The sequence below is a fragment of the Peromyscus maniculatus genome, chromosome 2 (genome assembly GCF_049852395.1).
Source record: "Peromyscus maniculatus bairdii isolate BWxNUB_F1_BW_parent chromosome 2, HU_Pman_BW_mat_3.1, whole genome shotgun sequence".
NCBI classification, from domain to species: domain Eukaryota; kingdom Metazoa; phylum Chordata; class Mammalia; order Rodentia; family Cricetidae; genus Peromyscus; species Peromyscus maniculatus.
The window spans coordinates 85272147-85841347 of NC_134853.1; the positions used below are offsets into that span (position 1 = coordinate 85272147).

The 569201-nt window shown below is 49.4% G+C and overlaps 8 protein-coding genes and 7 long non-coding RNA genes across 37 annotated transcripts in view; 8 read left to right on the plus strand and 7 right to left on the minus strand.

Annotated features, from left to right (window-relative positions):
• The first annotated feature begins 35918 nt into the window (after positions 1 to 35918).
• Col27a1 (collagen type XXVII alpha 1 chain) lies at positions 35919 to 157810 on the plus strand. 6 transcript variants are annotated; one of them, XM_042271274.2, is made up of 61 exons: positions 35919 to 36057; positions 43013 to 43083; positions 46439 to 48201; positions 54848 to 54901; positions 58116 to 58169; positions 68527 to 68580; positions 70033 to 70086; positions 78773 to 78817; positions 79413 to 79466; positions 79828 to 79872; positions 82096 to 82149; positions 83242 to 83286; positions 88938 to 88991; positions 90924 to 90968; positions 96459 to 96512; positions 97038 to 97082; positions 101550 to 101603; positions 102757 to 102810; positions 103478 to 103531; positions 106677 to 106730; positions 106862 to 106915; positions 107846 to 107890; positions 109115 to 109168; positions 111357 to 111401; positions 116102 to 116155; positions 117730 to 117783; positions 118018 to 118071; positions 121261 to 121314; positions 124326 to 124379; positions 124769 to 124813; positions 124893 to 124937; positions 125169 to 125222; positions 125952 to 126005; positions 126686 to 126739; positions 129105 to 129158; positions 130808 to 130861; positions 134049 to 134156; positions 138058 to 138111; positions 138205 to 138312; positions 139228 to 139281; positions 140080 to 140133; positions 142533 to 142589; positions 142696 to 142749; positions 143242 to 143295; positions 143567 to 143620; positions 144339 to 144392; positions 144474 to 144581; positions 144868 to 144975; positions 145628 to 145735; positions 146712 to 146765; positions 147177 to 147239; positions 147600 to 147653; positions 147798 to 147833; positions 147935 to 147952; positions 148203 to 148238; positions 149150 to 149176; positions 150773 to 150838; positions 151560 to 151731; positions 152646 to 152755; positions 154279 to 154497; positions 156059 to 157810. In XM_042271274.2, the coding sequence occupies exons 1-61, from the start codon at positions 36005 to 36007 to the stop codon at positions 156203 to 156205; spliced, it is 5565 nt and encodes a 1854-aa protein (XP_042127208.1). In that variant the 5' UTR covers positions 35919 to 36004; the 3' UTR covers positions 156206 to 157810. The 6 variants fall into 6 exon arrangements, 5 of the variants coding, with proteins under 5 accessions (XP_042127208.1, XP_042127207.1, XP_042127209.1 ...); XM_042271273.2 differs by lacking the exon at positions 35919 to 36057 and adding an exon at positions 37380 to 37578 and having other exon boundaries at positions 151563 to 151731; XM_042271275.2 differs by lacking the exon at positions 35919 to 36057 and adding an exon at positions 37380 to 37578 and having other exon boundaries at positions 150776 to 150838.
• On the minus strand, positions 83939 to 89581 carry LOC143271870 (uncharacterized). Its single transcript, XR_013049152.1, has 2 exons — positions 88909 to 89581; positions 83939 to 88179 (listed from the first exon to the last, which is right to left on the minus strand). It is a non-coding gene; the product is annotated as an uncharacterized LOC143271870 (long non-coding RNA).
• Positions 157811 to 159013: 1203 nt separating the features above from the next.
• On the minus strand, positions 159014 to 162441 carry LOC121827262 (uncharacterized). Its single transcript, XR_006069454.2, has 2 exons — positions 160477 to 162441; positions 159014 to 159975 (listed from the first exon to the last, which is right to left on the minus strand). It is a non-coding gene; the product is annotated as an uncharacterized LOC121827262 (long non-coding RNA).
• A 9-nt stretch (positions 162442 to 162450) lies between these two features.
• On the plus strand, positions 162451 to 166009 carry LOC102923817 (alpha-1-acid glycoprotein-like). The gene is made up of 6 exons (XM_006979555.4): positions 162451 to 162620; positions 162991 to 163133; positions 163348 to 163418; positions 164090 to 164197; positions 164327 to 164430; positions 165823 to 166009. The coding sequence occupies exons 1-6, from the start codon at positions 162507 to 162509 to the stop codon at positions 165883 to 165885; spliced, it is 603 nt and encodes a 200-aa protein (XP_006979617.1). The 5' UTR covers positions 162451 to 162506; the 3' UTR covers positions 165886 to 166009.
• A 1295-nt stretch (positions 166010 to 167304) lies between these two features.
• Positions 167305 to 214778, minus strand: Akna (AT-hook transcription factor). 3 transcript variants are annotated; one of them, XM_042271282.2, is made up of 22 exons: positions 214347 to 214778; positions 200626 to 200988; positions 196506 to 197545; positions 194334 to 194408; positions 189090 to 189246; positions 188323 to 188477; positions 186241 to 186300; positions 183206 to 183333; positions 182600 to 182795; positions 181031 to 181194; positions 180728 to 180925; positions 179898 to 180117; positions 179085 to 179191; positions 178156 to 178367; positions 177255 to 177417; positions 174106 to 174279; positions 173740 to 173855; positions 173022 to 173168; positions 171920 to 172015; positions 170983 to 171099; positions 170677 to 170857; positions 167305 to 168382 (listed from the first exon to the last, which is right to left on the minus strand). In XM_042271282.2, the coding sequence occupies exons 2-22, from the start codon at positions 200876 to 200878 to the stop codon at positions 168142 to 168144; spliced, it is 4200 nt and encodes a 1399-aa protein (XP_042127216.1). In that variant the 5' UTR covers positions 200879 to 200988; positions 214347 to 214778; the 3' UTR covers positions 167305 to 168141. The 3 variants fall into 3 exon arrangements, with proteins under 3 accessions (XP_042127216.1, XP_015853704.1, XP_006979618.1); XM_015998218.3 differs by lacking the exon at positions 214347 to 214778 and adding an exon at positions 208618 to 208841; XM_006979556.4 differs by lacking the exon at positions 214347 to 214778 and adding an exon at positions 205732 to 205948.
• LOC121827261 (uncharacterized) lies at positions 197463 to 202949 on the plus strand. Of its 2 annotated transcripts, XR_006069451.2 has the most exons (5): positions 197463 to 197662; positions 199928 to 200135; positions 201250 to 201328; positions 201570 to 201736; positions 202780 to 202878. It is a non-coding gene; the product is annotated as an uncharacterized LOC121827261 (long non-coding RNA). The 2 variants fall into 2 exon arrangements; XR_013049153.1 differs by lacking the exons at positions 197463 to 197662; positions 199928 to 200135 and adding an exon at positions 200988 to 201133 and having other exon boundaries at positions 202780 to 202949.
• Positions 214779 to 218610: 3832 nt separating the features above from the next.
• On the minus strand, positions 218611 to 306693 carry Whrn (whirlin). 5 transcript variants are annotated; one of them, XM_006979557.4, is made up of 13 exons: positions 305932 to 306693; positions 281848 to 282066; positions 271367 to 271492; positions 241475 to 241677; positions 240238 to 240274; positions 238939 to 239151; positions 238473 to 238682; positions 235648 to 235680; positions 223768 to 223839; positions 222385 to 222928; positions 220380 to 220561; positions 219694 to 219816; positions 218611 to 219354 (listed from the first exon to the last, which is right to left on the minus strand). In XM_006979557.4, exons 1-13 carry the CDS (start codon positions 306547 to 306549, stop codon positions 219172 to 219174), a joined length of 2763 nt encoding a protein of 920 aa, XP_006979619.1. In that variant the 5' UTR covers positions 306550 to 306693; the 3' UTR covers positions 218611 to 219171. The 5 variants fall into 5 exon arrangements, 4 of the variants coding, with proteins under 4 accessions (XP_006979619.1, XP_015853706.1, XP_006979621.1 ...); XM_015998220.3 differs by having other exon boundaries at positions 220380 to 220558; positions 305932 to 306684; XM_006979559.4 differs by lacking the exon at positions 235648 to 235680 and having other exon boundaries at positions 305932 to 306683.
• On the plus strand, positions 283857 to 289545 carry LOC143271869 (uncharacterized). The gene is made up of 2 exons (XR_013049151.1): positions 283857 to 283973; positions 284522 to 289545. It is a non-coding gene; the product is annotated as an uncharacterized LOC143271869 (long non-coding RNA).
• Positions 306694 to 340295: 33602 nt separating the features above from the next.
• LOC143271657 (uncharacterized) lies at positions 340296 to 343480 on the minus strand. Its single transcript, XR_013048860.1, has 3 exons — positions 343156 to 343480; positions 340798 to 340951; positions 340296 to 340699 (listed from the first exon to the last, which is right to left on the minus strand). It is a non-coding gene; the product is annotated as an uncharacterized LOC143271657 (long non-coding RNA).
• Positions 343481 to 358349: 14869 nt separating this feature from the next.
• Atp6v1g1 (ATPase H+ transporting V1 subunit G1) lies at positions 358350 to 365303 on the plus strand. The gene is made up of 3 exons (XM_006979561.4): positions 358350 to 358550; positions 362457 to 362557; positions 364553 to 365303. Exons 1-3 carry the CDS (start codon positions 358469 to 358471, stop codon positions 364724 to 364726), a joined length of 357 nt encoding a protein of 118 aa, XP_006979623.1. The 5' UTR covers positions 358350 to 358468; the 3' UTR covers positions 364727 to 365303.
• Positions 365304 to 373178: 7875 nt separating this feature from the next.
• Tmem268 (transmembrane protein 268) lies at positions 373179 to 406449 on the plus strand. Of its 7 annotated transcripts, none has more exons than XM_076564351.1 (10): positions 373179 to 374588; positions 377858 to 377944; positions 379394 to 379589; positions 382902 to 383011; positions 385246 to 385353; positions 386973 to 387122; positions 398292 to 398402; positions 400435 to 400515; positions 400855 to 401034; positions 404588 to 406449. In XM_076564351.1, exons 3-10 carry the CDS (start codon positions 379481 to 379483, stop codon positions 404765 to 404767), a joined length of 1029 nt encoding a protein of 342 aa, XP_076420466.1. In that variant the 5' UTR covers positions 373179 to 374588; positions 377858 to 377944; positions 379394 to 379480; the 3' UTR covers positions 404768 to 406449. The 7 variants fall into 7 exon arrangements, with proteins under 7 accessions (XP_076420466.1, XP_006979624.1, XP_042127220.1 ...); XM_006979562.4 differs by having other exon boundaries at positions 374585 to 374808; XM_042271286.2 differs by lacking the exon at positions 373179 to 374588 and adding an exon at positions 374825 to 375092.
• Positions 406450 to 416012: 9563 nt separating this feature from the next.
• Positions 416013 to 438972, minus strand: Tex48 (testis expressed 48). Of its 5 annotated transcripts, none has more exons than XR_013049158.1 (7): positions 438891 to 438972; positions 430207 to 430298; positions 429606 to 429725; positions 426929 to 427039; positions 422407 to 422492; positions 421023 to 421205; positions 416013 to 416343 (listed from the first exon to the last, which is right to left on the minus strand). XR_013049158.1 is itself a non-coding variant. In XM_006979563.4 (5 exons), exons 2-5 carry the CDS (start codon positions 430208 to 430210, stop codon positions 425728 to 425730), a joined length of 339 nt encoding a protein of 112 aa, XP_006979625.1. In that variant the 5' UTR covers positions 430211 to 430298; positions 438891 to 438972; the 3' UTR covers positions 425483 to 425727. The 5 variants fall into 5 exon arrangements, 1 of the variants encoding a protein (XP_006979625.1); XR_013049157.1 differs by having other exon boundaries at positions 421023 to 421328; XR_013049156.1 differs by having other exon boundaries at positions 422348 to 422492.
• Positions 438973 to 472169: 33197 nt separating this feature from the next.
• LOC143271873 (uncharacterized) lies at positions 472170 to 477408 on the plus strand. The gene is made up of 3 exons (XR_013049159.1): positions 472170 to 472298; positions 473565 to 473664; positions 474737 to 477408. It is a non-coding gene; the product is annotated as an uncharacterized LOC143271873 (long non-coding RNA).
• Positions 477409 to 556254: 78846 nt separating this feature from the next.
• Positions 556255 to 569201, minus strand: part of Tnfsf15 (TNF superfamily member 15) — a 19735-nt gene continuing 6788 nt past the window's right edge. Inside the window, exons 2-4 of the mRNA XM_076564354.1 lie at positions 564915 to 564957; positions 563842 to 563880; positions 556255 to 560195 (exon numbers count right to left, since the gene is read on the minus strand). Coding sequence (XP_076420469.1) covers positions 559741 to 560195; positions 563842 to 563880; positions 564915 to 564957 — 537 coding nt within the window. The 3' untranslated portion in view covers positions 556255 to 559740. The remainder of the gene's footprint in view (positions 560196 to 563841; positions 563881 to 564914; positions 564958 to 569201) is intronic.
• The window catches only part of LOC143271874 (uncharacterized), a 12213-nt gene continuing 11402 nt past the window's right edge, over positions 568391 to 569201 (plus strand). The window contains exon 1 of the long non-coding RNA XR_013049160.1: positions 568391 to 569201. This exon is cut by the window's right edge and continues 1524 nt beyond it. This is a non-coding gene — a long non-coding RNA (uncharacterized LOC143271874).

The following is a 569201-nucleotide window of genomic DNA, read 5'->3' on the forward strand; positions in this document are numbered from 1 at the left end:
CCAGAGCAGGATGCCAGGCCCCCTCCACCACTGTCTGCGTTACTGCCTTGAGAGAGGTCTCTTACTGAAGGGGAGGCTCCCTGTTTTGGCTAGGCTGGCTGGCCAGTCAGCACTCAGGATCCGGCTTTCTCCTCCCAATTCTGGGGTTACAAACAAGTGCAGCCTGCCTTTCACTTGAGTGCTGGGGGGTTTGAATTCAGGTCCTCATACTTGCATAGAAAATATGAAAATAGCTCATCCACTGAGCCCTCTCTCTTCCTCCATCATCTCCCCATACAACATCTAGTCCCAGGCACTTCATGGCAATAATGGAAAACTGATGAATATGTGTATTATGTGTTAACTGCAGGTAACATCTATAATCAGAAGTTAAAATATAAACATTTAGAAAAGTACCAAAATCAGTCTCTTAGAGCCAGATGTGGACACGCACACCTGTAATCTTAGAACTCCTGTGGCTGAGGCAGGAGAGCTGAGAGTTTGAGGTACACCTGGGTTACACGATGAGACCTATTTCTTAGAGACAAAATTGATGAAAGATATGCGAAAGTGACACATTTGCTATGGTGAGAGACCATCCCGAGGTAGTTAGGAGGACGTGGGCAAGAATGGAGAGCTGGTGCCCACCTTTCCCGCCAGCTGCCGTAATGAAGACTCAAGTCCATGGTGATCAATGCTTCCGCAGGAACTTAAGAAGAAAAACTGACAAGCTGATGCTGAGTTCACATGAAAATGCAAAGGACAACAGTCCCCAGCATAGTATAAAGAAGAACAAAGCTGGAGAATGTATACCACCAAATACCATGACAATGTAAGTCAGGCCTGGAGGCACAGGCCTCTAGTCTCAGCCACTGGAGAGACTGAGGTAGGAGGACCACAAGTTTGAAGTCAGTCTCGGTACCTCAGTGAGACCCTGTCTCAGAATGCAAAGAGGATTGTAGGTATGGCTCAGTGGTAAAGAGCTTTCTTAGCAACTGAGAGGCTCTGAGTTCAACCTCAGTACCACAGCACAGCAGAACAGACTAAGAGAGCACACCTGTGTGTAAAGTTACATTTATTCATTGTGGTGTCGGCGCAAGGACAGGCAGTCACCTGTATGCATGTGCATTTGATTTATGACAGAGGAACGGATTAATTTGGGAGAAAACTTTGATTTCAGCATATAAAGCCGGATTTGTTGGCTATCTACATGGCGGGGGATCCATGGTACTATCCCTCAGACTACCCACAACATTAATGTGAAATGCATTACAGCCAAGTTTACAGGAAAACCTAGATAATGTCTTCATAGATAATATCTTTATGACTTTGGGAGTAGGCAAAGACTTAAAACAGTTCACACACACACACACACACACACACACACACACACACACACAGCCCATCAAGCATAAAACAAAACAGTGGTGCATTGGGCATATTGAAATTAAATTTTCCTGTTCATTAAAAGACTCAATTTAAGAGAGCAAAAAGCAAGCTAGAGACTAGGAAGGGGAGTCATATGCAATATGTAGATGGCGAAGTAATAACCTAAGAGCTGAATTTAGAACTGGCAAGAAATGCCAGGCATGGTGGCACATGGCTTTAATCCCAACACACAGAAGATAGGAGTAGGGGGATCTCTGTGAGTTCAAGGCCAGCCTGGTTTATATAGCAAGTTCCAGACCAGTCAGGGCAACATACTGAGACCTTGTCAAAAAGAAGAAGAAGAAGAAGAAGAAGAAGAAGAAGAAGAAGAAGAAGAAGAAGAAGAAGAAGAAGAAGAAGAAGAAGAAGAGAGAAGAGAAGAGAAAAGAAAAAAGAAAGAAAGAAAGAAAGAAAGAAAGAAAGAAAAGAAAGAAAAGAAAAGAAAAGTGATTAGAATTGGCCATAAAATTGTGACTAACATTTCATGAGACATGACACCCAAACCGCCAGAGGAAGGGAATTAAAACTGTAGTAAGATGCCACAGTACATGCCTCCAAGTGAACATAGACCTGCATGTAACAATGTGTGGCATGCTCACATGTTACAGGTAAGAGTGTAAACATCACTGTGTTTCGTGTTTCTGCTTGGTGATATATACTAATGCTAAACATATCCATACCTCACTGTTCAGCTACTCCACTTGGTCTGTGCCTAAAATGATGCACACATCCACCAAAAAAGCACTGCCAAGAACATTCCAATAGCTTTAGAGTTACATTAGCCATCATTTCCATTACCCATGTTTCTCCTTCATTTTTTTTACCTTCATCTGCACAGTCTCCATAATCCATCATCCCCAACACTTTCATCACCAGTGGCCCCATGGTCACTTAGCCACTGTGCCCCATCACCATTTCCGCCATCTCATCACCATCACTGACGTCCCCACCAGTGCCATCCTTTGCAATATTCATGCTCATTCATTCTAGAAAATTGAAGACGCGAGCCCCTCCCTGGCCTGGTGGCCCGTGACTGTGGGGCTAGTTGCCCATCCACAGCTGGGGCTGACTCTGTGCCTCTCCCTCCCCAGCCCAGTCCGTGATGGAGTGAGAGACCAGGGTAGTGGCTGGTCCTCACAGGGCACCGCTTCAGGCCTCACTAGAGGGCAGCAGAGCACTGTGCCAGCACGGCCTTGGGGCTGACCACAAAAGTGCTTTGTCAGCTAAGCCCTGCGCCTTCTGGGCACCTTTACCTCAGCTTATGAACCGAGCTGGGTCTGGTGGAAAAAGAGGAACAAACACTCAAGGTTCAAGGTGGCTCTTTGAGGGTGTAACAGAACAAATTCGAGCAATCCGGGGATTCTCCCACCACATCCCTCCCCACCCTCCCCAACTCTAGCACCGCTCCCCTGGAAAAACTCCACCCTGATTCCCTTGAGTGTCTGAGTGAATTCTAAGCTGTCTAGCCTGAAACCTGGTACCGTTTGGCTATCTCACCTGCAGGCTGTTCCGTCCTCTGCTCCCACCCTGTGTCCAGCCTCCAAAGTTTATCCCCATGTTGCCACCGTGGCCAGAGGCTCTGCCTCCCACCTGGTTGGTAGTGGCCATAGCTCGCAAGTCTTCCTGTGGAGAGCCTCCTGTCACCCATCAGGCTACCTACATTAGCGGCCTTCCCTGGAGCCCCAGTCTCCTCTCTGCTCTCTCTGTCAGTCCCAGTGACTTGGGGCAAGGGGCATTGATGGTGGACAGGAGCGTGGCCTCTGACCCCACATGGGGCCAGAGTCAGGGACAGTGGGTAGAGGAAAGGAAAGAGGCAAGGGGACTGGTCAGGAAAGCTGAAGGTCCTGCCTCCCTCCCAAGCCCCTCTCCTCTTCCTGCCCACCCCTCATTCCCACTAACCGAGAACCCTCAACTTCATGATGTAAGGATTCATTTGGGGACTTACTTATCATGGAGAGCATCAGCTCCTGCTACAGAGTGCTCTCAGATGATCCCAGAGATGGGCGGGCGACATTCTCCTTGCTGGGGCCAGCTGGCCTCTCAATCATCTGCACATTTAGAGTTCCCAGAGGGAGTATGGCAGGCTCAGCTTGATCCAGGTACACCCGCATGTCAGTGCCCTTGGTTAGTCCCAGCACTCCTCTGTGGTGGACCCAGGAACAGCAGGGGTGCAGTCTAGGGCTCCCTCTGCTGCCCAGAGAGTTTCCCCTTCATCACATTGCTCTCTTCTCAGTGCTCTGCTCACACCCCACCTCACTCCATGCAAGCAAAGCCAGAACCTCCCAGGGCCTGCTGGGAGATGTTCCCACTTGCTGTGATTGCTCATGAAAAGGTGTAGGCTATAGGACTCACTTCACAAGGTCCTCCGGAGCAGGAAGCAAGTGGCTGTGGCCTCATTTTTCAGACGGAAAGCTGAAGGAGGTGCTGGCTGGGGAGCTGGAGAGTCATGGTTGGTACCCTGGCCATTCTCCTTCCTGGGGGATCCTAGCAGCTGTGTCAGGCTCCCGCCAGCCAGGCAAGGATCTGTGTGGGGGCAGGGATCATTCCCACTGCCCCAAACAAGCCCTGCCAACCATGGCTGCTTGATGGAGCGATGGAGGTCTGGCAAGAGAGATGATGGCACCCTGAAGCCAGGCTTTGGTTTATTGGTAGTGATGAGCCTCTCTGGGTGGTGGGGGAATCAAAGACTTGCCAGGAAGAAGAATGTCCCTGGTATTAATTTTCCTCTCAGAGTGATGACACTTCTGGGCAAGGATGCTGAACAGTATGCTGGACCGTTCTTGCTCAAGGATGCCTCTGTGTCTGGAAACTTGTGTTTTGGAGAGTTGAGAATTCTATTAGCTGTTGACTAAGGGTGCTTTTTTTTATTTCCCTTGAATTAACTGAAACAGCCACGGTCCCTACTTTACAAATGGGGAGACTGAGGCTGAGAGGCTAAGTAACTTGTTCAACATCTACATGGTAGAGCAGGGATCAGAACATGAGTTCTGATCCATGCTCTCTGCAGCCTTCCCCCACACGTTGTCCAAAAGGCTGTACTTGGATACCCGAAGTTTATCTTATAGACAAACCTTGGACCCCTGCGGAGGTCAGATGAGAACTCGTAGGAGAACGTCCTCTCCTTCCACCATGTGGCTCAGGGATCAAATCCAGCTCTTCTGGTTTGGTGGCAAGCGCCTTTACCCACTGAACCATCACACTGGCTCCCTTTCTCATGTACCCCAAATTGGCCTCAAACTCACTATTTATGGAAAGTTGACATTCTCAATCCTCCTGCCTCTGTGCCCCAAATGCTGGGATGATAGGTCCACCCCACCATGCCTGGTTTGAAGTGGTGCTTGGACTGAACCTGAGGCTTCAAGCATGCTGGATGAGCACTCTGCCGACTGAGCTATGTCCCCAGCCCTGTGTCTGTCCTTGATGGGGAAGTGGTCATTGTGTTGACTTGAATGTTAACTCTATGCACATGACACACAGGGCCACAAACCCATGATAATGATCCATGGTGTCACTGTGAGCACAGAATGATTGCCAAAGACAGGCCATCCACTCTTCCTCATCTACAGGTGGGTTAGCTATCTGCTTTGTGGAACCCAAACCCCTTCCTTGGGCCTGTCAAGACTAGGAGGAGACTGAATGGATGCTCAGGGAGTGTCTGCTAAGATCGTTGAGCAGCTAGAACTGAACACCATGGGAGAACAAGAGCTAGAGGATCCAGGAAGGCTTCCTGGAAGAGGCAGCATTACGCTAGGCCTGAAAACATGAAGAGAAATTGGGGTAGCAGAAGAAAGGAAGAAAAGCATCTCAGGTGAATGGGCTAGCATGAGACTAGAAGTGGGAGAAGCGAAGTAAACTGCTGCTCAGAGATGGCAGGCACACGATTGGTGGGATTGAGTTCCTGAGAGTCAGCTTTCTGGGAAGTCTAGGGTGCATACCTGACTAAAACCTGTTTCCCTTCACACTTCTGGATAAGCCTGGGTGGGGAAGTCCAGCCTCAGCTTTTCCAGGGCGTCTAGCCCCCTTACCAACATAGGGGCCCTAGGACTGTCTAGGAACAAGCGCACTCTGTGCTGGGCCTCTCGGGGTGCCCAGCACCTTCTCAAATGTAAACCCCTTGCTGAGCTGCTCCTGCAGGAGGCATGCCTTCACCACACCACTTCCTTTTCAAGGCACTGGGCACTTCCGGCCCCAAAGCACACGCTGTTCCATCTTCCAGGAGTAATGACTCCCCTCCAGGTCCTCACAAGAGCGGCCTCTTTACCTTCAGGTGTGTCACCTTTTAGTGACACTTGAAGCTGAACCCAACACTCCCATCTGGTCTCCCTCACTTCCCTCAACCTCTGCCCTGCAGTTCATACATCTGCCTGTGGTTTGTCTCTACCCTAACGGGACAGAGCCGAAGTCTGCCTTAGAGGGACCATCGTGTCCCCAAGGTCCAGGAGAGGGGCTAACACAGAATAGACATTCCAGAACGATCCTGTAGAGAGAAGGAAAGGCATGTGTTAGGTCCTGACTGTCCCGAGGTGCATTGCGGCATCAGCACCCTTGAGGTGCCTGTCACTTGTGAGCATGCTCAGTAGTGCTGCTGCACCCCCAAGGGACATCCTTTACATGAGAGCAGGGAGCAAGAGATTGCTCCAGTTTCCCCTGAGGGTCCCGCAGCTCTGCATGTCCCCCAAGTCAGGGGGCCCTACCCCCACTCACCCCACTAGTGTTGAAGGTCCCTCATAGCGCTGTGCAACATGCAGGGAGACGGAACTTACCACCCTCCGCGATTTTCTCAAATGCCCAGGGGAAGAGGTGGTGATGAGAACACAAGGTTTGGGCCTTGGATGACATCCTTTTCAGTGTGTCCATCATTTCCCGAGGCCCAGCCGTGGGCCAGGGCTGTGGTCACCATGCAGACAGCAAAACAACTCTTGTGGCTGTCATGTCGATGGTACTTAAGATCTGTTCGGGGCTTTGGGCCACAGAACAGCCTGGCTGGAGTGTTGGAAAGGGTGAAGGACAGGGTGAAGCACATGGTGTAGATGAGACGCTCCTTGGAGTTTTTGTGCCTGGGAATCACCTGGGATCTCGTGTGTGTGTGTGTGTGTGTGTGTGTGTGTGTGTGTGTGCGCGCGCGTGCGCGCACACGCGCGCACGTATGTGGTGTCTGCGGTTGCCACTGGGTGTCTTCCTCAATTGTTCTCCAGGTCCAGATATTGTTGTTGCTGCTTCTTGTGGGTTCTGGGAATTAAACTCAGGTCCTGGTGTTTGAAGGCAAGACTGTACTGACTGAGCAATCGCCTTGGGTCTTCACTGCTGTTGGAGTCAGGGTCTATTGACATAGCTTGGACTAGCCTGGAACTTGCCATACCACCCAGCCTAGCCTTGAACTCTTGATCCTCCTTCCTCAGCCTGCTGAGATCAGAGACTCCAGGCTTGCACTACTGTGCCCCAGCCCCCCAAGAATCTTAGTAAGATGCGAACACATGGGCAGCCCTTCTGGACAGCGGATCTGCTTGTCTCCCAAATCCTCCCTCCACAGCTGGAAGGAGCCGACAAGAGACTAGCAGGCTCTGGATGAACAGGGACTTGCCCAGGGTCACCAGGCCAAGATGACAGGGCCAGGAAGGGCTGAGCTGCCTCCCCCACTGTGGGCCCTGGCACTGGGACTGACTGGGCTCAGTGGGCCTTTGTGAGGCCACATACCTGGGCTGGGAGGCCGCCACCCAGCTATGAATAGCGGCCTCTTTCCTTCCTGCAACGCATGCCCTCCCCTGCACACGCACTCACACGCACTCACGCCCGCTCAGCTCGCTCGGGGAAAGTCAACAGGAGTATTTGAAAAGTCTTTCTGTGTAGAGAATCTGTTTGGATAGGGGGAGGACCGGAGAGCCAGCCAATAGGTAGAAATATTAATGAACCTAGTTATAAAGGGCCCATTCACGGCTCGCCGGGTAAATAGGGCTCTTGTCGGGAGGCCACGTTATCTGCCAAGTTCAAGAATGTGGTTTGAAAAAATAGAATTTAAAGGGCTGAGGTGGAGCCTTAAAGCGCCGGTGTGCTGGAGCCACAGCCAAATGAGGGAGGAGCAGGTCTGGACCCGGCACTGGGCAGGGGTTGGGGTGTGGGCTGCGGCAAGAGGGGCCGGGGACAGAGTGGGGAAGGGTGGGTGGAATTCAGAGACAACAGGCTGGGTGCCCAGTGAGTGCCTGTGAGTCCCTTCCTCCCCCAGGTGCCGGGCCAAGGGCTGATGGTTTCTCTGCTCAGCCCCAGCCCTGTGCATCTAACTCCCCAGCTCAGGGACCTTGGTCAGGGATGCTGATGGGGGCCGATGGGCTGTAGGAAGGGAGCTTAACTTCTCCTTCAGTCACATGCTGTGATCCCACAAGCTAGCCTTTTTCTGCCACCACCAAGGTGCCCTAAGTGCCCAAACGGTGTGAGAAAGAACAGAAAGTCCAGACTTGGTCAATCTGATCATTTCACATGAGGCAAGCCTCAGCCTGGTGGAGAATCGATAGCTTGAGGTTCCTCGGCAAGCCTGTGGCAGAATTAACATCGGCTTCCAGCAGTTTCTGACTGGAAACAGGCACCCGAGAGTGAGACAATGTCTGCCACAGTCAGGATGTCCTGCCACATGCACAGAGGGGGTGCCTTGTCACATACATAACGATGCCTTATTTTTAGCCCTGGACTTAAAGTCAACAGGGATGTTCTGTAACACTGCCCTGGGCCAGCTATGTGGCCTAGGCAGGTGACTTGCCCTTCTGAGCCTCAGCTTCCCCATGGAGATCAAGTCCTCCTGTTGGAAAGACTCGGTAGAAGGATGCTAGTGATGGAGGCTAGCACTGTACCAGACACTCGGTGGGTGGCCCAGGGACTGTGGCTGGACCACTTCTTTTTCTGCCCCAGCCTGTGTGAGGAGGAGATGCTGAGAAGATGGTCCCCCAGCTTTGGGTTTTAGAACAGTTTCTACCTAGATCCTAGAAGGACTGCCAAGGCCTTGCTTGTGTGAAGGTGGCACGTTTGAAGCAGGAGGTTCTGCCGTGGATTGTGTTGGGCAGTGTGTTGGGCAGCCATGTGTGGATGAGTCGCAGTGAAGATCTTTGAGACAGCCTACAGGGAGCCTGGACATGTGGCAAAACCTCCTCTCCTAGCACCAAAGGCCTGCACAGAACAAGGGTTAACCCGGGCCGAGGGAACATTTACATTAGCTTTTCTTGGCAAATAAGAGAAAAAGGAAATAATCAACGTAAAAGCCAAATGGAAGCCTTCTGTAAAGGCTCTGCCAGGAGCTGGCTGAGCAGCTTTGAACATGGTGACATGCAGGGACCTGGGTGGCAGGACATTAGAAGCATTAGATGTTATAGGGAGGGGTCAGAAACAACATTTGGACCTCGCAGATCTGGGTTCGAGATTAGGTTCTGCTGTTCATTGGCTATGTTTCTCGAGCAAATGATGGGCCTTTCTGGGCTCTGATTTCTTTCGTCTATACAAAGAAAGAGAAGGTTACTGTATGTGAAGGTCCCTGGCATATATGGGTACTCATTAAACATCAATTTCCTTTCTGTTCTGTGCCTCCTGGCAGGTCCAGGGGAAGCGTCTGACAGGTCTCACCAGCCAGAGCGGGGAGCTCTGCACAAATGCCCAGGCCTCACGGCTGCAGCTCAGGAGCTTGGTGCTGGGCAGAGCTTATGATGCTTGACAGTTGGAAAAGCATGTGCCAGCTTGCCATGAGAGTTTCCCAAGGTGAGCTGGGAAAGCAAGGCCCACAACCCTATTGTGCAGTGAGACTGGGAAAAGGTGAGAAGCTAGCGGTCTTGGGCAGGGCCGAGATCTGTTCTCATTCCTTGTTGAAGACTTGCGCACCAAGCACAGTGCTGAACAGGGGGGATTCGATGGTAAAACCAGGCTCAGATGACTGGACAATGGACGGATAGGTGAGTGGGTGGACTGAGGGATGGGTGATGAATAGATGGATGGGTGAGTACAGGCATCAGTGGACATAAAGATGGATGGATGGTGAACCAAATACATGCATGGGTGAATGGACAGAGGGATGAGTAAACAGATAGATAGATGATGAATGAATGGATGGGTAAGTGGGTGGGTAAATGGGTGGGGAGATGGATGAGTGATACATGGATGGATGGGTAGTTGGATGAATACATGGACAGACAAGTTAATGGATGGACAGAGATGGATGGATGGATGGATGGATGGATGGATGATCAGAGGCATAGATGATGAGTGAAAGGATGATGATGAATGGATGGATAAATGGATGGATGATTAATAAATGGATGAGTAGATGGATGGTATATGGGTAGGCTGGCAGATGAATGATAAATAGATGGATGAGTGGGTAGATAAATTGATGAATGAGTGGATATATTGGTAAATGAACAGATGGATGATGAATGAGTGGATAGATAAGCGTATGTGGGGGATGGTATATGAATACATGGTTGGGTAGATGGATGGATGGATGGATGGATGGATGGATGGATGGATGGATGGATGGATGGATGGGTAATGAATGCATAGATGGATGGATGGATGAATGGATGGTTGAGTAGGTGGATAGATAACTAAGGAAAGGAAGACTGACAAGCTTAGAGCCCTGTGAATGTTTTTCATCCCTGGGTCCCCAATTCTTGTCCCAGGAAGTGCTAACATTTGTCTCATGAATAGCTCTTCAGTGGTTTAGATCAAGACCCAGGCTGCCTGGGGTCTGAGAGACAGCTCTCCAACTTCTAGCTATGTGGCTATGGTGGGAGAAGTTACTTCTCCTCAGAGTCACTTATCTGTAAAATGATACCTACAATACAGGTTGATGTGAGGACCTAATTACTGACTTTTTTTTGTTTGTTTGTTTTTTGCTTCTAGTTCCCTCCCATCTCCTGAAGAAGTTGACAGCTCCCCCTTCCCCCAGAGTCTCGGGGTACCAACTAGTGCAAATATCTGCCCTATGGTTTCTGAGAAGGGAAGATTTCAAATTCAAATCGGGGTCACAAGCCTCCAAGGTACATGAGGCAGGATGGTGGAGTAGCAGAGCTTGAGCTGGGAGGAAGTCTCATTTCCACCCTGGCCTGTCCTCTTGGTGGGGCCCTCTGAGCCTGGGTCTCCCCAGGTCTCTGTATTGGGGGCTGTCTCCCAGCCACTCACTACAGAGAGGGAAACATGAGGCTAGCTTCTCTAGCTTCCTGACCTCAATCTCCTTCTTTACACAGTTTTCTCGGTTGGAAAAACTGAGCCTGTACTAGGCTTGGAGACCGCCCATCCTCCCACCCAAGTGCTGTGTCAGCTCCCTGTAGAGGATGGCACCAGATGGAGTGCTCGTTAACGCCCTCCATAAAGCCGGGTCCCCCAGGGTCACCTCCCCAGAGCACACAAGCTGAGCTTTCTCTCCCAAGCCTGGGCTGCCCACAGTCCCAGCCCCCCCCCCCTGGGATTTCCAGGAGCCAGAAGTTGACATGAGTTCCCGCCTGGCATGGGCCTGTGGGTCATGGGCTCTGCTGGTCGCCAAGAGCCACAGAGCCAGCTCCTGCCCGCCCCTCACTCTATAAGTGACTCACTGGGGCTTGAAGTGGGCCACCCTGGGGGTGTCTCCTTGTTGGAACAAGACACTCATCCTCAAACAGAACAGGCAAAGATGGCCTGCCAAACCGTTGCTTAGCCAGCCTGCGGCCAGAGGGTACCAACACATCTCCTCCCACTGAAGCACTGTAGGCACCCGGCTGGCATCTCCCTCCAGAGCCTGAGGCCTGAATCTCTTGATGCATAAGATGGGCAGAGTGAGGAGCTGATGAGGCTACAGTCACATATGGTCTCATGGCAGAGATGGAACCTGGGGACCAGAAAAGCAGCATGGACCCTTCCTCATAGTTGCTGTGGGAGAAGACCCATGGGCTGAGGCCCTCCCTAGCTGGCTTCTGTTTGCCAGGTGGGCCTATCAGAGAGAAGATTGTCAGTCTTCTGGACTCTTAGGCAGTGTAAGAGAAAAGGACAAAAGGGTGTACTGTGGGAAAGGGGCCTGGGCTGGTGACAGGGCTAATTAGTTCTGAGGCTCACTAATCAAGTGTAGCAGTCACCTTACATCTCCATAGCAAGGATGTCAATCACAGAGATGTGCAGAGCCTGGCAGCTGTGTGTGGTGGGAGATGGGGAGGTGGGAGGTAGGCAAAGGGAATAAACAGAGAGACACAGAGAAAGGCAGACTATGGGCCACAGAATGATACAGAGACTCGCAGGTAGAGCCTGGGGGGGGTGGGCAAGCAGAAGGGGGCAGGAGAATGAGGCTGGGGGCTCCCTGGGGACCTGCCTCCCATCTCAGCATCCCAGCCCTCCTCCCTCCTCCCTCTCTCCTCCTCTCTTCTCCTTCCACTGAGCATCTGATCCTCCCTGGCACCCAGGGGAGCAGAGCTGGTAACGATCCTATTGCCCGAAGGCTCTCTGCCACCCTCCCATGGAAGGATCCGGCCTGGATCCTATCCAAGTCCTCTGTGAAGACTCTAGGAGCTCTTATTACTGTCCCTTGTCACCCAAGAAGTGACCTTGGGCCAGGCTGGTTAAGTAGTGTCGTAGAGGAGACTCTAAAGTTAGGGACCTCCAGGATCAGAGACCTGATATGCCGCTGTGTGACCGTGCTCAGGCTCTTAACGTCTCTGAGACTCTGGGGACATTGGAGGCAGGGTGGATGTTGTCTGGGAAAGCCATGGAGAGGGCTAGTGTTACCCTCCCTCCATCAGCCTGCTCCCCCTCCGCATCCCCACATCAGCACTGGAGGCCGATCTGATTTCATCGTATCTGTGAACGCTGCTGTGGAAGGCGGGAGAAGAAAGCACTTCAGTGAAAGCTCTGGCTGTTTAACTCCCGAGCACACGGCCCAGGTCCTATCTCGCCTTGCAGCCCCACCTCTGCCTTGGCCTTTGCCTCTACTTCTGGAAGATGGGGCTTAAGTTACCTTTCTCCCCGAGGAGCCTGGTTAACCATTTTCTGCCTGCTGAGACAGCCGGCTCCCTGCAAACCAGTGTCCTACTGGGAAACCTGGCTGGGCACAGAGGCAGGGCTGGAGCAGTAGAGATGAATGACAATTACTAGGGCTGGGGCTGTAGCCCAACTGATGGAGTGCTTCTCTGGCATGGAAGAGGCCCCGGTTCGATTCCCAGCACCACATAAATCAAGCGTCGTGGTGTACGCTTGAATCCCCACACTTGGGAAGCGAAAGCAGGGGGATTCAGAGTTCAAGGTCATCCTTGGTGGCGGAGTAAACTCAAGGTTAGCTTCAGAAAATAAAATAAAGCAAGGGCCAGGGAAATGGCCAATATGGTAAAGTGCCTGCTGTACAAGCATAAGACCGTGGTTTGGATGCCTAGCCTCATGCAGAAGCCGGTGCACAGAGCACATCTGTCATCTAGCCCTGGGCAGGTGGAGAAGAGAAGGTCCCTGGAATTTATCAACCAACCACCCTAGCCAAATCTGTTAGTTTTGGGTCGAGTGGGAGAGCCCTGTGTCAAAGGATGCTGGTGAGAAGGCTCATCGGGTAAAGACATTTGCTACCAAGTCTGAAGGTCTGGGTTTGATCCCAGGGACCCACATGATGGAAGGAGAGAACAGATTCCCACAAGTTACCCTCTGACCTCCACTCTCGCAGAGAGTGTCTATAAGCAAATGTAACAGAAAAAGTAAAGTGGAGAAGGATGGACAAAGACACTTGACTCTGACCTCTGGCCTACACACACACACACACACACACACACACACACACACACACACTGATCACCAGGACTGACAGCCACTGTGCTCTCTCGCTCTCTCTCTGCTGGTACACCCGTTTCTCTGTCAGTGGGTTTCAGAGCTATGGAAGCAGCTGACAAATGGGATTTTTTTTAAGGTTATGCATGCTCTTAGTACACATGGCCTTTCTCTTGCAGTTACTCTAAGCAATACTGTATGATGGCTTGTTGCATCACAGGTGCATTGTAGCCTAGGGACGTTGGAAGCTCCGGGGAGTGTGTTCTAGTCTCCTGCAAATGCACCATTCTGTGAAAGGGCCTTGAGCATCTGTGGATCTGGGTACCAAGGGTCCTGGAGCCAGTCCCCTGTGGACAGTCCTCTGCTTAGTTCTGTACCCCATCTTCTGCTAACAAGACCATGGGTGCTTTGATCTAGGGAAACTGAGGCTTACGGTCAGTCAATAGTGGTGCCAGGATTCAACCCCAGGCAGCCTGGCTTCCAAGCAGTTGGGTTCCCTAAAAGATATGACCAGAGTGACGATGTTGATGTCATATCCATTTTTCTCGGCTCCATCTACGAACCCAGCCTCATGCTGGGCTCTGGGAAGAGGGAATCAGCCTCAGTGCCCCTAGCCCTGCCTACTCAGTAGGTAGAGGGATCAGTCGTCACCCCATGGATGGAGGAACTGCCCTCAGTGGCTCATGAATGTCAGACCTTTAGGTGAGCAGCAGAAGGGGGTGTACATGGCCTGGCTTTGCACATAACGAATGGTACCCAGCCTGCCGACCCTGTGACCTTGGGCAGGTTACTCATCCTCTCTGGGCCTCCATTTCCTCATCTGTGAACCACATGGAGACCCTGTGGTGGTCTTTGAGCTGTGCTTGGCCCATGCCACGGCTTAACCATGTCACCACCATTCTCATGAGCCCCTTCTGGAGACCTTTGGAATTCTCCTGGTCAATCTGTGAGGTGGATGTGATCACCCTTGTTTTACAGATATGGTAACTGGAGCTCAGAAAGGTAACATGGTCTACAGTGAATGACTAAGAGGTGGGGCTGACATTTTAACCTGACCCTGGAAACATCTTAATATCTTAGCTGTGCATCAACAGAAGCCCTCTTCTTCTTTTTGTTACTCCCTGATTATTTACCGAGCGTTTTAGACCCCAGGTCTAAGCCTGAATGCCTGGCTTCCCAGGGAGGGACCTGACTTCCCAGTACTGACCTGTCCCCTATCCCTACCAAGCCAGAACCAGAGAAAGCTTCACTCCTGCCTCGTCCTCCCTGGTTGGTGGAGACCTCCTCCCACTTCCCCCATGTGGTTGCAGAAAGCTTTTTTTTTTTTTTTTTTTTTTTTTGTGCTTTTTGAGACAGGGTTTCTCTGTGTAGCTTTGCGCCTTTCCTGGAACTCACTCTGTAACTCAGGCTGGCCTCAAACTCACAGAGATCCGCCTGGCTCTGCCTCCTGAGTGCTGGGATTAAAGGTGTGCGCCACCGCTGCCTGGCAGGAGAAAGCTTTGGTTGGGCCCTCAAAGGCTGGTGGCTAGGCAGGCGTGAGTATCCGGTCTGAGACAGGCTTCAGTTAACACGGACTTGCTGCTGGCTCTGTTTACCTGCAAGGAGAGTGTGCTCATGGAGCCTTCTGTTAATTAGCAAGACCTCATCTGCTGGGGTGGCGGAAGGCTGTCTGTGGGGAAGGGTTGGAGACAGAGATGCTGCAAGAGTGCTGATCCCAGACCCCATGATAGGGCTTGTGTTTGGGACAGTGTGGGCCTTGGACACCTAGCAAGGGCCTGTGGGCCCAGGGTTCCAGTACTTAGGGCTGCATGGAGAAGTGGACATTAGTCATCAGTCTTCTAGGATAAAAGAGTGCCTTCCCTCCTGGCCTTCAGATCTTGCTCATAATTCCCTTCTGTGCTAGGTAGTTTTATGTCAACTTGATACAAGCTAAGGTCAACACTTAAGAAAATACCTCTGTAAGACAGTACTGTAGGCAGGCCTGTAGGACATTTTTTTAATTAGTGATTCATGGGGGAGAGTCCAGCCCATTGTGGGTGGAGCCATCCCTGGTCTGGTGGTCCTGAGTTCTACAAGAAAGCAGACTAAGGAAGCCATGAGGAACAAGCCAGTAAGCAGCACTCCTCCATGGCCTCTGAATCAGCTCCTGCCTCCAGGTTCCTGCCCTGCTTGAGTTCCTGTCCTGGCTTTCTTCAATGATGAACTGTGATGTGGAAATGTAAGACAAATAAACCCTTTCCTTCCCAACTTGCTTTTGGTTATGATGTTTCATAGAAATAGTAACCCTAACCATGACAGAAATTGGTACTGGGAATGGGACATTTCTGTGACAAACCTGACCATATTGTTTTTGGGAGAATTGTGGGCAGACTATAGAACTTGGGGTGAGAAAAGCCATCAAGTGTTCAAAGCTTGGTGAGCTGCTCTGTTGAAGCATGGAAGAAAAGAGTTTTAACAGCTACGCATTCAGTGGAGGCCTGGCTTGTAAAGTTCCAGGGGGAAGTTTGAGAGTTACTTCAAGACTATCAGGGCCATTGGATAATTGCTGTTTGAATTAAGATTCCATGCTTCTGGTCTGGAGTCAGTCATGATCAACAAAAGATCAGCACCATTGAAACAAAACCTTTGCTTTCCTGGGACAACTGATGTGGTTAGTTGGATCTGAGAAATTAGCAGTAGTTAAGAAGAGACCAGCATCACTGGGGTGAAGTCTTCTGGGAAGTGTTTCCCGAAAGTTAGCACACAAGCTGTGTTCCAGGGCGGCAATGCTGTTCCTTGAACTGGCTGCCAGCCTTGGTAGTGTAAGAGTCCCTCAGCTTGTACTGATTTGGAAGGCATGAAGGGGTCATGGAGAGCAGCTGAGGCTTGGCACTGTGAGAGGCCAGGAGAGGCCATTGGTGAAAGGGCAGCCTCGCTGCAGCAGGGGATCCTGGCATTTTGGAGATGCCAGTACCATGGAATGACCCCCAAGAACGGCAGCTGTGGTGGAGTGGAGCCTGCTTGAACCTGTCAGATAATCTGTGTGTGCTGTAGAGGGCGGAGCTGGGAAAGTGAGCCCAGCCCCTTGGAGGAGCCTGGAAGATCAGAAGTGAATCCCCAGATATTGGACATTGAGTTATTTACAGTTGGAGTTTGGTTTTGCTTTGTGCTCTGGTTCTTCTCTCCTGAAGTAAAAAAACTACTCTATTTTTATTTTTACAGGAGCCCACAGTTGAGAAACTTTGAATGTTAAAAGAGATTTCGGATTTTAAAAGAAATTTAGATTTTTAAAGAGACTGAATTTTAAAGTGTTTGAATTTGTATAGACTGTGAGGCATTTTAAGTTTGTAAAGTGTTTTATATTGTGATGTTGATATTAATGTAGGATCTTTGGGACGGACAAGAAAGGCTGTGGCTTAACAGTGATGTGTTTGTGTGTCGAGTTGATAAGGGGTTGATTGTCCTGGCTTGTTCTATGTCAGATTGACATAGCTAGTCATCTGATAGCCAGTCTCAATTGAGAAAATGCCCCCAAAGATTCATCTGTAGGACATATTCTTAATTAGTGATTGATGCAGAGGGCCCAACCCATGGTGGGTGGTGCCATCCCTGGACTGGAGGTCCTGGGTTCTACAAGAAAGCAGGCTGAAGAAGCCATGAGGAGCAAGCCAATAAGCAACACCCTTCTATGGCATGGCCTCTGCATCAGTTCCTGCCTTCAGGTTCCCACCCTGCTTTAGTTCCTGTCCTGACTTCCTCAGATGATGGACTACAATGTGGGAAGTATAAGGCAAATAAACCCTTTCCTCCCCAACTTGCTTTTGGTCACAGCAATAGTAAGCCTGACTGGGACACCTTCCTGGGATCTTCTCAGACTGTATTGGGCCCTAGGTTGGGTTCCCAAAGCCCCTGAGTCCCATTGGTTCTGGGCCACTGGTCTGCTTCCTTATCTCCTCTGGGCTTCCAGCTTCTGCTACCTCTGCTACAAGCTCTGCACTTGCAGCTCCCTGCTCTGTTCCATCACCCCTCCAGGCCTTCTCCAGTGTCTCCCGCCTCTGAGAGCCTTCCCTCAGCACCTTCTCTGACTTAGCCTCATGGCAGCAGAAGAAAACATGGCGACACGTTTTCTGATCCTCCTCTCACGAGGCAGGGCACTGTTCCAGGGCATCTTTGCATCTGACACCATGGGACATCTGAGGAGGGGTCACTTAAGATCAGGGAACACCCATCCCCTTCTCTCTCTGCCTGTTTTTTGCTGCCTCTTGGAGTAGTGCTAGTTATTGGAGCCCTGTGACCTCAGGGACAACCCAGCCGCGCTGAGCCTGCCATGCTATGGGGAAGTCCGAGCAACACAGAGGTCACAGAAAGGAGCTCTGGCCAGCTGTCCTGTCCCAGCCCGTTCCTTAGGTACCCACCAAGGCAGCAGGCAAAAATGCATTAGAAGCAGGTGACTACAACCTTCATGGCTTCCAACTACACGCATCTATTCTCTATGGACCTGGAGGTGGGCAGTCCAAAACTGGCTTCACTGCTGAACTGAAGGCTGTGCAGAGAGACTCGCTTTTCTCTTATTGCTGCTGATCCCAAAGGCTGCCTGCACCCTCACCAAGTGTCCAAGTCTTTTCTGACTTCTGTGTCTGCATGGCTTACCATTGTTTTCCTCCCATCCACATAATCCCAAATAGTCCAGAATGATCGCTCCTCAACCAGTCCCTAAACCAGGCCCATCAATATAAGTCCTTCCTGCTGTGGAAGGTAGCAGGGTCACAGTTCCTGAGGGGTAGAACAAGGACATGACTGACTGGGGTCATCAGGGTTCCTATCACATACAGAGGAAGACACTTGGGGGGAATTCCAGCCCCTAGATGTTTAGACCAACCACAGTCACCTGTCTGAGGCTCAGGTCCCAGGCACAAGGCAGACACATGCCCCTCTTCTAAGGCTCTCCTCAACTTGAGACCTCCACCAGCCAAGAACATGAACCCACCCATGGAGCAGGACCACTCGGATTGCAGTTGATTTGAGTTTTCTGAGACAGGGTCTCATACAGCTCAAGCTGGCCTCAAACTCTCTTTATAGGCAGGGACGGTCTTGAATGCTTGATCCGCCTGTCTCCATCTCCAGGTGTGATGATGACATCCTTGTCCCACATCTGACTGGCACTTGACTTTTACGAACAGCTCCTGAGGACTTCGGTATCTTTCTCCTCACACTCCACGTACTTCATCTACCTGCTCTGTTTTCCTTCCTAGAATGACAGCACGTCTGTTTTAGATTTGAGGGCCTCCTGGTTTGTTTTCTGTCTCCAGTAGAATGCGGAGCCAGGAGTCAGTGCTTGTCGCTCTGTCCTGAGTGTGTCTGGCAGACATTCACCCAGTCCCAAAACGCTTGTGTCCCAACAACAGGCTGAAATGCAGATTGCACTTGACAGGCCTTGAGTCCCAGGACGCTGGCAGGGCCCTGGCACACAGCAGGGGCCCAGTACAGAGCAAACAAGTCCTCTCCATCATGCAGTCCCCTCCATCCTGAGAGTCGCAAGCCCTCAGAGGGCTTGGGAGGCACCTTTCCAGGGGTCACCAACTTGAATGCTCTTGGGGACAGCTAGGAAGATTGCGCAAATGGAACCAAATGGACTGGGAGGCAGCTGGGAGTGAGGAAGCCTGGCGCCAACTGGGGGACATGTTTGGACATCTCTTTTGGCTATTCTATGTAACTTCCTGAATCAGTGAAAGGTTCCATAGAAACAGGGCCAGTAGGCTGTACCCATACAAACTCTCAAACACGCACCCACACCCACACACACACCCACACACACACACACACACACACACACACACACACACAGAGAGAGAGAGAGAGAGAGAGAGAGAGAGAGAGAGAGAGAGAGAGAGAGAGAGAGAGAGAGAGATGCTTAGCTGTGCATGTTTCCATTGATGATAGCTCAAATACCCGAAACTATCTCAGGGAGTCCTATCGCCCACTGTCACTGTCATCCTCTTAGTTTGCCTATGTACACCCTGATGTTTGTACATGGACAGAAATCACCTTGAGACATGTTTCTCAGAACACTGTCACTATCCTTAATTAAGTGGTATATGACTCTGGTAGGAGCAGACAGACAGACAGACAGACACACAAAGAGAGGTGGTGATCACAAGGCATTTGGGCCTCTGAGTGTCAATGAACTCAGTCTGAGTTCAAAGGCTTGAGAATCAGGGTAATGGATGGTGTCAACCCCAGGTCAAGGGCCTGGGAACATGACGTGTGATACAGTGAGGTGGACTGGGTACGAGTTCTTCCTTCCTCCACTTTGGTTCCCTTCCGCTTTGAACACACTGGGTAGCACCCACCCACATGGGGGTATGTGTGCTTCAGTGAAGCCTCTGACTGAAATACCTGTCTCATTTGGAGACATCACAAAACAACCCATACACTTAGCATGGGTACCCACAACCCAGCTGAAGCAGCCCCAAAACGTAAATGTTCCATCCCTGCCCTATCCATTCTCTGCCCTTTGGGGGCCATCTTGTGCCCAAGGGTATTCCCTATCGGAGATGAGCTGCCTCATCTTGGCATCTGTGTGGCATCCATTTGTCAACTGGACACAAACCTAAACTTATCTGGGAAGAGGGGATCTTAATTGAGGGAATGTCTCCATAAGGTTGGCCTGGAGGCAAGTCTATAGGGCATTTGCTTGAGTAATGATCGATGTTGGAGGGCCCAGCCCAGTTTAGGTGGTGATACTCCTGGGCAGGTGGCCCTTGACTGTATAAGAAAACCAACTGAGCAAGCCCCAAGAACCAAGCCAGTGAGCACTCCTTTCATGGCTTCTGCTTAAGTACCTGCCTCCAGGTTCCTGCTCTGACTTCCTTTTTGATGATGGACTGTGATATGGAAGTGTACACCACAAAACAAAACAAAACCAAAAAACCAAAAAACCTTTGTCTTGTCCTAAGTTGCTTTGGGTCATGGTATTTCATAACAGCAATAGAAACTAAGTCAGCATCCTTATCTCCTTCCTTCTGTCTGGGCATGAGGTCCTGGCTGCCTTGGCCCCCCGACCTCTTGGCCATTTGGGTAGTAGGAGAGGAGAGAGGTCAGGGTTTTACTGTAGTGGTGTCTACCTGGGACCACAGCCTCCTATCATACATTCCAATCCTTTGTCCCCACAGTCACACACCTTCCTCCCTCTCCCCTCAGGCCACAGGTCTTTCCGTTGCCCCTGGTCTCAGGGTGCTTTACCAGAGAGCCTGCCGACTCTCCTGCTATTTCCCGCTGGGAAGATCCCTCCCTGCTCTTCAATGGCTGGCAGGAATAGCGGCAACCTCCTTGTTCACAGGCTCCTTGGTCTTTGTCCCTAGAGTGCTAAATGCTCTTTCAGTGACTCCCTTAGCGTGTGCTGCCTCTTGCCAGAATCATGAGTGTGACAACATCTGTAGGCCTCATTTGGCCCTGGATTCTCGCCCAGCTCCCTAACCAGGCCAGAGGTTTCCCTGCAAGTTTCTGCAAGTCGCTGGGTTCTGTTCATGGCACACCTGCTCCTCCCAATTCTGGTTGTTTAATCCCCACCCTCACCTTTTGGTGGTTTAACTCTTCCCCATCTTGCATGAGCCGAAATCTTCCCTGAGGTCACAGTCAGGGCCGGTCTTGGACACTGAGTCCAGTGATAGTCACTAATGCCCGACAGGAACACGGCTTCAGATCACACTCCCTGGGCTCTTCAAGTAGTCCTTGGAGGACCTCGGTCTTTGCTACCCCATCTTCCCCTCTGGGCTTCTGGTGCTTTGTGTGTATCTGTCCATTTTGTGCCTGGGCTTCAGCAACTAAGGGTTCAGGCAGAGACCAATGGATGGAGGAGTTATTTCCTCCCTCAGCCTGGGCTGGACCTTTTGGACCCAAGAGCCCGGGTCAGGCTTCTGTGATCACATTTCTTGGTCTTTGGAGACAACTAGCTCACAGCACTTTGCTCACTGTAATAATGAGTTCTCCATGCTCCAAACTTCACATACACACCCAAGAGTAGTGTCAAGGTGGCCAGAGTCCCAGCACAGACTGCATTACTCTGCCATGGTCCCCATTGTCAGTCACGGGGACAGCTCTGGCTCAGGTGCCCTTTTTGTGATGGTCACTGTCCTATCTATTAGTTTTCTTTTAAATCTCTTGAAGAATGACGTGTTCCTGGGCTTTAGGCTCAGGTCTAAAGTCTCAGCTGCTTGGGAGGTTGAGGCAGGAGAATCACAAGTTTAAGGCCTGGGTAATTTAGCCAGATCCTGTTTCAAATTTTTAAAAAGAGTAAAAAGAGGGCCAGGGAGGTGGCTCAGTAGGTAAGCCTGACGTCCTGAGTTCTATTCCTAGAACCCTCGTAAGAAGCTGGGTGTGATGTGTGCATCTGGATGCCCAGCACTCCTGGAGTGACATGGAGGTGGAGACAGGACAATTGACTGGAAGCTCATGGGCCAGAATGCGCAGCATGGCAGAAACAAGAGAGACCTTGCCTCACTCACTCAACAAGGCGGAAGGAGAAAATGGACTCCAGAAAATCCCCTGGTCGCCAATGCACGTATGTGTTTCTTTCTCTCAAAATAATTTTTTAAAAATTAAAAAAAAAAGGTAAAAAGGAGTGTTGTAATATAGGTTAGTAGTAGAGGCCAGCCTAGCATGTGCAGGGCCCTAGAGTCACATACTGGAGGGAGGGAGGGAGGGAGGGAGGGAGGGAGGGAGGGAGGGAGGGAGGGAGGGAGAGAGGGAGAGAGGGAGGGAGAAAGAGAGGGAGGGAGAAAGAGAAAAGGTAAGAGAAGGGAGAGAGAAAGAGAAAACAAATGGTTAGCATCTCCTGCTGTCTATTATGGGCCTTCTCCTGCACAGTGCCCACTGTGTGGTCACCCCACAGTCCTCTTGCCCCTCTGAGACTGTGTTCTCCACTGCAGGAGCAATTCCTGTATCCGTAGCGCCGCCTGATAATCATAGGTGTTCAGCAAATGCTGACTGAGTGGGAGAATTCAGAAACCCCTTTGCCGGCTCAGCTCCCCAGATCACTTGGGGACTCCATTCTGGCCCCCAGCCCGAAATGAGACACACAAGGGCTGCCTTGGGGTGGGGGAAGTATTTTTGCCTCCTGGCCGAGCTGGATCCCTGGGAGGGTGTGTGAGGACCAGCAGAGTCCTGTGGACAGTAGAGGGCTGCCTTTCTCCTGCACCTCCTAATATTAACCTGGCGCTGGGCCCCAGCTCCCACACTGCCATGGGAGGCCCTGGATGGAGCCAGCAAACAGATCCATCTGGAAATAGAAAAATACTCCCAACACTGGCAGTTTTGTCTGGACCTCCCCAGTGGGGTGTGGAACAGGCCCATGAAAGGGGCTTTGAGGTCTGGCCTGGGCAGGCTTTGGAACGAGGGCCTGGGTGCTCCCAGCACCAGTAAGTACCTGCACCCAGGCCTCTGCAAGCAACGCTTATGCGGGGAGAGGGTCTGTATTTGCTGGCCACGGGAGGAGCCCTGCTTACCAGTGCCCTTTGCCTGCCTGGAAATGGCTGAGCTTGAGAGAGCTGCTAGGTCTTTCATGGCCACAACACCTCTGATTGACAGTGGGATGAAAGGACCCAGGCTCAGAATCAACATGATAAATTAGATTCTGTAGCCAGAGTCCCTAGCCTAGTTCCTGGGGTTAGAGAAAGAGCTAGGGAGACAGTAGCCACCAGGAGATGAGGCTGATGAGGTACTGTGCCAACTCTTCGGGGCCACCATTTTCCCATCTGGTTAGTTAGTAGTGGACCACAACCACCCATCCCTGTAGGCATTCAGGTAGGTCCAGCTGCTGATGGTTCATCCGGGGGGAGGAGATGATGGATGTGTCCCATAGGGCCCCTGCAAGGGAGTAGGCAAGTATGCAGGGTCAGGACCGGTTCCATGGGAGGATCAGGAGGCATGGATGCTCCTCTGAGCTTGTGGCCAGCTTCCTAGGGGAGCCCCTGGCACCACAAGCCTCTTCCTGTCATTCACTTTTCCACGACTGATTCTGGAGGTTGGGCTGACAAAAGGTGGTTCCTCCTAGAGTCCAGTGGAGACAGATGTTGCCAGGGACTGGATCCCAGCAACTCCATCCAGTGGCATTGGACATGGAGGCCCATTGTGTGCCTTTTGCACATCTGGCATGTCCTCTGAAGGTGTGGCTTCTCTCTCCCTAGCAATTGTTAGGACTTCCTTGGAAGGCTGCAAGCAGAATGCATCATGCCCTCCGAAACACCTAGAAGTTCCTGGTTCTCCCCCTATCCTGTCCTGTGTAGCTGGACATCACAGAGGACATAGGGTCAGACTTCACTTCCTTGCTGATCCCACAAGCAAACTCTAGCTCAGCCTCAATTCATGGGGGCAGGGGGAGCCAGGAGATGTCTAAAAAATATTCCAAGATCCAATCAAACCAAGTGTGTGTGTGTGTGTGTGTGTGTGTGTGTGTGTGTGTGTGTGTGTGTGTGTGTGTGTGTGTTCACACTGTCCTATGTGCTTCTTCCTTGTTCCCTATTGAGGCAAGGGGTCAGTCCTCCAAGTGACTTGGTCACTGAAGCCTTGAGGGAACTGAAGACTTGAGCTGCTTGGGGTTAAGCCTTCTGTGGGCCCAGTGAGGAGCCAGGCATCCCAGAGGGGAAAGGGGGGAAGGAAGAATATGTCTAGAAAGCAAGGGGAAAGTGAAAGTGGTGGAGCCTTTAGATAAGTGATGATATGCCGCTGCATCTCCAGACTGGGTAACCAATGTGCCAGTGTTCCAGCTTCAAAGCTTCCTGTTATCCAAACATGTCACCATGCCTCTGGACATAGAAACTGCCAAACATGAGCACCCCAGGAGCCGCCAGAGAGTCCAGAATACAGAAGATCTCGGGATCTTTGCATTCCTAGGGAATGGGATAGGATATTAGAGTCTCAGTGCGGCCAGGATTGAAGTTCCTGCCCACATGGTGACAGGTTGGCTCTAAGGTGGTGTCCCAGGTTCATGTTTGTCATTTTGATAAAACACTGGGACCAGACGAAACAGGTTTCCAGATCACATTCCATCATTGAGGAGAAGTCAAGGCAGGAAGTCAAACAGCTAGTCACGCATCCACAGTGAGGAACAGAGAGAATGGGGTACCCACGCTGCCAGCTTGCTTGTAAGGAGCTAGCTCTCTTCATCTTTTACAGGCCAGGGCTCCGCCCATGAAACAGTGCTGTCCACGTTCACGGTGGCTCTTCCTCGGTCAATTAATACTCAACACAGTCCTACCCAATGTGTGCCCATGAGCCCGCCTGATCCAGATAATTCCCCATTAAAATTCTCTTCCCTGGCGTTTTTAGGTTGCATCAAATTAAACAGTTAAAAATCAACCAGGAGAGGTGGGTCTTGGCTTATCCAAAGGACCCAGAGGAAGGCCTTACTTCAAGTATACACAAGTTAACGGACTGAGGATTTTTTTTTTTTTTTACCCATGTGCATGTTGAACTCATGAGTGAGGAAACAAAGAAGGGCTGGGACTGAAAGCAGCCGTCTCCCTCCCACTCACAGGGATCCCTCTCCAGCCTTGGCAGGAGGAGAAGCTCCTAAGATGAGGTCTACAGTGGGGGTGGGGGGTGGGGGGATGGGGGAATGGGGGATCCCAGGGGCACCTGACTCACTCAGTGTATTGGCTGCTTTTCTGGTTGCTGAGACAATCTATCCGACAAGGGCAACCTGAAGAAGGCAAGGTTTGTTTTGGCTCACAGTCTGAGAGCACAGTGCCTTGGGCAGGGAAGGCATGGCAGAGTAGGCTGGTCATATTGCCTCCACAGCCAGGAATCAGAACATAGTGAGCACTGGTTCTCAGCTTGCTTCTCCTTCTTGTTCCCATCGGAGACCTTGGCCCACGGAGAATGGGCGCTGCTTACACTTAGAAGCTCAGTTACCCTAACATAAAACCCACCTCTCGGAAATGCCAACAGGCTTCTCTGATTCGCAATCTGTCAAGTTGAAAACATTACATCACAGCCAGATACAGCCATTTGGGTGCTGGGTTTGGGTCACTTAGGATTGACAAGTTATGGGCCCAGTGACCATTCTGCCTTCTCTCCTGTCATCAAATCAGAGTCCCCAGGGACGCACCATCTTGAAGAAATGTTTGCTGTTTTCCTTTCCCTCTGCCCCGTGGAAAGGGATAACGATGGAGGTGGGGCAAGGGCAAGGTCACCAATAGCTGAAGCTTCTTGCCCATCCCTGGCAAAGTGGGCTGGCTGGGAAGGATTAAGTGGGGGGCAAATGAGGACATGGCCAGGAAAAGGTCAGAAGGCAAGCTGGAAGCCTGGGGCAGTGGCACTCTGCCCATCACAGACAGAGGAGCAGGGAGCCAGCCCCACGGGGCTCCTAGGCACCACATCCCTGTCAGGTATGAATGTCCTCTTGTGCAAGGTCCTCGCCTGCCCTGAAGCAGACTGTGGAGTTGAAGGACCATAGGAATCTCAGCCTCTGAGGCATGGAATCACAGAAGCTCAGAGCCAGTGCCAGGTGGGATTCCGGGAGCTCCAGAGCCTTCAGGTTCTGGCATGGAAAGGTGTGAGAAGCCTAGCACTTGGAGCATAAAATTTTATGGCTTTGGTGCTCTAGGAACCATGGACTCAGACCTTGCACTTGGGTGACCCTTGCAGGAGCTCAAGTCTGATCAACTTTCTGGTGCAAGTATTCCTTTCTAGAAATTTCTGAAAAGTAACAGTCTTCTTTAGATGGACAGCAATCATCACAAGAAAGACTGGCCCCAGACAAAGTCCAGTGGGTTGACTGGAGCCCTGGCTAGAATCTCCAGCACTACATAAAACCAGGCATGGTGACGCCAGCCTATAATCTCAGCATTTGACAGGCAGAGGCAGGAGGATTAGAAGTTCAAGGCCATCCTCACCGGATAGCAAGTTTGAGTCCAGGCTTTGCTACAAACAACTTTGTCTCAAAAACAATCAACAGTAACAACAGCAAACACAAGCAAAACGACTGGGCTGGAGAGAAGGCTAGGTGGCCAAGAGCATGTGTTGTTCTTGCAGATGACCTGGGTTTGGGTCCCAATAACCACCTGGTGGTTCTCAATCATCCATGACTCCAGTTGCAGGTGACCTGATGCCCCCTTCTGACCTCCATGGGCACCACATACATACATGCATGCAAAATGCTCATACACATAAAATAAAATAAATCAATGGGCACCATATACATGTATCCATGCAAAATGCTCATACACATAAAGTAAATCTACCTTTTATTTTTTTCAAAGATTAACAAACAAACCAACAAACAAAGGACATAGGAGGGAAGGTTGGTGACTTTTTGGATCTAGATCCCCAAACCCACCTCTTCCCTGCTGGTGACAATCACTGAATCTGTCCACTACTGCTGCCTCCTTCTTTACAACTTGAAATGTAGTCAGCCTTCTAGCTGGAAGGCCATCATCTGGGTGATGCTGCTGTCAGGATCTGCTCTACATAGCCCTGATAAGTAGATCCAGATGGTGACCCTGCTGTCTCTCCACCTCAGCCTGGCCCCTCCGCTAACCCCCAACACCATCCCTAGTCTTCCCTTCCGTCGCCTTGACCACCAAGCTCCCAGAAGGCAGCCAGCTGGCTGGCAGAGGCCATGACACCAGCCCAAGGTCAACCGTGCTCTCTAGTGTGGTCCTCCCTCTAACCCACCACCTCCTGGGGTGGGCGGCAACAGTGTCAGCCTATCATTTAGGGGTGGATATGGGATGACCAGGTCAGCTTTGACCCCGGGGGTCCCCGGAGGACAGGAGTGACCCAGGGCTTGGAGGATCAAAGTCTTCCTCTGTGCCCCCTCGGTGACCAGGAAGATAAAAATATTTACGGATGGCTTTCCTCCCTCTGGGGACGGGCGCACACAGAGCAAGGCTGTGTTTCGCTTCGCCGTGACTGCTCTCTCAGGAAAGCAGGGCTGAGACAAACACAGGTTGTTTATAGGACCACGAAGCCCCAGAGACCGCTGGTGGCAGACAGCTTCCCCTTTCTCTTAGGGACATGAGCCACTGGAAGGGTGCCCAGAGGAACAAGGGTGGGTTTCTCTCCTCTGTTAGTTTAGTCCTTGGTGGCGCTGAAGGCATTTTTTTTTTCCCTGAGAGATGAGGAGAATGTGTTTTGGTGAATAACATGTTTCCCATAATTTGCCTTTTGAAAGTGCAAGGAAATTTGCATGTGTGGCTGAAACCGCCCGAACAGAGAACCTTCTGGAAAAGCCCTGCCTTCGTTTCCCCACTGGGTCAGGCTGTGAGGAGGACTCAATAAACACTTGTTGATGGAATGAATGGGACATAGAAATGGCCAGCCAGAGTGGGAAGGAAGGCCCCGCAGATCTACTACTGGGCCAAACGACTCGGGTTTCAAGCAGGGAAACTGAGGCCCGGAGAGGAGGAAGGGAGAGAGGGTGCACACAGTTTCTGCTCTGGCTGGTGACATCACGGCTATGATGATGAGGAAGATGGTACTGGGTGTATGCCAGTTGGCCGGGAGCTTTTTCTTTGCCTGGGCTTCCTGAAAGATTGGTGGAGATGCAGTAAAAGGTCAGAATCCTCCGTGGTAAGGACCGGAGAGCAGCGTGGCTGCCCAGCAGAATGTGCTATTGCGAGCTCAGTGACAGTGAGCTTCTCCCTGCCACACCACAGATGCCCTTACAACTAAGACCTCCTCACTCTGGAAAGATATCTTTTCTAGGCCTGAGTTTATTTTATTCGTTTGTTTGAAATAAAATCTCACACAGCCCAGGCTACCTCCAAACTCCCTGTACCAGAGGATGACCTGGAACTTCTGATCCTTTTGCCTTCACTTTCCAAGTGCTGAGGATGCAGGCATGTACCAAGGCATGGCTTACGCAGTGCGAGGGATCCTACTCAGGGCTTCCTGCATGCTAGGCAAGCACTCTACCAACTGAACCGTATCACTAGCCGTATTTGACCATCATCACCATCGCCATCATCACTTGTTGCTGCTGTGCTGAAAAAATTTTAAATATAAGTTCTTGTTATGTAGCCCAGGCTGGCTTACAGCTTACAGCAATCCTCCTGCCTCACCACACCCCCTCAGTGCTGGAATCACACCATTCTTAGCTTTTAAGCCTAAGCTTATTTTATGTGTACGTATGTTATTGTGTGTGTGTGTGTGTGTGTGTGTGTGTGCGCGCGCGCGCGTGCATGGGTATGGTATATGCACATACCTATGTAGGCACAGAGGCCAGAGTAGGACATTGGGCACCTTCCTCTGTCATTCTCTGTTTATTGACTTGAGACAGACAGGTCTTTCGCTTTCTATTTTGGCTAAGTTGTTAGCAAGCTCTTGGTATCTGCCTGTTTCTAGGCACCCCTTCCCCCCAGTGCTGTGGTTTCAGGTACGTGCAGTCATACCTGGCTTTTTATGTGTGTATTTGGGACTTGAACTTAGGTCCTCGCGCTTACAAATCAAATGCTCTTACCCACTGAGCCATCTCTCCAGCGCCTACGCCTGAGGTTTACACTGTTGAGACAACTTTTGGAACTCATGGAGGCTTCGGTCTCCTTCTGTAATCTGAGGCCTATACTCCGCGTGTGCTCTGGTGACCTGGGGACTGGAGGAAAATGGCATTAAAGGATGTTTGGGAGCTCTCAGGCAAGGAAGACCCAATGCTGCTGTTCTGACATGTCAGTGGGTTCCAGTCATCCAGGGAGGCAGCCCTCATGTCCAGCGGTGAGATAAAAATAGCCCTGGGGAAGATAAGAGGTGTCCAGGCTATCTGGGCGGGATAAAAATAATCCTCACAAACAGCTCTCTCTCCTTCTGCATCCCAGCCCCTTCCACTGGCTTCTGATCTCTTATTTGGTGTCACAAAGGGACCTGCTGGCCCCAGGAAACTCCTCTTCATCCTGGGGCCAGAGGATGGGCAAAATATTCCAAGCTCGGGCCGAGGCTTCGGGAACAGGACTGTGGGTCTCTTTCCAGACCTGCCAGCGGCTCACTATGTGGTTACAGCATCACCCTCACAGACCCGTCACCCCCAGAGACCCGTCCTCTCTCCACAGCGCTCTGTCCAACAAGGTGTTCTGTGGAAATGGGAACTGTCCACATCTACTCTACCCATGCCGTAGCCGCCAGCCCTCTGCAGGGCACCTGTTGTGTGGCTCTTATGGACTTTATAGATAGATACTTTTAATTTCTTTTTCTCTGATTTGAGGGCACTTGTTTTGAATGAGCCTGGGTAAAGATAGCTTCTAGTCCAGGATGAGAAGAAACCAGGCCATGTGCTCCAAGTTCACCTGCCCTCACTGGTGCCAAGTTAGGTCAGAGAAAGGGCACCAACACTACAGCCCAGTGTCACCCCATTTAGGGCTTCTGTGTGCACCAGGGTGGAAAGGGGGTCCTTTTTGGAAGTTCCTTATGTTTGGGCAGGGATGGTTCAGATCCCAGGCTGTAACATCAGATGGCTCTGGATTAGTATTTTGGTTACAGCTGGGAACTATAGATCAGCTGGTCAGCTCTGTTTCTCCTGCATTGGTGCAAACCGCCGGACACTCCTGCAGGGCGGGCACAAAGTGGCAATAGGAGTCAGTGTCTCTCAATATGACCAGGGCTCGCGCCACATTGCCACAGGCCCTCAAGCCGTATTCATTAAACATTAGTCCAGACGTACTAACAGGGTGGATCATGCTTAAACAGGGCTCTGTAGGGGGAGGGTAAAACTTTAATCCCTGGAGGAGACAAGTGAGAAAATCTTTGGGTTCTTGGTAATCATAGCTTAGTATAAACATTATAGTGTGACCATCACAAAGCTAATATATACTTGGGCCTCATTATTAGAAGCGTAGACAATACAGCAAGGAGGTGAATAAAGTCTTGCTCAAGTGTGTTAGACACCACTTTAAAACCTTGAGCTCAGCTGTGGTCACTTGGCAGGAGTTGGAGTGAAGGATGATGGGAGATAGGGAAGGGGTGTCAGACGAGGAGTGTCTGGAGGAGGAGGACCTGAGAATGTTGGGCCTGAAGAAAGGATGGCTTGATGGCTTTCCAGGTGGCTCCGCCAAGGCGCCAGCCAGGCTTCTGTGGATTTTGTTAGAGCTGTGGTTCTCCACAGTCACCCGGCGGCGGGGGATTTGGTGTGTGATGCTGAGAGACGTGGCTGGAGGGCTCTCTGTTCAGCAGACTTCTTGGATTGGAGGGAGCAGGGTGGAGGCTAAGGACTCCTGCATCCTCAGTTTGGGACAAGGGGATCATTTATCTCAAGGCTTGTCTCAGAACCACCCTTACATAAGCAGAAATGCCTCATGGTGCCTTGCCTAGGCATGAGGGATGAGGAGCCGTGACCATGGGGTGCCAACTGTAGCTGGTCATCGAGGTTGGTGATCCACTGGCACAGCTGTCCTGCAAGATGTCTGAGCAGATCTGACACCTGGGGGTGACTCGTGAGGTCCTCGAGGAAGTCTGCATTTTCATGCTCTTCAGGTCCCTTCTGTCATCTCATAATGACAAAATAGTTGAAGACTCTGAGAAGCACAGCCTGGGCCTACCAACTTCAAAGAGAAAGGACCTGTCCCCTCATCTGTGACCATTTGTCAAGTGAGGAAAACTTCCAGGAGAATCTTCTGTAACTATTCTCACGTACCAGTGGCCAGACCCCAGCCACTTCTGGGCCAGAAGGAGAGTGCTATGGCAGAAGGGGAGGAGGTCTTCATCTGTAGTGTTGAACCCTGGGAGTTTGGGAGGGACTCAGTATCCTTGAAGGACGAGTATGTGGGGATGGCATAGACAAAGTTGGAATTCTGCTAGATGGGATGAAGTCATGCCTGCCTCTATTGCAAGGACTTCTAGGTGGCGGTCCTCCACCTCTACCCAGCTTCCCTGTTTCTCTGCCTCCCTGTCTCCTCTCCCTCCCACCCACCTCTGCCTTCCTTCTTGGCCTACATTTGCTGAGGGGCTAAGGACGAAAAGACACCGCCACTGGCCTTGAACAGAGACCATTAGAGCAGAGTGAGGTGGGCACACACCCGGTGTTCAGAGGTGGCTCAGTACTGCAGGATGGGACCTGGCAAGGCATGCCTGGGAGACTTTTGCTCATAGAGTGTGACTTAGCCCAGGCCAGCCCAGGCAGAAGCAGTTCATTGCAGCTGCATTCCTATGAAACTCCACACTTGGATCCTGTGTGGGATAGCCCAAAGGCTGACCCATCCAGAGCCCCCTGCATCTTGAAAGTGTGGTGTCAGCCTGTATGGAAGGACACTGACTCAGCTCAGCCTTCTACATCTGGAGTTAAATGTGGACAGCCCTATTTCTCAGCCTAGCCTCGCTATTGTTTCCTTGTGGCCTTTGAAAGAGCACACCATCTCTGAGCTTGTTTCTCCATCTGTAGTGCAAGGACACTGAGATTGTACAAGGCAGCCCGGGGCACTCATCTGCGGCATACTGGCCCCAGTGTCGGGAGGGGAACCAGGGCTCAGGAGGGGCCTACAATGCCCACACAGTGGGACCGTGGGCCGAGGAAAAGCTGTCATGCTAGACAGCAGCCAGGACTTGCTGGGGTCTGGAAATCCCCCACCCCCACCCTGCTGAATGATTGTCTCGGGGGTCTTTGCAGCCGGAGGCCATGTCCTCAGAGAGCAGCAGCCAACAGGACAGCCACATTCCGGGGATAGAGAACCCGGTTAATATTGCCTGGAGGAGCTTGGGGACAGTACTGTAGGCTGCTTCTCTCTTGCTGGCCTAGAGTTCAGCTCTTACTGAAATGTACCATCCTAGCTATGGGGAACCGGATAGTGAGGCCAGAACAAGGCTTGTGGCCTAGGTGCTGATGAAGGGATTCTAGAGGGAGGGCAGGAGGGCACTCTGTCTTCTCACAGCTGCTTTTACCTGCAGGGCTCACTCCCAGTCCTTAGGGCCCAGCTAAGCTACAGCAGCTCCTCAGGAAGAGTTTAGAAGCCAGGCCTCTCTGAGGACAGGGCATCCCTCTATGCCCCACCCTCCCTGGTTACTAGAACTCAGAACCTGACAACCATCATCTATCCCATACCATGATGCCCCCTGTTTATCAGCGAAGAGGGTGGATTTGTGCTCTGGCCATCAGTATACATCTGCTGATCCTAAAGCTGGGTCTGTCATCCTGCCACTTGGGACAGGAGCAGGTGACAGGGTGGTTATCTTGTCTTTCTTTCCTTCCTAAAATGTACTGTATTTTAATTTATGTGTGTATTTGTGAGAGTGCGCTCATACCACAGTGCATGGGCAGAGGTCTCAGGACAATTTGGGGGAGGGGTTCATTCTTTCCTTCTACTATGTGGGTCCCAGGGATTGAACTCAGGTCCTCAGTCTTGGCAGCAGGCACCTTTCCCTGCTGAGCCCTCTAAAAGCTGGCCCCCTTTGCCTTCCCTGTCTCTCCCAATTAGTTGCTTTTCTCATTGTCGTGACCAACAAGTCCGACAGGAGTAACTTACCAAAGAAAGTTATGGCTTTATCTTCTGCAGGAGCCCTTCCGTCAGGAAGGAAGGCAGGGGTGGATGGGAGGGGTGGAAGATGAGGGTGGGAAGGCAGTGCAGGGGTGGGGTGGGATGCGCTTTGGCTTACAGTTTGGAGGCATACAGTCCATCACAGCAGGAAAGGTATGGTGCCAGACACGGCCCAGGGTCATGAGCCCCTGGTGGCATGACCTAGGCAGTCAGGAAGCAGAGAGCTCTCTCCAGAACCGGGACCTGGCTCCAACCCTCAAAGCTGGACCCCAGAGAGACTCACTTCCTCCACCCAGGTGCCACCTCCTAACGGTTCCCTCATCACTTCGCCAAATAGTGCCACCTAGTAGAGGCCAAGTGCCCAAACGAGCCCGTGGGAGATATGCCACATTCAGACCATAGCTGTCATTTGCTGAGCATTTATGGAGCGATTCCTAGGCTCCAGGCATTGAGTTTTCACCAAAGGGAGACAGTGTAGCCCCTCCCAGAAGAGATGTAGCAGGGACACCCCCCCATGCCTACTGCTCAGTGCCCAGCTCAGAGCCTGGCACACAAGCCGTCTCCCTGTTGGCTGAGGGCCCGAGAACAAAGGACTTTTATTATCAGATATGAATTGGGTGTCCATTCCATATTACTGACTGAATGGGGTCCAAATATTCAAGCAAGAACCCCTGGTGTGTCCAGGGATACAAGGGGTTAGGAGGAATGGGGACTAGTGTGGGGACCCTGGTTTTCCTCCCAGTTCAGCATGGTGAGAGGCAGGGTGCTCTGCCCTCCCTGTTTTTCCATCTTCTCCTTGCTGGCCTTCTTTCTCAGGTGAAGAGCACCCCGAGAAGAAGAGGCATGTCTGATGCACTGTGGGTCCCGAGAAAAAGTTGGTCCGTAATCTAAAGAGATAGAGGCATGAGTGGTTCATCGTCTCCCCTCTGTGACTTGTGTTGCGGGTATTTAGTGAGTGCCTACTGCGTGCTCACCATGGACGCCGTCTACATCCAAAGGTTCTCTCACTTCCAGAGTGCCTCAGAGAGCCATAGATCTAGTCCTCGAGAGTCCCTATCAGGTCTGCCTCATCCCTGACATGCCTATACAGTCCTGCCAGTCAGTTTACCGAATTTCCAGGCTTATGTCATAAACCCGTGGCGCAGAAATAATGGATGTGAAGAAGCAGGGTCTCTTCTCTGCTGGTCTTCAGGCCAGCGTCCTTGTCTCTTCCTTCCAGCTGACTGTGGCTCCCAGAGGCTCCAAGTCTCACCGCCTTCTCAGCAAAGTTCGGCAGGCCCTTGTCACTGTTTACTGAACTGAATGAGTCTGATGATCAGCCCTCCCTACCCGGGTTCAAAAGACCGTTGGGGTGATTGGCTTCCATGCACCCACACTCTGGACAGGGAGGATGAAGCATGATGGACACATTTCAATCCTTCTCGGCTTCCAACAGTTTCCCATGGGATTAGGGGCTGTCTGGTTCTTGACACCAACATTACATTTCAGGATCACGGAGGAGATTTGGGAAGGTCTTGGTGCCACCATTGGCCAGCTATTTACCCTTGAGGAAATGCACCTCCTTGCCTGGATACCTGTGTCCTCACAACGGGGAGACCTGGAGACTTTCTCTACCTCGTTTGCCACACCCATTCTTTGAGACCTTTTTGCAATCCACCCCATATTCCTATGATTCTTCCATGGGAGATGCCTCTTCTCCACAGCCATAGGTGTATCTAACATCCTTTAGGATCTAAAAAAAACACCTCCTCCTGGGTGCAATTCCTGGGTTTCTAGCCATCCTCTGAGTCAGTCACCTTGACAATCCAACTGATCTTTGTGTGCCCTGTTGAAAGTCCCAATCATGGCCTTTTGGTGTTATCTCTGTTGTCTTTGTGCCGCAGCAGGAGTACCTCATGATGTGGTGAGTGCGAGGTCACCCATTCAGATGTTCCTCTCTACCCTAAGTTGTTCCTGGGGACTTCTGTCCACATTACAATTTATCTGTGTTCAGAACCATGTGAAGCTTCTTTGTCCCTAACCATTCACAGTAGCCCGCTTCCCTCAGAGCAGAGGTTTGCATACTGCATATTGTTTTATAGTTTTGTTTTACAGCTTCTTTGGGTTGGCAATGTTTGGAGCTCCAATTATGTTCCAGATTCCAGGCCGGCTGTGGGGTCACAGAGGTAACTGGACAGTGGCAGCACCATGATGGGTGGACAAAGGTGGGTGTGAGTGGAGCGGCTACATCAGGTGAGCATTGAAGGACAAGGGTGTGTTCAGCAGCAGCAATGGGGAAGAAGGAAGTCTGGGCAGACGCGACGCGACGTAGGTCTTAAAGTGGCCAAGCTTGCCCAAGCTGGGGGCAGGGAGGCTGGGAGTGTCTCAGGGCAGAAGATGAAGTGGGGGAGACTAAGGAGGGTCTGCTCAGAAGGAGAAAGGTCTGTGGACTCCATCACCATTCCTATGTGCAGAGGACAAGAATCAGGTACTGAGTTCAGCGGCCTCTGTACCACTTTCCAGCTTAGTTAACCTTCTTTTCAGTGTAGATAACAGCACATCTCCCTTCCCATAGCACAATGACTCTCAGTCAGGATAGAGCGTGGGTGAGCAAAGACACGAAATATCACTGGTCGCCAAATCCCTCAGTAATGGAGATAAATATCTAAGAGTGTCGACCTCACTAAGTAGACGAGATACCTAACACTTAAATTCAGTACTTTAAAAAGTCTCTAAGGCAAAAACAGAAAGAAAAAAAAAAAAAAGCACCCTGAACAAAATACCAAAAAAATGTAAATAAAGACAGGATGTGCCTGGCACAGAGTATGCAGCTCAGAAACACATGGGGGCAGTGATTGGACAGGGAGTAAGTACTTTACCTCCGAAGCTGTGAACTTCGGAAAACTCGAGGAAGCCCCGAGGGCCTTTCTCTGCAAGAAGGCACAATCTGTGCACAGCCTCAGGGTGCTCTTGCAAACGAAGGTGAAGCACTCGGAATGGACACGGGGGTGCGCGGGCCCCCGGCGGCCGTGGGTGCTCTGCCCCCTGCAGGATGCCGCGCACAGTTCGGTGGCGCCCTCCCCCACTCCGACTTGGGACTTTTCCGAAAGTTTGCTGAAACCAGACACCTTGCTTGACCGTGCCCGCGTGCAGCCGCGGTTTAAAAGGCTGCCTTCAGCGCCCCTTCCCCGCCCCCAGCGGAGACTTCAAAAGGGCCGGCGCCCGCCGCGGACCCGGCACCTATGAGCCACCCCCCGCACCCGGAGCTCGCGCCGGAGCCTGAGCACGCGGAGTGGCCACGGCTGCAGCGCAGGGGGACCGGGCCGGTGGCGCAGGCCCGCGCTCCCATGCTCCTCCCGGCGCCACTGCGCCCCGCGCTCCTTTAGGGAAGGGGACTGCACCCCCGCCCCCGCGCCCGGGGCTGCGGGGACCCATGACCACAGATGCCGTTAGGCACCCGAAGAACCGACCGGCCAGCGTCGAACTTAGGGACTCAGTAAGTGTCCGGGGACTCCTGGAGCGCTCAGCATTCAGAGTGCGCAAAGGTGCATGCGTGTGCCAGGGTGGGCACAAGTTCTGTGTGCACGCCCGTAGTTGCCATTCGCAGAGGGTTGTGTGCTAGGGGGAGTGTGCATTCAGGGACGTGCATGGACTGTGCATATGGGAGTGTGTGCCCTATGCATGTGCATTTGTGTAGTGTGAGTACTCGCGTGGCTGCCTCTGCTAGCGTAGCGTCTGAGCTTGCGCGGAATCCGGACATACGAGGGTGTTTCTCTGGAGCTCAGATAAGTGCGTGGCTGTGTCTGCCTGTGAATGAGTGTGAGTGTTTGGAGTGTGTATGTGGGAGGGAGTGTGTGCACGCGCTCACCAGTCAGTATGAATCGCTTTATAGAGGCTAGAAGTTAGAGGGAATTAAGTCTCAGGGCTGAGCTGTGGTTTTGAGTTGGAGAATCTGCCTGGGTGTCGAGAGTGTGCGCGTGGAATCCCGGGGATTCTTTGGTTGGCTGTAGTGGTGAAGGTGCAGGAAGGCCGAAGACATTCAACACGCTCACCCGCAGCGTTCTTCCAGAAGCTCTGAATCTAGGGTGCAACTTTTCTGCTAATAGTTGGGAGCTAAGACAGACGGCAGTTGTCGTGGAAGTGTAGATGCCAAGTCAAGGTCCCGGCTGTGTTCCTGGAACTCTGGGATCCTTCCTTTCAGGAATAGAAATTGTCCCCTTGGTCCCCTACCCTACGGCAGCGAGGACCCTTAGTGTCATAAATCATAAGTTCCTAACCTCAGTTGTGATGTATCTCTGAGCAACCCGGAGCAGCCCCCTTTCCACGTGTCTGTTTTGAGATCTTCAGTAGGAGGAGGGGCGAGGATGTCCCCCTCTCGGATGGGTGGATGGTCGCGCGAGGCGACCGAGGCTGCATCCCTTGCTGCGTCCGGCAGGGGGCAGCAGGTGGCAGCAGAGGGCGGCCCGGCGCGGGGAGGAGAAGAAGGTGGAGAGCTGCGGCGGGCCGAGACTTTAAATCGCCTTCATTTCCCCCAAATCCTTCCTTTTCCTCTCCTCCCCCAGGCCGGCGGGGAGGCAGCTTCCACCGCCCTCCGCGCGCTCTCGCCCGGCCTTGCTTTGCCTCCAGGGACCGCTAGCGGCCCACCTCCAAAAGTTTGATCATCTCTCTCTATCTCTCTCTCTGCCTTTTCTTGCTTCTTCCTTTTTGGTGGAAGCAGAAAAAGAGAGGCAGGGGCGAGCGCGGCTGCCGGACTCCTGGGACCATGGGCCTGGCGCGGGCGCCCGCGGGGCTGAGGCCGTGCCGTTCGCCTGCTCCGGCGCCCCTGGGCGCAGGGCTGCGCTGGGGGTGCGCGGGTAGCGCGCTCTGAGCCGGCCTGGCGCGGCGCGGCGGGGGGCTGGCGGCCCCATGGGGCGCGCCCACACTTGCCCCCCGGGCTCGGGAGTATGAAGTAGGGGCCTGCCATGGGCACGGGATCGGCGCGGGGGGCCCGAGGCACAGCGGCGGCAGGACACGGGGGGTGAGTACGAGCCCATGGTTGCCCCTGACCCAGCTTCCTGCGCCTCGGATGTGCACGGGAGGCTGGGGTTCCCCGCCACGCCAGACGCTTGCAGAGGAACGTCAGCTTCCTGTAGATTCCTGCGCCCCCGCTAGGCGGGACGCCAAGGGTTAACAGGGGCTGCGCCCCCAGGCCAGGCTGCGCCTTGCTATTGGGGCGAGGGCCCGCAGAGGAGGGTCGTTGCAGAGTCAGACGGGCGATCCTGAAGAGCGGACGAGTGGCGGCACTCAGAGTGGCGGGCTGGGACAGGGTTAGGGGCAGGAGGAGGGAGTCTCGGTGTCTGCAGGTCTCAAGCTTGCACGCCTCGGCTTCCACTGTCCTGTGAGTCAAGTTTGTAGGTCTCCAGGTCCGGGCGTTTGCTCCCGGCTCAGTCTCTGTGGTTCTGCACGTCCCTGCTTTCCTAACCTCTCTGCTTATGAATGTGTCTGCCTGGGTCTGAGTGCCTCAGACTTTTCCCAGCTTCTCCCGGGAAGCCTGCAGTTCCTGTCCCTCTCCCGAGTAAGCGAGGAGTGAGAGCCAGCTTGTGGGAGCGGAAAGGCCCTGGGAGATCACCAAGTCCAACCTCCTTGTACAGATCAGGGAACCGCGGCCAGAGTGGGGCCAGGAATCTCCAGGGCGGGGCCGCACACAGCTGGCACCCCGCGGCTGGGATTCCCCGCTTGTGCAGAAGTTGTAAGAGAGAGCGAGGGATCCAGTCACTGAGTGTGGGTGTGTGTGGGAGAACGCGGTCCAGAGGGGCCCTGTGGACTGCAGCTCAGGCACAGGGCTTGTCCTTCCATCCTGCGGGACTCTAGGGCTCCCGGGAGAGCCTGGCTGGGGTTGTAGCACCGCCCACCCGTTCAAGAAACACCCCTCTGAGCTGGAGCCCGGGTGATTAAGGCCCCCCCTTCTTTTCCATGTCTTGGAAAAAGCTGGCTGTTTGAGATTCCCCCACTCCCCCACCACACACATTCGTATACACAGGGCACCAGTGAGCGCACTGGTGACTCATTTTCTCCGGGAGACCCTGTGCCAGGGCAGATGCCAGCGGTTGGGCAGTGTGGTGGTGCCAGGGAGCACCCCACAATGAGGCCGAAGCTTTAGGCAGGCCCACAGTCTTGCCTTCCTGGCCATACGTCCTCAAGCTTCTAGCCACCTTGGCTTCAGCAAACCCTCCAGCTGTGCATCCCCACCCCACCCCTCATTCCCCCGCGCGGCTCCTTCTTCCCCTCCTTGCTTCTGCATGGAGAAGTCCTCTCTCCTGTTTATCCATGCCATTCTTCAGTAGACAGCGGCCTCAGGGACCTTCATTGAAGGAGCCCATCCTCAATGCTTTCTCTTGTCCCTTCTTGCATCCCAACACACTTCCCTGATACCTTGTTGGTAGTTTCTTCCTCCGATCTCAGTGCTCAGGGACCTTCTAGGTGTCCCCCATGGCCTGGCCTGGTCTGGCATGCAGAGGATCCAGTTCACTGGCAGTCATGAATGGGCAAGGAAGCCGTCCTGGGCTCACGTCAGTGGAAAGCAGGCTCTGGGGCAGAGCGCAGGAACCTAGCAACAGGCAGTATGAGTTCAAGCCCTATACACTATGCTATGTGCATGGCCAGGCCTCCCAGCTCTGTGCTGCTCATTCTCACATCCACCAGGTGAGCATCAACCCTCCCAGCGGGCAAGGTTTTGTGAGAGTTAAAGAAGCCTGCTAGGCAAGGGCTCTGAACAGGGGCTAGTGCATAGTGAGTGTTCAGTAAAGCACAGCTGTTATTTGTATCTGTACTCACCGCTTTGTGAATGGGTGTGTGAGTCAATGGGCAAGTTCTGGGCTATATCCTGTCCAGACGGATGACCTGTGTGTGTGTGTGTGTGTGTGTGTGTGTGTGTGTGTGTGTGTGTGTGTTCCCATGGAGGTGGAAGGTGTGGAGAAGGACATAGGGTGTGGCTGTCTTGGGCACATAAGGTCTGGTGAGGCCACAGAGGCAGGTGGGGTAGGGACAGACTCATGTCCTTCCCAGCCAGCCCTGGTGCCTGCGCTCAGTCCGTGGTAGAGCAGCTGGGTGCTGCATCCACAGGGCTGCCTGCCTCAGGGCTTCCTATGCCCTCTGGGCGCGAGGACCTTGGGGCTCTCTGCATGTTGAAGCTGGGATGGACTTCTGAATCTTCAGTGTTTCTGGGAAACAGGTATGGAGGGAAAGCCATCCAAACAGAAGGCAGCTTCTGGCCAAGTCTCTGAACAGGAACAGCCATGTGTGGCCAGCTAGTAACTGGCTTCTTGCAGGGGGCAAGAACCCCCGGCTACTCCCTGGAGGGTTGCATGTTCAGGCTGTGTCTCCGAAGTGCTATCCTTTGTGGCCCATATCTTGGGGAGCCTGCTGCCCTCTCTGGGGGTGGTCCTCATGCATCGATCTTCCATATACCACGGAGCCCCTCCATGTCCGAGCCCTCCATGCCCAAGGTCTGTGAAGTTGTAATGAAAACAGAAGTCAGGGAGAACAAAGCCGTGAGCCAGTGCAGTCACTAGTGTTATTAACAGTAGCCTAAACAGCACTGGAACAGTAGTCACACTGCCGGGCCGCCTCCCTTCCGCAGCCAACTTTCCAGGCTGGAGCTTACTCACAGAGATGGCTCCGGGGCTCCCGGCTGCATCTCTGTTCCTGTTGAGAAAGCTGGAACTCCGGTCCCCAGTAAGTAGCAAGTCTCTGAAAGATTCTACCTTCTCCTCTAGGGAAAACAAACCAAATGTAGGTCTGTTGGTGGGAGAGTTGACTGGCTGTGGGCGAATCGCCCCTTTCTGGGCTCTCGTGGCCCATCTCTTCCAAAGGATGGTTAGGGATAGAATCTGGTCCCTAGGGCTCTTCAAGACCCTTCTCGCACTGAGATGTGATGAATACTGGGACGTTTAAGCCTCCAATGGGCACAAAAGCCCAACCCCAGAAGGCCAACTGCATTTGTGCCAATCTTCTGCGGCTTGGCCTTAGGCAGCTGAATGGTACCAGGAGCCTCGGCTCCACCTCCGGTGCCGTCCTTCTGACCGTTGAGAACTTGATGAAGTGTCCTCTGATCTACCCTCGAGGGTGCCCTACAGCCAGAAATGACCTAGGTGGACACATGTGGCTCTTATGCCTTCTCTGGATCACCTGTTGTCCCTCTGCCATCTGGAAAACATCCAAGACAGGTGCAGGTGATACAGCATTGGCAGACTCAAGGAGTGAAGAGAAGTGCCAGGGGTCAGGTGCTCAGTTTCTTGTCTGCAGGACTTCTGGGAGCTTTTTGGATACAGGCATGCTGGGGAAGCCATCTAAGCTTGGATGCAGGGTTGGCTCTTCCCCGGGCTGCCTGGCCACTGTTTTCTTAGAGTGCCTTTCTGAATGACAATATATTTTGGGATCCGTACAAGGTGCCTTTGAAGGCACCCACCCCGACTTCTGTCAAATAAAACTTAATGGCCTGACCCCAGTTCCCAGGGCCACCGGGGCTGCCTGTGGCTTTTGAAAGCCAGCCATGGCCGGAGGACTCCCTATCCTTTGCAGAAGGCAAACCCAGTGTAGCTGGGCACTCTGACTGCTGGTTGGTAGTCAGCCACAGTGAGCAAGACACAAGACATTTGGCCCCAGGAAAGAGGAGAGCTCCTAGCAATGTCAGCACACTGGGAAGGGCAAGGGGAGGGGGGCGGGGTGGGACCTGGAAGAAGGTAGAGCCGCGGAGGGAAGCTTCGGGAAGATACTTTCGAGTCCAGAGTCCTCCTACACCAGGTGGTCTGCATTCACCGTGCAGACCTGTGTGGCACCTTTCCTGTCCCCCCCGTGCACAGGCCTGCTGGAGAAGGTGTCAAAGCCTAATGTCAGCATCCCAGAGCCCTTGCACCCAGTCAGCCTCAGGCTGCAAGTAACCGAAGACTACATCCAACCCGATTTTAACAAGGGGTCAGTGGTCATTCCCCTTTGAAGAACCTCAAGGAAGATTAGTGTAGGGGTGGTGACACTAACACCCATGATTGTTCCCTTTCTGCCATCCTCCTGTGTCCACAGGACTTCTTACCTCTCGTACACCAAGTGGCCGGCAGCATCTCTGAACAGCGAGCATGTCTTCATTCAAAAGCAGGCGGAGGCCGGCAGAAAAATCTTCCTATTCTTTCCACATAGTGTCTTTCCTAGGGTGGCTGACAGGCATTGGCTATATTTGAATCATACATGCATTTCTAAACCAGTCACTGGCATGGTCTGTATTCACCCAGTGTCCTCTGAACTCCGTGGGTGGGTAAGCCCGGGTGGTGTGTTACACAGTGCTGAAATCATGCTTGCTACTGAATAAAGTTCTTACTAGATGTGAAAGTAGGGAGGCCTGGCAGGGAATGAGCCAGGTGTTCCAGACAGCAGCCTTGGGTTTCCTATATTGCCCTGTTCCCCAGGAGCACACCAGCCTGATTTTACTCTTAGAAGAGGAACCGGGCCAGTCTGCCCCAGCCAGAGCCCTTACCACTCACCAGTCACCCAGCTCAGCTTCCAGCTGCCATCTCAGCCATCTCTGGCCACGTGCCCCAGCCTCCCCTCTGCCCTCCTGGGGATCCGTTGCCCTGAGTGGCTTGGGTGTCCTAGTGGATGCTCCCACAGGAAGGTGAAATAGGATCCTCACCTCTGCCTATCACCACGGTAGCCACTGAGTGCAACTTTAACCATGCCTGGATGCCACAGTGGGGTGGAGGCAATGGCGAGGGAGGCCTGCCCTGGCTGGGCCAGGTCAGCTCTTTAATGCATGAGCCGATTTAATCTCCACATCTGGCCTGCAAGAGAGGATGTGCCAGTCCACGCTGCAGACTAGAGGAGCTCAGGAAGGCGGAGTGACTCATCTGGAGTCACACAGCCTGGAAATCAGGGAACCAGGTTTTCTTCTGGGGGCACCTGGCTCGGCTCTGCCCCCATCCTCCAACCCTCGTTTTCCTCTGTCAGCACAAGTGGGATTAGCTGTTGTCTGAGCCCTGAGAAGGGGTCTTCCCTTCCACCGGCACCTTGAGGACCCTGGTCTTCAGAGCAGACCAGCCTACTTTCCATCTGTCTTTCAGCCATGGTGGCTCTGCTATCCATAGCCTGGGGCTTGGGGAAGCTTGTCTTGAACTTCCGGGGCTGTAGTGCCGATGAAGGGCTGAACTCTAAACCTCCCAACATCTAGCACAGGGTTTTAGACCCCACTGTGAAGAGCAAAGCTGTGCTGGTAGCTTGCTGGACTGCTGGGTTGGAGCCCAAGACCATGCTGGGAGCGAGAGCCAGTCTGCTTGGTCCTTGAAATCTGTGCCTTGCCTCTGGTTTCCAGTATGAGACCAGGATGGAGGGGAACTGGGCTAGGCCGTCCCTCCTGGCTCCCTAGCCGGATCTGGGTGTGAGGGTGGAAGCTGATGCCCTGTGCATTTGTGTCTGCCTGTCTCTAGGGGGTTTCTCTTCGCCTGGATCTTGGTCTCATTTGCCTGGCATCTGGCCTCCACCCAAGGAGCTCCTGAAGGTAATTCTCTCTTTTCTTTGTCCGGTGGGAGACAAAGGAGGGCGGAAGAGAACTCGAGAACTCGGGTAGCAGACATCCACACCACTAGTTGGAATGCCGAGGCTCAGTTTTCCCATCCAGAGAATGGAGCCAACCATGGGCCCAATTCCCTGGGGTCTGTGAGGGTTGCATACAGGACTGTTCTCCTGTTCCCCGTGAGTCCGATCTGAGTGCCTCCTTTGCTTCAGTCTGCTGGGTATCTTAAGAGCCACTGCTAGGGAACATGGAGGCTGCAGTGTCTTTGCCCATTCCTGGCATCCCTAGACCCTTGGCTTTTGCTGCCCCTGAAGAGATGTCCAGTCATATATGGGCTAGCCACTCCACTGCCCATAGAAACTCAGACCTTTCCCATAACTGTGCCAAGTGGACATAACATCTCTAAAATTAACTGCCCTTCCCTCCTCCATGCCTGCCATGTTCTGGGGCAGGCAGCAGACACCTTGAAAATCCCCATACCCTGACTTGGTCACTGGGTAGGAACTGGACCCCTGGGAGGTAAGGGCCATGCCCGGAAGGGACTTTGCTGCCCAGCAACATTTGTTCATGTGTCATATTTTCCGAACTTGTGGAACAGCTGTCCAGAGTCCTGAGTCAGGCAGGGGGCGGGAGCGACTGGAGCTGTACTGAGCCAGGTTTATGTAATACAGGCATCTTGCTGGAGCCAGCTGGCAGGCCTGTGCACCCTGGCTCAGGCTCTCAGTTCATTCCTTGTCCCCTGTCTCTTCCTCCCGGTGGGATTCAGGATGGGGCTCTGCTTTGCCTCTGGACCCATCCGAGTAGCTTCAGAGCAGTGTGGGATGGGATGGGGGCTGAGAACAGAGACTCTGACCTTGGGTCCCTAGGTTCCAGCCCCAGCTGTGAGCTGCACAGCACCCTGAGTAAGTTACCATATCGTAAGCCTCATCTGCTGGCACACATCTGCCATGCCATCCTGGCACTTGAGGAAGAGACAGGAAGCTTCCAAGTTCCAGGCTTATCTGAGCCATGTGGTGAGACCTTGTCTCATTAAAAAAAAGAAGAAGATTATTAGATGCAATGCATGTATGTAGCACAGCTCATCAAGTTCCCGCCTCCAAGATGGTTAGAGAAATGGATGCACGTGCATGGTAAGCATATTCAGTCTGTTCTTGTCGGCTGTGACTTGGTTCATCTGAAAGGTCTGGGAAGCGCCACCTTCTACGGCGGCCAGCAACTTCAGGAGTCCCCGTTTGTGCTTTCGTGGCTTCCGAGTTTCCGCAGAGGCTGGCTGTCATCAGGTGTCAAAGCCATCTGAGGGGGCCAAGGGAGCAGTCTGCTGTGATACCTGTCCTGGCCAGCTGTGTCTCTCCTAGGGTTGGCCACCTGGCTGGAGGCCTGGCATGTAGAGAAGGGTGTAGCGGTGTGCCAAGAGCAGACCGGAGGAGTACCCCACCACCGTGTGCAGGTGGCTTCCTTCCCCAGCTAAGTGGCTCCTTCCACTTCAAGTTGTTTATCGTGAATAGTATTTCATGATAAGACCATCTCCGTGACTAGAACAAGGAAGATCTGCTAGGAAAATCATAAGCGGTGTTTTGTTTTAGCTTAGAGCTGGGGACTGGCTGGTGTGAGAAAGGAGAGGAAGGGGGGGGGCTATGAGTGACGCAGCAGTCCCTTGGGTTCTACAGAAGAGCTTCGTCTAAGCCATCATGAAGCTGTGGCACAGCACCCTGGGGTGCAGAGTCCTTAGAACGCTGGGAGCCTGTTGTGCTGTCTGAAGGCCCAAGGACCAGGAAGAGTCTCTGGCAGGGCTTGGTGAGGATGAGGAGGATGAGCATGTAGGTGCTCCTCATTGCCCCATCCTTGGACTATCCATCTCTGTGCATCTGTCCATACATCTGTGTCTTTCTCTCCACACCCATCTCTACACATCTGTGCATACATCTGTGTCTTTCTCTCCACACCCATCTCTGCACATCTGTGCATACATCTGTGTCTTTCCACACATCTCTGCACATCTGTGCATATACCTGTGTCTTTCTCTCCACACCCATCTCTGCACATCTGTGCATACATCTGTGTCTTTCTCTCCACACCCATCTCTGTGCATCTGTCTTTCTATCCACCTGTTTTTCTGTAGGTCCATTCATCCACCCACCCGTCCATCCGTCTGCTCATGGTTGTCAGCTGAGGACCAGTTAGATGTCATGTGTTGGATTCAGGCTCCAGAGTGGCCTGTGGTCGTGCGCTGGGCACTATTAGAGTCTGAGGCCCTGACCCAGACCTCAGCCCAGATGGAAGCTTTAGAGATAGCTGGAAGTTCTGGAGGCACTTGATGGCCCCCTGCAGAGGTCGAGGTCAGGAGCCAGCCCACCTTTGTAGATGCTGGCAGTTCAGATAGCTGAAGTGATCAGATTACCCAGAGAAGTGGGTCAGGATGCCTTCCTTTCCGTGAAGACTGGGCTACATGGGGAGAACTTGTCTCAAAAAGCCCAGAAGATCGTTCGATCTAATGCATGCATACAGTGTGGACCATTGAGTTCCCGCCTTAAAGATGGTTAAGAGAACCAGGTTACACGCATAGAGAGCATGCACTGTTCTGTCCAAAAAACCCCTCCCTTTGCTCTGGGAAGCTCCGCCAGCGTAGTTACTAAGGATGGGAACTGGCTAGACCATGGACGAATGTCTGTATGCTTGGCTGCAGAATGGAGATTGCATGGGTACGTGGGTTGCTTCCTCTGTGCCCTTCAAAGCTACTTGGGAGGAAGGCTCAGTGGAGTTTAAGCTCCCTCTGAGAGCAGAGCCCAGCTCCTCAGCCTGCTCCAGCCAGAGATCTGGGGTGGGAAGGTGTGCCTCTGATGAGGTGGTGAGACCTGCCAGGCTCCCTGGACTTCCTGACTGAGTCCCAGTGGCATTTCACTAAGGAGATTACTTCCTAGAAGCAGAGGAAAAGGGCATCTCTGGCTCTTTGGTGTTTGGTGGACATCATTGCTTTTGGTGGCAGCAGTTGCCATTTAAAAGTACGTATTGCTAGTTCCTTTGCCAAGAGGGTGTTTGCCCATTTAATCATCGCAATGTCCTTTTGCAATGGGTCCTATGATATGACTCCATCTGACAGATAGGAAGACTGAGGCTCTAGAGCCACAGGGTTAGGAAGTAGTAGAGCTGGGGGTGTGGATCCAGGAAGGACCCAGGAAGGCAGACAGGAGCATGCAACCCAACCCTGGGATGCAAGGTTGCAATGTGACACCTCAGCTTGGGGTAGGCCCCTGTGCAGGGAAATGAGCAGATTCCCAGGTAGCTGCTTGTGGCCTGAGCTGGAACAAGCTCTCACCGTCTTATCTTATCTTATCCCTCTCAGATGTGGATGTCCTCCAGCGGCTGGGCCTCAGCTGGACGAAGGCCGGGGGTGGCCGGAGCCCCGCACCCCCAGGTGTTATTCCTTTCCCATCCGGCTTCATCTTCACACAGCGGGCCAGATTGCAGGCCCCCACGGCCACAATCCTTCCCACCACCCTGGGCCGGGAGTTGGCGCTGGTGTTAAGCCTCTGTTCGCACCGCGTGAACCATGCCTTCCTCTTTGCCATCCGCAGCAGGAAGCACAGGCTGCAGCTGGGCTTGCAGTTCCTTCCCGGCAGGACACTCGTCCACCTGGGGCCCCGGCAATCTGTGACCTTCGACCTGGATGTGCATGATGGGCGCTGGCACCACCTGGCCCTAGAGCTGCGTGGCCGCACGGTCACACTGGTGACCGCCTGTGGGCAGCACAGGGTACCTGTCCCTCTGCCTTCCCGTAGGGACTCCACGCTCGACCCCCAGGGCTCCTTTCTCTTGGGGAAGATGAACCCTCGTGCTGTCCAGTTCGAAGGTGCACTCTGTCAGTTCAGCATCCATCCCGTGGCGCAGGTCGCTCATAATTACTGTGCCCACCTGAGAGAGCGGTGTCGACAGGTGGACACATATGGTCCCCAGGAGGGAGCCCTCTTCCCCTGGAACTCGGGCCCAGCTTTTGCTTTGCATCCTGAACCAGCCTTGCTTGGCCTGGGGAACCTGACCAGGGCCCCAGCAACCCTGGGGACCAGGCCTCTAGGCAGGGGACCCATGGTGACTATGGCCCCTGCCATGCCCACCAAGCCCCTGAGGATTGTCTCCCCAGATGTCCCCCAACACAGCTCTGCCCAGACCCCATTGGCACCCGCCAAGCAGTCAGCCAGGAAAACTCCCTCCCCATCACCTTCAACCTCTTTGGCTGGCTCCACCAGGATTTTTCATCCAGCTGCTGCCCAACCACTACAGATCACAGCCACTAGTCCCACCACACGTCCGCCCACCGCACGTCCCCCGACCAAACCTTCCGCTTCTGCCCTTTCAGTCACCCCTGTGAAAAGCCCCCATGCAACCCAGAAAACAGCCGCCCCTTCATTCACAAAGCCTGTTCTACCCACCCAGAAGCCGGTGAACCGCACCTCCCACCTAGCACCTTCCAGAGCCTCTAGTCCCACCGTCAGGCCTGTCCAGAAGACCCTCGTGACACCCCGACCTCTAGCACCCAGCCCCCGGCCCCTGCACCCCACTGCTGGCTTATCGAAGAAACCCACTATTCCCACAGTAGCAGAGGCTAAATCCAAGACGACCGGTCGGGCCAGCAAGCCAGTCTTGGCTCGCACCAGTGGCCCTAAAACTCTTCAGCAAACTGTTGTGTCCCTGTCCCCTGTTCCCTACCTGGGCTCTACGAGAGCCTCTCGGACACTGGCTACAGCCCCCCCTCCGCTGGGCACTGGAAATCCTAGAATGGCTCCTCCCACGCGTGACTCTGCTCCAGCTCCTGCTGGACGCAAGAAATTCACAGGACTGGAAGCCTCCAAGAAAACCAGACGCAAGAGCAGCCCCCGGAAGCCCATGCCGCCCAGCCCCGAGAAGACAGCAAGGGACACCCCACCGAGAGACCTGACCACCCAGTCCAGCAAGCTGTCCTCCCCAGCCCTGGTCCTTGCCCCAGCTCACCTCCTGTCCTCCAGCCCCCGGCCCACCAGCAACAGCTTCCCATTCTTCCACCTGCCTGGCCCCACGCCTTTCCCGATGCTGATGGGACCTCCAGGCTCCAAGGGAGACTGTGGCTTGCCGGTAAGACTGGGTAGGCTCTGCATGCCGCTTGGTGCAGAAGCGGGTGCCTGGGGGGCAGTTCGGGTCAAGAGCACACCCCCTGGTAAGGATGAGGGAGGAAAGAGCTACCCCGGGGGGAAGGGCTACCCCAACTCCTTGGCCTTACTGTCTCAGTGGCCACAGGTCCTAGGGCAGAGTTGTGAGCCCTTGGGGCAGACTTGGTAGGAGTCCCTGAGTTGTAGCTAGCTCAGGTCCCGGGTAATTCATCGCTAACCCAGTGTCAAGGGTCTGTGGCTTCAGGGACACCGTAGTTGATGGACCTGGGTCACCGCAGTGAGCTGACGAACAGCTCCCCATGTGGCCCTGCTGGCCTGTGCGCCCATCTGGGAGCTGTGGACAGAGGCCACGGATGAGTAGCTTGGGATGTATTTGGCTTGGCACGTGCAGCCTTCTTTTCATGCAGGCTAGTAGTTACTGACATTGAAAAAGTGGTGTGGTTCACAGGAAAGTCTAGTCCACTCAGTTCTCTTGGAGGGTAGGAGGCATGGTGACTCTCGGGTGGCCTCTTCTCACCATGATCGCACTTCTCCTTGGAGCGTCCTAGCTGGCCTCCCCGTTGGCATGTGTCACCTGCCTGGCTGGCACCCATGCTTGACTGTCTACCCCTGGTGGAGGAGTGGAAGATGAGGAAGGACCTTGTGGGTCACGGAACAAGGAAGAGACAAAGAAAAAGCATTCCATGTGCAGAGGCTGGCCTGGGACTGTGTCCAGGGCCAACGACCTTCCCTGGCTCAAGGCCAGTCCATCCAGGCAGGGATTAGCAGGGTGGGGGTTCTAGAAGGCTCAAGCCCCTGCTCTGACCTTGGCAATGGCCACGGTACAGTGGTTGCCCCCTCCTCAGAGCCAGGTGGCCTACTGGGCTCTGGGTTTCAGGGTCAGGCACCCTGCAATGTGCAGACAGTGGCAGACGCTGGGACTTCCTGGGTCTTACAAACACACTTAATGAGTTTTAATAATCATTAGGAATAATATTTACCCAGCCCGTCTCCAAGGGGACAGAGTCTGCTCATTATAACCATATTTCAAAGCTTATGGAAATAGTGTACATTACTCCACAGTTAGGTCAGCTCTCGGCTCAATTTTCCCGTTGTTCTCAAACTGGCAGTCTGGAGTTGGGGATCAAGGGATCTGGAGGAGACGACATGGAACCTCTGCATCCAGCCTGACCCTGGCCCAGGTGCTTTTGGCTCTAGACAGCCCAGCTTCCCGAGCTGTGCACTCTAGGCCTGTGGAGCATAGGCTTGAGGAGGTGAACTGTCCTCCCGTGACGGGGAGTCCTGACTCTGGCTGTGTGGTGCACCACATCGGAATGAAGGAGGCGAACCACCCTCTCCAGGCCAGGAGTGGAGAGAGGACAGGGCCATGTTTGGGTGTGTGGGCGTTTAGCAAGTAGCCTGCCTTTTGGGCCTTCGGAATGCGTAAACTATGTCCCTTTTCCCTGGGGCTGTGGTTCACAGTCTGCCAATCTCATCCTTGAGTTTCCTCGTTATCAGAGGAGGTCCTGGAGTCAACATGCTCAGCTGGTGGATGCTCAGAGATTCTTTAGTTGAATGCTCCTCTTTGGGCAGGTGACGTGCTAGGAGACTGCCCAGAGAAAGCCAGCACTTGCCCAGGTTTGCACAGCACATAGGAGGCCGAGTTGAGACTGGACTCTGGACTCTGAGATCAGAACATTCTATCCCTTTACTCCCCAGCTAAGGGTCCACTCGGAGGCTCTGGATTCAGGGTTGAAGTGGGGAGGCTTCAGAGACAAGTCAGGCCATGCCCTTGTCCCCAGAAGAAGGGCTACCAAATCTTAGGCTTAGCTTTGAGATGGCGGGCCAGGTTTCTGGGTGTGTATCTAGTGCCCGGGGGTTAGGCCCCGTGAGACAGGGTGTGTGATCATCTTCTGCCACAGGTGAGCAAACAGGTGGGTGGGCAAAGAGCTTGGAGCGAGGATACCGGCATGTTCCTGCAGGGGCTAGGGATGAGAGGGACATCAGTCTGCATGGCGCCATCCTGCCTCACTCTCCATTCTGTCCCCAGCCCCCACCCACTCCCCAGCTTGGAACTCTCCGCTAGGAACCAAGACGCTACTAGATTCTTTGCCCACCATGTGGCAGATGGCACACGGCCACTTCTCTTCCCTAGATACGGAAATGGAGGTAGTGGGGACATGGACACACACCTTACCCTCACCTGTCTCCTGGATCTGAGCATAATGGGGGAGGCCATGCTCCCTGGGTTTGGGGATGCGTGGATCTGGGTTCAAATCATGCTTCTACTCCATACTTCCTCTGAACTGGCTCTGTAGCATGGGGTGGTGGCTTCCACCTGTCAAGTAGAGGGTGCCCAGGAATCTGTCACCGTAAAGAAGCATGTGGGACTGTCTCCTTGAGTACCGGAGACTTTAGGGAATTCTCTTACTCCTTTCTCGGGTTGGAGTCCCTTCTAGGATGGGCGTTGGAGACCAATGCCTGGAGGGGGGCCATGATCGACATGTGTCGTGGTTCTCAGGTGAGGAGATGAGGTTGCCTGTAGAAGTTGAGGCAGAGTTGTCTAAGCTGAGGCCAGGGTTCATGGAACGGCATGGAACCACATGCCTAGGAGGCTGCTGCTCTGATAATGCTCGGACTTCTGTGTCCTTGGGGAGACCAGGCAACAACAGGAGCCGCAGCATTCAGTGAAGATCTCTGACATAAATATGAATGAATTTGAGCCTTGAAAAGACCAGATTGTCCTGATTGCCAGGCCAGGATCCTTGAGGTCAAACACAACTCCCCTGTGGAAGACATGACAAGATTATGTGGCGTTAAGAAGCATGCTCATCGTGTAATCTGAAAAACCTGGGTCTTTTTGTTCCTAGTCCAAGTGGTGATAAAATTCCTAGATGCTTTGTGCTGTGTGACTGCTGGCAGGGCACTCAACTTCTCTGAGCCTTAGTTTCTGTGAACTGGAGATGCAGTAAGACTTAACTCTCCAGGGTTGTGTAATTTGGGGAGGAACTTTTTGAAGGTCTGGGAGGCTCAGGAGAAACCAGAAGAGTTCTACAGCCATGGTTATTCCTTGTCATGCCCAGATGACCTTCAGGTAGAAGGGACAGGAAAGAAGTTACCAGCATTCAGCCCGAACTGAATCCCTGACCCAGGCCTTTATGGCACAGTAGTGAGTTAACGGCAGGAAAGCGGCCCCTTTTCCTGCGGGCAGCCCCTTTGCAGTGTGGAGTGGAAAGATACCTGCACCCCCAGAAGGAGGGGAGCCAAGGAGTTAGGGGTGCAGCCTTTGGAAGGTGGCTCTTGGGGAGCAGAGGGGATCTGCCCGGAGTGCACACATGATCTCAGAAAATGGCTTATGACCTTCCCATTTTGCAGCTGGACACGCTGAGACTGGGGGCATGGGGAGGTGTGGTCACTCAGGACCACACAGCTGGCTTCCCATGGAGAAGTTATGTCCCATCACAGAGGATGGGTGCTCTGCAGACATCCAGGGTCTCATCAAGGGGACAGGCACAGAACAGGAGCCCAGGGACCAGGAGGTCATGGTTGAGGGGACCCAACAGAGAGCCGCACCTTCAGGCCTGGATGAAGTTCCCTCAGAACTCAGGCCTGTAGAATGTCTCCCTGTTTGCTGATTGCCAGGGGTAGATGCCAGCAGGTCTGACTCTTGGTGCAGGGCCTCACTGCAGCTGGCACAAGGGGGGGGGGGTCTTGTTCAAGAGCAGAATCCCCTTGGACTGGCTCTGGGAGGTCAGGACCCCAGAGGAAGCCTGCAGGGCTGATTCATGTTACCAAGGCTCTGTGTGTGTGTGTGCATGCACCCTGGCCCAGGCCTCCTGCATTCCCTGGACAGAGACAGGCCTGCGGGGGCCCCCGCCCCTCCCCCACTCGAGCCCTCTCAGAGGCCTCCTTGTTTGCAGTGTGGAGTGGAAAAATCCCACCCCAGCTCATGATTCATTGGGCTCCCCCGCTCAGGCTATGGGCCTGGAAAGAAACAGCCACGTTTTCCACTGTGCAAAAGCAGGGACTCACTGGGATGGAACAGAGGGGCCAGGGCACCCACCATTACCCTAGCCAACAAAGTGACCACTGAGTATGCCAGGGGCATGCCTGCAGCTGGGCTGGGTGGCTATGGTCCAAGCCTCTGGCTAGTGGGATGGAGGAGGTGGTAGCCATGCCTCAGCTAGGGGCCTGGACTGCTGCATCAAGAGCCAGGCCATGGTCTGACCTTGCCAAGATGAGCTTTAGACCCCAAGTTGTACTGGGGTATGCTGAACAGATGTGCTAAGTGAGGTCAGATTCTGGCCCAGATGCCCTAGAGCTCCAGAAGAAATGTCAAGAGGTTGCCTCTAGGCTCCCGTAGTTGTAACCTCATCAGGGTCCGCTGGAGTCTGGCCTTGACTTTGTGGCAAATGGTTTTATTACTCTACAACTCAGGAGATGCCAGTACCTGGAAGATTGGGCATGCTCATTTCCCAGGCGTAAGGGAGGACTTAGGCCAGGCCACATGGTTGGTTAGAGACAGCTGTCCAGCACTGTCTGTGAAGGAGTTGCCTGAGATGAGAAAGCAAGCCCAGTGGCCTGCTTTCTCCAGCCTCTGCTTCCTGCTAGCTGTGTGGCTTTGGACAAGTCACTTTACCTCTCTGAGCCATCTCTGATTTTTTTTTTTTTAAAAAAACGCATTGAAAGGGCTCAGGATCCCTCCCGCAGTGCATTTCCCTCCAACTGTGTGTCACCTGCCTGGGAGAACTGAGCCAAGGAGGAGGGCCTACTTGAAAAAGACACTACTCTCCCCAAAACAGTAGCAAGGGGGCGTGTGTAGCTTAAACTCCTGAGTAGGGAAGTCCCAGGGGCTTGCCTAGCAGAAATAACAACTCATGCTATTTGAGCATCAGCTTTATGCCAGGCACGAGAGTTAGCACGTTTCTTAGATTATCTGGGGCGACGGGCTATTATTATCCTCGTTGGACAGGCCTAGAAACCCAAGCTTGAAGAGGAAGTGGAAGCTGATGGCACAAAGCCACCTCTTGGAATAGCAGGGTGGGTACTCCATCGGTGTGAGCCCCTGCCGCATGCTGCACTCTGGAGAAGAGGGAGACGGCCTGGCCTCGGTCCCAAATCTACGTGGACCGGATGGATGGAAGGCTACTGTTGGCTTGGCTGGAGGCACCCAAAGGCTGGGAGAGGGTTGGGACTTGCCTGAGGCCACGCTGTGTCCCTCCTCCTCTCATAGGACTGTCCAGTGACCGTGGACTAACGGGTCGTATCTAACTGTCTGGATCTGGGCTGTGATTCTCAGGGACAGCAAGCCCTGGAGTGTTCACAGGCCAGCGTGCCAAGCTGAGTGGAGCCTCGCCGGGCTGCCCAGTGTGAGAGCGTGATCTGCTGCCAGCCAGAACGGACTCGGTTTTCAACACCGATTCTAACTCTGGGCAGGGAACCTGGAATCTCGCGGACGGTTATTTGAAACAAATGAATTCCCAGGCCTCACACTCCTCGAAAGCCTGGCTGCCTTGGAGGGGTTTGGGCTCAGCCTCTTGCATGCAATGCTTGCTAATCTCATTCATTTCTTTGGGGTGGAAGAGACGGTCGTCATTAGTCGCTACCTGCATTTTAAAGGGTCCTAGTATATGCGGTGCTACAATCAGGATGCAAAGTCCGGCCTCTGGCTTAGTCAGTCCAATCCTGCTTTCCGGCAAAGGGAGCCATTATAGGACCCTGCAGGTGCTTCTGGGTCACTTCAGGACCAGGCCTTTCCCTCGGTGGGAAATGAGGAGCCATTGGATATTGTTGAACAAGGATGTGCCTGGGTATTAGACTGGAGGAGACAGAGAGATGTATGGGGGTTTGTTGCAGGTTTTTTGGAGCTGTGATGATGCTGGACCCCATGGGGAATAGATGGGCATTTCAGTGCAGGCTCTGTGGTGCATAAGGCAGTAGACACACACTGTCTCTTGTCCTCAAGTAATCCTACAAGGACTGTGGCCCTCATACAGGCCAGGTTGTCAGAGTAACAAGTTGGCTACACCCAGCTGTGAGTGGGGGCAAGGCCATTTGAACTCAGGCCCAGCTGTTTCAAAGCCTCTGCGTGTGCCCTTTGTGCTACACTGTCCCTCTGTGGGGCAAGGATGCTTGGTGTGACCTTGGCGAAGTCCCTTCTCGGCTCTGACTCTGCAGAGCACTTGGCTGAGCTCTGAGGTGGCCTGCTGTTTTGTGTTATCGGAGGTCTGGCTGAGCCCCGGGGATAGGATGACTCATCTTCTGTGTTAGTGCCTTTGAGGAGACTGCCATGTGCAGAGAGAGCCAGGCTTCCAAACAGATATTTCCCCAAGGAAAGGAAAAGGGAAACGGTCAAGGAAGGCTTCCTGGAGGAGATGGCATCCTCACAAGCTAACTGAGTGATAAACTGATAAGTGACAGGGCTTCATAAATTGGGAGAGAACAGGTGTTAGTTATAGAAGGCCTGGAAACCCCGGTAAGCATGAGTCCCCCAAGGCAGAGAACTCAGGGGCCTCCTCTTTATAGCCGTGGAACTTCTGTGCAGGATTGTTGACTGACTGACTGACTGACTGACTGATTGCATTTTCTGCTGTACATCAGCATTGCCTCCCACTCTCTTATTTCCTCTTCAGGGTCCCCCTGGGCTGCCGGGATTACCTGGATCTCCGGGTGCACGAGGTCCTCGGGTAAGTGATGGTGTGTGCTGGTTGTCCTTTGGGGTTCTAGATGCATCCCACTGCCCATGGAGCCCCAGCCCGCTGTGATCCGCAGGTCTTTCCCTGCCTCTCTCTGGACCCATTTTCCATTTTGTCTTTGGGGTGGACATGGTGTGTGACAACCATGGTATCTTGTACCCTGACTTGTTCCACCCTGTGTGACCCAGGGCAGGGACTCCTGAAGTCCATCGGCAGGAGCAGACCTTCCACCTGGAAAACCCCAGCGTGGGAGGAAGAGACCCTGGGGTGCCTCCCAACTTTGCCTGGCCATACTGGCCTAGGGGTCTGACAGAGCAGTTCCGTGACCCTGGAGCAATGCTGAGTTCCTGGGCTGGGACCAATGGTGCTCATATCCTTGCCCCGGCTGATGGAGCCTTTCTCACGCCAAGGGCCAGGCAAGCACCGGAGGAGGAAACTGCCTGCTGTATATTTTTAGCTCCAAACCCCGCAGTTGGTTTTGGTTATGCAATTACTTGGGCCCTGTTTCTTTCCAGACCTGGCTGTGTCCTCCTGAGCCCAGGACTCTGGAACCTTCCATCTGATCTGCCTTTCCTCCTGGCTGCAGAGCCTGCTGGGGTGCATGCCCAGAGCTGGGAACTACACAGGTGTCGGGACCTTGCACTTTGACTTAGTGTTCCAGGGCCAGGCAGTCTGACCCCTGTTCCCAAACGCTGCCAGCCTTGCTCAGTGTGCAAAGTCCTCTGTCCGTGGCTCACATGAGATACCACCCCCATTTTATGATGACTCTTCCTGTCTGGAGCTCCTCAGCAATTTGCCTGGCACACCCATGCACCCGGAGCTCTGAAGGCGACTTCATTCCTTTATTCCCTTAGGTAAAGTCAGGGGAAAGGCCAGAGCCAGGGCTGAGCCCAGGCAGTTTGATTCTGTAGGCCACTCACCTTCCTGAGTATTGACTGTGCTGAGGTTTCCACCAGCGGGACCTGGCCACAGCAGAGATAGGCTGTGCTTGCCTGTCCCTCTGACATGATGCCCTGCAGAGATGCCGGGGAGCATTTGGGAAGGCTTCCCACGGGGAAGTTGTGTTGACCTAGGCAAGTCTAGTCCATCCCTCTTACTGACCTCAGTTTCCTTACCTGTGGGGTCAGGGTCCTGCATCTCGGAGCTTCTCTTCCTGCTCGGATGACTCTTTGGATATGCTCCGGGTTCTCTACCTGCCCCGCTCTCTTCAGCCTGGGTCTACCCTGGAAGTTCTATAGATCCTAGAATCTACAGCTACCAGGATGTTGGGTTAAACCACCCTGGTGCCTCTGCACACACAGCAACTCTGGGTCCCGGAAGGGGAAGGGCCCTCCCTGAGATCACCCATAGCTCTGTGGTCTTGTACACTCCCTGAGCCTGCAGAGGGATGGGGAATCCCCGAGCCCCCCAGTCACCGATCCAAGAAGCTCCGTTTATAGAATGAGTCTGCTTGGCTCTTTATCAACTATGCGCCTAAGAGGCAGTGGCTGGGAGGATGCAGATGGGACAGCCATGAGGGTGTGTGTGTGTGTGTGTGTGTGTGTGTGTGTGTGTGTGTGTGTGTGTGTGTGCATGTGTGCATGTGTGTGTGCGTGTGTGTGTGAGTGTGTGTGTGTGTGTGTGTGTGCATGTGTGTGTGTGAGTGTGTGTGTGTGGTACAACTAAGACAAAGGATGGGGGGAGGCAGCTGCTCTTGACTTTGTGAGCCTCAATTGGCCCTTGAAGGGGGCTGGGCATCAAGGATCCTTCCTCACTGCCCCCCATGAAGCCTGAACTCTGGTTACACCTCCAGAACCTTGGTAGGATGAACACATGAGCTTTTCCAGACTCCTTAGAGACTCATCGTTTTGGGGTATTCACGGACAGATCGGGAGACAGAGGCTAGGGGCAGGGTGCAGACTGAGTGAGACTCAGAACCTGGACCAGGTCCTAACCTGTTCAGGTTCTACCCCTAGACTGTGGGGAGGGGGTCGGGAGGGCTGCACATAGTACTCGAAATTCCCCAGGCTGGGAACTCTCTGGACACCCTTCCTTCCTGCAGTGCTCAGAGAAGGGAAGGGTCCCATTTAGGCATCCATACAGGAGGCGGTGCCTTGGCCTGACCGTGACAGGCCACAGCTGGGGGAGGGTTCAGAGAAGGAGGGGAGGAAGCCGCATTAGACACAGTCAGCAGATGAGCAAGAGGGATCAGCTCGAGGCCTTGAGAGCATGGTGGGACCAGGGACCAGTGGACCCCTCTAGATGCCCCTTCCTATCCCGTCTACTCCTGACTGTGGCCTCTGAGCAAAGCCCTAGGGCATGACCCACCTCTGCTGGTGTACGTTGCTGGGCTGGAAGCCTGTGGATGGATTCTTACTGCAGGAAGTGGATGTGAAAGAAGCCAGCTGTCAGGGGCCTGGAAGATGGCCTGAAAAGTACAGTGCATGAAAAGAACAGTCTGAAGCCAGCATCTGCAGACTCCACTTGCCCATGCTCACCCCTCTGTAGTGTGACCTTGACCAAGTCTCTTGAACTGTCTGGGCACAACTTCTAGCCACGTCTGGAGGACCCTGGCGTCAAAAGGAGGGCTCTGATCCAACTTAGGAGGGCGCCTCTGTCCCTGAGGGGCCACGCCCACCCTCCATAGAGCCCCAGCCCAAAGGCTCTGCTAATGTCTAATGGGAGAGGTCCCTTGGGTTAGAGTGGCCCTAGAAGGTTCTCTGAAGGAGATGGCCTGACTCAAGCCTTGAGGAAGGGTCTAGTTTCTGCTGAGGGGTAGATGGACAGGACATTCTCCTTGAATGGTGGGGACAGCTGGGGCCAGGGAGAGAAAGTACCTGGAAGTTGGAGGAAAACAGTGTAGCTAAGTGTGGTGCTTGAGGGTCCAGGAGCAAAGGGCGTACCCTGAGCTCAGACAGGTCCGGTCCAAGCTGGCTCTGTCCTTAGCCATCTGAGCACCCTCTGAGTACTGGCTTGCTCATCTTCACAGCAGGGGTAGTGCTGGCACCTACCTAGGTTCATGGGATGATGGGATAAGGCAGGGGGCGTACTCATGCAGCCTCAGAATCCCAGGGCTCCCCTCTCGGAGGACGCCGAGCCGACGGAGCTGCTCAGCAGGGGCTGAGGAAGGAGCACACAGCGGGCAGCAGGATGGTGTCGGCAGTGTTGTTGGAAGAGGGGTGTTCATTTTCTCTCTCATCTCTTGTTTCTCTCTCTTCCCTTCTAGGGTCCTCCTGGGCCATACGGGAACCCAGGCCCACCTGGCCCACCTGGAGCCAAAGTGAGTATTACCAATGGGGTCTGGCCATGGGTGGGGCCTCACTTGGGGTGTGTCCCAGGAGCTCCTGGTGGAGGACTGTCAGGGGCTTTGTGGAGGATTCCCTTCCGGACTGTAGATACCCTGGTTTCTCTCTGCACTCTGTTCTGCACAGGGGGCTGGCTGTGCAGGACGAAGCAATGGTTTTAGCTTGTGGTTGGAGAGGTGGCAGCTTGGACCTGGAGGCTTTGAGGTGGGGGTAGGCAGAAAGGCAACCTGGTGCTTCACGGGGAGAGCCTTGACCTTGAATGTTTGATGAGGACAGAAGATTTACGGGTTGGGAGATATAGCTTCGGGAGGTGTGGCAGCTTTGAACTGGGAGAGGCAGGGAAAGATGGAAGTTTAGAAGACTGCTGATTGTGGTAGGTAGGACTGGGATGGGGACCAGGCTGAGCCAGGGAGAGGGGGGTTGTACTGGAGAGAGGTACAGCCTAGGGCAGAAGAAGTAGGGGAGAAAGGATGGAGATTGGAAGGAGATGGGACACTGGGACTCTCCGGCACCGGCCTGAGTGACAGCCTTCAGGCCAGAACAAGGACTGAGGTGACATCGTGTTTGTGAACCTGCGGCCCAGCCAGGGGTGGTCATGGGGAAGTGCTCTGAGCTGGAGATAGAGCGGGCATGGGGGTAGACCTAGGCTGCCACCTCTCCCAGGAGGCCTCTTGGAATACTCAGGTTTGTTTCTCATGAAGACGGTCACAGCTGGGGGCCTTTGATGATGACAGAGCCCTGGCTACTGAGCTCCTACATCAGGCAGAAGTCAAGGTTGTCAGGCTGTTATCTGGAGTAGTGTACGGGCAGCCACATTTGGGTCATGGGGAAAGAAGTTTCTGGAATGGTAGAAGAGAAGGGGGAGGCAAAAGTATGGAGCATGAGGTTAGTGAAATCCCCACTAGTGTGGGCAGGCCACAAAGAGCAGAGGATCTTTTGGCTCCCTGACTTCCTGTCTCCCTCTTCAAACCGGTCATGGAGTAACCAGGTGAGTGAGCAACAATCCTGGGCTTTGGGTGGCCAGGGTCCAGGGTCACTCTTTGCTAAGCCAAATGCAAAGGTGAATGGCATAAGGGAAGTTTAGCTGCCTGGCCTGGGTGGTGCTGAGTAAGCAATGACTGGCCTCTAAAAGCAGGCCCATGAGCCTCACAGAGTGGCCCCCGCTGGCCTATCAGAGTCTCTTGAAGGGGAAGACAGAGGCTACATATGGGGAGTCCTGGACGCACAGATATGCAGGACCAGTGTCCCATGCCTGAGTCCTTGTAAGGAGTTGCAGGTGCACTTGCCCCGGCCCCCAAGGTCTGTGACTCTCAGGACAGGCTGGATTGGGGTTCCTTCTCAGAAGGCAGGCGATGGGACCCTCAGGAATCCTGTGCCCAGCAGCTGCGGGGTGCACCAGGTTCTAACAAGGCCAGCAGTGGGGGTAATTGGCACCATGTTGTATTGTACCTCTCCCGATAGGCACTGTGTGTGTGCCTTACTCCCTTGTCTCATTTGATCCGTACTGACTAAAAAGAGAAGTGTGAGGACTCTACCCATTTACTGACGGAGAAGCTGAGGCAATGGGCAGGTGAAAACCCAGTGCAGGAACTTGTCCCGATGGATCAGGCAGAAAGGGTTGTTCCTTGGAGATGTTTGTTCGGCAGAGGCCGAAGGTCCGTCAGGATATTTGAATGAGTGGGATTGCCCTTGCCTGGCTCCCTCACAGCTGGTCCCTTGCTTGCAGAAGGGTGCTCTGTCAGCTACTCCCTCTGTCCCTTGCTGGCCCTGGTCACCCTCTGAGCACTGCAGGCAGCCTACCCCGTCCTGCCTAGGGATGTGCCGTGTGGCAAACGAGTCCCTAGTGGCCTCCCCCAAATGAAGGGTTTGGCACAGGGGCTGGTTCCCTAGCAGGCAATTCCTCCTACCACCCGGAGCCGGGACGTGTGGATGGGACTGGCTTGGTGGGCTGAGCCATGAAGTCGTTCTGTGCCGATCTCATATGGAAGATGTTGGCTTCAAGCAAGCCATGTACAACTGGTCCCAAGCCATGCAGAATGTTCTGCGTTGGGTGTAACCGGGGGTGTGAGTTCCAGAGAAGACCGTGAAGTGAAAGCTGCCTCTCCCACTGGGACTTCTGTAAAACACCACAGGCTATAAGGCAAAGGACACTGGCTGTGGGCACAGGGAGTGCCGCTGACTCAGGGCTGACCAGCTGGGTCAGAGACCTCAGTCTGCTGGGTCTGCCCTTGAGCGTGTGGTGTGGCCAGGTAGAGCTCCTTCTATCTGGATGGAGCCGGCGGCTTGGCTGAGACTCAAGGAGCAGAGAAGGTCATGAGTTTGGGTTGAGAGAAGGGCGTGTGGAGAGGGTTCTCATTGCTCATCAGGGCTCCTTTGGGCCCAGGAGGTAAGCTGATGGCCTCGCAGAGCTAGCCTTGCTCCAGGCCACTTAGCCTGGCCGGCTCCCACGTAGCTTGCTCTCCTGTTTTGGCGTGGCGTTAGCTTGCTCTGGGGCTGCCCATCTAGCCGTCATCATTCCTGGTTTACTGAGACCCTACCGCGTGCCGTTGACAGCTGTAGTGGCACAGAGCCACCAGCCTCTGGGAGGGGAGGAAGGGTCGGAAGATGAGCAGGAAAGGGAGGGAGGAAACAGAAGGGACTTTATCCTTCAGGAGAGACAAGCACCAAAGAGCTGAGGCGACAGAGCTGGGTCCCATGTTCAGGTGGAAGGCCGCGTGCAGTTGCCTGTGGAGTCTTGCCTGGGCTCCGGCAGAGCTGGGTCCCGTGTTCAGGTGGAAGTTCAGTTGCCTGTGGAGTCTTGCCTGGGCTCCACGGCTAGGCCAGGCTAGACCAGGCTCTATCCAACTCTGCCTTCTGCAGAGCCCTGTCAGAAAGACGGCCCCTCAGCTTCCTCTCAGATAAGGCAGGGCTCTGAGTGCACTGAGAGCTAGCCCAGGTTGGGGGGCAGCGTTGTGGACTGCGTGGCTCAGGGTGGAGTCACTGGGTAGATTCATTTATTCATCAGCTAGTGGTTGTACTTCAGGAAGGTACAGATGTTTAGAACACAGACTGAGGAACCTAATCGCCCAAGCTCACGTCCCCAGCTCTCTTCCCCCTGCTTCCCCGACCGTGGACAGATTGAACTTCTGTACTTTCCCCACCTGGAGAGTAGAGTGATTAGGGCAGCTGCTGATTCCTGTGAGGAGTGTCTAAGTCACCTGTGTTAGGCAGGGATCCTTTTCGAAGGACAATGGAGTCAGCTCATACCGGGCTCCAGCGTACAAGGCCCCAGATTGTCACAGTCCTGCTTTTGAGACCAGCAAGAAACAGAACATGCCCTTATGCTAGGGAATGGAGGAGCACACTGGTTGGGGCTCCTTGGATATCTGTGGAATGGGATTGATCTGACCCGGGGGTGAGACCTCCCTGCGGGCAGGAAGGTGAAGGCAGGGAAGGACCGGGGGCATTTGGGACATTCTCCGAGCTGCAGCAGGAAGGCAGGAATGGCTTCAGCAGGGAGGCACTTGGGAGGTTCCTGTCCTGCGCGGCTGCCCAGTACGCAAGGCTTGGCCTGAGGTCCCCAGGGAAGTGGGATGCTGGCCAGGGCAGGGCTGCTGCAGATCACAGCAGGTCAGGTGTGATGCTTGCCCCTGGTGGGGAGGAGATTGCCAGGAGGTCAGCAGTGGGTGGACTTCAGTCCACAGAGAAGGTGGAGTCTGCTTCTTGGGGCCAGCGAAGGACGCATCCCCAGCCTGCCACTCTGTCCCTGGTCTGGCCTGGTGAACTAGTCAGGGTGAGTATGGATACTGTGGATAGTCAGGGTCCAAGGGCGCAGGGCTTTAGAACTGGTCAAAAGTGGGGTAGAACAGCCGTGGGAAAGAGCTCTCTCCCGTGGTGACTGAGGGAGGACACATTCATCAAGGCAAACACGGAGAGGTCCTGAAGAGACTGGGGAGAGAAGCCACCACCGGCCGTGGCTCCTGGCCAGCGATGAGCACTGTGTGTGTTTGCAGCAGTGGCGGACGAGGAGCCTTGGAGAGCTTCCCTCACTTTGTAGGGCAGATGTTATCACTCCCATTCTACAGGGGAGGAAACTGAGGTTACATTTCTAGTGGGTGGCAAGGCCAGACTCGCAGAGTCTGACACCAAGATCAGACGCAGAGTCACAGGGCGCCTGAAGCCTCCCACTCTTGGGCTATCCAATTCTGCCTCCATGTGTCGTGTGTGGGATGCGGTTTTCTCTCACAGAGGGGGCAGTCTGGACCTCCTCACCTAGCGTTCCAGTCACAAGCATTTCCTGCTGTGAATGTTTGACCTTGAGTGTGTTCTAAGGGCTGGTGGCGGGCACCCTGTCAACGTTCTTACCCTGTTCTTTCTCTCACTGCTTTCTCTATGCAAAACTAATTTCTGCTAATATAAGTGTAACATCTTGAAGAAAACGACTATACCTGAGTGTTGGGATGTCTAATTATTTTATTAGGATAGATTTATAGGAAGCAGAGTTCCCAGCATGGACTCAGGAGCCAGCGGGGCCCCAGTTTGAGTTCTGATTACCCCCCTGTGCTGCGTGTGTGACTTGGGCTAAGTTATTTCAAATCTCCAGACCTGGCTTCCATCTCTGTGAATAGGAGCTGCTCACACCTCACTGTATTGTTCTCAGGACTGAACTGTGTGTGTTTATGTATGTCATGGTATGCATAGGCGTGCGCAAGCAGCATGTGTGAATAATTTATAACATGCCTGTACAGAAAAGTGGAGAGCGCCTTGCTGTTAATGGCTTAGTCACTGCCTTTGGGGGTGGGGGGTTGAGCTAATGCTGGACGCGCATTAGAGGAAGATGCTGAAGAGACAGCTCATTATTTTCGCTGATCGTCTATGACATATTTTTCCTTATGTCTGTTTGAAATGTGTTTCACCACTTGTAATTGTTTTATTGGGGGTGGGGATGGGATGTTGTCTTTGTTATGGACATGTAAAAATTATTCATATATGGAAATTATGAAAGCTTCACCTACTTAGAAATATTTTCCTGATTTATTCATTGCCCATGAGACTATTTATTCATGGTGATTTTCACACATGGAAGTGTTATTCTTTTTGTAAAAAAAAATTATACTAATAGGACTGGGGAGATAGCCCATTTAGTAAAGAACTTGGGAATCTGAGTCCGATCTCCAGAGTCTCTGTTTAAAATGTTTATAATCCTAGTGTTAGGGAAACAGTCAGAGGATCCCTGCGTGGGGCTTGCTGGCCAGGCAGCCAGGGCAACTCAGTGATATCCAGGCCAGTGAGAGGCTCTGTCTTAAAAAACAAAACAAAACAAAACCAAAAAGACACACCTGAAGAATCATAGCAGAGGCTGTCCTCTGGTCTACACATACATGTATACACATGTGCACACACACTTGCACATACACACACATTAACAATATTAACATGTTTAACAAATATAATGAGTCAAATGATTTGGAAAAGGTACTACTGGTTAGTCTGGGTCTTTCTCTTTAAAATTTTAAAGTTTTAATTTATTGCTATTAATATTACTATGTATGGTTTTTGCATGCATGCATGCATGTGTGTGTGTGTGTGTGTGTGTGTGTGTGTGCGTGCGCGCATGTATTCATGCCATGGTATGGTTTGAAGGTCAGAGGACGACTTCGTGGAGTCAGTTCTCTCCTTCTAGCTCTACATGAGTTCTGAGGTTGAACATAGGTTGCCAAGGTTGCACAGCCTTTCCTGGCCGAGCCGTCTCCCCACCCTGTTTATTCTGGAGGTCCTGGGAACTGAACATGGTCCTGTGTATGCTAAGCACGTGCTCTGTCATTCACCTGCAGCTCCAGGCTTATTTTATTTTTTGTTTTTGTTTTTTCGAGACAGGGTTTCTCTGTGTGGCTTTGCACCTTTCCTGGAACTCGCTCTGTAGCGACCTTGAACTCACAGAGATCCGCCTGGCTCTGCCTCCCGAGTGCTGGGATTAAAGGCGTGCGCCACCACCGCCCGGCCTGGCTTATTTCATTTTTACACTTAAGATTTTTCTCTCCTTCCTGTGTTAGGATCAGATGTGTTCACTTTTATTTCTAGTCATTCCACAATATCATTTGTACTCAAACTTCTCAAGGCATCTGGAATTAATCGTGGTGGGGCTGGGATGTGAACTAGCATGCTAACATTGCTTTCCCTTGTAGTTGGTCATTATTGAACAGCCTTTGCTCTTGGTGGCTGTTGTGGGGTAGACCAGGGTCTGTTTCAGGCCATTTGGTGGTGTTTCATTGACGTTTGTCCATCTGCATGCTAGTGAAATACTATTTATATGACATTTACCATCTTTATAGTATGTTTATGTGTTTCCCCTCCTTGCTTCATTTCAAATATTTCCGACTTCTTTTTCTGTTAAATGAATTTTATTTCCAGTCTCATTTAAAAGGCTTTCTTTCTCTCTTTTATCTGAAACTGTATTAAGTGATGTATTAATTTGTGAAGAGTTAGCATCTTTAAAATGTTAAGTTTTCCTATCCACTACACACATGGTATGTCTTCTGGTTTGGTTGAGGCTTTTAAACATCTTGCAGTAAACTTTTATAGTTTTTATTGCATACTCCCTGCACATTTATTATTCAGTTTATACTCAAAACCTAATGCTCTGTGGCTGCTATTCTTTCTGCTGGCTCTCAGTTACCGAAAAGAACTTTTTATTTTTGCCCATTTTGTATGTAGTTTATGACCCTGCCTATTCTCTCTTTACTGCAGTATGTTGTCTGTTCTGCTCATGCTTCAGTTAGTTCTCCTGACTCTTCTAGACACGAAGTCATGTTTGCAAGGAAGGATGTACTTTTTCCCCTCCTCCCTCTATTTGTTTTTCCTGCTTTATTGCATTGGCTGGGACTTCTGAACCTATGAAACAGTAATAGCCACAAAGGAAATCTTCAGCGGAAGTCCCAGGACCTGGCCAGATGTGGCTCCTGGTTCTCCTGAGACCCCATTTGTTTATTCATGAACTGATTTATGATGCTGTCTCTGGGCCAAGCCCTGTACTGTATACTTGAGGTCACAGAGGAGTTATGTAGAATACCTCCAGTCTAGCATTTCTTGATCCTTTGTCTTTCTCTGTCTCATTGCCTTTCTGGGCCTGAGTCACAGAGAGCCCTTAGTTCTCCACTCTTCTTCCTGAAGAGATGAAGCCCAGCACAGTTCCCATCCCCACCAGAGTCTTAACACCTAACATTCGTGTTTTACCTTCCGATGTAGTCTATTTGGCTGTAAGGCTTCATGAACTAGTCCAAGCAGAGGCCATCCATCATGTGGCTTGCTCCAGGTTGCCATGTGACTTGCTCCACATCACCATATGGCTTGCTCCAGGTCACATGGGCTTGTTGACTGAAGAACTGGGTCTAAGGATCAAATCCCTGCCCTCAACACATAAAGGATTCATAAAACACCATCTATTGTTTAAAGGATTCATAAAACACCATCTTTTTTTTTTTTAACTCTCATTGGCAACTTTGTAGGCATCTGGCTGGGCAAAGGAGGTGTGTTTAGCCCATGGTCCACAGGCTGCAAAAGGTCAAGGTTAGCAATGAAGGAAGCTAACACAATTATAAACTTACTTAAAACGTATGATTTTATGATTTTTTTTTTGAAACTCATTTGTGTAGCTCTCAGGTGTGAACTTTGTAGATGACAACAAATTGTTGCAGCGTCAGAAGGTAGAAGCCACCAGTCAAGTCTCATCCTAGAAGCCATCATTGGTCTAGACAGGGACACCTTAGCTGAGCCTCCTTGTCGTCTATACAGCCTCAGCTTAACTGCTGTCCTTTCCGGGCTTTACCTACCTCTAGGCAAAGCTCTCGCCTCATCCTGCCCTCCACTTAGCACGGGGGTGTAGATTTTCACTGCCTGTGCTGTAAGGTAGAGAGCTTACAACCAGACTTCCTGACCCTAAATCCCACCGACCTTGTCTGACCTTGGACAAGTGGCAACTGTTCGATCTGCCTTCATTTCCTCTTCTGTAGAATGGAGCTCATGAACGTTGCTCCTTCATTCATGAGGAACGTTTAATTTGGAAGTTAAACAAAATCATATGCATGCAAGGTTAGAAGACTACTCACTAAATGTTAGGCTGCTGTGATTGGTCTCTCAGGTTTCTCTCCCAAGGGGCCTGACTCCTGTGCCTTATTCTCTACCATAGCATTCCTGATGTTCAATACCACATCTGGTTTGTAGTGAAAGTTCTGGCTCCTGGATCCTGGCTTGTAGTGAATGTCCATTCTTGTTAATCCATCTTTGGACAGAGATTATATCCAAGCACTCTTGCTGAGATATCCATCAATAACCAAGGAGTCCTGGCCAGGGAGCCAGTCTGTCATGGCTTTGGGTATTAGTCTTTAGACTCTGTGAAGAGAGAGAACAAGTAGTGTTCCCAAAGACCGATTCCTATGAGTCTTGTGTGCCGGCTCCTCTGCCAGCTGCAGACCACGGTGGGCATGGTGGGGTGGGGTGGAGGGGGGGAGACAATGTCTGTCCTTTTTTGGCCACAGGAATCCTTGGTAGCTGGGTAGCCTGTGCCAGGCCTTGCAGGCACTGTGGACATAAAAGGCATGGAGCGGGGCTTCTGATTTAGAGGGTGGGAGAATGTCTCAGAGGGGTGGCCATAATGTCAGGTGCATCTGGAGGTGGGGTTCTGAAGAAAGCCCCTCTCCCCTGGGGTGCTCAGGGTGACAGAACTAGGGTTCTGTCACCAACCAAGGAAGGGCTGGCCATCACATTGGGGCAGCTGGCTGGAGAACTGGTAGAGGGAAGAACCTCCAGGCTACAGACAAAGGCTTTGATGTCAGCCGACCTACAGCCTACCTGCTGGGTCAGCCCAGGCTGTGATGGCTTCCCTAAACCCAGTCCTGCCCCTCATTGGAAGCAGAGAGTTGGTATGAGAGTCTACCTCACAGTGGGTGCATCGTAGGAGAGCAGACAGAGAGGTTCTTTCCAGCCCAGATCAAGGTGGTTGCTGGTGGAGATGGACCAAGTTAGGATTTGGGAGGCCTGAGTTCTGACAAAGAAAAGACTTAATGGGAATTAAGTAGAGTTGGCCAAGCCACCCTTTCCATATGTCACAGACATTATTCCCGAGAAGCCGGTCTCCGTATGAGTGTGCACGTAAGCTGCATGGTCCCTTTTAGAGAAGCGAGGAAACCAAGGCTTAGAGAGAAGACCTTGCCTGCGGTCCTACTGTGAGCCCATGGCTGGCCCAGGGCTTCCACCCAGGAGTGCTGACTCTGAGCTCACTGAGGCTAAAAGGCCAGGGAGCTTGGGCAGAGGGGACAGGAGTGGGCTGAGAGTTCCTAGCATTCTCTTGCAGGTGAGAGCTCTCTCTCTCTGTCCCTGTGAGATGTAGCTAGTGAGCTCTTTGGCTTTTGTGCTGACCCAGGCTCTAGGGACCAGGATCCTTGTGACAGAACCCTCTCATGTTCCAGGAATGGGCAATGCTTGCCCCAAATGGAAACTTGCTATTACTATCATGATCTCACCAGTGCCCCCCCATCTCCACCCCCCTCCCCCCATGGGCTCCCACAGACCTGGAAGTCAAGGTTTAGGGGTCCAGTCTCAGTTCTGTGTGTCTTATCCTGAGTGCCTGAAAACTCTTGCTCTTGGTCTCAGTGTCCTTGAATGTATTTTGGGGTGATAGGGTTCCCTATTCTCAGCCTAGAGTGCGAGTCTAATGCAGTGTGTAGGTAAGAATGGCCTTCAGTGTGTGATCCTCGGGCTATTATTGGTGGTCAAGGAGGCAAAGGCAAATGTCAGCTTTATGGAAAAATGACAGGGTCTAGGTGCCTTTGGCTGTGTCTCTTAGAATCCCCTGAGGCCCAGGAAAAGGCAGCCAGCAACACATGGGCAGACGGGTCACGTGCGGTGGCCGGGAGCTGGGCGTCTTAAAGCATGCTGCTGGTTCTAGGGTGGTTCTCCCTGTTGGGGGAGGGTCTGGTGGCAGGACGTGAAAGCCATGTCTGGAGGGTGTGTGGTTGTGGCTGGTGACAGTGGATGGAGTGGAGAAGGTAGGCAGTGATGACGGACTGACAGGACATGATGCACGTGACACCTTTCTTGTGGGCTTGGCTGGTGGCAGGAGAGTGGAATGGGAACTGCCTGGGGCCAGATCACGGAAGACTTGGGACGTGAGAAGGAACTTGGAGTCATGTAGTCGGAAGGAAGCAGTGGATGGTGTTGGAGTAAGAGAGTCACAGAACGGAGGGAGGGTTACGTGGGTGGAAACAGGCCAGGTAAGGGAAGAGAACGGTGCATGCAGTCCGTGTGGAGATGCTGCTCAAGGTGACATGGTGACCAAAGAACTTACTTTTATTTCAGGGACAGAAAGGGGACCCGGGACTCTCACCAGGACAGGCTCATGATGGGGCAAAGGTAGGTTCCAGGAACCCCGGTACTCCACCCTCCCCTGAAGCCCCCCAGGAAGAGACTGCACATGAACCAGGAGGCATGTAGTCCTGAAAAGTGGAAGTGATTTGGTGTTTTCCTTGAAGGGCTTGGTCTATCCCAACACTGAGACTGTGACCATTCTCAACCTCACCTTCCTAGGCTACAGCTGGTGAAGAGAGAGAGAGAGAGAGAGAGAGAGAGAGAGAGAGAGAGAGAGATCAAGAGAGAGAGAGAGAGAGAGATCGAGAGAGAGAGAGAGAGAGAGAGAGACAGAGAGAGAGAGAGAGAGAGAGAGAGAGAGAGAGAAGGTTTGGTCTCTGGACAGCCCTTGGTAAATGCCCTTTCACCCAGTGCCCCATAGCTTTATGTGATGCTTGCTAGTGATGCTGCCATACAGAAGCTTCCTGGCCTTCAGTGCCCCGGAAACTCCTAACTGACCTTCAAAGCCCTTGCAAGTGCTCATTGGAGCAGAGAGACCTGGAGTTTCCAGGGGGTGGGAGGTGAAAGTGCCAGGTACACAGACTTTCTATCTCCCTGGGGCTGTGAATGTAAATGGACTGCTTGCAGAAGAGAAAACACTTAGGCCAAAGGACCTCCTCTATCCCCAAAGCATCCACCTCCCAGCTGAGCAAGGACCCAAACTCCACCATGATAATCACAGGCCGCACATATCATATTCTAGAGTCTAGAGGAAGGCACTCAGGTCTGTCTGGCTTCCATCTGGGCCTTGACGATTATATCTCTACATCTCCAGCCAGCTGCTAGGTATAGATACACACACACACACACACACACACACACACACACACACACACACACACACGCACACACGAGATGGGGGAGGGGTCCTTCCTTTGATCTTTTCTCATCACAGGAGGCTCACTTCTTCATACCCCACTGCCTAGTATTACCTCCCAATAGACCTGTGCCAAGTGACTCAGTCCCAGGACAGTGCCCATGCCTAATCCCTCCATCCTCATAACCTTCACCAGGGCAGATAGCCCTAGACTGAAAACGAGAAAGCCGAAACTCCAGATGAGTGCCTTGTGGCAGAGGGGCCTATGGGCCTTTCCTCTGGTCCTGCATGGCAGAAACACCTCCTGCTTGGTGACCGCCATCCCCAGGGATGGCAACATGGTTCAGGAGATGAAGAGAGCCAATCAGCGAGGGGTAGAGAGTGGGCTTAACCATGCCTTTAAAATCAGAATCCACTCTCCAAACGACGTCTTCTGCTTAAGCCACAGGTGGCGCTAGTGAGTTCAGGGAGTTGAGGCTGGGTGACCCCACCCATTTTCCTGCTCCTACCTTGTTCAGTGAGCACCATGTCTTCTCTGAAGACTTCAGGCCTCAGCGAGCCTCTACAAGTGGTTGCAGCCATTGGAGCTGGAGGCCACACTCTTCAGTTCCTCACCTAACTCCCTTGTCTGTGTCTTACAGGGCAACATGGGCTTGCCTGGGCTCTCCGGAAATCCAGGACCCTTGGGACGGAAGGTAGGTCTTGGTTCTCTCCTTGGCTTCAGCCATGGGCCTGCCAGCAAACTTGGCCTTCAAGCAGAAGCCCTGTGGGCCACCTGTGCCTCCTGGTTGCGGCTGGGTTCCCTAGGCACAGAGCCTGTTGGCAAGCAATGAGAGGTTTCTGAGTCCCCGGGTGGGCTGGGGTTGGGAGCCTGTTGGTGTGAAGTGGATCTCCTGTGGTTAATGAGGTGTGACTAAAAGTGTGTCTGGCTCACTCTGTCTCCCAGAGCGGCAAGCCTCAAGGGTGCTTAAGGTGGTTAGCGCACTGGCTGAGCGGCTTTCGACCTGGGTCTTTCCTCATGTGCAGTGAGGACAGCAGTTCTTATCAGTCCCTCACTGCCTGGGGGTGGCTGTGTGACTCAGGGGAAGGGTCCGGGTTCCACTCGTATCCTCTGAGTCTGAGACACCCCTCACGGGTGGGCTGTAGACAAAGGGATGCGCTCTGCAGAGGACCCACATTCTCTGTGTGTCCCGTGTGTTATGCTAACCCATGCCCGCCACCATCCTCAGCCACTCTAGGTCTGCTCTTGCTTGTTGTTGGTGAGGCTTCTGCCATTTTCCAGAATGGGCTTTCCAGAGGCCTTGGACTCCTTTCTCCCTGTCCCCAGCTGCCATCCTTTATGACGAATTGTGCCTCCTCTTGTAGCCTTTCTGGAGCAGACTTTGGGTCAACATGGCCTTTGCTCAGGGACACTTGGCCCATCTTAGTTATTTTCAGCCCCCAGTCTTGCTTCATTGGGAAGCGCATTGGTCTGTAACTCCGGTTCTTCCTCCTGGCACAACATGCACCTTTTGTGCAGCAGGTGTTCCAGACATGCAGGAAAGACAATAGAAGCCAGAGGGCAATCACTTTTTAGGAAGATTCCCTCACTCCTGAAGAGCTGTCCAACAGACATGTGTGCCAAGTGTTCACTTCCACTCTGGTTCCCAGATGTGGCCCCAGCTGCTTGCTCCCTAGACCAGTCATCTGGTCTTCATCGGGACAGCCAGGGTGTCTCCTGGCTCCAAGCTGCTCCTTACTCTGAGGATCCCCATGGCACAGGGAATTTGGAAGGTCATAGCCATCACCTCCACTACCCTCTGTGGCCGAGCAGGCCATACCTTAAACTTCAGAGGCCAGCCTGGCCCTGGGATAGTACAGTGTTTGCTGGCATGGCATGCCTACTGCTCTGCATGCACCTGGCCTGTGTTCTGGCACTTTCTGGTGGAGGAGCTAGGAAAGGCCCCTTCCGTCTGACTCATCAAACAGCCCATGGTGGCCTCACTTTGAAGGGGTAGGAAGGTAGCAGAAAGGGTGGAGAAAACACAGACTTGTGCTACCGCCTACTTAGGATTCTGGGGCTCGCTGTGCTCAGCAGATGGCCAAGGACTCTGACAGCCCCTGCTCTCCTGTTCAGGGTTGGGTATCTTCCTAGTTAAGGGAGCTCCTCCTGTGGCTGGCCATGTACTCTGTGCTCCTCCTTGGCCCTAGCCCAGGCAAACACATGTGAGCAATTGCCACAGAGCCTTGGCCTAAGACAGGCCGACTGTGTCACCCACATACTGTGCAGAGCACAGACAACTCGGGCCCTGAGATAGGGACCCCCTTTAGTGGCGGCATCAGGGAGGGGAATGAATGGCTTGGGATCCTGTTCCTGGGCTTATCCCTATAAGCAGTCCCCATCTCTGGTGACTGTGGCAGCCTCCTGCTCCAGGGTGACCGTGTCTTCTCTGTGGGAACCCCGAGGAGAAGGAACACAGGTGAGCAGAGGTGAGGTCAGCTGTCTGCGGCATTGAATTTTGGTTTTTACCATTCATCCATTCGTTCATGAAGTGAGAATGTATTGAACACCTACTGTGTGCTGGGCCTGTGCTGTACGAACACAGCACCTGCCGCACAGAGTTTCCTTCACTGAAGGGCAGAAAACAGGAAAATGGTAAAGATCTCAGGTGAGTTGGAGGATAGGAAGGGCTGTGGAGAAAGTGGCCAGAGAGAGTTCAGGCTGAGAGAGCGTCAGTGGGAGACAGGTGGCAATTAAAAGCATCGGAGGGTGTGACTAGGGCTACCTCCGTCAGTCAAATGCTTGCCACCTAAGCCTGAAGAGCTGAGTTCAGTTCCTGCACCATGTAGAAAGCCATATGTGTTCGCATGAGATTGTGATCCCAGTGCTGGGAAGACGGAGACAAGCAGGACTCCAGAACTCACTGTCCAGCAAGCCTGTTCTAACCAGCAAGTTCCCGGGCCCTCTTAGATGCCCTGTCTCAAAACACAAGCTGAACAATACAAGCTGGATGTGGTGGCACACACCTATAATTCCAGTACTTGAGAAGCAGAGGCAGATGGATCTCTGTGAATTTGACGCCAGCGTGGTCTGCGTAGAGAGCTCCAGTGTAGCCAGGACTTCATGGTGAGACCTTGTCTCTAATATAAAATAAACAAGAAGGACATCCCTGTCCTCCACATGCATGTACACATAGGTACATATGTGGATATGTATTCATACACTTGAACACACACACACACACACACACACACACACACACACACACACACACACACAAATACACACGATGCTGTCTCACAGAGTGAGGCAAGACCATGCCCATTTCATAGCTAAGAAGACTGAGGCCCAGCTAGATTTTATTTAGTCACGCACCCTTCCTGTTAGTCAGTACATGGGAACTTGTGCTCCACACCCTTGGTTGACCCTGGTGTTGAGCCACAGGTGAGGTTGTCAGGGCTTCAGGGTATGTTCTGCAGTGGTGGCCTTCGACCCTGCTGAGTGTCAGGCCAGGTACTAGACCCAGGCAAGAGAACTTCTGAAAGGCCTCAGGTGGGTTCCACATGCAGCCAAGATCCAGACTCACCGACTTAAGGGAGACACCTTCTTACCACAAGGCTTACCACTGAGACTCAACCAAGAGAGGAAGGACCCGCTGAGTTCACATTCAAAAGAGGCTTCTTTATGAGAAAGCTCATGGGAATGGAATTCGATGGAGTCCCAGCTGTGTCCCCTGTGGTTGTGATGGGGGTGAGCCACTTCCACATGCTGAACCTCCATTGTCCAGGGGACAGTCGGGAGGTCAATGGGATCTTGTCGTCCCAACACTCACACAGGGCTGGCACATGGCGGGCACCGTATGTACTGACTGACTGATCGACTGAATCATAACGATGGTCGTGAAAGAGGAGCAGCTAACGAATTCTGGCTCCCTGGTATCATTAATCCTCTGGGGGGTTCACAGCTCACCAGACAAGCTGCCCTCCCCCCCACCCCCCCCCACCCCCCGCCCACTGCACGGGTCCTGCCTGTTGCCTTTTTGTGGACGTGGACCAGTGCTTCACTGCAGGAGGTGACTCTGCCCTCCCGGCCAGGAAGGTCCACAGACATTTATGCATCGGTTTGTTTGAGCCGGGGTCTTACTCTGGGCCCAGACTGGCCTCAAACTTGCAGTGATCCTTCTGTGCCAGCGTCTAGTACTAGGATAGCAAACATACAGCCTCGCTTACCCTCCGGAAGGTGGGAAAGTTTTGGCTGCTCACATGTAGGAGCTGGATATGCTCCTCAGTTCTGCAGAGCACAGGGCAGTCCCAGTGCCCCGTGTGCATGAGGTCTGAGGCTGAGTGGTCTGTGGCATGGTCCCTTACCAGCGCCCTTGGCTTCCAGCCTCCCGGGGTTGCTTTCTGGGTGCCCCTGGCCTGACCTCTCCACATCCATTGTTAATGCTCCTTGCTTCTCTTCTCCAAGACCCTCTTCCCTGAGTCTCTCCCCAGCACCCCCAACGGTTCCCACCCTCTTTTCTCGGACCCTTTGGCTCATCTTTGGAGCCTCCTCGGGATTCCCCACTTCCTGGCTGTCGAATGCCTCACTGACACCCTCAGCACGTTTCTCCACCTGGAGCAGCGCGCTGAAGTCAGAATCCCACCTGACTGTTGTAGCTTCCCTACATGAGGTTCAGGGCACACTGGGCACCTCCGTCTGCCTGGCTCCACCCCTCCCCTTCTCCCGTTCCTCTGGCTGACATCACCCATTGATCTGTCTTGCCAAGACCTGATAACAGGCCTCTGTGCCTTACTTAGCACGCCGCCAGGCAGACATGACTAACGCGAGGAAGCGGGTATACTGAAAGCCATTTCTGTTGTCCACCTCAGTTCCCCAGGCTCCTCTGGGGGTCACTGGCTCTCCCGTGCTGTCCAGGTGGCTCTGCCCTCAGAACGATGGAATACAGGTGGAGGGCAGAGATGCTACCCCTGCCTTTCTGAGCACCCAGCTCCATGCTGGGGCTCTTTCGGCCTGTTCCCACTGGCCTCTCTCCTGCCGTGGTCCATTTCTGCCCCCATCTCTGCCCCACCGCCATACTCAAGGTACTGTGCGACCTCCCCAAGCTGAGCTCCATCTCAGGCACTCAGTTCTTTGCCCACATTCTTCTTCCTGTGCCCTTGGTGTCCCTACCCCCTTCTTGAAAGGTAGTGATCACATTGCTTTTGTTCAGTGTTATGTCTGCTACTGCCTGTCCCCTGGGCTTTGGCCGTTTCTTCGCTCAGGCTCAGCAGATGTTTGTTGAATGAATGAATGAGCTACATGAGAAGTAGACCTCCCTGCCTTCTCTTCCTCAACTTACCACCAAGTGGGGTTGGATGTCCTGTGACCCGTCTGATATTTCTAGACGACCCACTGATTTCAGAATCCTCTAACAAGTGGAGCCCGGAGGGCACGTTGACAGATCAGTTTGGGAAACTGAGGCTCAGAGAGGCTTTGTCTCATCCAGCGTCTTCCCCTTTGACCCTCTGTCCTACTCTCTGCTGCTGGGGTGTGGGCTGCTGGGGTGGCAGGTGAGTTCCCATGGGCAGCCCTTTGTGTCTGAGCAAGACTGCGGAGCAGTCTGGCCACACACCGGTGTCCAGACCCCCAGGCAGGGACAGGATCCCGTCCCTCCTTGCCTGGAGTCCAAATAGCACCCCACTGTCTGTGGCAGGGTGAGGTGATGTCTGGTTCCTCCTCGTGCACTGTAAGCAGTGATTAATCTGGCTCCCAAACCAAAATAGAGCGCGTGCTGTATTATAAACACGGGGCCTGCGGAGGCCCGTCTGCCAGGCAGCCAGCGGGCACAGCTCTTCTGTAGCACCTCTGCCTCCCTCCCACCTGGCACCTTTCACCCACACTGGAGAAATCACTGCCCCGCGGCTCCCTTGTGGGATGAGCTGGCCCCGTAATTGCCAGGGCCAGGAGAAGATAATGGTTTAGAATCTCACAGTGCGCAGCCCTGTCATTGAAAACTGTTTGGTAAACACTGTGGGGGGGCGGGGGGGGGCAGCCAGGGAGCCCCCTCTGCACCCCCACCTCCCACCTTGACCGTGCTTGTCTGCGCCGTTCCCACCAGCCTTCGAAGCACATGCTCACAGTCACAGTCAAGACCCTCTGGGGTTCACTGCTCAGGACAGCTCAGCCCAGCACAGGGATCTAGAGCTTAGAGAACTGTCCAGCCTTGGCCATAGCTTCCTGCCAGATAGTCTCCCCCTGGGACCTCAGCTTCCTCATCGGTCCAGGGAAGCAGGCGGTGGTTGAACCGATGACTTTGGTCCCGTCCGATGTGGGTACTCCAGCATCCTGCTACTGACCTTTGCCCTCAGGATGTTGCTGTGACTCAGTGGCTCTGTCTCAGAGAGATGCATCTTTAAGGGGACCTTTCTTGTCCTTCTGGGCTGGTCCTAGCCCCAGTGATTGGTGGTAAAGGTCTGAGGGATTTGGGTAAAGGTGCTGTTCTAAGAAAGCTGTATGGCGTCAGGAAAGTCCCTCCCTCCCCGAGCCTGTTTCCTCACTGGTGTGTATAGCAGGTGATTCCTACCTCCTAAAAGTGATTCAAGGTGTTAGCGAGCAGGTGTGCTTAAGGCACCGGTGGTGAGCAGGCACAGGGTTAGGCTTCTGTCATTCTTTTTCTTCCAGCTCTTTCCTGGACGCAGGTTTGCTTAAACCTCATCTGGGATTTAACTGAACACGTCCCTTGTCTTTGGGGGAGAGCAATTGCTTGTGAACTGCTTTTCAGCAGAGTATCGAAGACTTGGGGCTCCCGCCTCACCCTACGGGCGTTGTTGCTCTTGGCCCCGTGAGTCTGTGGGCTGTTTACAGCGATCCTCTAGGCAAGCAGAGTTTGGCAGAGTGAGTTCAGAGAGGTGATCGCCCTGCTCGGTCACACAGCCAAGAGCACGTGGCTCACCTTGGTGCTTCTGTGGGAGAGAGAGTGCTCGGCTTCTTCCTCTTCAAGTCATGTTGTGCCAGGTCCCCGTGTCCCCAGGACTTCCTGTCCCAGCACCACTTGCTACTTCGACCTCCAGCTGCCTCTCTGCCCAATCCCTTGTTTCTTCTTCTCTGGTCCCGGGGGCCTCTGTGCCTTGAGGCCTTTGCACTCTCTGCTCCAGCCGCCTGGATGCCCTTTTAGGAGCCAGCTCCCTGTCCACCTCTCCTCCTGTCACCCATCCCTCGGCTGTCCCTGGAGTCACCACCCCTCCCTGTCCTCTGTCCCCTGACTTTACCTGTTCATGGCTCCTTTTGGTTATGGTAAAGATACATAGCATCAAATTTGCCGTTTCAACCAGTTTTCAGTGCGTGGGCAATGGTGTTCAGCACATTCAGGTAGTTAAGCAACTCATCTCCAGAACATATTCATCTTGCAAAACTGACACCTGCTACTCATTACACCTCATCCTCTGCCTTCGGCCACCCACAGTTATCTCTTCTACTTACTTTGTTTTTAGTTCCTTTCTAGGAATGTAAACTCCCAAGGCAAAGGATGTTGCCTGACTCTTTTTCTTCCCGTGGGGAAAACCCTGTGGGTCCACACACACTTCATTAGTGTTTGTTGAATGAGTAGTTGAATGGATGAATGAATGAATGAATGAGAAATAAAACAGTAGCTGCTGTTTTCTGAGGTTGCTGAATTCAGTGCCAGACTCCATGCTTGGTGGTTCCCACACACATCATGCCACCCAGGCACTGGCTCTTACCTCCGCATTGGATAACTTCTGAGGAAATCAAGGCTCAGAGAGATCGAGTCATTGACTCTGGCCACCCAGCCAACCCATTGGTAAGCAGTCCTGGAATCCAGATCAGTCTGTTAGAAGATCTTGGATCCTTCCGTCCAGCTGCCGGCTGTGGTCTGGGGCTCACCTTACCTATCCTGGCCTGTGGAGGAGTCTTCCCCATGGCAGGCCTTGATCTAGAGTGAGATGCCTCTCGTGGGTAGCAGTCTCTCTTGGCGTGAAATGATTCAGAAGCAATGCTGGGGAACTTCCCAAACCTCCCCACTGAGACAGAGTCTGCTATTTATAACGAGGACTGCCACTTCCTGTGCATCTTCAGGGTCCGGGATGTTGACACTCACCTGTGTGAGGCAGCATTTATGTGTGTGTAGAGCATGGGCATCTGGGGACTGGGACTGTGGATCAGTGCTTGCCCAGCATGCTAGAGCCCTGGGTTTGAGCTGCAGCACCACATAAACCAGCTGTGGTGGTGAAGGCCTGTGATCCCAGCACTTGGGAGTATAGGTGGGAGGGTCAGAAATTCAGCGTCATCCTTGTCTACATGACAAGTTAGAGACCAGCCTGGGCTGCATGAGACCCTCTCTTAAAAAAGGAAGGAAGGGAGGGAGGGAGGGAGGGAGGGAGGGAGGGAGGGAGGGAGGGAGGGAGGGAGAAAGAGAGAAAGAGAAAGAAAGAAAGGAAAAAAGAAAGAGGGGGAGGCAGGGAGAAAGAGGAAGGAAAAAAGAGAAAGAAAAAGAAAGAAAGAAAGAAAGAAAGAAAGAAAGAAAGAAAGAAAGAAAGAAAGAAAGAAAGAAAGAAAGAAAAAAAGAAAGAGAGAGAGAGAGAGAGAGAGAGAGAGAAAGAAAGGAAAAGGAAAGGAAAGGAAAGGAAAGGAAAGGAAAGGAAAGGAAAGGAAAGGAAAGGAAAGGAAAGGAAAGGAAAGGAAAGGAAAGGAAAGGAAAGATGAAGTGGGCAAAGTCTGCCAGGATCTCCACATGGCCCTGTGTCAAGAGCCTGGGCTGAGTGGCAGGCTCCTGTAGCCCTGGTCATAGACTCTCAGGGGTCCTAGAACTTGGAGTTCAAAGATAGCAGAACCGGAGGGACTCAGAGTTCCAGATCCCATCTGAGGTCCACAGAAGGGCGATCACCCACCCAAAGTGGCACAGATGAGTCAGAGACAGTGTCTCTTTTAGCAGAGCTCGGTGTGAGGGGCCTGCCAGGAGTCGGTGTGGTCCCACTGTCAAGTGAGGATGAAGAGTCAAGGCTGCCACTGAGCATCTGGGTGGCCTTCTCTTCCTTGGACTAGGAGCGGAGCCAGTGAGGAAGGAGACAGTGTCTCTGGGTGACATGGTCACGGTACATGAGCTGGAGTGGCTCCCGATGGCGTCAGGCGTCCTGAGTGTGCCATTCGACCTTGTCCCTGTTCCTCATGTGACAGGCCCTTTGCTCCTGTTTCTGACTGCCTCCAACTCTCTGGATTTCAAAGACAGGGTTGAAATGGGGACCACCGGGGCGTAGTCTCTCACCCTACCCCAATTCTCTGCTCTAACGAAAGACGATACCAGAGGATTCTGTGAACATCACACAACCTGCATTCGTGTGGGGAGTGTGTTCCCTGTCCCTGCCACAGAGCCTATTGCCTGATGCCAATTCTTCACCCCACAGGGACACAAGGGCCATCCTGGAGCAGCAGGGCACCCTGGAGAACAGGTGAGGCCTGTGTGCACGGCCCTGCACTGCCTATTTTCCCTTCTCCCGTCCTTGCTGGGTACCAGCCTGCTCCTCGGACTGAGATTCTCTGGAGCCCCCGAACAAGGCCACGGAACTCCCCCCTGCTCCCCCCCTTACCCAGCCAGCCACACTGTCCTGGAAGAGTCTGTGTCTGTACTGCCCAGCCCAGCCCAGGGCTGGCAGAAGCCCCTGGACTCTGGTTAGAGCCATGAATAGCTGGCCTGTCCCAGGCCATGTTAGACGATATTATCCCTTCCATTCGCCTTGGGGTTTGCAGGAATTCTGGTCTCCTGGCCCAAGTCAAACAGCAATCCTGCCAGGGGACGGCCAGCCAGGTCTCTTCTGTGCTTTCTTATTTTGAGCCTGGAGCTGAGGGCTTTGTCCCCAGAGCTGGTCTGACCAGTTTCTAGGGAGGTGGGCTTTGGGGCCCAGCAGACCCTGCTTGTTTCTTCCCCCTTGGCCTCACATTCTTGCCCCTCTCCTTGCCCATTATAGGCACCCTCCCCCACCCCCGGACCCTGACTGAGCTGCGCAGGGCCTCAGCTTTCCTAACGTTTCTCTCGTTCCTTTTCAGGGCCAGCCGGGACCTGCGGGCAGTCCAGGGGCCAAAGGTTACCCTGGCAGGCAGGTGCAGTATATGCTCTGGAAGCTATGGCCATGGTGGTGACCAGAGTGCCCCAAGCAGAGGGAGGCTGTGGGCTGGGGCCCCAAAGCTGCCCCTGGGGGTGGCCCCGAGGAAAGGGCTGGTCAGGCACTGGACCTGGCAGCCATGCTGCAGGCTGGGGGGGGGGGGTCTGTAGGAGAACTGGGGCTTCGAGAACGGCTTCCTGAGACACCTTCTATCCAGTCTCCCTCTGAGCCATCCCTGGTCCAACCCATTCCATGGATGCTCCAAAGAACAGCTGAGGCCCAAGACAGGACTGACCCCGGGACACTGACAGCAGGGAGGGCCTGTCCATATGGCCTTGCCCCCTATATTTCTGTTTCAGGGATTCCCTGGACCTGTAGGAGATCCTGGCCCCAAAGGCAGCCGGGTAAGTGGGTTTTGGCTAGTCCCACACAGGTAGGGCTGTGAGTGGACACTGCTTGCCCCTCTAATGTGTTTATGGGAGGTCGGGGCCATTAGGGGAGGTGGGGCCAGGAGATGGCAACCTCAGAACCCCCTCTGCCCAGAACTGCCAAGGAGGCACTCCACACGGGATCTCCCAGAAGTTGTTAGGAGGCAGAGAAGGTCCTGCGTGTGTCGAATAGGGAAATTGGAGGGGAAGACAAAGGGCACAGGGCACAGTGGACCTAGGTAGCTGTGTTCATGATGCCTTCCAAGACCCTGCTGAGACAGGACCCAGGTGTCCCAGAGTGGGGCCTGCTGACTCTCAAGAAGTGCTCAACAAGTGAATCGCATGGCCGTCTGTCAGGGCAAGTCCCCTGTGACGTGTCCTCTACGGAGCCAGTGCTATTTATACCCTGGCAGGCGGGAGGGCCACTATGGACACGTTATTGGCCTTAATCTCTGCACCTGTCTAGCGGTGGCAGAGGTGGGCACAGCATAGAAGGCAGGGTCCCCCCCCCCCCCCCGATGTTACATGGCATGCCAAGTCAGGGCAGCTCTTGTCCTGGGATTCTGGGTCTCTCTCCTGTGGCTCCGATGAGGAGTGGTCTCTGAGGGAATGTCTAAACCTTGAGAGAAAGGATCCCAGGCTCAAGGGTCTACTCTGCCTCTTGTGTGTAAAGGAGACACTGCCCAGACCAGCCCTGGGGTCTGCACGATGGACCCAGAGACTCCCCTTGGCCACTGACCCCAGATGGTCACTAGGCCTCTTCGAGTCCACTCACTGTGAGCTCTGCACAGAAGAGTCAGGATAAGTGCTTGAGATGATGGTTGTTGATCAAGCTGGCTGCTGAGGGGAGCACAGGGGTGGGTATGTGGGCAAGGAGAGCTGCTACCAGTCTCCCTCAGCTGTGTGTGTTCATGACACACTCACTCACTGGTTAGGGGTGTGGGCTTAGGAACCACTGGGCTTGAACTCGGAGACCGGATCTGTGACACTACAGCTGTGTGACCGTAGGCAGGTCCCTTAGCTCTCTGGGCCTAAATGTTCTCACCTGTATAGAATTCTAATACCTCCCAGCAGGAGTGTGGCAAGGATGCCATGATTTAATCATGTGTCCAGTGTGTAGCCGGCAGATGGCATTTGTCCTAGGATAGCTATGGATTCATATCCCACCCCAACATGAAATAATAGACTTGAAACATTCTATAAGGGTGTGTGTGTGTGTGTGTGTGTGTGTGTGTGTAACTTGATTGTGAAGTTCTCAAGTGTGAACTCTATAGACGGCAACTTTCTCACCGTGTCAAAGACAGGGCACACCTGCGTGTTTAGCGTGTGTAAAGCGTTGAGTCGGACCTGGCAGGTAGTTTGTGCTTGGCAGCATTTGCTTTGGCTTTAGTTTCATTAAACTGCCGCACAGCATCCAGAGCGCAGAGTGCTACGAGCCCTGTGCTAGATCCTGGCCCTTGAGAGGTTACCAGAGGACAGGGAGTTATCAGGATGCTGCATGGTGCTGGAGGATGAGCCTGCATCTTGGGTACTAGACAGGAGAGCACTCAAGATGGGTTATGCATGCCATGTTTCTACCACCATAAGGTAGGCAGGGTCTGCCTGGTTGAGGGCTCAGAGGGACCACAGGCCTGGAAATCAGGTACATTCTCTCTGGGCCAGGGACATAGACGGGTGGCCTTTGAGCTGAACTCAAATTAGCTGACTCCAAGTTGGTAGCACCGCTTGTCTGCAGGGTCCTTGCCAGGGTTAACTCAGGAGCACCCGTGTGCCTGGCACAGTCTCTAGGTGGCCATGCCGACTGGCAGTACTTGGCAACCAGGATGGATGTGAGCCCCCAGGTCCAGGACCTTGGAGCTCTTGGACGAGCCACTCTAGGGAACACCCCCAAGGCAGGTAGATCTCACAGCCCTGCAGCTTCTAACCTGGGTACTAGCTTCCTTCCACAGGTCCCAAGCTGGGTGCCGGGCCTCTGTCATCCTATGCTACCCTCCCTGGTGTGAGCGTATGTGCCTTTGGACTACATCGTGGACGCAGCACCATGCAGTCCACGGGCATATACACTTGCCTCAAGGTCTATGTCATCGAGGACCGCTGGAGCCACCATCACAGAGGACCGGGCTGTGGGGTGGCGGCAGGGAGGCTGGGCTGACTGCACCCCATGCTCAGCCTCTCTAATTCCCACCTGCTCTTTTCTAGGGTTACATTGGACTCCCAGGGCTCTTCGGCCTGCCGGGATCGGATGGAGAGCGGGTAAGTACCTTTGTCTGGGCCTCCTCACCCCTCCGCTCCACCCTGCTGCTACAGATGGCCAGATGAAGATGTGCATTTCCTCAGCGGGGCACCTGGTCAGGGTAGGGCAGTCGGGGCCAGGGACCAGCATGTGGTTATAGCACTGGTGGGAGGGACAAGGTAGGGGGCCCCAGGCCATGTGTTCTAGGTACTTGGGGGACGGGGGCTAGAGAAGGAACTCGGCACAGGAGCTTCTCACCAGCAACAGACTGCTGTATTCTAAATATGAGTCCTGCAGGGACGGCCAGTTGGCTGTTTTTTTGTAAATGAAGTTTTATTGGCCATAGCCATGCTTATAGCTTACCAATGTCTGTGGCTGCTTTCCTGCCACAGGGACAGGGCTGAGCGGCTGTGACAGGGGCCACCCACAGAGCCCCAAGCAGTCTCTCTCCCCTTTTGCACAAGCGTCCACTCGTTGCTGGCACAGACACTTGGCTGCTTTGTAAAAGTGATGCGAGGCTTGTCAGGGAGAAGGGTGGGGACAGAAGCCAGGTGTCAGATGCCAGGCCAGGCACCCCAGGCAGGACCATAGTAGCTTTGGCGACATCAGGGACAGGGGACACCATGGATGCCTGGCTCCGTTCTGAGCTCTGGGGGTGAATATACACTGGCTTCAGGTTGGGTAGGTTTAAGATTTCCCAAGATGCCCTGACCTGCAGACCCAGTGTCCAAGTCGGAGAAGAGCTGCCCGGGGCTGGTGACTTTAATACATGCTCCTTCCTCCTCCGAGCCTGTACTTGGAAGTTCAGTGGGAACCCTGTCATTAAGCTAAATATAGAGCATTATGGGAAGGAGAAAAAGGTGCACTTAGTGAGCACCTGCGGGATGCCAGGAGTACTGGCAGCTCTCTTTAGGAACTCCCCCAGTAGGTGTTCATAAGCCCCTGAACCCCGATCCACCCACTGAAACATGCAGCTGGCGCTCCTGTTCTGGGCAAGCATTCCAGACTACCTGGGACTTCATCCTGGGTGTGGTTGGGGAGGGGTTCCCCCGCCCGCCCCCCCCCCCCCCCCCCCGAACTTGATAATGATCTTTCTCCTCTTTCTCCTGCAGGGCCTCCCTGGTGTTCCTGGCAAGAGGGGCGAGATGGGTAGGCCGGTAAAGATTTTCCGTGTCTATTACGCAGACTCTACGGGTAGCCCACCCCCCTCCTCCCGCTGCTTGGACTGTGCTGGTGGTCCCTGAGACCCGGCGCTGTCTGCCTCTCTGCTCTGTTTCTCGGCTGTGGGTGTGGGGTGGGATACGCAGGTACAGCGGCTGGCCTGAGATGCGGCCTGGGGTTCCTGCCGCTCCAGGTGTCTCCTCTATGCCCGTGTGCTGCAGGGGCTTGTGGGTACAGCTTTGCGTCTGGGGCTTCTGTCCAAGTGTTGGTGTTAGTGGCCAGCAGGGACTAGATGACTTAAGTGCTCTCACCCAGACGGCACGCCGTCCCCCCAGTGTCGGGTCCCCCACTCCATCTATCTTCATTTATGCATTCACAAGTTTAGACAGCTGTGGAGTGTGGTAGGCCACCACAGGAGTGGTCCCAGGAACGATTTGGTGTTGACCCCCGGACCCCCGACCAGCCCCCCCCCCCAAAAAAAAATCCACTGGCTCTGTGTAGGCCTCTCTGTTGCTATAAGGGATTAGTTTTCTTCTTGTTCGGCCACGGATAGGGTACAAAGAGAAAGGCAAAGTCCAGAGAAGTTAAGTAACGTGTACAAGGTGTTGCAGCCACTGAACAGTTGGGCTGGGGACGCCAGGGACTGACTCTTGGGAACACCATATGGTACCATTATTATAAAAGTAGGTTTCCTAGCCTCTGCTAGGAAAGCCATTGACCCAGAAGGGGAAACCGAGGCCGTGAGAAATAGAGTGAAGTGTGCAGCATCCCTCTGCTGGTGAGGCCTGGTGACTGTCTTCCACGCCTGTCCCCATTGGTGGCTTAGCCCTCTGCTGCCACCCTGCAGGTTGCTGTCCAGCCTCAGAACCCTGGTCATCTGGTCAGGCCTGCCACTGGCTAGAGAATGCAAGTTGCTTGGCCAGGGTCACACAGCAAATTGGTGGCAAAATCAGGATCTGAACCGAGGACCCCTGATAGCACAGGGTGCTTTCCATACGGCTCCTCTTCTCTCCATCCAGTCCTTTCTCCTCCAGAGGAATCTGCAGCTCTCACCCCTGCCTCACCCCTCGAGCTAGAAAGGGAGTGTGTAATTCTGGAAGAAGGTCCAAATATAAAATGTTGGCAGTTGGCTAGAGCTGGCAGGGCTTCTGGCCTGGCTGGTTCAGTCTTAGGCACAGCAGATGGCTGAGCTGTGTCCCAGCCGGAACCTCTCATTGATTCTAGAAAGAGGCTGCAGTGAGGTCTCTGGTCTAGCCCTCCCCCCCCCCTCTCTCTCTCTGGATCGGTCATCAGTGCATTGGCGTGCCTGGTGAAGCCAGCTAACCCCACAGTGCTGCGTACGGCCTGGACCTATCTCCTGTGGCCAGGCCTGCATAGAGTCAGGAAGGCAATCCTGACACTGGACCAGATGGCCCAGGATTGGCTCAGTCTCTCACTGTGTGATTCAGAGATGGTGAGCGCTTGCCCTAGGACACACAGCTCTCTGGTTCAGAACAGGGCTTCCTGCCCTGGGCTTTTTCAAGACATCAGATACGGAAATAGGAAGTGTATATTCATTCCCACATGGGGAAACTGAGGCCCAAACAGATGAGCTGGAGGTCTGGTCTCCATCATCTAGATGTGAGCCAGAGCTGTCCCAGGGATCTCTGTGAGACTTCTGCCTGCCTGTCTCTACCTCTTTTCCCTTGGTGACATTACTGCAGTGGATTTCCTGTCTGGCTTCACAGGCCAGGGTAGGACGTGAACTGCATCATGAAGCAAGGGAGCTGGGAACCTCAGGGGGCCGTCTCCATCAGCACATTTCAAGTACAGTAGGGAGGATGCAGGCTGGACCTGTGCAGGGACTTCCAGACATTAAAAAATTTAACTATTATACCTCTTTAAAAGTCGGTGGCTTCTGGAGGCTGTTGAATAGTTCCGTGGTGGGTACCAACCCCGACTAGTGGTGTAATGGTGCATTGCAGCTTGCTGGGGACTAGATTGAGTAGTTAATGATGCTTACTTAGCTCTCAGTCTTGCCTAGGGTGCAGGTTTGCAGGCTAGGAGACAGAGTGAAGCACAGGAAGTCATCTACTGAATACTTAGGCTGCCCTGGCCCTGCGTCTACCGCTGTAACAGAGGAGCAGATTCTGGAGTCAGGAGCATGGCTGAAATGCCTTTAGAGGTCCGGGCCCTTGGCACATTGCTGTCTACACCTCAGGCCCTCTGAACTGCTGCCATCCAGAGAGAGGGTGGAGCCTGGCCCCAGTCTCTTTTCTTCTGCTGGGCCTGGTCCTGCTCACAGTACGAGGCGTTCAGTCCCAGAGGGGCCCGACCTAGGGAGGCAGAGGAGCCACGTAGCAGGCCCGGCAGTGAGCCAAGTTCACTCCTTGGGCCATGGGCCAGGCTGCTGCTGTCAGGGGTTGGGGAGACAGAGGAAGGAAGTGCCTGCTGGCTGCCATAAGCTGATGTGCAGCCATATCATCACACATACATCAGGCACCGCCAGGCCAGTAGGCACTGGATGGCCAGCTGGGCCGAGAACAGAGGCCCTGGGTAGCCACTGGGTGTGGCCACGTGCTAGGGAGTGGAGCGGCAGGAGCTTGGAATCTCAGTCTCCGACCAGAGTCGCAAACCGCTGTTCACCCAGGCTTGCTGTGTCTCAGACCACCTGTAATTGTTCTATCACCCTTAAAAGCGTCCGTGTGTCCTAACAGTCTTTTTAAACAAAAACCCTAGACTCCCAGACATTGCCTGTCCATTAGAGAGACAAAGCTGGAAATGGAGGAGGAGAGCTGGTCCCCAAGACCACTGTGCAAATCCAGGCAGAACTGGAGTTATTGCGCGTTAGTCCAGAGCTGGGATGGCCTTTGAGATGCTGAGCTTCTTCCAGTTCCTCTGTCCATGCTCGGTGTCACAGCGTAAACACCAAGAGACCAGCTCTGGGGCCGGGCTGCCTGGATTCAAATCCCCACCGTGCTATCCCATAGCTGTGTGTCTTTGGACAGGTTTCTTAACCTCTCTGAACCTCTTGCTATCGAAAGCAGAGTCCCTTTCATGAGTCTGTTGGGGTTGCTTGTTCCTGTCACGGCTTTGTCCTTCTGTGGCTCACAGGCTGGCTTCGTCTCCTGCTGAACTGCAGCAGGGACTCATTGGAGTTTGGAGTCAACTTTCAGAAGGCAATATCTTGAGTCTCTCCCTGGTCTTAGTGTTGTCTGAAGTAAAGCAGACATAACCCAGGCTCTTAGAGCCCTCTGAGTAGTGAATCCAGAATGACTTGGGACTGTCCCTCTGGGTGGTAGATCCAGGATGGCTCAGGACTGTCCCTCTGGGTGGTAGATCCAGGATGGCGCGGGGCTGTCCCTCTGGGTGGTAGATCCAGGATGGCTCAGGACTGTCCCTCTGGGTGGTAGATCCAGGATGGCTCAGGACTGTCCCTCTGGGTGGTAGATCCAGGATGGCTCAGGACTGTCCCTTTGGGTGGTAGATCCAGGATGGCTCAGGACTGTCCCTCTGGGTGGTAGATCCAGGATGGCTCAGGACTGTCCCTCTGGGTGGTAGATCCAGGATGGCTCGGGGCTGTCCCTCTGGGTGGTAGATCCAGGATGGCTCAGGACTGTCCCTCTGGGTGGTAGATCCAGGATGGCTCGGGGCTGTCCCTCTGGGTGGTAGATCCAGGATGGCTCAGGACTGTCCCTCTGGGTGGTAGATCCAGGATGGCTCAGGACTGTCCCTCGGGGTGGTAGATCCAGGATGGCTCAGGGCTGTCCCTCTGGGTGGTAGATCCAGGATGGCGCGGGGCTGTTGGCCTGGCTGTTGGCTTTGAGTGGAGTGTTGAGCCAGCTTGGAACTGCCCTGTGTGCAGAGCCTACCTGGTGCTGCTACCTAGTAATCTCAGGCCTTGTGTACAGGATGGACCGATAAATCCCCAGGTTGCCCAGGCTCGTGGAACCTCGTGCAGGAAGGTCTCCTTACTCCCCGGCCTTGTCTAGGGGTCAGGCCTGGCTAGTACATCTTTGGGAATCAGCCCGTCCGTAGCCCATCACACAGCTGCCTGGGGAAGCCAGGTAGAACCGGCAATCCCCAGGCCTTGCCATTGGGACCATACGGAGCCAGCCAGGGCTGCTGCTGCACACTGCCCTCATTCCACGAGGGACTGCCTTCCTACCCTGCCCCTACCCTCACCCCAGCAACCACCACAGAGGAAAAGTCAGTGCCTTCAGAAGGTGTCCCATATCACAGCCCACCTGACAGATGTCTCCTGTCCCACGAGGTGACAGCAGTCAGCGTGATGACAGAGGATCTGGATTGGAGACGGGCCAGTGTCAGCTAGCCGAGACTCCAGGGTCAGGGGAAGAGGGGGCGTGTATGGGTTGGATGCACTGCACCAAGACAGGGCTGTGGTGGAAGCACTCTGTCACTCCGTGTGCCAGGTGGACACCCCGTCTCCTCCTCATGCCGGGCGGGGCCCCGATGAGACTCCCAGGAGTGGAAGTGGACAGAGGACAGAGCCCAGTGACTTCCTGCCTGAGCCTCGACCTCCCCGTCAGTTAAATAGGACCAGTCTCCTTTCCCTCAGCATGAACGTCAGACCCATGTGCCGCCTTGCGTGCGAAAACAGCAACCTGGTCCCAGACGATCGCAGTGGGGTCCCAGTGCACCCATGCTTCCTGGGGCAGTGGCATTCGCCTGTGCTGTTCACGGAGAGGGGCTGTGTGCTCCCACGCAGGCAGGCGCAGATACAGGGTCAGGCTCTCCGCTCTGGTACAGACCATGGCACTGTGTCTGGTTCTGTTGTTGTTTTGGTTTCCTGCTCTCGCTGGATATTCCAGAAGTAGTAGCAAGCCAAAGTGTGAGGCTCCTCCAAGGGGGGAATCTTCACAGTCTGGCCGTATTTGCGTTCATTCTTTCTGTCAGGCAAATGTGAGATTTGCTTCCCCTTCACCTTGGGAAAGCCGCAGTTGGAACCGGAAGAGGGGAGGGAAGGGGTTTACAGGCTCTAGCTACATCCCTCCCTTTCCTTTGAAGTAGGAATGGACCCCCCACCCCCACCACCGCCCGTCGCCTCCTTACAGCTGATGTTTTTCCAGCTGCCTGGCTCCCTGAGGGGTGTGGGGCTTCTTAGTCAGGTGGCCAAGGGGCTGAAGGGCCAGACCTGCCTCTCTGTGACCACAGTGCTGATCTTCCCTAGCAATGTGACCTTACTTGACCTTGCCATTTACCCTGTCACAGCCCTAGTTTGTCACTTAGGAATGGTCGTTTCACAGTGTGGCTTCTGAGGTGCAAAGCACAGCCACAGAGGCCTTCCTTTGGTCGGTGGGGAAACTGAGGCCCTCGGGTGAGAAAGGTGCACTACGAACTTCAGCCAGTTGGCAACTCAGTCTAGGTCTGAGCCTAGCTTCCTGCCTCAGTCTGTATCATTTCCACTCTACTGGGGCCAATCCCAGGCCTGGGGAGGGCTCCTGTCCCGCCTCTCAGATTGGCTGAGGCCTGTCCCTCGGTTCCATGTGTGCTGGTGTTTGTGGGCATCAGGAAGGACTTCAGAACCCCAGATCTGAGGCATGAGCCTGCTCAGATGTTGTTCCTGCATCCCCCCTGAGGGTGTGGCTCAGAGCCGAACTGCACCCTTGAATACTAACCTCCGGATTCTTCTCTGTCCTTCCCTCAGGGCTTCCCTGGAGACTTTGGGGAAAGAGGCCCTCCTGGACTTGATGGGAACCCTGTAAGTACCTCCATGCTTGTCAACAGGCCAGAGTACAGCAGACTTGAGGAGCCTGAGTTTGGGGGCCAGACAGAACTGGGTTGTCCCCAGCCCATGACCTACTAGTTGGGTGCCCTTGGCAAAAAAATGGAAAGACTTCTCTGAGTCCCTTTCTTTTGGGGTTTCTGTGGCCTCCTGGGAGAGACCCCTGCCTATTTAGCTGTAGGTGGTGCCAGTCTCTGGGGCTTTTGTCTGGTGAAGAAACCCCAGCTGCCACCTGGAGGAGGCACCAGAACCATTTATAGGTAGTTTGGCTTGGCAAAGCTACCTGCTGCAAGCTTCGTTGGAGGCAGAGGCATGTTCATAGGCGTCTTCAGTTTTACAGTTTGTAAACGCGCAGAGGCCCAGCTTGCCTGCAAGGAGATGGGTTGGCCTCCCCTTGGGGAGTCTGTTTGCTTTTCCCTTCTTGTCCCAGCTCCAGGCCCCGGGTGGGAGAGGACATTAATGTCAGCCTGGGGTGCATACCATGGCCAGTGTTCTCAGGGACACCTGCTCAGGTCCTTGGCTTTCCCTGGGGCTTGTTACCAGGGCAGCCCTGCCCAGCTGTGTCCACTGGGACCTCCAGCAGCACTCTGTCATGCGTTGGTCCATTGTTGTGCCATAAATGCTCCTGAGCCTGACCTACCCAGATGCCTCAGGGATAAAGATCCCCCAGGCCTGACCCATCCAGGAATGTGGAGTTTGTCCCTTGGTAAACCAGTTCATTCCTCTGCACCCCAGTTTCCCTCTCAAAATGCAGGTCAGAATGCATGCTTTAGAGAATGGAAGGTCTTGGCCGCTGCAGGTGTTCAGGGGACAATTGTCATTAATACTAAGTGTCCATAAGGTGGCCCCTGGTCTTAGTGCTACTTCCTTAGGCCATTGCACTTGCCTAGGCGGAGCTGGGTGGCACAGAGGAGGGAGGGGAGGGGAGGAATGGCCTGTGGGGAGGACAGAAGAATAGGGGGGTTAAGGAAAGAGGTGTGAGGTCTCCAGGTGGGGCAAGATGCATTTCAAGGGTTTGCAGGGGGAGCCAGGCCCTTCCCACAGACTCACCTCTTAATGGGTTAGCATCACACCAAAGGATATGGCCTTCTGGGAGTTTCCCTGGATTGGGAGAGACATGTTTCTCCGTAGGGTCTGGAGGAATAGAACAATTTCCCTGCCTTGGCATGAGCTCTGCCATGGAGGTGTTGAGGGACCTTGGCAAGTCATTTCCCTTCAGGGCAGCCCCACGGTTGTATCAGCAAGGGCAGCCCTGGGAGAGGCTGGCATTTCTTACTGTTAATCAGTGGCCAGAACCTCAAGGTTTGATTCGTGACTATCTGTTTTGAGTGCGAGCCAGACTCTTCCCTCCTTTTTTTGTTTTTTTTGTTTTTCTTTTTGTTTTTTGTCTGTTTGTTTTGTTTGTTTTTTTATCCTGGTGTAGACAATAGATGGTCAATTTATAAAGCTTTTGGGGACTGGAGTTGGAAGGTCAGTCCCACATTGTCCCATCCTCTGGCCCCAACAAGACCTTCCCATGACATCCGGGAATGGGCAGACCTGGAGAGCCTGAATGGTGATGGAGCCCTAGTGTTTCCCTCTTTGCTTGCCTCTGACCCTGAGTGGACCACTCACTTCTGAAATCCCAGTGTCCTCTCCAAGAGAGAAAAACACCTCCACCTGCTTATGGCCTGAGTCCAGTCCCACCCGTGTGTCTGTCCTTCATGCTAGGTGCCAGGCTTGGAGGTGACAGGTGGGATAGATGGTAGAGGGCGTGTCTTCCTCAAACCCAGGCCAAGCGTAAAGGAGCACCTCGGGACTGTGGTCAGGAAGAGGGGAAGTCTGCCCCTAATGCTCCCATCGGCACCTGCGTGGGGTACGGTGTGGAGGGAGACAGGGCAGTCACCACCTTGATTTCTGTGTTTTCAGGGAGAAATCGGTCTGCCAGGGCCACCAGGAGTCCCCGGCCTCATTGTAAGTACACACATGCCTAGACCCACGGTGGACAGAGATGGAATAGCCGGGGTGTGAGGAGCAGGCAGGGGACCCACAGGGGAGGTCAGAAGGGCCTCTTCCATCAACTCCCCAGAGGGATGGGGGGAGAATGGGGAGCGAGGAGATAGGAGTAAAGGCAAAGCCGTGCTGTGTGACTGCAGGTAGCTTACCCACCTTCTCTGAGCCTCGTTGATCGGATGAGGATGAGTCCTGGAGTATGGGGCTGCCAAACATTCTTAGGCTTGTTGCCTGTCCCGTGACTTACAGGCAGGTAGGTCAGTGTGACAGCAGGCCATTGAGCCTGCTGTGAAGGGCGCAGGCCCAGAGAGAGACTGTGGCTAGCAGGGGAGCAGAGTCTCTAGAGCATGGTAGGCAGCTTTCTTCACCCTTTTCCCTAAAGCACTGACTTTGGAGCCAGAGTGCCCAGTTCAAGTCCCGGCGCTGTCAAATCCTTGTCGTGTGACCTGGGCTTTAGTTTCCTCGTCTGTAAAGTGGAGATGGGCAGAGTCCTCTTGGGTTCCTGGTTGTGAGGATGAAAGGAGGGTGGGGAGAGTGTGGCCAGCTCCAGCACTCTAAGTTCTGAGTCCCTGGACTATATCTGTATCTCAACCGTTGTCTGCTGAGATGCCTGGGCCCAAGAGGCTGGGGAGTGGGAGGGGACAGGGCCTCTGGCTGTTGCTGGCTGGAAAGGCCCTGGCAGGGGGCTCCATCATTCAGCATAGCGCTTGTTGCCTGGCCTGTAGAGCTAGTCTTGACTCAGCCCTGAGGGCCAGTGAGAGGCCAGAGCCTGGGGTGAACCTAGAAATGTCCCCCTAGAATCTGCTTCTCTGCTCCGGCCTTGTGGAGCCTGTGGTGTGGTGGCAGGGGGTGTGAGGTGGCTCCCCAGACACGAGGGGTGGCTTGTTCTTCCAACACCTGTGCTGAGGATGGTGGTGGACGAGGAGGAAACACTCCGCTCCCCAGGCAGTCTGTCCTTGGAAGAGCGCCCAGGGTCCCCAGAAGCATCATTCCTGCTCAGGCAGGTCGGAGCAGAGCCTGGGTGAGGGGATGTGGGGCCAGGTCAACCTCTTGGTTCTGATCTCCAGTAATGACCTCACCTCTGTGAACCCCAGGAACCCTCTGCCACATGGGATCCTCGTCCTCATTTGTAATATGGGATCATTGTCCTCATTTATTCTGGGACCGCAGATGCGTGTAGTCCAATCTGGGACCTGGCACCGGACCTCCTGGGTTTGAGTCCTAGTTCACCTGCTCATCTAATCCCTACCTTGGATATATTTCTTCCCCTCCTGCCCTTCAGCTTCTTCGCCTATAAAATGGACATTGTAGTAGTACTTGCTTTTGGGGATTGGTGTTACGGTTTAAGTAGCTCAACACACTCGTGTACACGGTGTTTGGAACACAGTAAGGCTCCAAGCAGCAATAAGCATAACAATTGCTATCTTTATTTTTCTGTGGCGTGTCTGATAGCATTGCACACTGCAACTGGGTGGGAGAGCATATTACACTTGACTAGTGATGTCTGCCTTGGAGGGGGATGCTATCTATCGTTCGCTAGTCATCTCCTCCTTGGCTGAAGATGCTGCAGTTGACAGTGATGTCTGCCTTGGCTAGGGATGGGGAAGTATTAACTTAGACACTCGTCTCTTATGTTCATTCAACAGAACTTTGCTGACTACTTTCTTTGGCAGAGTGTGCCACGAGAATCTGAGAACATGCTGGAAGTCTCAGTATCTATTTTTTCCCCCTAAGCTCCGAAGAGATCACCGGAGCATATGACCATTAAGCTCCAATTCGAACACCTCGGGTGCTAGAAACTCTCTCCTTCCTGGTCCATCCGAGCACACAGCCCTCGTTTTCCAGTGTTTTCCTGTCTTGAGCCCAGGTTACCCTCACTGTCCCTGGGAGAGGCTGTTTTGGGTCAAATGCCCATTTCCTGCTCTTCAACTCCTTCAGTATGATCAATCCTGGGTCCCAAACTTTACGAAGGGGGCACTCCCACATTCTGACAGTCTGAACAGTTGGCACGTGCTCCCATTTGGCATTGTCCCAGCATTCTGGGTTGGGTCCTGAGAATGGAATGAGTTCTGTTTGGATGAATGAACAGGTTCTATGGACCCAGACTATGGAGGAACTCTGTGATTTTCCTCCAGATACGTGGCATGTTCCTTCCAGCCTCAGAACTACCAGACAAAATGCAAGTCACAGGTGGATTTGGATGCCAGATGTGATGTTTAGGACACATTTGAGCTGGAATGTTGTTCTATTTACCTAACATCCAAATATAACTGGGTGGCCCTCTTTCTGTTCTGACCTGATGCTGCAGCTTACAGTGTCTCTTTGGAAGGGGGTGAAACAGACCCCAGGTCAAAATCACACACAAGGCAGGGGAAGGAGCTTGATTCAAGTCCAGTACCCCCATCTTCCAGTCCAGGGACCTTTCCTGTCTCCTTCTGGGCTGAGCTCTGGGTCCTGCCTACAGTTCTCAGCCCCATGCCTACAAGGTTTCCAAAGAGCTTCTCTTGTCTCCGGCCTGCCTCACTCAGTGTCTTTCTCTGGTCACTGCCAGCCTCTCTTTGCCTATTTTCAGATTCCCTTCTCTGCCAGAATGAAGTTCCTCTCATCTTGGCACCTTTAGGTGGGGGTCACCGGGCTGGACCTGAGCCCACCGAGCCCTGAGTGAGTGAGTGCCTTCTCTTGTCCTGGAGCTCTGTGAGTGGGGACTTCAGAGCCTGAGGGAGCTTCCTGGGGAACGGGAAAGGAAAGAGTCCCTGCCGTGAGGTGTAGGAGGAATTGGGACTGAGTCACGAATGATTTTCTAGAATGTACGGGTGTTCCGCTCTGTGTGTGTGTGTGTGTGTGTGTGTGTGTGTGTGTGTGTGTGTGTGTAGGGGAGGAGTCCATGCTTTGATGGTCAGTTTTTTGTAGAAACCAAGATATACTCACCCTCTATGGAGTCAGCTGACTCCAGACCATAGAGCAGTGAGGTGACAGAGCTCTGGGGTCCGGCCCAAGTGGTGCAATTACAGGAACAAAGGTCCAGCAGTGTCAGTGGTCAGCCCAGCACACCAGGCTAAGACACGGGCGAGCCAAGGGCTGGGGACATTACAGGCCAGGTGCCACAGCTGAAGAGGAGCCTCGAGGCTGGAAGGAGGGAGAGACTTCTGGGGAGGAGGGAGGTCTTGCCTTGGAAACCCCCACGGGTTTCCTCCAAGGTCCCTTGCAAACCCTGATCTGGATGCCTGTGTCATGGTTTTGGGTCCTTGCTGTCAGAGGCTACCCCAGACTTGTAGGCATGGATTCACACCTGGACAGACAGATAGACAGTCCTGAGGTCTGGTCCTGCCTCTGCCCCACTCAGTACTTGCAGGGCATGTTTTCTGGACCCTCTCTTTCCTCATCTGTAACTGCCATGCTGGTTGCATGGGTGAACAGTGTTGAACTGCTAAGTGGCCCAGTGCATCATTCGGAGTCTGGCTAGGGAGGGCTGGACCGAGGAGGGTTGGCAGCTGCCCCTGGAATTGGATGCACAGCAGGGGGGCTTTAATTGCTTTCAGCTGTGTTGGTTGTGATCCTGGTGGGGGCCTGGAGAGGAAGGGGATGGTGTGAAGTAGTGCCTGGGAGCTTAGGCATGGTTCCAACCTAAGGGTCTTCCTTGTTATTATGGGAATACTCAGCAGTCAGGCTCTATGAGATGTCCTCTGGGGACAGTGACCCACAGAGTCCCTTCCCCTCCCTTTGTAGGCCAATCTGGGACCCTGTATTTCTAAGACCTCCCTTCTGCAACTGCTACTGCCTCCCCTAAGGCCCTACAGCTGCAGTCCTCACATCTTGGGTCTTTTTGCCACAATGCATTCCCCCTCGGAGTGATGTGTATCGTGTCAAGCCCCTTCTCCGACACCCACACAGCCTTTAAATGTCCCACATGCTCATCCTCCAGCCTGCGTGATTCTAGTCCCCACACAAGCTGCCTTTAGGTTAGGCTGCCACAGGAAAAATCACCCTGAGTTCCTGGAGCTGTTGGCTGGTCCTCTGCCCTCTGCCAGGAGCCTAGGGAGCAACCATCTCTTACAGAGTCTGCTCTGTCCATCATAGCGCGGGGACCATGGGCATCACCCTCCTCCACTTGGAGCTGGCAGCAGGGATTGGGTTTTTTAATGCAGCCTTGGAAGGCTGGCTTTCCCTCCCAACTCTGCCTGTGAGCTTCGCTTCTCTCCAGAGACTTCAAAACTGGACATGGCTGCAGCCCCGGCCTCTTGGTCTCTTCTTTGGTACATCAGCCATGGTAGAGAAGGTGACCCACCAGAGTTGTGAGAAATAACTGAGAAGAGGGGAATCGGGGACTCTGTGCTCCGTGTCCTACAATGGTCTTATCGGGTCACGATTGTCGTTGTTAGACCGAGGTGTTCTTTTTCTTGATGGACATTGGGAGCAGGATTTGTTAGCGAAGGCTCAGCAGAGAGGGCTGCATGCAGCCAAGTGGCAGTCCTGAAGTCCCGAGTGGGGATATGCCTGCCACGGGCCAGTGCCTGTGTTTCAGGCAGGGGAGGAATGGGCATGTCTAGTCTGAAAAGCTCCCCTCCGCTACCCATCTGCAGGTCCCCCAGCCATTCTGGAGCGCTCCGCTGGCATTCTCTGCTGCTGGGCTTCCGGGGCTGATCTTTGCCTCAGGGCCTTTGCCAAGGAGTCCAAAGAGTCTGAATCAGGGTCGTAGGGAACCGATGCCCAGAGAGCTCAAGTACATTGATTGCAACCGCAAAGCCTCTGGGTCAGTGAGGGAAGATGAACAAGCCGAAAAGAATGGCTTTTTTTTTTTCCTGGAACAACTCCATGTTATGGCTGAGCTTGGGGGTAGCTATGAGGGAGTGAGCAGAGTGACATTTGAGGGAATGGAGTGGATTTTGAATAAAGAAATTCACCCACTTTGCTCTAAGTCTGGATTCCCTAACCTCAGCACTTTTGAGTTTGGGGCTGGGTTACCCTTTGCTGGGATCTGTCCTGTGTACTGCAGGATTTTTGGTGGCCCCTGACTGACCTCCATCTGTTAGATGGCAGTAGCTTCTCTTAAATTGTGACAACCCACACTGCCCCAGACATCATCTCACCTGCTAACTCAGCTGCTCCTTGAAACAGTGCTAAGGAAACAAAGTGTTGCTGCTCCCCATTTTGCAGAGAAGGAGACTGAAGTCCAGAGAAGTTATGAGTCCTTTATGTAACAGACAGAAGTCTTGCTGTCTAGTGAGAAGTTCTGGGAGGGGTGTGACCGCTCCTGAGATGTGGCCAAGATCAGGCATTGTGGCCGGCTCTGATTCCAAGTGGAAGTGAACGGCAGAACACTCCTAATTCCAAGACCAGCCCACGGGTGTGAACTGCATCTTCAGTCCAGCTGCTGGGATCTGGGGGATCCTCCCTCCCAGACCTCCCCCCAGGGCCACCTTTCATGGTGTCTTCCTCTTTGTCTCTCCCCAGGGTGACATGGGAGCATTGGGTCCACTTGGCTACCCAGGACCCAAAGGCATGAAGGTAAGTTAAATGAAGGCTCCCCAAGTTCAGGCCCCACCCCGACTGGGCATCCCAGAAGAAAGGCACCGTCTGATGTCGCTGGGAGGGGAGATGGGGAAGGCTGGCCGGGAGCTCAGTTCTCTGGCCTGAGAGCTGGCCAGCATCTGTATGTCATTTAGGCCAGACATCTTTATTGAACACTAAGTCCACAAGCTGAATGGGAGGCCAGTGTGGTTCTGGGATGTAGGACTCTCGGCCAGTAGATGTAGACACCCTCGTGGCAAGCAGTGGGCTTGGTCCCCACAAGTGGAAGAGACTTGCCCAGGAAAGTCCAGGTCCTGGGTGTCAGCCCCCTCTGCTCTATGTTGAGTTCAGGGATGAGGGTCACTGCAGCTTCTCTCAGCTCATCACACAACCCTTTGCCTGGTGAGGTGGGCATCACTGCCCCCTTGGCTCATCAGAATACGGAGCCCTAGGGTGGGGGCCAGCTCAGGGTCTTGAAGCATTGTCAGTCCCTGACTTCTGTGGCCTTGGTCTCTCTTGCAGGGACTGATGGGCGGCGTGGGGGAGTCCGGACTGAAAGGTGATAAGGTGATCGGAACTCTCCCTTACTGCCTGTGGGTTACCTCATGCCCCTGCCCCCGGGATACCTGGACCCGCTTGCCTCCTCCGCTGCACACTCTGGCTTCTTCCCTCCTCCATCCTCTGCACCTACCATTCTGGCTTATTCTGCTCTCTCGGTGTGTGAGGCTCAAGAGAACGGCTGTTGGGGGCCTGATGGTTGAGGCGGATAGGACAGGAGGGGAGCATGGGTCTGGGTTAAGTCAAGGCTGACCTCTGAATCTCAAATGCAGAGCATCACAGCAAGGCATGCAGGGGTCACTGCCTCAGAATGTGGAGGGTGGAGACCTCCCAGGGCCAGCCCACATGGGTGTTGGTATCCCTGTATCCCTGGGAGGCTCTGAGAGTCCAGCCCTAGGGAGCACCTAGGCTGAAACACTGTGCAAAGCCTCCAAGCACTACCTGTTTCCCCAGCTGCCCCTGAAAAAGCTACTCCTAGGCCTGGGCTGAACAGCCCTGCCACTGACCTTTCGCTGTCTCAACCCTGTGCCAAACCTTGTTGGAAAGGCGAGGTGAGTCCCAGGGCCCAGAGACAGGTAGCACTTAGCCTAGGTCCCACAGCCTCAGAATGACAGCTACCAGGCCAGTGCAGGCGTACTCTGCCTTGTACAGACATCTCTCTCTTTCCGTTCAGTTTCTATGTGAACCTGGAATGCCAAAGGGTATGTGGCATGTTTGGGGGTGGCCCCCTGAATATCCACATGAGATGGCCTCGCCACTCAGTCCCTCCTCACCCAGGCTCCTGCACCTGTGCCAGATGGCTGGGCCCTTGTGCCCTCTTGAGACACCTGGGTCCCCAGAGAGTCCCAGTCACTGAACAGAATGAAAGTCATGAGGTCTGAGTGAGCAAGGCTCTGGGAAGTCACTGGCTCTAGAACCTACAACTGGCAACTGTGGAAACCGAGTCCCAGAGAAGTGAAGATATTGATGAAATCAAAGTCTGTGCTTTATGGAGCTAATCCAAGTCCCTGGGCTCTTAGGAAGTGGTCAGGCAGCCAGCAAGATGGAGTAACTTCAGCTCTTTCTCCACCTGTTGCTACCTCTCCAATTTCTCCCATCATGCCTAAGCCTCTGCTGCCTTTCTAGGCTCTACCTGCTACTGCCTCCCAGACCTTCGGTCCAGCCCTCTCGAAATGATGAAGGGCTTGTGGGGGTGGAGTGGGGGGTCCTGATAACCTCCTGTCTGCTCTGAGGCATGAGACGACAGCTCTGTGGAATAACTGAAGTCCTGGCCAAGGAGAAAGGAAGTGGGGGAGATGGATTTGTGGCCGAGGGCTTTGCACAGGTGATTGGGCAGGGCCGGCCACCAATCTGCAGTGCAGGAAAACATGCAAATGAGCCTTGCGCCATCATGTCCTTGTCACAGCAGCTGGTAGGGCCACCAGGGGCTCTGGAGATGCTCAGCTCTGAACTGAAGGAAGTCCTTCAAGGCCCCTTTGGAAGAGAGAGGCAAAGTTGCTGTCCTGCCCTTGGCTGGGCCAGGGTCTCCAGCTTGAGCTCAGGCAGCCATATTCATGCTGCCTCTAGCCCTCCCTGGACAACAGAGCCATCATTCATCCCAGTATTCTCCTGCTCATTCTGACTTTCCATGACCCCACCTGGCCCTGAGCCAGGCTCTCAGATCAGCCTGGAGGGGGCTTCTGCTAAGCCTGGCTCTCCAGTTCATGGCCTAGTTTCCTACATTACTTTTAAGCTTTTCCTCTCTCATTTTTTAAATATTTCCAACCCTTTTTTGCACAACACACACACACACACACACACACACACACACACACACACACACACACACACACGGGTGGAGAGAGAGAGAGAGAGAGAGAGAGAGAGAGAGAGAGAATACCTCCCCAAATTCTATGACTGTGTACAAGATTTTCCAAATAGAAAGAAAAAAGAAAACACAAAAAAAGCAGGTTAAGAAAAAAAAAGCTTTCAATTCCAATTTTTGTTCTGATGATACAGTTGTGTGCCAAGTCACAGCCTTTACAGCCGCCTTGGTCTTCTGAGATTTCTACTTCTTCGAGCTGCTAGAGCTTCATAATGTCTCAGTGACCAGAACGAGTAGGCTACTGTAGTGTAGAGTAGGTTACTGTAGTGTAGAGTAGGTTACTGTAGTGTAGAGTAGGTTACTGTAGTGTGGAGTAGGTTACTGTAGTGTGGAGCAGGTTACTGTAGTATAGAGTAGGTTACTGTAGGGTAGGTTACTGTAGTGTGGAGCAGGTTACTGTAGTATAGAGTAGGTTACTGTAGGGTAGGTTACTGTAGTGTGGAGCAGGTTACTGTAGTATAGAGTAGGTTACTGTAGGGTAGGTTACTGTAGTGTGGAGCAGGTTACTGTAGTATAGAGTAGGTTACTGTAGGGTAGGTTACTGTAGTGTGGAGTAGGTTACTGTAGTGTAGAGTAGGTTACTGTAGTGTAGAGTAGGTTACTGTAGTGTGGAGTAGGTTACTGTAGTGTAGAGTAGGTTACTGTAGTGTGGAGTAGGTTACTGTAGTGTGGAGTAGGTTACTGTAGTGTGGAGTAGGTTACTGTAGTGTGGAGTAGGTTACTGTAGTGTGGAGTAGGTTACTGTACTGTAGAGTAGGTTACTGTAGTGTGGAGTAGGTTACTGTAGTGTGGAGTAGGTTACTGTAGTGTGGAGTAGGTTACTGTAGTGTAGAGTAGGTTACTGTAGTGTGGAATAGGTTACTGTAGAGTAGGTTACTGTAGTGTGGAGTAGGTTACTGTAGTGTGGAGCAGGTTGCTGTAGTGTAGGTTACTGTAGTGTGGAGTTGGTTACTGTAGTGTGGAGTAGGTTACTGTAGTGTGGAGTAGGTTACTGTAGTGTAGAGTAGGTTACTGTAGTGTGGAGAAGGTTACTGTAGTGTAGAGTAGGTTACTATAGTATGGAGTAGGTTACTGTAGTGTAGAGTAGGTTGTTACTGTAGTGTAGAGTAGGTTACTGTAGTGTAGAGTAGGTTACTGTAGTATGGAGTAGGTTACTGTAGTGTAGAGTAGGTTACTGTAGTGTGGAGTAGGTTACTGTAGTGTGGAGCAGGTTACTGTAGTGTAGAGTAGGTTACTGTAGTGTAGGTTACTGTAGTGTAGAGTAGGTTACTGTAGTGTGGAGTAGGTTACTGTAGTGTAGAGTAGGTTGTTACTGTAGTGTAGAGTAGGTTACTGTAGTGTGGAGTAGGTTACTGTAGTGTAGAGTAGGTTACTGTAGTGTGGAGTAGGTTACTGTAGTGTAGAGTAGGTTACTGTAGTGTAGAGTAGGTTACTGTAGTGTGGAGTAGGTTACTGTAGGGTAGAGTAGGTTACTGTAGTGTGGAGCAGGTTGCTGTAGTGTAGGTTACTGTAGTGTGGAGTTGGTTACTGTAGTGTAGAGTAGGTTACTGTAGTGTGGAGTAGGTTACTGTAGGGTAGGTTACTGTAGTGTGGAGCAGGTTACTGTAGTGTAGAGTAGGTTACTGTAGTGTAGGTTACTGTAGTGTAGAGTAGGTTACTGTAGTGTAGAGTAGGTTACTGTAGTGTGGAGTAGGTTACTGTAGTGTAGAGTAGGTTGTTACTGTAGTGTAGAGTAGGTTACTGTAGTGTGGAGTAGGTTACTGTAGTGTAGAGTAGGTTACTGTAGTGTGGAGTAGGTTACTGTAGTGTGGAGCAGGTTACTGTAGTGTAGAGTAGGTTACTGTAGTGTGGAGAAGGTTACTGTAGTGTAGAGTAGGTTACTATAGTATGGAGTAGGTTACTGTAGTATGGTGTAGAGTAGGTTGCTGTAGTGTAGAGTAGGCTGCTGTAGTGTAGCCTAAGTTGACTGGCTAGTCAGCTAAGGGCTTCGAGATGGTTCTAGTCCTAGAGAGAGGCACCTTTCCAGCTGGCCTGAGGACAGCTCATTTACCAGAACTGGTCCAAGAGGGAGCAGAGGAATCCTGTCACCCAGCCTTCTGAAGAGACCCACCCAGGGTTCAGTCACGTCCCATTTGATTCCTGTTGTACCCAGTCTGAACAAGCCAGCTATCTGGTGACTCCCATGAAAGCTGATTAAAAGCGGTTAATTTGAAGCCAGCTGCTGGTATGGAAGCGGGACAGGAAGACATGGCAGCTCCCAGCAGGCATAGTGGCTAGGCTGTGGTCCCTGCACTGTCGCCCTTGCATGCAGACATCACCTGCTGCTGAAGAGCCTGCAGGGTGAAGATACTTTCCTGCAAGAAAACCAGTGTTCTCTACAAAAGGGCCAGGAGGCCTTGGCGGTGCTCTGAGAAGCTGAGGAGTGGGAGGCCTCCCCTCACCCGGGGGCTCTTCTGGCCCCCCTAGGGGATGGGACCTTGACCGATTTAGAGCCAAGGCTGCTGCTGGCCACAAGAACAGCCTCCACAAGGGTCCACAGGGTCTGCTGTGCGGGGAAAGTTTCTGGGTTGCATGCCTCCCCCCTTATAATCTCTTTGCTGGTGTGTACTCAGGGTGAACAAGGGGTCCCAGGTGTGTCGGGAGATCCCGGCTTCCAAGGAGACAAGGTAATTTGATCAGGTGCCTCTGGCCCCACCTTCATCCTCCTCCTGCTGGTCCGGGACCCACTTGTCAGGAGGCCGTTCCCATCCACCCACTCGTCACTTCCCCTGGACCTCACAGTGGCCTCTGAACTTCTTTCCCAGACACTGTTACCTCTCCCAGTCTGTCCTTCTAACGACCTCCAAGTTGTCCTTTGGAGGGCACATGTGTCTTTGTTCTGTTCACACTGTCAATGGTTCCCAGCTGTCCTTAGGGACAAGTTCTGGTGCTCCCCACAGTGGCACAGGACCCCAGTCTCTGGGACCCTCTGACATTTCCCCCTCCCTTTGGCTGTGTTGCGGAACCACTAAACTGTGCTGGGAGCCTCATGCTGTTTGAACACACCCCTTCCCTTTCAGAACCCACCCCTGGCCTCTGCACCACCCTGCTCAGATGCCCCCCCCCCTTTCTCAGAAAGTGGCCTTTTAATGTCCTGGGCACATGTCTGTCTCCCACTCACAATACTCTTCTCCTTGGTTTGGGGATGTGTGCTAAACCTCCTGCAGACTGAATTCCCGGAGGCACAGGGCTCTTGACGACCCTGACAGCTCTGCTCTGGTCCTACACTCCACTGGAAATTCAGGACGAGTTGGCCAGAAGGAGGGGAGAAGGGAGGAGGGACTAGCTGTGCCGACAAGGAACAGCGGATGAGCCGTGGTGGCCTTGATCTCCAGAGGCCGCCTGTGGCCTGCTGGGAAGGGCTCCTCTGCCTGGGGTTGACCATGTGGCCACATCTGGCCTTCCTGGCCAGCCCACCAGGCTCAAATGTGGACCCGTTCCCCCTTCCCTTCCTTCTAGCCGGCCTGCCCTGACCCAGGGTCCATGTCTAGGTTATAATATACAGGCCTGGCTGCTCTCCTCTTGGACTCTGATCTCAAGCGGCCTGAAGGGCACTGTAGGGCTAGTATGGATGAAGATTCCCCGGGTCCTGAACAGTAGGTCAGGGCCGCTCCCAACCCTGGTACCCAGGTCTTAGGGTGCAGCAAGTGTGAGCTCAGCCCAAGCCTGCAGTGGGGAAGGGAGGCCCTCCTCCTTCCTGAAGATGCTGGCAGAAGAGTACTGTGGTTGCTCCTGGCATGGCTATGCTCTGATAACTCAGTCTGCTTTCTCTTTCACCAGGGGAGTCAGGGCTTGCCAGGGTTCCCAGGTGCCCGCGGGAAGCCAGGGCCTCTGGTAAGTTCCTCTTCCTCATCCCTCCTCCTGGTTGTAGCTTTGGGATACTGAGGCCAGTACCCTCCACTTGCTTATGGACCATAGCTGGGGTTATACCACATCCAAGACTTCCCTTCTTCCAGCAGTCCTGGGGCTGGGCAGAGTGAGGCACATATGGCCATTGGCCAGTTTCCTGGATAGAGTTTCTGAAGCTGAGGGGCAGGAGTCATGCTGGGTACCAGACAGGCCCCAGACCCTGCACACCAATGGACTCTAATTGGAGCCAGACTCTGCATGCCCATGCACACTACTGATGTCACCCATCTCATGACACTGAATGGTAGCGTGTGTCACACACACGCTTTGTCACTTTCCTTACATGCCTGCTGCCCACACCCAAGGAGCGGGGGGGGGGGGGGGACGGGGGACGGACGACGGGACAGTGATGGCTGCTTCCGTTTCTAGACGTGGAAGTTTAGATTCTGAAGGCGGAAGTGGCCTGCCTGGGTCTCCTGGCTGGAACACACTGCAGAAGACATTGCAGGTGCTGCTCCTTTGTAGCCAGCTAGGCAGATTTCACTCGTGTAGTTCCAGAACTTTCCAACTGCCCTCAGCTGAGGATAGGGTGTGGGTGAAAGGTAGGGCCCATGCTAACCCCGTCTGTGTAGTGATCCTACATCTCCCACAGGGCAAAGCTGGAGACAAAGGCTCACTTGGGTTTCCTGGACCTCCTGGTCCTGAGGTACGTGATGTCTGTCTGTCTGTCTGTCTGTCTGTCTCTCTCTCCCTCTCTTGTCCCCTACATCTGAGTAGAACTTAATGTTGCGCCCAGGGATGGTGAAGGAGTTGTTAGGGATCATCCCTAAAATGAGAAACAAGGCCAAGGCTAGAAATGGGCTCAGTGGTGCCTGCTAGAATCCCAGCACTCCAGTGGGAGCTGAAGGTGAGCCTAAGCTATGCAGCCAGACTCTATCTCAAAAACCGAAAGGAAAAGAGAGAAATTCACGGGTCAGTACCCTCTGTGTTCTCTTTCCCTCCTCAGCTCGTCCTGTCTCACCCAGGGGCTCCCTGAGCTAACCTTAGAGTCCTTCCCTAGTGGTGGCCAACCTGACCCTTGTGGTTTCCACAGAGCCATCTCTGAAGCCTTCCCGGGGTGCTGTCCATGTCCTTTGGAGCGGTGGGTTTACTCACAGGGGCTCCTCTGAACCGTTCTTTCCCTGGTGGTCGGGAGGGAAGGGAGCCACTGATTGTGGGATGGTGGAAGAATGTGACACAAGGCAGGATGGTATGGTATAGCCAGTGAAGCGCCGGGAACGTGGAGAACACCTGGCAGCTCCTGATACATGGGATGATGAACATCTCGAGGCTCGGCCGTCGATACCAAGTGGGCACTCACTCTAGCCCCACCGACCTGGTCCCCTCCAACAGTAGCTACCTTAACCAGGGTTTCTGGGCATCTCAGGCTTGTTACCACCCAGTCTCCAGCCACCGGAGCTCCTTGAACCCAGGGCCTTGCTCCTCCATGAGATTCCTGCAGCCAAGGGAAGAGCCTGCGCCCAAGCTTTCCAGAGATCACTCATAGCCTTCCCCAGTGGATGAGGGCATGCTTCCTAAAAGCCACAGTCTGACTCTTCGCTCTGTTGACTTTGGCCAGGACACAACCCTATCTTTAGACAAATGAACTTGGCCTCTCCTCCATCCGTTGCTCAACGTGGAAAAAGACTCCTGAGTCTGGATTTCCCAGCAGCCTGGCCAGTAAGGGAGGAAAGCTTACTCCTGAACGTGAACTCATGGATGGATGAGGCTCTTCTTGGGCCAGGAGCTGGGTAGCAGCTAGGGAGGAGAACTCACCATCCCGTGGCGGGGGTGGTAGGTGGGGAACAGGAGAGCTGTCTCTGTTTATGGGTGGATAAACAAGGCTTGGAGCCTCAGGGTCACTGCTCAGCAGCAGTTCAGCTGGACTCTGGCTCCCAGGGTTCCTCTGGGGTCTGTCCGGCCTATCTTTGTGCTGCTTTGGTTGGCTGACTCCGTAGCCAGGGGCGGCTCTGGCTGGTGGAAGGCAGAAGCCGTGAGTGTGCCTGTGTCTTTGCTGGCTAGCACCTGGCCCTCGGGAGCTGGGGGGGAGCCCCCGCACACAGTCTCCTGACTGCATTGCCTCCCTCATTCCACACCAGAACTGAGTCACAGCCTGGCAGCTGTGTTCCCACAGGAGATGGGCAACCCCAGGCGAGGGTGGTTTCCCAGCACACGCTCTTGTGGATACAAGATTGTGTGTGTGCTCCCTGTTGGGTGCCAATCTAAGCCCTCGGCTTCCATCGCTCATTTCAATCTTAGCACTGCCCTGTGAGGCTTTTTATCTAAAACTACTCTCTAGGCCAAAGCCCGGAGAGGCTGAGTAACTTGCCCATCACACAGTGAAGGAGTAACAGGACAGGATTTGGGTCCCATTTTGATGGAACTTCAATGTGCTAGCTCCAAATTTAGGACTGTGTGTTTAGTGTGGTGCCATACACCTTTAATTCCAGCACTCGGGAGGCAGAGGCAGGGGGATCTCTGGGAGCTCAAGACAGAGACTGGTCTGCTTAGCAAGTTCCAAGCTAGCCTGGATGACGTAGTGAGACTTCTAAAGAAGAAAATATGCGGGGGCTGGAGTGATGGCTCAGTGGTTAAGAGCACTGACTGCTCTTGCAGAGGATCTGGGTTCAATTCCCAGCACCCACATGGCAGCTCACAACTGTCTTTAGCTCTTGTTCCTGTGGCAAAACACCAATGCACATTAAATGAAAATTTAAAAAAAAAAAAGAAAAAATATTCAGGACCACTTGGGGAAAAAAAAAGACAAAAGGATTTAACAGAAATGAGTAGTGTGAGGTTAGAGGGAAGAAAAGAAAAATAGCAACAGAAGAACGAAGTGGGCGGGGTGTTTTAGTCACAGAGAGTCATGGGAAAAAAATGAAGGGCCTTGAGTTATCGCTGCCAGGAATGGAGGAGTAGGGCTGCCCTACGCTAACAGGTTTCTAGGCTGGATGAACGGAGGTGTCCACATGAAACACAGAGAGGGGTGTTCCCATACCGGCCCACTAGACCCAGCTAGGCCCAAGGACTCTTTGCCCCTGTAGCAGAAACAAGCCTCTGGGGTGGCGAGAGGGGTCCCCAGCAGAGGCACCAGGGTGTAGAGGAGAAGGAGGCCGCCCTGCTCCAGACTTGACCTGTCTGGAGCATGGTCACCCATCGGGATAGGCCCCTCAGAGCTGCAGGCCAGGATAGGAGCGTGTCCCCGAGTCCGGCACTCTGGGCAGGGGATCTCAGGAATGCTAGCTTCCGATAGGAGGGGCCGTGATTAAGGGCATCAGCAGCTGACTCTGTACAACCAATGTGGCGAGTCATGGCCCACGGGATGGATGTGGCTCGTGGGTCAGGCATCTCAGACAGGGCGGCTGACTCAGGGTTCAGTGTTCTCGGAGCCTGAGACGCCATTCTGAGTCAGATGACCATGTGCGACAGCCTTCGTGTGTTCCCGAATGATCTCCCGTATCTCTGTTCGCTCACCTCTCTCTCCGCAAGTCTCATGCAGTGCAGGCTGTCTTTGAACCTGATGTGTAACTGAGGATGACCTTGAACCCTTTATCTTCCTGTCTCTGCCTCCCGCTCCCAGTGCTAAGATTAAAGGCATGGGTCACTACATTCCATTCCTTCTGTATTTTCTCAGCCACTCTGCAAAGTCAGTCTTGGGGACTGAAGAGGGGGGATCAAGTAGCGGACCTACCTCAGGTCACATGGCAGTAGTGGTAGGGGTGGACACCCATGGCACTCGGGGGGGGGGGGGGCGACATGTTCCGAGCACCTGCCAAGCAGCCCAGGTGACCTGGCTCTCTGCTTTCCCACAGGGTTTCCCAGGAGACATTGGCCCCCCAGGGGACAATGGTCCTGAAGGCCTGAAGGTGAGTCCATTCCCACCTAAGGTCCTTGGCTGAAGAAATCCCAGCACGCACGTTGGCTGCCCTGCTGGAGAGTCCGGCCAACTTAAGGTGGAGGTCCTGCCTCTGAGACCCTTTCTGTGCTCTTTCCCCAGGGTAAGCCTGGAGCCCGAGGCCTGCCTGGACCCCCTGGGCAGCCGGGAGCTGAGGTGAGATGCTCTTGTCCCCTCCCCTGTCCCTCTTGGTCTTTTCTACCCTGTCCCAGCACCCAGCTGGCTCTGTCCAAGGTACCAAAGCTTTGACTGGGGCCAGGGCCATGTCAGACTCATCACCAGAGCATCTGTTCCATTACAACCCTGCCTATGACTCTTCTCTAGCCTAGTGGGACAAGCAACTTCCTCCCACACCTATCACCGTTTATCATGTTGATATGGGAGGATAGGAAGTGTCGGTCCCTTTTTTGAAGCAGGTCCTTGGAGACCCAGGGAGGGAAATGATTGCCAGGCCCCATGTTAATAGGAGGTAGGGCCTTGACTAGAACTCAGGTGTGCCTCAGCCCAGAGTCCCTGCTCAGATCCTGGGTTATTTCTCAGATATGCACCTGGGAGACACGAGGGCCTCATGGGAATGCCACGCCTTACCTAACGGGGATGTCAGCAGAGTTCCCCTGTACCTGGTCGGGGAGGAGCTGGCCTCAGGCCTACCGGGCCTTCCACAGGCAGCCTGGCTTTTGCTTGCACGTGTGCCTTGCTTGGCATCATGGTGCACAGCCCTGGGAGAATGAGCAACCAGGAGCAGGCCTCTGCTGACACGTTCCTTTCTCTGAGCTGGGTGTGGGTCTGGCAGCGTTCCAGTGCTGGCTCTCGGAGCCACTGCATGGGGTTGCTTTCCTGGAAGCTGGAGATACTTGCTCCAGGGTTGTTCTGAGGGGCCTGTGGTCAGGCCCGGGCTGCCAGAAGGGTCAACCTGGAGGCTGTTGAGACCTGCGGAGGGCTGAAGAATCATAGTCAGGAACAGACATGGAAGGGAGAGAAGAGCGGGACCATTGCACATTTCCCTCCTTATAGCACACGTTCTCCAGGAATCCCATTTAATTTTCTCCTTTGTCTTTCTTCTTTCCTTGGGCCCTCCTACTCCAGGGAGATGAAGGACCCACGGGGCCACCAGGAGTCCCAGGCTTGGAGGTGAGTGTTGCTGGCCAGGAGGAAGTAGGGCTTCTTGGAGCTGAGCCAGTGGGGACAGGAAGGACAACATCTGGCTAGTGGTCTGGAGAGCAGCCAGCAGGGAGGCCTCCGGCCAGCCAGAGGACACAAGAAGTGGGCTAAGGAAGAGAGACTGAAGGCGAGTGTCGGTGGCCTTAACTACCTGCTTGACCGTGTTGGATTCCATGTGGCTGTTTCCTCGTGGATTTTCCCAGGAGCCACTCACCTTGCTCAGTTCTATCATGGAGGAACAACAGAGGCTTCGAGACTGGAAGGCCCAGCCCTGGGTCCCATAGCTAGGATGTGGGCTAGCTGCCCAGAGCCTAGTGCACATTCTCTCCCTGGCTTCCAGCTGCCTTGCAGAACACCTGCCCACCTGTACCTCAGTCACGGTGTGGAGCAGCAGTCCACGAGCCTTCTGATGCCAGTGTCTCTTTACACTCAGAAAGGATGAGACACCCAGGATTGTTTGCTAGTGTGGGTCATCTCGTATTGTGAATATGTGAATAATTAAAACCAGCACACTCCACATGTGTTCATTAAGTCAGTGGAAATTAGTGATAAGCCTGTTCTCATAAGCAGAAATCTTTTTTTGGTCCCAAATCACTATATTTTCTGAAGCAAAGCATGGACAAGTATGGCATTGCTTTCCCATTGTTGCAAACCTCTTGGATGTCGGTCACTCTGGTGAAGTCAGCTGGGGTCTCACTTCTGTATCTGCGTCAGTCTTTGGTGACACCATGTGTCACACAGTCTCCGAAAACTCCACCACATCCCTGAGAGAGAAAAGCGATGAAGGCGGGTGACATCTCATGGCTGCTGTGAAGCGCTTTCCCACCTGACCCTCCCAAAGGGATGCTGGGACCTCAGAGTTCTCTGACCGTGTTTGGAAGACTGCAAACTGGAAGTCCGCATGACCCTGTGCCCAAGCGCTCCGCCCAACCTCTCCTTGTCCTCTCCCATAAAAAGCAGGGGTCATTGTCCCTATTTACGACAGCTCAGCCCAGGGATTGAGGAAGCAATGCTGAGGCCGCTTAGCTGGAGACCATCTTTGAATTTCTTTGTCTGGATGCCCGGTGACATTGGATCTCTACATCACTGTCTCTTCCAGAGCATAGTACCTCCCTGTGCTGGACTTCTAGAGTTCTCCAGGGTCCCTCATCTCACTGTCACTGGCAGCCCCTTTCATGTGCCTCTCTGTTGCAGGGTCAGCCTGGAAGGAAGGGATTTCCTGGGAGGCCTGGCCTGGATGGCTCGAAGGTGAGGAAATGGGCGTGCCTGGGATGGGGGTGGAGGAGGAGGGCATGGGTCTGACATAGACGGTCGGCCCGGGACAAGCCCTGAATCTCATGGCTAGTGAAAGGGGAGGAAAAGGTCCGTCTTCATCCCAGAGTATCGGTAACACAAGAGAGACAAGGAAGTAGACCTAGGCGAAGTGTCCATCAGAGGGGGATTGTTCAAGTCATGGGATACAGTCCAGACACCCTGGGGCAGGCTGGAAACGGGAGATGAGCAGGGGTGGTACCTGCCTTCTTCCTCTACTGAGCGGAGGCAGGAGACTGGCAGTGCTTAGCTGGAATAGAAGGAGATGTCTGTTGTCCTCTCTGGGCCTCCATGTAGCTCTTGGTGCACAATAAATATGTATTGTGTTTGTTAATGGGCCTTTTTTTTTAATGATCAAAACAAGAACTGACCCTGTAAGGAAGTGGGCTACTTTTCTTATCTCAGGGACAAGATATCCAGCAGAAAACTAGTTAAGGGAATGTCTTCATTAGGCTCACTATTGCTGTGATGAAACACCATCACCAAAAGTTACTGTTCATCACTGAAGGAAGTCAGGACAGGAAAACTCAAACTGGGCAGGAACCTGGAGGCAGGAGCTGATGCAGAGGCCGTGGAGGAATGCTGCTTACTGGCTTGCTCTTTGTGCCTTGCTCAGCCTGCTTTCTTTAAGAATCTAGGGCCACCAGCCCAGGGATGGCCCCACGCACAATGGAATGGGCCCTTCTATATCAATCACTAATTGAGAAAATGCCCTAGAGGCCTTCCTGCAGCCTGATCTTGTGGAGGCGTTTTCTCAATCGATGCCCCCCCCCTTTCAGAGGACTCTAGCCTGGGTCAAGTTGACATAAAGCACAAGGAAGAAGGGTTTATGACGGCTGTCAGTTTAAGAAGGTACAGGCCACCATGGCAGAAAAGGTGTGGTGGAGTTGGTGGTGGCCAGACAATGTAGCTGGGCCTCTTCACATCTGGCCAGAGCAGGAAACAGAAAGCAGGGGATGGTGGCTGTCTCCCTTTTATTCACTTGGATCCCCAGCCCCTGGGATGGTGCTTCCCACATTCAGAGTGAATCTTCATGTGTCAGTTAAACCTCCCTAGAAATGCCACCATAAACACACTCGTGTGTTTTTATTCCCATTTCACATCCACCCAGGCTGATAATGAAGACTGATCATCATTTCCAGGGAAGGCTCTGACAATGTTGGGCTAAGTCTATGAATGGGTTGGAAAGAGGAGGGTAGGAAACAGTCCGAGGATCCCTTGAGCCCTGGTGATAACCTCCCTCCAAAGGAATGAATGGCCATGGGCCTGGCCTGGCCCTGCCAGCATTTGTAAGAATGACATCTGGGGAGGAACCGAGGGGAGGACGAGACTATGACCAGGACATAGGAGCCATATTTTCCATCCAAGCTCCTGTCCCTGTGATCATGTGTCCTGCCCTCCGAGGACTTGCCACTAGTTAGGTTTCTATGGTGGAAGGTGACACATCTGGGCAGATTCATCCCAGGGTATCTGTTGATCACTGATCCACTCATGTACTACAGAGAGAGAGAGAGAGAGATCGTGGCTGCTGTGGCCACCTACGGAGTAAGATCTGTCCAGCAGCGATCACACCTGCCAGGCAAAGCCATGCCAGGCCACCAAGTGCTAAAAGCTGGGAGGCTGAGCCCAGCAGAGAGGAGACAAGACTGTTTGTGCTGGTGGCAAAGCTTGGGAGGGTGGAGGTTCAGCTTCTTAATGATCTTTACCTGCAATTCCCAGCTCTCCCTGCAGTGGGCGGCCTGCATGGAAATGGGCCATAGTCAGGCGGACCAAGGTCCCAATACTAGCCCTCCTTCTGGCTGGCTCTGTGACCTTACACAGTCCTTCCATCCCTCCAGACCTTAGTTCCCACCCTAGCAAAATCAGTTAGGTTGTTTGAAGTCCCAAAGGAGTCAGGATGCTGGGGGACCTTGCTCAGAGGGAGTGGATGGCTGTAGTATTGGGGAGCACTCTTTGGTTGCTGTTAGCCATTTGGATTCTTCTTCAAGGCCAAAGTCTGGAGATGGGATTTCTGGTTCATTTTCACCAATGATACTTAAGGCCACTTGGCCCTCGGGACTCCCTCAAGGGTTTTCAGTGTCCCACCTCCTGTCCTGACTTACCCTCTTCTATGTTCCTTTTCCAGGGAGAACCAGGGGATCCTGGACGGCCAGGGCCTGTGGGTGAACAGGTATGTCAGTGATGGTGTCTACACGGTGGAGCACTCATCTGTGCCAGGGCCATTGCTAGGCTGTCACTCAGTCCTCAGGCTGGTAACGTCCCAGGGCCAGGCCTGTCACACACTTTCAAAGAAGGGAGGTCCCTGAACAACACGGTCCTTTCCTAAGGCCTGACTCTTGAATGCAATGTTTGGTTGGTGTATTTGCTCAAGGGGTTAATGTGATCTCACCTCCTAGAACTGGGGTTAAACCAGAGAATCCCCCCAACTGACTGTGTTCACTTAGCTAGAGAAATAGATCCACTTTCTAGAGGTTCGAGGTCCAGGCTTCCCCAAGTTGTAAAGAAGATGAAACTCAAACCCGTGGCTCTGGATAGCTGGGAAGCAGGAACAAGGTCTGAAGAAGGAGGGTTGCCACTAGTCAGTGAAAGCAAGTTTGAGGCTCATCACCCTCTTCTGGCGGTTAGAGAAGCATTTCTGGGTGCTGTGAGGATGGCCACCTTGGGGCCTCCCTCCAGGCCTCAGTGCCTTCTTCAGGCTTGGCTTCAGGGCACAGAGGTAGAGTTGGGGAGATATTTTCCACTCCTATAAAGGAGAATCCTCCAGGAGCCTGGGGAAGGGCTTCCTCACACGTGGAGGAGAGAGTACCGGAGGCTCAGAAGGATTCAGTTGTGCCCAGGAGTGCCCTCCATGGCATGAGACTCACGTGCGGCAGGCTTCCTCACAAGGCCTGTGACATCTGTTGAGAGAAAGATAGGAATTAAAGTGTGGGGGAGGGAGGTCAACATGTTTGAAATCTTTCCAGTGTCATTCGAGCACATTCTGTGGGAAGCCGGGAGCTTGGGAAGGCTGCCGCTGCCTCGACGTATTTACTGACTGGAAAAAAAATCACAAGTTCAAGTTCATAGTTATGCTGATGGTCAGCCCTGGGGAAATAGATACTTAGAACCCTAGACCATTAGGACACCGGGATCCTTGGCAATCATTGTCTCCAGGGCCCTGATCATTTTCTGTGCCTTAGATACCTTTGCTGAACTAACAAAGCCCATGAACCCCCTTCTTTGAGTAGATCTAAGTGCACAAAGTCTAAAGGGAAAGATTCAAAGGCAACCAGTTACACCAAGATACATACAAAAAGTGTGTTCAGATGTGGCATACGTGTGTCTGCTTCTCAATTAATACACCCAACAATGATACCTAATAGTGACCTCCATGTTCAAGTGTAATGATGTTTTGAGATCTGTGTAGGATAGATTGTAATGACATGTAACCAGATGGATAGTCAGATGTGTTAGATGCTACTGGGCTGGTTGCATGCACTAGTATTTAAAGAAAAACACAACATGTTGATGAGAGGGTGATTTATATAAAAGTTGTGAATTTTCCTGTTCAAGTTCCTGGACCCTTTGCATTCCCTGCTTAGAGGCTTATAGAGACCTCCGGATCCTGGGTTAAGAAACCATGCGTTCTGGCCCACATTGACAGTTTGGGTCACAAACTTGGGGGAGGAAAAAATGAGATCAACAATGTGTTCAAAAGGGGTCGTGGCCGAGCTGGGGCCAAGAGGGGGTAGACAGCCTGCCCGGGATGGTCCTGGCTCACTGGGACAGCGGAGCCCCCCAGCTGTGGGTGCCTTGTCAGCTGCAAACTGCAGCAGGAGGGAAAGGCATCTGGGCTGAGACTCAGCACTGGCTCCTGCATTGGCCGTGGGCATGCAACAACACCAGCCCCTCTCCATGTGGCCACGGCAGACGGGTGGGCATTTCCTGTTCCTGGCAGAACCACAGGCTCCCCAGGAGAGATCCCCCAAGCTCACACCACAGGCCCTGCTTGTAATCACAGTAACAGCTTCATTTATTGCTCACCCATGAGGTAGCAGGCTCTTTGCCAAGTGCTAGACACAAGCATCCGCAGTCCCCCCAACAGCCCCGAGCCAGGAGCTGTTAGGACTCCCATTTTGCAAATGAGAAAACTGAGGCCCTAAGAAACTAAGTGGCTTGTCCAAGATCTCATAGGCAGTAGCGTAACTCAGAACTGACATGGACTCTTAAGAGACTCTGGGATCCCAAGTGCTACCTAGACAGAGTGGAAAATCCTTTGATCCCCAGAACCCTTGCATTTATCTACCAAATGAGCACAGGCTGCTTGCCAGGTCCTGTCCTAGGTTCTGGGGACAAGGTGTGAGTCTCCAGGGACAATGAGCATATCAGCACCTACCCAGAGTGATGGTCCAGCTGAGGGCACATGGCGTCTGATTCTCAGAAGCAAGCAGCCTCCATGGCCAGCAGAACGCTGTGAGAAGGAGGGGAGATGCCACCATGTCTTTCCAGCTAGAGAGGAGCAGGATGTGCTCCTGACTTTCAAAGCTGCTTCTCTGCTCCCCTTGTCAGGTGGAAGCCCCAGGCCTCTGAGACTACTTCTCTTCAGTTGACATACTGCCAGTCCAAACCCCTCTGCACAAGGAGAGCATACCATGGGGCCCTGGAGGGCATGTGAGCAGGCGCTTGCTGTATGGCTCTTATCCACTCAGATCCCGTTGGAGTTCTGATTGAAGATTTATGTCTTCTAGGTCCTGACAAATAATAAATTTAAAGTGGCCACGAAATTCCTTTCTCCAGACCCATCAGGCAGGTCCCTTTCCATAGAGCCATGCTTATTCCCTTCCCTGACACCGTTTAAATGTCGGGCAGCTTTGCTCCTTGGTAGGAAGTTCAGGTGATCTCTTAACCCTGTGCCCCTTGAAAAGCATCCGGGTCTTGAACAGTCAGAGCTATCAGGAGATTGGAGGGGTCTTTATGGTTGCCAATCCCATAGATACATGAAGGCTGACCAATTTGTTCAGGGTCCATAAGCCTGGAGTTTGGATAAGAGTGACACACAGAGTTCCATACGCAGGACTAAGCCCTCCGTACATGGATCCATCGTTATCAATGTCACTGTCACCTTAGAAATGTCCCAGTTTATTTGTTTTAATGATTGTTTGGTTTTGATGTGGCCTGTCTGTCCTGGTACTTGCTATACAGCTTAGGCTGGGCCCGAACTTGGGATTATGCTCCAGTCTCAGCTTCTCCAGTACTAGGATTACAGGCATGAGCTGTCGTGCCCATGTTTTGTTTACTTGTTGCAAAAGTATCCTCCATGACATACTATCCGTGAGCCCATGTCTCACACTGTAACCCCCTCATATTGCGTCTGAAAGAGTCTCTGTCCAGAGAGAGGTCAGGAGGCCATCCTGTGGGTGGCGATGGTGTGGGTCCACTCTGTCATGTGCATCCTTTGGGGGTCCCCAGTAAGGAAGCTGGAGGTGCAATCCCCACCTCTCTACCCGCTTGGCTGCCGCCACAAGACATTTATGGCCCCCGGGAGCTTGCCACTTACAGCTGTTGTTGGGGAAGGGAAAATGGGCTTGGTGAACTGAGCAGTGCCTCTCCCCTCCCAGCTCCCTGGCAGGTAGCCTGGCTCCCCAGCTTATTGAGCACAGGACCTCTGGGCTGTTAACAGCTCCAGGTCTCGCCTCACTTTGCTCAGAAGTTCAGCACAGGGAACAGATTTCATAGGACAAACCCACCCATCCCCATATGTCCTAATTCTCTGGGAAATGCTTGGCTGTGCATCTGGCACCTCCCAAACTTACTACGTCCTCCCGACCCACACAGGAGCCCTCTGAGCATGTGTCTCAACAGAGGGGAGGTGGATTCAAGCAAGGTTTTGTGCTACCTCCTTGGGGACTCTTGGCTGTTCACCTGCCCTAGGCATATGCATTCTTACATGCTCAGCGTGACAGCGGGACCACTAAGAAGAGCCTCTGGAGCCCGGAGTTAAACAGTAGAGTTAAAAAGATCCAAAGGAGTTGTGTGTGTGTGTGTCTGCTTGCATGTTTATATGTCTCTCTGTGTGTATATCTGTGTATGTGCATGTCTCTGTGTATCTGTGTATGTTTGTGTGCATATGTGTATGTCTTTATATGTGTGTCTATATATATATATATCTGTGTGTATTTGTGTGTATGTGTGTGTGAATATGTCTTTGTGCATGTGTGTACATGTCTTTGTATGTGCACATTTATGTGTATCTGTGTGTGTCTTTGTGTGTATGGGTCTGGTGTGTGTGCGTGAGTGTATGTGTCTTTGTATATGTATGTCTATGTGCATCTGGGTGTGTTTGTGTGTGTGTGTGTGTGTGTGTGTGTATGTGTGTGTGTGTTTATGTCTGTGTGTCTGACCGCATGTGCTTTCAGCAAAGGGAAGCCCTGCAGTAGAAACCTCCACTTCCCAAATTCCACCCTGTCTCTGGTGCAGACTGTTAGGGTATTTATGTCTCAGTCAACAAGTTTGTTTCTGAAACAGCCCCAGAGCCCCCAAAGATGGAGACAGATGGCCTCTTCCCCGCTCATCCCCCCACTCCTGTTCTCCAAATGTGTAGGGATCCCAGCCTGCTTCTGGCACGGGAAGAATGCTCGGCTCCCAGGGTTGCTGGCAGCGGCCCCACCGCTTGGCTCTCAAATCTGAACCATCTGGCGGAGTGGCGGGGAGAAGCAGCCCAGAGGCTGTGCTCTTCCATGGCAGTCCCAGCCGTACAGTCACCGGGCGGGCTGGGGGTGGAGGCCGAGGGTGAGGGCTGGGTGTGGGAGGGCTGGGCCGCAGAGGAGAGAAAATCTTGAACACTCAGCATGCCCTCAGATTCACTAGTTTTTCCTGATGTGTTCTCCCCAGGGACTTATAGGATTCATTGGTCTGATCGGGGAGCCTGGAATCGTGGGGGAGAAGGTAAGTGAGTGAGATAGAGGCAGACCCTCAGAGCTTGTATTTTTCGATCAGGATAAGGGGTCGATGGACCAGTGGGCTGCGGATATTGCACCACCTCCCTCTGGTTCTGGCATCCCTTGTTCTCCAAGAGCCTACGTCCCTGTCCCCCAGAGCTCTTGTCTTCACCCATAAGCACAACCAGACCTTGGTGTTGCAGTCAGTTGATGTGTGTGTCCGGGGCTGCCTACTGGCAGCACCCAGCGCTGGTAGCAGTGGTTGGTGTAATTCTTCAGTGGACTGTGCCTCAGGTCCCTCCATAGCCCCTGGAAGCTCCATCTTACAGAAGAGGTCATTGTGAGACCAGCAGAAGCGGTGGCTGGCCCAAGGCCACCCAGCTTGTAAGTGGCAGAGCTGGGATTAGAACCAGGCCCGTCACTGAAGGCCACGCTTTGCCAACTAAGCCCCTCAGCCAAGCAGTCGTCTGTGGTTTCCCCTGTCTCCTCGGGGCTTCCTAGCTTTGCAGACTCAAGTGTCTCCCTCCTCCTCACCTCCTAGACCCCCTGGTCTCCACCTTCCTCCCTCTGCTCCTCCTCATCCCTGGACACTATTCTCAAGTAGGTAACCACTCACCACAAGTTGTAGAGTTTCTACGGGAGCTCCCAGGAGCCCTTATCCCACTGTCCCCAGCGCTAACAGCTTATGTAACCACCACACAGCATCAACGCCAACTCTGGTCCTATTGCTCAGGTTTCTCATGTCCTTCCTCACCTGTGGACCCTTGCTTTGGGCAGGTCCCCTCCTCTCATGCCCATCCACCCATGTCCTTTCTCCCTGGGTCACTTGCTAGGGGTCCTTTGAAGGGAATCTCCTGCTTCCTTCATTACCAACTGGTCACATCCCCTGTGACCGTGTCTAGCTATGTACCCCCAACCCTGACACCCCTCCCTGCTCCGGGATGCATCTTTTCTAGGGCTCCCCATTATCTCCCCGCCATACCGGGTGTTTTGCATTACGGGAATTGATCTGTTTCCTGTCCTCATGGCATACTTGGGGGCTTGGTACATAGTAGTGTCAGCACACAGTGGAGGCTTAATTAATTTTCACCCGAGGAAGAGGAAAAGGCCTCGCAGAAATCGAGACAAGATGGCTGCGCCTTGCCCGCTGCCTCCGACTTCCCGACCTGTTTGAATCGATCTAGAGGACATAAGTGATGTGTGACCATCTGGTGTGCCGTGGGGGAGGGAGGCAGAGAGAAAGAAAGGCGGTTATGGCTGCCTCTGCCTCAGCAAGCCCAGCCCAGGGGGTGCCAGGCCTAATGAGAGCCACGTGATAGGGGCCAGGATCAAAGGGGTGATGCAATTATTGCATCCTTCATCAGGACCATCCTGGCCCAGGGATGTGCCCTGTGCTGCCTTGGCAGAGGAGGCTGGGATTTCCTGTCCCTGAAACTTACTTACCTGACAGTGTGAGTGAGCTGGGCATGATTCCACAGGCCACTGTCAAGTTCCTACCTCCCTTTGAGTCCCTGCCCACAGAGTCCCAGAACCCCAGAGCCCCGGCCATGACCTGTGTGCCTTGCTGTGTCTCCACCACAGGGAGACCGTGGAGTGATGGGACCCCCAGGCGCACCTGGCCCCAAGGGGTCGATGGTAAGGAGTAAGTCTGCATCCTCTCCCCTCTCCTGGCGTGGCCTCAGGTGACAGTTCTGTTCCCTTCACATACCACATGCTCCAGACACCCAGGATGCCCGGCTTTCTGAATCCCTGGCTAGGCGTGACTTTTGACCTCCTTGCCCTGGGTTCAAGTTGATCCCCTGTCACAGGGCTCAAGGGGGATATGGCACCTTCCTCAGCTGACTCCTCGTTTTTCTTCGTCCTCGGCAGGGCCATCCTGGAACGCCAGGTGGTATTGGGAGCCCTGGAGAGCCTGGATCCCGGGTAAATAAAACTTTCATGTCTCCTAAGCACAAACACATGGAGTCCAGACCTCAAGTCTCAGACCCAGGTGGACACCCAGCCCCTGGGCCCTGGCTGGGGTTCCAGGCAAATCCTGCAGTTTTCCCTGAGCCCACATTTTGTTGAGGTGAAATCGAGAGCATGTTGTGACAGTATTGACGGGACATTGTGGGCTGAGGTTCTGTACAGGGCAGCATGGGAAGCTCAGGAGCAGCTTGGTCATGTCCTTCCTGCTCTTAACCTGTCACTCGGTTCTGTCAAGACAGTGAATAATCTCCACAGATGCTGAACTGGGGACACAGATGTCAATGAGGCAGACATGTAGCCACCACCCATAGCATGTGCCAAGCACCGGGTGCCTGTATCCTTTCCCATGGTCCTTTGAGCCAGTGGAAAGGTGTCCCTGACCAGAGCCACTCTCTGGGGTCACAGTCCCGTGTGTTTTGGTTTTTTTTCCCCCTCCTCATGAGAGAGAACAGCCACATCTGGCTGGAGATTTGGAACTGGGACTGTGGTGGAAAGGAGCATGAGGCAGAGGATGGTTTTCAGTCCAAGAGTCCAGCCTCCGTCCTGTGTCCAGAGCTGAAGCCTGAGCCCAGGAGGGCTTAGGGTCTGCCATCAAGTTCTTTCTTCTGGGCCTGGGGAGATGGCGCCTGTGGTGGGGAGCTTGCTGTGTAAACACCAGGACTTGAGTTTGGATTCTCAGCATCTGTGTAGAAAGCTAGGTGTGGTGGTGAACATCTGTACCATCTCCCAAGTCTTAGCAAGGTGGAGACAGGAGGATCCTGGGGGCTTGCTGACCGGCCAGTCCAGCCGAATTGGCAAGCTCCAGATTCCTGTCTTAGAAATAAATAGATGGGGCATGCTAGAGAAGGACATCCAGAATTGAACTCTGGCTTCCACATGTACACACACACACACACACACACACACACACACACACACACACACGTCTTTGTGCACCTTCATACCTGAGGCCTCCTCTGCCTCAGTTCCCCCCCCCCCATCAGCCAGCATCATGCTGCCCTCACCAGCATGGTTAGAACCAGCTGGTATTTTGTGTGCTGTCATGCGTGAGCACCTCATAGATGGCACCAGCTACTACTGGTGAGACGCATTGCTTGCCACAGCCATGGCATCTACCATTGAAGTGCCGTTTCTGCTAATTGTGTGCCCATCTGATGAGCATTTTCCAGTTATATTAACATCCTCACTCTGAACTCTGAGCCCAGTCCCAGCCCCATTACTAGGTGTGGGGAGGCAGGTGGGTAGGACCCGGGACCCACTGAAGACCCTAGATGGTCCTATAGGGGTGAAGGACTTTGCTCATTTTCATGCTGTAGATGAGGACACTGAGGTTCACTTGTGCCAAGTCCGCCTTCTTAGTGTGCAAGTCTGAGGTCCCCCCACTGGCTCTGCTGATGGGTCAGGCTGCGTGCTGGCCCTCACCTCAAACCCCAGAGGCGGCAGACTGGCTCCGTGGAGGACAGCAGCTGTGTCTGCACCTCAGGACTGTGGGAGCAGCAAAATGGGGCTGGGCTGCTCACTGGGATCCAGAGGAGATAAGGCTGCCCCTCTCTGGAAGGGCCTCTGCCTCCGTCATAGGGTCTAGATGGCTGGCACAGGTGGTTCTCTGTGCTTAGACGAGGTCAGGCCAGAGAGTCTTAAACCTCCTCCACGCATGACTCCTCACCCAAGAAACGTTTATGCAAGGCTGGGTATATAGGTATATGAAATAGCTCTACAGGTCAAATGCCTGCTGATAAAATGCCATAAAGAAATCCCCTCTGAAGCAGTTCTTTGGTACCTGAATCATTTCACCATTTGTTAAGTATGAAAGCAAGCTCGCATACCCCTGAGATGGCAGCGCCCGTTAACTTTTGCATGGAGGATTACATCTTGGCTGACTATCTGATACTGCTGGACCTCAGGCAGCCTCGCTGGTTTTCAGAGTTGATTGGCAGATGTTTTAAATTTAATCATCAATGCTGAAAATTCTGCTTTGCATAAATACATAATAAAGAATGACATAAGTGTGTTTGGGGCCATTCAGAAATTGCTGGAAGTGCTGTTCTCATTCCAAGCCAAAATTCACTGAATGATTTTTTTTTTAATGGAACTCAAGTCAGCAAAGCAATTTTTAAAATCAAACATTCTAATACAATCTAAAGATATGTTAATTTGATACTTGTGTGCTGAGCATGGTGGTAGGAAAATATTTAAAGTCTTTGTTTTCCTTTATTGAAGTGGTGTATTTCTGCAAGGGCAGTAAGAACAGTTCCGAACAGGCCGTCATCTCAGAGCCGAGCCCAGGCATTGCAGGCAGCTTTTCCTGGGGATGCGTGGTGTGATGGCATGTGTAGTGCGAAGTGTGTGCGTGTGTGTTGTGTGGTCATAGCCAAGGCCACAGTGAAGTCACACAGTGCACAGCCAAAAATATCTCTGACTCACAATGTGTTTGATTTTAAATTAATTTTTGGGTTTGTTTTATACATCCAGAAACCTCTGTCTGCTGCCAATTACTTTCTCAGCCTCCATGTTCAATTATATGACCCCCTACGGGCTCTCAGTTTAAGAGACTGAATGAGGCTGGTCTTTAACTGGTGGCAGTCCTCCGGCCTCAACCACCCCAATGCTTGGATTGTAGGTGTGAACCCCTGTACCTAGCTCAGTCCCGCCCCTTGTCCTCTGCCTCTCCCCCTTTCTGTCCCTGCCCTGACCCAACAGATTCCTCTTGCTCCTTCCCCAAGGCTCTCGGTGCCTGGGGTAGTGGGCACCTACCCAGGGCTGTGTGTGCTGTTAGGTGAGGATGAGGGACCGAACTCGAGTCCCCCTTGAGAAGAGGAGAGCCACAGGGATTAGAGGAGACGCTTGTCCTCTCATTGCTGGTTGAAAATGGCTTGTCCATTTCATGGCCCCTGCTCACCCAGGCACCTCGGACACTAGCCAGGCTCAGGGTTGCCACTTGCCAGGAGCTTCTTCCAGCAGGCCAGAGTGCCTACTTCCGGTTCACACCTGCAATCCAAACATTAGGATGGTTGAGGCAGGAGGACCGCCACCAGTTAAGGACCAGCCTCATTCAGTCTCTTAAGTAGGCTGCTGCTGGCTCCCCTACCCCACCATTGCGCTCAAGCCCTGAAAGGGCTTCTAAGTGCCCTCTCCTCCCCACAGGGCCCTCCAGGATCTCGAGGCCCGCCAGGCATGAGGGGAGCCAAGGGGCGCCGGGTAAGTGAGGACGCTTCTGCTCCTTGTCGCCTGCCCCACTCTGAGCCCAGTGGTCTCTGCAGCACTGGCCAGGGGCCGGGCACACCCAGAGGCTGACGCTGGAAGCCAAGCCCGAGCCAGCCCTTTTTCCAGCCTGTGTCCGGGCCTCACACCTGGCTGGCTGTCCAGAGGGCGTAAACCACTGTACTCAGCTCATGTACCCAGCTCAGTCCGGACATCCGTCCCTCCACTCTTTCAGCCATCATTCCTACTGCGTGAGCAACCACTGGAGGCAGACACCTGGGACAAGAGGGCAGGCCTAAGCCCTGCCTGGCCTTGTGACACAGACATAGGTCACACACACACACACACACACACACACACACACACACACACACACACACACACACACAGTCTTACAGCCAAAGCTACCCTCTAAGGGTAGTGGGGAACCATAGAGGTTTACGACCCAAGCTGGTCTGAGTACAGTAGCCAAGGGGATTCACCGATGCGTCGTGCTGTCTGTCACATTAGACTAACACGTTTGACCCTCACTCAGCATTACCCTACCAGGGAAGTGCTGTTTCCCTCAGAAAATGCCGACGCAGACAGGTTATGACACTTGCCTCAGGCTGCACAGCTGGAAAGTGGCAGAGCTGAGATTTGAACCCGAGAACCTGCCTCTTTGGCATCCTGAGTTTAGTCTCCTTTACAGTTATAAGGGGTGAGTGGAATGATCTATCTACTGGTTGGTGTGTAGGTGTCAGGGCATGTGGCCTCTTTGTGGAGAGGAAACAAGGTGGTGTAGGCTGCCCAGGCCTGTTCCCAAGTGCCATGTGGGGTTTTGATATCATTTTCCTCTTGGCTGTGTCTAGTTTTAAGACATCCCCTGAACTGCATGGCCTGAGCCGCCATCCTGTGATGGGGAAGATGGGACATTGCTCTGGCTGCTGGGGTCCTTCCCAGTACTCATACCTTCGGAGCCTCTTAAGTGAGGCAAGGCCTAAGGGCTTCTGGGTGCCCGCCACCGAGAAAGCTGACCTAGCTGTGGGGTGAACTGTGGAGGCCTAGGCGCTCCGCACTGCTGAAGAGTGAGCTGTTGCCACACCCAGCATGCAAACACATCCCGCTTGAGGAAAGCCGGGTTCCCATTGGAGTATTCAGGACTAGGAGAGACATGTGAGGGCCAGAGCCGTCTTCTATGAGGTTTGGCAGTAGTTGAAACCTGGGGGACCAGACTTGAGATAGGGACCTAGAGAGGCGCCCATTGCACCTGTGGAATCTAAGCTCTGGCCAAGCCTGTTGAGTTCCCGGACTGTCCTGTGTCCTCTGGAAGGCTTTTTACTCCCTGGGTCTCAGTTTCCCCACAGGTGCCATGGGATGGGCGTGGGAGATCTGCAAGACCACGCAGGCTTTCCTGTCCATGTGTGGGGTGTACATTCTTTGGTGGGAGGGTCTGGAGACAGCAGTGGCCCATTAGCATCCCACAAAAGAACAAAAGCACCCAGTCAGACCATGAGTGGGGCAAGTCTCTTGCCTTCCCAGTTTGTGGCTGTGCAATCTTAGGCTAGTCTCTCTACCTCTCTGAGGCTTTCCCCATCTGTTGAGGTGGGGAGTTCCTAATGAGGGGCTGTTGGGATTTGGAGTGTCCGGTGCTACGTCTGAGCTCTCAGAGTAAGGCTCTTCTCCTAGGGTGTCAGACAGCTGACGTCCCCCTCCACAGCCTCTGCTTCCCCCTCTGTAAAATGGGCCAGCAACAGAGCTGGCCTGGTTGGGTTTGCAGACCCGGTCACTTCCCAAGAGCTTTGGCCCCAGAGCAGCCACAGAAGCTGGGTTCCCCTCCCTTTCCGGTTGCCCTTTCTCAGGACGTTGTGGTCTGCTGGCTTTTCTGACCCCGAGACTGACCTAGCTTGCTGAAGGGTAACCCCAGGGTGGCCTTCTGATGTGACCTGTAGGACTATCATGTGGCTCTGGTGGAGACCCTAGCCTGCCTGCCGCAGGAAGGCCTGCCCAGGGCACAAGGGAAGGAGGGTAGCTGGGGGACCTTCGGGACAGGCTGCCATATCCCCGCATGACAGCTGAACACCTGAGGTGGCTGGTAGCCAGTCTCTTCCCTCCTCCAGACAGGAGATACGGCTCCTCTTTCTCCACAGCTCAACCCTGGCGTCTAGACCTTGTCCTCTCTCATGCTCCACACCACGTCCAGCCTTCCTGAAGGCAAGCCCAGAGATCCTGGTTAGATACCTCCTGTGTCAGGGAGTTCACCCCCATCCAGATGAACAGTGACAGACAGTGGGGGGGGGCGGGATTAACAGGCACCTGGTTGGCTTGGTTCCACTTCTGGCTCTCCCCTTACCTGTTGAGCACAGGCAACTTCACTTCCATACCAGGCCCCTGTCCTTATTTCTTTCTCAGTGACTGCGTCTGCTGCTATGGACACCAGGTTACATCCTTTCTCGTAGAAAGGCTCCGATCTCAGGCAGGGTGGTCAGTGTGCTGCGTGACTCAGGTCTCGGAGCCTCCACTCCAAAGCCCTTCCAAGGAGGTGTGAGCTTGTGCCACACACAGAGCCCCAAACCAGGAGCCTCTCTCACGCCCAGCTCCGACTGTGACCTGGGACGCCCCACCCCCTCCTGCCCTTCCCCTCCCCAGAACTGGGTCAGGAGCTAGGGAAGGAGTAGGAGGCAGTAAGCTAAGACCTGGTGTGGGAATGTGACCACGCGTTTCTCTGCCTCAGCATTCAGTCTCCACATCTGTGAAGCAGAGTGGCTGGTGGCAACCACTCAGGACACTTTAGACAGAATGAGCCAGACATCCATCGCTTGCAGGGTCTCTAGCTGACTCTCACAGGCAGGCTGTGACCTCTAAAGAGCCACCTAGGCCATTGCAGGAATGACCTACCTCGGGCTGTGTATGGAAGGGGAGGAACAGGGAAAGCCAGCAGCTATAGGCATTCTCCCCCTCCTGGTTCACAGCCCAAGGGAGACCCCTGCCGTCCAGTCCACTGAGCTAGAGTCCTCTTCCTTTTCCAGGGCCCCCGAGGACCTGATGGACCAGCTGGGGAGCAGGGGTCTAAGGGCCTGAAGGTACAGACCTCCCCCTGGCTTTTCCCTCCAACACCTGGCCCCCCGAAGTAACAGAGAGGCCCAGAGTGACTCGGGACGTGTTCCCAGCAACTCATGCTGTCCCTATCCAGCCTCCTGTAGCCCAGAGAAATGAAAGTCAAAAAAAGAAGGCCATTCAGGGCGTCACCTACGCTCTCTGCTTGTTCCCTTCAGTGGGAAAGGCCCTTGGTTCTTACCCCAGGACCTCTGTGGTGACTGTGGCAGCCGCCCCATGGTCAGCCCCCTCGTCAAATCTTAAGTATGCCCACAGGCAGTGTGTGGAGGAGGACATCTGGCCTCTGGGGTCCCCTCCTCTCTGAAAGTGTCCTCATGAACCCCTCTCCCGCCTCTCCATGCTCTACTTTCCACAGGGCCGTTCGGGGCCTCGGGGCAGACCTGGCCAGCCGGGACAGCAGGTATGTGAGGCCCCACCCGTAAGAGGTCCCTTGTCCCTGCTGTGACCCACGCCTCTGATGATGTCCATTGTGCTTGCAGGGTGCAGCCGGTGAGCGAGGCCACTCAGGCGCAAGAGGCTTCCTTGTAAGTAGTGTCCGTTCTGGAAATCCTCGACATGGGACTTTGGGGCAGATGGGGAAAGACGACCGATGAGTTGTTTTGACCCTTATGGGGATGCGCAGGTGCCCTGGAGCCCTGTCTCATCTATAAGCATGGAACGAGAACCCGGATACACCACGGGACTAGCCTGAGGTCACGGGGATGGGCTTGGTGGAGAAGCTCTAAGAGATTGAGGTCTCCTGTGTTTTTCCACAGGGCATCCCTGGTCCCTCAGGCCCTCCAGGTGCCAAGGGTCTCCCAGGAGAACCGGTAAGTGTCTCTTCCCCTCTCTCTGGTACCTCTGCCCGGGAAGTTTTGTCAGTCTGACTGTAGCAGGGACTGTTGGCCAGGTAGACCGATGGGAAGGTGGGGGGAAAGACGGGGCTAGGTGTGGCCGGCAAGGATGGAGAGCTCGGCCCTGAGTTCTAGGGTGAGTCTTGGCTTGCTTGACCTCTGGGTCCTTTACTAAATGAGGATAACTGACTCACACTTGCTGCAAGATTGTGAAGAGGGCCCGAGAAGTGTGTAGAGGGAGCGCTTAGCATCCTGAAAGACAGAAGGAAGGTGGAGGGAGAGGGCTTTGTGAAGGATGGGGAAAGGACACGGGGAGACATTGACGCATGGCTGGTCCTTCAGAAGATGTCCCAAGGGATGGGTTTGGGGAGGCAGAGGTGCTAAGCTGGAGACCCAGGAAGAGCCTTTGAACTCTGGATGGTCAGGGGTAGTTGGGGGTGGTTGGGGGGAGGACAGAACAGGGGAGGACTTAGGGAGTAAAGTTCTGAAGCTGTGCATTATAGTGAAGGGGGGTGCAGCCCTGCTGGGGTACAGCTGGATGCAGAGGAGATTCTGGAGATGGGTGAAGAGGAGCTGTATATGCTTGGAGGTAGGGTTTGTGAGTCTTCTCTTTCAGTCACCATGCCAGTCTGTGTGACCCAGCCTCCCCATAGCTCCCCACATAGGGCAACCTAACTGTCTGTGTGTCTGTCTGTCTGTTTCCAGGGCTCTCAGGGACCTCAGGGGCCAGTTGGTCCTCCAGGAGAGATGGGACCCAAGGTGAGTGCCAAGGAGCCCTGGTTTGTCCTTTATTGCCACTGGGACATCGCAGCCCTCCTGGTTAGCAGTCCTGCCTCTTGCCTGATCCCTGTCCTGGTTTACGGAGATGGTCAGGCTGCTGCTGCAGAGTGAGGGCCCTAGAGATGATACATCTGTGCAGGGCATGGGGTGAGGGGCTGGGAGCCTGCCTCACAGCACCTGGTGGGATACAGAACCATCCTGGGTGTCCTCCCTACCTCCTGCCTTGCTTAAGACTGCATCCTGGTACAGAATCATGAGCAGAGACCCAGCCTGCTGAGGGTCCCCTTTTCACCTTCACCACCTCGGCCCGGTGTCAGGGAAAAAGTGGGAGAGGCCAAACCTGCCCCATGATTGGCTCTTCCTCCCCACAACCTCCTGTGGATCATGGGTTTTCCTTGTATGTCTGCCAAGGGCTCCTGTGTGGTAAACCGCATTCGTGGGCAGGCAGAGGGTCCAGCGGCTGCCGGGTAGTGTGAGGCTCTGCCAACCTGCACCCAAACCCCTAGTTTTGCCAGGACTCAGAAGCTGCTGCCTAATTCCACTGCTGCGCCCCCCTGTTGTGTGCCCTGAGCACGTCCCTTGCTCTTTCTGGGCCTTTGCTTGCCTGAAGCCAGGGCCCAGCCCTTGCTCCAAGAGAGACCAGCGGCTTTTTCTTGCAGGGGCCGCCGGGTGCCGTGGGAGAGCCTGGCCTTCCCGGGGACTCCGGGATGAAGGTGAGACAAGATGAAAGATGGGAAAATGACGTGTTGACATCAGTTCCAAGCTGGCAGCCTGGTCCCCTCCCTGGAGGAGAAACAGGCCTTTCTTGTGCTTGGGATAATGGGGTCTCTGTCCTGGCTAGGGAGAGGCCACAGTAGAGTCCCCAACCAGCTCAGAGCCCCTGCACTGTCCCCTGCCCGGCTGTGTTTTCTCTGGCACCTGTCTTGGTCCCCCATTGGGACGTTGGCCCCTCCTGGTCTCCATGATACTATCAGAACTTCAGCACAGGTGACCGTGTTACCTGTGAGGACACAGGTGCCTATTGATACACGGTCCCCAGGAGTTCCCATCCCATCCCCCTTCCGTTGGAGGACCCTGTTTACACTGCAGACCTGAGAGCCTAGGAGCCATGCCGGCTGGCCAAGGGTATAAAAGCCAGGCCCAGGGTTAGCTGCCAGGGGACTACGGGACTGGAAGCAGATCATTCCTGTCCTGTGGCCCAGTGTCCCGTCACTCTAAGAGAGCTGAACCAGGCCTGGAGCTCCCGGCCTTGGATCAGCTCCACCTCATTTTCCCCGGGCGATAAAGAAAGCCACCTCCATATGAAGTGTGTGGGACTGGCTTGTTCCAGTCAGGGCTGGGCTGGGTCGCCAAGCTCTACTTCCTAGGGTCCAGACACCAGTAGGAGCAGGGTGTTCTCATCTCCAAATGAGGGGGGTTCTCTTTGGGGGCCTTTCAGGGGCAGGGTTTGGGCCTTCTGGCTTCCTCCTCATTTAGTTTCTTACCACATCTCAAGGGAGAGGAAGATGATGTTCAGGAGAACTGTCTACCGCCCAGGCTCCCCTAGCCACACTGCCCACTTTGACCTTGAGTATGTCACGGGGCCAGCCTCTGCAAGATGGCACCGTCCCTTCAGGATTTGTGAAGGCCCAGCTCATTTGGATGATGTTTAGAACAGCATGACCAGCACTGGTGGTGACGGCAGTGACAGTGTTGATGCAGTGATGGTGATGGTGATGGTGATGCAGTGATGGTGATGGTAGTGATGCAGTGATGGTGGTAATGCAGTGATGGTGATGGTGATGCAGTGATGGTGATGGTGATGCAGTGATGGTGATGATGAAGTGATGGTGATGGTGGCGATGTAGTGATGGTGATGGTGGTGATGCAGTGATGGTGGTGATGCAGTGATGGTGATGGTGGTGATGGCAGTAACAGTGGTGATGCGGTGATGGTGGTGATGTAGTGATACAGTGATGGTGGTGATGCAGTGATGGTGATGCAGTGATGCAGTGATGGTGATGGTGGTGATGCAGTGATGGTGGTGATGCAGTGATGGTGATGGTAGTGTTGCAGTGATGGTGATAGTGTGATGCAGTGATGGTGATGGTGGTAATGCAGTGATGGTGGTGATGCAGTGATGGTGATGTGTGATGCAATGATGGTGATGGTGGTGATCCAGTGATGGTGATGGTGTGATCCAGTGATGGTGATGGTGGTGATCCAGTGATGGTGATGGTGTGATGCAGTGATGGTGATGGTGGTGATCCAGTGATGGTGGTGATGCAGTGATGATGATGGTGATGATGCAGTGATGGTGATGGTGTGATGCAGTGATGGTGATGGTGGTGATGCAGTGATAGTGGTGATGCAGTGATGGTGATGGTGGTGTTGCAGTGATGGTGGTGTTTCTGGTGGTGGGGATAGATTAATGGCAGTGGGGATAATGATGGTGATAGCAGTGATGGTGGCGGTAGGGATAATGGTGGAGGTGGTGGTGATGCAGTGATGATGGTGAGGGCAATAGAGGTGATAATAGTGATTGTAGTGCTAGTTGTGATTGCAATAATGGTGATGATGGTGATAGTAGTGGTGATGCAGTGATGATGGTGAGGGTGACAGTGATCTTGGTGTGGTAATAAGCGTGATGCTGGTTGGGATGGTGGTTGTGATGGCAGTGACTGTAATGCTGACTGCGATGATGATGGTAGTGATGATGGTGGAGGTGGTCCTTCTGCCTAGTGGAGGAGAGTCCCTTGGCTGGGACTTACTTAGAGCAGGGGTTTGGGCTGATGTGTTAGAATTTCTCTATTCTCAAGAAGTAACTTTCCAGCCAGGCAGTGGTGGCTCATGCCTTTAATTCCAGCACTCGGGAGGCAGAGCCAGGCGTATCTCTGAGTTCGAGGCCAGCCTGGGCTACAGAGTGAGTTCCAGGAAAGGCGCAAAGCTACACAGAGAAACCCTGTCTTGAAACCCTGCCCCCAAAAAAGTAACTTTCCCCAGCTTCTCCAGCTCTAGTCAAAGCTGGAAATAAGAAGGGCTGGCGAAGGCCGAGACTGGCTGCACACACCCACGTGGATTGTGTTTGGCTTCTCCTAGGGTGACCTTGGACCTCTGGGCCCCCCTGGGGAGCAGGGCCTCATTGGGCAGCGGGTAAGTGAAGCACATTTTCCTGCGAGAGCTCCCAGTCCTTTGAGCAGTGGGCAGAAGGGCTTGGCTCAACCCCAGAGCCTCTCCGATCTCCCGGCGTCCTCCCAGCTTCGGCAGGCCTCCCTCGGTACCCAGCATCACTGTGGAGAGGACACATGCTGTGGCCACAGTGTTGGGCACCGGTGGGCTCGCTGTCCTGTGACACACTGAGAGCCGCGTCTGCAAGGCTCTGAGGAGGCCTGCAGTCGAGCAGTTAACTCCATTATTAACTCAGGACTTCCAGAAGTATTTAACCTCCAAACACTTCCCTTCAAATATGTTCCTTCGAGAACTGTTCTACAGGTAGCCATCACATTCCCAAAAGAAACCCACAAGGTTCCCTTGTTCTCACAAGCCCCATGAGACTCCCAGGTCTATCGCTCTGTGCTCTGTGCCTCTGCCTGAATGTGGACCCCTGGGACACGTAAGGACACAGCAGGCACCCTTGGCACCTTACAGACAGGGTAGGTAAGGCCCAAGAGTGAGAGTGTGTGCAGTCAGCCTTCAGAGCACCAGCTCCTCATCCGATCTCCTCGTTTTCCATCTTGTCTTGTGATGCCCCACACTCCCCATGCCCAGTTTCCAGAGACTCCATAAATAGGGCAGAAGAGAATATGAGAGCTTAGAGTCTAGAAAAACTAGCTGTGTGTGGCCACCAAGCTTGTCAGTTGAGTCTGTTTAGAAAGCTGTGTGAAGAAAGGTCCTAAAGCCCCATCTAGGCTCAGTAAGCTAGAAAAGCAGATGAGCACTCTCCTGACACCCACTGTGAATCAGGCATATTTCTCACAGTATGGGAGCATTGAGTGAGTAACAGGAGGCCTGTCTAATGGAGCTTATGTTCTGGTGGATTGATTATTGATGTCTGCCATGGGTATGAAAGGAGCATTAAGTGAGTAACAGGAGGCCTGTCTAATGGAGCTTATGTTCTGGTGGATTGATTATTGATGTCTGCCATGGGTATGAAAGGAGCAGAATGTGCTCGCTTGTCACCCTTTGCCATCCCTGCATCTGCCGACCTGGGTTCCCTCCTAACTCTGCCTCTGGACATCTCTGAATTCTAAAACTAGAGGGAGATGCTAATTTTCAAGTTGACAGTTGTTTGGAGAGCTGGGACCTTTTTAGAGCTGGGAGGACCAACAGGGGCATTAAATGGGCCCTTGGCATTTTTAGCATCTTTCTCAAACTTGCCCACAGAAGTCCACGAACTAGCTTTACATTCCTCATATGAGAACAGGGTTCCAGGAACACTTTCTCCAGCTCCCGGAAGGAGGTCTCAGGTGGCTACCACCCACTCTCTGTCAGCCATGTTTTCCAGATAAGAAACAGGCTCCTGTGGAGATTAAGATTCTGCTTGAGGTCACACAAACATTGGTGATGCTGAGGTTAGCCCTTGTTAGAACCTGTTCTTACCCACCAGACCACACTCTTTCCCAAGTCTAACCCATGAACCTAAATGCCCGGTCTACGAGGCTCTGTGGCCCTTCTTCTGCCCCTTAAAAATACACTTGTTCAACTCCAGAGAATCAATGGGTTCCTGACTCTCCCATCCCCAGGGAGGAGGGAAAGCCCTTTACACTCCTACCTGGTAATGCCTCCTCATCTCTTTCCACTAGGGAGAACCAGGCCTTGAGGGAGACCTTGGCCCCGTGGGGCCTGATGGGCTGAAGGTGAGTTGTGTGTCTGGGCCGGGACCTGGGAATGGCTTCGATCCCTGCTCTAGTTCCCACAGAGACCAGCTCCTCCTCTGGAGAGGACGGTGGGGAGGATCAGCAGAGCCAAGGCTGTCCTTGCTCTACCTACCCACTGCCAACTCCCATGGGTCTTGGGCAAGTGCCATCGTGGGTCTCCCCAGCTCCCATGAAAACACCAGCTTCTGTCAGCTAAGCCCAGCCCAGCATGGGGCTTTGATATCTCTTCCCTTCCAAACATCTTTAAAGATCTGAAAAGTTCTGATCGTTGCCAGAGTCTATAAGCCACCACTCAGGAGGAACTAGTCGCGGGGGTGCCAGGTACAATTGATGCTAGCAGAGTACCCTCTTCAGATGGGGAGACAGACTCAGAGAAGTTTAAAAGGCTTGCTGTAGACACACAGCCACTATCTGCATGTCCAACACCCAAGCCAAAACCTTTCTGCCCGCAAAGTTCCCTCTAGCTCTGCTGGATTGCACACCCATCCTGAAGAGGAGGGGGGAAACCTGAGGCTCACGGGAAAGTAATGTAGGCATGGGGTCCGCGTCTGGCGTCTGGCTGTGAGTGAAGGGTCAGTGGATTGCAGGCACTTCTGTGGGTACTACTGCGCCCTGTGGGAGCTGTGGGCTTTCACCTGAGCTGCAGGCGGGCAGATGAGGACTAGGCATAGCTCCGCCCTCAGCCCAAGGCCTGTCCCAGTCTCCTTGGGAGCCTTGTTCCACAGCGAGGCTTTCTCCGGACTGACCTGGTCACGCTGTGACCAAAGAGAGACTGCCCCCTAGAGGGCATGTCCCCGCTCTACGGTCCCCTCCAACTTGCTCTCCACAGATCTCATAGAAGCACCTCCACTTCTCTGAGTCTCAGTCTCCCAACCCCAGCGCTAGGCCCTCGGGCCCTGCCCTCTCCACGGTTGCCCTGGGTCCAGAGAACATTTTGCCACGGGGGTCTTGCCAACTCCTTCTGTTTTCCTTGCCAGTGAAAGAGCGCCCCCTGTCGGCGCCCCCTGTCGGCGCTCTTGGCTTATCTACTTGCTCTTAGCCTCCCAGCACTATGGCGAGAATCTGATCAGAGTCTTCCTTGGTCAGATGCTGGCCGTACCTAGTGGTGGTGCCAACAGACCTAATGGTGCAAGCGCTGTGTGTGCAAGGAGTGTCAGTCCTGGCACACTGTGAGGGCTCGCTGAGAATGAACTCATTCAGGCTCCAGCAGCCTCCCAGCTGGGAACATCAGCGCCCCCCACTGGAGAAACGAGGAAACCGAGGCCCAGGGGCCACAACCTCATCCCTTTCGGAATGGCCACTTGTCTCCTGGAGTCTTTACCGCAGGGGACAGGAGAGCAGGTCCAGGCTTTTCCCAACCTCTCGACCTCTGCTTTTCACAACGCTCGCCTCTGGCTTCCACCGCCAACCACACCCTTGTCCCTGGACTGGAGTGGTCACTCAGATGTCGCTTCCTGGTCCTTGAGTGGTCCTGGAAGTGGACACGCGCCCTAAAGGGTATGCCCGTGGACCGCCTTCCTGGAGTAAGCCGCTTCTTCTCGGGACGCAGCACTGCACAGTGCTCTCGTGTGCAGTGTCTCTGTTGTAGCGGCCATGGTGGCCGTCGGCCGCCGCACACACTGCCAGGGGCTGTGCTGGGTCAAGTGCAGAGCTGCTCATATTGCATCCGTACGGGGGCCCATTTGATCAAGCTGGCCAGAGAGGCAGTTCCTGGGCATACTTCAAGGATCGCGACCTGAGCTCAGAACCCTGGCTCTCCCTGGGCTCTGTTGCTCTATTAGGCCGTCTTGCCACCTAGACTTCTGTCCTCAGTTCTTCCATCTGTGGACTGGGAGGGTTGAGACTGGCCACCCAGAAGGCTCTCCGAGCCTTGGCTGGTATCGTGGATTCCAGAAGTCTCCAGGGACCCTTACAGCCCGTTCTCATGGGCCCCACGGCACCCCCCTCCTCTCCAGCTGTGCGGGAGTCAGGCCATGGATAGTCAGTCGCTGGAAACTGGTTTGGGCCTAGGCCTAGGTTGGCTACCTGGAGCACCCGGCCTACAAATGAGACAGCAGGTGGCCAGAATGACAAGCCAGAGCGCAGTCCTGGAGCCAGGGGAGTCTCTGAGAGCTGGGTCTGGGCCAGCAGGTCTCTGGGCCAGGCTGTGCTTGGAATCCGAGACGCTCCGTGGAAAGGGACCGTGCGGGCCATCCTAGTGGCCAGCTCCGCTCTCAGCTGGCCTCCCTCGTGTGTTGTCCGTGGCTGTCCCCCAGGTCAAGCTGGAAAGTACCTACAACTCCTCATGCCAGTCTCGTTTCCCCGAAGGTCAGGCTCCCGCCATCACATCTGTATCCTGAGCCTCTCTTCCTGGCCGGGCCAAGCCAAGCCACATTCCATCTGCCCCCCTCCCACAGCTGCTCTGAGGCCCGTGTGTGGACGTCAACATCCCCCATCAACAATTGCAAGGCGTCACTGTGCCTTCCCGAGCCTATTCCAAGCCGCACCCCTCCCCCCCACACACACACATGCATACACCATGAGATGTCATGCCTTCTTCCTCTCAGGACCCGCAACAGTCACAGCTAGGCCGCACGGACATGCCACAGGCTCCATGCCTGGCAGCCCCTCAGAGACAGGCTTGTGATGGACACTGCTTGGCCCTGCAGCCACTGCCTGAGCCGTAGCCCATACCCTGCCTTGGAGGGGCCCAGGCAGCTCAGTTGTGCCCTGGGCCTGAGGGAAAGACGGTGAAGAGGCAGGATGAACCGGGGTACACCATCAAGGGGTACACCTGTGCTTTGTTGAAAACCAGTGCTTGTGGAGAACCCAAAATGCCTGTGCCTTGGCTTCTTAAAGCCTGTCCTTTCATATGACGGCTCTTACAGTCCCCCTCCCTCAGTCTCGGGGAGTCCTTGCTACCCCTTCCTAACTCATAAGAGTTCCTCCCTTGGGCCCCCATTTTCCAGGACTGGGTGCCAGTTGCAAATTAACTGTACGCCAACTGGCTTGACTTGGCTCTGCCTGCGTTTCCTCATCTGTAGATGACACCAAAAGCGGACCTCTAGGGAAGGTCCCTGGTGAGGCTGCCTCCGGTACGGAAGGCTACCGGTCTCCAGGTGACCTGAGGTCCAGAGCTTTTGATGACCTGATTTGTGATGTTCTCTCTCCTCCTCCTCCTGCCCAGGGGGACAAGGGTGACTCAGGACCTGATGGTGAACGTGGTGAGAAGGGCCAGGAGGGACTGAAAGGAGAGGATGGGCCCCCTGGGCCCCCAGGCGTCACCGGCGTCCGGGTGAGTGTGCGGCTGCTAGCAGCGTGGGGCTGTGGGTGAGGGCTGCTCATACCCGTCCAGGCCTCCTGAGAAGTCAGGTTGGTCTCTTCCCTGCCCAGCCTTCCTGTGGCTTCCTATGCCCTCAGGAAAAACTGTTCCCTGTGGCCTGTAACCTCATCCCATCCACCTCTACACCCAGCCCGTTTTCTTCTTAGCTCCTGGGACAAGCTTGACCTGCCTCTGGGCCTTTGCACCTGCTCATCTCTCTATCCAGTACACGCTCCCTTCTTTCCTGTCCTTCTTGTACCCCTGTGTACCTTCAGCTGTCCTCACAGACAGTCCCGAGCCTTGAAAGCCATCCCTGACCCTTGGCTAGACTCCGGAGGAGGTCAGGACCCTGTGTGGTTTAGATTTACGTTTTCCTTCTGTGACACTGTAGAGATGACACATTCGTTGTTGACCGGAAGACAGAAATTCTGCCCCTCACGCTGGTAGAACTTTATCCGGTCTCGACCACAGACACCATGAGTATCTTCCCTGGGCCCCAGAACCCTGTTAGAGGACAGAAACTATTCTGTTTCGATGTTTTCAGACAGCATATCTAGTACTTTCCAGAATGTTCTTTAATTAGATAGCAACCGTGAGGGCTGGGAGGCTCAGAGAGGTACAGGAACCCATCTTGAGTCACACAGTAAGAAACAGCAGAGCCGGGATTTCAACCTCTGTGTGTACATCCTGTCCCTCTGCTGTGGCCCCACTGGAATTCAGAGCCCGAACAGGCTATGGGGACAAGGACGGATGAAAGGTAGTGTATTCTGGTGTTTGTCTAATGGCTTGGTGTTGGATTCTGTAATGGAGCCAAGGGTGTGTATGGAGCAAGACTCTGTGGCCAGCTCAGTGTCCTGCCAGGCCCCTGGAATCCGGCCACCTTGCAATAAGCCATCAGAATGTCAGGCCAGCAGGTGTCTGCTCTGAGCCAGCCTTGGCCTTAGCCCAACTCCACAAGCTGGATGCTTCCCTACTGCCTGCTCCCCGCCCCCTGCCCCCACTCCCCCACCAATGACAAAGTCTTGCTGTTACCTGGGCTCAGCAGCCCATGTTTCTTCTGGCCTGCCCCTTGACGGCTCCTCGGCCATTGAAGCGACCAGTCTGGGAAGGATACAGATTAGCCAACAACATACTGGCCGTGGGAAAGTATTTGTTACCTAAAAATAGAGCTGAAGTGCTAATGGTTCTCAGAAGCAAGGGGATGAGGTCACTGCCCAGCCCAAGAGTGCAGGCGTGTGTGTGTGTGTGTGTGTGTGTGCCTGCCTGTCAGACCCGCCTACTGCTGCTAGCCTCAGCCCTGGGGATGTGGGTGAGAAGGGCTTTAGCAGGAAAGGGGTGGCCCTTCACCTCACTAATCCCCTGTGTGACTTTGCAGTTGCCCCTGGCCAACTCTGGCCTCAGTCTTGCTATGTTGAAAATTTGGAAAGAATGGGTGCCAAGGTTATGATTGAGTTCCAAAGTCCTAAGGCCATTCTGCCAGTGAGTGCGTGCGTGGTTCTGGTGCGGAATGGGGGAACAACCGACCTAGACATGTCCTTAAAAACCTGAGTTCGAAGGTCACGCCTGGGTTCCTGGCTTGGGTAGCCCTCCTTCAGTGTGTCAGGCAAACTGCTACCCATCTCTCAACCTTGGCTTTCTCAGCTATGAAGAGAAGAACGAGCCGGGGAGACTAGAGTGGGTAGAGTGTTGGTTCCACAAGCGTGAGCTTGAATTTTCCACAAACAACCTGAGCTTGAATTTTCAGCACCCATGTAAACAGTTGGGCATGGCTCCGTGTGCTGATGACCTCAGCACTATGGGATCTTGATCCTGGGGACATGACGGCCAGTCGGCATAGCCAAAACACAACTTTCGGGTTCAGTGAGACACCTTGTCTCCAGGCAGCATGGCTATGAGCAATAGAGGAAGACATGCAATGAATGTCCTCTGACCTCTGCATGTGTACACACAGGCATGTGTACGTACATAGTCAGATGCACACACTGTGCACATACACGCACCAGAGAGTCGGGAGGAGAAACACTGGGTAAGAAAAGACTTTACAGAAATGCACCGAAGTAGGAATGTTTGGAGGGAAAAAAATACGTAGAGGCTGCTGGCGGTGGCTGTGGTTGGTCACATGTCAGTGGTGGCCATGACGACAGTGTGAGATTGTTACTCAGTGGTCCCTCACAGTTCTCATACGCCAGCGCTGGCCGGGTGGGTGTCTGTGGCTCATGTGCACATCAGGCCATGGACACAAACTCTGGATTTGGTTTCTTGGGCGTCGTGGCTCTCTGGGGAATGCTTCTTACACTGTGGCCTGGAGAGAGCTGCTTACTTGAAAATAGCATTTTATAAGCCACCAGGGCCTTTCTAGAAATGTGACTATGGTCACACGCTATGTGAGGAGACTTCATCCTCGAGGGACTGCACTAGCGATGGCATAAGATGGTACAGCCTAGTGATGCTAACTTTGTCTTCATGTAAGTGCTAACAATGGCCACACTGCCTAGCAACCCATGTCTTTGCTGTGTCCCCAGCAACAGGTGGTTTCTGCCTCTCTGTGATAGGTCCCAGGCGCTCTAATGACCTCAGAGTTCCACCACCTCACAGCGGGAGGGTCCCCTGCCCCCACAGAGGCCTGGTCCCATCCCCCTGCCACTGTACCAGTTCTGAGATTCGTGTCGAGGCAGGACACGGTGCCCGAGAAGCTCTGAGAAGGGGCATGGGTTTTATTACTGTTACAGCAGCATTGCTCTGCTGGCGCTGTGAGGTAGGAAGAGGAGGGCCCCACCTGTAACTTAAAGTCCTCCAGTGAGCAATTCAAAGGGGGAGATGAACAAGTAGGATGAATGAAAGTCACATTCCTTCAGACCGGTGGATCAGAAACAGTCTTGGTGGATCGGAAACAGTCTTTCAACATAGTATCAATATTTAGAAAGCATTCACCGGGCCCAGCGGGATGGCTCAGCAGGTAAGGGGTGCTTGCTGCCAAGCCTGACAACCTTAGTTCAATCCCTGGAACCCGCATGGTGAAAGTGAAGAACCACCTACCACAGGTTGCCCTCTGACCTCACCGCACACGCCCTGGGGCATGTGCTCCCTGCCACATGCAAATGATAAATAACTGGAAATGTAATAAAACAGAATAGGGCTTTAAAAACCACAAACAGGACCTTTTCCTTCTCTTCTCTGGACTGAGTTTTGAAGATTCACTCACAGGGATACCCCAGCTCAGATGTCCGTTTCCCTGAGAACCCTTGATCTGTGCCTAGACTTCGGAAAACCTGCAGCTGAGACCGCACATTTGACCTAAGGGAATGGCCTGGGTACCTGGGAGGGGGAGACATCTGGGTCCCAGCATGACGCTCACTGCTGTAGATACCCTGGGGAGTCTACAGCAGTGCCTGGGGTGTGGACAAAACCACTTGGTGACTGTATCCGGGCCAGCTGTGCACCGGTGGGACCTGGGACAAGCCCCCCTCGAGGAAACAGGGTGATTGTCTGTAAAGGGAGTCTCTAGAGAGGGCCCGGTACAGATAGCCAGTCCCTGTACTTTACCTCACTGGGTGGAGGCAGCAGGAGACACCTGCCCTTGCAGAAGCCACCTCCATACTCCAAACACCTGCTGTGGCTGACACTCTTGTGAATATGCATGCCATGCCATCAAATTGAATCCTTAAGCTCTGTGAGGCCACCTAAAATGCCGTGTCCATGACACAGACCAGGATGCCAGTAGGGAAGTTCGGTTATGCGCAAGGCCACATAGGGACTGAGTGACATGGGTTTGGAAGCAGGTAGGTGTTGACCTCCCCATCAGGATGCTTCTCAGAGCTGCCCTCCTCCTCTCAGTCCTCAACTTTCTCCTGCTCTTGCTTCTGTGTCCCCTCAGGGTCCCGAAGGAAAGCCTGGCAAGCAGGGTGAGAAGGGCCAAATGGGAGCTAAGGTAGGTCCCCTGCCTTCGAGGGTCACGTCCCTCCCCTCCCACCTTCCTTCCAGAGCCAGCAGCCATGGGCAACTTCTTTATCTCTCTCTGCAGGGTGCCAAGGGCTACCAAGGACACCTGGGGGAGATGGGCATCCCCGGAGAGCCTGGGCCTCCTGGCACCCCAGGTCCTAAAGGGTCCCGGGGCACCCTAGGACCAATGGTGAGGATCTGGGCTTGCAGGAGGGGACAAGAATAGGGAGAGGAACCTGCTTCCCTCTAAGAATCACCCACCCCACTGTCCCAGCCACCTCATTTCTACCCCAGATCCCTTTAAGAACTGCCCAAAGCTACAGCCCCTTAATACCCACAGGCATAGGAGGCAAATTGTATCTTGCAAACTGCAGGCTGCAGTGAATCCCTGGTGCTTTCTGCGGACCCTGAGAGGTGGGGAAGGAGCTGAGGGGTGGGGATGGAGCCAGATCCCTAGGTGCAGGGTGAGGTGCTACAGCTCCTTAGACGGTTGGAAGAGAGTCTCAGGGCCCTGCTAGATTGTCCTGAGGCAAAGCCAAAGAGGATGATAGCTGAGGTGAGAGAAGACTCCAGCGTGGGCAGAAGAGGGGTGTGGCATCTTTGAGCAAATGGAGCGGCACACTTTGACGTGGTGTGAAAGTGTGCATGGTGGTGGATTCCTGCCACATGTATGATGCCGTGGGTAAAAGCTGGGGAGATATGCAGTAGCACCCGTTAGACGGGGCTTTACCCCTGGAATGCAGACTCGGGTAATGCAAGCCTGGGTAGCAGCAGGATGGAGGAAGCAGAGTGGGGAGAGGCTCCTTAACAATGCTCATTAGCTGGAAGCCTCAGAAGTCTGGGCACTGACAGTGGCTTAGCTCCGGGGGCTCTGAAAAAAGTCACCTGCACCTTCATAAACCATAGGAGCATAGAGAAGGAAGGGCTGAGTCGGCGGCAGCCCGGGAAAAGGCCCTCTCGCCTTCCGCCTGGTCCTCCTTGGCTCAAGACATCGTTGTATGTGCCAGGCTGCTGAGCTGAGTGGCCGTGCCAGGGGAGGGAGTCGCCACCATGCTCCTGCTGTGGGAGCCACACTGCATACCAACAAGGGTCTCCTCCTCTCTAGGGTGCTCCAGGACGGATGGGAGCCCAAGGAGAGCCAGGACTGGCTGGCTATAACGTAAGTGACACCCATTTAGGGGAATCTCCTTCCCACCCTCTGGAACTCCATCCCTGCATCCTGGGCATCCTTCCCCCCAGAAGGAAGGAGATCCAGGTCTCATAGCCTCAGGGGACTCCAGACACCATCGATTAGGGTGGGGTGAGGGCAGAACTGCAGTGATTGGGGCAGAGAGCGTGCCGGTACCCGTCCCACGTCCGAGTCCTCCCGGCTGATGGTGGGTGCTCCATACACACCTGAGCTTCATTTGTCCTCTAAAGGGGGACCACTGTGCTCCCAGAGCCTCCATAGGCATTCGGGAGATGGGGGCTCAGAAAGGACTTGGTTAGAAAGGAATGGGGCTCGGAGCAGTTAGGAAACACATGGGCAGCCGGGCCTGGCAGCTTGGTGCTTTGGGCCAGCCTTGGAGGCCCTTGCCAGACCCAGGGAGTTCAAGGGACGATGCAGGAAAAAGAAAGGATAGAAGAAATGGGAGGCAGGACTAGCGAGGGGGTGCCAACCCAGAGTCATCTGCAATTGCCAGGTGGCCTCTTCCCACCGCTCTGCCACGGCAGCTTTCTCCTCCTTTTGACCCCAGCCGGCCCCCAGGGCACCACAGTGGGGGGCGGGGATCCTACTACCCAAGTTGACACAGGCACCAACAGGCATATCTGGAAAGCCAGGGCCCAGGGAGGTGCAGACAGGGGTGAGACCCTGTTATACTGTCCCCATTACGGAGTCCCCATCCTTTGCCATTTGTGCCCCCTGTGTCCTCAAACCCTCCTCTTCAGTTCTCTTGTTTCTTTTGTTTGCCTGCAGGGACACAAAGGCATCACAGGACCTCTCGGGCCCCCTGGGCCCAAGGGCGAGAAGGTAGGTGTTGCATCTTTGAGCAGTAGCTAGAGTCAAGACCCGCTCTGGGGCTTTGGGGATGGGGTAGCGTGGAGCGGGACGTGGCATCCTTGCGCTCCCGGCTTCAGGGTCGCCTGGCAGAAATGAACAAGGTGTCACGCGACCAAGTCTCTGTTTTCCCCTCACTCGATGCTTGTGAATGGGAGCATCACCGAAGCCGCACACAGGGAGCTCACTCGGCACAAGGGAGGAGGGACGCTGAGGAAGGGGAGGGCTCAGGAGGAGGGCGAGGGCTCCAGGGACGTGTGCCCTCCCACTGGGGCTCTGGAGATGAAAATCTCGGCTGGTCGTGAACACTGTTCACAGAAAGGAGCACACGAGGCCCTGAAGGTGCAAGGAATGACCCCCCGGGTCATGTCTCCAGCGATGCCCGGTGGACCTGGCAGAACTTTGGGTTCCCCTGTTCTCCCTTCCCCCCCTCCTTTCCCACCTCATAGCTGGAAGGCTTCCTAGCGGGCTGTGCCTTTGCCTTCTTGTCTCTGGCCTCTCCAGCCCTCGGTTCTTTTTGCCGACTCAGCTCCCCACTAACTAAGTCCCGCTGTGGTGAGTCACACTGGCTTGGCATGCTGTCCTTGGGCCCTTCCTCCTGCCTGAATAAGTACAGATCTGCAAGTACAGATCTGCAAATACAGTGGTCCAGGCAGGCCCTGATGTGGTCCCTGAGAGGCTATAGGGAGTACACTCAAGCCCTCGGCTCCCCTCAGGCATCACAAGGCTGCTAGGGATGATGCAGAGGGTGAACACAAACCCCGAGGCCAGGTGGAGACAGAGCCCCCAGTGCCATCACTCAGGATCAGAGGTAGCCCCCATAAAATGTATTGGCATGCAATAGAGGGATATGACATCTCTAGGTGACATAATGCTATGGGAGCGTTGCCGTGTGTATGGCTCATTGTTGATGGGAATGTTGTTCTGTGGCTCGTGGCCGTCCCGTAATGAACAGCCAGCCACAGACTGGCCAGTGCTGGGACAGGGAGTGGGTTGCAAGGGAGATTCGTGGAAGCCCTGCTCTTTCCCCCGGGATTTCCCTAGAATCCTCCTGCCATTGCTGTACAGAACAGGTGGAGAAACTCGGCCTCCTGGAGCATAGGGATCCACTTCCGAACAGTGGTAGGAGGGTACTGCTGAGCCCTCCTCCCCTAGCCAGCACCAGACCCGGAGTCTGCATTTGTAGATTAGTGTCCTTGTCTATACAGGTGGCCAGAGGGAGGGGACGAGACTCAGAACTGGGCCACGAGGAGTAGCCCACTCACTTTTTAATGCTCAGATCGTGTCCCCACACTGCAGCCAGGCTGGTGGCGTGGTATGTCTTGGCTCTTGATTCCTGATTGGCCCTGACTAAGATGATTCTTTTCATGGGCCTCGTTTTCCTATTCTGTAAAATGGGGGTGAGGTAACTATCCCAGGGTTGCTGTAGAATCTATAAGAGGACATATGAAAGGAACCTAAACATACTTAACAAAATACTATCTGGTAAACCCTGGTGCCCTGAAGATTTCTGGTCCCCTGACACCATCCATACTTGGATCAAGATCATGGGCATGGCCAGGCAGTGGTGGTGCATGCCTTTAATCCCAGCACTTGGGAGGCAGAGGCAGGCGGATCTTTGTGAGTTCAAGGTCAGCCTGGTCTACAGAGTGAAATCCAGGAAAGGTTACACAGGAAAGCTACACAGAGAAACCCTGTCTCAAAACAAACAAACAAACAAACAAACAAACAAAAACCATCATGGGCAGGAACAGAGGAGGTTCTATGCCCACCTCTCTGGAGACCGTTTGTTCTAGGCACCAGGCTGGGTCTCACTGGCCTTTAACTGCTGCCCGTGGGAGCCACGGGGCCCCAGCTGAGGGTAGGGTACCAACATTCAGATGGCCAGGGCTACATCCCAGTTCTGACCACTCCCTCTTCCTGCTCCTCATGCTTCCTCCCAGTTCTGTGGGCAGCGGGGGGCTCAGAGTGCCCTGGCTAGAGTCCAGAGGGGTTCCCAGGAGAGGAGACACCAGTTTTCTGGGGCTGGAGTCTGAGCCCCGAGGTCCTGTCTGCCTGTGCAGCTGGCAACTTTCAACCACCCGTGTGGCTGCCGAGAGCTCATCCTACATCTGGACCAGAGCCTAGGATGGCCTGCCTTGGCCCAAGGTCTCCACTCTAGTCTCTGCTCCTCTTTCAGCCTGTCCTAGGCCTCCATGTGGCATGTGGACACTGTCGCCACTATTGCCTACAATGACAATTTTGACCACTGGTCTCCTAGTCTGCCTGCCTATGGAGGCTGGCTTCCATGCCTGAGGAAGGTACCTTCCAGCCCGCAGTTCGCTAACTCCCAGAGTGGTCCTTGCCTAATGCTGGTTCTGTCGTGTCCACAGGGCGAACAGGGAGAGGATGGCAAGGCCGAGGGGCCCCCTGGGCCGCCTGGAGATCGGGTGAGTTCCCTTCCTGTTCCTCTGACTTCTCACTGTCGCCAGGCACAGGCTCCCGAGAGCCCACAGAAGGTGGGGCTCACGTTTATCCACTGTCTTGGTCATTCAGGGTCCTGTGGGCGATCGAGGAGACCGGGGGGAGCCAGGCGACCCTGGATACCCTGTGAGTACCAGAGCTCTGCCTTTGGGGAGGGTAGTGATGGTGGGAAAAGGGAAGGCAGCTGCACTGGACACGGGCTCCTTGCTCCACCCTCCTTCCTCCACTGGCCGTAGGGGCAGAGAGCACCCCTTAATGAGGCCAGGGTAACACCATGAAGGGAAGGCTCAACCTCAGCCGAGAGACCGGAGGGTGAGGTCGGGAACATAAACCGTTCACACAGCCAGCGGACTGGCTGCGTTCCCTTCCAGCGTGATCTTGAGTAGCCACTTCTCCTGGGGGGTGAGGGGTGGAGGGCTGCCTCGGTTTCCCCATTTGTGTCTTGTAACAGCCTTTGTAACAGAAGCAACCATTACTTCTCCCTCCACTCAAGCTGGTCAACTGCTGTTCCACCCACTTAGCAGCTAGGACCTAGAGAGGGTCAGTGATGTGGCCAGGGAGAACAGTGGATCCCTGGCCACTTCAGAAGGGCCTCACCTGTCTCTCCTTGGCTTTCAGGGTCAAGAGGGAGTTCAAGGCCTCCGTGGAAAGCCGGGCCAGCAGGGCCAGCCCGTGAGTCCTGTATCTTGCTATAAGCGGGGTAGAGCGTCAGAAATGACAGACTTAAAGGGACAGGCTTGAGCCTTTTACAATTTAACGGGGTCTGCCCTGTAGGAGGGCGTGAGAAGGCAGCCCCTGCTGTATTTTATGGCCTGACCCTGGGCTCCCCCAAAGCCTGCACCCCCAAGCCCCTACCCACCCGTCCCCCTCCAGGCGGAGACTGGCCGCCCTCCCCAGGAGAGAGGCCTGGGGCTGCCTTGCATCATCTCATCTTGGTTTGCAGGGGCATCCAGGACCCCGGGGGCGGCCAGGACCTAAAGGATCAAAAGGCGAAGAGGTGAGAGGGTTGGGGTTCAGTGGGAAGGCTGGGCCCTGACGTCAGGGCCATGGGCTGGTCTAGGGTCACACAGTCAGCAAGGCAGGGCTGGGAGGTACCATCCTCCACAGGCTCAGCAGCCGTGGGCATGGACTGAGCGATCAGTCCCTGGGTAGAAGTTTGTAGCCAGGAACTCAGCTCCCGTCTCTGCCCGGCTTCGGTGAGGGAGTGAGAACCTGGAGGAGCTCGTTGGAGAATGAAGGAGGGAGGGAGAAAAGGAGAGAAACAAGATGGCCATGGAGGAGCGACTCCTTGCTGTGGACCCCAGACCCCTGTAGTTCCCTCCTCTAGGTCTGATAAAGACCTTTCTCACCATGTCCCCTGGGCTCACACTCCTTAGGGACATCCGCACTCAAGACCAGCTGGCCCAGCTGGCCCTAGGCTCCGGCTCTGAGCACAAATGTGGTGCCAATGAATGGTCTTAGCAGCAAGGGAGCCAGAGAAGGAAGTCAGGGCCCAGAGCAGCAGGGATATCCCTGGGTGACTGTAGGGGTGGCCACAGCCTGGGATTCCAGGCATGTGGCTCTCTGATAGCTCACACTCATTTACAGGCCCTATGATCCTCCTTCTGGGGCTCCTAGGTCCTGCTAATATCTCTCTCTCTCTCTCTCTCTCTCTCTCTCTCTCTCTCTCTCTCTCTCTCTCTCTCTCTCTCTCTCTCTCTCTCCTACTTTTTCAGGGCCCAAAGGGAAAGCCTGGCAAGGCTGGGCCATCAGGCCGGAGGGGGACTCAGGTGAGTGGCCACAGCTCCTCTGTCACCACCGGTTTCCATGTCCTCCTGAGAAGGTTTGACCAGCTTCTTCTGTACCTCCAGGGGCTGCAGGGGCTGCCAGGGCCCCGGGGCGTGGTAGGGAGACAGGGCCCTGAGGGCCTTGCTGGACCTGACGGGACCCCTGGCAGGGATGGCCAGCCAGGATATCAGGTAAGCAGGACACTGGGTCACAACTGGTGTGAGGGACTTCCCCAGGCTGCACACAGGCCCTGGGGCACAGGCCATGGGCCTGCAGAGTCCGCTGGAGAGCTGGGTGGGATCTAGGTAGATGGTCTTCCATCTGTTAGGTTTCTTATCACTGTCTCTCCTTGATGCTGGCACCTGGGTCACTGGGCCATGTTGTCCTACCCTCTGACAAGTGTGACCTCCTTCTTCTTCCTTCTGCAACTCACTGGGTCCCAGCCAGCGAACATCCTCCCACGTGTTTTCTTTACAGGGAGAGCAGGGAGCTGATGGGGCCCCTGGCCCCATGGGCCCTGCTGGGAGAAGAGGAAACCCAGGTGTGGCTGGCTTACCTGGAGCACAGGGGCCTCCCGGATTCAAGGTCAGCTCTTATTAATCTCTCCTTTCTGCCTAGTCCTGACTGTAATATTTATTCTTAGAGCATCCATGTCCTAAGGCCCATGTGAACATGGGACCCTTGTGTTGTGGACTTGGGGATGCCTGCCCTCATGACCCAAGTTTAAAGGATACTTTATCCAAGTGACTATAAATACTGCCCCCCCTACTGAACCTTACAGACCTTCCACATTAGTTGAGTTGTCCACGGGTGCCCTCTGGTGGTTCTTGGTGAGATAACAAGTTGCTGACCACTGGAACTCTCTGTAACCTCCTTAGAAAGGGTCCTTGACTATGTAAATGCTTTCCCTAAGTTCTTGGTCTAGTTGGGGAAGGTTAGGAGCCCCCCGTATTTGTCCACGGAGGTGGGGTGAAGGGCAAGTTTGGAGAGGAAGCCTACATGTCTTGTTGGGGAGGAACAGTGAAGAGAGCCTTGATGGGCAGCAGAGAGAAAGCCAGAGTCATGAGGGAGGCTGCTGCTGGGGGGTGAGCTTGTCCTGCCCCAGCCTCATGCCTCGCTCTACCCTCTGCCATCCTGAGACCTCGTGAAATCACTGCTCTCCTGCTCCTAGACTCCCCCTCCACTGGTCTTGGACCATGTATCCTCCTGACTAGTGATTTTGATGTGTTTCTTTAAGGGTGAAAGTGGGTTACCTGGGCAACTGGGTCCCCCTGGAAAGCGAGGAACAGAAGGTGGAACAGGCCTTCCTGGGAACCAGGGGGAGCCAGGAGCCAAAGGCCAGCCGGTGAGTGAGTCCCAGGGCGTATACATAACCACACACCCACATGCCTAAAGTCACAAGTACACACACACACTCACATAGACATATTCAAAAGGCACATACACTGACATGCACCCACACAAATACTCATGTTCATACATGTACACCCAGGCCTAGAAGCTACCTGTACACTTGATGCCAAAGTCAGAGCCATACACTTTCTGAGCACTAGATGGCACTCTCCTCCTCTGCGGGAAAGAGGTATCAAAGGGCTAGAAGAAGAAATCTGTATGGCCCACTCAACATGGGAATCAGGATCATGGGTAGAACTCAGCTCAAGCGAATCCTTTAGTTAGTATGCATAGTGGAGGGTGGCTGGATGCTTTCTTCCAATGAGCAGAAGCAAATCACCACTCCACCAGTGTGGTACTACAGACCCAGCCAGTGCAATAAGGCAAGAAAAAGAAATAAAGGCATTCACATCAAAAAGGAAGGAGTAAAAATTTGTTGTATGAAGTGATTTTTAAAAAAGATTTATTTATTTATTTATTATGTATACAGTATTCTGCCTACATGCCAGAAGAGGGCACCAGACCAAATTATAGATGGTTGTGAACCACCATGTGGTTGCTGGGAATTGAACTCAGGACCTCTGAAAGAGCACCCAGTGCTTTTAACCTCTGAGCCATCTCTCCAGTACCATGAAGTGATTTTCTAAGTAGCCATCGGTGTAGGGTTTCTGTTAGGAGACTGTGCTCAATAGAGCTGTTTGGATGGGCAGGAAGCATCTGTGAGTCTGTTTGTCTTCTTCCATAAGGACCTAGGACAGGAGCTCCTGAGTATAGAGAGTCACTGTGGGACTCTGAGCTAGGTTCTGCCTGCTCCTCTGGCAGAGGGCAGAGGTGCCTGTCCACTCCACCCCTGGACTGACTGGCACAGATGACTGGCAGCATCCTTGTCCTGGCTCCACTCAGACCACCTTGTCCCGCTGTCTCCACAGGGTGACTCTGGCGAGATGGGCTTCCCAGGAGTGGCTGGCCTCTTTGGACCCAAGGTACAGAGCCCCATCCCACTGTGTCTATTGACGCTCAGCCATTTGTGGACTCAAGCCACAAGTCTTCACTTAGCTCTCACAGTGTGGGCCAGAAGCTGGAAGTGTGTTCAGCCCAGCAGCTCTGTGCCTCAGGCGCAGGACTTGATGCAAGCCTTGCTTTCCCAGTCTGTGAAAGGGAAAGAACAACATTGGAAGACTATTGTAAAAATTAAGACCTGAGGCATACGCCACTCCGCACCCTGCTGACACACAGCTTGCGCCTGTCTAAGAATCGGGTGGCCCTGACTCTTCTTCCCAGGGCCTCTCAGATAAAATCAGCAGGGCACAGGCCAGCCAGAACTCAGGGGTAAGAAGGCTCTGAGGTACTCCCCCGTGGCTGCCCCGGGCACAACCCTTTTCTGCTTCTCACAGGGCCCCCCTGGAGACATTGGCTTCAAAGGCATCCAAGGCCCCCGGGGGCCTCCTGGCTTGATGGTAGGTCCCCTTCCTCCCTGCCTCATCTGGGTAGACACCCCAGGCCCGAGGCTGGCTGAACACACACGTTTTTCTGCTCCTTTGCTCTCAGAGCCTCCTCTCAATGCTGCTGTTGCCAGCTTGGTGCCTTGGCTCACCGTGTCCCCGCTAGCAGCCGACACACCCCCTGCTACTGTCCCGGTCCCTCCCTTCTCTATTCTTGTGGCTCACCCCAGCATGCAGGAATGCTCAGGAGACGCATGGCCCAGCCCTGCTTGAAGGGGGACCCTTTGCATTCCATGGGACACTCAGCTGCCACCCTCCTCTGTCACTCTATTCCCCAGGCCCAGATCGAGGACTCATAGCCTCTCTCTCCTTTAGGGAAAGGAAGGTATCATTGGGCCCCCCGGAATGCTAGGACCTTCTGGACTCCCGGTACGTGTGAGGGGGAGGCTGCAGGGTCTCCTGCATTGTAGGTCAAAGCATTTCATGACTCAGAGCTAGTCTGAGCCTCAGTTTCCCCATACTGGAACTAGGACTTCCCTCTGAGCCCTGACATAGTAATGTGGTTTGTTGCAGGGTCCCAAAGGTGACCGAGGTAGCCGAGGGGACTGGGTGAGTGGACAGCCTGGCAGGCAGCACTGTGGGGTAACGGGAGGTGAGCCGCTGCTCAGCCCACATCTCCTCACTGTCTCTCCCTTCAATTCTGTCTCTAGGGACTGCAAGGCCCAAAGGTGAGTAGGCTGGGTGTGAGGACTTAGGGCTGGTGGCAGGGATGGGGCGCTCTCAGGCTCTCCTTTCCACAGTGGCGTTCTTAGGTGTTCTCTCTCCTCTCTCCCTCTCTCCTTCTCTCTCTCTTGATCATATCCCTCCCCTTTGTATCCTTCTGTCCCAGGAGCACATCATCCCTGGGCCTGGGTAGGACAAAGGACAGCCTGGATAAGGGATTCCCCAGCACTGACTTGTCTCCTCTTTCTTCCACAGGGCCCTCCTGGTCCGAGGGGTCGGCCAGGTCCACCGGTAGGTAGCTGGACATTTTGGGTTCTCAGGGCAGGAGACAGATTCCTTTGAGTGAGACAAGGGTTGTTTTCATTTGTTTTTAAAGATTTATTTATTTATTTTTATTTTATGTGTGTGAATGTTTAGCTTACATGCATGTAAGTGCACAGCAAGCATGCCTGGTGCCTTTGGAGGTCAGAAGAGGGGATTAGATCCCCTGGAACTGGAGTTATAGATGGTCATGAGTTCTGGGGATCAAATCCAGGTCCCATGTAAGAGCAGCAAATGCTCTTAACTTCTGAGCCATCTCTCCAGCCCCTGGACCAAGATTTTGATGGCAGAATATGCCTGACCCAAAGCCATACGGGCCCTGTGTGCTTCCTGAGGCCTATAGACTTGTACAGAGCATAGAGAAGGCCCAGTGGGGACCTGTTGTGTGACTTTTCTTGGGGAGATGTGAACTAACATCTCCCCATGTTGGATAGGACATCGACAGGGCAAAGAAACACACCCACTCAGGTCTAGCTTAGTGTGCCAGTATGCTTGCTGGGGTTACTTAGGGGAGCGCCAAGGCAGCTGCATCACTGAGATGCTCCCCGCCGTGGGTGATGGCTCCTGAGATCTGGAGCTCCCTCCCCAGCTTGCAAGCAGCTTGGCTGGCAGGAGAGTCCTCCCCAACCCCAACAGATACCCCAGTCTTTGCAACGCATTATCTAACCATGGGGAGGGGCCCGGTGACTCTTCCTGAGTTCCAGTAGCCCTCTACCCACTAAGAGAAAGTGTTCCAACTCAGAGGAAACAGATACAGAGCATGCCCATGAGCTCATGGCCTAGCAAGCTTCCTCCCGCTGGGTAGCCCTTCCAGGCTCCAGTGACCTGAGCCTCCAGCACCAAGGCCCTATCAAATACTGACCCTCCACCTTCTTTTCTAGGGTCCTCCTTGGCATCCTGTCCAGTTTGTAAGTTGCACACCATTCTCTTTGACCTCCTAGGATGAGGCTGTAGGGTGGGCAGGGAAGAAGAAGCTGAGCCTTCTCTGGCCACAGTGGCTGGACCGCTAGTGTCCACGTCCTGTCCTTTGCCCTGGAGCCGTGGGCCTGGAGCTGCAAGGGGAGCCTTGGGCAAAAGGCCCATCCATGTGCCCAGCTGGGTGCAGGAGGGCTGCTCTAGCGCCCGAGCCAGGGTCTGTCTCTGCCCTTCACACACGTGGGTTGATGCTAGGCTCTCTCCTCCTTAGACTGGGGGGTCCAGAGGGTCAGGCATGTGGGTATATTTGGACCCTTTTGTTCTCTGATGGGCACAGCAGCCCTGTCCCAGCTCAGCTGTCCCATCCTGGAGACCAATTAGTCTCCATGTTGTCCCCACACTAGTGAGCACTGGTTCAGACCCCGACAGCATCTCCAGGGTGTGGCATGGAAAAGGAGCCCCAGGGCTACTAGATGCTCAAAGAGTGCCTGTTCTTCCCATCCCAGCCTCTACCCATCCCTCCCTTTGTGCTGTCCATACATACAAAGCACTTGCCCGTCGTCACCCATGTCTTCATCAGAAAGACAGGCAGGGGAAGGAGAGTGAGACAAAGCCCCGTTCTTTCCTAGATGTGGAAAAGGAGAGAGCGCTCTATATAACTTAGCTGAAATATGCCGCTCATCATATGCCAGACACTATTAGAAATGCTTTCAGTAGCTCTGGGAGAATGTTTTATCTGGGGGTCCATTTTCCAGACCAGGGAACCAAGGCTGGCCCCTCAGTTGGAAAGGGTAGGACTGGGAATCCCCCAACAGCCCTGCTCTGGACCCCCAACCCCAGACTCCTTGCCATGTTCTTGGTAAGCCTGCAGCTGTGTTCAAGCCATCTGGGTGCCAAGGCTGAGGCCAGACATACTCAAGAGCAATACAGTTAGAACCATGGGGTCCGTGGTGATGTGGAGGATGGGCCTCAGCAGCCTGGAGGCAGAAGCCTCCACAGAGGCCCCCTGTCCCAGAAGCAGCCTAGCACTGCTGACAATTGCCCAGCTTCCTGGGATAGCAGCATTTCTTGCTTCCAACCTGGAGATGCAGAATTATCCCTTCCCTAGTCCGGGTGGGGCTTCGTGTCCCAGAAAACTGGATACTGTGTTGGGACAGAAAGACTTCCCCAGGCAATAGGAAGGTGTGTAAGGGTCCTGGGGCTAAGCAGAGCAAGGCTTTTAGGGACAGAGAAGAACAGTGTGGGCCTGGTTCTAGAGAATGTGTGGAGGGAGAGAAGGATGAAGACCATAACGACACATGGGGTTTTTAACCATGCCGAGGCATTTGAACTCAATACCGAGAGGGCCCTGGGGAGCTATTGAAGGACTTAGTGGGAGGGAGTGGCATGTTCAACATTGACTCTCTGCAAAGGAAGGAGGAGGAACTCCTAGAGGATGTGTGACTTGGTCAAGACCCTGTGGGGGTACGGGTGGGGTGGGGTGGGGAGGGGACGAGAGAGTAGGCGCTTGTACCCCTGGCCCCTACTTTCAGAATCTGGCTTCCCCTGGGAGGGGGACAGGGTACACACCTTTTATTTTCCTTGCACAGCAGCAAGATGACCTTGGGGCAGCTTTCCAGACATGGATGGATGCTCACGGAGCAGTCAGATCAGAGGTAATGCCGGGACCTCCACTCACGTGACCTCCAGTGGTGGGGGAAAGAGAGAGGCCATGGAGGTCGATGCTGTCCCCGTGACTGACAGAGAGAGTGTCAGAGCCCTTGCCTTCGTGATGCCTCACAGTCTCAGACAGAGATCATCACTAGGGCTCGCATGGAAACCACAGTCCGAAGTGGTACCACAGCCCAGGCTGCCAGGACCAGGCCAGATGCAGACACGGTGCCCTTGTGCTTCTCGGAAGCCTCTCATGTCTAGTTTGTGTCTGGCCTGAGTGAGGAAGGGATGCTTTTCTGGACCGTAGCCCACAGCAGGTTCCCAGGGTCACCCAGGGGTCACCCAGAAACAAGGGAGCCCCAGGGTGCTGCTGAGACCCAGCTTGCGGTCAGCTCTACGCTGAGATTCCAGGCTGAGATGGGTCTAGGGTGTTCCAGCCAATATCAGAGCCCATTTTGCATCCTTGCTTCCTTGTCATGGTGGGGAGCTCAGTCCTCCTACCAACCCTGCTGGGGCTCATGGGCCAGGGGCAAGGAAGCAGCCCTTGGCCCCACTACCTTATGTCCCTGACCCTCCCTCTCCTTATCTGTGATATGGAGGGCTAGCCAGTCTGAGCTAGCCAGGAACCGGGAGGTCACTGGGCTCCCCAGACAGTGAGAACGTCAGAGCAATGTGTCTGGGACTTTGGGCAAGGCCAGGACATATGGCCCTTCTTCTCCATAGCAGGGGTACAGCTATCCGGACCAGCTGGTGCTGGACCAGGGAGGAGAGATCTTCAAAACCTTACACTACCTCAGCAACCTCATCCAGAGCATTAAGACGCCCTTGGGCACCAAGGAGAATCCAGCCCGGGTCTGCCGGGACCTCATGGACTGTGAGCAGAGGATGGCGGATGGTAAGAGTGTCTGTGGGGCTGAGGAGGGTCCTCCTGCCTGTGTTGGGGTGGTACAAGTTCAGGAGGAGCTCAGGTCGATGGAGTGTTGGGTCCTTGGCTATCTCATCCAAATTTCTGTTCTCACAGAGATAGACACACAGCCTCATTTATTCACTCAGGAAACAGCCTCCGAGCTTCACAGTGCCAGGCCCATGGTTCAGGCTTTGAGGGTATTGTAGAGAGAATGGGCCATATGTAGCCCATAGCGCCACACGTTGGAACCATTCAGGGCACAAGGATAAGACTTTGAAAACAAACAAACAAACAAACAAACAAACAAACAAACAAAAAACTGTCCCAAGGCTAGAAGAAGCCCAGGGGCTTCCTGTTTGAGCAGGGATCCTCACTTTCTGACCTCCCCTGACTGTGACTCACCTCGCCTGTGAGTTGGGGCATGCCATGGTGCCACCTGGTCCTAGTCTAGCTCTGCACCACTCCTGCTAGAAGCAGATGTTGGGGCCCTCTTTTCTCTGCTGCTGAATTCTTGGCAGCCAGGAAGCCTAGCAGGAAAGCCAGGTGCAGGCAGAAGTATAGATGAAGGGAAGCCAGATAAGCCAGATGTAGGCCAGAGCCCCAGCTCTGGGCAGGTCTGGGAGGAAGCCTGAGCCTTGAAGAACCTACAGGAGCTGAGACCCTAGTTGTCTACTCCACAGAGCAGCTGCATCCCAGCAAGAGCACAGGCACTGTTGTTGCCAGAGCATGGAACTCCCCGCTTGTCAGCTCTACCCAGAAGGCATCCTGCCTGTGCCTTGAGATACCTTGTGTCTGCCTGCCCTGCCCCTTAACTTCCCACTCCATTGGAGCTCCATGAGTCACAGGTTCAGGTCCTGCAGTCTCCTTCCTGACACACATGTCCCTGTCCTGCTCTGCTGCAGGTACCTACTGGGTAGACCCCAACCTCGGCTGCTCCTCTGACACCATTGAAGTCTCCTGTAACTTCACACACGGTGGGCAGACGTGTCTGAAACCCATCACGGCCTCCAAGGTACCATCTGCTCCCCATTGCTACCAGGCGCTGCCCACCCTACCAGTCCCTGCCCTGAGCCTGGCTTGTCTTCTTGAAAAGCTGTGGGAAGGCCATCCTTTCTTGAGACATAGTTTCCTCTCTTAGAAGTTGGGGGTGGGTAGGACTAATGTGTGGTTAACAAACCCATTCACACTGCTGTGTTCTCACACACTGTGGACTCTCAGGGCTGAAGACCCCATCTTCTCTTGGAACACTCTGTGGTCCAGGAGAATCATGAATTGTTGGCATGAAGTCAGAAGATGGTTTGTTGGGGACACGTGCCACTCTTGCATGCATGATCTTTAATTCCCATTCAGTATCTGCACACCACGTCTGTCCCTGAGCTAAGCATTTTGGGGTGGAGCCAGGTGACCCAAAGGTAAGGCAGGCAGCAGCAGCAGCAGCTGTAGGGCATGGCCATTCCTGTCCAGGATGCCCTTCCACTGCTTGTCTGTCTGTTTCTACAAGGCTGTCCGTGTGGGGGAGAGGAGGGGGTGGGAGTGTGCCACGTGGAGAAGCTGCTCTGGCTGCAGAAGAGGTGGGGGAGCCCCAGACTTTTGTAGCCATAGACTCCCCACGGCACCTCCCCCTGGCTGAGAAGGTGCTGGTTCCACTCGGCCAGCTGCTCCACAAGTCAGCTGGCTTCCTGACCTAGCCAGACCCTGAGCCAGGTGTGAAGAGGTCAAACTTGGCCCTGTTCCTGCAGCTGGAGAGCTCACAGTCCAGCAGGGCCGCAGTAACCTCTGTGGGCTCCCTTCTTGATGACTTGGAGGTCTGGGGACCCCACGGCAGGCCTGTCAGTACGAGGTGTAAGCCTGGATCGGCAACAGAGCTGCCCACCAGCTCTGCCGTCTCCATCAGGAACAATGGCAGACTAATTAGCTTTGTGTCACCGTGAAAACATTTCTGGAAGGGAAAAAAAAAAGTTTTCTTTGTCTCCTGCTGATTGGTTGGCTCTTCTGCCATGGGGTCTGTGGTATGGACTATAGTAGAGGAGAGCTCCTTACTCCCTAGCAGTCGGGAAGAAAAAAAAAAAAAAAAAAAAAAAAAAGACAGGAAAGCACTGGAACCTAATAGCCTCTTGAAGGGCACACCCTCAGTGAACCAACCACCTTCCCATTAAGCCCCGCCTCCCCAGAGCCCCATATCACAGCTCTGATAACGCTTGCGTCCTTTTTAGGCTAAATTCTTTAAGGCCCCTTTCATTCCCTCCATACTCAGCTTGGGCAGACTCCTTGCCAGTCTCTAGATCTGGCTGAACCCTTAGCTCATCCACTTGGGAGAGCAGGGCAAACAAATCAGATCCTCAGACCTCTGGTTCTGGGCTTGAACAGTCACGAGGCTACAGGACCAGCTCACACAGAACTCGGTTTCTCTGTCTTTCTAGTGGGCAGATGACACAGGAAAAACTGGCCGGGAGAGGGCTAACCTTGGTGCCTTCCAGAAAGGTGGGGGACCTGAGGGCTGTGGGAGGCTGCTTCCCACCTGCATCTCCCCCACAGGTGGAGTTTGCTGTGAGCCGGGTCCAGATGAATTTCTTGCACCTGCTCAGCTCTGAGGGGACACAGCACATCACAATCCACTGCCTGAACCTGACAGTGTGGCAGGAGGGCCCAGGGCGCCTCTCTGCCAGGCAAGCCGTGCGTTTCCGTGCCTGGAATGGACAGGTCTTCGAAGCTGGGGGTCAGTTCAGGCCAGAGGTGTCCGTGGATGGCTGCAAGGTAACTGTTGGAGCCCCCTCATTGTCCCTTGATGTGGGGACACTAGAGAAACTTATCTGGTTTTCTAAGTATGTCTTATCATTTTATACTACATTGTATACAATTCATTGTCATCATTCAATTTCATTAGAATGATTTATTTAGTAAAATTGACTTTATTCACTTTCCTGTGTGTGTGTGTGAGTGCCCATGCACATATGTGTGTGAGTGTGTGTGTGCATATGTGTGTTGCTGGGGGTGGACCCAGGGCCTTGCACTCTCTAAGATAACCTCTCTGGGAACCTCCTAAGGAGGAATCTATGCTGATAAAAGTCCTTCAGGCTAATAGGGACATTTGTTACTTTGCAAAGGCCTCTTTGAAAGAGTATCTGTTCTCCGCTCTACCGGTCAGGGGCCTTTCTTTCTGTTAATAGTTTGGGTCACTTTCAAATGTCTTAAACAGGATGTGCACGAAGGGTTGAAGGAGACAGAAAGTCATGCATGGGTAAAACTACTTTCATTAAGTCAAACTAGTATCCACAGTGTCATTAAAGATGTGCTCCCCGCATGAAGCTACCGAGAAAAGAGATGTTGGAAAAAAGCTCTGTGTAAATATAGAGTCAGTATGTATCAAGAACACCAGCTGTCCTTGGGTCTGGAGAGTCTACTTGTAGAATCTGTTCATGGGATATTCACACTAGGAATGTGCCCCAGAGTGAAAACACAGTGGATTTCATACAATTATTACTTAACAAGAATAAAAGAAAAAACATTAAAAATTGACATCGGTGGGATGTTTCACACTTGTGATCTCAGGACTTGATTGGGGGATGGAGGGGGACAGAAGCAGGAGGAACAGGAGGAGTTCAAGGCAAGGCTGGGCTATATGAGACCCTATCTCAAAAACAGATAGATGGATGGATGGATGGATGGATGGATGGATGGATGGATAGATAGATAGATAGACAGACAGATAGATAGACAGATAGATGATAGATAGGTAGATAGATGATAGATAGATAGATGATAGATAGATAGATAGATAGATAGATAGATAGATAGATAGATAGATAGACAGACAGATAGATAGATAGATAGATAGATATATAGATAGATGATAGATAGGTAGATAGATGATAGATAGATAGATGATAGATGATAGATAGATAGATAGATAGATAGATAGATAGATAGATAGATAGATAGATAGTCAGATAGATGTTGGAGAGATGGCTCAGCAGGTAAGAGCACTTGCTACTTTGTACTCTGACACAACCTGATTTCATTTCTCAGTACCCATGTTGGGCAGCTCACAACCACTTGAACTCCGAGGGATCTGATGCCACCTTCTGGTCTTCAAAGGCACCTGCACTCACACATACACTAACCCACACTCAGACACACCACACACATATAATTAAAAATATTGAATATTCAAAAAAAACTTTAAAAAAAATACAAGCAACCAAGCCAGATGTGTACCCAGATATGCCACATTATTCCTGCAAAAACAAAAGATAATGAGAAATGCATTTGTAAATGTCAAGAATCACATTCATGTCATTTTCCTGCCTACCTACAGGTCCGTGATGGCCGCTGGCACCAGACACTGTTCACCTTCCGGACCCAGGACCCCCAGCAGCTGCCCATTGTGAGCGTGGACAACCTCCCACCTGTCTCATCAGGGAAGCAGTACCGCCTCGAAGTCGGACCTGCGTGCTTCCTCTGACCTCCGACCTCTGACCTCCAGGCTCCTCTAAGCCTTGTTGGGGAGGGAAGAGGCTGGGGGCAGCAAGTCCCAGAAGATGCGGGACCCTGCCTCAGGACCCCGGTGCAGGTCCCCGCTGTTATCTGCTCAGCGGGAGTTGAGAGAGGGAAGCAGGCTGTCCTGGAGAACTGCCAATCCCAGCTTAGCCCCAACCAAAGAGCCAGTCAAAGCAAGCAGGGCTTGCTGCCCACTCCAGCCCATGGCCTGTTGCCCAGCTCTGTACACAGCCCCTCCCTCCCCAAAGAGTCCTTCCCCCATTGATGCCACCTCAAGGGAAGGGGGCGTGTTGTCGGCTGGTCCCTGCTAGGGAGCTTTTGATGTGCAATATTAGAAAGGAGATATGAAAAAAAAAAATAGAAGAGAAAAGGAAAGAAAGAAATCTATCTATTATATATATATATATATTATTTAAACAAAAAGAAGGTGTGTTACTATTTTTTTTCACCTGGGAGAGGTGAGGAAGGACAAGAGGAGCTGGGGGTGTGGAGAGGCTGACCCCCAGGCTGGGGTGCTGTGCGCTACCTCCCACTGTGAAATTGCTGGTGCTCACAATTGTCTCTTGTAATGTATGTGATTTTTTTTTAAGAAGAAAAAAAAAAACCTTATTTAAGATTCTGAAGGTGCTACTATTTTTGTTGCCACAGGCTTTGAAGAAACGTTTTGAGTGGGGCCTTGTCCATAATCGTTCTCTCCTCCAAATGGGGATTTAACAATGTTACTAGCATTACCTCCGTAATCTGCTGAGGAGGAAAAAAAAAGGAAAAAGGAAAAAAGAAAAAAAAAAGAAAAAGAAAAAAAATCTTACTAGAAACCAGAAGTATGGAGATTTCTGCTTCTGACCTTTGGGGAGGCGTTCTGACGTGGTCCTCCTTGCTCCTGGAGGGGTTTGGTTCCCTTTAGAAGACCCGACCTGGGAGAAGACTCCTCGGATTTGAGGAAGATGCCCCTCAGTGAGGGCTGATCTGGAAGGTGAACTGTAAATGCCGACCGTCTCTGAAGACCAAGGTTTCCCTCCCAGGAGCTCCTCTTCTGAGTGCAGCCAACCTTTCTGCTTTCTCAGATCGCACAGCTGTGTAGAAACCCACATCCTTTCCCCAAGCGCCTATTTGGGTGGAGGAGGAAGGATCAGTTATGGGTACCTCATCGGTCTCCGTAACAGCGACCTTCCATGCAACCTGAATTATTCGGGACCCCAATTGGATTTTGAAGTTATTTTAACTATGGAATTATTTTTATAGAAGAAAGATTGATGTCAAAGTCTGCATTTGTGTGTTTCTAAAGTTGTGTCTTGTGAGGAATTGGATTTGCTTTCCATTATTTAATACCTCACTCCCTTCCCCCCTCCCCCAGATGCTGCGTGTGTACCCCTGCCCGCCCCACCCCAGGCTAGACGTGCGTTTTGTCATTCGGTCCTCATCTGCGCGCTGTTTCCTGTTTCCCCTCTGTGTCTCTCTCGTCACCGGATGTGTATTCACTGTCGTTCTTCTGTTTCTGTCTAAGTGTCAGTGTGTCCAGACCCTTCTGGACTTTAAATAAATATTTAAAACTGAGCAACAGAACGCTGAGACTGTGGTCTGACGCTTCTTCACAGTGCTCAAGGGCAGGCTGAAGCCTTGGCTGAGGAGGGAAGATGCTCGGAGGGGTCCTGCCGAGGCCGAGACCAGTGCTGGGGCTTAAAGCTGAGGGCAAATTGACGCCAAGGTTCTGGAGGAAGAGTGGGATGCCCAAGTGTAGGAAGAGCCCTTCTCCATCCAAGCCCCCAAGCCTGGAGCTGTCCTGGCCCCTTCCGGCCTCTGAGCTGCACTCCACACTCAGGGATGGGACCCAGGGCTTTGCATGTGTGTGTTGAATCATGCGGTGTTCCTTCGTTCCTTTTGATGGCAATACCATCACTTTTTTTTTTTTCTAGACACAGTTTCTCTGTGTAGCTTTGGTGCCTGTCCTGGATCTCGCTCTGTAGACCAGGCTGGCTTCAAACTCACAGAGACCCGCCTGGCTCTGCCTCCCGAGTGCTGGGATTAAAGGCGTGCGCCACCACCGCCCGGCTATATGCATTGGTGTTTGACCTGCATGTCTTTGTGAAGGAGTCAGATCCACTGGAATTTGAGTTACAGACAGTTGTGAGCTGCCATGTGGTGCTGGGAATTGAACCCAGGTCCTCTGGAAGAGCGGTCAGTGCTCTTAACCACTGAGCCATCTCTCCAGCCCTTGTCACATCTTGTCATTCTGGGTTGACCCACCCCAGAATGTAAGCGATGAGCACAGGTGCTGTGAAAGCAGAGAAAGAAGTGAGCTGATAAGTACTGTACTGGGCACAATTTACTGGGGATCTACTCCAGAAAGACACAGCAACACCAAGCGCACCACTGTAGTTTGGGTCAGAAGGAAGAGTACATTCCCGGCACAGGGCCTGGCTTTAAAGCTCCAGGTACTGGGGGTTGGGAAGATGACTCTTGGTAAAGTGTTGGCTGTGAAAGTGTGAGGACTAGAGTTCAATCCCCAGACCCACGTGAAAAGTCAGATTTTTCTGACCTCTGGGGCCTGCTGGTCAGCCAGCCTAGCCAAATCAATGAGCCCCAGGTTCAGTGAGAGATCCTGTCTCAAAAAAATAGAAGCTGGACAGTTCCTGAGGAATGACACCTGGGGTGGTCACTGGCCTCTACATGCGCGCGCGCACACACACACACACACACACACACACACACACACACACACACACGTGAACATGACACCCACCCACATACACATACACAAAAGCTCCACATACCATGCTCATGTTTTACCTATTTATAGTTGGCTGAGAAACTAGGCAAGGAAAACAGAGGTGGGTTACCCAAAAGCAGCTGTGATGCATACAATTCAAGATGGCTCTCGTGGAGGCTGACTGCACACAGTATGGACAGATTGCAAGTTATCCGTTCTTCAGTTGGGAGACCCTGGCTGTGCCCCCCTTTTGGCTCTCGTGAGGAACACTCCATCTGAGAGAACTCATAACACCTGCCTGGAAGAGGTGCCGGCGGAAACCTGAAGTTACTGCTTCCTCAGGTTGAGACCCTTCTGTGTGCTGTGCCATCTGTAGACCTCCTACTCCAGGCCTCAGTGTCCAGGCATCAGCGTGGCTCTGGGTCCAAGGCTGCATCTAGGGAAAAACAAGCCTTGCTCATCCACGTGGCAGGAAGTGCCGGTGGCTCCCTTCCGGTGGCAGCAGCAGCAGAGGGGCTTGGGCACCATGAAACAGAAGTTATGGTTTCACTCAGAACAGAGACTGGGACGGGTAGATCCAAGCTGCAACGGGACCCGGGAGCCGAGCTGTGCAGGTGGCAGATGGCAGAGCTGGGACGGCAGGACAGGTTGGCCTGAGACTCAGAACTCTGACAGTGTCAGCAGCCTCTCTGTGGCTTTGTAAACATGACCCGGGAGACACGAGAGCCAGCAGGAAGGGCTGGAGCGGGAGACGAGTATGTTCACCACTTGGTCTCGTTGATGCCTGGGTCCCCGTGACCTGGCCAGTAAACGCCCTGAAGCTAAGCCAGTTTCTTCCCAGAAGTGGCGGTGGCAGGTGGCAGCTTTGTCTGAGCCAGCCTTCCCCACATTTCTCAATCTTCCATTGCACAACCTAGGTGACAGGAAGCCGCCCGGGGTTCCAGGGAAAACCTTGACTTGCTGTGTTTGTCCTGTCCACAGTGCCGAAAGGTCAGCCAAGGCCTGCTCACAACACAATGTTCAGTAGCCTATGAGGGAAAGAAGAGAACAGACAGACAGACACTGCAAGTTCTGGGCCCAGCATCTTGCCTGGGCCAGAGCCTTCAGAGGGAGCTCATTTTGTCGTGAGAAGCCCGCTCTGTCCTGCCTGCCAGCCGTAGGTAGGCTATCCGTCCACAGTATAGAGCCGAACAATAGTCAATTGCTGTTGAACATGTGCGTGCGTGCGTGCGTGCGTGCGTGCGTGCGTGCGTGCGTGCGTGTGTGTGTGTGTGTGTGTGTGTACACCAGAGGCAAACCTCAGATGTTTTTCCTCAGAGCAGTCAGCCCTCTTTCTTAAGACAGGGTCTCTCCTTTGGCCTTGAGCTTGCCAAGTCCGCTAGCCTGGCTGGCCATTGAGCGCCAGGAACCTGCCCATGCCTATCCCTTCACTGCTAGGATTACAGGTGTGTGCCACCATGCCCGGGCTTTATTGTCTGGGTTCCTGGGATCAAACTCAAGTCCCCATGCTTGTAGGGCGAGCGTTTTACCTTCTGAGCCGTAGTCTCGGCACCTGCTCTTTGATCTGTAGAGGCCAGCTACAGACGGGTCAAGCCAAGAAAAGCACTGTTCACGCTCACAATGGAGGTAGTTCCTGTACACTGGCCATGCCCCCTGCACCAGTACAAAGCGTGCTGTGTTTTTTTAATCTCAAGGACTTGACTGGCGAAACATGTACATACCGTGATGGACTTTCAGACAAAGGAATTGAGGTTCACGGAGGTCAGTCACACGCACGTTGCCAAGATCTCCACACAGGACCTGGGCTTGTCCCGACAGTCCTTGGTGTGCTTTCTCAGCCCCGACCTACAGGCCCTAATTAGAATCAGCAGTCCTGCCCAGCTGCTGCTACAGAAGGAGGTGGAGAGGGATGCTCACATCTGTAGAGTTGCTTGTGCTCTGCTGCTGTGTGTCTTCTCCAGGTCACTTAACCTCTCTGTGCGGCTTGTTACTTCATCCATACAGTGGGGACTATCCTAGTTTCCTGAGACATGCTTTTTTAATTATATGCCTTTAGAAGGGGACTCTAATCTGTGATTAACAAAACCAGGTCCGGCTTTCCCCCTGCCGTCTGTGGCCCCTTCCTTTTCCCCTAGGCAACCGCTGACTTCATTTCTATCATTACAGATTAGCTGGGCTAGTCTAGAACTCCCATACGCAGATTTACACAATCCCACCTCTGGGATATCTGAGTTCCACTACTGGCCATGGTGCTGTTGAGCTTCATTTGCACTGTCCAATCTATCAGCAGTTCGTTTCTCTCTGTCACTAAACAACAGTCCTTTCGCGTGAGACATCACAACCCATTTCCCATTTGCCTGGTCGTGGGCATTTAACAGATTTGCCCGTGGGGCTGCTTTAAATAATCCCACTGGAATCACTCGCATGCATGATGCTGGAGTTGACGTGTGCTTTTTCCTGTTGGATGGCGGGGTCATTTCAAAAGGTAATATACTGCTCTGACACTATCACGAGGGGGAAAATACAATACAACGTGCCACAAGTTGAAGAGAGGGTCTCATGAAGTTAGAACATAGTAAGTGAACGACAAGTTATGTGTTACTGTAACTCTGACTACACTAAAATATAAAAACAGGCGGAGGACACAGGGAGTAGAACACAAAATTGTGAGCATGCATGCTCTAACACTACTGTTGTTGCGGTCTTGAAACAGCCCATTGTGTACCCCCAGGCTGGTCTCAAGTTCCCAGAAATGACTTCCTGCCCCAGTGAGTGTCACCATGCCTGACCATAACAATCCTTTTTGAGAGTGTTCATTCGTGTGGAACGAGATTGGGCTACATCAGGCAGGAACTACAGCTGATACTTACTGGATGCTGGGCACAGCTCCAGGGTTGGGCGAGCACTGCCATAGGCAGATCCTTGCCTGGTTTAGATACTGGAACTTTTGCTGGACTAGATATTCCACTCAGATCCACCCCCAGCCCCACCCGCACCCCCGTTGGGCACTTGGTAGTCTACAAGGCTGGCTAGGGGTCCCCAGAAGCATCACACTCATTTGGATCTAACTCATCTTTGTCATATTTACTCCCTAAGTGTCTTCCAGGTTCATGCCTGACCTGGAACCTCTTCATAACACATTCAGGATTTGATTTATGGCTGAGGGTGGAGGGTTTCTCACTCATGCTCAGCAGCTCCATGGGACAAGAAATGAATGAGATTACTAGCTGGGATCTATATTAAAAACTTGTGGCTGGTAACCTGTTAAGTGTCCCTGGGCTAGCCTTGTACACACCTTGGCCATGAATCAACACTCTGGCTTTGAGGGCAACTGTAGGTCAGGAGCCCATATCAGGGCTGCCTGTGAGACCTGTACTTACAGCTGACTTGAGAGGACGTTTTACGCAAGATGTTTCTCAGAGCTAGTGGGATTGTGCCAAGTCTCTGCAGCCCCTGGCTGGACTCCTGAGCCCCTCCCACATCTTGTTATAAAGGCCGCTGCACCCTCCAGCCACCAGTTAGCTCCTCCTGGCTCTGGTGCCTCTGAGTGTCCGTCCGCATGGCGCTGCGCAGGGTTCTTGTCATTTTGAGCCTCCTGCCTCTGCTGGAGGCCCAGAATCCAGAACATGCCAACATCACAGGCATACCTATTACCAATGACACTCTGAGCTGGGTGAGTGCCTGCCCGGGGCCTGGCTCTGAGCACTGTAGATGGCAGCCTTTCCTCGGGGCTTTTCCTTCCCTGTCTGTGTTAATCTCTGGGCTCCTGGTGCTGCCCTTGCCTCTCCTGAGGGAAATTCTAATCAGCCTGGGACTCTGGTGGCATGCCTCTGCCTCCAAACTCAGAAGCATCCCTCCTGAGGTCTCTAGAAAGGGACAGAGCAGTGGATGGCTGATTTTTGAATTGTCTATGTGATCCCCACCTGGGGCTTCAGTTCCCCCATGTGTGGCTCAGAAGCCATCTCTTGCCGGCCACTCATCAGTGCTGACTGCCAAGGTCCACACTCCAAGGACTGCTCACTTGTGTGCCTTCATCTTCCCAGCTCTCTGGCAAATGGTTTTACATCGGCTCGGCTTTACACAACCTTGTGTTCAAGCAGGCAGCTCAAAAGATACAGGCGGAATATTTCTACTTTACCCCCAACGTGACGGACGACACTATACTGCTCCAAGAATACCAGACCATGTGAGTCCTTGCAGCAGCCACCCCACCCCAGCCCTGGCCTCCATTCCTGGATGCCTGGAGACCTGAGCAAACTCTGCCTCTGCTTGGCCTCCCCTCCTCCCACCTTCAGGAATGGGGACAGCTAACTGTCTTCTCTACCTGCCTCTTGGCCTCCATGCTAGTCACATCTCCTGATGACCTCTCACTTTGTTGTCCACCTTCCCTTTGCCCGTAGGGAGGACCGATGTGTCTATAACGTCAGCAAGCTGGGAGTCCAGAGAGAGAATGGGACCATCTCCAAATTGGGTGAGGGCCAGCACTTATGGGACGGATCTGTCTGTGAAGGGGGCTAGCCAGCTTAGAGGTGAGGGCGTGCCAAGGCCCTGGATCCTGTGGTCACAGAGAGCACTGGCTGACCAACAAAAGCTCCGAGCTCTTGCCCTGTGCTGGGCGGGCACTGTTGGAACTCAGTGCTTTCGATATCGCAAGGATCAGAGAAGGAAACAGCACAGGGTGGTTAAGTCGCTCTTTGTAATTAGAAGCAGATTCACACTAGAATCTAGCTCCAGACCAGCCTCTCTTTTAACCATCCTTTCCCATGCTCTGTGAGCTCAGAGTGGGAACCCGTGGGGTGGGCCGCCACGACTTCACCCATGTTCCCCGTGTCACAGGTGACAACACATAGGAAGGCCACACAAATGCTGATGGGCCCGATCAGACACTGCTTAGCAACCCTGAGGCTTTTAATCCTTGTGTCCCTTCATCCGTGACATGGGGACAGATAGCCACCATCTTTCCAGGGGCCCCGCCATCCCTCATCTGTGAAGCACTCAGCAGAGGGCTGGCACACTGCAGAGGCTGAGCACAGGGCAGCTCTCAGGAGTCCCGGGCCTTTGCCCCTAACTCTTCGCTCCCTCACCTCGGCAATGGGGTGCGTGGCCCCATTCCAGTGACTCACGGAACCTTCCCTCCTGCAGACGGAGCAGTAGAATTCTTGGCCCACCTGAAAGTGTTCAAGAGACATGGGGGCTTCCTGCTTGCCTTTGCCCCGCAGGACGAAAAGAACCGGGGACTGTCCTTGTACGGTAGGCGCCTCGCAGCCCTGATCCCCAACTCCAAGGACTTTGCCCTTGGTTCCCCACCCGCACCCCACATCCCTGCCGGGCCTCCCATCTGCTGACCCCTTACTCAGCACCCCCTGTTCTCTCTTGCAGCTAATAAGCCAGATGTTTCCCCGGAGCTTCTTGAGGAATTCCAGAAAGCTGTCAAAAGTCTGGGCATGAAGGAGTCAGAAATCATATATACTGACTGGAAAAAGGTAAACAGAGAGGCTGGATGATGTCACCCTCTTGAGTGACCCTAGAGGCTCAGAGAGGGTAAGCTGCTGGTTAAGGTAGCCCAGTGAGGCAGGTGTCTTGCTGTTAAGAACTCCGCCTGCTGTGGCCGCTGAGATTCCCAGAGACCAGAGGTAGGCAACGAGACTGGGGGTGGGTGGGGTTAGGTAGGAGACCCTGGAAAGACTGGGGAGGATAAGGGACAGGACCAGAAAGGGCAATGGAGGGGACGGCTGGTGCCAGGGTGCCAGGCTTTTCCCCGGCCTTCGTTTTCACTACCTATACGAAGTTGTGGTTGAAGTTTTCTGTGCCCTGCCAACTCCAGCAAGCCCGGTGACTTTGGTTATAAGGCAGGAATGATCCACACAGGGTCTTCTTGATGCTCCCTCTAAACCTGTGCTGAAGGAAAGTCTTCCTCAGCTTTGACTTTGTTCTAGCTGAGGTCACAGGGCCAGCCAATGAGCTTACACTCAGTTTGAGAGACACACAGTACTTTGTGACCCTACCTGAACCCTTCCTGCCAGCCCTGGGTTCCCAGGAAGAGGATGCCTGCAGACAGCCACTGCAATTGTTTCACAGCCTGCCTTCTCCACCTCACAACCAGGAGACCTCAAAAAGGTCACCCGGCCACCTGGGCCTCAGTCGTTTCAGCTACAGGACTGTGGGGTCTGTAGACTCAACCCGCACCCGTGGTCAGGAATGTTCAGAAAATGCCTGCTGTTTTGGGGGCTCCATGCTCCTGTTCAATGGAGTGAATAAGTTGAGGCTCAGAGACAGGAATGACTTGCCCTAGATACTCCAATGAAGCCGTGGTAGATCTCAGTTACAGCTGGTTGACACTATCCTGCCTTTTCTGGGCAACCATTGGGATTTTCATTCCCCTTTTAAAAATGTATTTATAGCCAGGTGGTGGTGGTGTACATCTTTAATCACAGCACTTGAGAGGCAGAGGCAGGAGGATATCTATGAGTTTGAGTCCAGCCTGGTCTACAGAGCAAGTTCCAGGACAGCCAAAGCTACACAGAGAAACCCTGTCTCAAAAACGAAAAAAAAAAATTATTGCTATTATGTGTGTGTGTGCAAGTGCATGTGCATGTGTACGTGATGTGTGTGCACTCACGTGCAAGCATACCATGTGTGTGAAGAGCATCAGAGGACAACTCTGTGGAGCACACCACCCTCATATGGGCTTTGGGGATTGAATTCAAGTTGTCCATCAGGCTTACCTATCTTGCCATATTATTTTTTCTTTTATATCTCACCCTGTAACCCAGGATACCCTGGAGCTTTCAGCAATCCTCCTGCTTCAGTCCCCCACAGTTGTGTGCCGCCACAGCCAGCTCACTCACTCTACTCTCTTCCCTGCTCTTCTCTAGGATATGTGCAGCCAGCAGCAGGAGCAGTCTGAGCAAGAGAAGAAGACAGAGGAGGGTTCCTAGCAAGGCCAGGCATGGTCTCAGCTCTCTGTACTCTGTGGGCTGTCCTCATGCCCACCACACCCACCCTGTGTACCTTGGTTCTTTCTCCACATCAATAAAGCTTTGTCAAAACAGTCAGTAACAATTTATTTGCTTCATTCATTCATTCATTCATTCATTCATTCATTCATTCATTCATTCATGGAGAGGCCTGCCATGAGTGGAGTCTCAGCTAAGTCCAACAAGCCCAACCCGGGGAAATCTGAGAAGGCTTCCTGGAAGGGGCATCTGAATCACGAGCTGAAAAATAAACCTGCTGCTGTTGTAAGTTCCAAATGCAAGCGGGCACCTTTGGAGGAGATGAGGCAGAAGACCCAAGCGTCAGTGAGTTGGGGTGGGGAATCCAGGTGTGTAATGCCCATCACAGGGGTCTTTACTTCACAAGTGCCATCCTAACCATGGAGGAGAGGTGAGTTGGGAGACAGGAGGGCCCATGTGGATGCTGCCATGGGCATGGTATAAAAGTCCAGGGCAAGATGGCGTGGTAGACTTGGGTGTAGGCCAGAGAGTCTGGATGTCCTCAGGAAGAGTCCTCAGGGTGCCCATATGGAGTCAGACGACGATGACAGCGTGAGATGGGACTGGTTGACAACTGACAACCTAGAGGCCAGCGGACAGCTGTTTCACAAGCAGTCCACTCAGTGGCCAACACAGGGTGTGAGAGAATCTGCACACTCAAATGGATTTGCACCTAGGCGGTGTACTATGTGTGTGTGTCTGTGAGAACGTTTCCAGAGATGACCACCCAGCCTGAACGTGGGCAGCAGCACTCCTTGGGGAGGGGTCCCCACTTAACAAAAAGAAGAAAACTAATTGGGCCCCGACATTCAACTCTCTCTGCTCAGGTCATTCCCCTGTCCTGACTGGATGCAGTGTGACCAGCTCCTGCAGCCTCCTGACACGACGGGCTGTGTCCCTCTCCATCCATGAGCCTTCCACCCTGCAGCTGCTTTTTCACAGAAATGGGAAATGCGGCTGATGCAGACAGCTCTGTGGAGCCCCACTCCGCCTGTCAGTACACCGGGGGGTGGGGTGGGGTGGGGGTGGTGGCGGGGGGGGGGGATGGGGACGGCCAAGCTGCCACACGCATACCCAGTGTCCAGCTGGGCACAGACAGAGGGTGCTATTCACTCTGGCCTGGGGCTTTGGAAGACACTCTCCTGCTGGGTGTCTCCCACCACCACAGCCTTGCTCGGCTGGCCTCTGTAGGCTAAGGCCAGGATGAAGGAAAGCTCAGAGACAGACGTCAGTAGAAGGACAGGCAGACTCTGGACTCATGCAGCAGGTACCCTGGGGGAGACCTTAGCTGGGCATCCACTTCCCTGCCCACACCCTCACCTTTAACAACCACGGGCTTCCGATACACACCACAGACACAAGGAGCTTTGGGAATTTGTCCCTTTCTTAAGATCATTATTCATTTTCCTTCATTGGCTTTTATAACGAAAATAGATTTTTAAATGTCTAAAATATATAAACAATCTGTGATAAACACACATTCCAAAAATGCTGAGATCACTCTGCTATGGGACGGGGGGGAAGGGGTGTTGGCCTGGTTTGTCAGCCTCAGCCAGGGCCTGGCAGGTAGTTCTCTAGTGGATGCTACCAAAATCCAAAGGAATAGCGGGAAGGTTGAGGCTGGCGGGTCTTTCCTGGCCCTACATGGGCTGGCTCTATTCTGTGGGTTCAGGGAGAAAACTTTTGTAATCACAGGAGATCGGGGCACATGTCACCTGAGGCCTCCATCCCAAGATGTTCTCTGGGTCCCTAAGTCCTTCCCCTGTCCACAGGCTAGGAACAAACTCCCTAGCCAGGTTCCCCTGCCTCAGCGTGGCTATTACAGGCAGTGACAGGGATGCTGCAGCGACCTTAGGCTGACCTTGTCCTTGCTGGCCTTCTGAGAAGGATCCAAGCTCAAGTTAGCTCCCCAGTGTAAAGACGTTCTGTCCAGTGAGATCCATATTAGCTGCAGGTGGACATGGGCAGAAGGGGATGACAAGGAAAATCTCAGAGGCTCTGACTGGACAGAGGTAGCCATGACCACCGCACCTGGTAGACAGAGCTGGTCCCCTGGATGTTCATCCACTACTGACCAGGCCAAAGTCTCTCCATTTTAAACATGCTACATGGAGCAGGTAGGTGGCCCTCCTGAGGAGGGGGCATGACATCTTCCAGCCATCAATGGCTCCAGGAGACTGTTGCCTGGGGGACAGGGAGTCAGAAGAGACAGGAGCCTCTCAGGCTACGGGCGTGGCGCAGGTCGGCAGACAGGGAACGGCTCAGCTGGCGGGTGGTGAAGCGCACATTTTCAGCGGCCTGTGCAGCCTCGCTGAGTGCGGCCTGCAGCTCTCCTAGGTCATTCAGACCCAGGTGGACAGAGTGCCGGGTTCCCCGAGATCCCCGGGCAGGCTGCGGGGAGGCTGTCCGGGCTGAGGTAGGTGCTGGGGTTGCATAGTACCTGGGGGGAGAAGGAAGAGGGTGAGTAAGAGGCTATATGGGTTGGGAGCCCTGGCTGCACATCTACCCTGCTCCCCGGTCTGTTTCCTCCCCTGTGCAAGGCCTGTGTGGAGAGATGAGCTTGGAGGGACGAAGGAGAGTGAATGTGCCAGAGCCTGTCCAGGAGCAGGTGCAAGGCAGGATTAGTTCACACCATCCTCTCGCTTAGCAGTCACTTACAGACCACCCCACCCTGTGCTGCCTGTGTGCACCCTGGGGCTGTCACGGAATTCTACCAGCACCAGCAAGTGGCAGGTACTCATGGCGAACGTTAAGCTGAATGACTGACTGGCTTGCTTCCCGGAGGTAGCAGAGCAGCTCACACTCTCCCCTTTAGGGGGAATCTGGGCTCACTATGGCTCCCATACTTGGTGCTCATAGGAGGGCCAGCTTGGCCTGAGAGTTCCAAGCTTTCCAGGGCAGAAGCAAAGGCACTTGGACTATAGAATCTTTGCTGCAGGGCTGCATACGGCCAGCAGGTGGCAGCAGAGCACCGTCACAGTTTCTTGTTCAACCACGGAGCATACTCGGTCTTGTTGTCTGGCCAGGGAGGACCCTGAGGCGTGGTTTGCTCTAACTATATAACTCTAAGGCTACTGGCCACCCTGGCTTCCCATACATTCCTTCATGTGGTCATCTTTATCATCCCAGAAGAAGAAACAGGCACAGTGGTGTACCCAAAGTCATTCTCCAATGGCTGGCCACTTAATCCTCCCTTCCTTATGGTCACCACAACCTGGTGAGCTCTTCCCTGGGCCCAGACTGTGAAGATTTGCCTTGAGAACAATAGAGAACCCCGAGGCTCCCAGAAGGCTGCTAAATGCCACCAAACCTCTCCTGCCCAGGGACAGGAATCCATACCATGGGAGTCAGGGGCTGGACACGAAGCAAGGCTGCCCCTAAGGGCCCACCTAGACTCAACCAAGAAGGCAGAAGAAACTGTACCTCAGGCCTGGCCCCTCACAGAGACCCAGTGCCTGCTGGTGCCTTCAACGTCTGCATCCGCTGTAGAGGCAGCCACCGCCCCATCACCCACAGAGGCAGACTGTCTATTGGTAATACTGCATCCCACCTGACTCCCTTCGCAGTGGAGGAGAGATGGCCAAGGTATCATTAAGTCAGTCATGACACTTCCCGGAATCACAGAAAAGACCCCACAAACATCTCAGTGGGGTCTTGACACGTCTCACTGGATCCTCACACAGCAGCGCCTGGCAGAGCCACTTCCCCATTGAACAGATGGAGAAACCGAGGCTTACAGAAACAGTCCCCTGCCTCGGCCACAGCAGTGATGAGAGGAGAGGGTGTTCCCCGTACAGTCATGTCTGACGTCACCTGGCCACGGCGCCCACTCTTTGCTTCTTGGTAGGTGGTGTTCAGTCTCAAACCCATCTAGTTGGTGGCCCCTGCACGCCACAGCCACGGAGACAGGGCAATATGGAGCAGCTGCCACGGCCAAGAGGAGCCCCCAAGTAAATGTAGGGGACCCTGGATGGTACCCCAGAAGAGAAAATGGCTTCAGACATAAATCAAGGATGCTAGAGGAGCCGGGCGGTGGTGGCGCACGCCTTTAATCCCAGCACTCGGGAGGCAGAGGCAGGCGGATCTCTGTGAGTTCGAGGCCAGCCTGGGCTACCAAGTGAGATCCAGGAAAGGCGCAAAGCTACACAAGAGAAACCCTGTCTCGGAAAACCAAAAAAAAAAAAAAAAAAGGATGCTAGAGGAAAACCGAGGGCTGTGATTAATACTAAAGCGTTGGAGTTGGCTCTCTAGGAGAAACATGTATGAACGGAGACATCAGAACAGGCTGTGGGGAAGTGTAGTGCGTGGGAGAACTGTGTAGTATCCACTCAATTCTCCTAAATCGAAAACCATCCCACCAATAAAAGTCAGTTGAAAAAAGGAAAGGAGAAAAAATTAGAAACTATTCTTACTACTGTTTAAAAAAAAGTCCTTATTACAGGCTTACTCACTAGGAGAGGGAGATGGCATGGATTCTAGGTCTCCAGGAAGCTGTAACTCCCAGAGACAGGGCCCTCTTGCCAGTCTGCTTTACCGATGGGTTCCCAGTACCCAGCAGCCTGCCCCCTAAGGGTTTGTTGAGTGACTACAAGAAATGTCAGGCATGCGCTCCATTTCCACCCGGGTAAATTACGGGAAGGCACTATCCATGGCTCACATCCCTCCGCCACGATATAAGACTGCTGAATTTGCAGGCGCTCAGGCAGGCTGGGGCAGCTGGAAGGGAACACTCACACAGTGGGTGGCGGGTAAGGCATGACAGGAGCCGAGGAGATGTAGGCCAAGGCTGGTGGAGCGGGGGATGCAGCAGCCAGGTACCAGAGTCCAGGGAGCGGTCGTACTGGTGAGCCCATCTGCTTGTTCTTCCGTTTGGGGCTGGGGGTGGAAGGTGCAGTTTTCCTTGGGGTGTTCTTCCCTGTAAGGGAAGGAAGGATGCACAGACATTGTGTGAGGATATGGGCGGATGCAGCCGAGCCCACGGCATTCCCAAGGTACGGCCAAGCCCATGGCTGCAGGAAGATGCTGAGCACTCATTCCTACCAGAGGGGGCTGAGTTGGGGCCATCTGCTTCTGCAGCGGACCTGACTGTTCCACACAGGGGACAGCGGAGGGCGTCAGCAGCTGACGGTCCCGGGGGCTCTCTAGAGATAGCACTGCCTGGAAGGGAAGAGAGAGAGGGCTGTGGAAAGGATGACCTGCAGAGGCCACCAGGCTATGTGCCCCAGAGGGCACCATGGGCAGCAACCAGGATGGCATAAGTAGGCACTGACCACATGCTAACCACTAAAGACCTTCATGATCGCTCCACAGCTGCTCTGCCCATCTCCCCTCAACAGTCGGGGAAACTGAGGCACCACGAGGCAGTACTTGGCCAAAGGAAGTGGCCATCTGATCTCATGCCCAGGCCCTCCAGATGACAAACCCATTTTGCCTTTGAGACAGTCTCGGTCCTTCCATGGGAGACCAAGCACAGTCACTAGGGAAACTGGGTCAGTGGAGGGTGAAGGGGACAGTCTGCAGCAGGGATCACGGTGCTCACGAGATACAGATCCTCAGTGTCACCCCTGGCTGAGCATCAGACTTCTCCGCTTGCTCTCCAGCCCAAGATTGGCCAGCACACCCTCTGGGAACCTCCCATGCTCGGTCTGGTCAGGTACCCCAGGTCTGTGTTTTTCCTGGCCATTCTGTTTTATTGCTGGTTCCTTAGGGACAATATTGGTAGGTGCTGAGTGAGCGTGAATGAGTGAATGGGTGAATAGTAAGGTCTGTCAAGATAGTGATCCACGGTGGCGAGGGGCCAGTACTCTAAATACCTGAGTTCAAATACTGGCGCTATCACTTCTAAGCTGTGTGCCCTTGAGCAAGTTACTTAATGTCTCTGAGCCTCTCCTCTCATAAAATGGTTCACTCTCAGCCCTAATAAAAATTCCCAGTGGTGAGAGGCTCAGCCTCCACCGCCCAGAACGCTGCCTCTTACCTGTGTCCCGGGTCCTACTGGGCTGGCAGTGGGGACAGGAGGCTGTGCCACTGTCCTTCAGGACAGCCTTGGGGGACAGGATGTGGTACTCCTGACCTGGGGAAGAACCCGGAATGATCAGTGTCAACAGCCGTGTGGACACTGGTTTAATCGTCTCTTTCCTCTTCCAGCGGTTTTATCAGTCGTCCGCTGCCTAGCTCCTGTGTACAGGCGAAGCACACACCGCTGACGGACCCACTGTCCATGTGTGTGCACATATGCACAGACCACAGATGCCTGCTTACTACTGCCCAATCCAGGCTCCTTGTGGCATCTCTGCTTCTAGAAGTGGCTGCCAGTTCTGGCCCTGCGGGAGTGATTAGCACACCCAGCAGAGGCAGGACGTGGAAGCTGATGGGGCAGAAATGTCATGAGTTAGGAGTCGGGGTCATCCCTTCCTCGCCTCGGGCTCAGTTGAGGGGTCAGCAGTGTCTCTTCCTGGGCTCTAAATGGCTGGGCAGGGGGACATCATAGGACTGATTTCTGTGGCAAGGACAGACCAGGACTGCACTGGACAGCCATTGAAAAGCCCTTTGAGGCCACTAGAAAACTGGCTGGTCCCAGCATGGTCTCAAGCTCCTGAAATCGCACTGGATAGACGCGAGAACGTGTTCCCAGTTCTCAGCCAGTTTGGGCTACTGAATAAACACCAAGGGCTGGGGGAAGGCTCGGCAGATAAAGTGCTTACAACACAAATGTGAAGACCAGAGTCTGGGTCCTCCCCACTGACATGAAATTGGCGTGGGTGCAGCGGCCCGCCAGTAACTCCAGCTCTCGGGAGGCAGAGGGGGTGGGGGGAGTCCCAGGGCAAGCTGGCCATCTGGACTAGCTGAACGGGTGAGACTGGGCCTCAGTGAGAGATCCTGCCTCAGCAAATAGAGTGGACAGAGACGGGGGAAGACAGCAGACCACGGCCTCTGGGTTCCACACATACGAGGACACACATGCACACGCAGTCGGGCACACAGGTGCTCATACACACAAACATGTTTACAAGTGCATATGGACAAGCTAAACATAACCCCAGGGCTGAGAATGGGGCTCAAGTGTGTGCGAGGCTCACCTGTGTATTGGCCCCGGAAGGAGACTCTTTCCCTCTGCCTCATGCGGCCTGCGGATCTTGTCCCCTCCCGTGCGGCCTGGGGATGCTCTTCCAAGGTCCTGCTCTTCCCAGACAACAGCCGAGGAGAAAGCGATTCGGATTCTGAACCTGGGGTGGAAAGGGAGCCTCAGAAGGGGCAGGTGCTTGAGGAGTGAGCACAGTACAAGGGCAGGTCAGAGCGATGCTCGGGTTTGGGTCTTGGGTCTTCCCAGGGGACCAAGGGTCCACAGCTCCAGAATCCCAGCCTGGAGCGTGGCGGCTGTCATACCCCTGTGCAGCAACCCTAGGAGGTGGGTGCTCTGATTTCTATACGGTCTGCTGTCACTTTATCTGCTCAGAGCAGGTGACAAACAGGCCAGGGACAGGAACTGGGCTTGAACCCCAGTTCAAACTCCACAACCTATCTCTGTCAGGGAGGTCCCTGAACTCTGGCGTTAATGTCCTCAGCAGAGCACACATCCACTCGCAATGGAGGCTGGTGACCCTCAGCCCCCTCCCTCACGGTTGCCGCATCGTCTGAGGGGCCAGGACTAAAGATGTGCTTTGTCTCAGAGCACAGCCCCAGCCCCAGCCACACATCCAGATGCCCTTCTCCAGGCTCATTTGAGTTCCCCGACCACAGAGCCTCTGTGCTGACTGGGGACCCTCAGAAACCAGTCACAAGTCTCTGGCCACTTACTTAGGAACAGTCTGGGTACATCCCGAGGCACAGAGGAGGACCTGGCTCGCCGTCTTCCTCTTGGCCCAGCTGGCTCTGTACCATTAGGCTCCCCAGACAACCTCTCTGTGGATTTACTAGCAACATGGAAGAGAGAGATGACGTCACTGGATGAGGTTTTGGAGGCAGCCTCCACAGATGACCGTGGCATGTGTGCATCCCTTCCATAAATTAATGTGTGTGGGGGAGGGCAAGCATAAGAACGGACCAATGACCATGTTGTGAGGAGAGGGGAGAGTGCAGTGTCTAAGTCCACGTGCCCAGAGAGGGCCAGAGGCTGGCTAACTCCATAGGGAACAGAGGTAGGAGTTGGGGGCCGTCTTCTACCTGCCATAGTGGGAGGCCCAGGAGGGTGAGGAATCCGTCGGCCTGTCCTGGGTCCGTGTGGAGTGGTCGAGTTGGGCTGCAGGCGTTGGGCTGCCTGGGTGTGGCCGGTGCAGGCTGTCCTCCAGCTGTAGGCGGAGCCGCGACACCTCTGCCTGGAGATCTCTGATGGCCTGGCTGGAATGGCGGGGAGAAAGAAACGGGAACATGGGGAACATGTGAGCACGTAACAGAGCTAAGGGGCCCCCAGTGCCGCCTGGAGGGGGCGGCTCTTGTCTTTGTGGCCACGAGCTCAGACGGTGCAGCCCAGTGATTCTGGAAAGTCCCTCGCCACACACCTTGACACTTCTCTGAGTTCGTGGCCCACAAGCAAATCCGGGTAACCCACCCGTGAGGATGACCCTCCTAACACGCAGCCTCGGCTTCTCAAGACAGAGACTAGGTACAGAATAGAAACCCCTGGCACTGGCTTGGTGGCACACCCTTGCAATCCCAGCACTCAAGAAGCCGAGGCAGGGGGATTACCATGAGTTCGAGGCTAGCCTGGGTTACATAGCAAGACCCTAGCACACAAACAGACATCTGCAGACTTTCCATCCTGTCCTGCTGGGTCAGGGCTGCCCTATCCTCTCAGAAGCTGTAACTGTCTGAGCAGAGCTCTCTGCTGCTTTTCCTGCAGATAATCCTACTGACCATGGCTGCTGCCGGCAGAAGACACTCCGTGCATTTGCCTCCCCAGCTCTGACCCAGCAGCAGGAAGGATGAGCATCCCATCTCATAATCCCAGACCCGTCAGATGCTGGGGAACATTCCTGGACTCGGGCTTCCGAGTGGGAAGGGGATTCCATGTGCTTCTGGTGCTGTGAAGTGAGCAGGCTGGAAGATGGCGTCTGCAAGGCTGCCTTCTGGACCCCCCTGTGAGACGTCTAGACCCAGCCCAACCTCCTGTCCAAAGACACGGCACTACTTAAGGGAATAATGTTGCCTATTCTGGCTTTGCTAGGCTCCCAGCTTGCTGAGCTCTCAGGGTCCTGTGGCCTCGCCAGCACTCCTGGGGACAAGCTAACTGATACCCCGACACAGACCCCATGCACGGAGCACCACTAGAGACTGGGCTTGACGTGGTCATCTTCCAGGCTGAGGCGGGCTCTGCAGCCACACTATGTGTGACACCCAGGCTGGGGACTCTCCTCAGGATCCCTGGACTCTTGGGTGAGCGTCTCCTGGTGCCACCTGCAGACATGATCTCTGTGGTGACTGCACAGGCAGGCTTGGGGACCTCCCTCTGGCCATGTCCAACCAAGCTGTGTGTGTACCAAGCGTGGGTCTCCTAGGTGATCCCCAGGGAGATGCCTGCTGGGGTTTCCAAGGCAAAGCCCAGGGGCCACGGTGGCTGCAGGAGGGTGAGCGCTCCCAGCAACTGGTTAAACCTGGGACACAGAGCTTGGCTGCCTAGTCTGGGACCTGGAACACAGCCTTGGGTGTCACCTGTCCTCTGGCTGGATCTGTCAGGCTCTTGGGCTTCCTGACATAACACTTCGGTTGCCGGAGGTTCACGGGGGACGGTCGTTCATCTTTCTCTGCAGATTCACTCTGACCCCGCCCCTAGACCAGCAGCCAGCCAAACAGCCAGCAGACTCCTCCAGGTGCTCCTTCACCACGTGCCCCTGAGCCTTAGAGACCACCAATCCCCACTGCGTGCCAGCCCAGCAGCATGCCGCCAGCGGCTCCCCTTAAAAATGCCCCTTCTTTCCCCAGTCCAGAGTCACCTCCCCCCCCCAACTGAGTCACCCTTCTTGGCCTCCGCCCCTTGACCTCTGTGCTGACCCCAGCAGCAGTCAGGGAACTTCTAAAGCACAACAGTGACATGCCACTTTGCCACTTAAAGCTTCTCATTGTCTTCAGGACCAACTTTCATATCGCTGCCCAGCAGTCACCCATGCATTCTGTAAGCTAGTCACTGGGCAAACTGCCACCTGCCACGCTGAAGGCCCTGCAGGGTCTAGGCCACACGGTCTACCCGAGCTGCTTCTGTATTTATTGCTCGTGACACACAGAGCATCTCCTCTCTAGTCACGGCTATCTACTATGGTTCTTGAGAGGAGACATGCACCCTCGCCTCCTGGCCTTTGCATGTGCTGTTTCCTCCGCTAGAGATGCTCTTCTTGGAGCCTCCTTTAGCTCACGGCCTCCTCCAGGCTCAACCTCTGCTCTCCCACAGTCCTTCAGATGCTACCACCCACAGACTGACGGCACTTGGGGAGCACCTGCAGGCTTCTTTGACTCTAAGACAGTGAGCTTTCCAGAGCTGGGAAGTGTCCAGTCCATTACTGTATCTCCAAGGCCTAGCAGCACATGAGTGAATCTCTCTCCTCTCTCTCTCTCTCTCTCTCTCTCTATCTATCTATCTATCTATCTATCTATCTATCTATCTATCTATCTACACACACACACACACTCATACACACACATGCACATGCACACACGCATGCATGCCCGCACACACACACTCAAACGCACGCATGCAGGCACACACAACTTCACTAAGGTCCAGGTAGACTGCAGGGGTAGGGAAATTCAGTTCATACCATGGCACAGAACACTAGCTGCTGGGCAGGACATTGCACAGGGCAACAAACATGACTATACTGGCCAGGACAGCCTAGCAAAGATCCCAGTGTGTCCCAAGAAGTAACAGAGGGTCTTCTATTCGATCAGGGAAGGATCTCAGCAGAAAACTGCCAAGAGAGGTGACAGATTCTTGTCATCTGGCCCAGGCTTATGTAGAACCCATAATCCTCCTGACTCTACCTCTCAGGTATTGGAATTACAAGGTGTGGCCCCCATGCCTCGATCCATCAATACTAATCTGCAATACAGATATTGCCCAGCAGGGCTAGTGGTGGAGGATGGTCTCAGAGTCAGAAAGGTGCACCAGACGATCGTTTCCCATTGGCTGGACAAGAGTCCTTGAAGTCAATGCTACTGAGGTCCCATGAATCAGCTCCAAGCTAGGAGGCAAGATCCAGGTCCACCTTCCCCAGCATAGGTACCTCGAATGTGCAAGCCAGGTAGGGGCCCTCCATGGCCTTCCGCCTCCCCCACTTCCCATGCTACAATGAGGTGGGATGGCGCAGACTGTGCCCACTTACTCGCGCTCTGTCCTGGTGAGGAGGAGGGTGGCGGCACTCTCTGTTGATCCATGGGGCACAGAGGCAGCCGTGGGGGCTGGGGCAGAGGCTGGGCTGTTTGCTCCACTGGGAAGGAGCTGTTTGGAAATCTGCTTCTGTCTCTTGCCCTCAGACCTGGGAACCCCTAGAGAGCAGAGAGAGGTCATCATGAGCAGCAGAGATGAGTCTGGGAGCTTCAGCTGAAGGGTGGGGTGATGGGAGAAGAAGAGGTGGGAGTGTGCGTGTGTGTGTGTGTGTGTGTGTGTGTGTGTGTGTGTGTGTGTGTGTGTGAGTGTGTGTGTGTGTGTGTGTGTGTGTGTGTGTGTGTGTGTGTGTGTGTGAGCAAGTGTGCACGAGAGCACATGCTGGTGTCCTTGGAGGCCAGAGGTGTCAGATTCCCCTGGGACTGGAGGTGTAGGCAGTTGAGAGAGTCTGGTGGATAGAACCCAGATCCTCTGCAAGAGCAGTAGGTGCTTTTAACCGCTTATCCATCTTCCCAGTCCCTGTTTGTTGTTTGGTTTGGTTTCTGAGGCAGGATCTCTCACTGCCCTGGGGCTGCCAATTTGGCTAGACTGGCTGGCCAGAGAGCCCCTGAAATCTACCTATCTTTGTCTCCCTAGCACTGGAATTACAAGTGGCACTCGCTCGCATTTTCACTTGGGTTCTTGGGGCTCAAACTCGGGTCTTCATGCCTGCGGGGGAGACAGGCCCTTTACCAACGGCTCCCTCTGTCCCGCTCCTCTGCCTGCCATCTTTCATTTTCTTGTGGTGAACCTCCATAGCATGTCCCAGCCTGAAGCCCAACACAAGGTTGTGTTTAACACTTCAATTCATACAGTTTGGCCACTCCCAGGCTGCAGCCCACCCAGGTTCCCCCACTCACCCATCTCAACCGCTGGTGCCTGTTCCAGCGGGGAGCTGTGTGGCCCTCTCCGGAGAGAGCCGCTCAGGCTGGAGAGATGCCGCTGGGTTCGGCTTCTGGGTGGGCCAGCCTCGGTGGCTCTTCTGGGAACCACAGAACCCCTGGCCTTGGGAGGGGAGGCTCCATCACCAGGCACAGAGGCAGTGAGGTGCTGGGCTGATGTCTTTAGAGTGCTGGAGGCCAGGGAGGAAGGGACACACTGAGATTAGACAGAGAGGCCTCAGGCCACGGTACCCAAGCTGCTCTCTGAGAAAGTGCGAACTCTCAGGCTTAGGACTGCCCATCTCCAGCATCCCAGTGTATCTGAGGACTGAGGACAACCTCATCTGGGGCATCCTTGTCCTCACATTTGATAACAGTGCACCTGACAGCTGTACAGGGAGGGAGCAAAGCTCAGTTCGTCATGCCAATTCTAGTCCCTTCTTCACGTGCACACTTACGTGGCCAAGTGATCCTCCAGGTGGCCAGCACCTGACCGTGGGGATCACCAGCCTCCATGGTGACTGCACACTCCCTGTTTCCTGCAGATCTTCACCCTCTGCTTTCCTGGAGTTCATTCTGGTCTCTTTGCACCTGTCACCCAGATACTCTTCCATCTACGACATCTGTCACCTCACTGCCCTCCCTGCAGCTCCCATCTACCCACTCCACTTACTCCTGCACTTGCCTAGTGAAAAACATCTCCCACCAGTTGCTAATGGACTGGGCGATATTCAGTAAGACACGCTAGTTCTCGAGGCCTCTCTTCCCCTCTGTCAGTATGACAGGAACAGGGACCATCAATGGGGTTGAAGTGACGGCGTGCAGACGCCAACACATGTGTCTGGGCCACCACGGTCACTTGGATTTTCAAGATGTCCCAGGCGTGTGGAAAGGGTGGGCTAGAATACCTGATATGGGAGAGCCGGTGCTCTGGGGTCTGGGTAAAAGGTGACACTATGCTGGTTTCTGAGCCCACGAAGCCACTGTCTGTCTCCGGTGACACCATCCAGGGCTCCTAGAACAGGCCATATCTCTTAAGTCTGAGGAAAATATTCCCATGCATTGGGAAACCCCTCCCCGACCCTGGCCTCACATTCCAGGGGCTCCAAGACCCCAGGGCTCTTTGATTCCACAGCCAGGCTAGTCTAAGACTCCCTGTCCCAAGAGGTCCCTGAGCAGGGCTTGCTGCCCTGAGGACTGGGCTCCGTCTGGGCTCTTGGGAGAGATGCTAGGGTATGCAAGGCATAGAGGGAGGAGAAGGAGAAAGCCTTAACCCAGGGTCTTTTGGTGCAGGCAGTTCATGGTACAGAGATGCCTAGGACAGCATACACCATGCACACACACACCGGGACATGAGTTTAAAGCAGGACACAGGGAACATGTGAATGATGTCAGTACCCCCCACCCCCGCCCCACACACACCCAGTGTTCTCAGGGTCTAGTGTAGAGACTGCTGAGTATATGACACAGTTAGGAACCAGGTCCCAGCTCTGACACACGGTGACACAGGCACAAGCCACAGCTCTGGAAGGAGGCTGACAGTAGAGGACAGGGCTGGAGGTGGCCTTGGGCCCAAATGCTGGCTGATGGGCAAGGCTCCAGCTGCAGGCATGGTGGCATGCCAGAGGAGGGACTCATGAAGAGGGCCAGGGTGGGCAAAGGCCAGGAAAAGAGCTCAGACACCGGGGCATCTTCTGAGCGTATCCCACAGGCACGCTCACCTCTGTGTGGGACCCGCCAGCCCGAAGCAGAGCTTTTCGAGGTAGGAGCTCTGCAGGGCCGCTCTCCTCCAGGCTGGTTAGACTGCTCTGATGGGATGCCATGGGTCTGGTGCGCCGCTGAGCCCCTTCAGCTGTATCCAGGCCAGGTGTGTACCTATCTCTGGCCATGGATGTCCGGAAGCCTGGTGGTTTCACGGATACCGCCTGTTCCTCATCTTCCCTAGCAGAGAAGGAGGTAAACAGCATTCCTGAGCCCCCCGTGTGAGCCAGGTGACTCAGACCTGGGGCTCAGCCCACCCGTCCGGGGGCAAGCTCTGGCATCAGACACACATCCCTGGGGATGCATCCTGGCTCTGTCACCTGGCTGTGTGACCTTGGGCATGGCGCTTTCCCTCTCTGAACCTCATACTCTTCATTGTAAGGCGGGAAGCCAACCAACCCCACCCAGCACGTGATAGCAGAAACACTGTGAATGACATGGCTAAAGCAGAGTTTCTCACAGCCCAAGGGCTCACATGCCCCCTTCCCCATGTTAACTATTTCCCCAGGCTTCCAGGGACTCAAAAAGTCAATGTTTACAAATGGAAGACCAAGATTTTGTGTTACTAATGGAAACTAACTTTAGAAATGATATAAGAAACATGAGGACAACCTCACAGGCTGGATACTTTTTGTTGTTTTGTTTTGTTTTCCTGAAATGAGACTTGAACTCGGGGCATGTTAGGCAAGTGCTCTACCACTGAGCTACATCCCTGACCCTTTTGCCTGTCCTGCCAATGACCACCCCTGTGTGGGACACTGGAGCTTGTGACAGAGGACCAGGGACTTACTGGATAGCAGCCCTATGGCTTTCCTCAGCCTGTGCTGGGCGCTGTCCTGGGGGTACCCTTGTGGCTTCTGCCGTCCCTGGAGCTGTGGCTGGACCGTCAACTTCCAAGGTACCATGGTGTTCCTGCTCCTCTTCCTCCTCCAGGTCCTCCTCATCTTCCACCCTCAAGGCTTCAGGGAAGGACTTCACGCTGAGGTATCTGGAGGAGGATGCCCAGAAGGGGTCACCTCTGCCCACGGGGACAAACAAGACCCAGTGTGGCTGGCCCAGTAGTGGACAGTGCCTCCGTCCTATGGATACTCACCGCTCCAGAAGGCCATGGAAGTCCTGCTCCACCTGAAGCTCCCTGTCCCTGAGTGGCGCTGGGAGCTCTCTTGGGCTTTCCTCTGCCTTGATGCTGCCCAGGTTCACCTCCTTGTTCATGGGGAGTCTGAAAGAGCTCCTTGGGGAGGTGGCGGTGGCGGCAGGCTGGGTCGAGGAAGTGGGGGATAGGGATTAATCATCATTCTGAGCACATGCCTCTGCATTTTCCTGCGACTTGCTGGAGAGTGGTTAGTAGTGAACTTGTTGGCCTGTCTCCTGCCATTCATTCATGTATGTGAGACACTGAAGACCACAGGGTCTTCATGGCTAGCTGCTGTGATCTGAGCTCCTGGCGCTTGCCACGTATACTGCAGACATGATTTCTCCTCAGGGCCCCAGCGCACACCTCACAGAGAAACTGAGGCTGGTGCGATGCATCAAAGTCATACAGAAGCCAGGGCAGACTGCCTGCCAGAGGCATCTGTCCTCACTTCTTCCCCTGTAGCCTGTCAGCACAGGAAATGCCATCTGTTGGGACGGGAAATGCCACCTGTCACCACAGGAAATGCCACCTGTCTGGGTTGTTCGGTCCGCGGGACAAGGCTCAGGGGGAGTCCCCAACGCTCGGGGCCAGCATTCTTAGTCCACTCATCTAATGCGCTGTGCCACCCTGCTCATCACCTGCAGGCAAATTCCCACAGGCCGGAATCAGGAGCTCAGGGACACAGGGCTGCCACCACTGCCACCTGTGTGATCACAGCTCAGCGGCCGAAGGGAGAGAGTGGTTGTCCCTTCACAGACCATGGTGCAGAGGGAGGGCCCTTTTGAAAGCACGTCCCACACAGAGGCTGTGTCTGGTGTCTTTGCTTTGTAAGCACCCACACCCCTTGTCCCTCACTCCAGGCTGGCGGCCTGGAAGCCAACCTGTCTGCCTTCTCTCTCACTGCCACCCAAGGTCGATCAAACGAACCTCGGAACCTTGTCCAGGTTCACATACTCATCTCTCCCTCTGCCCTGCCACTCCCAGCCTCTCTGGTTGACCCTGGGTACCTTCTGCCACCCCATGCTGAGAACAAGGAGATCTAATTCCAGGATGAGACATGAGCCATAGGCTCATCATCACGAGGCCCAGGCGGTGGGTCTCCAGCCACATGGCAGGCTGTAGCCCACTCACTCTCCACACGCAGGTCACGGTGCCTTCACCAGGATGCTTATCCTACTGACTGACTTGTCTCCTGCACTGAACAAGTCCTGCCTACCCTCAGATCTCACTTACACATTTCTTCTTCAGAGACGGAGCTCCTGTGGCCCGCTCCTGGTCAGCTATGGTTCCTCCCTTTACTTCCACAGAACCTGGACTTCTCTTTAGAGTGCTATCAAAATATAAATAACTCTATGAACAGTTCATGTATTCAGAAAACTCCACCTTCTGTTCTCACTGAATCCCCGCCATGTATCATGGGGTCTAGAGTATGGCACATGCTACCTAAATACATAGTGAAGAAATTAACATGGAATGAATAAAAGAAAGAAATGGGGACTGGCCCAGTGTGAAGGGGCAAAGCAGTACCTCATGGTTGGTGTGGGCAGCTGGCGAGGAGACTGGTTCTGAAGGTGTAGGCGGATGAGTTGGCTGGGCCAGGAAGGCTGAGGTGCTGGCCTGCAGATCTGGCCTGTACGATTCTGGCTCTCCTTGGGTCTGGTCCATATGGTCCTGCAGCTCTTCCAGGCGCTGCCCCAGGTGGTATATCTCTGTCTCTAGCTCCCTGGTGGAGGAAATATTAGCATGTCGACAGGTGTCAAATCAGAGACCCTAAGAATGTCCTCTCATGGTCCACATAGGCCATAAATAGATGACATCAAGAACTTCAATAGCAAGATGATAAAACCCCACTGGGAGCCATGAGGCCTCAGCTCCATACCCTACACTATCCCCATGCCGTGTGACTCTAAGTAATCCCAGTTTCTTCTGGCCTCAGTTTCCCCATTGTCTAGTGAGGTGCACTTCGGACATCTAGGGACTAGATTCTCAGCTCTAGTTACATGGTTCACTAGGACAGGGGCTTTCTCTGCTCCTGTGACCCAGTGATGTGTGTGAAATAAAATCTTCCTGGACACAGAGGAAGCCAGAGTCATGTCCCACCTGTCCTCCAGGGCCTGTCTCTCCAGAGCCTACCTGCAGAGATCGAGGGTCCTGGGACTCCCCTTGGAGGCATCGAGCTTTGGGTCCAGGTGACGTTCTCTGCAGGCCTGAAGGTATTCTGCCTCGAGGGCTATGTGGGCTGCTCTCAGCTGCTCCAAGCCCTGAAACACAAGGGCCATGATCTTTAAGTGTCTGGCCTTAGGGACTCCATGCTCACACAATGGACAGGTGTCTCCTGAGGGGGCTGTAGGGGACTCTCATGGGGCTTGAGAAACAGGCTGTGGCTGGGCACCTCTGGAGGCTTCTGCCCAGATGGAACTGTCTGCCATGAGACACTTGAAGTCTAGGAATCAGCCCAGAGGTCACTGGGTCTTCTTGGGAAGATTACAGGTCCCATGGTACCTGGTCAGATGCAGCATCCACTACACTGCCACTATGCCCCATAAGGCTCTAGTCCTCCAGAGGGCCTGGATCTTCGCTCCTGATTTGAAAACTGCGCCGTTCAGAAACTGTAAGTCACTCTCTTCCCCAGTTCTCACAGACAGTGAGGACAGATGGCATTATCATCCCACACTATACACAGAGGTGACTGTCACGGTGACTCTTAGATAGAGCATTCTACATTCATTCATCTCCACTCCAAGGGAATCTCAGCGAGAGAAAACGAGCCAGTGAAGCACAAAGACGTCATTTAAGTTGTTGAAATGCGTACAGTTAAGTGAACAAGTTGTACAGGCAAGACTTGAACGCAGGCCCCGAGCTCCTGGTCCTAACAACTCTGCCAGGCCCTCATAATAGTAAACACAAACATTGTCAGTCAGTATATGGCTGCTGGTCTCTGGCCTGTTTAGTCCCTTCCTCTATGAGCCTAGGAAGAGACTGAGGCCAAGGGGAACCCAGAATATAGTTTCCAGCCATGTCTGATCTCCTAGAAGCCCCCAGGTTCCCTTTTATATGAAGGAATGAGGATGGAGAGGAAGAAAATGATATTTTTAAATTGTCATTTGTGTCAGGAGAGATGGATCCACAGGGCTTATGCTAAGTGAAGACAGATAAGGAGAAAAGTCACACGCTCTCACTCGCATGTGGAAGCTAAAAACACTAGCATAGAAGAGGAGGCAACGGCCACTAGAGACTGGGAGAGGTCAGGAAGGGAAGGTGAAGGCTGGCCGTCACGTGCCACAGCAGTTAGGTGGGAGGAACAAACTGATGTTCTGTGTTTAACATTATTACATACTTTGGCGCTAGAAGAGGGCTGAGTGCGTTGGCACAGGCCTGTAATCTACTTGGGAGGTTGAGGCAGGAGGATGACGAGCTTAAAGCCAGCCTGGGTTTAAGTTTAAGAATCCAGTGAGATTCTGTCTTGCAACTGAAGAGCCAGGGCCAGTGAGATAGCCCAGTGAGTAAGGTACTTATCACTCAAGCCTGGTGACCCGGAACCAATTCCTGGAAGCCACGTCAAGGTGGAAAGAGATAACTGACTCCACAAAGCAGTCCTCTTACCTCTACACACACACACACACACACACACACACGCACGCACGCACGCACGCACTTGTGTGTGCATACATGCACGTTCTCCTCTCTCCCCCCTTTCACATATACATACACACACTAATAATAAATAAAAAAAGTTAAAGATGAGGAGAAGGCTGAGGATACAGCTCAGTGGTGGAATGTTTGCCTAGCATACATGAATGGAACCCTAGTTCGGACCCCAGAACTGTGGAAACAACAACAAAAAGAACTACAAAGGAGGAATTCAAAAATTTCTGATGTAGAGAAGTGACCAATAGTTGAGGAAATGGAACTAGAGTTTGTTACATACATTAATGATATCATTAAGCTGTATTCCATAAATAAGATTGCTGTATCTATTAACATTTTAAAGGAATTTTTTTTTGAGACAGGGTCTCATGTAGTCCAGGCTGGCCTATTATCCTTATGGAGCTGAGGCTTGACTTCTGACCTTCTTGCCTCCATCTCCTGAGTGCTGGGATTATAGGTGTGGGCCACCACCATACCCAGTTTTATGCAGAGCTGGGGCTCAAACTCAGGACTTCACACATGCTAGGCAAACACTACTGTCCTGAAGAAATGATTTTAATTTCCAAGGGAAATCCCTGATCCCCTTGGTGATACGCTACAGCGCATGCCACACACCCTGTAGCAGGAAACTGCTATGGTGTTTGTCACAGCCTAGGAGAACATGCACGCCATGATATTTCTTGGGGTCCTGCATCTGCTCCCCAAAGCTAGATTTCTGCTTCTCTTCCTCCCTGTCTTCAACTGGACTCCTTCCCCATCGGCTTCCAGGGAATCCATCCAATGAAAGGGATCTGAAAGGGATTCTGGAGTGGAGCAGGTCCTTCTCCTGGATCTTGCCCCACCTCCGTGGGGACTCTGATCTCACCCACACCATGCTACCAGTCTTTCCCGACACAAACTCCCAAGTTTGAGGTGCCCACATGCACCTTCCCTAGGGCCCTGACTGGCAGCAGGAGAGAGATTAGAGGTATCTGACTATAACTACCTAAAACCCGCATCCAAAGGAGACAAGTCTATCCTGGCACAGCAGTTTCATGGAGAAATGATCCCCTCTCTTGCTTATCCTCGGTTCCAAGTTTTGGGAAATAATGGGAGAGTAGGTTAGGAAGCAAAGGCCCTTTTCTGGAGCCTGGGGGTATGGCAAGGCAGGAGTCAGAACTCAGTCAGGGCTCTGCCGCCCACTGCTGTGTGTTTTCGCTGTCTCTTCTCTCGGGGCATCTGCGTCACCGTAGTTAAGCAGGGGTAATGATCACAGGTCCCCTGTGGGCGTTTATGATGGAGAGATGAGACAGGGATGGCACACCCAGCGTGTCTGGTAAGCCATCGTGGCTCAGCAGGGGCGTGCTGTTGTGACACAGTAAACAGCTGCCTGGGTGTACTAAGTGGGAACTCTCAGCTCCCGTGAGAGAGGCTGGTCTGGGGCACAGCCACCGGCCTTCAGCAACAGGGGCTCAGAGACGCAACTCTGGGGACAGCCTGTCTGGTCACTGCTGGTGCAGCACTACACTGGATCGTGGTACCTTGATTTGGTCCTGGGGTGGGAGATGTCCGGCCAGTACCAGTTCCTCGTAGGAGTCCACCTGCACAATAGGAGGGAAAGAAAACAAGGATCTGAGTTCTAGTCCCACCACTGCAGCCAAAAAAAAAAGGGACAAAAATATTAAAATAAAAATCGCAATGCATATTTACTGAGGAATTAGGGTAAGCTGAAATAGAGAAATTTCTATAACTGAATTATGGCATGTCACTTATATAATATGTAAAATATAAAATATAATATGAGCTACATATGCTATATAATTAAAAGTTTTATGGAAATTAAAAGGAATGTAAAAGGAATAAGTGAAATTAATTTTAGTAATATATATTTTTATTTTAAATTACATGTATTATGTGTGTATGTGTACATGAACATGCATGGATGGGCAGACTCACACATGCCATGTGTGTATACGTACCATGTTGTGCCTGTGGAGGTTAGAGGACAACTTTTAGGAGTCAAGTCTTTCCTTCTACAGTGTGTGTGTGTGTGTGTGTGTGTGTGTGTGTCCGTCCTGGGGTTCAAACTCGGGTCACTGGTGGTAAGGCCCCCTTTCCTGCTGAGCCATCTTGCTGGCCCTTGATATATTTTATTTTATCACACATATCATTTTGATATGTAACCAATAAAAAAAAATTTACGAATGAGCCCAGTGAGAGATTTTTGTTATTGTCGTTTTTAAAGACAGGGTCTCACTCAGTACCCTAAGCTGGTCTTGAACCCACAGCGACCTTCCTGTCCCAGCCTCTCCAGCTGAGCTACCAGCCTGTGAGACAGCTGAGTGCCGCTTTGAGCTCCAGTGTGTTCCACTCCCGGTACATCCTCTTTCAAACCTGTCCTGTGTCAAGCACACAACAGCCCAGTAAGGGCCAGTGGCTCCTCCCAGGCGGGACAGCATGGCTCTGGATGAGGCCTCAGCTGTGCCCTGCATCTGCTCAGTGTGACCCGATTGCCAGAGAGAAATGGCATGGGGGGGGGGCAGAACCAAGAATGGTAGCGATGGAACGACACCCAGCTCTACCACAAAGGGCCTGGAAAGCACCAGGGGAACTGCAGGGTGTCAGACATGAAGGAAGGATGGGGCAGCTTGTGTGACATGTCCCAAACCGGAGAACTGCAGAGACACAGGCGGGTGAATGGTTGCTGGGGTGGAAGGGTGGGACAGTCAGGGACTGCTCCCCGGACAGTGTCTTCCTGGGGATGGGAATACTGTAAGATGGACCTTGATGGCTGCAGGATGGGGACACAGGGAAACACGTGAGCCAAGTGTGTGATATGTGCGCCAGACCTCAGTAAAGCTGCTGCCCTACCCCGAACCCCCAAAGGCAAAGCAAAGAATGGTGGTGGTGGTGTAAGAAATTGGTTTTCTGGACAAGGCAATGTAACGATTGGGTTTCTGTTTGTGTAATGGAGAGCAGGAAGCCTCAAGCCCGAGGTGGGATTCTGGCTGGGGCTCAGGGCCCAACGGAGCATCTTTTTTACTGGCTTTGAGCTAGCTTACTTTATTTTTCTCTATGTGGACTTCCCCTCTGCCCCAGCGCCCCCACTTCCGTTTTCAGAGTGTGGTTAGGGCGTTGTGTCTTCATGAGCCTCTTTAGACACCTTTGGAACAAGGCCAAGTGTGAAGATAGACAAAGACCTGCAGACAACTCTGAGATGCACTGTTGGCTGAAAAACCTTAAGAGGTGGCAGGGTTGACTTCAGTAATAACAAATGAAGAAGGGGCAGCTTCTCATGGAGAGGAAAAGGTCAGGTGGAAGTCAGAGAGAGCAGAGGCCTCCCTGTGGACAAAATGGGGCACCTCCACGCCTAATTGGAGGGGCTGTGACAGCAGACAGTTGCTGATCAATACCTAGGTCCAACCTTATCCTGAGTGACTGGGGTGGGGGGCAGCTGGATCACGTGATGCCTGAGGGCAATGGGAGGGTCAAGTTCCTGGAAGGCTGAGTTAGACCACGTGGAGGTAGAGCAGAGACATCTGGGGCTGGGGGAAGCATCTCTCACACACATAGAGGCCCCATGGGATGAGGCATTTCATGGGGTGAAACCGGGGTTCACTCACCTTGGCTAGGAGCCGGCTGGCCTGAGAGGTCAGTGCCTGGGTCTGTTCTCTGGCGGGCTGGTCTGTGGCAACGCCCTGGCTCTGAGGAAGCCGCCCTGGGGTGGCCATGCTGGGGGACGAGGAGGGACTCAGGTCTGCTCGTGGGGACAGCCACCCTGGAATACACAGCCGCTGAACCCTGAGGCTGAGGACAGTTCCCCAGTCCACTGAGGCTGAAGGCCTGAGGCCCATTCAGACCACCATATCATCAAGCTACAGCCTGGCCCCTTCTGGCTACCTTCACATTAGCCCAGGAAGAGGGCAGGCCACTACGCTGCTCCACTACCAGAGAAAAAACGAGGCACAGATCTACCCGAGATGAAAGCTGAGAGGGGGTGGGGCCTGGGGTGTGGACTCTAATTCAGGGAGAAACAGGTTCGAATCCTGGCCCTTTCCTTTCCAAGCTGTGTGATTCTGGCATGCCTTTGCCTCCCTGAGCCCCAGGTCTCCCAACTATCTCATGGGGTTATAAAAGGTGTGCTCCTCACCATCTCTGTGTGGAGATTAACTGAAGCCATATGTGTCCATGTTAGGGCTTACACAAGAGGCCAGAGGACTTAGGCAAGGGTCTACCCAGCTATTTAGCTTGATCAAGTCAGTTGGCCCAGAGAGGGCCTTGGCACTCTATTCCCGACTCTAAGCCAGTGTCACCCCAGGGTGGACCAAATGTCCTGGGGCAGACTCAAGAGCAGGAGGATGCTAAAAGCCTGGCTCCTTCCCCAACTCACCTGTGGCCTCAGAAGCCTGTGGATTCTGTGCAGGGCCAGGCCACCACTCTGCTGATCTGGGTTGTGGGATAGAGAAGGACAAGACCTTGCTTCCTTGTGGCATTGACCCAGAGCAGATGCTCTGCCTGGGCTGGGGCGGGTCTGAATACAGGTGTACCTGAGGAAGAGGGGGGCAGGGAGGGGAGGAGTCAGGTGGGGGCAAGCTCACTGGAAAGAGCCCACAATGCATCTGTCATCTAGGCTTCAACCATCTTCCAAGCAGGAACCCCATACTCGCCCTGGGAATCATGAACACCACTTTTCAGTGGCGCCCACACTGGGCGGAGGACTTACAAGCCCCTTCCTAATCTCTTTCCCGAGGTCCTGGAGGGGAGGCAGGCAGGGACTGCTTTCGCCATTTTCCTTGCTTTTCCTTTCTTTGTTTCCTTTTTATTTATTCTTTTTCTCATACAATACACCCTGACTGCAGCCTCCCCTTGCCCCACCCCTCCCAGTCCCCACCACCTCCTCTCGCCTCCAGATCCACTGCTCCTCCATCTCCCTTCAGAAAAGAGCAGACCTCCCAGGGATGTCAACCGAGCATGGCCTAACAAGATGCAGTAAGACTAGGCGCAAACCCTCACGTCAAGGCTGGATGAGGCAACCCAGTTGAAGGAAAAGGGTCCCAAGAGCAGGCAAAACAGTCTGAGACACCCTCACTCCCACTGTTAGGAGCCCCACAAAACCCCAAGCTAAACAATCACAACACATATGCAGAGCACCTAGAGCACACCCATGCAGGCTCCGAGATTGCCACTTCAGTCTCTGAGAGGCCCTATGAGCCCTGAGACTCTGAGAAGTTAAGTCCCACAAAATCACCAGCTAAGTACCTGGACAACATCACAATGCCACTTTGACCCTAGAGCCTACGGCTTTACACTGGTAACAATAATTGTTACTAAAAGTATTTATGATATGTGTCCAATACATATACAATAATCACTAGCATTTTAATGAAAATTTTCAACAATAACACTGATAATAATAAATAGTAGTAAATAGCTGTTTGAATGAAAGAAGAAATGCCATGCACAGAGGAATCCTTCTAGGAGCTGTGCTCTGACAGTGTAGATGGTGTGGGAAGTGTGTAGGGAGGCAGCCGACCAGGCTCCAATCACATTGGAGCTCAGCAGGAGAGAAGCCAGGTTACAGGCAGGGGCGTGAAACAGAGTTGGGGATCCAGGGTTTGCTTCTGTACACAGGGGTGTGCTGGCGGAAACCGCAGCTGCCATGACGCACCACCAATGGCAGCCGAGCTGGGCCGCCCTGCCTGAGGCGGTGGAAGCCGCATCTGAAAACACTCCGTCTGCCTAACTGTGGCTTAATATGTGTGCTCCAAAGCCAGGCGCGGATCCAGGCTCCGTTACGGTAGACCTCCGCTGAGTTCTAGAGTGGACGGTATGGCTGGCTTCTCACGCATGGAGTCGGTACTCGGGAAACAGCACCGGCCCCCTGCATATTCGGTGTTGTCACCAGGGTGGCTTGGGAGAGAGTGTCCCCCTGGTCTCAGATCTGAACACTTGGTCCCAGTTGGTGGCTTTTTGGGTAGGACCAGGAGTTGCGGCCTTGCCAGAGGAAGCGTGTCACTGGGGCGAGGGGTGAAGTCTCAAGCGCCACAGCATTATCAGTCTGCTCTCTCTGCTTGCAGCTCAGAGGTGACTGCTCATCTGGCCACCCCGACTGCCTGCCATGCTTCTCCACTGTGATAGTGACGGACTCTGGTCCCTCTTGAGCCATAAACCCAAGTCAACCCTTCCTTCTGTAAGTTGGCTGGTCATGGTATCTTATCACAGCAATAGACAAGTAATACGGCCACCACCATCTCCACCATCACCATCACCACCATCATCACCACCATCACCACCACCACCATCACCACCATCTCCACCATCATCACCATTATCACTATCATTACCACCATCTCCATCATCACCATGTCCATCATCACCATGTCCATCATCACCATCATCACCATCTCCATCATCACCATCATCACTATCACTATGATCACTATCACTATCATTGTCACCATTATCATCACCACCATCACCGCCATCACCATCACTGCCATCATCACTATCCTTACCATTATTATCATCACCACCATCTTTACCATCATCAATCAATATCATCATCACCACTATTATCACCACCACCACCATCATCTTCACCATCATTTTAACTTCCACCATCACTCCCCTGTCTTCAGTATCCTCCCTATCCTTATGTGTCTATGGCGACCACAAACGGGCCAGGGAAAAAGCCCCACTCCCATGATGCCTTGGCACCTCTTTAAGAGCTCAGTGGGCCACCCTGACTGCCCTCTGCCAACCCAGGCCCAGGACCAAGCCGCTGGAGATGGGTCTGGTCAGACAGGAAGCCCCTCTGCTGTTCTTGGGGGGCCCTCCCTGCCTCCCCCTCCTTCAGACTGAGCCTCCCTAGCAGAGAACAAAGCTGGATTTTCATAATCCTCTGTGCCATCTGCTCAGCTCTGCCTGTGCGCGGGGGCTGCCCACATTGCACCCCTTTCTTCCTGAGGTGACCCAAATCCCCAGGGAGGCCCCGCCCCCTTGAATTTCCTGCCCACTGTGCCAAGGCCCGCCACCCCTGGGGAGCAAGGTGAACCTGGCAGTTTCCAGATCCAGAGGATGAAAACAAGGGAGGCAGAGTCCCAGGCCTGCCCAGCTGTCCAGAGGAAGTGGGGACCAGGGAGGGGGCTTAGCAGCTGCTGAGCTGCGTGGGCCTGTCCCCATCATGACCTACCTTCCTAGACACGGTAGACCCTGGGGTGCAGCCCTCAGGACTCTGTGCCGAGTGGACCAGGGAGTGTGGGAAACATGGGGTTAAAACAAATGAGTATTCTGGGCACAGATGGGGTCTCGATCCTTTAAAATGGTAATGAGCTTTATGAATGGGGCGAGAGGGGAGGGGCCGGAGTGCTTTAGCTCCTCCTCTGAGCACAGAAGCTCCCCCACCTCTCCACACTGCATCCGGAGTGGCAGCAGAACAAGGAGGTACCAACAGGACAGCAAGTGGTGACACCATCACAGACTTGAGTCGGCACGGAGAAGAAAGCTCACCCAGGACTCCTAACTCTTCTGGCCCCCTATCCCATGCTCCCCAGGCCCTGGTTCCATAGGTGCTCCAAGGTCTAGCCTTGGCTTTCCCTGGCCAGCTTTTCTGGCTGCAAATTCAGGAAGTGTTGGCTTGGTTTGGGCAGAGTAAGTGGGGTCCCCTAGCTCTGGCACCACTGTGTTGTGTGAACTTGGACAGGTTGCTTAACCCAGGCCCAGCTGTGAATGACTTAAGACAGCAGTCAACAGAATCCCTGACGGCTGGTCCTATCTCCTGGCCTGTCTGTCTACAGGCCTGTCCCACACACCATGCCAGGGCCTGGGCTGCCCAGACCTGAGGAAATGACACCATCTGGCATGCGTAGATCAGCGGGGTATTCCATCTTTGTGTTTCACACATGCTGTGGGGGCATTCCCGGCTTGGCCTTGTGTCTTCAAGGGGAGGGAACCAAAGGGGACACCTTTCGTCTGAGCCTGGACTCTGATTCAGACCAATGCCGGTCTCTGTTCCATTTTGGACTGTGGTTCCCAGTTACTCACCACAGAAATGGCCTAGCTATCAGGGTAAATTCCAGCCTGGTTCCCTCTTCGGTGAGCCTAGCCTCTCCTGCATTACCATGGCCTCAGAGTAGAAGGGTTGGGTGGGTCCTGGGGAAGTCGTGTTTGCAGACCCTCCTGAGAGCCAGGACCCCCCACCCAGGTCCCCTGAAGTGGGCTTTGAGCAGGATACCTTCTGGTAGAGAACACGGGGCTGAGAAGTGAGGCATCTGTGGGCCCTGCACCCCTGCTCTCCCCTTCCCGGCTGGGACCATGAGCTGTGCCCCATCACGCCCAGGGCAGCCGTGAGGCTGGGGTGAAGGGAATTACAGGCCATTTTCAGTGCAATCACCTGAACAGAACTCACTCTTCTCTTGGGCCGAAGAGTTATCTTTCCAGAGAGCAGCTGAGGGTGGCTGGTGCTGATCCGTTCAGCCTCTCCTACAGTTTACCCTGACTCAGAATCCTTGTCTGCAGCCCTCCTCAGCCCTGTTCCTGACACTCCCGCTCACTACTTGGAGCTCTGGGACACCTAAAGATATCAATGGGGCCTGTTGCCTTCCAGCATGTCTGATCTCAATCCCCCACCAGCGCCGTAACCCAACAGGTGTGTCCAGGAGACCAGGTGGGAAGAGTCCCGCCTGCACCTGGCAGGGCCACAGGTGTAGGGACAGAGAACTCTGGTCCTCCAACAGGCCCTGCTGTCCTTGCCGTGGTTGCCTTCACAGCAAGTTCCCCAGAAGTGAATGAAGACATGAAGTCAGCACTTGACGGGGGACCTGAGTGGGGAACATTCTGCAGGAAAGTGGGGTACTCTCCTTCTAGGGGGACAACCAGAGCAGGAGAGGGCCTACATCTTTGTCCCACAGCTGTCCTGCCTGCTCTATGCTGTCTGTTTGAGTAAACAGGGGTGTGTGGGGAAAGCAGGAAGCCAAAGGGGCCACGATTGGCCCACTTCCTGCCTCACCCCAGGAAAGAGGAAGGTCCCCATTCAGGGTTCTCAGCCTCTGCCAGAGACAGGTCAGGGTAGGAGGTATGCTGTCCAGTTCTCAGTGTGGATGAGCTATCCCTTCAGGACACTCCACCTGCCACACAAGGGGTGCTCAGTTCCTGTTGGATACAGGAGGAGGGTTTGTGTGTGGGGGGTATGCAGACATGGGAGAAAGGTGAAAGTGTGATTCAAGAAGAATGGGGCACCAAAGATTGAGCAGAAAGTCTGGGCTACAGCCTTGAGCTTAGAGAGGCATGGCAACTTCCTGAAAGTCACCCAGCTGGCTAGGAATGGGGTTAGGAGTCAGCCTAGGTAGCCATACCCTAAAGTTACAGAGAAGGAGACAGCTTCTGGTGACATTCCTGAGTACCCCAGTATCCATCACTCCAAGACACTAACTGAGAGAGAGAGAGCCCAGGGATGGCTAGGTTATGCTAAGGTCACCTAAAGGCCTAGTGGTAGTTCAAGGACTAGGATTCTTCAATACAAAGTCTCAAGATGCAAGAGCCGGTGGCCTTTCTCTAAGACTCTAGGGTAGGCCATCTCCCTAAGGAGCCCAGCTCTTGGCTCCACCCACCCAGCTCAGCCCATTCCAGCCAGTACCTTGGCCCCGAGGCGAAGCTGGTCAATAGTGTTCTCAGCCTCCGCGTACTTGGTGAGGAGCTTGTGATAGTCCTCCTGTAGGGAAAAGATGCAGTCACCCCAGGCCACACATGCATGAGGACCTGGTTCCCATCCCCCAAACCTAAGTAAAAATGCCAGGTGTGGTGGCACACATTTGGGGAGGCAGAGCCAGGGGGATCTTTGGAACTCTCTGGCCAGCCAGTCTAGTTGAATTGGTGAACACCAGGTACAAGTGAGACCTTGTCTCAAAAACAAATAAACAAACAAAAACAAAAAAAAAAAAAAAACAAGTAAGGAGGAGAACCTAGACAGATGCCCAAGGCTGACTGCTGGCTTCTGTATGCAGGCATCCACACATGCATGCACATGTGTATAAGCACACACAAAGAACAGAAAAATAATTAAAAAGTGATAGTTCTTATCTACTCAGGATCACTGGCCTTACACAAAACTCTAGTTTTATTAATTCAGTAACTCACAACAGGGAAAAAAAAAACAAAGCAGATGCCATTGGTCGCCTGTGATGCAAGAGACTCTCGTGAAAATAAGTCATTGTTATAAAAGGTCAGATTCAGGGCTGGGGTGATGGCTCAGTGTGAGCATGAGGAACTGAGTTTGGATCGCCAGCACCTGCATTAAAAAGTCAAGCATGAACCTGGGCATGATGGCTCATGTCTTTAATCCTAGCACTAGAGAGGCAGAGGCAGGAGGATCTCTGTGAGTTCCAGGAAAGCCTGGTCTACATAGGGAGTTCCAGGACAGTCAGAGCTATGTAAAGAGAGCTTGTCTCAAAAAAAAAAAAAAAAAAAAAGAACAAAAAACCAAACCAAGCCAAGTGTGGTGATGCATGTCTGTAGCTCCAGGACTTGAGAGAGAAGACAGGAGAATCCATGGGCTTGCTGGCCTGCCAACCTAACTGAATTGTGAGCTCCCGGCACAACGAAATATGGTGTAGAGTGAGACAGGAAGGTACCTTCTGAAAGCACACAAGAGGAGGGGTGGGAGGAAAGAGAGAAAAATAGAAAGGCTGGAGAGATGGTCCGGTGATTAGGAGCACTTGCTGTTCTTTCAGAGGACCCAGGTTTTAGGTCCCCAGCACTCACAAATGGTGCTACAGCCTTGGTTCCATGGGATCCGATGACTTCTTCTGACCTATACCTCATGGTCCAGTGGGGAGAGGTGTACATGGGAGACCACAGCCCGAGTCTCCAGCACTGATCATACCAACGGTCAGGGTAAAGGGAGGGCATGAAAGGTCCCCTGAGATAGGCCATGTACCTCAGCAGGGTGCAAGATGCGGATGACTACAGGGAAGGCCTGACTCCACAACAGTCATCTAGAAGGAAGAGGTCCGAGGAGGAAAGACAGACAGACAGAAGAGATTCGGAAAGGAGTGCAGGAAGAGCTGCAGAGACTTGAAAGGCACATGGGCCAAGTGCCACCTACGAGCCTTGTCTGACTCCAGCAGGCGGAAAGATCAAGCCACTGCTAAGTGCGGAGGGGACCTGCTTCTGCCTCTGCATGCGACCCTGTGGGTCAAGTTCTTAGAGTTAAACACAGACAATAAAATACAGAGTGACCGGGCACCTGGAATTTTGCTTAGTTCAGGAGGGGTTGTGGGAGTGGGGGAAGAAGTTGGGCATGGATGGAGAAGGACCCCGGGAGCTGCTTCAGGTGGATGTCGCAGGGCAGGGGGAAGGGTGTCCACCAGACTGTTTTCCTTCCAGATGTTATGGTTTTTGGGATAGCAGTGACTGAAGGAGGCATGGGCACGCTCACTGCTCTGCTGCTTTGAGACGGGGTTTCCAGTCCAAGCTAGCACAGAACTTGCTATTGCTGTGTAGCTAAGGATGGCCTCGAACATCTGATCCCCCTGCTTCTACTTCGTGGACTGCTAGGGTTATAGACATGTACCACCATAACCGCTTACGAGGTGCTGGGGATTGGTGCTAGGGCTTCGTGCAGGAGAGGCAAGCACTCCACACCGACTGAGTCACACCCCCAATCCTCTACTGCTCTTCTTTGAGCAAAGGCCAGGGTCTATTTTTGGCATGGGGATAGCTCTACCTCCACCAGCAGGGGCTCCAGCCCAGAGCTTCCCTACTCCAACAAGGAGCCTGGGTGACACACAGGGACAAGTGTCTTGCTTACCTGCAGTTGATGGACCAGCTCAGTGGCTTGTTCGGGTGTCTGGAACTCCTGGGGTACCCTGGTGACAGGGTGGGTAAGAGAAGGGTCGTTGGCCAGGGATCCCTCTCCGCCGCTCAGCAGGACATCTCGAACAATCTCAGCTGGCGACTTGAAGATTAGGGGTCTGGTAGGGCCTTGTTGCCTATTGTGGCCTCTGGACTTGGGGGGTCGGTAGTTCTCATCTTTGGGAAACTTCACCCGGGGTCCCACCTTGGAGAAGTCAGGGAGCGGGTAGTTCAGGCGCCCCCGGCCATACTTGGGGGCATCTGAAGAAGACTGGCCAGCCAGAGTGCCTCCTCCCCGATTGCGCTGCGACGCAACTTTCTTTACCGCCCCAAGCCGCGAGCTCATGGGGCTGAGAGAGCCGGTAAACCGTGAGGGCAGTGGCTTCGGTGACGTCTTAGTTCTCTTCCAGGTTTGGTCCTCAGGCTGAGAGCTGGGCAGGCCGGTGGTTTCTGGCCCCCATGTGCCTGCAGAGCACTGAGGATTCTGGGCTGGTGCTGCCAAGGAGTCCCGGAATTCTGTGGGTGTTGCCGGAGCAACGCCATCTCCGTTTCTGTCATCGGGCTGTGGGAGGCTGTGGTGTGGCAGCGCTTCGGCCAGCGCGGCAGGCTGGGGGACATCGGTGTCTCCTTCCCAGGTAGAATCAAGGCTGTCACTAGGTTGACCGAGACTCACAGTCCCACTGCTCCAGGACTTTGCGGGGCTGTGTTCAACAGATGGGTGGGCCGTGGAGTGTTCAGAAGGTCTGTGTTTACTGCCTGGTTTGACAGAGGCCACCCAGCCTCCGGCTGGTCCCTGCTCCAGAGCCGCAGGGCTGGAATCTCCCGGGTCTTCACACTCCAGCTCCGTGCAACTCTCTTCAGCTAACTCCACCTCAGGGCTTCCAGGGGCCTCATCCAGTTCCTCTTCGGACAGGTCCAGCTGCTGATTGTGCCTGGAGAGCCAGGGCAGAGGCAAGGTGGAACCCTCTGGGCTGCTCACATCATCAGCTTCAGTCTCTGGAAAGACAGGTCATTCATTGCTGAGCATGTCTTAGGTCTGTAATGCCACCTGAGTCACTTCAGGACCTCATGATGTGTGGATGGCAAGAACCTAGACACATCCCACGCAGCCAGGTACTTATGTGACTCTTCCCCTGGTCACCTCAAAGGTCCTCCAAATTCAAGCCTTTGATTCAGTCTCCCCAAAGTATGTCCCATTTCCACAAATGGCAACACCATCTCATATAGTTGTGTAAGGCAGAGCCTGGAGGCATCTTGGTCATCTCCCTCTCCTTAGTCCCTGATCCAGACCCATTTACCTCCTCTTACAGACATCTCTGCAGACTCCTGCCCCATAACTATACTTAAACTAATGTCTTCTTATGCTTAGATGAATGCAGTAACCACTTAACCACTCCCTCCTCAGCCCTGTCCCACAACCTGGAATCACATCACTTCTACCTATTGTTCTCAGCACAAAGCAGAGCCTTCACTGTGGTCCTGGGGTCTCTGCTGTACCAGCACCCATAACCCCACTGACGGACCCTGAAAAGTACTGTGCTTGCGTTCATCCTCCACCAGGGTCCTGTCTCCTTCCTGTATCTTGTGAGCTATTGGTTCTTCGGGCTGCATCTCAAGCTTGACCTTACCAGGGATGTTTGAAGCTCCCAGATAAGGTCCAACTCTCCCTCTGCAGGCTCTCACAGGCCTGGAGCCCTCTGCATCAAACTCCTGTTGTTCAGTTTGGGGATTATTTTGTTAACACAGGTTGCCAGAACTCTGCAAGCTTCCTAAGGACAAGGGCATTGATTGCTTTTGTGCTCTATTGCATTTGAAGAGCAGGTACTCAACACTGTTTCTCGACGGAGTAGAAAGAAGGGGAAAGATAAAGGGTGCACAGCTTCCAAAAAATAGATAGCTGCTGTAATTATTATGTAGTAGATACAATATTTACCTAACCATCCATCCATTCTTTCACCCATCCATCCATTCATCCATCTGCTTGCACCCCAGCCATCACTTATCATTGCATACATAATACACCCACCACCCATCTATCCTTTCAAGCATCCACCTATCTAAGGACCTGTTTACCCATCCATCCATCCATCCATCCATCCATCCATCCATCCATCCACCCATCCATCCATCCATCCATGGATCTATCTGTCCATCCATCCATCCATCCATCCATCCACCCATCTACTCATCCATCCATCTACCTATCCATAAATCCATTCATCCTTTCACACATCTATCCATCTACCCATCCTTCAAGGCATTCATTCATCCATCACCCAGCCATCATCCATCCATCCACCCATGCATCCATCCCGCAGGCAGCCATGTTTACTGAGTATCTAGTCTGCTCTGTCTGTGATAGATCCAGCTTTTCATGAGGAACACTGGGTAATACAGCACAGACTGCTCTGAATAGAGGTGCCTTTGTCATAACCCCTGTATGACTTGCTGTTTCATAGTGCTCTTCCCCCTAATTCTTTTTTTTTTTTTTTTTTTTTTTGGTTTTTTTGAGACAGGGTTTCTCTGTGTAGCATTGGAGCCTGTCCTGGATCTCACTCTGTAGACCAGGCTGGCCTTGAACTCACAGAGATCTGCCAGGCTCTGCCTCCTGAGTGCTGGAATTAAAGGCGTGTGCCATCACCGCCCAGCCTTCCCCCTAACTCTTGACACTGCATATCTCCTGGTTACTTAAAACCGGATTCACCCAGCCACTCTATTTACATCAACACACCCAAAGACAAAGCTCTAAGATGGTAAGTGACTGGCCAACAGCTCACGCTGTGTTTCAGAGCAGTCCTGGACCTGGAACTCAAGCAAGGGTCTACCACCAGGGGTCATGCAGAAACTGCACTCACTCTAGGCTCTTCTGATCCCTGCCTGGGGACCATGCAGAAGTCACTCCACCCTGGTAGTCTAATTTAAACTTGGGGCTTGTTCCTCTTGTCTGCAGAGAGCTGAAGTGGAGGAAAGGAAGTAGCTGTTACATCATACCAAGTAGCTCGGAGGAAGAGGCACCTCTGCCTATGGCTTTAAACATCTCAGTCTCCAGTCCCTCAGAAAGGATTCATCTCAAAAATACACTTTTTTTTTGTTCAGCCTTAGAGCATTTGCATGGCTTATAGAAGGCTTAAGGTTCAATGTCTAGTAACACACACACACACACACACACACACACACACACACACACACAAAATAAAGACATAAAAGCAAGAAAACAGCAGGCATGAAACACTTAGGGTAATGGTACCAGTGGTTTCTCTATGGTCTACTGATTTAAGGGAATCAAATGCTGGCACATCCTATTCATAATCCAATAGAGGAGCCACTACGCATCAAGACATTCCTGTTCCTAATGGTGTCATCATGCCCATTTCATAGGTGGGGAAACCAAGGCTAGGGTGGAGAGTGGACTTGCATGGAAGAAGCTGAGAAGTCCCTCCAAGCTGGCCTCCTGGCAATGGGAGCAGAGCCATTGGAGCAGATGAAGAATGTCAACATCCCCTCTGCTGACTGGGGTTCCGAAGAATCCTTAGAATAAGCCTAAGCCCTGAGCTGAGCAATTCAAGTTACCAGAGACAGGATAGTGGTAAGTATGCAAAGAGGGCTGGATGCCATTCTCCTCTGTGCTACTCACCACAGCACAAACCAGAGGCTGGATCCTGCAGGGCAGGAGAGGCTGGCCCAAAGGATTATGGGAGAGCCCTATTCCATGCAGGTAGGTCTTAGGAGGGACTTGTGGAAGAATGTTGGGATAATGGGGAAAAGATTCCTAGGTACTGAGATAACAACAAAGCAAGCGACAATGGTGTATTCCAAAACATATTTGCATATTCATATAAATATTTGCATACTGGAAAGCAGTCTCACCTGGGGAGGGGTTGGATAATGAGCAGTTTTTAAATTTACCTCTTATTTGCTTACATTTTCCAAAATGCACAGTATTATTGTGCAATTTAAATATTGAAGGATAGAATTTAATTAAGGGTTGTAAAGATACCCCTGTTTCCTTGCCTATTCTAGAAGGTGGGCTCTTTGGGGAACAGATTACCACTGCAGGCTAGAGGAGTTCACCTCACCTTCTCCAGAAGACTCTTCAGACCCCTGCCTGTCTGGGTCCCACTCCAGGGGTGGTGGCGGGTGCTCCTGTGCCCGGCGGAAGTCCTCCAGGAGCTCGGGGCTGGTGGCTTCAGGGAGAGACTGCTCATTGCCCCAGCCTTGGTCGCTGCTTCCATCTGCATCTTGCTCCTCAGCCCAAGCCCAGCGCCGCCTGCGGGGCCCTTGCCCCAGGCCTGGCCCAGCCCAGTGTGCCTCTGTCCCTGAGCTGGCCATGGGGTTTGGCCTAGCTTCACCTGGGCCACTTCATCTTCGGGAGACTGAGCTGCAGCTGGGGGTCCAAGTCACAGGTGGCTCCTCTCAGCTCCAGCCATCTTGTCTGGGGCCTATTGGGGTACAACCAATGGATAACGTCAATCCTCGGGGCCTTCCACCATCCAGCCAGCAATTGACCAGCAGGATCCCCAGAGGCAGGTAGCCCTCCGCTGTGTGACCCTGGGTGACTCGCTGTCTGCATTTGTCATCAACGAGGTGAGGATTCCTCTTCCTCTAGGACATAGGGTAACATGCTAGCGGTCAGAACACTGTGCACGTGTCCCCTAAATGCCAGTGACTGTCACCGCACACCTCGCTCTCTCTGTCTGCAGGCACTAGGCAGAGACCCTCCTCACAGCACTGACTGCCCAAGGGAGGACATGCACAGATTAGCAAGCAGCAACTGTCCAGGTGAGGACTGATAGATGCCCTGCTCACATCACCCCAAGCTCAGGAAGTCAAGGAAGGCACCATGAGGTTTCCTTGAATCCAGGTTGAAAGCAGGCAGTGGTGGGCCGATTCCAGTGCCCCAACTAACTGAAAGCAGGCATGCACGCAAACAAGGCTCCACACATGTCCCAGCAACCCCACTCACAACACCCGGGCATCCATCCATCTGCATGGAGAAACAATTTGTGGTCTCTACATACAGCAGAGTATGTTATTCGGCTGCCGAAAGGGATGGGAATGACAGCAGGGAAAGGAATGAAGTCCCATCATGTGTGACGATGTAGATAAACCACTGAAGGGCTATGCTGTGAAAAACCCGACGCAAGAATTCTGTGTGTCTGAGTCCGGTGGGTGCAGTATGCAGACCAGGTGAGTCCAGAAAGGGAGGGGGCCACGTGATGCCTGCCACAGTGATGCTGGGGAGGGGAAAAGGGGGCTCTTGCTGCTCCGTGGGCGTAGGGCTTCCTTGAAGGGTGAGGAAAATGTTCTGGAAGTAGAAGAGCCACGATGCAACCCTGTGGCTACGCTAGGTGCTGCCGAGTGGTCGTTTCACGTTATATGAATTTCGCGTCAAAAAGAGCAACTAGAACTCTGTAGGCCAGGGGTGCTGGGAGTGCAGAGGCTGGGCGGCTGACAGCAGTGGGTGCTGGAAGGTGGGAGGCCAAACCCACAAAACCTCTCCTGACGTCTTCAGCAGCTGCACGTGACTCTCAGGCAGGGAGCCCAGCCAAGGGCAGTAGAGAAAGCCCTCTGTATTGCTATGGGATAGTGAACCAAAGTGGACAGCCTGGACAGAGACGGACTGTGGGAATGGCCCTGGTAGCAGGGGAGGGTGTTCCTCTTCCCCTCCTCATTCTCTCTTCTTCCTTCACACTCTATTTCTAATGCTTTGCTGGTATTTCCTGCGTCAATCACTGTGGTGAGCCCAGGAAACGCAGCCCCAGGATAAAGGCACAGGACCTAGGAGCTGCTGGCCACTCAGTTCACTAAGAATCCTGGCTGTCCACACTTAGTTTTTGTAAGGGTAGGGAAATTGAGGCCCAGAGAGGGAGGGCCCTTGCCCAAAGCAGCACATGGGGTGAAGACCAGGCTGGGGTGGAGGCCAGCCTCTTGGTACCAGCCTGGGCTCTTTCATCCAGGCCAGAATAGTCAGAATATAATCAGCCTCTGGAGTTGGGCGGTCAGAGTGGTCCTGGGGATCTTGGACCCTGCCTTCAGTACGCAGTTGGGAAAAGTCATCAGGCGGCTATTTCTAGACTCAGTTCCCCAGAGACCGGGGCTGCGTGGGAAAGGCTGGCTTCACAAAGGCCAGCAGTGACAAGGGCCGACCTTCCGTCGTTGACGCTGGCTTTAGGGATGGGGTTCAGGGGCTTCTCTGCCCGCCCCTCAGCCAGTCTTCCTCCCTGTCTCAGTTCCTGTAGAACCCCTACATTTACGGCCTGCCTCCACCCTGTCCCCACTCTGCCAGGCTGGCAGGAAGCTTGACTGATATCTGCCTTCCCATCTCATTGGTAAGACCAAGGCTCAGAACCGTGACTCAGTCGGGATCACCTGGTCAGTAAGCAGAGGTGACTCACCAGAGGTCAGTCCCGGCCCAGGGCTCTCTTCGTTGGCTGTGTTTGGTTTTGTAACCACATATCCCCAGCAGTAAAAATCTGCACAACTATACCTCTAGGAATACCTTCATCTGTATATCCGCATAATCAATATACTACATGTAATAGAAGGAATATTTTTAAATGAAGCAGTTGAGGGCTGGTGAGGAGGCTCAGCAGCTAAAGGCACTTGCTGCCAAGCCTGAGGACCCGAGTTCAATCCCTGGGACCCACATGATAGGAGAGAACTGACTCTCAAAAGTGCTGTGACCTCTACATATGTGCTATGGCAACACGTGTGTGTGTGTGTGCGCGCGCGCGCGCGCACACACACACACACATATGTACATGATCAAATGTAATTTTTAAAAGAATGACTAGAAAAATTCTTAAGTTGAGGCTGGGGAGACGGTTCAGCAGGTAAACAGCTGAACGGTTCAGCTGGCTGAACAAGCCTAATGACCTGAGTTCGAATCTCCAGAACCCACATAAGGGCTGGCTGCAGTAATGCAAGCACCTGTAATCCTGGCACACCCCTACCAGGAGATGTGAGGCAGAGAGGAGAGAACGCTGAGGGCTCGCAGGCCAGCTAACCTGGCATGTGCAGGAGTGAATGAGAGACCATCTCGAACAAGCCAGAAGGGGAGGCTCGATACTCCAGGTTGCCCTCTGACCTCTGCCGCGTGCAGTGCCACACACGGACCGCCCCATTCCCTACAGAGCCTGCACCCCTGCTCAAATCCATGGTGACGGGGATCTTGACCTTGAGTGTACATGAGAATTCTCTAAGCACTCAGTCTATGCCTACAGGATCCTGGCTCAGAGGCCCTGGGACCGGGCCTCGGAATCTTTAAACCAGGACCACAACAAGGCTTCTCCCATCTTCTGGCTCCCAGTGTGGAGCCGTGTGCAGATAGACGGGTGCAACCACATCTTGCCTCCTCCTGATGTCTCTGCAAGGAAAGGCTGTGGCGTGTGGTTTTCTGACGTTTGAAAGGTTATTTTCCCCCCCTAATCCACCGCAGAGCAGCCTGCCCAATCACAGAGACCTCTGCGTGCAAAAAGAGGAACAGCCTGCTTTCTGCAATGACTCAGTGGCAGAAATCTCACTGTGCTCAGCGGAGCCTGCACGTCACAGGCAGCAGCGGTCAGGAGCTACAGTTTTGCACCCACCCCTCAGGCGCCTCAACCTGTGAGCTTTTCCTGAGAAAGACTTTAGTCTCTTGTGCAAGCCACAGCTCTCTGTGCCATGGAGCCTGGGACTGACCAGTCGGGTAGTCAATCAACAAACACACATCAATGCCAAACATGTGCCAACCTCGAGTAGTAGGCTGAGCAGCAGGCAAGCAGAACCCAGCTCTGGTGTGACTGCCACCTGAGCATGTGACTGGCTGACGACTCCTCTCTCTACAGGGGAGAAGCGGTCACCCAGCCCAGCCACGGCTGTGCCCATCACCCTGCTCTGGCGAGCACACTTGCATGAGATGCACCAAATGAACTTGGAGGTTCTCATGCCCCAGGATACAGAAAAGCGTAAGCTTGCCAAGATCCTGCCCGTCACGGACGACGCGATCCCGAAAAGCCACTGAAGGAGGAAGTATGGGGACAGCTTTAATAGACCAAACACATCTAGGGGAGAATGAGGAAGGCCATCCAGGACAGAGGAACAGCACAGACAAAGGCATGGAGGTCTGAAAATACAGGCTGAACTTCAAGGAGAGCTGAGGGCCTGGCCCCTGAGTGTCACACACAGGCAGTGAGGTCCTGACAGCCGTCACTGGGCAGCAGTGGAAGCTGGTGAACATGCTAGCCGTATGAACTATGTCCTGACCCGGGAGGGAGAGCCTCTCTATAACTAAGGCCCGCCAAGGACTGGAACATTGAGCTAAAGGTCCCCACATGCCCCAGAGAAACTGCACCCCATCCCCAGGAAGCACCAAACACTGCTTTTCTGTGCCCTTGCCTCCCCCAACCTGACACCCATACAGCCCCGTCCTCCATGTCCTAACACACTCCAGGGACTCTGTTTAGCTGCTCACTAGGCATTCCCCTCTTCTCCGCTGCTCTACACAAGCAGGGTGTGTGTGTGTGTGTGTGTGTGTGTGTGTGTGTGTGTGTGTGTGTGTGTGTGAGTGTGTGTAATGGGAGGGGGTGGTTCCTGCCCTGGAAGTCTGAGGACCCTCCCTTGGTACGGCTACCCAGCCTTCAGCAATCTTGGCCCTCAGCAGCCCCATGCCATCCAACCAAGGACAGTCAGGGCATTCCCTCCCTACCTTAACCTTAGGAAACTGAGGCCAGGAAGGAAGAGAAAAGGGGCCAGGCTTTTACCGACTCTTATCTTGCCCTACTTTAGGTCCAGACTGGCCTCCTGGCCCCCAGAACATCCAGATTCTATCCCTGACCTTATGTGGAGAGGGGGGTGTCGTCTCCTGGCCTGCTGCTCACTTCTGCACATCTCCCCGGACCCTCAGCAATCCAAGCACTAACTGGCTGTGAGATGGGCCGACCCTGGGCACAGAGAGGGACCAACACTGGTCTAAGTTCACCAAGGGAACCAAATCAGAGCTGGAGCTGGACACGAGCATCCTGGAGTCCACTCTGGCCAGGGGGCTGGGCTCCCAGAGCTGGACAGGAGTGGCTGCAGCTGCATGGCTGTGACTTCCTGGCTGGGCTGGGCTGACTGCCAGGCTTGTCCAGGGAGTCTATGACTGGCCCATCCAGAGGGAAGGCGGCCTTCCCTCCGGCCCTCCTCCTGGCTCAGCTCCTTACCTCACTCGGACTACACCACCATCCTGCCGGCCTGGGCTCAGGGGAGCTGCCCACGAGGTCTTTGTTTCAAACCTGGGGAGCCCCCTGCCTCCACAGCACCCTGGACCGCCTCCAGACTGCTCTGCCAGCCAGAACGGCCTCAGCTCACAGTCAAGCATCGCTCCTCACTTCTCCCCGCCCCTGCAGCTGAGGCCTGGCCTTGCCTCCTCCTCCTCACAGGAAGCGCCCAGCCTGATTTCCTACAAGTGTTTGTGAAAAGGAGGGGGTTTGCTGTGCGGGGCTGGCGCCAAGAGCTTAACCCCTTGCTGGGCAACTGTGGGGCTGCACTGACTGGGAAGAGCTCCCAGGAACTACTGAGGCCTTGGGCTTCGGACCTTAGATGCAACCCTGCATGGACTGGCAGGGAGACCGAAGTCCAGGAAAGGCCAGGCGCTTGGCTAAGATCACATTGCATGCTGGCCCCGGGAAGGGGAGCCTGCAGCCCCCCATGGGGCCTCTTCAGCCACCAATGACTTCATCAGATCCTCTCCTCCCATTCTGTAGGTCTCAGTGCAGACCTTAACAACGCGGACTCAGACTCAGAGCTCGTTCACGTACAAGTCTCGTCATCTCAGGGAGGATTCTGGGATTTCTGTCTTTCCACGTGCTGTCCATACCTGGAGATAGATGCACCTGTAGTGGAACTTTCTAGGTAACCTGGAAGAACTGGAGGATGAGATGAATGCCCCCTGAGGTGGGTTCCCCCTCAGAGCCCCAGAGATGAAGTGCCAGCACTTGGGAGGCAGAGCCAGGCGGATCTCTGTGAGTTCGAGGCCAGCCTGGTCTACAGAGCGAGTTCCAGGAAAGGCGCAAAGCTACACCGAGAAACCCTGTCTTGAAAAACCAAAACAAAACAAAACAAAAACAAAAGTTATCTTGACAGTCAACCTGAGGCTCCCCAGCCCCCCTGGCTACTGTGGAGGGAGTGTAGCAGATGTTGGAAGCACTGCAGGGCACAGACATACCACATCTGGCTCTTCCCTCTATAGAGGAGTGTGTAGGCTTTCAGGTGTGTCTGAGGCAGAGCGTGAGAGACAGGCTGGTGACCCGCGTCCCAGCTGCTTCCGGTGTTTCTGAGCCTGAGGACTTATGGAACCAAGCAGGTTCTGAGCACCAGCAGTTTCAGGTCCCAGATGTGGGATGTGCCCTGGCCTAAGACACAGGCTTGAGAGGAACAAGATGGGGAGGTGAGGCGGGACCTTCAGGAAGGTCTGGGTGGGGGAGTCTACAGCCACACAAGGGACCGGAAGGACAGAGAGGCAAGAGCAAGCCACAAGCAGGGCTGAGGCGGAACATTCTAGAAAGGCAGCTTCAGAGATGTGAGAGCTGCTCCGGGCCTTGAAAACAACAAGGTGTGCTGTGAGAGGACTCGGGTGCCAGGGAAGAAGAAAGTACAGGAACTACCTACCCTTCAGGATCTGGGCTGGATCAGAGCAGCCAGGAAGAGGCAGGAGCCAGGCACAAGGCAAGAAGCTGCAGGATTTGCCCAGAGCCTGCTACTGGCTCCCCACTCCGCCCCTGCTGACCCAGAGCGTCAAGTCAGGAAGCACAAAAGACATGAAATCAACCCTCTGACATGCAGAAAGCCCTCAGGGGACCTCCAGGGAGTAGCCAGGCTAGGGGCCACCCAAGTGCGAGGGAGAGAAGGAATCTTAGTCCATAGGCCAGGGGATTCACTGTCAGCCTCACCTCCTGCAGGCTCCGTAACCTGGATGGCTCCACCGCCTTGAGCCACACTTTCCCCTTCTGTGAAGGAGGGCTAAACAGAGTGGCCCCTGCTCGCTGCCAATTCGATGATAGACAGAGTGCCCAGTGTACAGAACCTTAGAAGCTAGTTCAGCACCACAGTTTCTGTCCCCGGGGGGCTCCTTGGGTGGGAGTCTCGGGGCTCCTCCAAGGGCTTGTGGCTGATGAATGAATGGCCAGTGTCTGGCTAAGACAGCACCAAGCACCTTCCACTGAGTAACCTCTCAACCCCTCCATCCCTGTCCCTGCCTTGATTCCACATCTGGGTGGTAGGGTTCCCGCTGCAACCCCCAGGGACGATGGAACAGAGCCAAATCTTGCCAAGGCCTTCCCTGCTGCTCTGGCGACCATGTGGCCCATTGTGTGGGAGGCGGGCTCCCCTGACATCCTGTCACTCACTCACCCACCGCCCCCCATCATTAACCCGTCAGCACCAGGTGGCTGCCGCAGCTGGCACACCCTCGGCCTTGTTCAGAGGCGGCGGCGGCGGCGGCGGCGGCGGCGGCGGCGGCGGCGGCCAGTATTTGCTGTCCTTCGCCCTGCCACTTGGGCCTTCTCCTCCCGCTCCGTGCCCTGCTGGAACACCATCCCTGATTTACTCAGCCAAACTGAGCTTGGACACGGTAGCTTTCTCCTGTCCCCAGATGGGTCCACCCTTTATTCAGGTTCTCAGGCCAGACTGGGTGGTCCCCCTGGCCACTCCCTTCCATCGTGGAACTCATCTACCACGGAGTCCCATTTTCTGAGTTTCCTAAACTTCACCAGATCCTAGCCTTATCTCTCCCCCACGTATCTTCCAGAACCTTCCTCACCTGGATAGCCCTGCCCTTCAACCCCCAACAAACAACCTCATGGGATCTTCTCAAGCACAAGCTCCCAAACACAGCTTCTTATACATTTTTTTCCCCACTCAGGACACTGGTCCACAGCACTAGGACAACCAGAAGTGGCAGCCTGGCCTGCTCCAGCCTCCCTCACTCCCTCTGTGCTCACCTGCTCCCATCCCCACCTCCTCACTGCTCCCCAACAGAGTGCTCCCCAACAGAGTGCTCCCCAGTGCAGTGCTCCCCAACAATGTTGTTGCTTCTCGCCAATATTCACCTCGACTCCCTGTTGGCTTTGAGCTGCCTGCAGACCTGGCTCCTGCGTGACCTCCTTGGGACTTTGTCCTGGTGCTTACCAGGTGACGATATGGCCAGCGTTGGTCTCTTGACTCCTGACTCTTAAATATTTGGCATGGGTCGACACACAGCAGAAACACCACAGATGCATTCTGGACCATCCACTGCACCTCGCCAGTTGCCCAGGTAGCCGTCTGTAAGCCCCTAATGGTCATCAAGACTGGTGTGAGGGGTCCATCTCACAGCTGAGTACATAAGGTCCCCAGAGCCCACCCAACTTGCCCAAGGCCACGAAACTGGTGAACATGGTAGAGACTCAGATCCACGAGGACCTGGCTCCTCCCAACCAAGCCTAGTGCTCACCCCAGCCAGCCTGTGGAGATCCTAAGGCCTGTGTGCAGAGTGGGGGGTGGGCAGGGGGGAGCCCAAGGCCTAGGCTACAACTCCTCTGCAAAAGGAGGCTTTGTTCCCCCTTGGGGGCCTCCTGTGTGCTTCCTTCACCTGCTCATCAGACATAGAACTGGCTGTAGATCAGGACTGTTCTTCCACTGCTCGGGGGAGGATACTGAGGCCTAGAAGGAAGGTATTAGCCACCCAGATAAGAACCCTGTACCCTGGCCATCAGCCTCTGGAGCACAAGCCTCTGCTGGTTGCCCTGGCCTTGGGTCCAGACACTCCGTTGGACCTTTGCCCTCTCCTTGCCACTGCTTAGCCATCCTGCCCTCCCCTGATCCTTCTGGAGCCGCAGAGGTACAGCCCAGCTCTCTTGAGAAATCAGCGTCAGACACCATAGGAGTGGGCTGTCACTCCATCCCAGACCCTCCTCTGTCCTGGCTCTCCCTCCCTGGGGAGGTCACTCTCCCTCCCTGCCCAGGAGGCTGACCTTCCAGGTCAAAGGACACAGTGCACCTGGGTAGGGCCAGATGCCACAGAGGATCAAAGAGAGTGATGGAAGCCTAGTAAGGACCTCTGACTCCCAGGTCACCAGAGACTTAAGTGTTCCTTTCTCTGAGCTTTGGATCTGGGGCTTCAAGAGATGGTCACCAAGAGGCTGGACAGACAGACAGCTCAGCAGTTAAGAGTACTGCTGCAGTACTTGCAGAGAACCAGGGTTCAGTTCCCAGCATTTACATGATGGCTCACAACCACCTGTTCCAAGGGATCCAATGCCATCTTCCGGCCTATGTGAGCACCAGGCACACACATGGAATATAGACATACATGCAGAGAAAATTCTCACACACATAAAAATAAATGATGCTGGAGAGAGAGAGAGAGAGAGAGAGAGAGAGAGAGAGAGAGAGAGAGAGAGAGAGAGAGAATGAATATATTTGAGGTGATCAGAGGTCCACTGAACCTCCTGGACTCCATTGTGCTGATGTGTGGTCATGGGGACAGGCTGACACTTCCAGGGCTCTTGGAAGCTGAGTGACCTTGGCAAGATCCTTGCTGATAAAGACTCCGTGAGTCCCAGGCTACTCCTCTGTAAGACAGGGCACAGGATGGCTCAGGGGATGCAGTAAGGAGAGATGGTGTGGTGTGCACCCTCGGGTGTCGGTGCCGTGCCTTAGCTGACACAGAGAGCCTGCCTGGGAGCAATGGCCTCGTCCTCAGTGATGTGGCCACAGGGCATGCTCCCCGCAGAACTTTCCCCAACATTAGCCAAAGCTCCAGTTGCAGAGCCCCCCACACAAAGGGGAGCCAACCCTCCCAAGTGTGAGGGGTACTATTACCATGCGACTCCCAAAACAGCCAGTGACCCAGCTAGGAAATGTGTGTTCCTCCTTAGCCATTCAGGAGGGGAGGAAACAGGCTGTCCTTAGCTAATAAAAACCAAGGTTATAAGGAGGGTGAATGCAACCATAGAGATGCAAATCTCTCAAGCTTTTTTCAAAGTAAAAATTTGAAAGTGCACGGTGCCAAGAATGTATTGCTAACAGCGAGGTTTTATTGAGCACTTACTTTGTGTCAAATATCTTGTAAAAGCCCTCCTAAGGTTTAGTTCTCATCCCCCAACCTCCATACCAATCCAAGGAGACAGGAATTCCTCATCCTGTTTTACAAGTGAGGAAGCAGGGCTTGAACCAGGATGTCCAATCTTAATTATTTTGTGACTGAAACACAGCTAGTGAAGAGGTTGGAAACAACCTCAGTGTCCAGCAACAGGGGACTGCCGAAATAAATTATATTTGTTCCCAGCTGGGTGGTGGTAGCACACGTCTTTAATCCCAGCACTTGGGAGGCAGCAGCAGGCAGATTTCTGTGAATTCGAGGCCAGCCTGGTCTACAGAGCAAGTTCCAGGATAGCCAGGGCTATACAGAGAAACCTTGTCTCACAAACAAAAAAAAAATCAAAACAAAATCATATTTGCTCTCAAAGGAACAGTTTTCCGCTCTTCTCGGAAGAATATAGAATGGTGTTTACAACTGTGTATGTGGACTGAGGGTACAGCTCAGTGCAGTGGGCACAAGGCCTCATGCCCCCACCACCACAGACAGACAGACAAAAATAGACACACAAGGGCTTCCACCTGCCTCACGTCTGCATAGCAGCACTCGGGCATCCCCTGCCTCAGTTCCCTTTTCAGCACTGACATAGCGGCCGGGCACTGAGCTTCTTTGCGGCTCTGACCCTCTGTGGCATCCGGCAGCTCCCACGCCTCCTCCTTTTATTTGTCGGATGCCTTGAGCTGTTTTCCTGCTCCTCTAGCCACTGTGCAGCATTGGAAAACAACACAACGAAGAGGAGGCTTCCTGCTCCTAGCCTTGGCAACTCGTAGCAATTTGAGGCCTAGTGCAGATTATCTGATTGGCTCCTCATAAGCAAACGGGCATTTATTTAAAAGATAAGGAAGACGCAGAGAAGTTATACACCTTGCCCAAAGTCATATAGCATATTAAGGACGTTCATAAATATAGTGCTCCCCCCGACAGATTAATCCCTTACTTGGGGGGCTCCTAAACCTCACATCCCCTTCCCCCAAGTTCTCAGTCCTTGGCTGTAGTCCCAGGACCCCAAGGAGACTGACAGTTGGGTATGCTATCTGGCTTTGATCCCAGCTCCTCTCCGGAATAGGCTATGGGGTGCTGGGGTGCTGGCAAGGGTCTAGAGATGGGTAGGGGAGGCCCTGGCAGGAGGGCCTGGCTTAGCAGTCCAGCTGGTTTGGCTGACACTTGGCAGTGGGGACTAAAGCCAAGATGGGGCTATAGGCAGGATGGAGGAAAGACTAGAGGCTAAAATGGGAGGTTGTAGGGCAGGACTATCAGCCAGTCAGACCTGAGCTGTTTTATTCTGGAACCTCTCTAATATACTCCCCCCACATCCAAGGACTCTCCGGGCAGGCTGAAAAGCACTACCCCAGAAAGTGTTCTGGAGACACCAACCATGTTCTCTCCAGGTGTCCCAGGACACTGTTCCTCCCTCAAAGCCCACATCACCTTCCAATGCTCCAAAGCCCTGCACAGGCTGCCAGATGTCTGTCTCTAAGGGCCCAGGATTCTCATGCCCTGCACAGAGACAGCTGTGGGAGAATGCTTGGTCACTTCAAGGTGAAAGGGCTGATCTTTTGGAATTCAGGCTCACACCTAGCCCAGCCCTGGCTGCTCTCCACTGAGCTGTACTCTCAGCTGGTATGCGGCTCTCCGAAAAGCACCGATGCACACACTCACTGGTTCCCGCGTTGTAAGCACCAACATGCTATCCCAGAAAGCGGTATTGAACTGCTGGGAACCATCAGTGTTCACTCCTGCGCATCCCAAACTGAGAACCTGCTAGACCCAGAAGAGAGCTGTGCCACTCAAGGTGGGTGATTCTCTGAACCGTAGACTGTAAAATAGGGACAATAGCATCCACCTAGTGGCCAACGCTAGGAAATGAATGACAGAATCTAGCAGGCTCTGTCCTGGGCGCTGGGGAGATAACAGCTTCACCCACTCCCACCTTCCCACCTACAGTGAGACCCCTGGAACAGTGGCCTGAGGCAGTGTTCAATGCACGACCTATTGTCACCAATAATATGTTATCGCGGTTATTCTGTTCTTTCTCTGGCTTCAATTTCTTTACCTCTAAACTTAGATGGGGATGCTGAACAAAAACTCTCTAAGATGCTACCCACCTGGGCTTGAAGATGGTACTAGAGGGAATACCACCCTGCCCATTTCTAGAGGGGTAAACTGAGTTGCTCAGAAGTAAAGCTTAAAAGTGACTTCCTGCTGTATCTCTAGGTTTGCCCAGGGAGGAGGCCATCTGAGGCTCTGGGTTCTCTGAAATGCCGCTCCCACAGGGGTCCACTGGCTGGCACAATGCGGTGCAGTTTCCAAGTCCCCTCCCAACGCAGCCAGCGGTGTCTGTAGACTCCCTGGCCCTCTGAAAAACCCTGCCCTGGGAGCTGATGAAATCCCCTCTCAAGAGAGCCATGATCACGTGGTTTCAATGCAAACCAGCTGGCCTCTGGGAGGGAATACCCGCGTGGGCACTTGTCCCTCCTGCGGAACACGGGGACAGCCATGGGACAAACCCACAATACTGCCTGCGCCATCCGCAGATTGCTCCTCACATCAGCAGGTCAAACAGACTTGGGTCCCATTTAACCCAGCGCGACTCTTCTATTACCTCAACAAAACGGCCCCAGCATCAACCCCAACAACTCCAGAAGAGGAACCTGGGAAATTCTTCGGGGAGTCTCTGTGTATCTAGCCTTAACCTTTATGTTTCAGATTCAGCCTATTTCTTCTGTTTTAGAGGGCAGAAACAATGCCTCTTTTCACTGCGGCCGGCTCAGCTTCCCTTCTCGGCTCTAAAATAGCTCGCGTTTGTTTTCAGCAACTTTCCTTTCCAACTTTTTCAAACGCAGAAGGGCTTTTGATTCTCCTCGTCCCGTCCTTTTTTTCGACTAAAGCCCAAGGAAGGAGCGTCAGAGGTCTCGTCCAAGATTTCACAGCAATTTGGCCCTGGCTTTGCCTTCCACTACAGGGTAGAGACCCGCTCCGCGCCTCCCTGCTGTGCGCCCTTGGGTAAGCCGGGCCACCTCTCTGTGCCTCCCGCACCTCTTGAGTACCAAGAGGGGACTGACCCCATTTTGACAGCTCCTCCCGGTTCCTCCCACTGTGGAGACAGCCCACCCCACGCCGCCCCTCACCCCCTGCCCGACACAATAAAGAAGAAAAAAAAAACTTGCGTTAGGCATCCAGGGACAGCGCGAGGCTCCGAGGCTGCCTGGCCCGCGGAGTTGTTGCCTGGTGACCCAGTCTCACACAAATCTCAGAACAGCAGTGCCCCACCTCCCTGGTCACCAAGCAACAGGGCCACGCCTCCTGCCAAACACCGCCTGCAGCCCCGCCAAGGACCACCCCCCGGTCCCCCCGGGACCCCTGCCCGGTAGGCGAGGTGCCTGGGCTTGGAGGACCGAAGCCCACGCCCCCACTGTGCGGAGGTGGAGATTGAGGCCGAAGGGGCGGGACCAGGGCATCCCGTTGTCCCGGCGTCCCAGGGGTGCGGCTGGGTCGGTGATCTCGCGCTCCGGACTCCCGGAGCCACGATCCGTCCCCTCGCGCGCGCGTGGAGCTCCCACGTGGAGATCCGAAGCCTCGCGGGCCCAGCAGGACCCAGTCCGGCAGCGCTGCCCGCTCCCGTCCCCATCCTCCCGAGGGGGAAACTGAGTCCCCGAAAGCCAAGCTCCACGTCCCCTGGCTCTCCCCTCCGGGTCTCACCTGCTGCTGCTACCTCGCGCCCTGGTTTCCTGGAGTTGAGCGGCAGACAAAGGCCTCCAATCCGCGCGCGAGGCGGGGCGCGGCTGCTTTGCATGATGCCCGCAGCCCGCCCGAGACGGCAGAGGGGCAGGCTCCCGGGGACGGAGCGTCTGCGAGATCCACCAATCGTAGAGAGGCCGGAGGCTTCGCCCCGCCACCGACTTTGGCGGTCGGCGGAACAGAGTCTCAGGCTAAATAGGCTAAAATCTCAGCTCTACCGGGCTGCATCTTCCTGTGCGAGCCTGCCCTGACGCAGAAGAGGAAACTGAGGCCCGGAGAGGGCGGTATCTGTGTCTGGGATCTATGGAGACGCCGTGAGGAAGGAGTCACCGGGTTTGAAGAGGGAGACGTGCCGTTTAATAACTCTAGTGATAAATTGTGCGCTCCTTGTGCGGTGTTAGGCTCCTGTGAGGTAGGCGGGGTTACTACCCGTCTTCTGGCCCCGAGGCCAGAAAGAGGGGCCTGGAAATGTAAGCCAGAGAGGGACGAGGTAGAAATAATGTCTTCCACCAAAGCCACCTCGAACGGTGGCGATGTGGAGTGTCAGACTGGCCTGGGCCCCTGCTCCAGTTCTGTTTGCTACTTTGCCGGTGCAGAACAGCAAAACTTCGAATTCAACACCGCTGCTTCTGGGGGTGCAGAGGGGTGCAAACAGACACATGGCGTCAGCCCCACCGAGACATTAATCTATTTAACACCGGCCTCACTGCCGCTGTGTTTCAGCCAGATGTGTCTCCCCCTGCAGATGGGGCTCCCATTGTCTTACTGCGGGACGCTCCCCACACAGCCAACAGCAGCGGCAACTCCAGCACTGGCTGGCTTCAGCCACCAAAGGACTACTTGGGTGTACTGGGCAGAAGTCTCCAAATTATGTCAGCATTGCGCTCTGCGTGTAAAGATGGCAAACATCTCAGAGAGGTTAAGTGACTTGCCCAAGGCTACACAGCTGAGGAGCAAAAGGAGTAGAATCTGAGGAAGTACGGACTCATCCCGTCTGTGCGCCCTACATGCGGCCACCTCACCTCACCTCACACCTCACTTTCTTCCACAGAGAGCTGCAGGTAGTTCACAGGCCAACTTGGCACTCCTTTGGGCAGGCCCACATTGCAAGAACCCAAAACTCTCCCTCCGCTAGGCTTCATCAAGTTGTGGCAGGAAATGTCGGAGTAGGAAAGGCCCGCGTGCATACCGTCGTGGAAGAGAGCTGACCTGGTTAGTTTTTAATTGCCGATTTGACACAGCCTTGAGTCACCTGGGAAGAGGGAACCTTGCTTGAAGAATCGCCTCCCTCACGTTGGCCTGTGGCCATGTCTGTATAAGATTGCCACCACTAATGATAGATGCGGGAGGCTTAGCCCACTGTGGGCAGCACCTTCCCTAGGAAGGTGAGCCTGGTTGTAGTAAAGCAAGCCAGTAAGAATGGTCCCTGCATCAGCATCCTGCCCTGAATTCCCTTAAAGATGGGCTGTAACCTGTGAGATGAAATAAATCCCCCCCCCACTACGTTGTTTTCCGTCTTGGTGCTTATCACAGTGACAGAAATGCAAATTAGAATGTGAGCTGCACCCTTAGAGCAGAGCAACATGGAAGTCCCCTCTTGAAAGGTTCTGAAACAGAAGGGACAATGAGACTTGGCAATGTGTATCATCTGCTGGAACCTGTCAGGGTTCCCCAGCAGGGATGAGCCCCTCGGAGACTCTCCAGCTATCCACTCCTCATCCTTGACACCACAAGAGAAGATGTCGGGGAACACATACACATGGCTGAGGTGGACATCTGACTCCTCCACCCCACCCCACCCCTACTGAATCCCTCCCAAGACACTAGTATGGATGTCTGTCCTGGGCTCAGGCTGCTGAGGGTCTGAACTCGATCTTCCTACGTTCACTGCCAAGGAATTTGGAGGTTTAAATTACACTGGAAACCGGGCCTGGCTGCAGGCACTGGAGAGGCTGAGGCGGCAGGATTGAATGTTCAAGACCAGCCTGGGCTACAAAGAGACTGTCTCAAAAAGTCTAAAGAACTGGGGATATAGCTCAGCTGGGGTGTTGCCTGGGCCTGAATTCAGTCTCCAGTACTGCAAAAATGAGTGAATGCAGTTCCCTTGGAATTTGGAATGTAAAAACCCATTAGGAACACTCCAGTGGGACCCCTCCAACAGAGCCAGGCTCAGGAATTCTGGAAGCAGCTGTACCAGAAACTCATCCTTGCCCTACCCTTTCATGGATCATCAGACTTGGGCCTGTGGAGCTCTGTCCTCAAGGGGTTGGACCAAGTAGGGAGCTGGTCAGTTAAGGCCAGGACAATGTCTCTGCCCTCCAGGTCAAACAGCCGTCCAGTGACCAGCCTAAGATTTCCCAGCCAGCCAGCGACAGCCTGGAAGCTCTGCATTCAGAACAAAGCATGAGAATCTGGCCTGGAGGAGGTAGGGCATTCTTGTGTTACGGTCACACAGAATCCCATGGGCAGGGCCTCCCTGGGCCTGTGGCTGTCACCATGTGGCTACTAGGCTTGTTAGCACTTCTTGTGCATTTCTGGGCTCCAGGTGCGGGGATCTGATCACTGTTGGCAGGGCTGTGACTGAATCTACCTGGGCATCTTACAGGCGGAGAACCTGGGCACAAGTCACCTGCCACACTTCCTCGGGAATTGAACTGAAGTCTGGTGTCAGGAGCCCTGAGCCTGGCAAAGCCCTCAGTAGTTGGACAGGGGTTATTCCCTCAGAGAGGTGACAGACCTTATAGGGAAAGGGAGGAGCAGCCATGATCCTGAGAGGGGCTGAAGCCTTAAGTGGACTGGGTGGTTACCAACTGCCTTGGGAGAACCACGGCTTTGGCTTCTGGTGGTCTGCCTGGGTTTGAAAGAAAAGGATGGTCACTGAGACCTAAGCCTGAATCATTGCTAGAGATTTAGAACCCAGGGCCTTGCAGTACAAATGCTTTACCTCTGAACCTCACTCCCGTCCCAAGAGCAGGATCTTGTACAAGACCGTGGGACAGATGGCCCCTGCCTACCTCAGACAGAGCTCTGGACCTTCTGGTAAAGGGCTTGCCACACCTCTTCCCCCAGACATCATAATGGCAGGAGGAAATGGCTCTTGGGCTGGTCCTTGGGCAAAAGGCCAAACCGAGTTTTACTGCCTTCCCCACATAACCCTCTCTCCTGTGTCTGATTCTAATCCCCACTGCCCTTGGATGCTGGAGCAGATGGGCCCTGTCAGGAGGGAGAGCAGGAAGAGCCCAGGATTCCACGACCTTGGCTGTGGGCCTTGTTCACAGAGACAGTGAGGTGCATCCATCCCTGGCCCTAAGTGGAAACAGTTCTCTAAACGGCTCTCAGTCTCTGCACATCCAGGACGCTGTGTGATGAGGCTGAAGGTGCCCTCTGCAAAGTGGAAGATGACCTCTGGGAGGTAGAAGGTGCCCTGGGGGATGTATCGTGTGCTGTGGTCCTCTCTTTGTCCTTCCTTAAGGAGTCACTTTCCTATAAATCTGGGTTACAGAGTTGGCTCCCTGGATTGTGCACAAGATGACCAGTCTGGTGTGTGTGTGTGTGTGTGTGTGTGTGTGTGTGTGTGTGTGTGTGTGTGTGTGTGCTCATGTATGTGCTAAAGCATGCCTGTGTGGTGCAGGTGTGTGCTTGTGGAAGCCAGACCTCATATGCTATTCCTAAGAGTCATTCCTTGAGACACACACACGGTCTCTCACTAACCAGAGGCTTCCTGAAGGGGCAAGTCTGGCTGGTCAGTGAGCTCCAGCATCGCCCTGTTTTTTGCCTCCCCAGTGTTTGGATTACAAATGTAGGCTACCGTGTCTGGCTTTTTATATTGGTTCTACGGACTGAACTCAGGTCTTCATGCTTGTAAGACTAAGCATTTTCCCAGCCCCACTGACTAAGCCATTTTCCCAGCCCCACGGTGTGTTTTTAAACATTCTGCCCATAGCATATTCTATCCGGGGGCCTACCTGTGTGCCCTAATTTAAAAATGTTAACTTCACACTGCTTAAGCGAATTCTACCCTCACAGCTTCAGTCAGGTCCTCCAACAGGCAGGTGAGCCCTAGGCCGTCTGTGCCCCCCCCACACCTATCCCCAGCTGACCAGCTGGTGTTCAGAATTCAGCTGATAGTGTGTGACAATCTGGGTGCCCACCTCCTCCCATCTCCACACAATGAGCAATCCAAACCCTTGCCCGCAGGCGACGGCATAGCACACTGGCCCCCAACCTCGTTCAGATTTCTTTATTGAAAAATTAAAGTCGTAAGCTCTGTATATAAATACACTGACGTTGCTGGTCGCCTGCAAGGCCTCTGAGATAGGCTGGGGGTGCAGAGGGGATCTGGGGCCTGGGGTCCCCTGAAGCGCAGGAAAGGAAATAAATAAATAAATAATAAATACCCTAGGGACACTGAGCTAGGAGGAAGGGGGTGCGACTGGTGTGAACAGGCGTGCTGGCGGCTCATTTGTGGCACTGAAGGTCCCCCGGCAGGGAGCAGTCCGTGAACTCTCCTGTGACCTCATAGCCAAAGACCTGGGCATCTGGGGGTGGCAGCACCCCCATCCGGCCCAGAGAAAGGTGCTCTGCCTTCTTTCCCTTCGCTAACGCAGTTTTACTGAGCTCCTACTGTGTGTCTGGCGCACAGATTTGGACCTGACTCTTTGCTTGCCCTGTCTGGTTCTCTTTTTCTCCTAGTCTGGGCCAGGGGACCAGGCAGGGTATATGTGTCAGGGTAGGAGGGGGAGTCTGCCTGTGACCCTGTCCTATAGTCTTGACCTTGACCCCACCCCTAGAGCATCACGTTGAACTCAGTGACCAGGAAGTCGATGTAGTCTCTCTCCTTGGTCTTGAAGGCCTCGGCGATGATTCGGGCAGCCTCTTTGTGCTCCTTACCCCGAAGCGTCAGCCCGTTCACTTCCAGAATCACGTGGCCCACCTTGAGCTGCCCGCAGTTATGGGCGGAGCCTCCTCGCTGCACAGGGAGACAGAAGCAGGGGTCATGTGGGTACCTGGTTTTGACCACCGGCTAAGATAAGCAGCTATGTTGCCAATCTAGAGTCCGCAGTCCTGGCAAAGCTGGGCTCTGCAGAGCAAGAGGAGGCAGCTTCCTAGGTTCTGGGCCAGCATGGAGTGGGGGTGGGGTGGGCGGGCATGTTCCTGCTAGCCTGCCCAGGCAGCCCCACACGTCAAGGAGCTTGCCATTCAAGAGGGCCACTGGGTCTGTCTTCAGGTTTGTTGTCACCTCTGAGGGTGCCGAGAACGAGCTCTTTAAGACAGGGGGACTTCCACAAGAGGAACTTTGAAGACATACCTGAATGGTGACAATCCTGGGCAGAGGCTGGCGTGTGTTGGCACCACCCTCAATGGCGATGCCCAGTGTGGCTGCACTTTTCCTCACACGGACTAGAGTGGATGTTGGCTCCAGGAGGCCAGGCTGCAGGTGGGAGAAAGGTGGCCTTGATGCTGCACAGTGGAGCACAGTGGGAGCCTCAAATATGAGGCAGACTAAGCTAAGTCTTTGGCTTTTTTTTTTTTAAATCCATGTGCTGCTTCTTTTTTAAAGATTTATTTATTTATTATGTACACAGAAGAGGATGCCAGATCTCATTACAGATGGTTGTGAGCCACCATGTGGGTGCTGGGAATTGAACTCAGGACCTCTGGAAGAGCAGTCGGTGCTCTTAACCTCTGAGCCATCTCTCCAGCCCCAGTCTTTGGCTTTTAATAATGCCCAAGGCCCAGACCACCTGGTGGAGTGGAGACTTGAATCCCAGGCCTGACCTTAAAGACAACCTCAGCTACCATGCCACACTAGCGTATAGAACAGCTGCCAGCCCTTGCCACCCAGGATCAGGGCAAAGAGGGGCTCCAGATTGCTAGCACAGTGACCCTCTGGATCACTCCAGCAACGCCTCCTAAGGCTCACGTTCTAAGTGTCTCCTGATTCCCAGGGCCTCCCATCCTCCACCAGGATCCTACGTGCACTCCCCCACTCACGGGTTTACTGGCACCCTCTGTGGTCCTCTCCGTCCGGGGCAGCTCCTTGCCACTCTTGCTCTTGGTGGATGCTGTCTGTCTGCCTCGGCCTGAGGTGCTGGCCTCTGTCTCCCCAGCATCCACACCACTGTCCTCACTTAGAGTCTGCCCGCTGTCTGAGAGCTGAGAGAGTGTGGAGGCTGCTGGGGACAGACAAGGGGACAGAAGCAGTCATGGAGGGCCACTTGTGGGGGGGGGGAGGTGATGGAGCTGGGGACTGGATGGCTGTGGAAACTCACCATGCAAAGAGAAAGGGAAAGATGATGGGACACAGGGACTGGAGGGCCGGGGATATTCCCTGAAACCTTCCCCATCTCCTGACCACCTGATCTGCCAGCAGGGCCAGGCCTGACAGTCACTACTATATCCAAGACTTCTGCCATAAATATGAAATACTGGCATAAATACGAAAATAGAGGTTAATGGGCCAGCCCAGCTCACAGAAATGGGCTGCTGTTTAAATTCACATAATGTCAGTTTTTAATGATAGATATTTGAGTTAGGAGATTTTTTTTAAAGGTCATAGTTACACAAGAAAAACACGGAAGGTCTATCACCCTGCCCTGTACCCTGCACCCCATGACCACCCTGATGTGAACTGAGTGGTAGGCACACATATCCCATTCTCTAGCCAGCAAAGCTGCTCCATTCTGTGTGTAGCCACTGAACGCTGAGCTGGAGGTTCTTGCTTAAGAATGTGCACTGTGAGCCGGGCAGTGGTGGTGCACGCCTTTGATCCCAGCACTCGGGAGGCAGAGGCAGGCGGATCTCTGTGAGTTCGAGGCCAGCCTGGTCTACAGAGCGAGTTCCAGGAAAGGCACAAAGCTACACAGAGAAACCCTGTCTCAAAAAAAAAAAAAAAAGAAAGAAAAGAAAAGAAAAGAAAAAGAAAAAGAAAAAGTGCACTGTGGATCCTGTGTGTTGGGTCTGAATGCTCCAGGACCAGCTGTGCAAGCCTGGGTGAGTGACCCATCATCTCAGAGCCCCCTTGATCTAACCCTGGAGAGTGACGCCTACATAGTACGGTCATCACAGAGACTAGTGTGCAGGGAGGAGCAGTGGAGGGCAGCCTGCTCTCAGGACCCGGCTCTGCCACTTGGGAAATGGAGACTAAGAATGCTGGCACAGGGCTGGTGGCAGGACTCCGTGAGTGAAGGGCAAGAGGGCAAGCAAGGCTTCCGGTCTTTCCTGGCTCCCACCATCCCCTGCCCAGCATCTCTACAGAGGCCTGCTTGCTCTTCTCACACCTGCCAGTTGTCCCCCAGGGCAGGGTCACAGTGTTCAGCATCTCTGCTTGTGGCCTCAAGTCCCCAGACCCTGCCTGCCCTTTTAATTCGGCTACCTCGTGGGGTGTTGTGTAGCACTTCAGCCACACGATGGCAGCAGAGGCTAGCTAACTGCTGGACAGCCAGGGCTCCCCCCCACATCTTCAATCAAATTGGGCATTCCTTAAAAGACAGGGGGCCCCAACCTGGCCTCGTGCAGCACTCTGGCTTCTACACACCATCCAGAGGTCCCGTGACTGGGACTGTCATACCCCTGGGGCCCAGCACCTTCTTTCTGCAAGACTGAATGGTCAGGAGCAACCAACGCCGGCCCTGCCTTCCCAAACAGTCTTCCAGAGGAGGCTGTGAGATGGACCCAAGGTGCAGGAGTAGGAGACCCCTAACTCCACCCCCACGTAAACCCCACCCAGTGACCTGGCAGCGTCTACTCCACGTTGCCAGGGGAAGAAGGCGCCACTCATTTTTGGTAGCTGTGCAACAAAGTCAAGGGTAGCAGTGGGATCCAAGCTCAGATCTTGGCTTCAGGCCATCTTCATGCTGACCCTGAGCCAGACCGCATGTAGGCCGGCAGACCCTTCTGCAGCACCCGGGCCTACCAGCCGCAACAGGAAGAGTGACTCTGGGGACCAGAGACCCCCCCCCCCCCCCCCCGTGTCACAGAGCTGGGCAGCCATACTCACTGCGTGTCTGGGGCAGAGCCCGCACTTCATTCACATCAGGCTCGCTGTCCGGACGGTGCACCTCCACCAGGACGAAGTGCTGGTTTGCACCCGCCGGGTCGGGGTGGTCAGAGGGCGACGGCGGCGGCGGGAGGCAGGCCCCAGCCCCTGGGGTCTCTGCAGGAGGGCTCTTCAGGTGTGGTGGGGACTGGACCCGAGGGAAGGGGCCGATGGGGTGCTGGTTAACCAGGGCCAGGTGGGTGTCCAGCGGCTTCCTAGACCTGGGGTTGGCATGGGAGATGGAGGCGTAAATGGGAGAGGAGGGCGAGTCCTGTGCTGCCGAGGAGGGCCCTGGGGCGGGCGCAGCGCCCACGGGTGGGCTTCGATTCCGGGGTGCTGAGAAGACGATGCCTGAGTGGGCAGCAGCGGACAGAGGGGCAGGGTCCTCCCTCCCTGGCTTCCGTGTCTGGCCAAGCCGGTGGTCTTGATCTTGAGCCAGTGGTGGTGGGGGAGGAGGTGGCTTGATGCCGGACAGGTCTTCTGAGGGAGGAGGTTTGACATCGTCCTGCCAAAAGACCCAACAGGAGTAGAAATCAGAGCCCATGGTGGCCAGAGAGGGACAGCAAACGGTGCTAGACCCAGCTAGGACTCGGTCCCTGCGCCTCAGCTCCCGGCCACACTGTGTTGAATAATGCATCGCCTGGTGGAAAAACGGCTCCCTACATCTCGGCCGCCGAGGAGTGCCAGGATCTTGGCAGGTGTCTCTGGGGACCCACTCGGTTCCTTTGGGAATTGAAGTTCTTGGCTTCGGCAGGGGCTCATCACGAGTGACAAGACATAATTAAGGCAGGAGGAAGAAGACAGCAACACAAAACAAGCATTTCCATTGCAGGAACCATCTGGACGAGCAGAGGTGCGGGGGGGGGGGGGGGGGGGCTGCAGGACTGTGTGGCCACGGACAGGGCAAGGTGCCTCTCTGAGCAGGGATGAGAGCAGCAGAATGTACGACGTGTTGACAAGGGGCCTGAGATGCAGTGAGCCTGGTGAGCAGGAGAAATGGACCACGGCCACCAGTTCCCTTTCCTTAGTCCAGGGTCCACGCCTGGAAAGCTCTGCAGACACCGTCTCAATGCTCTGACCGAATCACTTGACTCACTCTGGCCCCAGCCATGAGTAAGGAGCTCCGTTTTCAGCTCCATGTTCCAGATGGGAAAACACAGGCACAGAGAGGCCAAGGAGCTCGCCCAAGGCCACACAGGCAGCAAGGAGGTCAGACTAGAACCCAGACCATCAGCTGGGGCGGTGGGCGCTCGGCAGAGACTCTGTCCTCCCACCCGCCTGTGTCCTCTTTCTGCGGCTACCCCCAAGAAGAGCCCAGGAGCCCAAGAACGGAGCAGGCCTTACCACAGACACATCCAGGAGGGTGTTAACGCTGCCTTGGGTGGTCTCGCCGGTTGCCTCCAGGTCTAACGTGTTCTGGAAATGGACAAGAGACAAGCTGAGCGGGCAAGAGCTGAGAGGAGAGCCCATCTGTTTGCCAGGGCACAGAATGGAGGACCGTGTGACACCTTCCAATGGCTGAGGTTACCTGGCAGACCCCACTCTGTAGATATTTACCTTACTCACTCAGAGCAATACAGTGACTTTTTCTGTTTGACACTTTGAAGTAAAATTTTCTTTATTATTATTATTTTTGTTTGTTTGTTTTTGTTTTTCGAGACAGGGTTTCTCTGTGTAGCTTTGCGCCTTTCCTGGGACTCACTTGGTAGTCCAGGCTGGCCTCGAACTCACAGAGATCCACCTGGCTCTGCCTCCCGAGTGCTGGGATCAAAGGCGTGCACCACCACCGCCCGGCTCTTTATTATTATTTTTGAGGCAGGATGTCATGTAGTCCATGCTGACCTCATTTTAAATTTGCTATGTAGCCGAGGATGACCTTGAACTGACTCTCCTTTTGTCTACCTCCCAAGTGCTAGGATTAGAGGCACGTGCCAATATGGGTCTATGATACTGGGGACTAAACTCAGGTCTTTCCGCACACCCACAAAGCACTCTTCTCAGCTGAGCTACATTCCAAGCCCTGAAGTCAATTTTTCTTTGGGACCTCCTGACCATTTTCAGACCCTCCTTGAACTACCTGGAGATGCTGGGGGGTGTGTGTGTGTCTTAGACTTGAGCCTTCAGTGTTGTGCTTCACAGCTTTAGCACCCCCACATCCAGTGACAGGATGCTGGGGGGTGGGGCGGGGCACACGACAGGCCAATAGCAAATGAGGTGTGTATGAGGAAAGGGTGCGCTCCATGGCTTCAACCCCAAAGGGGTAACTTAATGTACAACTGGATACCGTATTACAACATATCCACCTCTTCCTTAATTCCTCCACAGTGTGTGTGTGTGTGTGTGTGTGTGTGTGTGTGTGTGTGTGTGTGTGTGTGTGTGTGTGTGGTGGGCATGGGGGAGGCCTGAAGAGGGAATCAGATTCCCTAGAGCTGGGGTTACAGGCAGCTGCAAACCACCCAGTGTGGGGGCTGTGAACTCAACTCAGGTCCACCGGAAGAACAGCAAGTGCTCTGAACCCCGAGCCATGTTTCCAGAGCCTCACTCCCACCCCCAGCCTGCACCCCCTTAAGTGACTTCATGACTCCAGAAGGCTTTCCCTGGACTCTGGTCGAGCCAGGTGAGCTCTTCTGAGGTGGGTTCTTCGGGGGTGGGGGGAGGGGGGCTATTGGAGACCATCATCTCCTCCTGCCTCCAGACTGTCAATGAGACTGCACCCTGCGTTCACCTGGCTAGATTAGGGGATGCCTGCATGGCTGGTAGGTGTCATTTCTCTGTGCCTGTGGGGACGTTTCTGGAAGAAATCAGCCACAAACATCATCCTTCCCGCCGTGCAGCCTCAGTACTCACCACAGGCCCAGAGGAACGCCACAGTGGAGGGGGACGTCAAGGGATGCCCTGTGGTGGCATTGTGTTCCCCAAAATATTGTGCACCCTAATAAACTTATCTGGGGTCAGAGAACAGAAAAGCCACTAGATACTTAGGATAGGCAGTGGTAGCACACGCCTTTAATCCTAGCATTCCAGAGGCAGAAATCCGTGTGTTCAAGGATACAGCCAAGCATGGTGACTCATGCCTTTAATCCCAGAAAGCGAGCCTTTAATCCCAGGGAGTGGTGGTAGAAAGCAGAAAGGTATATAAGGCGTGAGGACCAGAAACTAGAAGCATTTGTCTGGTTAAGCATTTGTCTGGTTAAGCTTTCAGGCTTCTAGCAGCACAGTTCAGCTGAGAGCCATTCGGATATGAGGACACAGAGGCTTCCAGTCTGAGGAAACAAGATCAGCTGAGAAGTTGGCCAGGTGAGGTTAGCTGTGGCTTGTTCTGTCTCTCTGATCTTCCAGTGTTCACCCCAATAACTGGCCTCAGGTTTGATTTAATTAATAAGAACTTTTAAGATTCATGCTACAATGCCCACTTTCTCCCGCCTCATAGTCTACTTTTTCCTTCTGCAATGTTAGGGTTGAACCCAGGTCCGGGCCAGTCCAGCCCAGTGCTGCGTCTCACTAAGTTCTTCACCCACCCTCCCACACCAGGACTGCTGTTTCTCAAGATGAGCTGGATGAAACAGCCATATTGGGCCTCTAGCTGGTAGACGGAAGTCCTGGGACTTCCTATGGTCTCCCGAGTGTTGTCCTCATGAGACCTCCTCTTCCTGTGTTTTAGAGTAATCCTGTGGGTTGTTTCCACAGACAACACTGGTGCAGGCACCCAGACCTGGCTCAAGTCTCCAGTGAGCCATCGGTGCTGAATGAACAGTCCCCAAGGCTCTGGACCCAGCAGCCAGGGCTGGAGGTGAGGCATCATCCTGCCTGAATTTGTGTGTGTGTGTGTGTGTGTGTGTGTGTGTGTGTGTGTGTGTGTGTGTGTGTGTGCGCGCGCGCGCTTAGATCTCAGAGGGCATCACATGGCTATCAGCATACAGTATACTTGGGAGAGCAGCGATCAAGGAAAGCTGCCTAGATGGGCTAGGGATGGACACTGGGTCTGACTGTGAGCAGTGAGCCATGTTTCAGACACTGGGAATTGTGTGTGCATAAACAGGGAAGAACACAGGATGCTTGAGAATTTTCTGCCAGCTCTTGGTCATGCTTGGACTTGAGCCTGAGGGCAGTGGGTTGCCTCGGAGACGAGGTCAAGTTTGCTTTCCACGAAGAAGATTCCATTTGCTCATGTCCCCTCCTGCCAAGCGGGAGCGCTGTAGGAAGTGTGGCTCGCTCTTCTCACTAGCCATTGTCCTGGTTGGGCTGCACACATGCTCCACTGGCTCCAGGTCACCTCCGGCACGGGCCTACCTGAGCAACCCACCCTCCCCTTGTCCCATTTTCCTTTTCTCTCACTCATCACGGCTCCCTACCCAGCAGCCAGACAGTCCTTGGAAAAGAAATCAAGTAATGGACACCCCCAGCCCAAGCAAGGCCCTGGGGCCTTAACATGTCACTTGGGAGGAATTCCAAGCCCCAAGCTCACGGCTGACTCCACAGCCTGGCCCTTTCTGGCCACTTCTCCAGTATGATCACACCGCCCCAGGGCCTTTGCACTAGCTGTCTTACCACCTGCACCATCCATGACTCACTTCCACCTTTCCTTTGGTTCTCATTGCTTGGGGCCTCCCCGACCGGCCCCGTCGCCATGGGCACCGCAGATAGCATCATCCATCTATCCTGACCTGGTCCACTTTTCCGTACACAGGTCACATGTGGCCGTGCTATCTCTTCTTCCTACTGGGTATAACCTAGGACAAGACTGAGGCCACTGAGACTTCAGTGCTCAGAACCGTGGCTGCTGGGTCTACCAGGTACATAAATGGAGGAGTCTATGTGAGTGAATGGATTGCTTGGTTTAGCTGCTGGGAGCAGGGGCTGAGCATGCTGGGAGTTGATGAGGAGGAGGGTGCTGTGTTCTTTGTAGGGGCCAGTAATGACGGCTGGAACAAGAGGGAGGCATAGTTGTAGACAGAGGGTCCTGAGGCACAGCCTCCTGTATATAGATTCCTTTTTCAGAAGCTTCAGGTATTCTGGGGTGACAAAGGACATGTGTTTGCAAAGGCCGGTGATGACGCCACATATGGACAGGACGCTGGGTCCTCTTCGTAGCTCACCCCTGAGGTTTTCTTGAGCTCACATCCAGCTCTGCCTTTTATGGCTGTGTGACAACAGGCAAGTCATAAGCCTCTGTGTGCCATGTAAACTGGCTAGCCAACCATGTCATGCAGCTGATCCACTAAACCCTCGGTGGCTCTTCCCACAGGGCCTGACACTGTACCTTGGAAGGTTTCCCTCATTAGAAATCCAGGAAGCCTTGCAAACTGCCCCCAAAGTGAAAGGCCTACCAAGTAAGTAAGTATACTGTGGCCCCTGAGGGTGAGCTCCTCAGAGAGAAAGGTCATGGAGCTTTCTCATAATCCCTTACCGATTATCATGAGCATAGTGCTCTCTGGAATTATCTCTGGTGGATGGGCATCAGAGACCCCTCCTAGCTGAGGTGAGTGACAAGGCCAGATTGTCCATGCAGGTCCTTCCCAGATGCAGAATTCAGGAAACCCATGGTGTCCACTCTAAGGCAAAAAAAGCTTCTGCCCTGGGCCCACATGGCCAGTGTCACCTGCTGTAGAGGATGCTGGGGAAGCAGGGTGAGGCTCAGCTGGCTGGAATTGGGCAAACCTGCCCTGTTCTGGGGCACTAGGACCCTGGAGCATCATTCGGTCATTCAGCAAACACTGACCTGACCATGATTTAGGAGCGAGGGTGGGAAGGTTTGAGGGTCATGAAAGGCCAGGTGAGAATTAGGTGCCTGGCTCTTACCCAGCCTCGCTGGGTAAGGCTGTGTGTACTTTCCCATGGCCCTGAGGCAGGCACCATGGCTCTCTGCCATCATCTGTCACCTCTCCTGCAGATCTAGAGGAATGTGACAGGTCCAAGGATGTATGGCCATTGTCCTGGCTAGTTTTATGTCAACTTGACACAGGCTAGAGTCATCTGAGAGAAGGGAACCTCAATTGAGAAATTGAGAAAATGCCTCCATAAGATTGGGCTGTAGGCAAGCCTGTAGGGCTTTTTTTTTTTTTTTTTTTTTTGGTTTTTTGAGACTGGGTTTTTCTGTGTAGTTTTGGTGCCTGCCCTGGATCTCGCTCTGTAGAAGACCAGGTTGGCCTCAAACTCACAGAGATCTGGCTGGCTCTGCCTCCCAAGTGCTGGAATTAAAGGCATACACCAGCGCCGCCCAGCCTCTGGGGAAATTTTTAAATTAGTGATTGATGGGGGAGGGCCCAGTTCATTGTGGGTGGTGCCATCCCTGGGCTGGTGGTCCTGGGTTCTATAAGCAAGCAGGCTGAGCAAGCCAGTAAGCAGCACTCCTCCATGGCCTTTGCATCAGCTCCTGCCTCCAGGTTCTTACCCTGTTTAAGTTCCCGTTCTGACTTCCTTCAGTGATGGGCTATGGATGTGGAAACACAAGCCAACTAAACCCTCGCCTCCCCAACTTGTTTTTGGTCATGATGTTTCATCACAGCAACAGTAACCCTAAAGCAGCCACTCTGTAGTAACTTGGGCAACTAAGCCAGGTCTGTGTCACACCACCCTGGAACTGGACAAAGCCCAGGTGTTTCAGGTGGAAGAGGATGACGTGGAGCACACAGCAGACAGCTGGTTGGAGCACAGTGCAGGGCAGCCAGGCTCCGTCTGTCAGATCCAGACACTCTGGAGCCCAAGTCCCAAGTCATGTTCCTTGTACATCTGAAATAGCTGCAGCCAGCCCAGCCAAGAACTAGGACAGGGCCAGCAGAACCCAAAGAGCAGGCATCGAGGTCCAAGGCCACAGTGCATCTGCATGTCCTGGGTACAGTATCCCAACCCCAGCGCCTGCTGCTTTCCCCATGCCCTTTCGGGGCTGACTCCCCTTCAGTTCTACAGCCTAGCCTGAGGCCCAGAGAGGGTCCAAAGTCACCCATCAGGGTGAAGTGCTTCCTGTTCAAGCCTACAGGTATTGAAGTTCCTGTCCCATTGTCTCCATCCTCCTCAGGGCTGTGGGGGTGCAGAACAGACCCTCCCTTACATTTGAGTTGGTACAACAAGGGTCCAGATTCTCACACCTCTGACTTGGAGCAATGGAGGAGGGGAAGAGGGAAAGTGAAATGAATGACCAGGAAGTGTCCTTGCGCTGCCTTCCACCTGGGTGCCGTGCTGAGGACAGGCAATGGCTGCATTGGATATCATCAAAGCCCAGGTGCCACCTCAGCCACCTCAGCAAAACAGTGCTCCTCCCCACACCATCCCAGTTTCTGCCTCCTGCTCCTGGCTTACATAAAGTGCTATTTTCAGCTCTTTGTTCTCCCAGCCCTGTTACTCCAGGGTCAGGCCACTCCCCACCCCTCCCCCATCGCAAAATGCACCTAAGGTCTGAAAGTGGATGGCCCACTTCCCATTATGTATATGGAGAAACTGAGGCACTAGATTACAAAAGCTTCCAGAAGGCCACCAGTGTGTGTGTGTGTGTGTGTGTGTGTGTGTGTGTGTGTGTGTGTGTGTGTGTGTGTGTGTGTGTGTGTGTCAGGGAAAAGTATGGATAAGGGGGAAGGGTGGGGAGAGGGAGAGGCTCCAAAGAAAAGACAGGGTTGCGGAAGGCCAGACAGTTCAGCAATGGGAAAACCAGAGACAGAGAGAAAAGCAGGGCGGCCGCATGGCCAGGGCTGGCTTGAAAAGAGCTTGTCACCTCGGGACAGGTGGAGGATGGTGAGATGACTCGGGGAGGCAGAAGTCCTGGCACTGCTTGGGACAGTGTTTCTTTCAATCAAAGCTGGGAACTGGGGCTGACTGTGGCTATCTGTGAGGACAGTCCCCATTCCATCACCCCACACCATGAGAGCCAAGAGCTCTCTGGGAGGGAAGGGCACAGTCACCTCTCAGGGCAGCGCATGGTGGTAGAGTCCTATTACAACCTAGCTGGGATGCTGCTGAGCTGATACCTGTCCCTAGGGCTGCGCTGCGGCTCCCTCCCTTGTCCCGGGAAAAGGATGCCACACAGTGGAAAGAAAGAAAGCATGCCCTGCAAACTCCAGGTCAGGAGAAGCCCTTAGGACAAGTGTTGAAGGGGACATGGGGACAGAGAGCCCGGCTCAGAGCCTCCTTCCGCCAGGAGTGAAGGCAGCCACCATCACCAGGGATCTTTCCTGTCACTCAGATGTCAACAGCAGCTGGCTGTACCCATGCTGGTTACTGACCCAGGGCTCCACCTTCTTACCAGGAGAAAGTGAGCCGCCCCATGACCATTGTGCTTCCATGTTCTGAGAGCCGCATATCATCAAACAAACAACTGAACGCTTTGTTGTCCTCTGCTCTAAACTCCTAAACGGTTAAAGCTGCAATCCTGAGAAGGGAGCCGGGCTCCGCCAGCCTCCAAAGGGGTCTGGGGCTCAGACAATGAAGAACTCTCTACCAGCAAGCACACTCTGCTTGCCAGCTGGAAAGCACTTTCTTGGGACAGCAGAGCTCAGCGGCACTCAGAGGGGAGCTGAGCTCATGGGCATGGTTACATTTGGTGAAAACACCTCCCTTCCGGCACCCCAAATCCTCACACAGGGAGGCGGGTGTTCTGTAAATGCTAGGACATGATGGAATGCTGCTGAGAAGGAAGGAACCATTCAGATGGGTCAAGGGAACTAAAGGCCCTGGTGCCTGCCCGGATGGTTCTGGGATGTTGGGGCTTGCGTGAGACTGTTAGGATGAAGTGGTGTTCTTCTCAGTGTGTGTGGGGGGGCACATCCTGGGATCATGGTGGGGTGCCTAGTTTCCCGGCATGGGGCACTGTTAATAGTTTGAATATGAAACGTCTCCCACAGCCTCACGAGGACGCGGTGGCCAGTTGATGAGCTTTGGGAAAGTGATGGGATCCTGAGGGCTCTGACCTAATCAGTGGATTCATTCCTTGATGTATTCAAAATGATATGACATAATTGGGACATGGTGAAAAGAGGAAGTAGGGTCTAAGTGGAGGTTGTGTCACTGGGGTTGTGTCCTTGAAGCTCTATCTTGTCCTAGCTTCTTCCTGTACTCCTCTGTTTCCTGTCTCCTCCTCCTCCAACATGTGAACAGCTTCCCCTTTACATGTTCTGGCCACTATGATGCTCTGTGCACAGGCATGAGGCTGAATAAAGATGGGCTGAACTCCCTAAAGCCAAAAATTAGTCTCCTCTTAAGTTATACCAGATAATTTGTTATGGCACGAAACATTAAGCTGGCATGGCATGGCAGCTCATCAGGGACCTACATGGTGCCCACCACTTCCCTGGCCCTCTGCATACCCATGTGGCTTTTGCCCCACATTCCATCACCCCCAATACCACTCCTCATGTATCCCTCAGCTTAAGTCAAAGCCTCATTTAGTGCCCGACTGAAGCCAAACTCTGGATTTTGGTTGACCATCTCTCTGTCGGTGACCCAGTCATCAGGCCTGGATCTATCCTCTCATAACCCTCAGACACTGAATTTGTAGATTGTTTGCATAACCCAGGGCCTGGTTCATGCTAACAATACTAGCTACAGTCTTTCTCCTTATGTAGGTCCCTTTATCAAAATCTCCTGCCTCCGTTGGCAGCTCCGGGTGGGCAGGGTGAATGGTAGGGAGACTTAATTCAATAAACATCACATGGCAAGGGCAGGCTGAACAAACAGGGAATGAATAAAGGGTTTCCTCCTGAACAAAGGAGTCTTTAAACCCAGCAGGTCAGTCCTGAGTCAAAGGAGGGAGCAGACCCTCTGCTTCCTGTCCCATCTCTGAATGACAAGCAGATGTCACTCGGTCCAGAGTGGCTTGAGTCTCCCTCCTTCAGTGTGCCCCAAAGGAAGCTCAGGCCACAAAGGGAGCTGATGCAGCAATGCTGGGAGCCTCTCTTTTGCCTCCCTGTGGTAAGGAAGGGGACAGTGTGGCCTCAAGGGTGGGGTACCATCTCAACATCCTCGGAAGCCACAGGGCCCCACTCTAGACATAGGAGAGGTGTTTCAATCCAGGCAGAAAAATCTGGGGTGATAATCAGATTTTGTCCAGTTGTTATGAGTGAACAACAGCGGACTTGACCTCTAATCTTTTTCTGTCCAACCCCCAGAGCAGTAACATGCTCAGCGTACATGCTCCCCACTCATGTCCATCCAGTTTCCCTGGGCAACCCAAAGGTACCAGCTATTTCCAATCCAACACACAGATGTGGAGACGGGATCGGAAAGCTTACGCTACCAGCTCAAGACAACCCACTGTGAGTCTGGGGAGACAAGCCCAGTTGGTAGGATTCACAGCCTGGGAAATGGCACATCGGCCCTGCTCACACTAAAGATGAACAAATGCTGGCAGGCGTTTGTTTTCTCGCCCACTCTGCAGGCCAGCGATTTCTCCGGGGAACATGATGCTGTTCAGAGGCTGGAAAAAGGCTCCAGGTTGAGTGATAGACAAACTGAAAGGGGGTGTCATGTGTCTATGGGTCGGGGTGGGCTGGGGGACTTCCTTGACTGAGGGCTTCTGTTCTGAGCAGATATGGCCGCACAGTGGACCATGTGTAGCCTGGGATGGATCACTCTACCATGTGACCCAGGGAACCTGGGTTCAGTGGAAACTGGCCCCATCTGGGATGCCTGGGTCTCTGGGTCACCGGCAGCCAGGCGCCAGGACAAGGTGCATTTCCCTGGGATACAGAGGCAAATGTTGGAAGATAATCCTGTGGGTGGCTGAAGGCGCCATCTCCTGGGCTTCTCTTGGTAGGATGCAGTCCCTGCTTGTCCCCATCCACTCTCCCTGCTACTGGGGAAGTAAGCTCACTCAGGGCTCAGAACAAGACCGGTGTCTGTGAGGACATAGGTGTGTTCGAGTTCTGTGGGTTTAGCTGTCTTCTACGGATACATCAGGCTGTTTGTTGCATTGCTGCGTGGAAGCTGTGGTCCAGTCCCTAGTGCCTGGTTGGGGGTAATCTTCTCTTCCACGTCTTTCTCCCTCTGCTATAGCCCTTGCTCAGATGCAGAGTTGGGGAGACACTCTCACCATCCCCTGACATGCCCTCCTAGATACTTCTTAGCATCTGTGGTGGTTTGAAGGAAAATGGCCCCATGGGCTCATGGGGAGCGGCACTATTAGGAGGCGTGGCCTTGTTGGAGTAGGTGCGGCCTTGTTGGAAGAAGTGTGTCACTGGAGGTGGGTGGGAGGGCTTTGAGGTTTCAGATGCTCAAGCCAGGCCCAATGTCACTTTCTCTTCTTTCTGCCTGCTGATCCGGACGTATAACTCTCAACTACCTCTCCAGCACCATGTCTGCCTGCATGCTGCCATGCTTCCCGCCATGATGGACTAGACCTCTGAACTCTCCTAAGCCATCCCCAATTAGATGTTTTACTTTATAAGAGTTGCTGTGGTCATGGTGTCTCATCACAATAATAAAACCCTAACTAAGACATCACCTCTCAACAGAAAGATGCTTAGAATCTGAGGAGCCATGGAGGTCTGCCTTCGTCTTACAAATGGGGAGACTAAAGCAAGTGTGGGCAGGAGGCTTCCCCAAAGGCATACGGCACTGGAGGGACAAAATGGTGTTAGAATACCCTAAAAGAGAGGCTTCCAGGTGGGGAGGTGGTGCCCCTTGCCCCTCACCCCAGGTGGCCTGCGTGTGCAGGGTCTGAGGCTGCTACGCATCAGGGGTATGGCAAGAGATACCAGGCCAGGGCTGTTCAGGTACACAAAGAGCTGGCACCTGCTCAGCCCACCACTGCGTCTCTTAGCAACTGACTGCACCACCTCCACGGAGCCCTTGCTATTTCCTGGGAATGTGTCTGTGCATCCCTCGTTGATTCTCAATAATCAGAGATCCTGTTAAAATTAAGCCAGACTACATCCTCCCAGATGGGGGGCGTCATCTTGTTCACAGTCAGTCTTCAGCACATGGCCTGCCCTTTGCTGTGCTCGCCCGGCTCTGGCTCCGCTTGCCTCCTAGACAGTTTGTGGACGCAGGAGGCATGCTCCAACCTCAGGGCCTTTGCATATGCCGTTCCTGCTGTCTGAACTCCTCCCACACCCCCAGATATGGGTGTGGCTCTCTCTCACCTGCTTCCGGTCTTCCTCAAGCATGCCTTTACCAATTCTCCCCAGCCCCAGGTGCCCTGACCTCTTTTACTATTTTCTTTAGCTCTTATCACTTCATGTGCCACTCATCTTGTCCTCCATCATTCCCGCCGGCCTCTGAGTTCCAGCTGAAGAAAGCATCTCTAGTATTCTCTGTTTCACTGCAGCCCCTGGGCTGCACACAGCACATGGCATGCACCCCATAAAGATTAACAGAAAGGAAGGAAGAGGAGGGAGGGAGAAGACAGGTGGCGTACAGACCAACAGACAGGCTGACTGCTAGGGGATGCCCAGCAAACAACTTCCGGAAGAACCAGGGTCAGAGGACAGGGTTCACAACTCCACACAGAGGCAAGCAGGCCAGGGACTCGGTCCAGCAAGCTGTGTGACCTGGGGTAAGCTGCTCCCCCTCTCTGAGCTTCTCTGTAACAGGAGGATCTTAGTGCTCATGGCTACTAGGAAGGCCACAGGAGATATGTTTGAGAAATGCTGGGACCAGGCCTTAGAGAGCACCCCATAAGTCCCAGCTGTTATTAACAGGAAAGGCTCCAGTATTCACATGGGCTGAGTCGTGTGCTAAACTCCAGGGACCCCGCAGTGACCCCAGATATGGTCACCTCCCTCAACTACTGGTGACCATGTAGGGATAACTGACCACATCTCTCCTGTTCACGAAAGTACAGAGAGGCAAGATCTGGAAGTAACCCCTGTCAAAGGGGTCAGGGAAGGCTTCCCGTAAGATCTGCCACCCAAGCTATGGGGACAGGCCACGAGGAATGGGAAGGAGAACATTGCAGACAGGCAGAGGCCATGACATACAAAGGCTGGTCATGCTCTCCACTGCATAGCACAGAGTGATCACCCTCCTTTTAAGGATCCTAAAACTCAGAGAGGCAGAACTACTTCTTGGGGTCACACAGCAAGTCACAGGGCTAAGCCAGGATTTGAATAGAAGTCATTCTCCAGAGCCTGAGGCCACTTATGAGGTGGTGACCAGGAGACAGGCTGAGCAGCAAGAACACTGGGTCCCCAGAAGGGACAAGTGCAGAGTTTGGGGCGGCAGGAAGGGCTCGGCCCCCACCTCTGCCCTGCCTATGGGACTGCCAGCCCCCCACCCCCGCCCGCAGAAGGACGGTACCTCCATCAGGTCTATAAGCCACAGCAGCCGCTCCTAGGGAGGGTGGATGGGCAAAAGGCAAAAAGAAAAATACATGAAATGAATGTCAGGGGATCAAGGGGCTTCCACATAGCCGCCACCTCCCCCCCACCCACACACACCTACTGAGGGGAACAGCAGGGTCCTCAGAGGAAGCTGAAAGGCCCTGCCGCTCTGGGGAGCCAACCCTATCCTCCTCAGGGGTCTCCAGAGGTCAGCAACTTGGGGCGGGCTTGGTGCCAGCATTTCCAGTCACAGATGGAAAAGCAGGCTGGACGGGAGCAGTCTGTCCCAGGTCACACCTGCTGAGGACAGGCAGTGATTCAGGAGGAATCTGCTTGGAGACTTTGATCCTGCAGCCTGGGTCCCCAGGGACCTGCTGCAGACTTAGAACTGCGCCTCAAATATTGCCCGGGGGGAGTCCCTGGGAACAGGCAAGAGAGAGGGGCAGCAGTCCTCAGCCCAGTGCCTTCCAGAGCCTTTGAGTACGTACAGGCCCAGTGAGCACATCTCTAAGGGGGTTGTTGCCAGGCAGGAAGGGCAGCAGGGAGCGGCGAGGCTTCATCTGCCCCGAGGGCTGTGGCTACATTCCACGGACTCCAGTACTCATCCTGGGCCTAAGACTGCTTTCTTTTTCTGTTCTCCCTACAAGTTGGGGATTTGGCGTAACAATTCCCCTACAAGGGAGGAGACTGAGGCACAGAGAGGTAAAGGGGACTTCCCTACTTGCAAGGCTCTCTTAGGCTCCACCCCAGGAGCTCCTCTCTGCCTGGGGGAGTGTGTGTGTCCTGGGCGCCCTGATTGGTCGCGGATTCCGAGTGGTTCCCATTTTAGGAACTGTGCGAAGGGACTTCGGGGTACTCTCCCATCTGCCTGCCCCAAAGCCTCTTGTGCAGAACCACTCTTGACGTGCGATCTGCTGTGCCTAGGGTGTGCCCTGTGCCCTGGGTCCTTGCTGGTGCTGTTCTAACCTGACGAAAGGCTTCTCAGTGATGGGAAGGCCATTGCTACTCTCTGCAGAGCTCCATCCTGGCACAGGGGGCCTCTTGGCTCCTCTTGTCCTACAGCCTGCTGTGTTCTCGGCACCTCGGGCTCCTGCAGCCAGAGCTGGCAGGACCTTATGCAGTTTATACATGGAGAGACTGAGGCACAAGGAGACTAGGACTTAAGCCCAGATTTGCTGCCTCCTAGACCAGAAGACACTCTCGCTGTGGCACTCTGGTCCTGCCTACCCAAGGGCTGCAGCCGGTAAGTAACTCCCTGCGTTCAGAGCTGTGCTTAGTGGCTCTTGGCGCTCAACACGGACATTTTAAGGCCAAGGTCATAAGAGTCAGACTCAGAGAAAAGTAGAATGCAGACCAGGGCCCATAGCCTGAAATCACCTCATCATGGGGTGCTTCGTGGCCTGTGGTTACAGGAAACCTGGCAGTCCGGGGGCAGGGCCTCTGTCTAGCTCTGGAAGTGACCTGCCCTTCCAGGGACTTGAAAAACAGTCGCTGGCCCATCCGGAGCCCCGGAGGGAGGCATGGCAATCTCTGGAGTCATCGCAGGAAAGGACAGGGCCCTTGGAGATGACAGGGATGGGGTTAAAGGTCCTCCAGACCCCAGAGCTCGAGTACTAAAGAAAAGCCATGTGAGGAGCCAGGATCCGTAGGAGTGAAGGCTGCCCTGTGGGCTCACCAGACAGCCACAAGGTAGCTCATCCCTCCTGCGGGCCAGCCTGCCATTGAACTTACTGAGTTTGGGCTTCAGAGCCACCATTACTTCACTCCCATTCCGAGGATGACAATACCAGCTCTGGACCTCCAGCCCACCCACCTGACTCCCTCCTCTAGGCTACATGGCTGTCCCCTAAGATAAGAAACATGGCATTTGTTGTTGGGTATGGTAGCACACGTCTTTACTCTCAGCACTCGGGAGGCAGAGGCAGGTAGATCTCTGTGAGTATGAGGCCAGCCTGGGCTACATAGCAAGCTCCAGGCCAGACAGGGCTACATATGTCTCAAAACAAAAAACAAAACTACAAACAAAACCCAAGGCATTTGCCCTTGAGAATCTTGGGAGCAGAACCACATTCTAGGATGGATTAGATGCTGTACTGGGAGCTGCTGAGTTGGCAGGAAAAGCCAAGCCAGGCTTGGGGCTCCACAGACAGCAGGTGGCCTCTTATGAAACCCAGAACCACAGTCCAAACCACCCTGACCGCTACTGTGTTAAGCGCTGACCCTAAGCTGAACACCATGCCTTCCCCATTTGATCTTCCTGTGAACCACAATTATATAGTTTTTGTTTTGTCTAATTATCCTTTACAATCTGGTACATTTTCCCTGTGTGTGTGTGTGTGCGTGTGCGCGTGCATGTGAACATGCATGTGTGTGTCTGCAAACATGTGTGCAGGTGCCTCCAGAGGCCAAAAGAGGGCGTCAGATCCTCTGGATGTAGAGCTGCAGGGAGTGCACACGTGGAATGGAAGTCAGAGGACAACTTGCAGGGGGCAGTTCTCTCTCTCCACCATATGAGCCCCAGGGCCTGGATTGGTTTGGTGGCAAGCACCTTTACCCTCTGAGGCATTTTGTTGGCCTCTGTCACTTAAAAACAAAACAAAACAAAACTTTTCCTTAGGATCCCCAGACTGAGAGCCACAGAAGGCATGTCGTTCTTATGTGTCCACGGTCCCCGTGTCCGGCACACAGCAGGTACTCCACCATAGCCGGGCTCTGACAGATGAGGCGAGGCTCGGTGAGGGAAAGCTAACATCCTAACGGCACCCCGACCTTCTCACCAGGGGTAGGGCAGGGGCAGCTCACCCTGGCTGAGCTGACAGTCGTGGAGGTGCCGTGGCTGCCTGTGGATGATCCCGTGTCGCTGTAGGACACCATGGAGTAGGTGTCTCCGGCGCCGGGGCCTGGGGGCTGCCGCGCCTTCATGGACTCTATCTCCCGCCTCAGCACCAGGTGGTCAAAGCGGTCCAGGTCTTGGGGTGAGATGGTGCTCCTCACCTCAGACAGGAGAGAGAACTGCAGGGGAGGGGGGGGGGACAAAGGGGATGCTCAGACGCTCAGGAGAGAACGCCATCAGCAGGTGAGACTGCAGCACACACAGGTGACAAAGTCCCAGAAGGCACTACCACATTCACGCCACAAAGCCTTTGGCCAGCCTTTCCATCCAGAGTACCCTCTCGATCCTATCCCGCCACGGCCCCCTGGATCTACCCAGGGTTCAGTTGAGCTGAGGTCCTTGGTGATAGGGTCGGGGCAGAAGGCACAAAGTCACCTTGGCATGTGTGTTGAGCAATTCAAACAGTGCCATGACCAGGGCCTCCACAGAGATGGCACCACCGCGGTACTGGTCCAGGTAGTACATCATGGTGGCACGCTCCTGCTCTGTCAGCAGGTGCCGGGCTTGGTCATCCAGAAGTGCGCGTGTCTGATTGCCCAGGCTGCTCAGGGTCACCTGGGAGCCAGCGGGGCCCTTGTAAAATCCTGGCTGAAAGACAGAAGGACACAGGGGACTGACTCTAGGCTGAGCGGGATCCAGAGGACCTGGTAGAGCCAATAGCAATACTGGGGAGGGATGCTGCAGTTTCTAGAGGTCCTTTGATGATCCATCTCCATGTACATGGGAACCTCTCCACCCAACCCTGGGGTGACAGCACTGTATGGTCATCTCTGGTCACAAAGCATTCACGGGACACTTTCATATTTGGCTCGTGTGTATCCTGTGCCTATCTGTTCACACACTACATGATCCTCTGGGCTTTACGATCTCTCTTAGTTAGCTGTGGTGATAAGAGTCCCCGCATTTCTGAACTATAATTCCGATCTATACCCCTAACCCATTCCAAATTACATCAGAAGTCCTCACCACTGGCCAGTTGATACCATCCAGTCTCTCCTCAGGTTCTTTGACCCACCCTGCCACCCTGCCAAGCGCATCTAAAATGATCTTGGGAACACAAACTTTGTGTGGTGGACTCTGCCTACACCGTGCTCACTGCCCCCACCTCTTTCCACGGCCCCAAACCCTGTGAGCACAGGTCAGCCTCCCTGTCACTCTGCCCCCAGACCCCACTCATTCTCTCCTATTCTTCCACTAACCCAAACCCTACTCTGTCCCAGGGCCCTGGCACGTGCTCTTGCCTTGGCACGGCTCACCCCTCTCCCTCTGCTCGGTGTCCCATCCAGGTTTACTGACTAATCTCTCACTCTTTCCTAATGCCCACCTTGCCTCGATGGCTCTCAGTCTGTCTTCTACTTGGATACTTGTTTGAATGCTTGCACTGTCTTTATTTGTGAGTCTTCCACTGGGTATGACACACACACACACACACACACACACACACACACACACACACATCCTCGCCACCGCTCCGGGAGGGCAGGGACCTGGTGACTCCTGTTCACTGCCCTTATCCCAGGAACAAGCCCAGCGGCTGGAAGGCAGTGAGCATGGGGACAGTTGACCAGCCTGGCTGAAGTTCCCTACAGTATGCAAGTCTCTGTGCAGACTCTGCCAGGAACTGAGGGGAGAGGAGGAAGATGCTGACGATGTTCCACAGATGAGGACACCTACCTTGCTTGTCCCTTCTTCTGGGAGGTCCCCTGGAAACCTATGGAGAGAAACAAGCCCCTTCAGCACATGTGAACACATGGAATGGGGGGCACACAAGGGAGAGGCTGAGCTGGAGCAGGAAAGCCAGGCTTTGTATCTGGCATGGTGGCACATGCCTATGACCTCAGCACATGGGAAGATCTGAGGATCAAGACTAGCCTGAGCTACAGAACAAGTTCGCAGCCAGCCTAGGCTATATGACCCTGTCTCAAAAAATTTCTTCCCATCCCCAAATAGAGCAATAATGTGAGAAACCACGTACCCATGCATCATGGTCACTTAGGAGCTGCTGAAGGGCAGGTGACCCCCGAGACCTAGAGGTGGTTTTTAGCCTTCCCAATTAGTAACATGTTTAGCATGGCCACACCATGCAAGGTAGTCTCCTGAGTGCTTTCTGTCCTGATGGGACCCAGAGTTCTCTGGTTGGCATGGGAGCAATGGAGAGTCAGGAAGCATGGGTGTGGCGGAATGAAAGACCTCTGGCAGGTGACCCAGGTCAACCATCTCATCCCCTGGGAGGGCGGGGAAACAGGACCGGAAGCAAGTTGCAGGGACCCCTTCCTTGGCTCTAGCTCATATTTTCATGAGAAAAAGAAGGCTTATGCTGTACGAGTCTAGAATTTTAAGAAATAACCAGAAATCCAGTTTTTAAACAGGAAATCTGATTTTAAAAATATGTTGGAAATTTAAAAAAAAAATAACACTATACTGGAGAAAGGAAGGGAATGAGGGGGAGAAATAAGAAGTGGTTGGGGGTGTCTGACTAGAGTCACCAGCCAGCAGGTGGAGACGTCTGGTGGGGACCGTCCGTGACACGGGTTACGTTGCTAGCGGGCACATACCCACCCAGCCTCTCTGCTTGGCTTCTGAGACTCATTCATCCCAAATACCTCCTGGGGTCCTCTCTGGCAGTGTGCGATGGGGGCAGAGCCTACATTCAGATGCGACACTAGGCACCTGGAGACAGTTAGGTGATTTGCTTGATGGCAGAACCTGGGGGCCCTAAGTCCTGCATTTCAACTTTCCCTGGGGACATGGAGGCTAGGAGAGAAACTTGAAGAGCTCATGCTCATGCCCATGAGTGGAATGGATCTGAGGGAGGGGACACCAGGCTGAGAGTCATGTGGCAGAAGATGAGAGGAGCATTGATTCTCAAAAGTCACCCAAGGGTCCCTGAACCCTGTGCCTGAGGCCAGACCCTGCTGAATTGGTGGCGCTTTCCCCAATCCGGGAACTGGCAATCCACTTGGTCTGGTCCACGGTGGTCCGTGCGTGGGGCAGCCTTCCAACGTCCTTCACCGTCAGGATGAGGTGCCGGGATGACTTGAGCAGCTTCACCGCCTCGTCATGCAAGATGCTGAGAAAGCTCCGCCCATTCACCTCCAGAATCTGGTCCCCAACCTGCCAAGACCCAACACCATCACATGGGCTGCCCTCGTCCCAGCTCTCCTCTCGCCAGACTGAGAGGAGGTCATTGAGGTTCAGAGAGGCTATGTGGATGCCTGGGGGGTCACATAAGAAGGAAATGACAACTTGCTTCCAATGCCAGCCCTGAGCCCTGCTCCTGTTACTAGAAAGGACACTTCCTATCTAGTGACAGCTCTGAAAGTACGTCAACTATGACCTTCCCAAAGTCCCCCCATCAGAAGCAAGCCAGCTCAGAGACCTGGGTCAGATGAACGCACTGCAGGATGTGGTGAGGGGAGTGAAGGTAGACACCTGTTATTTGCATATCTGAGTCTATGTTGAGATTTTTTTGTTTTTGTTTTTTGTTTTTTGTTTTTCGAGACAGGGTTTCTCTGTGTAGCTTTGCGCCTCTCCTGGAACTTACTTGGTAGCCCAGGCTGGCCTGGAACTCACAGAGATCGGCCTGGCTCTGCCTCCCGAGTGCTGGGATTAAAGGCGTGCGCCACCACCGCCAGGCCTGAGATTTCTTATCTAGCACAATTTTTAAAGATTTACTTATTTTATGTAAACGTGTGTGTGTGTGTGTGTGTGTGTGTGTGTGTGTGTGTGTGTGTGTACTGCATGCATGCGTGCCTGGTGCCCACAGAGGCCAGAAGAGGGGGGTTGGATCCCCAAGAACTGGAGTTGCAGGTGGTTGTGAGCCAACACATGAGAGCTGGGAACTGAACCTGGGTCCTCTACAAGAGCAGCAAGTCCTCTTAACCACTAAGCCATCTCTCTACCCCTTGTAGCACAAATCCTAAAGGGTCTTATAATAAAAACCCAGAGCCAGATAGTGGGGTAAATGCTGAAAGATCAGAGAGACAAAGGAAGAAGCCACTAGAGAAACTTCTCACCACTACTGAATCCTCAGGCCGAATGGAAGGCAAGATTCTATCTCCACGAATCCTGTGACTGAAAGCCTCTGAGTCCTCAGCCGAAAGGCACTAGTTCCTGTCTCCTCATGCCTTATATGCCTGTCTCCACCCAGCTATTCACTTCCTTCCTAGTGCTGGGATTAAGGCGTGTGTGCTTTCCAAATACTGGTAGCAGAGGCATGAGATCTCAAGTGCTGGGATTAAAGGTGTGTGCCACCACTGCCTGGCTCTGTTTCTCTCCTAGACTGAATCAATTTCATGTAACCCAGGATGGCTTTGAACTCACAGAGATCCAAATGGATCTCTGCCTCCCAAGTGCTGGGATTAAAGGTGTATGTCACCACTGCCTGACCTCTATGTTTAATTCTGTGCCTGGCTCTGTTCTCTGATCTTCAGGCAAGTTTTATTAGAGTACAACAAAATATCACAGTAACCCTAGCTCACATTCTTTTGTCACTTTAGAATGTCAGCAACACTTTAATTTATTAGTGAAAAAAATCCCACCAAAACCAAAAACCACAATAACCAAGATACCCAGCCGCTCACTGAAGGAGTACACACTGCTCAGAATCTTATGACAAGCAGGCAGTTTTATTTTGTAATATAAAACAACAGACAAGCAAGCATGTTTAAAATGAAAAGATTAAAAAGACAGAGACAGGGCTGGAGAGATGGCTCAGAGGTTAAGAGCACCGGCAGCTCTTCCAGAGGACCTGAGTTCAATTCCCAGCAACCACACATTGGCTGACAGCCATCAATGAGATCTGGTTCCCTCTTTTGGGGTGTAGGAATACATGCAGACAGAATATTGCATACATAATAAATAAATAAATCTAAAAAAAAAAGAAAGAGACAAAACCACTAGCTCCCCAATCAAAGCAAGTCCGAAACAAAGCCAGAAGAGGCAGGAGGAAGATGCTGCAGTGTGCAATGGGGAGCACTGGACCACTTTGAAGGGTGGGGACCCAATGGACCTCCTTCTCTCTCAGGACATTCTCAAGCCCATGGATACGACATCAGGCTTGCTGTAACCTGAAGGGTGGCCAGCCCACCTGCTGGCTAGTCCCAGCTGGATTTCTTTCCCTCTGTCTGAGCCTGCATTATCAACAGTGGGGGAGTCAGACTCATCCATAGCCTGAGCTGCTTGTGGGGGTGCGCTTTTCAGGGATGTGGCTGCCCCGGAGTCATTTATGCTACTGTGAGTAACGTCAGTGAGCTCAGTGGTTCACTAGACTAGACCTTGGAGGAGGAACTGCTTCTCTGGTTTGCCGTTGATGCCGTATCTAAGGAGAAGGGATATTTGTTTATTTCTCTGCAGGCAAAGTTAAACAACAGGATGTTCACTTTCTGTTTGTGGTCACAGCACTAGTGAGGGGAGCTACGTGGGGCAAACCTGGGTCAATCTGGTCCAAGGCCCATTTACTTTCAATTCCTGCAGCCAGTTGCTGCCAGGGGACCACATGGCTTAGCTTCCAACCCAGCCCATCCCAAAGCCGCCTTCCTTAGCTCTGCCTACAACAGCCGGACCCTGACTCTGACCCAACCTCCAACTCTGCCCGTATTTCTCTGGCTAGCTCTCCAGCAAATCTCACTCTTCCCCTTCCTCCACCCATGGTGGCCTCTCTCCTGGGTCCCCACATGCTCATCTGGTGGCTCCTGAGTCAACATTTCATCTCTGTGGGTTTATATTCAAATGGCCACGGTCATCATGCAGGAGACTGTAAATATGTGGGAAAGGGCTCCAGAGACCATCAGACCCGGGTTCAAGTCCTGTCCCTGCTCTATCTATGCCATATGACCTAGCCCCACAACCTGCCTCCCTCCTGCTTTCCTCTGGTGGCTGTGAGCTGGGGCCTTGGTCCAGGATTGTCCTCCTCCAAATGTCTAGCTATCCGGGTCTGTCTCTATACCCCACCAAACACTGGTACCACCCACAATAACAAGTCTCTCTCCCTTGCCACTGGCCTCCCTAGTTAGAAGACTGAGCATCTGAGAATGTAGACTGCTCAATAAAGAATGTGGGACAAGACCCCCACACTGCCTGAGGGCGTTGCCAGCAAGTGCTCCGACGTGTAGCTTTCTCATGATGGCTTGGATTGTGTCAGTTCTACTTTGGCCCACCTCTCTCGGCCTACTCTGAAGCCCGGGAGCGCTGCTCACGCACTAGCCTTACTGTGCAGAGGGAAAAGTGACCTCCCTCCATGGTCACTTGCCCGGAGCCTGTCAGGCAGCACCCCCAGACGTCATGGCACTGTTCTGGAGTCTCTGCCTCGGGAGGAGCCACGGCCAAGGCTGTACCTCTTATATCCCAGTCTTGTTTTTCTAAGTGTCCCTCTGCAACTTCAACTTTTAATCTTCCTTTCCACGCACACTTTATTACAGCTCGCAGTTTAATTAAAGGCACTTGTGTCTGGGAGAGCAGCTGTGTCCAGGCATGCTTCTGAGAGCCTGGCTCTGGATCCCACCGGGAGATAGCCAGGAAAGAATAAGCCCATTCGTAGGCCTATGAGGCTGGACTGGGAGCCAGATAAAATAGAGGTCACCTTGTTAAATGGGAGCTTCAGATAAGTGGCAAATACTTAGAATCATGAATGCATGGCCCCCATATCCAGGGCCACCACACAAGTCCTCTCAGTGGCACTCCCTCCTTGATTACATGAAACTCCTATGGCCATGGGCCTCCTGATGCTTACAGCTCAGGCCTGGCAGGTCCAAGAGAGGCTGCAAATCACCTATAGGGACCAGGCTGCTGATCAGAGTCTACCATTTCTACAGTCTGAGCCTGTGAGTGGTCCAGCACAGCACAGGCTTCAACCACACCCTGGGGATCTATGTGTTGGAATCTCAGATTGACTGGCCGAGCATGCTCACTCGGGCCTGCTGAATAAGCCTGTCCCTGTGGGAGAAGGCAGAGGGATAGGGCTTCCTTGCCATCCCGCTGGAGAATAGCAGGGTGCTGGAGTAGGACACGGGTCACCCAGATGGGGGCCTGTGAGCCCAATTCCCTCATCCCTTTTTGGCCTCTTCCTCCAGGGCTAAGCTGGAAACTACCATGTTTGAAGGGTTAGGGTTGGGCCCTCCATGATGCCCTCCCCAGCATCTGACCTGGTCCAAGTCACTCCACTGTCTAGGTTCCTTTACTCCCTCGGGCCCTCTCATTGTAGGAAGGTGTGGTGTTTGAACAAGAGTGGGCCCCATAGGCGCATGTTTGAGTGCTTGGTCTCCAGTCAGTGGAACTATTTGGGAAGGAGTAGGAGGTGTGGCCTTGTTAGAGTAGGTGTGGCTCTGTTGAAGGAGGTGTGTCACTCGGGGTGGGGGAAATGGGGAATTCCATCTTCCCATTGCTTCCTCTTGCCTCTGGCTTGTGTCATGAAGTTGGAGGAGATTATTCTCACCCTCTCAAAGAAAAGCTATGGGCTCTGTCCACTGAGATGTGAGTCTTTCTTCCCAGCCCAGAGTGAGATGTTGTGTTTATAAACAAGGTGACCATGGCACCTTTCCTGGGGCCTCCTACCCATGGAGAAACTGAGGCTCGGCAAGGACACGTGGCAAAGTCCAGCCCTAGAACCAGTGCAGGGTGCTCTCAACCCTGGTCCATAGGCAACGTGATGGACCATCTAATGTGGGTTGGCTTGCTGTGGGCACTGACAGAGGGGTGGGGAAGGATAAATGAGGGAAGGCAGCTTTATTTGATTGGTCACCATGGTAACCCTTTTTGGCACTAGTGATGGAGGAGAGCTGGGCCGTGGGATGCCCTTCATTTTGAGGCATAGAGAAACCTGCTCCATCACCTCCAGGCCACCCAGTGGCAGGCCCATGCTCTAGCGCTCTGAGAAAGTGAGGAACACAGGGCATTGCTTCCCTCTGAACTTGGCCACCAGGAGGCAGGATTCACACCCTACAATGTGGGACCCACACAGGAACACCAGGGAGGTGGCCCTCAGAGGCAGCAGGGTGGCTCATGCAGTCTCCAAAAGACCTGAGAAAGATATTTCCATGGTTCTAAGCCTATACCTTCAAAATGAGAACAGCACCCTAGTGACTGGGCCACCTGAACTGCTGTGTAAGAGATCACCGATCATCGGGAATATTTTTTTTGAAGGGGGCCTCGGAGTCTGATCCCAAATCCAGATTCTGCTATTTACCTGCTATGCCATATAAGTTACCTCATTGCCCAGTTACCGCCCCTGGAAAACAGAAAATATCAGTTGCTACTCCTCAGTAAGCATGTCCATACTGTGTCTCTCATACTTCAAACAGCACATATAAGGTGTTCAACAAACACTTACAAGATAGCCATACGGAGAGCACAGGAGACTCCCTACATACGATCAGTACTCAATTTGTGTTAGCTGTACTTCTGAAGATTCCTGTTTATGCGGACGCCCTCATCACCCACTCACCAACTAAATCCTGCCATTCTATCCCACAGAGTCCCTCCCACCATATATACCCATCTCTTCTGCTTCCAGCATCAGCTGACCACCTTCTGGCACTGACCACCCTGACGTTCCCATTGCCATCTCAGTTTACAGCCATCTCGGCCTCTGCCCAGAAGTGAATGTGACAAGACTGGAGATGTGGCCTCCTACCCCCAGCCTGCACTGTCCCTTGATCGAGTATTGACCCCTCTTTTAAGAAAAGACACACTAGGAGGGGCCTCTCACAAGAATGTTTCTTGTCTGTCTACACACACACACACACACACACACACACACACACACACACACACACCGCCTCCTTTATAGATTTGCCAGCTTTTAACTAGCAGAAGCTACAATGGGGGTTTCCTTGTGTGTCTGTGTAGGAAGAATGGTCATCAACAGCAACTTGACTTTCTTTAAAACTGCGAAAAATGTTCATTAGGGTAAAATAACGTTCTCAAGGGCTTTCTAAATGATAATCGTCTCATAAAGCTTCTTACTTGAAATTCCAGAAAAGAGGAAGGAGGAGAAAAGACCTGGTAGACACAGTGAAGCACAGATATAACCTGTGCCTGGGAGCTGAGGCAGGAGCATCACAAGTTTCAGGCTGGGCTGGCTGGCTACCAACAAGGCACTGTCACAGGGAAACAAACAAGCCAGCCTGCCCTTCCTTCACCCCGTACCCTGCCTGCCCTGGGCTTCACGACATACGCGCAGTAGGGACTCTATTCACGCTGCTGATAGGGCTTGAGAAAGGAGAAGCAAGAAGAAGCTGGGGTGGGTGGCAGTGGCTTGGAGATCCCTCAGCAAAGGTTGTCGGGGAAGAAGTTTGCCAAGAACTCCATCCGTGTGTTCAGCAGAGAGAGACAGGATCGTCCTCTTGGGACACGCAGGGAAAGGACCCAAGGGCTTCCTGCTTGTGGTCCCTCACCCTTCCCAGAGCTCCACAGAACTGAAAGGAATCCTCTAGGGCTCTACCAAACTCGGAGGACCCACTGAAGCGGACTTTGGGACCCCAAGTGAGGCCCCACCGATTACAGAGTCACCACAGTTGGCAGTCCTGTTCTATGAAGGGGTTTTATTGCAATTATGAATCTTTAATAGTTTTCCATGTCAGGTATAAAAGTTTAATGGGCCCCCACTCCACCTGCCCCCTTTCACTACAAGTGAACAATGCAGTTTTAATGAGACAACATTAGTTTTTCCCAACAGTTCATAAGTCGGCAAACCTTGCCCGTATTTAAAGAAACAACGATGAAAGATTGAGGTCAGTACGGAGCTGGGTGGGAGTAAGGACTAGATGAGAGGGTCTGGTCACACGCTGGTCCTCTACAAAGTGGGGTCCTGCCCCGGCGGGACCTATTGAAAAGGCAGTGGGTGGCGTGGGGAAGCCCATTCAGGCTGAATTCCAGCTTGTGGCACCTGCTACCTTCTTGCAACCTTGGCAAATCTGTAATCTCCCAAGTGGAGGGCCTGATCGAAGGCCTCACGTCACCACGGGAAGCCTGAGGACAGACAGGGGGGATGGACCCACCCAAGGTCAGATTGGGTCAAGGTCAGAGCTAGATCCTTGAGGTCATTCCTGGGTGCTTTCCAAGAGGAAATCACCAGGCGTCAGATGCAGCGAGAATACCCCACACGGACCCTCTGAGTGCCTGGCTTAGGCCAGTTCCCTATTTTCTTAGCTCTGATCTTTTTTTTTTTTTTTTTTTTTTTGGTTTTTCGAGACAGGGTTTCTCTATGTAGCTTTGCGCCTTTCCTGGAACTCACTTGGTAGCCCAGGCTGGCCTCGAACTCACAGAGATCCGCCTGCCTCTGCCTCCCAAGTGCTGGGATTAAAGGCGTGCGCCACCACCGCCCGGCCTCTTAGCTCTGATCTTAAACCCACCACCCAAGGCAGATAAATATTAGATAAGGTTTTCTGGTTTATAGATGAGAGCAGTGAAGATCAGGAAGGGAAGACCACTTGCCCAGGGATGCCCAGCATGCCAGTGGCAGAGCAGGATAACCCCGGAAGGATGACCTCCTGTTCCAAGCCCAGTGGAACATCAAGCATTTAACCTTTCAACTCAGATGACTTGGAGGCATCTAACCTCATCACCCTGGAAGGGAACACCACAACGGAATGTTCTAAGAGCAACGGCGGCATTTACATTTTTTAATTTTTCCCACTTTTTATTAAACATAGATTCTTTTCATACGCTACAATCTTAATAGTTTCCTCCTGCTCTGCTCTTCCTAGTTCATTTACATTTAAATGAATTAAAATTAGGTAAAATGAAAGCCAGATCCCCAGCACAGAATCTCCATTTCTTTGACCACCTATTATGATGGCTACCTTAATAAACGGAGCTCTTCTAAGCAAGCCCTTCCCCAGTGTCTTCCTGTAAGCCTGCTTTTCTACTAGGCTCCCCAGCTCCCAAGCCCTGGCCTCCCAACCCACTGGCTGCAGTATCAGGGTCTATTGACTCCTCATGGTACCAACTTCACTTGGGATCCAGTCACAGTGTCTCCAAAGCAGACCCCCTGCTCCAACCTCACCTAACTGTAACACTGTTCTTAAGTGTCAGAAAGAAACAAAAATTGATCATGTCACTCCCTCCTTAACCCTGCCCTACACAGTGGCTTCTAAGTGCCACCCATTCCTGACTCTAAAGGGACCTTAGCTGGTATTGCATTCCACAATTCCCTACCACGTGTTTTCAGTGGTGTTCTACTTGCTAGCTCTCTAGCCGTTAACACACAGGACTTTCACCCCTCAAGACCACACATGCTGCTCCTCTGTCCCCAACACTCTTCCCTCTACTCCTCACCTGGAGCCCGCCTGCTCAGATAGCACTGTCCCCAAGACAGGAGTCACCGACATCCCCCTAGTGCCTGTCACTGTCTGATCATACTGGATGGTAGGATTCAAAGCCAGTGTCCTGCCCCTCTGGAACGGTACCACCCAGAAAATGTTCAACAGAGCCCTGGGAAGAACACATGAGCAGTTAAGAGAACTGAGAGCCAGACCCTGGCCTTGGGCTCCTGCAGACAAGCATGGGACATGTCCCTGTTGTGTGAGTGTTAGGTTTGTTTTGACAGGACCTGGACTTGTGAGAGGCAGGGACTTGAAGCCCAGCTTCGCAGAGAGAAGCAGGGAAGAGCAGCTGAATTTTCACACTCATGGATGGCAAAGAGGGGGAAAGACAAATTGTAAGTTTGTTTTTGCTGGAGGCACAGGGCTCTGGGAAATGGAATTCATTATAAATCCCCGTATTCTACAAGACAGGAAACTGGAGGACTAGGGAGGTGGCTCAGTTGGTCAAAGTGCCTGCTGCCCAAGCCTGCCAACCTGAGTTCAAGCCCCAGAATCCGTGTCAAAAGCTGGATGTGGTGGCATGCACTTGTAGTCTCAACACTTCTACTGGGAGATGGAGATGGAGAGACAGGAATTCCATGGAAGCTCTCTGGCCAGGTAGCCTAAAGTACACACCACAGTGGCAGAAACAAGAGACCCTGCCTCAAAGCAGAGTGGAAGACTACCAAAAATTGTTCCCTGATCTCCATTTATCCTCTGGACTCCACATACACAGGCATGTGTATGCCTGCATTCACACACATGGATGGAATGAGGAAGGAAGGGAGGGAGAGAGGGAGGGAGGGAGGGAGGGAGGGAGGGAGGGAGGAAGGAAGGAAGGAAGGAAGGAAGGAAGGAAGGAAGGAAGGAAGGAAGGAAGGAAGGAAGGAAGGAAAAATCTGGAGTAAGAGGTGAGAGGCTGCTATCCCAGGCCCCTGGACTTCCAGTCCACCAGGGCAACAGCCCAGATGCGCCCTACTGACTCATTTGGGATTCTCAATGGACCTCTCAGTTCTCAAGTTCAAGTCCACAACCTTCACAGACAGTGACCAGTCAGAAGATGCAATAGGAGGAGGAAATCCCATTTGTAATAGAAACAGAGACAGATCCTGAAGAACAGATAAGAAGTGTACAGTGCCATATGAAGCAGACTTGAAGCCATCCCACATCAAAAGAAATGAATTCTGAGGGCAGGGGCAGAGGCCACCCTTATGCTGGAGGGTTGGGCACTGCCCAAATGTAGCTCTTTGCTTACTTTTTGCAGTGGCAACCTAGTAAAAACTGCAGCCAGAATTCATCAGGAGTTAGCACAAAAGTTCATGGGGAAAATAAAATCATACATGAAGGGCCTTCAATGTTTACTGCAGAGTCATAGCACACTAACTACTGCTCACAACAGTCCCTAGTCCACTCAAAAACAGCAAAGAGCAGAGTCATCAAGGTCCCCAGCTCATCTGAGCAGATGGAAGCGTTATTCTCCCAGGCTGATCATGGCAGGTGGCGGACCCACGTGGATCTGCTGTGCTGGACGCTCACAGCCATGCACGATGCTGTGTCTCAATAAATATGTTAGAGAATAATGTGATAAAGGAAAAGGCTCTACCATGTGTGATTCTGTGACACCGTGGACAGATGGAAAGACAGAGACAGACAGAAATATTCAGATAGTGGGAAGATCAGAGGGGATTGGGAGCTGGGAGGGAATGGATTAATGGGGAAGGAGGGTAGGCAGAACATGGAGGGTTTTAGGGAGGTGAACCTATGCTGGATGACACTGAAATATTGACTACATGGCATTATTCACCTAACAAAACCCACAGAACTGTGAGCATGAATGTAAGTTACAGGCTCCTGCCAATAATGTAAACCACACTGGCTCATTAGCTATAACGTGTGTCTCTAACGCACTAATACTAACAGAGCTGGAGGGAAGCTCTGTCAGAGCACCTGCCTCACATGCAAGAGGCCTGGGCTGCACTTCCAGTACCTCAAAAATAAAATGAAACAGACACAACAGAATAAAAAATAACAACTGTAGGGGAAACCCCATGCACAGGCAGGGAAGGGGAACTGCATGAGAACTCTGTACTGAAGGCTCGGTTTTTCTCTAATATTAGCCCTCAAAACAAATGTATTAGTTTTTTTAAAAATAAAATAAGTACCCAGACAATGGTGGTGCACACCTTTAATCCCAGCACTCAGGAGGCAGAGGCAGGTGGATCTCTGTGAGTTCAAGGCCAGCCAGGTCTACAAAACAAGTTCCAGAACAGCCAGGGCTATTACACAGAGAAACACTGTCTCAAAAAACAAACAACATGCCGGGCAGCGGTGGCGCACACCTTTAACCCCAGCACTCAGGAGGCAGAGCCAGGTGGATCTCTGTGAGTTCGAGGCCAGCCTGGTCTACAGTAAGAGTTCCAGGATGGCCAGGGCCACACAGAGAAACCTTGTCTTGAAAAACAAACAAACAACAAAAAAATTAAATGTATTAGTCAGAAATCATTTAAAAGTATGAATAATAATACATTTATTATTTTAAAAGGAAATTAACTTAATTAATTAATTACCTTTTATTTTAAGTATTGAGTATTGAACCCAGACACTCATGCGTGCTAGGCAAGTGCCATACCTCTGGGAATATAGTCTCGCTAAGTTGCCCAGGCTGGCCTTGAATTCACTATGTAGGCCAGGTTGGACTTGAATTTGACATCTTCCTGCCTCAGCCTCCAGAGTAGCTGGAATTATAAGCCCATGCTTCCAGGACAGGCAGTTTTCATCTTTAGATGTGATAAATAAATAAACATCAGGTAACTAAGGATGACTGTGGACTGGTGGAATTACATGTGTGTGCCATGATCGATGTAGTGGTGCTGGGAATCAAAGCCAGGGCCTCCTGTATGCCAGGGTAGCGCTGTGCCACTGGACTACACCCACGGGCCCAGTTTTGCAGACCTAGAAGTCAGAAGTCTAATAAGGAAGAACAGAGCCCATGGCCTGAGCCTGGGGCAGCCAAACCACCACATAGTCTAAGGGGATCCAGTCTACCTTGGAGCAGAAGGCAGGGCAGCAGACAGCTTCGTGGTGGCAGAAGTGTGCAGCCAGACACCCTCCTCCTCACGTCTTAGCAGAACAAAAAGCAGAAACAGGACAGAAGTGGGGCCAGACCCTTCACATGAAGAAAACAGAGCCTCTGCAGAAGAGATAAAGCTAAGGAGGCCAGAGGGGTGGGGCCCCAACTAAGGGCTGGCACCCTTCTGGGAAGATGAAGAGACAATAGCATCCTCTCCTGGCCACAGGGGGACCTGGGGAGTAACCAGCCACGAAATCAGTCTCACCGGGAACCAAATCAGCCAGCCACACAACCTGGCTCTTACCGACTAATTACTCCTAAAGCTAAAGAATGCTTAAATTGGCCGGGCGGTGGTGGCGCACGCCTTTAATCCCAGCACTCGGGAGGCAGAGGCAGGCGGATCTCTGTGAGTTCGAGGCCAGCCTGGGCTACCAAATGAGTTCCAGGAAAGGCGCAAAGCTACACAAGAGAAACCCTGTCTCGAAAAACCAAAAAAAAAAAAAAAAAAAAAGAATGCTTAAATTGTTTGTGTGTGTGTGTGTGTGTGTGTGTGTCTATGTATGTGTGTGTAGTCCAAAACTCTAAGAGCAAGATATAAACAAATCACAAAATGACAAAATGGCCCTTAAGCATATGAAAACACATTCAATTTCACTCATAATAAGAAGATTGCACAGTAAAACGACACCAAGATATAATTTATAACCCATCACACTGGAGAGAGATTGAACAGGTGACAGTACATGTCAGAGCTGCAGAAACAAGCCGACTCACAAACCCTCCTGGGAATTCAGGATGGCATATCTTAGAAGCTCCTTTCTGGAAATTTCTCATGAAAACATACTTCCAAAAGAAAATACATGAACACATGGCCACTCACTGGGGCAGCATTTGCACTTGCAAAAATAAGGAAAACAGACTAAATATTCGTACAGAGAAGAAGGCCAAGTAAAGCATGGTACAGAACTATCGCTACAGAACAAACAAAAAACGATGAAGGTCACTGGGCAGAGACACAATGATTTCCTGACTAGCACATTAACAGACCAAAGTGCAAAAGGAGACCTGGGGTACACTGCCTTTTACATAAGTAAAAAAAAGTAGGTCTGCAAGAAGGTGCAGCAGGTGAAACCCACATCACACACACACACACACACACACACACACACACACACACACACACACACTGTCATAAAGATAGAGGGGCCCATGGCTGGACTTCCTGTTTTTGCTCACTGTGCTGACAGTGTACTAAGTGATTGTTCATGCTGTTAGGAGACAGAGATAAAAACACACAGAAGCATTTGGGAATACAGCAGTGTGAGATGTATGGTCCTACGGAGCTCTTTACAGTGTTTGTGTGTGTGTGTGTGTGTGTGTGTGTGTGTGTGTGTGTGTGTGCACGCACGCACGCACGCACGCACGCACGCACGCGCACGTATGTACTCTCCTGTGTGTGCACATGGAGACCAGAGGTCAATGTCAGTGTCTTCTTCAATTGTTCACCTTGCTCTTTGAGGCAGGGTCTCACTGAACAGGGAGCATGCCGTTTCTATAGATGGGTTAGACAGTGAGTCCCTGGGATTCCTCTCCCTCTGTCTCCTGGTGCTGGGGTTACAGACTCACTGGCTACATTCAGGTTTTCTGTGGCCGTGACTCATGTCTGCATGCTTGTGCAGAAAACTCTATGCTTGCTGGGCCATCTTTCTCGCCCCACAGTTTTTAAGGCTAACACTATTTCAAGGTAAAACACAAGGGGAAAAAAAAACCTTCCAAGCATAGATCCTGCTTCTGTGCTAGGTCGTTAGAAAGGATGTGGCCCTGAACTTCCAAGTGTATGACGTCCAACTGTCACCAGGAAGGAAGCAGTGCACTGAGGCCAGCACTGGATGGTAGAGAGTAGGGAAGAACAGAGCCCAGGCCTGGGCTAGAACAGGTGCAGGATGTGCAGCGTGCTCTGTATGAGTGACCTGCAGCTGCTGTAACAAGCAACTATAAACTTAGTGCTTAAAACAACATTGTCATCTTACACTTTTAATTAAAAATATTTGTTTATTTTATTTATTTATTTTGTGTGTGTGCACACACTCCTGTGCCAAAATGCAAAATGTTTGGAGGGCAGAAGACAGCTTGCTCGAGTCTGTTCTCTCATTTCACCATGAGTTCTAGGGATTAAACTCAGGTCATCAGGCTTGGCCGCAATTGCCTTTGTACCTGCTAAGCCATCTTGCTGGAGCTTTTGCTGGTGGTGGGGGTGGGGGGGAGCGCAGTGGTGGAGAGACATGATCTCATGTAGCCCAGGCTGGCCTCAAAGACTCTAGGTAACTGAGGATGATCACGGACTGCTGGAGTTATAGGTGTGTGCCCCCATGACTGATGTGATGTAGTGGTGCTGGGAATCAAAGCCAGGGCCTCTTGGATCCTAGGCAAGCACTGTGTCACAGGACTACACCCATGACCCCAGTTTTGCAGACCTAGAACTCAGGAGTCTAATATGTACCCCATTACACTAAGGGAAGACATCAGAAAGGTCAAGTTCCTTTCTACAGAGTTGGGACAGCCCAACTCGCTTTTTCTGAGTTTCTAGGGGCCACTCCCATCCCCGGGCTGTTGGATATTGCTCCACCCACAGAGCCAGTATCATCAAGCCAAGTCCTCCACACTCCACTTCTACCATGCCTGTGACACTGAGCCCAGCAGGCTCATCTGGGGCCATCCTCATCTCAAGGGCAGATGAGTGGCAGCTGAATTCCACTGGGACCTTAATTCCCTCTGCCACATATACCTAAACATTCACGGGTTCAGAGCACTAGGGTGTAGATGTTTTCAAGGTCCATTGTTGTTGTCTAAGATTTGTTTTAGTTTGAGGACTGATAAAATAAGATTCATTGATAACAAAATTATTAATATTCTACTATTGTTGCCAATGCAAAACTGAAACCTAATTCTTGCCTCAAAAGCAAGAAGACTTTTAAAAAAAGATTTATCATTATTTCTATTTTTAATCATGCACCTATGTGTGGGTAAGTGTATGGAGTGCAGGTGCCCAAGGGATCCATAAGAGGCTGTCAGAGTCCCTGGAGCTGGAGTCACCGGTGGTTGTGGGCCAGCCAAAGAGGGTGCCACCATGCTTCCCACAATGATGACAATGGAACAAATCGCTGAACTGTAAGCAGGACCTAGTTGAATGTTTTTCTTTATAAGAGTTGCCATGGTCACGTTGTCTCTTCACAGCAACAGAACACTGACTAAGACGGGGCCATTCTCGTTCAAACCACCACATCCACTCCCTCTCCCCCACAGGCTTATGGTCAGATCTTAATGCAAAATGTATTTAGTCCAACTTCAAAAGTTCCCACGATCTTTCACAGTCTCAGCACAGTTTAAAAGCTGGAAGTCTCTTCTGAGATTTCAAGGCAATCTCTTTATTGTATCTAGCTGTACATTACCATTCCAAAGGGGCGAACCGGGTGCACAGTGAGGAAGTTCTGGACCAGAGCCCACGGAAGAAGGGAAGGAAAGATCTTAAGCACTGGAGCACCAGGAGGTCTAAGAGACTTAGTGTTTCTATCTAGGACAAGGAAGCTGCAGCCGGGAAATCTCCCAAGTATGGTTGCCTAAACAAGACCAGCCCAGCGACAATACCAGTCAGCATCCTAGCATGAACGTGGGGGAAAATCTCAAGGCCCCACCCCAAATGAAGAGCTACAGGCAATGAATGGCTGCTGAGGGGGAGAATCAGTCTTCTCTAGGGATGAGAGAACCTGGTGTGTTGGTCAGTCCCAGTCAGGCCTAAACATACACAACACACACACACACACACACACACACACACACACACACACACACACACACACCCTACTAAGTGAACTCAACAGTTTATACATATCACTAATAATAAAGAAGAAGAGGTTATGAATTCAAGGAGTGGGGATAGAAGGGAGGAGAGAAGGAGAGGAAAGAAATGACATAAATATAGTACTCATATATAAAATTCTAAGGAAAATATTGTTTTTTAAAGGTGGAGAGGAAGTGATCAATGGAGACACCTGACACTGACCTCTGCCTTTCACTTACACAAGCACATATGTGAGCATACCTACAGGCACCTGTACACAATACACCCACAGACACTACCACAGACACATACACACAGACACAGACACAGACATACACAGACACAGACAGACACACACACAGACAGAAACAGACATACACAGACACAGACATACACAGACAGAGAGAGAAAGACACACACACAGACACACACAAACACACACACACACACACCAACACAGACAGACACAGACACACACACACACACACACACACACACACAGGCACACAGACAGACAGACACAGACACACACACAGACACAGGCACACAGACAGACACAGACATAGACACAGACACACACACACACATAGAGACAGACAGACAGACACAGACATACACAGGCACACAGACAGACACACACAGACACAGGCACACAGACATACACACACACACACACACACACACACACACACACACACACACACACACACACACCAGGATTATATAGGAACACCTGCACTTGCTGTTGTGCTATCATTTTGTGACAGTTTCCCGACACAGGAGGATCTAAGTGAAAGATAATCGGCGCTGGTGGCGGCACTGGTGGAGGCACTGATTACCACGTGGAAAGGACACAGTCACGGTCACGACAGAACCTAATGTTAGCTTTTAGAGCTTTATTAGGAGGGAAAGGGGAGAGGGAAAGCGAGGGGAGCAGGGGCTGGTGGGGGAGGGAAGCAGGAAGCAGAGCAGAGGGGGAGCAGAGAACAGGGAGGTAGGGTAGGGGTATGCGTCCGGCTTTTTAAGGCGGTATGTAGTCGCCAGCGCCCGCTGGTGATGTGTGACGCCAGACCCAAGCTGCACATGTGCGGGAGTGAGGGCAGGATCCTAACACTAAGCGCTAGATTTTGAGAGGGAGGGCACAGTAAAAACTTTAGTCCAATGTTGCTAAAGCCTTAGTGTTTTTGTTACGGTCTCTGTAGCCGTAAACACCTGGAAGGGGTTTCACCAAGACCGGGCTACAACTCTCCATGGTGGACACTGCGGCACAGTTTACTTTGGAACTTGGACTTTTATTGCTGCTGACATTTTTCGTTTCACGCGTTCTTCGATTACATTAAGAGAACTGGGAAGAAACATGCCCGCCTGTTCTCAAGTGTGAGTCCTGAGCTGGAAATTCCGGACATTTTAAGTTCATTTGCTATGCTCTCCAAAGTTGTGTGTGTCAGGTCCAAAGACAAATCCAGTTCATCAGCATTCCTCGGCCAGTTCCCTTTCCACCAAAGGAGCCAGTTCCGTTTCCACTGGCCGAAGGGACAGATAACACACCAAAGAGCATGCTGGCACCCTGGCTCACTCAGTATCACAAGTGCCTGTTACACATTTCGGAGTCCATGCTGACATCCTGGCCCTGCCCTCCCCTGAGCTCCTCCAGCTCATGGGCTTCCATCCCACAGCAACTCAGTCCTCCTTATCACCCTGTTAGACGCCCTCTTAGGTCTTCCTCCTCAGTGCCCTCTTCAGGTCCTTGCCCTTGGCCCTTTCTTTGTCTTCATCCCACCTTTCTCCTGGCCAAGTTCAGTCTACTTTTTTCTCTCCCTGCTCTGGATTCTTCCAGATTGCTTCTGGCTTTCTGGCTGTACTCTCCCTCATATCTACAAAAGAAAAAAAAAAGTTTCCCCTTAACGGTTCTTTGGAGTGGTCATGTTGTCAATTTATACATCTGGTGCTGAAACCCTCAGTTTGTACTGCGTATGAAGATCATGTGATCAAGGATGATGTGGAGGTTTGAATAAGAATGACTCCCATAGGCTCATAGATTTGGAAGGGTTAGGAGGTGTGGCCCTGTTGGAGGAAGTGTGTCACTGGGGCGTGGGAGTGGGCTCTGAGGTCTCAAAAGCCCATGCCAAGTCCAGAGTCTCCCTCTTCCCGTTCTTCTGGATCTGGACATAGTTACCTCTGCATTATGTCTGCCTGCATGCTCCTCACCATGGTGACGATGGACTAAACCTCTAAAACTGTAAAATAAATGTTTTCCTGGATAAGAGTTGCCATGGTCATGGTGTCTCTTCACAGCAATAGAACACTGACCAAGACAAATGAAAAGGAAAAACAACAACAACAACAAAAAAAAAAAAAACCCTCGGAAAAAAGTATAAGATCTGGGGGTACATGGCTTAGCCCAGCTGCCATTTTCTCATCTTTCACAAACATTTCCCTCCGCTTTGGGGTTTTAGGGAAGAGGAACCTCAGGCAGAACTGCTCTGCCTCCTACCTGTGCAAGAAACACATCCTCCTCCTGACCAGAAAGAGCCTTTTAGCGACTTGGGCTAAATCACTCCTGCCCCCCACCAGGCTTTGCAGCCTGCAGGCACAGATAGGCTGGGAGGTGGTTTAAGCTTCTCTGCAAAGTTCCTCTGAGGTTTCTCTCATTTTGTTGCTCTTTTGGAAAAACCTTATTTCAATTAGAAACAGCTAAATGCTTGACTTCAAGGGACCAGTCGGGCCAATTATTATAATGCAGTCATGGGATGGAATGTTATTATGAAACCCTTACAGATTGTGCTGAGGGGGTTTTAATCGCTGCACATGGGAAGACACAAGTGGAAAGTGCGAAACACAACACAGTCTGCACAGCTTATTAATCAGTCGTCTAAGAAGTGCATACAGAAAAGGGTGGAAGATGCTGACGGACGCCAACAGCCTGGTAGTCCACTGGCTCCTGAACAGACAGTGTGGTTCCCCCACACGACAGGACATTATTTAACCATGACAGACAGTGTGGTTCCACCACATGACAGGACATTATTTAGTCACGAAAACAAGCGTACTGACGCAGAATGCATTATGCTAAGTGGAAGGAGCCAGTCCAAAGGCCACATACGGGGTGATTCATGGACACACAGTGCCCTGGGGCAGAGATGGAGACAGAAGGATATTAGAGCTCCTAGGGAAGGGGGATCCATGATTGTGGGAGTGGCTACAGACATTGGAACGTGCTGATAAGAACGCTGGAGCAGGGAAGGCTGAGAGTCAGAAGAGGTTAACAAGGGGGCTGGAGAGGTGGCTCAGGGACAAAGCACTTGCCACAGAAGCTTGAAGATGGAAGTTCGGATCCCCAGTACCCAAATAACGCCAGGCTCGTGTGGAAGGCACCGTCAGAACAAACTGGCCAGCTGTACCAACCAAACTGGGATGCTTTGGGTTCAAGTGAGAGACCCTGTCTCAATATATGAGATACGTGAAGTCAACCTCTGGTCTCCACACATGTGTACACACACACACATGTATCTGCATACACATGTGTGCCTACATGTTTCTCATGGCACCCCAAACTCTGATAGCCTGGTTGCTTTCCACCTACCAGCCTCAGCTAACAGCTCTCGGATTTATCAATGATGCAAGCCCAGGTGTGTCCAGCTGCTGCAAGGACCTGAAACAGCTGTTGGAGCTAGTGTCTCCTACCCTGTCCTCTTCCCTGCCCCTTCCGCTGCCCCACCTGCTCCACACCTGTTAATCTCTTCCTCCATCTCTCTGCTTGTGAATCTCCACTCCACACTCATCATACACCGCTCGGTTCTGAAGCTCCTGTCTGGGCATCGGGCGTGCAAATGGCTGGCAATATTTGCTTATAGAGCAATCAATCACCCTACAGGGCCCAGCCACACAGACGCTTTCTGTGTGTGGCCGCAGCGGGCTTCCTTTTGGGACACTGAAGGGCTCTCCTGAGAATGACTCAGTCAGCCTGCCTGTGTTCAAAAGCCTGGCTTTGCCAAGTCTCAGCCGTGTGACCTCGGGTAAGTGACTGGACCTTTCCAAACTTCACGTCGGTGGACAAGGGATGAGACCCCTTGCCTCACGCTTTGCTGTGGGGTTAATGGAGTCAATGTTGGAAAAGTGGCAAGGGCAGGGCCTTGGCGTGATAGGAGTGTGGCTTCTCTCAGGTCCCAAAGAAACCGGGGACGAGGCTCAGTCAGTACTTGAAGCTCCTCCAGCACTTTTCACCCGCCCCTACCCTAAGACCCGCCCATCTCAGAGGCGGGGCTTTGATCCCCTTCCTCCCGTGGTGTCTCCTCCACATGAACCTGCCATTGCGGACCTGCCTCTCTTGGTCCTCCGCTCCGCTCTCGGTCTGTTTGCCCTCTCCCTCCTCTCATGGCCGTGTTCAGTCTGGACTCTTCCAGATGCCTCTGGCTGTTCTCTCCCTCACATCGACAATAAAACCTTTCTCCTCAGCCACAGCTAGGAGCAGTCGTGTGCTCATTTTCATTCAGGTTCTTTCCGAGTGTTACAGTGTCACACTCATGATAGGACACCTCTCTAGACCCCTGGGGCCATTTATTCCTCTTTCTATTACTCACTCAACCAGAAGCAATTTCCAGGCAGGACCTGCATTCCTGCGGAGTGTCACCTGTGGTAGTTGAGATGCCGTCCCCTCCAAGCACTGAATTGTCACTGTCACGGTATTAGGTAGAATGGGACCTGTGGGCTGGGGATACAGCCCAGCTGAGAAAGCGCTTCCACAAAGCCCGGGTGCAGTTACCGGCACACCAGAAACCGGCTGCTGCAGTGCCGGTATACAACCCCAGGACTTGGGACGTGGAGAGAGGAGCGTCAGAAGACTAAGGTCGCTCATAGCTACATGGTGAGTTAGATAGAGGCCTGCCGGGTCAGCACGAGACCCTGTCCTTAAAACCAAGATCAAGAACAAAAACAAAGAACTTGAGCCAGGCCCGGTCCTTGGACACATGGCAGGCACACCACCATCTCTCCCTCGGGTCCCCATCCTCAGAGGGCTAGCAGTGCAGAGAGGCCAAGGAGCAATGCAGCGTTCTTCTTTGTAAGGTCACAGGGGTACAGGCTAGGACAGCCACACGGATAACAAAGGCCAGTGTGTAGACAGGCAGCCTGATGTCACTGGGAGTGAGTCTGGATTCAGAGAAGCAGGTCAAAGCCCTGCTCAAGTGATAAAAAGGTGACCTGAAGCCTTTCTCTTTGGAGCGGGGTGGGGGTGGGGGGGTGGGGGGTTCCTGTGGGCGGAGCCTCAGGAGCCTGCCCCAGCTAGCCCACTCACTGGCTTGAAATCGGCTCAGAGCAAGCTGCTAGATCTGATAAAATGAGGCCAGGGCCATCAGCCCTCCCCCCCCACCCTCCACCCAGGACTGCCTGAGGACAGCTGAGATGACTCAGAGGTGACACCTGGAGGGGGCGTGGCCTGTGGGAAGAGGACAAGGAGGTGACTTTCCTAACATAGTCATGAAGATGCCAGTAGTGTCCCGGGGGAGACCAGAGACTGAGCAGACACACCCCACGGGGAAGCATGAGGCAGAGACACCATAGACACTGCACACCCTTCGGGAGTCATAACCCAGCCATCTGCAAAGGAAAGCCCGTCCTTGTGCGCTGAGAACCACCTCAAAAAGGCACCGTGGTAAGAGCTGCTGGAACTAGCTAGAAGGTCATAAGAGGGAAGGGACAGGAACAAGATTTTCAGAACTGCATCTTCTTCCTTCCACTTCCAGCTCGGTTACCTAATAGCTGTGTGACCTTGGGCAAGTTGCTTAACCTTTCTGTGCTTCAGGTCTCCATCTATAAAGCAGGGATAACATCAGTGCCTCCTTCCTCACTGGGCTAAAGGACAAAGGCTGGCGGGTGCTGTTCATCTGAAAACGTCGAAAGACGGATCTGCCCTGGCACTGCCGTCCCTTCTGTCTGACCTGCTGGAACCCTCCAGGTCCCACACCTTAAAGCGAGACACACAGGAACCGGGACTAGCTGCTGGTGTGCAGAGGGGCACGGCGGAGTGTTGGGGAGCGTGACATCGGGTGCTTGTCACTTCTGCGCACATATGTGGGGTTCCCGGCCAGATGACCAGAGAGCATGGAAGTGCCACCTCTTCCTTGTGGTGTGACCTGAGCAAGTGTCCACCTCTCTGGGCCTCAGCTTGCTCATCTTCAATGGAGCCTGGTGGGCCATCCAACAATGAGATTGCTCAGGACGCAGCAGGGGGCCCGGCCTATCCCCTGCCTCTGGGGGAGGGGGGGGATTTGGGCTGTCCTGGCGGGTGAGGGGGTGGGGGTGGGAGTGGGGGAGTATAGACAGGTAGGAGAGGAAGCAGTCCTCTGCAGACCTGGTTAGGACGCGTTTTCTCTTCCCTACAATGAGCAAGATTATTTCTGCGACTGGAAAACACAATCATGTTCTAAAATAGTGTTACACCTGTTCAGTTGGAGCCTCTGAGCCATCTCGTATAAATGGGCGTTGATTTGTGTGCTCGGCCCTTTCTGTAATCCCCTCAGTACTGAGCCGGGCTCATGAATACGCACTTCATTCTCCTCCAGCTGCTGGGCACCCTCTCAGGAGCACTGCGCACACTGAATATACTTCATTTGTTTACCTCTTGGCTTGGTCCTGTTTTAGCGCGTCTTTGCCTTCTGGTCCCCGAAATTGCAAGCTTGGGCTGGGGATATAGCTCAGTGGGTAGAGTTGCTTGCGTAGCGTACACAACCCCCTGTGGTGGATTCCCCAGAACAACATAAAGTGGTTGTGTGCTACAGGCCTGTGACCCCAGCACTCAGGATTAGAGGAGGTCCAGAAGTTGAAAGTCATCCTCCATACATAGTGGTCTGAGGTCAACCTGGGCTATATAAGAACATGCCCCCCCCCCCCACACACACACAAAGACAAGGTTCAGTGCGTAGCCAAGGCTGGCCTCAAATTAGTACTTTTTCTGATTCAGCCTCTAAAGTAACTGGGATTACAGGCATGGGCCAGCATCCCTAAAATAAAGTCATAAAAAGAAAGAAGTCACAAGCCTATCTTAGATCTTCCCTACCTGACATTAGTCCTTTTTACCAAGAGCCCAGGTTCTTAGGTTCTTCTTACCTGGAGAACAGTACTCACAAACACAGACATGAGTTGGCAGCGTGTGTGTGCGCACATGTGCGTGCTGTATGAGGGCATCTCTGCCTCCAGCCCCTCCAGCCCCTCTTGAGAATGGCTCAAGGCACTGTGTGTTCAGAGCATAACTCATGCACACACATGCCATGTGCCCTCTGCGTGGTTCTGAATCCGCTCCTCTCTGTGTGAGCTGACTAATCCTTCAGCACGGTGCTTCCCCCATCTCCCCTTTCCTGTAAATATGTAATCCTGGCTCCTGTGACCTCAAACTAGCCTTACAGATGATTTTCTTGGAAATTACATGGTTTCAGAAGTCTTAATCCACACTCTTGAGGAGAAGGAGCTTGCATCTGGAGATGCAGAAGGAAACCAAAATGCTCGATTGACACCTCCACCGTCCCCCAGTCCCAGCTTCTGTTCCACGCCTGCTCTCCTGTTGGCAATACTTGGAAGGCTGTGGGGACATTAGGCGGTGCAGCCTGGCCAGAGGAAGTATGTCTCTAGGGTCTTTATCCAGCCCTGGTGACTCCCCCTCCTTCTTTTACGGCCGGTGCTTTCCCTGCCTAAGGTCGTTCATGCTTTGCCTTATACATTCCTCTAGTGCAATGGTGCCCAACCTGTGGGTCACGAACCCTTTGGGAAGGGGGGCGTCAAATAACCTTTTTACACGGGTCACCTAAGACTATCTCCATATCAAATATTTACATTATGATTCTTAACAGTAGCAAAATTACAGCAGCAAAAAAATTTTATGGTTAGGGGGTCACCATGACATAGAGAACTGTGTTAGAGGGTCGCGGTATTAGGAGGGTTGAGAACCACACAAAAGCACGAGACTCAGCTGGAGCCTCTGATCACTTTCTGTTGCTCTTCGTTTAAAGCTGAGGTCCACTGGGCCGCACACAGATCCCCAGCTGCCCCAGCGCCACCTACTGAAAGGACTATGGGACTGCCCTTGTGTGCTTGGTGTTGACTGCTTCGTTGGTGGGGGCCAGGGTTTTGCTATTGGGCACAGGCTGACCAGGAATCACTACCTCAACCAAGCTGGTCTCTAACTAGAGGCGCTTCTGCCTCACCCTCCCTGAGTGCTGGAAATACAGGTCAAGCCACCGGCCCGGGCGGCTGACTGCATCCTTCCACCGTGCTCAGTTCGTTCATTCCAGCCTCTCTTTTGCAGGTTCTTGAGAACTTTCTGTGATCCTTGGAAAACAGTTTCATTCCTTTTTTTCTTTTTCCTTTTCTCAACTTAGTGGACTGACTACAACTTTTAGAATGCTGCCGAATCGGGTGTTCAGGACATTTTTACCTTTCTGCAATCTTAGGCAAAGACACTTAGTGCTTCAACATGTGAATGAAGCTTCATGATCCATATTTGCTAGATGTGTTATTTTAAAATGTTATTTTTAATTGTGTGTATGGGGTGGGGGTGGTGGTGGTATGTACACATTAGTGTAGGAACCTGTGGAGGCCAGAAGAGGGCATCGTGACCTCTGGAGCTGGAGTTACAGGCAGTTCTGACATGGGTCTTGGCATGGGTCCTATGCAATAAGTGTTCTTCACCATCAAGCCATCTCTCCAGCCCTGCTTTTTTTTTTTTAAGGTATCCTTCATTGACTCATTTCCTTCAATCCCTAGTTATAAGATGTGTGTGTGTACGCGCGCGCGCGCACGTGCATGTACATATATGTGGATGCACATGCATGCATGCGCATCTGGAGACAGAGGACACTAAGTGTCTTATGTGATTTCTCTCTAACTGTCATAGTGGGATCTTTCACTTGAACCTCAAGCATGCAGATACAACCGATCCAGCTTAGCTAGTATGCCCTGGGACTCTCTGTCTCTGCCCTAGAGTGCCGAGATTGTAGGTGGCCACCACACCTGTTGCATTTATGGTATTTTAGTGTGTGCTGGGGGTCCCAGCTCCTGTCCTCACACGTATGCAGGCTGAGACACTTTACCCACAGAGCCATCTCTCCAGACTCTTTGTTCCTGGTGGATTTGATGACGTTCTCCTGGGGGTGTTAGCACCTACATTCATGAAGGACCACGCTCTACCACTTTCTTTCCTGGTACTGAGCTTGCTTGGTCATAGGAGTGTATTGTGTTGGCTTCATGAAATGATCTGGGAGGCACAACGCTCATCTGTTTGCAAGAAGGGACCACCTGGTACTTCTTGCTGGACCCCCTGGTAGCTTTTTCTGTGAAAGTGTCTGGGCTTGTGTTTTCTTTTGGGGATGGTTTATAACTACAAACTTAACTTCTTGGACACACGGCTTAGGTATACAGATAACCTATTTTTCTTTTCCTAAGTGTGAACAGTTAGTGTCATTCAAGAAATCGGTTCATTCATTTTAAGTTGCAGAAGAAAAGGTAGAGCACTGTTTGCAAAATGCTCTCAGACTCTTGAGAATTATATAAACACTAGACGATTCTTTCTGTCATCTTAATTATGACTGCCACAAAATCTGCTAAAATTCCTTAGCACTGCCAAGGAGTCCATCACACTATGTTCTTTTGAGCTGAGTGTTTTGCTTTTTTTAGCCATTAGGAATTATATAAACGTGAAGACGGTATGCATGTTATTTTCATTACGATCACCATATGATCAACAGTGTTTCTAAGGTACCGCCATGTCCTCTGCTGCTTCTCTCTTTTAATGTCTGGCAGAGTTTGGGTCCCCTGGAGCACATGACACAAAGCCCATCTGAAGGACTTCCATTTAACAGCATCATATAATAATAAGTCTACCCTTCTCTCACCCAGAGGGAAGAGGGGGCAGCCATGGGGTCTGCCAGGCTCCTCCATTCCAGCAGGATTCTCGGGGGGAGCATGAGACACAGTCGGCCTGCAAGGCCCAGCTGAATGTTGGGAGGAGTCCTGTAGGAGTCCAGACCTCAGGACTCTCTCCTCACAGCTTGCCTTTCCCCTTCCTCGGGTGTAAATGAGTGAAGTTGGAGGCTGAGATGTGAGCATGGACGGGCCTCTGCCACTTGCCTGCTCCCTCAGAACCAGAGAGGGATTCTGGAACACTCTCAGGGAACCTGCATCGAGCAGCCTCACTGTGGGCAGTCGTGCCATGTGGCCTGCTTTAGGGCAAAGCAATCCACACCGAGGAGCAAGGGCTGGCTGCGCAGCTCACATCCCATGTGGGCAGTGAGTTTACTAGGATGGCTGGTGAATCTTGTCAACTCGACTAGACTTAAAATCCCATGAAAACATACCTCTGGGTGTCTAGAAGGGTGTGTCCAGAAAGGTTTAACTGAGGTTTCACCTTAAATGTGCATGGTGACATTCCATGGGCTGAAGTCCCGGTCTGCATCCTGCCTGTGGGTGCAATGTGACCGGCTGCCTCACACTCCTGCTGCCATGATGGACTGACTGTAGCCTCGAACTGTGAGTCAACAGAAACCCTTTTCTAAATTGCCTTTGTCAGCCTTTAGTCATAACCACGAGGGAAACAAACCAATACGGCCACTGATACCGCTTCCGTCGACACGCCAGCCCTGCCGTGTTCAAGCTGGGATACAGTGGAGAAGGGGCTCAAGATGAGAGCTTGGTCAGGGCCTGCCCTGGCCACAGGCCTTCCAGGAGCCATTTCCTGGGCACCAACTATGTGCTCGGTTGTGGGCAGGGGCATCAGGGAGAAATACACCCTAGGTTCTACCTCTCCCAGCTGGGAGCTGGAACACTTCAGACACACACCCTCCTGACATGCGTGCAACCAAAGGTTCTACCTGGCAGAGCTGTGTGAAGATCTGAGTGGATGATGCAAGCTGGTTTCCTGCCACCCGGCGGGTCCCCAAGCACAGGGTGTTGCTCTAAGGAAGCTTGATCCAGAGAGACCAGGTGGACAGAGCTAGAAAAGCTAGTCTGCGGAGGGGTCAGCCCAGTCCCACGAAGGCAACACATGGCCCAGGTTCCCCGATAGACCTGCAAAGTGCAGACTATCCCCTGTCGCTAAGGTACCGTTTCCTCTCCAGACGCATGACAGGCCTGCTCCAAAGCCACAGGCCGCAGAGCAGTGGCCCCACAAGTGGGACATTCCCAGGGGCAAAGGTCCTGCTCCAAGGACCCTATCTAAGACAGCAGCCTGGTCCCCCATGGTGGGGACGGGATGGGCTCCCAGCCTGGACAGTCTCAGCAGAGGCCATGGAGTTGGTCAACCGCGGAGAGCATCAACAGAGCAATGGTAGAACAAAGCATGTAGCTACCCAGGGTCAGAAGGGCCGGTGCTGGGATCCCTGTGTGACCCGACCCTGGGCACGTTACTGCACTTCTCTGAGCCTCAGTTGCTCATCTGCTACATTGTGCTGTGAAGGCCCCCACACCCATCCCACAGGGCTGTGGAAAGGATTCAATACAAGCAGATGTATCTAAATGTTAGCACCATGTCTCACTCATAATAACCCGTTAAATGAATGGCAACCGCTATTACGATGGCGTCTGAATGCCATTCAATATAGGCTGTCCCTAAGGGAACAAAAGAGGCTTAGTGGTCCGCTCTTCGGAAGGATTGGAATTGGCTGGGTATGGGAGAGTAATGAAAAAAAAAAAAATAGGAGGAATCCAAAGATAAATGGTGAAGAGGGGAGGGGCTGCCCTTGCTGGGAAGGCAGACAAGCTCCAAGCTGCACAGACCACCCCTGGGTTAAATGCTGGGGGTCTGGCTGACCTCGCAAGTGTTTTTCCACTCAGGGCCCGGGCGTCCTGCCCCCTCTCTGGACTCACACTGGGCCCTGGAAGCTAAGTGGGCTGAGCAGCTGGAAGCCCTGTGGAAGGCGGCGCTTTCCCCTCACGAAAGCACTGCACCACAGCACGGAGCGCTATTTACAAATAAAGCCTGTTCTGGCTCTACCACCCACACAAGCGGGCCCTTTATTCCATTTCAATATGCCTAATTCCATGGAAAGTGCACTGCAATAAACAGAATTAATCAGTGCTGGATGGCCAAGTGAGTGTGGGCAGGTGTCAGCACAGGCGAGGGGCCTGTGAGGGGAAAGAAGTGCTAGCCACCATCGAGCGCCTCCCTGCTGAGGACAGCATTGGGCTTCACTGAAGGTGGGCAGTTTGCAAGCAAATTACCCCTGAGTGCCCGAGACCACCTGACAAACTCAGGCAATGGGGAAGTTTTACAAAATGTGTCTCCTTTGCTTTCTTTCTAACTAAATGAACAGCGTATCTGTGGTGCCCATCTTCCCAATAGAACATAACTCCCGGAGGTCAGAGACAGTGTCTGTACCTGCCCCCACCATGTGCATTGTGTGTGTATGTGTGTGTGTGTGTGTGTGTGTGTGTGTGTGTGTGTGTGTGTGCGCATGCGCGCACATGCATGTGTGACCCAATGAGGTTCATCACACTCACAGGTTCAGGAGTAGGGATTTATTTACAGGTGCAATTAGACAGTAGTCGCATCACTGAAGAAAACGTCTTTCCTACCCCCAGCAAACATTAGCCGCCTAGGGCTGGAGTGGAGCCTTGTGATCCCCTCTCTGTAATGTAATGTTGACGGGTGCTGCAACACAGTCCCACAGACAGGATGATGTAACACGAATTGCTGAACGGTCTGATTAATAAAAACAAAACAAACAAAACGAAAAAACCCAGAGCCAGATACTGGGGTGAAAGCTGAAAGATCAGAGAAGCAGAGCAAGCCACAGCCAACCTCACCTCGCCAACTCCTCAGCTGATCCTGCTTCCTCATACCTTATATATCTTTCTCTGCCCTGACATCACCTCCTGGGATTAAAGGATTGTGTGCTTCCCAAGCAAAGGCATGAGATCTCAAGTGTTGGAATTAAAGATGCGTGTCACCACACCTGGCTCTGTTTCCAGTGTGGCCTTGAACTCACAGAGATCCAAACAGATCTCTGACACCTGAGTGATAGGATTAAGGGTATGTGCCATCACTGTCTGGCCTCCATGTCTAATCTAGTGGCTGGCTCTGTCCTCTGATCCCTAGATAAGTTTTATTGGGGTGCACAATATATCACATTATGGCTTATGCACAGATTATTGCTGACAGTTCCAGAGTCTGGGCAGCTCAACATTAAAATGTGAGTGGATTCTGTGCCTGGTGAGGATCCCCTTGCTAGGTCACTGATACCGTAGATGAGGGTTCCACCCACATGACCTAGTCACTTTCCAAGGGCCCTGACTCCTGACCCCGACACTGAAGGATGAGGATTTGGATATGAGAATTTTAGAGAGACACAGTCTATACCCATATTTACTACAATAACTCATGATGCTGTTAGTTTGTTTCTTTTTCATCTTTTCAACAGCCCTGAGGCAAGCCTGTTCCTTAGCAGGGGCAGGAAGGGTCAGGTAGGTGGAGGAGGCTCCAAGGTCACAGAGCCATGAAGGAATGGAGTGGAGTGGAACACAGCACTCTCTTTCCCCATGGAGCCCAGAGCACTTTCCAAATGCTCACATTTCCCAAAAGCCTATTTTTGCTCCATCTCCCCTATGGCAGTCTGTTTGCCATGCTGGGATTTGGGGCCTGGTGGATCCCAAGATGCATGCATGCATGCATGCACACATGCACACACTCACATGCACACACCAGACCCTTTGTCGCAGACACCTCTCCCTCTGACCGAGCTTGGGCTGGTATTCATTTAGTCATCTGTGGCCAATCTATGACATCGTTCAGCACTGCATCCCATTTCTTCCCAGCTTGTTTCGTCATCTACCTCTCTTGTCCCCAAGGCCTGGCTCAAATGCCACCTTCGCCCACCATCACTGTGGACCCAGCATCTACGGCTGCTCAAACACACACTGTCATGTATCACAGTGATCTGGGTCCTGGGCCAGCGTCCTTGCATGCAGTCTCTGGCTGTCTGGTGACTTCCTAGTTATTCCCTAGTAAAGTGTTCATCACTGCAGATTACACCCTGGGCTTTGTGATTTAGTCAAGACTCACTGGGCACAAGCTTTGTGTCGAGCCCCACCTTAGACCAGTTGGTGGGACCTCTTTATATCTGGAAGAACCTGGGGACACTCGCCTCACTCCGCCAGGTAGCGTGAAATGATACATGTGAAGTGCTGGGCACACAGCTCTGCTTAGAACATGAGCTGATTAATCATGCAGTTTCAGTAACTGCTGGTCTGGAGTGGATGCTAGCCCTGAAGCTGCCTCCTACAGCCACAGCCCAGCTCATAGCTAGCTTCTTCTCTTCTGCTCTCTGCATGTGTCATACAAGCCCTGGGGGGGTCAAGGCCATCACGGCTATCAGCCAGGCTTGCAAAACAGCAGCCTCAAAAGAGCTGGGCTGGTCCACTGCCTAGCGCAGTGTAGGAGGCCACCCTGCTGCTGCTCAGAACTGTACATCAGAGACCCAGCAGTCAGCTGGGGCTTCCCAGCTGATCGGGTCCTCAGCTGGACCACCACCTGCTCTGCTGAAGTAAGTCAGCTACAAGATCCTTCCCGCCCACATCCCCACACATGCAGCCCATGGCCCATTGTCCCCTCACCTTGAGCCCGCTGCTTTCTGCTTCGGAGCCTGGGTCCACGCCGGTGATGTAAATGCCAAGGCCGTACTCAGCTCCACCTCGGATTGTGAGGCCCAGGGACCGGCCGTCCCCCAGCACCAAGTTTACCTATAGGAAGAAGAGAGGTAGTAGGTACATTAACCTGGAGGGAGCCAAGCCCTGAGCCGGGAAGGGCAGCACATCACAAAACTCCTCCTAAGCCCTGGAAAGCATGGGATCCTAACCAACAAAGAAGTGCAAGGCAAGGCCCCAGGGCCTGTCTCAGCCCTGCCCTGCCCTGCCCCTCTGCTCACTACACAGACCCAGGCAATGCAAGGCACTACCCCCGAAGGCCCCTTAGCACTAACATCCCCAAGTGCGTTTGCAGGTGAGGTTGGTGTCCATTATCAGCACATCTTGGGGCTGCCGTGAGCATCCATCTATGCTTCAGCCAAAGGTGACTTCTTGTTCCAGCGCGCAGCCCACATACTTACTCATCTTTCCTCCATAGGACCAAGGCTTGATTTCGGCTTAGTGCCACCGCCATTTGAACACAGAGGGACTCCATCTCCCCGGGGAGCCTCCCACCTCTCCAGCGTCTCCAATACCACTACTGTTCTGCTAGGCCACAGTGCCATGTTCCACTCCATCCTGCACACTCAGGGCACACCAACCCAGTACGTCCCCATGCTGATGTGGGGGGCTGTGGAGGTGCCTAGACGCTACCCTGCTCAGGAAGGGATCACAGTGAGGTGGAATGGGTCAGAGACCTTCAAGTTGCAGCAGGACCAGAGCACAAGGAGGGACTCGTGAGCCACATGGCCACAGAGAGACATAGGCGAAGACAGGGACCTAGAGGGTGGGGGCTTTCTGGAGAAAGTGGTCTGTCTCCGAGGAGCTGGGAGGCTGAACACGTGGGCCGGGCTGTCAGTGCCAGACAGTAGGAGCACAAGCCTTGGAGGTGAGCCACAGGGGACTCTTAGGGGAGGAGATGCATAGGACAATACATACCTCAGGCATGCAAAGATTTATGGGAAAAAGGGGAGGGGCTACGATAGCTCAAACCTAGCCCAGAGAGATGAAAGAACCCCCATCAAGAGAAAACTCACAAAAATGTAAGGGACCCAAGGAAGGACAGGGTGGACATCAATGGTGGAAAGCGGGGGGACATGACCTTCAGGCATCATGGAGGGCAAATGTCACTACTAGCTGTCTTTTTTTGTTCCAATGATTTGTTTTTGTTTTATGTGCACCGGCGTCTTGCCTACTTGTGTATCTGTGTGAGGGTGTCAGGTCCCCTAGAACTGGAGTTACAGACAGTTGTGAGCTTCCATGTGGGTGCTGGGAAGTGAACCCAGGTCCTCGGGAAGAGCAGCCAGTGCTCTTAACCACTGAGCCGTCTCCCCAGCCCCAACAATGAGCTGTCTTCCTTTCCGAGGTCACTCAGCTAACAGTTACTGTTACAGGAAGGGCCTTTTCCTTCACTCCAGTTCCTCGTTTAATTCAGCATCCACCTGGGCAGGGGTGCCAAAGACGACAGAGCAGGGAAGTCCCTTAACCTCACTGTGTCTCGGCCCCATTAGCTGAGCACGAGGACAAAGCTGGCGTCTGCCTGCTTTGTATCGACCCAAGCACGCTGCCATGTGAAGCTTTAGTAAATGTCACAGGACATGTTCAATAAATGTGGTCTGATGCTGGTTGGTTCCATTTTGCATATGGTAGGAAAAAAAAAAAACTCTGCCGACATCAGGCAAGCGTATCTGGCTGTGGCCAAGTCGGGTCTAGGTGCTGCCCTGGTCTAGGTCTTGGCTCTCTCCCCCGCTCTGTTCCTTTCCCCCTGAGCAGCACAGAAGGGTGGGGAAGAACCCAGCTGTAACTCTATGAGTGCTGTGGCCACTCATGATAGCCTTCCTCAAGCTAGGATGGGATGCACCAGGCCACGGGTCGGGGAGGATCAGAGAAACAGACATGTTCTCCTGAACCCATGCCTCTGCAGACTCCCAGATCAGACCCAGGAGCTGCTACCCAGACTTTAGGGTCCACCCCACCACCTTGCAACAGGACCCATCTGAGGCTCATATGGACTTAAGCTAACTTGGGTCTGATGCCCACCCTGGTTCCCCATCGCATACAGGCTTGTGTACTTGGGAGGTGACATAGGCTGGCTCCAGAGCCGGACTACTGAAGTTGATAACACTCAGTAGGTGTGCGGCCCTGAATGAGTTCCATGCCCTGTGTCTCAGTTTCTTTGCCTGGAAGGGGGATGGGGAGAGCTGTATGTGCACAAAAAGCACTCAGACAACACTGGCTGGTGCTGTCTGCAGGAAAGCATCATAAGGGAAGCCACTGGCTAAGCTGCCAGAAGCAGGATCTGTTCTTGGGAGAAGATGACTGATGGCTGTCTCACATCCTAGACAGACGGGTGGATATGAGCTCACCCAGTCCTTCCATCCAGACATGTTCCGGAGAACCCTGCGTCTGCACAAGGTCTGAGCCAGGCACAGCCAGGGAATAGCGTGGCAGGGTCCCTGGAGACACTCCTGACAGCGTAGGGTAATAAGAAAACATAAAAGGGGATGTGGATTATACGAGCACCCCACCCCCGAAGGTGGAGGAGATCCCCTGGGATGAAGGCTGGGGTGCTCATCACTGAGGCTTCACCAGGAATCCCTTGCTGGGAACTGCCCTACTAAAAACCTTCCTCAGGACTGCAGTCTTCAGGACCAGAGAAGCCCCTGCTGGGACAGCCATGCAAGCCCCTCCTCCCTGCCAGGCCTGTGTCCTCACCACCACTGGTGTCTGGGCACCGCATCACTGTGGAACAAGTTGTCAGCAGCTTAGGACCAAAGCATCCCTGCAAGTGAACAGTGTGGGCTGGGGAGGAGATGGACTTCCTTCTGGAGGCTCCAGGGCTGTGCCCCGCATCTAGGGGCTTCTCTCAGCCCAGCTTCCCGTGGGCTCCCTACTTCCCGCATGACAATGCCTTTCCTCTGACTCACACCCTCTGATCCCTCCTCTGAGGTCACTGGTGACACTGGACTGCCCAGATAACCCAGGACAATTTCCTATTTGAAGACCCTTCAGTGAGTCACCTCTGCAAAGTCCATCTGCTGCCCAAGGCTTGTAAGTTCCACGAGGGACTAGAAAACAACAACAACAACAAAACCCTATTCATGTCCTTAGAGTCAGGCAGTATCCTACTTCCCTGGCACCCTCTTATCAGCTTTCCACAGACCCTGGACTTAGGTGGTATCGAAGCTTGGGAGCAAAACCCTGAGAAACACACCCGAGAGCCTTGTGAACTGCAGGGAGGGAGGAACATGACCATTCCACAGATACAGTCTAGCCACTGGGTCATAAAGGACTCCATGTGGCTGGAGTGTGGTGGGGATGAACAGAAGGCTGGGCCAGCACAAGAGGCCAGAGGGGGTGACAGGCTCAGGCTAGTGTTTAGTTAGAGTGGATGGAGAGAAAGCAGCCAGGTCAAGTTCTGGAGCCCCCCATCAGATGGGACAAAACACAGAGGTGGGCTTCAGATGGCGGTAAGGGTGAGGCTGCCTGGGGCCAGCAGGTAGCTTCAGCCTCAAGACTGCTCCCTGGGCACCTGCAGGCCCTTCCAGTTCCGGGACACAAGGATCTGAAGATTCCACTGGCAGGAAACAGAAGCGCCGGTGAGACTGTGCCTCCAAGCCCAGGACACTCGGACAGCAGCAGGTGCCTGGGGCAGCCTCCCTGAACCCCAGAGATGAAAACAGAGCACCCCTCATCTCCTTGACACCCCCCCCAACAAATCCTTCACATCAGAACAGAATGAAATTCGGATCAGAGAAATATAATAAACCTCTATCAACCACGGGGTGATTTGCCTCCATCACCTGCTGGAAATCCAACCAGTGTTTGACGTGAGCAGAATTCATTTATGGGGAGAAAATGATAGTGTTCTTGCCAAGCAGAGAGAACACCACTGCCGTGATGTGTTTACTAGAATAGGAACACATTACTACCAGAGTCACCAGACTTGTCCCTTGTCGCCGTGGAGGTGGCGCTCAGGTTGCTACACAGTCCCTCCATTAATGTCACTCCCATGTTTCTGTCACCAGTCTCACTTTCTAGAGAAGGAGACAGGCTCAGTCCTCACTAGGTTGCAAAATGATGAGGCCATGATCCACACAGGCCTGAGTGCAGTCAGGAGCCTTGTTCTCCACTGCTGGGTACCTGGGGGCAAGCCTTGTCGCTTCTCTGTCTTCGTGCTCTCCATAGGCAAAACGAGAATCATACCAACTGCATGGGGCATGGGCTGCTGGCGGCCCAGCCGGCGGCCATCCCATCATGTCTTGTGTTGAGTCCCCTTCCCTCTGGCAGCTCCAAACTTCTTTGCTTCCCCTGCCAGGGTACCTAGGTGGTCCTGAGTCACTTTTAGGTAAGAGGCATGGGAGCGGCTATCTGGTAGCAATTCTCGGAAAAATCATTCACTTGAAAAACGGAGAAGCAGAGACACAGCGGTGAGAGACTTTGACAGTAGGAGCCATGGCAGCAGGGCTGCAGACATGAAGCAACAAGCCTGAAGTAGCGCCAGCAGCAAGAGAAGGGACGCTCCCCTCCAGGCTAAGCTGCCGAGTGAGTGGCTGCCTGGCCAGCAACACTGAGTTAAGCAACAAGGACCCCCCATGTTTAAAGTTCCCGTGACCCGGAGTGTCTGTTATCTGCAGCCCAGGGGATTCCTAACACTTTCCATCCTTCAGAGCTGTGGTGAGGACGAGGACTCTAAGGTCCTCCATCCCGCTCCGCCCCGGCAGCAGCCTGAGCTGACGCGTGGCATCTGACGTGCACCCGGTCCCTCTTCTGCTCTAAGCTCTCTCCCTTAAATCAGAATCTTCGGGCTCTGCAGGCTGTTAACGGTTTTTGCCTCCATCCCCTTTAACTTCAAAAAGGTCTCTCAGGTACCTTCTACCCACAGGATGGCAACACACACCTATTACCTTTGAATGGGGCCTTCTCTGCTCCCTCTAGTCACCCCACTGTGTCCTGAGGCCTTCTTGGGGTAACCCACCCATTTATAATATGCTGCATGGCATTTGTTCCAATACCTCTGCGGCAGTCCCACATCCTGGAGGGTCACCCTCCTGGACAGTGGCCATCTTTGTTCTTCACAGAGGTGTTCCTCAATACTCAGGGTGGTTTGGGGCCCCTCAGAGGTTATTTGATCAGTATTCCGGAGAGAACAATATGAAAGGCACCTCATTCCTCCCTGGCCTTTGATAGCTGACGCTGTTATTAAAATGAATGGCCACATCCCCCGCACTGCACTCAGAGCTTATGTGCACGGTTATTCTTCATACAGGCTGGTGGGAAGGTCCCCGAGTCATGTACAAAGGCACTTAGGTGGTCCACTCAAATCTAAATAGCTTGTTTCAAGTCAGTGATAGAAAGTTCTAGAAGCAAGCTTCAACCTGGTGCTGCTGAGGCCGGCCGGTCCTGCCTTTCTGTCTGTGTAGAGCCTTGAGCTGCTGCAGGCTCTTGATGCTCATCCCCGGGGGAAGCGGCAGTGTGAGACTACAGAGGAGTGTCACAGACGCTGACCAAGACACTCAATGTCATGAGCAGTGCAGCCCAGTATCTATGGCTGGGTAGAGGCCAGCTCTAAGGGCCAGAGTCAGGGGAGACTGAATATTTAGAGACACGTCGGAAAATGGAAGTGAGGCCTGCCTCAGCTGTTCACCAGCAGTGTGTCCTGGGGCAATGCACTCTGCCCCTGCATGCCTCAGTGCTCTCATCAATACTAATGACACCGTCTGCAAGAACTGAATAGCTCTGGCCTTTGAGCCAAACGATTCCACAACACTCCATGGAAATCCTGAAGCTAGCTGTAGCTGGGGTAGACAGCCAAGCAGCAGGCTGGTGTCCATCAGCAGAAGAGTGACCTCCCTCAAATAAAAATGGAGACGGCACTATGACTTGTGTGCACCAGTAACTACGCGCAGAATTCTTGCAGAATTGGGACTGCTACATATGAGCCAAGGCTAAACATCTCACTTTGACACACAGAACACAGGAACAGAGAGTCCCCAGCACAGCCTGCTCCCCGATGGAGGGACACATACCCCAGACCCCAGGGTCTGAAAGCCTCCTGCTCATTCTTTCTACTCCAAAGAGCCCCAGCAACACCTGCTTTGCCTCCCACCCAGCTGCCCCCTTGCTCTGCCTTCTTCCTGCCCAGCCAACATCCCCAGTCAGGGCAACACACACCATTTTCACTGCAAGCTGCTTCCAAGATGCAGTCATGTTCAGTGCAGGAGGAACTCTCTCACCCTGGAGACACTCACAGGGAGAGCAGGATGTGCTAACCCTGTCGAGACAGGGACCTTCCTACAAGTTTGTTTCCAGTTCACCTTGGCTACCACCAGCCACGTCCTCACTGGCTCCAAGACTCTCCCGGCTTGCCCTTAGCCAATTTCTTCCCTTCGTTTAAAAGAGTGTGATCTTTTTCACTCCCAGGACCTGGCCAAGGGTCTCTGCAAACTTGGAATCCATTCTTTTCATCTCTCCTATGGTCTGTGTCCTGCATGAAAGCAGCCTCACGCACCAGCACTCCCAGCCTGGATCTCAGTATATGGCTGTACAACCAAATGACACCACTTAGGACCTCTCTTGTCTTTTCAAACGTCTATGCCACTGTCACCTGTCCCCTCTGCCTGCAGCTCCCTCCCAGGCCAGCCCCATACTGTCTCTCCTAAGAATCCTGCCGAGGCAAGCACCCTTCCCTATCCTTTACGCACCTCAGGCAATGTGTCGGGACAAGTCCTTCTCTGCACCCAGGTTCTTCAGAGGCATCCTAAATGTGCCACCTCACCCTGGGGTGGTGGAACAGGGTGCCAGCTAGAATGGAAGGCTTGGAAAGGGGCAGGCTGGCCTTGCTTAAACTCTGCTGTGTCCCAGCTGTGACCTCCAGCACTGTCATCAATCTGCTAAGGTGTCACATAAAGGTCCGTGGTGAAGACAGATGAGGGAAAGGCCGACCTGCGTTAGGGTGACTGATGGCTCACAAACAGAGAAGAGACACTGGGTCCTTGTGTGCTATAGATGGAATAAAACAGCACAGCTGCTGTGGAAAGTGGCACAGCAGTTCCGAAAGAAAGAAAGAAAGAAAGAGAGAGAGAGAGAGAGAGAGAGAGAGAGAGAGAGAGAAAGGAAGGAAGGAAGGAAGGAAGAAAGAAAGAAAGAAATGAGGAAAGAAGGAAAGAAAGAAAGGAGGAAAGAAGGAAAGAAAAAAATAAAAATTAAGCCAGGTATGTGGCACATACCAGCAATCCCAATAGTAAGAGGTAAAAGCCACAGACAGCCTGGACAACATGAGAGCCCATCCTTATCACCCAAACCAGGGGCTGGGGGATGGCCCAGTGGATACAGCGTTTGCTGTGCCAGCATGAGGTCCTGAGTGCTGGCACCCCACACCCATGTGAAAAGCTGGGTGTGGTGGTGTGCGTGCCTGTAACTCCAGAGCTGGGGAGGGACAGGGACAGAAGGATCCAGGGAGCTTGCTGGCCAGTTAGCCTAACACTGAGCTGAAATGGCGAGCTCCGGATTCAGTGAGAGACACTGATAGAGGTAACCATCCTGATGTGACCTGCAGCCTCCACAGGGGCATGCATGGTTGGGGCTAGCTGGGAAGAGGAAAGGGACTAGTAAAAGAGGGAGGGGTACAAGAGAGGGTAAGGGAGGTAAGTATGGTCAACAAATACATCGTATGCATGTATGTGTGAAAATGCCATAGGGAAGCCCACTGTGATGTTGAGTTAACATATGCTGATTAAACATTTTTAAAACATCAAAACAGAAACAAGAACCAAGAAGCCAGATGTAGTGGTGCACACACCTACAACCCCAGCATTTAAGAAGAAGGTAGAGGGGCTGGTTGAGAGCACTTATTGCACTTGCAGAGAACCTGGGTTCGATTCCCAGCGCCCACCTGGTGGCTCACAGCCATCCCTAACTCCAATTCTAGGGGATCCAGTACCTTTTTCTGACCTCCACAGGCATCAGGCATGCATGTGGTACACATACATACATACATGTAGGCAAAACACTTATACACATAAATAAAGTAGGTGAAAGTAGGAGAGTGAGGAGTTCAAGGCCATCCTTGGCTACACAGCAACTTTGAGGCCAGTCAGAATTACATGAGACACTGTTTAAAACAAAACTTTAGACCCAGTATAACCATGCAGTCCAGCAGTGCCCAACGAGCTGAGAATGGGCACTCAAAGATGCATCTGTGGTCATGTGTGGCAGTGCCCACAGTGGGTAAAAGAAGGACCCACCCCTGATGCCCACCAACAGGTGAATGCAAAGCAAAGTGTGGCTTCTCCTCCATCCCACACCGAAGGTCTATGTCCTCAAATCCACGCTGAAACCTAGTCTCCGTGTGACCGTATGGGGAGGTGGGTGTCATGGAGACAGCCTTTAGGATTGGGATCACTATGTTCACGGAACAAGCCTTGAATCCATCCCTAGTCCAGTGGTGCTTTTATTGCCACCGTAGAAAGGGGACCAAGATACAGGCTTTCTTTATCTTGCTTTCTGGGATCTTACCTCTAACCTTCCACCCTCTGGCTCAGATTCTGGTGCTGCGCACCCTCCAGGTGGTCCCAAGGGCTCAGGAAGGTACTCTGTACAATGCTCGAGCCACGTGAGTTTGGGGCCAGCCAAAATTACAGCAACTTCAGGTCTGAACTCAGGTTCTGCCCAGGATGGCAGCTTCAGAAAACAACAAAGAGAGTTCTCTGCCTAATGCTGCAAAGCTGGCCTTGACCATCACCCTGGTGGCTGATAACCACCCTCAAGGTGGCCATAAGTGGGTGTCCCTGGTAGGGAGGCATGAAGGCCTGCCTGCTAGCTGCCGTCCTGTGCACACAGGCTCCCAGATACCATCACCTCCCCACAATTCACTGCAATCTCCCTGAGCCCTTCATATTGATGTTTGAGCAAAGAACACAAACCACTTTAAGTAAATGTTACGGTCTTATCGACAAGAAAAAGAGAGCTGAGAAAGAGACTGTGGAGGAAGGAGCTTGGTTCCAGACCCCAAGCTATGTGGCCTCCTGTCTGTAAGGATCAAAGTCCTAAAACAGAGGCTGTCAGGTAGGAGTGACAGTTATTCTTCATCCCAGAAGCACCCATGGTGCACAATGCAAACAGAACCTTGCAAACAGCACCTGGAGAGGTTGCAAACAGGGGGCCCATTTCAGTCATTTTCCCATTCTTTCCTGTAGGAAATAGTTCACTCTCTGAAGGAGGAGGGAAAAGGCTCTGTAGGGGACATTTACTGATGCCTGGCCTCCTTTGGGCTATAGAACCCCTTTCCCCACCAGTTAGAGGGCTAGCGGTCCTGTCAATCAAGGTTCAAGGTATCCTGCCAGCCAAAAGCGATGCTCCCTCCATGAAATAGAGGACTGGAAGGGAAGGATGTGGGATCATTGTGGTAGGAATCCTTCTGCAGATGCACCCTGAGTTTCTCAGCTCCAGTTCTGGGATTACTCGCACTCTTCTAGTACATTCTCAGATTCCAGAGTCAGTCAAGTTGGTTTGTGCTATTTACAGACCAAGACCCCCACTGTCCAAGGCTCTTCCAGGATCATGATGCAGACTGTGAATAGTCCATGCCTGGATCTGGACCCCTGAAGAGTTCAATGTATATAAAGTTCACATGTAAAGGCATACCCCAAGCTTTCTCTCCTCCCCTATCCTAGGTACTAAAGCAGGAGCCTACTGTGGCCCAGATTCAACTATCAGAAGGGACCACACCTTAGGTGTGGGGGAATCAGCCCCCACTTTTATGACCAGGGTACTCTTGAGCAGGGAGAAGTGGGAAATATGTAGATATAAAGAGATACCTAGATGACGAGAGGATAGACAGAAACACAGGATAGCCTTGGGAAGACCTGGGCCAAAACCCACCAGCCCAGAACTTTATTCCAAAGGGCTTTTCATCACAATGCCAAGGGGAGGAGCAAAAGACCTCCCCCTTGCTAGATACAGCTACGTGCAGACCCTTCCAAACACCTGGTACCCAGGCCTGTGGTCCAATCATCCCCTCATGTGGTCCTCCTGGGCAAAGCCAGCAGGAAACCTCAGTGGGTTCCAACACTTAGGAGCTGCTGGATGGTGGGAATCTACATCCCTGAACAAGTCCCAGCACAGAGCTGTATACCAGACCAGAAGGTCCCCTCCATTCTGCTGTGGGAGAGAGGGTCACATCAAGCCACAGTATTTGCACTACTCTGTGGCAGCAGCTTAACCTAGAAGGCAATATACACCTTATAGGTCACAAGCAGAGGCCAGGGAGAACAAACTTGAGGGATGCAAAAGAAGTAACAAAGCCTGGGTCCTTCCTTCTAGCCTCGAGGGAGCTCCCGGGTGCACAAGCAGCTTGGGAACCCAAGGCCTCCCCAAGTCCCACTGTCTTTTCCCATTTAGACGGATCTCACCTTTTTCTCATCTCCGCTCTGCAGGAGGTGTAGGGCACTCCTACGGTCATTCTCGTGCTGTCTCAGGGCGCTGCCATGGGGCTGCGGCAGGCTGGAGGGAGGGGATGTGCTGCGACCCTGGGGGTCCACCCAGGTGTAGATGTGGTTGGTGACATAGCCCCCGGGGATACGCCCAGCCGAGTACACAGACAGCACCAGCTTCTTGGAGCCCTTGAGAGCCTGAAGAGAGGGGGACACACAGTTAGAGGGAAGGGGGCACTCCCACTCTGCCATCGCCTCACCTCACCCCCAAACCCTTAGTGTTGGCGTGTGAAAACGGAGCATCTGTCCTGCCCTATTTCAAGTGATCCAAATACAAAGTCATCTCTCAAGACACCTGCGCAGAAGACAGAGAGCTGAGAGGCCCCGAGGCTGCTATCGGTATAAGGCCCGAATGCAGGGCCGGCCCTATGCTGGTGTTGGAGACCTTCCTTGGCTTTGGAGTGTGTCTCCTGCAGGGACTCACTTTTTCACACTGCTTGTGCATGCAGTTTGGTTATGCTGAGCACCTGCTTGTCTTCTGCAGTCTGGAATGTGGGTACCACAGAGTGCCTATGTGACTGGCTGCCAATAAGCCAGATAGTATCACACACATATCACAGTTTGATCCTGGAAAGAATGGAGTGTCCCCAAGGTGACCCTTTGAGGACTTCTAGAAGCTTGAGCCTCCTCTGGACTTCACAAGTGTCACTCATCTGAATCTGAGCCATGGAGTTCAAGGACAGTCAGCCAGCTATACCCATAGTTCCACACCCACAGATTCATTTAGCCACAGAACAAAAGTGGTTTTGTTTTTGGTTTGTTTTGTTTTTAATGCATCTAGGGACCTGGGGGAATGGCTCAGTGGTTAAAAGAATTTGTCATGCATATGTGAGATTAGATCCCAAGAACTCTAAAGTCAGGCTGCTGATTTTATCCCAGCAGTTGGGTAGCAGGGACAGGATCCACAGGGCAGGCTGGCTAGCCAAACCAGCTAACTCACAAACTGGAAAGAACTGAGAGACCCTATCTCAATAAATGAAGTGGAAGGTCACAGAGGAAGACATCAAACACTGAATTGGGGCTTCCAGGTGCACGCATACATACCTATGTGCACACACACATTTGAGGATTGTTTCAAAGTCTGCATCTGTCCTGAACATATACACACCGTTTCCTGTCAGCATTCTCTAAATAGTACATGCCGGCAGCTATTTATGTTGCACTTATATTGCATTAAGTGTAAGTCTTCTGGAGATGCTGTAAAGTCTACCAAGGGCATGCTATACCATTTTAAGTTTTTATTATATTTATTTGTGTTTGTGTGTATACATGCATGGTCCATGCCACATGCGTGGAGGTCAGAGAACAAGTGTGGGAGTTAGTTTTCTGCGTCCACCATGTGGGTCCTGGGGATCAGGCTCAGGTCGCCAGATTTGGAGGCAAGCTCCTTCATCCACTGAGCCATCTCCCTGACCATTTTACAAAAGGGTCTCGAGCATCAACGCATTCTGGTGCCAACTTGCTACATCTTCTAAGGGACAGGAATATATGCTGAAGATGTGTGAAACTCTCTAGCTAACAATGAACCTGCCTGACAGTGGTCTCAGGACCCCGATAAAATACTAGAGAGTCAAAGACAGAAACATCAATAACAGCAGCTTATCACCAGCAAAGGGCCGCATGTGGCAAGCATTTCAGCCCACACCTGGCAAGTACAGTCTCAAGGAATCCTCATGGAACCCTATCGCGGGTTAAGGACCCTGTCCCGCCCCCCGCCCCCCATAAAAGCCAGATCTGAGCTCAGAGTTGCAGGAAGTCAGCCATTTGGAGATTGCATAAGCCAAGCAGCTGCCCCCACCGCAGACACCAGGTGGTTCGAAATGAGACAACAGATCTGGCAGTTTCAATAACAGCTTGTTTAAGTAAAAACGCTGACTTCCCCTTTCTGCCCCTGGTGAAACTCCCCCACCCGCTTCCCTATTCCTTAACTACAAAATCCTCAGCTTTTGAAGCATGTAATCTGTGTTCTCCTGAACTCTGGCCATTGCTGGTGGGTCCCGTACCCTGATCATGGTGCAGCCAGCTCTTGAGACATCACCTCTCAGGTAAATAAGGTGGTTCTAGCTGTGGAGGTGTCTAAACTCTTGTCCTTCATTTCTTCCTACAAACTTAATTCTTACAGTGGTGGGTGGAGAGGGATCGGCCACTAGGGTGAGGAAGGGCAGGAACTCATGGCCCACACACACAGTAAGGGGTTCCTTTCACGCAGCTACTAACTTCAAGCATAGATACCATCTTTGCTGCACAGTTTTCCAGTATAAGAATGGAGATACACAAGGAGTAAGGGAGTAAGCCAAAGACTATGCCCTGGGGCAGAAGCTGAGGTCAGCCATATTGCTTTCCCACAATGCACCTGCAACAGAGATGAAAGCATGGATTCTGGGAGACAGTCACTTTGTATTGGATTAACAGTCCCAGTATGTAGCTCCCCCCACCAAATTTAGACATTGAAGTCCAAGTTTAGTGAATGTGAGGATGGGGACTTTGGGAGGGGTGAGGCCATGAGGATGGGGTTTTCGTGACGAGATTCGTGGCTCTACAGACAGGGTGGGTACACACACCAGAGCTCGCTTGCTTCCCTTCCTCTACACAGGGCACGGGAAGAAAAGCGGTCCTTTGCAAACCGGGCGGGTCACCTGATCACACCTGCGTGCTGTCTCAGGCTCCAGCCTCAGGAAATGCAAGCAAATCAGTTTCTATGACGGAAGGCACCCGCTGTGTGATATTCTACTAGGGCAGCCCCAGCTGACAATGCATCCCACAGTCGGGGCTGGTCTGACTCGGGGAAGGTTTCTTCAGGTGCTGGACTTGTATTCCGCCAGAAGAGTGTACTGACAGAGGCTTTGCGATACCGCGGACATGACGTATTCTAACGTTAAGTGGGGTCGACAGGCTACAAATCATGGCTTCTAGCACAGCCTCAGCTATGTCAGGAGAAAAAAATCATGCAAAAAAAAAAAAACCCAAAACATTAGAGAGCACCAATGCCCAGCACCTCCCCCTGGGTGGGACTGCCGGTGGCTAGTATTTTGCTTTTCCTGTTTGGCAATGTTTTCTAAATGTTCTACAATGAAAGCACACTGCTTTCAATATAAGAAAATAAGAATACAACACCTAAATCGGGGACTGGATTGTTACCCTCATCCTCATCTCTGGGCTCTATGAACCCCACAATCCTCAAGGAACAGTTACGAGGAGGGGTGAGGTTTCCTTCAGACAGCAAGGGGCTCCAGCTCTCCCAGGTGGGGCCGAGCTCTCCCCGCCACAGGCGAACACCAGGCCCTGCTGTGGGGAGGGGGCAGGGTGATCACGAGCACGGCTGCTTTCCCAAACTCTTTTTAGAAAGGATTTCTGAGATGGTGAGCAGGGAAAGATGTACAGTGTTCTTGAGCATTCCCCGAGGCTCCCCTGACAGAACAGTGGGAAAAATCAAACCTTTGTTAAGTTGAAGTGCAGGGGGGAGGGGAGGGCCTGAGATCGACCAGCTGCGTCTCTGCTCCAGGAAGCAGCATGTCTGTGCTGAGGTACAGGGGAGATCAGCAGAGGTGGAGGCTGCCTACATCCTCGGTGCCCTCATCTTCCGGAACTTTCTTCCCTGCCTGCTGATGCCGTTCCAAAAGGACAAAGATCCCTGTCCAGCGCTGTCCCAACTAGCGGGAGTCCTCCATCCCATCCTAGGCATAGGATGAAATTAAGCCTGGTCAATCACCCTGCAAGGCCCAACCGAGACCCTACTGTGTACCAGACCTGTTCTCACGACACTTGGGTCAGATAAGTGGCAGGCTGTGCCTGGGGAGACAAAGCAGCTCCTGGTATACAGTAGGTCCTCAAGATGGTTATAGACTGGTAAAGATAAGGTATGCCAGCTCACACAACAGATCCTCATGGCGTTTGTCCTTGCTGAGGGACAAGGCATCATCAGGTAGCATGGTATGCCTCAATGACACCAGCGGTCTGCTAACAGGCAAGACATCACTCAGCACACAGTAGGACTTCATGACACCTGTGCCTGATGAGGCAAGACATTGTCTCTGACATAAAATATGTGCCTATGACACTTGTAGGCTGACGAGAGACAAAGTTTAGGTTGTCGCATAGTAAGTTCTGAGAAATGATTGACTGGCCTGACCAGGTGACATCATAAATAGTACCCCACAAGAAGTCACAGCCACCATAGGCGCCATCATGCAGTCAGGGGATGATAATGGGGGGGGGGCACATCGATTGCCCAGGCTAGCAGAAAGGGTCAAGCTTGCACTATCTACTGAGCCACTGGGCTTGATGGCTTGCCCTCTCAAAGCAATATGTGTGAATGTGGAGATGGACCACACCCTGTTGGGGTGGTGTGGGACAAACAGGCACGACATCCACGGCCTGTGTACTCAGCAGGTGTTCAGCAGACATCAGAGCCTCTCCCCGCCTCCCTGGGGGACTCTCTCCATGGAGAGGAATCCACAGAAAAGCATCGGCTGAGAAGTCAGAAGGAAAGTGAGGGAAGAAAAGAAAGGCTGCAGCGAGCGTCGGCAGCATCAGCATCATCTGTATTCTCTCTTGCAGGCAACTGGTCGACTCCTCTTGGCCAGTTCTATAAATAGGCAGGCAGCAACCTTGAGGAGGAGAGGAGGTTAATGCCTTTGATGAGAACACCATTGTTGGTGCTGCCGAGGTGCGGCCTTGAGTGCCCACACCGGAGTCCCCATGCTGCCTGCCCTTACATTTTACAGAAGGGCTGCCTGAAAACCCCCGAGAGGGGAAGGGACAGAGAGGCGAGGGTACGAGACACTGCTCAGGACATGGAGGCCCAGCCCTAGAAAACTCCAGCTTCCTCAATGCAAGGCTATGGGGCTGCCAGCCACATCTCTCAGACCATTCTGGAGCCTGATGCCGACTCTTCTTTGAGGATAAATGTTGCTTTCAGGGATTGTGGAGGGCAAGAACATCTAGGGCTTTCTGTAAAAACAGAAAGAATCAAGGTTCCGGAGCCAGCACTTTCGGTGGCCAGGCACACTCGAAACACAGCTTTGGCCCACTGGAACTGGAAGGCGCATGCCCGCCCCTCCACCCTCTTTAATTAACTGCAAGTGCGTGTCCGGTGGGCAGGCTCTCCACAGTCAGTTGCTACCTTCCAGCCTCCACCCTGGCTCATCTCAAAGGAGGTCAGCAAATGGAGGAATGCATTCGGAAGGACAGCTGGGGACAGCCACTCCTCTGGCCTTTCACATTGACTCCAGGCTGCTACCTTGACTCCTGTGGTTCCGGCCATCTGGGGACGGCAAGGTCCCAGTCACAAGCATGCCAAGCCGGTCACTGTACTTCTCTTAGCAGGGTGCACCCGGTAGCCTGCAGCCCTCGGGCATCGGGGAAAACTGTGAAGGCCTTGAGGCTGGCGAGACAGAGAGCCAGGCCATGTGCAGTCTTGCTAGGGGACCTGAGGTTTCGCCCCGCCCTTGCTGGGCCTCCATTTTGCCATCTGGCAATAAGCAGGTTGGACCCTGTGACCGGGTAAGGTACCTCCCAAATGGATCTTCTAAATCTGTCTGATTCGGGGCCATAGAGTGAGTGGTCATCCATGACAGCGGAGAGGTCAGGGCCTTGGGGACATGTAGGGACAGACGCCAGGCAGGCTGGTGGGCAGGGTCTCCAGTCCCCCCCATTCTGGGGGCGAATACTCAGAACAGTTAGCTCCTGTTCTTACCATGTCACTGGCTCATACCCTTAAACCTGGTGTAAACTTGGGACTCTGAGGTGTCCTACCAGCTGGGAGGGGCAAGAGGCATTCAGAACAACAACAACAACAACAGCAACACCAATAACAACAACAGGGAATATGGAGGAAGTACCCTGGGCATGCCAAGAGGCAGATTCCAAATTGGGTTTACCAAAGAAGGCCAAGGACCGCTCCCACGGAGAGGTAAAAAGCACAAACACTTCTGTGAAAGCAACAGGTGCTGGCTGTGTGTGCTGCTGACATCAACACTTCTCCCCTATGACAGTGACCCTGGTACCACCAGCCTGTCTGTATGCTCAGTCAACTGTCTACTAGCTGTCTGCATCCGGCAAGTCCCCACGCTTCTCTGTCCATCAGTTTCTGTGGTGCAAGCTGAAGATCAGCCTTCTGCGCCCTCTGTGGGTGGAGGAGCCCACTCCAAGGGCAGCTGTCGGAGCGCTCGGTTCTCACTATGGTCGTCGTTGCCCTACTGGAAAAACCAGACCCAGCGGCTCCCCTGTGCTTTTCCAGGGCAAATCAGAGCAGTCTCGATCTGACCGGCAGATGGTGTGGGGTGGAGGCTATCCATCACCAGACCAACATTCAGGCCCGCGTCAAGATAAAGGGAATATGGATTATGCCTGCGGGTCTCCACACGTGGTTCTCCCAGGAGGCCAATCACCTCGCTCAGCTCTTTGGAGCTGACTCTGATGCCCCTCCCCAGCAGAGGTCAGAATGACCCAATTGATTCCCTGCAGAGGACAGAGGAACAACCTGGACCGGCCACGGTGCAGGACTAAAGGGTCACGCTAACACAGCGACGGGTCGTGCTCAAGGACGTGCATGGACACAGACATGAAGAGGGCCACAGGTCACACCATCAGGTGACAGACAGCTCAGGCACAAACCAAGTTTTCCCACATCCAAGGTGAGAACAGAAAAACAAAACACAAAATAAACAACAACAACAAAAAAGAAAACAATAACAAAATGATCTTCTTTGGTCATAAATGGACTCATAATGGAAATTTTAGGCCCATTCATTCATTCATTCATTCTTTATTGCTTTCGGTGTTTTGAGACAGGATCTCACATAACACAGGCTGGCCTCAAACTCATGATCCTCCTGCCTCTGCCTCCCAGGGGCTGCGATTATAGGTATGCACAATCATGCTCAGCTCCACTTTTTTTTTAGATGAAAATTATTTGGTGGGCTATTTCATGACCAGTTCAGTGAAAGTCATGTGTTTCCACACTGCAAGAGGATTACCAGCCAGCATGGAGTTCTTACTCCTCTAACACTGGAAATTTGGGCTTTCGCTTCTTTCCACTAGAGACATTTCTGATTAACATCCTCTCAGGTACAGTTTTGAGTACAAGTGCATCTAATTTCCTAGATTGGGCATCTTCATTTATGTACAACCAGTCTCTGGGAAGATGTCCTCAGGACCTGCTTTTCTGCCTGCTGCGATTCCCATGGCCACCTGCAGGGGGCAGCAATAGAAAATCACAGTGACAACCATCGTCTTCCAGCTGTACAAATGAGGAAAGACATGTCTTATGCAAGGTCACAAAGGAAGTAACAGGCAGGGCTTGGATATGAATCTAGGGTTCTCCAACCCCCACCACCACTCCCTCACTAGGGGTTCAGGTACTACAAGGCCAGCAAAGCCAGCTCTACACCTTGTCTCCAATAGGGGAGTTTTAAAAGGGGAACATGGGACTCTCAGGCTGCAAGCTGGCAGTAGTCCTCAGACTTCTGAGCTCTGAGCAGGTGCTAGGGATGGCCACATGGCCTGAAAAGGCCTCCCCATTCAGCCTGCTTTGAGAGAGAGTAGAACTGCCAGTGTGGCCTCTGCCCCGACAGCATATTTCAATGTCGTAAGAAATAAAAACTCTAATGAACGCCATTTCTTTAGTGTTAATGACCTCTAACTGCAAGGGCCCCAGACTCCTGGTTCAGCACCCAGACCAGCACTGTAGAGTGGCCAGACTCCCCGTAGAAGGAAAGTGGCCCCTATCCCTTCCCTGTGCTGGCTGAGGAAGCAAGCAAGCTTCTTTTTTCCGGCAGTGTGTCTCAGCCCTGCGCCAGCCCTGCCCCTGGCAGCTGCACGCCCTGCCGGCCACCTGAGCTTTCTAGCAGTATCAGGTGCTCCAGGCTCCTTTCCACTTCAGGCCTCTGCACGTGGGGCTGCTGTGCCTCCAAGTTCACCTCTCTACGTTCTTACTACAGGCGATCATTTTATCTACGTCGTCCCCAACACTGGAAGGCAGAAAACTCTTCTGGCTTGATATTGGGTGTATCTGGGGGGAGGGGGTAGAAAATGTAGAAAGGGGCGAGGGATTCCACATAAAGTGATAGGCAGTGACATGGGCATGAAAGCCTTCCTCTTAGTGTTGGCCACCAGCAGGGGCGTCACATCTCAGAAGGGCCCATGACTTCTCTAGGAAAACTAAAACCCATTCATTTCATATTTCAGTTTTTTTTTTGTTTTTAAATCATGCTAAACAGCCCAGCCGAAGTCTAAATCATAGTCTTCCTGCCTCTACCCCTTGACCTTGAGTGCTAGGTTTATAGGCACCCCACTGCTGATTTCTAATTTTGTTTTAATTCTAGAAACCTCAGAATTCAATTTAATTAACAGACACTTTCTAAGATTATTTTTGTTTTGTTTTGTGTGTGTGACTTAAGTATGTATGATATATGTGTATTCATGAGTGTACTGGTACCCGAATGTCCCTTGTGCTTGTGAAGATTGAAGGACAACCTTGGATGTTGGTCCTCAATTTCCACTTTAAGATGGGGTTCTCTCTTGGGACTGAAGAAATGATGTCTCAGTGGTTATGAGCACTTGCTGCTCTTGCAGAGAACCCAGGTTTGGTTCCCAACACCCACATGATGGCTTACCATTACCTATAATTCCAGTGCAAGGAGATCCAGAGCCCTTTACTGGCCTGTTCGGGCATTACATGCCTGTGGTGCACATTCAGACAATGCCCTCTTCTGACCTCCAAGCACATGGTGCACACATACACAAATATTCAAAGCACTCATACACATGAAAATAAATCTTTTCAAAATAAACAGATAAATAAAAGCGCTCTCTCTCTCTCATCAGATTCTCGTAGAAATGCTGTGATTAGAACTACTGTCCTCTTATGTGGGTTCTGGGGGTTAAGCTCGGGTCCTCACAGTTGTGTGAGGTGCTTTACCCATCAGCATTCTCCCCAGCCCTCTAATTATTAGAGTTTAATATAATCTCTGATCCCTCTGCCTTTTTTTAAAAATACAAGGTCTCTCTGCAAAGCCCTGGCTATCCTATGTAGTAGTCCTTGCTATGTAGACCAGGCTGGCCTCAAACTCACAGAGATCCACCTGCCTCTGCCTCCTGAGTGCTGGGATTAAAGGCGTGTGCCACCATGTCCAGCTCCATCTGCCTTTTTAATGAAGCACCTTTAAAGAGTAAGCCATTTACCACTTTTTACCTAGTTAGGAATACTAGTTAAGATATATAAAAATAAATGAATTAGGTTGGGGATTTAGCTCAATGGTAGAGCGCCTGCCTAGCAAGCACAAGGCCCTGGGTTCGATCCTCAGCTCAAAAAAAAAAAAAAAAAAAAGGAAAGAAAGAAAAATAAATAAATGAATTAAATAGGTAGAGTATAAAGAGGGAATGAAATCTCACCACTGATGTAGGTGCTCACTAGCACAGACGCTGGATGGATGAACATGTGACCCTGAAATCACAGCACATGTCTAGGACTAAAAACTTCTGTGCAGTCAGAGGCAGAGATACTTCCCACAATAACTCCGATGTCCCCTCCTTCCTCTCCCGAGCTTGGTCTAAGAATACACATGAGTTATATACATCCCCTTACACAAAAGTTGCACGCTGTTATTTCTGTATTGTCTTGGAATGATGGCATACTTGTTTCATGGTCTGGTTAGAACATCCTATCAGTCAACCACAGCTTCACTGCAGCATCACCAACATCTGCAGGCCAAATTGGGAACATGATGTGGTCCATCTGCTCCAGATCTGTACGCTTGAGCTGCTGCAAACATGGAGGAAATGCCCTCCCTCTGTGGGAGTCCTGCAGCACCCATTCCTGAGCCACAGCTCAATGCAAGCATCCTGAAAGAACATGATGTGCGCAAGAAGGAAAACTTCAAGGAGGCAGGGGATCCCATGCACAGGAAGTGGGCTCTCAGGAACAGGAAGTGTGGCGGTGCCAGAAGGATGGCCCGGAGGTGGCACACAAGTGGGAAATGATGGGTTTCTTTAATGTTATGAAATTTGTCTTTCACGGGTCTCCTGAGGGTCCACCCCTCCCCGGGGAACTGGTAGGTAATGTTTGCTGGGTGGGGGGCGGCGGGAAGGGCACTACATCTTTATAGAGGTAGCCTTTGGTAAGTTGCCCATGCTCTTTTAATAACCACAACAATGCTCCTTTATCAGCCCTGCTGGACTCACTGAGCCTCTCACACACAAAGACCATGGAAGTAGAAGTGCTAACTGGGAAAAGGAGATCAGAGGGAATGAGAAAGGGGTGATGATCAAAATACACTACAGTCCCGTAGAACGAAAGCCATCGCTGTGTGTCACATCCGCTAACAAAAACAGAAAGAGGCTTGCCTTTCATCAGAGCCTCACTGAGAGCCAGCCCCCTCTCTCTTTCCTTTGGGTCTTTCACCTCCTCCAAAGCCTCCCTGTGAAAGAGGAAACCTCCACTCCTGCCCTGGGAACATGGATCCCCAGGGCTGGGACAGGGATCTGACATCTAAAAGCCACCGTTCTTCTCTGTCGTTGCCCCTAATAACTTAGTGGGTTGCAGCTTGCTGTTTAAAAAGAATAAAAAACAAAAACACAAAAACCATCAAAAATTAAAAGGAGGTATGCGTTGGGGGAGGTGACACCCTGACCTTGGAAGGAATCTGTAAGAAATCTGCAAGAGAACATGGGTGACAGTGACCACAACTCCCAAGATGAGGGCAGAGAAGTTTCCAGAAAGATATTGATTCCTTTTCAATGCAACTCTTCAACTGTACACAAGGCTTCCTTTTGGTGCCTTATAATTTAAGTAAATTGCTTTACAAATGTTCTTTTATTTTTTATCTTTTTTTTATTCTCTCTTTTTTGGAAGAACTAACAATGCTCTTGGAATCACAAATACAATTGCTCAAGATGAGTCTCGATGGGTTTGCAATGGAGTGTTTTATGGCCTGCGATCAATGTCCAAAGCGCATGTCTGTTTCTATCAATGTCAATTTCTCGGAGCAGGAGTAGATCCGCCGAGGGGGTTGATTCTCCTCACAGCCTGGTTACAGCCTCAGCCCTCACTGCGTGTTGACCTTTCTCCGCTGAAAAGGGACAGGCTTGCAATTTAACTCAATTTCAGCCTGAGGAATCTGAATTCAAGGTGGACGACCAACCATCTTTTACAAAGCCAACCCAGCAAATGTCAGAAAGAACAAGATTGATAGAGTTGATGACATCGAATACAAAACTTGTTATTAAATAGGCAGAATACCAATAAGAAGTTACATGTCAAAAAGCGTGAACACAAACCACAGACATGGAAAATGGGATAGTGTTTGTCTATCAGCTTGGAAAATGGAAAAGAAATACAATATCAAGTGTGGGCACAGATTGTTAGAAATGAGGGCTCTCTCATGCTGCTAACGTGGGTAGGAGGGACTATCAAAAAACAATTTCCTTCGTAAGAGTAGTTTGGCCACAGTTATCAAAAGTCTGAAAATTATGCCTCTCCCTTGAGCCAACAGCATCTCCACAGAGACAGCCCAGGGGATTATTAGCGGCGTGCTTAAAGATTAATGTGCGGCGATGTGGAATGCAGCAATATGGATAACACTGAAAACACAGACTGTCCAACAAGAAGAAATTAGTTAGATAAATCACACATCTCTCTTCCTTTCGATATATTATGCTATCATTAAAAACCACATACTAGAAACATTAATCAAGGTGGGAAATCTGTCTTAGTTCATTGCTGGGCAAAAGCAGCAGACAGACAAACGCACCAGATAGGCAGGTGTATAGGGACTTCCAAACAGCAAGGTTCTCCCAGGCAGAGTGGTGACTCCCAAAACAGTGCTCATGGACGACTGGAAACACATGGGTCAAATTATAAACAGGAATCAGTTCCTAGTAGATGGGATTATCTACAGTTCTAAGACCTCTGCTTTTTTTCTTTTTAAAGTTTCATTAACTTGTGTTTTGCCTGAATGTACATCCATGCTTTGTAGGTGCAGAGGACAGAAAAAGGCATCAGTCCCCTGGAACCAGAGTTACATATGGCTATGAACAGTCATGTGGGTGCTGGGAACTGAACCCAGGCCCTCTGCAAGAGCAACAAGTGCTCTTAACTGCTAAGCCATCTCTCCAGCCCCCTCTGCTTTTCACACACAGACACACAGACACACACACACACAGACACACACACACACAGACACACACACACACACACACACACACACACACACACACGCTTTTCTGAACTTGAGAAACCATTTATCATTGTGTGTGTATAAGGTATTGGGGGGGCATGCAACATGGAGGTCAGAGAACAAAAGTACGGCATCTATTCTCTTCTGCCACCTTTATGTGGGTCTCAGGAACTGAGCCAGGTTGTCCGGCTTCCATAGTAAGCCCTTCTGTTAGCTGAGGCATCTTGCCAGCCTACTGTATTTCACCTGAAACGTTATATTGTAGGTCATTCAAATAAATACAGAGAGGAACACACACACATATACATAGACAAGTACACACACACTTTACTTCTTTAAAGTAAACACGCAGACTTTTTCCATGAACCCAGCTATTCCATATGAACCCAGTAAGCTGGGCCTTGGACTTGTCCAGTCAGGCAAGAGGATGGTAGATGGTCACCAGCTTTTCACAGGGGTGAGCCCCAAGTCCTCAGATCTTGTTTTGATAGTTGTGGGGATGAAGTCAGGGAATGCACCATACAGAATGTTTCACCAGCACTGGCTTACTCTAATGGCGAGAAGGGGAGCAAGGGGGTGAGTTGAGGTGACTGTCATCCAGCAGAGAATTTTCATCGACAATGCACAAAATAAAACCTTGACAGAGCCAGGTAGAGTGGTGTATGCCTTTAATTCCAGCATTAACGAGGCAAAGGCAGGAGGATCTCTGAATCTGAAGCCAGTCTGATCTACATAGAGAGTTCCAGGACAGCTATGGCTACATAGAGAGAGATTAGTCTTTTTTTTTTTTTTTGGTTTTTCAAGACAGGGTTTCTCTGTGTAGCTTTGCGCCTTTCCTGGAGCTCACTTGGTAGCCCAGGCTGGCCTCGAACTCACAGAGATCCGCCTGCCTCCGCCTCCCGAGTGCTGGGATTAAAGGCGTGCGCCACCAACGCCCGGCGAGAGATTAGTCTTAAACAAAGCGAAAGCCAAACAAAACAACAATAACAACAACAAAAACCAAATCAGCATCTGATAAAGGTCAGGGCATGGCCAGACAGGCAGAACAGAAAGTAAGAGTCAAGGGGGACAATGGGAAGACGCTGGTGTGGCTCCTCTCCCCAAAGTCTATCATAAAATACAAGATACTCAGGAAAGGCAGGGTAGCCAGGACCCGGGTTTTCTGCCTCCTTGTGGGTTTCCTCATCAAATGGCTACACAGTCATTTCCACAGGACAGAACTCAGGGAGGAAACACACACTCACAGAAGCCTTCCTCTTTCCACCAAGACTTCTAGTGGAATTGTGCCAGTGAGTGTGTGCTTTGGAGGCAGGCAGGCCTGGGTTCCAACGCCGACCTCACTTCCTGTCTTCTAGGTGTTCACGGCCAATCACCTGTTCTTATGATTCCCAGGGTCCCCTTCCTTGGGGATGTGGAAGAGTCATGTGGGGGTGCAAAAGAAGCTCTTGGGGATACAGGCCAATATGCTGTGGATTATAAGTGTCTTGTGTGTTACTCACTTCATACCTTCTCTGGAACCAGAAGGATCATCGTTGGGTAGGTACATTAATACAGTCTCTGCATGGCCACCTGCATCTGCATTTAGAAGTAAAGAAATCTGAGCAGAGAAGTGAGGTGACTTCCCTGTACTGCATGGTAGCTCACATTAAAAAAAAAAATGTTTCTTCTTTTACATTTATTTACTTAATGTGAGTGTGCATGTGTTTGGGTCCATGTGTGAAGGTCAGAGGACAACATTCAGGAATCAGTTCTCTCCTACCGTGTGGTTTTTGGGGCTCAGACTCAGGATGACAGGTTTGCTGCAGGCACCCTTAACCACTAAGCCATCTCCACAGCCCTCACCAACTTTGGTAAAGCTAAGATGCATGCTGGAGACCTACAACAGCGTAGAGCTAGGCTCTGAAGCCAGAGCTGGCTCCAGCAGTACAGGACATCACCCCTATCTGCTGTTCCTCTGGTCAAGAAAGCCTGGGTCTACAACCTGGCTCGGCTCTTGAACTTGCCCCATCAGGGACGCCGGAGCTAACAGCCAGCTTCACGGCGGCATGGGGGAAGCTTCTGTTTTAACCTGCAGTGTTCCGATCCTGCTCTTGCGGCCATGTGGATGGAGGCAGGGACCCTTCCACACAATGAGATGACTTCACCTGCATCCGTCTGTGACAACAGGCATGAGACAAACTCTTAGCAAGGGTCTGCTGTGAGACTGAAATGGGTCGATACCGCAGTCGGTGCTGGCTCACTGTAAGCCCTCGCTCAGAGTCAAAGTTATTATCCTATGTTGACAAATGAAGAACATGGTACGGAGTACTATTTATTAAGTTGTGGTGGGAGTGAAGCAGGTTGGTACAGGGGGGCAGGATAAGAAGGTTTCCCACAGATGGAAGTGACGGCAGGGGCCGGGCAGGTCTGTGGGGGGATGCACCGAGGCTTGGTCTACTGGGTGTCAAAAGGTGGACAGAAACAAGCCTTGTTTTGCAGAGTATGCCACCTGGCTGGTCTTGTGTGGGTTCCATTTGGGGACCTGGTTGGAAACAAACAACAAAAACTGTCTGTAGGTAAAAGCGGATGAGGTACAACAGTACCTTGGAGGACAAGTTAGAGTCTGACCCTTGCCTTGTGATCTTCCAGCTCAAGAGCAGGGATCTAGAGAAGGCAAGGCCTGGACAGAATAGACGTCAGAGCTGAAGGGCAGCCGTCATGAGGAGACCTGTGCTCTGAAATGCCCTGTGAAGGATCGGGCTTGGACGCTCCTTCTGTATCGGGGCTGGAGCCATCCCCACAGCAGATAGGCAAAGAAAGGCAGATCACGGGCATACACCGGGGCAGGAGGACAGCAGGACAGCAGGGGTAGAAAATGTGCAAAAATACAGACATTTGAGGGAAGAGTAGAAAGAATCCGTATGTGCTGACTTTAGATCTTACTTAAGCCTGGAGGAAGTCTTGGGAGAAGAACTGGAGACACTGGGGCTCCAGGAAGAGAAGAAGGTATGAGTGCCGATATTTGCAAAGAGGAGGAGAGGAACAGAGGGAAGGAAAGGGCAAGCTGGGTCCACATACAACAGAGCAAGCCACCCCACCTTGGAGTCAGAAGATTAAAGGGCAGAAGGAAAGCCGCTATCGGAACGTTTGGATGCAATCTTGCATAGCTACATGGGAGATGAACTTCCAAAACCTGGACCACATTTCTTAATCAGAAACCTCTTAAAGAGGTCTAGCACACCATTTCAGATGTTGTTTAAATCAATTACAAGTTTTTTTTTTCCTCCTTAAGTACAAAAAGTCTGTGCTATCAAATCAAACTCTCACCTGCATTAATTGCTTTAATAGGCTCTGGAAATAGCAGCCTCCTCACCTTCCTCATGGGGACCCCTGGGGAGCCCATCAGAGAAGGATGCTGAGACCAGGGACAAGGCTCTCTTCTCTGGGCTGTCTCATAAGTCTCCCGTTATTTAAGGCCTCACACAAAAATAATCAAAAGGCAGGTGGGAACACCCAGTTCCATTTATTCACCGCGCTTTATTGTGGCTATAAAGCAAAACTGCAGATACCAAAAGCCAGATAGGAGCCATTGCATTTTAAAAGATGTGTGAGGACGTTCACTACACTGGGCACATGACTCTGCAATTCAAACAGCTACAAGCAGTACACAGGCCCCAGGTCCTGCTATTTTCTTCCAATAACACTTAAGAGCAGAGCAACACAAACAAACAAAAATCCCAAACAATTAAGTAGGCACACTCAGAGGTTTTCAAAGCCAAGTCAGAACCATTGATAATATTTCTTCACTGTAGTGCTTGCAGTGAGACCTCCATGGTCAAATTTTTCCAACTTTCAATAGGCAATGATATAAGGACAATGACATGTTTGTGAGGACCATGAGTTACGTTCAGTATTGGGGATGTCTGAGTCACAGAGAGACAAGGAGGCCTGCCCAAGGTCACTGCTAAGAAACACTGACAGGTAAATCCAGACCCACTTCCAAATTCCGTCTACAGACTTCCCTTCCTTAGACTTTACCGTCCATCAGCTGACCTTACACATCTGGAATGGTGTTCAAGGCAGGGGTGGGGGATGAGGGGGTAGGGTTTTAAGAGTGGCCAGGTGGGCCCAGCTTGCTGTTTGATTTTCAGATAGGGTCTCCTGGGTCCCAGGAACCTCTAATTCCTTATGTAGCCAAGGACGACCTTAAACTGATTCTCCTGCCTCAGTCTCTCCAGCGCTGGGGCTATAGGTGTGGACCACCACACAGTTTATGTGGTCCTGGGGATTGAAGTCAGGACTTCATGTAGATGAGGCAAGCACTCTACCAACTGCATATATCCCCAGCACCTCTGGGCAAGTGTGTGTGTGGATACATGTTAGGGGTGCGGATCCTGAAACAAGCAGGATTCCCCATACTTCAGTGTGGGTGTGGCTTGGACTTGCCTGGGGACTTTATCAACTCTTAGGCTTAAAGCTAACATTTGGGAGCTAACAAGTTAGCACTAGACTCTAGATATTTATAGATAACACCCTTTCCTAATTATTTATTTATTTGGAATCTCCCCATGCAGTCCAGGCTGGCCTGGATCTCCCTGTGTAGCTTAGGTTGGCCTCACAGGGCCCTCCCAGAGAATTGGGTTCTGGCGGCAAACACACTTCCTGATGTCCTTTTATTTTTATGTCCCTCCTTCAGCCTACAGCCTTAGGACCCAGGGACAAGGCCATCTTGGGACTATGGAGGAAGGGTGATATATTTGCTTTGCTTTCTGAGTCCGGAGGATGCTGATATTAGCAAAGTCAGGTAGGAAGGAAGAATATGCGTGGAGCTGGCTGCCAGCTGAAGCACAGCCACAGCCAATTTAGCAGAAGGAACACAAATTCTCAACGGAGAAGGAGGCAAAGGTGCTGGGACTGGAGAAGAGAAGAAATAGACCCACTTCTGCATTCTCGAAGGATACCGCGTTGAAGTGCAGGTGTGATTACTGGAGGCCTAGCCTGGTGCATGTTGGGGCTTCTTGCAACTTGAAATTGCTTTAATAAAAACCCCAAAGCCAGATGAAGCTCACCCCAAATCGGCACATTGATTGCATGAGAATGCATAAACAATTCTATTTTGGAACCACAGACACAATCAGACTGCTGAAATAACCCACTTCTGGGAACGGGGCTTTAAAATTAAGAGCAAAGTGATAAATTAACTTGCCAGCAGCAGGGTCTCGCAAAGTGGATGTGGGCCACAGAAGGTGGGAAAAAGCTGTTGCCTCCCCAGATATAGACAATGGCTTTTAGAAGCCTTTAAATAAATAGAGGGCTTCAGATGTTTTCTCACCTAGTCAGTCACCACCCCATTCACCCAGAACCATCCCAGAAGGAGGCAGATGGGAGGTCTATGCCCATTTCACCAACCCGTGACTGAGGTTCAGCCAGCTTTGTGTAAAGCGCACACAACAGCTTACGGCTTTCCTTGGGTTTCCATTCAGTGTCTACACATGGACTTCCTTAGATCTTACACTCAGAAACAAAGGAATGCTTACTAGCCTGGCACATCATTCTATACATCCAATACATGTTCACTCATTTATTGAAGTACCTCTAGGGAGCCCCAGGAGGCATGCTGGGGCTATGGGAGCGAACGGGACACAGGCAGCGTTGGCTGTCACGGAGTTTCTATGTGGTGGGGAGGTGGATGGTTGAGAGATGTAACTGCCCATCTTGTGGTGACAGCCGTGCTGAAGGGAACCAAAGGAGGATCAAGGGTTAGAAAATCAGGATGAAGGTGAAGGTACTGCCTTCAGGAGGGTGGCAAGGATGTCACAGCACTTAAAATACTTGATGACTTGTAGATGCCGTTGGAGCTGGGCCCTGCTACTTGACGCGCTAAGGACAGGGGTTGTGTCCTCCTCGTCTCTGACTTCCAATGTCATAGGTTTGCGGCTCAGAGAATGTATGGACCTATGGTTCTAGCGGACAATGAGATGGGCTGGAAGATGTCGCTTTGCGCTGAGGTTAGGGTCTCTGAGTAACTCCTCTCAAATGTCAGACTCAAGTTAAGACATCTGCCTATCTCCCAGAGGGGTTCTGACACTGCCTTCCAGGATGCTGGCTACACAGGCCTTGGGGACCTCCTTGACCATGCTCTTCCTTGCCTCCCACCTCTGCTTGGGACAGTGAAATGGCACAGGAGGGTCAAAACGCCCAGCACAACACAGACACTCTGAACAGGGATCTAGTAACGCAAAGGCGGGACGTGGCAAATGCCAACTCAGACTCCACAGGATGAGGCCGTGTGAACACACCTTCAGCAACGCTAACAACTTCACTCTGGTGGAGATGCCATCGTGGGGGAGGCCGTAAATGGTTGGGGGCTGGGGCAGGTGTAGGAATCCTCATCCTGCTCAATGTAGCCATTAACTTAGAACTCCTTTCCAGGGGTGGGGGCGTGGCTCAGTGAGTAAAGTACCTGCTGCGCAAGCATCAGGATCTGAGTTCACATCCCCAGCACCTGCTAAAAGGGCAAGTGTGGCCGTGAACATCTGTACCCTAATGCTGGGCAGTATGGGGGGCAGGGGCGGGAGCAGGCAGGTTCCTGGAGCTCACTGGCCAGTCAGTCCAGCCAAATTGTTGAACTACAGGTTCAGTGAGAGACCCTGACTCAAAAAATAAGGTAGAGAGCAATAGAGAAGGACACGTGATGTCAACCTTGACCTGCTCCCCCCCACACACACTTGCATGCATAAGTGCACACCCCCACACAAACACATACATATACCCCCCCCCACACACACACACACACACAAATCTGGTCTCAAATGAAAAGAAAAGGAAAAGGAAATCAAAAGCAAGACCCATGTTCCCTGACCCTTGGCACTGCTGCCCGCAGCTGCCACCTGGAGTGCAGGGAAGGGAACGGAAAACATGCTTCCCACTCTGCACCTGCCCGGCTGTGAAAGTATAAGGAACTGTGGCAGCCCAGGCACTTTTTAAAAGCGCCCCCACCCTGCGGCACAATTAGACATCTGTGAGCTTAGACTCCAGCTTGCATGCTTGCTTGGGGCTTTAAAAAGGAAGAAAAAAAGGAATGGGTATGAGAAGATTGGTATTTCAGCCTGCAGCTACTTCCAGCCATTTAATGTCATTTCTTCTAATCAGATTCTCTGGTCCTGACTGGGGACTTGAGTGATGTCCCTAAGCAATGGGGACCAAACAGCCATAAAAGAGCCTTGCTAGAAAGCCGGTAGGAGCCCTAATCCCCTCCAAATGCCTGATTCTATGCAAAGCCCTTTGCAGGATGGAGGGGAGATTAAGAATCCAAGGAGACATGCATGAGCAGGCAGGCAGGCGCAGATGACGGGCAGCCTGTACTTGACAGGTGTACATGGGGCTGCGTCCCTGCATGGGGCTGGAGATAGGCTGAGGTGGCGAGCAGCAGAACCCACAGAAGCCTGGGATGCAGCAGCGGTGGTAGTGACCCACACTGCTCTCCGCAGCTCCATCCAAATGAGCACCTGAGGCAAGTCACAAACCACCTGGGGTTGTCAGCAGATGGGGGCGACCGAGGTACCAAAGCCAGCGCTGGGCTGACTCTGTTCCCCTTTCATGTCCAGCTTCAAGCCAGAAGACACGAAATCTAGCAGACCATCGACGCTCCCATGCAAAGGCAGTACTGATAAAACGTGGCTTTTGATTTAACAGCAAATAACCGGCTGCAAGATTTGTCTCACACAGGCATCGTTTCTTAAAGCCCCGAGTGTCAGCCTGAGCCAATAAATATACAAGACTGCATTAAAGACACAGACCCTCTCCGAGACCTGCATACACTCTGGATATGAGGTAACCAAGAGCTTTCTAAAGAGTGGACTCTCTGCAGGTCACAGCTGACAGGATTCATGAGAACCAAGAATTGCTACTGGGCCAGAGAGGAGCCAGTGTGCACCCATGGTTTCCACCTGGAGCCCAGGAAGAGACCAGGTGCAGGAAGCAAGGCTTCAGATACAAATCTGGAAGTGATAAGAATATGTAGTGGCCTCACTAACCATGACAATGTAAAACGACAAATATGTCATTGCAAACCTCCTGAACCAAACAGAATGACTTGTATTAATGTTGACAGATTCCTCCTGGGGTTATTATGCAAAGGAACGGGAAAAGTGACAGCTTTAATTAATTGGAAGGGCCCACAAACACTTCTCAACGTCTGGAACATTTCAGATTCTAATTTGCTGCTCAGATTTACCTGTGGGAATGCTGGGACTGCAACGAAGCTGTTAATTTTTATTAAGTACACACACATACCCACACACACACACACACACCACATACACACACACACACCACATACACACACACACACACACCACATACACACACACCCACACACCGCATACACACACACACACACACCCCACACACACCATATACATACATACATACATACATACATACATACATACATACACACACACACACACACACACACACACACACACACACACACACACCACATCACACACACACCAAACAGCACCTGGATATCCTAAGTGCTGCTACCTACATCAACAAGGGACTAAAGAAGCTAGTGGGTGAGTGGATTTGCTCCAGTGCTCCCAAGGCGGTGCTGTTTGTGCCCCAACCCTACTGGCAATTCCCACTCACTCTGGACTCACCCCAGGGCTGGTGTTCCTGGGTTGAGAGGCAGGAGTGGGAGACTGCAGCCGGGCTCCCATCAGTACAGTGTGTAACCCATGGATTTCCTGATTTAGCAGTTGCCCAGGGGTGCCAAGCTTCCCTTCTCCCAATCCACAGCCAATTCTTTTTGCCTTAATTGAAGGCAATTCCAAAAGAACAAGAACACAGATGATCAGACAGTCTCCATGCCTTCTGGGTAGCACATGCCAAGCAAATCAGACTCCCGGAGCTGGGAAGGACCTTGGACAGCTCCAGGCTCATCTAGCCTGGAGCAGATCATATCAGTCAGTGACTTGCCCAAGGTCACACATGGCAAGGGTGCAGCAGAACTTAATGTAGCAAGTAGTCTATGGAGTCCTTGGCTGACTGATCTGGCATGTCTGTCTGGAGACCTTTGAAAGAGCGACTTAAAAAAAAATTTACTAGTTTGACTCTTGTTCATTCCAAATAGCTTCCCCCCCCACTCAAAACTCAAACATTCCAACATAATTCTACATAGTAAATGCTTTGCCTAAATTGGACCCGTCACTGCTGATTGGATAACTGGACTTCAAAAGAGGAATGGAATCCTGTTGGGAACAGGACAAAATCCTGAGCAAATTGCTTTGGGTATCAATGGATGTAAGATCAGTCAGGAAGAGAAGCTGAGTCAACTTTGTTTACTTGATCCCTCTTTTAAAAGCTGCGTTCCTCTCTGATGCACAGGTGCTCTGACACTTTGATTCTTAAGAGTTCATTTTAATTGGATTCTCTTTATGCTGTATATGCATACAAACAATCTCTCCTCTGGGAAAGTTCTGAGGTTCACTTCCTTTTGCCAACATGAAAGAAAAATATAGATTTTTGTTTTTAATTGAAAAGGCATCTTCTACTAAATGGAATGGGGGACCCTGGGACAGAAACAAGACACAAGTAGAAGACTCAGGGACACTGAATGAAGCCTGGAGTCCAGCAAGCATCTGTGTACACTAACCATGGAGCCCTCTGAGTCCCATAGCTCCTGGCTGACCCAGAGGTCACACACACAGAATTCCCAGGCGATGACGTGTGTCTCCTGGAATAACTAGGGCCCCTTCCAGGTCTCAGAGAAGGGGCTTTATTCTCTGCATTTTATACAAATATGTCAACAGTTCTCCGGGTGTTCTAACTGTTCACCTGAACATGATGCCATCCTGCAGTGGTGTCCTCTGTTCCGTATTACCACTGAAAATTCTGTCCCCTCCGTTCCCTGGAGTTGGGATGACACAACATTCCTTTTGCCCGATGCTTCTGAAGGGTCCCAGGATCGCATGTCTGACACTGGTTAGAAGAAGTGCTTCCTTAGGCCGGGAGCTCATGGTAGTCACCAGGAGGAAAAGGGATGCACAAATCAACTCTGCTCACACAACCCCTGTGCTGTGGATGTCACACTTCAAGGATGTTCCTGTTCTATTCCCTTCAACCCCGGGGAAAGTGTTCCTTTGCAGGCTTCCTAAACTGTGCTTGGAGAGCTGAGGTGTCCCTCCGTAAACATCAAGCAGGAGCTGATGCGAGGTAGGTCCCTGAACCCCAGTTCAAGAGCACCCAGGAGCAGCTCCAGGGAGGTTGAGGCATACAGTCCCGATCATGACCTTTTTGATGCCAGAAACTGAATGGTTCAGCCAGATCTGAGGTGCAAACTGGAGGAAGAGCCTGTATTGCTCATGTTCAAGTTGCCTTTCCAAAGTCTCTCACCTAGTGATGATTAAGTGGCTCCAGTTTCTGTAAATTGCCACTAAAAATGAATCCGTGCTTATAAATGACATTTGGATCAAGTCTCTTTAGAGCATAAATTCATCATTTTGGGAACTTTGGACCTCTTAGGACAACACTAATGGGCTATTTCTTTATAGATATATGGGATGCAAGATAAAGAGGAGAGAATCATGTTGGGGGAGGAGCCTGAGAGAATGGGAAACCCACGAAGAGCTTTGCCAGCCCCCAGAATAATAAAAGGCCATTAAGCTTCTCCAGAAACTGGAAAGAATTTTTCAGAAACCTCAGGGGCCTCCTGAAAAGGGGACCTTGAGTAGAGAAGCAAATGATCAAAGCCAAGGTCAGGGACAGAAGGTAGTGTCCAAGGTGCACACACACACAATCATCCAGCTCCACTCCTCTGACCACAAGTCACTGAACACCCCACAGGAAGCAGCCCTGGACCTTTGCTACCTAGGAGTTTCCCAGCAGCCAGTGTGCCCTGTTTGGTACAGCTGTGTGAGGTAGGCCAGAGAATGGGGTGAGGGGGGCTCACCGGCCAACCCTAACCAGGGGGAAGCATTTCTCTGAAGAGAGCAGATAGTGAACTGTCATTCCTTTCCTTGGAACTCCTCACTTCATGTTAAGAAGCAGTAGGGCTGGGGCTAAGTGCTTATGAGAGAAAGATCCTTGAGTCCACCCAGGGACCAGACCCTGCATCTCATACTCCAGCTGGCTGGTGTTCGCTCACCCTGGGACGTAAGATTAGCAGGCACGAATGTTCTTCCAGACAGCAGGATTAGATTGCTACTAGCTGGTTGTGGTGAGGTTATTTTTCTCAATTAACAGATACACACCACACACAAACACACACACACACACACACACACACACACACACACAAAGTGCACCCTTTCATGGGACTGTGGGGTTTCATTTCGGATGTTTGGGCAGTAGCCTAGTTTGCAACAAAGTCAGGAGCCACTTGTCTGGTGTGGCTTGTTCTGGGATACACCAGCTAGTCTGCAATAGCTCTGTGGTCACCCAGCCTCCTCCTGTATCACTAGCAGTGAAACAGAACTTTAGGGGCAGCACAGTGGATCATCAGTAATGCCAAGCAGGGGCTCTCTTCTACCATTCCTAGGATTCCACAGCCCCTTTCACACTTTGTGACCACACATTTGCTTGTGTGATACCCTGTTTGTGCCTTAGCCTTTAGGTCACCCAAGGCAAGAATCACCATTTCCTCTCTGCTTGGAACACCTGTCTGTGCCACACACTAGATATTCCTCTTTTAAAGTCGAGGCAGGGGGGCAAAACAAAAACATAACGGAGACCAGAAGGGTCAAGCGATTTGGTATAAGAGAAAACAGCACAGCGCAAGCGAAAAGGCAGTACTACACTGCCTGTACCGTCCCCTTACCACTCCCACAAACCACAGCCCTACCTTGACAGCCTCCGCGTGGGTCACCCGGGCTAGAGATTTATCGTTGACGCGCAGAATCTGGTCCCCGACCCGCAACCCTTCCTTCTCTGCCAGGGAGCCCGGCTCCACTAGTGACACGTAGATACCCACTCCGTGTTCCGAGCCCCCGCGGATGCTGAAGCCCAAGCCCTCGTGGGCCTTGGCGCGCCGCAGGCTCACGATCCGCACCTCCCCGGGCCCCGCGCCGTCGGGAGCGGCCCAGGCGGGCTGCCTATAGGGGGTGGTGGCGGGCAGGTAGAGGCCCTCGGCCGTATACTGGTCGAAGAGCAGCTGGTCGGAGCGCGGGATGACCAGTCGCAGCATGGGCAGCAGACGCCGCTTGACCGGGCTGTCCAGCAGGACGCGCAGGGTGCGCACCAGGTCGAAGACGTTGCGGCGCGCGTGGTACGCGTTGAGGCAGTGAGTGAACTGCTCCCGCTCGGGCTCGCTCAGCAGCGCCGTGAGCGCCTGGTGCAGCTGGCGCACGTTGGCAGACAGCAGCCGCAGCCCCGCGCCCCCGCCGCCGCCCGCCGCGGCCGCTGAGCCCAGCGAGCCGGTGGAGGACGAGCTCACCGACAGGCCGTCCAGCTGCGCGTTCATCTCCCCGCCGAGGCCCGGCCGCACTCGGGGCGCGCGGCGCGGGGCGGCTGCTGCACCTGCGGCCAGCGGCGCGACAGCTGGATTCCCGGGGGCGCGGAGGTCACGGCTGGAGTCTGGGCTTGGGGGAGACGCGGAGACTGTGACTGCAGTCTAGACTGGCTGGAGAGCGGAGACGACGGCTGTGGGGTGGGTTGGGGCGGGGGGGGGGAGCGCAGGAGCGGTGGCTGGATCCTGGGGAGATGGCAGGGACCGTGGCTAGTGTCCCAGGGGCGCGAAGGCAGCCGGAGTGGCGAAACTGGAATCCGGAGGACGAAGAGACGGCGGCTGCAATCCCGAGGACGCGAAGACCGCGGCGGGATCCTGGGGGACAAAGAGTTGGTGGCTGGAGGCCGGAGGTCGCGGAGACTGCGGCTGGAGGCGGAGGGGAGCGGGGACAGCAGCTACATGACGGAAGGCGCGGGGACCACGCGTGGCCGCAGTGGGGGGCGCAGCCACGGCGGCCGCCCCGTCACACCATGCCCGGGGCTCCCCCAGCCGAGCTGCCCGTTCCTCTAGGGCTGGGGGACCCCAAAGTCAGAAGTTAGGGCGTCGGTCGATCTAGTCCCAGAGTCCGGAGCAGTCGCAGCCGGAGGAGCCACGCGGGCGTCCGGCGGGGGGAGCGGGGCATGTCCCGGGCCGCCCACCATGCAGCAGCCCGGGGCCCCCCGCGCCCCAGCGCCGCCCGGGCGCACACGAAGCAACGCACTCGTGAGCCCGGACTTTGCGAACTGTTGAGCAGCTCTGAGCCGAGTCTTCCAGCGAGTTCCGACGCCCGTCGCCGTCGCCAGCCGGGCCTTGGCCCCGCCCCTCGCCCCTCCCCCTCCCCGCCCCGTCCCCCCAGCGGGCTCTTCAGGAAATGACGTCCCGCCTGGCGCGCCTGGCTGTTGCCTGGAGACGGGGTGAAACAGTCCGGCCCCAGGGAAGAAAGGGGTGAAAGTGGGGAGTAGCAGCAGGAGGAGCCCTAGGGGGGTGGCCTGCGAAGACTTCCCACTCCCACAACCCAGGGGTGAAGGGATGGGGTCCCCAAAACTGTGCTCTCCAGAGATCACAGCTGAATTCCAGGGTCGCTCTGGAGTAATTAGCAGGTTTGCCAATTCACAACTGGGGAAAATGGCCAACTTTTGGCCTCTAAAATATTAGATGCTTCATACTTCGTTTTTCTGCCTTAAAATGTTGTTCCTGCCGCTTGCACACACGCTGACAAGTTTAAGTGTGTATGTGGACGATTGTCAGTCATCTGCACAGGTGCCAGCGGGAGCCAAGTCCTGTGCTGGGATAGAAGAGCCTGATCCCCTGCCCTGGTGGTCTCCGGGATGGAGGAAAGCAAGGAGCTGTTATCAGAAATGTAAAGTATGCAAACACACACAGGTGAATTTAAAACGAAGTCTGAAGTAGGTAGGTGAATTGTCCCAACGCTAATGTCCTGCTGGTGATCTTTTCACACTGGGGGAAAGGAGCGAAGGTTACATGGCAACTCTATACAGTCTTTTTATACTTTTTATATGGCAAGATGCCAGAGGACATGGTCTGAAATCTGCCATTGGACACCCACTCTCCTAAACAGGATCCCAGGAAAAACTCAGGGCTTCTACTCAAAGGGTGTGTTCTAAGGAGATCCACAGTGCTTTATACAGTCGCCACCACATGTCATGTGCATCTCTTCCTACCTGAATTGCCTCTCCTCAGCTGTTCTATGAAATGCTGCCTTTTCCTTAAAACTGTCCTGGATTGCCATCCCGGCAATGAAACGGCAGAATCTGACATGGGACAAGCAGGAGAAGGATTATCTGAAGTGGCTTTGAGCTGGGTGCAGAAGCGTGGCTGGTTCACTGTTTACTTCTTTCTTTATTTACCTATTGTACTAGTCACTCTTCACTCAACATTTTCCAAGCACCCATTCTGCTGCTGGTTCATATGCTTAATCCTGGATACCCAGGATAAACAGATAAAAATCTCTGACTTGAAGAGATCATGGAAAGATCATGTAAGTCAAGGTAAAAGGAAAGACAGACATTGCAGTGTCCAGGTAGCTCACAGTGGGGAGAGGCAGTAAGATGGACACTCTGGGCTGCCAGGACGGTTCAGTGGGTAACCTGGGTAACCCACATAATGGGAGGGGAGAACAAGCTCCTGCAAGTTGTCCTTTACAGGTGCCTGTGGCGTGGGTGGCAACCCTGTAGCACATAATAAATGAATAAATAAGTTAATAAATATAATAAAACGTTTTAGAAGAATAATCTTTCTTCTCTGGGTAGTGGGGAGCCATGGGAAGATTTCTACCACAGTCGTTTAATGCATTCCCAAAAATGGAGGCGAAGAATTAAAACTCTACCTTCCCTGAAGCTCTCCCCTCCTCTTAATGCTGACCTGGGCTGAATTGGTGCCCAATGAACATATTTCACAGGGTGTCAGAGAATGGCTTAAGTGGCCATTTGGGTGAGTGACCCTTTGACATCTGTCTTACAGCTCTGTGTGTAGCAGTTCATGTTATGCATCCTTATTTCTCCTCTTCAACTCTAGTAGAAGCTTTTAATGCAACCAGACCGAGAGATACTTAAGAAAAGAGCTGCTCCAACCCCTCCCCCCACCCATGCATTAATGGCATACCTGGAAATGCCACCACACAGGGCTTAACTGCATGCAGTTCAGGTTTTCTGGAAATGTATTTTATGCTTAGCGTCCAGTTCCTTTGTGTTCTAATTATAACTACTGTGATTGGTTTGATAAATGCATCGCAGGAGCTAAGATCCCCATTCTCAATATTTTCTTTCTGCGCAAAGGATGTTTTCGAGAATATTTTGCTTTAGGCAGCAGGACTCTGTGCTCAGAGTCTTAGAAGAACAGGAAACACTTTCTTCTGCAAACATCGGACGCCATCTGGGAGGCTGTGCTATTGTTTAGCTTCACAGAGGCTGATCTGAGAGAGCAGACCTGAGCGCCAGCACAGGAAAGGAAAACGGGAACTCTCCCATCCATCTTGCATAACCAGCTTCGTATCAGTTTGCGCTGTGTCCCCCTGAGAGGCAGTGTGTAACTGTGCTCAAACCTCAAGAATCCTATTTCATGTGTGAAGATGTGTTTGTCTTTCAAGAAATAAGCTCTTGGAAACCCAAGTTGCCTGGGCTCCTGACTGGAAGGAAACCGTGAGTACCTGCTTGGCCTTGGCTCCATACTGCCCTCTTCAGAGCTAAAGTGGTATTCTCTTGCCTTTGCTGCTCTTTGTTTTCTTTCCTAGGGCCACTTTACCCTCCATGGTGGAAACTGACCCCAACACATACACATGCGAAACAGGAGCTCAGACTACTGAGCTGTGCCCCAAGCCTGGCTTCTCTGAGACAAGATCTCACCACAAAGCTCAGACTATCCTGGACCGTGCTATATAGTTCAGGCTAACCTTGAACTCATGATCCTTGTGCTTCAACCTTCAAAGCACCACCATACCCAGTATCAAAACCACTTTTAATTGTTGGTTGTTGACAATCAACTTGAGCCAACCCTTCTGGTTCAGTCCCAATTTCTGGGAATTGGGACTCGCTTGGGCGGCTGAAAAGACGGAACAGGAAGAAGAAGGAATTGTGTTGTATTGTGTGCTCGGCACAGCTTACAAGTGCTTAGATATGCTCTTCGCTGAGCTGGATTTTTGTTTGCTGTTTGTCTCTCCCTTAGTTGCGTTTGCATTGCTGTGACCAAAATATCTGACAAAAACAAGTTGTGGGGGGAATATTATTTTTTTTGGCTCAAGGTCCAGAATGTTCAGTTCATTATGGTGGTAACACCATGGCCCAGGAAGTCACATCATAACTGATCAGGAAGTAAAGTGTGAGAAGTAACCAGGGACATATGATCCCCAAAAGCTGTCTCCAGTGACCCACCTCCAGCAACTGGGCCCCACCACTCAAGTCTCTAACACCCCCCCCCCAAATAGTATCATCAGCTTGGAACTAGCTATTCAAACTATGAGCCTGTGGGGATCCTTTTCAGATTCAGGACACAACAGTCTTAACAAATACAGTCTATGCCTTTCATGTCCTGTGAAACACATGACACACAGAAGGGCAGAACATTGCTTCCTTCTCCCTCTCTTACTGTGATCTTTCAAAGCCCTTTTCTGTTTCAGTTATTTGGAGCCTCTCTTCTTCCCCCCAATTCACTGAAATGTCTCCTTAGAAGGTGATAGAGATTAATTTAATCTGAGAAGCACTTCCTGTGTCACACAGAGACATCTGCAGCTGGTGTTCTTTGAATGGCAGTGTTTTAAACACATATGTTTTATTCACTCCCTCTACCAGCTAGTAAAGGAACGACATCACCACTGTTGTCATCTTCTTGGTAGGATATAGAGGACACTGAGACACCAGGGACTGGTTATCCTCAAGATGACAGGTATACTAACAGGGAGAGTTAGGTTTGAACCCAGCGAGTCCCATTCCCCGAGCTCTGACTTGCAATCTCTCTGTCATAAAGTCTCCCAGATGTTTGGTTCTGAGATGTCAAATCATTCCAGCATCCTGCTGGGACCAGTCTGCATTTCTCCCATGAATGGGAACATTTTCTTTAGAGCATTTGAGGTGAGAACTCAGAGGTTAATAACGAGCCATGCACTAATAATTCCTGGTTGGTAAGCTGACAGTTTGTGGTAGAAAGACAGAGTAGAGTTTAGTCAAGAAAACATCACTGAAGGAGATCTCCCATGGGGAGGATTTGGGGGGCCTCTGGGGTTCTCAGCTTGGACACAAAGGCTCAAAGCTATCTGATGCTAGGTGTCATGAGGGACTCTTTCCAGCTTGAAGACCCCTGGCTGGAAGGACCTTAACAACCAGAGCTATCACTGGTGCTGTAGGATCGCAGCCTTTCTGTTCTGCAAATGTCAGGAGGGATGGATGATATCAGCAGAGAAAAGGGAAGCAGTCTCCTCTATGGATGGTAGATAACACCAACAATATTGATGGAAGCGCAGCGAGATAAGAGAGAGGAGAGAGAAAAAGAGAAAGCATCCCAAACAGCAGAAGACAGGAGAGAGACAGGTATTTTATCTCAGCTCGGATATAATCTGCCAAGAGTCTGGTTCATGGTCACAGAGGCTCGTGTGACTTGCACATGAGAGAGGTGTCAGAGCACCAGGCTGATCTCCCAACTTCAAATTCCTGCTCTTTACTACCTTTGTGACCTTGAGCAAACCACGGAGAACCTTCTCACGTGGATTTCCTTATCTGTAATGTTGGGCCAATGATGCTGTCATCGGTGCTATTGCAAGCACTGATTGTGCTGATGTATGCAAAGTCAGCTCCAACATGCTCGGAATCCATCTCAGTTAAAGCTCTTTCCACATGGGAACACAACTCCCATATCAGCCCAAGGGCGAGCACATGGGAGGTGTTCCTCCATGCTGAGTGATTCTTTACAACCCGCCCCCCTCTGGCCTTGGTCTTACAGACACAATCAGGGCTGAGAAGGCCGCTCTCTTGCCCACCATCCCCCCATAGGCAGTGGTGCCTGTCCAAGCTCTTTCATTAGTAGGTGAACGGACAATGTCTTGAATGGGTACAGAAGGCTCTGTGCTGCCCAGACATTCTTCTTCTTTGCTCTTCCCCATCTTGTGGAATGAATATCATTACTGCCCCGACTCTGTGGATGAGGAAACTGGCTGTCTGGGCTGAGAGCAAGCTCACTGAGGTCTGTGCACTCCCCATGCCTCCCTGCGCTTTGTAGTAACATGACAGATGGAACTGGTGCTGATTCCTCTTCCACAGCTTTGGGGGAAATAGCAAACTATCATGATAGTAAAAACAAGTCCCAGGGAGCCAATTTGTGAGCTGGAAGGAGACAGAGCAGGGAAAGTGACCTTATCAGACATGCTGTTCTATAATCCCACTGCCACAAGGTCTGTGTGAGCTCCCTTAATCAGGGGATTATGAACCGGCTACGCGAGGACACTAATTCCCACCCCAGCAACGTTCAGATTAGAGAAACCCTGAGCGCCCATGACCCTGTTCAAGATCTCAACAGGACCAATGGGGGTGCCCACCGCTGCCTTCCCTCCATGGTCCTCAGTGCCTCTGCTCTAAAGATGTGTTCTGAGAGTTCAGTAGGAGCCGCACCACGATGGCTTCTGGAACTGACCGACAGGATGTCTTGTATTGTGGACATCGGATGTGACCGTGATGTAGCTGGACAGAAGCACTGGGAATAAAGTGAAGGCCCCAGACCTGCTTTACAGCCAGTATCCCCTTCTCTGAGCCTCGGCTCCCCCACTCATTTCAGCACCACGGAACCACAAACAGCACCGTAGCCAGAGAGTAAAGTGATTCTCCGTTATATAACCTTGGAGAAATCACAGCATCTCTCCCCGCCTAGGTTTCTTTACTTAGAGAGAGAGAGAGAGAGAGAGAGAGAGAGAGAGAGAGAGAGAGAGAGAGAGAGAGAGAGAGAGCTAAAAACAGGGACCTGAAAAGGGTAGTTTGAAAGCTAGCAGGGCAGACACGTGTAAAGTAACTAGCACAGGCTGGCTACGGTCCTATACCACTTTGAGGATGTAGTTGCATTGGTATAGTGTTTGCCTGGCATGCCCAAAGCCCTGAGTTTGATCCCCAACACCATATAAACCAGGTATGGTAGTAAAAGCCTGTAATCCCAGGCCTCGGGAAGTGGAAGCATGAAGAATATAAGTTTAAGGTCATCCTTAGTTACATTGTGGGTTCAAGGCCAGCCTGGGACACATGAGACCCTGTGCTAAAAAAAAAAAAGTGAGGTACTTGCCTTTCCATATAATTGTCTCCTTCTTTCACTAATCCTTGGGGAAACTTTCTGTTTCTTGGGGAGATCCTGGTCATCATTTCTGTGCTTGGGCACCAGCCTGTGCTGTTGGCCAACTCCTCCATTCATCGGTGTCTCAGTCTCCCCAGTAATAAGTGAGGGACTCGGAAGTGGTGATCTGTGGGCCTTCCTAGCTCCAAGAATTAATTTATTTTATTAAATGTGTGTGTATGTGTGAGTTAGTGTCTGTGTGTCTGTGTCTGTGTCTGTGTGTATGGAGGTCAGGGGATAACCTGCAGGAATTAGTTCTCCTACCCTGAGGGTACTTAAGGATCAAACTCAGGTGATCATTCCTGGCAGCAAATGCCTTTACATTACTGAGCCATCTCCACAGCTCAAGAACTATATTTTGTTTTGATGACAGAGAAGGAAGGGATAGGGAAGGGAGAAGGATGAGGGATGGGGGTTCTCAGTTTATATGCATTTGGAATTCTGTCCTTGCTTCCACGGCTGACTGATGGCTCTTTCTCTGACTGGTTCCAGGCGCTTAATGTCTCTTTGCCTCTGGGTTTCAAATAGCAGCTAATGATCCTCGATGCCTTTCAGCTGGTTCTGTGGCTTTTGCCTTTGACCATCTTCAAAGGCACCCAGAAGACATTGTAATTACATTTACAAGGCCCAGTGTGCCCAAGTACTTGGCAAATTGTGTCAAAGACTCTATCGCTGTTACAGAAGAATGCTTGCTCTCTTGCACTTTTTTATTCCTTAGAAATTTGATATTCTCGTTGACTTTCCATGAAGGTCACAGGAAATGGAGTCTCAGCATTCTAAAACCAGTCTTTTTCTAACCTTAAAAAATTATATTCCTTTTTTCATTCACTAAATATTTAGTGCCTACTATGTGTCAGAAACTGTGTGAGGCTTTAAGATCAGAGCTTGAGTCCTTCTTCCTATGGCTCCCATCAAGAATGACTATGGAGATGGCCCATTGAGTAAAATGCTTACCCCCTCAGGTCTGATGACCTGAGTTCAAATCCCCAGAACCCATGTAAAAGCTGTAAATGCTGGATGCAATAGCTCAAGCATTTTGGATCCTAGTGCATCCCACAGGGAAGGGAGATAGGAGGTGGAGAGAAGATACTCTTAAGAAGCTTTTGGGGTAGCTAGCCTGGCTAACACAGTGGTAAACAAATCCTGTCTCAAACAAAGTAGGAAGGTGAGCACTGAAGGCTGTCCTCTGATGTGTGATGGAACACATGCATGCACACACACAAACACACACTCAGACACAGAGACATACTCACACTCACACTCACACACACACATACATATGGACACACACTCACACATACTCATACACACAGATACACATTCATATACACAGAGAGACACACACTCACACACAAAGACACACATAGGCACACACACTTTCACACTTACACACAAGGCCTGGCCATGTGTGTAACAGTCTATGCATTAACTACTGCTATACAACCAATTGCTACTCACAGGATACTTTAAGCAATGCTCATTTCTCTTAGCATAGTTTCCTTTGGTTAGGAATCTGGGCCTGGCTGAACTTACTTCTCTGCCCAGGACTATACAAGGCTGAAGAGCAGCTGCTAGCATAACTGTGCTTTCCACTGACGTCGTCACTGGAGAAGGATGAGTTTCTTCCATGCTCACGAAGTTGACGGCAGACTCCATTGCTTGTGACTGAGGGCTCTACTCTTTGCTGGTTTCTCTATGCAAAGAAGCTGCTCACAATTCAACTCAGGTTAACTGGTCGAAAATGATATTTTCCAGAACATAACACAATCATAATTATGCCGCCCCAGCGTCCTTGACACGAAAAGGGACCTCATCAAAGCAATGACATCCACTCCCCATTGTCATTTCGAATTGGCTGGAAGCAAGTCATAGATTGTGTCTAAACTAAGATAGCTGAGAATGTACAGGAGTGTCACTCATCGGGGTCACCTTAGGACATGTCTGTCACAAAACAGATGCAAATCTTCCAGGGAAGACCAGGACTTGCTGGAAGTGAAACACTGGCAGTTTGACGCTTGAATGTGCATGGGGGTCACCAAGTGGGTAATATAAGAAAGACACCCTCGGCAGAAGGCACATCGGTACCGAAGATGTCAGAGGCATGGCTGAGGAGGTGGGGGTAGGGCTGACGTGGGGCAGATAGTGGCTGCTCTGTTATGTAACACTGGCAGTGTTCTGAAAGTTAGAGCGAGCCTCCGAGGTGCAGGCATCGGTAATGTTCCGAAAGCTAGAGAGTGCCACTGATCGGCAGGTGTAGTCCTCATTCTCCCTAGAGGAACACCGGGCACCTTCTCTAGCAGCTCTCAACATTCACGGACACTCTTGTACTCCTCAGTGAGAGTGGCACTCTTTCCAGAGGGTGAGAGCTGCCAAGGCTTGCTGGGAATCCAGTTGAGCCCCAGGGGGCATACCAAGGTATAGACGGTTCACCTGGGAAGAGACTTTGAAAATCTGTTCTGGCCAATGCTGCATTTTCCTCTCATCACTATTGAGTGCAGCTTGGCCAGGTGCAGGCTGGTCAGGGGTGGCAGGCACCAACATTAGACTGACCTGGGTTCAAATCCTTGTTCTACCAATTGCTACCTAGTAAGACGTTCACTGAGTGGCGGCTAATCCTTCCTGTTCTGTGTCCTGTCTGTTCAATAAGATGACAAAAGACACAGTGAACAACAGATGCAGGGCCAAACCTTCCTCTGGGCATACATTGTGGATTGTAGTTGAGCCTACCAGGGCCTCCACAACATACAGGCTGCTTGTCTTCTCTCTCTGTTCTGGAGGCCAAGAGGTCAAGGTGTCAGCAGAGTTGGTGTCTTCGGAGCCCTCTGTTTGGCTTGTAGATCCCTCCTCTCTTTCCTTGCAGTTTGTACACAGCTGGATCTAATTTTTTTTTTTTTTTTTTTTTTTGGTTTTTTTGAGACAGGGTTTCTCTGTGTAGCTTTGCGCCTTTCCTGGGACTCACTTGGTAGCCCAGGCTGGCCTCGAAATCACAGAGATCCGCCTGCCTCTGCCTCCCGAGTGCTGGGATTAAAGGCGTGTGCCACCACCGCCCGGCTGGATCTAATTTTTTTTAAGACAGGGTCTCACTACTCACGATTTAGCCTTGGCTGGTCTGGAATTCGCTGTATAGACCAGGCTGGCCTCAAACTAGCAGAGATCTGCCTGCCTCTCCCTCCTGAGTGAGGGGTCAAAGGTGTACAGCAAAGAGCACCAGGATAAGTTTCTACTTCTTATAAGTCTCATTGGATTAGGGATCTCACTAAGGCTTTATTTTAGCTTCATTACTATTTCAAAGATCCTAACTGTAGGGTTGGCAAGCTATCTCAGTAGGTGAAAGTGCTTGTCGAACAAGTCTCAGTCCTGATGAGAGAAGTGACTCTAAAAGGTTGTCCTCTGACTCCTGTATGCATGCCATAGTGTGGATATGTACACACGCACACACACACCACCACCACCACCACCACCACCACCACCACTACTACTACTACTACTAATAATAATAATAAACAAAGTTAAAAAATTTTAAAGAGCCTAATTCTAGCTGGGCCTGATGGCACACATATGTGATTCTAGCACTTGGGAGGCTGAGCCAGGAGGATATCTGTGAGTTAGCTCAAGGTCAGTCTGAGCTACATAGTAAGATCATTATCAGCCTGGGATGCTTAACAAGACCTTGTACCAAAAAATCTCAACAAAAAATAATTCTAGCTGTAAATATGATTAAATTTTTGAGGAACTGAGTGAGGATTTGGGGCTTCAACATATAAATTCAAATTCAGCCCAGTTCTGCTGGGGACAGTCCCAACCATTGTCAAACTTTTCTTCTTTCAGTCACCTCATGGATCACCTTTGAGAAGGACACACTCCTTCCTCACTCTGTAAATAATAATAACAGCCCCAACAGCCCCAGCATTGCTGAATGGTGCCTAAGGGCTGAATAACCTCTCTTCACTGTGACCAATGGCAGTGGTTTTTTTCCTGGCACACACTATTACAAGAGCACAGACTGATCTCTGGGGTTTCGGAATGCCTAATTAAAAAGCGCTGTAGCAGGAAGCAGAACACAGTTACACATCAGCATCACATTGTTCTTATTTCAGAGATGGAAGAAACAAGGACTTTTTTACTGAACTGTGTGAGGATGTGGGAAAGGATGGCCTACAGAGCCCGTGGGAGTTCTTGCTGGCCACTCAGAGAAGGCCTTGGGCTTTTGCACGTCAGTAAAAGCCACGGTCACTTAGCTGGCTGAGAGTCCACTTTCCTTGAAAGTGATGGGCTGGGAAGGTTGGACCCATGGAGATGGCCGCTCACTGAGGACTATAGGGGACTCTGACTCATTTCAAAATTAACTCCTTCAGCAGAACCTTTTTAGTAAAGATCTATCAGGAGCTGCGGGTTGTGGGCCTATGTCCTGTTTCCTTCCCGTTGCTGTGTTAGGATGTTTGACCAAAGCACCACAGAGGAGAAAGAGTTCTCTTTCCAGATGACAGCCCATCACGGAGGGAAGTTAGAGCATTTCCTCTGACCAAGGACCTGGAACTCACTTCACAGACAAAGAAGTGGAGCAGGAACACCCATGGAGGATGCTGCAAGCTGGCTGACTCCAAGGCTGGCTTGTACCCAGCTCCTGCTCAAAGACTGCTGTGCTTTCTTAGACAGCGCAGACCCACCTGCCTAGGGATGCTACTGTCCCCAGTGTGCTGAGCCTCCTACGTCAGTGAACAGCCCAGGCAGCCCCCTACAGCCTTCCCCACAGGCCAGTTTGGTCTAGGCAATTCCCCAGTTGTGGATCTCTTCTAAGGTGACCCCAGGCTATGTCAAGTTGACAATCAAAGCTAACCGAGGCAGTGTATCAATAAAAATGATTGAAACGTTTAAATATCTCTAAGTTGTAGGTTCTTACGTGGAGCTATGACTTTGGAGTCTCTACAAAGTCTGCACACTTAGGTACAATATTTTGTGCATGTGTGAATTTTTATTTTTCTAAATTTTATCGTCTATAACCCAAAAAGATTAAACTCCGCTATTCTTCCTTCTTCTGGGTTCTGATAGTTTTTAAATTTTTTTCTAATATGTTTCTATTGAGAAGTTCATACTTGATGTATGTACTTTGATCACATCCATCCCTCTATTCCTCCTCCTAACTCCACCCACCCACTAAGCTCCCACCCCTCCCAATCTGGCATTGTGTTTTTGTTTTTGTTTTTTTCCCAGTGAGTCAAATTTGTGCTGCCCATACACTCATGAGTTCAGGGCCATCCACTAGAACATAATTGACCTACCAAGAGCCCGGCCTTTAAAGAAATGGACTCTCCTTCCCCCCAGCTTCCAACTATCAATGGCTCCTCAGATAGGGGTGAGGTCTCATGAGCCCCTTCCCCATCAATGCTGAATGACTTGATCTTATATAGACCCCATGCAAGCAACCATAGTTCTTGAGCACAGCAGTCCTGACATGTTGCCTCAGATCTCATCTACGGCTGGATCTTGCAATCTTTCTGCTCTGTCTTCCACAATGGTCTCTGAGTATTGGGAGGGAGGATGTGATATAGATGCCCCACTCCTGTCTGAGCACCCCATAGATATTTAGTATCTGTACTTTGATCAGTCTCGAGTTTCTGCATTAACTGTCATCCACTGAATAAAGAAACTGAGAGCTGAGAGCTTTACCATCTACGGCTATACAGATACAGATTTAGAGGGCAGTTGGAAACAAAGTCCATTTAGCAAATTAATGACAGTAAGTTCGACCTTGGGGCCTGTGAGCTCCCCAGCCATGAATTCTTGGCCAGATTTGTACCACCAGGCATGCATTTCCTCCTGTGGAGGGGAGGGTCTCATATCCAATCATAATGCACCCGATTACCCCATGACATGCATGCCACTATCGCACCCATGGGCATATCTTACCACAGCACAGTTCCCCTTATTCTAAATGCTTGGATGTCCTGGGAGCTTTCACTACGTATCGGGTACCTTATAATCTTTCCATCACTTGACATTCATGTCATCTCTCAAGATTTATGTATCATCCTCACTCCACAGACAAGGAAACTGAGGCTGGAGAGCTAAATCTTAACATGCTCAGCATGGGTTTCATCCTTCTAGACAACCAACACGTACACATTTTCATCCTCTAAAGGGGAGTGAGAAGATGAGCGTATTAGTGAATATTCCAGTAGAGGGAAGTAAATGGGGCTTAGAGGGAGTACTGGGCTCAGCATGGGGGCTGGAGTCAGGAATGTCTTCCTGGAGAAAAGCACCCCCACCCCCGTGTGTGTGTGTGTGTGTGTGTGTGTGTGTGTGTGTGTGTGTGTGTGTGTCCGTGTCCATGTTCTTATATGTGGACTTAGGTGCACATGAAAGCATGTATATGGAGGCCCAAAGTCAACCTCAGATGGCTTCCTGGGTGTAATATGAGCCATAGTCCCAGTACCTAACATATACATCTTGAAGAGGCCATAGGAATCGGCCAGTTCAAGCAGTGGTAAGTCACGTGTCTGACCAAGATCACTTCTTTCCAAATCAATGTATTCAGAACCCATAGCCTCACCTGTCAGCAGGGAATTTCAAGTTGAAACACATTTCACACATAACAGATTGGAAAAATCAAAATATCTGACATTACCAGGTTTTGGCAAGACTGTGATGTAAGAAAGAACATACTTACAGGGCTGGTAGGAGTGTAAATTGGCACAAGCACAGCTGCTTGGCAATGCCTCATGGACTTGAAAACACTCCAGCGTGATACCCAGCAGCCTTGTATCCTGATAGATCCCTGAAGGCGCTCTAAGACCTTTGTATCTTCTACGTCAGTTAGTTTCCATCACATAACAACCATCCCACAGTTCAGTGTGTTCAACATCAGTGGCTGAACTCCCACTTCTGTGGTCAGCTGGGCAGTTCTACCTGGCCCCGTCTGTCTCATCTCCGCTAGGCCTTTTTAGGTACGTAAAGTGAGTGAGACAGTGCACCGGCAGCCGAATGGTCCAAGAGGGCCCCGTTTGTCAGATTGCTGGTTCTTGGCTGGAGTTACATGAACAAATGCTCCCCCTGTCCCTTGGCCTCCATCCCTTCACCACGATGAACAACCTGGCCTGCGTATAGGTCAAACCATCTTGTCAGGACTCCTGTCATCTTAGATTAGGGGCTTGTGTTGTGGAATGCTATTTTAAGATGTGTTAAATGCATTAATGCTGTGGAACATTTCTTTAACGACGCGAAGATGCGTTGCATTCTTTTTATGTTGCATTTAATTCTGTGAAGCTGTGTTACTGTGCCTGTCTAAAACACCTGATTGGTCTAATAAAGAGATGATGGCAGGAGAAAGGATAGGCAGGGATGGCAGGAAGAAAGAAGAAGAAAAAGAGCAAAAAGAAGAAGGAGCAAGAGAACACAGAGAGGAAGATGCTAGGGGCCAGCCACCCAGCCACCCAGCCACCCAGCCACCCAGCCACCCAGCAACCCAGCCACCCAGCCACCCAGCCAGCCATGGAGTAAGAATGAAAGTAAGATTACAGAAATAAGAAAAGGAAAAAAGCTCAGAGGCAAAAAGTAAGCCAAGCTAAGGCTGGGCATGTATAAGAATAAGTCTCTCTCTCTCTCTCTCTCTCTCTCTCTCTCTCTCTCTCTCTCTCTCTCTCTCTCTCTCTCTCTCCCCCCCCCCCCCGTGTGTGTGTGTGTGTGTGTGTGTGTGTGTGTGTGTGTGTGTGTGTGTGTTTATTTGGGAGCTGGGTTATGGGGCCCCCAAAAAGTCAAAGAGCCAAAAGAGTAAAGAGTAAAAAAAAAAAAAAACCAGACCAACAGCTTACTTTCTGTATGATGTCATCTTAGTCATTACATCTACAATGACCCTATTTCAATAGGGGTCCTGCAGGTTAGTGTTTCAGTGACTCAGGATATTTTTTTTCTTTTTTGATGAGAAGGGGACATTTCCCAGGATGGGAACAGCACGACTCTTTATTATTCAAGATAGGTTAAATGATGCAGAGCAAAAGGTACAAAAATCCCAGTGGCTGCAGCAGTTTATTTCTTACAAAGACCACATGTCCAGTGCACCTTGGCTATGCATTGCCCATGTCACTACTCTGGACCATACAGGACATCGGCATGAGGCAAACAGAGACCACAGTGCTGCTCCACAGAGAATCAGCTGAGGAGGCTCTTCATGCACGAGAGGATGGAGGGCTCAGAAGGAACAGCGAGGTTGCAGAGGTCATTGCAGGGAGCAAAGATCACTCTGAGAGGGTCTCTCTGAGAGAGAGAGAGAGAGAGATCTCATCTGGAGAGATGGCTTAGGGATTGAGAGTACTTGCTGCTCCTCTGGAGGACCTGAGGTTGATTCCCAGAACCCATATGATGAACTACCACCTCTGTAATGCCAGTTCCAGGGGTCCTGGTGCCCTCTTTTGGTCTCTCTGGGCACTACATGCATATAAGGCACAAACATCCATGCAGACAAAACACTCAAACACATAATAAAAATGAATTTAAGAAATTACCCTGAGGCCTCAAAGAGCAAAGGGAAGAAGTTGGGTTCTCAGAGCCTAGTGGCCCAGAGGCTGACAGCCATCCAGAGCTACAGTCATTGCTCGGGAGGTGCAGGTACTTCATAAGAGGTACAGTGTGGCTAAATCCGAAGGACAGAAAGACCTGAAAGCTGGAACAGAGTACCAGGATGAGAGGCTACTGCTGTAACCACACTGACATGGTCAGTGGGAAAGCAGGCTTGAGAAAGAGCCTTCCTTCTCCCAGCCTTGAGGCCCCACCAGTGTTAACCCATGACCACACCCAGGGGAGCAACTGGCCAAGGAGACCCAGCCACTCCTTGCCTGTCAGTCCCTGTCTCTAAGCTGCTTGGCCCCTCAAGTCATATATCCTTGGAAGGCCTTTCTATAACCCTCTTAAAAAGTGTGGACTTGGGCCAGGTGGTGGTGGCACACACCTTTAATCTCAACACTCGGGAGGCAGAGCCAGGCAGATCTCTGTGAGTTTGAGGCCAGCCTGGTCTACAGAGCGAGATCCAGGACAAGCACCAAAGCTACGCAGAGAAACCCTGTCTCAAAAAACCAAAAAGAAGGAGAAGGAGGAGGAGGAGGAGGAGGAGGAGGAGGAGGAGGAGGAGGAGGAGGAGGAGAAGGAGAAGAAGAAGAAGAAGAAGAAGAAGAAGAAGAAGAAGAAGAAGAAGAAGAAGAAGAAGAAGAAGAAGAAGAAGAAGAAGAAGAGTGGACGTGGCTGAGACGCAGCTCTGTGGTAGATCCCTGCCTGGTGTGCACAAGGCCTCGTTCCATCCTAAGTAGAAATCAGTGGGGCTGTGGGGTTTACCCAGGCTGTTCCAACAAATTTCTACCCACTTGGTGACATACAACACAAATGTATTCTCTTACAGTCTCAACTGGAAGTTCTCAATCCTGGTGTCACTAGAGGACATTTCTTCTGAAGAATCTGGGAGAACCCTTTCTAACTACTCCCTATTTCTAGTGGCTGCTTGAAATGCTTGTCTTTCTTGGCTTGCAGTGAGCTCCCCCGCCCCCCGCCCGCCCCGTCACTGCCTCAACTCCCCATGGCCTTCTTCCCTCTGTCTCTGTGTCTTCTCTCTTCCTACAAAGACACCAGGAATTAGATTTAGAGACCACTTTAAGTGTAGGTTGATGTCATCTATTGATTTTTGACTACTAATGTTTGTGAGGATGACCTTGTTTCCAAAGGGGGCCACTTTCTGCAGTTCCAGGTGGACATGAGGCAACATTATTTGACTCACTACAGGTGAATAGTAGTTCTATTGACTAAAATGGGAGCATCCTGTAACTTACTTCCAAAATTGTTTTGTTGGTTCATGGTTCTTCCATGAGATAGCATGAAAATTCTAGTTGTCCTATATCTATGCTGAGGCACTCTGGAGATGCAAGCATCTCCCTGATCTGGGCTTGCAGTAGGCTTCACATCTCAGTGACAAAAGGTAACTTAAGAGCAAATCTCTCTCTTTGACTTTGCAGCTTTTAAGCCCATGACTCTGCATCGATGAGTGTACAGAACCAGTTACTTTTGAAAAGGCTTTTTAATTTTTCATATGCTGTGGGTTCCCCTCCAAACAGCAGCCTTGGGCCTCCCTAGGTAGCAAGACAACTGAGATCAGTTATTTGAACATTAAGGCACTTGGCCTTTATCTCAGAGACGCACCTAGAGGGTTACAGTCATCTGCCTACAGAGATCTCAGAACATTCATTTCCCTGAGGTGGAAGCTGGTGTTGGGCAAAGACCATGTCACATCCCCTTTTTATACACATAGAAATTTCCAGAACACAGAAGCTATTCAATCATCTTTGGTCAAATTCCCCTAAATGGGCCCTGAAGTGAAGATTCGGAGGTACATGTATATTACAGAAGTGTTCCTGGGGAAACTCATAGAGACAGAGGAAACAGACAGGGAAGAGAATGAAGGCCACCAAGCAATACTAGAGCTGGGTGACTAAGTTGGTGTCCATGGTACTCATGAGCCTGACTTACTGTTTCCTAAACCTTGGCTTTCAGTAGTCTTAGTCTCTTTTATTAAAAAAATAAGATTTGCTTTAAAAATTTTTATGTGTATGAGTGGTCTGACTGCATGTATGTCTGTGCATCACATGTGCGTAGTGCCTTGTACAGCCAGAAGGGGGAGCCAGATCCCCTGGAACAGGCATTTTAGATGGTTGAGAGCCACAACGTAGGTTCTGGGCATCCACCCCTGGTCCTCTGTAACAACAGCAAGTGTTCTTAAGTGGCAAACCATCTCTCCAACTTTTGTCTTCTCTTATTCTAGTCTTTTTTCCTCTGGGAAAGGATGAAAATTCAGACAAAATCCCTCAAAGTCTCTGGAATGGAAATTATCCCAAGAATAGTTCTCCTAAAAGGAGCCCCAGGTGCTGGGTGTGATGACACACCCTTGTAAGCCTGGCACCCAGGAAGTCAAGGCAGGAGGCTCATGAGTTTGAGGCCAGCCTGTTCCATAATATATTAAGACCCTGGCTTCCCCTGCAAAAAATCCCTAGCTTCTGGATGTTGCAAGGAAGGCACCCCTAAGGAGGAGAATGTGCAGCTAAGAGTCTAAAGGCAGGGATCAGGATGGAATGCTGACGGTATGTCTCGCAAATGTCCACATGAGTGAACCGAAGAAAGAAGCATATACGCTAATTAACAATTGAATGTGTGAAGCTGGGAATTAAAGTCTGGGTATGAAGAGCTTCCTTTCCTAAATCCATGCACTCAGTTCCTAGTGCAACAGTACTCAAAGTTCACTGGATCGTGAGGATGCTTACATCATCAATGGATTAATCCATTCATTGACAGATGCATGGATGAATAATCTATGGGGAGCTGGTAGAAATTGCTGGAGGCAGAGTCTAGTTGGAAGAAGTAGCTCACTGGGCAGTTTCCCTTGTAAGGTGTCTTTCTTCTTCCCAGATCTCTGAGTGCCACGAGGTGGGCAGTGTGCAGCCTCCTTGGCCATACACTTGGCCCACCACTGAGATAGTCTGTCTTGCCTTGGTTCCAAAGCACATTCAGAAACCCCTGAATTCATAAGCCCAAATAAATCTTCCTCCCTCTAATTTGACTTCTCTTACAGTGTGGCTAAATCCGAAGGACAGAAAGACCTGAAAGCTGGAACAGAGTACCAGGGTGAGAGGCCACTGCTGTAGCCACACTGACATGGTCAGTGGGAAAGCAGGCTTGAGAAAGAGCCTTCCTCCTCCCAGCCTTGCAGTTTTAGTTACAGTGACAGAAAGCGAACACAAGAATGCTTATGAAAATCCCAGTTAACTTACGCTCCCACTCCACTCAGCCGGCTTGCATGGAGCTGATGTTTACTTACTGCCAGGCAGCAATCCTAGACTAGACCCTTGTAACAGAGTCCATTTCTTCCTGCCAGGAGACTTCCCATGACTGGTGGATACACAGAATGCCCAGGGATACGGTCTAAATGGGAATAAACACAGCTAAAAAGAGAGCAGGGCAGAATGCCTTTCTCTTCTTGTGGCATCCCTCCTAGACAGGAAGCATAGAGGAATGAAGTCATGGTTTCCTTAGACCTTGGCTGCTGAGCTCTTGCCCTCCTAATCCCTCCATCCTGCCCTTTAATGAGAGCTTCTAAAAGCAGCCCGGTACACTGTGTGACCATTTAAGCTCCCTTTCCCTGATGACTCTCATTACCTTCCAAAATATTTATTCACTTGATAGCTTAGAATAATTACTTCCTCCCAACCTCTGGGACTGGAAATGCAGAGCAAATAAAATTCTCATCCTCGCTTGATTCCCTTGATGGCAGCGGAGAGGAGACGGGACCACCTGTCACAGGGCAACAGGGGTCTCAAGCATTCCGCCCAGGGAGGAGTCTTGTGCCCTAGAGACCCCACCCCTGAATGCAGTTTTGTTTTCTGTTGGGGGCATCATCATTGATCTAATGACCTAGGTTATGGCTCAGAGTCATCTATTAATTCATTCAACATATGCTATGTACCCACTTTGGGTCTAGCTTTGTGATAAAACCTGACTCTGTGTTTTAGCTGTTTGGTAGATGGTCTGTTGTGTACTTGAGTGCTTTTCAGTACCTGGCATAGAAAAATCTCCAAAGAAATACTCATTGGACAGACAATGATTAAATATATCCATGAATGGATAGATGAGCAGGTGAGTGGGGGAGTGGATGAATGGACAGGTGAGCAGGTGAGATGAATGGACAGGTGAGCAGGTGAGTGGGGGAGTGGATGAATGGATAGATGAGCAGGTGAGTGGGGGAGTGGATGAATGGATAGACGAGCAGGTGAGTGGGGGAGTGGATGAATGAACAGACAGGATGGCCCAATCTGCTGTTTCTGTTTATTCAAAAACTGTTGTGATTAGAAAGTAAAATGTCCCACCACATATTCACATGCGTGAGCACTTGGTACCCAGCTAGTGGCATTGTTTGGTAAGGTTCTAGAACCTTTAGGAGGTAAGCCTTGCTGGAAGAAGTGGGTCACTGAGGCAGGCCTTGAGGCTTTATAATGAGCCCAGCCTCACTTCCTGCTCACTCTTGCTTCCTGGGTAGGGATGCATGGTGACCAGGAGCCCTCCTGCCCCTGCCTTCCCTGACTGCATCTGTGTCTTCTCTGCCCTGATGGGCTGTTTCCCTCTGGAGCTATAAGCCAAAATAAAGTCCTTCTCCCTTAAGTTGTGCTTGTCAGGGCATTTTACCATAGCAACAGGAAGCTAAGTCAGTGCCGTTCTTCCATCTTCTAAGAACAGGATCCTCCTTTGTAAGGGATACATGCTTCTTATATAGGCTGGTCTGAGCTTTGACCCCTCATGCTGCCCACCCACACAGCATATGTCCCAGGGCCCAGACAATTAGACTGTTCCAAACTTCTGACCACAAAAATGGGTGTTGGCTAAAAGACATGAAGCATAAGCCGGATGAAAGGCCTCCCTTGGTCTTTCTGGCTGATGTAGACAGTAGACGTTACCTCTTTCCTGGTTGCTGAGCTCCTAAAAGGCTTGTTTAAGGGTAATGGGTGCTCTTTTATATGACATAGGAGGAGAACCTGGCCAAAAATGGGAAGATGAAGGGAAGAAAGAAAGAAAAGGAAAAAGAGGAAGAGGAAGAGGATGGGGACATGAGAGGAAGAGGAGAACAGAGAGGAGGAAGGGAAGAAGAGGAGAGACATTGTGGATAGAGCTTAAGACCCCGGTGCAGGGAGCCAACTGAGTACTTAGACTTTCCATCTACACATACCAATGGCCTCCTTTCCTCCGACTTACTCCTGTCCTCTTGAGTTCTGTTTCTTTTACATGAAACCATGAGACTCTTGCCAGTGAACAGTCGGGGGTGGGGTGGGTGAATAATTGAGTGAATGCAAGATTTAGTGAGTGAATGAGTCCCGTCAATACCAAACCAGCTCTTGTTTTCTTCCTAGAGAGCTAGAGCAGCACATGAGAACACTCAATGAGATGGTCCCGGTTCCACCTGCAGCCTTTCTGGAGGCTTCTATTATGCCCAGTGTTGACTCTTAATCCTGAAATGTAAATGAGAAGTGAAAAGCAGAAAACAGCCCACTAAAAATAACAAACTTCTGGGGCAGACATTTAAATCGGGCTGCAGATTGCAGACTCCAGGAGTTATAATTAAAAGAGGATTGAAACGACACCAATTAAAACTTAAACTTCCCCTAGAGACTGCTGCCCACCTTTCCCACCTGGTTTAAGTCCAAGTGAGTATGGGGCATACAAACATGACCATGTACACATATTCCCTTCCTCATCTTCTAGAGCTTTGCCAGGGCTCCTCAGCGACTGACAAGCCCAGATGAAGTGATATTTGACCTGAATCTTACAGGATACAAAAATGGGGAAAGGACTTCTGAATACAGAAACAGTTACTCAGAAAGGCAGGAAGGCCAAGGCAAATCCAGGTCATGGGAGTGGCCAGTTATGAGGCTGAAGATGTTGTAGTGGCTGCTTGGAAAATCCCCTCTAAATCAAGACTATTGACAGCAATGATTGTCTAAGTGTGGTTTGCAGAGCTCAGCGTTTATCTCTTTGTCCTCTGTGGAACATCCATGCTTTCCTTGGGTATGTCAAACACTGTCAAGCATAGCACCTACCGCAGAATCGCTTAGGAGAGGATGTGTTCGTAGGATGAAGGCTCTGGGTTTACGTCAGATGCCCCGGGGGTTTGGGTACCTGATGAGGTGTGTGTGTGTGAGAGCCGCTCTGTGGTCGATGGAAAAGTCTATCAGTTGAGAATGAGTCTGACCGCAGTGACAGAAACCGGGGCACAGTTACTGCATCACAGAAAGGTTTCTTTGCTTCACTCAAGAAGAAATCTGGAGCTGGATGCTCTTGGGCTGCCAGGGCTGTCCCAGGAGTTCATCAAGCACACAGGCTTCTGCTCACTTCCTGCTCCATCTATCCCCTGGAGGGCTTTCATTCTCCCAGTGTCAGGATGACACCCCTTCCTCCAGGCATAGACCCGCCTGTCAGACAGAAAGAAGGGGGAATTGCAAAAGGTGTTCTCTGTTGGTGAAATCCAGCCATCACTGTCAGGAAACCACAGCTTCCCAAGAAGCCCCGCCCACAGGATTCTGCCTCATCCTGACTGGAAACTGGTCACAAAGCTGTCAGGGAGTCTGGAAAGAGAGATGTGTGGTTTTTGCAAGGTTTGGATTCCATCAGAAAAGGAAAGCCTGGATATCAGCTTAATACCGGGAGCCATGGTAGGCTTTCAGGAGAGTGAATCCATGGGTAGAAGCCAGCCGTTCTCACTTGAGATGGGCAAGGCAGAAGCTGCTGCCACCATCGGATGAAAGGCGGCAGTGAAGCTTGGGTTTGGTGGTGCACACTGGCATTCTAGCACTGGGGAAGTGACCTCAGGAGAATCACAAGTTCAAGGTTGCCCTTGCCTACATGTGGAGTTCAAGGCCAGCCGGGGCTACATGAGACCCTGGCCCAAAACAACAACAACAAAAAGAAAAGGGGGAGGGGCATCAGGAAAAGTAAAGGAAAAGATGCTAGTGCCCTGCACAGAGCAGTAGCATTAGAACAAGGGGCAGGCCGGCTCACAGGACAAAGCAGGATACAGGAGAGAGGGCAGCACCAAGGAGGCCCTGCGGTCTGTCTTCAGTCCTTGGGAAGAGAGTGAGTTAACATCTACAGCAGTTAAGACCAGCCGTGCAGTCCAGGAGTACGGAAGCTGAGTGCTTCGGGAATGCCGAGGGTGACGGCAATTGCCAACGAGCAGGAAACGTCCTTATTCTCTTTGCTTGCAGAGCTAGCGCTGTGCGCCCAAACTGAGGTTGCTCAAGGCTCCAAAGGGATGGACACAGCAATGCTTTGGAGTTTTCTTGAAACTTGACCTGCAGAAATAAAAGTAAGATACTCTAGGTTCCCAAGCTCCTGGCAGCTGCTGAGGGCTCACCCCCATCCTTACCTCTCCTGAAGGTCATCTTTGATCACCTCCTCCTTAGACTGAAAACACAGCTATCACTGAGGAGCCAACTTGGAGGGGTGCCTGAATGCCTTCCAGACCTTTGCCTGAACACATGTGCCTGCTCTCCTTTCTTACTTTACAGACAAAGAGAGCCAGGCTCAGGACACATGAACACTCTCAAGGAGAAGTAGCTAGTCAAGGTCAAAGCCAGGAAGCAAAGCCAGGTCATCAGCCTTCAAAGTCCTAAATGTTAACTACTGTGAAATGTGACTTCCTAGCCAGAAGCATTTTGCCATGTGTTCCAACAATATACATCATTGTGTTGTAACCCCATTGAACTGCAGGTCTCTGAGAATGGATTATTTTAGACCTTTTCCTATTAAGTCTTGAATAAAAGAATTAATGCAGTACTAAATTATAACCTCAGGTCCAACTGCAGGCACACTTCCAGTTAAAGTCAGGTGTTTTTTTTTTTTTTTTTTTTTTTTTTTTTTTTTTTTTTAAATATGCCACTATGCCTAGCATACCCTTCAGGACCAGAATTTGTCCTTTTCTGACAAAGCTATAGGTATTTGTGAGAATTCTGTTTGTGGTTGTCTTGATTTCAGAGATGAAAAGGAGCAAATCTCAATGTAATGATGAGCTACAGGTTTCTTTATGAGAAGCCAATGTGCCGAATATTTGCTACTGATCTGATCATAGCATCGTAGTTCTCCATGATCATGAAACTGCTCTTCTTAAACACAAAAAAGCAGCTGCACGATGAGAGTGTTAGGGGCATTTACAGGGTCCTGAGACACAAGTCTTTCCCTGTCTGAATAGAGATAGGCCCTGGGGAAATGGTTCTGTGTGTTGACAGAAGCAACAGGCAGGGAGAGATCTTAAAGCCGAGCTGCACACTTTGACAATTTAGGAAAGCACTTTTTCAGGTGACATTTGGTGACCTACTGTGATGGTTAGTGTTGTCAACTTGACAGAACCTAAAATCATCCAGGACATGGGCCTCTGTGCCTAACTGTGGGAGAATATCTTGATTAAATTAATTGATGTGGAAAGACTCGTCTTTCTTTTGTTATATTATATACAACAAAATATAATAATGTAAATGCCCCACTCTCCCCCTCCAAATGCCCTCTTCCCTTGTCCTTTTAACCTTGTCCTCTCCCTCATTTTGGGGAACATTTGGGAAGAGGGGGACCAAAAAAATGTAAGAGCTGGAGGTTGGGGAAGAAGGCTGTAAAAGGCTGTTTTCTGAATGTACCATGACTATTTCACTCATGAACTTTCACAAGACCTGTACAAGATCAACCCAACCCAAACCGCACACAGATGAGGGAAATGATCTCCACGCCCCACCCCTTACTGATGATCTATTGGCAGTGAATAGATACTGGAGAAGGGAAAAATCATTCTTCTCTGAGGATGTGGCCCCTAGTAGATTTCCCATGCTCAAGAGGATGATGGCCTCACATCCATGCATATATGGGCAGCACTAGCTGGAATTAGTGGCTTATCAAAAAAGGGGTCAGGGAAACCCATCTTAATTGTGACTGGAACCATTCTTTGGGTGTGTGGGGGGGATCCTGGACTTTACAGAATGAGGATAGTGAGCTGAGCACTAGTATATATTCACCACCACCCCACCCCCCACCCCCCACCTCACCCCCGGCTCCCCTCCCCGGGGACACACTTTGTGGATATAAAGGGACCAGTTGCTTCAAATTCCTGCTGCCTTGTCTTCTCTGCTGAGATGGATTCTGTGGTGGTTTGAATGAAAATGGCCCCCATATGGCACTTTATTAGGAGGTGTGGCCTTGATGGAGTAGGTGTGGCTTTGTTGGAGCAAGTGTGTCCCTGGGGGTGGGCTTTGAGGTCTCAGGTGCTCAACCCAGGCCTGTCTCACTCTCTTCTTGCTGCCTGCTGATCCAGATGCAGAACTCTCAGCTCCTTCTCCAAGACCATGTCTGCCTGCACACTGCCCTGCTTCCCATGATGACAATAATGGACTAGACCTCTGAAAGTGTAAGCCAGCCACAATTAAATATTTGCCTTTATAAGAGAAGCCCTGGTAGTGGTGTGTCTCTTCACAGCAGTAGAATCCAACCTAAGACAGACTCTGCCCTTGAACTGTGAGCCAGGGTAAAATCTTTTCCTCTTAGCTGTTTTTGTCAGACTATTTTATTATGGCATCAGGAGAAGAAATTAAGACACCTGTCTTGAACTTATGGCTTCCCTCAGACCTCCAGAAGGATCCCGTCAGATGCCCAGATGACAAAGGATTGTCAACACTGAAACTGAAGCAAATCATATGAGCCCCAAGGGAGGATGTCTCAGAGCAGGAGGAATAAATTAAGAAATCTAAGAACCTGTGGCTGCTATTCACTTCTTTTCAACTGCATATGTTTCCAACTGTGTATCTTTGCATAGTCCTTTTCTCCTAAGAGCAGAATTCTCTGAACCATTTGGCCATGCAGTTGGCTGTGGTAGGACTGGGATCAGCCCTTTCTTTCCTGCCCTGGAGTCCTCCAACTAATCTAGAGAGCAGTCTCTGAACTCATGAATTCAGCTCTGCCTTGCTCTTCAGGCTACCCTTGTTACATTAATTTAAGGAGTGTAATAAGTCTGGAGTGAAATATGTTTGCTGCAAATGCTAATTAGCTGGATGAGAATATCAATGAGGTCTCCGGGGCACAGAAATCATAGCTGTCAAAGATCTCAAAGGTCATTCTTAGCCTGTTCTAAAGGAAGAAGATAGTGATTATCACACAGAGGGGTGAGAGGCAGAACAGGTGAAAAATCGATAGTTAGTAGCAATGCAATATCCAGCAGGAGACTGAATTTTCAAGGGTCCTAGAAATCCACCCATAGATCTCCTGTTATCATAGACAATGCCAAAAATAGCTTCTGCTTATGGAGCAGTTAAGGTACTAGGTTATCTAAGAGCTAGTACTAACTCATTTAATCCCTGTAACAGCTCTCTGAGGTAATAAGAACTATTATTGTTCTTATTTTGTGGGCGAGGAAGCTGGGTCTATCACAGAGGATTTAGATAACCTTCCTGGTTCCAACTTCTGGTTAACCCAAAGTAACAGTGATTACTTAACCCTTGCATCTGGAAACACAGCTCTCAAGACTCAGGCAGGCATCAACAGAAGATGGTGAGCTCTCAGAGATGGGAACAAATAAAGAGAGCTTGATGATTGCCTGGCTTGCTGCCCTGGGAGATTTTCTGGTCCACCTATGGGCAGGAGAGGCCAGGAAACTTGCACGCTTGCGTTAAGGATACAGAACTGAAAACCCAGATGCTGGAGTTTATTGGGAAGAGCACAGAGAGAAGAGCTGAAGAAAGTGGGATCTCTGAACCCTGCAGAAGGTCACCCACAAGTGCTTGCTGATCCGTGGCTAGTAGGAGGAGACCAAGGAAAGAACCCCCATGAAGGAATCAGAGGGTATGTGGTGTAGGGGTTATATAAGACTGGGAGAAATGCCTGTTCATAACAGCAAATGGGAAACTATCCTAATTTGTGGGTGATCAATTGGAGATTAAGAAGGCATTGATTGAGGGAAAAATCAACACTAGATTAAATATTGCTTTAAAACTGGCATAGTGGCATGCACTTGTGATCCTAACACTCTAGAGGCTGAGTCAGGAGGATCATAAGTTCAAAGCTAGCCTAGACTATGTAGTAAAACTCTGTCTCAAAGGGGAAAAATTTACTGCTCTAATCATGCCTAATAAAACTCAAAGGCAGATCTGAAAGGATCAAAATGCTTCCAGGTGACTTAACCACACTCCCCTGACCCTAAACAGCTCAAATCATATTAGAAATATACCATGGCCAGGTAGATAAAATGTTCATTTGGATGAAATAAGTATAGAAAAAGAAAGTTATGTACTTTATCATTTCTGGATCTGACCATATTATGATCAGGTTACTGAGATCTAAAAATAGCATTAAGGCATCTTTCAGAGTTGTAGGGGCTGACAAAATCAAGGCATCAGCACTGTCAATATATGATGATGCCCCCATTTCTTGTCTTGTAGATGGTACCTACCTCCTGGGTTCTCACATATTGGAGGGAGAAGGGAAATCCCTGGGTGTGGTGGTTTGAATGAGAATGGCTCCCAAAGGCTCACATATTTGAGTATTTGGTCCCTGGTTGGTAGAACTGTTTGGGAAGGATTAAGGGGTGTGGCCTTGTTGGAAGAGGTGTGTCATTGGGGGTGAGCTTTGAGATTTCAAAAGCACATGCCAATGCTAGTTAACTCTCCCTGCCTGCTGCCTGTGGATGGGATGTATGCTCTCAGCTACTGCCTCAGTGCCATGCCTGCTTGCTTGATGCCATGCTCCCCTACAATGATGATCAGAGACTCTAATCCTCTGAAACAGAGCTCCAAAAAGCTCTTTTCTAAGTTACCTTGCTCATGGTGTCTCTTCACAGAAATAGAAAAGTAGTTTAACCCTGGGTTTCTTTTCATAAGGGCTCTATGATAGTTTTTACTTCTAGTACATGCTTTTGAAATAATCTAGCCTGAACAATATAAGGAAGCCCTGTCTTAAAACAAACAACAAATCCACTAAAGAAATCCAAGTGGTAAATGTGCACATTAAACACCAACAAGACACCGTTACATATCTACCATAGTGTCTAAATGTGAAATAATGGCCACATTGCTGTGATCTGAATGTCTGCATCTCCCTAAAATCTACATGTTGAAAACCTAATCATCATGATGTTGGTCTTTGGAGGTGAAGTCTTTGAAAGATTATTAGGTCATGAAAGCAGAGCCCTTAGGAATAGGGTTCTTGCCCCTAGGAAGGACACCCCAGAGAGCCCTCACGCTCCCTCTGCCCCATGAGGACACAGGAAGAAGTTGTGGGCTATGAGGTAGAGTGACGTGTCATGAGATGCTAGGTGTGCTGAGGCCTTGATCATCCTAGACTTTTCCAGCCCCCACACTGAAAGAAACAAAGGTCTGTTATTTTGTTTATTTTTTACCTCTTTAAAAATGTTTGTGTTTATGTGTAAGCATTTCTTCTTTTTAAAATGTTGTTAGGTCTTTGAGAATTACAGCACTATTTTTATCATATTCACCCCTCCCTCAGCATCCCTCAGACCTACCACCCCTCAACTCCTTATCCACTCAACTTTGTGTCCATTTTTTAAAAAATACCCATCACATCTAATTTGTGCTGCCCATATATTCTTAGATGTGTGGCCTTCCACTGGAGCATGGGTGATGTGTCTGGGGCTACACTTTTAAAGAAACCTGACTCATCCTCTCCCAATGGCTATCAATCACCAATAACTCCTGAGCTAGGAGTTAGACTTCGTGTACACCTCCTCTTTTCACATTGGGATTTGGTCTGGCTTGAGTATGACAGGTATTGTGCCTGATGTTACAACCATTATGAACTCATATGTACGGCTACCCTGCTCTGCCTGGAATTCACTATTTCCTTGTACTCATCCACCACCTCTGGCTCTTACACTCTTTCTGACACCTCTTTCACAATGATTTCTGAGCCATGGGAGGAGGTGGTGTGATACAGACATCTCATTTATGGCTGACCATTCATAGTCTCTTATTCTCTGCACCCTAGCCAGTTGTAGGTCTCTGTGTTAATCACCATATGCTGCCAATAAAAGCTTCTCTGGTAAAAGGGGATTGAGAGATATGTTAATCTATGAGATGATCATCAGCAGTCAGTTTAGTACTGTATCCATTTAACAGAATAATAGCAGTAGGTTTATCCCCTAGTGTTCATGACCCATCTAGATACAAGTTCTTGGCCCAACAATAGTATATAATTTCATCTTATGGAATGGGAATTAAATCCAATTAGAAAGCAGTTGGTTACTCCCATGTCCATACCACTATTGCACAAATGTCTGCTGTTTCTAAACCACATTGTTAGTATTATTTTATTGCAACAACCCAGTCTAGAGCACAAATCCAGTGGTTGTGATGATAGGATGCACTCTGATCTCTCAATATGCTAGTGATAGGGGGTAAAAATGCTGTGGTTTGGAAAATACTTTGATAGACACCTTTTCAGCACTGGATTGAACCCAGGACCTTGTGCATGCTAGGCAAGCACTCTGTCTCTCAACTACTAGCCCTTGTAGGTCTTAGAAAATACAGCAAACACAACCATTGATATGAATGAACCAACCATTCTTATTCTAGACATTTATAAAAGAGAAATGAAAGTGTGTCTCTGTGTACACACTTACACAAAAATATTAATGGAAACATTACTTGTAGTAGCTTCAAGCTAGACATAGTCCAAGTGCTGTTGTGGGGAGCCAGACCAACCCAAGGCTTTTCCAGAGGCCCTGATGAAAGGACAAAGGGAACTTCAATTCTGTATCCTTGTTCAGAAATGGACTTGGTTAGAAGTCTAAAGCTGGAGTCTTTCCTCAGAGGAGTCAAGGGTGTGGTTTCTGGAGACCAAGCTCTTCCCTCAGGGATGTGGTTATCAGCCCTTAAGCAGCTGTACTTGAGGTACATTAGATTCTTTTTGCCAACGTTGTCTGATTCAGCTCTCTACTGACCTTGGCTCTGTCCCCTCTTGCAAATAGTATATGTGATGCTGTACTTCTTAATAAACTTGTTTGGTATAAGTCATCAGCTTATGCAAGACCTTCTGGTGCCAGTTATTGCTTTATTGTCATTTTTATTTCTTATCTCCAGTCTTCCTACTTGACACCTAACCTCAGGGCTCTTTTTCTTGTGGGCTTGGGTCACTGAGTAATAAGATGAATGGATAGTTGAAACATAAAATAATTCCACACAGAGAAATGTTACTCCGAAATGAAAATGAATGAACTGGCCAGACATGGTGTCACATGCCTGTAATCCTAGCATTCGGGAGGTAAAGGCCAGAGGACCGTGAGTTCAAAACCAGCCTGGGTTATATAGAAACACCTTGTGCCATAAACAATGAACAACAAAAAGGGATGAGCGGCTGATGTGCATAACGACACAGACGAACCTCAGAGTCGTGTGCTCTGCTGCCTGAAAGCAGACGGTGTAAAGGAGGACATACTGTATGTCATTCATGCAAGTATATTTTAAGATTTATTTTTAATTATGTGTATATGTGTGTGGGGAAGTATGGGCAGCTGCCCATGGAGTTCAGAGGAAGGTGTTGGATTCCTCTGGAGCTGGGGTTATAGTTGGTGTAAGCCGCCCAATGTGGGTACTAGGAAGCAAACTCCAGTTCTCTGCAAGAGCAGTAAGCACTCTTAACTGTTAAGCTATCTCTCCAGCTCCCACATGGATTTCTTGAAAGGCAGACCAAAGGGAACTTTAATTCTGTGTCCTTCAGGAATGGACTTGGTAGGAGGTCTAAAGCTGGAGTCATGCCTCAGAGGAGTCAAGGTTGTAATCCACTGCTCCAAAAGCAGATCTGTGGCTTTCTGGGGGCGAAGGCTACCACAAGGGGTTGGTAGTAGTTCATTGAAACTTCTAGAAGCAATGGATTTATTCATTTACTCTCTACACATGTCAAGAATTGTGAAGGTGTGCACTTTGAAGTACGATGTTAAATGTGTATCAGGCAATCTGTAACCATTTAATGAGAGTCCAGAAGCAGGCAAACAAAAACAGGCTTCCTAGGGTACACACCTAATTAGCTCAGTGTGGTTCTACATGCGAAACGTTTGAGCTGCATCATATTACAAAGTAGATGTTGTTCCCATTTCCTAGATGAAAGAGCAAGAATGAAAAGGCTCCTGGGATCTCTTCAGGGCTGCAGGCTGGTGAGTGGTGGAGCTGGAGTTTATAGCTTTGTCCAGAGCACTCACATGCTGTAACACACCCTGCTTTGGCCTGTAATTTGAAGCCTGAGGGCAGTGTACCCACAGCCTCTATTCTCTCTGGGGATCTGTACCTCTCCTGCTTGCAGAACCGAACCCCTCCTTCCTGCTACACCCTTCTGCCTCCATTCAGAAGCCTACCCTGGACTCCTCACTGCCACCCATGCATCATCCCTCAGCCGCCTTCCTTCTGTACCTGCAAACAGGGAACAAATCAATTTATAAATGCCTCCAAAAGAACAGGACTCTGAGTGATTGCCAAGGCGTCTTTGTAAAAGCCAAAGCTTGCTGGGCTCTTGGAAGGCAGCCTCTGCCTGTGTTAGAGAAGCAGGCACTCCAAGCGGAGGCAAGTAGACCAGCACGTGCACAGATCTTCCTGGGTTCAGAGCCCTTTCTCATCTCTCATCCCTTGCGAACTCAATTAAGCTCAGTATTTTCACTCCGGTTCTTGTATTTTATCCAATAAGGCAACCAAAGCTGGTGATGAGGCTTGAAAAACCCAAGAATCAAACCTTCACTTGAGCTCTCTCTCCAATGAGAGGGCCAAGTGGGGGCCAGGTGGCTACAGTAAGGAATTATGTCTAGGCTGGGTATCATGTGCCTGTAATCCTAGCACTTGAGAGGCAGGGGCAGGAGCATCACTGTCTGAGGACAGCCTTGGTATGTACAACAAGTTCCCGGCCAGCCTGGGCTACATCTAATAAAGGAGGAAAAGAGGAAGGAGTTATGCCAAGGAAGCCAAGGTAGTGGTGCATGCCTGTTATCCTGGCACTCAAGTAGGCAGAGGTAAGAATCTAGGTTTAAGATGCTGTCTCAGAAGGGAAAATCTGCAAAGGAAGCCAGGCCAGGCATGGTGTTTATCCCAGCACTCATAATACAGAGGCTTGAGAACTGAGAGTGAGTTCAGGTTATGCAGAGAAAATCCCCACAAGAGCACCTAGGATGGAGGCTAGAGCCAACAATTTGAGGCCCTTCCCTTCCTAGCAGCTTCTGATTAACAACAGGTCATTGAGCTCACTCTGAGAATTTTGGGTTGTTACATGAGAGGTTGGAGGTGAAATGTGATTTCTACTGTCTCCTTGTCCTGGACAATCCAGCACCTCAGCACTGAGCTCTTGGTCCATGTCATGCAAAGCTTGCATAATTGTGGAAAAGCTTTGCCATAGTTGAGAAGAACTGCTCTGTATTATGCATTGAATGAACACTGATTCAGGAAGTTAGCAACCGCAGGGCAAGGCAGGATTATGAACTATAGTTATTGTCATATAAAGCTACTTTTCAAAAGACTTACTTTTTTGCCTGCAAGTGTGTACTGCACCATGAATGTGCAGTACACAGTGGAGGCCAGAAAAGGGTATCAGATCCTCTGGAACTGGAGTTACAGGAAGTGATGAGCTGTCATGTGGGTGCTGGGAATCAGACCCTGGTCCTCTGGAGGGGCAGCCAATGCTTTTAACTGTTGTGGAATAATCTTTTTTTGTGCACTGTGAAGATGTGTTACTCTGATTGGTTTAAGAAAAAGCTGAATGACCAATAGCTAGGCAGGATTTCCAGGCACAGAAGATGCTGGGAAGAAGAAGGTAGAGATGCCAAGGATGCAGAGCAAGCAGGATGGGCACTATGGAGATGAGATAATAAAGCCATAAGGCAGAAAGTAAATTAATAGAAATGAGTTAATTTAAGTTATAAGAGCTAGTTAGAAACAAGCCTAAGCTATTGGCTGAACTTTCATAATTAATAAGTCTCTATGTCATTATTGGGGACCCAATGGTCCTGATGAAAAAGTCTGAGTTCACCTAACCACTGAGCTATCTCTCTAGTTCTTCATGTAAAGCTATTAAATGAGTTTTTATTGTATATAAAAACACTTGAATTACTTTAAATTCTCCAAAATCAGTGCTTCTCAACCTTCCTAAAGCTGTGACACTTTATTATAGTTCTCCATATGATGGTGACCCCCAACCATAACATCACTTTGTTGCTACTTCATAACTGTAAGTTTGCTACTGTTATGAATCGTAATGTAAATATCTGACATGTGACCCAAAGGGGTTGAGATCCACAGGTTGAGAACCACTGTCCTAAACTTATGCTGCATGGTGAAGTAATTATTTATAGTTTTGAAAGAGGTGAGATGAACTATTTGCTTGGTTTATATTGATGACTTCTGGCTGTGCCTCTTCAGCTGGGAAAGTGAAGTACCTATTTTCTTGGACAGGGGGCTGGGGTTCTAGTGTGTCCCCCGAAGTTTCCTATGTTAACATTTGTTTCCCATTGAGAGATATTAAGAGAGCAGAAAGTTTATCTGATTATGGTGTGGAGAGCTGAGCCTTTTGGATGTGATTAGGATTAGATAAGGTCATCAGAGTGGAGCCCCCATGACTGAAGCCTGGTGGCTGCAGAATTTAAAGGAGAAAGCTGGGCATGGTAGTTCATGCATGTTCCTGGGAAACTGAGACAAACGGTTCACAAGTTCAAGACAAGCTTGGACTACACAGAAGGCTCAGGGCCAGCCTAGGCTATGTAGAGACAGACAAACGTACATGGTTCAGTGAGTGAAGTGATGGCTGACCCAGCACGATGGCCTGCATTCAGATCCTCTGCACCTACATAAAACCCGGGTGTGGCATCCAGAGCTGGCAACTTCATCGCTGGGAGTCAAGACAGGCATGGAGACAGGTGCATCCCTGGAGCCGGACAGCCAGCTAGAAGAGCCAAAGTGACAAGCTAACATCTTGTTAACATCTTGTCAAGACTCTCTCAAAAAATAAGATGGAGAATGATAAAGGAAGCCATGTAACACATACATCCCTCTTACTCCCCCCCTACACATACCCTCATACTCTCTACATAAAAATAATATTAGTATAAATAATATAAAAACACCAATAGACAGGCAGAAGCGAGGGAAGAAATAAAGAGAAGGAAAAGGAGAGAGCATAAGAAACATCATAGGTACACTACTCCCCATCTCTTGCCCTCAGTGTCCTCCACTACCTTGGATGCTGTAAAACAGAACAAAACACACAGGCAATGAGGCTTGTGTGTTTATTTTACATAATGCGCAAAGGGGAATCATTTAAGGCGAACTTCCAAGCTTCTAGGGCAGGGCAGTCTGTCCTCAGTCAATCATCACATGCCCAAATTCCCTGATTGAGAACTTGCTTAAAGGACATTGCCCTGAGCAAAAATACTTGCAGCAGCCTGTCCCACTCTGCCCTGTATGGAAGCTGAGTTATTTTCCTGCTCATTTGATGATAAGTTATTATTATGTACCTGGAGAAAGATCTGAGGCTATGAACGTGGGTGTCATATAACCTTTCACTCAAAGGCGTTTAATGAAGAGCAAGCAGAATATCTGCATTTAATCTCCTTTGATTAAACAGCCAATGCCACGTCGGCATGCTGAGCTACTCAGGGCCTTATGTGCGCTGCAGTCAAATTTTCCATGGGTCGTTGTCCCAAGGCAGATCTACTTGCATGCCATGTTGCCGCCTTCTGCTAAATCTTAGTGCTTCCATCAGTACAACATGGCTGCCGTGGCTGTCGGGTGAAAGGGAAAACAAGAGCTTGTAACTTCTTGGCATGTAGAAAATGCTCGACAAATATTCCCCCTTCCTAGTCGACAGGCCAAAATGCACCTCTCAGGCTGAGCTTTCAAGTAATTGCTGGGTCTTTTCCAAATGGGACAGCAGATGATGAGCTTGGTGGTGCTATATTTGTCAGAGATGCTTCCACAGGCTGGTGGCCGACAGTCAAGCCACCATCAGACCAGCCCTTTTCGTGCCCCTGTCCCTATAAAGGTGGTGAGATGCCATCAGCAGCTGTGACCATGGTATTATTCTCCTCTCACTCTCAGAGGCAGAGGAATCAATCTGAAAACAACTAGGAATTAATGAGAGCTGTGTGTGAAGATTGTGGACATTGCTGATTAACTCTTGGGAATAAAAATTCTAGAAATAGTACAACTGGCTAGCAGAGCTGGCTCATTGTAAAGGCTTTAAACGCACTGTGCCGGGGAGCAGGACCGTGCCACCGGCAGCGTGAGAATGTCCCCTCCACAACCAATGTTCCTCCCCTCCCAACCTCACTGAAGCCCAGCGGTGCCACTTTTCTTTATTTTTGTTAAAATGAAGTCTGAAATTGCACAATGTCTAATTTTCCATGTTTTACTGAACATTTTCCATATATTCATCAACACATTGAACTTCTCCTTCTCCTCCTCCACCCTCCTCCCTCTTCCTCCTCCCCTCCCCTCCTCCTCCCTCCTCCTCCTCCTCCTCTTGTGTGTTACCCCTTCTTTTTTAAAGGCAGAATCTTTACTTGTGGATTTGTAAAACATCTTGGTGGTATAAATGCATACTATGATCATACACATGATGAGGGCTTGGGGTTGTTTTTGAACGTGGTATTTGATGGTTAAGATTTATTATTCTGTTTTTCAAAAGTGTCTAAAAAGTTAGCAGCAGCCAGCTATTCATCTGATAAACATTTGCAGATGGCTTGTTGAAAACATATGCCAGGCTCTGTGCCAGGCACTGGTGTCAGAAAAGAACAAAGCCCAAGTGTCTGTACTCCGAGAGATCCCAGGCTAGAGAAGGGATCTCCTCTGTCTAGGAAAAGCAGTGCCATTTGCAGAGGGCCACGCAGGCTGCGCATCCCTCATTGGCACAGCGGAGATGCTCTGAAATCTGAGGCTTTCTGAGCCCTGACACGCAGCACTAAAGGGACGATCTAGGGGACACCTGGCCAGCCGCTATGGCGACATGGTCAGATTTGGACCATCACCTGTTTTATAAATAACCTTTTATTGGGACACAGCAAGGCCCAGCCACTCACACAGTCCCTGCTGCTTTTGTGCGGCATGACAGAGAGGCGTGTCGCTGACCCAAACCCACAGACCCTAAAACGCTGGCTAGTCTTTATGTGCGTGCGTGCGCGCGCACGTGAGTGTTTGTGGAAGCCAGAGGTCAACGTTGGCAAGCTGCCTCAGTCACTCTCCATTTTATTTTGTGTGTAGTGTGTATATGTGATGCATATGGGTGGGTGTGTGGGTGCATGTGCCTGTGTGCACAGAATCCAAAGGCAGTCATTGGGTGTCCTTCTCTGTCACTACCCACCTTATTCTTTTGAGCCAGCATCTCAACTGGAAAGCTCCTTTGGGCTAGGCTGGCTACACAGTGAACTTCCATGATCTACCTCCTCTCTCTGCCCTCTGATGCTGGGGCACAGGCACACACAGCCATGCTTGACTTCCTTTTAATATGGGTGCTAGGGATTAACTCAGATCCTCACAGCTGCACAGCAAATGCTCTGACCCACTGAACTATCTTCCCAGCCCAGCTACCTTATTTTTTGAGGCAGGATCTGTCACGGAACCTGGAGCTCACCCATTCATCTCGACTGGCCAGCAAGCCCCAGGGATGCCCCTGCCTCTGTCCCTCCAGTGCTGGGATTATAAGCAGGTATGTTACTGTACCAAGGTGTATGTGGGTCCTGAGGATCAAACGCAAGTTGTTCTGCGTGTGCAGTAAACACTATATCAACTAAGCCATCTTTCCAGCCTGTTTGAAAGTGGCCCGAGCCAAAGGATGCTTACTCAAAACTGCACAAAAGTTTGGAACAGCATCCAAACTAAACTTCAGGATTCTTCAACTCAGATCTACGCTTCCTCTGTCATTCTACTAAGATGCACTAAGTACTGACTGGAACATATGCCTGCAGCTACAAGTTTGAAGATGACAGGGCTTGCAGATGCTCCCTGAAGGGCCCATAAGCAGCATCGAAGACATCAGGTAAAAAAATAACCATCTAGAAAAAAAAAATCTATCACTGGGGAGAGAGCAAGTGCTGCTCTTTCCTCCCCACCTCTGCAAGGGTGGCAAGAGCTCCACACACTTTATTCTTGCCATCTGCCACCACTTTTGCTCCCTACACCTGGATTCTCCCACAGACAGCCACCTCCATCACAGCAGCTTCAGGGTTGAAGTCAGACCAACCTCAGAGTTCATCTCCAGGCACGGCCAGCATCTCTGTCCAGGAACACCCAGGTGATGATGTCTCATCTGCTGGATCCTCTAGGACTCAGCAGAATCCTGTCCCTAGATTGGCTAAGCTGGTGGGTCATCAGCCTGTCATATAACACTGGTTAAAGAGAATCAGTCACCCGGAGAGGCAAACTACTGCTAGATGGCCGCATTCGGGTCATCACCTATTTTACAAGTAGTTGGTGGGCTGGAAAGATGACTCATCTGTTAAAGGCTAGACTCACAACCAAAAATATCAGTAATTGGTGGTTGCTATTGGGAGGTGTGACCAGGATTGAAGCCCCCATAGAAACCAACAGAACCAGAGCCTTGGAGCTTCTTACGATGATGCCAGATATAAATCTGGGTTCTTCCATCGCTCCAGTCAATTTCCTCTTTGCTTCGAGCCTTGTAGCACTGGGATTCCCATTGTCAGTAGACAACTCTGGCTAATATGCTTGTTTTTCCAGGCAACTGTCACCCCATCCTCTTCTGAACCCTTGCCTCCCCCACATTCTCTCTGCCTGCTGGTGACACCGGCCTTCTCCATCTAGGAATATAAATTTAGGGAACTGTAGTGCTAACAGCATGTCAGAGTAGAGCTGGCCAAGTTTGATAATGAATCCATCTGACAGTGTGAGCCGATCTGCGCTTATTCAAACCCCCATTCAGTGCTTCCCACGGCAATGATAAGCACGCTGCTCTTGGTATTGTCTGTCTCCAGCTTAATGATGTGGTGTTTCCACTTAGGATCTTGATAGGCTCATGACTGTGGAAATGATGCCTTTCGGAGGAGGCTGGCCATATGTTGTGAGCTGAATGCACCAAAAACATCTGGGAGTAGGAGAGATACTGGGAGGACCTGCTGATCTGCACCTCATGTTTTCCAGAGACTTCTCATTTTGGAAGGCAGTTTTTCACTTCCATTTGAATCTGCCTCTAGAATTGGCATCTTACTATGCCAGGGGGATGCCGGGAAAGGGGCAATTAAGGGCTTTCTGGTTTGGCTCCATCTTGGATCTCCAAGATTTGCTTCTTTGGAATTTCCTGTGGAGTTTTCTGAGAGTCCAGATTCCAGTCTCCATCCCTCATAAGACTCTGGGTCCGTAGATCTGGGAAAGGCAGCTTCAGTTCTTATAGAGGCCTCTAGTTCTGAAGAGCAGCCATGTTGTAGAATTATTGACATGAAATGTCCAGAAGCCAGAGTCCTTCTTCATCTTCAGGGTCTTCCCCATTTGTTGTCCATGGTTCCTGCCCATCAAGTCTCTAAGATCCACACCACCACCACTACCACCGACCCTGTCTCTGCTGTGGCCTATGTGGAACTGCTTTTGTGAGAAGCAAAGTGCAAAACTACTAGTCAAATGTAACCCTGACACTTTCCATTGAGAAAACCATCCCAGGATCAGGAAAGGTCAAATGAGTGTCCAATATAATAAGGACTCATAGTGAGCCCTGAGGCGTAGCAATCGGGAGGCAACCCTGGGGGGCTGGATGCTGCAGATTCTCCTGGGGTTGGTCTCACATCTTCTGGACTATAGGCTCAGATGCTGTTCTGTGGCCAGCTGCTCAGCCTCCCACCACTGTCCGTGCATTTCTGTTACCAATAGGATAGGCAGAAATTTGCTGCCCATGGAGGAAAGAGGCTTCTTCCCTTTCTTCCCCTTTCCCTAGCTCTTCTACATAGTTTCAGCTGTGCAGGGCCCATAGAGAACTTCTATGTGTGTGGCAATGATTTTATATATATATAATATATATATATATATATATATGTGTGTGTGTGTGTGTGTGTGTGTGTGTGTGTGTGCATTCATATGGAGGCTAGAGGTTGGATGTCTTCCTCTATGGGTCCCCACCTTATTTTTGAGACAGGGTCTCTCACTGAACCAGGAGTGTGCCTACTGGCTAGACTAGCTGGCCAACAAGTCTTCAGGGGTCCCCCTACCCACAAATGCCCAATGGTAGGGTTTTGCTGTTGGGAATTTTAATATTGATTGGGCAGCTCACTGACCCCAGCATTCATATATAAGCTATATTTCCTTCTCCTTGGACAGGTGGGGTGAATCCAGGTCATGGGAACCTATTCTTCCCACCCCCTCCAACCCTTCAGTCTCCCGTACCTAACCCAGGGTTTCATATACTCACTCAGCCGCTGGCTCAGGCCCAACTGTGTCCATTCCAATGTGTTGGCAAGAGTGAGTGATGGAGACCGCAGACCATTACTCAGGAGAGGGTGATGGTGAGTCACTATGAGAGGCTCTTTTCCCAGTCTATCCACTCTACCCCAGGCTGTGCTTCGAGACAGAGAATAATAATACCCTTTGGACTTGTCTCTTAAAAATAGAGTCAGCGGAGTCTGTGGCTGTGGGGGGAGAAGTCGTGGAGTCAGGTGCTCAGGCCAGCTGGATTCGGTTCAGTATCGGGCACTGGCTCCTGCTTTGCAAAGCTGTCATTCATGAGTGCTGTCCTAGGCAAATCCCGTTCCAGTCTTTTGAAGCTTGCAGAACCTTTCCAAATGTGATATACAGTAAGGACACAGTCTATACACATCAATGCAAGATTTTCCACTTAATTTTAGAGGTTCCTGAAAACCCCTGAGAAAAGTCACAGGCTACTAACAAAGAATTTCTGCTCTAGGGAATCTATTTGTTATATGTATATTTAGATATTGTTTTTCTAATTTCTGCACCTTGTTCTCCAAAAACCAAAAATTTTCTGTGGTTGCTTCCAGTCCTGGTGGAATGTACTCCTAGTAGAGAGAAAACACAAAGGTTTTCTTATTTAGGGTGTCTGCAGGGAGGGATCGGCTATCAGAAGGTGCATACACACTGCAAAGCTCACCAGCAAAAGGAGATGGATGGTAAAAGATCGGCCAACTCCAGAGCCACGGCAGCTATTAAACAACCTTCCACCCTTGCCCAAGCTTGCTATGGAGGGAGGCTACATCCCTGGCATGGCCCTAGGCATGCCTCATCAGGTGTCTAAATGAGGCCTTGCAATCCCATACCCCTTTGCTGAGTGTTTCTTGTCCCTAGCCAAAGAGATGTAAAAGAAGTCAGCCTTCAGTTCCAAAACAAGAAAGAGCCTATCAAGGAGGACATATTCTGCCTTGACTGTCTTCTTCGGGAGGTTGTTCTGAACGTTGGTGCCTTCTGAAGTGACTTAGAGAAGGCTCGTGACCCAGGTGGTAGAGGATTTCCTGGGACACAAACAGACACCCTGAGAAGGCGTATTGAAATGCTCTTCAGAAGAGAAGCAGCCAAGTTCACAGAGAGGGGGCCACATCATGGAGGGGATCAGAAGATCTTTTGTCACTACGTGGAGTGGCCTTGATAATTTCACCAATAGTTGAGAGTAATGGGCTTTGGTTTTTCTCCCGAGCTATCTGTGTGGATTATTCAGGAGGCAGTTGTCTCGCTAGCTTATGAAGTAATACATTTCACAGCCTTTTTTTTTTTTTTTTTTTTGAAACTGGTAAGGCATCATGGTATGGCTTTGGATGTCTGCAGAAGACATCATACATCACTGAGTGTCAGGTAGTCTGAGCCTGGTTGTTAAAGTGTGGGAATTTTGTTTTATTCTTGCCCCTTTTGTCTCTGTAGTTAATACCTAACTACTATGACCACTTTGTGACCTTGAAATAACAAGTATGAAAATGAAAAGGAGACATGGGAAGGTAGACAGTGAATTCCAGAAGAGGTGTGCAGTCAGTGTACCACTAGATCTCAAAAAGGCGTAATCCATTGTCCTTGAAGGAAGGAGGAATTGAGGAATACTTGAAGAAGTAGTGGTCTTGAGACATGCCAAAAAAAGATTATCCATTCTTTCTCTCTGACTGGATTAGACAAAAATGACCAGTGTTTAACATGAGACAGTAGCTCAGTACATATTTGTTAAATGATACCCAATATGTACATGAGTGTTTAATCTCAGTTCCTATAACCTAGTGAAGTCTCACCATGATGTGTACCCCCCTCAATTTGACATAGCCTAGAATCATTTGAGAGGAGAGTTTCAGTGAGGGATTGTCAACATTCATTGGCTTGTGGCTGTATCGGTTAGGGATTGTCTTAATGAGTTAATTGATGTGGGATGATGCAGCCCATTATAGGCATCACCATTCCCTAGGCAGGGGGTCCTGAACTGTAAAAGTCCTGAACTGAACTGAACACAACCATGCAAAACAGCAAGTGAGCATGCATGTATTTATTTCTCTCTGCTCTTGTCTGCTCATGACTGTAGATGTGACATGACTAGCTGTGTCACGTTCCCGCTGCCTTGATTTCCCCTCAGCAATGGACTGTAACCTGAAATTATGAGCTACAGTAAACCTTTTCTCCTCTACGTTAATTTTTGTAGCTTTTCTTTCTTTTTCTTCATAGCAACAAAACTGGAAGCTGGGCATGGTGGTACACACCTTTCACCCATCAGTTGAGAGGTAGAGACTTAGAGGCCAACCTGGTCTACACAGCAAGTTCCAGGTCAACCGGGCTATGTGGAGAAATCCTGTCATGAACAAACAACAAAAACAGAAAAGAAAAGAAAGAAAAGAATCTAGAACAGCCACCCAAGGTTTCTAGGAGGCCCCTGGGGAAGTTTCACATAAGCCTGTGGTAGATTGTTCTTTCTCTCCTCCTTCCAAGCAGCAGGACCGCCCAGAGGGTTCCCTGTTCTGCTTCTGTCCCTCCAAAGCATGCCTATCTCCACCATCTTACCAAGAGAATATGGAACTGATCTACACCTTCGCCAAGAGATCCTAGAAAAGGACTGAGTGTTGGGGGAGCTTGGGTCCAGGACAGCTCAGGCAGGAAGGCCCCTTGTTTCTTTCTTAAGACCAAATACATCTAGAGCTCCAATTGGGCGTGTCTAGAAAGCTCTGTAATTGAGCATCTATTTTAGTCAGGTGATTGGCTCAACTTCCCATTTAGTAACCAAATGGAAAAAAAAAAAAACAACAAACAACTTAAGAGGCTGTGTCTGTAATGTGGCAGCTGCTTCCAAGATCCGTCTCAAACCATTTGCCTGCCATGGATCTCCTAGAGGGGGTGACGGTTAAAACCTGAAAGGTTCTCCGTGATTCGTCTGACACAAACTGGGCAGTCTCTTAACACTTCATCCTACTCTGACACCTGATACCTAGAGTTCTCATGAGACTCCACAGGCTAAAGGCATGCTGCTTCAACAGAGTCTTCATTCAGAACGTCAGTCACATGTCCTGGGTGGGTCCCTAGGCTACCTAAATCTCCATTCCAGTTATCTATGAATTCAGATAATTTCCTGTGAACTCTTCCCCTTAGGGTTCAATAATATACTGGCATGACTCACAGAACCAAGAAAAATTTTACATACGACTGTAGTTTATTACAAAAGATATAAGTGAGCAGGCTGAGGTAGATAACAAGAGGTCTGGAATGGTCTTGGGTACAGGAATCTCAATCACCATGGCATCAGGGCACCACAACACAAGGTTGTATTCACCTGCCCGAAGTCTTCTGGATCCCACTGTTTAGGATTTCCATGTGTGAGTGTGTCTCTGTGTGTTGTGTGTATAGTGTGTATGTGATGTATGCCACTTGTACGTGGGTGTGTGCGTGTGTGTACACATTCACACAAGCCACAGGGGGACATCAGGCATCTTGCTCTGTCACTCTCTACCTATTTTGTGGATACAGGGTCTCTCAGTGATCCTGGAGTTAGGCTGATCACCAGCAAGCCCCAGGGACCCTCCTGTCTCCGTGGCTGCAGACACGTGCATGGCTATGCCCACCCAGCTTTCTCTATCCACCCCCCCATCTCTGATGAGTGTATGCATATGTGTAGGTTTACATTCCCGTGGGTGCCGGTGAGGTGTGGATGGCAGAGGACAACCCAGAATGTCATTCCTCAAGTGCCACCCATTTTAAGCAGTGTCTCTCATTGGCCTCAAGTTCACAGATAAGGCTTGCCTGGATGGCTGCAAGCTGGAGATCCCCCTGTCTCTACCTCTCCAGAAGCACATGTCACCACAGTGGATGTTTACTTGGGTCCTGGGGATCAATTCAGGTCCTGCTTACAAAGCAAGTACTTTACTGATTGAGCTGTCCCTCCAGCCCCATAAAAGGGACTCTTCTGCATAACAAAACCACTCTAGAGCCTTAGGAACTTTCAAGGGATTTAGAGCCCCATGCCAGGAATCAGACTAGACAAAGACCAAATACATATTTCCTATTATACCAGGCTTATTTCTCTGAATATTTATTGAGGAGTCTCAGCTTTTTGGAATATAAATAGGCTTGCCAGAATTCATTTGAGATTGAAAAGGGCCAGCCTCATAAACCAGGAATGTCTGAGTAAACTGAGAATGTGGTCTCCTGTGGAAGCAATTTTGCTCCTTCTAGTAGGTATATATACACATAGTACCCTCTGCTACCCTTCTGCCCCCACCATGGTCCCACAGTGTCATTGGGGTGAGCTTCCTTAATCCATCTTCTCCTTATAGCAAAACTCCCAGAGACTTGGCTGTAAGAGTTCAAGGAATTGAGGAATGGGTCCCATTGGTTCTTAAAATAGCCTGGAAAGGCTTGGAGCATCCAGAGCTCTGGGTCCATTGCCTGTGGCCATCAGTGTTCTACCAATGTGAGTCTTTTCCAGTGAGGTTTAGAAGTACTGATTGGTCACTGGTCAAATCTCACCACATTGTCCCTGTTCATTCAATGACCTCAGCACAAGGAAAACTCTTGCCTGTCTCTCTGAAGTAAGTTTGAAGCAGGTGCTCTGTCTGGGTGGGTTGGACAGAAAGAGCTACAAGCTTGCTGGGCACTCGCAGCCCTGGGGAGCACACACTGCAGAGGACGTTGGGTGTTGATTGACTCCCAGAGATGTGCAGGACCAGCAACCCTGGGCAGCTTTCTCTCTAGAAAGCTCCTTACGCGCCACTGCTCATACAGTCACTTCTGCTGTGACATGTTGTATGTATTAAAGTCACTGTGCTGTGTAAAACTGTGCAATTAAAAAGACAGAGTTTGGGGAGAAATGGGATTTGGGGTGCTTTGCTCATGATACATTATAAAGAAAAAGTAAGAGGGCTGAGTGTGTAGTTCAGTGGTAAAGTACATGTTTAGTATGAAAGGCAATCCCCCAAACACACACGCACACACAGACACACACACACACACACACACAGATACACACACACACACACACACACACACACACACACACACACACATACACACGGGGGGGGTTATAAAAGTGGTAGCCATTTTATATATCTAATGGTTAAGAAATACAGAAACACCACAGCAAGCATGGTGCTTCGTTTTGAAGAAGGTCTGAAGTCAGCCTGTCCCAGAAAGAAGTGGTGTGAGGAGGGCCATCTGACGTCAGAATAATAGCTGTCACACCGGGTGGAGACAGATGAGGCTTATAATACACATGGGGAGTCATGGCAGTGGGCAGGCTTTGCAGTGTGTTCGGTGGGTGGGAGGTGCTCTGACTGGTGATGTCAGGTTCCACTGGAGACCTATGACCCCAAAAGACAGAAATGGCTGGAGAAATCCTCTCCCCTTTCTCTGTGCCAGACCAATTCACTGCAGAAAGCCACACCTTCTGTGTGACCTAGATAAGCCTCACACGTGCCCCACACCCTCAACCCCTGGAAGGATAAGCCATGGACCCTCCAAATTCCCTTTTGTTACCCTGTAAATGATGAGCTGAGTTGCTTTGTCTGCCCTGAAATATCTGAATCCAAACACTTCTAATCCAGCACTGGTTACTCTCCTCTACTCCAGGGGGCTTTGGGGCCACCCTCCACCTGAGCCAGCATCCAGCCTCCTTAGGGGCTCTTTCCAGAGTGAGCTGACTCCTGTGGTCCACTCGGCAGCCATCACACCAAAACCTTCTCCTCACTTCTCAGACTTGTTCCTTCCTCGTTGTGTTTACTTCTGTCCATCCATACAGGGGAGGCTGGCTTTGCTAGTGTTTCAGATGCTTACAGCCTCATGCTCGGAACCCCCACCCTTTGCAGGAGTCCTTCCTTCTGCCGTCGTCCCCCGTTCTGCTCGCTTGGCGGAAAGGCTTGCTTACCACCACCTACATCTTTCACTTGACCCGACACAGCCTGGTTTGGCTGCACGCAGCTTTCTGTTTTTCCCTGGTGTGTCGTGTGGGTGAAATCACAGAGGCAAAGGCAACATTTGCAATGTGTTCACATTGTCCTCCAGTGCACTAATTACATTAGAACAAATTTGCATATTCAACCCACAACAGAGTATAGATGTTTAATTCAGATGTTGTGGGCTTCGGAGACGAACTCAAGTCCTTTGCTTGCTGGGGCTCAAGATTTTTGTGGTAGGCTGTTGCTGTTGTTGTTGTTTTCCTTGTTGTTATTGGCCCAGAGTCTACGTAGCCTAGGCTGCCCTGGGATTAAAGTGTAGCTCAGGCTGGCCTCAAACTGGGAATCTTCCCTGTTTCAGAATCCTGAGAGCCAGCATTACAGGTGTGCTAGGTCTTTCGCATTTATGAAAGAAGATGGAAGGGAGTGTTTGATAAGATTCTCAGAAGCACATGATATTTTTATCCTTTCCCATCCTTGTCTGTATCTTCAGTAAAAGCTATTTTCCACAGAGCTTCTGCTAGAGATTGATTCCACAGTCATAAAAGCCACAGAAACTCAGGATGTGAAAGGATTTAAAAAAAAAAAAAAACCTGATTCAATATCTTCATGTTACAAAAGACCAAACGGAGTGCTGCTGACCCTAAGTCCTCTGGGCAGACTCTGGGCCAGAGTCAAAGAGGGGAATCTTAGTGGGGAATCTGGGCGCTGCACTCAGAGTTTGGTGCTGTGGATTCCAAATGAATCACAAGCCCAAAGGGAGGTGGAGGCAAGGACTGAGCGGCGGAAGGACATGCGTGGTGGCCTCCAGAGCGGCACCAGTCTTCCCTTCTAAAGCCAGTATGGTTGGGGTGCTTCTCAGTGGGAGGGTGCTTTCTTAGCAAGCATTCCCTTTTGTTCTGGGTTCTATCCCTGTATCCACAAAAACAAGTACACACACACACACACACACACACACACACACACACACACACACACACACACACGGCGTAATGCCAACCCAAAGCTACTGTTGTCCCGTCTGAAGCACAGAGGCTGCTTCATGCCCAGGGAAGGCTGACTCTGCCTTCCCCATTTGCTTATTTTTGCCTCTGTCACATCAGTGATGTGGATTATAAATGGGCAGACTACACACTCTAAAGCGATACTCCTCAGGGAGTTTTTAATCTATCCAAGATCCAGACAGGCACAGCAGGGAAAAGTGAAAATATCTCTGCTTCATTAGGGGAAATTTATAGCTTGCTTAAGGTTGCCATGGTGACCAGCAGACAGGAGCTATTTGTAGATGCTGGACTTGTGGAAGATTTCAGGTAAGGGACAGGGAGAGGTTTATTGACAATAAGCTAGGTGGGTACCAGATTTTTCAGCATATGTTAACTTGACTTAGTACAGAATACTTGTGAATGGCTGGTGTGCTACTACTATTCAGTTTAGAACAGAGGGAACTGAGGCTCAGAGGCACTAACCCAGTGTTGAAAGACTCACAAAACTCATCAGGATTTGGGCCTATGTGACTCTGAAGCCTCGATGAGTTGGATTTTTAAAGATATGAGGAAGCATAAGCTGGCACAAGTAGTGCTAGTCTTAGAAACCTGCACAACCTGCCCCTGCCCCAAGAGAAGCACAGCAAGAAGAGAGACTGAGAATGACTACCTTATTAGGATCCCACCGTTCCCAGGATCCAGCTCCCCGGACTCTCACTATCACCATGCAGAGAGGAGTCCTGGCCAAGGGACTTGGGTCAAAGGTCATTCCTTGCCTTATCAGTTGAGCCTTGTGGTTGGTATGGGTTATGTCTGAAACAGAATCAAAAACAAGGATTTGAACACAAGTCTTCAACCTGGAAGGTGTAGGCAGAGGGGCAGGAGAGAGCCTGTCAGAAGGAAGAAGGGGTGCATTCTGGCTAGTCCCACGTAATTACTCTCCTTCTCAATTATTCACAGTCAACTGAAGTCTGGAAATATTACATGGGAAATCCAGAAATAACGGATTCATACATTTTAAGTAGCACAGTAGTCTGTGTAGTTTGATGAATTCTTATACTTTTTCACTTCAAAATGCAGTAGAGAGTAGCTGACCCCAGGTCACAAAGCCTATGCCATGTACCTCACATCATCTTAACACATGGTTCATTGTGTCCTCCCACACCATCTCAGAAGGGCAAGGACAGTGTGCAGGCTGCTCTTATGTCAACTTGACACAAGCTAGAGTTATCTGAAAGGAAGGAACCTCAATTGAGAAAATGTTTCCATAAGATCTGGCTGTAACACATTTTCTTAATTAGTGATCGATGGGGGAGGACCCAGCCCATTGTGGGTGGAGCCATCCCTGGGCTGGTTGTCCTGGGTTCTATAAGAAAGCAGGCTGATGCCGGGGGGGGGGGGGGGGGGGGGGGGGGGGGGGCGGGGGCGGGGGCGGGGGGGCGGGCGGGGGGCGGTGGTGGTGCTTGCCTTTAATCCCAGCACTCGGGAGGCAGAGCCAGGTGGATCTCTGTGAGTTCGAGGCCAGCCTGGACTACCAAGTGAGTCCCAGGAAAGGTGCAAAGCTACACAGAGAAACCCTGTCTCGAAAAAACCAAAAAAAAAAAAAAAAAAAAAGAATGCAGGCTGAGCAAGCCATGGGGAGCAAGACAGTAAGCAGCTCCCTCCATGGCCTCTGTATCAGCTCCTGCCTTCAGGGTCCTGCCCTGTTTTAGTTCCTGTCCTGACTTCCTTCAGTGACAGACTGCAATGTGGAAGTATAAGCCAAATAAGCCCATTCTTCCACAAGTTGCTTTGGTCATGATTTTTTTTTTTTTTTTTTTTTGTCATAGCAATAGTAATCCTAACTAAGAAAGATAGCATAAAAATGTGTTTTGGAAGGGACAGAAAAACCATATTTGCCTAACCTCTGTTATTATGTATTGCTAGGATCATTTGTTTCATTGTAAGTTACTGCTGTTAATCTCTTATTAGGTCTAATTTATAGACCGAACCTTAGGAATTTATAGGGAAAAAAATAGCATGCATAAAGTTCACTACTATCTAAAGGTTCAGGCACCCACAGGGGCCTTGGAATGTGCCACCCACAGATAAGAGGACTCTGCTGTGTTTGGTCAGATAGTGTGCTGGGTGGCTGGAGCTTAATTCCCTCAGGGGAAAGCCAGCACAAAACACATGCTTCAGAATTAAACACCAAATTGGGGGTTTGGGCATTTACTATCACTGGTTGGGGACGGCTCTCTGGGGATAGTTTATGGTCACTTTAACACTGTTCTGTATCTGGTTAGTGGACACTGAAGGTGGGAAAAGACTGAACCCCTACAACGCTCCAGGGAACCAGGTGGGGTGATGAGAGCTTCTGCTACCCAAGGGTAGCAGGGTCCAATGAAAAAAAGCAGGGTACCTTTATGTGAGACTCTGCCTCACTTTTGAACAGTGAACTGTTCAAAAAAGTGGCAACCTCTGGGGAGAGGGGGACAGGGGACAGGGGGAGGGAGGGCGGGGAGGTCTCAAGCCTTCTTGCAGTTAAAGGAGAAAGTCCTTTCCTCCACTCCCACTGTTTTGTGTGCTGATGCCAAATGTGGGTAGAATATTGCCTCCCACTCATTCTCCATTGTTTTGGATGTCATCTGGGTGTTCAGCGATGAGACCCTCTACTAGAGGTTAGTATCTACATGTGAAAGATTCTGTCCCACAAGACACTGCTCCACCCCACCCCCGCCACACAGTCAAGTACCAGTAATCTTTGATTACCCCTGCTCCTCGGACACAGCTATGGATGGGCTTTGGTTCAATGTTTCACACAGATCCATGTAGTAAAGGCTTGGTCTCCGAGTGGCACCACTGGCTGGTATGTGGAATCTCTGGGCGTAGGGCCTTGTGGAGGTCCTTAGATAGGAATAACTTTTGAGATAGGGCCTCACTATGTAGCTCTGGCTGGCCTGGAACTTTCTATATAGACCAGGCTGGCCTTGAACTCATAGAGATCGGCTTGTCTCTGCCTCCCGAGTGCTGGGATTAAAGGCATTTGCTATCATATCTGGCTTCATCCTAATGAGTCTGAAACATGTATTCAGTGATATTAGGTACACTTTTCTTGTAGCACCAACTTCCAGAATTTTTTGTTTTGTTTTGATTATTTTAGAGATTTTTAAAAAATGTGTATGAGTGTTTTGCCTGTATGTATGTACACGCACTGTATGCATACCTGGTCCCTGAAGACAAAAGAGGGCAGTGGATTCTTTGTAACTGGAGTTACAGACAATTGTAAACTGCCAAGTGGGTGCTGGGAGCTAATGCCGTTGGAGCCTCTGCAAGGCTAATTTTATGTCAACTTGACACAAGCTAGAGTCATCAGAGAGGAGGGAGCCTCCATAAGATCGGGCTGTAGGCAAGCCTGTAGGGCATTTTCTTAATTGGTGATTGATGGGGGAGGACCCAGTATGTTGTGGATGGTACCACCCTGGGTTGGTGGTCTTGGGTTCTATAAGAAAGCAGGTTGAGGAAGCCACAAGGAGCAATCCAGTAAGCAGAACTCCTCCATGATTTCTGCATCAGCTTCTGCCACAGGTTCCTGCCCTGTTTGAGTTCTTGTCCTGACTTCCTTCTGTGATTTCAATGATAGACTATAATGTGGAAATGTAAACCAAATGAACCTCTTATTCCCCAACTTGCTTTTTGTTGTGGTGCTTCATCACAGCAACAATAACCCTAACTAAGAGAGCCATCGAGTGCTCTTAACCGCTGAGCCATCTCTCCAGCCCCTAACCTCCGAAACGTTTTCATTTACACAAGGTGATGCTGAATAGTAAGTTTCCATACCTCTTACCCTGCAATTCCAGGAGACAATAATTCTACTGTTTCTATGCATGAGTTTGGCCACTTTTACAAAAAAAGTTAAATATTTGTCCCTTTGTAACTGGCTTATTTCACTTAGTACACTGTCCTCCAAATTGTAGCACAGATCAAAAATTCCTTCCTTTTTTTTTTAAGGTTGACTAATATGTTGTGAGCACATACCATGTCTTGTTTACTCATGGGTCAATTCCATTTCTTGGTTACAATTAACAATGCTGTTTGTACCTGACCAAAGTCTGGCTTGCTCACCTCTTGAAATCTAATATTTGGGCAATGATCCTGGGAATCAGGTTTATTCAAGGGTCAGCATCCTGGAAGATGGAGGAGCTACCATCCATCCTGAGGCACTCAGGAATAAAGTTCTTTCATGGGAAAGGGAAGAAGGAGTAGGGCCAGGGGACAGGGAGGCCATGTGTTAGTAGAGTCTTTGTGTTATTCAAGGGTAGTCTCCTCTTTTATTATTGTTATGTTCAGATCATTTATGAACCTCAGATACCTGGGGCTAGTTCTCGTGTGTGCCTTCTTACAACAGTTATATTAGTTTTCTGCAAGGTAATCCTACAGAAATTTACATGCTCCCTATTAACTGATGCATAGAACTAAAGACCAAGGGGATGCACCACACATTCTGATGTTATTGTAAGGTTCCAAGATGTTTTTGGTTCTGTAAAGATTATTTACCAGTTAATGACCTTCTAAAGAGGTTGCAGCTCCTCTTTAGAAGTTAGAATCCTGGGACAAAAGAAGCAAGTGTTTAAGAGTCACAGGTATGCAAGAATGGGGAAGGTGCCAGAATATAAGAACCTTGTGACTCACTGGGCTCCCCAGTGTTCCCAGGAATCTCTGCCAAAATCTACAGCAAGATCGTCATCATCCGCTGGGAAAACATGTCAAGGTAGACAGGTTCTCCTCCTGTAAGGCATGAGAGGCCCTGACTTCTAGGTTCAACCTGAAGGAACACCTGAGCTGGACTCCAGCAACGAGTGCTGTTAGTATATCCATAGCCGGCCTCAGGTGGCAGCAACCTTCCTCTGTCCAGATCCTGGGAATTATTGCCAGCACAGAGCCCAGATTTGTCTGCTATACCCAGGCCTGGGGAATCACTGATGCTATGGAGGGCTTCCCAGCTGCCCCAGCTATAACCCGGCCTACACCTGAGGACTTCCCTGGAGGCATGAAGCTTCCCTCAGCCCTAAATGCCTTCCAGAGATGATGCTTCTCTTCCACAACATCTCACTACCAGGATGGAGATAGCATCACAGACCAAAAAAATCAGGCCTGAGTCATTTATAAACCTAACTGGGTCAGGGGGTGTTTGTTCCTGTGATATCCAGCAGATCCCAGGGACCCAGAGGGTCTGGAACACAGTTCTCCCCTCTCTTCCCCCACTCTTTCTTTCTGTTTGTTCATTTGTTTGTTTGTTTCGGTTTTTCACGACAGGGTTTGCATAGCTCTGGCGGTTCTGGGACTTGCTCTGTAGACCAGTTCGGCCTCTCATCAGAGATCTGCCTGCCTCTGCTGCAGGAGCGATAGGATTAAAAGCGTGCACCACCACCGCCCCTTTTCTTTTCTTTTTTCTTAAAAAAAAAATTCAAGCAAAGCCGGGTTGGTGGTGGCCCACGCCTTTAATCCCAGCACTGGGGAGGTAGAGGCAGGCAGATCTCTATGAGTTCGAGGTCAGCCTGGTCTACAAAGCGAGTTCCAGGAAAGGCATAAAGCTACACAGAGAAACCCTGTCTCGGAAAAAAAAAAAAAAAAATCAAAACATTGCCTCGCTATACAATCTAGTCAGGCCTTGAAACTCAATCCTCTTGCATCAACATCCTGAGTATGGGTGCGCTGAGTTTTCAGGCTGTACCTCTAGGGCCCGCACTGCTGGCTAATAGGGTCTAAATTCCGAAGAAGTTCCGGAGAGGTAGGGAGTCTAGGTGGGTGAAGAGTCTCTGGACTTGAACGCGGGCACATCATCAATTAAGGGAGATGGGAAATAAACACGTGGCAGGGCTGCCACAGGGACAGTACCAGCCGAGACACCCAGCCGTTGACAGATAATATCGCAGAGGGAAAAAGGAGCAGCAGCAGCAGTAGTCCCTCAACACGCAGGCGCAGTGGAACTGCTCAGCGCTTTCTGCTTGCCCCGCCTCGCTCTGCCCTGCCCCACCTCCCGGGAGTCACTGGACTCAAAGGCGGTCAGCTGAGGCGCAGGCGCGGGTCACTTGACGGCGGGGCGGGGCGGGGCTTCGGCGTGTTGCGCAGGCGCAGATCGTGGGCGGCGGGTCACCTGACCCCCAGGGCCTCCTTCGAGTGTTGCAGCCGTTGATTTAGGCCGTTCTTTCGGCCCAGAGTTCCCGCAGCGATGGCGAGTCAGTCACAGGGCATCCAGCAGCTGCTGCAGGCCGAGAAGCGGGCGGCCGAGAAGGTGTCCGAGGCCCGCAAGCGTGAGCTCTGGGGCGGGGCGGGATACCAGGCGGGAGACGGAGGTTAGGCCGCGGGCGGAGGCCCGGGACGGTGTCGGCGCCACTGGTGTCGTCGGGGCGGCGCCTAGAAGCAGGACCACAAGTTGCCCGTGGAGACAGGAGTGGGTTTGTCCCCTGCTCGGGGTGGAGGGCGTGTAGTGGGTCACCCACCGAAACTGTGCGCCCACCAAATCCCTGCTCCAGGATCCGGCCCAGTCGCGGGAGCCACCGCCGCGGTCTGAGAACCTAAATCATCTTGGCCGCCTCTCCCCGCTCGTCACTTTAAGCCATTTGCCAATCCTTTCTGTCCCGACCCCCTGTCCATCTCTTCCTTCAGCATCTTAGTTCAACTGCCCGAGTTTATGTGGCTGTCTAACTCGTTGTTGTTGTTCCCCTGAAAATGTGCTGGAAGAGTGCCCGGTTCATCTTCATCGCCGGGTATTTCATGTTCCAGCAGAGGAGCACATACCAGTTAAACAGATATGTGTAGGTAGTGAAAAGCCAGTGTGGAGAGGGGCAAGGCGGCCAGAAAAATCAATTGACTACACCGGTCTAACCGGGAAGGAGGAGTGGAAGAAGCCAGCCGCTTTCAGCAACCCGTGTTTTCGCTGTAGTCAGCTGCTTAAAATGTGCATGTAACTTTCCCAATACCTTTCCTTCTAGTCAGTGGTCCCAGTGTCCCGCAGAATGGAGCTGGTGTTTCATAATGGATTAAAGGAAGTGCTTTCATCAATCAGGCCTTTGTATTCTTCCCTAAGGATGTCCCTGTGAGGTATTCTCTTCCAGCTGTACTGAATCACTATGAGTCTTCAAGTCAGCTTCATGTATCTCCCTACAAGCCTTTACAGATCGTTTCCTCTGATTGGAAGAACCTTTCTCAATGTTTCCCCCTGGTACCCAACTAATTAGTCTTCTTTTGGATTTTAAAATGTAGGCAGCCGTTCCTCATTCTGTCTCCTTCCCTCAGACGAGATTGGAAGCCCCACCCTGATGCTTATTTTTGACCCAGTATTACAATAAATTTTTGGTTTACATGGCCCTGTCACCTGACTAAGCTTTTGGAAACTGGAGACTGTGTCTCAGTAACTTTATCTCTCCAGTTTTCCAAGGTAAGCAGACAGTGTATTTACTCCTGTTTTGCAGGTGGGAAAAGTGAGACTCAGATCCAACCAGTATCCGAGGAAACAGTATGGGGTTTGGAGGCCTTTCCATACAAGGAAGTTTTCTTAGTATAAAACTTATACGTGTGTGTGTGTGTGTGTTTATTTATTTCGAGGTAGGCTCTCATGTACTCCTGGCTAGGTGGGAACTCTCAGAGCTCTGCCTGCCTCTGCTGCCAGTGCTGGCATGAAAGGCGTGTGCCACCATGCCCACCCCCAAGTAGACCTCAAGTGTGCCTCTGGTGGGAGTTGTGTTCTTTATTTCCTGAGAGAAGTTTTCTGTGAGAGTCCTGGGGATGGTGAGAAGTCTTTCTTCTTGGGTGACTAGAAAGTCTGTGTTGCCATATTCTTGATCCAGAATTTCCAGAATGAGTTGTCAGTTTGGCCAGTGATGATTCAGCAGCATCAGCAGGTGTATGTGTTGGGAAGTAGGTGAGACCATTTGGAGGAGGTGCAAGAACAAATACTTGGACTAAGGTGGGAATGACTGAGTTCCTGGGAGCTTTTAAACCTTTCTCAGCTGCAGGATCTTGTATGTATCAGACAGCGGTTATTTGCTGAAGGAGTTTGTTTTAAGGGGTTAGCTTACAGCTAACTCACATTTTAAGATTTTCAGTAGTTGGGAAGAGGTATTGAAAAGAGCTAAAATTGGAAAACTATCCCCTTTCTTGATTTGTGATCACACTTGATTTGCTCAGTTAAGAACTGGGAAGGAGCATGGTGTAAAATAATCAAGCCTAAGTTTCTCATGAAATCATTGCTTTGGAACTTTCAGAATAAAAGTGTTTCGTGATTTATTTCATTGGTGTGAAACAAAAACCTTGGTTCCCTTTTATAAAGTCTGAGAAAAGCATGATTTAAAAGAAATTTTGGGCTAGAGGTAATGATGCATAACTGTAAGGGAGACTGATCCCAAACAGGAGGATCCCAACTTTGGGACCAACACAGGCTACATAAAACCCAAAAGGGAGGAAGAAAGAAATAACTTTAGGGACATGAAGTGTTGCTCAGTGGTGGAGTGCTTGCCTAGTGTGTAGACGTCCCAGTACTAGGGAATGTGTATTCGTGTTTGTGTGATCTACTGTAGGTAGTGAAGTCTGTCAATACAACTCTGAAGATGTTTGCCAAAAGGAGGTGGTGGTCTTGTCTTAGTGACTGGCTCAGGGAGCTGTGGGAGTTGGAAATGATGAGTTATGAAGTTACCTTGGAGTTCCTGCATAGTGGTTGGGCCATAGATGTCTTTGATAGACTCTTGGTTTGGGAATGTTTTTCAGCTTTAAATGTAGCCCGTGTATCTGATGGGGGAGGATATTCTGTGAAGGATTGGGCCCAGCACAGGAGGCGTGAGCTGAAATAAATAACATATTTAAGTGAAGACTTGCAGAAATACTCTTTGGGGTGCATAGAGAGAGACTTTTTCAGACTTGTCAGATAGTGCTGATGTCATGGAGTCATTACAGGTCCAGAATTCTCATTAGGGACTTTGAGTTCAGTTCAGTTTCATCTGTCCACTTGGGTAGAGTGGGCTTTGGACAGTTGATAATATAGCAATGCATGTTTAACAATGCTTGATTTTTTTTTTTTTTTAGATGCATGCTGTCTTTTGGTATAAATGACTTAACCTATCTAGGTTAATCTAGAACTCCCTGCTGGTGAAACTGGGCACAGTGGCATGCGCCTGTAGTCCCAGCACTTGGGAGACAAAGGCAGGTGGATCTCTGTGAGTCCCAGACCTACCTGGTCTATGAATAGTGAATTTCAGGACACCCAAGGCTACACAGAGAGCCCCCTCCCCCTTTCTGTTGCGCAGACATTCAAAGCAGAGACTGTTGGCTGTTAGCTTGACTTGTATTCTGACAATGTGGAGACTTTGCAAATCTATGTTTAACTGCTACCTTCCAGAGACCAGAACCCCCCTTCTCCTCCCTCCCAGCTGTGTGTGCTCTGCATAGCATTTAGCATTCTCCCCAGTCATGGTTTTGCCTCTGCCACAGCCCTGGTGCCTGGTTTCCAGTATTCCATCATCTCTTTCCTTAGCTACATTTTAGGCGGTGTCCTTTGGGTGTTAGCTCTCAGCAAACTCCTAAGAAGAGCTGCATTGTTACAGTGACACCGCTCGATGTTCACTGTTTGGGATGCAGGAGAGCTCCCCAGATGGCTGTCACCCATCTTATGTTAGCAGGCTTTTAATAGTTGACATTGAGAGACTGTGCTGTGACATCCCACAGTGTTCGCACAGGTTCCCTTTTGAGTGTGTGTGCAGTTTTGGGTATTAGACTGAGGGCCTCATGCACTGCTTACAGCTCTAAAGGGCATGCCTGTTTAGTCTCCACTTAAAGGTTAAAGGCAGAACCTACCTTGTATTCCCTCTTTCCTGCCCCCCCCCCCCCCAAGTTTCTCTGTGTAGCTTCGCAGCCTGTCCTGGAACTCACTCTGTAGACCAGGCTGGCCTCGAACTCATGCCACCACCGCCCAGCATGTTGTTTGTTTTTTTGAGACAGTGTTTCTCTGTGTAATAGCCCCGACTGTTCTGGAACTTGCTTTGTTGACCAGGTTGGCCTTGAACTCGCAGAGATCCACCTGCCTCTGCCTCCTGAATACTAGGATTAAAGATGTGTACCACCACTGCCTGGCATTAATTACTTTCATCATTGACTGTTAAGATTCATTTTCAGCATCTACTTGCTGTTCTGCTTTGAAACACTGATGTCTTTCTCTTTGAAAACAGGAAAGAATCGGAGGCTGAAGCAGGCCAAAGAAGAAGCCCAGGCTGAGATTGAACAGTACCGCCTGCAGAGGGAGAAGGAGTTCAAGGCCAAGGAAGCTGCGGTGGGCCTCTGTTTCTTTTCATTGTTGCCTTACTTTCTTGTGTAGATCTGAAAATACCCAGTGTAGCTTGGAGACTAGGACAGTTGTCAGGGTTTGGTTTGTTCTGTTTTGTTTTTGGTGGTACTGAGGATTGCAGCCTTGGCTTTTGCATGCCCCACTCCCACCCCTGTTCATTGTGGGGTTGGTTTGATGCTCAGCTTGTCTCTTGAGATGGTACTTTTATCAGATTCTAGTCTTCATTTTGTTATTTAGCAATCTTTTAGGCAGTTGACATGTGTCAGGTACAATTGCTGGGGGATCAACCGGGAGCAGTAGGTTCTGTCCCTGCTTTCATAGTTTAGCTTACAGTAAGTCCTACAAACCTCCAGCTGTGAACTCGGCTATGACAGTCTAAATGTGAGTAAACTGGAGCCTGCACCTCAATAAAAGAGAGTTTTATCATTATGGTAGGCAACTGTGATGCATAGAATGATACACAGAGATCTTGGGGGAAACAAAGGATGCAGAGGAACTCGTAGAAGGGAGAACAGAACTATGTGGTGTCCCATACAGTTAACAATGGTTCACAGTTTATTGATTTAGTTAAAAACCCAAGTGAAAGATTGAGTTTGCCATCTTCTAGGTGTTGACTGCTCTGGGCTCTTCTTATTCCTGTCTTTACATTTCCATGCTTCGTTCTCAAGCCGTACATGGGTGTCTCCAGAGGTTTTAGGCCCATACCTGTCCAGACCAAGGTCCAGTGATTGTGGGCGCCTGTGTCTGCTTCTTAGCGTTAAGTAACACAGGCTTCCATTTTCTTTGCACTGGGCAATTACAAAGCACATTAAATATACAGTGGTCCTCTTGGCATATTGGTACTATAAATTGTTACACTGCACAGTAAATTCTGTGTCAGGGCAGCCATCTTGTGCCCACTTGTACCACAGTTGCTTATGGGATACTGTCAGTGATGTACTGTAAACCCACTCTATGCCTTCTGAGTGTCGTCCCATGGTAGCACCTTTAGTTTTGAAATACTTATTAGGGCATGGCACATGGCTCCTATTCATGAAACAGAGGCAGTGTCTCAGTGTCTACTGAAATCATATGTGTGTATCTCCATGCCAGGCTATGAGTAGCCACACTTCCCAGTTGTACATTTTAAAAAATAGATTATATGTGTATGAGTCTTTTTTGACTGCATGTATGTATGTGCACCATGTGCATACATGCATACGTGGTCAGAAGTGGGCATTGGATCCCTTGGAGCTGGAGTTACAGATGGTTGATGGCCACCATGTAGGTGCTGGAAACCAAACCTGGGTCTTCTGTAAGAGCAGCAAGTGCTTTTAACTGCTGAGCCATCTCTCCAGCCTCCATCTTTTCACTTTTAAAGCCACATCAAAAATAACATGAATACTAACTCCACTGCTACAGTTGTATTATTTTTCACCTACAAACTGCATATTTTACAGTTCATATTGCTGAACAGTATTCTGTTGTATAAATGCATCATAGTTCCTAACCATTTTCAGTTGTTGGGGTGTGTGCGCGCACTTGTGTGCGCGTGTGCACTTCGCTGGTTGAAGTGCTGCTGTTGCTACTCTGGGCACTGAACTATGTGAATCCCTGATTTCTCTGTATGTGCCTCCTTTGTGTGTGCTCTGTTTTTCCTTTTGTGCTCAAGCAGTTCTGCTCTCACCTCACAAGTAGCTGGGATCACAAGTGTACACCACTGTGGGTGGTGCTGTAGTTGTCAAACGTTTAGGTTGGCTCCAGTTTTTACTAAGGACTGTGCACTAGACTGAGGAACACTGTAGTGAGCAGCAGTGAGCTCTGATGGAGTGCCTGGTGGTCACATAGCTTTACTCGTAGGTTGCTTTGCCTGCCACTGATATATTGCCTTCTCTTATCAAGGAGCTAGGACTTCTCCATAAGCCAGCAGGTTGCTTGTTAAAATGGCTCAACCAGAGAATCTTCCTGATGTCCCCTTGTATCCTGTCTCCTTCGCTGCAGGCACTGGGGTCCCATGGCAGTTGTAGCAGTGAGGTGGAGAAGGAGACCCAGGAGAAGATGACTGTCCTCCAGAACTACTTCCAGCAGAACAGGGATGAAGTCCTGGATAACCTCTTGGCCTTTGTGTGTGACATCCGGCCAGAAATCCATGAAAACTACCGCATAAACGGATAGGAGGTGGAAGCACCTGCCTTGTGGGCTGGCATGGGAGATGCCCGAAAAGAGTAGGAAAACCTCCCAGAGCTCGAGTTCTGTTCGGGAAGGCATTAAAATTCACTCTGCTGTTGTAGATCCCTTCACTTGTTGAGAGTATCAAATCTAGCTTTTTGTATATCTTAGTAAGTACCTGAAGTTCCATCTTTTTACCTTGTGTGTCTTTAAGGAGTATATGTTTCCTGTGTGTTTGTACAAGCAGCAGGTATCACTGTTGATTTTTCTTCTTCTTATTAATGTCTAGTAGGAAAAAAAATTCTTTGAAGAAAGAAAGGGAATAAATTGTTCCCTTCCACTTTCTTAAAGGGTCAGGGGCGTTATCTATGAAAAAGTAGTAAATAGCATTTGTAACTCCTATGAAGCAGCAGCCAGCCTTTCAGTAGTCCATTCTGGCTAATTTAGGACAGTGGATATGCTTGTTCAGGCTGCTGTTTGTGTACCTTAACCCAAATTACTAGATACTAGGACTCGAGAATATGTTACATGTTATTTGGTGTGCTTGTAATCATTTAAAAGTAAAACTTTGTCTTGCCTTTCACCTCTCTGGCTCCTCTTTTTGATAATGCAAAGTGCAGCTTGACCCAGATGTTGAGTAGAATTTCATTTAGGAATCAACACGTTGGGTTTGTATACCTTACTAGTAAATCCTCAAGGTGTTCATTTTATTCGGAAAGAAATTGCTTGTGATTTCATCCTGTTTTAGAAAGCAGCAAGCAACTCAAGAGCCTGTAGTTTGCCTTTTGTCTAGAGCAGTGGTTCTCAGTCTCTGGATCATGACCCCATGGGGGGGGGGGGCAATTGAACAACACTTTCACAGGGTTGTATATCAGATATTTACATTACGATTTATAACAGCAATGAAAATAATTTTATGGTTGGAAGTGACCAGAACATGAGGAACTGTATTAAAGGGTCTCAGCATTAGGAAGATTGAGAAGCACTGCTCTAGAGGACCCTGTGTGAGACAGCCTTGAGCAAATGAGCATACCTTTCTGGTGAGCAAAGTGAGTGATGTATAACTTCACTGGCTCCTAAGTGTGTGATACCTGGTGGCTCTCTTCAGGCTAACAGTCTTTGGTCGCAGAGTAATTTGTGGTGGGTAAAAACAGTCAGAATGTTAGGGGCTTTCCTTTTCATGAAGCAGTCTGAGATAGTAAGCATACTATCTTTTCTCTGCCTCCAGGTCGTTTGCTCTTAGGCTACTTCTGGTCTTTGGTCACTACTCAATGTGTGTGTGTGTGTGTGTGTGTGCGCGCGCGTGCGTGCGTGTTTTAGCTAGTTGACAGCCCCAAGGGTTTACTGCCCCCGTTTCCCCACTGTCCTGTTAAAACACTGAGGCTTGCCACTGCCCTGGAGCTGCTTGCTGCTCGTCTGGCTCAGCTGTGCCGGTGGAGAAAGGTGGTCTTGTACTTGATCATGGTGTCAGTCTTCTGCATGCACCACTTGACCTTGCAACTTCACAGTGCCACGGTTGGTTGGTTCATTTCTTTAGTGAGACCACTGCCAGTTCCTAGCTTTACCACCCATATTGAAGACCCACATTCATTTCTCCAGCCCATTTCTTTCAGACAGTCATCAAATTGCTTGTTTGGGCTTTTGTTCTGTCTGTATAGTCACGATTTCTCCCCTTTTTAACGCGTTCCAACACCCCATTTTGTTTAAGACTTCAGTCTCCATCTGCTAAGTGTAGAGGTTTCTACCTCCATCTCTTGCCATCTGTTGCTTCTCTGAAACTGGAGGAGCATGCAGCACCACCAGTATTCACTGGGGGTTAGACCTGTGTGCTGTGTGTGTACTGGGGAGCATGCAGCACTGCCGGTACTCACTGGGGGTTAGACCTGTGCTGTGTACTGGGGAGCATGCAGCACCACCGGTACACACTGGGGTTAGACCTGTGCTGTGTCCTGGGGAGCATGCAGCACCACCTGTCTCACTGGGGGTTAGTGTTGCTTGAGTTTTTCTGCCTTGCCCACAGTCAGGACAAATCTCTGTCACCCGCCAGTCCCATAGCCGCTCAGACCCAACCAAGCAAACACAGAGACTTATATTGCTTACAAACTGTATGGCCATGGCAGGCTTCTTGCTAACTGTTCTTTTATCTTAAATTAATCCATTTCCATAAATTTATACCTTGCCACGTGGCTGGTGGCTTCCCGGTGACTTCACATGCTGCTGGTCATGGCGGCGGCTGGCAGTCAGTCCTTCTGCCTTCCTGTCCTTTTATTTCTCCTCTCTGTTAGTCCCGCCTATCCTTCCTGCCTAGCCACAGCCGATCAGGTTTTATTTATTGATCAATCAGAACAACTTGACATACAGACCATCCCTAGCACAGCCAAGTGCAGACCATCTCAGACACCTGCACTCAGGCCCATGGTCCTAATCATCCTCTATGCGGACCTGCTGGGTAACGCCACAAAGAACCCAAGAAGGGCTCCCACAGGACATACAGAACATCCCACAGCAGGTTAGACCTGTGCTGTGTACTGGGGAGCATGCAGCACCACCTGTCTCACTGGGGGTTAGACCTGTGCTGTGTACTGGGGAGCATGCAGCACCACCTGTCTCACTGGGGGTTAGACCTGTGCTGTGTACTGGGGAGCATGCAGCACCACTGGTACTCACTGGGGTTAGACCTGTGCTGTGTACTGAGGAGCATGCAGCACCACCGGTCCTCACTGGGGTTAGACCTGTGCTGTGTACTGGGGAGCATACAGCACCACTGGTACTCACTGGGGTTAGACCTGTGCTGTGTACTGGGGAGCATGCAGCACCACCTGTCTCACTGGGGTTAGACCTGTGCTGTGTACTGGGGAGCATACAGCACCACTGGTACTCACTGGGGTTAGACCTGTGCTGTGTACTGAGGAGCATGCAGCACCACCGGTACTCACTGGGGTTAGACCTGTGCTGTGTACTGGGGAGCATGCAGCACCACCGGTACTCACTGGGGGTTAGACCTGTGCTGTGTACTGGGGAGCATGCAGCACCACCGGTACTCACTGGGGGTTAGACCTGTGCGGTGTACTGGGGAGTACTAGGCAAACACTCTTAACACTGAGCTACATCCTTGGTATTTTTGCACCCCCCCCACCCTATCCCCCCCCCCCCCCCCCCCCCCCCCCCCCGTAGAACTCACTATGTAGACTAGGCTAGCCTCAAACTCAAGGAGAGACTCTTGCCTCTGCTTTCCCAGTGCTGGGATTAAAGGTGTGTGCCATCACTCTAAGCTCAGCCTTTACCCTTTTAACCTTGTTGCCCAGTATGTTTATCTTGTATTGTTAGAATTGCACTCCAAGCCAAGCAGCTCTGACTCTAAGCCAAGCAGCTCAGGGTTGATGGCATGGAGTCCAATAGGATTTCAAAAGAGGAATGGAATCAGTGGTCAGTTGAGAGGCAAAGGTGAATGTGAACAGATGAGGGGTTGGTGATTTCAGGGAGAGGAACCTAAGTTCCTTGAAGCATGGCTGTGGAGAGATGATATGGTTGATGGAGCAGGAGGTTTGGCATGTATCACTGCTGATGTAGAAAGGATTAGAACAAGGTGAGAGATGGTATTTTGGAAATAGTGGTATTCCTGAGGGGTCTGGAGGTGTCACTGGGAGTGGGGTTTCCTCTAGTCCTCAATCCTGACTGATGTTCCCAGGCAACTTGTAGGTGCTCAGGTTCCTCCCTGGTGAGTTGAATTAAAGGTGGTGCCAGAAGTGAGCTTGCTTGAAAGCTCTAGGAAAATAAAAGGGAAAGGGTTTCTGCTGTGGTGTACTGTGAGAAATTAACATATGAAAGGCTGGTCAGCCACTAGAGACCTGTGGGGTGTGGGCTCTGGTGCAGAGTGAACCTGAGATTCACAGAGAGCACTGTGTGGGATTTGTCCCCATTTGAGCATAAAAAAAAATGATGAAATAGGGTGTGTATGTATATACACATACATATAACGTGTGTGTAAATCTGGAAAAAGACAATGGTGACTTGAAGAGACTGGGCTTCAAAGGGAGGAGTTTTCCTTGGGTTGGTGTAACATTTTATTATTCATTAAAGGGTGTTTAGCAATGTCCTGGTCTCCACCCACTAGATGCTACTAGGACCCCCTCAACCCCTCAGTAGTGACAACCAAAAATGTCACTGGACATTGCCATAGCTCCTAGGTGCCAGAATTATCCCTAGATCAGAACTGTTATTCTACAGTAACAAGAAAAGAATTATTAAAAATACATCAAAGCACTACATATGGTGCCTGGAACATTCTAGGTGCTCAGCACATGTTTCCTGTTTCTGAAATACAACAAAGACCTACTTTTTAAAAGTTTGATACAAGTTGGGTTTCTTTGGGGCAGCTGTTGGACATGTGGTGAGTGGGTGATGAGGCTCATTGTACTGTGTGCCTTTACCTCAGCCACAGTCTGCACCATTGCAGAGGTAGGAAGAAAAAGGTGATGCAAGAACCCGTTCTTACAGCTTCAGGCCTCAGATGACACTTGATACCTTGTTTCTCATTGACCCAACTGGTCAGCAAGGGGACCGAGAAATGAGGCAGCTATGGACAGTGAAGTGTTTCTGGTACAGTTGATGGGTGATGACAGTGTTCTACATGTTAGCCTATGCATTAAGAGTGTTTGCATTTATATTAACCAGTTTACTCTTTAAAGTTTTTTTCAGAAGATTAAAAAAAAAAATTAGTGAATGTTTTGCCTACATGTATGTATGTGTTTATGTCCACTACATCTGTGCCTGGTACCCACAAGTCTAGAAGAGGGAGTCAGTCTCTGGAACTGTAGCTATAGGCGGTTGTAAGCTGACATGTCAGTGCTGGGAACAGAGCCTTGGTCCTCTGAGAGATCAGCAGCTAGTGCTCTGAACTGCTGAGCTGTCTCTCCAGCCCCTAACCAATTTACCCCTTGGCAACTTTTACCAGATTTGAGGTATGGGGATTAAGGAACCAGGCAAGGGTTTGTGTGGTAGAGCCAAGATCCTTCAGTGCCTTTGGTCATCTTTGCCTTTAACTCTGTTCTGTGTGCAACCCCCACCTCCCACGATGTTCATCAGTTCCTTTGGTAGTTATACAGTTTCCTAGAAAGGATGTCCCGATTCCTTGTTATAAACATGAGAACATTTTGTTTGATGCCATAGCTTAGCCTTCCTCAAAGTCTCTGATAGAAGGCATAAAATAGCTTACGGTCAGGTTGTGTAACCTTGTGGGTAATCTTGACAATTTCCTGAATGGCTACTCTTTATTGGTGGAAACTCAAGGGGATGAAGTAATTTACAGTCCACACATTCTAATCTCTGCAAGCAACAAGTGGGAAGGCTCATTGTTTTCTGAGACCTTTAGATCCTGCAGGTTAGAGGTGTGATTCTACCTCCGCGAGGCTTGCAGGATGGCAGAGGTCACGGAACAAGGAAGGGACAGAGTCAGTTCAGAGCAGCACTGTGTACTGCAAGTCAGACTGCCAAGCTCCATGTCAGGCTTGTTTTGTGTACTGTTGTCTCCACTCACCTGCCCCCAGGCCAGGGAAGCGAAGCCTACAACAAACAGTCTGTAGTTCTCAGCACATTCAGCCTGTCTCTACTCAAGATGATTAATGGTACCAGAAGTCAACCAAAGCTGTCCTTCCAAAGGTTGGAGCTTTGATGAGTTCTGCATGCCTCTCATTTTTCACAGCATTTCCCCCCTCTCCTTTAGGAGCAACGTGGCAGATGCCAAGAATTTTTTTTTTCCCCTGTCAGTTCATCTCCCATCACTTCAGTGGCTCTGGAGTTACTGCAAAAGCTTGGGTACCACCACCAGGCAGTTCTAGCTTGCTCTCTGTCTTCTTCCTGTGCAGACAGGCAGCCTGGACACAGTCTTGATGGAAAGACTGGGCTGGTGATTTGGGGAGAAGATGCTGGTCAGATCATTGTACCAACATTTACTTCTCTGGCTCTTAACGTCAAGTGGTGCTGACTAGCTCCTGCATCCAGTATGAACTTAGCGACATGCTCATTGTGTTGGAGTGACTGGTGGGGGCCACCCATCTCCCCCCTTTTCTATTTGGAAATAAGAGGGAAACATTCTAGACCAGATGGCAGCACCTGCGATAACAGCAGCAGAGAAGCTGGCCCGATTGCCCACAGAGGGGCTGCTTCTCATCTTGGGTGGTTTTTCAGGATGAAGAGTCACACATACTAGTTGAACCCTCTGCTCAGCCACATAGGAGTTCTCTTGTGGCTCCACTCCATTTGTCCCTAGGACCTGTCACCGGCACTTAGCATTCTGCAGCTCTTGTGCCCTGGGGCGGTTGTAGCCTCTCTTGAGAGGAACTCGGCAGTTATTCTTCTGGTTTTGACCCACTTCCCCCACAACTAGTGTTGTTCGCCTCCCAGCACACTTGACAAGGACAGCAGCTGTGTAGTTCTGCACTCCACCTGCTGTCATCCCATATCCTGTCTCACAGCGGAGTTCATCAGCAGGTCATGCCGCTCCCAAGAGGTGAAATAGGTATGGAGCCACTAGCAGTGGCATCTAGAAGAACACTTTTGTAAATAACTGTTTGAGTAGTTCACATAGATCAGGATTAATATAATTCAGGGTGCTGGTGTACATACTGTTGGTCTCCATGTCTGCAGTAGTAGTCTGTAAATGAGACAGGCTTAGTTATTCAAGGAAACATAATTAGTGGCAAAGGCTGCATTTGAACCTGTGACTCTTAGACTTCTAGTCTGAGCTGCTGTGTGATCTGCTCAGTTTGTTCCGCCCATGGCAGTGTCTCAAGCAGCATTTCTAACAGCAGCTAGAAAGTCGGTGAATGTAATCGGCAGGCCAGTTCCAAAAACCGAGATGTAGTTTTTTTATCTTTTGCTTTTCATGTGCTCTCCCAGTGCTTCTGAGACTCCCTCCAATCCCCTCTGCTGCTGCATCTCCAGGTTCTGCCATTCCGGGAGAAGTTCACTCTTTTTCTTCATCCATGTCAAATGCATTGGCTGCTGGACCTTTGCAAACAGCAGTATGGAGCAGCTGCTGAGTAAGGGTGGCCTTGCCTGGAATTTGTGGTTGGTTAATTTACCTGTAGTTGAGGCTTCATCTGTCCAATTGCTGCTTCAGATGTATTTAACAAAATGCTGTGGGCTGGGCCCTGGGCAGCTATGAGCACAGGCAGGAATGGCCCTAGGACTTAAAGGTTTGTGCTCTGGGGGAAAGAATAAGGCAGTGGCCATACTGGGTGACAGGTGTAATTGTAGGTTAAACAGGAACCATCAAGAAGGGGACAGACCTTGGCCTAGGACAGGATAGGGCTTTCAGAATAAGGGCCCAGCCAACCAAGACCCAAGAATGGGTTGTCAGGTGAGGATGCGTTTGGCACTAACCTTCCAGATGAAGAGGGAAGACCCAAGAATGGAGCAGCCAGGTGATGATGGGGTTAGCACTAACCTTCCAGATGAAGAGGGAAGACCTGAGGCAGGCACTAAGACCTGAAGTGAAAGAATGGGGTGCAGGAGGAACTGAGAATGGCTCTATTTATGGAGCCTGGGGTTTGGGGAGAGGGCAGTGATTCATCCAGAGGAGGCTGCAGGTGGTGCAGACTGAAGTCACCACCAAGGCCCCCAGACTCCATCAAGCTGTCATTGCTACAGTCAGCTCTGCAGTCTGCTTTACTGGATGTTATGGTGCTTTGCCCCTTGTATGAGGAGCCCCCAGGGTTTCAGGTAAGCAGACTCTTACGTTGCTGCAGGGGTGCACCGTGTTGTCACAACTTTCTAAGCACTCATGTTTGGTTCCTGATGTCTTCCACATCAGCAGGTGTCTCTTGATAAATGAGTGAACAGAGCTCAGTCTGCTACATAGTGCACCAGTGCAGCCCGTTTGTGGCTTCCCAAGTCCCCTGTTTGTTACCTGTGGGAGGCTGATGTGTCAACATAAAACTTGGTGCTGGAGCTTGGAGAGTGGAGGCTGGTGGACAGGGCAGAAGGGCCGGCTCTGTTGTCATGGAGGTGGGTGGTGGGCCTTGCTCCAGAGGCAGGGTTAGAGACCTAGGCCGGGCCACAGCTGTTGCACCTTCCCTTTCAATAACAGTCTGTCAGCATTTAGAGGTCTCAGCACCCTTGGGTTTCTTTTTCCTGGGCCTCTAAATTACTATTAGCAAATTGATTATACTACACAGGAACCTTCCACAAACCGTCCTCTACAGTGCTGGCACTGAGCAGGTACTTCAGCGCTGATTTGTGCACAAATAGCTTCAGTTTTAGTAGCTTGTCACCTTGATCTGACTGACTTGTCCCTGTGGGCACCCACATGGGATATGTTATTTGGATTTTCAGTTCATTCTTGATGCCTCTAAACATCCTGCCTTTGGGTGTGCAGCCATTTAAGTCTGAAAGGCCTCAAGAGTTTGACAGTCACTATTGAAAAAAGAAATGTGAAAAAAAAAATGTGCTTGCGTGTGTCTGTGCAAGATCACTTGTAGAAACAAGGGCAGTGGTGGGTGTGTTTGTGTCCTAGCCCTTCCTGCAAGCAAGGGTAGGAACCATATGTATCCAGCATAGGGGCAGAACTAGGCAAGGAGAGGCCCATATTTACAAAACACAGACCTCTGTGATCCTCTTAAAAAGAAATGAGGCCATTGGTGCAGGAGCTAAGTACTCAGGGTTGAAAGACAACGAAAGGTGACCAATAGAACAGAATCTGTTCCTTTTATATAAACGTGTACTGCAAAGAAAAAATACATGTGGTTAGCCAGGTTTGACCCATATTGTCAGACCAACCAACCAACCAACCAACCAACTGTAGATGAAATTCTAAACAGTTTTATTAAAAAACAAACAAAAAGCCAAATACAGAGTTAAAAGCCCAAGAGATCAGAGCACTAGCGAAGCCATTAGCTTACCAGTCGCTGCTTTCCTTCCCCTCAGAGAGAGATTCTCCTGTGTGACCTGTCTTTTCATTGCCTTTCTGTTCTACCTTCTCGTTGGCTCTAAACCCAACCACATGATTTCCTGTCACTGCCTGTCTATGCAGACCTCCAGGTCTCTATGGTTGGTACCGAGATTAAAGGTTCGGGTCACCACTTGGCTGTGTCCTTGAACACACAGAGATTCTGCCTGCCATGTGATTGGATTAAGGGCATGTGCTACCACCACTGGACTTCTGCTAAATAGCTTGCTTTTAGCTCTGATCCCCAGGCAACTTTATTTATTAACATACAAATAAAATCATATTTCAGTACAAATAAAATATCACCATAACCAACCAAGGTGAATCCAAGACTAGTGATTCACTTGGGAAAAGAAGATCATCATAGACCCTCATAAATCTCAAAAAGTAGGGTGAGCAAGTGTGGGTTTGAACACCTCACACATTTTGTTAAAACAACACAATTTCATAACACAGCCGTAACTAAATATTTTTAAAGAAAACGCAACACAAAGTTTAATTTACCAGATGGTTGAGTGGAGACTTTGGACCTGCCGTCAGGCCATTTGCTCCCCACACGGACGCTCTCTGTACTGTACACCATTTTTCGTTAGAAACTTCTGGTCCCGAGTGTGCCTCATGCACCGGATCCCATGACTCTCAGTCACTCGGGACCGGCCTCCCAGCCCCGCCGCTCCTTCACTGCGGGGACGAGCCCAGATCCCATGCACGTGGCGGGCGCGGGAACCCTTCCGGTGCCCTAGGGGAGTGCGGCTGATGAAACGCCCCGCGCTCGGCCCAGGAGACGCCGCCGCAGGGCGGCTCGCGGAGGAAACGGGCTGGGGCGGCGCGCGGGAGGCGGGCGCGCGGGGGCGGCGGCGCCGGGACGCCTCGGCGCAGAAGGGGCGCGGAGGCTCGGACCCTGCGCGTCCCCGGGCGGCGGTGAGTGTGCGCGGGCCGTGCGCGCGCCCGTGCGCCCGAGCTCCGGGGTTAGGGCCACGGGGCCTGCGTGCGCGTCCCGCCCCTAAGGCTCGGGTGACCTCTTCCCGCCCCCCGCGTCAGGCGTGGGAGCTGCGGGGTAGGGCGGGTGATTTCTGGGGTGAGGGAGCCCCAAGGCCAGAGGGCAGAGACCGGGGAGCCAGCTACCCAAGGCCAAGGCCAGGTACGATGGGAGACGCCTGGCCGCGCTAAGCCAGCTTTCTGTTCTGGCTCCCTCTGAGCTTTGCTCCCTGACCTTGGATAGTCAGCTTTCTCTTCCGGGGCTTACTGTCCACATCATTGAAATGGGGCGTTTGGACTCCTTGTCTAGCCAGGCTTTTCTGCCCTAAACTTTTGGGACTGTCGCCCCTGTGATCTGTTGGACTTGCAGTGTAATGACGCTGAGTTTGAAGAAGGAAAGCCGCTTGCTTTCTTTTCAAAGCAGCCTGAGCAGGCGCTTGGTGGTCGGTGAGGCTGGCAAGCTCTGTGCATAGAGGGGACCTCTGGGGGCTTGAGTCTGCACAGCCTGCGACTGGAAAATCTGGTTCAAATGTGGGCTCCCTAAGGGACTGTCAGAAGTCTCGGTGCTTGCTCCCTCTGTGCTCTGCTTACCTTTGCGTTGGGCTCCCTGACTTGTGTGCTGAAGGCGAGCAGGGCTGAGGGGGGTGGTAAATGGTCAACCTCTGCCTTTGGGGTTCTGCCTTCATCCTCGTGGCTCTGTAGCCTCTGGACTGGATGAGGATCTACAGAGGGAGTCCTGAACCCATCCCGACCACTGGTCTGAACCCATTCAAATGTGATATGGCTCCTTTCAGTCTCCACTTTGGTGAAGCCTAGGAACGTCTAGGCATCCCTCCATCTCCCAAGTTGCTCCCCTTTGCTGCCTGATTTCCCCATCATCTCTGACAGTTCTCTCTGAGTGCCTTTCCCAGTGGATGGTGATCCCTGCAGGGAGAGCTGAGCAGAGACTTCATGTTGCATTCTTGGTTTCACAGTCAGGGGCTGGCCCTAGAAGGTTCTCAAGGAATGTTTGTGGAGTAGGTTGATAACAGCTACCTTCTCTCAGTAACCACCCTTTTCCAGATCTTGTGAATATGGAACCGCAGGGTAATCCTAAATTACTCTCCTTGTCCCGGCCCCAGGAAATGGAGGCAGAGAGAAGTCCTGTATGTTGCTCAAGGTGGAACGTGGTTGGGCTGGGCAGGTTACTTTTAGCCAGCCCACACAGCCTTGGGTGGATGACTGGAGTCTGCTGATTGGGTCTCTGTGGGCAGCTGAGGGGGCTGATGTGGCTGCTGTGATTTCTGCCCACAACACAATGCTTCATTGTGGGATTTTGCAACCAGTGGATCCTTGTGTGCCGTCCCAGGCTTCAGCAACTCCAGCCTGTGTCAGCTCTTCCCGGCCTTTTCAACGCTCCAGTGTCGGGAGGCTTACGTGTGGCCCCGAGTCCTCTGCTTGGAGTACAGCTATCAAGGTTGGGTCAGAGGAAGCAGAGGTGTGTCAGCTCTGGGCATAACCTTGTGGCTGTTTTTGTGTCTTTTGTACCTCTTGGGGGTATAGGAAGGAAAGCAGGTATGGTGAGGTTGGCTGGTAAGTATCCAGGGTGTTTGAGACCACTGCTGTGGGCTGGGTCGAGCCTGAACAAAGAGGAGACTGTCTTCCTGTGAGGACTATTGCAGGGTGACTGGAATTTATTTCTATATCATGCCTGGGAAACATGGTTTCTTCTGATCTACTCAAAGGTGGCTCCATGAATAAGCTGAAAGGAAGCCAGACCAGGCAGGCCCAGAGGTATGAGGGCATGGTACTGTGGCCTGAGGCTCTGGAGCCACATGCCGGAATCCTTCTCTGGCCCTTCAGCTGATAGCCACCCAGCTTTGGAAAGGGCATGTCTTGACTGTGAAACAGGAAAACCATGTTGAGGAAAGGAAGGAACCTGGGCTCTGGGCAGAGTACTGAATACCATGCTTATACCTGCTGGTGTGTGCCTAAAGCAGCTAGCGGAATGAGGCCTCCATGCCCCCACTGTACAGATGCTCACAGTAGAGTTCAGGCACAGGGGTTGGGTGGCGTAGGGTGCTGCAGGTGAATGTCACAAAGCACATGAATGGCTGTGCACTGATTCCCGCTCAGGCTTTCTGGCTCCAAAGCTTTCATATTTTCCTAACATTTTGTTGCTTTTCGGCCTTGGGCTCTCATGTAGGACAGGGGTGGAAATTGTTAACATCCATCTTTTATCTGCTCTTTGTTGGGAGAAGAGGCTCCCAAGGTACCTTCTAGACTCACCCTTCCTAACACTGCGACCCTTTAATAAAGCTCCTCAATTTTGGTGACCCCAACCATAAAACTATCTTTGTTGCTACTTCATAACTGTAGTTTTGCTACTGTTAGGAATTGTATTGTAAATATCTGTGTTTTCCAATGGTCTTTGGGAGGTCACAGGTTGAGAACTACTGTTCTAGAGCCTAAAGTTGGGCTGGCTTCAGGTACATAGACCTGCATGGTTGCTCAGGGCTTCCTCGTCCAGAGTCATTTTTTTTCTTACAATTTGGCTTTGTTATGCTGCCACAGTCTTAATTTCTTCAGTTTTTGTGTGAGTGTGGGTACGCACATGCCACAACATGAACGTAGAGGTCAGGGTACAACTTTTGAGAGTAGGTTCTTACCTTTTACCTTGTTGAGGCATGGTCTGTCTGTCTGTATTTCTTTTTTTAGATTTATTGATTATTATTATAGATTTATTTATAACATTTTAAATGATTAAAATATATTTATTTATTATTTATAATAAACTATAGGTTTATTCATTATTTTATGTGTTTTGCCTGCATGTATGTCTGTACTATGTGTGTGTCTCTGGTACCCTTAGAGGTCAGAAGAGGGGTCAGATCCCCTGGAACTGGAGTTATGGATGGTTGGGAGCCACCATGTGGGTTCTGGTCTTCTGTAAGAACAACAAGCGCTCTCAACTCTGGACCATTTGTCCAGCCCCTGGCTCTCTCTTCTTGTTGCCTGGTCCATGAGCCTCTGACCTTCGTGTACGTCCCCCCCCATCTCAGCGTAGGAACAGTGCAATCGTAGACATGCCTGCCACATCATCTTTTATGTGAGCATCTGGGGTAGAACTCAGGTCGTCAGGCGTGTGAGGCAAGTGCTTCCCCTGCTGAATCATCTCCATGACCCGAGATCCTTACGTTCTGAACAGGAGTCCCCACATTTTCGTTTTGCAGGTCTTCCCACACCCTCTGCAGCCGCTCCTGCTGAAGCGTTGGGGTCAACAGTGAAGACGACATAAGGATCACTTTCTCCCTGTGGAGGTCAGTGCCAGTGGCCTTGGGGCCAGTTTGTGTCGTCTGGACGCTTCATACTTCCCATTGTTGCCTTCCATTGTCGCCTTCCTTGGTAGCAAATGGTTGTTCCAAAGAACTGTCCACCAGACATTCCCAGGGTTGATGTGCCACTCTTGGGTATTTGAGTGGAACTTGATTTTCCTGGGGGACACATGGCACAGGTTGCAGTAGATTGGTGACCCAGGAAGTCACCAAGGGAGCCTCACAAGGAGCATCCCTGCTTTGGCTGATGAAAGTGGCTAAATGTGATGCTTGCTGTGGCTCTGGGCCTCCTGATGCTGGAGTCATTGGTCATGTCTCCATGAGCTTTTGGAGCTAACCGCAAAGCCAGACCTGACTCTCCTGATAGTCTTGTCTCAGATAAGAGTTTAGCTGACAATGTTTTTGTGTTGGCTTTGGCCACCTGGAAGCCCTAAAGACCAAACCCTTGCCTCAGTCACAGCAACTGTTTGTAAACAGTTACACTAGGAGCAACTGTCTTTCTTTTTTTATGAGGCAGGGTTTTCCTGGTAGCCTACACCTGTCTGGAACTCAGTGTGTAGCCCAGGCTTGCATTGAACTTTTGGATCCTATTGCCTCTCTCCCCTGTACCCCTCTGTGCTGGGGTTATCAGCCTGTGTCATGAGGCTGGACTGGGTTGTTGTTATTGTTGTTGTTTTGAGATAGGGTCTCACTATGTAGATCAGGCTGGTGAACTCACATAGATCTGTCTGCCTCTGCCTCTAGAGTGCTGGCACTGAAGGGTTAAAGGAGTTAATATTCATGGGGTATATCTCTGTCCCCCATGGCCTTCCTGTGTGCTGTTCATTGATTCCCTGTAGTGGGCCTGTCGGGGGAGGTCTGCTAGATTTGAAGGAGCCTATTGGAAGCTCTGAGGTTAAGCCACATATCCAAGTTTACACAAATAGGAATAGGAGGTGGTGGGGCCACAGTGTTGAAGCCTGAACATGGACCTTGCCTCTTTAAGGAACTGGAATGTAGCCCAGCTGTCTGGCTAGTTCTCTTCATGATTGTCAGGACTCTGCCTGTAATCTGTGTTTCCTGTTCGCTGCTTTCGTTTTGTGCATCTTGCAGTGCCTTGGAGGAAGCTGTATGTAAACAGGCCTCCCCATAATGAACGTAATACCTGTCTCAGGCTTGCTTACCTGGGCATCTCAGGAAGACATGAGTGGGGCCTGGTGTGGCTGAGCTGGAGAAGACCCACCGCCAGAAGGGGAATTCTCAGCTGAGGTCTGGGGAAGGTTTTGGTTCCTTCTTCTCCGAGAAAGAGATTTCTGTTCCGAGAAAGAATTTCCTCAGCATGACCAGGAAGTCAGCATTTAGACTCCTGATGGCCCTGCCTGGCCTTTAGCAACTCTGGTCCCAGGGAAGGCCAGGGAGCCCAGCTTACCTTCTTTCCTGTGCTGTTTTTCATAGGCAAGTGGAGGGGAGACGTTGCCCCAGCATGAACTGCACCCCCAGAAACAGGAAGTAGAAACTAAAGCAGCTGTCTGTCTGTCTGCCATGGCCTGTGAGCCTCCTACAGACCCTGGTGTCGCAGCTGGTCCCCTGCCCACCTCTATCCTCGGCTGCAGCACCTTGCCTCAGAGGAGCCCTCCTGGATGGGGTCAAGGTAAGGCCATGACCCCCCCCCCCCCATATACTCCCCTTCTCCCTGTGTCCCATTCTGTGCTGACCTCACACCTTATAACTGGGGTCTCTGGATAACTGGGTGACTTTGGGATTCAGCTCCAGGCCACTTTCTATCATTTCTACCCTGTTCTAACGGTCACTGCTTCCTATCATCACCTTGAGCTTGAGCATCACTTTCGAGCTTGTTTTCTCTCCTTCCCACCAGAGAACCTTTTTCAGATGTGTAGTCTTGCTGGCAGTCAGGCCTCACATTGGACATGTGAAGATTCGTCATTTACCAGGCCAGCCTTAGCACCTTCCATTGCCCTGTTCTCTGTTCTTTGCCAGGGCATTCTGTCTCAGGACCTTTATACATGATGTTCTTTCTGCCGGTGTTTTTTTGGTGCTTGATTTCCATTCATTCTTCAGGCCTTCTTTCATCCCTCCTTCCCATGGCAAATTATTTGATGGCTTAGCCTTAGTTGGGATTTTCTGATGTATTCTCCCAGCCTCCCTATCAGAATGGAAGTTCAGGGAGGGTAGGGCTCTGTACTGTTTCACCCTTCCCATGTCTGCAGAGTCCGCAGGAGGCCTGCTCCACAGGAGAAATGGAGTTAGGATTGTGCTGAATGAAGGGATGAATGGTAGCTGGGAATAGCAAGGAGAAACAGTACTGTAAACTGTGGGTGATCTATAGGAATGTGGGGCTTACGTAAAGGGCCTGAAACTCAGTGCTTACAAAAAGGTGTATGCCTGTGTTATTAAGAAAGCAATTTAAGCCGGGCAGTGGTGGCGCACGCCTTTAATTCCAGCACTTGGGAGGCAGAGCCAAGCGGATCTTGGTGAGTTCGAGGCCAGCCTGGTCTACAGAGCGAGATCCAGGAAAGGCACAAAGCTACTCAGAGAAACCCTGTCTTGAAAAACAAAACAAAACAAAACAAAACAAAACAAAAAAAAGAAAGCAATTTAAATACCTATACATGCTTCAGTAGAAAGGGACAGGATGAAGCATTTTTCCTTTGAGACTTGAAAGGTGTCACTCTGCTGAATTTTAGCAAACCTCCTCTTGCTTCTTTGTGCATTCTCTCTCTCTCTCTCTCTCTCTCTCTCTCTCTCAGCTTTACTTAGCTTCAGTCTAGAAGCAAGTATTTCCAAGTGCAGGACTTGCTGTTCTCATTTTAAGCAACAGATGAGCGATTATGTTGCCAAGAATCCAGGAACTCCTAGTAGAAATGCAAACAAGAGACTCGGTAAAAGGTCTTTGTAATGTTTGGGCAAATGCCTGTGGAGCCAGGGTGTAGCTGTCTGAAGGTTCCAGACTCTCTTGGGGGAGCTTCAGCCTGTGTGGCAAGGAGGGCCCCAGTGGGAGAGCCCACTGAAGGCTGCCTGTGTTTTGGGCACCACGTCTTCCTCTTGTTTGTTCCACCCCCTACCCTCAAGACAACTGGGTAAACCCTCTGCTTTCCGGAGGCTTGGCTTCTGTTTCCATGTGAACAGCATCCACCTCGTAGGACTCTTGGAGCAAGTGCATAGTGAGGGCTTCAGTTCTCTCTCCACCAGGGGGCTTATTAGCTACTCTCGTTCTTTCCTGCCTACCCCTTTCAAACATTTCAGAAGTCTTCAGTTTAATCTTACACTTTTATCAAAGTATGGCGGAGCCTAACAGACATAGTAGTGCTGTCTTATCAGGACTTTTGAGTTCTGGACAGCTTACTTCCAAACTATGACCTCACTGGGGCTAGTAATTCACCCACTTGAGGTGACATCCAGGCCATCGTCCGAATGGTTCACAGTCTCCTGTGGTGGCTGTGACCGTCTGTAGGTAAGGAAACAGTTTCTCCTGCACATTTACCTTGTTAGTAATAGGCTGAGTCGCAGTTTGACCCCTCAAGATCTGACCTGTATTTTGTCTGTGTACCACAGACAAACTTGGAGCAGAGGGCAAACTTGAAAGTTCTTTTGGACAGCACCTGGAGTTTAGAATTCTGTGATGGAATCTTTTTTTTTTTTTTTTTTTTTTTTTTAATAATAACATTCTTTTTTTTTTTTTTTTTTTTTTTTTTTTTTTGGTTTTTCGAGACAGGGTTTCTCTGTGTAGCTTTGCGCCTTTCCTGGAACTCACTTGGTAGCCCAGGCTGGCCTCGAACTCACAAAGATCCGCCTGCCTCTGCCTCCCGAGTGCTGGGATTAAAGGCGTGCGCCACCAACGCCCGGCCTGTGATGGAATCTTTAAGACTGGAGGTGCTCTTCCTTCCTGACCCAGGGTATGAGAAAAGAATACGATCAGGGTTGAGGATCAGAGTCCTATCATATTCATTCCTTTTTGTGTCTAACATTTATGCAAGATGCAAAGCCAGCTCAGGACATGCTGTGATGAACAGACCAGCGTGGAAGTATGGCCTAAAGGAAGGCCTTAATTTGAACAATTGCGCGCGCACGCAGACACACACACACACACACACACACACACACACACACACACACACATTCGTGATGTGTGCAAATGAGGCATTGGAGGGGCAAGGTTAATGTTTGAGTGTGATGGAGGAGGGCTCTACATGGATGCAGAGGATGCTTGATGTTTAACACAGAGGCTTGAGAGCCACCATGATACCTCTGCAATTCTGCAGTCAGAAGCCCGACCCTGGCTTTCCTGCGCTCACAGTACAGGGATGTGCCCTTTCTGGAGCCCACTGGACAAGGCTCTGTGTCCTTTCCTGCCCCCTTCCCAGTGGTACAGGCTACCCACAGTACTTAGCTGTGGCTCCTCCTCCTCCTCTGGTCAAAGTCAGCAATGATGTAGCGCTCTGTGCCCTGCCTTCTTTAAGGGCCATTGTGATTCCCTCAGCCTCACTGGGTACTGCAAGCTGCTGTCCCTGCTTAAGGCCAGCTCATCTGTGCCCTGCATTCCATCTGTAGCGCTCATTCCTCTTTGCCCTGGCAACATAGTCTGGGGGTGAAGGTGTGGCCATCTGGGGGCTGGGCTTGATCTAACATCTATCTCATCAGGCCCCTAAAGTAGTTGGTTGTTCAGCCTCTGTTTACATATGCCTTGTGACAGGGCACTCACGACCACCCATTCTTTGCGGGATGCCTTTCTGTCTTGGGAAATTATGAATTACACAGTTAGCCAGTGCGGGCCTTAGTTTTGCCTCCTGGGGGCTTCCCAGTCAAGCTACATCCTTAGGGATTGGGGACAGCTACCATGTCCCTCATCACAGGAAGGCACCCCCGACCCAGGTGTGATGCCCTCAGTTCTGAACTCCTCCGGAGGTGCTCTGGTTGGCCCACTGATGCGCCGATGTGTTTGCAGAGCTGCACAATGGCCAGGTGCTCGCCGTCCTCCGGATCGACAACACCTGTGCACCCATCTCCTTTGACCTGGGAGCCGTCGAGGAGCAGCTGCAGGCCTGGGGCATTCAGGTGAGTGCTGGGGTCTGTGCTCTTCTCTCCAGCCACCCGGCCACCACTGATCTCTTCACCAACATTGCCTTCACTTTAGCTGTGCTGGCTGCGGTCAGTGCATAGGAGCGTATATCAGGAGTGTCCTTACTTCCCACTGTGTTCACTCAGAATGTGTGTGTTGGGGGTGGCTGCTCTGTCTGGGCCTTGAGCTGGCTAAGCTGTTCACACTGCCCGGCCGGAGCCAGACATGGGCCAGTAAGCGAGGTCCACCAGGCATGGATGCCACAGTAGAGGACCAGGCACTGAGGGCACAGGAGGAAGTTTTGAACTTCCTTGTTCAAAAAGTCACAAAAACTTCATGGAAGTCTAGTCCCTGACAGAGCTGTTGAGGGATAAATTAAGAATGCTGGGCGGGAGGGAGGCATTGTAGGGAGGGAACTACATTTGTGAAAGTTCATGGAACTTACCACATAGGGGATGTGATACCTTCCGACAGTGAATCCAGGCCTGGGCTTCGCAGACCCGCTGTGTAGATAAGGATGCAGGCTTGCTGTTAACTTCCTGTGTGACTTCAGGCAGGAGACCTAACCTCTCTGTGCCTCACTTTTGTCCTCCAGAGAGGGTGATGTCAATGCCTGGTCTGTAGGGCTTCCATTAGGATTGCACGTGTGACACCAGGAGCATTTGCAGATGTTCTGGGACAAAGCAGGCTCTCAGCGAGCCATAGCACCTCCTGCCGGAGTGGAGGACGATGGTGTGTGTGGTTCACTCCCCAGAGCCCTGGAGGTGAAGTCTTCCCTGGGCTAGCTAGCCAGGAGGGACTGATCAGAGGCAGGGGCACGGGCAGCTCGGTACACCCACGCTTTCTGAGTTTGACACGCTGCCGTTGAAGGAAGACTTTGGGGACAGCACTGAGCCTCCCCTGCTCTGGACAGATTGCCTTTTGCTGTCCGTGTTTCCATCCCGCCTTTGCGCAGAACTTCCCCCTCCTAGTCTCTCTTCTCCCACTCCCTGCTTGCCTCCCTCCGTCCTGTCTTGTGTGGTGTATGCATGTGTATGTGTTCCTATGTACATGCATGTGCATGCGGAGGCCTGAGGTTGATGCGTCTTCCTGGTTTGCGCTCTACCTTGTTTATTGACACAGGGTCTGTCCCTGAACATGGAGCTGGCTGATCTACCTAGACTGGCTACCAGGGGTTTCCCCAAAGCACCCAGTTATCTAACAGGGGTGCCAGGAATCCAACCTCAAGTCCTCAGGCTTGTGCCACAGATTGGCCCACTGAGCCATCTCCCCAAACCCCAGATCTCTCTTAAATCACCGTCTTGAGATTAAGAAAGAGTTTGTGTGTACACTGTTGTACTGTGTTCTTAGGTGACTTGTTTTTCCACTTTGAAGAAATTGTGTTTATGATGATGATTGTTATCATGTGTATGTAGGTGGGCGGGTGCATGCATGTGCGTGCCAGGGTGCGTGTGTGGAAGTCAGGACAACTTTGTGGGGTCTGTTCTTTCTTCTACCCTTCTCTGGATTCTGGGGCATGAACTTGGGTCATCAGGCTTGCATCTCTTACTGCGAAGCTCCTTTACGCCTGAGTCCTCGAGATGTCCCATGTCGGGATGGAATTCTGAAGTGGCTAGTTCCTTTGGTGACACTGCTTCTGTAGGGCTGGTGTGCTCTGCAGACACTCTGGTGTGGACAGGAAGACCTGTGCCCTCAGTGCCTGGGATTGTGTGCAGTGTCAAATGGCAGCGTTGGTAGGCTGGCTCTGAGTGCCCAGCGCTCATTGTGTGGCGCTCACTCTGCTGAGTGCCCTGTGCACCACCTCACTGAACATTCACCCAACCCTACAGTGCACCCACCCCTCCCTCATTTTAGAGAAGAGGAACCCAAGGTTCAGAGAAGGGTTCACTTGGCTCAAAGTCACCCAGCACTTGAGTGACATGACCAGAGTTTAGCCCAGGGCCTGTGTCCTTCCCAAGACTTCCTATGCTTGTTGAAAGGTACTGAGACCCAGGCTGTGTGGTTCCTCTTCAGGATGCCCTGGTTCTCAGGTTCCTGCAGTTAGATTGTACCCTAGGATCCCAAATCTATGCTCCCAGCCTCCCATTCTGCCCTGTAAGGTGCCTTGAGTTTGCTTTCTCCTCCTCCCATGGGCATTCCTGTGAACTGGGAGCGTCATGCTTGCTGGCAGGGAGGAGATGGGGAGCTGGCTGTCCTGTAACTTATGACATCTTTATCTTGGGTGATATAGGTCCCTGCTGAGCAATACAGGAACTTGGCTGAGAGTGCCCTCTTGGAACCTCAAGTGAGGAGGTATATCATCTACAACTCCAGGCCTATGCGGCTGGCCTTTGCTGTGGTAAGTAGTAGGTTAGGCCCATACTGTCTCCCAGCTTGGCCTCAGACACACCAAATGCAGCTGTATGTCTTTGGGTATATAAGGGGAGGAGGAATCCACTTGCCTTTGCAAGCGTAGTATCAAAGACTTGGATCTGGTGTGGAAAGAGTCTGTCGGGAATGGGAGTTGGAATTGGGAATCTGTGAACCACCAGGCTTCCGACTCAGTGTTTGCCCTTGGCCAAGACTTTTCTCTCTGGGATTTGGTTTTCCTTTTGTTCACAGATAGGTGTGTTTCCTGTATTTATAGTGTGCACACACACAAATGCATACATGTACCTACCTGTGTATGTGTATACTTGCAAACATATTTCTGTGACTACATTATCCACACACAGAAACACATGCATCCGTGGCCAAGGATTGTGTGAACCCAGGCTATCTAGGTCCTGCCGCTGAACCTTAACCACTCTGATTTCTGGCTTCTGTATGTGTTTATGGTCCAGCTGACCCTGCCTCCCATTTCAGGGGAGAAAGAGGAGAGGGGACTAGCATTTAACAGCTCTGGACTAGGAAGTGTTACCTTGTTAGTCCTGGAGCAGCCCTGTGAAGAAGGCATGGTTATTCTTAGTTCACAGGAGGGGAAGCCTAGGCTGAGAGAGGACCATGTGTTGTCCCAAGCCATGCTGCAAGGGAGGGATTACTGTGGGTTTTAGACACTGAGTTCTTTCCAGAGTGCCTGCCCTTTTTGTTTCATTTAGGATTGGGGTCAGGAGGGCTAGGAATGATTGACCTTGTTATCAAACTTGAGGGGTCACCAACTTTACCCCAAGTCAGGTTCAGCTACCCATCTTTAATAGGCCAACTAAAAGAACCAAATTAAAAGTGGAAAGCCGAAAGAGGAGATTTATCCAATGTGGCCACATTGGAAAGAGTGACAAAGAGAGCCAGCAAACACAACAGAGGTCCTGAAGGGAGAGCAGAGTTGAAGTAGATAACCAAGGCCACACACATCTAAGCAGTCTAGTCAAGATGTGGTCCCTCCTACCACTGGTCCATCTTTATCTGGGCCTTGATCTCATCCTGTGAGGGTCTGAGAAGTTGTAGTGAACTGTGTGAAATCTCAGTCTCTCTCTCTCTCTCTCTCTCTTTTTTTTTCGAGACAGAGTTTCTCCATGTAGTTTTGGTGCCTGTTGTGCTGGATCTTACTCTGTAGACCAGGCTGACCTCGAACTCACAGAGATCTGCCTGGCTTTGCCTCCCGAGTGCTGGGATTAAAGGCGTGGGCCACCACTGCCCAGCTCATGAAGTCTCTTTTTGCGAGACAAGTCCCCTCTCTGGCTGGTGCCATTTCCCAACATGAGATTCCTAGCAGAATTCCCATTTCTTTGGGGTCCATAGTTTCCATAGCCTGATAATCAGATTGAGAGACACAAGTGTCTCTTTAGAACATCTTCATTTCTGCCAGTTACAACCTGTTGTCAAGATTCACTTAAGAAGCAGGGAGTTGAGCTCAGGTCCCAGGGTTGGCATGGGTTCTTTCTGGCCCTTGGGAGGCTGTTTGACCCAAGGAGGGCCAGGGGTACCCATGAATGGAGTTGCTGTCCCTGACAGCTCCATGCCTTCCTCTGCCTTCTACAGGTGTTCTACGTGGTGGTGTGGGCCAACATCTACTCCACCAGCCAAATGTTTGCCCTGGGCAACCAGTGGGCAGGCGTGCTGCTTGCCACCCTGACTGCTGTCGGCCTGACCCTGATCCTCGTGCTGATCTTTGAGAGGCAGCAGAGGAAGGTGAGATGTCTGGGGCCCTGTCTGTTCCCGCCTGGGCAGTCTGATACTTCAACTCTGCCTCAGACGGCTCCGTCAGCTACCCTCATGGCTGCACACCCATGACTAAGAGGAATCCTCTAAATCCTTCTGTTGTCTTCTCTCTCTTTTGACAGGTTCTCACCATGTAGGCCCATGACCTAGAACTTGCACTGTGGCCTCTGCCTTCTGCGTGCTGGGATTATAGGCTTGTGCCATTACATGTTGCCCTTGTTTTGTACCTTTGTTCTTTTGAGGTGGGGGGGGGGTCTCGCTATGTAGCCTAGGTTGGCCCCAAACTCGTGATCCTTTTCCTAAGTGCAAGGCTTACAGGCTTGTGTCACCATGGTCTTCCTCCCCTCCTCCCCCTTCCCCTTTTCTCCCTTGCTCCCTTGCTCCCTTGGAAGGTTCCACTGTCTCCCTTTGGTGCTTTCGCTTCACTCTCTGCCAGCCTGTGGCTTTGGCTGCTCCCTGGGGCAGTTGCGTGTGGTGTGCAAAGCCACTTGCCTCTTGGCCAAGGAGCAAAGGCTCTTTGTTCTCTCGTCTTTCTTTGTTTTCTTATCCAGTCGCTGCAGATTGTTGTTTTTCTCCCAGAAGCCAGCTGTTTCAAGAGCAGTTCCCAGCTGCCAGCGTTGCTGCAGCTCTCTAGTTAGCTGAGCTTGCTCACACACCTCTGCCTGGACCTACACAGTAACTTGTGATTGGCAGGGAGGGAAGGTCCCAGCCCACCTCACTCACTGAGTACCAGGGCAGGAGGATGAGGGCTGGAGTGGTGGGGCCATTGTCCCTCCTGGGGTGGGTGGATGCTTCACTAACAGCCAGGTCTCACTTCACTGCAGTAGCAACCTGGGAGGCAGGGAGTGGGCTCAGAGAGTTAGGGAACTCGTCCTGGATCTCATATAAGTGGAGAGGCAGGGTTCAAAGCCAAGTGGATGAGCCCCGATCACCTTTAGAGAGGAGATCCCTGCTTCCCGCTCAACGGTGGCACTCACTGGGTTAGTGTGCGTGTGTGCTTGTGCTGCGTACCAACCTTTCCAGGCATGGTAGCTGTCAGAGGCTTTCCATGCTAACCCCTTGTGACTCTGGACAGAGGCCTTTGCAGACAGGGAGCAGGGGTCCAGAAGGACTCTGGGAGCAGCCTCAGGCTCACTGCTGCTAAGTGATAAGGCTCAAGGCATGACTGCTTAGTCCAGGTCAGCCTCTTAGCATCTAGTGTGTGGCATCCTGTGCTGCAGTCATGAATACAAACTTCCTTCCTTAGACTCTTGTGGTTAGCAGTGTCCCTGAGCCAGAGGTTGGCAGGGCTCCTGGGGGTGTATCTACTTCTTGCCGTTTTCCAGTTTCACTTTAAGGACCCCCCCATGGTTGTATAATTCTGCCTGGGTATGCCAAGACCCTCTCCTGGTGTCTGGGTATGCCAAGACCCTCTCCCAGTGTAAGGTCAGCTGGGCAGTTTCTGCCCTGGTCCACTCTGCTGTGCAACAGTGAGGTCACAGGTTCTGGGAAGGGGCTTGGATGTCTTTTAGGCTTTTATTCTGCCTAGCTCGGGATGCTCTCTTTCGGTACCTGGAGAAGCACCTGTACTTATGTCCCGAATCCCTTGACCACTGCTTGCTGCTCCAGAATCCTTAGCAAGACTTCCATTTCTGCATGGCTTGGCTTCATGTTGTCAAATTCCATTTCATGCCTGTGTGCACAGGGACAAATTGGGACTTTACGGCCTAATCATTCTGAAAGGATCTTTGTTGGGCTTTGCTTTGGCTCTGACAAGATAACTCTGCCCCTGGGTTCTGTTCAGGCCTTTCTAATCCTTGTGCTTGGTCTGTAAAAATAAATTGAGCCTCCTCCTGCTGCTAGGAAATGCTTCTTTTGGGAAGAGGAGAAAGTAAGCCATCAACCTAAGGAGGAAGAGGTGAAGAGGAGAGCTGGCAGGTGTCTCACCCCTGCAGTCCACTTTCTCTCACTGACCCTGATGCAGTGTGGCTCACGCAGTCCAGTGGGGGCTGCTGGGTGCAGGGCCTCGTCCCTGCCCCTTCTGCTTTGATGCAGCTGTACTGTGAAACCGGATAGTGCCAGGTGAGGTGCTCGACACAGGGCCTAGAGAAGGACCGGTTCTCTGCTCACAGGTGTAGTCAGGGGCCCCAGGTGAAGAGCCCAGGAATGATTCTCTAGGCTCTTCAGTTACTTGAGAAACACTTCCAGGGTCCTATCTTCCTAGTACTGATGTCCATTCTCTGGGCACTCTCTGTGTGCTCTGTGCTCAGGGCTTGGTGTCTGTGCCCAACAGTGTTGTAGGGACACAGAAGTCTCTTGTGATTTGTTAGCTCTACAACCTGGGGCAAGCTAAGTTGCACAGCTCTGGACCTTAGTTTCCTTATCTGAAAATGGCATGATAACTCTGGCTTTGTCATAGGGTGATTGTGAGAATTAAAGGACCCATTTTATGTGGAAAGCACTTACAGTAGTACTTGGTATAAAATAACTGCTCAAGAAGTAGTAATTGTTACTGTTGTTGACTTTGTTTGCCTGTGCAGAAAAGCACAGAGAAGTTCAAGAACTTGGCCACACAGCTCCGCTCAGTTCTTTCTTTTGATCTCAGCTAATGGACCTCCAGTCTCTTGGATTTCTTTGTTTGTTTGTTTGAGACAGGGTCTCTACATAGCCTTGACTGTCCTGGAATTCTATGTAGACCAGGCTGGCCTCGAACTCACAGAGATCTACCTGCCTCTGTCTCCCAAGTGCTGGGATTAAAGTATTGGCCCTGGGGATTTTTTTTTCTTTTTTTTTTTTAAACTCCTTTTTTTTTTTTTAATTAAGAGATTTTCTATTCATTTTGTACATACCAACCACAGATTCCCCTGTCCTTCCTCCTCCCACCCCACAGCCTTGCCCACCAATCCACCTCCCATTCCTACCTCCTCCAAGGCAAGATCTCCCATGGGGAGTCACAGCCTGGTACATTCAGTTAAGGAAGGTCCAGGCCCCTCCTTCCTGCACCAAGGCTGAGCAATGTGTCTCACATAGGCACTAGGTTTCAAAAAGCTGGCTCATGTACTAGGGACAGGTCCCGATCCCACTGCCTGGGAGCCCCCTATACAGTTCAAGCTCAACAACTGTCTTGCTTATCCAGAGGGCCTAGCCCAGTACCACAGGGGCTCCTCAGCTATTGGTCCACAGTTCATGTGTTTCCACTAGTTTGGCTAGTTGTCTCTACTTTTTACAGTCATGGTATTGATATCTGTTGCTCATAGAATCCCTCCTATCTCTCATCAATTGGACTCCTGGAACTCTGCTTGGGACCCAGTCATAGATCTCTGATCTGCTTACATAAGTCACTGGATGAGGGCTCTATGATGACAGTTATGGTATTCAGCCATCCAATCAGCAGAGTAGGTCAGCTTAGGCACCCTCTCGACTATTTCCGGTAGTCTGTGGTGGAGTCATGCTTGTGGATTCCTGTGAACCTCCCTAGCACTCTGTTTCTCCCTATTCCTATGGTGTCTTCATTTATCATGGTATCTCTTTCCTTGTTTTCCCACTCTGTTCCCATTCCAGCTCGAACCTCCCATTCCCCTAAGCTCTCATCCCCTTTCCCTTGCCCTCCATTACCTCCCTCACCCCCAGTTTTCTCATGTAGATCTCATCCATTTCTCCATCACTGGGCAATCCATGCATCCCTCCTAGGGTCCTCCTTACTTGCTAGCCTTCCTGGAGCTGTGGGTTGTAGTCTGATTATCCTTTGCTTTACATCTAGTATCCACTTATGTGTTTGTCCTTCTGAGTCTGGGTTACCTCACTCAGGATGATATTTTCTAGTTCCATCCATTTGCCTGCAAACCTCATGATGTCATTGTTTTTCTCTGCTGAGTAGTATTCCATTGTGTATATGTACCACATGTTCTTTATCCATTCTTCAGATGAGGGACATCTAGGTTGTTTCCAAGTTCTAGCTGTTACAAATAATGCTGCTATGAACATAGTTGAGCATGTGTCCTTGTGGTATGATTGAGCATTCCTTGGGTATATGCCCAAGAGTGATATAGCTGGGTCTTGAGGAAGATTGATTCCCAATTTTCTGAGAAACCACCATATTGATTTCCAAAGTGACTGTACAAGTTTGCATTCCCACCAACAGTTGAGGAGTGTTTCCCTTGCTCCACATCCTCTGCAACATAAGCTGTCTTCAGTATTTTTGATCTTAGCTATTCTGACAGATATAAGATGGTATCTCAGAGTTGCTTTGATTTGCATTTCCCTGATGACTAAGGATGTTGAGCATTTCCTTAAATGTCTTTCTGTCATTTGAGATTCTTCTGTTGAGAATTCTCTGTTTTGCTCTATAGCCCATTTTTTTTAATTGGACTGTTAGGTATTTTTATGTCTAGTTTCTTCAGCTCTTTATTTATTCTAGAGATCAGCCCTCTGACAGATGTGGTGTTGGTGAAGATCTTTTCCCATTCTGTAGGCTGTCTTTTTGTCTTATTTACCGTGTCCTTTGCCCTACAAAAGCTTCTCAGTGTCTGTGCTACTGGTGTGTTATATTTAGGAAGTGGTCTTCTGTGCCAATGTGTTCAAGACTACTTCCCACTTTCTCTTCTATCAGGTTCAGAGTAAATGGATTTATGTCTTTGATCCACTTGGACTTAAGTTTTGTGTATGGTGACAGATATGGATTTATTTGCAGTCTACATGTTAACATCCAGTTATGCCAGCACCATTTGTTGAAGATGCTTTCTTTTTTCCATTGTACAGTTTTGGCTTCTTTGTCAAAAATTAGGTGTTCATACATGTGTGGGTTAATGTCAGGGTCTTCAATTTGATTCCATTGGTCCACATGTTGGTTTTTATGCCAGTACCAAGCTATTTTTATTACTGTAGCTCTATAGTAAAGTTTGAAGTCAGGGATCATGATGCCTCCAGAGGTTGCTTTATTGTACAAGATTCTTTTAGCTATCCTGGGTTTTTTGTATTTTCCTATGAAGTTGAGTATTGTTCTTTCCAGGTCTGTGAAGAAATGCGTTGGGATTTTGATGGGGATTGCATTGAATATGTAGATTGCTTTTGATAAGATTGCCATTTTTACTATGTTAATCCTGCCTATCCATGAGCATGGGAGATCTTTCCATTTTTTGATATCTTCTTCAATTTCTTTGTTCAGAGGATTAAAGTTCTTGTCATACAGTTTGCTTAGTTAGAGTTACCCCAAGGTATTTTATATCATTTCTGGCTATTGTAAAGGGTGATGTTTCTCTGATTTTTTTTCAGCCCTTTTATCATTTGTATATAGGAGGGCTACTGATTTTTTTGAGTTAATCTTGTATCCTGCCACCTTACTGAAGAAGTTTTTCAGCTGTAGGAGTTCTCTGGTAGAATTTCTGGCATCACTTATGTACACTATCATATTGTCTACAAATAGCGAAAGTTTGACTTCTTCCTTTCCAGTTTGTATCTCCTTGATCTCCTTTTGTTGTCTTATTGCTCTAGCTAGGACTTCGAGTACTATGTTGAATAAGTATGGGCAGAGTGGACAGCCTTGTCTTGTTCCTGATTTTAGTGGAATCACTTTGAGTTTCTCTCCATTTAATTTGATGTTTGCTGTTGGCTTGCTGTAAATTACCTTTATTATGTTTAGGTATGTTCCCTGTATTCCTGATCGCTCCAAGACTTTTATCATGAAGGGGTGTTGGATTTTTTCAAATTCCTTTTCTGCATCTAGTGAGATGATCATGTGGTTTTTTTCTTTGCGTTTGTTTATATGGTGTATTACATTGATGGACTTTCGTATGTTGAACCACCCTTGCATCCCTGGAATGAAGCCTACTTGATCATGGTGGATAATTGTTCTGATGTGTTCTTGGAGTCTGTTTGCCAGTATTTTATTGAGTATTTTTGCATCAATGTTCATGAGGGAGATCGGTCTGTAATTTTCTTTCTTTGTTGCATCTTTGTGTGGTTTGGGTATCAGGGTAACTGTAGCCTCATAAAAAAAGAATTTGGTAATGTTCCTTCTGTTTCTATTGTGTGGAACAATTTGAAGAGTATTAGAATTAGCTCTTCTTTGAAATTCTGGTGGAATTCTGCGCTGAAACCATCTGGTCCTGGACTCTTTTTGGTTGGGAGACTTTTAATGACTGTTTCTATTTCCTTAGGGGTTATTAGCCTATTTAAATAGTTTATCTGGTCTTGATTTAACTTTGATATGTGGTACCTACCTAGAAAATTGTCCATTTTGTAGATGAATTTCTAAACAGTCTTAGTAAATAAGAAACACATAGCCCAATACAGAGGTAATAGCTGAAGAGATCAGAGAAATAGCAAGTAACCACGACTAGCCTTTACTTACCACCACGCTGTAGCTTTCCCAGAGAGAGCTTCTTCCTGTCTAAACTGTGCTTTTATTGCCTTCCTGTTCTGCCTTCTCATTGGCTCTAAGAACAGCCACCTCATTTCCTCATCACTGCCTGTCTTTACAGACCTCCAGGTCTCTATGGTTGGTCCTGGGATTAAAGGCGTGTGTCACCACTCTTGGCTGTGTCCTTGACCACACAGAGACTCTGTCTGCCATGTGATTGGATTAGGGCGTGTGCTACCACCACCTGACTTCTGTTTTATGGCTCGATATGACCTCTGATCTCCAGTCAAACTTTATTTATTAACATACAAATAAAATCACATTTCAACACAATTAAAATATTACCATACCATTTCTTTCAGATTTTTCAATTTTGTGGAGTATAGGTTTCTGAAGTATGACCTGATGATTCTCTGGATTTCCTCATTGTCTGTTGTTATGTCTCCTTTTTCATTTCTGATGTTGTTAATTTGGATATTCTTTCACTGCCTTTTGGTTAATGTGGTTAATTTGGATAAGGGCTTATCTATCCTATTGATTTTCTCAAAGAACCAACTCTTTGTTTCATTGATTCTTTGTATTGTTCTCTTTGTTTCTATTTCATTGTTTTCAGCCCTCAATTTGATTATTTCTTGGCATTTTTTTGTTCTAGAGCTTTCAGGTGTGTTATTAAGTCACTAGTGTGAGATTTCTCCATCTTCTTTATGTGGGTATTTAGTGCTATGAATTTTCCTCTTAGTACTGCTTTCATAGTGTTCCATAAGTTTAGGTACGTTGTACTTTCATTTTTATTGAATTCTAGGAAATCTTTCTTTGTTTATTTCTTCCTTGACCCATTGGTGATTCATTTGGGCATTGTTCAGTTTCCATGAGACTGTAGGCTTTCTGTAACTTTTGTTGTTGTTGAAATCTAACTTTAAGCCATGGTGGTCCGATAAAACACAGGAGGTTATTCCAATTTTTTTGTATCTGTTGAGATTTGCTTTGTGACCGAGCATGTAATCAATTTTAGAGAAGGTTCCATGGGGTGCTGAGAAGAAGGTATATTCTTTTGTGTTAGGGTGGAATGTTCTGTAGATATCTATTAAGTCCATTTGAGTTATAACCTCTGTTAGTTCCCTTATTTCTCTGTTAACTTTCAGTCTGGCAAATCTATCTAGTGGTGAGAGTGGGGTGTTGAAATCTCCCATTACTAGTGTGTGGGGTTTGATGTGCGATTTGAGCTTTAGTAATTTTTTATTTTTTATTTTTTATTTTTTTACAAATGTGAGTGCCCTTGTATTTGGGGCATAAATGTTCAGAATTGAGACTTCATCTTGGTGGATTTTCCCTGTGATAAGTATGTAATGTCCTTCCTGATCTCTTTTGATTGATTTTAGTTTGAAGTCTATTTTATTAGATATTAGGATAGCTACACCAGCTTACTTCTTAAGTCTGTTTGATGGGAAATCTTTTCCCTGCCTTTTACTCTGAGGTTGTGTCTGTCTTTAAAGTTGAGGTGTGTTTCTTGTATGCAGCAGAAGGATGGATCCTGCTTTCGTATCCATTCTGTAAGCCTGTTTCTTTTTATAGGCAAATTGAGACCATTGATATTAATGGATATTAATGACCAGTGGTTGTCAATTCCTGTTATTTTTTGTTGGTAGTGTTGTGTGTTTCTCTTCTTTGGTATTTGTTTGTGTGGGATTATCTATTACCTGTATTTTCATGGGTGTATATCTAACTTCCTTAGGTTGGATTTTTCCTTCTATTGCTTTCTGTAGGGCTGGATTTGTGGAGAGATATTGTTTAAATCTGGTTTTATCATGGAATATTTTTTTTATTCCATCTATGGTGATTGAGAGTTTTGCTGGATATAATAGTTTGGGTTGGAATCTATGGTCTCTTAGTGTCTGCATAACATCTGTCCAGGAACTTTTGACTTTTAGAGTCTCCATTGAGAAGTCAGGTGTTATTCTGATGGGTCTGCCTTTATATGTTACTTGGCCTTTTTCCTTTGCAGCTCTTACTATTTTTTCTTTATTCTGTATGTTTAGTGGTTTGATTATTATGTGGCGAGGGGGTCTTTTTTTTGATCCAGTCTTTTTGGTGTTCTGTAAGCTTCTTATACTTTCATAGGCATTTCCTTCTTTTTTGGGGGGGAGGGGTTAGAGACAGGGTTTCTCTGTAGCTTTAGAGCCTGTCCTGGACTAGCTCTGTAGACCAGGCTAGCCTCGAACTCACAGAGATCCACCTGCCTTTGCCTCCCAAGTGCTGGGATTGCAGGTGTGCGCCACTATGCCCGGCTGGCATTTCCTTCTTTAAGTTGGGAAAGTTTTCTTCTATGATTTTGTTGAATATATTTTCTGTGCCTTTGAGTTGGTGTTCTTCTCCTTCATTCCTATTATTCTTAGGTTTAGTCTTTTCATGGTGTCCCAAATTTCCTGGACATTTTGTGTTATGACTTTTTTGGCTTTAGTGTTTTCTTTGACTGACGAATCTATTTCCTCTATTGTATCTTCAACGCCAGAGATTCTTTCTTCCATCTCTTGCATTCTGTTGGTTATGCTTGCATCTGTAGTTCCTGTTCCTTTACTCAGATTTTCCATTTCCAGCCTTCCCTCAGTTTGTGTTTTATTTCTTGCCTCTATTTCAGTTTTCAAATCTTGGACTTTTTCATTCACCTGTTTAATTGCTATTTCTTGGTTTTCTTTAAGACATTTATTGGTTTCTTTCAATGTTTTGTTTGTCTTTTCTTCGAATTATTTAAGGGTATTTTTTTTCATTTTCTCTTTAAAGGCTTCTATCATCTTCTTCAGGTCATTTTTAAGGTCTATTTCTTCTGCTTTGGATGTTCAGGTCTTACTGATGTGGCACCACTAGGTTCTGATGGAGCCGTATTGGTCTTTATGTTGTTGACTGTATTTTTGCACTGGTGTCTACCCATCTCTTCCTCCACTCCATGTACGTGCTGTCTGTGTCTGAGGGAGCCTCTTTTGGTCAATTGATACTCTTGGTCTAATGCGAGCTCTTGGTCTAATCTGGTCTCTTGGTCCACTTGGTGCTGATGGGTTCTGTGTCTCAGGGAGCAGCGTTTAGTACAATGGGCACCAGTGGACTCTGTCTCAGAGAGAGGCTATTCCCAGTCAGTACAGGATAGGATCTGTTTTCTGTTCCCAATCAGTGCAGGGTGGGCTTTGGGATTTCTTATCAGGACCCTGCAGCCTTCTCCTTCCTGGTTGTACCCCTCATAGGATTAGTCCCCTCCCTGCATCATTTAGCATCTGTAACACCCTCAAGATCTGATGCCCTTTCCATTGTTTTCTCCCCTCATGTGGTGGGTGATTAGCTTTCCAAGACCAGAAGGGTGGTGGAAAAGCCAGGCCTCTGCCTCATGTCTCCCCCAGAGTGCAACACATAGCTAGGAAGTCCCTAGAGATGCCCATGTGTGACCAGGGTGACAGTGGAAAAGCCGGCATTTCAGTCCGGGTCCCCTGTCATAGTAATGCTCCTGGCCAACATGTATGGAATGTCTACCTGTGGGGGGTCCACATGCAGTGGCTCATTTTGTCATTATTAAGGCACATACATCAGGGGAGTTTCCATCTCTGGCTTAGGATGAGGACATGGAGGTAAGTGACCTGCCCAGGGTGATATAGGCCATGGGGCCAGGGTCAGGCACTGAACTCTCAGTGAGTGAGTTTCTGAACAGGTGAGCAAAGACTGACCAGAGTTCTGGTGAAAGCCAGTGGAGGCATTCCAGTGCACTGTGACCCCAGTGAATCCCAGCTCTGCCCGTGTGCGCAGTGGAGATAAGATGACACGCTGGAGAATTCTAGATAGATTTTCTACCTCTCCATGCCCAGTGGTCTTTTTCCATGCCTGGGCAGGCCAGAGGACAGGCCCTTGGCATGCAGAGTTTTTTCATGGGCCAGTCCTCCAGTGGGAGGCATGGGCTGGCCACCCAGACCCTCTTTCCCCGAGTGCCAGCATTGTCTTTCTCTCTGTGTGACCCTGCAAAAGAGCCTCTGTACGTTTCTGGGTTTCCTTTGGGGGCCTGCTGCTTTGGGGAGCCCTTGTCTTCGGCTGGTCCAGTGGTCGCCTCTGAAGACTCTCCGAGGGTCCCTTTTCCAGGCCACTGCTTTGGGTCCTGTCACCTCTCTCCTCCCCTCTCTCATCTCCTTGGCGTCTGCCAGCTGCAGATTTGACATTGACTGGTATGGGTGGGAGCTGAAGGAGACAGCTTCTCCGAGGGCCACGCACTCTGCTGGGAGCTTTAGAAGTGGGCCTGTTAGCACGTAGCTTGGTAGAACACGTCTCGCTCCTGGCTTGCTGGAGGTTGAGGTCAGGGGATCTTAAATTTGAGTTCCTGTTTCAAAAAAAGAGAAATGAAAAAAAAAAAAAAAAGTAGGTGGTGTTAATTGAGCTGGCTCTTTCCACACAGAATAGATGTCTGTTCCTCACATTCCTTCAAAGATCCACTACATTGTGATTTCATCTAGCCTTGGGCTAAAGACTTTCTTCACAACTCAGTGAGCTCTCACCTCACTCCTAGGAGGCAGAGCTGTGCTTTTTTCTTAATCTGCAACCTAAGACAGGGAGACTCAATGGAGGGACATGGGCAGTATAGCCAGGAAGCAGCAGAGCTAGGCTTCAGTCCAAACTCTCTCACCCTGAATTCACTTTTGGGGGAAAATAGAGTTGTTGGAGTGTCAAGATTGAAGTGTGGCCCCTGGGAGAGGGACAGCTGTGACGTCCAGGGCTGAGGAGCTCCTTGGAAACCTCCTTGGAGGTCAGCCTTGGGCCTGGTGCTTGTCTTTTAGGCTAACACTAACACAGACCTGAGGCTGGTGGCCGTCAATGGAGCCCTTCTGAGACACCGGGTGCTGCTGGGGGTGACAGACACAGTGGAAGGCTGCCAGAGTGTGATCCAGGTACTGTGTCTCAGAGTGACTTCTCCTGGTGGCCTGCACTGTGAGGTCCAGTGTCTGCTGTGCTGCTGTGAGTGGGTCACCCCCCCCCCAGTTCCCATGTCTTCCTCAGGACTCCTCTGTGCTGAACCCCGCGATTGGGTACTGTAAGTATGAAGGTCCCTGCAGAGTCCCTGTCCAGTATGAGCCTGCACACCCGTGAGGGTGACAGGCATATAGTCACAGTGGTTTTGAAGGGGCAGCGAAAGCTTATGGTGGCCCAGGGCTGTAGCCAAGTGACATTGCAGGAGAGATGAGGCTGGAGAGGCTGGGTGATGCTCAGTAGGGAGATCTTAAAGTAGGAAGTCACGCATGGAACATGGCTGAGGATGGATTTGATCCTGGATTCCTCTGCTCAGTGCTCAGTGCTCAGTGCAGTTGTGTATTTTATCTTTAATCCTGGAGAGCTCTCACCTCCCTTTTTGTGGGGCAGGGGTACACTTTATTATTAGTCTACAACAGAAGATAGCAAGACCTGGGGAAGGGCCACAACCTGCATGGCTCGGAAGCAGAGCTGGGGTTCAGCTCAGGCTTCCTTGGCATACATATGCCTCACTGACCACAGCCCTTTGCTTCAGGGAAACCCAGGGATGCCTAGAGTGTGTGTGCCCTGGGGACCTAGGAGGTGTGCCTGCTACACATCTGGCAGATGTTTGCTGAGAGCTTCCACATGCCAGACTGTTCTCTGGGGCTGAGGACATACAGGCCCTAGTTTTGTGGAGCTGATCACACCTGGGGTAGCGTGACATGTAAAGTTATCTTGCCTTGGATATTGGCACAAGATTCCTGGCAGTTCAAATGGCACATTTGCATCTCTGGAGTCTGCAGCTCCTTCCTAGCTTCATTCATTTCCAAGTCTTCTCTATCAGTTGACATGCAGGAGGGACCCTGGAGTGTAGTTGAATCGGTGGATATTCAGATAACCAATGAAGGGACACATCTTTTCAGACAGGGCTTCTTTCAGCTTCACAATGGCATCTTGGAATGAGATGATGCAATGTCTGGAGGTCTTTCAGAATCCTCAGGGGTGCTGGGTAATGTGATGGGCAAGGAGAGAGGTGACGGTCAACCGGGGTGGGCATGAAGTGGTTTGTTAAAGCAGGATGATGGAGATTTCTCATCTCCTGTGTATATTTAAGATTTTTTTCAAAGTAAGAAGACTTTTAAAAAGGGTATGTGGATAGATCATTGTTGGGGGTGAGCTGGCTGGAGAGACTGTCTGGCAAGGGCTGTGACTTTTGGCCTCATTGGTCAGTTGCCTTGATCAGGGAGCAAGGTAGTGGATACAGATGTTAGACTCAGGATTCTACTTTTCTGCAGAACTTGATTCTCATGTATGTGGCACCATCAAGGCATCTCAATGGGTATGGAAGGTTTGGGCCCAGTAAGGATAACCTGGCCTGGGGGCTACTGAAGCTGAGGTGGAAGGAGAGGTTGGGGGTACCAACCAGGATGTCTTTCTTACCTGCACCCCTCCCATTGAGAACACTTGAATTTGGCTCTGATTGGTGGAGATGTCATTTGTGAGGGCTTTCTCCCTTGTATATTTGGATTTTAGACAGAATGGTACCCATACTACTGAAGGTGAAGATGCTATTCCACTGCCTCAATGGACTTGATGGCCAAGGGAGTTTGGAATCTATCTGGCATGCTCTTGCCATTTTGTTCATGGTTGGACATATTCTGAATTTGCTTGCAAAGCCATTTTTTTGCAGGAGCGGGGGTGGGTGGGTGGGAGTGGGGGAGAGCGGGCGTTGACCATGTAGCTTAGTGATAGTGTGCCCACCTAGCATTCTATCTTGGGTTCGATTCCCCAGTACCACCATTTTTACCCCTGCCAGCCATACAAATGAGCTGCAGTCATACTCTTTCTGCCAGACAGCAAGGCCATGTCAGGTGGCTGTCAAAAGGATAGGCCCTGGACGAAGAGCAGGAGCTGGAGGATAAACTCAGGGTTAGAAGTTGAAGGTCAGGCCACTGCTGCTTCTCTCCACAGCTCTGGTTTGTCTACTTCGACCTGGAGAACTGTGTGCAGTTTTTGTCTGATCATGTTCAAGAAATGAAGAGGAGCCAAGAGGTAAGATGGCCAGCACCTTTCCTGGGATCTCAACACCCTGAGGTCAGGATTGCTGTGGGACCCTCCTCCTGGCTGGCTAGAACCTGGTTCAGGCCGGGTTCGAAGTTTATTCACTTGCAGTGCATGGATAGACACTCCTATCACAGGCTGTGATGATCAGATATAAGCAGCGAGGGCAGAGGCCTTCAACAGCTGCTCAGGACCCGGCTTTGGTGGGGAATAGTGTGATCTCGTTAGTGTGGTTCACTGAGGTCAGCTGTCTGGCTCTCTAGCTGGTTCCACGCCTTCAAAGCCTGCCAGACTTAGAACACACCTGTGTCCCCTTTGTTTTCTTCATAGTCTTTGCTGAGAAGCAGATTAAGCCAGCTATGTGTTGTCATGGAGACGGGAGTGAGCCCTGTGGTGGAAGGGCCTGAGGACTTGGAGGATGCCCCCCTCCTGCCCAGCACTCCTGGTCCTCAGGAGAGACCACTCATGCAGACTGAACTCTATCAGCTTGTTCCGGAGGCTGAGCCAGAGGTAATGGTGCCATAGCAGTTGGTGAGGTCCTCCCTTGCGGGCCCATGTGTGGTCATGGTCCAAGTAATGGTTCAAGTTTTAGGTCTTGGGGTTATAGTTTCTCTGAGTTGCTAGAGACCATCCAAACCTTGTAGGTCAAAGCTGTCTTTACATTCTTTGTTCATTCTAACACATAGTTTCATTTATTCTAACACTCTTCTTTTTTGAGACAGAGTTTTGCTATGTAGCCCAGATTGGCATACCCATAAACCTCCCACCTGCTGGGATGGCAGGCTTCATCTCTATACCAGTGCTTTAAAGCGTAGTTTATGGGAATTAACTTTGCACTTCCTGGGACTTTTGGTTGTGTGTTTAAATACCTTGGCCATCCTTTTGGATAGCTACACTGCAAGAACCGTTGCATGTTGATGGGTCATAACTCATCATCATTTGGATGAATGTTGATTAAAAATCTGTTACTGGACATGCTATGGTAATACAGACCTGTAATGCTGACACTCAAGAGATTGAAGTAGGAGAATTGCAGGTCTAAGACCAGTCTGGACTATACAGGGAGACCCTGTCTCAAAGAAAAAGATTCTATTAATCAGTTGATCAATCACATGTTCATGTATCCATCCATCTCATCATCACCCATCCATCCATCTATCATCATCCATACATACATCTGTCCATCCATCCATCCATCCATCCATCCATCCATCCATCATCCATGCATCCATCTATCCATCCATCCACTCATTGTCATCCATCCATCCATCCATTCATCCATCTGTTCATCCATCTTCCATCCAATTCACCCATTATCATCCATCCATTCATTTGTCTGTCCATCCATCCATCCATCTGTCCATCTCCATTATCTATCATCATCCATCAATCATGCACCTACCCACCTACTTAAGTCCTAGTCACTATTTGGAGCTGCTTTGTGATTCCTTTCAGTTCTGACTCCATCACCCCAGAACGCTGCTAGGTTCTGTTCTTGGGCTGTGTGGGGTCTGGTTCCTTGCTGGCACACGTGTGAACTGCGGACAGACTGAGGCGGTAGGAATGACCTCAGGTGGCATTTGGAGCTTTGTCGATCACTTGCATTTTCCTTTCATTCTGGGGATTTAGAGAATCAAGGTCCAGCCCAACCTAGCCTTCCTCCTTTGCATTGAGATTCCAGGGCTCCCCAGGAAGGGTATTTAAGAGAGAAAATGATGGCTGTGTTGGTTTTTCACTTTTTTTTTTTTTTTTTTTTTTTTTCAGAGCAGAAAGGACTGGTAAGGTCACATGCTTTATTCAAGGGGCTTGTTTGTCTGGGTTGGCATGCCATAACCCATAAATATGGGCCTTTCAAGTTATTCTTTCAAATTTGATCAAACCCATAGAAACACAGTCTCCTGTCATGAATATCAAGTGTGTATGTGTGTGTGTGTGCATGTTTTGAAAGTAGCTTATCAGTTAGCTAGGGAAAATATAGCCTCTACCCAGGTCTCAATGGGCAGCTAGACTACGCTGTGTCTGGAGGAGCCAAAGTCTGTGACAGATGGAGAGTCAGAACACCCTCTCACATTTTTAAAGATTTTTAAACTGCAAAGACTTTGTCAGCACATCCTGAGGTCTGGATGACCTTTCCTTCTTTGATAGAATGAGACTAGCCCGGGCTCTCAGAATGAGGAGAAAGCAGGAGAGGGTAGTAGCCTCCTGCAGAGTCCAGTACACCAGTCTGGCTGTAGAGCATTGGTTCTTACAATATTGATCTTGGGCTGAATTGGTGAGGCCAGTCTGTAGCTAGAGTTTTTCTCCAGTCCTGCCTGGCCCACAGTCAGGACAAATCTCTCACACCCACCAGTTCCGCAGCTGCTCAAACCTAACTGAGCAAACACACAGAGACTTATATTACATATAAACTGTATGGTCACGTCAGGCTTCTTGCTAACTAGTTCTTATATCTTAAATTAACCCATTTCTATTAGTCTAGAAGTTGCCACGTGGCTCGTGGCATCTTACATCTTGCTTGTCATGGCAGCGGCTGGCAGTGTCTCTCTGCCTCAGCCTTCCACCTCCCAGAATTCTCCTCTCTCCTTGTCCCACCTATACTTCCTGCCTGGCTACTGCCCAATCAGTATTTTATTTATTAACCAACCAGAGCAACACATTTAACATACAGAACATCCCACAGCACCAGTCTGAGCTGGTAAAAGGCATATTATTTGCCTTTTCAATATCCTCTAGCCTAGCATAAAAGACAGCTTAAGAAAAAGCCAGTCCTAGGGGCCATTTGGAATGAATTGCTTCTCATCCAGGACCAAATTAGCATATTTTTATGATTTTTTTCATACTGTTTTGAGTCAGAGTCTCATTCTTTAGCCCAGGCTGGCCTTGAATCATAGCAATCCATTTCCCTTAGCCTCCAAATGCTGAGATTACAGGGGCGAGCCTGGCTGCTTCTTAATATTGGTGATGGATCCTGTGACATTTACTGAGCTGGACTGAGTACTTTGTGTTCCTGCGGCCTCATCCCACTTCACCACAGCACATATTACCAGTGAAGACAATGCCTGGCAGGCAGGGACTTGCCCGGGAGCCGCAGGGTGGAGGAATTGGAATTCCTGTGTGTCCTTGATCTCAGCACCGGTTTTTAATTATTAGCTCCACACATGCAGCCTCTTTGGACCCCCCCCCCCCTCCCGATGTTCTTACATTTAGGTGGACACAAGTGAGGAATTTAAGCCTCTGCCCTGCAATCCCAACTGGCCGACCAGTGAGTGAAACTTTAGAGACCACATATGTTAAGAGAATGCTTGACATCCAGTTTGAAATGTCCTTCTTTATGCTTTGTTTCCTCATCTTGGTAAGATAGATGCGTTAGAGTTGCCGTCTTTGTTGTGTACCTTTTATTACCATCCCCCTTCAGAATGCTTCCTCTGTGAACCCCACACCCATCAACTTCCCTTCTGCCTCCCACAGAACCTGGACCACTGTCCCTTTGTGGTATCAATTTTCATAGGCAAACTCTTACTGTGTCTGGTAGAAAGATGTCTACCCGGCACCATATGTGAACTAAAGGTCTCCTATCACAGATACTTCTCCCCATCCAGCCCCCATTAGTGATTTCCTTCAAGTGAGTTGGTCTGGACCTTACAGATTCATGGGGTTTAGAAAGTATAAAGAGGCTGGAGGTGGGGTGGGTGTGATACTCCTCCAGTGCTCCGAGGTTGCAGATCTTCTGGGGGCATAATCACATCTTTGGGATGGAACCCAGGGCATCAGGCATGCTAAGTGCAGGATTTGCTTCGGAGCAGAACCCTCTGTCCTTGCGTGTCTTGTTAGGAAGGCTCCTTGGGGATAAAGCAGCCAGGGTCACAGCAGCTCCAGTGACTTGCAGAATGGGGGTTCTTGGCCTGACTGCATCTTCCAGGCACTGGTGGCTTGTTCTTCCCATTGAGCACCCCTCCTGGGTAGGGCGGCATGATGATTTGGGCTTCTCCTGTGCCTGAGCCCCGTCATCCCCGTCATCCTCGGGTCTGTCTCTGTGCTCATGTTGCTTCCCTGACTCTTGCAGGAGATGGCCCGGCAACTACTGGCAGTGTTTGGTGGCTACTACACTCGGCTCCTGGTGACCTCTCAGCTCCCCCAGGCAATGGGAACCCGACACACAGACTCTGCAAGGGTCCCATGCCCCTGTCAGCTCATAGAAGCACACATTCTGGGCACAAGATGCTGCCCTTTCCTGGCCAGGTGACCTAGGGACAAAGATGTTCATCTTCCTCCAAGACTGAGAAGTGGGGGAGGAGTCAGGAGCCTGGCATGGCTGACAGTGAGCTCAGATGAGATCAGCATTTGGGGACACTTTGGAGAGTGTCTGTCATGTTGGCCATGGGGTCATCAAGGGCACACCAGATGTCTTGTTGGCGTCATATGCTGCCCTGGCCTTGCTGAATCTGGTGGCTGAGCTGGAGTTGCCTGGGCCTGCAGCCTGGGTAGAGGATCCTGTCTGTGGCCTGCGGAGCACCAGAGTCCTGCAGCTGACTTTACAGGGCTCAGGGAGGACACTGCCCTCTCCGAATTGCCCCAGGCTGCTGATGTCATAAGCACACCCATTTCCAGTGTGAGAGAAGGCCTTGGAAGGCTGAACCAGCATGTGAACTACAGTACTGTCTGGGCTTGTCTGTTAGCCCCTGGGCTGTAGACAACAGGGCTGCAGAACAGGGGCGAGGAGACCAGGCTTGGTGACCATCAACAGGGGCACTTGGAAAAGAACACCCTGTTGTTGGGACTCAGACTGATTTGGGGTAGCAACATGCAGGCTTGTGATTGAGATCCGTCTTGCAGAGCAACAGTGGTGTTTTCTGACATTCCACTGTTCTGGAATGAGGTGTGATCAGAGACTCTGGGTTTGAATAAAGAGCTCAACAACCTCCCCAAGAGCTTGAAGACTGCCCACAGCCCCATGTCCAAAGCCCTCGTCTGATGGGAAGGTCCAGCTCCAAGATCCAGCCTTTGTGGTTTCTGTCCCCCACAAATCACCATTATAAGTTGGATCTCTTCCCTGAACTGGCAGACGTGTTCCTGTTGGACTCTTATTCATGTTTCAGAATCCCTTCTGCTGCTTTCTGTCTCATTGAAATTCCTGATGGAGCTGTTCCTATTATTGATGTTTTATGTTACTCCATTTTTCTCCTGTACAAACCTCTTTTTCTATCGAAGACTGTAAACTCCTTAAGGTCCAACACTATATCCATCTTCCTTTTGTGAATGACCTAGACTTGCTTAGAACAAAATAATTCTGAAAAGTCCCATGGATCGGTTGGTTGCATTATCCTCTCCACCAGTTGTGGCAAATTGTTCTGCAAACATGGTTGATGAAGACCCGGTCATGATGGACCAGAGTTGTATCACTTTATTTGTCCACCTTCCATGTGCTGGATGGTTCCGGTCATTTCCAGCTTGTTGTGCTGTTTGTTATTCTTACCTCGGTGCACAAAGTTCCCTTGACCCCAACCGAGGTGATATGCCATCACGGGGTTCTGGCGAAGCTAGTAACCCGGGTTCTTCTTGCATACCTGCCATCTGTAGGGCTGCGTAGCCACGCTGAGTGCATTGCCTTCTCGGTGTGTCCACGGACTTCTTTATGGAGCTCTGTGGTGGCCTGAAATGGCACAGCCCTGTGGTGGCCTGAAATGGCACAGTGCAGCAGACTTTCTGGGTAAGACATGTCCTACCTCTTTGCTTTCTCTGTGCCCAAGATGGAGGAGTCCCCCAGCCACGTCTGGGGTAACTTTGCTTAGTGGAATTCATTCACTGTCTTTTGATCCACTGTGGGAAATGTCACTGAATTTGATCAAGGGAAACTGTGCTTGCCATCTGGTCACCGAAACCCTTCGGTATAATGATGGTGAATAAAGCTGTGTTTGGTGAATGACAGAGCGTCTCAGCTCATGGAAGCTTGGCGTGGTTCTTCCACATTCTCTCTAGAACTTCTACCTCCCTGCTGGGTGGGGCGTATGGGGTGGTGAGCTCATTGTGGGCATTTTGTGTGTGCCTCAGTTTCCTCTTTTGTAAAATCCATGTGTCTCACCTGCTTTACAAAGTTGCCATGAGGATGAACCATCCAGCTGGAGCCTGCTCTTAGATTTTTTTTAAAAAATATTTTAGTTTTAATCATGTCTGTGCACCTGAGTGTTGGTATTAAACCCAGGTCCTCTGCAAGAGTGGTCCATGCTCTCAACTGCTGAACTGTCTCTACAGCCCAGTGCCCCTCGGTCTTGAGGCTCTATGCCTACCAGAGGCGGGGGCCCGTGGACACACTGCCACGCAGGTAGGAGCATTCAAAGCCAAGTCCACTCATCCTTCCTGCCTTTTGGTCTCTGTCCCAAAAGTCAGTTGAACGGGGAGGAGAGCTCCTGCCTGGTGGGTGGTTGCGAAAACGAATAGAAACAACATGGTGTTTGCAATACCGAGTCACAAGCCGGAGCAGGAACTCAGTAACCTATCGTGGTTTCTTTTTTAAATTCTTGCTGTCTGGTACACAGTAGGGGCCTGCATGTGCTTAAGTCGACTCTTGTCTCACACCACAGGGGTATGCATGTGAATAAAGCCTTGTCAAGACTCAAGTTCAGTTAAGGATGGTGTCATGGCGAAGGGAGGCTGGGAGCAAGCTGGTGACCCTGGGTCAGATGCTAGCTTGCTCTGTGCTTCTTCTCACTTCCTCATGTCAGGACAGGGTTGTGTAATGATGGGACGACAGAGGTCCTGTCATGTGCCACAAGGCCTGTTTCCTGGTGTGTCCGTCTGAGGAAGCATCCCCCCCCTCCCCCCAGGCTTTATTTCATTTCTTTGTGGCGCTGGGGCTGAAAGTCAGGCCTCTTGCGTGTAAGAATACGGAGCATGTGCTGTCACTGAGCCACACCTCAGCTCTCAGTGGTGGCTTTTTTCTTCTCAGTAGCTGCTAGATGGTTTTCTACTTGAACATAAACACAGGTTTTTAACAGGTTGTTCAAATCTATCATTAATAATTCCAGTTAGTACCAGTAAGGGAAAAACTCCGGCCATGACTATAGATTGTACATTTCTTTTATTTCTACTGTTTTTAAAGTTAGGGTCTCTGTGGTGGTATTGTGTTCCCCGAAATATTGTGCACGCTAATAAACTTATCTGGAGTCAGAGAAAAGAACAGCCACAATATTAAACATAGAGGATAGACAGTGGCAGCACATGCCTTTAATCCTAGCATTCCAGAGGCAGAGATCTACCTGGATCTCTGTGTGTTCAAGGATACAACCAAGCATGGTGACTCATCATGCCTTTAATCCCAGAAAGTGAGCCTTTAATCCCAGGGAGTGATGGCAGAAAGCAGAAAGGTATATAGGGTGTGAAGACCAGGAACTAGAAGCTTTCAGCTGGTTAAGCATTCAGGCTTTCGAGAAGCAGTTCAGCTGAGATTCATTTGGATAAGGACACAGAGGCTTCCAGTCTGAGGAAAGAGGATCAGCTGAGGAACTGGTGAGGTGAGGAAGCTGTGGCTTGTTCTGCTTCTCTGTAACTGAGAGCTAGCCTTTCACTCTCTGTGTGGCTGAGATTGACCTTGAATTCCTAATCCTACCAAGACCTTCCAAATGCTGAGATGACCTGTGTGTGCAGTGCTGGGGTGGAACTCGGGGTCTTCTGCATGCTAGACAAGCACTCTACCAACCTAGCTGCATCCCTACCTCTCTTTTGACTTCTGACAACATTGTGTGTATATGTATGTGTGAATGTGTGTATGTATGTGGCGGGGTGCCTGTACCTGTGCACGTGTATGCCAAACGGGGATGTCAGGTGTCCTCTGTCATTCTCTGCCATGTTCTCCTGAGCCTGGGTCTCTCACAGAACTTAGAGGTTGGCCGGCAAGCCCCAGCAATCCTCCTGCATCCCCCTTCTTATCATGCTGTGCCTGGCTTTTTAAACATGGGTGCTGGCCCTATATGGTGGCTCACAACTATCTGTCACTCCGGTTCCAGAGGATCTGACATCCTCTTCTGGCCTCTATGGGCACCGGGCATGCATGTGGTACACAGACTACAAATAGACAAAACACCCATGTACATAAAAAACCTAGCAAAAAGAGAAAACATGAACACATAAGATGCTGGGTACTCCAACTCAGGTCCTCCGGCGTGTGCTGCTCACCAGGGAGCTGTGCAGGACAGGAAGCACGGGCTACTCAGCACATCTCTCCCTTGTCCTTTCAGTTTGGCTTGAACCTAAGATGACTATAAAAATGTCACCTAGCAAAATAGCGGCAAAAACTGGGGAAATAAAGGGTGATGTTTCACAAGAGCAAAAAGGGGCAACTCGTGGGAAAGCTGCAACTTGAGAGCTTGCCCTGGCTTCCAGAGGTCCCTGGTTTGGTTCCCGGCATCCACATCACAGAGCTCACAAGGCTCAGCTGCTGCTTACTCCAGCTCCAAGGAATCCAACGCCCTCTTCTGGCCACTTCTGGCACTTGCGCACATACAGGTAAATAAAAATTAAGTCTAAAGAAGGAAAAAAAAAAAAGCAAAATTTGCTAGAAATGAGTATCAGATATAGGCTATTAGAAAATATCCATCTATAAAAAAGTGTACAAGACTATTTAGAGCCCCGAAGGAGTGCATGCAACCCAACAGGTTCACAGACAAAATGTGGTATATGTACACAATGGAATAACACTCAGCCATCAAGAAAAACAAAACTGTGATACATAGGACAACATGGTCAAACCCTGCAAATACGCTACACAACAAAAATGCCATCCACTGCGTTATTCCATACATGAAATGTCCAGCATAGGAAAATCCAAAGGCAGAAAATGCAGCCATGGCTGTCAGAGGCCGAGAGGGAGAATGGGGAATGACTGCTATGTGAGTCATATAACGGGTCATTACAAAATGATAAGTCTTACAATTTGTGAATTATATCTCAAGAATTTTAAACTATATATATTTAAAACAGTGTCAGGGGTCTGGGGAGGTGGCTCATGTAATTCTGGCTGGACTGGAAATTACTGCATAGACCCGGCTGGCCTCAAACTCACAAAGATCCACCTGCCTCGGCCTCCTGAATGCTGGGATTAAGGGCTACACCCAGGTAATAGGTTTCTTTTCTGTTGTCTGGATATGTGATAGCTTATCCACTCACTTGCCTACTAAAGGGCACCCAAAATGCTCCTGGGCTCTGATAATTATGATTAAAAGCTGTTATAAGCATCCACACAATTTTCGTCTTCAGCCCATACAGGAACATGATTATTTCACTTTATAATAAAAGTATAATTAGTTTTGTAAGAAGCTGTCAAGCCGACTTTCAGGTTTCACAGGCTGCTTTGCATGGCTGTTGGCTGTGGATGAGAGTACTTGTTCTGCTTCTTTGGTGGCATTTGGTGTTGTTGGTTTCCGAGTCTTGGCCATGCTGACAGGTGTGTGGTGGCTTCCTGTTTTAACTTCCATTTCCCCACTGGCATATGATGTGAAGCATGTGTTCATGGGCTGACTTACCACCTGTGCATCCTCTTTAATGGAATGCCTGTGAAGAACTCAGGCTCATTTTAAAATAGGATTGTTTTCATATTGTTATCCTAATAGCTCTTCATACACTTTGGACCACAGTCCTGGTATTGTTAGTGTTTGCAAACAGTTTCTCCAGGTTTGTGTACAACCTTCTGGTACAACCTTGCGGATTTAGTCGTTCCAGGAGTTTCTTTGTTGGTTATATGGGGTTTTCTACATCAAGCCTCAGACTGCCTGTCAACAAAGTGATTTATTCCTAATCTATATACCTCTCATTTATTTTTCTTATGAATTAGCTAGGAAGACTCCCAGTATGAATTGAAGGGTATCGGTGGGAGGGAACATCCTTGTTTTGTTTCCCTCTTAGGAGAGTTTCTGGTTTCTAAATGTTGAGTAAAATATGTGCTATTTTTTGTTATTATACTTTCTCAAGCTGTGTAAGTTTCCTACTTCTAGTTTACTGAAAAAAATTGTCTTCCTTCTGATTAGTGGTTGCTCAGTACACTTTCAGTTTTAATCTATTTGCATTCTTACAGCTGAGGTGTCCACACAGTGGACATGCAATATTTGAATCGTTAAAGAAAAATTAGGTCATTTAAAAATATGATTTACTACATTATGTCTAAAGTATTTGGCATAAGTGTCTCTTTTGATCTTATTACTTTGCTGTGCAGTTTTCGAGACAGTGCCTTGGTCACTCCCCTTCCACTGGGAGAGGACACTCCTTAGAAACAGGTTCAAGGTGGAAGGACTTATTTTGGCTTGTAGTTTGAAGGTAGAGTTTGAAGGGCCAGACCTTCATGGTGGGGAACGCATAGCAGACTTCTCAGTGGCTGGAGTGTGTCGCTAGGACTCTGCACATCCTAGCATCCCAGGAAGCAGAGAGGGAGAATGCTGACACCCATCCAGCCTCTTTCCTTTTGTTTATTTTGGACCCTGTATTCACGGTGAGGCTTTCGTTCCTGGTTAACTTTTCCTAGAAAAGGAAGGCCTCATGGATGCACCTGGAGGTGTGCCTTCTAGGTGATTCTAGAACTGGTCAAGTTGACAGGGAAGATGGACCATCACATAGCATCTCGCAGCATTGCCCAGGCTGGCCTCAAACTTGCAATCTTCCTGCCCCAACCTCCTGCTTGCTGGGATCACAGTCTTACCCCACAGTAGTACCTGGTTAAAATGGACCGTCTTCCAGTTTTTCTATTGGTTTGCCTTCCCTGAGATAAGGTGATCACTTCCTACCTCAATTCTGTTTATTTTGGTAAATATAAAATATAAAAAATTAATTTGGCCTCTGTAAGCCACTTCTTTTAGTGGTCACCTGATTTCAGCAAGTGTCCCTGGCTGCTTGAGGTCTGCCATGTGAGTACTTGCACTGGCCTCTGGGCTAACAAAGCCCACACTGTCCTTCACTCTACCCCTGGGGCTGCTTTTTTTTCTGGGTCCAGTTCTCTGTATCCGAAAACATAACAGATATTATTAAAAATACTTATAGTCTGTATTCATTTATGTTTAACCATGTAATTTTTTATTACTTTTTTTTATCATCTTTAAAAGTTATTTTTATATTCCCAGCTTGTGCCTTGTGTTTCTTTCTCCTCCTGGGACTAACTTTCAACCTTATCTTATTGCTGTGTAGTGACATATTGAGAACTCCTGGAATAGTTTTCTTTCAGTACAAATCTTTTTTTTTTGTTTTGTTTTGTTTTGTTTTGAGACAGGCTTTCTTTGTGTAGCTTTGGAGCCTTTTCTTGGATCTCACTCTGTAGCCCAGGCTGGTCTTGAACTCACAGAGATCCACCTGCCTCTGCCTCCTGAGTGCTGGGATTAAAGGTGTGCACCACCACCGCCCGGCTCAGTACAAATCTTATGGTGACATTTTCAGTATTTGCTTTACTGTCTCAATTTATTTTGAAAGATATTTTTGTTAAGTATAGAATTCCTGTTTCCTGTTTTTCTCCTTTTTTTCTGTAGCTGTATTCAGGTTTCCAGAGGAAAAGAACTGATAAAATGGATATATACATATATATTAATATATAACATATACAATTCCATATATAATTCTATTAAATCCCTTGTAATACTTATGTTAATATATTATATACACATATATAATCATTAACACAATAATAGATATAATTATATGTATACACTATATATATAAAACAAGGGGATTTATAAGAGTTGCTTAGGGTCTATGGTCTGACTAGCCCAACAATGGCTGTCTCTTGATGGAGAGGCCAAGAATCTGGTGGTTGTTCAGTCCATGAGGCTGGATCTCTTAGCTGGTCTTTGCTCTGTATTGGGATCCTGAAGAAGTAGGTTCTTAATACCAGTGAAGGAATGCCTCAGAAGCAGGATAGATGAACTTTCCAGTGAATTAAGCAGGAGAAAGTAAAAGCTTCCTTCTTCCATATCCTTTTATGTGGGCTGCCACCAGTGACTGTGGCCCAAGTTAGGGTTGCTCTTCCCAACTCAAATGATCTAATCAATAAATCCCCCGGGGGCATGTCCAGCTGCTTGAGTTTTAGTTGATTTCAGATGCAGTCAAGTCTTCAGCCAAGATTAGCCATTAGAGCAGGCCAGGCTGGCTTTGAACTCACATCCATCCTGCTACCTTAGCCTCATGAGTGCTTTAACTTTTGGCTCTTCTTCAATCTGAACCCACAAATTGAGGACCCATTTTGGAACTAGGAAAGGAAGCCGTTTCCTCTCCAGTATCTTTAGCTTTAGCTATTGACAAAGTTGTTCATTGTACCAGCTGCCAACAAAAAATTATTAAAAATTCTCAGTTCCATTTTTCAAAATTTTGTTTTAACATTTTTTTCATTTATTTTACATTTGTACCACAGTTTCCGCTCCCTCCTCTCCTCCCCTTCCTCCCCCGACTCCCATCTACTCCCCTCTACATCCACCCCTCCTCCATGTCCATCAAAAGGGTAAGGCCTCCCATGGGTTTGAACAAAGCATGGCACATCAAGTTGAGGTAGTTCCTCCCCCTGCAAAAAGGCTGGGTGAGGTAATCCAGCATGGGGGACAGGTTCCTAAAAGCCAGCTAAGCGCCAGGGACAGACAGGTCCTGATCTCACTGCTAGGAGCCTTACAAACAGACCAGGCTACACAACTGTCACACACATGCAGAGAGGACCTAGGTCGGTCTCATGCAGGCTCCCTAATTGTTGGTCCAGAGTACATATGCTCTCACGAGTGCTCAGATCAGCCGTCTGAGTTTCCTGTCATGACCTTCACCCCCCTGGCTCATACAATCCCTCCTCCCTTTCTTCAGGAAGACTCTAGGAGCTCTGCCCAGTGTTTGGCTGTGGATCTCTGCATCTGCTTCATCAGTTACTGTATAAAGACTCTCTGATGACAATTAGGGCAAGTCACCAATCAGACTACAGGAGATGGCCAGTTTAGGCACTGTCTCCACTATTGCTGGGGGTCATCCTTGTGGATTCCTGGGAGTTTCCCTGGGACCAGGTCTCTCCCTAATCCCAAAATGCCTCCCCCTATCAAGATGTCTGTTTCATTACTCTTCACCTCTGCCCAGCCCCAACCCATTCCCTCAAGTTCCCATTCTTCTGCTCCCCCCATCACCACCCCCAGTTTACCCAGGAGATCTCTTCTATTTCCCCTTCCCAGGGAAATCCATGCATCCCTCTTTGGGCCCTCTTTGTTTTCTAGCCTCTCTGGGGCTCTGGATTGTCAGTTATCCTGTGCTTTACTCCTAATATCCACTCATGAGTGAGCACACACCATGTCATTGTTTTTAACTACTGAGTAGTACTCCATTGTGTAAATGTACCACATTCTCCTTATCCATTCTTCAGTTGAGGGATATCTAGGTTGTTTCCAGGTTATGGATATTACAAATAATGCTGCTATGAACATAGTTGAGCAAATGTCCTTGTGGTGTGGTTGAGCATCTTTTGGGTATATGCCCAGGAGTGGTATTGCTGGGTCTTGAGGTAGGTTGATTCCCGATTTTCTGAGATATCACCATACTGATTTCCAGAGTGGCTGTACAAGTTTGCACTCCCACCAACAGTGGGAGAGTGTTCCCTTATTCCACATCCTCTCCAACATAAGCTATCATCAGTGTTTTTGACCATAGCCATTCTGACAGGTGTAAGATGGCATCTCAGAGTCATTTTGATTTTCAGCTCCATTTTTTTTAAAAGCAGGCAGTGGTCAGTCTGGGGACAAGAGCAATACCTGTGTGTCATTCTCTCATTGATGAGGGCAGCATGACCGAGGTGTTAAGAGTGTGGACTAGAGTCAGACTTCCTGAGTCTGAGTCTCATCCTGCCACTTACTATTAGTAACCTCTAAACTATAATTTACTCACTCTAGGCCAGTTTCCTAGGCTGTAAAACCTGGGTAGTTTGCTAACCTTGTTGGCTTATGAGCACGTAGAAAGGGAAGCTGTAGCCAGACTTTCCATGTATTTGTATGACTACACTCACACTGAGGTGTGGCTAGCTTCCCATGATGATTAATCTTCATGGGCAATTTGGTGGATTTAGAACCACCAATGAAACACACCCTGGACTTGTTTAATAAGGAGGGAGGACCCACCCTTAATGTGGGTAGCACCATCCCAGGGAATGGGATCCTAGACTAACTAAAAAGGAAAAAAGGAAGTGAGCGAAGTGCCAGTCTTCACCTCACTCCCTTCCTGTGGATGCATTGCGACTAGCTACCTCCCTCTGTGCTGCCTTGATGGACTATTAGGTCACAGTGACCTGCTGATGTTGCCTTTGTCAGTGTTTTGTCACAGCATTGAGAAAGTGACACAGTTTTAAGCGTAGATGTGAACACAGTTGTGTGACTCAAGCATCAGGTTTCTTTATCTTTCTCTCAAGGAGGGACAGACACAGGGGGTGCAAATACAGGATGTTGAAGTCCTAATTCTGGAGGCAATGACATAGGAGTTGGGGACCCCTTGGGATGGGACTAGGGTTAGTGCCCTTATAAAAGCTCAGCAGAGACTCCTCGTCCCTTCTACCATGCAGGACATAGCAAGAAGGTGCCCTGCATAAGGAAGTGCTCTCTCACCAGACGATGTGCCTGCTGGTTCCTCAGTCTCACACTTCCAGCCTCTAGGACAGTGAGTGGTCCACATGATCCTGATATTTATGAACCATCTTTTCATGGTACACTGTCACAATAGACTGAAGAGACAAGACCGGATACTTCAATCCCACACATCTGGCTGTGCCATTCTGCATCTGTGTCCCCTCGTCCTCTTCAGGATGTCCTTGAACACAAAGCTTTCGTTGCCTGCCCATTTCTTCTACCATCACACCCCAGTGCAGAGTGTTACTTGAGTCAGTACAGACTTTGAAGCTTGTGACCCTTGCATGCCCCTAGGTCTCTATCCCAGATTTTCTGATTTTGTTTCTTCTTCTTGGATTGGCCAGTTCCCTTTCAACCCTCAGAGCCTTCAAGTCCCAACTCCTCCAGGAAACCTCCCCTGAACCCCAAAGTCAGGAATAAAATGCTCTTTCTTCCTCTGCTTCCAAAGTTATCCTATTATATCTGAGTGGTAGGCTTCTGCCTGAGATGGAAGCCACCATGGGGCTCATGTTCTGACAGTATTTCAGGCTAGACAGTGCTGCATGGTGGTGCTGCCCATGCACTGTGCAGTCCTGAGGCTGCTGACGGCAGGGCACTCCACCATGGTCAGTACCACTATGCCCTGTGGCTTTGAGGATAGATGGGGCTCACTGTATGTGAGCAGAATCATCTCCTCTGGCTTGAGATGTTTGCAGTAGCACCCATCTGCACAAGCCTTTCCCACTATATGGCTTTCCTAGGTACTTGTGGGTTGGTTAGGAGGAGCTGAAGTGTTGTAGAATAGTAAAACTACCTCTCCTACGAGAGATGGCAGCTTCGTCTTATTGCACATTCATAGGACTCACAGAGGTAGGCTGAGAAGTGGGCCAAGAGAAGGGACACATCTTCTGATGCGACTAAGGACTTTAATTGCAAGCAGCCCCCCTTCCCGGCTGCGTCAGGAGCTGGAGTGACTCATGCTGGTGTCACAGGAATAGCTCAGACCTCTTCTCCTCCTGAGGTAGAGTTTTTGAATCAGTCTTCATGACTCCTGTCCACTGCCTTCTTCATTGTCTGGAGACCTTCCAGCAGCTGCACAGCTCAGAACCTACAGGATGTTGCCCCTAGAACCTTCAGGGTTTCCTAAGGTCACATGCCTTAAACACTGGCCAGTTGTCAGAGCAGTTGTGTGAAAGTCTCCTTTGAAAATCCTTTTGATGACCACTTACGTTAATATCTGAAAGAAGAGGGGAAAAGACAGCTTGGACAAAGCTTTTATTACAAACAAGTCTAATCATAGTCTACCTAGGATTCCTATGATTGTTCATGACTCTAAAACCAGGGCTGGAGACATAGCTTAGCTGGTAGAGTGCTTGCCTAGCATACAGAAAGACCTGGGTTCAATCACCAACACCGCATTTAATAGATGTGAAGGTGCACATCTCTAATCTCAACACATGGAGGTGGGGTGATCAGAAGTTCAAGGTGATCTTGCTGGTTAGTTTCTGTCAACTTGCCACAAGCTGCAGTTATTTAGAAAGAGGATACATTAATAGAGAAAATACCTCCATCAGTTGGGCCTGTTGGCAAGTCTATAGGACATTTTTTTGGTTAATGATTGATATGGAAGGACCCAACCAACTGTAGGCAGAGCCACCACTGGACAGGTGGTTCAGGGTTGTATAAGAAAGCAGACTGAGTAAGCCATGGAAGGCAAGCCAGTGAACAGCACCCTTCCATGGCCTCAGCTTCAGTTCCTGTTTCCAGGTTCCTGCCTTTAGTTTCTGCTCTGACTTCTGTCAGTGATGGACTGTAAGCTGTAAGCTAAGATTCTTTCCTCTCTAAGTTGCTTTTGACATAGTCTTAATCACAACAATAGAAAGCAAACTAATATGGTAAAACCTCAGCTAAATAGTGAGTCTGAGGCCAGCCTAGGCTACATGAGACCCTGTTTCTAAAATAATACCCCAAATAAAAACAATAGATTCTGCTGGTTTGAGCTAAGATTGACCCCAAATTATGCTAAGCACTTGAGACTGATGGTTTGTTAACATAGCATAACCTAACTGATTCTAACTAATACACATGCGCATAGCTTATTGAGTGACTTCTTTGGGGCATAGTCTAAGTGTGTATATGTTATAGTTTACCTTACAACCACCTGGACAGAAGATGTCATTTTCATTTTGCAGAGAAAGAAGACTGCCAGCAGCACACTCAAGCTCCTAAGTGGCTGATTTTAAACTTCTCAGTAGGATGGTATCCAGAGATCTTAACTAAGACCTAGAAACTAATATCAAATACCTAATATTGTCTGTGGATGGTTTGGTTACAGGTTGGGTAACTATTCCCCTTCTGCACCTACAAAGTCTTAAAGAAAGTGTCCCAGCAAGAAGTGACTGGGGAGACTGAGTCCCCAAGAAGTAACTCAGTCTTGTACCCATTGTGCCAAGTGTGGACTTACTGAGGGGCCGTGGGTGATGCTGTTGGGACTTTGTTGGAACGAGGCAGCTAGCAGCAGTGTTGAGGGTAGACTCACTGGCAACACTGTTGCAACAGCAACAGAAGATCTTGGATGCCATGTGTTGGTGGGGTTGGGAAGAGGAAAAGGTGTCGGGTAGCTGGCTGTGCAGCCCCAATCCCAGAAGCCCATTGTTGTTTAAGCAATGGGTCACACTGGTCTCCTCCCCACCCACTGTCAAGCTGCTTGTGGCTCCCTGTGGCCTCCTGAAGTTCACCTGTTCAGTTCCACCACTCTGAGGGCCAGCCCTTCTTCACTGTCCGGAGTTCACCTGTCAATAGAAGGGTGACAAGCCCATACTCTGGTGCTCCTCCTTCAGCCAGCAGGTAGTGATGGGGGTCGTTCCTTACAGCTCATTGGCTTAGCTCTTTCCTGAATGAACCCAAGACTATAGTTGACATATTCTTTGTCAGGTCTCTGACAGCAGAACTTTAGCACATACAGCCCATGCATAGATGAGGTGAGTTATCTTCTGCTTGCAAGGATGCTGAGTGGACCTTTAGGACCTGAGACTCTGCTTCTCATCAGGATTATGCATCTGCTTGTCAACTGCTCCTGTGATGGTGATGGTGGAGGCTCCTGAGAAGTCCCTCTGCTTGCTGTCCCCTTTTCTCGTGGGCCTCATTGGTTCCAGTTAATTCCAGTTGGGCCTAGGTCTGAGGGAGCAGGACCATGAAGTTCATTCAAGTCCTTGCCTCACTGCTAATTGCTGTGTGGCTGTGGCCTACTTCTTGCCTGTCTTTGGCCTGAGGGCCACATCGACAAGAGAGATGATTGACCGGGTCATCTTCCCAAGGCTCTGATGACCCAAGGTGGTAAGTCTACCATATTCCAATCGCCTTTCTCTCTTCTGTGTCCTGCTCTAGAACCCTCTTCTCTATAACAAAGACCTTGTTAGAGAAAAAAAAAATGACAGATGGGTTGGTTGGTATGCGAAAGGAACTTGCATGAAAATATCCTTCGTGAATGGGCTTTAATAGGAGAGATGGTCAAGACTGTGAGATCATGACTGAGCCTCGAGGTGGGAGAGTATTAGAAAGGGGACAATACATTACATCAGATACTGCATGATAAGGACTTGAAGGGAGAAAGAGGCTTCCCTTTAAAACCTAGAAAGGAGCTTCATTGAGAGGTGTGGCTTAAAGAAAGAGATAGCTGTCATGGACAGCATGAGGCAGGGAGGCCTAGAGAAGAAACCTTCAGAGCAAACTCCCCGATCAAAGGAAAATAGGTAACTTTTGTATCCTTTTAGCGGGTAGCAGGAGGGTCTGCACTGTGTGTGATTTAGTTCAATAAAGTCTATGTGACAAAGCACATGAAAATGCCAGGTACTAAGCAAGATTAGAAGTTAGGTGATGTTAGGCACAGCGTGACTTATTAACTCTCTGTCCCAGAGACACGGTGGTGGGGGCAGGAATTGGGAGTGTAGGGGTGGACAGACCTGATTTCAAGATATGGGATGTGGCCTCTCAGAGTGACCAGAATCTTAAAGGGTTGGGTCTAGGATCTCATAGTCCCCACTTTGGAAATTTCCACCATAGTTGTTGAATGTCAATCATAGCACTCCAAGTCTACTCTGTGGTGTCATTGTTGGGCTCTGGCTTCGCATCTACCTTTCTAATCTCCTCCCTATCCCTCTCCCTCCCTGCTGGGTTATTTGCATTGGCTGCAACTGCTTTCTTGCTCCTTCCAGTTGGTCTTCCTTGAATGAGTCAGGTCATATCACTTCTGTCTGCAACCTGCTAGTAGCCACTGTGATGGCTAATGTTGGCTGTCAACTTGACATACTTGGGAAGACAGAACCCTGATTAAGGAATTGCCCCTATCATACCGACCTGTGGGCATGTCTGTTGGGGCATTTTCTTGATTGCTAGTTGATGTAGGAGGGCCCAGCCCAGATTGGGCATGCCACCCCTGGGCATGTATGTGGTCCTTGGTTGTATAAGCAAGCAGGCCCAATGTAAGCAGGCAGGAGGAAGCAACCCAATAAGCAGCATTTCTCTGTGTCTTCGGCTTCAGTTGTCCTTGCAGAGTCCCTGCTTTGGCTTCCCTTGAGGATGAACTATAAATCTGTAAACTAAAGCTCTTTTTATTCCCCAAGTGTCTTTGGTTATGGTTGTTTATCACAGCAACAGAAAAGTGAAGTAGAAGAGCCTCCTTTGCCCTGCAGGATAAGAGCCCGTCCTTGCCTGGGCCTCTTCTGGAGGAGTGTGAAAGCACCTTCACCTTGCCTTAGTCCTGACCAGCGCTGTCTCCTCCTCATCCTCTTCTCTGGGTTACAGCAGTCAAGCATGCCTGCTGCTCTTCATTTTCTCATCTTCTTTCAGCAGTGCTTTTTCCTAGAAGTCTGGCGGGTGGTGCTCCCCACCCACTCCTTCGCCCTTCAAGCCTTTGCTTACAGGCTGCCTCGGCTAACCTTGTCTGGCCCACTCACCTTACTTCTACGACTCTCCACACTCTTATTTCTCTTCCCATGCCTTGCTATATTCGAACTCTGCCTAGAATTGACTTATTTGTATGTGCTCAGACCCTCTGGGGGTGGGGAATGGGTGAATGAACCTGGATTTATCCTGCTCTTGTCCTGTGCATAAGCAGGCGATATCAACAGGAAGCAGCAGGAATCATTCTTAATTCAAGAATGCCACAACTAATAAGACACTGTCTTATCCATCTGCCAAGCTAATTGATGGTTTTGTGGATGACTTGTGGGGGGTACATTGACCATCTATTGATGGATTCCATGGTAACCCATCTGCTTATCTTCTTCCATTGGTCCCTCTCTGGGGGCAAGTCCTATTTATGTTATATCTAGAGACAGGAATGGAGAACCTCCCTCACCCCATTGCCCTCCTCACAATGAATTATTCTTCAAAGCCTTTTGATCCCAATCTGTACATATCTTCCATCAGCTACCCCATGCCTGTTGCCCTTCCTGTTACCCTGTCTGCCTCTGGTTCATGACCACAGATTCCTCCTGGTCACTTTGGCTCACTTGCAGCCAGAAGATCTGCTCCATGGTAAACTCCATCACTGTTTTGTGAGCTCACAAGGGTTCCCTGTCCAGCTGCTTTAGACTCTGGCCCTGTAGACACCACCTGTCACCCTGTGCTTGCTCTTGGCTCCCTCCCTGCTGTGAAGCATGGGAACTCCCCACTGGGGTCCAGCCTGCTCTTTCCAGGATTCCTCTGTGCCGTTCACCTGCTGTTCCTCCCTCCCTCCCTCTCTCCCTCCCTCCCTCCCTCCCTCCCTCCCTCCCTCCCTCCCTCTCTCCCTCCCTCCCTCCCTCCCTCCCTCCCTCCCTCCCTCCCTCCCTCTCTCCCTCCCTCCCTCCCTCCCTCCTTCCCTCCCTCCCTCCCTCCCTCCCTCCCTCCCTCCGCCCCGCATTCCTTTCTCACTCCTTACTGCCACCTCCTCAGGAAGCTGTCCTTGTCCTGGGGTGAATCAGGTTCCCCTTTGTGGTCCCTCTGCTTTGGGCTTTCCTGAATCGTGGCCTTTCCTTGTCACCGAACAGTGTCTGCCTAATCTCTAGTAGGTGCTCAGCAGTATTTGCTGAATGGTTATTTGTCTGTGAAAGAAATCTGGGATTTGTGTAATTAGTGAGGGTTCTGCCTATGTGGCCCAAGCTGGTTTCAAACTCTTTATCCTCTGGCTCCGTCCGCCCCGCTGCTGTGACTACAGATGGGTGTATGACATGTGTCCAGCTGAAACAGACGGTTTTAAAAAATGGTTCAGCACATATATTTAACACTGTGGGTTCGGAATCCATGGATTCAATCAGCTATGGATGAAAAAGTTCTGAAAAATGTGCATCTGGGCTAAGCATATACAGACTTTTATCATTTCCTAAGCCACAGAATGTAACAAGTGTTCCTGTAGCGCTAGGCATTATAAGTAACTTGAAATGGTTTAAAAGATAGGGTGTATGTCTCTCCTCTCTCTTTCTCCCTCCCTCCATCTCTCTCTCTCTCTCTCTCTCTCTCTCTTACTCTCTCTCTCTCTCTCCCCCTTCTCCTTCCCCCCCCTCTGTAGGTTAGATGCAAATACAATGTCCTATTCAGGGGCTTGGGTGCACATGTGGTTTGGTATCCAAGGCTGCTTTGGGACTAGTTCTCTATGGATACCTGGGGACAAGTATTTATGGAGGATTTCCTGGTGTAAAGTCCTGTGTGAAATCCCGAGGATTCTGAACAGGAGCAACATTTTTGTTCTCAGAGACAGGATGGGTCACCACCACCTTTGGGTCTCTGGTCACACCGTAACTCAGGGCAGAGTGGGTGTCCACTCTGTGTTCTCTGTGTTGGTAAAATCAATGCCCAGAGCTCCTCTGACTGTTGAGTGACACACAGTCCTTCCTCCCCAGTCTCCTTTCCGCCAGTGGGTTTTTTTCTCCCTAGTTGTGAAACAGCTTCATTTGGGACTTTGTTATACAAGTTAATGGGAAGAGGACCAGCCTCAGTGTGAGACATGCTGATGTTCATCGATTATCTACAGCAGGTCTTTTGGCATCTGGGACTTCTTTTTCTTTTGTCTTGTCAGTATATATGACGCAGGATGGTGTCCCACTTTGTTAGAGGGTGCTGGGTCTCAGAAATGTGATTTGTCCCCGTGTTGCAGCCCAAAGAACAGCTTGGACCCCATTGATTTTCTTTTCTTTTCCATGACTGGGGATGGAGCCTGAGCCTTGCCCATGCTAGGCAAAAATTCTACCATGGAGCTCTACCTTAGCACTGTTAGTGTGGTGGTGTGGGAAGCCAGAGTCCCTGCTGTCTCCTGCCTCACCCTGCAGGCTGTTCCAGGACGACATGCTCAGGAGCATCCGGTACTCTGAGAGCTGATGGAGGGGCACTTAAATATCAAGGCTTCACCTGAAGATGGACAGAGTGACATTTTGGTTAAGCACACACCCGTTTTACTTAGGTGGATGTTGGTGTGTGTGTGTGTGTGTGTGTGTGTGTGTGTGTGTGTGTGTGTGTCTTAATTTCTATAACACCTTGCTGTGTGACCTAGAGCAAGTTTTCTCCTCTTGAAGCTCAGCTTATCTCTCTGTACAATGGTGTGATAAAACCTGTCCAATGTTGTGGAGATTGTGTGGCATGAAGGTCTAAAGGCTTAGTGTCTTGCATACAGTAAGTGCTTATGTCACCAAAATATGGTGACACAGGGGACATGTAGGCTGTTTTTTTTTTTTTTTTTTTTTTTTTTGTACTACCTGCGTCTCCCTCTCCATCCCCTTAGATGAATATAGGAGCCAAAGAGGAGAACTTTGCTTTTGTCTTCAACAAACTGTGAGCCTGAGGTCTCTAGAGACCCCACACCACAGTGGCCAGATGAAACAAGGTTCTGAGGTCAAGCCAGCAGGTTTCTCGAGTTGAGGGAGTCCTTTGGGGTTATCCAGTACATGTGGGGTGAGCCAGGAGCCAGAAGGAGAAACAGTTGGTGGAGGCCAAGGAGGGGGTAGCGTCTACTGTTGGTAGCAAGTAAATTTATATTCAGGAGTGTGGGGGCACTGTCGGCCTTTTAGTGCAGAGATATTCCCCCTCCCACTCTTAGGTCTCACCTTTAACTTTCCCTCACTTGCTGCTGGCCAAGTGGATAGGAGACTGTGATGTCACAGAGTTGAGAACTGGGTTGAGAACTTGTGACAGGGGTTCTGGACAGGACCACAGTTCTGTGAGGAGGGAGCCTGGGTGCTGACCTCCTCTGCAGTGGTTTGTCCCACTGCCCACCATGTATTAGGTTGTTAGAAGGGGTATCTCCTGTCCTTGTATTAGTAGGCTAGCTAGGATGTGTTCTTCTTCTGAGAGAGCTAGACATACTGCATAACTGCAGGGGTAGGTCCCTGCCACCGGCCCCACCTGCTCAGTTTCCTGTGTGAGGCCACCTGGACACGCCTCAACATGGCTGCCTTTCATTTTCATGGTTTGTGCCACTGTCCTAGGTTGGACATCCTTCTTTCCGGGACCCAAAAGATGTCAGTCTGACTAAGCCAGTCAAAGCACAATGCACTCAAGAAGACATGGAAGGGAAGGGAATGGAATTCAGGCTCAGTGTTGCCTTGTGCTCCAGGTAGACATTATTGCTGTACTCACATTACAGATTAAGAAACGGAGGCACAGAGTCAGAGGCTGAATATTTTAGCAGGCTAGGCACTGTCTGATCTCTTGTTCTAGTTAAGTTCTTTTTCTGCCCTGTAGGGGTTGTCTGTATTGCCTGCCACTACCATTTCTCCTGTTCTCTCCTGGCCTCTGTGCTGTGTCAGGAACGAGTTCAGAGCTGGATGGAAGACTGTCTGCATGGACAGGAGTAGGCCCATGGGGTAACTGGGATTGTCTCCATCCGAACGCCACACATTAGCACTTTTGCCTGTTTAATCTGCAGTGTGAGGTAATGTGCTCCCAGGTTCTAGGCAATGGAGGAAAGGCATCCTTGGGTGAAAGGCCATTCTGCCTACCACACACTTTACACACTTGTATCAGGAAATGAAGGAAATAAATTCCCAAATCAACAATCAAGGAAAAGCGTGTGACTATTGAGACGGCTCAGTAGGTAAAGGTAATTGCTGCCAAGTCTGACGACCTGAGTTTAATCCCTGGATCTCACATTGTGGAAGAATAGAACCGATTCCTGTAAGCTGTACTCACTCTGACCTCCACTTGTATACCCTGGCCTGCCCCATCTCAATAAATACATAATGGAATATAATGCAAATCAAGAGACAAATACTGCTAAAGTAATAAAGATTGCCTATCATTAAACCCAGAAATCGCACTAGAGAACAAAAGTAACAAAACCAAACTAATAATCTTTTGTAAAAAAAAAAAAAAATTACAAACCAGCCAGGCAATAGTGGAGCATGCCTTTAATCCCAGCACTTGGGAGGCAGAGGCAGGTAGATCTCTGTGAGTTCAAGGCCAGCCTGGGCTACAGAGTGAGTTCCAGGACAGGCAAAGCTATACAGAGAAACCCTGTCTCAAAAAACCAAACCAAACCAAAACCAAACCAAACCAAAACAAAACAAAACAAAACAAAACAAAACAAAACAAAACAAAAAACAAACAAACAAACAAGAAAAAAAACAAACCAATAAAGTAGGAAGACTTGACGAGGAACTAAATCAAACAAGTGACTTTTGTTTTTATTTCTGTGGTATTAGGGATCAAGTCTAGACCTACATGCTGGGCAAGTGACCTGTCGCTGATGTCCACATGAAATCCCTTCAGCAAGCAAACTAAATTTCCACTCATATGGGATCCTGTGTGCTCTGTACCTCCTGATATCACCCGTTAGGGAGGGCACCATGCTCCTCCTGGGCCATTCCTGCCCTAAATGGGAAGCTTGACTCTGATCCAGTGGAAATACCAGGTAATTCTAAACAGAACACTTGAAATGTGTGAAACTCACGGTGACTGTGTGGAATCCATGGCCTTGGGTGAAAAAGTGCTGAGGCATTTTGGGACAATTGATGGAATTTAAATAGGATTGTCTTAATATGAGATGCTTCACTTTTTGGTACCTGGCGGAGTTAAAGGAGGATGTCCTTTGTCTATAAGAATTGCTCTATGAAGGATTTAGGGAAGAGGGCAGGATGCTGACTTTCAGGTCATTCAGGAAAAACAAAGGAAAATGGGTAAGATGAACAGGAGAAATGTGCAAACCACTGGTGAATCTGAACTAGCTTTTCTTTTCCTTTTCCCCCTTTTTATATTGAGACAACTTTTCTGTAAATGTGCAATCATTTCAGAAGCTATTCACAACATTAAGTTTTTTTTTATAGGTTATTTAGAAGTGACAGTATAAGAACTGATAAGCTATTTATAAGGCATGGGGGAGGGACAAAAAGGAGGGACACGTCCTCTCATGCAACCAAGGACTTTAATCGAGGGCAGCCTCCCTCCCTGGCCGCGTCAGGGGCTGGAGTGACTCATGCAGGTGGCACAGGATGGCTCGGGCCTCTTCCTTCCTAAGGTGGAGTTTCTGAATCGGTCTTCATGACTCCTGTCCACCACTCTCTTCACCCTCCTGGAGATCCTCCAGCAGCCGCACAGCTCAGAGCCTGTGTGACATGTGACGCCGCCGCCACTGCCGCCGCCACTAGAACCCTCAGGGTCTCCCCATGAGGCACGGCTGGAAGGACCAGTGCTCCTGGTAGTAGCGGTTTAGATTTTTTTTAGGGTATCCTGTTTGGATGTTGTATGCGGTCAGCTCTGAAAGAAGGAAAGCATGCTGTGAGGGCCTTTGAGCTAGACTCGGATGGACTGCTGTGGCTGGATTCCTCTGGGGTGGGCTCCCAGATTTCAGGAGTTCCTTGGGAGCCCAGGCATACCCCGGCTGAGTTAGGAGGCCTGGTTTTATTCTGCGGTGGTGGAGTCGCTGACAACAATGTCTTGCAAAGCACATAAGAACCTGGAAACTTGGGCTCGTCCTGGCTTAGACATGGTGGTGTTTCCTGGTAGGCTCCTGCAAAGTCCCTTTCCCAGTGCGGATCTCAGCCTACTTTGGCGTGAAATATTAGAAAGGGAGGGGTGGGCGAGCCAGTGTGGCCCTCAGCTCCTCACTCTTGGTTCAAGTAGAACAGGTAGGCCGCCGGTGCAGGAAAATGTACCCTTCAATGGGCTTGTGTTTGCAACAAGGGCTTGACTGACAGGTGGGTTCTGCAGTGGGGAAGTGTGAGTGATTCTTATCTATCAATGGCCCCTAGGGGACAAGGGGCTGAGTGAGGCCATCTGGGCACAGGATAGATTTCCTTCAGCATGGCTGCCTTTCTTCTTCATGGTTTGTGCTACCGAACTAGGTTGGACATTTGTTCTTCTTTGACCCACAGACATGTCATCCCAGCTGAGCCCATTAGCATTTTCAGATAGTGCTCATTTGATAGGTACCTGGCTGGATTTGGGGGAACATCAGAAAACAAACCCAATGTGGACCCCCACCAGTGTGGAACCAATGTGGGCCTGCTACTCTGGAACCAATGTGGACCTGCCACTCTGAAACCAATGTGGGCCTGTCAGTCTGGAGCTGAGTGTGTAGCTTCCAAAGTAGAGATTAAGCAGAGTCACACAAAATGCACACTCAAGACCACACTATGGTGCCCAGAGGAGTGCGTGTGGACGTGGAACATCCTTTCATCCCAGACCCATTTCTTCATATGCAATGCCTAACTTGGAAAATAATGGAGCTAGACTGAGGCATTGTAGTCCTCTGGAGTGTGAACACAGTTAATTCCCATACCCATAGGATCTGGCCATCAGGACAGAGCCTCCCTTCCCAGAGGCCAGTGTCAGGACCTCACTCTGGGACTCACCTTCAAAATCACTGCTGCTGGAAGAGTATCTCTTTTCTTGACCAAAGAAGGACTGTGCATTAGTGTGCTTGGGATTTTGTTTGTTTAACTCATTCTTCTGGGACTGCGAACCTGACAACGAGAATTCCATGGGGGTCATGTGGGAAGGCTTGGCCAATCACAGAAGTGAGGGCATTGAGCCAACAGAAGCAGCACATAGGTGAAAGATGGGTATTTTGGGATGGGGAAAATCTGAATCTATTCCTCTTTAAGCAGGTGCTAAATTTAAAAACATGTATTTTTTCAAAGCATCAACTTTTTTCCTATTTTTAAATGAAATGCATATCCATTGTGAAAAGGAAAAATGATGTAACTCCTCTCCTCCCAGATACTATCTTTCCCTAAGCATTTTTTAAAACATAGTTTATCAGATTGTGTGTCCTATGTATGTGGTTCATTTTCTTCATATACAGTATAAACATTTTTTTCCCATGCCACTACATGAAAAAGTAGTAGTTGTATGGTATTCTCTTTCATGGATAATTAAAGGTTTATTTAACCAATAGACTATTGTGTGTTTAGACTTTTTCTAATTTTACTACTGCAAAGAAAGGCATGGATTATATTTAAACCTTTATGCACTTCTAGAATGGTGACAAAGAACTTCAGAGACAGGCTAAGTTCTCTGGAGCAGGTGTGACAGCTTTGTCACTGCATGTGTGACATCGTCTCCTCTACCCATACCTGCAACATGGTACGTCTGTTTCGGATAATAGCGTTCACCTTCAAGCTGCAGTGCAGATTGAGAAATGCTTGTCACAAGTACCCTGTGGCAGGGCGGGGGATCCACCTAGAGCTGAACAGTGCTGCACATGTGCCGGTGAACCAGAGATTACACTTTACCTTATCATCTGGGGAAGGGAATTTGTGTTAAGATTTTGTTCACTTTTATTGTAAAACTACTTTCAGAAACCCTTCAAAAGCTCTCATGGGTTTCTGGATGTCCTGCTAGGTTTCTGTCTGTCCTGCTGTGAGGATATTTTCCTGCCCTTTGTCCAGTCCCACTGGGCAGATTTCCACCAGCTCTGTCTTACTATGTCTCTGTGAGTCTTAGCTTTGCCTGATCTTGATAATATTGCTCTTTTTTTTTCCCTCTGAAATTGCTGGTTTTGACCCTGTCTTTTCTGTCCTGGGCCATCAAGAAGGCTGTGATACAAACTGGAGGCTGAGATGCCTTCTCTGTTTCTGCTTTGTTCCCTGATACAGAACCAAGGAGGTCTCATATTTCTGAGGATGAAGATGAGAAGGATGGTGATGTGGCCTGGACTTTGACCATTGGAACTCCAAGGCTTCTTAACAGAAGGCTTTGCCCAAGTCTTCCTGAACTCACCCATCTCCATTTCTTCTCTACCTCTTTTGTTCTAGGCACTTAAGCATATTGCTTTATTTCACATACCCATGATTCCCTAAGTGTATTTATTAATATTCCCACTTTACAGAATAGGCTAGCAGAGGCACAGACAGATTGACTTACCCAACCTCTGTGGCAGACTGAGACTCAGAGGGGCACGTCAGATCTGAGGGCAGGGGGCTTAACTATCATCTTATAGTCTTCAGCCTTGTTCCTCGGATTACCAAGTACATCCAGATTTGCCTGGAGAATACACTAAAACACAGTTTCTGACTTCATAGGCCTGTAACAGGGTCTGAAGATGCTCTTTTTTGATTTTGAGACAGTGTCTCATATATCCTGAGCTGACTTCCAGCTCAGTAAGTAGTAGGGATGACCTTGAAACTCTCATTTTCCTGACTTCATCTCCCAAGTTCTGGGAGTACAGATATGAGCCAGCACACTCTGCTTTAAATGTGGGGCTAGGTTGGGACCTAAGGTTGAAGGCTTGTTAAGCAGGCCCTCTTATCAATGGAGTTACATCCTCAGCCCTAAACATGCATTCCAAGAAGCTCTCTGGTGATGTCAGCACTGCAAGAGCTCAGTCTACACTTTAACTCGCAAGCTTGAGCTCACTGGCTATTTGGGGCTTAGCCACCTATGAGCTTCTACCTCATTTTAGCTTGGAATTTTTTTTTCAATCAAAAGATGAAAGGTATATCTACAAAACCACTCCCCAACCCAAGGCTCAGGGGACATCATGGAAGAGGGGGTGTAAATATTGTAAGAGGGAGTTGGCTGTGTGATTGTGTCTCCTGATAAAGTCAGAAGCGACACCCATAAAGTCTCTCCAACATGACTGCCCAAACATGAACCGAACAAGGAAGACATGGATAGATGTGTCCAAGTGGATGGGAGAAAGTGCACAGAATCAGTCCTATACAAAGAACTACAGGCAACTAATGGATATAGTCTTCCTTAGGGTAGAGCTCACACCAATCGGTTATTCAATATCAACTCATCAGCCCTGAAAACTTACAAATAGCTTTATACAGACGGAGCAGGTTGCACTTAAGTATCTAGAAATACATATGTATATACTTATATGCATTTAACAATTAATGAAAAAAGAGGCCATGAATATGAAAGAGAGCAAGAAGGGTTTGGAGAGACAAAAGGGAAGATGAAAATGATGTCATTATATTATAACCTCAAAAAATAAAGGTAAAATAATGAAGGAAATCTGGGGTCCTTTTAGGAGGAAGGTGATACAAGCTGAGGCTTAGGGGGCTGTTGTCTGATACCTACTGTAGGTTGTTGGCTGGCTCCCTTGGGTTTGTCTAGGATCCTTGGAGCTCTCAATGACAGCTTCCTCACAATCCCGGCAGCATAAACAGAATATCTTTGAGGCCAGGTTTTGGTGTGTTGCTGTAGGAGGTAAAAGAATAGGGACTATGGATCCTTGGATCTGCATTTCATGTAATTGTTAGAAATTGTGACTCCCTGTGTTCAGGAAGTCCATGCTAGTTCTTTCTAAGCTGCCGTGTGTGTGTGTGTGTGTGTGTGTGTGTGTGTGTGTGTGTGTGTGTGTGTGTGAATATGTGGAGGCCAGAGGGCAATATCTCTGTCAATTATCCCCCACCTCATTTTTTGAGATAGGGTCTCTCAGTGGACCTGGAGCTTGCCAAGTTGGACAGAATGACTAGCTAGCAACTCCCAGGGATCTTTCTGTCTTTGCATCCCCAGTGTTGGGGTTAGGGCACTCCTTGCCATGCTCCATGTGGATGCTGGGGTCCAGACTCAGGTCCTTATGCTTGCATGGCAAGTACTTTACTGAGTGAGCCGTCTTCCCCACCCAGAAGCCCTCTGGGAAGGACACATTTTCCTGTTCTATACAAAATTTCCTTACCCATAGAGAGGAGTTGAAGACTTTACTCTGCCAGCTTTGTCTGCAGTGGAATCGTTGGTGTTGACTTTGTGTTCACCGGGCAGGGCTGTTTCCTAGATGAACATATAAGACCACAGCTGAAAAGGGCCAGTCCTTCGTCTGTGCCTGCACCCTAGCCAGGACCTGCTGCAGCCGAATCCTCGCTCCTGCAGAAGCAGCCCACTGGTGATCAGGTTTCAGATGGCTCTGTGCTCTGCCCATCTCTAGGGACATGTTCTTGGTGTTTTTTTTTTTTTTTTTTTTGTCTTTTAGAGCCTCACTCTTTCCTGGGAGGAAATGGAATGGCAGTGCCTATTTTACAGAAGCAAAGTGTTGAATACATGCAGGGTGACTCTGTGGTGGAGGCATGCAGTAAGCACTGAGCCAGTGGTCATTTCATGCCTCTGGATTCCAGGCTCGTTGCCTCTAAGTCATCCCAACTCCCTGGTCTCACAGGAACATGATAAGGTAGTGCACAGTCATGTAGGTTTAATTCATGGTGTGGACATTGACCATGGCTTTGGGTAAGCCCCTCAATGGTAAAAGGAAGTTAATCTGGGTGATCCCTCCAAAAATCTTTCCTGTGCCAATGGTACAAGAGTATAAAGTCTTGTTTTAGTCCCAACCTCCTTTATATGTCAATTTTTTAAAACCTCTAGATATGTCCCATTCATGTTTTGAGTCAAACCCTCCTTTTAAGGAATTGTTACCACAGTATTGATTAGGTATCTGTCATCACACTCAATTCGCTGTGTGAGGTGCTGTATTGGTCCTAACTACTAACATTTTTTGTAGGAATTATTTCAATAGCCTCCTAACTTTGTCTTCGTTTCTTTGACCATTAATGATTAATGCAAAATCTAGGATTCCCATGTTAATATGTGTTTTACCACACCTTTGCTCAATATTTCTAGTGGTAGAAAGGAATGGACATAATAGATGAAGAAATATGGTGTTAAAGAAAGAAATGGCAATCCTGGAATAGTAGACATTCTAGTTATAAAAAACAGCAACTGGGGCCCAAGAGATGAATCAGTGGGTGAAGGCATTTGTGTCCAAGACTGACCGTCTGAGTTCAATCAGGGCCCACATGGAAGAAGAGAACAAACTCCTACAAGCTGTCTTCTGATCTGTACACACACACACACACAAAAAAAAAAAAAAACACCAAAAAACAAAACAAAACAAAACAAAAACCAGCATCTGAAAGAAAAATGTAGAGAAAATGGTCAACAACAAACAACAGCCGAAGATACAGTGAATCTGAGGGAATAAAAAGGACAAACAGAAGTTGCACACTCAAAAACATAGAATGTGAAAACGTTTAAAAGAGTGAGAAGAGCGGCAGGGAGCCGAGAACAGGGGCTGACACACTCAGGGCAGGAGGCAGGGAGGTGGCAGTGGAAGCATTTGAAAAGTGAATGACAGATGCTCCCTCCCCCAAGTTGAAGAGCACTGTCCTAAGTACTCAGAGTTCACCAAACATAAGACTGTAAAGTTACTCCTCAGCACATAAAAGTCAAGTAACCAAAAATGAAAGAAATAAAAAAAAACATTTAAACTTCAAAAGCAATCATAATAATAATAATCCAAAGGTTCCCTTGCATATGAGGGGGAAGGAAAAGAATGACAACCTATTTTGCATCGGAAACAGTTGGAGCTGGAAGACAACGGAATAACACCATGAAGTGCTGAAGTGAGAGCCCCAGAGCATCGCTGCGCATGTCTTTCAATACTTACGGTGAAATAAATGCACTGACAAATAAACAAGGCCACAATTTGGGCTCAGAAGACTAAGACTATAACAAAATGCTGAAAGTTTGTAAGAACATGATTGGGTTGGAAATATATTTCTAAAAAAGGGCTGAACAGGAAACAATAAAAAGTCTTGTGTGGGAGCCTTATGTAAAAGTTTCTTTCCGCCCTTAATTTCTCCCCCTAACAAGTCTTTGGTGGTTTCTTAGAAGAAAATCCAAAGTTCTTAGCTGGGTCTTAATCAAACTGTCACATTTCCCTGCTGCTCCATGCTCAGCCACCTCAAAAAGCTCTCTGCTGTCAATGCTGGTGATTTCTCAACTAATTTCATTCAAGGCATATTGGCTACTTTGTCCATTAAAAACCCACCAAGCTCCCAGCTCAGGACTTTGTCCTTACATTGCCCCCTGACTGGAAGGATGTTCTTGGAAATGTATTGTCTTTCAAGTTTTTGTTTGAATGTTACCTTTTCCAGTAACATGTCCCTTTATCCATCACAATGAAAATTTTTATCTTCCACTTCTAATCCTTGTTCCCACTTTCTGACTCGTCCTCAACTCACTGTGCTTACAGCTACCTCCCTTCAGTGGGCCCCATCACAGGAATAATGAACTTGGCTCAGTGTTCTTTTCTTAGTGTCAGTACATGGTATAATGTGGAAAGTCAGTAAATGATTGCTGAATGACCATTCCTCTTTGTCTTGGGGTTGTAAGCTCTAGAAGAAGGAATAAATTGGGTAGTAATTTTTGTTCCAGGAGCATCATCACCTGTCCACTGGTGGAAGCTATTTTCCCTCCCTATCCACTGTGGATCAAATTTATTGAGTGTCTGTGCTCCCCATTTTGCACGATGGTCCTCTCATTCACGTGGACTCCAGAGCCCAACACCTGGCAACCTCCTACAATCCCCCACACCCATCAGTCTTTTTGAACTTTGATTTCCCAGTCTCAATCTGTCTGCCATCATTTATTGCCATTTCCCTTCTCCAAAGCCACAGCCACTGTCACCCTTACCTGGACCACTGCCCCACCTTTCTCTTTGGCTTGTTCCCCCCACTTCAAGCTGGAGTTACATGGCCAACGTGCACCTCTGATGCTATCAGTCCTGTGCTAAGAAGGCCTTCAGAGGGCCTCCCCAGGCCCATGGTCCGATTCTGTTTGTGACTCTCCTGTTAATCTCTTCAGACTGGGTGTCTCTGGTTTCTGCTCACCACCCTTTATCCAGTAGCAATGCTGTATGGGCAGTTCCCTATTCATACTTCTGCTCAAGGATCCCGTTCACACGCTGTTCTCTGAAATCTGAGATGGCTCAACCTCATGCCCCTGCTCATCAAATTTCATCACTCTGCCTGGGAGTGACAGGAAGCTGCCTCTTACCATTAGGATGAGCTTTAATAGTACTTCCGCATTCCACCTGCCATGTAGTTCATGTCACAGTCTGTTAGTATATAGTGATTGCTTAACTTGTGGTTGGTTGCTACATAACTACATGTTGAAAACACTGATTGGAAATGGCTGTTTAGTTGTCAACTATGTGTACAGTAGCCCATGAGTGTTTTCCTACTTAGTATCTATTTTTGAGAACCTACTATGTGCCATGTACTGTTTGGTGCTGGATGTTCAACAATGATCAAAATAAAAACGATCAAATATTCTACTCACGTGGAGGCAGGGGTGACAGGTTCTTCATGTCCCATCTTTATTGCCCCTGTCCTTAGTACATACCCTGGTAGTCTGCAAATATTTGAACAAACACAGACCTTCTTTCCCTTCTCCCATTTGATCTTTAACTTTTTGCACATGATTCCTCATCATGAGATACATGCAGCAGGACAGACACGTGTCTTTATGGTGTGGAACCCTTAGACCAGAAGGGAAACCTCGTGATGAGCTTTACCCCATTTCCAGTAATCTTTTTGGATCTGCTGCTTGTTGAGTTATTATTTATTTATTTTTTTGGCAAGATCTGAGCTCTGGTATAGTTCACTGGGCCCTCTCCCACGGATTTTGTTTTTCCAGGACTCACAGCAATAGAAGTGTATGTAAGATGGTTAGCTCTCGTGTTTAGGAGATGCGATATTTAGCGGATACCCTTGCCATTAACCTGCCTCATCTGCCAATTGTTTTACTTTCAGTTTTCTTCACTTTTCCAGACACTTGCCTCATCTATACAGATGCTTGGTCCCATGGTGCCTTGCACATGAGACCTGTGGAAGAAGTGCTTTCTAAGGACAGTGAACACAAAGGTCTGACCAGCCCCCACCCCTGTCAGCCTGGAGAACCCCTGGTTGAACTTCTGCTAGTCTGGTGGTCTTGTTTGCTTATAGGAGATTGTTAAAATGTTGTTGTGGGATCTCTGAAACCTTCCTAAGCACACACACACCGTCTTGTTAAATCACAAACAAAGTCACTTCCCTTAGCCTGTGCCCTGGAGTGACTGCCAGGTCGCAGATCACGTGGTCTCTCTTAGATCCTACTTTGTTAAGTTATTTAAGACTCTGCACCGGTCATCAATCTTTTAAAGTGATCATAGTGTAATCTTTCCTGTTTGTCATAGTCCCTCTGCATTGGACCTGTCACCTCTTTCTGAAAACACAGCTCCTTCATACTCATTCTCACTCTGTATTCTCAGGTTTACTTAACAAATGTCAAGAATTGCACCAAATGATGTGGAATTACCACGGCTATTATTAGGAACTTGGTTTTGTTTCTTGTTTTGGAGATGAGGTCTTACTATGTAGCCCTGGCTGGCTTGGAACTTGCTATGTAGACCAGGCTTGACCTTGAGCTCATAGAGATCCTCCTGCTTTTGCCTACCAGGTGCTGGAACTAAAGCCATGTGCCAACTACTGGCCTATAATGAACTTTGGATACTAAAAACAAGGGATTCCAAGAGGGACATTAAACACGAGAAAAGAAAACTCCAAGTCCTAATTCCTCCACACAGGGCTTCCTTGACTGGAATTCTCTGGCAAGGAAAACAAAGGATGGAGAAGAGAAGAGAGTGAAAGATCACACTCCCACTCCAACCTCCTGAAGTCTCCTTTCTTTCCCTCTCTTTCCCCACACAACTGTTCCTACATATCCACTCACTCTTCTTTTCTAGCTCTCTGTGGCTGCCTACTCTCTTCAGGGGCTCTCTTTTCTATAATAGCTTAACCTTAACACACAACAATCCCCAAAACTCCTATGCCAGGTGATGGATCCAGACAATTTAATCCAGTGATTAAACTCCAGAAAAGAGTTGGAAGAGTGCAAATATTTTGACTCTTCTCAAATTTCAGAGCAGCAGAAAGTGACTGTACCTAATTCAGGCTAATTTCACTCTCTGCCCTGGAATTTCATATCTGTGCTGATACATTTATTGAATGCTTGACCATCAATGATGGGGAAAAAGTACTTAAAAACAGGGTGGAAAAGACCAGACTATCTAAATAACTAATTTTTGTATAATTAAAAAAGCAAAAAAAAAAAAAAAAAAAAAAAAAAAAGACTTGAGAAACCTTTTAGAAAGCCTCTCTTGAGGACAAAGACCCAGAGTCACAAATGAAATGAAAGTGAATCAATATGCCAAGCACTTTTGAGGAATATTCTGGGGTGACCAAGAGGTTTTTATAAAATATATTCTTACACACACACACACACACACACACACACACACACACACACACACACAAATATAAAAAGTTCAGGTCTAAAGTAGGATGTGGTAGTTGGAATAGGAATAGCTCTCAAAGGCTTATAGATTTGAATGCTTGGTCACCAGGGAGTGGCACTATTAGGAGGTGTGGCCTTGTTGGAGTAGGTGTGGACTCATTGGAGGAAGCACACCACTAGGAGGTGGGCTTTGAAGTCTCAGATGCTCAAGCCAGGCCCAGTGTCACTCTCTTCCTGCTGCCTGCTGATCCAGACATAGAACTCTCAGCTACCTCTGCAGCACCATGTCTGCCTGTGTGCCGCCATGCTTTTCATTATGAAGATAATGGACTAAACCCCCAGAACATAAGCCAGCCCTAATGAAATGCTTTCCTTTATAAAAGTTGATGGGTCATGGTGTTTTACAGCAATAGAACACTGACTAAGGCATAGAGAATGCAGGAAAAAAATCAATCAGAATAGGAAGCATCATCATAGACACCTGCTTGTTTTCCAAGAGCCCTAGAATGTTACCTAGAAATGATGCTATGGTCTTCCTAATAAAATGACACCTGAAATCAAAACACCCGCTCTTTAAGAATCTGGAGTCTGTTGGTAAAGGGACTTATTAACAGCAAAAGTCTACTGGAAGAGCCAGTGCACTGTGTCAGAGGACATGGGAGCTTTCTGCTTACACCCAGCCGTACTCCCTTGAGGAGACTGTGAGACACAGTGCTTTCCTACCTCTCTCCAAACTAATAGTCTTGTGTAATCCGGAGGGGTAGTGGAAATGCTCACTTGTGGACAAGGCACAAAAGCTCTTAGGCCAAACGCCAGTCTTTTCAATGCCATCAGGGGCTACTTGTTCTGTGCAACAAATACTTAGGTGATTGTAAGTGGCTGACTCCCCAGTACCTCTAGTGAGTTGTGTCTTCTTACACAGTCTGAAGGACTAGTGCCCTTGACCATCTAACTCATTTTTTTTTCACTGTAACTGACACAGTCATGCAGCCTACACCCTGATGTACAACTGGTCAACCTAAAAGCTTGGCAGTTATGGGTTGTATTATAGAATGCCTTTGGATTTTAATTTGACCAACTGGGGTGCCTATACCCTTGACAACGCTTCACATTGTATCTTCACAGGTGAAGTTGACCTGGATCTCAGCTAGAGTAGGCAGCCTGGTCTTGGAAGTAGATGGCTGTGTTTAGATGTTTAGACAAAGCTCATCTCTCTCTCTCTCTCTCTCTCTCTCTCTCTCTCTCTCTCTCTCTCTCTCTCTCTGTAGAAAATCTGCTTATATAGCCCAGGCTGACCCTAGAACTCTCCAACCTCTTGCCTCAGCTTCTTGATTGCTGTGTTTACAGGTTTTCTGATTCTTCTTAAGATATTTAAATCATGGTTGGTTTCCTGTCATCGAGTATGTGCTTGTTTAGAGTCACATGCTTCTTAGGTACCTCTGGTCCGACACATAGTACAGCAAAAGATTAAAAAACAAAGCTGAGAAAGGAACAATGCCTCTTGGTTCTCAGGCTGAAAACCTGATCTTTATGAATGGAAAGATGAAATTATTTCTAAGGACAGTCAGTGACAGTGGTGAAGATCTGGACAAGCTTAGAGGATCTTCTTACAGCTATGATTGAGGGAGGTAGGGGAGGTGAGACAGAGAGGGGAAGAGGGCACCCACAAATCCAAGCAAAGACCCATTCCCTGTGAACATAGTGACAGATTGCCATGACTCCTCAATTGATGAAACTGCCACTGGCCAATCTGAGTGAAGAGTTGCACACTGGTGTCACCTGAGCACTAGGTAGAAGGTCCCAGATGCCCAAGCATCCCTTGCCTCTGGAATTCCTGCAGTCTGTAGCCTTAGTGCCTTCGCAGGCCCTCATGCGCTGGCCCTTAGGCTCTGCTCTGTGGTGCAAACACAGCTCTCCACTTAACTGGGAACAAACTCATTTCTGTTTCACATGCTGAACAGGAATTGCTCCTCCAAAGTTGTTTATGCACATACAAGAAAATACAAGTACTCCAACTCCCTCTCTTAAACAGCGGTTTACTGCACACTGCATTGGGGACCTTGTCCTTTTCAGTTGGAAATAGCTTGGACCTTGGAGATCACAGCCTTTGCCTGTGTGGCAGGAACTTAGAAGGGAGGTTACTCTAGCCTCAGGCTGCTGCACTCTCCGTGTCTTTCCCTGACAATTTCGATGACTGGGAGTTGTATTTGTCTACTCCTCTTCAGAATTTTATGGAGACCAGCAATGCACTTACCAGAACATTATTTGGAAAATAATTCTTTTTCTGAGGCAGGGTCTTACATAGCTCAGGCTGGCCTTGAACTCTATATAGCTAGAAATGGCCTCGGATTTCTGATCCTCCTGCTTCTACCACCCAAGTGCTGGGGTTCCAGGTGGGTACCACCATTGCTAGTTCATGCAGTACTTGGGATGGAACCCAGGGCTTCATGCAGGCCAAGCAAGCATTCTACCAACTGAGTTACATCCCCAGCCCTTTGGGGTGTTAAGCCTTTAAGATCTCCTTAATAGAAAAATACAGAATGAATAGCTTCTTATAACCTTAGCTTTTTGGTCTGTAGAGTGGGAAATACTGTCTAGAGCAAAGGGGCTTGTGAGGACTGTGTTATGGGAAGTGGCCAGCACAGCCTTCTGGCATACTGTGAAGCTTCAGTATGTAAAAGGATACTCGTGTTGAGGGGAAGTGGGGGGACAGTCTGTGCAGGCTTTCATGCAGTACCACGGCCCGCCTCTAGATGGGGGCAGGAGTCAAAGAAGAGGTCCCCGGCTTGTCACCAGGAAGCTGTGAGCTTCAGGTCTCTGGGGGACATTAGAACACACTGACCTGGGCTGGAGAGGTGGCCCAGTGGTTAAGAGCACTGGCTACTCTTCCAGAGGTCCTGAGTTCAATTCCCAGAAACCACATGGTGGCTCACAGCTACCTATAATAGAATCCGATGTCCTCTTCTGGCATGCAGAGCACTTGTACATAAAATATAAATACATAAAATTAAAAAAGAAAAGAACAGGCTGACCAGGTGAATCAAGGTCACTGAGGTGAAACAGGCAGGATTCTAGAGCTGGAGAAGTCTTTTAGGGTCAACCAGCTCTGGTGGGGACATGGCAATCAGAGGGCAGAGGCTCAGGAGGGGTGGGTGGTATCTGCTGCTGGAAGCAAATGAAGAGGCATCCACAAGTGTGAGGACACTGCCATCCCTTTAGTGCAGAACGGTCACCACTCCCACTTTTAGGTCTTACCTTTGAGCCTCACTCACTTGTTGCTGGCAGAGAGGTTGGGAGGCTGTGATGTCACAGAGCTAGAAACCAGGGAATGTTGGTGACGGGTTCTGGACTGGACCACAAGGCGGGGAGGAGAGAGGCTGTTGCTACCTGTTGACTCTCCCTGTAGTGGTCCATCCCTCTGTCCGTGATGCCAAGCTTTCTACGGTTGCTGTCCCTCAGGGCACCAGAATGCAAGTCCTGGCTCTGAGGACTTCTTTGAGGGTGTCAGGCCAGAAGGGGGCGCTACAGCACTAGATGCAGAAGGCCTGGGATAGGATCTGTCTCCTAATGTCTCTGGCTAGTGACCTCAGGCAGATGGACTCCATGCCTCAGTTTCTCCTTCTGCAAAATAGGAATAGTAGTTATGTGCCCTCTATATATTTCCAAGATGAAATGGCACCAGAGTGATGAACACTGGGTGATGTTCAGAGTGATGAACAGAGTGATGAATCTGTAGTGACCGTTCCATGGAAGGGGAGTAGTGACAACATGTGTAAAAAGGGACATTTCCTCGAAACCAGTCTTCCAGAAAAAGGGGAATTGATTCCTAGTGGATTCCTGCAGAATGTCTCACCCTGTGGGGTGGGCTTTCAGTTCCCTCACTTGGAACATCTCGGTGCTGTTTAGGGAAGTCACATTAGGTCAAACCCCTCTCTCAGTGTTGTCCTTGGATGCATGTCAAGGTCACGGTACAGCAGAAGGAGAAGAAAACACATGCAGTTGGGGTTGTGTGCTTGTGGGTAACGGGGATCCAACAGCCTTCCAAAGCAGTAGTTGCAAACACCACTGCCCAGTGGCAGCACTCAAGGAGTCTCGGGCCCGGCTGCCAATCAGATTCACTTGCACCCTCGTCGAAGCTCAGACTGTCTGCGGTCCTTTCCTAGATAGTCAGAATCTTAGAGATTCCAGAGACCAGACATCAGTATGGCTCCAACGCTTTCTTGGCGAGCTCTGTGTGTGATCAGGAACTAAACTGGGTCTGGGGAGACGGCTCAGTTGATAAAGCGCTTGCTGTGCAAGCGTGAGGACATGGGTTCGATTCCCAGGATGCACAAATATGCAAATACGATCTTCCGAGCCTGTCGTCTGCTGTTTGTGTACACATGGCTTCAGGGCTGACCACCTTGTAGTGGATAAACAGCTAGGGGCTCACCCCTGGGGGAAGCTAATTCTCCCGCAGCAGTCATTAGTTGCCTTGAAAAAAAAAAACAAAACCAACAATTAGTATTGGAACTTATTAACTTGAAATAAACCATTTTACTTAAAAACAAAACAAAACAAAAAACTCTGGGTGCTGTAGTGTGCATTTTTAATCCTAGTGTTGGGAGTGTGTGTGTGTGTGTGTGTGTGTGTGTGTGTGTGTATAGAAAGGGCTGCTGGATGGCTAGTCTAGTCTAACTGGTGAGCCCCAGGCCAATAGAGACCTTGCCTCAAAGGCAGATGATAACCTGAATGGGATGGTACATGACTTTAATCCCAGGACTCCCAGAGACAGGCAAATCTCTGTGTTCAAGGCCAGCCTATTATCATAGGGAGAGAATGCCTTAAAAAGATAAACAAGCAAACAAACAAATGCACAACAACAGCAAAACCTCAAAAGCCAAGGCAGATGCTGTTTCTGGAGTAAGACTCCTGGTATCCTCTGAACTTTACATACATCTGCACATACAGTAAAAAAAAAAAAAAGCACTAAATTACATCATGGGAATCCTGTGATGTTCAGGCCACTTCTTACACCATCAGAGAAGCTTTAGAAGATGCCAGTTCTTGCACCCAGCTCAGTAAGATCACTTTGTGTGTGTGTGTGTGTGTGTGTGTAAGGGTGGAGTGGAATCCAGGCACTAGTAGGCTTAAAAATTCTTCAAACAGCATTGAAAGCTTGGCTAACAGAATAAATTTTTATTTTATTAATTTTTGTCAGTTTCATACATGTATAATGGATTTTGATCACATACACCCCCCATTATCATCCTCCTCCTACTCACGAGGAACCTCCTTCTCCCTCAATGTTCCCCATCCTGCTTTCATTCTTTTCTTTCTTTTTGTTTTTGTGCCTTACTGAGTTTAATTAAAGCTGTTTCCATGAGCATGGATTGGGGGCTATTTATTAACATGCTGCTTTACCACGGAAGAAAATGACTTCTCCATCCTTGGTAGTCGTTAGCTGCCAATGGCTTCTCAGAAGGGTGGGGCCTCTGGAGCCTCTCCCTCATCTGTGAGGAAATGTTGACGGCCTTGTACAGATAACCACAGCTTCTGTGAGTTTATGAGTGCAATGAGTGTGTCATGTCCAGGAGACAGCATTTTATAGCTCTATATCCACTGTGAGTTCTTAACATCCTTTCTGTCTCCTCCTCCCATACTGTCCCCTAGCCTTGGGATGGGCGGTGCAGACATCTTACACACACAGCACTCAGTAGTCACTCATTCTGAGAATTTTGACAAGTGATGAGTCTCTGCATTTATTATTACTCACACAACAAGAAATTTCTCTGGCTAAGGATGAGGACAACAATAGTCAGTGGGTATAAACATAAATATTTAAAAGGCAGTTTGACACCACATCTGTTTATCTGTTTAGTAAAGCAACAATATTAACTTCTTCCCTAGGCCTTTTGACTTCCCCAGGCATGGACTTTTGGATATGAGTTCCTTCAAATCCAATCCCAAAGAAAGTGGCTCTCAGCAGTTTCCATAAGCCTTTTTTTCTTATTTCTGAAGTTTTGGTTAGCCCTCTTACACCCTCTCTTCTCCACCTCCTTGCCCTCATGCCTGCTCAACTCTTCCCGACAGCAGTTTCCCCTCCTCTCTATTTTCACATCATTTGTCAAAACAGCTTTTAGAAGAGCCTACATTTTCCTGGTGTCATATGAATGTGCCCTTTCAGATGAACTTTGCTTGGACAGCATTATACATGAGCTGAAAACCATAGAAATCCATGTTTATGGAAATGGTGAGCACTGATGTTAAAGGAAGTACATGAAGCGTTTGAGTGAGAGTGTTTTGGGACATGAAGAGTAAAGAGGGCCACATTTCTAAACTATTTGATTTAATATGTGGTTGTAAATGTGGAATGTCTTTGAATCATTGTAAGCTGGTGTTCCAAGTTTCACCCACAGCACTGTTTATATATTCAAGTTTGTTGCAGAACATTTGATCGTACTGTGACATTCTGAGACTGTTAATAAAGTTAACCTTGAATCAGAGTGGAGTCAATGATGGAGGACCAGGATATGATACTATAGAGAGGCACAGGAAAGAGTAGGGAAGGGCTTGGAAAGATTCATGGGGCCCTTCTGAACTGGGAAGTGTGGGGAGAGAGGGTCAGGTGGCCGTTCCTCCATTGCTTTCTTGATCTATCAGGTTTTTACCCAAATACCTGACTCCCGATTTTTCATTAATAATAGAACCATTTAGATGAACACTTCACAAGTTGGTGAAAATACTGAAAAAAAAATCAAAATCTTTAAGCCTGGGCATTGGAACATTGCCTTCTGTTTAAGGTCCTGTTACCACTCAAGGATGTATGATAAGGCTATTTCTTTCTCCTTGGGTCTAGGTTTGGCAGGATTGGCTAGAAGTCTCTGGATTAGTTTGGTTCAGGCAGTGAGTAGTGGAATCTTGAACTAAGTCACTGAATTAGGATGAGTAGTGGCTTTGAGCCAGGTCTGGGGACAGATCACCTGGCTAGGAAGCCTATTATCTATTACTGTTCGACTTTGGTCATAACCATTAATCTTTCTAATCATCAATTTCCTGATGTTTAGAATAGAAATAATTAATAGAGCTGATGTGAGCAGCAAGTTAGACCAGTCATGAAAAACTGTAAATGGAGACCCTGGGAGAGGAGACACACTCAATACATGTTGTTGCTATTGCCTTACTACATTATTTGATACCAAGAGCCGTGTTAGTTACTTTTTTCATTGCTGTGACAAAGAACTAGACAAAATAAATTTAACGAAAGGAAGGTTTATTTGGATCATGGTGTGAGGGAAGGCGTGGCGTATGAGAGAGAGGCAGCAGGTCCCACTGTATCCACAATCAGGAAGCAGAGAGAGGTGGATGCTGAGGCTCAGCTCTGTTTCTCCTTTTCATGCAGCTCAGGATTCCAGGCCTGGATTGGTGTCAATCTTTACAGTGGATCTCCTCACCCCAGTTAACTCACTTCAGAAACGTCCTCACAGATATTCCTAGAGGTTTGTCTCTAGATCCTGTCATGTTGGTAATATTAACCACCATGAGACTGAGGGACAGGGAAGACTCTGAATGGACATCTCTATGTCTTTCACATCTTCACATCTGGGGCTGTGAAATCAAGGAATTTGGAAAGAGGAACAAATTTAGGAGGAGGATAAGTAGAAAACAAAACAAAAAACCAAAACAAAACCCTTTATTCTGGTGAAATGGCTCAGTGGGTAAAGATTCCAAGCCAGATGACCTGAGCTTGATCCCCAGGACCTACACAGTGGGAGGAGAGAGAGGATATTGGTGAAATTATTATGGCCACTCCATGTAGTTAAAAGAAGATTTATTTAGTGGGTAACTTACAAAAAAGGGAAAGGTAGGTCGTGGATTCTGGGGAAGGTGTATCACAATCCAGCGGTGTTCTCTGGAGCTCTGCTAGGTTCACCTCCACCGTTCAGGGTCCTGGAACAGAGCGCTTGCCCATCCAGGTCTTGGGTCTCCAGGCGCCTCCCCTGGCCCCTCCTTGTAGGCGTGACAGTTGCCAGAGTCTCAATGGGGGTTGGAACTTCCAGATCCAAGCTGGAATGGCTACCCACTACATCTCCCCCTTTTTGTCTAAATAAGAAGGTTCTAAACTAGTACAAGACTATATACAAAGGAATGGTTATCAAATATTGTCCAGGAATAATGAGGGATAATGACCTAGATAAGATGGAACTACAACCAATGCAAACAATATCAAGCAAGAAACACATACTAAAATCCAGAGAAGTATAGAGCATAGGTAAATGGCAAGTTATAAAGATCATTCCAAAAGGTGCCCTATCTTAAAGAACCTGAATCTAATACTTAATATGTTCTATCTAAGATATTATTATATATACTAAGTTGTAACTATAATTGCTAGTCTTCAATCCCATCAAAGACCTGAGAAGGAACATAATGGTACCTGAGAAATGGTAGATAGATGCAAGCAACTTTCGGGAATCTTGCAAGAGTAGACCAAGAGAGCTGGCATCCTGGACAGTCACCTAATGTTCCTCAGCATTGTTGGTGCATTCAAATTGGCTCCAGGCCTAGAGTATCAGACAGACCATTTTCAGAAGCAGGAATTCTGAAAGACCATCTTACCCTGTCTTGGCAGAGTACAGTGGTCGCTTTCCTTGTGTCCCGCTTGTCCAGGAAGGACAGCATTGCATTCATACTGTCAGCCGTCAAGGTAAGGGCAGTTCTTTGCCCAGTAGGCCATTTTGTGCCAAGAAGTCAAACTTCCAAATGGAAATGTCTTAGAAGCCCAACTTTCTCTCCGGATCAAATTGGTGCAGCCAGGAGCAATTGTGTCTCACGTCAACAGAATTCTAAGTTATTTAAATGCCATATTCTCTAGGTCTATGAAGTGTTTGAAGATTACCTGTCCATCTGACCTGTGTATCTGCAAATCTGGATAACCTAACTAACGTAACTAAAGAGATGACAGGTATAGGTGACTATAAATCTATAAGTCTTATCTGCTGAAATAACCTAAGGACTAAGGCTTCATGTAAACAAGGTAAACAGTCTATAAGCAAATGTATGGTGAAGAACGATGACTTCAAAATTGTGACAATACACAAGATATTTATAACAGAGGTAGGAATATATAGTGCGATATGCAATATGACAATAATCTTAAATATATATCAATATACTGAATATCCTAAACTGTGGGGCGTTTACCCACCACCCCCACAGCTTCCCAGAGTTTTCTTGAGTGCGAGCAGCAGGAAATATTAGATAGAAGGATTTATAGCGGAGAATCTTGTGGAGATAAACAGATAGAAAATAAAGGATAGCCTCGAGAGGGCCTGGAACCTATTCCAACGGGCCCGAACTGTCTCTGGTCCAGGGTTTTTATAGAGATGCCAAGGGGTGGAGCAAAAGACCTCCTCCCCCAGCACAGCCAAGTGCAGGCCATCTCAGACACCTGCACTCAGGCCCGTGGTCCTGATCATCCTCTATTCGGACCTGCTGGGTAAAGCCACGAGGAACCCCAGAACGGGCTCCCACAGGTCCCCCCTTCTTAATATATAAAAAAATAACTATTAATGGCTTACAGCAATCTCCATAGCTGTTACACCTCCCAGTATGGGAGTAGAGGATGATATAAATGACATTTCTCTTTTGAATTAGGTCCAAGGTGACCACAGCAGTCTTAGCTGCCTCAAGCCCTTTCTAAACCAAAACTCGGTGACTACAAACTTAAGGAATCCCTTAGCTTCATCATTACCATTAACAGGTTAACATAAATATTGCTATACATAGTCAATTCTCTCAATCTTACAACTCAAAGCAAACTCTTAACAGAACCATTTGAATTAGCATATATGGTGCTATATATAGTTAACAATTTCCTCCGTCTTACAACTTTAACTCAGTCATTTGAATTTTCTTGTTAACAGAACATAGGAAAAACTTCGATGTATTCACATCAAACTTAAACATTTCCTCAATTCCACAAAACCAGGGTACATTAATATCAATAGGTTTCTGCGAACATAATTCAATCTCATAGCTCCTCCTTTTCTTTATAATTTTTAAGCAAAATCTCAAGCCTAGTTAGAAAACCCAAACTTTTCTGTTTAAACAGTTCCATTTGTAATACAAAACCAGTTCCATAAGTAATTCCATTTTTACATAAACAGTTCCACAAAACAATTCATAAGTCACCAGTTAATAAAGCATAAATGCATACACAAAATTGCATCTTGATTCTAAGTAGAAATACATTTCTTCATTTAAACAGTTCCATTTTTAACCCAATTCCAGAAAACCGTTCTTAGGTCATTACTATAAGTAAGCTCAAAATTGTCCCATTGCAATGAAATCTCTATTGTTCATTTCATTTAAGTACCAAAATTCAAATGATAAATATTGGTACTAGCCTTCCAAATTTGAAGAAATCCATAACCAAAATCTTTTTGTAATTTTATCTCATTTTAAGTTCAAAAAGTTCAAACAAGAAATAAATTCTGGTATCAGGCTTTCACTTCCAAATATGAAGAGACGTTTTACAACCAAGACTTTTTGCAGTTAATTTTAGTTCAAACAAGCGTCTCTGCAACTTTTGTTCTCACAGACAGACCTTTTTAGTTATAGTAATATTTTAAACCGCACCGTTTTTGCTGTTAGCTCAGGTTTTTCTGTGCTGCATTGATATTCCACGGATCTCAGCTGCGGATGCCTTGTGCTGGTTCTGGCGTCCGCCATTCTTCGCTTCTTAGCGGCTTCTGGAGCTTTTGAAACCATTCAGACTGCCTACCTTGCAGTCTACTAGGACACTATCTCCTGTGTCTCAGGTGTTTTCACCATATACATTAATAGACTCACACTTAACATTTACACTTTTTCACAAACTCACATAACATGTGCTTAAGCATAAACTCACTCAACATTACACATTTTTACAAACTCACATATTAACATCTACTTATTTATACTTTAAGGAAACTATAGAACTACTTTAGCAAATATATTCCTTATTAATTCTCATATACTTATATTTATTTCATCTTATTTCTTATTTAAACTTACATTTACAACTAGCATCTTACAAGCTTATTACTACATGTCTTAAGACTACCTTAGATACTTCTTACAAGCTTATATTCTTAAAGGAACTCTATAGATCTATTTTACAAACTTATATAGGCTACCATTAGCATATATCTAACTTAGCAAACACCTAAAGATTTCTTAACAGATATCTAACAAGACAGAATTTCTACAAACTCACTTATCTTATTTTCATCTTTCTATTTCTTACTCTTAATTATTATCACTATCTCTATTAGAAAGATTCTCTTAACTAGACAGGAAGTACGTACATCATTTCTAAAGTTTAGAGTTCATAGTCAGTTTTGTTATAAAGCACTGGGATTTAGTGAGTGTTGTCATTATAGAGTTGTGATACTTGTTGCTAGGGGATTGTAACATTCTCAGGACAAAGCCACACCCCAAAGTTGGGAGTGGGCCTTTTCGAACCGGCAGAGATGCACTGTCAGCGGTAAACGGTTTTTAACTAGAGGCTGTCCCTTCACCCAAATTCATAATAGCTCCCCTAAATGCCTCAATTCAGACAAACGTTTCTATTACAGCAGCACTTTTGGTTTGCTTTACCAAAAAACTTCACTTCACACTGAGGGTGAAATTACCATATTTAGCTGCTGTAAAGTTCTTCACCAAAAACTGCACAGCTATTAGGTGGTATTTTAAGGATTTTAAAGTGACTTGTTTGTTTTTATAGGAAGCTTTTTGTCACCCAACTACCGTAAAAACTTTTCACAGCTATTAGGGTAAAGAAGGCATTTTACCAACGGAGCCCCAAACCGCGAAGCGCCTAGTTCCGTATCCTTTCAGTTTTTCATTGGAACGGACACTTAAACTCTTAGATGATTTTCCTCCTTATTCTTTTTAAAGGCTGTATTTTAAATTTACCATGAATGTATTTTTGAGCTGACAAAAGTGTTTCAGGGCAATGTCGCCATCTTTAGCGGAAAAACTACCTTTCCCAGAATGCATTTCCCTTATATCATGCCATAATAATATCAGTTCCATATCAGTCCCTTATATCAGTCCCTTATATCATTTCCCATATTTCTTATCGTGTTTGAGAGTCAACTGGTTCTCTTTTACCAGACTTGCTTACAAATTCTTGCCCGGGAGGTTTGAATAAAGTTTTTTGCTTTTGCAATGGGAGATTTGAACAAGCATCTTACATTTTCAATTATGGGACATTGGGAGGTTTCTGGTCTCTCCTCAGTTGGCTTCAACAGGTGTCTCTCCTTCATTTGACACTGGCCCCCGAATCAGAACCACACCTGCCTCATTAGCCGGCATTGAGGCTGGCATTTCTGATAGCAGCTTTCCTCGGGGCTTGTGCTTGCTTTAGCCAGTCAGTGAAAAACAAGATCATTTACAACAGCTTTTTCATAGCTCCTTCAGAGATTTTCTCCCGCTGATCTATCTCATTTTGCTTGTTCCTTCCTTCCCCAGATGCAGAGCTTCAGCTATCTGTCTGCGGCTCTGTACCTCTGCTAGCTGCCTTTGAGGTAGGGGCTTTTTTTCTCCCCCCGAATCTGCCTCAAATTCTAGCAGCTTTTTCAGGTCACATATTTTCTGGGGAGGATTATGTCCCTTCTCTGTTTCTTCAGAGTCTTTCTCCCAGACAGTTCCCAGTTTGGTCTCAGTTTATCCCCTCTACTCCAGAAACGGTTTCCGACACTATAGCGGCGGGGCGGCTTTCTCTGCTACTGAAGGTAGGGCTTTTTGTCCGTTTGTTTTCGGGGTCTGTGCGGTTTGCGTACAGACTGAAAATCCAACAAGGGAGGTTTTTGCCATCTCTAAACTCCCATTAGGATGGGTGCTTTGCCTCATATCAGGCCTTCACCTGGCCCAGTCCCCCAGTGGGTTGCTTTTGCTTGTCTGGGTGCTCAGGACAGAGCTTATGCCAGAGGCAATCACCCCTCAGGGCTACACTCCCTCATCTCAGGGAGTCAGTTGAAACAAAGCTTTTCTCAAAGAGATGCTTTGTCTGACAGAAAAGAAAGCTTTATTCCTGGATAGTCCGGTCTTGCCCTGGCTGGGCTCTTTCCCCAGACAGCATTCTGACTCAGCAGCACGACTGCTTCAGACACAGTTCAGCTTTACTGTTTTCCCAGAAAGGTCCTTTCTCTGATAGGAAAGCTTTCTCAGATTTCTTTTTGCAGTTGTGGACCTATCAACCCGGGACTTGTAGGAAAGCGCGCAACTGTGCCGGCTTTAGCTTTGGTTTGTTCATTAGCAATCTTCCCCTGGGTCCTGCACCTTCCTGCCTCAGCTCTGTGCTCCAGGAAGTTTACGACTGCAGGAACCCTAGTATCCCCGAAATGCACTCCTACTCAGAGACGCTGGCCAGTCGTCTCTGGGTTTTTGCTCAGAAGCGAGGATACAATGCTGACAGTTTCAGGGAATCTTTGCATAGGACATTAGGAGCACCTTTTCATTCTGAAATGCTCACTCAAAACCTTTGCTGCCTCAGCTCAGCTGTAACTGTGAAGCTTGACTATTTTGCTTTTCTCAGGTAAAGTTTCCTGCCCTTTTTGGGCTCTCTGTAGCTCGTCACCCACACTCTCCCCAAGCGTTTCCCTCAGGGTACTCTGACCCACTGTCTTTTACTAGCTTGAAGAGACAGAGCTTAGAACGGGTTTTTAGAAACTTGTCCTTGCCTCCTGCATTGCAGGGATGATTTTTAAAGCTTGAAAGAACTTAGAGGTTTTGCTGTCTTAAGAGGTTTGTTGTTTTCCCTTAGAGCTAATCACAGGAGGTCCCCATACTAATCTCTTCAGGTGATTCTAATTTTTGTCCTTCTGAGGGAGAAAGTTCTGAAAGGCTTTAGTTTTTAAGTTTTTCAAGAGCTTTTGAGAAAGATTAAGGCTTTTTAGAGAGATTTTTTTCCCCAAAATTTTTCTTTAGTCCCTGTTCGGGCGCCATTCTGTGGGGCGTTTACCCACCACCCCCACAGCTTCCCAGAGTTTTCTTGAGTGCGAGCAGCAGGAAATATTAGATAGAAGGATTTATAGCGGAGAATCTTGTGGAGATAAACAGATAGAAAATAAAGGATAGCCTCGAGAGGGCCTGGAACCTATTCCAACGGGCCCGGACTGTCTCTGGTCCAGGGTTTTTATAGAGACGCCAAGGGGTGGAGCAAAAGACCTCCTCCCCCAGCACAGCCAAGTGCAGGCCATCTCAGACACCTGCACTCAGGCCCGTGGTCCTGATCATCCTCTATTCGGACCTGCTGGGTAAAGCCACGAGGAACCCCAGAACGGGCTCCCACACTAAACAGAAGTAGAACATACATAAAGTATGACAGATATAAATTTACATTTGAATCAATATAAAAATATTTCAAATAAGAGTAGAAATATATGTACATTATAACAAATATAGTTCTGTATTTGTATCAATATACAAATTATCTTAAACAGGAATATAAAAATAGTTTACATTTGTATCAACAAGAGCCATTCCCACAAATTATCTGTAGACTTTTGTACCATGCCTGTGGTTTTTACTTCCCAAGAAACAAATGCTACGAACTAAATAAACAGAAACAATCCCCTTCCCTCTCTCCTTCTCTCTAGTCCCATGAGGAGATGAGGAGTGCACCTGCTCTCTCTCTCTCTCTCTCTCTCTCTCTCTCTCTCTCTCCACCTTCCTCCATTCCTTCTCTCTCCCCTCCCCTCAAAATAAACTTCCTGGTGGGAAAAAAACAAAAACAAAACCTAAAAACCAAAACAAACCCCAAAGCCCAAACCCCTTGTTTCATGACGATTATGAAGTTAATAGGAAGTTGCAAGGAAGTGTATAGAGAAGAACCATGAAAACTTCCCCCAGCTTCCTGCGTTATGCCTTCAGGATCCAAAAGCAGGAAAATGACACTGGTGTGACCTACAGAGCTTAAGCAAAGCTTATAGCAATACATGTTCTCGTGTGTGTGTGTGTGTGTGTGTGTGTGTGTGTGTTGAGGAATAGTGGTTTCTAAGTTCATCATGCAATTTCCTACACTTACCCCACAGAAAAGATATCAAATTATGAGTGTCTTCTGTGCTTGCCCTTTATGGACACACCTACTCTCTTCTTAGGAACCCGTTCTCCATTCCCATAATTATGTCACTTCATAATTGTGACATGAACGAAAACGTGCTATGTGCTTGAGGTTGGCCTTTCTTACTCAGCACACTACTCTTGTGATCCACTTCAGCTAGAACGTGCATTAATGATGGTTAACTCATACTCCATTTTCATTGTTGAGTAATAATCTGCAGAGTGGATATACCACAGGTCTTCAGGGGCACATGCTTACTGAAAACTATTTGGATAGAATCCAGTTTTTGACTGGCCACAAAGCTGCTGTGACCCAAACATCTGCATATTGGTTTCCATATCAAAATTAGCTTTTATTCTGTGAAATTGGATGAATTTATCATCCCATTCCTAGTCTGTACAGCAATACTATTTTAAATTTAGAAAGAAACTGCTAAATTATCCTTTAGAGTAGTGGTGCCTCATTGTATCCCTCCCTACACGCAGACTGAATGGCTGGGTTTCTCTGTGTCCATTCATGTATTTTTGTCATTTTCTTTTTGTACAAGCATTCTGGAATCTCACCATGGTCTAAATAATGTGCATTTCTCTAATGACTGATGCTGTTGAATGTCTTTTTCATGTACTGCAGTTTTTAAAATGTCAATTTTATTGAGATATAACTAATATATCCCAATATTCTTACTTTTTTTTTTTTTTTTTGGTTTTTCGAGACAGGGTTTCTCTGTGTAGCCTTGCGCCTTTCCTGGATCTCGCTCTGTAGACCAGGCTGGCCTCGAACTCACAAAGATCCACCTGCCTCTGCCTCCTGAGTGCTGGGATTAAAGGCATGTGCCACCACTGCCTGGCTATTCTTACTTTTAAAGTTTAGAATTTACGATGTGCATGGTGGTACACCCTTGCAATCATTGTGCTTGTTAGGCTAGCTAACTCAGAGGCTAGCCTGGGCTACATAGTGAGAACCTATCTTAAAAAAAACACCAAGCATATATAATTTATTAGTTTCTAGAATACTCAGTTTTAGTTATCATCTAATTCCTGAATATTTTTGTCATCTCAATAGGAAACTCCACACTCATTAGCAGTCCCTTTCTTCCAAGTCCAGGCAAACAGCAATCTATTGTCTTTATAGACACATTTATTCTAGACATTTCCTGTGAACTTAATCTTCTTTCTTTTTATTTAGTTTAGTGTTTTCAAAGTCCATTTATAGTATAGCATGTATTCTAGTTTCATTCTGTGGTAAAAATATCCCAACAATAAGCATTTTAGGGGAGAAAGATTTTATTCACCTTACAATTTCAGTCTATAGTCCATTGCTGCAGGGAAGTCAAAGCAGGAACTTGAAACATCACATTTATAGTCAAGAGCAGGAAATAAATGCATGGATTCTTGGTTACTGGTTTTCTCCTTCTCCTCCTTTTCCTCCTCCTCCTCCTTTCCCTCCTCCTCCTCTTTTTCCTCCTCCTCCTCCTCCTTTTTCTCCTCCTCCTTTTCCTCCTCTTCTTCCTCCTCCTCTTCTACTTTTATATTCTTCAGGACCCCTTGCCTAGGAAATGGTGCCTCCCATAATGATCTGGGTGCTCCTACATCAATTTATAGTTAGGACAATCCCCGCCCCCCAACGACATGCCCACAGGCCAACTTGCTCTAGATAATTCCTCACTAAGACTCTCTTCTTAGGTGATTGTAGATTGTGTTACCTCGAAGGATAAAACGAACCAGTGTAATGTGCATTAGCATTTCCTTCCTTTACATTGCCAGGTAACACTCCACTGTATGACTATACCACTTTGGTAGATCCACTCATCTGTTCACAAATATCCAGGTTGCTTCTACCTTGAGGGGTCTTTCACTATCGGTGCCCGCATTTTTTTTTTTTTTGTAGAAATACATTTTTATTTCTCTTGAATATATACCCCAAAGTGAGAATGCCAGGTCACAATGGTTATTTTATGTTTAACATTTTGAGAAATTGTCAATCTGTTTCCAAAGTGGCTACATTATTCCATAATGTTGCCTGCAATGTGTGAAGGCTGTAACCACCTCATATCCTTGAGAGCACTCGCTACTGTCTTAGATTTTTATGATATAGATTAATGGTTATAAAGTTAAATGCTTAGAAGGCAATTTGATAGCATGACCATTTACTCTAACAACAGTAGGTTCCCCTTTGAGCCTATGATCTCCCCAGTCATTGGGATTTTGACTAGGTTTACAGTTCCAGGCATGAAATCTGAAAGGATGGGTATCAGCTCAGGGCTCCCAAAACCAAGTTCTCAGCAAAAAGGAGATTTATTTGCTCCAGAGAGTCAAAGGGCGTGGAATAAGAGACAAAAGCAGGAGATAGAGGATGAGTGAGAAAGGGAAAGAACAAGGGAGAAGGGGAAAGAATATTTGTCCCAGAAGGACAAAGGACTGCCTCTGGACAGAGGGGAGACAGACATGGCCCACAGGAAAATGGCAGTTTATAAAGGTAAAAGGGGAAACCCTATGTTAGGATAAGGTGTTTAATTTTAGTTGGGCATATTAATTAGGTGAGCCAATGGGGGATTTTGATTGCTGGACTTCAATACTTTGATAGCTGGACCTTGGTAGTTAGCCTCAGGAAGAGGAAGTAGCCAAATAAGGGAATAGACTTTTTTTTTGGGGGGGGGGCTAGTTTTAGGAATGTAATCTAATGGTTCTTAACAGAGAGAATGAGGGAGAAGGGCAAGGCCTGCCAGAGCCGTGTTTACCATGCTGGAGCTGGCTAGAGTCCCTTCAAAATTCATTCCTGTGGGTCAGGTCTCAAATCCAGTGCTAGATGAGACCATTTATGCCTTTTTTCCATTTGTAGCTGCATGGCACCTTCTGGCCCCATGTAAGCTAACCAGCAGAAAGCGAGTTTCTTGGTCAGTTGATATGGATTGCTCTATTTCCTGCAACTAAAGTGAGTCATAACTGCAGCAATAGGGTCTTCCTGTCTCGTTATGGTGAGCAGCCAAGAGCAATGGCTGTAGCTTGTGTTGTTTTAGGTCACTCTAGGACCTCCTTGATAAATAACTTGTAAGGTGGTAACCCATACCTGACACAGATTTTCATTCAGCAATCCATATCTTCTAGGACCATTGTTGTCCATCCATGGAGCATACTTCCACTCAAAGTCCCTTGAAAAAATACATTATCTTATTTAATTACAAACTGGTGAATTTCTATTTAGCTTCTTCATACCTACCTTAGTTTTGGCTAACCTACCCTTCAAACTATGTCTTGTCTAAACTGTGAAATACAAAAGCTACCTTCATAGCATTTACTTTGTATTAGCTAGGATAAGTCATCTAGAGATGATTTGACATATACAGAAGTGTGTGAATAGGCCATATGCAAACACCACTCTGGGGTGGTTTGAATAGGAACGGTCCCTGTAGGCTCATACATTTGAATGCTTGATCATTAGAGTGTGGCATTACACATTGACAGGGATTAGGAGGAGTGCCCTGTTGAAGTAGGTGTGGTCTTGTTCAAGGAAATGTGTCACTGATGGTGGGCCTTGAGGTTTCAAATGCTCAAGGCAGGCCCAGTGTCACTTCTCTTCCTGCTGCCTGTTGATCCAGATGTAGAATTCTCAGCTACCTCTCCAGTACCATGTCTGCCTGTGTGCCAACATGCTTCTTGCCATGATGATAATGGACTAAATCTCTGAAACTGTAAGTCAATCCCGATTAAATGTTTTCCTTTAAAAGAGTTGCCATGGTCATGGTGTCTAATCATAGCATAGCAATAGAATACTGACTAAGATAGCATTGTATCATTTTATATAAAGAACTTGGACCTATGGAGTTTGGTATCCAATCAGAGAGTCCTAGAATTAATCTCCATGGTGAGCAGGAAAAACTGTAGAGGCATTACGGAACTATTCTTCACAACCTGGGCCCAGTTGTCTGCTGGGAAGTGGATGATTTAAGGCCAAACATGTACTTGAAATTTTATAATATCATATCATATATCATATCATATCATATCATGGAGTGACTCTGTTTTGAGCCCTTCATTTCCATAAAGGAGAAGTTCTCTGGTGCTATCCATTTAGGAATTCACCAGCCTCCCTTCAAGAGACCAGCCTGTGGGTGCAGGGCTTTCGGCAGGTAACTGTCAGGATAGAATCACAGCACATTATTTTATTTTTCTTATGGTTATTTTTTGTGTGGCATTTTTTATTATGGCAATGACATGTATATGTGTTTTAATGTAAGAGAATTAGATGCTTTAAAGAAAAATATTAACAAAATAACATCATTGTAAGCCCCCTGAGGCACACAAGTGTCCAGGCCCCTCCCCTGAGGACTTCTAACTGTCAGGTTCCACCCACAGAACACTCTAACTGCCCTAACAGCTGGATCCAGCCCCCGTCCTACAGAGTAAAAAAAAGCCCAAGCTCTGGACCTGAAACCCCACTAATCTTCACTGTGGAAAGCTTTGCCCTGGAAGGTTCTGCCCCCTCCCAAGGTGCATAAACCCTGTTCTCTGCTCAGTTCTATCATCTTTTACCTATTCTCTCTCTCTCTCTCTCTCTCTCTCTCTCTCTCTCTCTCTCTCTCTCTCTCTCTCTCTCAACCATCTAATCTATTCATCATCTGTTATCTGTCTACTATTTAATATTTAACCTATCACCTGTCTCTTTGTTTGACTATCCATCCATTCATCCATCCATCAATCATATGTCCTGTTATTTATCAGCTGGGGAACTAGGAAAGCTGGTGGTATAATTCTGAGGTCTGAAGGTAGAGGAGATGATGACCTGGAGTGGAGGGTAAGTTTGAAGGCCTGAGAATCAGGAAGACAAAGTCAGACTTGTGGTGATTGAATCCTCCTTTCCTTGACTTACTTGTATTCTGGCCACCAATAGAATGGATGATGCCTGCCACATTTACTCCAATGCTACCCTCCTCTAGATGTAATTGGAAACAATGTTCATTTAGATAGATGGATATCTTGTGATTTAATCAAGTTGACACATAAAATTAACTATCACACCATGATAGAGCAATGACCTTTCTCTTAAATGTTATGGGATGAATAGTACTGTTTTCCTCCTAAGAAGCCATGAATTGCTGTGGTATAAACTTACCCCATCCATAATTTAGGAGGGAGGATTTGCTTTATTAATTTAAAGGATCTTGAACCCCTTCAAAGCCCCCAGATGACTGTCACAAATAAAAACATTTCAAGGCCCTTCCAGTCTGAGGCAGGTGGGAGAGCACCATGGACTGCGACACTCAGGAAAGCAGGCCCTGTACCTCATCTGAGCACCACAAGAGAGCCAACCCTGGTGATGGAGGTGTGGGTGAACCAGCCCCAACATTGTGAGCATGGGAAAACTGTCCCCATTACTCATCTGTCTTGCGGCAGCATGGACAATGTAGAGATGCCCCCGCCCCATTAACACCTGAGCCAGGTGGGAGAGCTGGCCCTGAGATCATAGGAGCTTAAGGTGGGACAGCTATCCCTGCCCCTTATCAGCTGCAGTAATCTTTGGGAGAGGGCCCCTACACCTTGCCTGGACAACATGGTAGAGCTGGCCCTGAAGGTGTAGGTGTGGGAGAGCTGACCCTGAGGACGTGAAAGCAGGAGAACTGGTCCTGCCCCTTGCTCATCTCTGCAAGGGGTGAACTAGCCAGGGCAATGCAGGAGAGTTCACTGTGGTGGTGAGGACAGGGGAGAGCTGGCAGGCTGACCAACCCTGCAACTACCAGGCCCAGAACCAGGGTTATGTGTTGCCCCACCCCAACATCCACCTCATCTGTGATCTCCTGGGGCATGGGGGTGGGGAGGGGAGGTGGTAGATCCTGCCGATCCAGGGCTGCAGGATCTCCATGACACAGGGCAGTAACAGGATGTCCAGAAAGAGTCCCAGTGAGGGTCCAGCATTGATGGTGTAGCAGAGACCAGAAACATCGAGCCAGACCAATGATTCTTTGTGATGAATGCATGCATATAAAAATCTATGGATAAAGGGGTTTACTGTGTGACTCAGTGTGTCACACTGCAATTTTCACAACGAGATTCTCCCTTTCTTCCTTTCCCTCCTTTCTTCTCTTGAATTGTATTTTGTTTTATTTTGGGGGAGGGGAACTTGGGTGAGACCTGAAGACATGATGTGGAGACATGATGTGAAAGACACAAGGAATAAATAAAAAGAAAGTTAAAAAATACCCATGAACCTTTTGGAAATAAAAAAAACAGCCACCTCTGTAATCTCACATTCTAAAAATAGGCTTGACTTTTGGATTTTTGCTCAATAAAATACATGTTCACTGAAGGCAGAGAAGAACATTTCCAGTATCAATTTGAGACTTGTGGGAAATAGACAGAGTTTCACTCTGTGCGGAAGGGTATTGTGACTGCCACATGGACTGACTTTTGAGTACGGTGGGGATGAGGAGGAGGAAAGGGTGAGTACTGTCACAGTCATTTAAGCAAACCCTTACTCAGATCTGATACCAAATGTAAAGGCTGCAGTAGGTAGACACAGTTCATATCCCCATGTATGCTGTGGTCATGGAGGCCATCGGTGAGGTCCTATGGTTTCTGAGTAATTACTGAATCATTTCTTTACTGTAATGAAACCTTACAGTGGTGGTGTTTGTCAAGGAGCCTGGCCATATAGCAGCATTCTGTATCCTCTGGGGGTAGCCTTGAAAGGTCTTACTTTCCCCTGGTGAGGTTGGTCCCTTTCAAGGGAGCGTGCTGCCACTGGGTGACCTGTGGAGCTCTGCTATGGTGGCCACTGGGTGATCTGTGGAGCTCTGCTATGGTGGCCACTGGGTGAACTGTGGAACTCTGCTATGGTGGCCACTGGGTGAGCTGTGGAGCTCTGCTATGGTGGCCAGCCGCCCTTCAGGAACACCTGGTGAGTGGCACCTGCTGGTCCCAGCATTACTGCTCTTCTCTCCATCTTTGGAACCGTGACTGTGAGGAAAGAGCCTGCAAAGGAGCAGGGTGTGTGGCTGAAGATCCACGTGCAGGCTCCCTGTTTTTTTCTCAGGACATTTTCCTATCATCCCAAGTTGTTTTTGGTCCATGGCCCAAAAGCCCATCCTTGGCTGGATTCAGACTTCTGCCCTTCCTGCCCAATCAAACCACTTCTCATTGTCATCTCTAAAGTGACCCCTACATGTCCCACCTTATCTATTGCAGAAAAAAGAGCCACTGTGGTGGTATTGTGTTCTCCAAAATATTGTGCACGCTAATAAACTTATCTGGGGTCAGAGAAGAGAACAGCTACAATATTAAACATAGAGGATAGGCAGTGGTAGCACATGCCTTTAATCCTAGCATTCCAGAGGCAGAGATCCCTCTGGATCTCCGTGGGTTCAAGGCCACATTGGAAACAGCCAGGCATGGTGACTCACGCCTTTACTCCCAGAAAGTAAGCCTTTAATCCCAGGGAGTGATAGCAGAAAGCAGAAAGATGTATAAGGCATGAGGACCAGAAACTAGCAGCTTTTAGCTGGTTAAGCATTCAGGCTTTCAAGAAGCAGTTCAGCTGAGATTCATTTGGATAAGGACTCAGAGGCTTCCAGTCTGAAACAGGATCAGCTGAGGAACTGGCGAGGTGAGGTAGCTCTGGCTTGTTCTGCTTCTCTGATCTTCCAGCATTCACCCCAATACTTGGCCTCAGGTTTGATTTTTTTAATAAGTACCTTTAAGATTCATGCTACAAGCCACTACAAAAGAGATGTCATTGAATCACATCCTGCATCCCAGAAGGACTTCTGTGCCTTTTCTGTGTCACTCTGAGTCCCTTTTAGACAGCCACATGCCTCTTTGATGCTAACAGACAAGATCAAGGTTCTCAGAAAGCAATGAAGTAAGACCTGCCTTTTGTCTGGATCAGGGGAGTGGGGGAAGCCTACATGCCCCTAGAGCAAGGCAGCTGTGCACTGTGCATCCCAGTACCAAACCCTTGCTCAAGTGCAGGCAAGAATCCCTGTCAGGGTACAAGCATAACAGTAGCCGTTTCGGCTATACTGAATGCCTTGTTCTGGAGACATCCATCTGCAATGAATCCTAGCTCAGCCTTGTTAACTGTGTAACCTTGGACAAGTCACTTTTCTGAGTTTCAGTGTCCATGTCTGTAAATGGAATCCAAATACTAATGATTTTTACAGGAATGATAGACTTTCTGAACTCAACATTTTAGGCACACACCAACCCTAGTGTTGCTGTTCTGACATTACAGCTTATACATTTCATGTAAAATCCAGGGCAGCCATGGTGTCTGTGGCCAGAGGAGCATTCTGTGGGGTCGGGGCTTCAGTGTCATTATGATTTCTTTTTATTCAAGGGGAGAGATAAAGATTTGAAAAGGAAGAATTTCTGAGTTGTAAATTAAGTGAGTATAATATATACAGTGGGTGTTCTCTTTCCTCATAGAATTGTAGGGTTTTCTAAGACCTTTAAAAGGCCATAATTAGACTCTGTACAAAGGTATCCTCTCCATGTGTGATTTACCTATGAGCTATATAATTTCATGGTGGTAAATTAAAGTATAATTTCATCCCCAGATTTAATAGTTGTGATTTTTAAATAGATAAAGAGAAAGCCTTAGACCTAGGTTTGCTCTGGAAGATTCTGCCTTGTTTTGACATATGTTAGATGGAAGACACTCGTACTCTTACATTGGTAAGCCCAGTAATATCATTCCAGTGCACAAGGGAGCAGGTCATATCTTTTATTACAGAGCAGAGAGGCTTTAAAGCCTTTTTGAAGGTTGCAATTAGACTCCAAGCAAAGGTTTCTTCCCTCTTCATAAATCACGTGCACGGACTATATAATTTAATGGAGGTAAATTGAGATGAATTGTTCGAAGACCCAACCACTCCCTTCCCAAATGTTCTGAGCTTTAAGATTTTTTTAGATAGGAGCTGAACAGCCAGTCAGATCTTTGCTCTTTGTCCATGACAAGGGCTGTGGGCTGTGGTAGGATGCTGTAGAAGCCTACACACTTGCCTTTAGATGGGGGGGGGGGGCTGTCATCTGGATGTGTAAATAGATATTTTTTTTTTCTGCTTATATCTGAATGATGCTCAACACCTCCAACCACTTCACTCTCTGACTTCTAGAAGGAGCTGGAAGGGGCTTACCAATCATGCAGGGGAATCTCTTTCTTGTCTCTCTTGTACAGGTAGAGACACGGCCTAAGAAGTAAGGAATTTGCTCAAAGTCTCCTAGCATGTGCAGCAGACTTCTATTCCTGCCCCCTGCCAGCTTCGACCTCCACTTCTCCCACAGAAAGAGAACCTCTAGCTCGTGGTTGGATGTATAGTTGTCATGAACACAGACTTGAATTCCAGTCTTTTTTTGCAGTTGTCCATGAGACTGAGTTCTAGCTGACCACAGACAAGCAACAGTGTCCTGAATAGCTTCTGGAAATAATCTTTTGTTCTTGTTTCTGCATTCTGGTTGGAATGTGGAAGTGATTCATTGCCTCAATAATGACATGTAACCAGTAACTGTAAAAGTTCAGTGTCTTATGAGCATGCTTGCTTCCGGCTACATCGATGTTTGAGGGGGTTAGCTGGGCCTGATTGCATTTGTAACAAGTTGGCTCTCTACTGGGTGATGCGAAGTCCCTGTGGCTGGGTCAGTGAAGGTGGCTTCCTGTGCTTCATCTGTCCCTGTTTCTCTGTAGGATAGCCCATGGTGATGGAAGAGGCCACAAGGGATAAGGGCGAACATACAAGTAACTTTTCTTGCCTCCCCTGTGCCATTTGGCTAATATCCTTTTGGCCAAAGTCATGTGGCCAGGCCCCAAGATATACTAGGACAGGAGATGCTTCCCTGTTATTTGGCAAAAGCTTGAGAAGAGGGTGGGATGGGAATGGAGGCCCAAATGGATCCAATCTATCGAAAGTGGATGACTGAATGGAAGGACAGACAGAAAGAGAGCTGAAAAATAAGAAAGTTCTGCTGGTTGTGTCCAATAGAAGGGATAAAGAGGCAGTTTCTGGGCTCTGGTGTGTATGGGATATCTGGGGCTATCTGGAATTGGAGGTTGTCTTCGGCACCAAAGGGAAAGCTTAGAGTTGTGCTGTAGTCCCAGGCTGTGGGCTGTGTGATCTGCTCCTTCCCTGAAGAAGGCCTTCACTTCTGAGTCATTGTGAAAACTTTCACAGACTTCACCCCATGATTGGAAAGAATGCATTTTAGAAATGAGAACCCTTTAGAGGCTTTGTGTTCATAACACACAGTCATACTGTGCCCTGAGAACTGAACCAGGATGCCAAAGACAGGTACGACAGTCATACCTCTGTTATGTCATATAAAAACATGACTACAGCATCAGAGACATAGGACTCTTCTAGGCAGTTCATAGACCCTCTAGAACCTGTTAGCAATAGGAAAAGCTGAAAAATGAGTGTTTTTTTTAGACTTCATGGATTTTTGAGTTTCTGTTCACACACCACACACACACACACACACACACACACACACATGCACACACTTTTTTTTTTTTGTCGTGATAAGGATCGAACCTAGGGCTTCACTCGTACATTGATCTTCAGCTCCAGCTCCTGATAATATATATTTTAAAGAGGATAAAGACTTTTCTGGTGACAATACACGTAAGAACTCAGTGTTCTGTTACATATATTAAAGATCCTGCAATGTTAATTGTTTCAAATGTTCTCACAATAATTCTCTTACATCCACAGAAGTAGTATACTGACAGCACTGTGAAAATTCAAGCTGCAGAATGACAGCTGGTGTAGAAGTGAAAGGAAAACATTTTTCATGTGAAAGTTGATGATTATAATCCACATTGTTGTGTAACTGATGCGAGAGTGCTGAGGACAACCCAGATCTCCTCCAAGATGTGCAAACGACTTGCATTTGTTTTGGTGATGTTAAGACTCACAGCCCACTGAATCTCTTTCCTTCTGTGGCAGAAGTAGGAGTGATTCTGGCAAATTTCCCAGAACCTTAAACACCAAATAAAAGCATTGTTAGTTCACTTACTTAAAGTTCATTGCTATGTTCCTTTAGTAGAACAACAGTATTTGGTTTATCCCGACATCCGTGGTCCAACTAGCCTCATATTTCTGGATACCCGAGCAGTGTCAGGCATGTGTTCTGTTGTGTGGGGTGGACCTTGAATCAAATCAGGTAGTGATCGGTTGCTCACACAACATTTGTGCCGCTTTTGCACTCGTGTATCACACAGGCAGGTCGTCGTTGTAGATTATAGGGTTTGCAGCAGGGTTGGTGGTTACCTTTCACCTCTGGTAGACATTATTCAGTAGGAGTGAAAGCTCTAGTTAGGTACCAGCTTGACTTCTCTGTCTTCGACTGGGTTACCTCACTCAGGATCCCCCCTCCCAATTCTATCCATTTACCTGTGAATTTCAAGATTTCTTCTAACTGCAGAATAATATTACATTGTGTAAATGTACCACATTTTTGTTTATTTATGGATGGACAATTAGGCTATTTCCAATTTCTGGCTACTATGCATAGAGCAGCAAAAAATGTGGTTGAGCAAGTGTCTCTGCAGTAGGACATAGAGTTCTTTGGATATATGTCCAAGAGCAGTTGTGCTGGCTAGTTTTATGTCAACTTGACACAAGCTGTAGTCACCAGAGAGGAGGGAGCCTCAACTGAGAATATGTCTTCATAAGATTGGGCTGTAGGTAAGCCTGTAGGGAATTTTCTTAGTGATTGATGAGGGAGGACCCAACCCATTGTGGGTGGGGATACTCCTAGGATGGCAGTCCTGGCTTCTATAAGAAATCAGGCTGAACAAGGCACAAGGAGCAAGCCAATAAGCAGCACTCCCCCATGGCTTCTGCATTAGTACCTACTTCCAGGTTCCTGCTCTGTTTGAGTTCCTGTCTTGGCATCCTTCAATGATAAACAGTAATGTGAAAGTGTAAGCTGAATAAACTCTTTCCTCTTCAACTGGTATTTGGTCATAGTCTTTCATCACAATAATAGTAACCCCAATAAAGACAATGGTACAGATGGGTCTTGAGGTAGATCTATTCCCAGCTTCATAAGGAACTGCCACACTGATTTCTATAGTGGCCGTACAAGTTTGCATCCCCGCCAGCAATGGATAATTGTTCCCCTAATCCCACATCTTCACTATCATGAGGTAGGTGCCATTTGTTTTATTGATCTTGACCATTTTGACTGGTGTAAGATGGAATCTCAAAGGAGTTTTGATTTCTGTGATGACTAAGGATGTTGAACATTTCTTTTAAGTATTTCTCAGCCATTTGCTTTTCATCTTTTGAGAACTCTGTTTAGTTCTGTACCTCATTTTAATTATTTGTTTTGTTTGATGTCTAGTTTTTTTTAGTTCTTTTTATATTTTAGATATTAACTCTCTCTCAGATGTATAATTGGTAAAGATCTTTTCCCATACTGTAGCCTGTCACTTTGTCCAGATGATGGTGACCTTTTCCATACAGAAGCTTTTCAATTTAATGAGGTCCCATTTATTAATTGCTGGGCTTAGTGCCTGTTCTGTAAGTGTCCTGTTCAGAAAGTCTTTTTCCTGTGCCAATGAGTTTAAGACTATTCCTCACTTTCTCTCTCAGACTCAGTAGCTGACCTTATGTTGAAGTCCTTGATCAATTTGGAGTTGAGTTTTGTGCAGGGGATCTATTTACATTTCTTTGATATGCAGCCATCCAGTTTAATAATCACTATTTGTTGAAGATGCTATCCTTTTTCCAGTGTGTATTTCTGGATTCGTTGTCAAAAATCAAGTGTCATAGGTGTGCAGACTTATGTCTGGGTATTCCATTTGATTCCAATTGTCAATGTGGTTGTTTTTATGTCAATACCATGATCTTTTTTATTATTATAGTTCTATATTACAATTTGAGATCAGGGATGACTATACCACTAGCATTTCTTTTATTTTTCAGGATTGTTTTAGCTTTCATGGTTTTTTTTTTTTTTGTGTGTTTCCATATAAAGCTGAAAATTATCCTTTCAGTTTTTGTGAAGCATTGTGTTGGAATTTTGATGGGGATATATATTTTGGTTTTGGTTTTTTTGAGACAAGGTTTCTCTGTGTAGTTTTGGTGCCTGTCCTGGATCTCACTCTGTAGACCAGGCTGGCCTTGAACTCCCAGAGATCCACCTGGCTCTGCCTCCTGAGTGCTGGGATTAAAGGCATGTGCCACCATTGCCCCATGCATCTTCTGATGTTTTCAATTTCTTTCTTCAATGTCTTAAAGTTTTTTTTACACAAGTCTTTCACTTGCTTGGTTAGAGTTATCCCAAGGTTATTTTGAGGCTATTATGAAAGGTGCTGTTTCCCTGATTACTCAGTATGTTTGCCATTTGTATATAGGAAGGACATTGATTTTTTTTTGTGTTAATTTTGTAGTTTTCCATTTTTCTGAAAGGGGTTACCAGCTGTAGAAGTTTCATGGTGGTGGTTTTAGGGTCACTTATGTATACAACCATGTCATCTGCAGAAAAAGATACTTTGACTTCTTCCTTCGCTAGTTGTATCCTCTTACTCTCCTTCAGTTGTCTTACTGCTCTAGTGAACTAAGACTTAGTACTATATTGAATAGGTATGGAGGAAGTGGATTTCTTTGTCTTGTTCCCAACTTTAGTGGAATGCTTTGAGTTTCTCTCCATTTAGCTTGATGCTGGCTGTGGGCTTACTGTAAATCACCCTTATTATGTTGAGGTATGCCCCTTGTATCCTAAGTCTCTCCAGAATTTCATCATGAAGGGATGTTGGATTTTGTCAAAGGCTGCTTCCGTATCAAATGAGATGATCACGTCACCTTCATTTTTGAGACCAACTTTTTCACTGAATCTGAAGCTCACAATTTGGCTTGACCAGCAGGCTTGGTGGGTACACCTGTCTCTGCCCCCACCCAGTGTTGGGGTGATGACAAGGGCAGACCAATGAGCTCTGCTTTTACATGGACACTGGGTACCGAAAAGTCAGTTCTTCATGCTTGCAAGACAAGCACTTGTTTCTGGACTGGGCCATAGCTTCAGTTCTCCCACGTTCCTATTGGTAGGATAAAGATGCCAACCTTGCCCTGTCCTCTGGGAGGCGCCCCAGGTGCTGGGTGTATAGTGAGTCTTCAGAGATCCCCAAGTCCCATAGGCTTGGCTTTGGACTCTCTTTTGATTTCTTTGCTACTTTGACATATCTATGTAGGTGTCATTCCAGGGGCTTGTGGGGGTGGGTGGGGGAGGTCCTAGTCTCTAGAACAAGCTGCTAGCCAGATGCTGAACAGAATAGACGCACAGTTATATCTGAATATAGCTCTCCTCACTGCAAAGCCATCTTTCCCTCATGCCCTGTAAGAAATGGTGCAGGCACCCAGAGGCTGCATAGTCTAGGGATCTAGGATAGAACCAAATACAATTGGAAAAAAAAATCAATGTAATGATGCCTAATGATATTCTACTATACTCATAGATTGGTACCTAACCCAGTTTCATCAGAGAGGCTTTATTCAGCAACTGATGGAAACAAAGGCCCATAGCCAAACATTAGGTGAAGCTGGGGGAATCCTGTGGGTGAGGGGGATGAAGGATTATAGGAGCCAGAGGGGTCAAGAACATCACAATAAAACTCACTGAAATAACTAATCTGGCTCATAGGGGTTCAGAGACTGAACCAACAACCAGGGAGCCTGCATGGGGCTGACCTAGGCCTTCTGTCTATATGTTACAGTTGTGTAGCTTGGTCTTCTTGTGGGACTCCTAACAGTGGAGGCCGGGGCTGTCTCTGACTCTCTTGCTTGCTTTTGGGACCCTATTTCTCATACAAGGGTGCCTTGTCCAGTCTTAATATGAGGGGAGGTGATTATTCTTACTGCAAGTTAATATGCCATGTCCAACTGATACCCATGGGAGGCCTGCCTTTTTCTGAAGAGAAACAGAAGAGGAAGAGAGGATGGGGGGTCAGAGGGGAGGTGGAGAAGGGACTGGGAGGAGAGGAGGGAGGGGAAGCTGTGGTGAGTATGTAAAATAACAATAATAATAATAATAACAACAATAAAAATCATTAAAAATGGTCTTGGCCTAGGAGAAGAGAACTGCAGTGCTTAAGACTCCCAGGCTCTACACTGTGCACAGCTCTGTAGCCTGTGGACTTGTGCAATGTTCTCGTTTGTCCTTTGGTAGGCATATCCTCCTATTCTCATTGCTGGTTGTTGACGCTGACTTGACTGCCTGTAGTCCACACATCCTGCATTTTCTCCATGCCAGGGAGTGATTTCCCTTGGCAGCAAGCCCTTTTGTCCGGGCTCATAAGAGACCGATGTGTAAACTACATGCGGCAGTGTCAATTTACAGCCTATGAATTAAATAGAAAGTCTACTTGCTTGTGCTTGCGCCCCAGGAGCCCTGGGCTTCCCCGCTTGCCAGCCTCTGTGTGTTTTGTAGTTCGCTCCCAGAAAAGGGAAAGGACTCATTTCCATATAGTGGTGTGAGGGTGAGAGTTGGAAAAGAAAAGAAAAAGAAAACACAACAAAGCCTACAGCTTTTACTGCCCCAGGGCCTCTTCTGAACTTTCTGCTGAGAGAGACTAGGGGCCTCCCCTGCACTTGGAAAGTGGTAGAGCATGGGCTGAGCTCCTCGCCACATGGTTATGCAGCAGAGACACAGTCATATCAAGAATCAGAAGATGCACAGAGCCCAGCCCCGGGCTGTGTGAAGGTCACCCTGACTTGGGACACCAGCTCAGCATCTTCTTTTGTGGGTTCCCTGTGCTGAGGTTTCAGTTTGTGAGGCGCTTTCCACTGCTGCCTGGCCAACTCTGCCCACCACCTCTGCCCTGCTTTGGAGTCCCTCCTGAGGAGTTGACTCTTGTATTAGCTTTTCATTCATTATATTTCTGCTGTTTTAAGATTCTTTGGGGCTAGCATGGCACAAGGAAGGGAGCTGTGGCCTGAGACTTGAGCTTGCTAAAACCAGGACCCTAGATTAGAACTCTCTCCAGATGAAGTAGATCTGAGTCAGAAGGAAGCCTGTAACTTATTGTGGGTAAGAAGCAAATATCTATTTATTTATATATATGTATGGGTATATAAATGTGTACCTATGTATGTATATATGTCTCTATATATCTGTATGCATATATGCACATATGTCTACATGTATACACAACCACATATATAAATTTGTATGTATATATACACACATAAATGCCTGTATGTATAGTTCAGACATATATATATATACACATCTACATATATTTATATACATAAATATGCATACACACTCACATAGAAGTATATCTACATGTGTGCATACATCACACACACACACATATATATATACATACATACATACATACATACACATAGCTATCTCTATGTATGCACACACATATGTATATATGCTGCATCCCCATAGCTGAATGAAAGCAGAATGACTCATCTTTCCCTGAGAATGCTGAAGGTAAATGACTTCTGTCCCATGCTGTGGGATAGGCCTTCTCTGTGAATTGGCCCACTGAAACCCTGATACACACAGGGAAAGAGTCATCACTTCTTCCCCATCCTTTTTCTGGAGCTCGTTGGTTAGATAGTCTAACCAAAATGGTGAGGTCCGGATTGATCGAGAGACCCTGTTTCCACACACATGAACACACACACATGCATACAACATACACACAATTACAGAGAGATAAAACTGTCTCTGACATGCATTGATTTTGATGAGTCTATATTTAGAATTTATCCTTTAGTAATTTGTAGCTCACTGTAGCACAAACATTGCTGGCACTCTCAGTGCGTGACGGATAGCAGGTTGTCATAGCAACTTTCCTCCATCCTTCCAGCCCAAGAGCTGTGTTGTGGTCCCAACTATTTCCTTTGTGGATTCAGTTGTCATAGCTCTGGACTCTTGGGTTTCTCTGCTTTCCCCAGAGGAAACCATTCTCCAGTGCCCTGCTTCTGAGGGCTCCGAGAAGCTCTGTTCATCGCCCTGTGTGTTCAGATTCATTCCATCAGGACAGGGGTGGTGAATCTGCTGTTGCAGAGCAGCGAGGGAGGGCTGTGTTGGTGGTGGTGTCATTTCAGGTACCCACAGAGAAGGCCACGCATAGTGATGGTTGCTGTGCTTGATTCCTGCTGGCTCATTGGAGTTCAACTCCCTCAGCCTCATCCCTCAATGTGGTCCAAGGCTGGCGGAACCTTCTATGACTAAAAGAAAAAAACCCAGGCTTAGGGACCCAGTGAGAGTAGAATGTTAGGGGTCTCTGATTCCCAGAGAAGTTGGGGGCACTTTCTAAGGCTCCCATCTTCCCTGAACTGAATGAACTCCAGAACTCTCCTCACCTGCCCGTGTGTTTCTATCCATTTTGAGGTGAGCTCTACATTAACTCCTTCAGTCACATAGGAGACACTTTATTATCTTCTCTCTGTCTCTCTGTCTCTCTGTCTCTCTGTCTCTCCCTCCCTCCCTCCCTCCCTCCCTCCCTCCCTCCCTCTCTCTCTCTCTCTCTCTCTCTCTCTCTCTCTCTCACACACACACACACACACACACACACACACACACACACACACACACACAAACAGAGGGAAAATGACTTGTCCAGGAGGCATGGCAGGCGAGGCACCTAGCCAGGACATGTCGGTGCTTGGAACCTCTGGCTTTAACCACTTAGCCCCCGGCTACATCTACTGTAGCTGTGGTTGTTTGAGAAATTTGTGCCTTGAGTCAGAGAGGATGTGGGTGTGAGAGGGATGGGGTGGCCTCTGTTCCACCCTCCCTTTCACCTGGCATTCCAGTCTCCCTCCCTAGCAGTATCAGTAACAGTACATGAAGCTGAGGGACCAGACAACTTGATCGATAGTGATTTGAGAGTTGAGGATTTATTTTACCCATGTAACAATGAGTCAAGATTGATGGACCGACCTCAGAGTCAGAGATTTTGTCATTCTTTAGTTTGAGCTGCCCAACGAGGTAACCACCAGCCACAGGCAGCCATTTAAGTTTAGATGAATTGAAATGAAAGAAAAATAATCTAGTGCTCAGGCACACTGGCAGCTTTTCAAGTGACTTGTGGCTCCATCATGAGTCAGTAAAGATGGGGACATTTCCATCATGGCAGAAGCAGTGAAACAGCAGCTGAAGATGTATACATTCAAAGAGAGAAGGTGATGGCATGAGCCACATTGGTTCATTTTTTTTTTTATCAAATAAACTGTCTTCTAGAATTCCTTTGTAACACCTGCCGGGGTCTTGTCAATCTGAACTATGGCCACACAGCACATCTTAGCTGTAAGAGAAACTGGGATACAGAATCTTGAACACAGCTGGACAGTTTAGGGCTCCAAACGGAGCAGAAGTTTAGATGGCAAGATGGGGACTGGCTTGGGAAGGGGACTGCAGTGGGCAGAGGAAACTGTGTGCCTGGCTGGCTGCCTCCATGCTGAGCTCTCTATGGGTCACTCAGCAACCAGCCATCACCATGAGCCTTCCCTGCCCACTTCTGGTTTCCCCAGCAACTTTCTGTGTGATCTCCAAAATAACAAAACAAAACAACAAAAGCAAAGAAAACCTGAAAATACTGAGGTAGATGTATGCAGCACACTTTACTAGAGGGCCAGGAGCCAGGGAGGGGTGCAGATCCTTTTAATACAAATCACTGAACGCCAAGATTGGTCCGAACTGAGTACCGCGTGGTACCTGCCACCATTCTCTCCTCTCTGTCTCCCCAGACTTCTCACTATCAGACTTCACAACCCCTCTCCTTTTTTCCCAAGTAATTTAGGTTGATGCTGCAGGTCGCCTAGTGTGGGGCCTCACTTTGTACACCCCAAACTCTGCAAAGCATTAGGCTGTTTTCTCTAACACCCCCATTCCTGTACTTAGTACGAGACCTGTGGAAGGCCATGGAAGGCCATTTCCTTCCATCCTCTCTTCTTTCAGCTCTGCCAGACAAAAGGGCCCGCACAGATTCATCATCCCCCTGTCTAAAACCACATTGTCTGTCTTTGGAAGGCAGGGACAGCTGCAGCTACTTTTTGATTTTAAATTATTTTTTCTCCTGTGGCACCATATTTGATATCTACATGACTGAACCTAGTAAAAAACAATTTATTAAGCGTTTTTATTAAGAACCAGAGGTTAAGAAATTTTCAAAGAAGTGGAATAGGACGTTTTAAATTCTGGAGGCGCACGGGGGGCGGGGGGGGGGGGGCAGCAGAGGGGGGATTACACCCAGCCAGCTCTAAGTATGCCTGGCAGCTCTAATCACATTGACAAGTGTGTTTAAACTGTTGTGAGCTCACGTTTATCACTTGTGTGGCATAGAGAGAGGGTTGGATGAGGCAGGAGGCTGCAAATCGCGGCCTGTTTGTGTCTGGCCCCTGAGCTGAGAGTGTTTTCTGTATCCTTAAAGGACTTTGTGAAAGCAGAACAAAATATGGGGCAGACACTAGGTGTGGTTCACCAATGCTAACATAGTCACAATCAAGTTCCTTATAGAAGTGTGCCCGTCCCTGGATTACAGTCTGAGGGGCTTCCGTCTCTAAATCGCAGGGTCTAGACGTATGGTCCCAGTTGCCTAGAGACTTCAGATGTGCTGTTTATGTACCTGGTGGGGGCTCTGGTGATGACAGAGGTCCTGTATCTGAAGGGAACAGGAGGGGCGTGGCTAATCGGGCTGGTGCCGGAAGCTGTGAGTTAACAGTAAATGCTGCCTTGTGCTGTGAACCATCATCCCCTCAGCAATGAGGAGCAGCCACCCCCATCAGATCGTGGAAATGGTGGGCGAAGGACTCTGACTTTCCTGTGGCATCAGATCTGCCTAACTAGAACTGACTACACCAGCTTTAGGGAAACAGTGAAGGAAACATGACGACCTATGGCAGTGTATGTACGGGGGAGGGGCTTGGGGATGGTTGGGCTGGGGCTGTCACTGAGGTTAACTGTCAGTATGGGCACAGGCCCAGGCTTAGATGGGTGTAAGAGAGTGGGGTAGGGAAACTGAGTCACACTTAGTCCTCTATAAAAGCACTGAGATTTGAATGCTGCCTCAGGTTTATATGGGATTTGCCCTCTTGGTCTATTGCCCCGCTGTTGGGGTTGCTAGAGGCCAGAGACCAGCTCTTCAGTGTGAGGTTCAGACAACCCGCACTACTATTTATTTATTTTCAGTAGGAACTTGGACCAGCCCTTAACTCAGGAATCATTGTTTCTCAATAGCAAAATAGTAGTAGAAGTGCAGGCTTGAGGGTCCCTTATCCAAATGCTTTCAACCAGCAGTGCTTCAGACTGGGGATTCCTTCATAATGCATTATTTGCACAGACTCTGCTGTGTGAACATCCCTCAGCTATCTGAAGTCTGAAATCTAAGATTCTACAAAATTTCAAACTTGTGAGGGTCATGGTGGAACCAAGAATTTTCAGGCTTTGGAATGTGTGTATTTTTGAATTAGGAGTTCACATTCCATGACATAAGACATAAGACAGAGCATTAGCTACAAATAGCAAAGTACTATAAGGCTCCTTAGTTTCAAGGGCATCTAAAAAAAAGTAAAACAAAAAACCCTGACGTTTTAAACACTTACCATATTCTAGATGCTTTGGTAAAGCTCTTTACATTGGCCACTCACTTCATCCAACATATTCTGGACCTGAGTCCCTCCTTCTGAAGCTGAAAATATTTTTTTCATACAATATATTCTGATCATGGTTTCCCCTTTCCCATCTCCCAGATACTTCCCACCTCCCCAAACAACCAACTTCATGATTTTATTTCTCTTAAAAAACAAAACAAAACAAAACAAAACAAAACATGCAAGCAAACAAACAAACAAATACAACTCTATGATTTCTTTCTTTCTCTTAAAAAACAACAACAGGCAAACAAACAGCTCTCCAAACCAGAATAAAACAAACAAACAACAAAAAAGAAAAAGCACAAGAAACACACAGATACATAGACACACAATATACAAAAACAAAACTCATAAAGACACAGAATTGGAAACCATAATATACAAACCAAAGACCAGTAAGACAAAAAGTGCCCCAAACAAAGCAATTGGAGGCAGAAAATCTATTGAATCCCCTTGAGTTCGTTTTGTGTTTACCATCTACTTCTGTGTGTGGAACCCACCCTTAAGTGTGGTTTGTACACCCAGTGAGACTCCCTTGGAGAGATTATTTTTTCCTTTGCAAGTGGTTGTCAGTGGGACTCAGCTTCTTGGTTAGGAGTGGGAGATGGTGTCCACTTCTCCCTCTGAACACTGGGACCCCATCTGGCTTGGATCTGTGTAGACCTTGTATATGCTATCACGGTCTCCGTGAGTTCATATGTCTGTCAGACCTGTTTTGTCTGGAAGGCATTGTTTCCTTGGTGCCTTCCACCTCCTCTGGCTCTTACATTTTTGCTATTTCCTTGTCCACAAAGTTCCCTGAGCTCTGCAGGGAGAGGTTTGATGGAGATAATCGGTTTATAATTGGCTGCTCCAAGGTCTTTCATTCTCTGCACATTGTCCAATTGTGCGTCTCTGAATTTGTTCCCATGAACTCCAGGAGGAAGCTTCTTTGAAGATGGCTGAGGAAGACACTGATCTCTGGGTATGTTGTTAGGAGTTATTATATTGCTATATTTCTTTAGCAGAACAATAGTGTTTGGTTTTCCCGTAAGTCCGTAGCCTATCTAGTCCCAGGTTCTTGGCCTCCTAAGTAATGTCAGGTATGGGATATATCTCATGGAGTGGCCTTAAATCCAGTCAATTGTAGCTAGAGTTTTCCTGCCTGGCCCACAGTCAGGACAAATCTCTGTTACCCGCCAGTCCCACAGCCGCTCAGACCCAACCAAGTAAACACAGAGACTTATATTGCTTATAAACTGTATGGCCATGGCAGGCTTCTTGCTAACTGTTCTTATATCTTAAATTAATCCATTTCTATAAATCTATACCTTGCCACGTAGCTTGTGGTTTACCGGCGTCTTCACATGCTGCTTGTCATGGCGACGGCTGGCAGTGTCTTCTCCCACCTTCCTGTTCTCTCAGTTCTCCTCTCTGTTAGTCCCGCCTATACTTTCTGCCTGGCCACTGGCCAATCAGTGTTTTATTTATTGACCAGTCAGAGCAATTTGACATACAGACCATCCCACAGCAGTCAATAGTTACTCACACAGCTTGTGTACCACTGTTGCACCAGCATATCATGTGAGTCATCTGTCTCTTCCTACTATGTGATGCCAGATATCAAACTCAGGTTATCAGGGTTGGACGGAGGTTCTTCTGCCTTCTGAGCCATCCTTCTAATCCCCAAACAGACTTTTGACAATCACTTCTATTTCTGTAATAGTAGTTGAAGTTTTTAGAATTTCCAAGACTCCTCACCTATCCCTCCCATGGGAGGGCAGCCCACTTGATTCTTAGTGGACTCCACCCAGCAGTGCTTTCTTCTCTTAAACTCCCCACCACCCTGCAAAACAGGCACTTATTATCATTGAAGCCTCACAAATGGGGAAGCAGGGCTTAGGAAACTTAGTATTTTGTCTGAGACAAAGTTCACTCAGACGGCTAGAGGCAGGAGCAGGGATTGAGGCCAGTTCTGCATGATTTGGAACCCACACCCAGCCTCACTGTTTTTTTGTGTGTGTCATTGGAGTGGCAAGGGAAAGTATAGATGATGGTGAGTGTGGTGATTTGACTAGGAATAGTCCCCATAGGCTTATGTATTTCAGTGCGTGGCCATTAGGGAGTGGTAGCGCTACTTGACAGGAATTGGGAGGCATGTTCTTTTTGGAGGAAGTGTGTCACTGGGGGTGGGCACTGGGTTCAAAAAGTCAAGTCAGGCCCAGTGTCTCTCTCTTCCTGTTACCTGCAGATCCAGATGTAGAACTCTCAAGCTATTTCTCCAGCACCATGTCTGCCTGTAAGCTGCCATGCTTCCCGCCATGATGACAATGGACTAAACCTCTGAAATTGTAAGCAAGCCCCAATTAAATGCTTTTCTTTATAAAGGTTGCTGGCCATGGTATCTCTTCACTAAGACAGTGAGGTAGGGCACTTTGGTCCCCAAATCCATTGAGACACTGTCTTGCCCATTGGAGAGCCAAGGGGCAGTCTGGTGGGATGTTTCATGTGGGTTTGACGGTCAAGGTGAAGGGTGTGTCTAGAACTTCAGTTATCAGGAAAGGGGTATGTATTAGGGCTGCTAAAACTGTAAAGAGGATGAAAGGATGATCTGTGTGGGCAGGTTTGTGTCTCTGTTTTTGTGTGGGGTGTTTCCCATTTTCCCAGTATTCAAGTGTTAAAAATATTTACACATTGAGTTCATTGAAAGATGCATGTTTCTTCACTTTAAACAGCATACAGAGCTGCCGAGGATCCCACGGCTGCCTTGGTCCCAGGCTACTGGCACTGAGCCGACCCACTTGTTGCCTTTGCCCTGGCATTCCTCCTAGGGTGCTCTCTCTTGCAAGTAGGGCTTACTGACTTAACCTCAGTTCCAGAGTCTGGGGAAGTCCATGCTGGTCCAGGCCTGAGCAAACTCAGTTTCAGAGACTAAGAAGCTTGGCTTGCCTATGTGCTCTGGGTCCACTGGCTCCTGTTTCCCAGATCTCATTCCTTCTCAGTACCTCATGTGACCAGGCTCTTTCCTCAGGTACTAAGAGGATGCTGCCTAGGATACCATTCTTCTTTCCCATGCTTGTTCCACAGATCAGCTGGACCAGCTCAGACTCAGCGCTTCAAGATGTTACACCTCATGGGTCCCTGGGTTCTCTCCACTCCTGACAAGGATCTTGCTGTGGCTTTGGCTCCACCATTTCCCACTTACTCAGGAAGAGGGTGTCTCTGGGGGCCTCCCAAGAGAATAAAATCCTCTCTGCTTTCTGGTCAAATTTGAGATCTGCTCTTAAATTGTAATCTGATAAAAGACCTTGTAAGATGCAAAAATATTCCCAAACAATATTATTATCTGCAGCCTTTTTGGGGAGAACATATTTTCTTACTAAAGTAAGACTCACACTTTTCCTCCTCTTCTTCATCCTGCAGGAGTGGAGAAGATAAATGGAGCTGTGGAGAAAAGCCGTCCAATCTGGTCCCAGGTCTCCCACTCCATTCATGAGCTGAGCTCCTAACAACAAATCAGACGGAAGAGACATGTTTCTTACTTAAGGAATTGTCTCTATTTCTGTGACCAATCCCCTTCCTCCCCCTCACACAGTTATCCATTTCAAAAGCTCATTTGAGGAAAAGTCCATTATTCACCACCAGCAGAGTTCTGGACACAGGCACCAGGGCAAGAGATTGCTCTCTTTGTCTTATTAGAATCTATTGCTTTTACCCAGTGCCATCTCTTCCCATCCAGACCCTTCTGTGATCACAGGAAGTGTAGTTTTTATACGGGACATCCAACTAGGAGCAGGATCGTACCAGCTACAAGGGTTGCTGGGAAGTTGGGAACATCAGCTTTTTACTCATCGTATCTGCTTTCCAGCTGCACAGGGGGAGATATTTTCTTCTTTTTTATGAGATGTCACACCCTTTCTCTATTCTTGACTGATTTCTGGAGGTTTGCAGAGATGCTTAAGAGTCTATTTTCTTACTCCCCTAGGGGTGTCTTCTTGAGGCAAGTTGATTTGGTTGAAAGAGGTGAAGAGTTGGTCAGAAATGGCTGGCCTAGGCTACAGGAAAAGCACAAGCTAACACTCACTCTGGCTACACAGTCAGAAGCTGGCTCTTCCTGGTTTGGGCTAGCCATCTGGGGCTTTGCAGCTCAAAACTAAAGGTGGCTTTTTTGTCCTTATGAGGCTACAAGAGTCAGAGAAATATCACTTTCACAGTCCCTGCCTTTTTCAACAGCACTCAAATTATTCTTTGTTAGAGTTCTCTCTTGTGTAACAAACACCTCCAAAGCTGGCATCATAAGCCTCAAGGAGGAGCATCTTCACACCTCAGTGGGGGTAGACAACATTATTAACAAATGGGGGAGCTATGAATGCTCTCCCTAGCTTAAGATATAGACCTGATTGCAAAAAGTGGTGAGGCAATAACTTTCAAAGGGTACAAGACCCGAAGAATGTGCCAGGTGGGTGACCCAATCTAACCTGACACTGAACATTTCTAGTACTTCAGGAATTTCCATGGCTCTCTTTTCTATTCCATTCTCCTCCACATAGCCACCCCACAAGACCAGGTGGCAAACTCTTGAAGGAGGTCTTTATCATTCCTGCTCATCTCTTAACCTATCACTGCACCAGCATGTATATACCCACAAGCATTTCTTTGCAGTATTTTAAACTATCTCATGTCATAAGTATGATTTAATTTCCTGTCTTTTTGATATTTCATTGAACATGGTATTTTACCCATGGGTGCCCTTGTCAAACCATTTTTCAAGGTATCTAGTCATTCATTGTGGAGCAACATCACTAATTATTCATTCTCATGTTGTTGGTACTTGAGTTGTTCATGACATCTTTGAAATTCATTACAGGAGCTCTCTCCACCCCAAGAAGTAGGACATTCAGGCCCCACCCTACTCCAAATGCATCCAGGAACCTTAAAGACTTTTTTAGGCCGAAGGAATTGATTGGCTCTACTCAGCCAATTCTGTCTTACCAGTTCTTACTCCCAGGGGTGACATAGTGATACTGTTTGAAGCTCATTTCACTTGGTCCCTTGTGTCTTCATTCCTTGACACAGTGGCATCACTAGAAGAAGAGCTGAGTCTGTGCATATGAACTGAGGAACTGTGATCCCCTGTCCGCACTGCTGATCTCAGGCAAGGGCACCTCCACTGACAATGTTGCAGCAATAAAACACAAGACTCTGTATCCCAATTCTCTTTGCATCCCAACATCCTTGAGAACCCTGGTCCAGACAGTTATCAGCCACCAATCCAATCCTTTCTACCTGTGAACAAGCAGCAAGAGGCAGTAATGGACAGACTGTGTCCTTGATTTTTGTGTGGAAGTCTCAATCACTAGGACCTCAAAATGTGACTATATTTGAAGACAGCATCCTTAAAAAAAAAGTTGAGTTTCATGTTGTCCCTTAAGAATATCTGTGTAAGAAGATATTAAGATACAGATAGGATATTGTAGAGACACATGGAGATGACATTAAATCAAAAGAGGCGCACACTCTCACATTGATCTCAAGCTTTCAGCCTTCAGAACTGTCAGAGAATAAAGTTCTCTTGAAGCCACTTAATCTGTGGAAGTTTGGAAAGGCAGCTTTAGCAGACTCATGTGGAGGTGTGAGGGCTGCAAGGGAGAGATAAAGCTATCCTTACATGCCAGGGCCAGGGTCAACCACAGAGAGAGCCAAGCACACCAGTAAACCCTCTGTGGGCACTAATAAGATGTTTCTGCATGATGGTCAGACACAAAAGCAATTACGGAACCCATCGCATGTCTCCTCGTCAGCAGATGCCAATCATGAAACATAATAGAATGTAAGACACTGTTCACCAGAATCAATTTGTCAAGGAGCCCTCTGGGGAAGGAAAAATTAAATTCAATTAAACAGCATAAAGGGAAGACTTGAATAAATGGGGAGATTTTCCATGTTCGTGATGGAATATTGTAACATTTTAAAGATGTCAAATCCTTTCAGATTAATTTATAAATTCGTTGAAACTGAATGTGAATTCCAGATGAATGGGTTGAGAAGCTTGAAAGACTTGTTCTGAGGCAAATAAATATATATTTATTTATATAAATAAGATTCATAAATATCTGGGTCTTTTGATTGAGGCAGGGTCTCACTACATAGCTTTGGGTGGTGTGGACCTCACTATGTAGACCAGGCTAGTCTATGTAGTGAAGACCCACTTGTCTCTACCCACCAAGTGCTGGGATTAAGGGCATATGCTGGTGGGTCAAGTTTTTAAAAGAGAAAGGATTCATCTCTTTTGGGGGGGAATAAAAGGGGTGCTTTATTGCTGAGGAGAGTGGCTGATAGGTAGATGTAGAAGAATTTACAGGGAAGATAACAGTTGCCAGATCATACTAGAAATTACATCTCAAACAGGATATTGAGAAGAAAATGTTTTTAACCACAAAATTTGAAAATTAGACACATTTATCTGGGGCTGTGCTCTTGGCAGGTGCCACAGAGGTCATCTGCCAAGACTTGAAGCCATAGGAGAGGCAGATACATCCAGATAGAAGGTTGTTTTGGACACCCTTTTCCTCATCTTGTTTTATAAATATGTTCACTTGAAATAAAGACTGAGAGAAAATTTCAAAATGTGAAAATTGCTTGGATTTCGTATTCAAACTGGCATAGGGATGGAACTGGGTATTCAGGACATGATGTAAAGAAGAGTGCCTTCCTGGATTGCTGTGGGAAACCACAGGGAGTGTTTTAGGTAGGCTCAGGATGAAATGGGAATGTCTATTAGATATGGGGTGGGGGGTGAAGTTCCAGGAGATAAATAGTCTGTACTAGAGAAATGAACTGATACATTTGTGATGTATTTGGGGCCACTGGGTAGGTCTTATGCATTGCTAGTGTTACCAGATCAAGGAAGGGCAGGAGGTGGACCCACCTTCTGGGAGCAGGGTTGGTGGGAAAAGACAAGAGGAGAAACACAGTTGCTGGTAGGAAATATTAGCCTAGGTCCCACAGGGGCCCAAGGTCCTGAGCATTGTTCATAATGAGACACTGGGAGTTAAAAAAACTCTGTGCGGGAAAGTATGCTTCGGGAGAAAAATCCTAAAGACCCAGCTAGCACAGCTCCTGGTGGAGTTGTTGATGGTGCTCTCCTGAATGGACTCACTTTAGAAACTCCATCTCAAGTCTGAACATTTCACACTTGCTTTAGTTTGCTTTCTGTTGCTGTGATAAACATCAGCTGGGGGGAAAAGGGCTTACAGGTCACAGTTCTACACTGTGGGTATTCGGGGCAGGAACGCAAGCAGGTACTGAAGCAGAAACCATAGAGGAGCACTGCTTATTACTGTCTCATTGGCTCAATCTCAGTTAGCTTTGTTGCAGCACCCAGGCCTGCTGTGGGACAGTCTGTATGTCAAATTGCTCTGATTGGTCAATAAATAAAACACTGGTTGGCCAGTGGCCATGCAGGAAGTAGGTGGGGCAAGGAGAGAGGAGAATTCTGGGAAGTGGAAGGCGGAGGAGAGAGACACTGCCAGCCGCCATGACCAGCAGCATGTGAAGATGCCAGTAAGCCACCAGCCATGTGGCAAGGTATAGATTTATGGAAATGGATTAATTTAAGCTGTAAGAACAGTTAGCAAGAAGTCTGCCACGGCCATACAGTTTGTATGCAATATAAGTCTCTGTGTTTCCTTGGTTGGGTCTGAGCAGCTGTGGGACTGGTGGGTGACAAAGATTTGTCCTGACTGTGGGTAAGGCAGGAAAACTCTAGCTACACAGGCCCATCTACCTAGAGATGGTGCTGCTCACAGTGAGCAGGGCCCTCGCATGTCAAACATCAGTCACAGCAATCTCTCACAGACGTGACCAGAATCTGATGAAGGAAATTCTTCAAGTAAGCTTCCCTCCTCCGGGGTGACACTTAATTGTGTCAAGGTTACAATTAAACTATCTAGCACCACATTCTTCTCAAATCCTTATATAAGAAAGCGTGTTTGTTTTATTTTTTGTTTACTTTCTTTTTTATTTATTCTTTGTATCTTTCACATCATGCCTCCTGATCCCACCCATCCCCCCCGCAATAAAACAAAATAAAATTTAAGTGAAAGAAGGATTAAAAGGGGAGAAAGAAAATCTCATCATGGGAGCTGCAGTATGACACCATGAGTCACACAGTAGACCCCTTTATTCATACATTCTTACCTGCAGGCATTCATCCCAAAGAGCCATTGGTCTGATTTGAAGATGCCCCTGCTCTCTGCTACACCCTCGATGCCGGGCCCAGTGTCTCTTCCTGGACATCCTGTTGCTGCTCTGTGTCATGGAGATCCTGCAGCCCTGGGCCTGCAGGACCTGCTCCCCATGCTCCAGCAGATCACAGATGGGGTGGATGTTGGGGTGGGCCAACACATAACCCTGGTTCTGGGCCTGGGTAGTTTCAGGGTTGGTCAGCCCTCCAGCTCTTCTCTGTCCTCACCACCAGGGCGAACTCTGAAGCATTGCCCTGGCGAGTTCACCCCTTGGAGCAATGTGCAAGATGTGCAAGGGGCAGGGCCAATTCTTCTGCTTTCTCACTCTCAGGGTTGGGTGTACCCATACCTTCAGGGCCAGCTCTACTGTGTTGCCCAGGCAAGGTGCAGGGGCCACTCTTCCCAGTGCTGATAAGGGGCAGGGACAGCTCTCTTGCTCTTGTGACCTCAGGGTCAGCTCTTCTACCTGCCTCAGGTGATGATGGTTTGGGGGGATTCTCTCCCCCACTGGTGCTTCCACAAGACAGGTGAGTAATGGGGTCAGCTCTCCCAGGCTCACAACATTGGGTTGGCTCACCCACACCTCCATCAAAAGGGTCAGCTTTACCGTGCTGCCTAGGCCAGGTGCAGGGTCTACGTTCCAGAGTCCTACAGCTGTGAGGCAGAGGGTCAGCTTGCTCATCTGTGGCATATGATGAGGGGCAAAGTGTAAGGGGGGCATCTCTCCCTCACCTACACAGCTGCATCACATACAAGTAGTGGGGTCAGCTCTCCCATTCTCACAACTTCTGGCTCACCCGCATGTCGGCCGGCAGATAGGGTTGGCTCTATTGTGCTGCCCAGGCAAGGTGCAGGACCTGCTCTTCAGGGTGTTGCAGCTGGTTGGGGGCAGGGACAGCTCTCCCACCTGCCTGAGGCATTGATGGGGGGACATCTCCCTCCCCCATGCCACCATATGGCAGATGAGGGGTGGGACTAGGTATCCCGTGCTCACGTTCTCAGGCTTGGCTCCCCTGTGCTCTCTCTCGTCAATAGGGTCAGCTCTGCTGTGCTGTCCAGATGAGGCGCGAGGCCCACTTGCCCAAGTGTTGCAGCTGATAAATGGGTCAGCTCCCTCGCCAGCTGGGGACAGCAGGGGCAAGAGGGGGAGGGCATCTTTCCTTCATCTCCACCCCTGCACGGAAGATGAGAGCGGCCGTGCCAGGTATGCCCCTCTCACGCCCTCAGGGCTGGCTCCCCGGCGCCTCCGTCTACAGGGTCAACTGTACTGTGCTGCCCAGGTGACGAGCGGGATCTGTTCTCCTGAGTGCTGCAGCTGCTGGTGAGGGGTTGGGCCAGGTTCCCCATCTACTGCAGGTGTCGAGGGTGAGGGGAGGAGGGCATCTTTCCCTCACCCATGCTGCCACATGTCAGATGAGAGGGGTGCAACCAGCTCTCCAATCCTCATGCCCTCAGAGCCGACTCGCCTACGCCCCTGAGAACAGGGTCAGCTCTATTTTGCTGCCCAGGTGAGGGGTAGGGCCCTCTCTCTTGAGTGCTTCAGCCGGTGAGGGGCAGGGCCAACTCTGTACAGCCCTATCCTCTCTGCCTTCATTAGGATCACCGACCAAGCATGGCCCTTGGCAGGAGCCCAGACATAGACATCTGGCCCTGGGTGACGGAAGGGCATTTGTGTCAACCCATTCCTCACCACCCTTGTCTCTTCAAATCTGCCTCTCTCCCACATACATGACTCGCTCTGCCTCTCTCTCTCTCTCTCTCTCTCTCTCTCTCTCTCTCTCTCTCTCTCTCTCTCTCTCTCCCCCCTCATATCGTCATCCTGTATTCACTTACTCCTAGGTGAGTACTACCCCTGCCAGCTGCATGGCATGGCAGGAAGCTGTGGCTGTTACTGTATCCTGGCCCGGGGCTAGATTCCGAGATTCATCTCTTACACGGTAAAATATAACCAGGGATGTAGTTCATTTGCAGTTCAATTACTAACATGAAGTTCAAACCTGAGCATGGCAAAAAGCCAGTGTGGTAGTGCACTCCTGCTATCCCAGCATTCACCTGTGATCCCAGCATTCACCTGTGATCCCAGCACTCAGTATATAAGGGCAGGAGTATCAGAAGTTCAAGATTATTCTTGGCTACATAGGAAATTTGAGGCCATCCTGGGTCAACAGTAAGATACATTCTGAAGTCAGCTAGAAGTGTGTCTCAATGAGACAGAGTATAGAGTCAGAGATATCCATGAGTATGTAAGACCTTGATGCATGACAGATATGTCATAACAGATCCATGAGGAAGGTTTCAGCGACTTGCAGGTGGCTTGCAGGATGGGTTGACTACCTACATCAGAGTCTAATTCCATTCCTGTTTTATCTCTAACTCTGAGGCTGACTTATATGTGAAAAGCTAAGCTATGAAACCAACAAAAGGCAGCACAGACACACAGTCACACATTTTTGTAACCTAGGACTGTCAAAGACTCCTGAAGAAAACCTTTCAAATCCAAGCCCTACTGTGAAGAGTGATGGATTCTTATTGGAAATGATGCATTTCTAATCGTGGATGTAGAGACCATGGGCCTCTCCCTGATAATCCGTAGACCCATAGCTGTCAGTTGAAGATTTTGGTCCCTCTCTCCCAGGAGATCTGGCAATTTCTGAAGACAGTTTTGGATGTCACACTGAGCTGTGTGAGCGTCCATAATTCTCAGGACAACTCCACAGCAAAGGAACATCTGGCCAAATGTCAATCATGCTGAAACTAAGAGACTCTGCTGCCACAGGCTGTCACTTACGATGTCACATTTCAAATCAACATACAAACAAGAAGCCTCATGAATTGTTAAGAAAAAGGCAAGGAGTACAGTTGAGAATTGGACAAATAAACATTTTACAGAAAGAGCCACTTTCTCATCAGTATATGAACAGGGACTCACACTCCAAAGAGAGCGTGAACACAATAATGAATCGCTACCCCATGACTGGCCTGGCAAAGTGAGAAAGTCAGATAATTGTGAATTGGTGAAAATTCATCATACAGTTAGAATTTACTGTTAGGTCTGTTATCCTTCACAGAAAGTCTCCAAAGCAGTTAGATTTTAGAAAAAAAATTTTTTTTTGTATACTGATAGATTTATTTGGATTTTCTTTTTTCTTTCTTTCTCTCTTTCTCTCTTTCTCTCTTTCTCTCTCTCTCTCTCTCTCTCTCTCTCTCTCTCTCTCTCTTTCTTTCTTTCTTTCTTTCTTTCTTTCTTTCTTTCTTTCTTTCTTTCTTTCCTCCCTCCCTCCCTCCCTCCCTCCCTCCCTCCCTCCCTCCCTTCCTTCCTTCCTCCATTCTTTTCACTTCTTTTCTCCTTGGGACAGGTTTTTAATGTATCTCAGACTAACTTTGAACTCACTATATAGCCAAGGAGGACTGTGAACTTTTGATCCTGCCTTCCGTACCTCCCAAAGGGTGTGATTACAGGTGTGTGCTACCATAGCTAGCTTATGCAGTCCAGGGGTTTCATACATGCTAGGGAAGCACTCTGCCAACTGAGATAATCCCCTAATGCCTTACATAGGCTTTCTACTTTTGATATGTACATGCATATACGTATAGCATGAGTGTAGAGGTCAGAGGTCAACCTTGGGTGTCATTCCTCAGGAACCTCCCACCTTTTGTTTGAGAGAGACTCTTCTGTTGGGCTTGCAGTTTACCAAGTAGGCGAGACTAGCTGGCTTTCATGCTTCCTGGGTCCTGTCTGCATCCCCTGTCCTTCCATACCTGGGATTGCAGTTACATGCCTCCATTTCTAGATTTTTTTTATGTGGGTTATGGGGAGAACTGAAATTCAGGTTCTCCTGCTTGTGAGGCAAGCGCTTCCCTGACCCATCCCCTTTTTATTTATTATTTATTTTTTACTGCTGTATTCTGCCAGCTTGGTCAACTTTCCATTGCAAAACTCCAAAGGCTGAATGGCTTAAACAACAGAAATTCATTTCCTCGGTGCCTTGGGGACTGGAAGTTTGAGATCCAGGTGTGGCAGGGCTGGTTTCTCCAGAAGCCTCTATGATTGTTTCAGAAATAGTCTGCTTTTGATGTCTCTACAGATGTTCCCCCTCCAATGCACAAGAACACCAGCTCCACTGAATTAGGATCCATTTCATTTCAACTTAGTTATCTCTTTAACGATGCTATCCTCAAGCACAGTCTCGTTCAGAGGTAGTATGAGTTCTAGCTTCAGTATACACATTTTGGCTGACATGGTTTGGCTAGGACAGATGCACACCATTAAGGGCTTATATGAAGGAAATCTTGTGAGACTCCTTGATACTCAGATGCTTTCTACATTGCTGAATTTAAATTGCCAGCCTTTTAGCTAAGATTAAAAAAAACTATGTCCACATTTAACTTTGTTTCTGATTTTATTTCACGCTGGCATCTCCGTCATGTTTAAGTATTGTGATTATAACAGGTTTCCAAAATGAAAGAGCTAATTTTTGTTCCTTTTTGAGTCTGCAAAACAATGGCTGCAAGCTCCTTTTACAAAGTGTGCCTTGGAGGCTTGGTGGAACTGAGCACTAAAACTCTATTATCTTAAATAAAAAGTAAATCAAAGGTGGGAGACAGAGTGCGAGGGGGAGCTCATAAAGGTGGATGATGATGAACAAGACCACGAATATATTCTCTATACCTGGGGTCCAATTTCCAGCTCCTCAAAACACAAAGGAGTAAACAAAATAAGCTGGATCAAGTTACTGCTCTGCTCAAAATCTTCATGAGCTCCTTACTGCCTTCCAGAAATAGCTCACCCTTTACCATAAAGTTCCCTTGCACTTACGCCTCAACTTCCCATGCCTTTCTCTCCAACCCTGGACCAGAGTTCAAGTATATTAGCATTTATCTCTCCTCCAGGGTTTTGCTAGGAATGATGCCCTACCCATTCCCTGGCCAATTCTTCTACTACCCCTAGTTCAGCCAGGCAGGAGTTCTTCTTAAGGCCTGCCAGACTCTCCCTCTTTCTACTGGCTCTGTGAAGCCACCTTCTCTTGGCATTGCCTGTCTCTTCCATCCTAGGTCTCTTCTACCCTAGGTCTCTTTCACCCTTCTGTGGATGTGGTATAGAACCAATGGAAATGTGAGATACAGTGGCCTACCCCATGGAAACAGCCTTCTCTTAAACATGCAAAGAAGCAAGTCAGTCTTTGCCTTGAGTGGCTCTCAAGATTGTGTCTGTAGCTCAACACTTCACAAGTTCGTGTTTGGGAGTGAAGTGGAGGCAGACAGTCACGCTGTTCTTGAGGTCTGGAGGAGATGGCCTCTGCCCTTGTTCATGAGCTTGCTGAGACACTCAGGTGTCCTTCAGAGAGGGTTTAAAGCTTCCACTTTCACTGCCCTCTGTCCTGCTTTCTTTTACCCCTGAAGGCCTTTTGAAATACTCTTCCCTTGGTCTTGAGCTCCAGGACCATTTCCCTCTAGAGAGCCTAATATTATCTTATAGATCTTATAGGTAATAAGTCTCTATGGGGACTAGGAAAATGGGACCCAGAGATGGGGTGAGTCAGAATCAACTTCCAGAGGAGGCAGAGGAGGGCACAGGGATCTTGCCTCCAGGTGGAGACCCTTCTGCTAGTGGTTGTTGCAAGACTACTTGTAATGCCAGCCCCCATTTCCCTATATCCTCTGCTTCTCCATCTCACCTCTACCCTCTTGCCATGGCTGAATCTCTCCCCATTTGTGTTTGGAAGCCCTAATCCCCAAAGTGACTCTGATGGAGACAGGGCCTTTATAGAAGCAATTAAAGGAAGAAGCCTTGGCCCCTATGGTATGTTGGTGTTATAGAAAGACATACTACCATGAGGCCAGTGGCAAGGTGGTAAGCTGGAATCCCCATCCCAGGGTGTGAATCAGGTATGGGAAAGTTCTGTGGAAACTACAGTTGCCCTGTGCAGGTCAGCTGGTTCCCTTCTCTTAGGATGCACTGCTGAGCTGTAGAGGTCTTGCTGAGTGCTCACACCCACACACCAGTTCCAAGAAAAACAAAGCGATGGGGCTCATGTGGTTTCATGACTCACATTGGCCACTCTTGCCAAGTATTCAAATCCTGTGGCTAGAGGAGTTGAGCCATGCTTTCTGATTATTCAACTGTTTGCTGACTGTGGCCTCAAGCTGTGAGTTGCATGAAGTCCTCCATTGTCCAGAAGAGAGACAGTGGACTTGAAGATGTGTTTCAGGATGGTCCCACTGCTGGACAGTGGAATGTCTAGGATATAAGTGGGGAGGTTGAGAGGGACGGGATGTTCTGGTCTGGGAGAGAAGAGGACACTCACTCCTGATTGGAGAAGACCAAGGAAGGGCTGGAGATGCCAGGTAGGGGTCAGGAGAAAGTTAATAAATGGATGTGAGGTGAGAATTGAAGGCATTTAAGGATCGGAGGGCAGATTAGAAAAAGGAGAAAGGGGAAAGAGAGAAAGCAGGCAAGAGGCAACGCCTCAGAGGATGCTGGGGATGTCTGTGCTGGGGTGGTTTTTGCCCTCATTGCCACTCAGGATGCTAGGGGGTCCGAGAGAGGAGGCAGTCACGGTTAAGCCAAGAGCACATGGGAGAAGGTGATGTTCTTGGCTGGGGTTTAAACAGCAGCCTTTCACCGTTGACACAGCTCTGCTCTGAGGATAGAAGTCCAGGATCAAGAACCTGCATGGCTGAGAGCTGAAAAGGCCCAAAGTGATTCACTCAGTTGCCAAACTGAGGCTTAACCTCTGGTTTTATTATTTACATGTCATTGTGTGTGTGTGTGTGTGTGTGTGTGTGTGTGTGCACATGCATGTAAGTCTGTGTGGGTGCATTCACATGTGTACCTGTGTGTATGTGGAGGCCAGAGGACAATCTTGGGTGGTTTTTCTTCAGTCACAGTCCATTTTCTTCTGTTTTTTTTTTTTTTTTTTTTTTTTTTTTTTTTTTTTTTTTTTTTTTAGGCATTGTCCCCCCATCAAATAGGCCAGGCTTGCTGGCTAGTGTGTCCCTGGGACTCAAGTATCTCTACCTTGCCATTGCTGGGATTATGAACACATTCCACCATACTCGGCTTTTTAATGTAGATTTTGGGGGGACTGAACTCAGGTCTTCATGCATGCCAGGCAAGCAACTTACCACCGAGTAGTCTCTTGAGGCTTACCTCTGGTTTAGCATCACACGTGGAGTGTAAGAATTTTCTTCTTAACTGTCACTGCTGGGCCCTCTTCATCCATCACATTAATCCCCGAGTAACACTGATGCCCAAGTCAACAGTATCTACGGTTGTACTGCCTAGAGAGTCTGAACCTGTGTGGCACCATGAATTGTCTGGGGAATGGATGGCCTTTGAACCCTGGTTCTTCCTATTGTCTCAGGGGAATTTCCTGATAGGCACTGATCTGGGCCTTGTCACCTTGTGAAGGGGTTTCCAACATAGAGAGCCATCATCTCCATCATTGTTCATGCTTAGTGCCACTTTCTGAGTGCTTACTGTGTGCCAGATGTCATGTGATGGAAGCTCTGGTCTAAAAGATGTCCCTCACCTCCAATTCATATGCTGTAGTACTAACCTTGAGAATCTCAGAGTATGACTGTATCTAAAATCTTTAAAGAGGTGATTAAGCAGAATGAGAGTCTAACAGAGGGGTGGGTCCAGGGAGCCTTGCAAAGTGTTGGGCTTCTCTGCCTGAAGAGGGCTGACTTTCAGACCTTGGGTTAAAGGAAAGAGCTTTTTAGAAGAGGTTATATGAGAAAGGGTTGGCAAAGTGACAGAATTCAGCCAGTGCAAGCCCATCAGTTTTCTTCTCCTTATTTGTGGACCAGGAAACTGGTGCCCAGAGAGGTGACGGAAACATGTTTGGACTGCATGTGTCAGTCCTGATGCATGAAGGAAAAGATCTTGGAATCCAGATTCAGATCCCAGGAGCCCAGGAGGAGTGTCTCAGCTCCCTTCCCAACTCCATCACTTCACAAACAGGGCATGAGACCAGGGTGAGACACTCTGTTTCCAGATGGGAAGAAAGATAGGTGCTCCCGTTTTCCTGGATTTCCTCTTGTACAGTGCCTGCTCCTGAGGATTCCCTGTGTCTGCTCTTCCCAGTCATGCTGCTAACCCCTCATCCTGGAGCCGCCTTCTCCCTGCCTTGAAGGTTGACACTTCTTGTCCAGCATCCTCTCCCAGGAAGTCAGTCCTGGAACCTCAGTGGATGGACAACTACAACTGGGATCCTTTCCCTCTGCACATTCACCATGCCGTGATCTGCTTGTCTGTCATCTCTACACTCAGCAGACTGCAAGCTTCAAAGGGATGATGGCCTTGCCACTGCATTTTCATGGAATCTGCCCAACATTTGAGATAAAAATACATAGCAATTGAATGTGTGGCTGTGTGATCTTACGTGAGACTATGAATATGATACTATGTGAGTGTTCACGTGCGTGAGAAGATATGTGAGTTAGTGTGTTACTGTGAGTGTGTGAATGTGTGTTTGAGTGGGTGTGTGAATGTGTATGTTTGAATATGTACATGACTGTGTATGTAAATAAGTATTGGTGTGTGACCTTGTGAGAGTGTGAGTGTACATGTGAGTGTAATAAAGTGTGTGAGTTAGTGAATGTGCATATGTTTGTGAGTATGAGTACATGAATATGTAAGAGACTGTGAGAGTATGCATGTGTGTGTGTTTGAATGAGTGTATCTGTGTGCAAGTATGAAGCTATGAGTGTGAGACTGTGACTTATGTGAGTACATATGTGTGTATTTTTGTGAGTTTGTACATTTGAGTGTGTGCATATGAATGTGTTTATGAGTGTATCAATGTACATGTGTAAGCTAGCAGGAGTGAAAGTGTGCTTGTGTGTGCAAGTGTGTGAGCAGGAAAGCATGACTGTATGTTAGTAAGTGGTGAGTATGTATGAGTACCTGGGTTAGTTTGAATATGTGTGAGAGTGTGAATGTGTGTTAGTGTGTTAATGTGAGTGTGTGTGAATTCGTTTGTCAGTATGTGTATTGATGTGTTAGTGTGTATGAATGTATGAGTGTGTGTTGAGTATATGAGTGTGATTGTGAAATGGTGACTATGTGTTGATGAGTGTGAAGGGGTATTATGTGGGTGGAGATCAGTGCATCAGTGTGTGAGAGTGTGTATAAGACTATGAGGTAGAATTTATGTTGTTGTGAGTGTGAATATATATTTCTGAATGTGACTATGAGTGTGCATACATGAATGTGATGTGTGTTTTTGAATGTGTGGGTGTGAGAGTAAAAAGTAGAGGTACATAAGCATGTGAGTAAGAAAGTATGTGTGTTAATGAGGATAGTGTGAACCTGTTGTGTGCACAATCATATGAGTGTATATAAGTAAGAAAGTATGAGTTAATGAGTGAGTAAATGTGTGTGTGTGAGCATGTGAGCATGTGTGAGAATATGCAATTGGGTGTGAGTGTAAGTCTGTGAGTATGACTGATTATGAGTGTTAATGTGTCTGAGTGTAGAAGAGCAAGTGAGTGTACAAGTGTTTGTGTGAGTAACTGAGTGTGTGAATGTGTGTTAGTGTGGATGCAATGTGAACAGATTGTAGAGCCTGGTCTGCTGTCTGCTTCTGTCACTGTTCCTCCCCATGGTGTCAGACTACGTCCCTACTTACCCCTGAGCTGGAACTGCTCCCCTACTCAATGCCTTTGTAGTGGTCACAGCAGTGAGGAGCTAACACAGTGCTGTTAGTCCCGGAATTGGAAAACCAGAAACACTATAGTGGTGTTCGGTAGCAGGGCCTGGCTGGAGAACAGTGGTTTGCTCACATATGGCACTCTGTACCACCATAAACACTAACCACAGCTGCATACTAGATGGGGGGCTCTCTAAAACTTCATGGTGAATGGAAAAATGAGACGTGACATGAATTCCAAACACACAGTGTTGTAAACAGTCTATATGCTCCTCAAAATGCTAAACCCAGAGATACCAGATCAGGCCTCTCTTTCACTCCCAGGTCTCTGCCCCAAAGAATTGGAAACACGCATGCACAAAAAGATTTCCTGTGAATATTTATAGCCTCATTCTTCATAACAGCTGGAACAGGAACATCTTAAGTCCATCAACAGATAAATAGGCAAACAAAATGTGGTATGGCTAGCAAATGGAATATTATTTGGATGTATCAATGAAGAAAAGGTTTCTACATACATGGCTGAACCTAGTAAACATCCTGCTGAGTGAACTGAGCCAGACATATAAAGTCACATAGTGGATGACTTATCCAGTATGAGCTAATCTACTGGGATAAAACAGATTCATGGCTACCATAGACCGAGGAGAGGAAAGAATGGGGATTACAGCTTAAAGGGTATGAGGTTTCCTCCCAATGGTACTGTGACATTTCCATCACTAGATGGTGGTAATGACTGTTCACCCTTGTGAATGTGCTCAGTGCCTCTGAGCTGTGTGCTTCAAAATGATTGGGCTGGCAAAATGGCTCAGCGAGTTAAAGGCCCTGGCTGTGCAAGCCCGATGACCTGTGTTTCAACCCAGGATCCCATGGTAGAGGGAGAGAACTGTCTCCCAAAAGTTGTCCTCTGACCTCTGCATGCTCACCATGTCATGAGGGTACCCACACTCACACACATATCACACATAATAATAATAATAATAATAATAATAATAATAAAAATAATAAAATAAAAACTGAGGAGAAACGAACCAAACCACTGGGAAAAGTAGCTCAGGGGTAGAACACCTGACCAGCGTGTGACATCCTAGGTTCACTGTCCAGTGTGTAAAAAAACAACCAAGAACCAAACCAACCAAAAAACATCCCCAAATAGTCACAATGTTCAATTTTATGATATTGCATATATACCACAACAGGGAAATATGCATATATGAATATATGTGAAATATATATCCATATATATACACATAATATATTCCATATGCATATGGATGGGTAGATGGGAACTATACATATAGGGATCAGGTTTGAGGCAGCCTCTGCAGAAGAGGGAAGAGGGATGGGCAGCTTACTTGGTAGTGAGGGAGTTCTGTCAGCAACCATCTTATTACTTTAAAAGAGTGTGTGTGGCCAAATGTCAGCATGGATTAAAACTGAACCAGCATGTTAATGTTTGCTATTGGATCCTTTTCATTTTCTGAGGGTTTGAAATATCACAATGGAAAGAAGAGAAAGCCAGTGCCTCTGAAAGCCTCTGAAAGCCCTGCTTCCTGGCAGCAAAATGCATTTCCTTACCCCATTGCATTCTGGGATCGTTTAATTTAGGGATCGGGAAACATGAGATTTTGTCGTGTTTTCGCCTGGCTGCATCCTATTATTTTAGAGCCTATTGAAGTTAATGATGCAGGCTCTCTATTCTTTTCTACCCAGACCTGGCACTTGGACTCTAATCAATGTGTCCCATCTTCTGTAGGCCCGGTGATGGGCTGGGGCTTTTCATCTCAGATAATTACTTCCCCCGTTTTGTTTGGTAGAGGACAGGATTTTCATTTCAGGCCTACGCTATTCAAAGACAAGGCAGTAAACCTGCTTTCTCAGTTCATGATTTTAAAGATGAGTTATTCCATCATCATTACAGACAATTCTTCAATCTGTAATACCTCTCAGAAATGACAGTAGGGAGGGACGATGGCGCTCCAGTGCTAATTTTAAATATTGCCAATTAAGTCCCCAAAGACATAGATTCCCAGCATCTCTGGGGATGAGGTAGGAGATGACCAGTGGCTGTTTTTTCTTAACAAGATTTATTTTCTCCCTGGGTCCTGCTTTTTTCTTTGGTAAAACAAAAGGATCACCCTCAACACTCCAGAATGATCTATGCAGTCAAGTTAAGAAGGATTTAAACAAAATTTAGCTAAATGTGTAAATCCATGAATGAGTGTAATGCTATTGGGGGTCCCCATTGTCCAAATTTCTCCTGAAGGCCCTTTCAAAGCCATGTTGTCTGAGGATGCATCTTATGGATGAAGAAGTTAAAGCTCCGGTCAGCAACAGGGCTGGCCAGAGCACCTGAAGCCTGCTGGCATGCAAGGTCACATGTGGAAGTGGTTCCCTTCCAATCCACCTCGCTCATCAGTCTTAGCTTCAAGTGTCCTTTTCCAAAAAGAAAACAACAGGGCTGGGGAAATGTCTCAGTGGGTGAAGCCTTTGTCATCTAAGTATTCCAGGACCTGGCTTCGGATTCCCCAGAACCCGTGAAAGGCCTGAGGTGGCAGCGCAGGACACGGTAGAGTAGAGGAAGATGGGAGGCTGACCCAGAGAATCCCAGAAGCTTGCAGGTTAGGCAAAAGTAAACAAGAGTCCTTGTCTCGAGAAAGGGGAGGGTGAGGACTGCCTTCTGAAGTTCTTCTCAGACCTCCACAGGTGCACAGAGATTAAAAAAGACAGAAGAAAACAGTCAGCCTTTCTTTTGAAAGGGTGGTTTACCTTCCACTGGCAAGATTTTTCTATAGGACAGTCGCGTGGTGTGAAGAACTCTGCTTGCTGGGGACAAAGCCCCGCTCACCCGAGACTCAGTGTGATGTGGGGCCAGTTCCCTCTCCCGTTTGACTGTCAGTTTCCTCCTTTATAAATTCAGTCTGGGACCCACGAACTCGAGAGCTCTCAAAAGTTAGTGGGTGCCCCTATGTGTGAGGAGCTTGGAGTCACAGAGAAGGGCCCTGCGGGAGTTCAGACAGTGGTTCAGGGTCCGTCTGTGCAAGTCTGTTTGTCGCCAATAGAAGCTGAATTTGTGGATTTTCTAGTTCCTACATAACTGCAACATAGGTGCTGTCTCAATAGTTAGGGAAACGAAGGCTGTACAGATAGGCTAATCTACTTGCTGAAAGTCACACGGCCCCTCAAGCTCATTCAGCCTACTCTACACCATCGTGCCTATAGTTAATGTCCTGCACTTAACAGTGGTGAAAGGGGGTGCCCTGCCCCTACAAAAGAGAGCTTTTGCAGTTTTACTTTCTTGGGATATGGAGATGCCAAAGAAGACCATGAATTTCCTAGAGACATTTTCAAGATGACATGGGGTGGATGCTTGTGCCTTCCACATACCAAACAGACCCGTGTTCTCGGCTGTGTTCCCTGCTTCTTCAACTGTCTGCCCTTAGAGGCATCAGGTCAGTCGTTGTCTCCTAGGACCCCTGACCTTGTTTTCAGTGGACAGAGTTCACTGGTGTTTTCCCTTCAATAGAGATGGATTGACTTTTAGAGAATGAATTTGACCCCTGATGTCATGGCGACGACACTTCTTTGGGAACCCTAGCAAGAGTTACAAAATACAGCATCTTCAGGTATGGGTTGTAATGCCTGTTTCATGGTGGTCCCCTGCTCTGACTTTGTAACTGATGAGCAGGGTCTTTGCTACTCCTTCTGGCTTCTTATGTTATGTATGGTGGGATCTGAAGAAGGTGGGATGGTAGGATAGGAAGAAGGTCTAGAAGAAGGCAGAGTTTCTGAAGACCATACCTCCCTTCCTTTCTGCTACTTCTTCCTGTATCCTTATGGTCATGTGGACCAAGAACCTGTGGCTGACTCCTGCCCCAGTCCTTTTAAACACACATTTTACAGTCTACTTGGTCTCATCCTAGCCATTGCTGTAGTTTTCTCTTTTATTAATAAATTCTTCAGTATTCCTGCATGACAAAGGCCAGTCCTTGTTGAGCCTGCATTAGGTTCTTGGCAATTGCTGAGCGTTTCCACCCATCATGTGCAATTCTGAAGCCTTTGGAAGCTCTATAAAGCAGATGTTCTTCTGTGGAAAAGTTCTTTTCCCGAATCTTCCCTGAGCTGATGGGAGCTGTTCACCTTCCTCATCTCTCTGATGTGGCATGGTCAGGCATCTGTTTTACTGCAGATGTTAGTGCCTTTGATGTTCATAACTCTATTAGGCATAACACACAAAAGAGCATAAGCAACTAACAGCCTTTTTGGATATTGAAAACATCGCTGTGCTTTTCAAACCCCTTTGGCCCGAAGGATTTTGAATGAGGGAGAGTGTGCTTACATAACGCACCACACAGGCTGCTTGGCTGTTTTCTTGTTGTTGTGTGTCTGGAATTAAACAGAGCACCTCTCATATGAAGTGTGTTAGTCCTCATCTATTTCACCTTCCTTTGGGATTATTTCCTTTGCTGTACTTCCCAGAGTGGAGTCAGTTTACCAGAAGGCAGGATCAATTTTATAGATCTTGTGCCTGGTGTCAGCTAGAACCCCTGTACTGTTGGGCTTGTAAGTGCTACCCACACCTGAGAGGTAGACTTGTAAGATGCTGTCCTGTTCACATGAAGCTGTGAAGGTGGCAATCCATCTACTCACAATATTTCCATTGTATCCATCCATCCACCCATCCACCCATCCATCCATCCATCCATCCATCCATGCATCCATCCATCCATCCATCTATCCATCCATCCATCCATCCATCCATCCATCCATCCATCCATCCATCCATATATTTCATGACATATTTATTGAGGATCTAGCCCTCACTTGGGATTAGGGATGATGTATTAAGAAAGACAGTCAAGATCTTTGCTTTCAAGGAGCCCACAGTTTAGTGGGAGGTAGGGAGCATGGAAAGAACAACAAATAAACAAGTTCCAGTATTGTCTGGTTTTAATGTGACCACCCACACAGATCTTGGTCCTTTGCCGGTGGTATTATATTGGGAGATTGTGGTACTTTAGCACATGGGCCTAATTGAGGACACTGAGACACCAGGTACAGGCCTGGGAAGATCATACTTGCCTCCATTTCCAGTCTAATGTTCTAGTTCCCAGTCAGCAATCAAAATACGAGCAGCCACTTCTTGCTTCACTAGTATGGACTGAACTAGCTTTGCCTTCCTTGTCATTGATGGACTGACATTTCCTGAAGCCATGAGTCAAAATAAATCGTTATTTTTTCAACTTCTCTGTCAGTGTCTTCTCACTGTGATGAGAAAAAGTAGCTAACAGATAATTGGTATCAGAAGTGGGATGTGGCTATTACTAACCCTGATCATGTGATACATAGGCTCTTGGAATTGGTTTTCAGGAGGAATATGGGAGAGCTTGGAGGTGAAGCTTAGACAGGCCCTAGAATGTTGCAAGTACAGTTAAGTGGGACATTCTGCTGTAAGTCTGGAAGGCCAGAATGCTAATAAAAATGAATACTGTAAAGGCTGGCCTCATGATCTTTCAGCAGGGAACAAAGGCTGTATTGGAAGTCAGGCTAGTTCTGCAGCTAATATGGCTATGCTTTGTCCATGTCCTGCAAGTATGAGTGAAGTTGAACTCAGAAGTAATGGACTAATTTATTGGCAGAAGAAATTCTAAGATACCCGAGTACCCAGAGTGTGTCACGGTTCCCACTCACTGCTTGTAATGCTTTATGCTAATTGTCAACTCTACAAAACCCAAAGTTACTGGGAGATGGGCCTCTAGACATGCTTGTAGGGGCTTGTTTTAATCATAGCAATTGATATGGCAAGATCTATCTTAGTTGTGGGTGGGACCTGAGCTGTGTAAGCAGAGAACATGCATCTGTGTAAGCAGAGAACAAGCATAGCTCTATGCTCTTGACTATGAATGAGTATGACCAGTTCTTTCAAGTTACTGCAGCTGTGACTTGCCCACCAAGATGCACTATTATTGGGGAAAATTATAAAGGCCACTCCACGTAGTTAAAAGTAAGATTTATTTAGTGGATGACTCACAAATGAAAGAATGGATAGGTCGCGGGGGTCTGGGGAAGGCGTATAGCAATCCAGCGGTGTTCTCTGGAGCTCTGCACAATCAATCTCCACCATCCAGGGTCCAGGCGCAGAGCGCGCGCCCAGAGCGAGCGCTTGCCCATCCAGCTCCTAGGTTTCCAGCACCTCCCCTCGCCCCGCCTCGTAGGCGTGACAGTTGCCAGAGTCTCAATGGGGGTTGGAGCTTCCAGATCCAAACCGGAATGGCTACCCACTACACACTATAGTCTGGAATTGAGAGACAAGTAAAAACTTTCTCTCTTATATTGATTTTGTCAGGATGTTTTATTATAATAGCAGGAAAAGAGACCAAGATATCACTTTTAGCCAGGTTTATATTGAGAACTCTAAGAAAAATGTAGAGCAGAAAGATGTAGAAAACATACAGCTTAGGAAGGAGTTTGAGTGTGTTTAAAATTGTGGACAAGGTGGGTGCAGACAGAACAGCAGTAATTGTTAAAGATATCAGTGCCAATAAAGAGAAATCATGGGGACTTTGCACTGAGAAAATAAGAAAGGTGCAAGGGAGACACCCCCACTCCCATATTTGTAGATCTCAGGGTGTAAAAATAGCAAACATGGATAAAAGACTCATTTTAAAATAGTTGTCTCTGCTTGAAAAGGTCCAAGAAGGGAAATACTTTCCCACATTCATCAATGTAGACACTCAGAGGCTGTTATAGCAGTGATCTGGGGTGGCAGGCTACATCTTGAGCGATCAGCAGGAATTTTTTATCATCCATGAGGTGTTGCATTGTGGGATTATGGATCAGCAGGAATTGTTATCATTCAGGTGGTATTGCATTATCAGGTTATGCCAAGGAGAAAGGCCTGTTGGGTTAGGAAATTGGTACCAGGTTTGGATTCTCTGCAGAGAAGCTTTGAAAAGTTGATGTGTGAAGTTGTAAGGATGAAGCCTAAATTGCAGCATAGACCTTAGGATGCTGGAGATAGTAAGAACATGGAACATCTGCAAAGGAAGACTTGGCATTAGATAGAGCTAGAAGTGTGGGAGATAGAGAGAATGAGCCAAATGCTTTTAAGCTCCAGGGCATATTTTCCCTTTGATCTTGTTGGATGTGGTCTTTTCTTGCTATTCCTTCCTTTGTGGTAGGGATGTTTACTTTATGCTTCTTGTACATGTTGCTTTCTGTTGCTCTGATAAAGCACCGTGACCAAAAGGAACTCAAGGAAGAAAGAGTTTATTTTGGCTTGTAGTTGCAGAGGGAGAGCAGATAACAGTGGTGGAAGCATGGCAGCAGGCACTGGACCAGGAGGCTGAGATCACATCCCCAGCTACACGCAGGAAGCAGAGAGAACTGGAGGTGGGGTGAAGCTGTAGGCTCTCAAAGCTGGCCTCTGTTGATGTGTGTTCTCCAGCCAGGCTCTACCTCCTAAAGACTTCACAACAGAAACAATGCCACCAGCCAGGGACCAAGTGTTCAATTACCTGATGTAACCAGAGGCTTTCTCTGTGTCCCACCCTGTTCTGAAGCCACTTGTAAATAATCACCCAGAGGCTTAATATTACTTATAAATGCTTGGCAGGTGGCTTAGGCCTACTACTAGCTAGCTCTTACATTTGAATTAACCCATTTCTATTAATCTAAGTATTGCCACATGGCCATGGTGTTACTGGTCTGCTGGCATCTTGTTCCTTAGATGGCTGGCTGGCATCTGCAAGACTCTGCCCTTCTCCTGTATTTCTGCTTGGATTTCCTGCCAGCTCTATCCTGCCTTGCCGTAGGCCAAAGCAGCTTTATTTATCAACCAATGAGAGCAATACATATTCACAGCATACAGAAGGACATCCTGCATCAACCTGAGCCTGTATGAGATATTTCTCATTCTAACCACCACATCATTGTATATTAAGTGCATAAGATTAATTTTAAATTACCAGGGCTACTGGCTGAGAGCTTGCCTTGAGTCTCAGAAGAGACTTTGGACTTTACAACAACGGCTTTAGAACTATTGCGATTATGGAGTTTTAAGAAGTTGTGTTGAAGACAGGTGGTGGTGGCCCACGCCTTTAATCCCAGCACTTGGGAGGCAGAGGCAGGTGGATCTTTGAGTTCAGGGCTAGCCTGGTCTACAAAGCCAGTTCCAGTACAGCCAGAGCTGTTACACAGAGAAATCCTGTCTCCAAAAACCAAATCAAACCAAACCAAAAGATGTACTGAATGACTGAATGCATTATATGTTGTGAGGTGACCATGAGCCCCTGTGGACCCTGAGAAGCCTGTTATGGTTTATATGTGAACTATATTCCATAGTTGAATGTATTTGAACATTTGCTCCCCAGTTGGTGGCACTTTTGGAGAGAAGTTGGGAAAGTTTCAGGTTATGGAGCTTGCTAGATGATGCAGATCACTAGATATGGGCTATTGTGATGGCTATTATTAATTGTCAGCTTGACTACATCTGGAATTAACTAAAACTCAGTGTCCAGGTATATCTGTAGCTGAAGCTTTCTCTGGTCCTGCCCAGCCCAATGGACCCCACAGCCATTTATAAAATAATCACTTAGAAGCTTATATTAATTAAAACTGCTCAGCCATTAGTTCAGGCTAACTACTGACTAGCTCTTACACTTAAGCTTAGACCACTTCTGTTAATCTATGTTGCCACACTTTCTGTGGCTTTACCTGTGTGTCATTACATGCTGCTGCCTGGATGGTGGACTGGTGTCTCCTGACTCAGCCTTTCTCTTCCCAGAATTCTCTTTGTCTACTTATTCTGCCTATACTTCCTGCTTGTCTACTGGCCAATCAGCATTTTATTTATCAACCAATCAGAGCAACACATATTCACAGCATACAGAACATCCCACAGCACCTCCTCTTTTCTGTCTAATCAAAAAGGGAGGTTTTAACTTTAACATAATAAAATTACATATAATAGAACAGTTATCAAGCAAAAATTACAATTACAATATTTAGTCTATTTGTATTTTGTAAAATTAAAGAAAATATCCTAACCTATATTTGTAAGTCTAAAGTTTCATATCTAATTTATCTTTTATCATAACTAAGCAAAATTATAACTATCTAGTCTTCAACTACACCAAAGACCTCAGAAGGATAAAATATTACCTAAGTAAACAGGAAGAACATTGTAAGCAACTTCCAAAAATCTAGAATGACAGAGACAGCTGTCTGCCTGGACAATCATCCAACAGTTTTAATTAATAAAAGCTTCTGAGTGACTATTTTATAAGTGGCTGCAGGGTCCGTGGGGCTGCGCAGGACTGGAGAAAACTTCAGCTACATGTATCTGTGAGGGATTTTTCTTGATTGAATTTGAAGTAGGAAGACCCACCCTAAATTTGGATCTTTTGATGTAGGAAGATCTATTTTAAATCCAAGCCATACCTTCTGGTGGCAGCCTATATTAAGGACACAGAATAAGGAAGCCTTTGTTTGCCCTCATTTCTGCCTCACTGGCTTTAGAGCCTATTTCTTCAGGATTCTGGCATATACTGAGACATCTAGCTTTGTGTACTGAACAACTACTAGGTTCTTGGACTTTGTGTTGGGAGACAACCATTGTTGGACTAGATGGACTATAGCCTATAAGCTGCTCTAATAAGTCATCTTAATGCATATATTAAGCAAGCAACCTCAGGTTAAAAGTGTGGTTAGGTCTGCAATGGTGATGTCTGTATTGGATGTTCACAAACTTTCTCCTGTTCCTTTATTACCATAAACAACACAACATGACAGTTACTTACATAGTCTTTCCATTATACTAGATATTAGGAGAAATCTGGAGATGAAACAGACAAGAGGAAATAGGAAGACTCTATGCAAATCTGTGCAAATACCATGCGTGTCATTTATGGAAGGTGCTTGGAAGCATTTGGATTTTGCTAGCCCCAGGGGGCCTGGAACCTCCCCTGCAGATAACTGAGGTGTGGCTGAAAGGAGAATCAGCTCTTCTCTCTCTCTCTCTCTCTCTCTCTCTCTCTCTCTCTCTCTCTCTCTCTCTCTCTCTCTCTCTCCTCCCTCCCTTCCTCCCTCCCTCCCCTTTCATTTCTCTTGCTCTTTCTTCTCTCCCTTTGACTGCCTCTCCTTCTTCCTTTATTTCTTCTTTCTAAACAGCTCAATTGAGATAGAATTGCTGCACGTGGACCTACACACGGTAACCATGCACCATTCAGAATATGCAAACACCTGCACTACTCTCACCACAGTCAAGGTAATAGATATACCCAGTGCTGCCTCCACCAGATGCTGCAGAGAGAAAGAATTATGAAGTCTGGAATAATGCACAATATAACCAGGCCTTAGTTTTCCTTCTTTGGTGAATGCTGTAGGCTGAGTTCAGCTACCTAGAAATTAATCATATTGAGATTTTCTTTGCTATGTTTTTTTCAGGCTTATTTACTATCTATCTATCTATCTATCTATCTATCTATCTATCTATCTATCTATCTATCATCTATCTATCTATCTATCTATCTATCTATCTATCTACATCTATTCACTCACTCACTCATTCATTCATTCATTCATTTGTATTTATTAGTTTACATCCCAGCCATAGTTTCCCCTCTCTCCTTTCCTCCCAGTCTCTGCCCCAACCCCCTCCCCTCTGTTACTACCTCCCAATCCACTCCTCCTCTGTTTCTGTTCAGGAATGGGCAGGAATTTGAGTATCCACAAAACATGACATATCAAGTTGTAGTAAGGCTAAGCACCTCCCCATGAATTAAGGTTGGGAAGGCAACCCAGTATGAGGAGTAGGGTCTCAAAAGTCTCTACAGAGCCAGAGACAGCCCCTGTTCCCACTGTTATGAGTCCCACAAGAGGACCAAGCCACATAGCTGTAACATACACACAGAGTGCCTAGGTCAGTCCTATGCAGACTCCCTGGTTGCCGGTTCAGTCTCTATGAGCCCTGTGGGTTTTCTTGTGGTGTCCTTGGCCCCTCTGGCTCCTACAATCCTTCTCACCCTCTTTGCAGGATTTCCCAAGCTCTGCCTAATATTTGTCTGTGGCTCTGTGCATCTGTTTCCAGCAGTTGCTGGATGAAGCCTCTCTGATGACAATTGGGCTAGGCACTAATCTATGAGTATAGCAGAATATCATTAGGCATTTTTACATTGATCCTTTGCCCCAATCCAGTTGTGTTTGGTTCTATTCTAGGTCTCTGGGTCATCCAGCCTGTGAGTCCTAGTGCTCTAGGCAGTGCCAGGGATGGGCTTACTCTTCTGGCATGGGTTTTAGGCTAGACCAGTCATTGGTTGTCCACTCCCTCAATCTCTAGGCCCTCCTTACCCAATCACATCCCTTAGGCAGGACAGACTGTAGGTCTAAAGTTATGCAGCTGGGTTGGTTTCCCACTCTCTCTACTTGAAGTCTTACTTGGTCACAGGAGATGGCCAATTCAGGCTGTGGGTCTACTATTGCTAGGAGTCTTGGCTGGGGCTATTCTTATAGATTCCTGGGAGATTCCCTTGCACCAGGTTTTACCTGACTCCCAAATGCCTCCTTTTCCAGTAGTCTCTTTCAGTGCTCTCCCCCTCTGCCTCCCCAACCTGATCTCATGTTCCAATCCTCACCTACCTGCAGTCTACTCATGAAATCTCTTCTATTTCTCCTTCCTAGGGAGATCTGGGAGTCCACCCTTGAGCTTTCCTTGTTACCCAGTCTCTCTGGGTCTGTGGATTGTAGCATAGTTATCCTTTATTTTACAGCTAATATCTACTTATGGGTGAGCACATATCATGTTTGTTTTTCTGGGTCTGGGTTACCTCACTCAGGATGACTTTTACTAGTTCCAACCATTTGCCTGCAAATTTCATGATGACATTGTTTTTAACAGCTGAGTAATACTCCATTTTGTAAATGTACCATACTTTCTTTATCCATTCCTCAGTTGAGCGACATCTAGGTTGTTTCCAGGTTCTGGCTATTACAAATAAAGCTGCTGTGAACATAGATGAGCATGTGTCCTTGTGGTAGGATTGAACATTTTCTGGGTATATGCCCAGGACTGTTATAGCTGGGTCTTGAGGTAGGTTGATTTCCAGTTTTCTGAGAAACCGCCATATTGACTTCCATAGTGGCTGTACAAGTTTGCACTCCCACCAACAGCAGAGAAGTGTTCTCTTTGCTCCACATCCTCTCCAGCATGAGCTGTCACTTGTGTTTTTGTTCTTAGCCCTTCTGACAGGTATAAGATGGAATCTCAGAGTCATTTTGATTTTCATTTCCCTGATGGCTAAAGATGTTGAAAATTTCTTTAAGTGTTTCTCAGCCACTTGAGATTTTTCTGTTGAGAATTCTCTGTTTAGATCTTTACCCCATTTTTAATTGAATTATTTGGATTTTTAATGTCTAGTTTCTTAAGTTCTTTATATATTTTGGAAATTAGCCCTCTGTTAGAGGTGGTGGTGTTGAGAATCTTTTCTCATTCTGTAGGCTGCTGCTTTTTCCTTTTGATATTGTCCTTTGCCTTACAGAAACTTTTCAGCTCATGACGTCCCATTTACTAAGTGTTGATCTTAGTGTCTGCGCCATGTTCAGGAAGTTGACTCCTGTACCATTGCATTCAAGGCTACTTCCTACTTTCTCTTCTGTCAGGTTCAGTGTACCTGGATTTATGTTGAGTTCTTTGATCCACTTGGACTTGAGTTTTGTGCATGGTAATAGGTATGGGTCTATTTGTAGTCTTCTATATATAGACAACCAGTTGTGCCAGCACCATTTGTTGAAGATACTTTTTTTAAAATTTCCATTGTATAATTTTGGCTTCTTTGTTGCAAATCAGGTGTCCATATGTATTTGAATTTACATCTGGGTTTTTGATTCATTTCCATTGATCCACTTATCTGTTTTTATGCCAATACCATACAGTTTTTATTACTATAACTCTGTAGTACAGCTTGTAATCAGCGATAGTGATACCTCCAGAGGTTCTTTTAATGTATAGGATTGTTTTAGTTTTCCTGGGATTTTTATTTTTCCATATGAAGTTGAATATTGTTCTTTCAAGGCCTGTAAAGAATTGTGTTGGGATTTTAATGGAGATTGTATTGAATCTGTAGATTGATTCTGGCAAGATGGCCATTTTTATTATGTTAATCCTACTGATCCATGAGCCAAGATCCATTAGAGATCTTTCCATCTTCTGATATCTTCTCCAGTTTCTTTCTTCAAAGACTTGAAGTTCTTGTATACAGGTCTTTCACTTGATTGGTAAGAGTTACCCCAAGGTATTTTATATTATTTGAGGATATTATAAAGGGTGTTGATTCCCTGATTTCTTTCTCAGTCCATTTATTATCTGTATATAGGAGGGCTACTGTTTTTTTTTTTTTGAGTTAATCTTCTATCCAACCACTTGATTAAAGGTGCTTATCTACTGCAGGAATTCCCAGGTAAAGTTTTTCTTGGTATCTTATGTGTACTATCATATCATCTGTGAATAATAATATTTTGACTTCTTCCTTTTCAATATGTATTCCCTGATTTTCTTTAGTTGTCTTATTGCTCTTATTGTTACTATACTGAATAGGCATGGAAAGAGTGGACAACCTTGTCTTGTTCCTAATTTTAGTGGAATTGCTTTGAGTTTCTTTCCATTTATTTTGATGTTGGCAATCAACTTGTAAATTGCTTTTATTATGTTTAGGTATGTCCCTTGTATCTCTGATCTCTCCAAGACTTTTATCATGAAGGGGTGTTGCATTTTGTCAAAGTCTTTTTCAGCATCTAATGAGATGATCATTTTTTCTCTCAGTTTGTTTATATGGTGGGTTATATTGACAGGTTTTTCATATGTTGAACCATCCCTACATCTCTGGGATGAAGCCTACTTGATCATGGTGGATGATCTTTTTGATGTATTCTTGGATTCAGTTTGCCAGTATTTTATTTAGTATTTTTGCATCAGTGTTCAAGAGGGAAATTGGTCTGTATTCTCTTTCTTTGTTGAGTCTTTGTGTGTTTTGGGGTATCAGAGTGACTGGGGCCTCATAAAAAGAATTTGGCATTGTTCCTTCTCTTTATATTTTGTGGAATAATTTGAAGTGTATTGGTGATTAGCTCTTCTTTGAAAGTCTGTTAGAATTTTGCATTAAAACTCTCTGGCCCTGGGCTTTTTTTGCTTGGGAGACTTTTAGTGACTGTTTCTATTTCCTTAGGGGTTATAGGTCTATTTAAATTGTTTATCTGATCTTGATTTAACTTTAGTAAATGGCATATATCAAGGACTTTGTCCATTTCTTTTAGATTTTCCAATCTTGTGGAGTACAGGTTTTTGAAGTATGACTTAATGATTCTCTGAATTTCCTCATTGTCTGTTGTTATGTCCCCCTTTTCATTTCTGATTTTGTTGATTTGGATCTTCTCTCTCTGCCTTTTATTAGTTTGGATGAGAGTTTGTCTATATTGTTGATTTTCTCAAAGAACCAACTCCTTGTCTCATTGATTCTTTGTATTGTTCTCTTTGTTTCTAATTTATTGATTTCAGCCCTCAGTATTTCCTGTCATCTACTCCTCCTGAGTGGGTTTGCTACTTTTTGTTCTAGAGTTTTCAGGTATGCTGTTAAGTCACTAGTGTGAGATTTCTCTAACTTCTTTTTTTTTTTGGGGGGGGGGCGGTTTCGAGACAGGGTTTCTCTGTGTAGCTTTGCGCCTTTCCTGGATCTCGCTCTGTAGACCAGGCCGGCCTCGAACTCACAGAGATCCGCCTGGTTCTGCCTCCCGAGTGCTGGGATTAAAGGCATGCACCACCACCGCCCGGCTTCTAACTTCTTTATGTAGGCATTTAGTGCTATGAACTTTCCTCTTAGCACTGCTTTCATAGTGTCCCATAAGTTTGGGTATGATGTGCATTCATTTTTACTGAATTCTAGGAAGTATTTAATTTCTTTCTTTATTTCTTCATTGACTCAGTGGTAACTCAATAGAGTTGTTTGGTTTCCATGAGTTTGTGGGCTTTGTCTCTGTTGTCCTTGAAATCCAGCTTTTTTTTTTTTTTTTTTTTTAAGATTTATTTATTATGTATGTAGTGTTCTGCCTATGTACATGCAGAACACCAGAAGAGGGCACCAGATCTCATTATAGATGGTTGTGAGTCACCATGTGGTTGCTGGGAATTGAACTCATGACCTTTGGAAGAGCAGCCAGTGCTCTTAACCTCTGAGCCATCTTGCCACCTGAAATCCAGCTTTAATCCATGGTCTATTAAGATACAAGGGGTTATTTCAATTTTTTTGTATCTGTTGAGACTTTCTCTGTGGCTCAGTATGTGGTCACTTTTGGAGAAGGTTCCATGAGGTGCTGAGAAGAAGGTATATTTTTTTCATGTTTGAGTGAAATATTCTGTAGATATCTGTTAGGTCCATTTGAGTCATGTCTGTTAGCTCTGTTATTTCTCTGTTTAGTTTCTGTCTAGCAGACCTGTCCATTGGTGAGAGTGGGGTGCTGAAGTTTCTCACTATTATTGTGTAGTGTTTGATGTATGATTTAAGATTCAGTAATATGTCTTTTACAAATGTGGGTGCCCTTGTATTTGTGGCATAGATGTTTATAATTGATACATCATCTTGGTGGATTTTTCCTTTGATGAATATGAAATGCTGTTCTTCATCTCTTTTGCTTAATTTTGATTTGAAGTTTATTTTGTTAGATATTAGGATAGCTACATCAGTTTGCTTCTTAGGTCCATTTGATTGGAAAATCTTTTCCCAACCTTTTACTCTGAGGTAATGTCTATCTTTGATATTGAGGTGTGTTTCTTGTATGCAGCAGAATAATGGATCCTGTCTTGATATCCATTATGTTAGTGTATGGCATTTTATTGACAAATTGAGTTCATTGATATTGAGTGATATTAATGATCAAGGATTCTTAATTCCTGTTATTTTGTTTTTGTTGGTGTTGGTTGTATGTGTGTGTGTGTTCCTTCTTTGGGTTTTTCTGGTGTGAGACTATTTATTGCCTTTGTGTGTGTGTGTGTGTGTGTGTGTGTGTGTGTGTGTGTAGTTAACTTCCTGGGATTTGAGTTTTCCTTCTAGTACCTTCTGTAGGGCTAGGTTTGTGGATAGATATTATTTATATTTGACTTTGTCATGAAATACCTTATTTTCTCCATCTATAGTGATTGACAGTTTTGTTGGGTATAGTAGTCTGGGCTGGCATCTGTGGTTTCTTAGATTTAGTCCTTCTGGATTTTAAGGTCTCTGTTGAGAAGTTGGGTGTGATTCTAATCAATCTGCCTTTATATGTTACTTGGCCTTTTTACTTTGTTGCTTTTAATATTCTTTCTTTGTTCTGTATGTTTAGTGTTTTATTATGTGGCACAGGGATTTTCTTTTATGATTCAATCTATTTGGTATCCTGTTAGCTTCTTGCATCTTTATAGGCATGCCCTTCTTTAGGTTAGGAAAATTTCCTTCTTTAATTTTGTTAAATATATTCTTTGGGTTTTTGAGCAGAAATTCTTTTCCTTCTATTCCTATTATTCTTAGTTTTGGTCTTTTCATTGTGTTCCAGATTTTCTGGATGTTTTGTGTTAAGAATTTTTCAGATTTAACATTTTCTTTGACCAATGAATCTATTTTCTCTATCATGTCTTTGATGCCTGAGATTCTCTTTTCCATCTTTTGTATTCTTTGGTGATGATTGCATCTGTAGTTCCTGTTTACTTTACCCAGATTTTCCATTTCCAGTATTTTCTCCATTTGTGTTTTCTTTATTGCTTCTATTTCCATTTCCAGGTCTTGAAGTGTTTCCTTCACCTGTCTGTTTTTTTTTTTTTCTTGGTTTTCTCGGCATTCTTTTAGGGATTTATTGATGTCATCAAACTTCTTTGTTTGTTTTTTCCTCAATTTCCCTAACAGATTTTTGTTTTGTTTTGTTTTTGCTTTAAGGACCTCTATTATTTTCATGAAGCTATGTTTAAGTTTATTTTCTTGTGCTTCAGCTATGTTGAATTGTTCAGATCTTGCTGTCATTGGATAGCAAGGTTCTGGTGGTGCTATATTGCCCTGGCTGTTATTATGTTCTTTCACTAGCATTTAGGCATCTGAATTTGGGATGATTATAGATCTAGGTGTTGATTCCTGTGTTTGTCTTTGTTGGATGGGTGTTTTGTTACTTGGCTTCTCTTTCCTTTCTGATCTTCTGGCCTAAGTGGCCAAGAGTTCTGGAGACTAGTGAGTCTTCAAGTCCAGTAGGGTGTGTCTGCTGGGTTTTTGGGGCCTAAAGCTCCTAGATCCGGCCAGGGCTCTGCTAAAGCTGAAGTCTTCTTCCAAAATTGTAAGCTGGGATATGGACCCCAGGGGAAGTTGGCTTATAGGGGTTTACTGGGCAGCAGGCAGTGTCTTACCTGGGGTCCCTAGGACCAACCTGGCCTGAAGTAAAGCTTCCAGGGCTGTGGGCCTTAGTATGGAGCACAGAGAATAGTGTGCAGTCTGGGCTCCATACTAGGCCTTTAAAGAGTGTTAGGGAATAGTGGGTGGTGTCTTACTGGGGTCTCTCCATATTGAGATTTTAACCCCCAGAATGTGGTGGTAAGTGGAGGTAGGGGCTTTAAAGAAGGGGTTTTAATTAGGTTCAGTAGGGTGGGAGTACCTGTGGATATACAGGGAGAAGAGGAGCACTTACAGAACAAAGAGAGGTGTTGTCAGAGAAAAAATGAACTCTGCCAGCACTGTGCTCTTGAACTTTGGCCTCTAGAATAATTTTCGGTTGAGAAATCCAGCCAGGTGTGTGGCAGTTTGTTGTGCTGGCTGAGCAAACTCCTTTGGAGATTGCCATCTAGCTTACTTTTGACCCTGGAGAGCAGAGCGCATCACATGTCACAAACTCATGTGCAGCCTTGGCAGGTGGAAAAACACAAGTTTCAGTAGCTCTAATATGGACACCAACTTCCCACCAGTCCCGAGTCCTGGCACACCTTCCCTACGTTCTGGGATGTTATGGTCTACACCCTCCGTCACCTGATCTGAAGTCCTGATACAGAGTAACCTTTGTCGATTACTTTCTTCCTGTAATTAAGTTTACAGCTTTTTAACTTACGTCCTTATTATGTCATTTTAAAATCAGTAACTAGGTTATAAAATCTATTTACTCTTCATACAGGAAAGAAAAACTTCCTAAGACAATAGTCCAGGATCAAGAGTAAAGAAACTGGATGTCAAGTTCAATGTTGTTATGTAACACCATTATATGTAACATATACATATGTATCTGTAAACTATAGAGAATCCCAATTAAATAGGTGAAACTACCATCCTGGGAGATTGAATCAATCTGTGTTACTTCCTATTCTATGCCTCCACCACTTTCACTGGAAACCATTATTCTACAATTAAACAACAACAACAACAACAACAAAACAAAACCAAAACCAAAAAACCCAGATGTGGAGGCATATACCTGGGATCCCAGCACTCATATGTAGAAGCAGGAGGATTACTTCAAGTTCAAGACCAGGTCTACATAGCAAGTTCCAGGCTAGCCAGGGCTTCCCAGCAGGACCCTGTCTCAAGACCAATCCCAACCAAGCAAGCAAGTAAACAGAAAATGTTTGTTTGTTTTAAATGGGTATTCTGTCTTCTCTATGTAACCCATAAACATGTTCCGACTTTTGGTGCTTGCCTCCGACCTTTGTCACAGTGGCGTGCTCACATGGAGTGCTCCATCAGGTAGTTCTTTTCATGGAGTGCTCCCAGGGTTTGTTCACATTGCTGCAGCTGTATTCTGTTTCCTCTGCCAAGCGGTAGTCCACTGTGTAAATGTCGCATCATGTGTTCACTGTCTTTGGTAGTACTTAGTTTCTCTGTGTGTTATTAACAATATTACGGGGGCTATTCTCGCACATGCTCCTCTGGGAAGGAGCTGTGTCTTTTTTAAAAGTGTAAAGAATGTACACAAGTGTAAGGTATGGTTAAAAAATCAAACAAATGATATTTTTTGGGGGGGTCTGGAATGATTTAATCTTAGGGCACTCCAGGAGGCTGATATTTTATTGTACAATTGATAGCAGTTTTTGCAATTAATTTCTTAAAATAAAAATGTCCCAGAATCTTTAACTCAATGACTTTCATTGAATTATCTCTGAAAACTCTCATTAGATGGTTTCAGAAAGTTTCTTCTCTTCTTAGCCAGATGAGAAGAAGCTATGCGAGGATATAGAAAACATGAGGCTGGATCCCTTCTATTTATGGGGAAGGACATGGAGACTCAGCAACATTAAGAAATCTAAACAACAGACCTGGGCAGGAATCCAAAGCAGACTCATGTCTCCCTATCCGGTGCTGTGGGCACAGCTGCTCATTTCCTCCTGGCCTGTGGTCCGTCCCGCCTTGCCCCCCCCCCCCCCCCAACCCGACTGCTCTGAATGGCATAGGAGGGAAGGAAGTCTCTACGATCAGCAGGCTGATTTTCCATGAACTGCTACTATTTCTTTGTATATGTGTGTGTACTTGTATGTGTGTTTCTGGGAGTGCCCATGGAGACTGGAGGTCTGTCGGTCTTGGGTTTCATTCAGGTGCCATCTACCTTGATTTGTGAGGCAAGTTTTCTCACTGGCCTGGATCCTGTCAGGTAGAATAGGCTGGTGGGCCCTATCTTCACATTCCTGACAGTGGGATCGCAAGCCCACTAGACACAGTGCTAGCCACTCACGAATGAGTCTGAGTTAATCTTTTGACGTCAACCCATGTGATGTTGATATTACTGACTATATTTTCCAAGTTAAGGAGAACGAGGCCAAGGACAGATGATTCAAAGTCTACATAGGTTAAGTGGCACAGCAGAGCTGGGTAGTCCAGTCAGATCTTATTCTAACTTCTTTTTTTTTTTTTTTTTTTTCGAGACAGGGTTTCTCCGCATAGCTTTGTGCCTTTCCTGGGGCTCACTTGGTAGCCCAGGCTGGCCTCGAACTCACAGAGATCTGCCTGGCTCTGCCTTCCGAGTGCTGGGATTAAAGGCGTGCACCATGGCCCGGCCTATTCTAACTTCTTTATTCCCCACAGTGATAACCTGTTGCCTCCGGAGTGAGGAAACCGGGAACCTCTCCCGATAGGTGCTGCCTCCCACTGGACTTTGGTGATGCGCACACGTCTTCACTGTTAGGAGCAGAGCGATGACAGCAGCGGTTGTAATAGCCACACAGTTTTGAATTTTGTGTGCTTTTGAGAGGACACAGACCTGGACTCACACCCACAAAGAGCTCTCTGCGACTTTTTTTTACTTTCAATCTCTGGTTGAAGGCCTCATCTCTACTAGGATTTAGTTAAGAAGTGAACTCACACAGCATTTGAAGGAGAGCAAGGAGGGGTATGTGGGAGGAAAGGGAAGAGAGAAATGCAATTATAATATAATCTCACAAATAGAAAAAAGTAGTGGTATCTGCAGTTGAGTGGGTTTGAGTTCAAATATTCATGAGTTGTGGTGACCTTGAGCGAAGTAATTAAATTCCCCAAGCCTGAGTTTTTCAGTCGGCAAACTGGGGATAATTACTAGGGATTTTCTCATAGGGTTCTTGTGATTGATTTAATCCATGCAAACCTCTTCAAACAGCACTTCTGTGAATACTCTGTATCAGCTACTAATGTTATTGAGTGCTTGATAACATAATAGAGCACGGAAGCAGGCCAACCTCCATGCTCCTGTCAAGAAATGGGTGGATGATTTTGTTGATCCATTGCAGCAGGTAGGTGGGTGGATGGTGCATATCTACGTGATTGTCCAGTGGACTCCATTAACCATGGAATCCACTAGATTCTTACAAGAGTCCTGCAAACCTGGCAGGGTCAACCAGATACTTTATTCTCCTGAAAGCTAGGTCTGGTGGACAGTGAGGGCCAGGTGACTAACTCAAGACCTTGCTTTCTCCATCCCTTCCACCCTCTCCTTGTTGCTACTGATTTGCACATATTTATGGGCCTGATATCTGTGTCTGTAAACATTGTGATAGTTTAAATCAGGTTAACCAAGCACATCTACCTCTTTACACACCTATTATTCTTCTCCACCCCCATCTGCTTTTTCTGGGCATAGAGTTCACGGTCAGTAGTATGTTGGATGAAATCTCCTCCATGAGTTCTGAAGAGACCAGGATTTCTAAAAACCCCATCAAAGGGGGCACTTTCTCTCTATTGCAAAGACCCGGCACAATTCACGACTCTCTGCTTTGATGAATATGGCAGGGTGGTATTGTCAGATGAATGTCTTATGTAACCCTGTTCCAACTGATGCTTGTGTGTGAAGAGGATTTGCTGTGAAGCCCTTTGGACTTAACTTCAAGGGCAGAGATCAACATATGACTTCAAGGATCTTTCTCTAGTTCCTGGGGAAGTTGGCATCCTGTTGTTCTTTTCTCTTAGAACTATCCAGTTATGCTTAGGGGTGTGCCCATTTTCCAAGAAGTTGCCATAGTTATAGCGCAGTTTGTTAGCATGAAAACCAAAACACTAACTTGGTACATTTTGTTGAGAAGTAGGGTAACTTTTTGTCAGTTATAACTGGATGGGGAATCACCGGGTCTTGCTGGAACTCAGTTCAAGTGCTATGGCTGATAATGTCCTTGAGCTGTGTCAAAGAGTCAGGAACATGTGGGCTTGACCCACACTGAGGGGGAGGTTTGGTGTTCCATGTGGAGGGGTTCATGAGACTGAGATCTGACCCCAGCTCTAACTTGCTGTGACCTTGAACACCTCTTCTGAACTATTTTGGTGTCTCTTGTCAATGAAGATGTTAGACTGCTTGGTCTCAAAGATCCTTTCCAGTTGCATCCAGCAGAGGGTGGTATTCTTCATGTTTTAGCTGGGCCCTCTTCTGAGAATCCTAATCACTTTGTACCCTGGGGGAGGAAGCAATGATTTTGTCCCTGTCTTCTGGTATAGCTAGATCCATGTGGGTTGTTCTTAGATCTGTGCCTGGCCAGAGGTCTGCACATTTTTTTTTTTTTTTTTTAAATCTCACACTTTCCTCTGGGTTCTGTACTAGCTTCTCATTTCCCAGGCCAGCAAACTGTCCGGTCCCACAGAGGGTCAGGACTAATGGCTAACTGTGGTGCCTGTTAGCACAGCAAAGCAGGTGCTGGCCCCCAGGCTCACTCAGGCTCCTCTCAGCTTTTCCCACTTTGCCCACTACCTGAAACCTCTTCAGTCCATAGCCTTTGCTTCCCTTCCCCCAGCTTTTCTTTCCTGTATCACCTTGCCATTTTGGCCACAGGTTCCCTTGCCTTCTGTCTCTTGGTCTTCCTCTCATGCTCTCCCCCACCTCTCTTCTCTCATGGCCTGGTCCAATCTGCTGGCCATGTTTAGTGTGCTGCTTTCTCTCCCTTCTCTGGACTCTTCTAGATGCCTCTGGCTGTATTCGTCCTCATATCTACAATTAAAACCTTCTCCTCAGCCATACCTTAGAGTGGTCATATCCTCATTCATGCAGGAACCAAGCTAGGGTACTGAGAGGACTTGGCTCAGACTGTGTGGGTTTTGTAACAGGGCCCTAGACCTTAGCACAACTGTCTCCATGATGGAATTATCCTTCAGACTGTAAAGCTCAGCACATAGACAATACCACCTTCCAGATCTAAAACAAAGGCCTAATCCATCAAAGTCCATATCATTCTGGGAAAGTCTCAAAATGTACTAACCTTGCTTTTTGGCTTCTGTAGTTCTGCTTCTGGCTAACTGTTCTTGTTAACTGAAGTATGTCAACCCAGACATGGTTTTTGTGCTTCAAAGCTCACCCCGAGACAGGCTCAGTGCTACACTGGGATCCAAACACTCAGTGTAGTTGCCGGCCGGCTAATGAAGACTTGATATTGGCTTAAACCCATGTTCCAGCAGCTTCTCTGATGAACCCCACAACAGGTTTCCAACGGTCAACTCAAGACTTTATCCTCATCTTCTGTAACTCATCCTGCTGGGCCTTTTCCTGTGGATCTCAACAGGCAGCCACTGTTTGTAAAGAGCTTCTGTTGATCATAGAAGATAACTTTACATACACACACTGAGGAGGATGAAACATGAAATCATAGTAAAGTTCTGGTAGGAGCTCACAGTGCAGATACATATAATTTTCTTTCCCATGAAGCTTTTCTTCAGGGGTTTGGGGTAAAAGGTCTGTGAAATGTGATTCCAGTGAGGGCTGCCATGGTCCTGAGTTGGAGACAGTGGAATTCACTCTAGCTTATTTAAGTAGCAAAGGGAATTTTCAGAGGATATCAGGAAACTCTTGGAATCTCCAGACAAGCCAGAGGAAAGAATCTGAAACGATGTAGCCATAAATAGTGCCCAGCCATGCTGTGGGGGCTTTTCTGGGAAAAACACCACTACACAGCTTCTTAGTACTTAGGATCTGGGGACTGTCCACTCCATGGAAACTGAGGCTGGTTGAGGCCCCCCTATGGGGAGGGTCCAGCTGGGCACGTATCATAGTTCACATCTCCCTATGGATCACCGTTATTTCCTCGGTTTTACGGCTAAGAACTGCAGGCTATGTGAGTTTATGATTCGCTCACCTAAGCCTCTCTGACTTCCAGGTTTAGTGTGGAGGACTTCCAGCTGGAACTAGGAGTTACTGAGTCATTAAAGGGCAGCTTTAAGAGAGGAGGGGCGTTCCTGTTTTCTCTTTGTAAATCACTTAATTACAGTGATTTGGAAGGAACAGGCTGGGAGGAATGTTAACTTCTTACTTTGTTTTGTGGGTGCTGGGGGTTGAGGCTAGGGGATTACTCCTGTTAGTCAAGTGCCTGCAACCCAGCAGTTTCCAACTCTTTCATTGTTGTCTTTCTTAAGTTTGAGGCAGAGTTTTGTTAGGTTGCCCAGGCAACTTAAACCTTAAAGCTGCCATCCTCCTGCTTCAACCTCCCAAGTAGCAGGGCATGCAGGCCTATACCACTAGAGCCAGGTACATTCTTATTTCCTGCTTGTTTTCATTGTCTTCTGCTTCTGCTTCTTCTGAGAAACCCTGAAGGGGTGTACGTACCACTTGATGCTCTCTGGCATTGGCTTCATCTATCTCTGCTTAAATAAAATGTTCCTGGACTTGGAAGATACCATATCATAGACTGACCTAGGCTCGTTAAGTCATAAACCAGGAAATAGTCCCAAGGCAGAAATTTATTTTGTTCAAAATCATATAGTAAAGTAGTAGTTTTCATGCATTTAACAAATGTCTACCGAGTCTCTGACTGTATGCTTGGTACTGGGTGAAAAGCAGGCAAGTTCCTAGTTGCCATGGAACTTTGAATAAACAAAAGGAACATCCCTGTAATTTGCTAGCCTTAAAGTCATTTGGAACTAAAATATCTTAGGATGATTTCCTTTTCTTAAAAATTAATTTACTTAAAAATCATTTTTTTTTGAGAATTTCATACTTGTTAGTATGAAATAGATCGTATTCAGATCCCATTTCCCCTTTCCAACTTCCTCCGGAATCCCCACAACACATCCCTCCCAACTGCATGTCTTCCTTTCTCCTGTTTTTAAATAACCCACTAAGTCCAGTTAGTACTTTCCATACATGTACGGGTGTGTGGGCATCCACTGGGGCATGGGCAACTTAGTAGTGGCCATATCCTCAAAGAAGAATGATACTCCCTCCCACAGTATCTGTCAATTGCCAGTACCTTCTGGGGAATAGGTGAGGCCTCAAAACTCTCACAAGCTCCTGCCTAGTCTGTGCCAGAATTTTGGCTGAGTTGATTTTGTGTATGTCTTGTGCACATAACTACAGCTGTTGTGAGTTCATGAATACAGTAGTTATGCTGTGTCCCGGAGACAGCATCTCACAGCACTCTTCCCCATCCCCTGGTTCTTGTGTTATTTCTGCCCCCTCTTCATGATGTTCTTTGGATACAGGCATGCATGTGGGGATTAGGGGGATGATAAAGATGTCCCATTTAGGGATGAGAACTCACAATGACTTATTCGTAGTACTTTGACCAGCTTTGAGTCTGAATTGACTACTGTCCCCTGCAAAAAGAAGGTTCTTTGATCAAGGTTGAACATACTCCAGGTCTATGGGTATAAACATGACTATTTAGAAGGAATTTTGCCAACATGATGGTTTAGCAAATTAACAGTAGCTGGTTCCATCCTAGGGGCTATGCCATCAGAAATGGGATTTTGACCATATTTACATTACCTGGCATGCAATTTCTTTTTGTAGATAAGGCGGCATCAAATCCATTCAGGAAATTGTTGGTTACCCCGTAATAATCATGCTACAATTGCATCAGAGGGCACATCTTGCCTGAAAGATCAGTACTACAGCAGACAGAATCCAATGCTGGGTAAGACCATTAATGCCTTCTCTCTCCCAGAAACTTCTATATCACTTTCTAGCTCTATGAAAACTGACTGGTAGGGAGGCAGCTTATTGGTCAGTGTGAGACTGATTTCTCTATGTCCTCTAGCCAAAGTGCGTGATATCTCCAATACGGCTCTTACCATGTAGTTATAGCAAAATAGCAAATTGTCTGTGTTCTTTTAGAGGCCACTGGGGTATTCTTGACTAATAACTAAGAGGGATGTATAAGGTATTTTTTTTAATTAGATTTAAAAAAGAGAACAATGGTAGATAAATAGGAAAAAGTTTAGCTTTGTTATCACATAGTACAAACTAGCCTTTTTCCTTTCTTCCAGTTGTAACATTTAAGGTGTTGGTGAAGACATGTGAAATTCTTCAATCTCATACATGCTTGATGTGAGCATAAACCAGCCTTTGTAAAGGAAATCATTTGCAATGGTCTCAAAACATTCCTATCAACTATCTGCCTCTTAGATCATCTCTTAGGAAAATATCTGTATATTGAATATACATAGTGAAAATCCCAGAGATACTTGCCATAAATTCCCAAATTTAATGATAGCCGTGCCTGACAGAAAATGCTGTCAGGAAAGTCAGCATATATGGATTCACTCTCCTCTGCATAAAAGAAATCTGGTGGAGGCCATTGAGCCTCTGTCCTTTGTGCTGCCCCTCTTAGTGCATGGTCAAAGTGTTCACTGGAGCGCCAGCCCTCACAGTCACCTTCCATGTGACAGGGGAGCAGCATTTCTTGTGGAACTTGGCTCATGCTCTTGCAGAAAGCTTCACCAGGATGCTTGTCAGTTGGACATGCTCTCTACAGCCATGACATACAGAATGGAAGAAGAACATGTATTGGGGAGGCAGGCCTATGGTCGGTCCTCAGTCAGCTTTGCTTGTATTCTCCTTAAAAGAAGCTCAGAGTCATTTGCTCCTTTGTATGTTATCCTTGTACTTTGGAAATTATCTCGGAAAAAACATTAATCACAGATACATAGGGATGTGAAGGATATATTTTCTGGCACACTGTACATGTTGACATGGAAAGCCAATGTGTCACCTTTAAAAACATATCCAGTTGAATGTGACTACCATCAAAATACAATAGTTATCGCTTTTCATCTCACAAACATTTAAACAGTTGGAATTTTCTATTATTCCTTTTCTCACATTCTGGTCCCTGTGAAGATCCAGCTAATGTTGTATTTTCTACTTGAAAGCTTACTGATCACCTTGTCAGACTTCTCAGCCACAACAATATGTATAGAATAGAAAATTTAACGCCATGTGGTTGTAGACTAAAAGGCATTATTCTTTATTTTAGTTATAATTATTGATACCATAATGATTAGATCACAGTGAACACCCTGCACATTTGGCAAACACAGAACATGAAATAGACCTCCCAGGAAGAAGGATGGGGGCTCTGAAAACAGAAGTAAGTACCAGCGAGGGCTGTTGATGTTAGAAAGGGCAGACATCACAGCCCATTACATTTCTGATTTCATGTTCATGGTTTTCTATGAAATTTGATTCTTTACCTAAATAAATGGGAATTACTAGTCTTAAAGCAGCATCTGTTAATTCCTAGACCTCTTATGAAGTGCATGTAAAAAAGCATAGCAGTGGATGCTGATTTTGAAGACTTAAAGTTGACAAGGCATCCTTTCCATTTTGTTGTGAAAATCATGGACCTGCAGAGAGGGCTTTTACTCCAGTGCTAATGTTGTCATCAGCTCCATGCTGACACCAACAGTTTGCTACCCTGGAACTCCAGTCTCATACCTCTGCCTCCTGAGTGACAACATTCTACTTGCGTGATCCACCCTGACTTTTTCCCAGGATCCATACTCTGCTCTGTAGTAGGAAGTCACTGTGCTCAGGCCATCTCAAAGGATTAGAGCTACATTGTGGTTGCCTGACAGCAGAATATCTGAATAAGTTACTTGCAAAATTCTTTGTGATTTCTTTATTCTCCCCATTTTTGATTCATTAACTTAGTTATTGTTATTAAGATGGACTCAGAAGTATTTATTTTATACTTTGGGTTATAATTCAACATCATTCAATACTACTGCATCTATTTTGGTGTCCAAGTTGCTCCAGACTTGGTCACTGGCTGCTCTCTTGGTTACTGTGTTCCTTGGACATACCCCGGTGCTAACCACACTCTCCCATTTTCCTTACTTTTACATTTCACGGTGTGTTCCAGGTTCATCTTGTAGGTTATCTGTACCAGCCACCTGCTCCAAGGAGCCTGGCTGGCTCCCTTTGTTGGAGAATGCATTATGAAGCCTCACAGGGCTTTGCAATTCTTTTTATACATAATATTTCGTCAGTTCAGCTGCTTGTGAAGGGTATTTCTATTTATTATTATTATTAATTTTACTTTTTTTTTTTTTTTGTTTTTTCGAGACAGGGTTTCTCTGTGTAGCTTTGCGCCTTTCCTGGAACTCACTTGGTAGCCCAGGCTGGCCTCGAACTCACAGAGATCCGCCTGGCTCTGCCTCCCGAGTGCTGGGATTAAAGGCGTGCGCCACCACCGCCCGGCACTATTAATTTTACTTTTTATATAGCAATTTAACATGTCAAATCGTATTTCCTTTTATTTAAAAAAACTTGGGAATTTTATACATGAGTACTGGATTTACATCGTTTCCACCTCTCTGCCCCTCCAACTCCCCCTTGTTCCAACCACCGTGTCTCAAATTGAGCTCTTGTTTCTTAAATATTATTGCTTTACACAAATACACATTTACACATGCACGCACACACACCCTGCCTACTGAGTCCATTTAGTGTTGCTAACATGTATGTGTGTTTAAGACTAACCACTTGGGATTAGATCAGGAAGCTCATCCCTGGAGAAGACTGAGTCTTCCACCCTCAGCAGCCATTGATTGCCTGTAGCTCTGTATCTGAGAGGGAAGGTGGGGTGGAGGGGTTGAGGGGGGCTTGTGAGATTTTCCTCATCCATGTTGGCATGTTGACTTGTATGGTCAATATACAGGTCTTGCTTATTTATTTTTTCTTCTCAGCTTTGTGATGTCCAAACACAGCCTTCTAAGTATAATCTCTAAGATTTACTTATCTCAGAGGGAGGTGGCCTGTCAGTTTTGCTGATTCAGTCTTACCTTTTCTGTACCTAAGGACTTGTAAGGGTTTGCTCTGTGGGACGGTTCTTCACTGAAGGCTTGTGGAGAGAGCAGGGGCCCCAGCTCTCTTAATAAAAATAACTAAGTTAATGAATCAAAAATGGGGAGAATAAACAAATCTCAAAGAATTTTGTAAGTAACTTATTCAGATATTCTGCTGTCAGGCAACCAGGATGTAGCTCTAATTCAGAGAGTGGGGGAAACCTCCTTTGGGCCTTAACCAAGCCTGAGCTGCCTGGGTTCTAGCTTCACTTTGCTTGTCTGGACTGACAGCTGGAGGTAGAGTCACTTTTGGGGAGATGAAGGGAGACCCCACAGCAGACGAGGCTCACGCTGGGCTATGATTCCTGTTTCTATGCCATCTGGCCGATGTCAATTAGGAGAGGGTGGTGTTCAGAGAACAGAAGGTATTTTAAGGATCACAGGGGCAAGGCTCCGAGGCTGGGAAGGTGCAGCTGGGTGGGCAGGGAGCTCCCTGGCGGGATGAAAGGCATCAGGGCGGGTCCTTCTGTCTCCTCCCAGGAGGGAGGCTGGGTGGTAAAGACCTAGGCCTTCATCACAGGCTAGGTAGAGTAGGTAACAGACCCAGTGGGGCTTGCAGGGCTCTAGACGAGAGGAGAGTCCGAGTCATCCAGGGAGGACTATCAGATCCAGGTCAGGCCTGACATTTTTCAGCAGACACCCCGGGCCAGAACCTGCAGTGGAGGTGTTTTTCCTACCATACCATCAAACTAGCCTCCTTTCTTGGGACAGGAAATGGAGTAAGTCTAGCCAACAGCACGTAGGGGAGGTGAAAGAGACATCTGCAAGTGAAACCCCCGGGATACTGTTGATTGGGAAACTAAAACTTCGCTCAGTTTTCTTCTTTGCCGAGTCCACAGGTTCAAACAGTGATCGGCACAGAGAAGGTGTTCAGTCATGTTTGAGTGAATGAACCACAGGGAGAAGGGTAGGAACAGGGACAGAAACCTAGAGAAAGCCTCAGGCACTCCCTTTGCTCTTTCCTTTTGCTTGCTCTCCAGACCTTTGTCCAAAGTGCCACTTCTCTTCACGGTACAGGCTAGATGTTTCCTTGGATGTTCATGAATACAGACAGACAGTGTGGCATGGAGGAGCGATTGTATGTGAGTGGTGGCTGCAGGCTCAGGGGCGAATAGTGTATCATGCCTGCTCAGCCTTCACAGAGGCTTCCTGTCTGCTTTTCTTATGGCTCAAGGAAGTCAACAGGTGTTCGTTTTGAGTCCAACAAAGCAGATTCTGTCTGAAACTTTTTCTAGACTCTGGCATCTATTGGTTGCGATAGTTTTTTTTTTTTTTAATTTTCCACCAGGATGTGGTATAGAGTGATGGTCAGGCTGTGATTTCTGGGGTCAGTGTCTGCTTTCAAATCCCAGATCACATGCTTGCTAAGGGTACAACTTCTGGGAAGTTAATCTCACTAAACCTTAGATTTTAAAAATTAAATATTTTATTCAATATTCCTGCATTCATCTATTGTGTTTAGATCCAATCTACCACCATTCTCTTCCCCCAATTTCTTCCATTTCACCCCCCTTACCTCTCAATTTCATGCCCCCCCCTCTTTTAAATTTAATACTCACTGATAAACAGAAGTGAGACTTCATGAGTTCCTTCCCAATCCATGCTGGAATTTTGGCTGGCTTGATCTTTGAAAGTCCTGTGCACGCAGTCCCAGCCATTATGAGCTTATGTTTGCACCTGTGCTGGCATGTCTGGCTCAAATGCTTAATCCTCAGATCCTTGACTGAGCTCCTTAGGTCTTATTTATACTGCTGTGAGTTTCCTTTCATTCTTTTCACCTTTTATTTTCCTGTTCTCTCTCTCTCTCTCTCTCTCTCTCTCTCTCTCTCTCTCTCTCTCTCTCTCTCTCTCTCTCTCTCTTCCTCTCTCCTTTCCCCCTCCCTCTCTTGCTTCCCTCCCTCCCTTCATCTGTCCCTCCCTATTTCTCCCATAAGCCCCCTGCTCCCGGAGACAAGATCTCATGTATCTTAGGCTAGCTTCAAACTTAGTATGTAGTCCAGGATAACCCTGTGCTTCTGACTTTCCTGCTTCTACCTCTGGAGGGCTGGGAGTATAGGCATGCCCTACTACACTTGGTTTGTGTGGCGCTAGCTAGGTTAGAACCCAGGGCTTAGTGCATGCTAGGCAAACACTACCAACAGAGCCGCATCCCAGCCCTTATTTGTGTGTGTTCTACTGACCTGTTTTCTCTCATACCCATTCTGCTGTTAACTCATGGAATGACTTTAATTCCAATAGATTTTCCTCTTCTAGAGTTACTTGATTCCTCTTCACTGATTGTTCTCTTTTCAACTGTTCTTTTATTTTCTTGAACATACTAAAACCTTCTCTTTGAGTCTTTACCTATAAGCTCAATACATGAATTGCCATTGAAACTGTTTTGCTGTCCATTTAAAAATTTCCTTTTGTGTCAGTTTTGATCAGGTGCTGAATGTGGAAATGGCAAAGGTTGCATGATGTTACCTTTCTCCAAAGGGGATTGCATTTTCTTCTGAAAGGGCAGGTGGTCACCTTGACATTGTCGAAGCCTGACTTTATTCCTTGTTAGAGCTTGTCCGTTTCAAGGTTGCCTTTGCTTCCAATGCACAGCCTTTTCCCTGAGCTAAGTCCCTGAATCCTTTTGTCTAATGTATGGTAATTCAGTGCCAGTTGTAGATGTAACAGTCTCATTAAATAAGAAACACAGAGGCAAATGCAAAGTTAAAAGCCCAAGAGGTCAGAGCAGTAGCTAAGAGCAGAGACTAAAATCCTTTCTTACCCCTTGCTGCCACTGCCGTTGTTGGCGCCCAACGTGGCTCTGTGTTTCTTATTTATAAGACTGTTACATCTACACCCAGTAGTGGAGGTTGGGCTCACAACCACTGCCAGATCCTGACCAATGTCTGTTGTCACCACCTGGCACTGCCAGAAGAAGCAGATGATTCCAATAGCTGCTGAGTGCTGCTAGAAGTTAAAGCCCAGACTGATACCCAGCCCCCACTCGCAGATGGATAAAGCCATAAGCTTCTGGTTTCTAAAATCAACAGGATGTTGGCTTATGGATTTTTCTGTAGTCTCACATTGTTCTGGACTTCAAAAACTGGCCAGTGTCTTGCCACTTTGTATTTTTTCCAAGACAGGGTTTCTCTGTACTTTGGAGCCTATCCTGGGACTCCATCTGTGGACCAGGCTGGCCTCAAACTCACAAAATCTAGATGGGAAAGAGAATGAGAGAAGAGAGAATGAGGGATTTGGGAGGTGGTTGGTAACACAAAAGAAAGCCTGCTACTTAGATCTATCTGTCTGTCTGTCTGTCTGTCTGTCTATCTGTCTATATTTATATATACATGATTTGAAGTTAAGTCATGCATTGTACCTTGTGACTCAATTCCACAAGAAATTATGGGTCTCTTTACAGATCAATATACATGTCCTATCATGTTTAAAAGACAGATATTGGTATTCTCTCTCTCTACAGATATAATAACTTTTACATTGATGTAACATTATGGAACTTCATATTTTCACTATTATGAATGGCACTACAAGGAACACATATACCATTGAGAATTCTCCAATGGTTAGCAGCAGCTAATGTTTGAAAGTCACTGTCTTTTCCATGTGTTAAATCATTTAACATACACAACAAATCTACAAGTAAATGGTCATTTAAAGTTACTTATTTGCCTCTAGAAAACCTCCCCAGAACACCCAAACACTGGGGTGAAATGTGTGAGAAATCAGCTTCAAATAAGGTAGGTCTACATTTAATCTGTTTTTACTGGTAGTAATTGGCTGACTTTGTGTAGAAAATGTAGCTTGAGTTTTCTGCCTTGCCCACAGTCAGGACAAATCTTTGTCACCCGCCAGTCCCACAGCCGCTCAGACCCAACCAAGTAAACTCAGAGACTTATATTGCTTACAAACTGTATGGCCGTGGCAGGCTTCTTGCTAACTGTGCTTATAGCTTAAATTAGTCCATTTCCATAAATCTATACCTTGCCACGTGGCTGGTGGCTTACTGGCGTCTTCACATGCTGCTGGTCATGGCGGCGGCTGCAGCCAGTCCTTCTGCCTTCCTGTCCTTTTATTTCTCCTCTCTGTTAGTCCCACCTATCCTTCCTGCCTAGCCACAGCCGATCAGGTTTTATTTATTGATCAATCAGAACAACTTGACATACAGACCATCCCCCAGCACAGCCAAGTGCAGACCATCTCAGACACCTGCACTCAGGCCCATGGTCCTAATCATCCTCTATGCGGACCTGCTGGGTAACGCCACAAAGAACCCAAGAAGGGCTCCCACAGGACATACAGAACATCCCACAGCAAGAAAATTTAATATATTTGAAGCATACCGTATTTGTTAAAGGCTGTTAGGTAAAATAATAGACAAAATCTCTAAATTTTGGTGCTTTGCTATAGTAGACTTTTATGTCTTACTTGCCCAAGATCTGATGGGAATGAGGCCATTCTTTTGTGCGAGGATTCAGGAAGTATGGCTAAAACAAGTCTTTGTGGTCTTCAACATGTTGCTTTCAAGGCTCTCCTGATATGATATGCCATGGAGAAGAGAGAGAGAGAGAGAGAGAGAGAGAGAGAGAGAGAGAGAGAGAGAGAGAGAGAGAGAGACTCAATTATGTAGTTTTCAGTAGAAGTGGTACATGTAACTCCTTCAGGTAGGACTCCAACTTACAGCCATACTTAGCAGCAAGGGGATTTGAGAAGTGTCATCTATATATGAGCAGGGAGGAGAGAACACAAGTTTGTCCAAGTCTTGCTGGTTTTAGCTGGGTTGTTGTTCTTCTACTTTATGTAAAATGTAGATAATGAATTCATTCTTACAGTTTGTGTTGGGATGGGATGAGATGCCAAATGAAAAGCTTCAATATAGCACATGGCATAGAAAGGTTTTTGTTGGTTTCCTCATATTAAAATAAAACTACATTTATTTATTTATTTATTTATTTATTTATTTATTTATTTATTTATCCATTTATCTATTTATCCATTTATCTATTTACCCATTTATCTATTTATTTATTTATGTACGTATTCATATGCACACATACTTATGCCATGGTGTGCATGTGAAGGCCAGAGGACAACTTGTGGGAGTTAATACTCTCCACCACCATGTGGGTCCTGGATATTAAACTCAGGTCCTTAAGCCTGTTAGCAAGTATGCTACCACCACCATGCTAGTCCAGTTACCTCATGGTTTTAATTTATTCTTTTCATTTGGATCTTATACACAAAACCCACTATATGACTTCTTCACCACCGGATTTTCCACTGTGTAAGGTATGATGATGGACCTATAGCACATCCAATGTTCATCAGATTTGTGCAGAGGGGCAGAAGGTTGAGAGCTGCAGACTCCAAAAGTTGAGAAGTGACAGACACTGGCTAAAGTAGGCCCAGCTATGAGCATAATAATGGTGGTGACAGGTTACTTCCTTTTTGTATGACAGTTTGAAGAAGCAAGGGCTGGTGGACACCGGTGTACTACTAAGACCACAGCTGCCAGAGAACTGTATGAGGTGAGGCTAGAGAGTAGGTGGGGGAAATGCTCCTCTGCCTGATGCTACCTTCCTACACACAGGAACCACTAACCATGAATGAAGGGCTGGCAATTTGTGTAGTGAGGATAAAGGAAGTTCAGGTTCGACGCTGCCTGCTGGGGAATTTGAGATCAACAGAAATGACTGTGGGTGATATTCTTGGATTTTCTTCTATACTGGAAGTGGGAGCTCCAGAAGTCCTATTGAGAAGAATCAGCTCAGTGCTGGTCTTGGGAGTTTGGCCAGTTTATGTCCCATTAATTTTATGGGGATCTGTTCTCAAGAGTTATCACAGAGAGGGCTGGAGACATGGCTCAGTGGTTAGCCAGCATTCCTCAGGAACTGGTGAAGTGATTCCCTTCTACCAAAAAAAGTCATTTCCCTTATCCTTGGCAGAAGGGACAAATGGCTATCTGTGGTGCCCATCAGCACACCAAAGTGCATGCTGGCCTCCAGGCTCCCTCAGTATCACAAGTACCTATGACACATTTCAGAGTTCATGCTGGCATCCTGGCTCTTCTGAGCTCTTCTTGTCTTCTTCCCCTCCCTAAACTTCTCTAGCTCCTCATCCTTATAACCCTGCTATTTTCTCTCCTTGCTCTTGGTATCTATCTTTTGACCACACTCTCTTTGTCTTCCTCTCTCGCTCTCCTTCCCACTCCCTCTCAGTGTCTCTCTACTCTGCTCTTACTTTCCTGGATAGGTCCATCCTGCTGGCCATGTTCAGTCTACTACTTTCTCTCTGTGCTCTGGACTATTATAGATGCCCGTGGCTGTTTTCTCCCTTATTTCTACAATAAAAACCTTCCCCTTAACCATATCATGGAGCAATTATGTCATCAGTTTATACAGTACCCATGTATAAAAAGCCAGATGTGGTGGCACTTCTTGTCAGCCTAGCACTGGAGAAGTGGAGACTAGTAGATTCCTAGGGCTACTGACCATCTGGCCTAGACTAATTGGTGAGTTCTTGACCAAGTGAGAGACCATGTTTCAAAAGAACAACACCCAAAGTTGATCTTCACCTTCTGCATGGATACATACACACATGTACCCCCTACAATGTGTGTATGATACCACCTATAACAACAACAGCACACACACACACACACACACACACACACACACACACACACACACACCACTTTGTTAGGGGGGTTCTCTCTTAGCTCTGCTTCTTTCTGACTTTCTGACCCTTCACCTCACAGACCACCCATATCATTATTTATATAATTATGGGTTATTAAGAGTATTGCAAGGGAGGTACAATGGCTTATGAATAACATTGGGTTTTAAAAATTATTTCTTTTATTTTTGAGTTTATAATATAATTACATCATTTCCCCCTTTCCCTTTCCTCCCTCAAAATTCTTCCATATATCCTTCTTTGCTCTCTTTCATATTCAAGGCCTCTTTTTTCACTAATTGTTGTTATACACACTCTCTCTGTCTTTCTGTCTCTGTCTCTGTCTCTCTCTGTCTCTGTCTCTCTCTCCTAAATGCATAGCTACAACCTGCAGTCTGTATAAGGCCACTTGTGTGTATGTATGTTTTCAGGGCTGACCATTTGGATGGACAATCAGTTAGTGTGACCTTCCCCAGGGAAGATTATGTCTCTTGCTCTTAGCATTCTTTAGCAGTTTGTAGTTCTTTGTGTAGACTTGAGGCCTCATATGCTTTCTCTCTTCCACTTTAGCATATCTATTATTGTCCTTGTTCAGCTTACATAACATAGGATACTAAAGGTAGCATCTTCTTATTCCCCAAGCCAAACTTTCTTTCCATCTGGGGCTTTACAGCTCTGGGAGTGGTTCTACAATGCAATCAATTGCTTAAGCCAAAACCTACACCGTGCTTACATTTCTTTTCTTGTAGCCTCTACTTTCTATCATTTGCCAATATGCATTTTAAATATTTCTAATCCTCCTCCATGTCTCCATCACTCTGCCAATGCTTTAGTCCAGGCCATTCTTACCTTATCTTTGCCCCATGTTAGAAGCAGCTTGAAGCTCTCTCCAACTCTGTAGTATAGAGTATAGCCAGAGCAGTCTTTCCAAATTGGAAATTACACCCAGCTCTTCTCTTTTGAGCATGTTTGCTGTTCCTTTGGCCTTCTAGAGAAAGCCCAAATTCATTCAGATGCTCTAATGGTGCATCTTGTGTCTGGAGTCACCAACCTCTTCAGGCTCATCTCCCTTGTGCCCTTTGCTTTTCTTCTCATCTCCAGATCACATCTCCAGTTTCTGAGACACACTCCCCACTCCTGAACCTCCAGGTGTCTGCCAGGATGACTCCTACTCCGTCTTGGAGGCTCACTGTCCTTTCTGCAAGAAAACTTGCTTTAGAGTACTTCCCTTCATTTTGGAAAGGGTTAGCATGATTGGTCTCCAGTTAGGCTTCATTCCTGTAACAAAAAGAGACAACCCTTACTTATTGCTGGTCATCAGGTCCATCCCCATATCAAAGGACATGCCTTTGCAGGACAGATCAAGGGGGCAGCATAGGTTCACAACCATCATTAAGTCCTAGTTTGCCATTAAGACCCCTGTGCTCTTATCAGGAAAAGTGTAAGTCTGCCAGATGCACAGGATGTACCTGGGTAACAGTTATTTTAAAGGAACTGCACTGCTGTAGCTAAGAAATACTTCTGATAATATCTTTGCTCTGTAAATCTCCCACCTGCCTAAGTGACCAGACTTGCAGTCTCCTGTCTCTACTTAAATCATTCAAAGTGTAACCTGGGGCTGGGACCTGAAAGAGATTTAAGGATGACAATGTACATGTTATGTATAAGCGTATAAGCCTAAGGTCTATACAAGTTAGTAGAAATTTCTATTCATGGCTGGTTCCTCTTTGGGCATTAGCTAGAACTGGGCACAAACCATTATTAAAGGGCTTTTACTTTATTTTTCCCTGAGTGGGTGGAGTGAATTCTCGATGGGGGGAGCGCTTTCTCTGCCTTAGCACTAATTGGGATTTGTGGGTTATTGAAAAAGGGGAAGAGGACAGGAAGTTGGGAGGTGGGGTATGTTGGGAGAGATGCGTTGGAGGGGGGATTCAGGAGCAGTTGTGAGGAAACAAGGGTGGGGTTGGGGTAGATATGATCATATTTCATTATATGTATGTGTGAAATTCTCAAAGATTAGAAGTATGTAAGCTGAAGTGAGTTTAACAATATATAGCTCCTTGTCTGAATGAGGTCCTGGTTGATACAAGGACAGAAAACATTGTAGAAATGGGTGGAATCAAAATGAGGTTGAAAGTGTTACACCTTGATGAAACACAGCCCGGGAAAGCCACAGAGGGAGGGTCCCCATGCACCATTGCCCGATAAACAGTAATTATCACCAAAGTTCTGAAATTCCAGCCTTGCACAAAGATACTTCTACAAGGATACCTGCCCAGGTATTTCCTGTACCCATCTGGCCTCAGGCCACCTTCCCTATTGATCCTGATAATCAGGGATTATTGTTTCAAAACAGCTCACATAATCCTTCTCAGTTTTTCTTTAAAAAACCTTGGTTTTCCATGTTTCCTTGAATACACCATCGTTCACTCTGGCACTGATGCGCCACACTGCAGTTGAGGGATTAGAGTGAATCAGATCCCTGACAGGGAGACAAGGAGGAAAAGGAACCATAAACAGATAATAAAGATAACCAAATTCTGACTTCTTCACTCTCCTGACCTGAGACAGAGGCCTGGTGGCTTTTTCTCCTCCCAGAATCCCCCTCTGTCCTAGGAATGGTCCAAGTTGGTCAGTTAAGTTCAAGGCTGGACAAGAAACATTCATTCAAAGCATTTCTTTCTTTGTTTAAACTGATCAACCCTAAATTAGGGGAAGAAGACCCCCTTTCCAGTCCATCAAAGACACTTAAAACCTCAGTCCTCCAGGGGAGACTGGACATCCCTTTTTGAAATCTGCAAAGCAGAAGGTCTTTGTCACTGTGTGTATGCATTTCACTTTTAATAAAAAAACATTTTTTACCTATTGATTCTGCGTGCCACATTGGAGCCTTTCCCTGCTGTTAAATGTTGTCCTGGAGATCCCCCCTCAAATTTTAATTCTTTAATTGGCAAAGAAAATGAACCCAATCCACACCCCTATATGGTAACACAATGCCTTGCTATTCTAGACTGGATTCTTCAACTTGAAAGAGTTACTCTCTCTGCTGTTATTTTTATATGACACTGTTTAACATCCCACAAAGCACTTAGATCAGGCTACATACTTATTACCTCTTTGTGAATGAAACAGATAAGTTCAAATCAGAGTATTTCTTTGACACTGGAAGTTGTTAGGTATATTGGGACTGTAGTTGAGGGAATACCATGCTGGGTTACTAGGTTCTGCCAGAACTGCATGAAGAAAGATTGGATTCTAGGCCAAAGACTTCCCATGTGGTGGTTTTACCTGGGAGTAGAGAGGAAGCTGAGAGAAGTCTTGAGCCAGGAAGACGGATTCTGTGGACCATCAATTTTCCTTCTTCCCCTCTTCGGGGAGGAGCATTTTCTAACCCTCTCCAAAATGCTGGAGGAGGCTGATTATCCACTTCTGAAGTTTTGAATACTGGAAACTGTGGTGCTCCCAAGACCTTGGAAATAATGATGTTGGTTGTGAGAAAGGAATAAATGAAAGCTAGTAAGACTGAGGGGGAAGGTGTGAGCAAGCTGGGTCCCCAGTGAAATGCCAGGTGTGTGTGTGTGTGTGTGTGTGTGTGTGTGTGTGTGTGTATGTGTTGTGTAGCTCACTCCTTGGGTTTTGAGACTTCTTCGTGCTTCTTCTAAGCAGATGGCAAATGTGAGGAAGGGCTTTTGTAGGCAGAGGTTGTAATGGACCAGACAGAGACTGAGCGGTTGAGAAATGGGGGCAGGGTAGTCAAGCCTCTGCAGGATCTACCCCAGTGGAGGCCCAGGAGAGTTTGGTTCCTAAAGAGCAGTCTTAAGGACTCATACTGTGCTTTGTTAAAGGATCCTGTGCTTGGGCCCTAGAGAGAGATAACTAGTCCTTTTTAAGAGGGTGAGAGTCAGAGAAGCCTGATCCTAGGTAACTCAGCTTGTTCCCAACAGTCCCCTTTGGTTCTGTTCACAGGACAGAGCAGGAATTCTGAGTAACAAGGAGAACAGCCACATTCTATATGGAGCGAGTTTTCTTCTTTTTTCTTCCCACTCTAGCAGCAGAGGGGAATGGACAAGAAGAGTAATGGGCCAATGGTCACCAGAGTGTCCAACACCCTCTGCTCCAGCTGCAGAAACTACAGCACAGTGGGGCTGAAGGCAAGGGCACAGGAGACACTTTATGAAATGGAAATAAAAAAAATGGGCTAAGCTGTAAGAATAGACACGGGGCTGTTTTCATATTTAAGGTATGTGAGGAGTGAACTAGACTGTGGCATCTTTAAGGGAGCCTGATATCAAGCAAGGGAAGTCTGGGCTGAGGATAAACGCAGCAAGAATTTGAAATGTGGCATTTTGTAGTCTTCCTAACAGCTGCGTGGAATAGCCGTGATCTTCAGTTCCAAGTGAGGAGACAGAAAGGCACCTAAATGACTTGCTAGAGATCGCCCGGCTGAAACCTGCATTCATTATATTACAGGTTGACAGGGACACAGGCTTGAGAAAGCACAGAAGGGAGGTGCTGTGGCTGGTATTTGGAGATCAGTGAATTGAAGGACAGGTCCTGGAGGAACTGACACCTGAACTGGGGATTGAATGGCAAGCAGGGATTTCCCATGGAGGGGCTGGGTGGCTTAAAGACATTCCGAGAGAGCAGAGGGGACAGGCCCAGGCTTGATGATAAGGGAAATGAACCGTGTTCACAGAACTGCACTGTTCCCTCTGCAGCTGGCACTTCCGGTGGTTACTGCTGCAGTTTTTTTTTTTTTTTTTTTTTTTTTCCTGACAGGCAGGTTCCTAAGAAGACATCCTGTAGTGATGCACAGCAGTGCACCACAGTCTCCCTGTGGTGTCTTTTGCCTGACCTAGGTACTCACTTAAAACACTTCCCATCAGATTTTTGGAAAACATCATCTCTACTTTTTTGAATGCTGATAATGTTTAAATGTTTTGTTGGATACTTATTGGCTATTTTCTTTTCTGCTTTTGTGTATTTACTCTGTGCCCATTTTCTCCTGAGATGTTTGATTTTCTTCTTGGTTTGTCAAAATTCCTCGATAGCCGATGTGTTAACAGTTTTTTATAGTGTTTTGATTTTCTAAAAGAAAAACCTGCATTCGGGGCTGGAGAGGTGGCTCAGCACTTAGGAGATTGCACTGTTCTTACAAAGGACCAGAGTTTGGTTTCCAGCACTCACATGGGGGGGGGGGGGGTGAGGGAGGCTCACAGGCACCTGCAAGTCCAGCCTCAGGGATCTATCACCTCTAGGCTCTTCAGATACTCTCACTCCTGTGCACATATATACACAGGAACACATTCACACACATAATTAAATAGAAAAGAAACCTTTATTCTTGGTTTATGTAAGCTAAGGATATTCATTGTATCATAGAGTGATTTATTTTTACCATCAGTTCTCCCTACTCTTAGTGCTGGCGTTAGCATGCACAGCCAGCTTTTACATGGGTCCTGGGGATTTGAACCCAGGTCCTCATGCTTGTGCGACAAATGTTCTTATCCACTGAACCCTTTTTTCTGCCTCCATATGTAACAGTTTCTCAACATACTACTTTTATTGATTACTTGGGAATTTCGCATCATGCACCCCATCACATTCACTTTCCAGGCCTCCAGGTCCTGTCCCCCTACCCTTGTGGCTACATACCCCCAAAGAAGAAGAAGAAGGAGAGGTAGAGGTAGAGGAAGAAGAAGAAGGAGGAGGAAGAGGAGCAGGAGGAGGAGGAGGAGGAGAAGGAGAAGGAGAAGAAGAAGAAGAAGAAGAAGAAGAAGAAGAAGAAGAAGAAGAAAAAGAAGAAGAAGGAAGAAGAAGAAGAAGAAGAAGAAGAAGAAGAAGAAAAAGAAGAAGAAGAAGAAAGAAGAAGAAGAAGAAGAAGAAGGAGGAGAAGAAGAAGAAGAAGAAGAAGAAGAAGAAGAAGAAGAAGAAGAAGAAGAAGAAGAAGAAAAGAAGAAGAAAGCTGTTCAATTTGTGTTGTCCATATACTCACTGGACCATTGGAGTATGGTCAAAATCCCAGTGGCCAGCCTCTTAAAGGAAACTGAGTCCTTTCCTACCTCACCCCTGCTGGACGCCATCACTTGTGGAGAGCTATACTTCAGCATCCTTATCACAATTCTTAAGGGTTCTCTTTCATGGCTTTCTGTCTAGGTTGTTACTTTTGGGGGAGACTGGGGTGGGGGTTGTCACAGAAGCCTTGTATGTCTCCTTTCTCAACTGTGAGTCTGCTGTCATTGATACCACTGCAAAAATATCTTCATTGCCCTTTTACGGGCAGTGGGTACATGAATCATGGGCTTCCACATGGTTTCTGGTGACAGCATGGACCACGGACCTCAGCATAGTCTCTGGTGGCAGTATAGACCACAGACATCAATATGGCCCTCTGCTGCAGCGTGGGCCACAGACACCATCATAACCCTCAGTGGCAGCACAGGCCAAGGACATCAACATGACCTCTGGGGCAACATGGGCCATGAACACCAATATGGTCCCCGGCAGCAGCCCAGCCCATGGACTTTAACATGGTTTCAGGAGGCAACACAGACCATGGACATCCACGTGGCCTTTGGTGGTAACTTGGGCTACAGACATCAACAAAATCCCTGGGCTGCAGCAGGACCATGGGCCCCAACACGACCTTCTGTGGCAGCATGGACCATGGAAAGAAATATGGTTTCAGGTGGCAGCACAGGCCACAGACATCCTCATAATCTTTAATTACTATGTTTTTATAGTGCTTTTACTGTTTTGATTTTTACGGCTACTTAATTATCATTTCACATTTCTTAGTTTTGGCAGATTTATAAATTGAAAGTTGAGCTTAGTCAAGCGAGGGATTTCCTTTTTTTTTAAATTTTAGCTTGAGTTCATGCAACCATGACTCATCTGAGAGTTCTCTTCCCTCTGAGTCACTTGAAAATTCTCCTTTCAATACACTCCCAACCAGGCAATGGTTCTGTGGAAGCTTAAAGCTGACCACATGGCCTTTGTTAACCTCCTGTTTTTGTAAGGTGCACTCTATGTCCTCATCCCTTGATTCTGGGCTTGGTTTCATCAGTAGGATGCAGCAGACACAGAGCTCTCTGACTTCTGAAGCTATCCATAAAGATTCCTGCAGCTCCTGCCTAGGTATCACCGTCCTTCAGAGCTGAGTTGTCTTAAGACCTCCAAACCATAGGGGGAGCTCACATAGAAAAGCTGTGGTTAACGAACTAAGCTGAGCACCAGCCTGCAGCCAGCATCAAATTCTAGCCATTGAGAGGATGATGTCAGATATTTCAGCCTGGTTAATTGCAGATGGCCATCCCAGTTCCCCACCCAGTCCCACATGGAACAAGACCTGTGGGGTCATGGGAGATGATAAACTGTACTTAATGGTTCATTACTCAGTGGCTGCCACATCAAGACTGCTTATCAGGTGTGCTAATTTTCTTCACATTGTCACACCTTTGTCTCTTCTTGAGTCCCATTTTATGTGGCCTGCCAGCAGTGTCACCTCTTAAAACAAATCTTTTCCTAAATATGTAGGCCACAGTTTCATCTTCTCTTGCCTGAAATCTGAACAAATCTCCCAATTGGTGTCCTTCCTTCCAGCCTCACAGCTCTATAGTCTAGTCTTCATCCTGCCTGCAAATTGACCTTTAAAAACAGAGCTCAGATTCTATCACTGCCTTGTTTAGCTATAATGCCTGTGGGTTGCCACCCAGCTCTTCTTTCTACAGAGTCCCATTTGACATGGCCCTTGTTGTCCCCTCTCATCTTACCTCCTACCACACCCCTTCCAATCTCTCCTTCTAGGGCTTTCTGTTTACTCATTGAGCTCTTGCCCCACATGTTAAAGCCTTCCCGTGGCATTCTCTATCTGCCTGTATTTGTCATTTCTGATCATCTGTCTGTAGTTGGCTCCTCTCTGCTCATACAATCACATGACACTTCAACACTGTACTTTCGTTCTTTATGTAGTGGTTGGGTCGTTGCCTGTTCCCTTCACTAAAATACCATCTCCATGCATCCACAGACGGTATCTATCTTGCTCACTATGATGGTTCTAACACTCTGAAAAACACTGGGCAAGCTGCACACATTGCACAGATAGTCACCAAAAGGACTATTCTTTTCCATCTCTGAATTCTTTTTTGTTCCCTTCCACCCAGAGATAAATAAAATGTGATGTGCATGGAAAATACAGTGAACCACCAGGGTGGGAAGCTGGCTGGCAGAGAGCAGTCTTGTAGAAGAGCCAGCTTGCCTTTCTGTTTGGTGCCTATATCACTCTCTCACGCCCCTCCCATGAAGGCCAAGTTCAGGATCCAGAGCCCAGCTCTACCTGCTGTTTGGACTTAATTGGCATCAATTCTCTAAGCTTTCCTCTCTCTAGCAAACTCATCTCGTCTAGATAACCAGCTTTCCTCCCCATTTCTGTGCACTTCCCACTGTTCCCAGGACTGAAAAGCCCAATCTTATTTTGGCCTTCAAGATCCACCCTGTGCCCTACTTCAACATGGTCACACTCTTTTATTTAACTCCAATTACAAGCTGGCCATGTTTAATCGTGAGCCTTCAGGTGGCCCTCTCAGCAGTAGGTAGGGCAGGCACCACACCTGTCATTCATCTCAAGGATGGGTGAAGAAACTCCATCTCTAGAGGAGTGGAGAAAATTGGGGGAACCTGCACCAGGGTGAGGAAAACTCTTGGAATTTCTCCCACGATCCTACAGCAGAACAGCTCCACTTTATCTAGCATTGGGTGCTGGCCTCTGGAAATCCCTTTCTTTGGGGGTCTGAGAGCCATTCATGGACATCGTGGTCATTTATGTCTCCAGCTGGACTGCTAGGTGTGTAACTGAGCAATGTTGTCTTCTATTTGCTGAGCACGCTGTGTGGGCAATGCTCATTTGTACCTTTCAATGATGGACTCACCTTCAGTTCACATTGTTAAAGGAAGCATGGACTGAGACCTTGTAGAGGTCCAGCAGTCACATCTGTTCACCTGCACAATCCCACAAGACCTGCCTTATTGACTTTGTGTTCTCGGGCAGTAGCATGGTAGATTGGAAACCCACACACTGCCTACTGCCTACTGCCTGCTGCCCACTGCATTTTAAAAGCTGCCCATATTTCATTGTTTTTCAGGGTGCTGGGGTTGAATCCAAGGCTCCAAGTATGCTAGGCAAGTGCTGAGCTATATCCCGCCCTGACATTTCATTCAAGTAAAAGGCTCTGCTATTAACATATTGAAACTCCAGCTGTGCAGCCCATGGTCTTCTGTACTTTAGCAAATTGCTGAGCTAGCATTATGCAATATGTATATGCAATGTGTCTTGGAGAGAATCTGAGGCTCCCAGTGTAATTATTGCTTTTTGAAGTTCTAGGAGCAGGGGATTCATCACCTTGCTCCATAAATACAAATCCGATGACAGCTATTTCCCTAGAAATATGGATCTGCTGAATTAAGCTCAACTGCTTTGGATAAAAAGAATGTTCTCAGTGCCTCTTGCATGTGTGTGTGTGTGTGTGTGTGTGTGTGTGTGTGTGTGTGTGTGTGTGTGTGTAGGCCACAGGTTGATATTTAATGCTGTCCTCAATTGCTCTCCACCTTATGTATTTATTTGCTTATTTGTTTGTTTGTTGATTCATTCATTCATTCATTCATTCATTGATTCAGCCAACGAGCCTTCTTGGGATCCTCCTTTGTCTTCCTCTCTAGCACTGGTTTCCAAGTATCTGGCTTTTTTTCTGGGGATCAATCAAGTCCCCACAAAGTCCTCACATGCAGTCGTAGCAAGCACTTTACCAACCAAGTCACTTTCCCATACATATTTTTTCCCTCCCAGCTTAAGTCTCTTGTATCAGTATGTTTGAAGGGAAAAGTTCTTTTTGTTTGTTTTGTTTTTTGAGACAGGGTTTTTCTGTGTAGCCTTGGCTGTCCTGAAACTTGCTCTGTAGACCAGCATAGCCACTAACTCAGAGATCCACCTGGTTCTGCCTCTTGAGTGCTAGAATTTAAGGTGAGTGCCACCACTGCCAGGCTTGGGGAAGGTTCTTAACTTAGGAATCTGAAAGCAGATTCATTAAGCATGTATGAACTGAGTAATTAGGATTTCTGATCCCTCCTTAAAATGCCCTGGTGACTTCAAGAAGAGAATTTTCCCGCCATCCACAGAGATCCCATGGACTCTATAGGTAGCTGCTGGGGATGTCTTTCTGTATGCTGTGATGTGCTCTGATTGATTGATAAATAAAATGCTGATTGCCTAGTAGCCAGGCAGAAAGTATAGTATAGGTGGGATAAGGAGAGTGGAGAATTCTGGGAAGTGGAAGGCTGAGTCAGGAGACACTGCCAGCCGCCGCCATGAGAAGTAAGATGTAAAGTACCGGTAAGCCACAAGCCATGTGGCAACTTAAAGATGAATAGAAATGGGTTAATTTAAGATATAAGAACTAGATAGCAAGAAGCCTGAGCCATTAGGCCAAACAGTTTAAATAATATAAGTGTCTGTGTTTTTATTTGGGTCTGAGTATCTGCAGGCCCAGGTGGGACTGGAGATAACTCCAGCTACAGATAGCATTTTAGGTCAATGTATTCAACTCAGTCGTCCAGTCAATATTTATCGAGTGCTTATCTTATGCTCAGCAGTTTCATGTGAGCCATGCCGAGCCACTGATGGCACAGGTGGGGTCTCTGCTTTCCAGAGCTTGCATTCCTGGAGGGCTTAAGGGAGAGATAGGTCTCTGAGACATGGTAAGTCTCTTCTGCACTCAGGGCCCATGCACTTGTTCCCTCTGCTTAGAAAGTCCTCTTTCCTGGTCTTTGAATGGATCATTCCTTCCTCTTCATTCAGATCACCTTATCATAAACATCTCCCCAGACTACTGGATCAAATGATTTTTTTTCAAGATTTATTATTTATGATGTATACAGTGTTCTGCCTGCACACCAGAAGAAGTATTACAGATGGTTGTCAGCCACCATGCGGTTGCTGGGAATTGAACTCAGGACCTCTGGAAGAGCAGCAAGTGCTCTTAACCTCTGAGCCATCTCTCCAGCCCCAATTTTTATGAATCTCTTAGTTGGTTGTTTCATTGAACCAGGACACAAAGGATGAGACTTTGCCTTTCTTGTATGCTGCCAACATCCCCAGTACCTGGAGTAGAGCTGGGCTCAATAAATGCCAAATAAGTGAGTGAATCCAATTTAAGTGTGTTCAGAATGTCATTTCCCTCTAGTGTGCCAATGTGATCTGTATTAAACTTTAGACAGAATTTCAAAATATGAATCAAGTTAAAATGAGTTCCCCTAACTGAGGCAGTAGCAGGGTACTGCACATCTTCTTAGCACAGCATCCTTTCCTGGTCCACAGTGAGCAAGAAAGCTAGCTCTCTAGCTTTTGAAGAACAAGGATCCTGTCTGTCCTATATACTGTTGGGTCTCAGAATCTTCAAACCTGGCATGCAATATGTATCTAAAATTATCTGCATAAATATGTTGTGAATGGTTTGAATAAGAATGGCCCCCAATATTTGAATTCTTAGTCACCAGGGAGTGGAATTGTTTGAAAGGACTAGAAGGATTAGGAAGTGTGGCCTTGTTGGAGGAAGTATGTCACTGGGGGTGGGCTTTGTGGTTTCATAAGCTCATGCCAGGCCCAGGTTCTCTCTCTCTGCCTGTGGATTAGAATGTAGCTCTCAGCTACAGCTACGGCGCCATGTGTGCCTGTTCCCTGCCATGATGAGAATGGACTAAACCTCTGAAACTGTAGGTGATGCCTCAGTTAAATGCTTTCTTTTGTAAGAGTTGCCTTGGTCAAGGTATCTGTTTATAGCAATAGGACAGTGACCAAGACTTAAGTCTTTATTTGGTGATTAACAACAGACACCTGGTCTGTCATTGCTCCACAGTCATGAATGAGCCTGTATCAAATGAGAGCAGAGGCACAGGTGGACCTTAGAGATGGCATGACTTCTTTCCCGTCAGCACTGCAAGAGCAGACCATAGGACCTGAAAACCCAGCCCTTGCATTTGGATGAGCCAGTCCCCATGTCCCAGTTCTGGGTATTAGCTGCCCCTTTTATAGTCCAAATGGACTAAGGGGTGAATACATATGTGTGGATACGTATGGATGTGCATGGCGTGAACATTGCATCGTGTGTGTGTGTGTGTGTGTGTGTGTGTGTGTGTGTGAATGAATGTGGATGTGCACGTTGTGTGTCTGCAGCTAGAAGAGGAGGAGGGGAAGGCTGAGCACAAACACAAGAAAACAACGATGAATACATTTTCTGAGGTCTTATTTTGTTTCACAAGCTGGGGGGTTAATACTGATTTCACAAACCTAGCATCTTTGGCTAGAGATGCACCTGGCAGCTTATCTCTCTCTCTCCAGGATTCTTGTTTTACCCTTGCAGTAAAATTTAAATTAGCTTAACTTGTTTTGATGGTCTTCCATCCACATGACAGATTTTACAAGCAGAATAGTGCTCACATTAGCAAAAAAAAAAAAAAGGATGGATACAGAGAGAAGGGGGTGAAGACATGAGACGGTGTTCAGTGCATGGGACTAGAATTCCAGGTTAAAGACAATAATGGATACCACCCACGGAGCCCTTGGAGTGTTCTAGGAAGTTTACATGTGGAACTTTACTGCTCAGAGTAATGCAGAGTGAGGATCCCCATCTTCAGAGTAATGGTCCTTATCTTCATCTTAGCCCTGCTGAGGTCAGAGCCCTGAGCAAGTGCTGTGGTGTGCAACTGATGTAAGGTAGTGCCTCGGAACTGCTGTCAGGAAACAGATGGAGAGCGGGACCCTCGAAGTTTGATTTACTAAGGTTTATGCATCCTTGAGTTTTTCTTAAGCTTTCACCTCATGGAGGGGTTTCATTTGGAAAGGTGTCAGTTGCTTTGCTTAATGAACCTGAATAAACTTCTTTCTTGGAGACCTGAAGGACCTACATTTTTCCTGACAGTTTGGTTTAGGAGCGGTCTGTGAGTCAGCACTTGGAAAACTGAGCTACCAGCTACACTGAGTTCTCTGGCTGACTGGAGATCTTCACTGTCTATATCCGGAGACACACCCTGGCTCACATGCTGGGCCATTGTCCAAAGGTCACATGGTGGAAAGTTTTAGGCTAGTGACTCCAAACACATAGTTGGTCTTTGTTTTACAACAGGTTCTGGGCAACACAGTTTCCTTGTCTGTATGGAGCTGGAAAATTCCGCGTGCTCAGGAACTCAGAGGTACGTGAGTTCCAGCTCTCCCTTCAAGAGAAGGGTTACATCACTCACCAACTCCCAGTTTTGTTGGTGTTTGTTCCTGGGTGTTGTTGGAAGGCTGAGTTCTCAAATCCTGTTACCACGCTGTGGCTACTGAGCTCCTGCTCATGCACCTGATTTACTGAATATCTACTACTGTAAGCCATCATCAAGCTAGGCACAAACAATAGGACTCATTTCTTACCCTCCTGGAATCCACATTCTAATAGGGTTATAAACTCAGGTCCAACCTATTTTAATACTGTATTGTTATACAAAATGATGGGGAGCATTATAGTCTAGATAATTTCCTTCCTTCCTTCCTTCCTTCCTTCCTTCCTTCCTTCCTTCCTTCCTTCCTTCCTCCCTCCCTCCCTCCCTCCCTCCCTCCCTCCCTCCCTCCCTTCCTTCCTTCTTCCTTCCCTCCCTCCATCTCCCTCCCTCCCTCCCTCTTTCTTTCTTTCTTTCTTTCTTTCTTTCTTTCTTTCTTTCTTTCTTTCTTTCTTTCTTCCTTCCTTCCTTCCTTCCTTCCTTCCTTCTCTCTCTCTTTTCTTACGTGTGTGTGTGTGTGTGTGTGTGTGTGTGTGTGTGTGTGTGTATTGAACCTAGGGTGTCATGCATGTGAGGCAAGTACTCTATTATTGAGCCCTAGACCCATATGTTAAAGGGCTGGCCACCAAACTGGCACCATTGAGAGATAGGGAAACCTTTAAGGTGTGAGGCTGCATGGAAGGAGTTAGGTCACTAGGGGCATGTCCTTCAAGGGGTTATCGGAACCCAGGCCCTTTCTTCTTTCTTTGCTTCTAACTGCTATGGGTCAGACAGTTTCCCTCAGGTACACACTTCTGTCATCAAGGTGCACTGTGCTTAAAGCAACCAGGTCATGTAACTGTGGATCAAAACCTTTGAAACTGTGAACCAAAATAAGGTGTTTGTCTCAGGGGCTTTGCCATAACAATGAGAAGTTTAACAGAGGGAGGTGTTTATGAAAGCTCAGAGGTTCCTAACTTGGTGAAGAAGGGAAAGAAGGGTAGACAATGGTGAAAATAACATCTCACTTGAGACCTGAATTATGAGAAATAGTCTAGGTGTGTGTGTGTGTGTGTGTGTGTGTGTGTGTGTGTGTGTGTGTGTGTGTGAAAAACCCACACTCCTCACAGGTTCTCAGTACAGGAAGGTTCTTAGTGTCCTGTTTCCATCCCAGACTCTCTTTTGCCCAGAGGAGACAATTGTTCTGATTTCTGCCCTTGTAGATTATCTTGGTATACTCTACAAGCTCACATGATGGGCTCACACAGCCTGTACTGTTTCTGGTCTGTGGTTTCACTCCACATAGTGAGATTTGTACACATGGTCACATGCTGAGCATTATCCTGCTCTATGACTATGTCAAAGTTTGGACATTTGAGTTCTTTCCACATTTTGACTACTTTAAATAATTCTTTTCTATTCATTCTTTTGAGAACATGTTTTCCCCCCCTGTGGAATAAACGTGTAGGTATAGAATTGCTAGGTCCTAGGCAGTTTTACATGTGAAATTGACAACAGGTATGTAATATGGCTGAACCATTTTACACTCCCAGCCATGTGTGAAGGTTGCAACTGCCCCACATCCTACCACTGAGTAATGTCCTTGATTTCACTCTATGTCAGTGGTTTTCAACCTTCCCAATGCTGTAACCTTTTAATCCAGTTCCTTATGTAGTGGTGACCCCCAACCTAAAATTATTCCATTGCTACTTCATAACTATACTTTTGCTACTGTTATGAATTGTAGTGTAAATATCTGATATGCAATATGAGGGTGTGGCCCACAGATTGAGAAATACCACTCTATGCCATTGTAGTGGGCATACTATGGCTTCTTTTCCATTGTCTTAATGACTGATGTTCTTAAGCACATTTTCATGCCTTCACAGTCATTTCCATTTCATTCTTGGTGATATATAAATGTTCAAATCTTTACTAATTTTTGTATTAAGTTGGCTGGATTTTAAATTAAGTTTTAGGTATCCTTGGTATATTCCAAAATCTGATTTTTCTTTTATGGTGGGTATTTTTTATGCTGAGTCTAAGAGATATCTTTGCTTATCCTAGGGCTGGAAAGGAAAGATCTTTTCTTTTCAGCTTTTGTATTTAAGGTCTATGATTAAGGTCCTCAAATGGCATTCTAACTTATGAGTTATTATTTAACAGGTGTATATGGCCGTTCCAGTATCATTTCTACAGAAGGGTTGCCTTTCCCCTCTGGATTATATGCTGTTTATGACACAACCACTGAAGGTTTTTAATACAGGAATAGTTTGGCCTCCTTTCTCTATTTCACTGACATGATTATCTATTTTGTGTCAGTAGCAAAGAGTCTTGGCCACCATAGCTCCCCTCTAAGTCTAGGAATCTGATGGAGAAATCTTCCAACTATAGTCTATCTTTACAGTATCACACAGAGTATTTAAAGTCCTTTCCAGTCACTCATGTAGTTTAGAGTCATCGAGGGGTATTTGTTTTATGAGAGCCTACTGAGATTTGAGTTCCTATGGTATTGGATTTATCAATAGTAATAGGTAGGTATGACATCTCAGCCAGAGTCGGTTTTTAAATTGGAGCAGATGAAGTTTTCTCTGCTCTCTTAGGTCATCTTTAGTTTCTCTCAACATTATAGTTTTCATTGCGGAGGAGGGACCGGCACACTACTCTTCATAAAGGGCTAGATGGCAACTGTTAAAACCTTATGGGCTCTTTGGTGTCCAACCTTTCTCGCTCTTTCTACCTTTACTGAGCTTTCACTAAAGATAAAATTCACTGTTAAGATTTCCCAAGCATCATGAACCTCTATTCTCAATTTAACTCTTTTTAAAAACTTTAAATAATTGGTTCACTTTACACCCCCTCCCTCTTCTCCTCCCACTGCCTCCTCCCTTCCCCCCTTCATTCCACCCCTCCTCTGAATTTGTTCATAAAGGGGCAGACCTCCCATGTGCCTGCATCAGCAAAGCATGATATATCAAGCTGCCATAAGACAAAGCACCTCTCCCTCTATCTAGGCTGGCTAGGCAATCCAGCATGAGGAAAAGGATCCCAAGATCCAGCCAAAGTACCAGGCATAGTCCCTGCTCCCATTGCCAGGAGTCCCACAAATAGACCAAGCTACACAGCTGTCACATATATGCAGAGGTCATAGTACCTCATATGCACATGTATGACCTAGGGGTCAGTCCCATGCAGGCTCCCTGGTTGTTGGTTCAGTCTCTGTGGGATCCCATGAGCCAGGCAAACTGTTTCTGTGGGTTTTGCTGGAATGTTCCTGACCTGCTCTGTCTCCTACAATCCCTCCTCCCTCTCCTCAGCAGGATCCCCAAGCTCAGCCCAATGTTTGACCATGGGTCTCTGGATCTGCCTCCATCAGTCACTGGATGAAGGCTCTCTGATGACAACCAGGGTAGTCACCAATCTGATCACAGGGAGTGGCCAGTTCTGGCTATGCATCCACTGTTGCCAGGAGTCATAGCTGGGTGTGGTGGTAATCTAATTATACTGAAATGTGATTTTGATTGTATGTTAATAAATAAAGTTGCCTGGGGGTCAGAGCTATTAGAGCCATAGCAAGAGTGTGGCGGTGGTGGCACATGCCTTTAATCCCAGAAAGCCAGCCTTTAATCCCAGGGAGTGGTGGTAGAAAGCAAAAAGATATATAAGGCGTGAGGACCAGAAACTAGAAGCATTTGGCTGGTTAAGCTTTCAGGCTTTGGAGCAACACAGTTCAGCTGAGAGCTATTGGGATGAGGACACAGAAGCTTCCAGTCTGAGGAAACAGGACCAGCTGAGGAACTGGTGAGGTGAGATAGCTGTGGCTTGTTCTGTCTCTTTAAATAGACTAACAGACAGGAAATAGAGCCCTGATTCGGGAAGCTGGGACACCGCAGGCGGAAGGGTGAGATTTCAGCTCTGAGCTCTGACCTCTCGGCTTTCTCTTTTGCATTGTTTCTGTGTTTCTTATTTAATAAGACGGTTGGTTACATCTATATCTGGCGCCCAACGTGGGGCAAGAGTTTCCACCTAAAACTTGAGAAAAAAGATTCTAAAATGGAACTAAAAACAGCTTCTTAATTGTCTCTCTCAAATGAGCAGCAGCTGCCGGTTTGAGTTACTGGCGGGTTCCTGGCGTGTGCGCTTGACCTGCAGTATGGCGGGAATGAGGCCTCTGCAAATGGAACATTAAGCTGCGTGGCGGATTTAGCCTTTGCTAGTACAAAACAAAAAAGGAGGTTTCTGGGCTACACACTGCTTGGATAAAAGTGTAGACCCACTATTTCTGAGACTTGATGGCTCCCAGAGCTGGTGGAAAACGTACCACCGCCAAGTTGGGAAATTGAAGGGGGCGGAGCCAGCAGCCACAGAGCCGTTTCAGGCTTAGAAGGCTACAGTTTAAAGCAATAAGTTCGCAATAAGATAGATTCAGATGGAACAAGACTTTAAATGCTTTACAATGTGTGTAAAAATGTACATAGGCTTGGAAGAGAGAGGAAAAGGAACATAGACAGTTATATAAAGAAATAGAAAGTTTAAAAAAATAAAGTCTTTAAAGAGAAAGTAAAAATAATATAAAAAATAAGCCACATAAAGATGGCTATCACACAGAGAATCTGGATTATGTTCTCTTTGATATTTGTAGCTGAAGAAAAACATTTGATTGCAAAGGCTGTTGAGTTATGCCAAAATGTATATTTTAAAGGTACCTTGACTTCAAAATTTAGATGTAAGGATATGTTGCTTTGGAAAAGAGGCTCTGTTTTTGTCTCTACAGAAAGCCAGAGGCTATGGATTTGTTCCAGATTAAGATACATCAGGTTTGACCAGCCAAGACCCCCTGAAAGGTCTCCGATGACAGCATGGCCCAGATGATCCAACATCCAGAATCGTTTCAAGGCAACTGGCTCAGACGATACAGTCTCACGGACTACTCCATGAACCTAAAATTTTCTTTGTATCCCCATAAGATACTGCGCCCCCCTCCAGCAGGAAGTAGTAAGAGAAGCTACGCCCAAATTCCCAAATATACCAAGCTGGCTTTAAAGATGTGTAAAAGTTAAAACCTTCCTTTTTAAAAAAAGAAAAGGGGAAGTGCTGTGGGATGTTCTGTATGTCCTGTGGGAGCCCTTCTTGGGTTCCTTGTGGCGTTACCCAGCAGGTTTGCATAGAGGATGATTAGGACCATGGGCCTGAGTGCAGGTGTCTGAGATGGTCTGCACTTGGCTGTGCTGGGGGATGGTCTGTATGTCAAGTTGTTCTGATTGATCAATAAATAAAACCTGATCAGCTGTGGCTAGGCAGGAAGGATAGGCGGGACTAACAGAGAGGAGAAATAAAAGGACAGGAAGGCAGAAGGACTGGCTGCAGCCGCCGCCATGACCAGCAGCATGTGAAGATGCCGGTGGGCCACCAGCCACGTGGCAAGGTATAGATTTATGGAAATGGACTAATTTAAGCTATAAGCACAGTTAGCAAGAAGCCTGCCATGGCCATACAGTTTGTAAGCAATATAAGTCTCTGTGTTTACTTGGTTGGGTCTGAGCGGCTGTGGGACTGGCGGGTGACAAAGATTTGTCCTGATTGTGGGCAAGGCAGGAAAACTCTAGCTACAGCTGGGGCCGTCCTTCTAGACTCGTGGGAGTTTCCTGTGCATCAGGCTTCTATTTGACCCTATAAAGCCCCTCCATCAAGTCATCACTTCCTTTACTCCCCCACTCCATCCAACCTCCAACCCAATCCCTTAAGCTCATCTGCCCCCACTACACTGGAGATCTCCTCTGTTTCCCTTTCCCAGGGAGATCCATACACCCCCCCTCCCTCTTGGGCCATCCTTGTTACCTAGCCTCTCTGATTCTGTGAATAGTAGCCTGGTTATCCTTTACTTTACAGTTAATATCCACTTATGAGTGAGTACATACCATGTTTGTCTTTCTGGGTCTGGGTTACCTCACTCAGGAGGATTTTTTCTAGTTCCATCCATTTGCCTTCAAATTTCCTGATGTCATTGTTTTTAACAGCTGAGTAGTACTCCATGGTGTAAATGTACCACATTTTCTTCATCCATCCATCTAAGTTGTTTCTTTCACCAATTGGAGTTCCTGGGAAGGAAAATTCTGAAGCCAGCCAAGATTCATGTGTACTTGAGACCCCTCACAAGAGGGCTTCACTAAGGAGGAAAGGCAGCCTGTTTTTCCTTTAAAGTCATTTGTGTAACAGGATCTGGGCTGCATCATTTTAAATATATTTCATAGCTTTAGTATACCTCATGGACAAAGTTAACATCTTTCAGTTGACTTTTTTTTCATACAGTGTATTTTGATCATGTTTTTCTCTCCCTAGATTAACATCTTGATAGAGCATTTTATCTCTTTCTTTTTTCTTTCAGGTTAATTTGTTTTAGCATCACTAGAGGGGGAAAATCCCCTCCTTAGAGTGAGACTCTAACTTACTAGTAAGAAAGGAATTCAATAAACATTCTACCATGTGCATACCATGACTTGTATGTTTTGGTCATGGGAACAGGACAACATTTAATTCACAGTTGCTGTAAACACCCTGTACAGGTTTTCTGTGTATCCCAAGTGGGGACACAGGATGATATGTTCTCCATAGTCCCTCTCCATTCATCACTCTCCCCACCATAAAACTTTTTTTTTGTTTATATTTTGTCAAAATTTTCAAAGAAAAAAAAATCCCTAGAAAAAGATCTCAAAACTTTTTGGTAGGCGAGAGATATCTCTGGATAATTTAAGCCATCACTTTATAATGCTGGTGTTCATATGTCTTTCCTTTATTCTGTCAGGATTTCACATGTCCAGGTTTCTCTGTTTAAGCCAGTGCTAGGGACTGAACCTTATGCATACTATACAAATGCTCCATTACTGAACCTACTCCTCAAGCCTTGTTTTATGGGCTCCTTGGGATGAGACTAGTGTAGTATAGGCTACTCTTAGACATGGCATTTCTGGAGGACCCCAAGAAAGACATGCATGGAGAGCCCCAGGAAGGAGAAATAGTTAAGATCTCCTCAGTAAACTGGGGCATAGGAGTGAGGGAATGGGGGAGGAGAACATGAGGGATTGAGATGGACAGGTTGTGGGAGGGATGGAGAGGGAGAGCACTGAAAGAGGTGTCTTGATAAAGGAAGCCATTATGGGTTAGGGAGAAACCTGGCACTAGGGAAATTCCCAGGAATCCACAAGGATGACCCCAACTAAGACTCCTAGCAACAGTGGAGAGGGTGCCTGAACTAGCCTTCCTCTGTAATCAAATTAGTGACTACCCTAAGTGTCATAATAGAACTTACATCCAGTAATTGATGGAAGCAGATGCAGTGATCCACAGCCAAGCCTTGGACTGAGCTCCTGGAGATCAATTGAAGAGAGGGAGGAGGGATCATGTGAGCAAAGGGGTCAAGATCATGATGGGGAAACCCACAGAGACAGCTGACCTGAGCTAGTAGGAGCTCATGGACTCTGGACTGACGGCTGGGGAGCCTGCATGGAACTGAACTAGGCCCTCTGAATGTGGGTGACAGTTGTGTGGCTTGATCTGTTTGTGGGGCCCCTGGCAGAGGCACCAGAACTTATCCCAGGTGCATGAGCTGGCTTTTTGGAGCCCATTCCCTATGGTGAGACACCTTGCTCAGCCTTGATGGGGGGGGGCGGCGGCGATGGGGGTGCTAGGTCCTGCCTCAGCTTGGTATGCCAGCCTGCGTTGATTACCCAAGGGAGGCTTTACCCCCTCTGAGGAGTGGATGGGAGGTGGGATAGGGAGGCGGGAGAAGGGGAGGGAGGGGGAACTGGTAAAATGAAAAAATTAAATAAAAAACAAAAAACAGTAAAACAAAAAAAAATAAGTTAAAAATTTAAAAATATAAAAATAAAGATGCTCTGAGAAATGTTTCCCTTTGAGATGAAAAAAACAAAACCCAAACCAAAAACATACATGGCTTTTCTCTTGTTCCTAGGGTTATAGTGACTTGGCTATGTGCTGGCTTATGATAACTTCATTTTATCCCTGTAGTATGTGAGCTGTTAGACTTTTGCAGCCATTTTTATACAGTGCTCTGAACCTGTGTAGTTCTTCCTGAAGACCTGTGTACCCCCCCTCCTTCACCTCCAGCATCCTTCTCTGTGTGCTTCTTTATGAATTTAGCCTGTTAACATCCCCTGATGGGATATCTTATGGGATAGGCATTGTTAGGTTAAATCTGGAAATACTTGGACAAAAGCAACTGAAGTAGAAAGGGTTCATTTGGTTCATGATTCCAGGTTACAGCTCATCCTTATAGGGAAAGTCAAGGTGACAGTTGGAGCCTCTAGTCACGTCACATCCACAAGTCAAGTGCACAGAGCAATGAACGAGCTCATCCATACTAGCACTTAGCAAGCTCTCTCCTTTTCTTTCTGTCCAGAGCCCAGCCCATGAAATGGTGTTACACACTTTCAAGGTGGGTCTTCCCATTTCAATTAACCAGATTAAGAAAATCCCTCACATGCATGCCTACAGACCACCCTAATCTAGACAGCACCTCATTGCAAATCCCTTCCTAGGTGACTTTAGATTGTGTCCAGTTGACTGTTAAAACTGACCATCACAGCCCGCAAACCTGAGGTGAGCTTCTCACCTTGTAGAAGCTCAGTGCTGTCTTGGGTTCCATTTCCCAGGGTTCATTCCTATTTTGAAATTGGATGGGCAGAAAACAGAGGTAAATGTGGAACACACACCATATACTTCTTTTCTTCTGAAGATCACAGTTCTTTGTGGCTTGCTATTTAGTGACCATAGTATTTGCTTCATATATGTTGTCTAGTTTTTAGTGACAAGGTAACAGGGAAAGTAAGATGCTTAGTCATTACCATATGATGGATAAAACCCAAAGTCCCAGGATCTTTTCATTTGTTTCCTCAGAGACCCAGGTTAGCTGAATGAACAGTCAATCAGTTTGATATACAGCCTGGCCAAAGGAACAAGGCAGAAGGAAATACACCCCGAGTCTCTTAGTGTGGGGTTTGCTATGCTGTATTTCATGGTTTTCATTTTCTTCTCTTGTGGTTTTGAGTGAAGGCTCAAAGTTCATCATGAATGGCCTTTTCTTCCCTCCGTTATGAAACTGATACCCACACTTGGAACGAAACCACACCTAACCTTTTGGGATTCACTTTGAGGGACTGTGGGGAAGCACAGGGAAATGTCCAGGAGTTTTCAGTATGATTTTTTTGGTTTCTTTCTTTTTTTTTAAATGAAGAATTATTATTATTACTATTACCGTCATCATCATCATTATCATCATTATTTGTGTGTGTGTGTGTGTGTGTGTGTGTGTGTGTGTGTGTGTGTGGCATGCGCGTGCCGTGGCACAGGTGTGGAAGTTAGAGGACAACTTTTTGGAGTTAGCTATCTTCTTACACCTTTTGGTGAGTAGCAGGGACTAAACCGAGGTGCCAAGGCTTAGGAAGCGAGTGCCTATCCACTAAGCCATCTCATCAGCTCTCAGTTTCCCTTTTCATTTAACAAAGCCACAGAATGCTTGGAGGAGCTGCTTGATGAAATCAGCGACTACTTTTCTTTTTAAATTTTTTTAAAAAGAAATTTTGTTTTTATTTCCTATTTTATGTGCATGGGTGTTTTGCCTGCATGCTCATCTGGACACCACAGGTATGCTTGGTGCCTGTGGAGGCCAGAAGAGGGCTTCAGATCCCCTGGAGCTGGAATTATGGAGGGTTATGAGCTACCATGTGGATGCTGGGAGTTGACCTTGGGTCTTCTGGAAGAGCAGCCAGTGGTCTGAACGGCTGAGTCATTTCTCCAGCCCCCTTTCCTGTTTTCTTGAACGATCCTAATGAGCAGTTACTTTCCTTGTAGCAACTATCTGTTTTCTTTCCTTCTTTCTTGCTGAGGATGGCTTACTGACTTGTGTTTGAACCTGGAAATGGCTGCATGGGGTGTGGGAGTCACAAGAGTTTATCACGGGCAGAAATGTGAACCCCTAGAAGCTGAATTCGGCTGCTTAGGAATTAGCAGCATTGCTCAGATTTTTTTTAACAAGCTTTCTCAGTTTTATTCACATCTGTGGTAGTTATAATATCTACCTTCTAGGTAAGGTTGAAGGAATTAGCACAGTTGAAGCACCTCATGCTGTACCTGCCTATGGTGTCTGCCTCAGAACGCACCGTGACAGGGTCAAATGACCAGCGACTGATGCTATGAGCCCGTATCACTCCCTTCCTTGAAGTTGGTTTCCTTCGGGGGCATTGTCACAGCATGAGAGAGCTAACCCAAGAATGCTGAGTCTCGGAAGTTTGCCTTAGTGAGTTATTGAATGTGGGGGTGAAGGGACCTGTCTAAGACCTCAGGCTCTGTCTTGGCACACTTGGTGGGAATTATAGACATCTCCAAAATACATCTGGACAGTGGAACAAGGTATGATTATCCTGGGAGAAGGGCAAGTCCCAAAGTCCTCGGACCACACTCCCCTGCTTCTGTCTGCATCAGATCCATATGTAGCCTCTACAGTGGGGTTCCTCTGACCTTTTAGCACATGGGCCATATTCCTCCTGGAAAAGCATCAAAGGGTTGGGGACATGGTGTCATGGCTCTTCAGACTTGCTCAGTCCCTGTATTTTTATGACTCTTTCAGCTTCCTCTTTGAACCTGTCTTTACTTTCCATTAAACAGACACTGTCATCTGGGTCCCAACCCCTGCCTACCACAAAGCTCTTGGGAAGAGGGACATAGCTTACTGTTTTCCTTGGATGTTAGATCACGTTTCCTTATGCAAAGGCAAAAACTAAGAGAGTTCCCTGACACAAGAAATAAAGCCTAGTTGGGTGTATTTTTGAAAAAATTGTGTGATGAGAATGATGCTGGATCTCCTTGCAGCAGCTTTAAGAGAAATACTTCCCATCTGAGAGCATGGAGCGGAGCATGTCAGCAGAGCTAGAGGTATGGCCTGTCTGCTTTGGCCCAGGGACAGCTGGTAGCTAGCCAGTGTTTTTGCCTTCTTGGTCTTTGACTCCCAAAGGTCCAGAGATTAGAGTGAGTCACACTTATTAGCTGATGATTATATTATGAAATCACAAGTCCAGTTGTGATTTAGACTGAGCAGTGTGCAGAGATGCATCTAGGAGACAGACCCTGAGTCACTTTGTGGTAAAGTCCCCTATCTTTGTTTTAAATCTCCAAAGCCTTTTTCTTTCCTTTATATCCTTTGTCATAATCACTTAGCAATTATTTAGTAATTCCTTTACTGTACTTTCCACTTCAACCCAAGAGTACAAACATTTGGTGAATCCAATAGCTTTATCATTTCACACAGGGCCTTTGGCAGAGTCTGACATGCCACTGTGGCCTTATAGCTTCGTAATGTTTGTAGTTTAGTACGTCTTTTATAGGTGTAGAAGAGAAGAAATGAAGATTACAGAATATCAAGGTCATTTTTGGATAGAGTGACAGCTGGTATTTACTGAACATGGACCAAGGACCTTAACAGGATCATCATCAGTCACTGTCATGTGTGCTGTCTCATTTTGACCCTTCGAGGGCATCATGGGGCATCCACCCTAATCTTACTGTATTGTAGATGGAGAAAATAAGGCTCACATAGACTAGTTCATCTGTCTGAGGTCTCAGAGATGGAACATGGCAGAGGAGGGATCACACAACTATCCACCTCAAAATATTGCCGTTTCCCTCCAGATCAGTGTCTTGAGCACTCAGCTTGGATGAAATAGATGGGAATTTTGAAAAATACTTTCCCTGTGTTCAGCCTTAGAGATTGTGGTGGTTTGAATGAGGATGGCTGCTGTGGATATAACTCTGTATGCTGTGAAAATGTGTCGCTATGATTGATAGATAAATAAAATGCTGATTGGCCAGTAGCCAGGCAGGAAGTATAGGCGGGACTAGAAGAGAAGAGAATTCTGGAAACAGGAAAGCTGTCAGGAGACACTGCCAGCCTCCGCCACCATGAGAAGCAAGGTGTAAGAGACTGGTAGGCCACAAGCCATGTGGCAACTTACAGATTAATAGAAATGTGTTAATTTAAGATATAAGAACTAGATAGCAAGGAACTTGAGCCATTAGGCCAAACAGTTTAAGTAATATAAGTCTCTGTGTGTATTCTTGGGGGATGCGAGTGGGAGAGATTTGTCCAACCACCAGCAGCCTGGGACACAAGAAATCTTCTAGCTACAGATGGCTGCTATAGGCTCATATATTTGTGTGCTTAGTCCCCAGCTGATGAACTGTTTGGGAAGGATTAGAGAGTGTGTCCTGGCTGGAGGAGGTGTGTTGCTTGGGGTAGGTTTTGTGATTTTAAAAGCCCTCACCAGGCCCAGTCTCTCTCTCTCTCTCTCTCTCTCTCTCTCTCTCTCTCTCTCTCTCTCTCTCTCTCTCTATCTCTCTATCTCTCTCTCTATCTCTATCTCTCTATCTCTCTGCCTGCTGACTGCAGATCAGGATGTAAAGCTCTCAGCTACTGATCCAGCACCATGCTTATCTCCTTTCTGCCACGATGACAGTGGACTAACCCTCTGTAAGCAAGCCCCCACTTAAAAGCTTTTAAAAATGGGGGTCACCTTGGTTATGGTCTCTCTTCACAGCAGTAGAATGATAACTGTCTTAGTTAGGATTACTATTGCTGTGCTGAAACACCATGACCAAAAGCAACTTGGGGAGGAAAGGGTTTATTTGGCTTATGCTTCTACATCACTGTTTATTATCGAAGGAAGTCAGGACAGGAACTCAAGCAGGGCAGGAACCTTGAGGCGAGAACTGATGTAGAGGCCATCTACTTACTGGCTTGCTTTCTCTGGTTTCCTTAGCCTGTCTTCTTAAAGAAGCCAGGGCCACCAGCCCAGGGATGGTCCTAGCCACAGTGGGCTAAGCCCTCCCTCATTAGTCACTAATTAAGAAAATACTCTACAACTGGATCTTATGGAAACATTTTCTCAATTGAGGTTCCCTCTTTTCAGATGACTTTAGCCTGTGTCAAGCTGACATACAACTAGCCAGCACAGTAGGTAAGACAAAGATTCTGATTGGATTCACCTGGGATAATCTATCCCTAGCCTCTACTTCCACTAGTATGCAGTCAAAATTGAGAACTCAGTGAGATAAACACAGCTAATGAGGCATCTTTCCTTTGGGGTGGCTCCAGGTGCAATTTGCTGGAGAAGACTTTGGAGTAGTGTTTCATGGTCTCATTCATAGGTGGAGTGGAGAAGCCTCTGGGTATGATGACCTCTAAGAAAGCAAGGTCAGACTTCTCCTAACACAGGAGTGATGGCAGTTTTGCTAAAGCTACACTAGAATCCTAGACTTTTAGATCTGTAAGTGAACTTAGAGGCTCCTTCTGAGGTCCAAAGGAGGGAGGTGACTTTGTCAATGATACACAATGACACAGAGATGTGGAAAAGCCAAGCAGCAGAGTAAGATCGTGGATGAGAAGCTGGAATCATGTTGATTGGAAGGCCCAAGTCTAGAGAAAGTATTCTGGCTCTGAGGCTTCATGCAAGTTCCTGGGTCTCAGTGACCCTGATCTTCTACATGTTCAGAAGAGCCATGATGACAGGAGTTCCTGCTCCCCAGGTTTTGATGTGAAGATGAAGGAAAACTGTGCTTGCAAAATACTTCATGAAAGCCTACCACAGGGTAGATGCTCCAATCTTCAAGTCATTGACTAAGGCTGAGTAGAGACTATAGACCCGGAAGGAAATGCGGCTGCAGAGCCCATCCTGGGTAGATGGTGACATTTCAGAGGCACTGGAAGCCAGTAGAGAGGAACCCCTGATCACTCTCTGGTTAGTAGTTGGAATTGGTCTGAGGACTTGCTGAGGCTCAGAATTGAGGTTCCCAGTTTGAGCAATGTTGGGAAGACTAACATAGTCATGGTGCTGATACTCCTATAGGTCAGTAGGATGGGGACCTGCCTTGCCAGAAAGGAAGGCATTCATGGGTGGGATCCCTGCTGTGGTTGCAGTGGTCAAACAATGCTTGGAGTGGAAGACACAGTCACCCTGTGAGGACTTCATGGCTGATTCCTGAGGTTGCCAGGGGCTGTAGGAGCAGGGGTGTTATTGACCTGGATCCAAGGAAGTGATGCGCTGAGGAGTAAATGAGATGATGTGTGCAAAGTGCTCATCCTCCTCAGTGCTCTAACTGTTAGTTAGCTATTGCTATTGATTACTGACTATGGGTTCTGAGAGGTGGATACTTTTATCCTCTCTGGATTAGAATCCTGGCTCAGTTATTTTGGGCAAGTGAACTTAATCTCTCAGGCTTCATTTCCCTCATCTGTTCAGTGAGAAAAGACCAATTTCATAGCACTGTGAAATAAGGTGAGTTATGGGAAGACTGAAGCTCAGGGCACGGGAAACACCAGCTGTAACTACCGGTGTTAATGGCCAATAGTAGCCTGTCAGGATGGTGTCTCCTCAATAATGTGGGGTAGAGAGTGGGCCACCAAGCCCTAGTGAAAGTCAAGGGGACCAGTGGGAAGAGGGAGTAAAAGAGTTCTGTTAACATGGAACAGCATGTGCAGACATTGGGATATACATCTCAGTTCTAGTTACCTTTCTGTTTCCTGCACTGAAGAGGAGAAAAGTCCCTACACAAAGAGGGACAGAGTTCTGCTTTCTCTTGGAGAAGTGCTCTTCTCTCCTTACACATACCTGATAAAGGAAGCACATTTGAAACTCAAGTGCAACAGGCACAGAATTAGTCAGCCTTGTTGTTTGTTTGGTTACATTTTTATGATTTTTTTAGTGCAATAACTTTGCTCATATTTATCCCCTACCCCAAATCTTTGATGGTTCTTCCCACCTCTCGACTCTCCCAACTTCATATTCTTTTTCTCTTTCTTAACCCTTCCCCTAAAAGACCCAAAAACCAAACAAACCAAAAATCATGAAAACAAAGTAAATTTTAACAACAACAACAACAGCAACAAAGTACATACAAAACATGGAGTTTGTTTTGTGTTGGTCAACTTCCTCCTGAGCATGGGGCCTGCCTGCCCTGGAGTGTGGCTTACATATCCAGTGTCACTCCATTGGAGAAAACGGATTTTGGGGGAATCAATGCAAATGTCTTCTTGGTTAGGGGAAGGACTTGCATCCATTTCCCTTCTCCTTCTCCTTGCTGGGATTATGTCTAGCCTGAAGCTGTGCAGGTTTTGTGCACTCTGTCCTAGCCCCTGAGTTCATATGTGTATCAGCACTGTTAGGTTTGGAAATGCTGTTTCCTTGGAGCTATCTACCACCTCTGACTCTTACAGTCTTTCAACCTCCTCTTCAGCATAGATTCCCAAGCCTTTAGGGGAAGGGTTTGATATAGACCTTCCATTTAGGGCTGAATTTGATGCCTGTTCTTAGTCAGAGAAGGAAATGGAAACTTACAAAAGTATTGGCCCAAGGCCTCAGCACACTGGCAGACTAGGGCCTCAAACATGGGTCTTCTGCCCTTCACCCATGGCACTTTGTGTGATTCTGTATTGGAACATTAGTGTTGGTTATTATTGTGATGATGCATGTGTGTATAGGGTAGGGAGATGCCAGATAAATACTGACTGCAATGATACTAGCTAACAGCCAGTGTGGCAGCATCAGGCTTTAGGGATGAGGACTCACATCTGTCATTGGGTGTCCCCTGTAGGTAACTAGACCAACGCTTTGCCTCTATACTCTAGAGTTCCTGGGGATGGAGAGTCCTTTGGAGAATCTGTTGGAAAACTTGTTTTTGGTGACCCACATTAGACTTTCATCATTATTTTTCCTCCGGAAAACTGAAATGATGAATTTTTATTGGTGTTAGCTGTCAGCACATTTAAGGCCAATGATTCACTTCATGCTGCAAGTGTCAAGAACAAACTGTTCTCTGTCACTCCCAGAGATGGGCACAGATGAATGAGAAGGGAAAGGACCTCGGGCCGTTCCCAGGCTGGCCAGAAGGAGATTTTTGAGGCAGATGACTCCAAGAAGAGCCTCACCCCCTTCCCTTTGTGTCTGCTTCTACCTGTAGAGGTGGAGATAGATTTTCTGAGATGTGATATTTTAACCCTTAAAATGCCAGTTTAATATTGGCCATGGTGACACATTCCTTCAGTCTCAGCATTTGGGAGGCAGAGACAGGTGGATCTCTTTGAGTTTGAGGACAGCCTGGTCTACATTGTGAGTTCTAGGACAGCCAGGGCTACATAGAGAGACCCTGTCCAAAACAATTGGCAATTTAAGATAGTTCACATTAATACCGACTGAGCATCAGAAGTGAACCAGGCTACTGCTCTGGTAAATAGGCAGAAGTGGACATGTTGAGCTCTTTTGATTATTTATTTACTTGATAGAATCTCACTTTGTAGCCCAGGCAGGTTCCTTCTATCTTAGGCTCCTGAATTCTGGGATTACATGCATCTACCACCACACCTAGCTCTCTTTTGAGTTATTTTGATTGCTGTTTGTGTGCATCTCTGTGTATAGATGTGTGCATGTGCGTGTACCTGTAGGCCAGAGGAGGACATTGGATGTCTGTCTCCTGCACTCTCTATCATTTCTCCTGGTATAGGGTCTTTTACTGAATATGGAGCTCACTGTTTTCTCCACAGGCTGGTGACCATCAAGCCCTTGTGTTCCTTCTGTCTCTCCACTTCTCAAGCACTGAGGTTTAGGTGTCTGGGGCTACCCCTGGCTTTTTACATATGTACCAGGGATCTGAACTCAGGACCTATGCTTGTACAGCAAAAGCCCTTAACCACTGAACATCTTTCCAGCCCTCGGTTGCTGTTTGTATGGGAGGCACAGGCCTAATTTCAGACACAGGGGTCCAGGTCCACCCCAGGTCCCATTCTACTCTTATTCTTTCAAAAATGTTCACTATACAGCCAAGCCACTTAGCAGCAGTCTCCAGCTTCACTAATGGAAGTCAATGGACTCACCCTGTTCTCCTTTCTTCTCATTTACCAGTGTGGCTCAATCTGTGTTTAACAATCTGTTGTAATCATGCTGAGGGTATGACCAACTGTGTGTATATGGTATGCATGCATATGTGTGTGTTCTCATGTGTGAAGGCACATACCTGTGTGTGGGTGTGGGTGCATGTATATGTATGTGCTTGTGTATGTGGGGGCTCATGGTTGATGTCGGGATCTTCCCCAGTTGCCTTCCATCTTATTCATTGTAGCGGGATCTCCCACTTGAACCCAGAGCTCAGTGATGCAGCTAGTCTCATCATCCAGCTTGCTTTAGGGATCCCTGTCTCACCTTCCACAGCTGGAGATGCAGATGGCTGCCACTCCCACCTGACCTTTGGGGGATCCCCACGCAGATTCTCTTGTTTGTGTTGCAAGCATGTTAATGGCTGAGCCACCTCCCCAGCCTCCTAGACACATTTTAAAAAAAGGTTCCAAGAGCTTACCCTTGGATACTAATTCAGAAAGAAAAGTAGATGAACTGATTGACAGAAGAACTGACATAATCTGTCCATGGCTCCTGATACCATCAAAGGCCATGTCGATGCCAGGGATCTGGGTCACTACCTGGGGCCACGCTGGTGTCTGAGGGCCATACTGCTGCAGGGGCCATGCCTATCTGAGTGGCCTGTGCCATTTCTGGAGCTATGGTGACATCCAGGCCCAGGCTGCTGCAAGGACCATGTCTGGGTCTGTGGTCCTACCACAGCCAGGGTCTGTGTTGATGTCCATGGCCCCTGGTGCCACGAAAGGCCACACAGATGTCTGGGGAGTAGGCTGCAACCTGTGGCCATGTTTGATGTCTGGGGGCTGTGCTGCCACATGGGGCCATGGTGTTGTCCCACCCAGCTGCCGAGGGCCATGTCTGGGTCCATGTTCCTGCTGTACCTATGGCCTGTGTTTCAACCATTTGTGTTGAAATTCAAAGGATGTGCTGAGCTGGCCCTGACCCTCACTGGCCTTAGGATAGCTGATCCTGACCCTCATGGGAAAGGCCCCCCTCCCTGCACTCAGGAAAGATGGCCCGCCCCACCCCTCACCATGGGCCTGGGAGAGCTCGATTGAGGGTGGTGTGCTCCCAGTGGCCTAGACCGACCAGCTCAGCTACCATCCAGACCCACATCCTGGGACTTGGGTTGGTCCACCTTAACATCTACCCTATCTATGATCTGCTGGAGCACATGAAGGGACTGGTCCTGCAAAATGATAGCAGCAGGATCTCCATGACTCTTGGCAACAGCAAGACATCTGAGGAGTTTCGTGGAGGGTCCAGTGATGATGGCGTGCCAGAGGCCTTGAACCTGACCAAAGACCAATTGCTGTGAACATTTTGTTGGGTGGGGCTGATTGGACACATTACAGCACCCAATGCCACTAGGATGAAGTGTTGGAAAGATTGAGGAGCAAGGTGGTTTTTTTGTGTGTTTTAATTATTTTTTTGAGGTTTTATTTATTTATTTTTTTTTGTGGCAGACACTGCAAGGGTGAGAGGCAGATATGGAGGGACTGGGAGGTGAGTGGGATTGGGATATATGATGTGAAATTCACCAAGAATCAATAAAGAATTACATTACAGATATATAAAAAATTGACATAGTCAAATTCCTTCAGCCTTCAATGCCAGTTTATTAAATTACAACTATTATATATGTTAACATGTATAATTTTTCATTTATAGAGATTAAGATCCATAACATGGGATGCATACTAGTTAATTAAATACCCAACAACATACAATATGCATTTTACCAGGGTGATGTGACGTTTTAACATAAAACATACAATCAATGAAAGCACATAGGGCTCATCACTAAAGTCAGGCGAACACCGACATCTGTTCAGCCTGGATACCCTCCAAGACAAAAGAGGGGAAAGTGGTGTGTCTTAATGACTTTAAGACTAAAATCATGGAAGTTCACTATTCTATTTACTCACTCCTATGAGTCTCCTTCCTCTTGTGTACACAGAGTGGAGCAGGACTTGCCTGTCACGGACCCTCTTATCGTGAAAGCATCTAGGTATAACAGGTGCTCAAAAAGTTAAAAAATACAAAAACTAAAACCAGTCAACAATTGAAAGGCTGCTGAGCATGGTCAGGGGACAGGAAGTCTAGTTTAGTCTCAACACTCCATCAAGCTACTGCCCAGCACCAAGCTTTGGATGTCAGCTCTCCGAGCCTGTGGTTCTTTGTTGTTGAAGTGATGTAAGTTCGGATAGATGAACGGAAGCTCTTGTCAGCTCTGAAATCTCATGCCATTTTCTCTACTGGCCAAGACCCCAGAGTCAAGGGGGGGAGAGATTACTTTTCTAGTTCAATGGGAACCACCAAACTCTTGGCAGGGCTGTCGGGTTAGTTGTGAGCAAATAGAAGTCCACCAAAGGGTGGCCACAGGGCTATAGATTGGAAAAGGAGTCCTTTGGCCTAATCCCTCCCCTGACCTCCACGATGCAAAGACTTTTACAAAACTCTCCCTTTGCTTGACTTGCTCCAGAGAATGAGCTATCACTACCAGGGAAAAATCTATTTGGAGTAGAAAACTGGTTTAGGTATGAACACCATGTGTAAGCAGTCTCCTTAGTCTTCTGCATTGCCCCATAGGCAGTCAAAGATATTTCTCCTGCTCTCTTCAATTTCTCCTCTAGTTGCATCAAATTGAGTGACGTTCACCAAGAGTAGAGAGTTGGAAGACAGACTTCTAGCGCTGGCTATTCCATTAACATACTGTGTGGTTCTGGAAAAGTAACTGCAATTTGGGTTTGTGAATCTCCTTAAGATGGGTAGATGGAAGAAGTAAATGTGTGACAGAGCTCAGGAAGTTTGAACTATAATAAAGAAGGGCAAGGCATGAATGTAGCTACTCTGATCTAATACTGTCACCAGTACTAAAGGGCTCACTGAATTCTCCAAAGGCTAGTAGCCAATATGTTATAATACTGCTAATATTCAGGACAATTATGCAAGCTTAAATAAAATACTACTGAAAACAGCAAAATACTCCCAGGATCCCAAGCCCTAAAATATCAGGGGATTTTGAGGCCAGATATATCTGCATGTGTTTTGCAAGAGACAGAATATAAACAAACCTGCTCTAGAAATTAATCCCCAATGTCACAATTGTGGAAACCCAATTGAGTAAGCACTTGAGAAAAATATGCAAGAGAGTGCTGGCAATGGCCATGCCGGTGCACAGTGAACTCAAGGGCCTCTATGATCCAGAGAAGTTACTGACAAGCACAGAATTGGAATTTCCTTTGGGGTGATGTGGCTTGCACCACAATGGACCCAAGGGCCCTGGCATGTGTGAAACCTAATATGTTCCAAGAGATGAGGTGGGAAAAGTCCACTTTCCTTTTCCCCCACTGTACCTTAGTAAAACAACAAAACCAACTCAGAAAGTACAGCCTAGCCATTGTGTTCTGCCAAACAGATCCAAAGCCAGCCAAGGCCAAAATTCAAGTGACCTATGAATGCTGAGTATGGCTCTTGCTAGGAACATAGACTTTTCGAAGCACCGCTAGGCCATCCATAGAGTTCTAGTATTTTCAAAGGTGTTTGTGTCAAAATTTGAGGCCAGTCAGTAACAACCTCTTTCTGTTTGTTGTTTCAATGCTGGACCTCACCATGGGGAATTGTAGCCCTATATTCCCCTCTCATTTATTCACGGGAAACTGCCCTTGCATAGCTACTATAAAAACACTCAAGAGGAAATACAAATCGTTGTGTTAATGACTGTCCTTCATCAAATGGTACCCATATTCATAATAGGAAAACACCAATGTGTCTCAAGTTAGCTAATTAATTAGCTAATACAACCAGCGTGATTACAGCTCCACAGATGATGGAGATGCCAATCTGTTAGAACGAGTGTATCTGAGACTGAAATAATTTACTTCTCTGTCCCCAGGGCAAGCAAGTACTAAGTAAATGTTTATGGAGTCGATTGGCATTCTGTAGCCTTTTGAGAAGCATTTAAGCAGCAAAACATTTCTCACTAAATTAACTATTTTCCAAAATACATGCCTTCTTTCCCAAATCCTTGAATATATTACTTTATCTTTAAGGACCAGCCTGTGTTCTATTTTTTTTTATTTTAATTTAAGACAAGGTCCTGTTATATAGCCCGGGCTTGCCTGAAAATTACTACTTAGCCCAGGTTGTCTTCAAACTCATGGCAATCCTCCTGGTTCAGCCTCCCACATGCTGGGATTACAGATTACAGATGTGTGCCACCACCCCTGACTCCATCACATGTTTTTAAAAAGCATTTTTTCCATCTTGTTTTAAAAACAGTAGCCTTATGCTTGCTGTGGGAACAGCACCTTGGAAACATAAGTGCTGATTTGAGTATATATATATATATATATATATATATATATATATATATATATATATTCAACAAAATCAACAGAAAATTTGAGTTCCAGTTTTCAACAATCAGGGGCAAAATGAATACGTGGTGGGGACCTTTCCAGAGCCTCAAGCACCTCAGGATACCAGGAGATCCCTGTCTTGGATAAACTTTCAAGCCATCCAGATCCCCCATGGGCAGCTTTGAAGGCCCTTGACACAAAGCTTGGGTTTAGTGGAGGAGGTGAGCAGGTCACTTTGGCTGCTTTTGTTCAAGTCCTTTCCAGTAAGTCCATGCTGCTCGAGGCTCTCACGCACCATGGAGATAGAGGCAGGCAGAACATTTCATTCTCCTTTTCTGACCATGGAGCCAGACTGGAGTCGCTGACTAAGCATCCTTAGTTGATCATTGAACAGGAAGGAGGGCACCTCAGAAACATCATGTCCTGAGAGCAGTCGATTGTGCCATTGGAGATGGGTGTTTCAAAAACCCAGCAGGTCTCTACCAAACATGAGCTCTTCTGAATTTTCCATTTACCATTTCAGTCCATAAGGTATATAGAGGATCAACTTTGGGTTCCTAAATTATGTAGCTAAAGCACTGTCCCCTATCCCTGATCCCCCACACCCCTGATTATAGTTTCGTGAGCAAAGAATATTGGAAAGCAGGAGGCAAGGAGGCCCTGCATGATTACAGCTGTTGTCCCCTTATAGCAAGAAGGCTCCAAAGAAAGTTTTATCTTCTTTTGTGTAATCCACCAAGGAGATGTCACTGACATTTACCATCAGCCTGTCCCCTTCTTCCAAGGAAAACATAGCCCCAAGGTAGAGGGGCTGAAACCAGTTGCTGCTTATTTCACACACAGACTTGGTCCCTGTGAGGAGATGGGCAGGCTCGGGGTAGTTGTCTGTTACCTTGGTGATAACCACGACGATGGAGTCTGGCCTGTTTGGTTGTTTCCCTTGGCTGATATCACCACACCTAGATGTGATTCCTCGGAATGTGATCTGGGAGTAAATGAAATAGTCTCCTGACTCTGGGATCACCAGGAATTTGTTGGTGTAGTTCATCCGGTTCTTGGTGAAGGCCAAGCCGATTTCATGTTCCCAGTGCAGAGCGGGGTATTGATTTTGCAGATGTGGCCCTGGAGTTTGTTTAAGAACTGCAAATATAGGAGAGAAGTTTAATTGGCACAGATCAGAACCAGTGGGCTTTGGTAAAGTCTTGTGCTGTTTTTCGTGTGTGTGTGTGTGTGTGTGTGTGTGTGTATGTGTGTGTGTGTGTGTGTGTGTGTGTGTGTGTGTGGTGCCCTTGTGTTTGAGTTGTGTCTCATGCATGTGCGTGTGGAGGCCAGAAGTAGAAGTGGGGTGTCCTCTTCAGTTGTTCTTCACCCCTTTTTTCGAGACAGGGTTTTTCACTGAACCTGAACCAATTTGAGTAGATTGGCTGGCTAGACTGTTGTGGGGACCCACCTGTCTCTGTCACTCCAGTGTTAGGGGCACCGGCACGCGTGGCTGTGCTGAGATTTTTGGTAGGTGCTGGGGAGCCAAGCTTAAGTCCTCATGCCTGAACAGCAGGCACATACAGACAGAGCCATCTTTCCAGCCTAGCCTCTGCTACCTGAATTCACTTCCCTTGCTGACTCCATGAGCTCATGCAATTTCTTTCACAGTCAGAGCTGTGGCATTCCTGATAATTTAAGTTTGTGTCCTGGGTGTGGTCATTCATCTTTGGCTCAGTATAAACTTTTTTCTTATTTATAAATTGCTGTTTTATATGGACACAGTTAAAAAAATCCCTTCCTTCTTCTGTGTACCTGAAAAGAATTTACTGCTAACAGCTTGCTTACCTGGGACAAGTCCTGACACCAGGCCATCCCAGTCCTCATTCCTGGACCCATGGATGATGAGTCCGCACTGCTACCCTCACTGCCCAATTGGAAAAAGATACATGCAGAATCGCTTGTTCTTCCAGGTCCGCAGCTTTCCCTCACCCTTAGCCTGACTAGCACCCAGTGTCTGGAAGACAAGGCTGACTTTGGGCTAAGACATTTTCTGATTAGCCCTGACAACTCCTTATCCTTTCCCATGCCTAGGAAAGTTCATTCCAGCGTTTCCCATTTATTCTACACAAGGAAAAAGCCTTTACCTTAAGTGGAGAAATGGACAGGCTTTACGTCAAAGCCTGCTCCCAAATGTAGTATTTCCATTATTATACCAACATCCTCCCCATCCACAGTTCTGCACCTGATCATTCACCCCAATTCAGGATACAAAAACATTGGGGGGAAATGGCATCTACTGAACACGCAGGCTCTTTTCTTTTCACATTTCCCTAAACAACACAGTAAAACTGTTTACGTTGTATTAGGTATTAAAAGCCAGCCAGAAGCAGTTGACACTCATGGGGAGGAGCTGTGTAGATTTTGTCAATGCTGTATCATTTTTCTATAAGGAACTTCAGCATCTGAAGACTGGACTGTCTGCCGGAGATCCTGGAAACAATTGCCCACCAACACAGAATATATGACTGTACGCTCCTCTCCTTCCTCTTTCCGCTAGAAAAATTCCTTTCACACATGTGTCATCTTACTAAATCTGTGTTTGTTTCTATTTGGCATGTCTTTCCTTTAAAGAAAGATAAATAGCACTTGTGAGGAGGAGTAAAGGAGGTATAAAATCATGGCTATTGCAGAACACTCTCATCTTTACTAGCATTCTTATTTCAAAAAGATCTGTTCCAAAGAGAGGGAGGGAGGGAGGGAGAGAAGGAGAGAAGGAGGGATGGAAGGAGGGAGGAAATGAGAGGAGTGAGTGAGTGAAGGAGTGAAGAAGAGAAGGAGGGAGGGAGAGGAAAGAAACAGGGAGAGAAGGAGAGGGGAAAGGGGGAGGGGGAGAGGAGGAGGGAGAGGGAGAGGCAGAGAGAGTGGGGGAACCTTGTCATTACATCACAATGCTGTGGTCCAATGTCACAAAACAGGCAGTAATCAATAATGAATCACCCGAGGACATGCTGGGACCAGAGACTCAGAACATTTTGGCAATTCTTCTCCCATAGTGACAGGGCCAAATATAAGTCAATGCAAATAGACTTGTGGAATGGAAGGAAGCTGGGCTTTGGGCCATTTGGGACCAGTACCAACTCTGATTCTGCACCATGCAAAGCTTTTTAATCAACTGTGCATGTTGGGTTTCTCTTCTGCACCTCAGTGTCTCCTCTGGAGGCTGAGGATAGGCTCTTCAGAGCCTTGTTCTGAAGATTAAGAGGACTGAACAAATGCGGGCATTTTATAGATTACAATAAGCTGGGTACAGGTGGGCTCATATCTTTCTGTTCAAATAAAGCACCATGTTTCATTTGGACAGATTAAAGAGTAAGCCTGTGTCATTTAATATATTTTATATGTTCGTACACTTGCCTCACTCCTAAATCTACATTATATAAAACATATTAGCTGATGCTTTATGAAATATATCTGTAGTTAAAGGAAATGAATAGAACCAAACTTGTTTCAAATCACTGATGTCAAATAGGATAATTCCCAACAAAACTATCACTGTTAGAGGCAACAAAAACATCTTAACTCCCTCTCACTGCTTTGGAGACTCACAGCAATCACCATTATGTACTGACACTACAGTTTGGGGATAGCTTCTGTTTTAAGGAACAATTTAACAACCTGTACAACCAGTGGGTGACCAGAAATCATCGAGACCCTGGACCTTCTAAGGTATCTTTCCCATTGTTGACTGGACTAGGGTTTCTCTTGAAAGCTTAGTGCATGCCCTGAATGGATGTGGACTCCTCTAGTCTCTACATTAAGTGGCTCTTGGGAAGCTCTGGAGCCTCCATATAGACGTCTTTGTCAGTCACATCTGGTGGTCTCTGCCCCTTCACTGTGGATGATGCAGTGATTGACATGTCTTCTCAGATGATGCATAAACCAATCTTATTATGTCTCCAGAGAGGCAAGCCCTATAGCACTGAATGCAATAAGCTGTGTTAGCTCAGCAGCAGAGTTGGGATAGGAAGCATGTTGTAGTGGAAATCACAGTTCAGAAAGGCAAACTTGACTTTGAACTCTTCCACTGCCTGTACAACTAGGAGCAAAGTCACTGTCTGAGCCTGAGTTTCCCTAATGTTTTTTTTTATGTGTGTATATGTTGTGTGCTTGTGTGTGTGTGTGTGTGTGTGTGTGTGTGTGTGTGTTGCATGTTCAATTGTGTGTCCACCTGTGAAAACCAGAAGTTGACACCGGGTGTCGACCTTTATTGCTTTCCACCTTAATTTCTGAGATAGGTCTCACAGAACATGGAGCTTAGCCAGCCGGGCTGTCCAGTGAACTTCTGGGATCTGACTGACTGCGCTCCAGCACCAGCATTACAGGTACAAACCACCATACCTGGCTTTTTACATGAGTGCTGGGATCTGAACCCAGGTTCATAAACAACAGCATCACACTCACCAAGCTATCTCCCCAGCCCCTTCAAAGTCAATCCAGAGATCTTTCATCTGTTATGAGATCCAGAATTACTTGAGGACCCAAAATAGAGGGAAACTACTTCTGGATGGCTGGGTGTGTGTATGCCATAGAAAAGCAGGAGAGACAGGTAGAAGGTTGACTGAAGAGGAGCCAGCATCCGAGAGACATGGAGCCTTAGATTTGTCACAGGGAAGAAGCTGCTCAACATCCTCGATTGTCAATTTTGTTGCCAGTTGGAAGCCACCACAACAAGTTTTGGTAAATACAATGAAAGAAATCTCAAGTCTATGACCCACAGTGTTCAAATAAGAACAGGAAGTCTTACTTGTCAGGTGTGCCCTTGGCTTGGCTCTGGAAGGTGTGTCTGTAAAAAAAGGAGAAATATGTTTTGAGTAATGGCTAACAGAGCGAAGACAGCACCTGTGATGGGAGAGGAACATCAATCTGATCCATTCATCCGAACCATGAAGTTCAGCTTCATGTCTTGTGGGCCTTGGATTGGCATGTGATATGGTATCTGTAGGATGCACCACTGGGGACATGGGAGACTCAGGAGTAAGAGTCTTGAGTGCAAAAGACTTTGGGCAAGTTGCCTAGCCTGGACTCTATTCTCCTATCTCTGAGATGGGCACAGCAATTTCTACCTTGAATGTTGTGTTCACATGGTTCCCAGCTCCTAGTCAGGGCCTAATAAACTATGGCTCATTGCTTTTTCTCTCAGGCTGTTCTGTGAGGGCCAGTTGACTTTTCATATTCTTTGTGGTTCTCTTACTATGTCCACTGAAGAGTATGGAAAATTCAACAGAGAAGGGATGGGGAGCGAGAAGGATCCACTCTGTTGCTCCATGACCTTGGCAGAGCCTTTTCCCTTTCTGGGCCCTTTTCTCATTAGTTTTTGAGAAGGACCTTATAATGTCATGTTGGCTTTTATATTAAGTTTAAGCATATTCTATACTATAGGTTCTATAGTATACTATAGGTTCTATAGTGATAAAGATTATAAACAGCAAAATCTATTGTGTACTTTTGCTGTTTTGGGACCTGATCTCATTCTTTGATTGAAGTTGACCAATCTCACCTACTCTTGCCTTGCCAGAAAGGATAACCATATCAGAGGCGAATGATTGTAGATGACTGGAGTGATCTGTCTGAAGGCCTCATTGTACAGCATATCCATGAGCTGGGAATTTGGACTTAGGCCACAGACCATACATGCAGTCAGAGCATGGTTTTGCCTTCCTAATGATGAGTGAGGAGCCTCACTATTCTTTAAGTCTGTCTGCATCCCTAGGCTTAGCAATGTGGCAATTAAAGACCCACTTCCAGCTGTCTACATCCTAAAACTATCAGAAATATTTTTATTCCACACAAGAAAAGGCATCAAAGATGAATACTTACATACTGGCTGTGGTGAAGGTTCAGGTGTCTGTTCTGGTATTGCCTGTTGAAAAAGAAAGATACAGTTCAGTCCTTATGGCCCTTCTGACCTCAATACACACAGAGATGCCCATAAGACTGCTGTTGTCTAAGCCTTGGTCCTCTCCTGGGAGGGAAGTGGAATTGGATATCTCAGTTGGTGGGAATCTTGCATCTCAGCTCTGCATTCCTATTCTAGAGACCCCACAATGTCCTCCCTCTCTTTTTATCTTTATCTCTTAGCTTGAGAGCCTTTCCTGCTGTATCCTAGGAGAACTCAGCATCCTGTCATTGCTTGTAGTAAACCAGCAGTGAAAGTTACTTTGTTTTTCCCACTTTATTTTGAAGATTTGAACTATTGTTTGTATTGGCATATACTAATTGTGCATCATGGAGGACTTTATAAGGACATTCTCTCTTATGTATATCATGGACTTTGACCATATTCACACTCTTACATTCTGTTCTTCTTCCATCTTTCTCCGAAGCTGCTCTTCTTTTTCCCAGATAGTCTTGCTTTTGCTATCATGAAATCCACCCCTTTATAGCTATATCTGTATCATCTATATCCATCTCTCTATATAAATGACTGCATATAATTGAGGATCCACATTGAAAGAAAACATGTAATATTTGTCTTTCCAAGTCTTAAGAAATGACCCGGACAAAGAGGTAATGGCCACATTCCCATTTCCAGTCTTGCCATTCTTCCTTGTTTCCACAGAACACATGAAGAATTCTTCCACTATCACAATCCAAGTTCATGAGTCATTTCAGATTTCCTATGACAGAGGCAAAGCAACTGCCTTGGCATCAGATAGGCATGCATTTGGATTGTGGTTCTGTCCTTTGCCAATGCTAGGATCTTGTGAAAAACACCTTTTCTCTCTCTGAGTTTAGTGTACCATTCATAAACTGGGGATACTAACACCCCCAAACCTAAATGATTTGCAGAATTGAGGTGAAGATAAAATAAGACAATGTTCTAGTCAGTTCAAAGAACCTGTGAAAAAATGCAAGACTCATTCATCACTCACAGGCCTGAGCACAAGGTCCAGGAGCAAGACAGGCCCTCAACTTCTTAATAATAATATCTTTCCATGTTTGCGCACCTTTACAAGCCAGTCCTCTGATTTGGATCTTGTAGATACACAGCCTCCACTAACAGCTTATTTTCCATACCATGGACATCTGATCTGTGCCTACAACTTAAAATCTGTATGTGCATGCATGTGTGTGTGTGTGTGATCTTGAGGAGTTATAGCTGTATGAGTGCAAGAGAACAGGCTCCAACACAGGAGTGTGTACACCAGTGTGTCTAGGATTTGGTGGTGTCCAGGCCTACTGCTTCCTGGGCTCCCCTAACACCCTCTGGCAGATCTTCATGCCTTTGATTTCTTCCTTTCTTCTATTTTCTAGCTCTTCTCTAGAAGGCTAGCTAGAGGGGATTCTATTATGAGCAAGATCCTACTATGCTCATAATCCTTTGGTGGTTCCTCGTGTTCTTCATGGTACAGTTCTGTATTTTTGAAAAATTGCATTTTATATATTCTTGTGTAGGTGCATACATGCGCAATGTGTGGGTAGAGGTCTGAGGACAACTTGTACTAGTCTGTTATTTGCTTTGCCCCTGAGGGCCCTAAAGCAAGCTCCTTTGCTCACTGAGCCATCTCACTTTCCCCACATGCCCATCTTATCCTGACATCCTGTATCCCGCTGATCTTGGTAACTGTTTACTTCTTTCTATGGCCCTTGCATTTCCAGCTCTAGGAGTTGACCACAGTGCATGAATCAAGAGGTACAAAAGTACAAAGAGTGCAGTTGCTGCTCATTTGTGCTGACATCACATCCTCCGGCCTCATGAAACACTCTATAATGGATGCCATTCACATCCCCATAGTGGCGGTGGGACTTACTGAATGCTCTACACCTCATGTGCAGTGGTGTAGCATGTTAACCCTGGTCAGGTGACTCCAGGATTTCAAGGTTGAAATCCTGTCTCTTACAGCTTATGGACAAGCTCCTGATGTGTTGAGGCAGAAGACAAGAGGGTCAGCAAGGTGACCGTGGGGTGAGCTCAAGGTTCACTAAACAGGTCCACAGCTGTGAGGAGCTGTGGGAGCCGGTCTGGACAGATGCTTAAAGATCCTGACATGTTAGGCAGATGATGCAGGAGGAAACAGCCACACTGGACAATGCTAACAACTTGTGCAAGAACAAAGAGGCCCAATTGTACATGGGGACAGCTGGAAAATGGCAAGGCTTCCTGCTAGGGAAGGCACTACGCATATTCACCCAGGGTTTGGGGAAAGCCTAAACAATTGCTGGGACAAACTCTCCCACATCCACAGTTGGCTGGCTTGAGGGGCAGAGGCATGCCCAGGAGTGTCTCAGTGTCTGTCTGGTGCCTGACCTGCTATGGGCAGAGTTGATAAAGGAATTGGTTGTTTGACGAGGCAGAAAGTGGGAAGTGGGATGCTCAAAGAGAACTGGTGAGATCTTGATTGAATCTCCTCACGGTGGGATGCTCAAAGAGAACTGGGGAGATCTTGATTGAATCTCCTCACGGTAAACAAAAAGTGTACCTGCCTTAGTTGGATTTCTCTTGCTTCATTTTCTTCTCCGCTGAGAAACTGTCTCATTCACCCTGCTTGTGTTGTGTGAATGGGTGCCCAGTGTAAGTTTTGGAGCATCCCTCCTTGATTAGGAATCCCAGGACTGTGAGCAGGCATCTGGGATATGCACACAGGCTCCTGAGGGCTCTGTTGGGTTTCTATTACTTGGACACACATCTTATTTTCATATGTTTGGGATGCATGGATTTTAGTGGTCCAGACTGCCACTGGATATGGAGGCTGAGCCCTGCTGGAAGGTATTGAAGATCACACCATTCCCAAAACCTGCAGGGAAAACATGAGCTGGGCCTCTCTATCTTCCTTTCCTTTACTGACTTTAAATAATGACTGTTATGGAGTGGAAGCTACTGTTACAGAGTGCAGCCATAAATGAAGTGTAGGGGGTGGTGTGGAACAGTAGCCTGTTTGGGGAAAGGTTCAAGAACCAAGCTGCCCTAATGCTTGCTCTCCGGATAACTGCTGGCAACACCAGGGCAATAAGACATCTTTCTTGTCCTCTTAGCCTGGTGTCTCCCATCACTTCTGGGGTACTGAGATGACAGCTCTAAAAACCTGCTGCATTAGTCTCCAAATTCAAATGGACCCTTGACCCAGGCCACACCTCAAGAATAGGGCATTTCCCCTTAACAGGATTTCTCAAACCATGGGCTTGAGAATCAGGATCCAGTTCTATTTCTTATGACAATGTTTTTCCCTCTAGGAGAAGTTGCTAGGCTGAAGGGCTGGCCTGCTCTTACCACTCTGTCCCCAGTGGCCAGGGAAGTGCCCGTGTTTTTACTGGATTATGTAATCTGCAAAATTAGCATTCTCAGACCTCAGGAAGACAGAGGTAGACAGGAGTGGACAATGGGGCAAAGATCAGAATCAGTGACTTTGGCCAGTATTTCACACCTCAAAAATCTGGGAGAGTGGTATTTTGGGTTAGATTAAAATCTTTTAGGCCTGGGGAGATTGCTCAGCACTTAAGAGCATATGCTGCTCTGACAGATGACCCAGGTTCAGTTCCCAGCACCTATATGGTGGCTCACAACCATCTGTAGCTACAGTTTCAGGGGATCTGATAGTGTCTTTGATCTTCTGGAGCACCAAATATACACATATTGGTATATGGTATACATATACACATACAGGCAAAACACTTGTACACACAAACAAAATAATTAAATGTAACAACAACAACAACAACAACATTTTAAGGACTTAGAGATGAGTGGTCTTGGCCTGTGGGTACTACAGTCTCTAAAGAGTCCACTAAAGTCTGTGTGGAACATTGCTGGGGCTCTGGAAATGTTTATTGAAAGTTGAAGGGGTTGGTCAGAAAAGAGAGTCAGGAAAAAATAAACAAAAACAAAAAAACAGAAAACAAGTTAATGTGCACACTCATGAACATACTTTTTAGTGGGATAGTGTCGTGTCCAGGACCTGCAGCATCTATTAACCCTTGAAAGAATTGGTAATTTCTGCATTCATCTCCCATCTTTACAGGCTGCACCATTCTCACTGTTCTATGATCTTCCTTTTATCTTTCATTGATTTTTGTGTGTGTTATGTTGACTAGTAGTGACCCCTGGTTCAAACTGACGGTGTCCTTTGATGCACACATTTCTTAACTGAATCTACCTTTGCAAAGTGG

What these genes read in the sequence shown, in the direction of transcription:
- Col27a1 (XM_042271272.2), top strand. Translation starts at nt 37,523, where the DNA reads ATGGGCACGGGATCGGCGCGGGGGGCCCGAGGCACAGCGGCGGCAGGA. An exon ending in AGGGAGACTGTGGCTTGCCG is followed by an intron (nt 48,202 to 54,847) that starts GTAAGACTGGGT and finishes TTTCCTCTTCAG; the next exon opens with GGTCCCCCTGGGCTGCCGGG. An exon ending in CGGGCCAGCAGGGCCAGCCC is followed by an intron (nt 143,296 to 143,566) that starts GTGAGTCCTGTA and finishes CTTGGTTTGCAG; the next exon opens with GGGCATCCAGGACCCCGGGG.
- LOC102923817 (XM_006979555.4), top strand. Translation starts at nt 162,507, where the DNA reads ATGGCGCTGCGCAGGGTTCTTGTCATTTTGAGCCTCCTGCCTCTGCTG. An exon ending in CCAATGACACTCTGAGCTGG is followed by an intron (nt 162,621 to 162,990) that starts GTGAGTGCCTGC and finishes TCATCTTCCCAG; the next exon opens with CTCTCTGGCAAATGGTTTTA. An exon ending in CTCCAAGAATACCAGACCAT is followed by an intron (nt 163,134 to 163,347) that starts GTGAGTCCTTGC and finishes CTTTGCCCGTAG; the next exon opens with GGAGGACCGATGTGTCTATA.
- Akna (XM_042271282.2), bottom strand. Translation starts at nt 200,878, where the DNA reads ATGGCCAGCTCAGGGACAGAGGCACACTGGGCTGGGCCAGGCCTGGGG. An exon ending in TTCCATGGCCTTCTGGAGCG is followed by an intron (nt 180,926 to 181,030) that starts GTGAGTATCCAT and finishes ATCCTCCTCCAG; the next exon opens with ATACCTCAGCGTGAAGTCCT. An exon ending in CCTTACCCGCCACCCACTGT is followed by an intron (nt 168,383 to 170,676) that starts GTGAGTGTTCCC and finishes TTCTCCCCCCAG; the next exon opens with GTACTATGCAACCCCAGCAC.
- Whrn (XM_006979557.4), bottom strand. Translation starts at nt 306,549, where the DNA reads ATGAACGCGCAGCTGGACGGCCTGTCGGTGAGCTCGTCCTCCACCGGC. An exon ending in GGCTCTGCCCCAGACACGCA is followed by an intron (nt 220,562 to 222,384) that starts GTGAGTATGGCT and finishes GTCTGTCCCCAG; the next exon opens with CAGCCTCCACACTCTCTCAG. An exon ending in CAGAGGGTGCCAGTAAACCC is followed by an intron (nt 219,817 to 220,379) that starts GTGAGTGGGGGA and finishes TCCCACCTGCAG; the next exon opens with CCTGGCCTCCTGGAGCCAAC.
- Atp6v1g1 (XM_006979561.4), top strand. Translation starts at nt 358,469, where the DNA reads ATGGCGAGTCAGTCACAGGGCATCCAGCAGCTGCTGCAGGCCGAGAAG. An exon ending in GGTGTCCGAGGCCCGCAAGC is followed by an intron (nt 358,551 to 362,456) that starts GTGAGCTCTGGG and finishes CTTTGAAAACAG; the next exon opens with GAAAGAATCGGAGGCTGAAG. An exon ending in TCAAGGCCAAGGAAGCTGCG is followed by an intron (nt 362,558 to 364,552) that starts GTGGGCCTCTGT and finishes CCTTCGCTGCAG; the next exon opens with GCACTGGGGTCCCATGGCAG.
- Tmem268 (XM_076564351.1), top strand. Translation starts at nt 379,481, where the DNA reads ATGGCCTGTGAGCCTCCTACAGACCCTGGTGTCGCAGCTGGTCCCCTG. An exon ending in CCCTCCTGGATGGGGTCAAG is followed by an intron (nt 379,590 to 382,901) that starts GTAAGGCCATGA and finishes ATGTGTTTGCAG; the next exon opens with AGCTGCACAATGGCCAGGTG. An exon ending in TTGAGAGGCAGCAGAGGAAG is followed by an intron (nt 387,123 to 398,291) that starts GTGAGATGTCTG and finishes CTTGTCTTTTAG; the next exon opens with GCTAACACTAACACAGACCT.
- Tex48 (XM_006979563.4), bottom strand. An exon ending in GAGCCAGCCAACAACCTACA is followed by an intron (nt 427,040 to 429,605) that starts GTAGGTATCAGA and finishes TCTCGTTGTCAG; the next exon opens with GTTCGCAGTCCCAGAAGAAT. An exon ending in CAGCAGCAGTGATTTTGAAG is followed by an intron (nt 425,832 to 426,928) that starts GTGAGTCCCAGA and finishes TCCTTCTTTCAG; the next exon opens with AGCTGACCGCATACAACATC.